Genomic DNA, 479,150 nt, shown 5'->3' on the forward strand with positions numbered 1-479,150 from the left:
ACAGGAATAATCGACGTCAAAGCCGGCGACAAAGTGTCCGTCTCCCCCTCCCTCCCTTTCCTATCATCTCCCTAACCCCCCAACAGCACACTCATCTGGGACCAATGGGGCTCCTCCCACTCCGGACCCGTGATGAACTACCTCGCGAAATGCAGCCCCGACTGCAGCACCTTCAAAGGCGACACGGGGAACGTCTGGGTCAAGATCGACCAGGTGTCGTACGACAAGAGCAAAGCGACGCCCTGGGGCTCCGACTGCCTCGCCAAGAACGGCGCAAAGTGGACGGTCACGATCCCCCCGACCATCGCGAACGGGGAGTACTTGCTACGGCATGAGATTCTGGGTCTGCATGTTGCGGGAACGAGGATGGGGGCGCAATTCTGTGAGTACTAAACGTAATGCGTATATGATGTGTCGTTTGGTTACTGATGATGCGGTTTTATAGATCCGAGTTGCACGCAGATCAGAGTCACGGGCGGAGGCAGCGAGAATCCGACTGGCATTGCGCTTCCGGGGTCGTATAATCCAGATGATAAGGAGGGTATCTTGACGGAGCTGTGGCGGATCCAACAGGGTCAGATTAATTATACGGCGCCTGGTGGGCCTGTTTGGAAGGGTTCGGTACCGAATACTATGCAATGCTAAGGAAGCATCTGACTATATGAGATTGATATGGGCGCAGAAGAGTGTAAATAAGTTCCAATCTGCTTTAGGGTTAACGAACAAGTATGGGAGATATGAATGAAGATGTAGTTAGTGGACAACTTATAGGGGCTCGTAACGTTCTGAGTAGCGATATACTTATTCGAGACAGCAACCAACAAATTTCCATGACCAACCCATTCTCCAAGTTCTTCACTTGACACAAAAGAGTTATATCCAAATCTCACACACTCAGCGTCGTCCGTCAAAATCACCCCCTTGCATACCTCCATGCAGCCACCCGCACCACCCACCACCCGTACCACAATCCGGCTCTCCACATCATCCCCGTAACATCAACACCACGCCCCATCCACCCACCACCCACAACCCTCCCATAAACCCCCTCAAACCCTCAAACCATGAAATCCCCCCTCCTCCCCATCCTCCTTCTCACACTCCCCCTAACAACCACAACCACAATGTCCACCCCCTCCCCTCCCGCCAGCGCAAACTCAACCCAACCAACACGCATCGCCCTCTTCAAATTCCTCCCCTCCACCACCTCCTCACAAAAGCACGACCGAGCCACCGCGTTCCTAGCCCTCTACTCCCAGCACGAAGACCTCATCGTGTCCCCGCCGCGTGGCGGCAAGCCTCTGAACACGCCGTTGGAGCTCACGAACGTGAGCAGGGTGGATGGCTGGGATTTCGGGTTTGTTGTTAGGTTTAGGGTAGGTCTTACGTCTTCTCTGGTCTTTGATGGAGTATGGAGGGGGGTAGGGGTAAGGGAAAAGGCTGACTATGTGTGAAACAGAGTGAGGCGGCGAGGAAGGAGTTTGATAGTGATCCTGGGCATGATGAGTTGAAGGTATGTTTGGACTTTTTGATATATCTCTTTTTAACGTTATCCCTTTTCCCTTTCTGAGGAAGAACTATGAGGAAATGGTCGTTTTGATTATGGGGGTGTTTGCTGATGAGTGTTGAAAAAAACCAGAAAGAAACAGACGTCCTGCTGGAGAAAGTAATGGTCTACGACTTCCTCGACGAGGAGAACCTCGGATGGTGACCAGCATGACTTTAAAACCCCGCCTTAACCAACCACCCCTCAACCTGCCTCGCCCTCCCCGCCGCCTCCTCAATCCCCACCCACCCGTCCCCCTCCTTCTCTCCCCTCGCAAACGCCCTCAAACTCCTCCCCACAGACCTCGCCCTAACCCCGACCTCCTTCTCCTCCGCGCTCCACTCCCACGGAACCTTCCCGACCTCCCCGGTCTCAAAGTCATGCGTCTGAATCGTCGGCTGCGTCGCGCCCTCCACGTACGGCGTCCCGGTGCCGAGGGCAAGGCTGTCCTGCGACACGAGCCGCACCTCTCCGCGCTCGAAGGAAATCACCCATTCGAGCTTTGGGGTTCCGGGGAAAGGGGAGGGCTGGAGGAGCTGGAATGTGGAGATGGCGTTGGGGGCGGCGTGCGGGGCGTTGGAGACGTGGCCTTGCACGACGAAGATGTCCGGGACGTCTTTTTGGATGGTTGAGGTGCTGCCGTCGTTGTTTCGGACGGTGACGGTTGGGTAGAGGTTGGAGAGGTGGGCGTCTGCGTCCGGGGCGAAGTCTCCTATTACGGATTGTACCATATCCACCGCTAGATACACACACGTTAGTTCAGTTCGATCAAGTCAATTCAATTCAAATCAAGTTTTCTTCAAACTCAAAAACGGCTTGAAAGGATGGGAAAGGGAAAGACAAAGAGAAAAAGAAAAAGGAGAGGAGACAAACTCACAGTGCCCCCCCAAAATCGTGACAAAGTTCCCACCGACCTTCCTCTCCGTAAAGTACTTCAACCCCTCCGACACCTCCGTGCCATTACTATACGCCACGAACCGGCTGCTCGTCCACTTGCCGAACCTCTCGGACTCCACGACGTCCCGCAGCGCGCGCACGGGAGGCGCCCACCGCGCTTGCAGCCCTATTGCGACGCGGGCACCGGACTCGCGGGCCGCGCGGACGAGGTCGTCGATGTGGTCGGGCGTGGACGCGATGGGCCATTCGATGTAGGCGTCCTTGCCTGCGCGGATGCTGGCGAGGGTCGTGGCGTGGTGGTTGTCGACGCGGGTGTTGGTTATGACGAGGGAGATTGTGGGGTCGGCGGCGAGGTGGGCGGGCGAGGAGATGGGGTGCGTTGTGTCTTGGGGGAGGGAGAATTTCTGGATGGCGGCTTTGCTGGCGGTGGGGGAGGAGTTGAGGAGCGCGGTTAGGGTGAAGAGGGTTTGGCCGGTCGGACTGAGGATGTTGGGGAGGTGCGCGACGGCGGCCCAGGAGGAGGAGGCGCTGGCCGAGAGGCCGATTATTGCGGTGCGGAGGGGCTTCTGGGGGGCCATTGTGGAGGGGGTTGTTCTGTTTTCTTTGGGTTCTGTTGTTTTGGTTGACTATGGATTTGGGTGCTTAAAGGGGTTGAGATTCTGGGTGATACGTTAGTCTGATATTGATATATGAGGTTGAGGTTGATGGTGGTTTATATTGACCATAGTTAATCGATCACCACCTCGATCGTATTTGTAATCAATCCAAGCATTCGCAATTCCATGTGAGAATGATTCGATGAGCCTGGGAAACAACAGTATTAGGGTTGGTTCATCAGCATTTACTCCTCCTAGGTGAGGAGGTGCATTGGTAATCCACGTTCCGAAAGGAATCGGAACCAGATATCGGATTAGTGTGGTGGTAGGTAGGGGTGGTTGCTGATCTGATATGCGGAGTTCCACCTCCCCTTTGTTTTGACATAAGCAGACGTAAGTGCGTGGAAGGGAGAGAAAACTACTTGACCTCAATCATAATCAACGAACAAACGAATAAGAATCCTGAAATCACATTATGTGAAAAACGACAAAGGCAGAACGAGCAGTAATCAACAAGATTGGCTAGATGCAGCTTATTGTATTTCGGTGTATAAGGGGTATCGTGCTGGACATTCTTATAACTAACTGTAAATCGCATCCACCCATTCTTTTGCTGAACGTCTATCGACTTCCAACTTGAGAAGAAGGCTTCTGCAACGAAAGTTGATTCGAACACTTTTGGCCCGGGAGCAATTGAAAAGCACTAAGAAACGCCTAGAATGCGCAATAAGATGCTCGTGCCATGCAAGGGGAGAGGAATCGCGAATCATTCCTTAAAATTATGATGCTATTGTTGCAATTAGTCCGTCGTTAATCTCGTCCAGACATAGTCCATCGCCTTTTCGGGCCTTTGGCGTGCTCGCTGATTTCTTCGAGTCGTGGTGGTCCCCAGAGCCCGTTCGTCGTCTTCGACGCCTTGGGAATCCAAAGGCCTTGCTGGCTCTGGCTCTGGCTCCTAGATAAGACCTTGGGCAAAGGTGGAACATGGTCGTTTTCCGCATGATGCTCTTGCTCAGTTTTCACTGTGGTAGCATCTTTGGTGTTTGTGTCTGCTCCGGTGTGTCCATTCTGCTGCCTTATGCTGGCAGCTGGTTTATGCTCCTGGAAGTTAGCAACCATCTCGGAACCAGGGCTTACTCTGCCATCTGCCGGTTCCGAGGGGGTCGGCGGTTTGAGGCTTGACCAAAGACCCAGGGACGGCGAGGCGGACCCCTGCGAAGCTCCAGAGTAGAATTGGGAAGACCCTGATGTGGAACTACGTCTGATGCTTCCCAGTGAGCTGTTAACTGCCCTCCATGGCTGCCCCAGAGATACTGGAGAATCAATTGGACTGTTGGTGGTGCTCGTGCCAGTAAAACGGCGTCGATACTCCAGTGACGGGCTCGCCACAGTGACTGCTGGTGATTGTGGTTGAGGGAGCTTCGCAGGATCAACACCAGGACGCAAGTGGTCTACCGAAGCGATCATCTTCATCTCGTACTCGTGTGCCATCCCTACGTCCACAACTGAACGCCTACGTGGCAGAGGTGGAGCAGACAGAGATGGCCTTCGTGGTTCAGTCCTCTTCACAGCCATCGACAAAGACGCTGTGGCCACGTCAATGAGGACAGGCTGATTGGTTATCGCACCCACCAATGCATTACATCCAGCACCATGGGTAACGAGGATCAACACAAGCTCTTCATCTTCATCCTCCTCTTCCGGTGGAGGTGGTGGTGCTGGTTCGCGTTTCGCGGAGGGACGCTGGAGCAAGGGCAGCGGAGAGCAGCGAGCGAAGGGATGCGCACGGTATGTGAACCCCTGGAAGTGATCCTGCACTCGTTCACTTCCATACTCCTTGTACCAAGTCATCATCCCGGCTAGTCCCCGACGAAACCGTTTGTGCATGGTACTCCATTCATCCCCAAATTCGCCGCCGTCTCCCCATTCCTGAGGGGGCCGCATACTGTTCCACTGGAAATCGATGTCCAGGCAGGCGTCCCGAGCATGGGCGACGTATCCCCTAGGTATAGGATCCGCGGGTGACACTGCGTATGATGGTACCGGCGGGTCATAGATATGGTCGGGAGCTTTGTGCGTTGTGACAAGAGACGAAAGGCCCCTTTCCCTCGACCCAGAGTTGCGTCTGATGAGACAATTTTGGCTATTAGACCGCTCGCGATTTCGTGGTAGCGCTTGAGCTAAGCTCCCCATCGATGGAAACCCTCCATCCTGCGTAGCTCTCCGGCTACCAGGCGAAGCTGGTCCGGGGCTCCTCACCCACCCTCCAGGGAAATGACCATGGTGGTGGACGACCTTTCGCTGGACCTCGATGTAATCTGCCCTCCGAAGCAAGTCTGCTTTCGCTGTAGCCACCATCAAAGTCGAACCCGGTGGGGGAGTGATGTCGGTGTAATAATCCGGGGAGAGCCACTCCCCAAGGAATGCGTCCACGCGAAGTAATATTTTGTCAGGTCCAATGTGTGTCTTGGGAAAGACTTCGAGGTTCGCGTCTGCGGTATTCTTGGGAGATGGCGGCTGCACGGCAGGTGCCGATGTGGTATTGAGGGTCAATGGAGATTGGCTCTCCACACTGCCGCGAGGCTTTGGTTCTGGCGTCTTCACAGTTGTGACGGGTGGGGCCTGGAACTGCGATATGCCCGCTGCAATGGCCGTACTCGTCTGAACGCACCTCAGAAACGGACTGGAATGTATGATAATCTTTTGCCGTCGCTTGGGGCGTTGCGATCCATCTGCAATGCTGGCTCTGTGTTCTCCTACGGCATCCAATGGACTGAAGTTGAGATGTGCGAGATCGGCATTGGCATTGCTGGCCTTTTCGTCGGCCTCTGCCTTTTGTACTCGGTCATGCAGGAGCGAGGCTATGCGCAATCCCAATGCTTTTGACTGTGTCCAGCCGCCGTATGTCAAGGGAGGGTCGTATGGGGCGGGCGAGGTGAGGTGCCATGCTTGGTCCGCGGCATCTAGTCTGGCTCCGTGCCTGGATTGTGATTGATTAGCCAAAAGGTCGGGATGATTGCTTGCGTGGAACACATAGAAAAGTAATGACCTTGGGAAATCCTACCTTGCGACAATGACGACAGCAGGTTCCTTCCCCATTGCGGAGGTCTGGTCTGTCGCTCTTCAAATTTCCCGGCGCACCTATCGAGGTGAAGGGTACAGGTGGGATCCTCGCATACAGCGGCGGCGTAGTCGGATATCTGCAGCGTCCAGGAAGAGGGTGGTGGAAGTGCCAGTAAATGTGAGGGTCCGGATAATTGTCTTTGACAGGTATATAGTAGGGTAGACAGTGTTGTGTGAGGTAGGTGAATTGATTGTAGGTGTGAGGGAAGGCGTAGGGTAGCGTCGGTGGTGGTAGTTAATGGAATCGATAAAGTGAGGGATGGAACATGGAAGGGAAGGAGGGACTGAGCTATGACCTACAGTATGGCCGTACCTCGTAGTGACATGGACCCGTATAAACCCCCCGCTAAACTTAAAAACTTTAACTCGACTTAATTCGACGACTCGTCAGTTGGTACCTGTAGTAGTACCTGTAGTACCTGTAATACCTGTCACCTGTCCTGTCTCATTGTACTTCTGTGCCTCCGCTTACCTGTCTCGGAATCTTTGTATCTCTCTTGTTAACAGACTCCGACTCGGAAGTCCCCTCCTCTCGTATCTAACAAGTCACAACTCCACAGGTTCATCCTTTTCTTCTATTTCTATAACAGCTGATATCTGATGACTTGACAAACGGAACAATTCCCTGCAATCCCTACCCTCTCCTTTTCCTTCCTTCCATTCTTCCTCCGTTTTTCTCATCCCTCCGCCTCCGTAATTACCTCCGCCGTTTCCAACAACATTACCAATCCACCCTCCCCCCTGCTCCACAAAAAGGGCAAAAAAAGCAAAGAAATATTACTATTCACCCATTCTCCTCCGACGAATCCGGACCTCACGCGTACAATAATAATATACAGTAACCATCACTGTGCTTGCAGTGTGCAGTGTGCACCTACATAAGTCGTACCTATATCCAACTACATGCATCTCTCCCCCCCATTATGTACTCTTTAAGACATAAGAAACGTCTAGGCCCCAACCACCACAGTATTGCATCTACCGTTTCGCGTCTGTCTCCCCACGGAAACAAAGGTCATAGCTCCTGATCTTACGTTTCGAAACGGAACGAACGAACGACGCACTGATCACGCTCACACTCCCCTTCCCCGCATCTTCCCAGCCTCGCCTCGCCTCGCCAACCCATTGAATGGTAGGTGATGGGGTTGAAGTGGTGGCGTTATCTGCGTCGCGAGACCCTCTCTGTGCTTCCCCGCTCGCTTTATGAGAACAGTTGCTTTGTGTATTGACGTTGTCTGTCATGCCACGGGGAAATTTGAGAAATGCGGAGCGTAAGTTCGGCTTTTGTGTTTCTGGAGGAATGGTTGCCTGATGCGGACTAGCGTGTGGAGTGTATGTTTCTCGGGACATTGGAGACCGGGACTGTCAGTGTACAAACGCTGGAGAGCGGGGTCTTGATTGTATGCGATTTCATTTCAGGTCATGATGTATAGGTGTAGAGATGGATTTTGTGTAGGTTGTTAACCCGTGCTGCTCAACTGAGTAAAGTATAGGTAGGTAAACGATGCAAATGAATGACCCCAAACGCCTACAATGACCACACAACCATATTGATATGATTACTCCAAGTAATCACCCCCCGTCTCCTTATGAATGACATCAAACAGCGGCTTCGCAGAAAAGTACCCAGCAACCTTCGACCCAACAGCCTTATACGTATACGCCGCATCCTCCTCATGAATCTTGACCGTCTCTCCGCCCCTGCCCGCCGCCGCCGCATCCGCCATCAGCTGCGCATGACAGCACTTCTCAAGACTCACGAACCAAAACACCGTCTCCTCGATCGTCTCCCCCACCGTCAACAACCCATGGTTCTGCAGCAGCGCGGCCTTGTTGTTTCCGAGCGCGCGGGCAATGTTCTTTCCCTCCTCCTCCGCGAACACGATGCCGTTGAAGGATTCGTACAGCACGTGGTCGTTGTGGAAGGCGCAGGAGTCCTGGGTGATGATGTCGAGTTTGCGGCCGAGGGCGCAGAAGCTGCGGCCGTGGATGCTGTGCGAGTGCGCGGCGGCGTTGACGTCTGGGCGCGCTTGGTGGATGGCGGAGTGGATCATGTAGGCGGCGGTGTTGAGGAGGCGGCAGGGCCCGCCGTCGATTACCTCGCCGGCTTCGTTCACCAGGATCAGGTCCGAGGCTTTGATGAGGGAGAAGGCGACGCCGAAGGGGTTGACCCAGAAGGTGTCGGGGTTGACGGGGTCCTGGGGGGATGGTGTGAGTATGGTTGATGTTCATGATGCTTGTGTGTGATAGGAAGACTTACTCGGAGAGTGATGTGTCCAGCAACACCTTCGTCGAATCCATACTTGCCGAAGATGCGGAACGCGGCTGCTAACCGTCCCTTGAGGTACGCACGCTCTTTGTACGGGTCGTCGAACTTGGGCGGCTTGGGGAGCTGCATCTTCTTCATCTTGACTTCTACCGTCTCTTCAGCGATGGCCGGCTCGTGGGGTGCAATGTTGGCGTCGGTTGGGGCATCCGAGGACCCTCCATTGAGGGACTCGACGGCGGACGGTGGTGCCATATTGATGGTGTTTGACGAATTGGTTGGAGCCCGAGGTGTTGCAGTGTAATGGTATGGTATATATAAAGGTGCCAGCGAGAAGCAAAAGCAACAACTAGTTATAAAGCAACTTTCCCCTCAAGCCGATAAGCCCAAAGTCCGAATTCGCACTCAAAGCCCTCAGTTAACGAACAGATAGCAAAGTAAGACACCGAATCTTATCAATGCCAGCGGGGCCCTTGCGTCGTCTCGGGCGTCTCTTTGTTCTTATACCTTCGTATCCCCCTGGTACATACCCACTCACCCAATTGTCGATAAGATGCCGCACACTATGCCTCGGAACATACATAGTGTTTAACGGGTATTGTCCGTAGGGCGTGTGCTTTAATGCACGCCTTTCCCCACACTTCGTGTCCTGCACGCTGACGTTTTGCCGGTTTGGGGCAAGATCGGTGGTGGGAGGTTGTCGTGCGTGAATGACTAGAATGGTAATTCGAGGGTTGTGGTTGGGTCGGGAGGGGAGGAGACGAAAGCGGGGGTGCGCTGGATGGAGGGCTAAGAGGGTAGTGGAGGTAAACAGGACGGCGGAATCTTTTCCGAGGGGTGCTATCGGATACGAGTGACTTACGATGAGTGTTGTCTGTTAGTAAACATTCGTCGACGAATATAGTGTCAGCTTAGGTGATGTGAAATTGGTTGATGTGAGCATATTAAGAGATCATTGAGTGAACAGGGGGTCTATGTATGTTCACAGCCAATGACGTCGTATTGGAAAGAGACCGAGTCAACATCTTGAAATCCCAAGGTATCATCTTATCGCCAAATTGACGAGAAGTCCATTCTCTTTGTTTATGCCAATATGTATCATTCGATCATAATTCCTTTTCCTATCTTCTAGATATGTTCCCAAGCCGTATATGATTTTTTGTTCTCTTAGTCGCTCGTAAAATCGTAAGCCAAACACCAAACCAGGACCCATATCAAAGTGTCCTGACCAATCCCACTGACTACTCTGACGAAGAATCGACATTATTCACGTCTTTGATTCTTCCCTCCAACCTGGGCGCAATCGCCTTGGTCCAATTGACCTCAAACTCCCCAACCTCAAGCTCGTCACACGCCTTGGGCGCATACTTCAAACCCGCCAACCTCCACCACTTCCTCATAACCCCTCTCGCAACCTTCAACTCCCTCTCCGTAAACATGATCGGCTTTGTATCATCATACACCGGCCCATCATCATGGTCGCTATCATTCTCCGCCTCGCTGTCACTCGGCGTCGGCGCATCGTCCCTCCTCAACGACATCATTCTCGGATGCTTTGGCGCAGCAATAGGGCTCCGAGGCGACGGATCGTGAAAGCTATGATTCCTCTGCAATGACATTTGCACGCGATCGAACTTGCGATCCATGCTCTTCCCCCAGCGCTTCCACTTCCCGAGCACCTTGAGCGACATGAAGTACTGGCGAAGGATGGTCGAGATCAGCACGCCTGTCTCCTCAGTGATGATCTCCTTCGCCGTCCCGCCCTCCTCTTCGATTAACAAAGATGTGTAGCCGTCTTTCCCTCGCCCCATGTACCCGCGCGTCGCGAGCACGTATTCCCGCTCGAAGTCGATGGGGGCGTCGGCGATCTGCGCGCTCACGACGCGGGAGTTCGGCGGCTTGGTGTAGTCGACCTCAAAATTGATATTGGAGACCTGGGGGAAGCGGCCTTCGAGGGCAGGGTAGTTGGATACGCCGTTCTCGAGGGCGTCCCAGATTTGTTTGCCGGTGACTTTGAGGACGACGACGGGGTCTTCGAACGGGAAGCAGTTGACGATATCTTTGAGGCGGAGGACGCCTGGCGGGTAGATCTGGTCGCCGCGGATGGTGCCGGAGGCCATGATGCAGCAGTCGGCGTCGTAGTAGTATCGCATGAGGTCGCAGACGAAGTTGCCGATGTTGGACTCTTTCGTTCGGACGGTCGTGAAGCGGGCGTCCAGAGGGGCGGCAGTGTATCCTGCAATTCAACGTCAGTCAAATCAATGCTATCAGAAACGCAAAGTGGAAACAAACCAATGGGCCTGTCGAGCTTCTCTCTCAACCTCCTCGTCAACTTCTCGACCAACGCTTTCGCCTCCTCATTCTTGGGTATACTCCGCACGACATCCCTCCTCACAATCTTGAAGTCCCAGCCCCCACCCTCCCTCCTCCACGCCTCAATATGGCTCAACTGCTTGAAATCCGTCCCGGACCTCAGCACATGCGTGCCATTGATGAAGCTATGCGAGTAATAATGATCATGACCACCCAGCACGATATCAATCAACCCGCCACCCGTCAACTCCGCCAACTTATTATCATTCGGCTCCCTTTGATGCGTGACCGCGACTATGATCTCCGCGCCCTGCGCCTTCAGCCTGGGGATGAGTTCCTTCGCCGTTGCGGACGCGGACTTGTAGATGATGTCCGGCGGCAGCGAATTGATCGTATCGAGCCACTCGCGCTCGGCAAGCCCGATCACGCCGACCTTGATGCCGTTGGATGACTCGAGCATGTGTGTCTTGCCTGCGTTGCCGAGCGGGACGCCGTCGCCGAGGGCCGGGTCGAGGACGTTGGCGAGGAGCCAGGGGAACTTGCATTGTGTGGATAGATGGCGGAATTGCTTGACGCCGAAGTCGAGGTCGTGGTTCTGTGGGGGTTTTACCCTCTTGTTAGTGTCGTGTGCGTGGTAGGTGGTGATTGAGACATAGTAAAATGGGGAAAGGTAGACTTACGCCGACACAAGCTACGTCAGTGCCTATGGCATTGAGTACGGGTATCATATGGCTACCTATATCCAAGTTAGCAAATCCCATAATCCATGTCTTCACCTTGTCCCTGAAGCAAGTACATCTAGGAATACATACCCTTCGTCACACTGCTCTCCAAACTAGGATTGAAAGCATCTCCCGAGAAGAACGTCAGCAGCTCCGACTGCCCCGCAAACCTCTCATCATTCCTGTAGTAATTCACGAGCGTCTGGAACCTCGCCACGCCGCCGACGGGCTCCGCCGACGAGGAATCGACGTGGTAAACATCGTTGTAGTGCAGCAGTCGCAGGTCGGGCGGGGTACCCGAGGGGTAGCTTTCGGGGGTAAAGATGGGCTGTTCTTCTGAGGTTATGGAGGCGTTTTCGGGCATTGTGGATGGTGCATGAATTTGGGTTTTTTCTTCCAAAAAGAGAGCGAGAGATGGAGAGGGAAATAAGGAACTATGTATTATCTATCACTTTTGACACTTTTGGGACAGCGAACTGGAAATCCAGCCGCATACTAGCGGTCTGACAATCCCCGTTGTCCCCCAGCCCAGCTCTCCAGCCAGTTGTAGGCGCTGAGTAGTAAGGGTTTCGCTTAGTTTGTAGGACGAAGATCCACTGCGCGGTCTATGACCCTTGTCAGCACCCGTCAGCTACCGTCATCCTTCCACTTCCATGCCTTGCGGGGTTAGTCCAGGTCCTAGTTGACTGTTAATGGGTGAGTAGTGGTGGTGGTGATCGATCGGCTTTACCAGCAGACAAAGCCAGTAACTCGTGACGAGACGAGAAATTGCAATGAACTATGGTTAGTGGATTGCAATCAATCTAGTAAATTCCTGAAATTTGAAGATATTGCAGGCTTGATCACATTGATGTACACAGATGGACAGGGTGGAAAACATTGGAAGTCACTTTCGTCTACATATGAATATTATTGGCAGCCCGTGATGGTCGCTGGTAAACCCAAACATCTTGGTAAACCGCTGACAACAGTTCAGATACAGCTATAACTGTATTATCAGATAACCTTAACTCCTGGTGTATGACCACATCTTGAGCCAAATCTAGGCACTGAAGATGGGTAACGCTGAAATAGCGGTGGTGGAAGGAAAGAAAGGAAAGTACATGATGATGATGAGGGAAAACAAAAACGTAGAGGTATCCCATTCCGCGCCGAAGGCAGAAGCACAAGTTGCAAGACCAAGGTTCCAGTGTTTCGTTCCAGACCTTCAACGTCGTGGCATCTATGAGCAGAGAGCCACCAAATCCCGTGTACGCCGATTGTCCAGATACCCGATAAATCAAACCCATTTAGAGAGCATCCCAGCCATCCCAAAGGCCAAGCTTTCCTCTAGCTCTACCTTTACCTTTAGAACCTTGACCAGAACCCGAACTCCTTGAACTCCGACATAATTCCTATTGTCTACTGCTTCCCGGACGACCGCCCTTTCCCTTGCCAGTGGTCCGGTTGTAGGCCTCCTTGCACTGGTCGCTGCAGAACCACTTGGTGCGCGATGGCGGTGGCTTGTCCAAGTTGACGCAGGCCAGATGGAACCATTCTCGCGGGCATGACTCGTTGTCACAGCCCACCATGGCTCCGTAGGAGACTTCGTTACAGAAGCAGAATCGGGGTTCATCACCATCTTCATCGGCCCCGTCGCTGTACTCGGGATCGGGCGCCACGGACGACGCAGAAGATGGTGGATCGGGCTTCGTAACCTCTTTGGTAGCCTTGAGAGCGGGAGAGGCTGCACTGTTTGTCGTTTGTGCACTCTTCTTGGGACCACGCTTCGAGACTGTTCCAGTGGAAGTGCTGTTGTTCTCGGATGATGTCTGGGAAGTGCCGTTGCCATTGCCGTTGTTGGCGTTGCGTGTGCTTCGACTTCGCGCCATAGGTATTTCGGGGAATGTGCTGACGACAGGCGTAGCTGTTTTGGATGATTTGCTGGCCTTGGTTGTGTTGACTGGGGCTGGTGTAGGGACGTCGATTTCCATCTTTTCAGGTTCTTCAACCTCAGGTTCTTCGTGTTTGAGAGTGGAAGGTTTGGGAGGTTGAGGAGGCTCGGGGACTTCCTTAGGTGTAGGGACTTTTGTCGACGTGGTTTCCCGGGTAGTTGCTACCGGTTGCTCGGGCTCTTCCACAGCAGTGGTTGTCGGAGGAGGGCGTATGGAGTGTGAGGAGGATGGGCGACGACCGTTTGGTGCCTCTTGAGCGACTGAGGCCACCGAGTTTGCGGTCGAATTCTTTCTAGCACGAGCAGATGCTGGCCGATCAGCAGCTCCGCCTGTCGCCTTGGAAATGGCGAAGCTTGAAGCAAGTGGTGATGAAGCAAGAGGGGGAGAATGGGTAGGCAACTGATTCTTCCGCTGAGCTTGTTCCAGGCCAGTACGAGGCTTTCGCTTTGGACCACCCTCTGTTGCAGGTGTAGCTCTTGGGCTGCCGCCACCCCTCCCACTTCCTCCAGCAGCTTTGAGCGCACCGCTGAGCGATCTCTCCATTGCTGGAGCGGCTGCTGTGGCCGCAGCGGCCGCAGCCAATGCTTTCTCGGTCTTCTTCCGCTTGCCTCCTGGTTGTGCCACTCCGTTACTCATGATACCCAACCCAACTGCGGCACCCGCATCTGCTGCGACCGCCTTACGTTTATGGGTTTTCTTGACGGGGCGATCTTCGAATTCGGAGTCGACGTGGTTGTGTCGGTTTCGTTTGTTGGCCAACATGGCCTCGCGTCTAGCTTCGCTCTTAGCAGCAATTGAGTCAACATCGTGAACATGCTGCGCGGCAGCAGCGAGATTGTTCGCTGCGACCACCTCTCTTCGTTGTCGCTCGTGTGATGCTCCGCCTTTCTTCTTCTCTTCCTTGTCGGCATAGGCCCAGTGTGTGAGGCTTCCATAGCGAGCCTCCTCGCTGATCTCTTCATCGAGGTGGGCGTAGGAATTGAGCATGCGCGCAAGACCTCTGTCCTTAGTTCCTTTGGCTGAGTTCAGTACAACCATCTTCTCGTCCAGCGTCGCAAGCATTGATGCCAGAACGACACGCAGACGGAGGAACAGCTCGCGGCGCTCAAGCTGAGCCTGCTCGGACTGAGGGAGGCCGCTGCGGTCGGTAGGAAGCTGATCGACCGAGTTCGACAGTGGCTGAACAGAACCATCCTGCGTCATAGAGCCGTTGACGCTGTTATTTGCGCTGTTGTCACCCGCTGCGAGGGTCTGGGTGGCTGAGTGTCGCTCGCGGACGGTTGGGACGGGTTGGCGCGCGATCTCTCGGAAGAGCTGCTCGAGCATCTGCTCGGAATCGTGCATTTTCGCCTCCACTTCCTTGAACATAGAAAAGTGTTTAATGAGTTCTTTTGGAAACGCATCTACGGCCTGTGTGAAGTGTGTGAGGGCTGGGAGGAATCCCGGGTTCGAATTCACCGCAGGCGGTGTCTGTTCCAGCCCGCCCATGGCAGAGAGTCTGCCCGCGAAGGTGCGCGCATAGTAATTGGTAGGTCTCGTAACGCTCGTACGGCCTTGTCGCGTTGATTGACGGCGGTCTGAAGCTGTGGTGGCCACCGCAGTGCGCGAGCTGCCCGCGGGTGGCATCGTGGGCGAGCGCTTGGGGAAGGGGAGGGAAGAGCTGTGTTCGGTGTAGCTGTTGGGGAGGTTGTAGAGCTTTCAGTACGAAGGTAGGAATAAAGCGCGATGTAGTGACGTAGTATCACATCTCAAGCGATATCGAGGGCGTTGTGGGCAAAGTGTGCCCCAAAGTGGTGGTGGAGGAGGCGTACGGAGCAGAATGACAAGAGAGTTGAGGAGTTCCCTGTGCCCTGGCAGCATCGTGACGGAACAAATCGTGCGGAAATCGGCGGTGCTTGGTGCCGACGCCCACGTGACCGCGATCTCCCGACCTTGATCAGCCTGAGATTAGATGAGACCACTCCATCTCCATCACGTCCGAGGAACAACATGTAAAAGTAACAATTGGGTGAAGGTACCATTTGTCTGAAAGGTGTTGAACATGAAATACGGCTATATTTGGTTCCACGTCGCACCAAAAATGCGGAAAGATACATTGAGACAGTAGGTGGGTCGAGTCATGGGCACACAAGAGCTCAAAAACAGTAAACAAACGGAACAAATTAACTTGGACATTCGGTATTGACATCGGCAATGCATGTGGACATTGTTATTCGCATTTGAGACATCCAAAACATACGTTGAACAAATCATAAACTTACGTCATGGTTCCCATTTCTGGTAGAACTCACTGAAGAGCAGCTATCTAATGTTCATGCTCGTGCAACATACAGCATTAGACTGATGATACAATGCTCCCGGCAATCATGGATCAGTTGATAGCTATCCGGCCATTATTGTCATGCTTGCTTCAAAAGGAAATAACGCCTAGCGCACCGTATAGAGGGAACAATCCAACAGGCTCCTCGATGCAAAATGGTAAGAAATATAAAACTACACACAGCTTAAAGGGTATGATAAATAGGGTCTCGAAGGGACCAGGCTATGCATTCAACGGATTATAAGTAAGATGCGGAGGATATGCAATGCGAAGCCGAGTCTAAACAGCGAAAATATTTCTGTCGTGATTTCATGCAGGTGTCAGCGATTTGCTGAGACTGGATTTCTGAGGCGCCGACTCCTTTCGCAGAGTGCGAATCAATGCTTCTAATTTGCGTCGTTCTTCTTGTTCGTTCTACGATTACTTAGTCAACGTTGGCTTTATCGTGTTGTACGTGGTATGACTTACCCTGAGTGCTTTTAGACCTTCAGCGGTCCTATCCCGCATCATCTTGCGGAAATCTTCTCTCAGCATGCGGATGGAAGTAGCTTCTATTGTTGCAGCGCCATTCGCTACACTGGGACTCCTTACGCCGAGCCACTTGACGCGTTCATCCGAGATCTCCATCTCGAGAGCCTCCTTATCGTCACGGAGTTTGTCGATGCTTGCTTCAAGGCTTTCGCGATCCTTTTCATTCTGAATTGAATCGCGAGTCAACTGCTCATACTCTGATGCCATCCCGGACAACTCTTGCTTGAGATTCCTCTCTGAATCCCTTGCTTCGGCCTCACTCTGTGATGCTGCTTCTGCCATCTTACGAAGACTTTGGATTTCAGTAGCCATCGATGCATTCTTTGCAACAAGGTCCTCGAGTTCTTTCTTCAGCTCTGGGCTGGCAGCGCTTTCAGCAGCTCGTTCGGCTCGTGTACCATACGCGCCATCAAGTTCAGCTTTGGCGAAGGTAAGTTCAGTGGTAAGGCGAACGACTTCACTTTCGAGGCTTGAAAGTTCGTCCTCCTTGGCCTTGAGGTTTTTGGTGGCCTCTGTGCTACGAGCTTCGGCGGCTTCCCGTTCGGATGACGCAGTCCGAAGAGCCACCAAAACTTCATCCAGACGCCCGGCAGCTTGATCAAGCTCTGAACTGATTGCCTCCTTTTCTGCGACCGCAGCTCGGCGCGCATTGTCTGACTCGTTTGCCCTGGCAGACACTTGCGATAGTTCAGCTTGGATAGCCTCCTTATCCGCAATAGCGGCCTTAAGTGCTGCCTTGGCCTCGTTGACATTATTTGAGTCTTGCGAACGTTCCGTTTGTATGGCTGCTGCTTCGACCAGGGCTTCTTCCTGGGCTGCTTTGAGTTGCTTCTCAAGAATTCCTATACGCTTCTCTGCCTCGTCGAGCGCCCGCGATTCAGCTTCTATCTTCTCTCGATCGAATTCCTTGAGCTGCATTTCAAGCGACTCTATTTGCTGCTCTGCCTCGCGGAGGGCTTTAGAGTCCGATTCGACCTTCTGCTGGTCAAACTCTTTAAGATGGCCCATCGCACGTTCGAGCTCCTTCTCCATCGAAGCCTTCTCTGAGCGGGCACTGAGCACTTGTTCCTTGAGTTGATCAAATTGCTCTTCCTTTTGGGCATCGGAGCGGCTGTTCAACTCGCGTTGTTGCTTGATTTGACGGACCAGGATACTTTGCTTATCCTTGAGCGAAGACGCGCGACTGTAAAGCATCTGCACCTTTGCCGAGAATGCCATGAGCGAGAACTGCTCCGGGCCTGGATCCTCGTCTGGAGATAATTCCTCGTCGGCATCGGGATCAGCAGCAAGCATTTCACGTCGCTGTTGTTTCCTCTTGCGTGCCTCTTCTTCGCCAGCTCTAATGATGTCCCAAAGTCCGATGAGCGTGGTTTCGTATTGATCTACGTCTTTGTTGTTGTTGGCGTTCGTTCGAAGATCCTCGATTTGTTCAGTGAGAATGTATTGAGCTTGTTCAACGGTGTAAAACGAGTCTTCCATGTAGTTGAGTTGCTCCTGCGCACCTCCCCCGGAGATCGCAGGAGGAGGTTTCGCCTTTTCATCGTTCCTGCTGACCAGAGCGTAAAGCTGGTTGTTGATGCCTTCGAGGCGGCCCTCGACGGCGTTCAAGGCGTGCTTGGAGCCATTTTTGATGTTTGCATGCTCCGCTCGCATGTCCCGGAGACCTTGGTCGAGGAAATCAAGTTGCTGATCCATTGAAGATGCATCAGGTGCTCCGTTACTCTGAGGAGGCAATGCGTATTCCTGATTCTTCTCTGGATTCGCCTGGACAATAAGTTCTCGTAACCGCTCATTCAGGTCTTCTAGGCGCTTTGCGGTGGCATCCAAAGATTGACTTTGTTGTCCCACAGTCTCGGAGTGGAGGTGTGTTCCATTCTGGAGGGCATTCATAAGAACGTCGAGGTTCTCTGGTGATCGGTATAAGCTCCTGTCGTCGAAATGGTCCTCACCATCGGGACCAAGGCTACGGTTGCTTTCATAGTTGTAAATGCTTGCGGGACTATCAGGTCTCTGGACTCCACCATTCGCTTCCTGTGATCTTTGAACCTTTTTAGTCGGGCCGCTATGTGTCAGTTGTAGCACTCCGGCCGTGTGCATAAGCAGCTGAGCATCGATCAATCGCATGCGCGATTCGATCTCAAGATATTCGCGCGATAAGTCGTCGACTTTCTTATTGATCGTGTCCAATCCTTCGTCCGAAACTACAATGTCTTCCTTGCTTGGATTGCTTCCACGGCTGCTGAAGCCTCTGCGGTGTCCATTCTTCTTGGTGGTCAGCCGCGTTAACGACTTTGTAGCGTCACGAATCTTCGTCTCTGACTCCAACCTCTTCCTCACAGTATTCAGCTTCCCGTCCAATACCTTCTGCTCCTGCTTCAGAGCCTCCACCTCTTCCACGGATAGGATATCAAAGTTCTGGCTGTCCCCCATGGCTGTCTCCACCAACAAGTGCATAGCGACTGGATCGCTGTTCAGCATGGCTGAGCGCCTTGCGCGGAAGTCACGCACAGCGTCCACGCCTCCGAATTGGTCTGCATCTTTGCGCCCGTCCAAGAAGACATCTGGAGGAGGTATGAATACGCTGCTGCCGAACCTTGGGGAACCCTGGAAAGCTGAGGACGGTACAAAGCCCGGCGATGCGCCGAATCCGGAGGGATAATTCGAGGTGGGAGACGGGAAATCGTACAGCGGTCGAGGACTAAGAGCTTCCATGCCGTAAGGATACTGCGTGCGCAGTCCGTTGGTGTTGTTGTTCATGGTAGAAGTGAGATCTCGCAAACGGCGAGGGTATACGAGGCGGCGGCCAGATTCGAGACCCTGTCCGGACTTCCAGGGCGATATGTTTTGTTGGCTGACAATATAGACGCCGGCGGTCAAGGACAAGCGGACAGGTCGTTGCAATAATCAGGGCGAGTAAGACATGATTGTTGGATGGAGCTGCACGGAGCTGAAGGAAATTCAGGAACCCAAGTTAAGGGGAACAATTGTGAAGGGATATTTGATTCTTTGACGGCGCGCGCTCCCTCTCTTTGGGGGGGGAAATTTGGGGGAATGCAGAGAGGCTGACCCCTGACGATTGGACGCGGCGCGAATCCGTAAAGGGACACGGGCCAGAACAGCCGAAAGAGGTAAGTGCGAGTGGTTAGCGGCCAGGAACAACGACAAGGATAATCTTTAAAGAGACAGCACCCGCCATTATCAATCACATCTACCTACGAGTACTCTACGAGGCTACTTTCCCAACTAACTCACTAAGACATAGTACGAAGTAGATACTTGTTGTAACCAGTGATCAGTGACAAGTGACCGCACACAGTGCCAACCAGCCCCGCGTCCGCCTTACGAGTTACACTCCACTAAATTCGGCATCGCGACAGCCTCTTACCGAGCGTGGCCCAAAACGCCACTGATGCCAGGAGCGGAGCTACGCATACCTTACTAATGACGTTGTTCTCGATGCAAGATACTCATCTTTCCATTACTCAATGCTGTTCTCTCCAGTAGACGATACTTTGTAAATAAGAATATTTTAGCCCAGGTCCTCTCTGTCTTTTGTCTTCTTGACGATCTTGCCGATCATATCAAAAGGAAATTGTGACCGCCATACCCATCTTCCCGCATCCTCATTTCATCACAGAGACTACCCGATTGAGTCTGAACGAACCATAATTGCATAGTACAATATGGCCAATATTCAAACACAGCCAACTTACACAAATGAACAGGTAGAAGCTTACTTCAACCGACTTCAGGTGCCTAGGAATCGTCGTCAATACGATGCTGCATCTTTGACGCCTGAGGAGCAGTTGGAGTATCTCACAGTTCTACTGAAACACCATTTTGTTCGTATTCCATTCGAAAATCTATCTCTGCACTACTCTCAGCATCGACAAATATCGACGCACCCAGAGGAATTATTCAACAAGATCATCGGTGACAATAATGGGCGTGGTGGTTATTGTATGGAGAACAATTGCCTCTTTGCCACTTTACTCCGTTCTTTGGGCTTCAAATTATTTTCCGCCGGTGCAAGAGTCTTCGACGGCGGGAAATGGAGTGGATGGTAAGTTCGATTAAGCTTCGAGAAATAGCAAGTGCAATTTTGAGAAGATGCTTGTAATTACGTCTGCCATAGCATGCTGACCGCCCTGTTAGGAGCCACATGGTGAACATCGTCACGATTGGAAACAAAAGATACCATACCGATGTTGGCTTTGGAGCAAACGGTCCAATTGTGCCCATGGAACTCGATAAATCGGGACCTACACAACTACACATATACCCAGCAACTGCTCGCCTTCAATGGGATAATATCCCTGGAAATACCGATGAGCACCAACGGCTCTGGATCTATCAACACAGAATCAACAATGAATCGGATTTTCAGACTACCTACTGCTTCACCGAACTGGAGTTCCTACCTATTGACTATTCTATTATGAACTATTACACGAGTACCTGTCAAAGATCTTTCTTCACGAGGACGATCATCGGAGAGAAGAAGTTGGTCAGCGAGGACGGCGAGACGCTTATTGGAAATTTGATCTTGGGCAACGGTGACATCAAATGGAGAGTCAACGGGGTCAAGGAGAAAGAGATTGCATTTGCATCTGAAGAAGATAGATTGAAAGCGTTGGAGGAACATTTCGGGATCCACTTTAGCCAATCAGAAAGGGATGGTATCCGTGGCCTTGCATCAGAGCTAAAATGATTGGTCTCTTGATAATATTGTGGTTCTTCATGGAAACACGATGTATAACGAATATGAAACTATCGGATGTGGAATTTGCGGATCTGGTCGATGGATTGATTGCATATTCGCATAGTTCAGAATCTCATGAGATTGTCACTTTCACTTTTGAGGTTGCCAAACACACCGTCCATGAATTGTTTGATGTCTCGATTTGAGGACAACTAGGGAATAAGCCTGTGAAGATTGAACATGAATTTTGGAATTTTCCCAGTAAGCAAAAGTTCTAGTAGAACCGCGATTCGACCTGGAGAAGTCAGTCCTATGTCCGGTGCACATATAGTAATCTCCCATACCTTCCAAGGGTTGTTTAATTCGAATCCCTCTGGTGCCTCGGCCTTGTCTGTCTGTCCTCGCGCAAATCCAGTCAATCTTCGGTCGCGTTCGAGCACTGTGGGGCTGTAAGTATGATCGCATATCGAATGAGGTCATCGTGGGTTTATCGTACTTTGCTGTGATTTGGTTAGTGTTGCTCATAGTAGTAATTTTCTGGGGGTAAATACCCTGTCCCAAGCGTCAAGACCCCGTCTGAACTGCTTTCCTCCATTTTGCATCTGCCTGAGCGACGATACGGCGGCGGCACTGAAGCCGAACATCTGCACTTCAATGTTAGTCGAAGATCCGGAAGAGCGATTGAGGGGCGGGCAGGGGCATTCGTACGCCAATCATGATCCCATAGGGGAGGAGAGCTTCGAAAGGTACACCCATGACTGCGGCAGGGTCGAATAAGTTGCGCAACGGTCGGTGGGTGAGGGTGGTGATGAACTTGCGAGCTTGAGGTGAGGTCGGGTCGGAGCTAACTTTGAGAGGAGGCGTATGTCTTGGCAGGCCGACACCTGCGTTTCTGTAGGGGGTTCATTACAAGCCAAATCGCATCAACCACGCGCCTCCTTCACACGAAACGAATTTTCTCGGTGTCGCACGACCGCCTACCATCATACGAATCGCGAAATACGCAGATCTAGGGCCCTGGTCCGACGTAAAAGTCGCGACGTGGCGAAGAAACTGACCGTACTCGACCACGAACCCCAACAGGCACGAATCGACGCGATTTGGGCATCTCCACATCACCTATTGCCGTTTACAGGACGTTAGAAAGGTCTTTGAACATTGCTGCCTACGAAATCACTTTGTGGTGAGCGGCGAATCCATCATCAACAACACTACACGTCCCCCAGACGCGCCGGGAGCCTCACTTCATGCCCACATCAACAACTCACACATCGAGTGGATGCCTGGTGTAAAACGAACCAGCTGCGAGTCATCAAACACATAAACACTGGCGTATTTTGTCTCCAAACTGGCGTCTGTCGTCACACTCGCCATGGCAGAGCCGGCCAGGCTCATGGGCCACTCAGCGAGCAACAACGACTCGGAGGACAACGATATTGATGGAGAGTACGAAGTAGACGAGGATGTCGACTTCGATCAGATTTCTGGAATGAAAGGTGTGGAGGGAAACACTACAGATGCAGAAGGATCAGATGTGGACGCGGAAGGCGAAGAGGTGGACGACGATGATGACGAGCCTGTGGGCGCTGTCAAGTTAGCTGTACCTGAAGATTCAGCATCAGAGGATAATGAAGATAATCTCGAGGATGGTGATGCTGCGGTGGAATCCTTCTCCGATGCCAAGAGTTCCGTGAGCGATGATTCAGCCTCGAACAGCTCAGAATCCGAGAATGAGAACGAATGGCAAGGCGAAAATGAAGAAGACGAAGAACGCGAATCGGGGCGGGTGGACTCAAGCGAGTGCATGTACGTGTTGAATAACCGCAAGTGGCGTCACCCGAGAAAGCTAACACTCAGTGTAGATTTTGTGGTGAGGATGAGGACCATGATCCAAGTCCAGATTTTGAAGAGTATCTCACCTGCATATCGTGTCGAGATAACGGTAAGTAAACCCTGAGATGATACAATCAGATATGCTATTTGCGGGTAGCTGACATGTTCCTGCAGCACATCCGCAATGCGCCCGCGACGCTAATACGCTTAGCTCCGATGATGGTACGTTATGAATTAACGCCAACTTCTGAATTATCCCATCCATTGTTACTAACAAACTATTAGACCCGAAGAAATGGCGATGCACCGCTTGCCTCCAAGATGCTCAACACCAGGACGACGCTGCATCGGTGTCCGAATCCATCACCCGCCGTAGGTTATCGTCTGTCCCTAAAGTCGCAAGGGATCTGTTACCCTCTCATCGCGGTGCCGACCCTGGTGGACATTCCGTATTTAACGAGTTGATTCTTTCAGATGATCCCATGGACGGTTCGCGGTCTCTTAGGAAGAGGAGGAAGTCGTCGCTCGACCAAGAATCAGCGATAGTGAGACAGATGCGAAAGAAACGACGGTCATCCGAACTATCGAAATCCGAGGTTGAATCTACTCGCTTGACCACAAAAGATGCGGTTAGCGATGCTGGGACCGATGCAGATGATGCCCAAGATCCAACAGGGGAACACGAGAGCTCTCGACTACGTTCAGCCCGAGCGCGCCGCGGAAGTCGATCACGGAACAAGAGAAACGATAAACGACCTCTTGTTTGGATAGAAGACGATGCTAGATTCGGGCCTCTGAGTTTAGTGGTTGTTTTCCATCTCAACAATGAGAAAGTCCAAAAGATTGTCACGGCCAAACCGAAGAAGAAAGGTCTCGATCCTCGACTTGAAGTTCGCCGTGAGAAAGATCGGGAACGACGCGAGCGCAATCGTAGAGCAGCATTGCAAACTCGAGCAGAGTCACCAGAGGTCTCACATTACCCTGCCATTCAACCAAATTACGGCGCATTATTCTACGGATTTGCTGATAAAGAGGTGGATGAATCGAAGAGTAAACCATATGGTGGCATTCTGTCAGAAGCAGACGCAGATACTTCCAAGACATACCCTGCCCAGATTGACAGGAAGAAGTTCGAGGATGCGCGTCTCAAAGCAGAGGACGACTGGAAGAAGAAACAGGCCGCTCTATATGGCTCGCAGGAGGTTATCAAGTCGAACAAGCATCCTGCCCCTGCCAGCAAGATAAAATGCGTCAACTTTGGTGGCTGGGAGATCGACACCTGGCACGCCGCCCCGTACCCAGAGGAGTATAGCAAGAACAAGGTGCTGTACATTTGCGAGTTCTGTCTAAAGTACATGAATTCTGATTATGTCGCATGGCGGCATAAGGTAGGCTATTCTCGCACAGCTTCAATCCACAGCTACTGACAAAGTAACAGCTCAAATGTCCAGCGAAGCACCCTCCTGGAGACGAGATCTATCGTGATGGAAAGTATTCCTTCTTCGAAGTAGACGGTCGCAAAAACCCGGTCTATTGCCAAAATCTGTGTTTGCTTGCAAAGCTGTTCCTCGGATCGAAAACCCTCTACTACGATGTGGAGCCGTTTCTCTTCTATGTCATGACGGAAAACGACCAATTCGGATGTCACTTTGTCGGTTACTTTTCAAAAGAGAAACGACCGAGTTCTCTAAACAACGTCTCATGTATCCTGGTATTACCTATACACATGCGCAAAGGATATGGCCAGTACCTGATCGAGTTTTCTTATCTTCTCACGCGTGTGGAGAGGAAGACAGGCAGTCCAGAAAAGCCGCTTAGTGACATGGGATTGGTGAGCTACAGGAAGTACTGGCGTTTGGTCTTATGTGAAGAGCTCCTGGATCGAAAGGCGCCTCTCAGCATCTCGACCATCTCTGAGCGCACCGGTATGACACCTGACGACATCGTTTCGGCTCTCGAAGGACTGCGTGCTTTGGTTCGAGACCCCGTAACGAAGACGTATGCGCTACGAGTCGACCGCAATTACTTGAAACAGTACATTGAAAAGTGCAACGCAAGTAACAGCCCCAAGATAAATCCGGAATCGCTAGTATGGACTCCATATGTCATGGGTCGCTTGGGACAATACGAAGATGGTCCAGCACTGCACACGGTGCAACCACGCGAAGAGTTGGAGGACGAAGAAGACAAACCGGCACCAGAAGAAGGCGTTCAAATGGATTTGTCTACGAAAGAGAACGGAGTTTCTCAGGATGACGCTGGGTCAGTGCCTACGGACGCCGAACCAAACACTCCCGCACTCCCAGCGGATGATTCAAGGAATGGATCACCTGGACCGGGAACGCCTCTCGCCATGTCAACAGTAGCCTTGGCCGGATCTCAACCCTCAACTACACAGCCTCCCATACCTCCCAGCCGATTCGAGGTGTTCCCTCCCATTCCAGGCATGCCGGCCGCGAAACGCAGGCCAGGCCGTCCCTTCGGCTCACGACGTCGTACCACGAGCACTCCTCAGAGAATTCGAGGCACTCCACTCAGCATAGCCACTGCTCCTGTTTCGAAGATTCAACTCCCGTCTCCAAGTCGGAATGGAAATGGGAAGCAATCGCCATCAGCCAATGGCTCATTCACACCGAGTCTCAACATAAGGCGCACAAGGAGCAGGCTTGGTGAAAGTGTAGTCAATGGCATCGACACCGAGGATGCCGAGGATGGTGGAGCTGTCAGAGCTGTTAATGGTAGAAGCACGAGAAGCTCAACAGGAAGCCCCCATCATACAAAGATCCAAAAGGGTAAAGATAAGGCCCCAGAACTAGACGGGCCAGGAAGCGACGTCGATGCTGAAGGTGAAGATGAAGACATCGACGCCGAGGGAGAAATGGACATCGATGCTGAAGGAGAGTACGATGATGAAATGGATTTGGTCATGGCCAATGCTTAGGCATAGGTCGATTTTGTAAGCTGTGTTTGCATCACTTATATGGAGAGAAGTCTTTCTCCGTTGCATTTTAGGAGAACAGAAGGTGTTCAGGCGCTCTTCCTTTGAGGCGCCATTGGTAACCTGTCGAGCGAGCTACACACTGACATTGTAGCATTATGTTTTGACATCGTAGAATCAAGATACCTTGGGAAGGAGTTTAATGCATTTAATATCGAGATAACTACTCTTCTGCACACTTTCCACATTTGTCTTCTGAGCTTGAGATGTGCACGCCTCGGTGATTCGGTACCAACATGTACCGGATGCAACGTCGATCTCCGCATCCAAAGCTTTTTGTTTACAACGTACTAACCCTCCACCAGCAAGCTCTAGGCTGTTTACCCGGTGGATTGACATTACACGGCATAGTAATCATGACCAGATTGATGTACCCCACACTCGTTTGCAATATGTTTCTTCTCCACTTGCCCAGCTGCGCTCCACACTTCGAATGGTATCTCCACGCGCTTCGTTTCCGTCTTGGCGCTAGGGAACGAGGCTAATTACCCGGTTACTTCTGGAAATCATTGAAGAAAATCTGGAAAAGTTCGGCAATGCGGTCAGTGGTGACGGTATGCCACAAGAGCAATAGCTGATCTCTAGCAAGGGTGGGCCGTCCAATCTATAAGCTGTGTGGGGAGCAGCAACATCTCGCTATGGGACGTACGGGTTCCCTCTCCAATCTGTCACGACCACTAAACACCTGTCGATAATCAGAGCAATCGGTGGCTCTGTCCTTTCGGCAATCATGATTCTGATGTATTTTCTTCAATTGGGGTTCGCGTTTGTTGCCCTCCCAGGACCGGTCGCCAGCCAGTTCTTGACTGCCTTCTACAACCCAATCATTCCTGGCTTCCACCCCGACCCAAGTTGCATCCATGTCCCGGAAGAAGATACTTTCTATTGTGCATCTTCGACTTTCAATGTGTTCCCTGGCATTCCTATCTATGCTAGCCAGGATTTGACATCTTGGAGACTAGTGGGTAAGTCGAGCTTTTCCATCGAAACGACAAGGCCATTATTCTAGAGACATCGGCACTTCAACCACCCCTCAATTGTTCTCAAGGCATGATGAGAGCAACCCATCATTCAGTCTGCTAGTCGGCTTCAGAAACCGGGAAGTATACATTCGGGCGTTGCTCGGTGCTATAACGGAGTTTAACCTTGAAGCAAAATGAATTGCCAATATCACATGCACTGAAAGGACTATATCGATGTTGATATTGCCTCTTCTGTCCGGCATCCATCCTCCCTGCCAGGTCCGATCCACCACACTGGCACCCAGGCATTCCCCTTGTTCGGAACACTCGCTGGGGAGATCGGCAGGAGAATTTCGCACTCGTCTCCCAATCTGCATGGGAACCGTAGTCATTGCTGCTGCCTTCGTCAAACGATTATAATCTCGCCAATATTCGGCTAATTTGTATACTACCCCAGGTCATGTCTTGAATCGCGCCAGCCAACTTCCAGATCTGGCGATATCGAACGGGTCGACGAGCGGCATATGGGCTCCGACACTGCGACGACACAACGGCACTTTCTATCTCGTGACCACTTTGGTGCATGATAAGCGTCCAGAACAAGATCCTAGTCGATGGGATAACGTAGGTGTTCCCTCTCAATCGATTATTGGTTGGCCGCGTTGTATTGGTTTGGCTATGACTGATGGACGGCACTTGCACAGATTGTATTCGAAACGAAGGACTTGTGGAATGAGAGCTCCTGGTCAGATGCGGTGCATTTCAAGTTTCAAGGCTATGATCCGAGCCCTGTGTGGGATAAGGATGGCGAGTCTTACGTTGTTGGGGCACATGCTTATCGCGTTGAGTATGGTTGTCGCAGAGCTTGCTGATACAACAGTCGACTGACTATGCCAGACCTGGTATTCATCTCGCCAAGGTAGATCTTAAAACTGGTGAAGTCAAATCTGATTGGACAAATGTGTGGAATGGTACGGGAGGACTTGTAAGTATGTCGGCGGTCTTGATTGTGCACTACTGATCTAGTCGAAGGCGCCGGAAGGACCACATATTTATCAGAAGGATGGATACTACTATCTATTGGCCGCTGAAGGTATATGAAGAATGTGTTCAAGCTACCTTTTAGTGGTCATTTGCTAAGTAATGAAGGTGGAACAAGCGAAGACCATATGGTCACAATTGCTCGGTCGAAGAATCTGTATGGTCCATACGACAACGATCCATCAAACCCGGTCCTGACCAACGCAAACTCTACCAACTACTGTACGTACTATCTGCTCAGAATATTGATAGAAATGTTTAACATTCATTCTTCCAGTCCAAGCTGTCGGACATGCCGATCTTTTCCAAGATGGCAGGGGAAATTGGTAAGTCGTGACATAATGGTCCTAGGTGAGCACATATGCTGACTGAACCAGGTGGGGAGTCGCGTTATCCGTTCGCTCTGGGCCTGAATATAAGACGTTTCCAATGGGACGAGAGACGGTATTGACGAATGTGACATGGTCGAATGGATCCTGGCCGGTGTTCAATGGCCCTATCAAGGGCGCGATGCGTGGGTGGCAGCTTCCGCGCATCATCCAAGATCTCCCTGGTGACGGGTGAGTAGCCTGATCTTATCTGGCAAGAACAACATCATTGACGTACTAGAAGACCGTTCGCCCACGAAGGAGATGAGGATTTGGAATTCAGCCCGGGGTCGAAGATACCTCCACACTTCATCTACTGGAGACCTCCTATCAAGGAAAACTACGTCGTCTCACCCAAAGGACATCCCAACACGCTCCAGCTGAAACCGTCCAAGCTCAACCTGACTGGTCTGGATGGTAACACTGGAGGACCAGGCGGTCAGACATTCGTAGGGAGAAGACAATCCGACACGCTGTTCGACTACAACGTGGACATTGACTTCCAACCAACTGTTCCAGGAGAAGAGGTCGGTATCACATTATTCCTCAGCCAGGTAAGCCCTCACATAACAAACCCCTTCCACCGAACAAACGCACACTAACGCCACCAGAACCACCACGCACGCATGGGAATCGCCCTCCTCCCCTCAACTAACAACACCAAACCCTCACTCCAATTCAGCTTCCACGCCATATCCTACATCCCCGTGCCGTCCTCCCTCACCGTCCCCGTGCCCGACGGCTGGCACAACAGAACCCTAACCCTCTCCCTCGAAACGCTGAACACGACGCACTACTCCTTCAACGCCAACATCGCAGTGGCGCCAGGGGGCAACGGTGGAAAGCCGCCAAAGCCCATTCGCATCGCCACCGTGCCAGGCGAGATCATCAGTTGGGGTTTCACGGGGGCGATCGTGGGCGTGTACGCGACGGCGAACGGCGGGGACGGGACGACGCCGGCGTACGTTTCGAGATGGAATTACAGGGGTTGGGGACAGGTGAGGGATAACTGGGACGGACTGCTGGCCTAGATAGATAGGTAGACATCTGATCGTTGTTGGCTGGGGAAAGGGGGCGTATATACGGTGTAGGTTTTGGGTCACTTACCATGTGTCCGGTTGTATGTCGCGGCATTGAGAACATGCAGAATAAGAAAAGAAATATGATCACCGGCTACGGGGCGATCATAAAGCACGTCTGATATAGCAAAAGCGGTCGGATTCCCATGACTACGAAACATATGCCATCATGTTTGAATGTGGTCGACAGGCTCCGATCGATCGATCCGGCTTTCTTTCCATCATCTTGTACTCTGTACTCACTCTGCCGCTCTGCAATCAAACATCGATCTATCAACCCAGTCCTTTCAGCTGCTCTCTCCTGCGGTGCCTAGGGGCAAATCACGGTAACGGAACCCCACACATGCATCTCATCCATCGTAGCACAACAACTCCACACCCCAACCCCCTTTCGCTTTCCATCCAGCCACCGTTACCACGAACCGCAATGGATCCCACAATGACGAAACCACTCTTCCCCATCCCACCCCCATCCCTGCTACCCTATCTGATCTGACCTAGTACTTAGCACGTCTCGCCGCATACCAAAACCCACAAATATGAATAGCGCCATGCTCGCGTCCGCCCCGGTTTCCCCGTCCGTGTATCAATCGTACATAATGCACATTACCCACGTAAGTCCTCCTGCCAGTGCACAAAAGGTATCGGCACCGCACTCATGCTGCACCGTCACATCATCACCGTCCCACGAAAGAGAGAAAATGATGCCCCTAGTCCCCAAGCAGAAGGGGGAAACAACGCAAGATTGAACGAAATCCTGGCGGTCATGATGTAATGAATCATACCGTACAGCATCGGTGGTGCTACCTTTGTATGTATGCACATTAGACTTTCAAACCCCCGACGCGGGACGCTGGGTCCAGGGGGCAAACCAAATGGCACTAGAGACGCATTCGAACGGGAGTGCAGGTTCGCGGTGTGCGATGGTGACATTGGGACGGGAAGTTACTCCGTAGAGTGGATCTGTAAACAAGAAATGAGTGAGGGACGGGAGGACGGGATGATGCGGTGGGATGATGATGTAGTGTCGTGAAGCGTGAGATCGACTTGTTTTGCGACGTGCATTTGGCGCGTTTTAAGCGACGGGAAGGGGGGTTTTGCTTGTATTGTAGCAGACTGGCTTGAGTTGTAATGAAGGAAGTATCAAAATTCCGTACGGAGTGAATACAACATATGGATGAAGATGACTTCATTGCTACCAAGATTGAGAATTCGATGTCGGCACGCAATACCCCGTACGAAGTTCGAACTCATACAAGGGTGTGACAGAACACAGTTCCCAGCACAAGACTAGTCTCCTCAATTTCAAAAAAAGGGATAAGACAATGGGAAATTGTGAACGACGAGGATTGTCGGGTTGCGCGAACCGACTCGTAGCGTCAACGAGATAGATGGGAGAGGCCAAGAAAAGGAGGATTAGGCAATCCAAGCACAACTCTTGCGGGACGTTGTTTATGGATACTGTAGTGTTTCGTGTCTCTATGAGTAGATGAAACGAGGGCTGAAGATGTGACAGGTCGACTATCTGGATTTCTATGATAGTTGATAGTTTGGTGTTGTCGTACAGTCACGTACATGGTCCTGTTATGTGCTTATACTAAAACAGCCAACCAGGATGGAATAGGATTAGCCTCGCATTACCCACGAATAATGTCCGCCGCGTCTAGCGCGTTCATCTTCAGACGACGAGATACCTACCTAGGTACCCTGTACAGAGTACGAAGTACCGAATAGACACCTACAGGATTCTATGAACATCAAGATTTGTTCTGGGTGTCATGATGAATCGGATTTCTTGTCGATACATTAAAGGATACATGAGTACGTACGTATACGCATACCTCGGCCAGTCAAGCCATGTTCCCCACCGGCCCAACAATGTGAGCCAGTAATATATTTCCCGATTTGGTAGCGTTTAAGTCTGAGGTTATCGATAAGCCCTGTTATCAGACGATCCAGTCATAGCAAGCACGCGGGGTAGATAGTTATTCCTCAACTCCTCATACGGAGTACGGGGTATTCTGTTCCCCAATTCCTCTCATATCAACTGATCATTACCATTAATCCTTAATCGCTATAAAGAGAAATAGACGTAAAGTCGTTGAATATCATCTCCAGCATTGTCCGGATCCCCATCAATTGACCCAGTTCAACATTTCTTACCTTGAATCTCTAGCATACTTCCTTTTCTTTTCCCTCCGATATCTTCCTCCATTCTTCGTGTAGCCATCGAAACTCCTTCCCGCCTTGGGACACCAAAAGAGGATACGCCGAAAGAAGGAACCGATTCCAAGCCAATTACATCTCTCCAACCCGGGGGACGACCTGACACGCGCACCCAAGCAGATCCACGTCGCCAGGAAACAACAACATGACGTCCCCTTTACATCTCGTGCTCCTCTTCCCAGTTCTCCTATTAATTCACACACTGACTACCTACCTGCTAAACCCCCTCCGCCGTGTTCCGCCAGCGCACCCCCTCGCCCCCTTCACTCGCCTCTGGATTCTGTCTGTCCGCTGGCGAGGCATCGAGAATGCGACGCTGAAGGCCGCACATGCGCGGCTCGGGCCCGTGGTATGTCTTTCTCCGGCGGAGGTCAGCGTCAACTGCGTGGTCGGCGGTATCAGGGAGGTGTATGGGGGTGGGATGGAGAAGGGGAATGGTAGTGGGTATTGTTGGTATGGGTTCTTTGCAAACTATGGTGGGTAAGTGAGCAATGTCTTTTAGTTTTCCTTGTTCCTTTCCCTGTTGTCCTTTTGTTTGTTTGTTTGTTTGTTTTGGGGGGTTGGAAGGGTGGCAGTGGGGTGTGTGTTGGAAGGGGGAAGGAAGATGTTGTATGATTGAAGTATCCCATAGCAGTGCCCCAATGCGTTGCATCTTGCCCAATTTGTGATAAACGAGAGATGTTCCTTCGGCTGACGATATACTCCTTCCCTTTCTCGCGGATTTATAGCATCGATAACATGTTCACGATCGGAGGCAACAAGGCCCATTCTACCCGAAAGCGTATCATCAGCAACATCTACAGCAAATCCGTCGTCACCACCTCGCCTGTCCTGTTCGCACAGGTATCTGCGATTATCTACGAGCGCTTCCTGCCCCGACTTCAATCCGTCGTCTCGACCGGCGATGGGGTGTTCAACATCTACGACATCCTGCACGGCATGACCATGGACATCGTCACCGGATATATCTTCGGGCTGCAGTCGAGCTCGAATCTCGTGTCGAACCCCGAGGAGTTGACGTGGTTCCTGGGTCTGTACAACTCGCGACGGTCGTACAATTTCTGGCCACAGGAGCTCCCTCAGTGGACAGATGCGGTTCAGAAGTGGTTGGGCTACCACCTGTCGCCGCAATGGGTGGACGAGGCCAACGGCAACATCGAGAAGTGGACAATGGCTATGTGCAAGCGCGCGGCGGCCGCGATGCAGAAGTCCGACCTTAAACCTCAAGACACACCGGTGGTCTACCAGCAACTGAGGGCGGCAGTGGCCAAGGAGGCAGCGAAGATGGACAATGGTAACAACAAGATCGACGTGGACCTGACAGTCGCGTCCGAGGTGCTCGATCACCTAGCAGCAGGCTTCGACACCTCTGGCATCACTCTCACATACATCGTCCACGAGCTCTCTCGTCACCCGGAGATCCAGTCTCGGCTGCAGGAGGAGCTTCAAACCTTGTCACCACCCATCGCACTCTCCTCTGCGCCGAAGCTGCCTGACCCAAAGGTCCTGGACGCGCTTCCACTGCTCCATGCGGTGACATGGGAGACGCTGCGTCTGCACTCCGCAATTCCAGGGCCGCAACCAAGATTCACGCCGCCGCAGGGCGCCCGTCTCGGTCCGGCTGAACTGAACTACTATGTCCCCGGCAACGTGAGGGTGAGCGCGAGTGCAGGCCTCCTTCATCTGAACGAGGATGTATATGATCACGCGGAGGAATGGAGGCCGCAGAGGTGGCTGGAGGAAGTGAGCGAGGAGAAGAGGAAGGACATGGAGAGCCGTTGGTTCTGGGCCTTTGGAAGGTTAGTCGAATATCATTATTACTATAGCAGCCTGGACACCCCCTTCCCCACTCCCCTGGCTGTGAGAGACACAATGAACGGCGGAAGTTATAGAAGCTAACATATACAATTCGCAGCGGTGGTCGAATGTGCGTGGGTAGCCATTTGGCTGTTTACCGTAAGTTTCAAAAAGTCTCATATGTTGTTCCCGTCTTGAGCCGACATTTGATTCTCTTTCAGCCTGTTGTGCAGGATAAGAAAGCAGCATCAACATCACCAGCTCGATCACCTCATCCCTTTCATCTGTGATTGCTAATGCGATGCGATGCGGATGATATTGCCGTAAGCCAGTCACTAACGTGTTAGCGCGCGAACAGAAATGAAGTACATCATAGCCGCACTGTACAGCAACTATACCACCATCATTGTCGACGACACAGGCATCGAGCAGAGTGATTCGTACACTGCTCCACCCAAGAGTGACAAGTTCCTGGTAAAGTTAGTAGAACATGTGAAGACCGGGTAAACCATCCCCTCCTTCTCTAGAGCAACATCCCTCCCCCCCTCCCCGAGCAACTACTACAACCATGCCGCATCAAGGCTTGATAGCCCGTAAGCTCGCCTTGTCTAAAAGATCCGGGGGAAGGGGAGATGCCTAACCGGAGAGGGCCAAATTGAAATGTGGACCGGGAAAGCCGGTGTCGGCGGAGGCATGGTGTGCAAGGAAGTTCAGTCACGGTGCTGTTTTGTCTATTGCCAGACTGTGCCTCTTCCGTTGCCACCCCATCGAGACCTGTGATATTGAACCACGGTTGTGCTCGGTGCTTAGCGGCACGAACGGGAACAAACCGTGGGGGAGAGGCGTGGATCTAAAGCAGGTCGAGAACACAAGAACAAGAACACACGCGCACACACAGGGAGAGAAAGTGTAACGATGTGTGTGCTACCAGGCCCCGCTAGTTTTTTTGATTCGAAAATGCAAAAAGAAAAAAGATATTGTAGCGTAGCCCATTGGTTGGCTGGCAGTGTGTGAGAGCGAATAATCGCTGCTTTTGACGTAAAGAATTCCCCAATCGACAGTCTGTGATTGATTCGAAAATGTGAAAGGGAAGACCTATGCAACATCACCTGCAACGAGGGAAGTTTGTGGTCTAACTCTCTTTGCACACCATATCCTCCCTCCCTCCCTTGTGAAAAGTCTGTCAAGTCACATCTCTTTGATGCGGTCTCCGAGGAAGGAGACGGAGAGAGAGAGAGTCTGAGAGCAGCAAGTAAACTTGGCACTTTTACCCGCTTTTGATACCTACCTCACGTCGAAGGAGGGGTGGTATCATTCATTCATTCAAGGGCAAATCACGAAATGGTCCTCAAAGCAATTGCCAGCCAGCAAGGCAAACCTCGACTCGAGATGCCCTCCCTACCTAGATATTTGCATGCAGGTTTCTCAGCCCCGTGTGTCCGTAACTACGTGTAGCATTCAAAGCAGTAAAAGCAGGCAAGCAGGCAGGCGGACAGACAGGCGCTGTTGTGGTCCCACCACGCATGCGCATAACGAAATGGCCCACATAAACCCGTCGTTCCCTAACATGCACCACAGCACAGCACAGTCCAGTCCTTTCTTTGCACCACACCACTACCCACACCCACCCACCCATACACAAGCACAGCATGATCAAGAACGACCCTTCCGCATGCTGTGATCGCCGTTTCTGGGTTTCGTTGCAGGGCTACGCATGGAGAGCATTTGAGCACTGTCTTCTGTGCGGTGCGGCGCACCGAAAGGCAAGGGCTGGCTGGCTGGAATGTATGTACGTGTGTGTGTTTTGTTTCGTGGGACCACCCAGGAAGAACGACTCGAAAGATGCACGTCCGCTCTACACACACACCCGTTTAGGTGTGTCTTCTTCGAATTGAATCTGGGTTAATCCACGCTGTGGAGACATGCAATGGGACCGCGTCTAGCACTTGCATACGCTTAATGGTGCTTTAGATAGTCGAGCATCGCAACGCTCGTAGTAGAACGATTGTCGCGGCTCTACGACTCCTCCCCTTGACTTAGATAGTTACTCGTAGCGAGAGAGAGTAAGCTTAAAGCCAGGGCGGCAGATGCGTTGGCTGAGAAGATCAAAACGATGTCGGGGTCTTGGGGGCCGGCCACACACAGGAATGAGGGGCCCGGCAAGATAAAGGCAACTTTAGGGTGCGTGAAGACATTGGCTGAGGGCCGAGACGAGCCATATTGTTCGGAAGCTCCCATTCGTTCGTCGCTGATGCCGTCCTTGAGCTAGGCATATCGTCACTGAGGTGACTGATAGCGAAGATGTGTGTGAGATGCGGGCGCTGCTCCATGCTCCATGCCTAGTAGGGTTATGGATAGCTGGGAGAGGTGATATGTCGGTTCAAGACACGTCTTCTAGACAACCTTGATAGTGATCGCATGTTTGCCTGTTCGGCAAATTCTCCGACAGCATCGTTAATGAAATACATCCAGGTGTCGAAGAGTATGATCAGCTAACAAGCTTTACGCTCTATGGTTTCGTTTGTCTCTCACAGATACTTGCAAGAATGTGCACCCAAAAGCAGCACTAGCCTGCTCACCAACTAGACATACTCCTCTCAAGCATGCCCCAAACTGGACGTTGCGACAGAGCTACTCACAAGCCAGCCATTATCTGCGACCAGAGCTACACCAAGTGGAATGGCGGAGCCAGAGAACCATGTACAGACAAGGGAGCTAATGTGCGCTTGTTCAAGGCACTCAGTGACCCACCACTGGCTGGCTTCGACCTTGCAAAGCAGACCACGACCGCCAGCCATGTAAGAAAGCCTCTCAGACTGCACTCAGTAGTACAGAGTACTTAGGACAGCATATCAAAGCGACTTCTAAGAGAGAGACCGCTATATTGCAAGTCAAACGTGCAGAGCCGAAGAATCAGTAGATTGATTGACAGCGATATTAATTGAGAACCTTCGTCGTCAGCCAAGCACATTGCAAGTAGCGACTACATGTGCCGTGCTGCGAAGATGGACTATGGCGCCATGCAAGATTGGGCATGCGGGCAATCGAATGTGAGAGTACTCCGCCTTGCACTGACGTTCTGTCGAAGCGGATTAGGTGTCGTCTCGCCTCTTCTCCACAACCGCAACACAGCCAGGTTCCTCTCTAGCACCGCGCACCAGTTACCTCGGGAGCTTGGCAAATTCGAGAGCAATTGAGGGAATAGAAGCTACCATGGCGGCAGGGAGGGACGCATGTCGAAGCTCGGCCGGGTGGGGGGTTTGTCGATTTGGAGGGAGGGTGGAAAGTTGGGTCGCTTGGGCCTGCACCTGCTGGATTGGTTGACGGCAATCTACGTTGTCTCAGGTCCACATATGTAGTGGAGCAAGTAAATGCGTAAGAGGGTTCAAAGATGTTGGGTCTTTGATTAAGCCATATAACGGAATGTTGGAGGATGAATTGCGGCGTGCGGAGCAGCTTAGCAGGGAATATGCAGTAACTTCTGCAGGTACAGCAGCTGGGGCCTGGGAACAGTCGGTGGGGTGGAGAGTGCGCGAGGGATGGGGACTGTCTAAGGGTTCTTCACGGGCCCGTAAACCGAGGAAGCATTGGGCTGCAGAATGTTGTAACAGGAAGATTGCTGTGACGCGATAGAATGGGAGTGACGAAGAGGAAGGAGAAGGAGAAAGAAGCGTCGATGGCTGGAAAGTTGATTGCTGACCCGGTCTGAGAGTGCTATTAATGCCAGGGCCGGGTATATTGCCAATGGGTGGACGGGCAGGGTCAGTCACGATCGCTGACAGGCAGTCAAAACCTGGCTACGAGTACCTTCTCTGTGAGGTTCAGGCACCAGGGCAACAGCTCCAGAATACGAAGTCTCTATATACCGTGATGGTCGAGAGGGTTCCTCCAAATGGCGTCGAACATTTGACGAGGCAGACGGGTAGGGCCAGAAAATGGACCAACCCTGTCTGTTCGAACAACGAACGATGGAACGACCACGTCCAGTCTTTCAGACGCAGCCAAACCTCTTCTGTACGGAGTACGATTTATGTAAATACAGTGCGGAGTGGTAGTGTATGTGCATACATGTAGAATGCCTGCAGGATCAGAAAGCCACCAAGCTAGGGTCCAGCGTGTCGTCGAGACAGTGCCGTCTGAAAGCGCTCGCTCGAAAGAAGAAAGGTCTGTGTACTGTACGAGATAGAGATTGAAACTTGTCGGAAGCCAGGCAAATGGCTAAACGCGTAGCAAATCAGCGAGCAACGGGGATCCCGCATGGGCGTGTTTGGTTAAGTCGTCAGTCGTGACTTAGTAAGGCGGTGGGTGTCTTTTGCTGTGTAACATCGTAGAATTCTTCACGCTGTCAGCGCGCGGCCAGAAGTGGAACGTCTCAGCCTCTCTACACAGTACACAGTAACAGCATGACAGTAGACGGGCACCATCTCAAGCGGGGATCAGCATGCGTCCCAAGCGGGCTACCGGGCCATCGTGTACAAACAGCGCCTGCACAGTATTGTGAACAGCTCCTGACCAGTGGGAGCTGCTTGAAGTTGCCAGCCAACGCCACTGTGAGATTCAACGGGCGATCATGGACATGGACATGGACCTGGACAAGGACCTGGGTATGGACTTTGTTCGATGTCCCCACTATCGTTGTCACCATTTCACCATCAATCTCAATCATACGTCGTCGTCCTCCACCACATCAATACCACCACATCCACTACTACCTCTTATTAGTCTAGACTTGACTACTCCGTGCACAGTACGGAGTACGTTATATTATGCGCCTGTTTGCTTTCTCACCGCATTCAGCAACAATATATCCCACTAGACCTGATTATACTTACCTGTATTCTATTGCGCACCCTGTGGAGATCCCACAACATCATCTCTTGCTGTCTCCGTTTTCGGAACTTGCATTCTGCCGTGTGCTCCCTTGCGCTGCTCTTGGGAACTTGCCTTTGATTTTGACTCCGCCTGGCCCGCCCTGCCTTGCCTGCCTTCTTAGTCCGCCGGGTACGCAGGCGGGGATCGTTGCTGGCGACGGTTTTCGACATCACACAGTTTGTCCTTCTAATACGCCATTCATGTCCATAGAAGAAAGACCGCATGCGGAACGTCCGCACGATAGCTCAAGGTCAAGACAAAAGCACCCCATTTCTCGACTCCCCGATAGCGAACGTCTGAACAATAGACTGCTGTGTGACGTAGGAAAGCTAGCTTCTTCATGGGCGTTTTGTAAGTCGTACTTGATGCTGTCGGACGATAGCAGGTCTTCATGTACGGAGTAATAGTAGTAGAAAGTGCTCCAGCCCTTTAAAAAGCCCCGAGCACTTCGTAAGCAATGCTACATACAACTGGGTGTGAGTCTATGTGTCCACCGCCATGTGCGCAGATGTGCCATGCGTACCACCCCCGTGGCCAGCATCGTGCGGCCGGAATGGAGTGAAGTAGGTCATGACCCCATCGTTTTATAATTTTTATCGTGAATAAGAGTGTTACGGCCCAGAGGAACATGCCTCAAAGTGGGAGGCGGCGTGGATGTTGCTCAGATATTGGGCGCCAATCGCGAGTTATATACGATGGTCTTTCGAGTAAAGTGGTTGCAATGGCTAAATTCCGATTGCTGTTTGGATGTTTCGCCAGCCTGTGCCTCTACCCTTTTCATCCACCCTGTGTGTCTCCGCAACCTATTGCTTGGAAACCCATGTCCCTTGTAACCAGCGCAGCCCTGGGAAAGCCCTGGAGGCCCTGGACAGCGCCCATACCATCCCCCCGACCCTGGGATTGCCGTTCAATGGGACGCACGACCGAAAGGCTCTATAGCATCCATGCGCTGCCGCAAACCGATTCCGCTTGTGCATCAGAAGACGCTTCTCTCTGCATGGGGCCCCTCGCCGTAGTATAATGTGACAGGCGGTTGATTGACTCCGTTCTACTTCAAAACAGGCCTTGGCTGGAAGCTCTACCTCCGCCGGGCAAGTGCTTGACATATAGAAGCCTCAATCTGCACTTTGTTTCGGACCCTTCTGGCGTTTCCTATCTTCCCTGTCCCCGCCCCGCCGTGTAGCTCTCTCCGATTCCAGATGTACGTCAGCGGGCTGGATGAGCTTCCTTACTTGACCGCGTTCCCGGCATTGCGTTGACCACACACCATTCTGTCGTTCCCGTCCCATCTCGGCGTAATACCGCTATCACGGCCACTGCCCAGACAGTTGAAGGAAAGAAAGAAGTGGATTACACTTGAGCAGGAAGAGGAGCCGAGCGGAGACCGTCACGTCCAAAGGAGAACGAAGATCAAGAGGAACACTACGGACCGAAGGAGAGAGCTAGGCTCAGATTACTTGTTGTGTTGAGAAGAGGAAGGTTGAAGAGTAGGCGAATTCTCACTGGTTGGAATAAACTTGCACTACTGGCCGCAAACGACCACGACGATTACCGGTGCTCGTGCACTTAGCTCCTGAAAGTCGGTAACGACGACGTTCTGGGCGGAGATTACTAGAGCTCGCAGCCGTTGAGCACCTGCTTAGACGCGATCGTGGCGAACCTGGCGTCGGAGGCTTCCAGTAGCGGCGACAGGCCATAGGACGACTGCGGAGAGGCCGGCGAGCTGTAGCGCTCCTGAAGCAGATCATCCGGTACGCCCACTAAGCTTAATACCCTCTGCGCCTGGAGCAGAGCTACTGTCGCTTTCGTCTCTCTATTGTTCACTCTCGATTCTTGCGAAGCAAATTGCTCTGTTCACCCTCATATTTTCCTTCGACCCGGCAGTCACGCGCCCGGTGCTGCGATTTTTCCAAATTTATTTCTATCCACCTGTTTTCTGTTGGGCCTCACACCACTGCTGGACATCGTGGAGCGTGGAACCCGAGTTCTGCTTGTGCAATTCTACCATTTCCCGTCGATCAGTGACAAAACCTTGGTTCATCCTGTGGATTGCTTCGGCCAGCGGCGGGACACAGACATAATTGGAAGATTTGCTATGCAAAGTGGCTGAGAGTGAGTCTGAGGCATCCCGCGTGACAACTGGAACGTCTGGAAAGTCCGGGCAGCCTAGCTGGTCTTGATTGGAAGCACGATTAGATTCGAACCTGATCATTGTTCGGGAAGTAGAAAGAAAGTGCGTGTGTCGCTGACACTGCGCCCGGATAGGACGACATACTTTGTCGAGGACAGTGACTTGACTGTAAGAGGAATTAAGTGCACATTGATTCCTGGTACGGGTAACGGAGGGGACTAAGGCAATCCCCGCTGACGATCCAAGGTTGGGCAGGTTTCAATCAGAGGCAGGCGGGAATTGAGGTGGGAAGTTCCTGATTAGGGAGAAAAGAGAGAGGGAAATTGCAGAGGGAGTGTGTGAGTGTGAAAGTGAGAGAGAGAGAGAGAGAGAGAGAGAGAGAGAGAGAGAGGAAGGTGTGTGAGAGAGTGCGAGAGAGAGAGAGGTGGGTGAGTGTGTGTAGCTACAAAGCTTTGTTTCTTGAAGGGACGTTGTGGAGGGTGCAGGTATTGAAGGAGAGGAGCAAAGAGTGAACGTCCGACTTCGTGCTTAGTCAGTCAATCATTCACTCTCTCTCACTCACTCCATTCATTCACTCACTCTCACTCGCCCAATCATTCATTCACTCGCTCAATCACCGCCAAGGTAAGAAAGAGTCTCTCTGTGTGTGTGTACTTCTTTCCTTTTCATCTGGAAAATTACACCACCAAACACGACACGAAGACACGACGACACGACATCACGGCGACACGGCGACACGACGTCACGGGGCTCGATAGCAACTTCAACTTCGTTCCAAAAGTCCCAGAGTATCCACGTCCGAGGTATCCAATTGTCTAAGGCTCAGGTACCAGAACTTATTCTTCAGTTCACAGCACTCCAGTCCCGGATCGGCGGAATATTTTATCCCAACATACTTTCAGCACACAATTACCATTACGCTCGCCACACAATTCACCTTGCCACTTCACCGAAAGGTTTCTGCAATCTCGTAGCCGCTGGAGAGAATCATCGACAGCCTAAAACGTCCACAGCACCGGAACTCAATCCTATATATTGACGAACAGAAAAAGAATATCTTCATCAAGGGGAAAATGTTGAGCTTATAGGTCAAGGCGTCCACAACCGATACGGAAAGACAATCCCCATCTCCGAAAGATTGATCCAGAAGGGGAATAATCAATTGACACTTTTCACTGATTGATCGCTGTGCTGGGTAAGGCCAGGAACCGAACCATACTTTCAACGACGAAACTCAACGTACGCATGACACTTTTCAAGATCTCTCATCATTGGCTAATCAACGCTGGCAGTGACTCTTCGCGCCCGAGGTTTTTCGAACCGCTGGATTTCAGATATATTAGACCGACCACCCTGCCCCATATTCACAAAAATAACCCCTTCCCCCCTCCTAGCATCGCAACTTCTCAATCTCCAACATCAACCTGTGGTTTGAACCACTACCCTACGTTCCATCTGATCGGCCTTTTGCCTATAGAGCGTCCAGATCGAATCCAGATCGAACCATCGGTACCATATCATAGTACCTTTCCAACCAGTACCATCCCAACAACATCCAGCCCCATCTATCAACATCCAATCAATATCATCAACATCATATCAACATCATCAACATCATCGATATGTTCTCTCAGCAAGCAACCTACTACCAGCAGGCTGCAGCCGCAATGCCAATGGCAACATCTGCAGCCGGATCGGCAACCGTTGCTATGCCTCATCACTTCCGCAAGGAAGATGTCTTCCTGAACATTCGCCAAGAACCCAGGGAGGCATTGATGACCACTGCTGGAAAGGAGAAGGCACGAAAGCCAGTGGATCCACCGCCCATCATACAACTCACCATCAAAGAACAGACAGATCCACCCCGCCACTACCTTCAAAGCCCATATCTGTTCATGTGCGCAAGCTTATGGGAAGCAGAAAGGGATCAAGCATACGACACCGCGACCAGCTCGCTATCAGGCTCACTGGTCTCTTCATTGCATCGTCTCAAGGATACGGACAATAAGGACGGTGCATTCTTCGTGTTTGGTGACATCTCCGTCAAGGTCCAAGGCAATTTTCGCTTGCATTTCAGTCTCTTCGATTTGCATAAAGAGACCCACGAGGTGCAATACCTTGGCTCAATCACTTCCGAACCGTTCAAGGTACTGCTTCAGAAGGACTTCAAAGGCATGGACGAGTCAACCTATCTGTCTCGTGCGTTCTCTGATCAGGGTGTACGGTTAAGGCTTCGGAAAGAGCCCAGAGCTACCATGGGCAATAAGCGAAGCTTTGCATATGCTATGGGCACGCCACCCTCAAATCCTCCCATTCAACCTAATCACTATGGTGGTTACGACGACCATGTGAGCAAAAGGCATCGCATCGGGGATCAGAACGACTACGCCAATGCATTTCCAACAAGCAATGGATTCCCCACAAGCAATACATTTGCTACAACCAGTGGATTTCCCACGACCAATGCATATGCCACAACCAGTGGATTTCCCACGGCCAATGCATATGCTACAACCAGTGGATTTCCCACTACCAATGCATATGTAACAACCGGTGCATTTCCCACGACCAATGCATATGCTACAAGCTACCCGGCACAGACTCCAAGCCTGCCTGCGCCTTACAACATGCGTCAATCCTATCCAAACTATGTCGCTATGGCTGGATCACCATATCAGTTCCGCCAGAACATAAGCTCAAACGATGCGCTTCTTCAGGCTTCTGCCAGTATGAGTCTTTCTAGTGCGCTGACTAGTGCGCTCACTGAGTCCATCATCCCAGACCCATTGCAAACACCACCGCAGCAATCACAGCAACAACACCAGCAACACCCACAGCAAGGGTTTTCGAACATGTACACAGCATACAATTACTCATGACGTGGCGCAACGTCATCCACTGAGGCTGAGAATGAACAGTCTCAGGTCGCGTCTTTCGAGGAAACCAGACCTTTCGCAGCGTCTAGTCCTTGACCTCTGATCAGCTGCAGGGCTTTTGCGGTGGTCTCTGCAGTATGTTTGCATTATATCCACGAGCTACTTTGTTGTCCACTCCTCTGCGGCTCAAGCTCGATCTCTTCTTTCGAGACATTGGTTGCCCCTGGCGGCACCAAGCCTCTGTGTGAGGTCAAAGGCGTACCTGCAAGCTCTTTTGGCATTTTGTGTTGTTACTGTTGATTCTCAAGGAAGCTGCATCTGTGCGCTCTTTGAAGAGTTTTAGATCTTGCTTGAAGGCGCAACACACGCTCCTCTGCTTGCGCTTCCGCGCAGAGGTAACATCGTGCCTGTGTCCGTACCCGTGTGCTCCCATACCCCGGTTCTCCATTGTTGCCCGTAGTTATTCTTTTGTAATATTAGTCATCTAATAAATCGGAGTTTTTACATTTTCTCCCAAAAAAAACCTTTCTTATTCTGACATGTGATGTGTCCTGTGATGATCTTGGAAGTGTCGAGGTCGAACTGATCGCTCCGATTTTGTCGAACATGCAAGGTGCTTCCACTATCGTCTTCAAGATGTACGTCCAGCGGTAGGTATGAGATGCCCCCTTAGTGATACGCAAGATATACGTTTAACGATAGGAAGGCGATGTCGTACGCCCGACAGAATAGAATGAAGGAGAATGGGAAAAAAGTTGTATTCGACAAGACCTCTCCCCTGTCCACAAAGGAAGGGAAGAAGATAGGTTTCTTGGGTTCTCCCAAGAAAAGAGATCATAAGAATAGTCGACTCTACTCTCTGAAGGCATGATACAATTCACAAGCAGGCAGACTGCCACCCTTATATAACCTTCAAGAGAGAAAAATAACGGATCCCCGTCTACATTCCCAACTGGTTCGAACCTCTCAACCTTTCCTCCCATTACCACAAACTTCATAACCACATGATAAATCTATGAAGCCCTTCAACTTTGTCACTCAATATAACTTAGTACCAGAGGTGAATGCCCGAGTCGAACCAGAGGTGAAGAGGCCCCGACGGCCATTGAGGTAGATAAAGAGCATCTCCTGGGAACACGCATGGCAAAGAGAGGTAGATGGGATTCCCAAGTGACTCGATATGACGAGAAGTGTACCCGCCGATGTCGTTCAACGTAAAACCTGGCCGAGTGGGCTGACAAATGGATTACATTGCAGTGAAGTGAGTGTCTCTGAGGATGTTAGCAATTGGATCCCGCAGGTAAGTCAAGAAGAGAGAATATCCAGAGTTTCCTATCCCAGAGTGTAGATCAAGAGAACGAGAATGGGGAATCCAATCCATCAGTGCATCACTCCCCATATACCATGAGACGTCTCGTCCAGTATCTCACTAGCAGCTACCGTTCCATGTCCAGCTAGTCGATCAAATGATTCGTCCGGACGTCTTTCCGTACTAACCAAAAAGCTTCCAGACGACGACGATTCCTTGACCGCCGCGCAATCTTCACCTTTTAAAAGATTAGAGCCTCTCTAAAGCGTGTTACCAGCACCTTGTTGTCCTGTATCCAGCTCCCTGTCTACCTACACATATTCCCCAGATGTCCAGCGGAGGGCGGAAGCTAGGCGGAGAGGAGTGGCTCATTGTGCGACCATTCGAGCTCAACGAACCGGAAATTGACACAGGAAGCGGCGGAACGTCCGAACTAAGAAGAGGTGAGGCCAATCGCAAAGCTGAAACGCAGGCTGAAGTACGACTGCTCCGGAAGGGGGCGGATAGCAGGCTCAGGAGGATCCATATACGCTGGAGGAGCTTCGATCTAGTTGAAGCAGGTGGTGTGAGTGAGTCGAACTGAACTTTTGTTCATCCTGCTGAGCTGTGAGAACGGTGGCTGTGGTGCTCTGGGAGGGGGTGAGGTCAACCATAGGGCGGAATGGGTCGAACATACACTGTAGACGACCCGATCTGGTTGGACCATGTGGAGAAGGTGAGCCGATCTGGACTCTTGTTCATCCTGCCAAGCTGTGAGAAAGTTGGTAGTGGAACTTGTAGAGACAAGCTCAACTACAGGGCTGAAGAGATTGTATGAGCACGATTGCTTTCGCTTGAGACGACTTTGGGTATTGAGATGGTGCAGGAGGCACCTCACTCCTGTTGAGACAGGTCGGGAAGAGAGGAATACTTGCTCGTCTTACTGACCGTGGGAGCATCAAGACTCCATCTGCATGGGGCGAACTGGAGATCTGAGAATATAGGTACGTGGGAGGATCGGTCGAAAGCAGAATGTTCGTCCGTCGTGCTGAACTGGAGCAAAACGATCGCGGCGATAAGAGGGAGTAGGCTGAAACGTTAGAGCCTGCGGAGTTTCCTTGGTAGAGATAGTGCTATTGCCGCACTCTGACCGACAGATTAGGAGAAAATTGAATGCTTTGCGTTGGAACGGTAGGGTCTAGCATCTTCATAGGCAATTGGAAGTTTCGGAGGCTACATTGCTTGGAGAGACAAGAATAGGGTATGGGATCTTACAGAGGTTTCATGGTAGAGACAGTTCTGCTATGCCAACTTGAGGCAAGTTGATTCGGAGATTGGAGAGCAGGAGACCATGGAAGTATTCTAGAAATTGTGAAAACAATATCTGCATGGGGAACCAGAGATTTAAGAGCCACAACGCTTAAAGAATAAGAAGGGGCGGAAGAGCTTGCAGAGATCTCGTGGTAGAGACAGTAATGCTGTGCAAAGTTGGTTTGAAAGATCAGAATATCGTTGAATAGTCTTGGCATGGTAGTAGCCAGAACTTTGATTGGGCAGTAAAGGCTCTGGATTCTACATTGCTTGAAGAGAGAAAGGACGTGAGGGGAGTACTTCTCGGTCGATTGGAAGACTGGAAGATTAGGTGACGGTTACAGCCATCAACATCATCACATGAACAGCCTTTCCTGAACTTGAAAGACATCCAACGAATTATCCTGACCTTGAATGGCGAATGTTCAATATCAAAATATCTAATCTTCGTTGGAAAGCTTTCTAGGTCATGGAGTAAAGAAATAGCATAGCAAGAGAGAGCAACCCTATCCACCTCCCAGTTTCCCAATCGACCAATAGTACATAATTACAGAGTCCAAAGGTCAGATACATTGCTGTGGCGGTACATGGAATCAGTCGATTAGGGCATGGATTAAATGGGTGGCATCCATGACTCGGGCATTTTCACGTCGCCTTTCCAGATCCATCTAGATGGACAAGGAACCCATCCCAAGCCAGATGTCTCACGGACATTGGCAAAATCCATTCTCGAAGTACCCATATGCTGCAAACACCGTGCACAACACCGTGCTATCAGGTGCAAACCCTAGAAGATGAAGTACAATATTCGCCTGAATAAGTCACAGATCATTGAAACCAAAGCAAAACATACTCAATTGCGCCATACCTGCTGCCTTGGACTTGACGGATCCCCCACCCGTCGGACCCAAGGGGGCGGGTCTTGAAGAAATTCTCCTTCCAACTGCTGACCAGGGACCGGTCGACCTTCGGTGCAGAGGCAACGAATGCTCGGACAGATCGTCAGCAATTTATGCGATGAAACGCCAGTCAGAATACATTTGGATGCCTACATTGAGTCAATACATCCCTTTTTTCCCTTTTTTAAATTTTTTTTTTTTGAATAGGGCATAAATTAGTCTACCACAATTACTTCTGTCCAGCACTCGCGCTTCCGGACTGATTAGCTTGCAAGAGGATATTGCAACATTTACTTGGATATGTCACCTTGAAAAACTACGCAGGAATCTACAACTCATTTAGTAGAATACAAATCAAATACAAAATTAAGCCGAGCATACGATTTTTTAATTGCACGTCCCACCAGAAACTATAAATAATTACTCTGCAATTTCACACTGAAATGCCCTACAGGTAGAAGCATTCCCGATGAATCCACCACCGCCGAAAATGGCAGTCCATCAGCCGGCTTGTATCTGTTAGTTCCACCAAATGTGGCCGCTACATTTTAGATACTCGTTTGATACCGTGGCCATTTGAACAAGGTGGCTCCAATCGATATGCCTATCGAATCTGCTGTCAATGATCTGGCCAACGATACTGGAACCGCTGACATCAACATCGATCGTTCTTTGGACGCAGCTGCAGCTACAATTTAACTACTTCGGCTCAGCCATAACCCGAGAAAAAGATTTCATCCCCAATGTGTAAACTCGCATCCATTACCTACCAGAAGTAGTTCACGTACTCTAAATGCGGGCACCGTGCTGTAAGCCACAGGCCAAAACTGATCCAGATCTTGCGCGCGCCCTTAGCCCATCACATATTCAATGGCTCAGTAACGCCACTTTTCATTTCGTCCAATCGCAAAAACCGCGCCACAAGCAGATTATCTGGAATGGCCAAAGTACACAGGCGCAACGTACAGCTTCTGTCGAATCGCAGTGTCCTTGCATACGTACCTCGTATGGTGTCTTCAAGTCGAATACATCACCAATGCCTGCAAGCCACTCAGAACGTCGCTATTTGGCATCATGTCAGGCTAGCGAGCCTGGCTCCCTCGATGGACTGTGACGTACAAGAACCCGCAAAGCCACGCGTCGTGGCGCTACAAAATACATCTGTAAAATGGAGTAAAAATATAACTATATATTCAATTGACTGATTTCTTCTGGCTTGCTTGTCTCGAGAACCAGACCTTCTGCTGTAAAACGACATTATTGTACGTATGCGTATATGCGTGAGAGAGTAATCCCACCCTCCTTCGTCAATTCACCACAAGCCCGTCGATCATGCAGGGACTAAAGATGCTTAGCATCGGTAAGCAAAAGCTTGTTTCCCCGCACCCCAGTATTATTCGCAGCACCAACTTAACGATGCCTCGTAGTGTTCGCAGCTCTTGCGACGATATTATCAATTGCGCGGGCAGAGAGTTCTATCAACTCGTCATTCGTGTACAACACCGGCCGCACCGGGTCTCTAGCCTTCGCCGTAGTTCCTGTACAATATGATGGATCGTTATATTTCCACCTCGAGGTTCCGGCTGAGTATAGCTGGGTCGCTATCGGGACGGGAGATCAGATGGCTGGAAGTCTGATGTGGGTTGCGTATCGAAGTAGGAATGGGACCGGTACGACTTCGCCGTAGTAGCAGCAACCTCGGTGGTTTTTGGTCTTTTAGTTTTGGGCGTCCATCACGGCTATGCTAGATGCTGATCCATTGCTTCTAGGTGTAACACTATCCCCACGCACCGTAAACGGGCACGTCGAGCCCTCATACTCCTCCTCAATCAACTGCCACATCCTCACCAGCAACACCGCTCCCAACGGCATCGTCAAAGCCAACAATGGCCACGATATCCTCGCCGTAAACGCCATCTGCCACAACATCACCACCTCCCATTCCCCCACAGCCGACGAAGGCGAAGCCAGCGTGAACCTCACCAGCACAACCCAACCCTTCATCTTCGCCCTCGGACCCACAGACAGGAAAATACAATCAGACAGCAAAACGGCTGGGATACGCCGCCACGTGCTGTACGGCCAATTCGCCATGGACCTCTCGAAAACGGCACTTGCAGACTCCAATCCAATAGATGAAGTAACAACACAGTTAAGCAGTGTAGGTAATTGGCAGAATTCAAACGCACAGCTGGTAGGCGACGTCACACGCGACCACGACTGGGCGCCAGCCACACACGGGGCATTCATGTGCGTGACGTTCGTGCTCGTGTTTCCTCTCGGGGTTGTCTTACTGCGTCTGCTTGAGCGCGTGAAGTGGCATGCGTGGGTGCAGACTTTTGGTGTGGTGCTTGTTGTTGTGGGGTTGGGTGTGGGTGTGTACTTGGGGATGCAGTATAACCATGTAAGTATTTTCACTGTCTCGGTTTTAGTATGCTCGGTTTTTGATGAGATGATATAGTCCAAGAACTTCAATTCCGCGCACCAAGTCATCGGGATCATCGTTGTGGTGTTTACGTTCGTGCAGCTTAGCATCGGTGTCGTGCACCATAGGCTGTATGGACGCCATGGCCAATCTACAGCGCTTGGACGAATTCATCGTTACGTGGGACCGCTTGTACTGATACTAGGTGCTGTGAATGGGTTTCTTGGATTCGATTTTGCGGACGACGGCGGGCATAATGTTTGGTATGGCGTTATCGTGGGTGTTGTGTTTGTGGCGTTGGTTGCGGCGCTGCTTTGGGCCAGGCGACGGAGGAAGGTCAAGGATGCGGTGATGGAGAGGGGGGACAGTGAGGGGGAGGGAGCGTGTGTGCATGGTGAATCCGGGAGAGGAGTGGGAAGAGGTATTCCGTTGAAGATTTTTGGGAGGAATTAGGAATATCTTGAAAGGGGTGGGAATAAGTGACTGTACTTGTACTTCTATAAACTGTTGGAAAATTTGAAAGCAATCTTTACACTGTTTATAGAAATAACAGGTATTCATCAACTGTAAGACTTCATTCATGACATATACACATCCTACACACCCAAACCCTCATTTCATGCAATCCTAGCTACGTACACCATATACGAAATTTCAGGCTTCAATATCCTTTTTCTTCAAATAGCTACTGTTTTGGCATCCAAATCCATGGCGGTCGATAATGACGATGTACAGGAGACCCAATGAAAAATAATGATGTTCAGTGTAAATTTTAAGTTTTGATAAATTTAGTTTTGGCTTCGACTACGACTCGAAAAAAATGTAACTCTTTGGTATCATTTGTAGAAAGAAAGGAAGAAGAAGAAAACCAGAACAGAAGGATGAACAGACAACGAAACGGTAGGAGGTGAGGAGATACACCACACATCCACGCTTCCTATACTCGACTGACTGATATGACAACAGCACCCAAAGGCAAACAAAAAACTAAAAATAAAATCCAAACAGCGTAGATTTCCCTCAGGCACTCGCTTATCCTATCTATTTATTTTTCTTCGTCATGGTGAGACCCTCTGGGAAATCATGGTCCTCGCTACCCGTAGTCGGCGTCGTAGCACCACTGCTCGCACCGTCCCAGCCGTCGGCCCCGCCGCTGCTCCTTCTCCTTCCGCGCTCCCTCATCGCGCCGCGGATCTTCTTCGACACCTCGTCAAGGCTGTCCTTGCCGTCCAGCGTGCTGAACGCCTTGAGCTGGAAGCCACCGAGCGATCCGTTGCGGCTGCGGCTTTTCTTGGGCGTGGACGGGCGGGTGGAGAAGAGGTCTTGGTTGGCGATGTCGTGGAAGGATTCGTTGCGGGGGAGGTGGCTGGAGGGGGGACGCTCGCTCGAGGGGGACACGGCAGAGTCGTCGAGGCTCTTTCGGCGCGTGCCGCCGGGGGTTTGGGGAGGCGAGTGCGTGAAGGGGTCGTGGACGATGCGCTTGGAGTCGAAGTCGTCGAACATTTCGGGTCCGAGTGTGTTGATGATTTCGTTTACGGCTTTCGAGAGTTCTTCGCGGCGTTCTTGTAGTCTGACCATTTCGTTGCTTGAGGACGGGTCCATCATCTTGATAAGTGGCCCGAGTGACTTGACGATGTCCATGCCGACCTCGCCGAAGCGGAGTGCAGCGTATGTCACGGTCGGGTAGATGATCATTTGCGCCAGGATGAGCCATTTCAGGGGAATTCCGGGTCGGACCGCCCACTCGAACCAGCCGTAACGGTAAAAGATTGTGACCCAGACGATGTGGAATGTGTATGACAAAGGCGCTACCACGAGAGCAACGAGCAATTTCCATGTGGCCATGACATCACGAGCCTGAACCTTAACGTTGGACGCCGCGAGCGCTTCCTTGGCCTTCTTGATGGAGATCAACTTCGTGAAGATGAAAACTAGGGAGAAGAGTAGTGTTCCAGGAATCACAAAGATCGACAGAGTAACAATCTTGATCACTCTCCACCAGAAGAGGAAGAAGATATAGTGAAGAGGATATTTCCCATATTGGACTTGGTGGTCCCGGATACCAACGGCGTAGAGGCGCTTGTTGTAGGCTACGACAGCATCTTTGAGGGAGACAATGCGTGGGTCATCCTTATATCGTTCATAACCTTTCACAAGTCGGCGGTTCAATTCAACAATCCTGGGTAACGGCAATTTGGTGCCTTTGGGGTTGTAAAGTCTGCGGACGGTTTGGATCAACTGTTTGAGGATTCGTTAGCAAATAGAAAGGTGCAAAAAGATAGGACACAATCATTACCAAAAGGGTTTCATAGTCAGGCGCGGTCACGGTCACGGTCTCGAGAGATTCGCGGACCATTTCAAGCATGGTCCCGATAGCCTCCCTTCGGCCATCTCCAGTGTACTTGTCCACGAGGTCCAACGGAACATCCAGTGCTGTACCGAATTCAATAACCGCCCGTGAGCGGAATTTATGTGCATGGAAATAGTTCATGCCCACTGGAATGATCTTGAGATTGCAGTCACGCTTCTCCGCAACGGTACCAAGCGCCATGATGGCAACACCAGCTGTACCAAGTTAGCGAAAGCACTCACACACACCATGAAGATATGTCTATACCTTTCAGAGGCAACAAAGTTGTCCGATCGTGACTACCACCCTCGGGGAAGATTCCAATGCTGCCGCCGGCATGTAGCACAGCGTGTACCTTGTCATAAACCTCTTTCTGATTGAGTTTGGGCGCGACTTGGAAATCACTTCCTTCGAAATCAGGGGCCGTCCCGCTCTTCTCCCTAGCTCCAGCTACAAACGATCCAGCCTCAGTCATGTCGTTCCTCCCAGTCAACTGCTGCATCGCGACACCTCCCTTGAAGGGTCGCTTGAGCCGAATCTCTTCATTGTTGATAATCTCCTGAATCTCTGCATTCGCCGAAGCTTCGTTGACCTTAGGGAGATATAGAGTGCCGCCGACCTGGAATGGGGGCTCCTGGAAAGTAGTGCCTACACCGCGGAGCAGGCATGGATCGTTGACCGGGTCGGGGAGGTATATCTTGCCCTTCGCGGGTTTCGTCGAGTCCATGGCTCGTCCCACAGAGACGGCGCCCGTCAAGCCAGCCATTGCGCCTATGAAGCGTCTCTTCATCGATTTTTCGGCGATCAGGAAATGGATTCGGCGGTCGGTTTCTTTCTTTACGCACCGCATCAAAATCAGGGGGTCCACGAACTGCAGTCGACTAGTTAGCTGTGATCCTCGGGTCGTGGGAGCTCATATTGCTTACCTGGTTCGCGTGCGGAGCGCACACGAACAGAACCGGGCCTTCCTTAGGCACCTTCCATGAGCTGCGGGGGTGCACCTCGCGGAAGAAGAGCTCCACCAGGATAGAAAACGTCCATAAAAAGGCATCATAAACATATTTGTTCATGAGCCCAGTATCCTTTCTCCCCATGTTGTTGTGGTGGCCACGCAGGCTGGCCAGGAGTCGAGGGTGTTGTCGTGTACGATATTATTTATGAGGCAATTCGGGGGTGACGGCGGGGGTCTCGCGACGTGATGTGATGTTGCTGGGATTCGCGACGCTAGAAAGATCCAGAAGCGAGAGATCGATCTTGAGACGTGTCATTTGAATGCCGCGATAGATTTCGAGGGTGTGTTTCTACGAGAAAGGACTCACATTTTAAAAAGAAGTAGGATAGGAATAAAGTTTGAGTGAAGATGGAGCTGACCGACCAGCGTGGGAGAGCTAGACCATGATATGGGGAATATTAATGGCGCGCGCACGCGGAGACAAGGCCTGGGCGCAAGGATAGCCGGAACCCGGCGGCGGAGAAGGGTGATAAGAGCGTTAGATGGGCTTGCAGTTAGTAAGTCGAGAGTTCGATGTGAGACGCTATAGCTGTTGTTGAGGCAAACGTTGAGGAGGCGGGCCGGAGGAGATGCAGGAATACTCGGCGGAGAGGAGCTCGAACGGGATGGGTTAAACGACGACTACCCACTATTCCTCCTCCTACGAGTAGGTACTGTACTGTACAGTGCTGTGTGATGTGACTGCAACTTTCGACTGCGACTTCAAACTAATGCGAACGGTCACTTGTGAATACGCTATGACGTGACGTGAGTTGACAGATTGACAGGCCCAGAGAGATATTAGAACAAACTGATCGGTACAAGTACTGTAACTGCTAATGGGCCCCTGGGGTTTGCGTGGGTGGCGTATGTTCTAGCGGGACACTCTGCAGATGATCACGCTTCCTCCTGCCTCGATTGGTAAGTCCAGGTCTTGAGTATAAAATTGTATTGTAACTGTAAAAGTGCAAGCAGACGAGTATTTATGTAGTGATCTTCAAAGATTCGATAATTACTGACTTGTTTACCCAACACGGACATAAGTACTTGTGACACCTCTCTTCACATGCCAAACCACCCTTCGGAGTGCGAACACCCGTCCCGTGCACTCCCTGGCTTCCAAAACATCAGCGGACTTGGTCATCAATCATGTCGACTGTATATGTGTATAGGTATTTATGTATAGGTGACCACTCCAACTCCGCGACATCACGAAACGCCTCAGACAGTACAAAAGCCAGCAAGTGCAGAGTTCATGCTATTCTCTCATTCCTTTTCTATTCGCTCGGTCTCGGCATTACATCTAAAGGGAGTGTCGCCCTCGATTGCTGCCATCATGGTATTTTATAAATTTGCATGCACCGTACATCGAGTACGGCTGCTTGGTGTTCTAGCACCTTGAATGGGGTAAAAATAATATATATACAGGTAAAATGTTTGAAACGAACAACCGTGGATATGGCGGTTCTAGGAAGAAGTACAAGAAGTTTGTAGGAAACGACGGCTCGATTTACAGCAGTCCGCCAATGACGGCAAGAGTGACCGCGGCGATGACGGCATAGCTCGTGGTCTGCAGACTTGAAGCTGCGCCTGTAAACTCGATCGGACCGGTCGAATTTGCGGGTGGAGGGACAGGTACTGTTCCATTAGGAGGAAGAATAGGAATTGTGGTCTCGATGGATGGAGGAGCCGGCACAACAGGCGACGCTGTCGTGGGAACGGCAGGTGGTACCCATACAGTAACAGTAGAGGTAGGTGTACATGTGCATACACCAGGCGTTACTGGAGTATTCACCGGAAGCTTGCTAGTGATTGGCTCGCTGGGTGCGGGCTGACTTGATGCGGGTTCGCTGGGTATAGGTGCACTTGGAACGATCGCGCTGGGAGTGGGAATTGATGTAGTGCAAGGCTTCTTGTCGTCAGTGACAGCAGGACTGGGAAGAGGCTCGGGAGTAGGCTCGGGAGTAGGCTCGGGAGTAGGCTCTGGCGTTTGAGCTGCTGATGTGGCGAGGGTCGTAGCAGGTGGGGTTGCAGGTGCTGAGGGTACTTCCTTGCTAACAGAAGTGGACCTCGCCTCAGGTGCAGCGGACGATGAGGGAACAGGTACGGGCTGAGGTTGGGGCTCAGGCTTGTTCTCGCCCTGAACAGACGGAACAATCCCTTCTTCCAACATAAGGAGCGCTTGTGTCACCTCCAGAGCCGCGAGTTGCTGACCGGTGCCGGTTGTGCCATCCCAGTTGCCAGTATACCATTTGCTACCACATTCCTTGCCAGTTGCACCGCCAGTGCAAGATTTTGCAGCCGACACGGCGGACTTCTTCAACCACTTGGTGATTCTCTCCCTCGTAAATGGGGCCATTAAAGCGGTCTTTCCCATGGATCGAGAGAGGTACGCTTTGAAGCTTTGCTGGTCCAGGTTGCAGTGTCGACCAGTCTCGCCGGTTTCACAAGCCACCTCGTACATGATATCGGTTGCGTTCTCGTAGGGTCCAAAGAAAGCGGCGGATTGCTCTACGAAACCATTGGTATGCTTCTTCCATGCAGCATCTCCGTCGGTGAAGTTGTACATCACACTAGAGCCGTGCAGGTACATTCCAATGTTGTAGGTCCATTGTGTATGGTCCATCTCTTTGCAAGCCTTCAACTCATCCGCTCCATCATACACCTCGTACTTGTCACTGATCAAGCCCACCTCCTTTGTCCAGTCGAAGATTTTCGTGGCCCAGTCGGCGTAGGTCTGGTTTCCTGTGTAGCGAGCAAGGCGGGCACCGAGAGCAAATGTCGCTCCATTGGAGATGGAGTTCTTGTAAGTATAACCGTAGTCGTTTTCAGGGTAGATCTGCCATTTCAAACCTCCACCACAGGTATCGGCAGCCCATCGAGAGACGATGTTGTTGAAGCAGTTCTCCACAACTTGTAGATAAGTTGCTGGCGCCTTCTGTGCGGGATCGGGGAATTGATATTCGACGGCTGACATGACGGCCAAACCCCAGAATGCTTGATCATCGTTGCCCTCTTGATCCTTTCGCCAAGGAAGGATGATGTCGTTGTTTGGACCATAGTTGGAGACCAAAGCCTGGGTGAGTGTCGACACGTAAGAGGCATCACCAGTGAACTGGGAATATTCGATCATGCCACCCCATGCAGCGCCTGCTGCCCACCAGTAATGAGGTTTGGGGAAGATTCCGATCTCTTCAGCGGGCAAGCCAGAGGCATTGTTGACATAGTGGGACATCAAGCCAAATGCGTACTCCTTAGTTACATCCCGGATGGAAGCTTGGTGACAGACTTAGCATTTTGGTCGAATGAATTTTAGACTTTCGCTCACTTACATGCATCATCAGGGTTAAACTGAATGGCACTGACCAAGGAAGCAGTGCAGGGAAGGAGCACAGCTCCTAGGGAAGAAGTGAAACGCATGGTGGAAAGGAAGGGAAAGAGAGTAAGAGAAGGGAATTGAAGAAAGTAGGGAAAGAATGTGGTGCGTGTAAGAACGCAGGAAGAAAAGAAAAGAAAGACTGTCCCTAGTGATGGTGATGAAAAAAAGAAGAAGAGAAAGCATTGTGAATGTTGCAGGAGGCTGACAATAAAAGGGACTCATTCAACTGTGAGAAGGACTGGGGGTGGGACTGGCCTGGACCGTGTGTTTGCCATTGCGGCTACTATTGTGGTCACAGCTCTGTCGAAACAAACAGGCAAACGGGCAATGATTAGATTAACTATTGAAGATCTACCTAGGTGAATGAATTGCGAGTCCATGCTATTGTACGGAGATGGCGTTGAATGGTGATTGCGGGGGTTTAGGAGGGAGGCAAGTCGGAAGAGTCGCGCGCGGCTACCCTAGTCATGGACTTCCCCTTTTGGATAGGCGCCGTTTCAGAGACTAAGAAACACTGGAACAGGACGGCTCGACGACATGTTTGAAACGAAATAATGAGCTGGTTGGCTGATGGACGATACTTCACCTTGGTCTGTGTTTTTCTTGTCCTGTCTCATCTGGTCTGTTTAGGTTAAATCCAAATCAATGCTCCATTGTCTCCTGTCCTGTCACCTACAAACTCCAAGCATCGCAATTCCAAACGAATCCACTTTCCATAAGCCATGCCAAGACACCAATCACTAGCATTCACAGCATAACAACAGTACATATCTAGGTACATTACTTGCCGCTGAGCCTCTTTCAAGCCATCGTTACCTTGACAATCAACGCCTTACACCCTCACTATGCTTCCGTCTGCTTGTATGCACAAATGTAGCTGAAAGGGGCCTCGCACGGATTGCATGCCTAACCGATCGGTTGAATGGCTGTCCAGATTCGTCACCTACCATTAGGCTCTCTCCCCTTCGTGCATAAATGCACAGCTCAGATTCAATATTCGGAGCTCAGCAAACATTATTACAAGGAGGACGGTGTCGTCCGCTTTGGGTCGTGAATGGTGCCCGCCGGACCTAATCTCCGTCGCACATCATCACCGCCCCACGCCCTCTCATCTTCGCCGGCTTCATGTCATGAGCCATGCATGGACGAATAGCACATTCACTTTGAAGCGCCTCCCTTGATATTGACTATCGTGCGTGTAGGGTTTCGCAAACTATTACAAACACCAGATCTCATATATTCAGACACAATCATCTCAAGTAAAGGTTATATGCAGCTGTCAAAAACATCGTCCGATACTTGGCTAGATTTCGGAGGAGGACGACTCGAACGTCAGCCTCGGCGCCTGACGGACTTTTGCCTTCCTTATGACCCCCCAACTTATGTCTCGATCGGCTCTACTTCTACAGCTTCATGGACCATACACTTTGAAAACAGATAATGCCCATCTCAAAGTCTTGGTATCCAATCAGGTTTCTCTAGGATGAAGCGGGCTGATAACTCGCTTGCGAATTACCTAGGGAACAAATCTATGTTTTATGATCCCCCGGAGTGCCCAAATTTTGTGCTAGGGGTCACCGTCCCAATCGAATATCCAGAACACCAAATTATGCTTCTTCAGAACTAACAGGAACGGAACGCTTCCAACAATCGATAGCTCTTTCAAGACGATGGACCACCCAACCGCTTCTCCTTCTTCTGTCGCTCTGATTCCTTAGTGTTCGCAACATCGTCCTTGGTGGCATTGTATGAGACAGACACCTGGTTGAAAGGGTTGTCTGGATGCTTCTCGAACTCCTTTCGGATAATATCGATCTTCTGCTGTCGGCGAAGGCCTTTCTCGTCCTTCATCTCCTCCAATCTGCGCTCCTCATATTGTGTGTATGCTGCCTTGAACCGACGTTCGGGATGGCGCTCGACTTTGTCGGCGTTGTTGTTTCCTGTCAGATCGAGAGCGTCGAGGGCGTTGTCGATACCTGTGGCGTTGAGCGCAGATGGTTGGTCAAAGGAAGCGAAGGCAGAGTCGATGCCGCGGCTGTTGTTCGTCTTCTTCTGGGCGGACTTGCTTCCGGCGCCCTTTGGCTTGGAAGGCTGGTTGGCCTCCTCTTCAGCTAGAAGCGCTGCCTTCTCGGCCTTCTTGCGTGCGGCATCGGCAGCCTTTGCAGCAGCGGCATCACTATACGGAAAACTTGTAAGATGAAATGCTTCAAACTACATCAAGATCTATACGTACGCTTTGGAAGTGGATTTGGCTCCCTTTCCCCACTTCTCTGCCTCTGCCTCCTCGGCTTGCCTATCCTTCACGGCCTGTTTCGAGGCAGCCTGCTCGGCCTTGCGGGCCTGGCCCTGTGCCTTCTTTGAGCCCTCAGCACCTCCTCTCTTAGGACCCATGTTGTCGTATAAAAATACTCTCTTCTTTAATTAGAAGTAAGAGGTGGGGACTTGTTGCTCAGGTTGAGGTAGGTTGTGTGATGATTTTGAGTCACTGGCAAGAATGGATGCGGAGTTTGACTCGGAAGTGGTGGGTGTGCATCATAGTGGGGCATATGTGTGGCTTGAGCACCTACACGTGCCTAACGCTAACTCAATGACGCCACAACCTTAACTATGGTCTATCCATATTCAGACGACAAGACTACATCGTTGATGCTTCATCGATCAGAACTCTTCAGACATAAGTTCCTCGACCATAATTGGAGTGATTTGTCTTACAAATTGAATCGATGTACGATGATGACTCTATGGAGTAATAACCGCCAATTGCTCCTATCCAACAGTGGTAGATCATTGCTAACATCCCACTGTTCGACATGTCACGATCTTTCACCGGATACGCCATTTTCAAGAGCTCAAGCAAGGTGCTTTTTAGAGAATGATTGCAGATAGGTTAAAGTGAGATTAAATGAGCTTCATCGAATTTACAACCCGTCTACGGTGGCATTGCTGTGTCGCACATTTTCCCATCTCCATGCTGCCAAGTTCATTGACTGAAACCTTGGGTAACTTCACCTCCGAAGGTGCAAATATACTTATCATATTGTATGTCCAGACATGGTATGAGAACTAATACGTCAATGGAGACGACGCGGAAGACACACGTATGCACATGGCTACCCAATATATTAAACCTGGGCCATGACCCTGCATGCATATGCACGATACTGGTCGTCTCCATATTGTATGGTTACAGTCGACTGCATTTCACGATGCTCCATTGCAACCTTTCAGAGATCGTATTCGGGAACCCTAGTTACGCAGAACGATGATGTAGCCTAGATCTTCCCGGTTAATTTGATCGTCTGTGATATTACCTTTTCAGCACAATCGATGCAATGTTGCATACATACCATAGCGGGGTTGGCTATTTAGATCGCAATATTTTTCCACTTGCTACAGCTCCTTATCATTTGACGAGCGATACATTTTTTTTCCTGCTTTGTCGTCCTGGCTCTCCTGAGAAAACAGTTTCTCAACAATAGTTATCCAATTGCCAGGCTACCTTCGCTCTCCTGGAGCAGAAGTTCCATCAATTGAGCCCGAACCTCTTCAGAAATTTCAGAATGTCGTTCCTAAATCCTGTAACACTTTTCTTCCTCGCTGCAGGGGCATTGGCCACGGTGCAGGACCCAAAAGTGGCACCCAGGCCACCCATGGGCTTCAACAATTGGGCGCGCTTCATGTGCAACTTGAATGAGACACTCTTCACCACCACCGCCGACGCAATGGTTGAAAAGGGCCTCTTAGCCGCTGGCTACAATAACATCAACCTCGATGACTGTTGGCCCCTCAAAGAACGTACCGCAAAGAAAGAGCTCCAATGGGATCCCAAGATCTTCCCACACGGCATGCCATGGCTCGCAGACTACCTCCATAAGCGCGGTTTCAATTTCGGCATCTACACAAACGCAGGAAACATGACCTGCGGATTATACCCCGGATCGCAAGACCACGAAGAAATCGACGCCAAAACGTTCGAGAAATGGGGTGTGGACTATCTTAAAGTAGACGGGTGCCACATGGATCTACAAAAGAACCGGACATACTACGAAGAATTTGAGTACCGCTACAAGCTCTGGCACCAAGTGATGGGCAAGCTGAAGAAACCCTTCATCTTCTCACAATCCGCACCCGCCTACTTCAGCCCCAACTTCCACCTCGACCTAAACAACACAGACTGGTACCGCACGATGGAGTACGTCCGGGAGAACGGAGAACTAGCACGACATTCCGACGACATAAAAGTGTACGGCAACAACCCAGAGAACATCTTCGAGCCGGGCGGCCACTGGGAGAGCATGATGAACAATTACGACAAGGAAGTCCGCCTCGCGCGATACCAGTCCTGCGGCTACTACAACGACCCCGACTTCCTCATCGTCGACTGGCCCGATCTCTCCCTCGACGAGAAGAAAACCCACTTCGCGCTCTGGAGCTCCTTCTCTGCGCCTCTCATCCTCAGCGCGTGGATCCCCGACCTCATGGACGACGATGTCGCGTACCTCACGAATAAAGACATCATTGCCGTGGACCAGGACGCCCTCTGCGAGCAGGCGACCCTCGTCTCGCAGACCGAAGCCATCGACGTCTTGAGCAAGAACCTCGCGAACGGCGACCGCTTGCTCACCGTCCTGAACAAAGGCAATGCCACGAAGACCGCCACCGTCCCCCTCGAGCGCCTCGGAATCGACCCGGATGTCCGCTACAAGGCGAAGGATTTGTGGACGGGGAAGACGCAGAGCGTGGGGAGTTCTATCACGATTAAGCTGCATAAGCGGCAGACGGCGATATACCGCGTCTCCGCGGCGTCGGGGGCGAAGAAGTTGGATGTCACGCCGACGGGGCAGATCTTCAATACATTCACTATGAACTGTCTCACTGCTTCGTCGCGATCTAGGGTCAGATTCACGGTGTGCGATGGCTCGGACGAGCAGGTGTGGAGGGTATCGTCGGCGGGGAGAATCAGTCCGTTGTCTACGGATGACCGGTATCTGACTGCTGATGGGCGGGATGTTGGACTGGAGAAATTGGATAAGGATGATAAGGGTCAGCTGTGGAGCTACGGTGTGAGTGGTAATGTGGCTACTAAAGGTGGATTTGTACTAGAAGAGAGAACCAAAGGCGAGGTTGTCGTTGGAAAGCGTGGTTATGCGCTGGATAGCCAGGTCTTTGCGCTACCTGGCGGAGTCAAGTTGGACAAGTAATGGAATCAAAAGTACGGTTGTCAGATGTATTGGAGGAAGATTTTGATTTCGATATGAATCAGAGAAGAATACTAACTACTTGCTTGCTATGAGAATGCCTAGTTTGCAATATGTTGTCATGTCATCAACCCGCTTTGGGTAACACAGTCCCCTACGTACTTTACATAAGAAAAACCCCTGAAAATGAACGGATTGTTAAGGACGCCCCAGCAATGCTTTAAACCAGAAATGAGATCAAAGAGCCCTTCCCTTTAGCCCTTGCCATGCCATGCCTTGCTCGCTCGCACGCAGTAACGATACTTAAATATGCCAACTCGTTTAGTTCTCCATTACCCCACAACAGCCTTCATACTCAATCGTTCCAAAAACCCGCTGAGATCCTCCTTCCTGATCTCAATAACACACGCCTCGAAGCTGTCCATCCGCACACGCGCACCAGTCTCGCGAACAACCTCGTGAAACGCATTGCCGAATCTGTTACGTCCGAAGCCGCGCTCCTGCTCGTCTTCGTTGTCGCTGTCGCTGTCGTCATCCTCTTCCTCCGTTTCGTCTTCATCGTCGTCTTCTACTTCATCTTCTTCCAGGCCGGCCGCGAGGTTGCGCTGGATGCGTTGCTGTTTCTTTTTCTCTCGCTCCTCGGCTTTGGCAGCCTTTTTCTTTTCCTTCTCGCGGAGACGCGCCTCGCGCTTTGCTATGCGTTCCTTTGCGGAGGTGGTCGCGCCGCCGCCGCCGAGACCGACGACGACGTAGAGGCCTCGGGAGTCGTCGAGGCCGGCCATGACGAGTTCGGAGCCCTTGTGTTTGCCTTTCGTGCCGTTGAGTTCGACGATTGCTTCGGCGATCCAGAGCGCGAGTTTTGTCAGAGCGCCCGGGTGTGTGAACAATTGGACGTCGGGGCCTTCTTTGACGACCGCCATGCGGAATGCGCGGAGATGACGGATCTGCTTCTTCTCGATTAGTTGGGTTCCGGTTCGGAGGATGGCTTTGTGGAGGTGTTGGGCGGTGTGAATGTGTTCGACGAGGAGATCGATAGAATTCAGTGCATCATAGGCGGTCCAGAAACGAGCGGTGATGTGTTCCTGTGCTTCGTGAGATAATTCGCCACTCTGGGCGCCGTTGGCCATGTCAGAGTGTTCTTGTGTGCCGACAAAATTGGCGCTGTCGAAACTGGAGGTATTCAGTGACTTTGCGTCGCCAACTTCGAGAATAGCTCCAAGAATGACGGCGGCATCGATGGCGCTGAGACAGGCTTTCCATCCCCAACAGCGGACGAAGCCCCATCCGTCCTTCATATCTCCATTCCTTGGGGGTGGTGGAACCAATCCATCCAAGCCATAGACCGGAGCGAACTTGAGAAGACGCTCTCGTAGCCCTCTCTTCAGCTCCATGTCCATATGTGTGTAGTTTTGCTTGCATTGCGTTAAACTCACGCCCATTTTCGCCAGTAGTTTATCCAGTCTTCTTCGTCCTTGGTCGTTCCAGATGTGTAATCGTGCGGAGAGATATGGTGAATGTAACATGCTCTCATACAAACTCCAATGTCTGAGTAATAGGAAACGTGGCTCCGGTGATAGTCGGATTGATTTGTCGGTCGCTGATCGAGCGCTCGTTGGTATCACGCCGCTGGCGTCCCCGACACTAGTTTCACGAGCAATGTTGTTCAGATCAACGGGGTTCAGTCGACGGACTTCATCCCTCAATAATGAGCGAATACGCTCTCCTCGGTCACCATTCCATCCGGCAGAGCCTCCAGCGGCGGACAGTGGGTTAAGTCCCACCCCACTTCCTGTTCGGCCGTAAAGCTCCAAACTGCTCACTCCCACAATAGCATTCCAAAGGAGATCGTTGTCTTCTCGACCGAGTTCTGAAGCCAGAGAATAGACCATAGAGGATACTGGCTCGGCGTATGATGCCCCGAGTTGGTAGTACTTGTCTAAGACACCCGTGTACTTGTTTCGCATTGCCATGAGTTGTCTTCGTAGGCCTTTTACTGACTTTTCTTTTGGTTGGGCTACTGATGGCGAAGCAGATCTACTTCGTGGTGAATCGGAGCGTGAGAAGTCGGAGGAACCTCCAAGGGCATTTGAAGTACTTATTAATCCATGTCGCGCAGGCCGTCGTTCGGGAGAAACTGGTACTGAGCTCCCCTTTTTTTCCATTAGTGACCCTGTGGCAGAGGAGTTCATGGTGCACTCACAGAATTGCTTCGTAACCGTCGGCTAGGCCTTTCATCATCTGACATCTCCTCATCAGACTCGTCGTCCTCTCCCCACGATTTCCGTTTCTTGGGAGCTTGTCCCGAAGGCGGGGCATCATCGTCATCAGAATCATCATCTAGGTCTTCTTCTTCCCCAACCTCAGGCATTTCTTCTAACGCACAGTATGCTTCTCTTTCTGCACCAAGCTCTTCCTCAATATCACCATCATCAAAAACAATAATTCCACCTCTTCCCGGTTTGTAAGACTTGGATAATTGTCCCTTGTCGACCCCTGTCTGCTTGCGCACCACCTCCCCCGTCGAGGGGTCGGTCCCAAGCGGCGATCCAAAGACATTGGACAAATTCCACGGTCTTCTTGCATCCATAATCCAAACTTCGACGTCACCTGGTCCACCTTGCCCGTCAGCATCTCCGTCCAGCCCCAACGTCTCTTCCATGTCCACCATGCCGCCAACACCTAGACAAATGACAACACCACCACTTCCACCTTCCGAAGTCCGCATGGGCCGGACAAGATCTTCCGCTGCTCGCGTGAGGTCACCATAACCGGCAATTGGCTGGATCTTGTGGGGTATATAGTCGCGCTTCAACAGCGCGGTGAGGATGCGGCATGCACACAGCGCGTCGGGTTCAAGCGCAACGAGGAGTAAAACTGGTGGAGCAGCGGCATGGTTGCACTTCAGAAGATTCTGGTAGAGTTGCGCAACGAGTCCTCGCGGTAGGTACATGGTGTGCGATTGCGTATGAAATATGCGTGGGGATGTACTCGAAGACACGCGGTGGAACGCGTTCGGCACAATCTAATGTATGGGAGGGTGTCGAGAATGATTCAGTTCATGGTTCGGTGGTAGGTGGATTAAAAGAATAATTAAACGTTTCTCTCGATAGAATAGAGTGCAAGGAGAATCAATTGTTCGGCGTGTCTTGCGGGAACTGTTCGGGTTCGTGACGAATTGGCGGGAGAACGCGTAGAGAGGAACATGGACGTGCACGTAGAAAATTAGCGCGTCTTCCTCAGCCATTCCGATTCCGATCTCCATGGCTGACCTCGACATCATCAACACCGTCATCAAAACCATCATCGTGACACTTGAAAAAAGCACTTCGCAAACATAAACCTCAATTATGAAGTGCTTAGTATTTCATTGGCACCATTATATTGAAAAATTATATCGATCGACTACTAGCACGTGCTCTCCCTTTCCCAACTAGACAGCTCACACAATGTCATTCTCCTTATTCCTCCTACGATGCTCCAGTATGACCTCTTTGGTGTATTGAGGACGGACAATCTGCTTGAACCCTAACCACGGTGTATTGATCGGACTCGGACCAGTGTAGATGAAGACATCATACAAAAACCCTCCAAAGGCACATCCCAGAAATGGTGCCACCATTGGAATCTAAATGAATTGTATCAGCAACAACACACTGACAGCAGAATAATATAACTCACCCAAAAGTAGTAGTCGCCTGCTGACCATACTTCTGGACCATATCCTACTGTGTAGGACATCAGTCTTGGGCCAAAATCCCTGGCAAGATTGATCGCGTATCCTGTTTCCCAGCCAAAGCAAGCTCCCAGGCCGAAGATCAAAAAGAATAGACATAATGGAAACCACTTGTCGCTCTAGGTACAGTTAGCGGCCAGCATTCATAGCAGTACGATAATACATACCCTTGGAACCCCATTGTTACCTCGATCTTTGAGTGCAAAGATGACGAACATGAGCAGGGCGCTAGCAATGAACTCTGAAAAGAATTGGCTTGCTTTGGTGACGAAAGCCTGCGGGTAAGTACAGAATATGCCTGCCGTTGCCTTTGGGGCAGGCGGAACAGTTCTAATGCCATGGCCTTCGTACCAATCAATGGCACTGATGTAATTGGCATACACAATTCCAGATCCGACATACCCACCTAAGACTTGAGCAATGAAATACACTGGGAAGCGCCGCCACGGTAGTTGACGATACAGACAATTGCAGAAGGTAACGGCAGGATTGAGGTATGCACCAGAGTCGCCAGCAACGTAGATACCGAGCATGACTCCGAGGCCCCATCTGTTTATTGTCAGCGTCTATCTCATGATCAGGCGAGCTGTGTCTTACCCCCAGGATATACTTTGGTACGCTCCGAAACCGTTTCCGCCAGGTGCAGTGGTCTGACCTGTGGACAACAGCACTTGTGCTACGCTACCATCTCCAAACATGATCATTATAACCACTCCCCAAAATTCGGCGAAAGGCTCCCTTAGTGTGGATCTGATCCGTGACCACAAAAACTTCGAACGCTCATTAAGATCGTCTTCCTCGAGAATAGGAACATCTGGACGAAGGCCGAGCAAAGATCGTTTCCTACGAAGACTTGTGGAAGTTCTCTCTTCGGTCAGCCCAGTCGAGGAGGTGGTTGATTGTGTAGGAATAGTGGAGAGATCATTGCTCGGACTGCTCAGTCGGGGTGCATATTCATGATGTTGTCTTTCGGGGCTGCCCTTCTCGGCCCAGTCATGTATCTTTGGTGGTTCCAAAGGTGGAGAGTGATCTGGCGGGGGCGTACGCGGCTGGGTGCTTGGTTGCGACGAAGACATAATAGGACACTTGGAACAAAAAGCAAGTAACAATACTATAGCAGCAACCTTCTACAAAACAGCCACAAAGTTGATTAACTTCTCGCTTGTTTGAATAGATAGTAATCTCGAAAGAATTAGAACGACCATAACCTTCACATCACTTGGGCATCTTAATGTAATGCAGTGATGAGGCCCAGAACTACGTCACCAAAGCCTCTCCCGAGGCAAGGGGCAGGTGTATTAGATGAGTCTCGATTGGTAGGGTGCTGCTTCATCGTATGCTTTCCCCGCGTCAGCTGGGGTCAAATGGGATGGAGGACAAGAAAATGACGTCTGGTAATTATCTGAATGTAGTATCCACGCCGCGAATGTGGCCATTCAGATTCCCTGTCCTCAGTTAAGCTTTCGATTGAAGTCTAACATCGCGGAAATAGATATTGAATCGGGAGCACTTCATATGCGTATGTCCAAGTGCAGTATGATGATGTGCCGTCCTTCACACGACCGTTATATGTTCTCCATTGTTTTGTAGTGGAGCAAGCTCCCAGAGTGTGGGGAAATGCACGATTGACATGGGTGCATAATAAGGTGGAGCAGGCAGGGAGGACGGGCCTACGCTTGCCCCTTTTCCGTTTGACCAACCCCACAGATGGGCGATCGCTAGGCGCAGAAATCATTTTCCGTCAGACGTCAGGTCATCCTCTTCAACACCCTCTTAAGACAATATCATACCCAAGTTCATACGAAACTGTTGTTACATATCCTTATCGCAGCTCGTAAGGCCCTGTCCCTGACTTATGTCCACGATGTTGGCAGAGTTTGGCATCGACGTCATCCCCAGGATGTGATGCCCCCGACAACGCCCATGATGTCTTCGTTTCTGGTGCATGGTTGGCTCTGCTTTTATCGTCAGCATCTACCATGGAGAATTCGGGGCTCATATCATGTGTGTCGAGAGTATATCGCGTAGAACACATGGCTAAGGGGCTGCACATAGCACTCTTATTTAACCAACGCACTGTTTGGCCCTTGCAATTCGCCTCGTATTCCTGTCTATTGTCATACTTCATGCTCAAAGAACTCGATAATGTGTTACTTACACATTCTCAACAGATAAAGTATCTCTCGGACCTGGTACCGAAGTACCTTTCACTTCCATTTGTGCAACGCGGCCCTTCGCGTTGGCTAGGCTCCTCCGCCTATTATTGTCATCGCGGTCCATAGGACAACATTCGCACTTATGTAGACGATTATCATGGTGCAATCCTGAACCGATGCATACAACTCCGTCAGATCCGCCTCTTTTATGCTTAACACAGGTGCTGGCTTTAGCTACGCTTGGTCTGAAGTATCCCTTTGCACCTGTCGAGGTCATATTTGCCCATGGACATCTGTTGATATATGCATCATATGTGTATCATGGACATGAATACTGCATGGCTCTCGTACACTGCTTTCCGGTTCTAAGGATCAATGCCTGCTAGGTTGCAAGCAAAGTGATTCATTCAAGAGATAGTATTGGGCGACGATCATCGCAAGGCCACTGGAAGTATGCGGTGGTGCTACAACTCGATCAGTTTGCGATTCCATCTTGATGTCAATGGATGGCTGCAGTGCTATATCCTGGCATCAAGGTTAATTGCCTGAACGATGTAGTGATTAAAAGAGATACATACCTACCCACAGGATTTGTTGTTCTCATGGGAGTATTGACGAGCTGGCCGCGTTCTCAAGGAAGATTGGTGTTCTAACATTGGTGTTCTGGCTTGCTCCACCGCCCGCTATGAGCGCTGCTTGTTTTCCTCCACGCCCACCTTCACCTTCACTTGGAATCACCCTCCCACGGCCACCACGTCCCCCACGCCTGCCTGGAGGCCCCACTCTTTTATTCTCTGTACCACCTTATCTTTTTATTGCCCTATATAAACAGTTAAACTTTGCAAACCTTTCAAGTTACGCACCCATAGTCGTTGAGCAAGCGTTTATGATTCAACATCGAAAACCTTCAAAAGGTCACCGACTTCTCCTACTATGGACGTAGCCCGGGTTACCTGCGTCGAGAGGCTGCCATACAAGGTTTTTCCCTAAAGGAAGAAGGGCCTATTGGTCTGGCTATCTTCCTTTTTGCACTTTTTTTTTTTGCTGGGGTACGACTCCCGGTGTGAGCAAATCTTTTTTTGGCTTGTTTGATTTTTGCTTTTTTGGCTGCTTTGGGACTTGAGATGAGGGCTGGGGGAAGATGGGATGAGAATCACTTGTGTTTATCACTCTGATCTGGGGCATGTTGCGCACGGGGCTTCTGGTACGGCTGCGGAGCACTATTACTTTTCAGGTCATGCACGAAGGAAGAGCAGGCGTACATAGCAGAGCTATATAAATATACACATGATTCAATCAGTATATGAAGCATTGGACAAACCCATGGTGTTGTATCAGTATTTTCTACATCGTGATATTGCCAAGACTTCTGGATATGCACAGAGTGCGAGAGTGAGTGACGCACAACTTCAACAATTACCGACTAAGGATGAATTATAAAGCGTATTCGCGTTGTATTCTACTCGTGCTGTGAGCACAACTATTTACACATATGCACTTCTATATACTTGAATATCATGTTATGTCTTTCTACAGGTGTGGAACCTTCAAGCTCGCCAACAATAAGTTGACGATGCTGAAAAGCCCTTCTCCCAAAATCAATCCACTCGCCAACACAATGATTGGCGTCTCACTCCTTCCTTTCCACGTTCGCCACCAAAGGCTGATTAGACCACCAACTGTCCTAGCCAAAGTGAAAGATGGCGTGTTGTACATACCTGTGACACGGGTGTTAGTCGACAACACATACACGAACGAGAGTGAGGAAGACACTTACCAACAGCAACAGCTATACCTCCAGGAATGAAATCCACCCACCACCCCGACAGCCCATTACGCTTCCTCGTATTCCCCCAAACACGGAACATTGTACCTACGGCGAAGATGACCGCTGCACCGGAAGCCCATTCCTTTACCATTGGCGGCAGTCCCTTGCCCGTCACCAAACGTGCCGTGAAGATCCAAACATATGCTGTGGGTACTTCGAACAGGCCACCAGGAATAGTGTACACGCTTGTGTACAGTTTATATACGACCGCAGACACTACTGCTCCGACGGCAGATCCAATCATCTGGCCCCAGAACTGAGCGTTTGGTGCAGCGCCGAGTAGATGTCCACATTTGAGGTCTTGGAGGAGATCTCCTGCCTGCAAAGCAGCAGACTCAGAGATAGCACCTGCGACGAGATTGATGATGACCGCATTCTTTGCTCCTGGGCCAGATGTTGGAGTTACGATTGCGAAGATCAGCTGGGTGAGCTTGGAGATGCCGGAGACGGGGTTCAGATCGGTTTCGCCGAGGGCGCGAACACCCATGATGGAGAGGAAAAGGGCGAGAACAAGGGCGAGGAGGGTTAGTCGGAAAGGAATCATGTTTGGGAAAGCGACGTGAACTCCGACCACGCAAAGAACGAGGGAAATGATCAGGCCAATAACGGTCGTGCGGTTAGAAATGAGATGCTCGGGCGGGGCATCTGGTTCTCCTTCCTCTGCGAAATGTTGTCTCAAAGCTGCCATGGGATTGGCAGGCGTGCCATCGCCAATTTGGCTATAGCCTTGTTTCCAAGCGATGTTGAGAGTCAAAAGTTCTTTCCATGAGTGTTGTTGGAAGACGTCTTTGACGGTTGGGTAATAAAGGTCGGCGACTGAGATCAAAGGACGAAGTACCAACCAGCCGAGACTGACAAGAGAATCTGCAAGCATGATAGCCAGAGAAATCCATACGATCCAGCCTTTAGATCCCTCTGTCCAATCTGAGACGGGTCCAGGAGCCCAACCTTTATTCTTGGCAAGTGGTGATAAGATTCCCCATCCAACTACAGCTCCGATAAGCATGTGCAAAGTGGTAGCGGGCCCCATAATAATGCCCTGACCGACATACGCAGGCGACGGATTCAAAGTCCATAGCCACTTGCTAGCAATGCCCATTCCAAATATCGGTATATCATGGATTTGTGGAATGAAATAAGATACAACGGTCTACTTTGAATAAGCATCATTACGAGTTCAACACCTAGACAACTTACATAGAGAGCAGATCCCGCGAAGGATATTACCAAAAGTCGGATTTTAGCTTTCCAATCGCCATCATCGCTGGCTATGTCTTGTGCAGCTTCGCTTCGCCCAGATACAGAAGGATGTAGGGGATGCTCCTCAGGTTCAGGGGTCGAGGGCCGAAGGAGACGTTCTTGTTCACCATCTTCTCTAGCAGCGTCGTGACTCCTCGATTGATCTTTGACGACTTTCGACTTTTCATCGCCGTGTAGCACCCGAATCATGAGTGCGGTTGCAGTTCCACTTGGAAACTTGAGCTTCTCGCGAATGATGACTTCGCGCCTGAGTGGTACAGCGAATACGACCCCAAAGAAGCAGATCCCAACCGACCATACTACTAGCTTCCACAGACTTATGTCCAATGGTCCATTCTCTTCAGTGGAGAGGAGGTAATTCAGTGCTGGTATAACGCCTACAAAGCCACACCCAAGAGGCATGGTGCCGACTGAACCAGCAACTGATTGCACGAGAACATTCTCAACGGGGGTGAACGGGAAACTAAGCAGCCGTGACACAGTTTTGAAATAGGCGAAACCGATTAAAGCAGATGGCATAACCATTCCGCTGACCCAACCAGTCTGCAGTCCAAAATACATGTTGGAAAAACAAACAACCACCCCAATGGCCAGGCCTACGAGGACACTACGGACGGTGAAATTTTGAGGCTGTGATGCTTGGTCCGCAAGGAACCGTCTTGCTACAGATGATCCAGACCTGCTTCTATCGCGGCTCTCCCGATCCGTGGCATTGGAATCATAGTTCCGGTAATGCGTCGTTATTGGTGCATCTTGTTCGCCTCCCCTATCTGGAGCCATGTCGGCGGAGTCGCGGCGTTGCAGGGTCTGTAAAGGGACTATTTCTGGGGAAGAACCACCACGGGAGAGCATCAAATCATTCTGAACAATTCCTCGGTAAGTGTTGTGTCAAAGATTGCGTGCTTGATAATGATGCAATGCCCGTATCTCTCCCGCATTATCATTTCTCCGGAAAAGGACGGGATGGAATGGGTCATCACGGTGCACGTGAGCAGGCGATGTGGCTGATTTCCGATTTGTCAGTGAGTACTCAGTGCTCACCAACCCCAACATCAATGAGCATAGCCTGCGCAACCAACGTCGTCTGAAGAGGCGCGCTCTTCGTTCTTTTCTCTTTCCTACATTTCACTCACGACCTACTTGCACTTTGAGCGTTATTCCTATGATCTTTTAGTTTCCCACCATGCTACCTTCATTCAAGCTCCTCCTTTCTCTCCTGCTTGCGACATGTGTCTGGGGAGAGCATACCTCGAATTGGGCCGTGCTGGTCTCGACGTCGCGGTTTTGGTTCAATTACAGGCATCTGGCAAATGTTCTCTCGCTTTACAGGACTGTTAAGCGCCTAGGAATACCAGACTCCCAGATTATCCTCATGTTGCCCGATGACATGGCCTGCAACCCCCGAAACGCTTTCCCTGGAACTGTTTACAACAACGCGGACCGGGCTTTGGATCTTTATGGAGACAACATCGAGGTGGACTACAGAGGATATGAAGTCACGGTCGAGAACTTCATTCGCCTCATGACGGATCGCGTCAGCGAAGACATGCCTCGCAGCAAGCGCCTGCTCACCGACGACCGAAGCAACATTTTGGTTTATATGACTGGACATGGAGGCAACGAGTTTCTCAAGTTTCAGGATGCGGAAGAAATATCCGCATTCGATCTGGCAGACGCATTTGAACAGATGTGGGAGAAGAAAAGGCATGTTCTTTGCGCTGGGGTTACTCGTGAATTCAATACTAACTACATACAATTTAGATACCATGAGATTCTCTTCATGATTGATACATGCCAAGCGAACACCATGTACTCCAAATTCTATTCCCCGAATATCCTTGCGACAGGTTCTTCCGAGATAGACCAGTCCTCCTACTCTCATCATGCCGACAATGACGTTGGAGTCGCCGTCATCGACCGTTACACATACTACAACTTGGAGTTCCTCGAAACCAAGGTTAAAGAGCCAACGAGCAAGCTCACCATGGGTGAGCTCTTCGACAGCTACGATGATGACCTCATCCACTCGCACCCAGGAATCCGCTACGACCTTTTCCCTGGTGGAGAGTCGGTCGCCCGGGAACGGAAAATTATGGACTTCTTCGGCAATGTGCAAAATGTTGAGGTAGACAGCGAAGCTGCCCGAAACGAGACTCAATGGCGAGAGGATCTGGCCGCTATTGAGCGAATGATTATTGAAGCAAACCGAAGACACAATGAGAGCCTGAACCTAAGCCCTCACAAACACCATGTTGTCGAGGAAGCAAAGAGCGCTGATACCCAACGCTCTCTCAGAAAGGAGGGTGCAGTCAAAGTGGACGAGGAAGCCGGTTGGTCCAAACAGCTTGTTGGGGCAGCTGCATTACTTGGTTGCGCAAGTATATGGGTGGCAGGATCATGGATCGAAGCACTGTGAGGTATGAGGTATAATGAAAGTCAACATTGCATATTGCCATATTCTCGAGAAACAAGTGACGTCTTGCCCCAGAATATCTAGAAGCCCACCCTCCTAGTCTCGAACAACAACGAGAATTGGAAATGGAGAAGGCATCTGTAAGGGTAGTCTTGCAAATGACCAAGTAGTCGTGCAAGTTCGAGAGATGATCTTAGCGCGACTTCGCGATGATGAAGCTCGACGAAGACGCAAAATCTCGAAAAGAAGATTGCAAAAGAGGATACCCAGGAATGTATTCACGATTGCATACAAATGTACTCCAATTGCATACGATAATCGATTCAGAACGCCTTGGAGTTGTATTCTCTGGGAACTTTGTATATAAATTACGCTACCTCGGCATCGCGGGGTCACGGAACCCCACACGTGCTTGGTGAGGTAGCGTTGAGATAGCATCAGATGGAATGTTACTACATTGATCATCTCCACGAACCAATGCTTAAATTATTCAAAAGAACATCATCTACAATGGCTGACCCGAAGTGGAAAGAGCTCTATCGCTATTCAGCGTGTGACGTAGGTATACCAATAATTCCCATGAATGGTCTACAGCTTGTACTGAGCTTTTCCCAGCTTGCAGATGCACTCCTGAAACTTAACGTACCAGGAGCAGGATTTCTAGCAGATATTGGTACGTTCTCCAATCTGTCTAGAGCAGATACTCTCGCACCCGTCTACCGTTGCATTGACAGTGTTTGTCCATAGTTGCAATACCCCAAGCCGGTCCAGAACTTAAAGACATGCGCCGAAAGGTCGTAGCACCAGCATCCACTTTCCTCATGGTCCCCAAAGCGTCTGGATCATTCCCCAATCCTGCCGCGATTCCAGAGGACACCCCGCCATCGAACCTAAAGGACGCTACTCCGTACTCTGATCTTACCTCATGGGGTACTATCGTTGTGATATCACAGCCTCCGGGCCAATCATGCGCAGTCGTGGGAGGAATAATGGCTGCCCGTATGAAATATCTACAAGCTCGTGGCATCGTGGTCGATGGGCGCGTTCGCGATCTGGGTACGTTGAGGGAATTAGGTCTGCCGGTCTGGTCGCGCGGGACCTCGATCATTGGAGCAGGGGCGGAGACGAAGTTTCATGCTAAAGAAGTGCCTGTTAAGATTGGTAATGTCACGGTAGAACCTGGAGATATAATCATGGTTGATTATGAGGAAAACGGTGCGGTTGTAGTTCCTAGCGGAAAGGTCGATGATGTGCTGCAATTGCTGCCAAAGCTAGTGGGGGCAGATGAGAAGGTGATCAAGGATGTAGAGAGGGGTGTCAGTGTCAAAGAGGCATTCTCCAAACACAGAGGATAGACAATAATTGCAAACGCATCGCAGTAACGGAGGTTCTCGTAGATGTAGGACTTAATGAATGCATAGAAATGGAGATGCGCACTAGTTCATTGAGCGAGCGAGCAGCCGTCCACTAATCTTGCAGCAATTCGAATCCGCTGACAGAAAACACTCGCCTGACTAATGTGCTTGGCATTCGAAAGGCCCATCTTGCCTGGGAGCGGATCTTGCAACATCAAGCTTTCGCCCTTAGATACATCATCAACCAACCTCTCTCATCGCACGATTGCAGCTCGAGGCAGCCCAATTGCACATCATGGGTATCACCGACTTCATCTCCGCCGCCTGGGACACGTTCTCCACCCCCTCGCCCGATGCCGAGGAGCCTGCTCAGGCCAACAAGGAAGAGGAATCCAGCGATGAGAAGGAAGAGTCAAGCGACGATGCTGAGGAGGAAGAGGAGGAAGAAGAGGAGGAGGAGACCGTCGACCCCAAAGAGACTCTCGAGGAGGGTGAGTATTCTCAAATGGGGCTTTGATGGCTCAATTCCGGATACCGCAGTCGAAAGTACTGTCAAATTGCGACCCCGATGGTTGCAAGTCGGCATCATGACGAATTGGCGCATCGAATGTCCTCCAAACAATGGAAACTCGGACTAACGGCGAGATTACAGAGTGCAGAAACTCCAAGGAGTGCCACCCGGCCAAGCACCACTACGACGCTTGCGTCGAGCGAGTGACCAGCCAGATCGATAACGATGGCAAGGCATCAGAGGATTGCGTTGAAGAGTGTACGTGAATCTGTTTGGAAAATGTTATTTCGAAAACATCAATTAACCCCCCACCGCAGTCTTCCATCTCGCTCACTGCGCAACCGCCTGCGCAGCGCCTAAGCTTTTCTCGCAGCTCAAGTAAAGCCTCTAAATCCCAAAAACCCTCAACAATCGCGATCCAGGTCCGAAGATCCGAAATCACCCGACTTTCTCTTAGGAAGGTACACTCTGAGAGAACATCTATAGAAGGATGGTGTGAATCTGGTGCCGTTGATATGAAGCATAACAGCATCTTCAAATGCAACGAATTAGGTCAGATGTAAATACCGAAAGTCATGTTTAGAATATAGTGTACTATTACACCATTCCCTACCCAATCCATGTGGTCATCCATCGTTTTCCTCACGAATCTTGACCGCGCATAACAGTAAGATTTATGAACCTCAGTAGTCATGTCTCATCGTATGTACGACTAGATTTACATCCAGACTATATGATCATATACAACCCCGATACCAATGTTCAAGGAAACCCCGATCCAACTCACAGATCGACCGCAACCTCCCAACCCACACAACAATCAAAAACGGTCCAAACCTAGCCTAGGAAATCGTCAGAACGCCGCATTAGTCAACATCGATAGATATCGTCCAGGAGTCATGCACCGGCACCCTCCTGCGCCTCGTCATCCCCCTCCAAGTGCTCGTCAACCCTTAACCTCCCCTTCTCATGCTTCAGACCGAACTTCTTGATCCCGAGAGCTAAGGGAAGTGGCAATACGGCCAGAGCGATGGCAGCTTGGAACACGAGCGCGTTGTACATGTTGCCTGGGGGCCTCGACCCACCGCCTTGTCCCCGACCACCTTTGCTAACCTCCTTTAGGTCTGCTTCGCCGCTTTTCAGGGCGTTCATCACGACGATGAAGATGCCACCAAGTAGTTGACCTCCGCACCAGAGGATCGTGGAACCGACCTCGGGAGATGCTGGGAAAGTCACCTCGACCATGTATTCGAGTGCTATCGGGAGGAGTGAGAACGAAGATGCGCCCAATACCGCTGCTAGCACGTAGGGTGCTACCAACGTCCTTGTCTGTGGCGCCCAGATGAAAGCGAGGTAGGGAATGGCGATGAGAGGGCAGAGGAGTTTGATGCCTAGCAAGTAGGCGTGCGTTCTGTCCATGATCGGAGAACTAATCGCAGCGACGACGAGACCGACGAGAATGAGTACTGCGCCGCATATACCTGCTTCGTCCTCGGTGAAGCCGTAGGGGTAGAGGATTTGGTTAAGGAGGGATGAGAAAGCGTTGAAGAAGCCTACATAGACGGCGAATGTGATGAAGAGGACATAGAAACTTGGGGAGCGGGAGATGTGCGATAGGGACTCTCGAATACTGGTCTTCGAGATGGCGGATGATGCCGAAGGAGGTGTTGGTGGAGCAGCGGGAATAAAGAATGATGGGATGGTAGCTACAGAGGCAATGATAGAGACGTAGAGGACCATGTGAGGAACGGATCCCAAAAATGGATTGATAAGTTGAGCGAGCTGTACATTGTCAATGGGACTGTTAACTTCTGAAGATATCGAGTACGTATAAACTTACAGCTCCACCCAATGGATTGGCAAGAGAAGCCAAAGCCGTTGCTGATATCCTGCCACTCTCAGTGAACCAAAGGTCACTGTAGCGTGTAGGTGCTACAAGCACAAATGGCTGAGCAAGTCCAGTCAAGATTTGGCCGAACATGACCACTCCATAGATGCCTCCAGATGCTCGCGTGCCTGCATACCGGATCCAGTTACCCAACAGTAGCAATACAGATGACCACATTATGGATTGCTTTGGGCCATGGTTCAACGTCCACATTACAACTCTGATAACAATGTCAGACTGTTTTTGAGAGCGAGATCATAAAGCTATGACTTACGGTGATATGACAATGAAAGCAAACAGGAAGCCTGTGCTGAGCCAATTGATCGCTGTCTCAGACACATCAAAGTATTCTGCGGCCGAAGCAGAAACGGGAGCAAAGGTCAACCACTGTCATAGTGTCAATATACATTCTCTTTCGGCACTTCGTCTTCAATGATTCAAACAAAATCAAAGACTGAGATTGTTTTACTTACATCCCAGCTCACCACAATGTTCAACAAGACTAGTTGGGCCAGCCCAAACCATCTCCTCTTGTAGACACGAAAATGCGTGTGACTATACGTATTCCTGTTGTTCCACCTACTTGCGACGCCATGTGGACGCTCTTCATTATCAGAGTGTTGCCCCGCAACACTTCGAACATTGTTAGAGGAGGAACTTGGAGCACCCATTGCATCATCAGTTGAACTCGGTCCAACCACTTCTCTATACTGTACACCGTCTTTCGATGTACTATCGTTGGTTTGCGAGTTAGTGATGGTGTTTTCGTCCATCTTGACCCATCAGCCAACTGTGTCCTTTATCGCGCTGGTTCTGGGGTGAAGGTCGCATGCCTCGACCCGTATCTCCGCATTAATCCTGTGTTGTTCGGCTCGCGTGTATGCTGTTCATGTGAGAGTTGATCGCCGGGTCACACGTTATAAGGGGAATAAGGCCGGCCAGACGGTTTGCTTTAGGAAAAGGAGACGGTACCGTGGCATAGCGCTAGTCTCGGTATGGAGTATAGTGCGGTTGGTGCCGTCAGACGATCGTGCTGGTTGGCGGGAAGCCTAATTAAGCTTACAGTGCTGCACACGCGAGGATGCTTGAGCGCTCGGTATGGGCTGTGAATGGTGCAGTTGATGTGCCTCTCAGCCTTGTAGTAAACAGTTGATATCGGCCGACTCTACCCCCTTATCTTTCCACATTTTCACTATCATGGTACAGGATCATGTTATCTGGCATACGATCACGGAGACGCTTTTCTAGGTTCTATCTAGAGAGTCGAACGTAAGTGTGATGATATTAAAAAGATATTAGTGCTGAGCGCTCGAGAGTATATAAACTCAAAGATCCAAAGGCTACCTGATCCAAATGCAACCTATGTGTTTTATCCCTTTCCATCCAAAATAATGCCTTGTAGAACCAATATATCGCTATGCTAGATGAATGCAAGACATCAATGACCGAACTCCAACAGCATGCCCACATTAAATCATGCAACCGACTCATGCCAGACCTCCCAACAAGTACAATGCGTAATGTCTAGCTGACTCCACTCCGCCAACGGTCAATTGTCTCTCTCTGTCGCGGATCCATCATAGGTTCCATAGCCATTTGTTGTTGCAATTGCATGCCTCCACCCATCGGCATGCCGTACATGGAGGGCTGGCGCATGCCATTCATGCCGCCCATCTGTGCACCGTACCCAAGTGGCATACCTGGCATGCTGTTCATCTGCATCCCCATCATACTCATGTTCATGGCCATCATTTGTTGCTGCTGCTGATGCTGCATCATCATGTTGCCACCAGGATAGCCCATCGCACCCATGCCGTTCATCCCAGGTATGCCATTCATGCCCATCTGAGGCATCATTCCCGGGAAGAAACTTTCTCGTTGTCCAGGAAGGTTCATGTTCGACATTGCCGGATTTAAACCTCCATTCGAACCATACATTGTCGATTGCATTGCTGGCATAGGTGCAGTCTGCGGAGTACCTGGACCAGCGTAACGCTCCTTGTAAGCTTTAATATTTGCGGCAACAGCTTGCTCAGGGGCTTCTTTCCCAACGCCTTGAAGTAGCGGCCCGTCAAGAGCACCGTAGCTTGACGTACGCCTGTTACGATCAATTCTCTCGGCTTCAAGACGAGATTGCCTCACTGCATTCTTGTGAAGAAGGCTTCCTTGAGGAAGTGAGGACAGCAGCTGTTCGTCAGACACTCCTCGAGCAGCGTGAGTGTTGTCGATCGGATGAGCAGAGAGGATATCGGCCATACTCATAGACGAACGTAGAGGTGGACGACTGCCCAAAGGATTGGCATCACCACGCGCCTGTGCTTCACGTTGTAGGCGAGCCCGTCGCTGGCCAAGTGTTTCCTCTACTTCGGCACCAGGAGATGGAGATGGCTTCGGAGCGTCTTCAGTGGCGGGAACGCCGAATTCGCTCATTAATTCTGCAGCAAAGTCGCCACTCACAGTACTCTTACGAACATCGGGACCGAGCGCGTTATCCAAGGCCTTTTGGTCCTTGAGTCGGCGTACCCGTTGAGCAAGTGTCTCGCCCTCATCCTCTTCAGATTCCGGCTGAGGAGTAGTGCTAGTGGGTACAGTAAGATGCTGTCCGCCTTGGTTCATGTCGGGCAGTTGAGTTCGTCGCCTCGCAGGCTCGAAACCCACCAGTCTTGTGCGGCGACGACTAAGAGGCTCGTTGTCTTCCAATTCTCGCTGGGCTATCAGTCCTAGAGGGCGGTCCCAGTCGTGGTTCTGCTGTGGTGCATTGCCTGCCCTCTTCGCAAGGCCCTCACGGCCGGGGTACAGCATTCCCAGTGGTACTTCATCGTCAGAATCATCTTCCTCGGGGTTCACTGGTGGCGCTGCCTCCCATGCTAGATTGACCTTCTGACCTTTACGTTTCTTCTTCTCGATTTCTGCAACTGCATCAAGTTGGAGCAGGGTGGAATGCATTCCATTGGGAAACGCAGTGGCTGCTGTTAGATTGCGACTCTTCTGTTGCTGCTTACGCATTTGGAGTTCGGCCAGTAATGTTGTCGGTGGTCCAAAGTAATGTTGCTCATCCTCTTCCTCGTCTGAGTACTCCCCGTCTTCGCCTTCCTTCTCATCGTCTGAATGACGCTCGTCATATTCATCTAATGACCGTCTGGTTGGTGTCGTTTCATCAGCGATCGCAGGACCCCGAGCATCGTGGTCTGGTTCGTCAAGCTCATCGCCCAAACTCATCCGGCTCTCGCCTGCTCGGACTATCAACACATTCAGATCCGCGGAGCTGTTGCGCTTTTTCAATTTATTCAGAGGATCCCCACTCGAATTTCGACGTGTATCCAATAGATTTAGTGAGCTCCGACTCTTTCGGTTCTCGGTTTTGTCCGCATCAGCGGCGATTTTAAGATCTACGGCTTTAGACGCTCTTCGATTGTGTTTTTCTTTGCCGTATACTTCATTGCCAACATGTCCTGCAAAAGGATGATCTGTGAATGCAGAAACAGGAGCGTGCGCAGATGCTGCCAAAATACTTTCCAGAGTATCTTCGGCAGATTCACCTTTCACTTCATATTCTTGTGCAGGAGGAGCTTGATCAAAATAGGCGCTCGCTCGTAGCTGGGGTGGCAGGCCAGCCAGGCTTTGGCGGCTTTTACGTGGATCCATACTTTTTCGATTTTGTTTAGGATCGCTTTCGCCCTCCCCAGCCCAATTCATGGATTTCCTATTCTCGGATTGCATTGACTCCAATAGTTGTGTACGGCGACGTGCCTGTACATTGGCTGCTGGCAGTTGTGACAGCCTCTTGGGAAGATTGAGCATTTTGGGAACGGGAGCGGGGTAGAAAATCATGCCATCGGAGGGAGGAGGTACTTCTTGCACAGGCCGCTGAGGCTCTGCTTTAATCAAAGATGACTTTCGGCTACCACTACCTTGGGATGGGGTATATTCTTCCTCGGGAACTGTATCAGGACAATGAACACCATCAAAGTCTTGCCATAAAACTCGCGCTTGATGTGTCGTATCGGTAGAAGCTGCGGTGGGCGGCCTATCTGGCATATCGGAGGGATAAGAGTGCCCATCAAATGGCCCTTGTTCCAGATGTTGACTATTCCTGATGTTCTCTTGCATCTCATTCTGTATCTCCTGTGCAATCTGATCATACTTCTGGGTGAACGACGACACTGAACGATGGCTTGGGGCAGGTGGAGAGCTGTGTCGTCGAACGGACCGTGGTACAGACTTGTGCGACTGTGGTGATCCAGGATGGTCGGTAGGGATATGTGTCTCTTCGTTTTCGCCTTCTGTGTGCACCACTTGGCCGAGTCGGGAAGCCCTTGATCCTGAGCGCTGCCGTTGGAGTGAGGAAGGATGGGCAAATGATGCAGAGTGCAATGACCCAACCGGAGATGTTACGTAGCCTCCTGGGGAGTAACCACCCCAACGTGCGGCACCGTTCACGTCAACAATCGAATTCGTGTATGAGCTTGTTGATGCGTTGCGGCTCCTGGAACTGAACGGTCGCGTGGGTTCGTCGGCAACGACTGCAGAACGCATGGAAGAACGACGGCTGTCAGATAGTTTTTGTTCCTCATGAAGTTTCCGTATCTCTTCCCCAAGATCTGAGCCCTTCTCGCTCATCCGTTCGGCATGGTCCTCCAGGCGTTCGATATTCCCAACATAAGCCCCTTGCAGCGACTGTAGATCTGGTGTCGGATGGTGGAGATCCACGGGAGGTGGACTGTCTGCGATCTGGAGACGCTCCAGTTGCGGTTTAATCGTGGGAGACGAGGCCATAGTGTCTGAGTCTGACGGTGAACCCGCCGTAGCCTCAAAAAACAAAATGTTGTGTTGTAAGGGGAGAGGGAGACACGACGGGTCCTGAATGTTGCTGCTGGTTGCACAGAGGAGCGCTGATCGATGCTTGTATCTAACCCATTTTGGGATGGCACCGGCCAATTATAGATGTCGGTTGCCAAGCTTTGTCACCAAAGTTTGGAGCCCTGCCTCGACTTTGGTGTCTAGGTAACAAACTATTTCGCCATACCGAGACGCGACTCCATCTTTCTACCCCGGACTCCGCGCATCAGCGAAATCGCGCGACAGATGTGATCTCGCGTATTACAATCAGGAATTTCATCGCATTCGAACAATATATATCGCGGAAAAGCGCAAGCACGTCACCATGGAGAGACCTTTCTCTCTCAAGAGGAAGGCAGATGGCGAACCCAACGCCCCTCGAAAGACCGTGAAAGGAGGGTTCGCAGCTAAGATGATGGCAAAGATGGGCTACGTTGAAGGCAAAGGTCTTGGAAGAGAAGGCAACGAGGGTATTGTCGAGCCGATTATGGTAAACACGTCTAGGCCTCAGGGCGCCGGTGTTGGTTCCGTTCGGGAGAAGACCGAGCAACAGCGTCGTGAAGAGAGAAGGAAGAAGCAACAGGCAAAGGCGGATGGGTCGGCGCCCGCGTCCGGATCAGACTCAGACTCAGATTCGGAGAAAGAGAAAAAGCGGAAAAAGCGACCTAATCGAAGCGACCGCGGCGCAGCCCCTCAGCAAGCTCAAGCTCGAACAGCAAAACGGAAATACACCATCGATGCCCTCCATGACGCGGGGATTGATGTACCGGCCCTCAGATATCTAGATGCTTCCACGGGCACAGAGCAGACTAGTCTATCATTGCGTGGTACTTTCCAGACGGCCGATCAACAGCAGGCGGAGAGAGCCAGGCGAGATCTAGAACTCACCGCAGACGACTGGGCACGAGAGCGCGAGAATGGCGCGAGGGTGGACGATGAGGAAGAGGCGCTTCAAACTGTGTTGGACAAATTGGAACTGGAGATTAAGAAGGAGCAGGATACTCTGAACGCTCTGCGCGCTCTGCACCTGTCACAGTCCGAAGCGACCTGGGAAAACCGACTGAAAGTACTGGAAACTATAGAGTGGCAAACCGAAGAAGTTGTTATCGCGACTATACGGCCCCTTTTCGAGAAGCAGATGAGAGAGTGGGATGTCCTAGAGGATCCGTTGACAGAGACAGTCGGCTACCTGAAAACGCTGGCTCCTATGTTGAACGTCAATTCTTCTCAAGGCTCCTCTGGCGAATTGGTTGTAGCTGGTTCAAATGGATTATCAAGAGCAAGGAGTTCGAAACGTACGACTTTGTGGGAAACACTCATCTTGCAGTTCTGGCTACCGAAAGTTCGATCTGCAATTATAGGAGGGTCTTTTGATGTGCGAGAACCTTCTCCACTGCTTCTCGTCGTTGACACTTGGAAGCCTTTGTTGCCGCGCTTCGTGTTGAAATCCATCATCTCCCTCGTGGAAGAGAAGCTCCGAGCGGACATTCATTCCTTCAATGTGCGCAAGGCAGTGAAGCGCCATTCGTTTCCTCTTACATACATTATACCGTACCTACCGTACCTCTCAGCGGCCGAGCTGGACCCCAACGGTTCATCCAGTCTTCTCTCCGAGTTCAGGCGCAAGGTACAAACATTGTTTGGATCGTGGCCTATATCAATGTCGCAAGGACCGATTCCCCAGATTAAGTTGCTTAACGGAATTTTGGGGCGATCCAAGATGGACGACTTAGTCCTCAAATATCTTGTACCACGCTTGGCGTCACACCTAAGGGATTACCTGGAGATCAACCCAGCCGATCAACAATTGGAGCCGTTGCAAGAGGTTTTACAACACAGTGACCTCCTTAAGTCATCATATACCGCAGAGCTACTCGTGCAAGGGTTCTTTCCCCAGTTTCATGACATTCTATTCACCTGGTTGTCCTCTGACTCACCTTCGTTTGAGGAGGTCGGGCAATGGTACCAGTGGTGGAGGGAGCAGTTTCCAGCAACTCTCAATGAACAGCCAAGCGTCGAGAAAGAATGGACTAAGGCTCTTGAGACCATCAACACAGCCCTTGATATGGGAGATCGAGCCAAAACCGATCTTCAGCCACCGACCGTGGACCGCCCTGATTCAGCACCTTCCACCCCAAAACCTACGAAGGCACCAGAACCAGAGCGGCCGAGTCGAACGCAGGCTGTGGAAGAACCAACTTTCCGAGATGTTGTGGAATCATTCTGCAGCGAAGAGTCGTTACTACTCATACCCTTGAAAGAGGCACATGAGAGCACGGGTCTACCACTGTGGAGAATCACCGCTTCCGCGTCAGGTCGTGGGGGCGCCGTTGTTTACTTCAAAGGAGATCTGCTCTTTGCAAGACAGAAGGGCGACAGGAATGCCTGGGAGCCGATCGGTCTCGGCGACAGTCTAATCCAACGAGCGGAGGGGAAGTAAATAGTGCAGCAACATCCGATATTCATCCTTCCTTTTACTGGCATTAAGAATGATCCTCGGGCGTACAGGCGTGCATAGCGATGTCAACATCGCCGGGCCACAATGGTAAGCTCCTACAGCCTTTTTCCAAAGAGCAGATAGTTTTACTGGCTCGTGCTAATGATATTGTTTTGGAATTGGCACATCTAGGAAGCTTTTCCACCGGCCGAGTCGCGCAGAGGCGGTGTCTGCGAATCAGATAGGTATATAATGAAAGCAATTTTCGACCGTTCGAACGCTCTTGCACTCCTTGCAGATATTCTTGCACGATAGATCGAGGCAGATGGGCGACAACTTCATCTCCTTCTCATTCGTATTTCACGCGTAGAAAAGACGGACGGCATGCGACCAAATCTTTTAGCACTGCTCCATGACAATAAAACCACCCGCCAGTAACAAAGCTCGCAGGTTGTCGATCGAGGACGACGGATTCAGGCACATGTGATGCAGTATTAGCGAGTATCGATGGAATTTCCAAAAACAGAGAAGACCCCTTGAATATCGTCGTGGTCGTGATAAACGTGACGGGGACTGCATGCGTAGTCTAATGGACAAAAGTCTACGCGAGATGTGAAGATGCCAAAACTAGCCAGCGTGATAATGCTCTGCTAGCCCGCGTGGTCCTCGTATGAACTGGGTCTACGATGGGCCTGCGACTGTACTAGTAGCGTGGGATCAAAAGCTCACCAAGGTCGATTGGAAGCGTTATTGGGCGGTGGCTTGTGATGAGAAAATGTTAGCGGTGTGATTGGCAGCCACTCGGGGGGCCTTTCGGTCTTGTCGGCGCCTAAGAAACTCATGCGAATCCTAACGAATCACACCACAACTTTGTGGGCCAACTATCGGTATTTTCGAAGACATTTACAGGGAAGTCTTCCAACAAAATGCTACGGGCCGTCGAATTCCCGCACGTTGCTCGAGGTTATGACTGGGCGAGATTGTGCAGATCCGCACAGGGCCCTTTTCAATGCGAGACGGACGGGAAGGGAAGACGAGGGTGTATTTTTGGGGTCCTGGGTCCCTCGGACGTACCCCATCCTCCCAATAATGCAATGCAAAGCACCAACAAACAACCGGTGGCTCGTCCGAACGATGTTTCGTAGGGCAGCGATCTTCTGGATGATCCGAGTGGGCGAATGTTTCTATTCAAAAACATAGTCCAAGCACGACCTTGGGTCTGTACGAAGGACGACCAGATGTCTGGCGGTGGTGTCTACCTCTTGCCTACCAGTATTAGTATCTACCCAGGTATCCTATGAGAGTTGGATACACGGTAGATACCGCATGAAGATGGACCCCGCCCCGCCCTGGCTTCTTTTCGAAATAAGGGAGCGATGGCTTGGATAGCATTGAATGGCTTGAGAAAGGGTCGATGGGGGGTCCTGCAAGTTCTGCAAATGGCGGGCTCTGGATGTCTGTATTTGGATGGGGGTCAATGGTGGGCGGTTAATCGCTGCATGTGCCTGGCTGAAGAAACATACACCATCGAAACATCGCAGGGTCTTACCAGCCAATCACAGCCCACATCCTGCATCTCCCCAGCATTCGCACCCTGCCTCTCCACTGCCCTTCAATGGCAACCCCGTAGAAATACTTACAGCCGCCCTCCATTCTCATTGCAGCATGTCGCCAGCTGTTACACCTCCCATTTCATCCGGCTCGCCTGGGTGTCGCACGTCGCTGCTGATCTACTTCATCAGCGACTTAGGTCCGCCCCTCCTTCAACCACCATGCTGAGCGCCCTCTCCACCGGTTTTTCTCTATCCCTCTTCCTCTCCTGTATACACGCAGCTCCTGGTGCTTCTGGATACGGACGTAACCTTCCTCGAGCATTTCACGCTGGATCTTCTGCACCTAATCCAAAGCCCGAGAGATTTCAACTCACCATAGAGCTCTGCGGCATCGCTGGCGGCTACATTGCGACCGTATTGATCTGGGGAATCCTGCTCCTCACAATTGGAAGAAAGATGAGACGAAAGACCGAATCCACGCCAAAGGCTCTTGAGCTCGAGATTGTGACTTCAAGGCCGGCTACAAGGAGTCTCGCATCGCCACTATCAGCTCGCTCAGCGACCTCGTGGTTCAAGAGAGGCTTCAAAACGAAGGAAACACAAGTCGAGGTAGGCCCTACTATAAGTAGTCCTACCAGTCCTGTAGTCCATTCTCCAGGGTCGTTCGACCAAAAGGTTATCGATGCCGACCGCAGCCGCGCTCAAGCTGAGATGGAACGCTTGTATGCTGCCGTCGCAGAGCATGATCGAAAGAAGTCACTCTCCCAGATCAGCATGGCTTCAGAAGAGGTGGAATCAGGCGAGAGGAAACTTCCTAAGCTCAACACCAACACTTCCCGTGTCCAAGATCGCGAGTTCTCTGCATACTCAAACCCTGGATCTCCAGTGAAAGCAATCTATCCACCTGGCTACAACAATGGCCCACCAACTGCTCCCCTCCCTCGAGAACGCCAACGGAACGAACAACCACCCGCAAGCCCTCGTAGCATCCTCTCAAAGAAGTCCCACATGTCCAGTGCCTCCAACAGCAGCCGCTCTCGCATCAATCTCAAGAACCTACGCATCTCTGGCCCAATCCAGAAGTACCCAGGTGGATCTGACGACGAGGAAGCCCGAACACCACTCTCTCCCCGCTACTACAACCCACCCGCACCCCCATCACCACCCACAAACCACAATTCTCCCACCACCCCCGGCACAATCGAAGAAGTCTACGAGCAACTCGACGAGCCAAAACCCCTCCCACGACCCGCCCCGCAACGCTCCGGAACCTACTCCTCCTACAACACCCCAACATCAGCAACCGCACCACCCATGGGCACCGCATCCGCAAACTCAAGCACACGCGAGCTCCCTCTCCGCGGCTACGCCGAGCCGATGAGATCCCCAGACCTCCGTACCACCGTCCTCGACCGCCGCAACGACAAGATCTCCATGACCACGCCCAAGACGAGCGTGCCATACACCCCCTACTCGCCATACATGCCCTTCACGCCCATCACACCCGTGACACCGCACCTCGTGACGAAGTCCGACAGGAAGAACATGAAGAAGGCGTCAAAGAGACGACTCGCACCGCACCCGGAGATGATCCAATCGCCCAAGGAGATCTTCGGGGACGCCTACTAAGTCCCCCCCTTCAAAGCATAATGTTATGTTTTCAGTTCGTGTGTATGTTTTTTAGCCAATATTGCGCCCATTGTTTCTTTACATATGAACGGCCGTTTTTTTTTACTTTATTTTGTTTTTCTTAATTTTGAAGCCGTTTGTTAACGCTCATGATGACACATCTATCTACTTATCATATCAGTCGCCCCCTGTGGAGGTGGGGACTGCTTCATTCTTCATTTGCATTCATGTTCTCGCGTATGGGACGAGACGAGACGGGATGGGAGGGAAGGAAAGGGGGGCATTCGGCGTTTTGTCATTGCATGCTCCACGTCGTCGTCTTATATCAAAACATCAAAAACCACATAGTTACTAGATTGTAGTCTTTCAGAAGAGACAATACATTTTGTCGCAATTCACTTCAAACACTTCCACGTGCTCGCCGGTATGGAAGTGACGTCCTTGTTTGACTTGACTTGAATAGAAATTCGTAAAATCATGACTGGTTACAGATGTGTACACTACGGCTACGGCGCCTGGTGAACAGCCCTCCCATCCGCTTCAACGACCATGGGATAATTCCCAACACCAGCACCCGTACCCGTGAACATCGCACCCGCGTCATCGTCAGCCATACCTCGTGTCCCGGTCGTGGAAGTGTGTCCACCATGCCACGCCTTCAACCCACCCGTCGTGTCGTCGTACCCTCTACCCGCAGCCTGCTCCTGGTGATATTGCGGGACGTACTCGACCATTCCCGGCGCGGGACTATTCTGATACTGCGCCTCCGATGCCCCCGTACCTGTCGTCGCAGAAGCGCCATCGTGCATCTTTTTCTTCCGATCCTTCCGCATGATAAACACAATGACGAACGCAACGACACCTACGACGACCAACCCGCCAACAACGCCGCCGACAATCGCGCCAACGGGCGCTTTCTTCTTGCCGCCTGCAGGCCGTGTGGACGGCGATGACGAGGCGGGCGCAGCTACCGTCTCGAAGGAGACGTGCGGCTCTGTGGAACTGGATGATGCTGCGGGGGTGGAGGACGCGGCGGCGCTGTTGGGGAGGTACCGGACGGCGGTGATGGTGTACGGCATCTCGGCGCAGCCGTGCTCGGTCATTATGGTCGTGGTGTCGTAGGAGACGTGGAGTTCGTAGCAGTTTGGTTTGTCGGAGTTTGTGCTTTGAGTAGATATAGATGTCAATAATTATGTCCATGATTTCGTTGCTGGAACGGGGGAAAAGCGTACCATTTTGTGACGAGTTCGTTTTCTATGCAATCAGTTGCTGAGCTGATGCAGCTGTTCAGTGCGGTGCTGGGGACGCATGACGTTGGTAGTATGCATTCTGCGAGGCTTGATGGGTCGCAACAGCCTTGTGCGCCGAGGAAGGTGTTAGTTGCGCAGATTTCGTTTGAGGTGCATGTCAGGTAGTTCTCTGTCGCCGGAGGTCAGGTTCATGAGGATTGTGGACGGTGTCTCTATGTGAGAGCTTACGGGGATTGCCAGATATGAAGCCTCGTATGTTTGCGGGGTCTGCGCGGTTGAAGAGGGCGTGGTTTGGCAGAAGCGGTGCTGGCGTCGGTGGAAGCCGAGCAGGATGTTTGTTTACTGGGATCGTCGCAGAGGCTGGATAATTGGATCCATGTACGGCTACTACCAGAGCCGGTGCCAGAAAGGCACAAATGGTATTCTTAAACATTATGTATGCCTAAACAACATGGAGAAGGTCGTAAGGCGGTCTTGCGAGAGAAATGTGATGGTCGTCTGGAATGTCCACAATTTAACGGCAGTATAAGCCCAGGATAAATCGATCGCACATGTTCGGTATGGCGATCTAGCTCTGATATAATCCTTACGCTCGCTGTGGAGGCTGAGGCGAGGGCCGGGAAGTTAGGTGGACGGGCGCAAACCCACGTCAGAAGTTACGAGAAAGAAGAGAAAGAAAGTAAAGAACAAATCGAATCAGGACCTAGCCGACAGTTATTCTGCGCACGAGAAACGTGAGCGTGGAGAGGTCGCATTGCATCGGGGGCCAATTCTCGACGATTTACACGATAGCCGTGTAAGCCCATGCTCTTACAATAGCGATGTGGGTGTGTCGCCGACGAATCAGATGATATCATCTTACCTTTGCTATTCCTATTCGGAATGTATTCATGTGCGACAAGCACTTAGATGTAAGTCCTCGCCTAACAGAGAGCTGTGAGAGGAACACCAAGGTGCGGCTGTACCCTTTTGGGAGTGCTGATGGAAACATCAACAAGGTATATGGTTGGGCCACCAGGACGGAAGTGCGGAATCAAAGAGAGGTACACATAAGACGCGAGACATCCGAACAAGGAATTCCTTTTTCGTTGCAGTGAATAGTAGTTTGATTCGATCCATATGTTGTGTGATTGGAATTGCTTCTTATTTTTTGTTCATCAGATCTTGGATTTGCATAATAATCTTGGTGGTCCGGTAGAGGAATTACCAATTCCGTGCGCACGTGTATGTCATGGTCAACGTCGAAATCGAGTTGATAGTAGGGACATTGATACCCTGATCCGCAAACTTGTAGGTTCAACCCATCCTAATTCTTCGTATGTGTACATGTAGTCTCACATTGGTATCAATAACCCCAACGCCAGCCTTGTATAATCAAGACAAAAACTCCACCCATGCTGAAATGCGCACAAAATCCAAAGTCATGATTGACCGTCATAAAAGTGATGTACAATGAAGAAATTTTTCGGAGCTCCGATAGCTCGATTTAATTCCTCTTGTGTGGTCCGATCATGTTGGGGTACATGCGGGAAAGGTGATAGTTGATGTTGTTCTTCTTTTGGTTCGTATTTCTCTGTTCATGCTTGTCAGTCTTACTGCGTCCATAGGTAGGATACGAAAGCAAGTAGCAAGTGATTATAGAATCAGACGCGGGTGATTATTCTTCTCATAGCACGAAGGCTCTGAAGTAGCAAATACATTTAAAAATTACCAGATCATCACAGGATGTTGATTGATGTGAAAGGGGAGAAAACAGAGCTGACTTACCGGTGCATCCATGCAAGCCCGGAGCTTTTGCTCCAGTTGTGCGCAGCCTTGAACACTGTATCCTGACGATGCCCAGCAACCTATTTCATCTATCAGAATGACTCCACCAGGAAAGGCCTTTTCCAGCAACAGGCGAATCTGAATGCACTGGATCTGGAGGACCCGAGGATTGGGACTTACCCAACATTGAAGACATGGCACCCAAGCATGGGTTCATCTCAGGTTTGTTCGGCCGCCTAACACGAAGCTTCGGTAGAGGAGGAAGAGGGCGGTTGGTGACGGATTTGACCGTAGAGGAGGAGCCTTGCGGTTTTGGGACCATGGTGGACAATCGCTGTGCTCAAAGCTGCAATGAAGCCTCTATCAACACCTGACGCAAAGCTTGTCCAATTTGTGGATGAGTTTTGGTGATCAATGGATGGAAGAAAGAATTGGAGGGTTGGTCAGTTGAAGTAGAAAAGTTCTGGAGGTACGTGCCAAGAACGAACCACCCCCCGTTGCTCCGTGCACCGGCTCGTGCATAGTAAACAACAAACTAACAGTTGCCTGCCAACACAGCGACCGCTGCAGCACTCGCGGTCAGTGATTTCGTTATCCTTTTGAATAGGCGTCCGGTGCCCTCGAAATCATTGCTATCTGGTATCGGCGACTTAATTCCTTACCCATATATTATGGCAGCATCACCGCGCAAGAGAGCGGGATCCGCCTTCGACCAAACATGGCACGAGACCGACACCGCGTTTCTCGATCCTGCATCACTACCTATTTCCAAAGTCCCCCGAGCATGGGAGCGCAAGTCTGAGATTATCACCTCGCGTACTGGCAAACAGAAGAAAGTTTGGCGCCGACAAACAACGCGACCCAACCCAGTAAACACCACCCCCGAGGAAGACGAGGACGAAGAGGAGCAAGATTCACGGTCCAGGCCTGTGAAGAAGCTCCAGCGCGTCAAACCAAATGAAATTGAGTTTGAAAACATGCGACCAAATTCTAAGAATCGCGCATTCAAGACGACGCGCTGGGACAGAAGGAAGAGTGTGCTCCCAAGTATGTCAACAACCTCATTTCAAACCAATGATTGTATTAACTTCGTGATAGGAAAGAAAATCTCGACGAACGATGCTGCGCGACAGTCCGAGGACGATTCGAGCTATGTCAACGAGGAGATGGGGGACTCGGGTGCCGAGGATGAGAAGCATTCGCAGACAGCCTGGACAGGTCACCACGAGAGCACAACATTATCCACAAAACCCATCGTAGAGGAAAAGGAAAGGAGATCAACATTCACATTCACTCCTGATTCACAGCAAGATGAAGCACAATCTCCTGAGATTAGCGGTACACCAATTGAGGACACGGATGATATGATTCAAACTGGCGAGGATCATATCCCATCTGCCTCCGACCTTGTTTGTGTGGACTCAGATCATAACACGGATGTACGAATTCCTGTTGAACATGAATCGACCCCAATGATTGAGAGAAGAGCACCCTCACCCGCCCCCCCTACCACCGTCCATTTGGCAAGTCCCGCTTCTTCAGGCGCAACAAATCTGGATCTACCTATGGAGGAGACAGTCGAACAGTCAATATCCATTGCACCCAAGGAAGCATTCAATGCAGCACATTCCGAGCAAGTCGGGGACATCGAAGAGGATATCGCTAGCAAGGCAGAGTACGAGACGGAAGACTCTCAAGCCTCTGTTGTGACTGAGCTAGCACAAGTCACCCAAGAGGCCTCTGAGCTGGAACAAGAATGTGAGGAGCATGATATGCTGCCTACGTATGAGATCGACCAATCGACAGAGGTTACAGGGGCTCCATCAGAGGCAAATCCTTTCATTACCGAGGAGGATGACTTGTCGGTCGAGGACGAGCAGGCAATTGAGGAAGACACCCTGACAGAAGCTTCACTGCAGTTCGACATGCAGCGCGCATGGGAATCGGACGCGATGGTATCGATTCCCGACACAAATGCTACAGAGACTTCGACTGTCGCCGATCGTGGTATGATTCAGTCCGAAGAGGAAGAGCTTACGGCAGCTCTAGAGGAAGAGACGACCATGGACAACAGCGAAGTGCTTGAGCAGTCGTCTGCGAGTGACTCTGCAGCTGGAATGATTCCAAGTGACAAGGTAGACGGACCTCGGGATGGTGATACGCCTATGGATGGAATAGAGGACATCGCAGATGGACTCACTCTCAAACATTCCATGCCCGAGTTGCGGGCTACGGGTAGTCGTAGGCTGCGATCTCCTTCGCCTCCTCCCCGGATGGAGTCAGGGCCAGACGATGCGACTGCTACCATATACTTCGATGAAGACACAGCGCTACTAAAGGATTTTCTCAACAGAGCTGCCGCAAGCAAGGCAGAGAAGGCGGCTACCATCGTACGCCGAACCTCTCTCCAGAACCGGCGCGACTCGGACGCAGTTCGTCAAGCTCTTGCGTCACCCAGAAAAGTACTTGAGGATAAGGACCCCAACTCGCCTGCCAAGAACGACAGCGAGGTCACTGTAGACCTTTCCGAGACTCTTACGCTCAGCGTTAGCGACCTGCCTTCGCTTTCCCCGCCACCTGAACAGCCCGCTTCAGAGGAGGCCAAATCCACCAGCAGCTCGAGACGGTCAACACGCACTCGCAAATCTCGTCTTCCTGCACCTGCCACAATGGCGCCACCAGCGACAGGTCCCAAAAGCATTTCACTACGGCGAACGGATGGCGGAGAGCCTGTTGTTCTTAAGCGGACAGAGGCTCAGGAGCTAGGACTGCTTACACGAAACAACACACGCAAGAACAAGCAGGGTGCAGTGTCTGTCAACCACCGGCTTCTCAAACTTCACGTTGAGTCAATGAAGGACGTGAGCCAAGACTCCACATCGAACGCTTCGGCAATTGCTCTACCAGGCAAGAAAAGCGTCAAGTGGGATGAGACTCTTGCATACTACCAAGAACATAAGGATACTGCTGCAAATGCGCTTGCGGAAGCCCAATCTCTCGCCACCCCTGACGAACTGAGTGTGTCGGTCGCTCCTCCGACAAAGAGGAAGGTCAAGGAGCCCAAGCATAAGGGCTCCAGCTCGACCCCACGGATCCGACGTTTGAAAGGACTCGGTCCTGGATCTGCTACAGCTTCCGTTATGTCTGCCGAGCCTCAAGGGGACCAGGAGCCTGCAGATGCAGACGAACAGAAACAGCCATCACGGGCGAGCAAGCTCAAGAAGCTACCCATTGCACCTGGAACTTCAGAAACTCCATCCTTGAACTCGCCTGCTAAAAAGGTACCTTTGGCCATGTTGACTTCACCAGTCAAGAAGCTTTCGATGCCTTTCCTCAACTCTCCCGCAAAGAAAGCCCTTCCCCTGGAGATTGCACCCGTAGGCGTTGATGTCGACTCAGAGGCCAAGCGTTCGAAGGAGCGTAAGAGTCGATTGGCTACACCAAGGAAGGTGAAGCTACCTCCACCTACCGTCAATGGAGCTGTGCCCGTCGACGGCAAGGAGAACCAATTGACAAAGGGCATAGGAGCAGCAACACCGAAGAAAGGACTCAGGTTGCCCGAGGTTCACATACCGCCAACTGTCGAGAGTGGACTGCCTAGGAGGCGCGCTGCAAGGAAGTAGCCGAGATTGGAGTTTGATGTCGCTTACGTGTTCATGATTGTCCATGATTTACAATTAATCATTTTGAATTTGCATCTCGAGGATTAGCGGTGGCGTTCAGGGGTTCAGAAGCAACTGAGAGTTGCATTGTCATTCTGGTAGGGGTTATTCGGAGTATATAATGGATCGGAGGCGGTCATTCATGCTGAGTCCTGCTCGACAGACCAGGCTTTCTACATCAGCACTCTTATATCCAATGTGTGACTAGCACATCAGCTAGTCTTCAATTTTTATACCTTTTTGTTCATCTAATTACGTCGTGACCGAGTGACGGCCTTCAGTTACAGTGCCATCGCCCCTCCATCGACAATCAAATCCGTCCCGTTAATATACCTTCCACCATTACTGCAAAGCAAAATCAAGGGACCAGTAAGTTCCCAAGGATGGCCCATCCGGCCCGTAGGATTTCTCTCATTCCAAATCGTCCTCGCCCTCTCCAGACCATCCCCCTCATTCAAGATCGTATCCATGTACCCGGGGCTAATACTATTCACCCTAATCCCATGCACCGTCCACTCACACGCCAGACTCTTCGTCAAGCTCAGCAGCGCCGTCTTCGACGAATTATACGCAACCTGCGGCTGCGGGAAATTGGTATGATGCGCAGAGATACTCGCCGTAAACACGATGCTGCCCCCCGACTTCTGCTCAATCATCTGTCTCGCGACAGCCTGCGCGCAGAGGAAGCTGCCCGTCAGGTTGATGTCGTGCGTGCGGCGCCACTGCTCGGGCGTCATGTCGATGGCGTGTGTGCAGCCGACCACGCCGGCGAAACAGCATAATGTGCTGATGGGTCCGAGGACCTTCACGGTCGACTCGACGGCGGATTTTATTTGCTCGGCGTCGCGCACGTCGACGGCTTCGGCGATGATGCGTCGGTCCGGGAACTTGCTATGGAGGGCCTTGATCGCGTCGAAGGATTGGTCTGGGTTTAGGTCCCAGAGGGCGATGCCTTTGCAGCCGTGTTCGAGGAGGGCGCGCGCGGCTTCGAGGGCGAGTGTTCCTGCGCCGCCGGTTACTGTATATATGTTAGTACTTGAGGTTCAGTAGCTATCGGTCTGGTTGCTAGGAGAGGTGGAGGGGGTTAGGGAAGAGGATTGTACCCTTAGCTACATACTAATCGCGTTTCCTGGAACGGTGAATCGGAAGTCCGCTCTTTGAGCATTTGATAGATTGTCTGCCGGCGGAGCAGGAGCAGTAAGAGGGTTCCCTGCTGTAGAAAGTGCCATCTCAGGAATGAGACGGTCCACGAGGGATGAGCGGTCTTCTGGAGCATCGGGCATTTTGGGCGTTGTAGATGAGCTTGAAAGAATATAAATTGGGTATAAAAGTATTGATGAAGACGGACAATGGCGGGTTTGAATAATGAGAGTATCTGAGAGCAATCTCAAACCCTTAAATGTCGACAATTAATAGGCTTCAAGTACGTGTTGTTGTAGTGGAGCTATAACAAAAATCCGAAAGCTCAAGGTATGACGTCCAACCCCACCAGCCCACCACTTCCTCCACTATAAGAAATCTCCATACCCAACGACACAGCTGCACCAATGGAAAGTTTCCCGGATCGTAGTAGGTAGTCCGCAAACCCCACAGTTTACACGCGAGTAAATGTATGAAAATGACCTAGTCTCTGCAATGAAGAGTGTAAATCTTAGTAACCCCCTCAGACGGAGCGCTGTTGCCCGAACGACATGAATTCCTCAGCGTGACACGCAGCTATCCCACCGAATAGGAATATGCCCATGATTTAAAGCGTCGTCCCGGAATTCCTAAGCGCTTTTAATCTCTGAGGTATACTACACCAGGTAATGGTGCCTGACCATGATGCCTACTTTATCCCCATCGTACGCCAATCAGGAACCCATTCGCTATGTTTCACTCGGTGTCGGCCGTCTGTGGTCCGGATGTGCATCGCTCAGGGATGCCCGATGCGAACGTGCAGCGGCTGTTATGCCCCGCAACTGTGCCTCTGTGTTGTGCATCAGCAACGTTAATATAAGGTTATATATCGAGCTTATAGGCAATGTACGATGTCCCGGTTTGAAAGGTCACCAGGTATTATCATTGAGGCTGTTTAATGACATGGATTTTGTATTCAGAGAATGAAGTAACAGGTATTCATACGTACGTATACATATATAAAGATAAACATATAAATATTATAATAGGGCATAACCCTAAGAACTGTAGACAAATAACTGTTTTTTTTTTGTCTAGATCAAGATGAAACAATCCACAATTGCTGCTATTGCTTGCTTGGCTTCGAGTGTTTTTGCTCATGGAGGTGTATACACATACACAATCGACGGTGTCGACTACCCAGGGTAAACATTCCCACATTTGAAAAACAATTCATTGTCGAACCACCCCTATACTTAAACTGCAACCAGGTACAAATTCACCGAACCCCCAGAATCCCAATCAAACCTAATCCAGCGCCGATGGTACTACTGGCCCGTCGAAGACCCTCTATCCCCCAACGTAACCTGCAGCTACGACGGTTCCGCCGTCAAAGACACGTACCACGCTCCCGTCAAAGCCGGAGACACCATCACAGCAAGCTGGTCGAACAACCTCACGTGGGACGACCCCAACGGGCCGTTCTACTGCGAGCCGGGCAGCACCCGCGACTGTTTCTACCGACGCTGGTACCATTTCTATGGGCCGTTGATGGCTTACATGGCCGATTGTGGTGGGGACTGCAGTACGGTTGATCCTGCGGCGCTAAAGTGGTTCAAGATTGCGGAGGAGGGACTGAAGCCTGGGTTCACGCTTGGGGATACTGCGGGCTGGGAGCAGAGTGCGCTTTCGAGGCCGGGGACTAAGGGGTGGTCGGTGACGGTGCCCAAGTCCCTCAAGCCGGGGAATTATATGATTAGGCATGAGATTCTCATGATCGAGTTGATGCCGCCTCAGTTCTATCCGACTTGCGGGCAACTTAAGGTCGAGGGTAGTGGAACTGCGACTCCGAGTGAGGACTACCTGGTCAAGTTCCCGGGTGCATATTCCATGGAAGGTAAGTGTTGAAATGGTACTTGCAAATCATCTCACTGACCAATATCGAACAGATCCAGGTATTGCGATCTCTGGTGTCGTATATGGCGAGCTTGGCAGAAACACGACAGTAAGTCTCGAACATCGTCAGATCAAGATGTTTACTGAGTTGGTCAGGAATATATCATCCCAGGACCTAAGGTTTGGACAGGCTGAAGCACGTCGTATTACAGCTTGAGATGAACCACAGTGACAAGCTAGTGATGGGTGTGCATCATCGAGAAGAAGTATTTGCAATCTATTAGTGATTATTTGCCGATGTTGGAGGCCACTTTCAAGGGTTCAATCCATTGGGGCATCTGCTTCTAGTTAGACGACGCATTTGAAAGATAGATTATGCTCGAAATGATCTCCTTTTGCTGCGGAGTGCTATGCTGATCTTGAATTCATACATGGTGTGGCCTGTCTGAAAAACATGTAGGGAAGAAGATAGTTGCCGTTCTTCCAGAGCATTCTTTGGGAGAGTCTAAATGCCATCGAATGAGTGTACAATCACACCGCTTGCCCGGAAATTTTCATATCTCTTGCCCTTAAATTACTCATTCAAACATATCATCATCCTCTAGAGGAGGCAGCGGAGGTATGCTGAAGTCCTCCACACTATCCATTCCTTCAATTTGAGTGAACAGTTCCCCATTAGTCAAATTCGTACTCTCCTTTCGCTCTCCAGAGGGGCTTTCCCAGTCCCCATATCCCATCTTACTCGGGCTCGGGAAACTCGAAGGGATGAGCAATACAGGAGGTCTATCCGGTGGTGAAACCGCGATTTGTGAACTCGGAACCCTATGAGGCGAGACATCTGCACCCACAAGGCCTGATTGCCGCTTTTTAGGTGTTGCCTTTGGGCTAGGTTGGGAGTTATCGGCCGTAGTAGCCTGGCTAGGGTCCCAAGATTGTGGTGGAGGCGGGCGTGGTTGTATCGAATTGCGGAACGGGGTGGCTTGATAGCTGAACGGGTCAGAGTCGTGGACTGCGCGTGCGCTGGATGAAAGCGGCGGTCGTGCTTTCTGGTATTGCGAGTAGGATTTCCATTCTGTTCGCAGTTGCTCTTCGGCTCGACTGGAGTGGGAGTGTGCGGTACCTTGAGACTCTCGATGGCTCCTCGGGAGCGGAGAACAAGGCACTTGAATCGAATTGTTATCTAAATCAGAAGTTTCCTGGATTTGAGGTGGTGTTAGTGTGGGCTCTTCGTGTGCACCGTCATCATTGGGTTCGCTTTTGACTAAAGTAGGTGATGGTTCACGCTCCTCTTTGAAACTCCTTCTCTGTGGGGAAATCTTGGAAGGCCTCAATTGTATTGGAGAAACTCCAAGCGACTGTGTCAGCGGCTCTTCTTTGATACGGCGGTTTATAGAAGAGGAAAGTGGCGCCGTTGATTGGGGGGGTGCCATCTCCCGAGCCAACTTGCGGGGACTTTCCAGCACAAGACGATCTTTACGGTCGTTCCATTTTGCATCATCTTCAGCATGATCGCATGCAAGATCAATCTCGTCCAGCATGGCTTGTGTTTCTGACCCAATGTTCCGCCCTGGAATGGGTCGTTCTAAGCGTTGGATAAGTGCCTGTGTATCAGGGCCCACCTCATTGTTGAGAACTTCTGGTTCGAGCTCGACCAGACCTTCGTCAGAGTCTTCGTCAGAATCTAATATTGTATTTTTCCTGACCAAAGGAAGAGGTGGAGTGTCCTCTACGGGCGCTTCAAAGGCCACTCGTTTTCTCCTCGACGGAGTTACATCGGGATTTGGGGCGTTGGCAGGTCGTTCATGCAGCGGGTGACGTCCAGAAGTTGGAGTCTTGTGCATAGACAAAGGGGTGATTGCGGGTGATTGCGAGGAGGGTATTTCGACAACCCTACGTCGCTCGGGAGTGGCTAGGAGGCTGAACCTTGTCCGGGCGGGTCTTCGAGGCGTCTGTACTTGAGGGGGAGACGATGAGATTATTGCACGGCGACTTTGTCGTGGTGAATGTGTTCTTCGCTTGGCTGGTGCTTCAATGTATTGTGTAGGCTGGTAATCATCGGACGAATTATCTTCCTCTTCGCCATTTGTCTCATCCCGGGTGGGGTTTTCATCGTCCGACTGATGGGTTTGCTCGCCCAGCTCAAAAGACCTGTCAGATAACGAGGGCTTCGATACATGATCAAGGTTCATTTCAGGACCTTCGTCTTCCTCCGTTTCATCATCCTCACTATCAGATATTACACCGATGGGAGTCAGCCCGGGGATCATCTGCGTAAGTGTTCGCTGCTGTTGAGCATTCGAACCAGCTTCACCTCGTCTCACTCTAGATCTAGTCTCTCTCTTCACCGGCCGAAATTGGGGCTCTTCATCTTGTGAACAAGGTAGACGTCCATCAACAAGTTGTGTCATCGTCGATTGCCTTTTCCGTCTTTCCCTCCTCACGCTCTCAGGCTCCGGATTCGAAGAGGCCGTGCTGGAGAGAGGCTCGGACAGCTCATTGAGAGATCCGTCCGCTTTGGCTCGCGCTTTGGTCTTGCGTTTTGGCGCTGGTGCTCTCTTGACCCGTTTCGATTTTGGTTGCGGACTTCTTCTCTCTCCTTGCGAGCTTGCCTCGCTCTCCTCCATCACGTCACTTGGGCGCTTCTTCTTCTTTTGCGCTGTTGCTTTCGACATATTATTCCCTGGTTTCAACGAGTCTGGCGCCGACTCTTGTATTGAGCGACCCATGCCCTCTTCTTCGTCGAATCCAATCTCCTGATCATCCTCCTCATCCTCAGAGTCCTGGACGATGCCGCAGGCGCTTCTCATTTTCTCGGGTAGAAATGTGAGTTGTCTCAGTTCAGGACCATCCTGCGTGGTACTACGCTTGCGTCGAACCACCTTTCTTTGATCGGGGAAATAAACTTGCTTGGGGACTTTCTTCGATCGATACACTTTCAAGGGTTTGTCCGAGTCGTTCTTGTGATTCCTCATTGCTCATAGTTTAGAGTCAGACTCGTTGGCTGCGGGACGAGTGGGTCCTGGGTTGACGCGTCGCGACGCGTCGAGGGTGGCTTATCGATAAGCATTTCCATTAAAGCATCACCGGATTGATTGATTACCAGCACGTCTTTCTCGACGGGAAAGCAATTGATCATGTGTATCTCTTTCAACTCTATTTGATATAATAACAATGGCCATATCATTGTGCACCGAAGTGATGAAGAAATTTTCAATAGCAAGATATCTACGCTACCTTTCACAGAGAACGTTGAGGTGCGCGCTATACTGATACTTCGAAGGGCTGGTACTGGTGTAGGAGTCTGAGCATGTTGGAATGTTCAATTCTCATCTCCCTGTCGCCACTCCATACCCCTATATTCTTGTGCGAAATCAATCCATCGCAGCTGAAATGCAATGATAATCACTGGAACAACACTGACAAGCTCACCCAGACCTGCCCAGCGCGGATCAATTCTGAACTTTACGAAAGCCCCAGCTGCCATGAGAACAGCTAGAATGTTGTATATGAAGGACCAACCGAAATTGAGCATGATTCGCGTGTATGCAGCCTGAGATAGGTCGAGCAGAATGAGGATGTCGTACAAGCGAGCGGTCATAAGGATCACATCTGCGGCACTTTTCGCAACATCGGAGCCCTGGTTGATATGTACTCCAACGTCTGCCTGTTTAAGGGCCACCGAGTCATTGGTTCCGTCACCACAAAACAGAACCACCCCACCTTTGCACTGGATATCGTGGATGTAATCTTTTTTGTCTCCAGGTTTGGTCCTCCATCGAGTATGAGACTTAGGAATGCCAATGGTGTGGGCTATGTCATTGACAGCACCTTCTCCATCACCACTGATCATGTGTACCACGAGCCCGCGATCAAGGAGTCGTTGTATGACGCTATTTGCGTTTGGACGTACAGTATCTCGAAGACGAAAGGTTGCGCTGTGCTCTCCGTCAATGGTAATGCAAAGCTGGGTATCGTGATTGTCGAGCACGGAGAGCCCAAGCCATTCTGGATTGCCAGCGCGAATCTCCAGGTTATTCAGCTCACACACACCCATAACACCGCATCCAGGTGCGCTTTTGATGTCTCTCATTGTGACTGGGTAAAGTCGATTATGGCCGTCCTTCCAGGTTTCATCTCGCAACCAGCTTACAACCCCGCGAGCAACAGGATGCTTGTCGTTCTCCAAAAGTCCTGATATCATAGCCTTAAGGTCACTACGATCATTGTGAAAAGTTGCCTCTATGACCTGCAGAGTACCGCTTGTGAGCGTGCCAGTCTTGTCGAATACCACATCAGTGATGCCACGGGCAACTTCGAGTTTCTGTGGATCTCTGAAAATTATTCCATATCGTGCTGAGACACCGCCAGCAATAAGTACAACCATAGGTACTGCAAGTCCAATGGCGCATGGGCAGGATACTATAAGAGTGGCGATGGTATAGGTAATTGCAATCATTGTGCTGCGTTGCCAATCATCGTGATAGTGAAAGTGACTTATAAACATCCATAATAGGAAAACGACAATGCCGATGATGGAGATGACTGGGACAAACCATTCAGCCACTTGGTCAGCAAGTACTTGAATTTTAGGTTTTGTGAATTCTGCATCCTCAACCATCTTGGCTATGGTGCTGATAGAGTTCTCATGTGGAAGCTTCGTTATGGCCACGATGAGTTGACCAGTGCCGTTGATCGTGCCCGCACGCACATACTGACCAAGCCCCTTCGCAACAGGGACAGTCTCTCCTGTAGTCATTGACTCATCTACTTCGGAGCCACCATATAGTACCTTCCCGTCAGTAACAATGCGTGTGTGTGGTGGGACATTGATTATATCACAATATTGAAGCAGGCGAGCATCGATCTGGCGAACCTCTCGCGTGGGTCCGATAGGTCCACCCGGTTCCAGTATCAATGCATAGTTCGATTGCAAAGACCTTACTGAAACCAATCTTGCTGCTTTGAGACGTGAGAATTCGCTGATTGTACGACCAAGAAGTATAAGAACAGTTAACAAGGTGGAAGTCTCAAAGAATGAGCCGATTTCGAGGGGCCGTCCAGCGATGAGGAATGCGTACGAGACGACGCTAAATACATAGGCCATCGATGTACTAAGTGCTATGAGGAGGTCCATGTTGAAAAGGTGCGAGTGCACCAATGTACGTAAGCCACTAGGCACAAACTCTTCGAGGGCAACAGCTTGAACGATAGTTGCCAGAGCAAGAGATAGATGATCATAGATGATCCCGCGAGTGTGCGACCAGGCAAACACAAGCACTGGAATTGTCATCAGAAGAGTAACAATGAAAAGGGAGAATGCCCGTTTGGTTTCCTCGAGTCCGACCGCAGAGCTACCACTGGGTTCTGCTTGAGCAAGTCGTATGTCCTGATTTGGAGCAAGATGTTGATAGTATTCGAAAACATCGCGTGCTCCAATACGGCTGGCGTCATAATGTATTCGAACCGTCTTTAGAGAAGGGAATCCTATGGTGCGTTGATCAATAATGCGAGCTGGATAGTGTGAGTTTGACGTGGCAGGTGTTCCAAAAGTTGGTGTTTTCATCGCTCCTTGTGTGCTGAGAATCTTAGTAGGGCTCCATGACATTTTCTCCTCTGCAGACTCGATGAGGGTGACACCGTAAGGCCTTCCAGCATGATGAATATCCGTGGGGTCGGCAACGAGCAGATCTAATATTTGGCCGGTAGGTTGTTCATGTACTGCATAAGTGTATCCCGTTGATTTGCTCAGATAAGATATAACTGCAGGCACAGAACTACGGCTGACGTCCAGATCAAATTCCACCCTTGCGAGAACTATGTTCACTTGGCTATTCGCGACAGCTGGATATTGACGCAGCGCTTTCGATATGCCGGTCTCACAACAGCCACATTTGAGACCACTGACAGTCAGAACAACGCGTTCCAGGATCTCGGGGCCGCACTCTAGATCAATTTCGCTATTGTTTAGTGCTGAACCGCCGTCTTTCTCCCGCTCGAGCCCCATTTTTGACTTTGGTGAACAACAATGACTGGGCTGTATGTCGTCACGATTCAGACCTGCAAACCTGTAAATATCGCAAAAGTAGAGGGAAGATGGTAATTGATAAGCTGCTGTAGATGTTACAGCAAATTTTGTCATCGGGTCAACCCACAGCTAGTTTCACACTCGAGTCCTTGTCCAGTAGAACAAATGCTGCTCGCATGCTCGTGGATATGTTTAATATCTGATATGAATGATGAAGATACAGGGCGTGTGTAAATTGCGCTGCCCGACGTCCTTGTTTTCTCGCTGTCTTCGGTGATTTCGATGGTCTTGTTGGCGATGCCGGGGGTCAGGTTCGTAGTGTTGTAGTGGTCTGTATCGCTCTTGTGGGAGTTCGCCATGTTTCGGGTTTGCTGGTGCGATTTCGGGTGACGATTTCAGAAGGACCATTCCATCAATCAAGAAACTATGACTATTTGATTTGAAATAAGGCAGTCACGCATATTTGTGTGTTTCTTTCTATAAATCTTATATGGTTCGAGACTTGAGAAACGTTGGATCAATATTCCAAATAAGAGGAAGTAAATGTTCTACTGCAGCTACCCGCATAGTTCCATGCCACAACCTTCGTGTCTGCATGACACAATTGCTTCCGTCCGTCTCGTTTTTCTTTTCGTCCAACGTTTCATCCCGGGTAGTAGGCTATAATTTAAAGTAAGTGACCAGCCGTAGAAACATGTCATCTTCATGTTGACATCAGTTGACCTGCAAATCGACCGCCCGTGAAAGAATTCGGTTTGCTACCTGATGAAATGAAGAATAGCGGCCTCTTTTAGATCAAATACCTAAGATACATTTGCAGTGATATGAATCCTGTTGGATGCCTTGATGATGCTGAACGCGACTATCACGTGATCACGCGGCAATGTGTTCTCGAAAGATGACGCAAGATCGACCTAGTCGAGTCACACACCACTCATCATTCAATCTTCACCACTCGGTGCTTGCCAGCGCATTCTAGTCACGAACAGCTGTTCACAGGCATTTTGGATATATTCGGCTCGGACGGGTAACCGCATGATGGTCGCAGCTTGTACACGCAACACTCACGCTCCATCTTGTCGCTTCCGATAGGCATCCGCTCCACGTAGTGATACGTCCGTACAGTTAGCATGGGAGCTCCGCGGGGACGTCTTCACAAAGCGCCTTCTACTGCCACTAGTGTTGCAACACGGCGTTCCTCACGTCGGCAAAGGCCCCCGCAAGAAGAGGAGGAGGAGGCGGAGGCGGGGTATGTGTCTGTATACCAAGAACTTTTATCAGAATCAACGTCTTCCAAAGCGGCAGGGCCCGAGGAAGATAGTAAGCCTCTGAAGAAGCGGAAGACCATACATCCTCCACCTCAAAAGGAATTGAGCCCAGATCCCGAAAAACAAACCGAAGTCGTGCCTGTAGTTGAAGCTGATGTAGAGTCACAATCTGCTCAGCACAATTGGTCGACGAGATCGAATATCAGCGTGCAAGATGCGGGTAAACGTATTCTGCAAACAGTCGAAGATTCAGATGAATCCGACGACAGTGACCAAGAATGGGAGGATGCACTTGATCAAGGCGATGCCAACGATGACGACGAAGATCCTGAGGATGTCGTGCCCGAAGTTGGTGATTTATCAATCACTATCGGAGGCGATAAAGGAAAAGACATCGCCCCTAAGCGTAAGGTACGGCGAAGAGGCATCACATCAATCGATAAAAAGCTTAGGCTTGATATTCACATGATGCATGTTCTCTGTCTTTTATATCATGTTCATCGCCGGAACGCATGGTGCAATGACAGTCGAGTTCAAGCGAAGTTGCGGAAGATCCTACCTTCAGGAGCGCTGGCCAAGTTTGTTCCGATGCCTGAATATTCGCAGTACCAAGCATCGAAGCAATTTTTGGAGGGATTGCGAGACCTAAGATCTTGGTGGACAAACCGCTTCTCAGTGACTGCTTTGGGCATGCAAAAGCCGCGCTGGGCTGACGTTGACAGCGAAGTCCAATCATTTACAGACTTTAGTGATCTTGACGAGCCAATGGAGTTGGAAGAGTTTAGAAAAGCTGCCGTAGCATTGCAAGGATCTCAAGACATTGGTGCGCAATTGTTCTGTGCGTTGCTGCGTGGCATTGGCGTTGAGGCGCGTCTGGTTTGTTCTTTGCAGTGCCTACCCTTCGCATCAGCAGCGCAAGTATCTTCACCTCAAAAGACTAGTCCGAACAATGTCTTGCGCCTAGATCCATACAACAGAGAGCAGTCTAGCCCTACAAAGCCAAAGCCAAAGCCGGTTTCTTCTCGTTCAAAGCGACCTTCTCGCCTCGAACGGGCACTAGGAGAACGACATCGGTCTATCGGCTTAGGTGTTGCTCCAAAGCAGAAGAAGAAGTACCACACTGCATTTCCTGTGTACTGGATAGAGGTGTTCAATTCTGCCCAGCAGAGATGGGTTGCGGTCGACCCATTATCAACGTTCACTGTTGACAAACCCGACAAGCTTGAGCCACCGCTCAATTTTTCGCAGAACAGCCTCGTCTACACAATTGCATTTGAGGAAGACTCTTCAGCAAGAGACGTTACGCGCCGATATGCTAAAGCGTATAATGCTAAGACACGGAAATTCAGAATCGATTGTTCTGAGGTTGGCGCAAAGTGGTGGAGACGAGCGCTCAAGCCATTTCGAAGGAGAACCGTCCTGGACAGAGATCAGGTTGAGGAGGCAGCTCTGGCCCGAAGAGAGGCTGGAGAAGGCATACCTAAAAATGTGCAAGACTTTAAAAATCACCCTATATATGTCCTTGAGCGACATCTACGACACAACGAGGTCATCCATCCCATGCACTCAGTTGGCAAAGTAAACGTTGGTACATCTATGAACCCGAAGATGGAATCAATATATCGAAGAAAAGAAGTTCATCTCGTCAGAAGTGCGGATAAATGGTATAGGCTTGGGCGTGATGTCATCGGCGGAGAGCAGCCTTTAAAGCATGCAAAGCCCCGGAAAGGTGCTCGACGCTCCGTTCCGCCAGACGAGGGGTTCGAGGACCAGATACAGGATGAACTCGGTGCCGCTCTGTATGCAGAGTTCCAGACCGAACTCTACATTCCTCCTCCTGTTGTTGGGGGCAGAGTTCCTCGCAATGTCTACGGTAATCTTGATCTCTATGTTCCTTCGATGGTTCCTGAAGGAGGAACACATATCAGGCACAAGTTGGCCGCCAAAGCTGCTCGGATCGTCGGTGTGGACTATGCTGAAGCAGTGACGGGATTTAATTTTAAGGGCAGACACGGCACCGCTGTCGTCCAGGGCGTTGTTGTGGCACAAGAGTACCAGGATGCCGTGGAAGCTGTGATTCGTGGCATGGAATATGCACAAGAGGAGGCCGAAGAAGCGCTACGAACCTCCGAGTCTCTGAGATTATGGAGGAGGTTCTACCTGGGCTTAAAAATCGCACAACGGGTCAATGCTATCGAAATAGATGGGGAGACAGGCCCAACAATCAACGTGCAAGCAGAGATAGAGAAGCAGGACAAAGCAATCACAGAGCAACAACTGGCTGGTGGTTTCTTCATGGATGACGCCGAGGGACCTGCAGCTTCTCCACCTCCCGTACGACGGCATTATCGCAGAGTTGTCGACGAAGATGAGGATGAGGATGAAGAGATGATGCCTGCGGATATGATGTCTCGTAACCAAAGCAGTGCATACACACCAAATCATGACATGAACAGTGGAGGCTTCATCTCAGAACATCAATCTAGCTCTCTTCACACACGATCGCCCAAAACGGCCAGGGCAGTACCCGGAGGAGAGAGCGTTGACAATAGCGCAGGGAACGATATGTCTGGTGGTTTTATCCCAGAAGACGATGCTATACCCGGTGGGTTCATCCCAGAAGATGAAGCTATGTCCGGTGGTTTCATCCCAGAAGACAACCATATGTCTGGTGGCTTTATTCCAGAAGATGATGGTGTCTCTGGTGGATTTGTGCGTGAGCCGTCCTCGCACCAAAACATAACATCACCTTTACCTCAGTCCATAGACGAAGACTCAAACGATCACGACACTGTCAATGTTCTCGAAAGTAGCCCCAAAGCAGGCGAAAATTCTATCAAGGCATCAAAGGGGATTTCGGGTGAAGGCCTCAACACCAACTCTGATACTGAGCATCGTTTGGCCGAAAGAATCAAGGTGATTGAAGATGAACAGTCCTCAGATGGGTCCGAACTTCAAAAAGTCACCGTGCCAGAAGTTCACGTTAGGGAGGAAGACACAAAGGCAGACATCACAATACAAGATCCGAATCACCAGGCCGTCGAGGACGGGCGTTCTAAAGATTCAGCTCCAACGCACATTTCGAGCCCAGCCTCAACACCATCCGAGGCCGGATCGCTAATGTCAGAAGATCCCGATGATGAAGACGCAGAACCGGATTGGTTATTAGACGCTACATAATTCAATGAGATGCATTGGTATATATCGAGGTACATATCAAAAATTTAGCAGTAGCTATTAACGTATATCTATATCGAAGACATAGGACAATTTAGAGGATTGTATATTGGTTCAGATGTAAATTTTCTATCTAGAAGTGATATTTCTTCTAAGACTTTGTTTCGAGTAGTTCGTCCAAGCCTCCAACTCCTCCCTCGTGGTGATCAACATCATACTCCTTAGGGTATCTAGTCAGAATGTCCTTGAGTTCGGTGGCATGATCTTTTTGTTCCTCCGTAGGGTTCTCATAGACACCTTTGAACATATTCGAGATGGCCGGTTTCTTCATCTTTTCCGCCTTATCGAATGCGACCAAGATCTCTTTCCTCAGGCTACTCCTCAACTCTCTCTCCTTGTCCTCGCTCCAGATACTCTTTCCTTCTAACCACTTACGCATACGCGTGATTGGGTTGTCTCGACGCTTCCAGTCCTCAACCTCAACACGCTGTCGATATGCGAAACTGTCGTCAGAAGTGCTATGGTGCCCAACACGGTAGGCCATCATCTCAATCAACACCGGCCTTCCGCCGTCCTCCAGTGCACGCCGACGGGCCTCTTGTGTCGCACGCCTCACAGCAAAGATGTCGTTTCCGTCAACTCGGAGGGTGTCGATTCCGTAGCCAGCACCACGGCTAGCAATACCATCGCCGCGGTACTGATCGCTCGTCGGCGTAGAGATAGCATATCCATTGTTTCGGCAAATGAATACCGCTGGGACCTGGCGCGTAGCCGCTATGTTCAATGCTGCGTGGAAGTCACCCTCACTTGCGGCGCCTTCTCCAAAGTAGCACACAGCTATCCGAGGAGGAGTGTCGGGCAGCTGTTGGTTCTGAAGTTTCAAGGCATATGCTGCGCCAGCTGCGTGTGGGATTTGGGTGGCGAGGGTCGACGAGATGGTGTGGATGTTGAGTTCCTTGCTGCCGTAGTGCACCGGCATGTTGCGGCCTAGGCCGTGATCCTTTGCGTTGGCGTAGAGTTGGTTCATGAAATCGTCCAGTGTGAATCCGCGCTGTAGGTAAACGCCCGTCTCGCGGTATTGGCAGAAAACAACATCTCCGGGTGATAGTGCACTGGCTGATCCGATTGCAATTCCTTCTTCGCCTGCTGAGACCTATTTTGGGGTGAGTGTTTGTCGTGGGTGATCAGAGTTTACACGAATACGAACCATATAAAAACTTAATCGACCTTGCCTCTGCGCTTCAAACATGAGCAGGTCCATTATGCTTACTGTAACAATTAGCTGAATGATAAAGAATAGTAGTAGTGTCAAACGTACAGCAAACCATGTTTCGATACAGTTTCAACGCCTCTTCATCTTCAAGATCACATTTGTACGCTGGGTCCAAAACCTCTCCATACTGGTCCATAACACGGTACGTTGGTATGGCCTTTTTGGTAGATGGTCGAAGGAAGTCCATGGAATTTGTGAACTCGCTATTCAAAGCACCTGGGAAAAGAACCCTTCAAATAAAATCAGCATTTGAACGGTATTTTCCAGTTCAATATTCCCCCTTACCTCTCCGCGTTTGCTGTAGTAGCCACGCCCTGGCATCTCTGCCAGCGGGTCGCCGCTCTGAGATTTGATGAGCCATTGGCCAAAGACTGAGGTCTCAACAGCTTGCTGCCGCATACTCTACGTGATCCTGAGCGTAAAGACATTGTGTTGTTTGTTCGCTACATCCTGCGGCGCTCTCGGTACTTAAAACCTGGGGAAAGTTGTTATGAGCTCGGGAACAACGGCCAGCGTCGGCTGTGAACGCTAGTTTAACCCGCAGAGAGACGTCAGTTTTAGGTCTTTGGGGCAGGTCAACCTTCCGCTTAGTCATTCCATTCTAGCCCTCCTTGCACGTGCACCCGCGCGGCTCGAAAGTTCGCGCCAAGCATCTCGACTTTCTTTAAAACCTTCAATCATGAGTGCTCAAATTCCGAAAGCTGTTTTCAGACGCCAATTGGCCGGGGGAGTGAAGAGGAGGGTATCGAGAGACCCCTACCGATGTTTTTCATGCTCGGTTCGCCAGTCACAGCAGCAGACGCCGCCGCCTAAGGATCGTCAAAATGCTCCAGGCACGACACACTTCGGCTTCGAGACGGTCGCTGAGGCGCTGAAAGAGCAGCGTGGTATGTTTTGATCCAAGTATATAGCTTTCTGTGGCTTATTCGGTTCAGTCGGTGCTGTTTTCTCCTCCGTTGCCTCATCGTACGATACCATGAACGATCTTATGTCCCTTGGAATCCATCGCCTCTGGAAAGACCACTTCGTCCGAAACCTCAATCCCGGCCGAAACCCCTTGACCTCCTCGTCCTCGTCCGAGAAAGGCTGGAACATTCTTGACATCGCTGGTGGCACCGGCGACATCGCATTCCGAATGCTCGACCACGCCTCAACGATCAACAACGATGCCCACACCAAAGTCACCGTGGCAGACATTAATCCAGACATGCTTGCGGAAGGCAGGAAGCGCGCTCTCGAGACACCATATGCCAGGTCACCCCGACTGGACTTCATTGAAGCGAATGCGGAGAAATTGGATATGATTCCGGACGCCAGTATCGACCTGTACACCGTGGCTTTCGGTATCAGGAATTTTACGCACAAGGAGGCGGCTATCCGCGAGGCTTATCGCGTGTTGAAGCCCGGCGGTGTGTTTGCTTGCATGGAGTTTTCCAAGGTCAACAACAGCCTCTTCGATGCCGTATACAAGCGCTGGAGCTTTTCAGCTATCCCCCTAATCGGACAAGTCGTTGCTGGAGATAGGGATAGTTACCAGTACTTGGTAGAGAGTATCGAGCGGTTCCCCAGTCAGACAGAGTTCCGAGACATGATCAAGGACGCCGGGTTCTTGGTACCGGGCCAGGGCTGGGAAGATTTGACCGGCGGTATTGCCGCTATTCACAAGGGCGTCAAGCCAGCGTAGTCACAGCATTGTTCATGAATATGTAGTATAGAAAGTGTAATTTTATTGCATTGTAACATGAAGCATGGTAGCTTAGGGTATCAACCAATCCAGAGAAATCCCCGTTAACGCCACTGAAAACTCCAAATTATACACATCCCTTCACTCCTCGCAACTGCAAACTGAGGTCCAACCGTCATCGCTATTGGATAATTTCTCACTGTGTAGTAATACGTCAATCGAGCTCTAGCTTGCATGATGAGAGCTTGAAGAATGCTTACTTTGATTGCTCGGCTTCTTGAACAAGGTCATTGATGACCTTTTTCACATCCAGAATGAGCATTTCACCAGTGTTGCGTGCTCGGTATTGCGCTTTGCGAGTCTGCACAGCTTCGAAGAGCAACTGACGCATCCCGTCCCCCAAGCCCTCCGTGAACTCACTGACAACAGCAAGATGAGACAGTATGTCGAAACCGAAATCGAGCGGGTTCTTAGGAGCATCGTTCATCCTCTCCAGGAATTCCGTCACCGATTCGCCCTCCCTTGCGAGCCGTCTCTTCGTGAAAGCGGATAGATCGTGCTCTTTCGTCGGCGGGATGCGAGGATGGATATCGATACCCCTAGCATCATTGCGGAAGAAGGTGGTCAGGTCGGCGTCCCAGTTCTCTTCGATGATGGCGCAGAGCTTCCTCCGCCCGTAGAAGTTGTATCCCATGGCTTCGTGGTCAGTGTCGCCATCCTTGTTGGTGAGCTTGCACTTGAGAAGGTCGAGTTCTTCGAGAAGTCCGCTGATTTCTCCTTGCAGTTGCACCTTTTCGGGTACTTTGGCCTTCTTTGCTTTTCGGTCTTCGGCTTTGCTTGGGGTTGAACGCTTGAGTGGTGCATCCGTGGGAAATCGGTTCGACGGTAGCACTGGCAGCTTGACAGTTTCGGAGCTAGCAGGTTGTGGTGATAGGTTATCTCCCACCTTTTTAGGGCGATGCACTATGTTGGAGACCATGTTATAATATATCCTGCCCTGTAACACCTCCAGGTCCTCTTCATATGCCAAGGGTGTCATCGCAAGGGTCGCGGGGGGACGGGAAAGAATTCTGGGGATGAAATAGCAAGAGAAGTATAGGATCGAACAATGTTGAATTCATATTACCACTGGAGGTTCACATTGACCTGCTCGTGAAGTGAACGTGGAAGTAGTCCACTTCACTCCCTCGAGCTCTGGTCAGGTGAAGGAGCATCAGGATAATGGCACGGGATAGCGGTAGCCGGGAGCCCTTTCCCGGGATCAAAATTTGCTAACATCACACGAGATCGATGAGGTAGGAAGTATAGAAATCGGTACCCAGATCATATAGTTGTGAAGTTCATATATTGGCAGTAAAGGTAGAGTAAAGCAATGTGGTCGGCTGAAATCGTCTCTGATTGGTCGACTAATTCCAGGTTCACCAAAGGCAGATCATTGGAACTCCCAACTTTCAGCAAAGTAGGAATACCGGTACTTTGTTATCAGCATATACATGATTAAGCGATAACATAAGGACTTCCGAAAGAGAGCAGACAAGAACCTTGGACACGTATGTGTCTTTGCACGGACTGTGTCAACAACTTTCCGGGTGTTACATAAGTCCTGCGAATCAGGAGATCGGGATGCTACAAAAAGGGCGAAGGATTGGATTGAATTCATTGAAAGGGAGTTGTACAATCAAGTTAGAAGAGACAGTGTAAGCACGTGTAGCGACATAGACTCCGTTGGCTAGTACAACGGAAGACATTGACGTAGATTATTCATGACATGCGGGAGGAAAGGGATGAAGTTCACAATGTGACGATGGTGTACTGTACCAGCAGGTACTTGGTGGTCACTGTACCAATGGACAGCGCCAAAGGAGAGGTACCACTGGTTCATAGGTACTTAAGGTACATACATACAAAAAGCCGCGCCGCTCACCGCCCAACACGGGCCACACGATTCCCAGGGTCTACCAGCTGTCCACTTCGCAAACCGCCACAACTTAGTAGTCAATTGCTGGCACCCCCTCTTCTCCTTTCTTTTCCGATTCCTTCTCCAGACTCGAACAATCACTCCTACCATATTTTCAGAAAACTATAGCAATCATGAGCCTTCAACCACCATCTCTCGCTTCCAGGCCTAAGGGGGGGATTGCCCCCTCCACCAAAGCCGTTATTTTGGTAAACACCACTCGGACAATGCGACAAAAGATCAGAATACTCACATAAACAGGTCGGTGGACCTTCGCGCGGAACACGATTCAGGCCATTGTCTATGGAATTGCCCAAGGTTCGTACTGTCAACTTTCGCAATCCTGGCTTCCCTCATTACAGACCCCGCTAACATTCCATTTCATTAACAGCCGCTGTTCCCTGTCGCCGGACATCCAATCATCGAGCATTGCTTCCGTGCCATTTCTAAGGTCCCAGAGATCAAGGAAGTCTTCATCGTCGGTTACTACGAGGAGAGCGTCTTCCAGCCCTTCATCAACACCGTATCGAACTCATTCCCTCAGTTGAGCGTTAAGTACCTCCGAGAATACCAGGCCCTGGGCACCGCCGGCGGGCTCTACCACTTCCGCGATGTGATCTTGAAGGGAAAGCCAGACAGGTTCTTCGTCTTGAACGCTGACGTCTGCTGCTCGTTCCCTCTCAACGACATGCTCAAGCTTTACGAGGACAAGGATGCGGAGGCTGTTATGTTGGGAACGAGGGTCTCCAACGAGTCGTCTACAAACTTCGGTTGCATCGTGTCCGATGCCCACACCAAGCGTGTTCTCCATTACGTAGAGAAGCCCGAGTCGCAAATCTCTAACCTCATCAACTGTGGTGTCTACCTCTTCTCGACAGAGACCATTTTCCCTGCCATTCGCAGCGCCATCAAGCGCCGTACCGAGCGTCCCAGATTACTTTCATACCCCTCCTCTGAGAACCTCGAGTCGTCTTTCTACCAAGGACAGGATGATGACGATGAGGATAAGGAGAACGCTGTCATCCGTTTGGAGCAGGATGTTTTGTCAGACATTGCCGACAGCAGGCAATTCTTCGTCCTCGAGACCAAGGACTTCTGGCGCCAGATCAAGACTGCTGGTTCCGCGGTGCCAGCAAATGCCTTGTACCTTCTCAAGGCCTTCCAGTCCCATCCCGAGGAGCTTGCTACCCCGTCTGCCAACATCATTCCTCCCGTCTACATCCACCCCTCAGCCCAGATCGACCCCACCGCTAAGCTCGGACCCAATGTTTCCATTGGCGCCCGCGTGCACATTGGCGCTGGTGTACGTGTCAAGGAGTCCATCGTTCTCGAGGACTCGGAGATCAAGCACGATGCTTGCGTCATGTACACAATTGTTGGCTGGCACAGCAAGATTGGCGCATGGGCTCGTGTCGAGGGAACCCCAACTCCCGTCACCACCCACAGCACTAGCATCATCAAGAACGGTGTGAAGGTGCAGAGCATCACCATTCTCGGCAAGGACTGCGGAGTCGGTGATGAGGTCCGCGTGCAGAACTGCGTCTGCCTTCCCTACAAGGAGTTGAAGAGGGTACGTTTTTATCATGTCATGGTCTCAAACATTGCTAACAGGTCTTACAGGATGTGGCCAACGAGGTCATTATGTAAAAGGAGTATTGGGATCACTTAACACGGCGACGGTTCGCCTGATTTAAATGATTTGATGTCAGTAATGATATGGTGGATTCCCCCTCCAAGTATTGCATAGCGAAAATAGATTAGAATTTCGCCCAGTGCGCGCTTTGCAAACTCGATACAGTGTCTGATGTGCATGACAATCTTCCGAGTCAACCTCCAGTGTATGTCTTTCATAACTACGTCCATTCCCCTGACATGGAGAACAAAACGTACAAGAACGTCGGCAGAGGAGGGGATAGTGCGTCGCCTAGTCCAGATAAGGTAAAAAAGCGCCAGTGATAGATCGCTCTCCAACCTCGGCCTACTGTGCTTCTTCAACGTACCACCTCTTATATTATTTGAAAGCCGATGCACGACATTTTTGTTGGAGAAGAGGTTAATATAAGCATCAAAAACTTTGAGTTTTGAATCTCGTAACTGCAGGTACGCTGAACATTGATTATTCTTTGTACAACATGGGCTCCATCGCCACGTCACATTAGTCCTGTCTCCTCCTCTATTGGGATATACTTGGACACACTACGTCTATAATGCCAGATTCTTTAGATGGATGCGCTGAGCTTTCAGGTGTCATTCAATTTATAGCAATTGAGTGTAATGATATCTTTATAGTGCTGACTATGGTAATAGATTACTTCCTTCTGCTAATTGGTATAACTGTTTCATTGCCTTAATAGACGAACCAGGTCAAATACATCCGTCTATTTGGTTGAGCTTAAATACGAAGGTCTGGTTTGAACGCCTACTGTTGAGGTATCAGCCTTTCTCTGCTCGCAGTAGGGTGTACGAAGTACTAGGACAAATACTACCACGCACTTCGACAACACCCCGAATCCAGTCGCTATCAACTAAGCAAGTTCCCTAGAAAAATGGCTCCCGAGGGTGCTTCACTTCCAATCATCGACATATCATCCTACGTCAATCCAAAAGCATCTCCCGAATCTCGCCAGGAGACAGCCGCTGCCTTAAACCGAGCCTGCATCGACTACGGCTTCTTCTACCTCACAGGACATGGAATCCCTGAGTCGAGACTAGAGCAAGTGATATCCCTCGCGCGTCAATTCTTCGCACTGCCCCTGCCAGAGAAGAACAAGATCAAACGGTATGACGCCGGTGGCCCTGAGGGTGGGGACGGTGCACGCGGCTACCAGGGCATGGGCGAAAATGTAACACAAGGGCGGCAAGACCACCACGAAGCCATCGACTTGTACCGAGAATGGGACATGCAGAAAGACGACACAAAAACCCCTGGAACCAACAAGACGCTGCAGGGCCCGAATCTCTGGCCGGAGCAGCCTGCCGAACTCAAGCCCGTGTATCTCGAGTACATTGACCAGCTCCAACAAGTTGGCAAAGCGCTCGTCCACGCCATGGGAGCTGCCCTCGACCTAGGCCCCGAGGCTGCGGAAGGAACAGCAACTCGAGAAGTCGAAGACGAAAAGGTCTTCGTGCGAAACACAGACAACAGTTTCTGGGTGATGCGTCTTATCGGGTACCCGAAGCTCTCCCACCCCGCCGCCCTCGACGCAGCCGCAGACGAACTATCCTGCGGCGAGCACACAGACTACGGCTGTGTAACGCTCCTCCTTGCAGATCCCACACCCGGCGCCTTGCAGGTGCTGCTTAAAGACGGTACGACGTGGCTGAACGCCGATCCCATCCCCGGCGCGTTCGTCGTCAATATCGGAGACATGATTGAGCGGTGGACGAACGGGTTGTGGAGGTCTACGAGACATCGGGTTATTCATAGGGGGAATGGGTATAGGGTTAGCGTGCCGTTCTTTTTCGAGCCGAATTTCGATGCAGTGGTGAAGCCGTTGGGGAAGTGTGTGGAGAAGACGGGGGGAGAGCCTGTGCATGAGGGCAATACGTATGGGGAGCATTTGCTCGGGAAGGTTTTTAGTAATTTCTACGGTAAGTTGATGGGTTGAGTGAGGTTTTCATGTACAGAGTACTGACACATATCTAGGCTGAACAATCATGTGGTTTTAGTTAGCTAGATCATATCAAATGTGAACTTATTATTGATCGAGGCGGAATTTCTCATTTACATTTCCATTTGGACGTGCTTATTCCGTAGTGTGGATGTATTTCGTGACAAGTCGTCTATCATTAATATCCCGACACCCTGGTATTCGATTCCCCAGCCGCTGGGCTGTGGAGAAACAGCTCGAGTCAAATAGATCAAGCATCCTTTTTATCTTCTAATTGTCTAGGATCTCCACCTCAACACCCTCTGGGAATTCCGAGTCCAATAGCGCCTCACCACCTTCCTTCGTCGGCCTTGCAACATATCCGCCAATTCCAACGTTCCAGCCCTCCTCATCCGCAAAGACCCAATTCACCTCCCGCAATGGAATCCGCTCCACTTCCTTGCCACTCTCATCCTTAATGATCTGATAGACCCAGAGACTCTTGCCTAACGGATCCTTCTCTCTCCTCGCCTCGATAGTTGCACTCGGCCGACTCTCATTCCCCGCAAATGGCGTCAACGGCAGCACGCTCCAATCAGACCACTGATCCGTTCCCACGGTTGAGACGTATGGTTTCCCATAGTAGAACTCGATTCCAGTCTTGAGCCACTTGTCCTTCAGCGAACCATACTCGGCGCCCGGCTTGGTGAAGTGGAGAACCAGACCCGCTTGGTCGTATTGACGGAGCTGGTTCGCGGGTGGTAGTGAGAATGTTAGGCGCGCTCTCTGGAAAGATTTGAGTGGGTGTTGTTGGAGGGGAGAAGGGTGGGATGGGGCATCGAACACGTCATGTGACGGTGGTTTGCGCCAGATGTCCGTCCCGGCTGGGGAGGAGAGATTGAATGGGGGGACGGTTGTGGTTTTGGTTGCGAAGGACATAGTTGCTGCGAAAGACGATAATAGTAGTAAAAGGAATAGACGGGATGGGCGAGTTGTAGATGGAGTTGTGAGAATCATGAGGTCGGTGTACTATACTTTATATTTATATTCAAAGGTAGTCGAGGGAAGATGCGCTAACTGCGAACTGATTGGGTGGTGGTTGATGGTGGCTTCCGGTGGATTGTCGGATGAACCAACTTTGAAGGGATTAGCTGAAGGATTCAACACTGGGGCATGAAGACCACCACTCCATATTTATAGCTTGGAAATATCACTGCCCACCGGAAGATGGGACCCCTGATTGCAGTGCGAATTATGTAGCATTCATATGCAAGAATGGTAGAAAGCGGGGTTGGGGTCTTGGCGATGAATATTCAAGCTGTTACAGAGCGAAATGCGGGCGAGATGCAGGTATTGCGTGACGTAGCATCGCAATTCTGTACGAGACGTAAGGTACCATTGAGAGTGGAATTAGGCGATGAGCTCGCTATGTCGGGCCGAGTAAACAGCAGCAAGATGGTTTCCTAGTCAAGTGCAGGCCTGGTTTTCGGGCCACATTGTTTGTCGGAACGTTTTACATGATTCATGTTTTGATTGACTTTGGTGAAGATGCAGAGAAATCGATTCATTGGATATACAGAATATACATGGGTGAAGCACTCTATTTCTTTTGCTCGCCCTCCTTCGGGGGCTCTGGCTTTGGCGTCGGCAGTTTGAACTAGACGGGTTTTGTTAGTCCCTACATACTCTCCGATGAGAAGGTCTCGACGCATTCGAACTTACCTGAGCTGGTGTCTTGTTGTCACCAGGGCCAACTGGCTCCCAGGCGGATGAGCCACCACGGAAATTCCTGTATGCTTGCGTCATCTCCAAAGGCTCGACGACGATCCTCTTCTTCTCTTCGTCATATCGAATCTCGGTGTAACCAGTCATTGGGAAATCCTTGCGGAGAGGGTGGCCATCGAAGCCGTAGTCGGTCATGATACGCCTCAAATCTGGATGGCCGACGAAGAAAACACCGAAAAGATCGTAGACCTCTCGCTCGTACCAATTGGCACCATCGTACAGATCACAGATACTGGGAACAGGTGTTGCCTCGTCCGCGTATGTCTTGACCCTTATGCGGGAGTTGTGTCGAATGCTAAGCATGTTGTATACGACCTCGAAACGCTGGTCCTTGGTAGGGTAGTCGACAGCAGTAATATCAGAGATCTGAGTGTACTCTGCGGCGGTGTGGTATTTCAGGAAGGTGAAGACAGGAATGACGCCCGAGGGAGGAATGTAAATGCACAATTCGTCTTTCCAAACCGAAAATCTGAACGGAATCAGCAAAATAGAGCTTTACAGAATAGCGTTAAGCATACTGTTGGATGTATTTCGGCAGACATGACATCAAGTACTGTCCGTACTTGTGCAATGCCTCTCCCTTCTCCTGGTACTTGTCGGTGGGATTGACGATAGGAGCTTTGAGCTTGCCCATTGCATCACGAGGAGCGAACTATTGCAATCAATTAGGGCCCTGAGAAGCAAAAATAGGACATTGGCATCTTACCCTCATGTTGGGGGTCTCAGAGCTATCTGCAGCGACATCCTTTGCTCGTAAAGCTGTCGATGCAAAAGCACGTACAGCAACAGATCCGGAAGAGCTGGCTGAGCGGACAGCGGCGCTCAATGGCCTGCTAACGGCCGCCCTTAGAGCCATTGGGATATCGGAAGGTCTTGTGGTGTGGTGAAGCTGCTTGGTGCAGCGATTGCAGGCGGCGTTCTTCGATAGAGGATGGTTGTCGCAAAGGTTCGCGATGCCAACTGCCTCTCGTAATCGACGCTCAGTGGCACTTGATTTGCCGCCTGGCCAGTGCACGTGATCTTTTGAGCTAGTGCAGTCTTGGCACCTTCGGTCCTGCAGAGTTGATCTGGGCCAGCAACGATGCCTTCCGACTCTACTTTCACCAACTCATCTCCTTTTCCCTCTCTACATTTACACGGCCGGCGTTTGTCGATTTCCAGCTGCTGCATTCGAGTAATATCCTGCTTTGCATATCACCAGAAACCCCCCACGCGACACCATTCTCGCTCGAGCGCCACCCCGTCACGCCTCGACAACCCATCCCACAACTACAGCCATGTCCCGCATACAGCAAGATCAGTTTGTGGACGATGACGAAGACGAGTGCTGCCCACTCTGCGTGGAGGAGTTCGATCTGTCAGACAAGAACTTCCGTCCATGCCCCTGTGGCTACCAGGTTCGTGAATATGAAAAGTCATCTCAGCCGAAGTGATGCTAATTCGATGAGCATAGATCTGTCAGTTCTGTTTCAACAATATCAAGACGACCATGAATGGACTGTGTCCAGCATGCCGTCGACCATACGATGAATCGACGATCGAATTCAAGAATATCACTCCAGAAGAGTGAGTCTGCATCCTCTGTTCTCTACATTCTATTGCTAATCTCGAGAGTAGGATGGCCAAGCACAAGCAACAAATCGCGCAAAAGGCGAAGAAAAACGCAGCCATGCGTCAAAAGGAAGCACAGAAGGCAGAGGCAGACCACCTCAGTCGAAAACACCTCGCTGGCCTACGTGTGGTTCAAAAGAATCTCGTCTACGTAACCGGTCTTACGCCCACGATACGAGAAGATCGCTTACTGGATACGCTACGCGGTCCCGACTACTTTGGACAGTATGGCAAGATAATCAAGATTGTTGTCAGCAAGGCCAAGGAAAATGCACAGCATCAGCAATCGGTCGGCGTATATGTTACCTTTGCACGCAAAGAAGATGCTGCAGCATGTATCGCTGCTGTTGATGGCTCACAAAATGGCGACCGTACACTGAGGTAAGTCGCTCCCGAGTCGAAGGAGTTTTGGAATACTGAACAGCGTGTAGAGCACAATACGGTACAACAAAGTACTGTTCAGCGTACTTGCGAGGTGAACAATGCAATAATCGCAACTGCATGTTTCTCCATGAACCGGGCGAGGATAATGACAGCTTCACGCGGCAGGATCTCTCCATGATGAACTCAATCCAGACACAGCAACCGACCCAGTCTCATAACAACGCTGCACCCCCGCCCCATCGAGGACCTCCTGTCGCCGCAGCGGCAATGAACCGACAAGACAGTAGCGATACACCAAGTCCTACCAGCGACGCCCCAGGTTTGCCAGCTACTGCCAACTGGGGAAGTAAAGCTGCTCAAGAACGTCGTCTCAGTCGATCTACAAACGCCTCTCACCCTAGCCCAATGGTCATCAATGCGGTACCTGCACCAACATCGAAGACAACAAAAGCTGAGGAGCCCCCAAAGAAGAAAGGCAGAGAAAAAGAGAAGGAAAAGGAAAAGGAGAAAGAGAAAGACGTAGAGAAGGACAAGACCAAGGAAAAATCTACACCCGCATCCAAATCTGCAACCCCTCAGTCTTCACAACCCGCCGAGTCTGCCCCTGCTCAACCGCAAAAGGCTCGCATTCCCGGACTGGACACTCTGCTTAAGCAAATCACTGATCCCAACTTCAAATTCGTCTTCTCGAGCGCGATTCTATCAGAAGAGGATTTCAAAGCCATAATGGAGTTCCCCCAGATACTTGATCCAAATGGTGGCGCAAAGCGACGTGCCGCGCTCGAAGAAAAAGAGAAGGAAAAGGAGCGAGCGCTGCAACGAGAAGCCGAGGCGCAGGCCGCTGCCCAAGCCGCTGCCCAAGCTGCTGCGACTACTGATCAAGAGGAAAACACAGAAGCAACAGCAGGTGGTAGCTTGCAACTTGGCGGAGAACCCGAAGAACGACACGATGTGGGACCCAGCCAACTAAACCGTCATGCAATCGCACCTCCAGGTCAGAGCGCACTTGGTGCTGGAATATTTGGTCAAAGCAGTGACGAATTCGGGAACAACAATCTGAACAATCGTGGTCTTACGCCCCAGCAACAACAACAGATACTCCTTTCAAGCTTCAAATCCAGCGCGCCGCAGTCTGCCGGACTCTTATCAAATTTCCCTACCAATCAAAACCAGCAACCAAGTCACAACCAAACCAGCAACGCTCCCGGTCACATTAGGCATACTTCCCGATTCAGCTTTGCAAACGATAGTGCTTCTGCCTCGGCCTCCGTGCAGCCTGTTGCAAACCAGAAGTTGATGAGCCAGCAGTCTTCGATGATGCCAAAGGGTGGCCACTTCAACCAACTATCCCAACACCAACCTCTGGCCGGTCAATTTTACACCGGTAGTGTCCAAGGACCACCTCCTGGCTTGAAAGCAACCGGAACCCCTCCAGTAAGTGGAGGTGGCATGTTTGGCCAGGGCCATGGTTTCGCCACGGGTGGTATCAACTACGGCGCAAATGCTGGTGGTCGAAACAACAACGATGCCATGTATCAGGACTTGTTGCGTAACAGGAATTTGGACGGCGGTGCTAGGATTGCTGATACTGGTAAGCGTGAGTCAATGTTTCCTTCTTTTCTTAACCAACACCCTACAACCTCTACACCAGCCCCAGCCCCTGGCCTGATCAGCTTTCCTTATGGACCTTCGCCTGGTGCTTACCAGGAAACTGGTTCGCAGAAATCGAAGAAAAAGGGCAAAAAGCATCGACATGCCAACACCTCCTCTTCCGGAGGTGGAGGTGTAGTTGATGTTCAGGACCCGAGTATCTTGCAGGCAAGGTTGCATCAAGGAGGCAACATGGTCGGCCAAGGGCTATATGCTGGTCAAGGTCAAGCTGGGTTTTCATCCTTGTATACCAACAACAACTACGGCGGCGGCGCAGGACGATGGTAGCCCAGAGAGTTTTCTTCTTTCACATATTTTCAACCAAAGTCGCATACTGTGTTTTATTACTTGTCATTCCCAACGATGGCGGCATTGGTGTTTTCGGTTTTTATTGGGAAGCAACTGCATCGGCACAGTCTAAGTCTTAACGGCTTTTGAGATCGCCTGGCGTTCTTGAAATGGGTCAAACCTTGTCACACATTTATTGGCTTCGGCTTTGGCATGGCTTCATGGAACTTCATTTCTATATTTGTTTTTTCTGAGATGTTTCTGGGCGAAATATGCTGCTTTTGCCAGGTCTACACGCCACCTCTTTCTGTCTCTCTCTCGTCGTCTTCGTCATGCCATCGTATGTATGTAACAATCCCCTTCCTGCCGTAACATCTCGGCATGCTTACGATTAATTAGAAGGATGGCTTCCCCAATTGCCTTTTGCATGGTTCGCGTGACGAAGAAACTTGAGAGAGACCTATCCGAAGCCCATTGATGTACCAAATGTCTATGTTTCTCGCTTCCTGCCAACAGCTTTTGCTGAAAATCGTCGCCGCCGTAGTCTTCGTCCAGGATCCCTGGGCATTGCACAATTTGAGCCCCTATCAGATTGATGATTGCTAATCTCAGCACGAACAGATGATCACGAATTTATACCCGAGGATGAAGCGACGGTAAACGTTGATGCATTGGTGAACGAGGTCGACTTCGAACACGCAATCCCAACTGCTATACCTGCCCACCATTTCGAACAACCCCGTCGTGCAACACCTTCGGTGCCTCCTGGATTTTCCATACCCACCTCGTCGAGAGCCAATGTTAGCCAACAGGCTCAGCCAATGTCTCGCACTGCATCATCTAGTATAGCACCGGCTGTTCCAGTAGTGCCCGCGATGCCCATTCGCCCTGTGACGCCTACCAAGTCCAAGAAGGAGAAACAAGCCAAGGATGCCATACTTAGTTCGAACCAGAACACCCCCCGAACACCTGAAATGAACTCTAAACCGGCTACTCCGATTAAGTCTGAACGAAAGCCACCGGCTGCAAAAGCACAAGCTACTAAGACCATGGCGAAGAACAAATCGGAATCGACGTCTTCGGCGATAATAGAAGGAAATCAGGTGTCCACGCCCGAGCCTGCATCTAAATCAAAGACCGATAAAAGCAACAAAAAAGCGAATGTAACACCTAAACCAGAGATGACAACGCCGCAGGAAGTCAAAGCCATCGCCACGGCCGTGAAGACACCCAGCTCATCCAAGCGGCAGCATCCTGGTAAATTAGATATAAGCGCTGCTACACAGGCCTCTGATGCGGACTCGACCCCATTCTCCAGCGCAGTCAAATTGGACTCGAACTCGAAGAGTCTACGTGCCTCCTCCCTGTCGAATTCTGGGTCTGTTTCAGAGAGCCCCGCGGCAACATCGACTGGTTCTCCCATCAAGCGTGCTACAGCACCGAGAACTCTTCGTGTTCTTCCCACGCCAAAAACAGAGAATGTCGTACCTCTATCAGCCATTTCGACAGCTTCAGTTCCCCATGTTCCGAATGTCGATAAACTTAGGTCTCGCCAAGCCAGCGTTGCTTCAATCAATCCACCTGGCACCCCTGTCAGCGACATGATCTCCGATATTGCGTCCGTAACATCAACCTCGGTTTCCCGGGCCAATTCTCCGCCTCCCATTGGTGGCAAAGTCGGCACTGCTCCAGTTAGGAAGAAGACGAAATCACAGGCTAAGAAAGATCGACAGGAGAAAGCTAGACACATGCTGGAAGAGGAGGTCTTAGCTGTAGAGGAACAGGCGAAATTGGAAGCTGAACCTGTTCAAGCACCTATCGTTGGGCGCAAGAAGAAGACCAAGAAACCGACTGTGACCAGCGCAAAACCTGTACAGAATGCTGGGAAGAGTCGACCGACCTCGCCCAAACCGAAAAATGTAGAAGAGAGAGAAGAGGAAAAGCCAGAAGTCAAACCAGTAGCTGCATCACCGGTGAAAGCGACACCTGCCCCAACCGCTGCTGCACCTGTCCCACAACCACCTCCTATGCAGGAGCCTGCAAGCCCAGGCGAACATATCAAGGATAAGCGTGAACTGAATCCGCATTCAATCTTTGCGGACCTTGAAAAGAATGGGGAATTATTGACTTCCTCCCTTGAGTTCTTCAAGCCACTGTCCGCTTCCCTCTCGCACAGCGCTCGTACTACGCAGCCGAGCTACACTACGACTCCCCCTAATTTGAAGCTTCACTTCTCCGATGCGGACATGGATGCTTTAGCTAACAAGAGGCCGGTTCGTCTCACTGGCCAGGATGGAAAGTCGGAATCAAGAACATTGATCACGCCACAAGGGAAATTCTTCTGGGGATTGACCCAGGAATTGGAGGAGAAGGCCTTGGAATTGGAAAAGAATATCGAGGAACTGAAGGGGGCCGCACGTTTCTACCCACGAAAGCATTCAGCGCACTCACCAAATCATTCTGGTGTCGCCCAAGCACAGTCACAGGACGTTCTCCCTGCCATCGCTACCGCACTCAAAGAGGCAGGTGCCAAACTCAGCAAATCGAACAGCGAAGCAAATTCCGATCATCAGATTCCAAAGCTCGACGCTACATCTACTCTCCTCGGTTCAACATCTCTACCACTGCCGCCCGTCCATGCGTCGAGCGATGGTTGGTCGGACCTAGATAATCCCATGAACAAGTCACTAGACCTTTCAGGCTTGGCTTCAGTCCCAGCTCCCCAGCCCCAACAACAGACGCCTGCCGATGCCATCGCATACCTGAACCAATTTGTTCTACCAAAGACAGACAATCCATCGCCAAACGTAGTCAGAACTGAGATGGCTGCTGTTGGTGGGCCTCCAGGCTCAGGCGTCGGTAGCATGCCCGCAAATGTCAACAAGATTGCCAAAGCAGCCAAGGTAGTCGCAGATAGCAACATTGCTAGTAACGACTTGTCAGGTATGGGTGCCATAGCTGCAGACCTACTCGGTGGCGTTGTCGTCCAGGGTTTGGAAGCACTCGTCGGCGCCGGTCTTGGTTTCCACAGCAGCCAGGATCTCAGCGTCGACGCCCAGGGCAATGTCACGCTGGGAGGAAGCGGACTCGATGTCCAGGGTCTCGTGGACGCCATCGGATCCGGTAGTGGAATCGGAGGCTTCGGCACTGCGAACAATGGCCGCAGGGGAAGACGAAGTGTGTTGTCGATCGACGAAGCGGAACAGGCAATGCTAGCCGCGAAAAAGGACCACGAGGCGTTGGAGAAGAAGCTGATTATGCTCATGAGACGCAACAAGAAAATGGTCTCCAGCATGGGCAAAGCATAAGCGGTGGCATGGCTGATAGACCCAACACTCGCTGTAGGCTTCCGAAAAGAAATCCTTTAGTATGAGGGATATGTATTGTTTGTATTATTACTAGCCTGGCGCTATTCAGTATGAATAACGAAAACGAAGTCCATACATGATGTAAAAATAAAGCATTAAGATATCATTAAATATTTGTGCATTTGAGTGAAAGTGAAGACAAAAACTCTAGGTACGAGAGTGGTTTCGACGTTCTAATAACAATAGTATGCTTAAAACAGAGTTACAGTTCACGGAATGTGCGTTCATTGCACCATAATCATTTAAAACTCGTTTTTATTTCTTTAATTGAGAGCACAGCATCGACATGGTGTGCATGCCCGGCAGCAGCGTAGCTCATGAAATTTTGCCCCCCTTCTCCACTGGGAACCTAGTGGCATAATACAAACCTGACCCGTAAAGGAAACCCGAATCCCTACGGCGGCTACGATGCGATTCCCCAATCCTAATGGTCTATGCTTTGACGAAATGTTGTTGACAAAAGAGTACAAATGAAAATACAATGCCTGATGAGGCCGGATGCCTACTCTTCTAGGATGCAAAAAAACAAGAAAGTGTTGCGGAATGTTACGATGGTCTTTTTAGGCTTCTTTGGCCTTTTCTCGCTTCTCGCGGAGGTATCTGAAGCCTCGGGAGGGGCCGGCAGTGAAGAAGCTCTTGACGCTTTGTACGGTCGAGGGCCATTTGACTGTTTGGAGAACGGTTTTGTTGACCATTTCCGGGAGGTCCTTCTCAGCGGCGATGCGTCGGTCGAATGGGCCACCAATCTGTTTCTTGACGCCACCTGCGGGATCATCGTCTCTGGTTGCCTCCAGCATCTCTTGAAATTCGCGTCCGGGGATGGCGAATTTTCGTTGATATTGGAAATAAAGCTTCTCCCTGAAGGATTTGGGGAGTCGTCGGACCATGTTACCTCGGCGCTCGGGATCCATATCCTGCTCTAGCCTAAGATCGAGCTCGGTGTCATCTTCCCAGCCAGGTTTCGATACTGCCTTTGCATCGCTGTATGTTAAATTGGGAAGGGAATTGATGAGGTCGTGATATAAGAGACGGAAATTCCTGATTTGGTGGTTTACAATGTTCTCAATCTTTTTGGGGTTCTCGCTCCCATAGTCCATGCGCGGATCACCGCGGTAACTCAATCCGGTAATAGTAGAATATAGCTCTTTTTCAGTAAATGTAGGTGGGAGTAGTAACAACGAGCACCGCACTGCGGAAAGTAGGTTGCGCTGGTTTGCGACGCGGATATTCGGATCTTCAAAGAGAATCTTGACGGGCTTTTGCAGGCGCCCAGCGAGGTAAAGGGTGTCCCAGTTCAAAAGATCGCTTTGCAGTGTTGGAAGATTGACCACAGCATATTTGATGAGAGTGCCATTTACGTTGACGTAAGGGTTGAAGTATGCGCCGGCGCCGTATGCGTCCTGGACGTGGCTTACGACGCCAGAGCCAAGGGATCCGAGGAAGGAGTAATGATCCTTATGGGCGCGCAGGTTCAGCGAATGGAAGTGCTGAGAGAACTTTGTAGCCAATATGAAGTCAATCATCTTTCCACCACCTTTCTGCCACTTCAGTATTGCTTCCGGCGGATTCGAATGGGGCGATTTCGTAATGCGCGACGCCGTCGCATCAGATTGAGGGAAAACACCCGAGCCGTACGCAAACGCATAGCTGAGCGCAGGAAACTCCCGAAGGATGCCCCTCAAACTACGCTTGAAATCCTCATTTGTCTGAAGCAATTGGTTCTTTCCGAAATCTTTATAAGGTAGCTGGGAGAAGTTCTCGAGCGCAGGCGTATGGTCCTCCCAATCCGCTGGATGATTTTGAAGCGATTGGCTGGACGTGGATTCGGTGGACGCGGAAGCGGAAGCTTGGGATGTTGCGAATCGTTTACCGTGGAGGAGCAATGGTCGCCCGCGCCATGCTGTCCGTATTAACACAGGATGTTGAGCCATTGTGATGTGTGATTGTTGTCTCGGAAATCTGGTAAATGCTCACAGCAAGGGCCCTGAATGACTAAGGCCAATGTCTTGGCATGACCCCTGTCACCGCGGGGCCTTCCGTGTTTTGATTGTTTTGATCTACCGCTTAGTCTCCGGCGCAACTTCAACATCAACCACAAACATCAAAACAACAGCAGCAGCGACCTTGATACGCCTTCTCACATCACAACGCACCCCGAAAGTGCCACCAAGTACTCAATTCTTGAGATATAGAGCACATTTTACCATCATGACTACTTTCACAGCCTCATTGCAGGCACGCGTGGACTCGTTCCTCGCAGCGAAGCCAAAACCATCGCGTCGCACATCCGCACGCTCCAAGAAAGCACAGCAACAACAGACATCCGCATGGCCACTCTCATCTCCCGACCCGTACAATCTTGCATTCGCTGGCTTTATCTGGAAACCAACTTCGACCAGCCCCGATAACGTGCAGTGCTTCTCCTGCGGATGCCAGCTTGATGGATGGGAGGCTTCCGATGTGCCTGCGTACGAACATCTCACACATTCACCCGATTGCGGTTTCGCCATGAATATCTGCATACGAATGCGAAATGGGGATCCAGAGCGTGCAGAGAAGGATCCAATTTGCGACGAGATGTTGGTAGCGCGCAAGAAAACATTTGGCGAGATGTGGCCGCTGGATGCGAATGCAGGATTTCCAAGTGTTGATCAGGTTAGTAATTCAGCTACCTAGAGCTCAGCATCATCTGCAGAGCATATGCCATTTTACGGAATGAACTGCTAACGTTGAATGCAGATGGTCTATGCAGGATGGTACTACGATCCCAGTCCCGACCTTCTTGATGGTGTTACCTGCGCATATTGCTCCCTTTCTCTTGACTCTTGGGACGCGGGTGACAATCCGTTCGAAGAGCACCAGAGGCGATCTCCAGAATGTCTCTTCTTTCAATTGAAAGAACTCTACCATCCCACAGAGAGCCCCGTGTCGCCGCAAGTGGTCATTAAGAAGACCAAAGGCAAGCGAGTATCGAATCGATCCACGCGATCATCATCTGCCTCGACGACGAGAGTGAAGAAGGCACCTGCTAAACCTAGAGCGGCCAAAGGCGCAGGGCGCGCAAAGAGGACCACCAAAGATTCTGAACCCGCGGAGCTTGTATCAGCGCTTGAGCCTGAGCTTGAACCTGAGTTTGTTGAGCCGACGCTCGAGCCCGAACAGCACATTGAGCCTGAGCCTGAACCAGAACCAGAAGTGGAACCGGAGCCGGAGCCGGAGCCGGAGCCGGAGCCGGAACCTGAGGTGATTGCCGTCCCAGAGCCTAAGAAGGTGACCAAGAAAGGACGTCCAGCAAAAGCGAAACGTGCAAGCGCTGTGTCTGTTCAAAGCAGTACCTCCACAAGACCGAAACGCGGAAAGAAACGGACGAGCGAGGACATGGAACCGGAGCCCTCTATAGCACCGGAAAGTCCTAAGCGCATGCGATTCAGCGACATCTCCTCCATCCGTCCAGAATCTGTCTTCGAATCCACTCCTATGAAGGTAGCACACACGCCAGAACAGCGCACACCAGAGAGGAGAACGCCAGAGACTAGCCGCAACAACAAGCACTGGGAACCCATCGACGTCGACGACTTCTTTAAGAACGACGCCTTCGACTTCATCTCAGGCGTGCTCGTTGACGCAGGTCTCGACAAGGAGAACGTCGGAGCGAACGCAGTCGACGCGGTCAATGCCGGCCTGACTAGCCCCGAGAAGAAGATGACGGTCCAGCAATGGGTCATGTACAACGCGCAACGCGGGGAAGAGAAGCTGCGGGCCGAATGCGAACGGCAGATCGCCGCGTTCGAGGCTGAGGGCCAACGCGCCCTCGCCGCCATCCGAGCGCTTTAGTCTTCGCGGAAACGCAGTTTCCCACTTGTCATGATACCAAGGGTTGTAAAGATACAGGCGTTGTTTATATTGCTTTCTTGGGAGCCTCTATCTGGTCCCTTCTGCTTCTTTTTTTCCATTCACAGGCGTTTAAGCCGAGAGGCTACTGCTGGGCAAACCATTCACCCTTCAACCGCCCACGAAAGCTCAGCCGAAAATGGATTCTGGCTTGCTTCAGGGCTTTTGCTTTTGGATGGTTGGTGCCTAAGGATACATCCTTTTTGTTCTTCTTCTTCTTCTTCTTCTGGCGTTTTGGGGATTCTGGGGGACCATGCATGTCCCAATGAACATGCATTATGCATTTGGCGTTTGTTTGTTTTCATGAAGGAGTTTGTTTTTGGGGGGTTTCCATTAATGAAAGGAAGGAATGGGAATCAAATGCATTGAACTGAACTGAATTGAAGTGGTAGGACTACCGAATGGAAACACTTGATATAATTCTGTACGGGGTGTCTTGTTCTTCTGATGTGTGCATGCAGTATCGTACGGGGGTGGTGTTCACGAAGTGTGCGCGCGGTCACGTGGTATGCATACGTATAGTTTCACACTGCGTGGATGTATGTACAGGACTGTGTATATTATTTTGGGGGATTAATGCGGCGGAAAGGGTATATGTATATGTCTGTCTAAGCATGTATGTGGAGGTATCTAGTCGCCATAGATGTTCTCTCTTATCCGCTGTAAATTATCCAAGAATCCACCTCCACCTCCACCACCGTTATTGCTACTACTGCCGCCAGTGTTACCGCTGCTCTTCTGAACCGGCACCTCCTGGGACTTCCTTATGCTCCCGCTACGCCCGCTCCTCTGCTTCTGCGCACTAGCAGCAGCAGCAGCCGCCGCCGCCTCCAAACTCTTCTGCCTCTCCTCCACCAACCTCACCAAACCCTCCACAAACCTCACCCTCGCCTTCTCCTCCGCAGTCCCCTTCCACACGACCGCCAGATCCCTCAGCGCACGGATCCTAACCTCCGCCGCCGCGACGCCCGCGGCGGAGTCGTCCGCACCAGTCAGGAGGTCCGATATCTCGCTGCGCAGTGCGCTCGCAAACTCCTTGCCGCGCTTCTCGCGGTCCGCGGCGTCGGTGCCGGGCTCGGGCGCGGAGACGGAGATGAGGGAGGAGGTGAGGGAGACGTCGAAGGGCGGGAGCGTCCAGTGCATTGCTTCGCCGAAGATCTTGATGACGGATTCGAGGCGGGTGCGGACGAGCGTGAGGGTGCGGAGTTGGGTTATGTAGGTTGGTGGTTGCTGTTGGTCTGGGGGTTGTTGGGGGGTTGGGGTTTGGGTTTGTGGTGGTGGGTTGGCTGAGGTATTGGGAGCTTCGTTGGCGTCGTTGGGTGTGTTGGATTCTTCGCCGTCGTTTTCGCCGTCGTTGGGTGAGGTTGGGGTTGGTTGGATGCCATTGGGGACGAATTTCTTGACGTCGTCTTTCACGGTGTCGGTTAGGGTTTCTGTGAGGCTGATTGTCTCGCCGCGTAGGACTTCGACCTCGTAGGCCAGTCGACCGCCGGAGCGCAGCAGGTCATCGGTCAATTGGGTGAGGATGGTGGAGAGTCGGGTGGTGTGGGCGTTGAGCTGGGAGAGGAGGTCCTGGGTATGCGAGGAGAGGTCGGAGAGGGGGGCTGATTGCTGCTGTTGCTTGAGGGGTCTGGCGCTGACGGAGGAGAGGGAGAGCGATGGGAGGGTGGTGTTGAGGTAGTCGGCTGGGTCGAATGTGGGTTGCAGGAAGGGGAGGAGGGATTGGTCGGAGACGTGTGTGGATTTTGGGGTTGACGATGTTCCTGGTGGGGAGGTTGTGGTGGTGGAGGTTGAGACGGCCATTGTTGGGGTATTGTGAGGTTAGAGAGAAAGAGAGATGGAGATGATAGAAGGCGGGACCCTTGGTGTTGGCTCCCGGGGCTACAATTAGCAGCGTACCAGCGTATGCCCGTAATTGGGATGGCGCGGGGTGCGGCAGCGGCGGCGGCGGCGGTCGTGGGAGTAGAGGGAGGGGTAGCTTTGTATACTATAGATAGATACCTAGGTACCTACATACTTCTATACTTCCAGGTAATTGTTAGTTACTCACTCACTCTAATTCCTAATGATTGTGCTATCATTTCCTTCATCATAACTATCAGAGGTGGTAAACTGCCTGGTCTTCTTAATGATTTCTTGTTCAAGGTGGTGCAGACAAATTACGGAAAATGCGGCAGAACGTACGTACCTAGGTAGTGGTATCTGCGGGTTTACATCAACGTACTGGTAACTGGGCATTGTCTAACCTTTGTTTGATCTAATTAATTCGATACCGCGGAGTACATTGTTTATTTGTGTATAGGTCATGATTTCGATGAAGGTACTCAAAAGATCGAACTACTCCGTATCTCTGTCTGTGACCGGCAGCCTCACTTCCATAAAGTGCAAGTATCGAAGTTTGACATAGTATCCGATCATTAGGTATCGATAGATTCATAGATACATTCTACCTGGATCGGTACCTAATCCTTCCCTACATCATCATTATTACTACTGTATGGTACATACATTGTACATACAGTGTACCCGTGGTTACTACTGGAACTGGTTGCTGGTAACCAGCCTAACCATGTACAAAGCTCGTACCTCAGCCACATGGGTTTGCTGCCTGGATGGAGCTTTGACGCTCATCTCAACGGCCAACCCTCTGTTTAGTTGTAGCTACTCTTTCACACTCTACTCTCTCTACTCTCTCTACTCTCTCTACTCTCTCTACTCTCTCTACACTCTCTCCACTCTCTCTCCCTCGCTCATGCTCGTAATCGTACTGTCACTAATGACCGAATGACTGACTAGCTATTAGGCAACCAACAACTCTTGCCCATCTTTTGTTCCTGATCATTGAAAAGAATCCCACCTTTACTTGCACCCTCATCCTCATCCTCACCGTCATCGCATACGCTCGCTCACCTGCTCAAAACAAGTAGCAAGCTTGCCGCTACTCGCGCTTTGCTACCTCTATCTCTGCCTAACGAGGACCTACTATTTGCTTTTGTCTGGTATCTGCTTCTGCTTTTACCTTTACTTTACTAGGTGCCTACCTACCTACTCACCTACTTCCTTCGTTCTTTCCTTCACTTCCTCCATCTCTCCTTCCTTCCTCTTCGCTCACCTCACACCTGCCCTTCCCCGCTCACATAACCTCTATTTGTTGTTGTTGGCAGCTACCCAAACGCTAACAACTCCATTGCTCTGCCCATTGCCTTCTTCCTTTCCGCTCTCGCCCCTCGACTTCGTTCCCTCGCTGTTTGCGATCCTCATTTTCAACGGTATTCTAACAAAACTAGTCATTAGATCTTTCTGCCTCCTCGTTGCTTGAGCCAGCCTAGTGCCTTGCATTCTCGTGCGCTTTCACTACAGCTGCCCCCTCATTGAAAAGATACGGTCGCTTCGGATTCATCAGCAATTCACTATATTGCTCTTCTCTACTACCCTCGCTTCCGCACCAATTTCCCATGTCTCACGCACCTAATTAAGCTGCAACATCAAGCCGCTCGACCAGCAAAATCCGCTGGCTAAATCACCAAATCACGAAGCTGTTGACCATCCAATCGGGCCAGCTCTTGGATCATGCCGAGGAAACAGTTCGTAGCTGACCTCTGTAAGGCAGTGGAAGGCGTTTCGGTCGCTGGCATTTCCAATGTGCGCCATGGCGACGACGACGGTGAATTCAAGTTCATGTGCCTAGCCAATGGCGGAAACTTCGAGGTGTCCGTTTTGATACCAGGTCAGCATATACCTTACTGTCTTCCTTATTATCTGCGATAAGACTAATGACCATAACAGAGCTCGCCGACTACCCTTCAAGCCACACTTGCATGATATTCGCTCCAGACGATGCCCCAGCTGCCGTTGCAGGAACGCTGGCCGAGATATCGGACTACGCATCGGGAAAGACCGTGGTGCAATTACTTGAGCTTGTTTCGCGGAAATTGGAGTCTACCGATCGCGACGGTGATACACAAATGCTGAATTCTCAAGCAAATGACTCGGATGATTTCATAGACGACAGTGATAATGCTGATTTTGAAGAAGAAGAGGACGAAGAGGAAGAGGATGAGTACTTCCCCGATGACGACACGGTACCGAGGCCATTGATCCACGTACCAGACTCAGGCCAGGAGTACACGCAACCTACATCGAACTTCCGCAACCGAATCCGTGATGATCTAATCGTCGCCAAAGCGAACGGGTTCAAGGTCGGTCATCTGGGTGGCTTGATGGACGGCCTTGGTTGTTACGTCAGTCTCTCCTGTCGCATCGCAAAGCTAGGAATCTCCCAAGAGGCGATGCAGGCCTGGCAGGTGGAACCTTCGGAGTATCTGGTTGCTATCCTCCACTACCCCTCTGGGTACAAGAGCATGGATGACATACGCTCCATGGGTGCATTCACCTCTAAGCGATACTTTGGCGTTCGTGTCGGAATTAGTACGAGCTACAAGCCCACCATGCAGGAAGCTGTGCGTGCATTCACCCGACTTAGTAAGGAGGAGGAAAGACGCAACGAAGAGTCCCAGGCAGAGTCACAATCGCAAAGCCCCACCAAAGGGTTTCGCAACTCCTTCATTTCTCGCCCTCTCAATGAGCTACTCGAGGAACGCTTCGCAGTCCTATTGACCTACCGATACAATGGCATGTCATGGGGTGGTGCAGAGGAATTCTACAATGACAATATCGGTATGCAGATTGACCATGCAGAGCTCGGTCTACAGGATAAGTATCTGGCCAACGACTCTCATGGAAAGTTTCCTTCTTTGGTAAACGCAGATCACATTACGGATTCCGGCGGTGCCACGCATTCGCTTCCGCTCGTAGCGATGCAATTCGTGCTTCGACATTTTGTACGCTGTACGGAGTTCTGTCTCATTTGCTTCACGAAATTGAGCGATGATCTACAAGCAATCAAGCCCTACGTCTGCGATAAGCCTCTATGTCTTTATCAGTACATGTCGCTAGGATTTGGTCCAAGCATCGAACATGAAATTCTATCCCAGCCGAAGGTAGTAGATCTTCTAATAAGCTTCTGCTACTGCAGTGCACGTTATGGGAAGTTAAAGGATTTCCCCACTGGCTTGAGCTTGATGGTACCTTCGCAGCAAGTTCAAAAGAAAGATAATAACACCAACCCGGCCCAGCCTTACACAGCATGGAACAATCTGCGGGCCAACCCCCCTCCACCTCCAGCGCCACCTTCTCCTCCGGAACTTGTCGAGGCAATCAAAGCGCGATTCAACTCCAAGTCCCAGGAGATTATGTTTCCGTTCAAGAGCGAAAAATGTCCTGTTCGGACAGGTGACTGGCTAGCCCTCAGGCTTGATAGTGACCCTTCGGATCAAATGCATGTCCGCGTAACGGAGACTTCTTACTGGCCTACTATATGGGTTTCGGAGCCCATATATCCTACGACACTATCTGACCAGACGAACAACAGTTCTCAAACGCCTTTTAAACAGAATGGTCCCAGTAGGATACTCAATGAGTTCCGTCCCGCCTCTTTTCATATCTACAATCAAAATTTCGATGAGCTGGATGAGTTTGCAAAGCGTGAAGCAATCTATACTCTCCTCGACATTCTTCCAAGCGTTGAAGAGATGAGGAAGTATCTCACCCGCAAAGCGCAATCTCCGCTAAGCTCCTGGGTGGAGCGAATGCCACCAGCAGCTCTTGGTATTCTACGTTGGATCATCGCATCGAACCGTGCTTGCATCGTGCAAGTGATGGACCAGGGTGATAGAACTTCGGGTAGGAGAGAGGAGCGCTTGTACGGGATGTCAGGGTGGACCCAATTCAGGTTTGCGATGGGCGCCCCAGACAAGGAACGGCGCTTCCTTCAGGCAATGCGCGATACTGCAGCTCGGCTGAATTTGACGTTCCCCAGCCTGTTCGCCTGGCACGGGAGCCCTTTGCACAACTGGTATGTTACAGCGCTTGTTTTCGTGATGAACTGTGCGCTAACGTTTGTAGGCATTCCATCATCCGTGAGGGCTTACACTTCAATGATACGGCCCATGGTCGTGCATACGGTCATGGTGTGTACCATTCCCTAGACGTTAGGACCAGCCTTGGCTACAGTGGCTACCATACCCATGTCGGAAGTGGATCAAGTGGTTTCTGGCCTCAAAGCGGGTTGCAAGTATCTCAAGCAATAGCGCTCAATGAAGTTGTGAATGCGCCCAAAGAGTTCGTCAGCAACAGTCCTCATTTGGTTGTGGCACAATTGGATTGGATACAGACCCGCTATCTATTCGTCAAGTCGGCCTCAGATGATCAAAAAAAACCTCCAGAACCTATGAAGGAGGTCAAGCCAGTCGATTTCATAGCTCAGGTATGATAGGCATTCTTCTGCTGTTGAACTGTTGACTAACACGCACAGGACCCCAAAATGTCTCCCTATGGGACCTCCGATTCGCTGATAATACCTCTCCATGCGGTCTCCGGCAGCCGAAGGCCGAAGGCTGGCGCAGGGAAGTCGATGAACAAGCGTTTGAAAACGGCATCTGGTGCATCTCCCGGTACCTTCTTCAACCCAATTGATCTCGATGCGGATGATGACGACCGCGGCAGCGTTGCTACCCTTGAGGAGGATTTGATCATTCTCCGGGACGATGGTGCAGAGGCGGTGCAAGAGAAGGGGGAAGCGTTGCCGATCCCCAGCTCTCTAAAGGGGAAATCCAAGGCTGGCAGCTTCCTCTCGAAATTGGTGGGCTCCAAGTCCTCCAAGCCTTTGACTGATTATGTTCCTGGTACACTTGACTATTCGTCGCTAGTTATGCTGGCCGAGCCAGCTTGGGCGACCCGCGGAGCGACCAATCGTCTCATGAAAGATTTCCAACAGCTGTTGAAGGTCCAAGCCAAGGAACTGCCGCATGAGTTAGGTTGGCACATTGATGCGGATAAGATTGAGAATATGTATCAGTGGATTGTGGAACTGCATTCTTTCGATCCGACTCTCCCTCTAGCCAAGGACATGAAGGCCAAGGGTCACAAGAGTGTAGTCCTCGAACTCCGTTTCGGCAAAGACTATCCAATGAGCCCACCTTTTGTTCGTGTCATCCGCCCTCGATTTTTAGGTTTCCAACAAGGTGGTGGCGGACATGTTACTGCTGGCGGCGCGATGTGTATGGAGGTATGTCAACCCAAGATAATAATCTCTCCATATTGGGGCTTCGCTAACACTTATCTAGCTACTCACGAACGATGGCTGGTCTGCCGTATCCTCTATTGAATCAGTACTTCTCCAAGTCCGAATGGCCATGTCGAGCCTTGAGCCGAAACCCGCGCGCCTGGAGAACCACATTCGCTCAGACTATGGGGTCGCCGAAGCTGTCGACGCTTATATCCGTGCTTGTCAAGTTCATGGCTGGACTGTCCCTGAGGGGTTCCGAGAGATGGCTTTGGGCGGTTTACCTCGCAACCAGGCTCAACAGTATTAAAGGTCCCCACGAACGTGCTACTTTCTTGGTGGCCTCCAGCATGTATTCTTTTCGTGTATTTGAACATTATGATGCACCAACTTTTGTTTCTCTTTACTCTAGGAAGGGTCACCCAGGTCGATTAGGCGTTTTGGCAGCACAATGGTTAAGCATTGGGTCGAGGCGTTTACTAGGGGCATGAGCTGGGATTCCACAAAAATCAACGATGTACCCGAGGATTGGAATCATCTTCGCCATTGTTTTCACAGTCAGTTGGGAAAGGTTACGCTCGTAGCATCCAACGCACTGCTGGGAGAACACCGTCTTTGGGGATGATCATGATGATGACAATAACGACGACGATGACGAAACAGATAGCATGGTCTACTTTCGAGTTGTCGTTCCCCCAATCTGTGAGCAATGGCAGCATGTAGTTATATACCCTTGCGAGGTTTGCAAGACCCTTGTACAGAGGACGTGAATCCGTCCCAAAAGAAAATTACACATAATGGCAAAATGCATGCATGACCAAGTGAAATTCTCCTCAGATTGATGTCATTGTGTATGATTCATATATACCGTGCATGTTATCGTACGATGCCATGCTGTAAATCTACTACTCAATATATGCTTTGCTTCCAAAAAGTGAAAGCAAAATCCTACCATCTCTCGCGCTTACGTGCGAGAAGAAGGAAAAGAAAAGTAATCAGTACTTTTCTCTCTCCAAGCGCAACGATCGATAAAAATACACACGCACAAAACGCCTATCGCTAATGCCCAATGGTCATCCCCCCAGCCCTTGCTGTTCTCCAAAGAAAAATGCATATTCAATCGTGACAACAAACAAGCAAACGACGTATGAATGACAAAAACGCGCCAACCAACCCCATGCCTAACATCATCTCCCCCCAAAGGAAAGAAGAAAAAAAAGGGGAGGGTTGGTCAAGTCAGATCCAACGACTCAATCTGGCTCTCGCGCCAGCGCCTCCTCTGCCGCTCCGCGGCCTTCGCACCCGCTGCATTCCATTTCGCGTTGGGTGTGTCATCCTCGTTGTCTGAGGTTTGGTCTGCGAAGGTCCATGCGCCGGCGAGGCTTTTGCGAAGCTGGATGATGCGTTTTTTCTGGTTGGCGGATTTCCATGCTGCTGTTGGTACGGTGGTGGTGGAAGTGGAAGTGGAAGTGGTTGGATGGGGTGGCGATGGCAGGGAGAGTAAAGGGGAGCTGAGGCGGGGAGAGCGGCGGAGGGATTGTTTGGGAGGGGGAGGGGTGTCGAGGAGGGTGGTGGGTGCTGGTGCTGGTGGTGGAGGAACGGATTCGTTTGGTACAGGGAGGGGCGAAGAGCAGAGTCCGGTGAGGTCTAGTGTGTCTATTGTTTGTGCGGGCGGTCTGTTGCGGAGACGGGGGGATGCGCGGGAGGGTTTTGGGTTTGCTTTCTTTGGTTGGGGGTCGGACGATGAGGTTGAGGTGAATGATGTGTTTGAGTTGATGGACTGTAGTGGGGGGCGTGCTGTTGATAGATGGGATCTTGTTCGTTCGGGCTGCTTGCTTTGAGCGATGGGGATGGGCTTCAAGGGCGAGGAGAGTGTGAGGTCAAGAGTGTCGATGTTCGCTTCTGGCAAATGCATGTGCCGCGCCTTTGGTGTTGGGGATGCTTCTCGTGGAGGAGTGAGTTTCCGAGACTTTGTTGGAGATCGTGACCAGAGATCCAACGTCGTTTGTCTTGTTTTGGTAGGTGTTGATGCAATGGAATTTGCCCGTTTCGGTTGGGAGGGCGGAGGGTTGCGTGTCGTTCGTGTTCTGGGTCTTTTGACAGGAAGCTCTGATGGAGAAGGCAGTGCTGGAGAGTCGATGAGGTCGAGCGTCTCGATAGTGTCCAACTTGCTCGGGGTGGCAGGTCGATCACCATTTGCATTCATGTCAGCCGGTAAGGTTTGTGATCGTTGCATCGGCCCACGTCTCCTTCTCTTCGTCACACTTGGTGGGAGTTCCGGCAATGGAGATAGTGACTTTAGTCTTGTTTCAGAAGGCACAGCTGAAGGTAGAGGTTTTACTGGAGAGGAGCTAAGCAGGTTTATTACGGTTTGTGCTGCCTGCTCTGCTGCTCGGGGAAGGGGACGCGGTTGCTGTGGCGGATCTTGAACCTTTGCCAACTTCTGTGCTGTTCTCACACCCGGTTTGGTTACTCTGGCAAACTGGTCAATGGTGCGTTGAGGCTTCTCGGCTGTAGGTTTGGTCCTCTTGCTCGTTTTCGATTTCGCTGCTGCTGTCGCCGTACCTAGTCTCGGTTTCGTAGAGGCTGCCTTTGGTCGAGTCGTCCCTGCTCTCCAATCTTCAAAAGCGAGGGGAACACCAATCTGGACGAGTGTCTCCGCGACCCATGCCCGCGCTGGCTTGGAAGCATCGAATTTGGTGGGACCACGCTTCCGGGGTCCAGCCTCACCATCGTCCGCGTCCAACTCCATCTCTTCGTCCATCTCAGGACTCTCTGCCCTTCCTCCTGCAGCAAGTCCATCTCGTCCGAAATCCAACTCTTCATCGGGTTCCTCATTGCTAAGGTCAATCTTGACGAGATCCAAGGGAATAAAGCTGATGCGGACTTCTGGTGTGTTGTCTGTGATAGCATGTTGACGCTTGCCATGAATTCCTTTCACCAAAGTTGCTTCATGTTTTTGTCTTGCCACCAAATCATCCGAGCTGAATTGCTCAGAGTCTGCTCTCATGCGGAGACTTCGAACAAGTAGTGACGGTGCTAAACTGCGTATGAAATGTTTTGCACCCTCAAGCTTTACCCAATCGAAAGCGTCATTTGCAAATTCGCGAAGGCCTGGAAAGTCCAGATCCTGATCCCACTTGATTGATCGTCTCAGTTTGTCCAAGCCAGCTTTGGTGGAGACCACAGGATGCGTATAGTATCCGAGAATGTCGGCGCGGGGGAAATCATCTGGAATGACCAAAGTGGTATGCTTTCGCTTGAATAGCTTGTTCTCGTTACTTTTGAGCTCATGCTGTAGCCTCTCCCGCCATCTTTGTACAGCAGCACTGTCGCCCTTTCTTATATTGCATAGGTCGTGACCAAATCCAGCTCTGGCGGCTTCACAAGCCGTCTTTGGGCCACACCCTGGAATACCCTCTGGCACATAATCTCCTCCGCTCATCAATGCGACCAGAATCATGCCTTCTCGATCTAATTGCGAAGGTCCGCTCTTCGTTTCTGCCGCATCGTACACATTAACGTGGGTCGGTGTTTTGCCCGTCTTGAGCTCAGGGGACCAATTTCGGACTGTGACTCCACTTCCAAACATGAGCGTATCGACATCCTCACTCAATACAACATCCACAATTCCCTCTCTTTGCAGGAGTGCACATTCGGCTTCGGCTTCGCCCGGCGCAAGGTGTATGGGAAATCCAAATTGTTTCAACAACTGTTTTGCGAGGAACTCCGGAACAGATGCAACATTCGGGCCTGTCCTCTTGCCACGTTTGAATGGGGGTTTATCGGGGCCATCGAATACGAAAATCGGATGTATAGACAATGCGATGAGTCGAAGTAAACGGTAGTAGAAGGTTCGGAGAGCCGGATTCGTGCCGCCTGCAAGTATCGCTCATCAGCATTGCTTTCAAAAGTGTGGCCTAGATGCTTGTGAATACCTTTACTGGCTTGGATCTGGAACAGCCATATGGATACGTCGATAGCAATGCGCAATGGACGGCCAGTCTCTTCGAATTTCTCAAGCGAAAGCTTTGAAAATGCTATGCGGCGACCAGGTCCAATCTCTTTGTAGATACTATGGCAATGATTAGCCTCTTGGATATCCTAAGGTCTCGCGGTGACATACCCATGAATACCCATGACGCTGGCACTTCTGTCAGGCGTCAAAAAAGGAGAGAGGGCTCACAGTCATGCTAACTATTTAGTTAGTGCTGTCGCATAGAGCAAAGTGAGGTGGTGATGTTATGCGGGCCGGGATTAGTGCATGGGCCGGATAAGATTGTTGCCTGGGCGACGACTGCCAAACATGGAAACGCGTACAGAGTGGGCTGGGCATCAATGTTTCAACGGCAGCCAACACAACAGGGTCCAACGTTCCTAACCTGACGACACAACATCACATAATATACACATTACAGCCGAATCGCACTCAATTCACAGGTGCTGTTCTGCGCTCTTTGGAGAGACATCATGGTCTCGCGCACAAGAACCACAATGTCTAGCGACAACATGAGCGACAGCAACCCTGGATCGTCACCGGATCCTCTCAATGCCTCAATTACGGAGTCTGCAATACGGCGCAGAATAACACGCCCTTCTAGAGACCCTCTAACCTCTAGCTCACCGAGCAAGGTCAATCGCAGTCTTAATTTTATCGACCAAATGCAGTTATCACCCTCCAAGTCAATGGTCATGAACACAGGCCGTGAGGGTGGCGCAAGCCCATGGCGCATCAAAGTAACAGTGCAAGCGGAACCCGGAAGCGGATCAGAAAACAGTAACCTTGATTCACCATCTGTAAAGAGGTTCACACGAACGACAACGACTACTGTACCTCTCAAAGATGACGACACTTCTTCACCTATCAAACGCCGTGGTCGTCCTAGGAAGTCGGGATCTGGCCCAAGTGCTAAACCAAAGCGAAGCGGAACACCCATTAAAAGACGTTCACCTTCCAAGCGAGGTAGCTCCATTTCTGCGCCCGACGAAGACCCATTCACGGCGGCTATGGATATTCAGCCTAAGCGGCGCAGGGGCCGCCCACGTAAGAGCGTGCAACTGGAGCCTGAGAACATGACGCCAGACGTCGAGCAAACAAGCATTGAAGATGCGTCTCCCATGGAGAATCCCATAGACGACCATCAGGAAGAGAACGAGGAAATTATTTCCGATGATTCGAGAGAGGTCCGGGGCAGTATTGATCGAGTCTCTCCTCTGCTCCCTCACGGCACGCCAACCCCATCAATCCAGTCCTTGACGGGATCTTCACGAGCATCAAGCGAGGACTCAATCGACAAGCCCAACGAACCCCCAAGCAGGCGTCGATTAGTTGGCCGCAGTGTCACCATTGCAAGTGGGAGTATCACAACCCCAACGGCAAATGCTACATCTCGTAATTTACGGGAGCGCAGAGGAACCCCACATGCAAAAGTTGCAGCAATCTCCCTGGACTCCTCAGAGGATGACGAGGATAGCCTCGACACACCCCCTGACAGCGATGAAGAAAACGCTGTCGGTGATATCCAGCCTATACCAAGTCCGTCAATGGAACCATCTTCTCAATCTGCCCCAGGCGAAGAGGACGATATCGATGATCGCCAGAACGCCACCGTCTATGCATTCGAGGAGGGTACGACAAGATTGCCAGACGACACGACTATTCTAGAAAGCGAGCACTTCAGTATGATCTCCGTTGATTCATTGAGGAGTAATGGAAGCCCAGTTAGCCCGGTCAACAGGTCCATCGTACAGACATTGGATAGGCAAGCTCTTCAGTCTGCGGTTGTTGAACAGCCTCAGCATGATACAAGCCAGCAGTCCGTCAGGGCTCAAAGAAGCAGTATGGCTTCCCAACTACAAGCAGATCTGTCATCGACTAGAAGTTCATCGGCATCGCTGGCACCTGAAAGCGTTCCCGTCATTAAGGCGAGGCGTGAAATAACACCAGTGATGCAAACACGATCACCCTCAAATCCGCCTGCAATCGTATCTGCACCTTATTCACCATCCGAAGTTCAGACCCCAAAAATCGGGCGTGTTGTCAAGGCCGGTGTAGCTTTGCAGGGTGTTGTAGATCCTGAAAGACTCACGCCTTCTAACCAGGTGTCCAACCAACGCACACCTAACCATACGAACCCTCTTGATGATTTGTTCAGGGGGTTCAGCGAAGGTACAAGAAGGCAACTCCAGGCTGGGCTTCGACTTGGCGAGCAACTAGCTCTGGAGAGTGAGGATAGTCAGGCTAGCCAGAGACTTCCACCGGCTATGTCAAGCCCAGTCAAGGCACAGGAGAGGAATTCTGACGCAGAGCATGTACGTTCTGAGAAGCAGAAGCAGCACGAGTCCCGATTGCTGACCCCCGAGGACCAGGAGGATTACAATTACTCAGCATCGCCTCACGTCGAAGATACTCAAGTCCAGTACCCATCATTGCCGGATGAGAGCGTGAGCAGTCAACTCATGAGTCCAACAAGCGCAAGCAGTGAAGACGAAATGAGCTGGCGTGTCGATACGCCTCCTACGCGAACAGGAGGTGTCGATGCATATACTACGAATGCATTTCATGGGCCTGAGAACGTCGGAAGTGCTCATAGCGTTGACGATATGGAAGCGCATGGACTCGACACGGAAGATATATCGGACGTATGGCAAGAGGAAGCCAGCCGATCACAGCACGTGCCAGTAGAAACACAGAGCTTGGAAGCTGAAAAGGAGCCCTCATTTGTTGACTTGCTCGTCGGTGAGGGTCAGGCCAGACCAGCCAGGGCGAAACTTCCGAAAACATGGAGACGCAAGAGCTCTAGTAATTTCAATTACAGCGACGAGCTTGAGGAACCACAACCAGAGCCCTCTGCCACATCGCCAAACGCGCCAGAAGAACACTCAAACAGCAGTCTAGCGAACCTATCGGCAGCGCAAGATCCAGCTCAATCCCAATCAACTAGGGCAGTTTCAAGGAAGAGGCAGTTTCTTGAGCCCCCGACATCCGAGGGTGACAGCGATAATGATAATGGTAGTGAGGCCAGTGACGACACAGATGCTGGAATGTTCTTCCAGTCAAATCTACCATCTGTCTTCAATAAGAAGCGTTCCGTGGAGCTCAGACGACGTAAGGCGGAGAAGCTCGATTTATCTCTGCTCCTCGCGGAAGGAGAGAGCTTGATTGCAGACTCTTCCCCAGCAGCAGTCACCAAGACGCCTGGAGAAAAGAAAAAGAACCCTTTCAAAGACACTCCTCCCAGGTTTCCACAAACCTTAGGCTCCCCCGCGAAAGGCAGTCCTCTACGACACGAAATTCGTGCTTCAGATTCTGAGCATAGCACCATGCACACAACAAGTATGCTGGAGTCTACGCTTCCACAAAGCTCACCCTTTCACACCATTGTGGATGATTCCAAGGTTTCGGTCGCTTCGGACGTGCGACAACTCCAGAATGAGCTTCAAAACGCGCATACGGACTCAAGCGTAAGACATGTCCGAGAGGAGGCTGATGCACATGCATTGGCGTATGAGTCCCAGTATAGGACACTTGAAGAGATTGAAGAGGTCACTGAACTTTCAAGGACGAAAAACTCCACCCTGCTACCCTCTTCACCGCCAGCAATGGCCGCCCATTCAAGTCCTCTACGAAAAACCCGCGAATATTCGTCATTGTTTGGGGACTCGCAGTTCACGCCTGGTGAGAAGAGGCAAAGGTCACTACTAGGGAAACGCCCAGTCCGTGGCCCTCTTCCCCAGCCCGAAATTGCCGTAACGCCGCCTGTGGAAGATGCGGAGCAAGCTTTACCTAACAGTGGCGGCTTCTTTGGCCTGGTCTCTTCACTCTGGGGAGGTCGCAGTGCCGAGGCCGCATCGGTGTTACATCCTATCGCCTCACAATTTGACGCTCTTCCAAAGGTAGCACCGTGGACAAAGACCCACTTCAAGACTCTGGACAACATCTACAATCTCCACAAGAAGCAAGCCACACTTTTCAAGCCATCACCTCCGTCTCTCCACGCAGATACAAATAAAAGACTCCTGGAGGAGTTCCTGTCTAACAGCAACTTACCCTTCGTCGGAGCTCGATACACCTGCTGGGGCTACGAAGTCACCATGACCGAGTCCCTCGTCACCGTATGCGCAGTCTTCATGCAGCTCCTATCCCTCCAAGACATCGCAGAGTACGAGAAAACGTACGGCAAGAACATTGAGGTTGTCCAGCGCAACAGCCCCCAAGAACCGGGCCCCGCGTTCAAAGAGGAAGACATCGTGCAGCGCCTAGCGACAATCATCATAGGAGACGACCTCAGGCGAGACGAAAGGAGGGGTAAGAGGGTCTTTAAGAGGGGAACTCTCCAAGTGCAGTGGCCTTCTTCGACGTAGAAAATTTTGGTCAGGGGGCGCGGGATCGCTCGATGTTTGCTAGGGCTCTTTGCTTCAGGGGCGCGTATACCAGGTGTTGGTTTGACAAATTGGGAACAGGGTGGGCGTTATAACATGATGAAAATGATTGGCGTTACGGTTTATCTTGTTTGCTTTTATTTCCTTCTTCCAACGGGGGAGTTTTTCTGGGAACGGTTTTTGCGATATCACGGTGCGGGAACAGGCAGGAAAAGGAACGGATGATGCGTACGCGATGTAATGATTACGATGAAAATTTCTGGATTTTTGTATGTGATACCTTTTTGATTAAATTCTGGGTTATTTCCATCTCCCCTTTTTGCAGATTAAAAGCAGTGGAAGAAAAATGAATGTTTGAATGCACCTTCTTTGAATGGACCAGGTGCTCATTTTTATGAATTGTCTTGATGGCCGAAGGACAGAAGGGGTTGCACATCACTCAACGTAGACGACGGAACTTATCACTGTACTCAAGGTTCAAAACGTCATAATTCAACTGATATGCTCTGGGTATTTCATCTATCTACTAATCTACATACATAAATGATAAACAGACGCACGTATACATACAGACAGTATAATACGTCCTAAACCTTAAGTCCAGCACACGCCACGCCACGCTACAGCACTTATTGTTCAGCGTCTAAGTACGGTAGACATTGCTTCGCTCGTAAGAGGAATGTGTTCCTGGGTACTAACGAATGTGTTTTCGGCAGTGGCAAGCCCCATTTCCTTCCTTCCTTTAGTCGACTCTGCCCCGTGCCCCTGCGGCATGAACATGCGTGCGAAGGTCGAAGAGCAGGTCGTCCATCTCGCGTTCTTCCTCTCTGCCTAGGACGAGGTCTTTGCAGTCCACGATCATCTTCCTGACGCGGGCCATGATGCTTCGGGGCGTGCTGATGACGCGCGAAGTGAAGGACTGGCTGGGGGTGGCTGACTCTGCCTGGGATGGTTGCGATGCGGCCACGTCGAGATGTTCGGTCTTCGCTGGCGGTGTTTGGTCCCGTTGCTGTGATGGAATGGAGCTGTTGTCCTTGGAAATTTCGGTCTCGGGTACAGATGAAGGTGAGGATTGAGATATCCTGGGTGTGACTTGGACGTGACTTAGGCGCGACGTCGACCTAGCGCCACTGGCATCCTGGTCTTTGCTTGTGCGTGTCCGTTTAGCTACGGGCGTATCGTCGAGAATCTCGTCGTCGTTGACGGATTCCACCTGGCTGAGCGTTGATGCGGAACGACGGAGCGATCGTTTGCGGCTGGTTTCTGGTATCGTGATTTGGCTCTTGATAGCAGGGCTCTTGACAGCAGGGCTCTTGACAGCAGGGCTCTTGACAGCAGGGCTCTTGACAGCAGGGCTCTTGGTAGCAGGGCTCTTGGTAGCAGGGCTCTTTGACGTGCGCTGGGAAGTTCTCCGGGGAGCCAGTTCTGCGGGGTCGGGAGATGCAACAGTAATACAATCATCTTCGAATTCCTCAATATCGTCCATCACTTCCGTTTCAACCTTGGCCTTCATAGCAGATTCTTGCTTTCTGGTCCGTCGGCTCTTATTTCTTGCCGGTGTGGTTTCCATGGGAGATTGCTTGCGCTTCTTGCTATTGGGAGTCTTGGAAGGACTAGGAGTGTTGGAATGTCGCGAAGAGCGGCGGATCGTTTGAACCTGAGAGTTGTGCTTTGGTGTAGACCTCTTGTCGCGTGTTTCTGTAGATAAATTTTCTATGACGCTCATGCTTGATTGGTCTTGGGAGGAAGCGTTTGTTCCTTTGTTCTTGCGCGTCCGTTTGCCTTTCCCTGGGATTTGTTTTTGAGAACGTGCGTCTGCATAGAGGCTTGGGTCTTCTTGGGTGTCTTCAGGGGCAGATCCTCTAGTGCTGAAACTTGTGTGAGCTTTGATCTCTTCATTCAACTGGGCATTTAGTTGCAATTCCATAGTTGAGCTTGTCGAGCTTGCTATCTCAATGTTGTCATCCTCAAATGTCGATTCAGGCGGTGCGTCATCAACGAGCTCTGCCTGTGCTTCCATAGCATTAGCCGGCAGATCAACATCGTCTTCGATGGTAGTCCCTTCTTCAAAAGACGATGACGGCTTTTTCTTCTGAGCTTGTTCAAAACTGTCCGTTGCGAGTTCGGTTGCCACATCGTCATTGTTCGATGCATAGCTATTGACGCCATTATCTCGTTCAAATTGAGGTGGAGATGAACCAAGCTCAGCTAAGCTGTCTGCAACGTGCATAGTCCTTGATGCTGTTGGAGTGGCCACACTGGTTGTGTCACTGCGAACCTGAGAATGTCGATTGCGGGCATGGGGAGTCGGTGAAGAGCCTAGGTACGCATCCATAGGGCCCATGGCAGCCAGAGCAGCTACAGGTGTGCGGAATCCGTCTTCTGGCAGATCTTCAGAGGTTAAAGCATCCGAGAACAAACCTTCAGAAGGCTGGCTTGACGTTTGCACTTCCGATTGGGAGCTTGGTACAACACCAATGTCCGAGAAGAGATTGCCAGTGGCTCGTTGTCGAGCAATCATCTCTTTCTGTCGGTCGGTCAACAATTGAGACTCCTGCTGGAAAGGATTGGAAGGTGACGACACAATCGGCTCAAACGTGATTTGGGAATTCTCATGGCGCAGGCGAACCTTTGGCGTCCGTCGGGATTTATGTTCATCGCTAGGAGGGACCGCAGGGGAGCGCGATTTCGATTTAGATCGAGACTTTCTACCGGACTTGCGCACGCGGTGGGCCGAGTCTTTGATGTGAGCTTTCGATGGTAAATGTGGAGTCGTAGCTTCCTCGTCCTCCGACTCGTAGAATGAGGCTTGGCTGCCCTGAATATGTGTTAGTGTTATGTAAATTTATCGCCTCGTACCTTCAACTTACTTCATCTGTCTTGTCGACATCTAGAGAAGGCAAAACCAAGTCCACTGTACGATGCAACCGTCTCAATGCCCCCTCAAGCCGAGATGGATAACGAAGGTTTTCCTCCTTTCCAAACGTATCGTTCCAGGTCTCAATGGAGATGTTGACAATGCTGCGCCGTCGACTCAGGAATCCAGCGCTGATCAAGGGTTCAAGTGTTACTAGGATACTACTGTCCTTGCGAGGAAGCTTCTTGATGGTGTCGCAGACAGTCTGCCAGAGCTTGAGGATCTAGAGATGATTAACAGATGTCTAGAATATGTGTGAATAACTTACCTCGTTATGTAGCACCTTCGCCGATTGCTTTTTGCTCTGTAGTTTACGTTCGGGATCTTCAATCCAAAGCTTGAGGGTTTGCTGAATCTTGCGCAGGTAGACCGCGATCAAGAAACTGGGACTTTGCTGAATCGATGTCATCAGAGCCGTGATGAACTCCTTTGTGGTCTCCGTGTCTTTGAGATCCAGATTCTGGTAGGCGGCTGAAATGATTGAATTGATGGCGGTGTAGAAATGGTTGTAGGGGTCGAATTCCTGGGATCGTGTGGGAGCAGGCGAAGACGGATACAAATTCTGTCGTCCTTGGTCAAGTACACGGCGAATGGTATTCTTCGGTAGGTTGTTCAAGAGTATTGAGGCATAGGGTAGACAAGAGCGACGATCTTCCGGACTGATCTTCAATAGCACGTTTTCGGAGACCTTTTCCACGACTGCTAGAACGACGGCACCGTCGCCAGCCTCTCGGCGGACAGTCTCCACAAACGTGCTGAGAAGCTCTCGGCCCAATTGAGCATCAAAAAGGTGTGCATGACCTAGCGCCAGAATTTCCACTACCATCTCATACTCTTTCCCTAGTTGTCTCGACTGGCGCTCATTGGAATCAGATGGGTGTTCTTGAATACAGGCTCTTGTCATAGACGCGATCTGCCCCCAGAAAGTAGATGTGACGGCATTTTTCGAGGTGGTACCAGCTGATGCGGAGCAGTCTCGCAGAAGCTCCAGCTTGCCGAATCGAGTATTCTGTGCATGATAGCAAGGATCGAGTGCGATTTGGATAATGCGAAGGCGTACGGCATCAGACAGTCGGCCCTCAGATCTGCTCACTAAGAGGTCGACGAAATATAGAAGTGGCGAGATACGCTGTCCGTTCTGTCGAGACCGATGGGATGGCGTAGATGCTACCTCGAACTCGTCATGACCATTTCTTGTTAGACATTTATCCGAGAACTGCATAGCTCCAAGCTTTTCAACAACAGTTTCGAGCAGAAAACAGAACTTGCCTGCCCAGCTGTTCTCCTTTTGTTGCGGAAGGGCAAGTTCAGCGGTATGCTTATCCCACATCCGACGCAGCATGTTAACAATGTGAGCCACAGCATCCCTTGTCTCGGCCGTTGCCATGATCTCTTTGCTACCTGCCTCGACCAGGGAATTCAGGAGACTGATCCACATCGTCTTCACAGGCTCATCCCCTCCAACGTCCGCTTGCCAGGGGGTTGCGTCTAGCAGGATTTGAATGAACTCGAGGATCGTAGACAAAGACTTTCGCACCCACTTTGGATCTAACAACGGGAGCTCTTCACGTTGAATCAATAGTTGTGGCTTCAGCTCCAATGCTCGCTGTTCATTCCAAGGTTTCCGGGACCCGTTGAACAGTGCAGAAACGAGTCGACAGGCAGCGATGGCATGCTTCGGTGATGATTGTATAAGCGGCCTCCAGAAGTCCGCGACGTATTCTGTCCAGTATCGATCCAGTTGGGCATGGGACGCAGTAGGGCGAAGGGCATAATAGAGCAAAGTAAGATAGCCAGACGTAGCAGTATCGGTTTCCGATTTTCGGCTTTGTCCGGGTTGTTTCAGTCGATGCTGTGAAATGTTGAAGAACATCTTTGACCAGATAACAGTCGTGGTATGTGTGATGTTAACCGCATAAACCAGAAAGTTGGCTGCTACGTTGGAATGCGCTTTCACGGACTCATTTTCGGAGCAAAAGAATTTCTCGAGCACCTTCAACCACTTGCCGATTGCCGCGAAACTGTTTTCTTGAAGCGAATCCCGCAGAAATGCTGTCAAAACACCCCATATTTGAGGGACTAGCGCCGCGGACTCGGTGTTCAGCATGGTCTCCAATTGCTGGGCAAGGAGTGCTCCAAAAGTGTTTCCATCACTTTTGATGCGATTCATGATGGCGAGAACAGACTTGGTCACTGTGCGCTCATGTCCAATGGTCCGTACAGCGGTGATGGCCATGTCCAAGGCGCTTTGATGGATGTCCTTCTGGTTGGCGAGCATGGCTTTTATCACATGCTTCAACCACCTTTCCGTGTGTTTGATCATTACTTCCGGCCTTTGCTGGATGATTTTACGGTATATCCGTATACGGTAGGCCTGTACCGAGTACCCAGTCACTCGATCGTGTATTGAGTCCAGAATATCGAGGATCCTCTCTGTCCGGGTGATGGTCATCGTCTTAGGCCGGAAATTCTGCTGCATGAGAAGGGCGAGGTGCACGTTTATTATGGCCTTTGGCATGTTGGCATCCTCGGCCACCTTTATGATACGGTCAACGACCCGTGAGCCGAAATCATCGGTCATTGCCGTCCTCAATTCCGGTATCCTGACCAGTGCCATAAGCAGTTTGATTGCTTGTCCGATGAGCTGTGAATCCGAGCCCGAACCACTTATACCAACGGCTTGCATATCTCTTTCTATGTAGTCGCAAAGAAGGGGCATCTTGTCGATCATTGCCTGTATGTCTGGGATCTTATCATATGCCGCCATGGTCTTCAACAATGTGATGTACGCATCGAGCTTGGAAGCTCTCGATCCTTGCGCGAGCGATTTCACTATCGATTCCAACATCTCGGCGAGAGATTGGTGCTTGTGAGCGGCGGTGCTGTCGTGGATAGGAGGGGGTGTGGAGATCTGGTCGCTCGGCTTGAGGATGGATTTCAGCGGCCTCGTTACGCGCGTCTGAGGGAGGGGTCGTAAAGGTGAGCTACGAAGTGGAGTCCACGGGTGAGCTTTCAAGCTGGAGGAAGGCGCGTTACATGACGGGATCTCGAAGTTGACTTTCTTCGTCCGGCTACCGGTGGAGGATGGGTCGTCGATGTCTGAGGAGGGGGATTGCTCTGGAGTGCTCAGGATTGGTTTCGAGAGTAAGTCCTTGGTGGAAGGCTTTGAGGATGCGAAAGGGTCGTTCAAGAATTCCAGAGTCTCTTGAATGTCTTGGTCGAGGTTGATAGCTTCGTTGATATCTTTCGGGGGAGTTGGTGGGCGAACAGAAAGGGACTCAAACTTGGAAAACACCATGGCTATGCTTGAAAGAAACTACAAAAGAACAGAACAAAAACGTGAGGTGGTTAAGTGAGAGAACGAACTCGCATTGCAGGTGAGTGATAGCAAGGGAGCAGCAAGTGGTAGGGGTATGAAGATCGCCACGAGCATTTGATATGGAGTTGACTCTCTCAATCGCTCCTTCTACAGCAAAAGATGTCGCGGTTGTTGGGGAAGGTGCACGGACGCAGACACGGGCACGTTCACACGCTCGCGACGCGGAAGGAGCACCACTTTAACTCTTGTCTACTAACCTAATGTAGTCATAGCCCTACGAGTACGAGTATCAACGATCCATCTTGACATATACGGGAGTATCATTATTTATTCATATCCATGTACTCCGTAATTGTATACTTCCTATAAGCATCACTACTACGGAGTACTTCCTAGCCCATTTCCTACGAGTCCAAATCTACTAGTTCGTCAAAGGACTCCTACTACATACCTGTTAATCAAGACATTGGTAGTACAACACAATCGCATCGCTTCGGACAAAATCCATATATATTATTGACGACAATGTTAAAGATACTAGCGTAACACCTCACACTATGACGGTAGGAATCATTATCAATAAGAAACATCATCGGCGAGTGCAGTTCTCCATCATGTTTGTGACCTGAAAGGGCATAGATGCATCCCATACATGACAGGGTTGGACCGTCCCCTCTACCATGCATCACGCACTCTGGTGAACCACTACACAATACTAACTACCGTACAACTGGAAATCGCCAGATCCCTCAACAATATTGCAATAACTTCCATCTCCATCATGCCATGCCATTTTTCATAATACGGGCCGATGCGCCGGGCTGAAGGCATGCCCACTTGCGCGTGCGCATTTGCGCAAGACCCTCGCCTTGTATGTACTCGTACTACTATCTGATTATTGCGGGGTTCAGCGATCGCCATCCACCTCCGTCGACAGGCGACACGCTTTGATAGTCAATCACATCTTTCGGTCGTCCTCCAGCCTCCAGGCGCGAGAACCCTCCCACGACAAGACCCCGACCCCTTTGCGCTCATTACGCCCTCCTGAACCATGCTCTCCAAGTTCAAGACGGGCTCCTCGGCGACTGCCTCAGGCAAAGGTGCGCGCCCCGCCCATACACTCTCTCCGCAGAACGTCTCGCCGCATTGCATTGCACTGCGCAACGATAGATTTACTGACTTTTCCCCCGCGTAGCTAAGCTTGAGCAGGTGAACGACTTACTCGCCAAGCTGAAAAGGGATATAGAAACCCCTAAGCTATCTACCCTGCGTAAGTGCATATAGCCCATTCAAGAGGAAGTACACGTTCTCACAATCCTCTACAGACCAAAAACAACTACTGTTGGAGCTCAAAGTCCATGGCCGAGCCGCGGAGAACGCCGACCCCATATTCACAGAAGATGTACGTCGCATGCACCCAGTTCTCCGTATACGTCGAGGCGCTCGATAGATGTTGATTTTGTGGTACAGGGCCTACGGACATTATCGACCTACGCCGAGCGCGACGACGATGAAGTCTCACAAGAAGCTCTACGATGCATGGCAAATGCCCTCCTCCTGCAACCACACACCCGCCAGATACTGGTCAACCTAGGATATGGACCAAAGGCGGCAGAGAAGATGAAGGTATGGAAAGACAGGAATCATACATCTACTCTTAGATTGTACAAAACATCCACTAACACCTACCACAGAGCGAATCCATGGACGACGAGTTCTTGATCTCCCGTATCCTCTTCCTCATGACCTACGACACCGACCTCGACTACTCCCTCCTCGTCGACCAGCACCAACTCGCCGACAGCATCAACACGGCGCTCCACCGACACGCAAAGCGATACTCCAAGTCCGTCCGACGCCTCTCCCAGCACCACACACAACCCATGGAACTCATGGCGCTCTCCGAGACCCTCAAACTCCTCTTCAACATAACCCACTTCTACCCAGACCTCAGCGAGCACTTCTCCAAATCCATCCCCAACATCTTCAAGATCCTCGTGCGGCGCGCGATCCCCAGCCCGCCCCTCAAACCCCCAGTAAACTACCTCGTCAACGCACTCATCAACCTCGACCTGGAAGACAAAAAAGGCCAACAACTCAAATTCCTCGGCATGAACGCCGTGTTTCCCAAATTCGACTCCAAATGCAACGCCGAGCAACTCATCGACATCCTCGACAACGCCATCGTCGCGTACACCGAGTCCGAACTCGACACCACCATCGCCCCGGTCCTCACCCTCATCCGCCGCATCTACGAGATCGCCCCCGACAACGTCAAGAAGTACATGGAGTGGCTCCTCCTCCCCACCGACCAGGAACGCAGCCGGCCCCTCGGCAAGTCGGACACCCTCTCCGCGCGCCTGCTCCGCCTCTCCACCTCCGCACTCACCCCCAGCCTCCGCAGCTCCATCTCAGCAATGATGTTCGAGCTCTCCGGCAAGGACGCTACCAAGTTCGTCCAGAACGTCGGGTACGGCTTCGCGTCCGGGTTCCTGCTGTCGAATAACATCCAGATGCCGGAGAACGCAATGGAGGCCAGTGCCATGGGCGGCGGTAATGGCGACGCGGATGGCGATGCCGACGCCGTGCCGATTAACCCCATCACGGGACAGCGGCTCGACGCGGAGGAGCCCGATGACAGCGAGCCTATGACGGAGGAGGAGAAGGAGCGCGAGGCGGAGAGGCTGTTTGTGCTGTTTGAGCGGCTCAAGGCGACGGGCGTCATGAATGTGCAGAATCCGGTCGAGCAGGCGTATCGGTCGGGTAGGATTGAGGAGTTGCCGGATGATCATGTGGATTAGAGTCGCTACAGAGGAATTGGGGTACCTTTTTGTTCAATAGATTCATGGGGTTTGTCGCGGTATGTTCGATTTTGCAGCAATCCAGCGTATCTGGAGTATATCAACATCCAAAGAGTCGTTTTGGAACATGAAGACCCACCCGTAGGAATGAAGATGAAAAACATGCTTTTCTATCTAGGTATCTAGACATACCGCCATTCTTCTCCCGTTGCTGTCTCGACTCGCGAACGTATGCTCCCCATGTTGCTTCCACTTCCTCATACCAGTTCCCATGTCCCTCCCCCGAACTCAATATCAGCATCCCATGTGCCTGCCTACCGCGTGCTATACGTGACGCCAATCCTGTCCTTCAACTCCCATGCAGAAAAGAAGAGACGGTAGAAAGTAGGGATAGTAAAATCACGCTCATACAAAGTCTCAAGTCTCAAAAATCACGCACACGCTCACGCCAAACACATTTTCAAACACGACAACGGCAACGATGCAAGAAGTAAAAGGACGGGTCGTTCGTGTGGACCCTGATGATAACTATATAGACGATGAATGCCTCGGGTGTTGGGTTGTTCTTAGATCGCTCAAAACGTACATGAATGTGTAGGGGAACTCGAAAACGTCCTTTCCTTCCTCTCGCCTGCCTAGGGAAAAAAGCTTCGATGATTTCTACTACATGGGGGGATGGCTAAAATGAGGCATGAAAACTAAGATCGAACGCAAGACCTATCGATACCTGATGATGGTGCGGCGACCATAATGATGCACTCGTAGGATGATGATGATTTGAAAAGGGTGATTGGAAATGCCCAAAAGAAAACTCAATTCTGCGCCGTTCTGCGGAAGGTTTCCGCTAACTAGAAGTTTGGTGACAGGCGATTGCAAATGTGCCAGTCTGGATATCAATACCACCAAATTTAATTTCCCGTCCTTTCATGAAGTGTGACCCGTGGTGGTGGTTGGGGTCAGCGCTCCGTCGTCGATGATCTCGTCTTCGATGAACTCGTCGATGACGGAGCTCTCTGCGTCATCGTCGTTGTCCTCCTCGGAACTGGCATCGTCGCCCTCGGCGTCTCCTGCATTGCCGGCCCCAGTTGCTTCTTCGAAGGCGGTCACGACGTCCGATAATATGAGAAGAGCGGCGCCGAGATCGCTGGGTGCAGTGCCCCATTGCGCGGAGGGGCCATCTTCGAGTTCTGCATCAGTGGTCTCTTCCATGCTCTCTTGTTCGGTAGAAGTTGCTGAGGGTGATGGCAGTCCAGCTGAGATGACAGTGAAGTTGTTCGGCTCTTCGTGGACACCAAACTCCGTAGTCACCGTGATGCTGTCTGGGCTTGGAGCTGGTAGATCCACCGCATCTGTTCGTTCCCCTTGCTCCACTAGCCCCTCGTTTGGTAGGCCCATCAGTTCCCAAAACTCGAACGCTGCGCCAGCGACATAATCGGCTTTTCCTCGATCTTGTTTCTCTTTCTCCATACGCTCTTTCACTCGGAGTTGCTCGGCTTCTTTTTCTCTCTGCTCTTCCTCGAACCGACACTGTGCCCTAACTTCTTTCTTACGAGCGCAGTATGGACAGTGATAGTTGATTGTACAGAAAGTGCACGTGCACGATGGATTGTTCATTGTGCAGGCCTAAACATCATATCAGTAAAGTACAAGACAGTCGAGAGTGTCAACTTACATCGCAAACAAGAACAGCACATTCCGTGCACTCCTTCAAATGAGCTGGGCACTGTGTTCTGTGGTCTCCGACGGGACGAGCACTTTGGCAGAAGTAAGCTCCACAGCCCTCCCATTGCACGGGATGGCGTGGATTACAGGGTAGCGGCAACGGATTGGAAATAGTACTGACTTGACCGCGAAGGCCATGCGTCCAGGATCCCGAATTGCGACTCCGGACTCCTGAAGCACTGAACGAGCGAGGTCTTGATGAGCTGATGGGTAAATATGGAAGTGCCGATTGCGCGAATGGGTCGGAGTTCGACAGGTGCGAGCTCTGTGACGTCGAAGCAGACATATCGACGGCAGTTGATTGCATCAGATTAGCTAGAACCTGCGACTGAGACATAGGGCCACCGTCGGGCGTGGCTGGGCCAGTGGTTGACGGTTCCAACGTAGATTGTGAGGTCGTAAGGGTGGTAGGCGTTTGCTCTGGATCCCCTTGGAGAGCCTTCCTTGTGTTGAATTCAGGAATGACCAGCTGAGGCGTCTCGTTGTGGGTTCGAGCATACTCACGCTCAGTGTGCATGTCTCTATAACCGCACTTACGAAACTTCAATCCTCTGAAGTCGTGCTCCTTGCACAAAGATGTCTTGCAATGCCGGCAAGACACTTTCCATCGGAAACTTCGGTAACAATCTTGACAAAGTCCTCGTGGGCATGTCTCAGCTTGTAAGTCCAAGCTATCTTGTTTCAGGTAGGATAAGATATCCACGTCCTCGCCAAGTACATATTCATACAAGCCATTGTTCTTCAATTCTCGTACATAGTCGACTGGTCGAAGATGATTAGAGAAATCTGGGTCCTCAAAGTCTTTCGTGCGAGGGAGAGGGGCGGCTCGGATTTTATCTGCGCCGCGTCCGCCTAATCCAGTTCCCAGAACAGCTATCCCTCCGCCGCCAGAGAAGATGGGTTCCAGGCAGCACCAGTGCATGTTCAATTTGGGAGGATCGCGATTCAGTAGGGGGTTGATGGGACCGTGAAGGTTTCCTCCGTCTTCTGACTCGGATGAATCGTCATCTTGGACATTCTCGTTCATCAGATTGGGCGAGCGCGTTGCTCCTGGGGCCCACCAGAACTGATCGGTGGATTGTTGAGATTGTGTGGTCTGGCTTTGGCTGTCGAGGGACGATGTCGATGCTGTCGCTTGACCTAGGTGACCTCCAAGACTGGCGCCGGGTCCAAAAGCGAGATTCGCGAAATGTCTTGTCTTGACTCGTTTCCTGGGGATTGGCCGATTGAATGCACAACTTGCGCAAAGAGTCTTGCGGCATCCCATGCAGTGCATTCTGACGCTGCAGGACTCGCAGCGCTCGGTGATGACATCGTTACACTGTGCACATTTGACGTCTTCAATGAATATCCTGTGGCTCTTTCGGAGATGCGTGGGCACATGCTTTCCTTCTCCTCTAGAGTGGCCATCTCCAGGTCCCAACGGCTCGCCATCCTGACCAGTTTCGGATATCTCCCACAGTCTCCCGTCCGTTGCTCCTATCTTCTTCCCGCCACCATCCATAGGCCCGATTCGGTTGCTTGATCGCCACAGTCGATCGAAGGGGACCCAGACAGCCATATTTTGCGGTCCCGCTCGGCCAGCATGGTAATCCTTCCTCCTGAAACATCTTCCACCGGGAGTTGGGCACCATGCTGTGTCGGTCCAGATGCCAAGATCGTGGCATATACAGATCAGTTGATGCGTAGGGTCGGAGTCGGAATCTCGTCGCAAGAGAGAGGAGGGTAGGTATGGTCGACGGCGATGGTGTCGACACCGATATGTGTAGAGGCTCTTTAATGCCAGATCCTTCGGGTTCCAAGCCGGGTTCTTCCATATGTAAGGCTCGAGGAAGGGTACTATGTGATATTTGATGGATACGTTCTTGCAGCCGCGCACGGAAAGGTGTTGAAGCGTTCCGATTCGCGCCTGGAGCACCTGGGAAAGCGCAAGGCCGGTCACCGCAGTGTTGCAGACGTCTAAACTGGTTAAACGCGACCCATATGGTTGTATGACCTGTTTCAGTAGTGCATCGAAGGAGTACGCTTTCGATTGTCTCTCTCTGTTATCCGGTGTCTCATTGCCTGGTGTTCCGACGCCGACCACCACCGCAGGCTGCGGAAGCCGAAATGATAACGTCCTCCATGCGAGGGGATATTCTTTTAAGAAGTCGCGAAGATATTTAGAAGTGTGATAAAGATCGAGAAGCGAGGCGGTGGGTATCTGGGAAAGGAGTGATTCAAAGATGGGCGGATATGTCGTGATGATGGATTCGAATAGGCTCAGGGTCGCATCAGGCTTTACGTGGTCGTCGTGTGGCAACGTCTCGGTGAGAGAGGTGGTGGAGGAGGCATCTTCACGAGCATCAGTGTCCCAGAGGAGGTCCTGAGAGTCAGAGAGGCCGTTCATGCTGTCTTCTTCCTTCAACTGAAGCCGTTTAGCAAACTCGGCACCGATAAGACACGGTTCGCGGCGAAGGTGGCAGGGAAACATACGTGAGGGTCATGCGGCAGAGTTACGAGGCGGCAGGAGCGCCTATATAAAGAATAGAAGGTATGAGCGTGCGGCAAGGGGAATGAATGTTAGTGTGTCGTGTGCCTGGTGGGCGGTGGGTGGTTAATGTCCCAAAGTGAGGTGTCGGAGTTGTTAGACTCAGCTCTGGCGCCGATCCGGGCGATAGAAGCCTTGGGGGTCGAGTGGGTGAGTGGGCGGGTGGGATGGTTGGTTTGTTGGTAAGTGACCAGTAGGTAGGTAGTAAGGTACGAGTAGGAGGAGGCAACTTCAAACCTACAAGGTAACCAGGCCAGGGAGAAGGTATCCCAGCAATCCGTCCACTTCGCTTCGTCTCAGCCTGTTCGCTACCTATCCTTATACGTCTGCTTAGCGTTGGAAGTGATTGTAGAAAAGTTTCATCATCTTCACTATTAATTGTCTCCAGCCTGGTCACTAGTTAGTTGGTGAGTTGTACTTGTAACTACTCGTATCAATGGTGAGTGAGTGAGTGAGTGAGTGAGTGAGTTGTCGGATGATTAGCACGAGGTGAACCAATCATTGGACGAATGCGGCCATGTTATGGCTGCTTGTTACTCAATACGTCTATTTGCGGACAACGCAGAACAATACCAACGTCAAGATAGTCAGTGAGAAGGCAGATATTCGCATTCATTTCTCTCTTCAAATGATTTTCATTCTTATGATTTGTTCCATTTCAGGCCCGCATCTCCCGAACACCAATTACGGGTGCCTGTCTGTGCCTGTCTGTGCCTGTAGTTACAAGTAATAGGAGTCGCAGGCTCCCTCCCTAGTGCGGTAGTGTTGCCGAACCCCTGTTTTCACTCCCCCAACCATTTTCGCCGCAAACTGGGATATCTCAAAGAATAGGAGAAGATAGCAAGGTAAAAAAGTATCCAAACGCCAAATAATCGCCCAAGAAAAAAAAACAAGAAAGCTGGTTACAAAACAAAACGCTATGCAGCCAGTCCCAAGGAAATGTTAGAGACCCATGTACGCCAGACGCTATATTCACAAAAGAAAAAGAAGTTAGAGAAGGAAGAGGTAAATCTCGGACAGTGAGGTGGAAATATCAGAATATCCAATCGCCCTCTGTATCCTGGTCCTCAAGACCGTTGAACAGAACCACATCAAAGTTCAGGCTTTTCTCCCAATCCCCTTCGGCGGATGGCCAGAGTTCGTTACTGACAAAAGAAAATATCGGAACGTTGCTTCCCGTTTTCGCAGTTTCAAGCTTTCTTGCTGTATCCGAGTCGAGGTCAAAGGTTGGCCGCACAGGCGGCTTGTGATATTCGAGTTCGATGGTTCCGAAGTAGGGGAGGCTGACCCGTGCCTTTTGCGCGTTCTTTCGGCTTGGATCCAGCGAGGATAAAATCTTCTTGATGACGGTCGCGCTACGAGCAGCAATCTTCTCGCGGGGGCTGGCTTTAGCCAACTTTTCCATCTCTCCCACCACTCTACAGATCATCGCGAAATCGCTTCCTCTTGTTCGTTGGACCTCCTTTTGTTCTTTCGTTCCCATCTCGATCAAGATATCTAGTCCGATCGTTACGGTGGCGATGAACGCAGCCAACTCGGAAAACCGGCAACACGCTTGAGTAATGTTGGAATTTCGTAGGGCAAACCATCGCATTATGACGTTTCGGCTCGCTTGAAGTGCTGTGATCTTGGAGTACTCAAACCTAGTCTCCTGTGGTGCGCGAAGCAGATACGGCAAATGTATGAAGACTTTGAGCTCGAAATGCCAAATCTGTACCACCAGCCGCTCCAGTACCATGGAAGATTCTGGCGATCGAGCAGTTGGGGGGACGTTTGGCACCTCCCAAAAATCCTTGGACATGAGTTTCATCTGGGCCTCCAGTTCCTCATCCAGGGCGAGGGCTTGAACGTAGGTTTGCGGCGTAACGTTGCGGTCGGTCTCGGCGATCTTTCGAGAGAGCGCTCCGAGTTGCGCTCGGTGAATCACGTGACTATCGGCATCATGTGGTACGGGGTATTCATCAGAAGCAAACGGCATACGCAAGTGGAGGCAGAGGTACCGGTCCGAATCGATGATCGAGCGCCACAGCCTTCTTGCCATCTGAACTGTCTCAATCGGTGGGGTAGTAGAAGGATGGTTGATGATGCGGTGGAATCCCATTAGGTGAGCAAGGTTCATCGCCCGGCGAACGATAAGCCAAGCTTGCCTGAGGTTAGCTGAATTCATATGGAAGATGCTCAATAGTAGAAGTGTTTCCAGGCCGGGGAGAGTTGACATCTGTTCATCAGACGATATCACCAGCGAAGTGACGGTGCTAACATAGTTTTGCATGGCGGCATCGAGTGACCAAACATGTGCAAGACGGGACGTGTTGAACTCTGGAGGAAGTGCGTTGATGCATATTGCTAGATGTAACAAAGTGCGCGCTACAATGATCGAGTGGGATTTCGCAATCGCTGACATGTCTAGGGCATAAGTTTCTGGATCTTGGTTGACGAAGAGATCTTTAGTTGGCGTATAGCCTGTTCGAAGGACCATCCATCCATTCGTGGACTCGAAGATGACATCTGCGTCGTGCTGCGATGGAAGAAGGGCGACCAGGGAACGACGTATCGTTTCTGCCGAAGAAAGCGGGGCGTGGCCTTCGCCGTCTACAAGGGTTCTGATGGATGGCGCAGACGACCATGTTGACTCTTGTGAGGACAGCTAGAACATTTAGTCGGTTGTCAAAGAAACTCTTGAAAGTCACTTACGATCCCTTCACCAATGGATGAGAGACTTTGCGTATCCTTAGATATCTCGGGAAGACCGAACGTGAACTTTGGCAGCTTCTCCGATGCAGGCTCCGGCTCCGTCAACGGTGGGCTCTGCGGGGTGACTGGAGCTGTTTCGGCATTCGAAAACTTTCTACATACGAATTTCTCGAACAGCTGCTCTAGTTTGCTTAATCTTTCTCCGACATGAAGCGGGCACATGGATTCATCGTGTGTGGCTGCCGACGATCCCCCAGCGCTGTTCGCGCCGCCAAGACCACTCATGTCGCTGTCGGATGGAGAACAACCAAATGTTTTACGTTTTTTACCTTATAACAAGCGTTAGAAACAGATTCAGAAGATTTCCGATGTCAAAAGAAAAGCGTATGTATCTTACATTCCCAGCAGGCGCGGAAAACGTGGGACGGCCTCTTCCTGCTTAGGGGTTCCTTCGATGTGGTGATGGACTCCATGAGCATGATTCTAATGACGGTGAGATGAATCGGTATTGTCTAACGATACGAGTAGACAACAGTGAATAGATGCATTGCGGGCACCAAACACTTTCATAGTGGAATCGTGGGGCCGAGAAGGCGAACAAGCTGAAAGGATTGAGAGGTGTAGGACGAGTACGGGCCCGCGCACTCGCACCCTCGGTCTCATGTTTCGCCCGACAATACTCGTCCGCCCTAGAGCCGAAACGAGGTATGGCGAGGTGATGTCGCGCGTGTGACTATGGCTCGAAATACTGCCTTGTCCGCACCTTTTCCGCACCTTTTCTAATTATTGCTCCGACCGTGGCAATTTATACCTTCGCCGTACAACGCCGTATGCGCATTGATAGAGACATTCCTCGTAACTTTGGACCATGTCTTCTTTGGTACTGAGGATATGACTATGTACAACCACGATGCGATCCGTAGCGTACCGAAACTACTGTGGAACGAACAACTAGACATTGTACCTCGTAGGTACACCGTACAAGTGCAATTTAGTTAACTACATGCAATCGGGGGTAGACGTAAGTCACCATAGATCGCAGGCATCTATTGGCTGAGAGAGACTCCGTCCGGCTTATGCCCGTTTGATGGAGCAACTGTTGGCCGGTTACTTGCTATAATGTGCAATAAGTTGCGAGCAGAACCTCTCATGCTGTTCTTCCAATTTCGCCATCCACCAGGCTTTCCTAGTTTCGTGACTCGTACATCTCCACCGACCTAGACATGGAATTCAAAATCGTACTTACGGGTGTCACTGGCCGTATTGGCAGTGAGGTTCTTCGACAATGTCTCAAAGACCCATCCATAACCTCCGTCATCGCGCTGTCGCGGCGTCCGCTTCCGGACGTAGTCCAAGATCCGAAGTTAGATCTGATCGTAATGAACGATTTCGATGATTATTCTGAGGACGTGCTTGCTAAGCTGGCGGGTGCTGTCGGATGTGTCTGGTTGTTCCGATCCATCGCGTACGGAACTACTTAAGTTGCTGACAGGAGAAGGTGTATGACAACGCCCAGTATACAGCCAAAGCTGGAGCTTGACTACCCCAAGGCATTTGCAAATGCTATGCTACGGACGTTTGCGCAGACGAGAAACCACTTCCGATATGTCCATGTTAGTGGTGCAATGGTAGAACGCGACCAAAATAAGTCCTTGTGGTTGGGCGCTACCCTGAGGAAGCTCAAGGTAAGTACCTATTTGGAGCCATACACTTTCCAAGTCACTTCTGGATCAAGAAAATACATGAACAGAATAGGTTGGTGGTCCATGGTGCATTGTAAAATTTTACGCCAATAGGCGAAGCATTATGCAATCTTTGATACTGCATCGTGATGCAACGCATCAAGCTAACAACCTTGATCCACCCCATTCGCACTATGTCCTCTATATGTCATGAATATTAGGTTGTATAGACAACGGAAACAGGGGAGAGGCTAGGGTTTGCGCTAATTTGCTCCTGTACAGGGCCAAGGAGAGATTCAAGCGCTTGGATTTGCCAACAATGCATCAGCGGGTGGCCGATGGGAGACTTTCATTGCTCGTCCGGGCGGGGTCGTGAAAGGAGGGACAGCGTTGGGGGAGGCTGCAGCCATGTTGGGGGGTGGATTTGGATGGGCGATTAAGTCGGACGAGTTAGCTCTCGCGTTGATTGAAACCGTGAAGAATGGTGACGAAGAGCTAACTCTCCGACCACTACCACTCGTCACGAAAGGGCGAAAAGTAAAGGCTAAGTTAGTCGCTCAATAGGGAATGAATGAAGGACAAGAGAGACGAATGTTCCGTTATGTTTTGATTGCAAAGAACGCACGTTTGGGCTGCGACCAAATCGTACAACTGACTTCGGACTAAATCATGCCACAGTCACGGGGGAACCTAACGATCCTATGTGGCATGACCTGGATAAACACCCGATGTACTAGAGTATGCGTCTCGTTTGGGCCCGCCTTTTGGGGGGTACAGGCGTCAAGAGTGCTGTTTCGCCGATACCTTCGACGTTGGATTTGGTGATGTGTATGGTATTGACTCAAGTGAACCCATCGCATTCAATGCCGGCAGTGTTGTCAAATGAGCCAAGCCAATTCAGGCGTACATATCGTCGTATTCTTCCTCGCTGTCCTCGACTGGAGGAGGAGGTTGCTTTTTCCTATACACAGTCTCGCGGTCAAGTGGGCATGTTGGCTGCATCTTGAGCCATGGAGTTATGCACTCGATATCGAACCAATGGCGGCCCTTGCACGGTAAGGCAACGACTAGTGGATGTTCGTCTGCCAACGTCAGTAAGACACCTATCAAAATGCGGGCATTCAACAGTCATACCCGATGTGTGTGGATTATGGCAAATTGCGCAAACATGATCCTCTGTCAGTTTTTTCCTTGGTACACGATCTAGCTCATCGATGAAGCTGTCCGGAACACCTTGTAGTTCTGCTGGAGGATTGTCCGCATTCTGCCTCAGTGTCTCGATCATTTGCTCTAGGAGATCGCTGTGGCCAGCCTCTGTGCCCTCTTGTTCTCCTGCTGCTCTTCCACCCATCATCTCGAATGCGTTGGCAAGCAATCTAAAGGCTGCGGCCATGTTCTCTGGCTGGGGAGTCGCGTGAACATTGTGATGTGTTTGAGGGTCAGAGGTATCGACAAGCTCTAGAGTGGAGAAGAAAGTCGAGAGGTCTGGTCGGCGGGGAGGGTGTTCAGGCTTCTCCTCTTTGGTGGAGATGTTGTGTTCCACTATAGCTTGTCAGGATTGTTCTTCAAGTAGGGGCAAAACTCACCTTCATAGCCTGACATATTGGATGATATTCGTTGCGCAAGGATCTGCGAACAGTGTATTCTGTGTGGTGTTGAGCAGTATTAAATGTATCTCGAAAGCTCTCTCGAATGACGCGTTGTTCATTGGTGCCTGCCTTGCCCCCACTTCCCTGTGGCTGGAAGTGTGGCGCACAATCGCATTCCCTTGATCTATGGTTGAACGTACAGGATTCTGAGTTGCTACTGGATATCACCTACTGTCATCATGTCAACCATGCCAGTAAATATTTTTGATTGAATCTAAAGTTTCAATATTTTACATGTCTACAAGAAGAACTGCACATCTCAGTTATGTCATACAAGAACTGTTTCTCAAGCTCATTGAGTTACTCGTGTATTTGCGATCCTTTATTCAGTAGTAACTGTATACGTTCAACGATTCTTCATTAATAAACAGTAATAATATATATTTCATGGTAGATTGTTGAATTTCCAGCGTGTATTATGATCACAAATATACAGACTCTTGCTCTTCCAATCTTTTTTTACATTCTACAAAGACAGCCATCGTCAGAAAAGAACAGTCACTCCAGATCGCCCTTACAAGAAGACCAATATACAGGTACTTACCATGTTCATATCATATGCAGCGTTTAGACACGAATGCCAATTTACAGCTGCCTTAGGTCTTGACCTTAACCTGGATTGAATTTGCCTTCCATGTTATCATACAATTAATATAGAGGGTTTGCCATTCGTGATGTATTTGCGAAGCCCGTAGAAAGTTCGATAAACAGTGAATGAAGAAATACTGCAATTTAAATAGACTGTAAAGAAGAAAGAGAAGAGCTATTTGTATAGATCATGTATAATGTATTATCCGTCGTATTTCACTACCTCATGTCAAAAATCCAATAGACATGGTTAGAGAGAATGAAAAGCAGAGGCACGTGAACCATGATTGATAGTAAACATGCATGGTAGGTAACAAATAAGTATAATTAGGTACGTTGTAGAAGTGCCTTGATGGTTTCCTAAGAAAAAAAGATGCGGCACTACAGCTTTCCGGCTTTGAATAGTGTTGTTTGCTCTATGAAGGGAACTGTTTTTGTTTTGAGTGGCAGTAGGGAAGAAGTTGTCAAGCAGGATGGGTGACCCACATCTCATAGCATCGTAGGCTTGGGATCCAAACATAATAGTCTTTGGAGACATTGTTTTGGGTCAACAGACCAGACTAACTAATTATTGTCGAATATTTCTGGCCATAACAACAATGAATACGGTAAGGTCCACGGAACAGGCGTTCATGTTGATGCAAGCAGGATGTGAAATGCACATCACACACACATCAAGGATGCGCGGTCGTCGTTACTGAGGAAACATCGCGCAACTAGCGTCGCACGGGCCTGGTTCTTTCCCTCATCGCGTGCCAGCCACACAACAAACCTCACTTGTCTCCCCAGCTCAAACCCACCGAAACCTCAACCCGACAGTTGTCTTTCGCTACTTCAATTGTCTCCGACAAGCGTTGACTCTCTTCCAAGGATCCCCATCGCGTCGTCATGTCACTCGCTCGCTGCTGAGAGACAAATTTGACGTGCATCCCCGTCGCGTACGAAGCTATTACACCTACCCTGCCCCTCCTCACAGCTCGCCCCAGGCATTTTCACCGGGACTACTTGCATCTATACGCATGGCAGCAGTCGCTGTCCCTCCTTCGCCCCAGGCCATGTCTACTATGAGCAACCGTCGGGTGCCACTCGGAAACATTCAGAACGCCACGAATTCGCCGCTACGCGTCGCTGCTGTCGGTGGTAAGAGACAACGTTCTCATGCCAGCGAACAGCGTGACCTACCATATGGACAGCCTCCCCCAAAGAAGCAGATAGTAGAGGTGGATGATGCAGAGGCACGTCGTTATGGAGGTCTTACTAGGCGGAGTGGGGCGCCTCCAACGGCGTTTCAAAAGAAGCTCGAAGCTGTTCGCGAAGTGAAAGCAGTGCCAAAGCAGTCAGAGAGATCCACTAAGGGTGCACAAGAGAACCTTGAGACCATCAGGCAATGGCAAAGACATTACCGAAAGATGTTTCCACAGTTTGTTTTCTACTTTGAAAGTATCCCGGACGATGTGCGCAGCAAGGTGTTGAAACAGGCACAAATGCTTGGAGCTGTAGGTTGATCTAATTCCGTCTAGAAGATTTTGTTACTGATTATTCAATAGCGAGAAGTGAAATTCTTCTCTCGTGAGGCTACTCACGTCATCACCACGCGACCCATTCCTGCCGAGCATGACACAAATACAAATGTTACGGCGAAGGGTACTATAAATCCGGCCCAGTTGGAGACGAAGAAATCCGTCTTCGACACTGCGCTACAGAAGTCTAATGGAGACATATTGTTCAAGGCAAGGGAGATGGGGTTGAAGATATGGTCGGCGGAAAAGCTCCAGCGCATGTTGAACACAATGTTCAACACGGACACCGGCGAACAACCACCGGACTACACTTCCCGTCACGGAACAACCACTTCACAGGCAAAGGCCGGACGTCAGGCAGATTTGCAAAAACTTCTCCAGAACGAAAAGCTGAATGGCCCTCTGGATCGCGACTACTCAGCCAGTGCACATGATATGATCCAGCTCCGTGGATACTACATCTATATTCACGATATGGATGAGCTAACGAGACCGGTTATGATCCGAGAGTACTCGAAGGTTGCGAAAAAAGAGGAGGGCAAATGGCCACAGTTTAGGCTGTCCGGACATGGCAAATGTCCATTCGTGGAGGATCCCCATCACGCTCGCAGGCAGCACCAGGAACAGGACGATTATAAGACGAAAGCTGCAAAGGCCGCTGCTCCACGTACGCGTGCCGCTGCTGCTTTGGCTGAGAAACGCGCGTTGGTGGAGAACAATAACATTGCCAGACGCCCAAGCGCCGGCGAGCAAGACTCGAAGCAAGACGATGCCAAACCCCTAGATCCACCAAAGATGGTACCCAGCAAGAACACAGACAGCATGCCCCCGATGTTTGGAAGTGCACAGGCGAACATTCGCGCCATGCCTAGGATCGCTGGCGGTGAACCTGTTGCATCAGGCATTCAACCATCTAATATCACTTCTGCCATCCGATCTCAGATGATTTCCTCCACCGCCGCTGCCCCCGGTGCGAGAGCAGGAAACAGCAAGGAGGTCAACCAATTGAAGCGCAAGGTTTTGGAAAAGAACAGTGTTCCCTCCGCAAATAGCTGCCAGTCCTCCGCAATGAACGACGTGCGCGCTGCTCTGAATCAAGAGAACGCCCAGCCCGTAAGAGCCGCCAAGCGAAAGGCACAGGACGCTCTTGGGTTCATACACGAAGATGCAACTCCCTCAGATGAAGAGAGACAGACGCGGAAAGCTGCAGCTGTTCGTCGTCGCAAGGTTTCCGAAAAGGAACTCAAGCCGGGTTATTGCGAGAATTGCAGAGAGAAGTTTAATGACTTCGACGAGGTAAGATATTTTGATTCAATCATTCAATCAGCCGTACTGACTTTACATAGCATGTTGTATCTCGCAAACACCGCAAATTCGCTCTTACCCAGGATAACTGGAAAGAGCTCGATAAACTCCTGGCATGCCTTGTACGCCAATAGAAACTTGTCCATTGACCCGATAACGATATCACGTCATGAAACATTCGACCCCGTATATCTACCTTAGCAGTAATTTCTCCTTTGTCACCTTGTTCACTTCAACCAACCCTCAGGGTGCACGAAACCCAATTTCTCTATTGCGAATACCCAACAAACAGCATTTTGGCGGCCCGCAGCATTTTCCCAGGCGCGTTCTTTATCCGTGTATGGCTTGGCTGGTTTTTTCTTTCTTTCTTTAATCCTGACTACGGCGGTATCATGTAAGTCGCTGTGAACAGTATCCACTCGGATGTCTGGTCGATCGTTTCAACGGCCTGGTAAATGCATCTTGGAACGAGGTGTGCGAGTATGTTGGATCTGTGGGCATGTCTTTATTGCTGCGAATACAGTGACTTGGTGACTTGTACATGCAGCCTATCTTAAACTAGCAGCAAGCCCATATTGCTATCTCTTCCATAGATATGCTACCAATGTTACTCAATGAATCATCACATCCTGTGTGCTCTTGACAACCCTAATATCTCGACGTGATTCATAAAGAACTCTTGTGGTACTAAAATGATTCTTGTATAAACGCGTGTAATAGTCAAAATTGGATATCATTATACTCCCGCCTCTGGTGTCCCGAAATCACGAATACCTCCCAGTTGCAATTCCTCAAGTAGCAAGCCTTATCAAGCTACTCTGTATGATTACCATATATATAGAATTATTCATAACGCATCATCAGATAATGTATATCGAACAGCTCTTCCTCTCGAGCCCCATCACATACCATGCACCCGCACTATACTCCTCCCTCCTCCCCGTTCAACCAGCTGCCCTACGCTCCCCATACAGCTCAAAATGCTGCCTCGAACCACCATCACCACCACCACTCCCCCCGTCCCAATTCCCGCCCGCCACCTGCGTCTGCACCCCCGCACACCTCCCTACGGCCCTCCTCCCCGCCCTCCGCCGTCTCCGCCTCAACATCACAATAAACAGCGCCAGCAGCACCAGCACGAGAAACCCCACCCCCGCCGCGATGCCTATCACCGCGCCCTTCGGGATCCCGTTCGGCGAGTGCGACGTGTACGAGAACTCCTTCCGCACTGGCGGCACAGGCGGCGGGGGGAGGATGGAAACGATGTCTGGCTCCTGGAGAGGGTCTGGGAAGACGGATTGGTGGAGGGAGAAGGTGGAGCGGTCGTAGTCGGTTATTAGGTAGGCTTCTTGGAGGAAGGTGCGGCCGAGGATGGAGTGTGTGTCGTTGGGGGCGCGGCGGAGGGGGAAGTAGTAAGAGGGTGAGTGAGTTGATGCGTTGTTGGGTTGTTGTTGTTGATGTTGGAGTGAGAAGGCGCTGTAGGGGAGGGCAATGGTGACGGATGTTGTGGGATTGAAAGGGCTACCGAGATGGAAGGTTATCGTTGGGTTTAGGGATTGGAGACGCTGGTGGATGGTGGAGTTTACGAGGTAGAGGTCTGTTGGGGCGTCGTATGTGAGGCCGAATGCTTGCTCGAAGGAGTCGCAGGTTGCTCGGGGTAGCCAGATGTGTGGGTACGTTGAGTCTATTAGGGAGAGTATGTGGGGGTGGAGAAGAGAGTGGGATCCGGATAGTGTGTTGTTCAAGGATATTTGTTCTATACTGATCTCGAGTCTACGGTCTTCGTCATTGCTGAAGGGGAATGTTTGGTCGTTTGCTTTGAATCGAGAGGCGTCGTAACCGCCTAGTGTCAAGCTGCCAGCGACCTTTGGTATTCGATATGCCGCACCAGCGGTGTATGCAAAGGATAGACTTGGTATCTTGTTGTCTTCCCGGAGCGTTGTAAGGAGTGACCGGTGAGGATAGTTAGAATCCGGCGATTTTGATAGCCTGGCGTCGAGTCCTAAGAATCCCAATTGGTGGTCTTTGATAGATGTTCCAGATATCACTTGGTCTGTAACCACCAATCCGGTCGAATTGTGTGAAAACATTTCAATCTTGTCAAGTCCATAGATTTTGTTGTCGCTATTGGCAAGTTGCTGATTTCCCAAGGAGTTGTTTGGCCCAGACGGTTTCCATGTAATTGATGCATTAGGTCGAAAGCCGGTAGTAGGAAGTTGGGTGGAGTTCGCGTCCCTCAAGGCTGTATATTTAGGTAGAACAATTCCAGATGTGCATCTCTCCGATATAGGTAATATCAAATGTGCACCGGACGTAGAGGGTAGGATATTGAAATCCTGCCCCGGAGTTCCGACGTGTATTGTAAACGCAGACCACGGCCCATCGTAACCCTCCCACGCATCGCCAGTCCCGAAGACGAAAGGACTAGGTACAACTCGGTCTTCATCTCCCATGGCTCTAATGCGTCCAGGCGGGCCTTGCGGACGACATCGACGACATAAACAAAGCAAGATCTCTCTCTCGGAAAGGCGAAAGCGGTCTAAGTAGATGGATATCACGGCGGCTCAACAACGCTGTGAGAGCGAGAAAACAGTCGCGTCAAATAAATCGCCCTTTTTCGCCAATAAACACCCGCAGAGGGGCGCAGATGCTATGCTAAACAAAAGGCAGAAGTGCCAGGGTTTTCCTAAGACCGTCTTTCCGCGTAGCTTCTTGGGTTGCTTGGCTGCCAGACCTCTGGGAAATTATGTGCCATGACCCCCAAGAACAAAATGTGTTTCAAAGCTGCCCAGCTTCTGCAGGACGGACTTCGACAGGGCGGCTGTATGGGCTCGGAGTGCCTGCAGGTGGTGGTTATTTTCCCACCAGAGAAATTACACGTGGTTGCGTGGGGTTTGTTTCGCATTTTCTCGTGAGGCTTTGTGCATTGGAATTGTTCGGTGGTGATAGGAGAGAGTGTGTCTTTTCATTTCTTCCGGATTGGGACACCGCTAAGACTGTTGGTCTATCAAAGCACTCGGCCAATACATATCGTTACAAGAGACTTCAAGACGTCGGTCGCGAGTGCCCGGATATGCTAATGTCGATCTCACATGATCAACGTCTTATCCGCATTATGAGCGCCTAAGTCCGCATATATCTTGAACTCATGGGACGATTTGAGGGAACAGCTGGCTTCCAAGAACTTGGGCTGTCTCGGTCATAACCTAGTCCGCTTTGTTGGAGCAAAGGGGTCGGAACACCAATAACTACTACTCAGAGTGATTGGCAGTCAGGAGAACATACTTTCGTTAATATGATATTACTGCAAGTACTAGTAGTAATGACATGCGGACATTGCAGCTGTTCCCTCATGCCAACAACCTAAGTATGCACATTGGTACAATCGTACCTATGTTGATCAACGATTTGAGCATATTGGCAGTCCAATCAGAAAGTCCCAGAATCCGGTTACTAGTTGATTACAGCTCAACCTTTCCCCAACGATATAGCAAAAATCCCTTTGTCCTCTCCAGTGTTGTCGGTGTAGTCATTCCAAAATAGTATTGAGGTGATTCAAAGGAGGACTACAACGTCTGTGATTGGCTGCGCGCCCACCACACTTGTAGACCTCGTGGCGGTGTTGTCTAACATTTCAACACAACTGTAACTACACAACCAACTATATCAATCTCGCAAATACATTTCCCCAAACCCTGTCGTTCCTCAGATCCCAAAGAAGCAATCATTCAGCAATCGTGAACTCAACCACATCATCCTCCATCATCTCTCTCACCCATTTCAACCAATATTGGCGCCACCAGGCCGCAACTCTCCAGCCTGCACATAACCTTCCACAATGAGCGACTCACCCAAAGACCGGATACCCGACGAAGATGGCGAAGCCGCCGAAGCACCTCTAACAATGGCCGCCTCCGTCATACTAACCAACCTCCCCCGAGACGCGAGTAAAGCCCTCGAAAGTGCGGGGGATCTAGGCGTGACGAAGGGTGAGGCTGGTCCCCCTACATTTCATCTCGAACATATACCCCCATTCAAACACCCCCATTAATACCCCCAATCACCCCTCAAGACACCCCCCAAAAAATAAACAATCAATTCCCTAACAGAAATCATACAGTGAAGATCCGCCTGCACCCCATAGGCTCAGCACCGCACCTCAAGCAGCGCGTCTTCAACCTCTCCGCCAACCAGCGCTTCGAAACCATAGTCAAGTTCCTCCGCCGGCGGCTCGAGGCGAAGGACCACGAGAGCGTGTACTGCTATATCGGCAGCGTTTTCAGCCCCGCCCTCGACGAGGGGGTCGGAAATCTTTGGAATGTGAGTTTTCCTTCCTTCTTTCTTTGTTTCGTGTGTTTTGTTTTTGAGGGGAAGGGGGGAGGGGTAATGTGTGCTGATGAGGGTGATCTTTTAGTGTTTTAAGACGAATGATGAGTTGGTTGTGGGGTATGCTCTGTCTCCTGCTTTTGGGTAGGGGAGGGATGGAGGGATGGGGGGTTGTAAGAGTAATGGATAGATGAGCATCACGACCCTGTGCGGTACTTTTGCGGTAGGATGGATGTTATACTGGGTTGAGTATACAGTATGCGTCTGATTTGGTATAAGGAGCTATAGACAGATGCTACGAAGCGGATAGAATCAACGCTAGCACGTGAAGGAAGAGAGAACGACTCGACAGCGCATAATAGGCAGCGCAGGGGTATGAAAGGAGTCAAACAAAGATATCAATGCGAAATATCATCAACGCCACCACCAATGCAAAGAATGACCTAGGATTCCGATGATTTTTGTGTTTCGATGAGCCTCGCAAACTCCTCGTACTCCTCCTTCGGCATCGGGTACGTGTGCTCAGGGGCAGGGTACTCTCGACTCTTGACTTCGGCCTTGTATGCCTGGATGGCTTTCATGCTTTCTCCCCAGACATTGCCGTACTTCTTGACGAACTTGGGCAGGAAGCGGCCAGGAGGGAAGTTCCCGAGCATGTCGATCTGCACGAGGACCTGACCCGAGCAGCCATTGCCGGCACCAATCCCAATGGTAGGCACCTTGAGCTGCTGCGTCACGAGAGCTGCGACTTCAGCTGGAACAGCCTCTACCACCATGGCGAATGCACCGGCCTCTTGAACGGCCTTCGCATCCTCGAGGAGCTTGAGCGCAGACGCAACGTTCTTGCCCTGCACTCGGAAACCCCCGAGGGCGTTCTGCCGTTGAGGCGTGAGGCCGACATGGGCCAATACGGGAATACCCGCAGAGGTAATTTTGGCAATGGTGGGAGCTACCTCCTTTCCACCTTCGAGCTTGACGGCCTTGACGCGGCCCTCCTTGATGATCCGGATGGCGGACTCCAGTGCCTGCTCTGGTGATATCTCGTAGCTGCCCATGGGCATGTCACCGACCTATGTGAAGCTTAGTATACTTGACGGCGAGATGTGAGAAAGTGATGACGGCGAAGCTTACTGTGAAGGCACCTGTTGTTGCGCGAGCGACGGAGCGACAATGCAAGATCATTTCGTCAAGTCGGACCTCACTGGTGTCGTCCATGCCAAGGGCCACCATGGCGAGGCTGTCACCGACAAGAACAATGTCCATTCCAGCATGGTCGGCGACATGGGCGCTGGGGAAGTCATGTGCAGTGATCATTGTGATGGGTTCCTTCTTCCGATATAGGCTCTGTATGGTGTTGATAGTCACGGGCTTCCGCGCATTGGCTGGAGAAGAACCCAAGGGAGAATGTGAACTCCATCGGATCTGACCGGCGGTGACACGAAGCATTGGCCGAGAGATGTACGATGCTGGCGAGCATCGTGAATTTAATTGTGGTCGAGCAGTCCGCAGACATGCCCGAACGTTGTTCATGATGGCACGTGACATGGTTCCAACAAAGGGGAATTATGGGTTGTTGAAGAGACTTTTCGAAGCAGAAAGTTTTTGAGAAGAGACCGAGGGTATTGTGGGAAAAGAGGAAGAGTCCATGCTTAGCGGGCGATTCAGCTTTTTAAGGGGAAATTGAGTTGGTGTTGGTATACTTGCTACGGCGCATCTTGGAGAACGATGGTGGAGGAGGTTTTTGGTGTCTGCGCGCGGCCGCCTTTGAGAGGTTGAATGGAGTGCCGTCGTCCAATCAGAGCACGCGACCCCCTTCCAGCAATCCCTCGGTCCGAGAGGGTACAGTCAGCCCCGACTCTTCCCCATCCCTACACTCTAAGATGCTCAGACCCGAATGGTAATGTCGATTGGGGTGTTAAAGATCTGGCATTTTGAATATATTTATATACAGGGAAACATGAGGAATGATTAGAGCTAGGGAAAATAAGAGGATGTAATTCTATATCTGTTAGCAAGATTGACTTCTGCTACTTCTAAGGCTCACCACAGACAGAAGCGGCGACTCGCTGTAGGTATAGTATAGTTATCATCGGTAATAAGGGTATTGGTGATCTGTCCATTTTCGAACCCCAAGACTGAAATTAAAGTTGTCAGTCGTTTGCTCTGAATAAACTGATAGTCATTCACAAGATATATGAACATCTAAAATTAAGCTTCCCGGTTGCGTGGTACTGGATTGATCCCTATTGTTGGTGAACACGTGGGAACTCCCAGTATGGCTTACGTAACCGCCATTGAATAGAAGGTTGTCGGACCTCCGAGTCATAAGTAAAGTATCTACGTACCTGTAGCTGTAGCTGTACCTAGGTAGGTACTCAATGAAGCTTTAAGACAGAACCAACATGATGTCGCTAATTCTGAGATCGTATAAATCTCGAGGTAAGGTTTTATTTCATTGTGTTATTGTATCATCATCCTAGGTGGAATACACGGTCATCCTGGATATGCTCTGCCACATTTCCCAGTCAGCTAAGGGATTAATCATATGACGACGATATACCAATACGCAGCACTCTCTAGACCATCGCCTCCGCATTACGAGGCACCTCCGCTGGATAAATGACCGACAGTCGAAACAGATGCGCACGCGAGCGATGGCAGCGTTCTTTGGTTGGTACAGTATTGTGGATGAGGGGTAGATGGCAGCGGGTATCTGGTAGCTGGTAGCTGGTAGCCGGTAGCTGGTAGTTGGTAGTTGGTGGCAGGTATAGGTACCTCTCGTGGTTGTGAGGCGTGATTGCCCGCCAACTCTAGCTATGAGTCGTGATCGATATGCAGGCGGCGCGATAGCGTCTACCTCCACTCTCCCTTGCCCTGCTCACCACCTTACCTCAACTCTCTCACTTGCAAACAATCCAACAACGCTCTCCCTCGTTTTCTCACTGTTCAACTATATTTCTCTCTTCTAACTCGCTTCCAGCCTGATACCGCCTGCTGATTGTCCTGCACCAAGCTCGCGTTTACCCCGCCAACAAAGCGACTACACCAACTATTCATTGCCTCCCGCCCGCTATCTCCGACTCACCTCATCTTTACACTCTTCTCCGGCCCTCCCATACTCGCTCCTGCGCCTGAACGTCGTTCACGAGCTCCCCCGAGCTTCCTACCCCTCCGTCATTACTACAAAGCACCGGCACATATCCTGAACGCATCAGGTCCGCCAGCGGAGCGGACGGAGAAGAACAGCCAACATGAGTAGCCCAAAGAGACGCATCGAGACAGATGTAGGTTCCCATGGATACACAAGTCAAAGAGAGATCATGTACTGACGGCATATCTTACCGTCATTTGCAGGTCATGAAGTATGTCTAGAACCCTAAGACTTGTTAGATATTAAAGCAACTAACATACGAGTAGGATGTAAGCTCGCCACAGCTGCGTGCCTCTCCCGTTGACTCACGTTTCTCAGGTTAATGAGCGATTACGAAGTCACACTCGTGAACGATAATAGTATGCTTGTTTCGTCCCAGCTATCCTTTTGGGCCTCTTAACTAACCTGCATCCCAGTGTTCGTCCCTCGTCCCTCGTCCTTCGTCCTCGTTCCACCCGTCCCTCCCCGAAGCTTACATACCACAGGCAAGAGTTTTACGTCAGGTTCAAGGGCCCCGAAGAGAGTGCGTCTTTATCTACGACTAGAGAGAGAAACATATTGACAAGTCTCAGCACCCTTCCAGGGCGGTCTGTGGAAAATCCACGTCGAACTACCCGATCAGTATCCGTATAAAAGCCCTAGCATAGGCTTTGTAAACAGGATCTTCCATCCCAACATCGATGAGCTGTATGTGCCCACCAATCCTTTTCTTACAAGTTGGGAAATCTTAGCGACTGATACCTTGTAGGTCGGGATCCGTGTGTCTCGACGTGATCAACCAGACATGGTCTCCAATGTATGATATGATCAACATTTTCGAGGTCTTTTTACCCCAGCTCCTCCGATATCCCAACCCTACCGATCCTTTGAACGGCGAAGCGGCGGCACTTTTAATGCGCGAACCCAAGAGCTATGACGCAAAAGTCAAAGGTACGACTTCTCACGAAACATTTCACGTAAGGAACTGTTATTAATTCTAATACCAGAATATGTGCAAAAGTACGCGTCCAAGGATGCCGCCGATGAGGACGACAAGGACAGTGACGATGATGATGAAATGAGCTCGGTAGGGAGCTACGAGTCCGGCGAGGAAGACGAGGCTGCCGGAAATATGGACGATATCTAGGAGAGGATCGAATCCGCACTCCTCGCTCTGGCCTTGTAGCGATTTACCTAACGATTTTGGTTTACGGACACTGGAAGGCGAACCAGGCGTATATGTACTCCCCCATACCCGGTGTGAATCCCGGGAGTCTATAGTGGGGTGTGCAGTTGGACTTTTGTGTTATGGCCGTTCATTCGGAGACTATCAGAAGGATGATGTCAACCTCCATCAAGCACCATTGTATGCACTGCAAGGGCGAATATGGTAGTTCTGGCGTAACAATGTGCTTCTCGTAGATAGGGTTGCTTCATGTTCATATAAATTATGGTTCATATCAATCACACTGTCCAGGTTGAAATGCTCTCGTCCAAGTGTGCGAAGTCTTCAATATGACACACGCGCGGAGCAGAGTATGAAGTTCATTGGCATGTTTTTCCTACGATACAGTTGATGTCATTGTATATCTAAGAGTAGAACTGCTGGTCAACTGTTGTTTCCATAAACCATCAACCACCAACCACGGATAAACGTCCCTCCATCTCAACTATCACCATGCTTCACTCCAACGCAGCAGTCACCTTAGCCAGATTGCCGCGCACCATTTGTTGATGTTCAGATGGCGCAACCTGCTAACAGGCAACCATCCCTTCACTCAAAAGATTGCACCCAGTAAGAAAGCAGTGAATGTCGTTTTTCGCCTCCCACTCTTCACTCGTTGCTTAACTGAGTGCCTACAGCTCCAACGCCTACTGGTCTAGTGTGTGTTCGCTGCTCCCATGCTCAAGCTCATGCTCATTGCCCTAGTTCGTGTCTACTCTTACGGCTCGCCTTCACTCTTTACGCGTTGTTCCAAAGATTGTTTACGCGCCTTGTCTACAAAACCTCCACCTTCAAAACATCCAAATCACCTCGCCACTTCGTCATTCTATTCACTAGGTATGTAACCACATTTAAAGACACTTGACAGTGCCTCTGCCATCTCCCACTGCCCATAATCACAACTCCCTCTCCCTTTTGCGTTCTCATTTACCCAAGTCGGTTCAACTACAGGTACTCAAGAACTCAACCATCCAGTTCAACTCACCACCAACTGGCAGCATGGTGCGAGCAACTTCCTCTACTTGCCGTGGTAGGACAGCAGCGAATAGCGATCGCCCAGGTCGGCAGCGTCATGATCGTGAGCGCCAGCGCCGCTACCTCAACGACCTCATCTCAGGGCGACGCAACCTCGTTGACAGAGTCGTTGCCGGCACTGAGGCACATGGGCAAGTCGACCGCCGCAACGACAACAACAACAACACCAGTGGTGAAATCGTCCACGCTGTAACCCACCCTGGTGCTGGTCCTCGTCATCGAATCGCCAACGAGGTCCCTGCCCACCATCAAAACCATCAAAACCATCAAAGGCAAGTCAACATCGTCCCAGACGTGGTCCGCCAGCGTGCCCGCGAGCTGCGCCGTGACGAGTACATCGACGTCCCCAACCGTGTCCCCCAGCCAAGGGCCAACTCCCCATTTAACGTCCCAGATAGGCTCCTGCGCCTTCTCGCGGCCCCCGTCCGCGAAGTTGCTCAAGACAACACTCGTGAAGCGAATGTCGCCAGTGACAACAATGATCTCCTTGCCATGCTTCGAGGACGAGTTCGACCCGGTTCTCCTGCCGGCGGCCGCGACGTTCAAACCACGGGAAACCGCAATCTCAACATCAACCCCAACCCCAACCCCAACCGCGACAACGTCAACAGTGACACCCCCAACCCAAACCGGGCCGGCCCAATCGCCCTGTTAAACACCGTTGTCCCCAGAAACGTCGGCGCCAGACGCGTCGGCGCCAGAGACGCCCCCAGACCCGCCGCTCCCCGCGCCCGCGCTGTCACCGAGGAAGACCGCATCAACCGGCTCGTCAGGAACCCCCGGCTCCGCCGCCTGCTCGCGGGCCGCCCCGTCCAGCGGAAGCCCAGTCGCGTGGTTGACATGCAGTTGACTATGAACAGGAGGGGCGGTCCGGGTTATTAACCTTTCCTTCTTTCTTCCGCTCCTGCTTTGCACTGCACGGCTTCCGTTCTTTTCTTGCTTCCAGTGTCTTTGGTGACGCGAGGGTTGTTTGATATGAAAGGGGGTTTGTGTGTACCATCGGTGCTACTGTATCGATCGTGAGTGCAACGGACAGCGGAAAGTCTTCTCAAGTCGGAAGGAAACGAACTGTTGGTTTCTTCTGTACCAACCCTGCATGATATGGCGCTCGAAAGGACGGATCAAAACGGAGTTCTCTGGATGTTATCATATACCCGGTGGCATGTTTTCTCTTTCCTCTTCTCTCATCTCCTTTTTCCCTTCCTGTTACGAATCTGTGTACTTGATACCCACGAGAGTTTCAAAGGAGTCATCGTCAGGCCCCCTTCTGTATTGAGAGAATGACGGGGGAATTATCCACGGAAGTCTGAAGTTTTGCTGGAGCAATCGTCATCATCGCTTCTCAGCGGAGTTAATGGGGCGAGATAGCAAAATATGTATCAAGTAGGACTCAAACAATTGATGAAATTATATGGAGCAACGCTTCCTAAGACGTGACTGTGCGGGTGTGTCGAAGAAGTAGATCTGAAAAGCAGTGGCTTGGAGTAACGTGAGTTGCTGTTTTTCATGCGTTTGTTTGTTCTGGCGGTCTTATTGTGTGCCGTTTATACACCTTGCACTACACTACACCGCTATTTACTCTATTCACAATGAATGGGTCGTTCCTATTGTTCGTCAACGACTTCGACATCCATCGTTTTCGTTTCCTCGCTGTCCACCGTGAACTTTTGGGGTATATCATCATATCCATCGTTATTCGTCATAGTCATCATACATATTACCGTCGTCGTCGTCGTCATCATCATCGTCATCGTCGTTATCTTTACATTTCCCCAGTAACACCAATTCCCGTTCCCTCCCCAACCACTTTTGTCTCTCCAAACACCAAACAAGCACTTTTATCTCCCTTGTTCGAACAATAACACCCCCCTCCCAAACCTCCTCCATCATCTTTGTCCAAACAATACCGCCACATCCCCAAGTTCCGAGAATACACATCCACCCTTGATTGTCCAACAATCCACACACCTAGATCAGACTAACACCACCACCATCCTCATCTCGTCCCGCTCCCACATTCCCCACGCCCTTGAGAGCATACAAGTACGGCGCCTTGTGGTACAACTCGTTCTCCTTATCATCCCCCCCTCTTCCTCCTCTTCCTCTTCCTCCGTCGCCGCTCCTGCCCCCGACGACTCCTGGGAGTTTATACACCACGCCACTATCGTTCGAGCGCTGGCGTTTCAGCGGCGGGTGGACCTGCTTCTGCTTCTGCATCACCTGTTGCTGTGACTGTTTCTGCGCGAGGATGGGTCGGATGGGTACGACTGGGCCAGCGCAGGGTGATGCTGTTGTTATGGTTATTAGGGGGTTTGTGGGGTGGAGTATCGTTGGTCCTGTGTCTTGTTAGATCAGTGCATTTCATGGTAATGGGTGGTTGGAACGTTACCTGTGTCGTTGGTGGTGGGCTTGATGGACGGGGAAGATGTGAAGGGGAAGTCTATTTCCGTGAGGGCGTCTTCGTCGTCTGAGGGGAAGGATATGAGGTTGTGAGAGTTGAGGTCGAGGTTGAGGTCGAGGTCGATGCTGCTGAGGTCGGCGTAGTGGGATTGGGATATGTTGGTTGTGGTTTGGGGTTGCTGGGGCCAGGCGAGGAGGTCGGTGCCGTGGAAGAGGGTTGATGGGTCGATGAGGTTGCTGTCTGAGGCGGGAATTGGAGAGCTGGATGGCATGTTGGTTTGGGTTTGTCCAGTTGAGGCGTTGAGGCCATAGGCGGCGTGCCAGGGGAATTGGGATGGGGTGTTGTTTTCCAGAACCGCGGCGTCTTTGGATATGGTGAGTGTCTCGCCCGGATTGAAGATCGTGCCGTCATCTAACACGTTCTTCTGACCCAAAGGATGATTCAATGGACCTTCAGTGGTGTAGTCTCCAAATCCGAATTCACCAAATCCCAAGCGAAGTAACCACTCAGTTCCTCTTTGCTCAGGCTCAATCACAGTGGGAGGAGGGACGGGATATTGGTCATCTGCTCCAAAATGGAAATTACCATGGATATCCTCGATACCCAGTCCGAACTGCATCTTCTTGCTCGCGGTGAATGCTTTCTGGCATCCGCATGCCCAGCTCCCGTCGGCCCATGGTCCGGGTGGAGTGAGTTCACCCGGTCGTAGTCGACGTGCCATGTGGACTTCTTGGGCCTTCTGTGGAGGGCGAGGTGTCTTCAGCGGAATTAGTGGAGGAGAGTTGAGTGATAGGTTGAAAGCTAGATCTGCGAGGGAATCCGCTGAAGATGAAGCCTCTGAAGGGGGAGGAGAAGGTGAAGAAGATAAATCCCAAGGGTACCACGAGATAGTGATAGCGGATCTTGGCGGATTGAGAGGTCGAGAGAAGTGAATTGGAGTGTTGAGCGTCGGAATCAGCTCGACGCCGCGATTGTAGTGGTGGTGGTACGGCTGTGCTGGGACTGCTCTGGAGACAAAGGGTAATTGGCGTTGCCACTGTGGTTGTGAATCCGCAATTGGCATGCTGTTGTGCTCAACTGTGCTTGCCAGGCAGAGTGAATTGATTAGCCTGGTATTGCAATATCTGGTTCCGCTGGCGGCATGGCGCGCTTCGTCGCCTGTGCGTCGTGCTGCGTGTTGCGCGTTTGGGTCGATTTTGGTGCCTGGGTACGTGTACGTGTTCATCTTTCACCTGGAAGAGATTTTCGGGCTATTTTTGGTTGGCAGGAATATCTGAAGGGCTTGGTGATTGAATGATCTTGGGGCGTCTAAGAAGAAAAGAGAAGGGACGAGGGAAGATGAGATGTGTATGACAACTTGGGATTAAAAGGATGGCTGGGCAAGGCACCGACAAATGAAAGCACAATAGGAACAATAGGAGTCATAATGAACACAACACAGGCCAATTAGGAGGCGACAGACCGCTCTTTGATTCGGTCTTTTATTAACTATTCATACGTGTAGACTCTGGTATCTATTCGAGAGCTGCTACTGCGCCGTCTATACTCTCATCACGGCCACTTACTTGTTCACTGAGAACTCGTAGCGAGCCTCCAACACGTATGGCTCGTCTCCAGGTCCGAAGATGTGCTTCTTCTCACGTTGCCATTCGGGCTGGTTGATGGCGTCAATCCAGTCCTCGACCTCCATAACAAGGCAGCCGTACTGTTCTACGACGCGAGGGCGGCCTTCAAGACCTTGAGTCTTCTTGATGGGGAGCGAGCCTTCAAGGTGTTAGTTCGTATCATACAGAGAGTAAATGCTTGACGTACCATTCTGACCACCACAGCTGTAGACCTGGAATGCGTCCTGGTCGCTAAAGATATCCACCTTGATGCCAGACCAGTCGCTCCACAAGCTGGCAACAGGTCCCGACGTCCTCCAATCATATGGTCCGTTCTGTGCGCGGTTCACAAGGTAGGCGTTGTCGTATCCAGTGCAGTTGGTGCCACAGTTCCCAAGCAATTCCGGAGCGGTGTGGTTTGCGCCAATCTGCTTGGGCGATGACCAGAAATCATTGACCGAGTATTTCTCGTTGGGTAGGATAGTGCCATCCGGAATGAGAATGCCGTCAACTCCGATGCGCTGGCCAGAGTAGGGAAGGGACAGCGTATGGTTCAGAGCCGTAGGGGTTTCGTCATTGGCAAATCCGTCGAGGTTCCAGTAGGTGTGCGAGCTGAGCATGATTGGGGTCTTCTTGGTGGTAGCCAGGGCAATCATCTTGATGTGCCATGTGTTTGGTGTGACCGTGTAGGTGATGTAGCTGACGACCTCACCTGGGAAGCCTTCCTTACCATCTGGGTCGACGATAGAGAAGGTGATTGAATCATCGGTGTAGGCTACGATGGTGAAGTTGCGCTATTGAACGTCAGTTAGTATATATGTCTTCTAGTTATACCGATCCCGAATTTTCGACATTCTTGATGTGGTCCTTGCGAGAACAAAAGAATTGAAAGACGTACGTAGTCCCAGCCATCAGGCCCACCATGGAGGGTATCATTGTTGTTGTTCTCGTTTGGCGTTACGTGATACTCGATATCATCGATCACGAAACTGCTGTTCTTGATGCGATTCGCGTAGCGTCCTGTTTCCGACATCAACGACCCACACATGAGAGAATCAAAGATTGCTATGTATGAACTTACCTGGAACACCTCCGAGATGTGGATGAAAGGGATCGACAGAGTAGAAGCTAGCATTGTCGTGGCCGAGAACGATGTCGCGCTCCTCGCCATTCTTGTCATGAATGAAGAGATTGGTGATTGACGCTCCATAGGGAATGAATTGAGCGCGAATTCCCTCGGCAGAGATCTCGTACTTGCCGTCCTCATCTGGGCCCTTCGTGCTGTTGTACTGCGCAAAGGCAGAGGTGGCGGCCAGCAGCGAGACCGCGACAGACTTGTAGCTGAGCATTGTGGATCAGCTGGGTTCCCAATGCGTACTTGAAGTGACGATTTGCCAATCAATGCAGACGAATGCTGTAAAGATTCCAAGCCTCGTATCACGTCGGGGGACAATGATAGAAAATTGAGAGAGCTCGGGGGAGGAGGCAAAGTGTGGAAGGGACGAGCAGGGGAAAAGTAGTACATAAATAGGTAAATAAATACCTAGTAGAAGTGAAGTAGGCAGGACAGGGCAGGGACTCGAGCACAGATGATCAACCCATGACCCAGGGTTGACAAACGGCAAAATCACAAGTGAGAGAGGGGTTTTCGAATCCAGCGACCAGGCTGGGTGTGTACAACGATGAGCAGCATATGGTGTAGGTTCAAGGTTACATTCCTACAAGCAGCTACAAGCAGGTGAAGCTCCCTCACCCTAGTCTCGATAGCTACCCAGTTACCTAGCTAGTGCTACTCGTATGTAGGTACTAGTAGGAAGCTTATGGCTTGTTGGCCATTGTATTTGTGGACTGTGGGGAGAACGGTTCGTAGCTTGCAAAGTCCTTCGATTTCCCCCGCAGAGTTGTCGGAACGATTTCCAGAAATGAACATTGAAGCTAAGAAACGACGACGATCACGTCTACGGAAAATATTTCATCTTACCTTCTACATTTATCGAGGCCTGAAATGAGTACCTGTTGAGCTAGAGCAAGCCACGGCTGGTTAAATATTGACAATGTCACTCGTACTCGTGTGTCCAGCCGGTTAGGAAGCGGAGAAAGAGAACAAGCTCGAGCAGGTATTGCTATTGGTATGGATATTGGTATGGGTCTGGGGTATGGGGTGACAAGCTAGAAGGAAGCTCTAGGGGCTTGATGAAGCTATCGGCATTGATGTAACGTAATTGGAGGAAGAAAGAACAAGATGCACTATGATGACATGGGCAAGGATGAGGGAGAGCGGGCTATGGGATATTGTACGGAACATGTACGGGTACAATACTTGTCATGTGGATAAGAGAGGAGGTGATGAGTTGCAGCGGTTGGGGCGCAGAGCGATCTTTGCTTGGCCCTGGGGGAACCGGACGGGGGTGGGGAACGGGGGGAATACAAGATGTTACCCCGACCTCTGTACAAAAAGGCGGAGAAGGATGAAGGATGGAGGATGGAGGACGAGCTTGTTTCTCTCCCGTCTTTGCTTTTTCCCGTCAACAAAGTTGTTCCCTCCAGGCCCTCCTCGTCCATTCATCTCTCCATGTACACAGTAGGTAGCGGTACAGACGTGTCCTGCCTTCGTCCCCTCGTTGATGGATCCTGCTCTTAGCAAGGTGTGCCAAAGCATGCTGATTACAGTCCTGTCATCGGAGCCGTTTCTTGCTATCCAATTCTAGAGTGCATTTGGTCTTCCGCCATCCGGAACAATGTACGGTGTACATGTATGTACCTTTCGATCTCCTGATCCATCCAGCAAGCTTCCCGAAAGCCACCGGAGACTTGCACGCGCCATATGCACGTTTAAGGCCCCTCCGGAGTCGTTTTGCTGAAGCTTGTTTCCCTCCACCGCCGCCACATTGCCTACTTGGGAAAGTTATTTGAAAAGGTGTCGATTGTATTCCGTTTGCTCCGGTGTCTGCTCCAATCAACTTGATATCGTCCACGCGGGGTATCGCTGTTCGACGCACAAATGAGATGCCTCCGCTCCTCAACATTCGCGATCGCTATGGTCACTTACGCTCTTTGGGCCATTCTCCGTTCCACCGTTCGCCATGTATGGTAAAGGTTTAGTAGTCTTCTGCATACACTTTCAGATCCCTCTAGAAAATCACTAGAAGCGGGTATATTGTGGTTTGGTCGGAGCACTGCTGACCGTTGTGCCACCATGATCATTGCTCTCCACGAAATTTCCCCAATCGCTCGGAGACGGTAATAGGCTCCTGGTCCGCTTGCCGTGGGAAACAAGAACCATAGATTAGGAGAGACATACAGTCTCGGATATCCCAGCCCCGTCTCCCCAGAAGCTGGCCCAGCACCCTGAAAGCCCACGAGGCCACCTCCCGGCATCCTGGACCTCGCCCCCAAGCTAGAGGAATGACAGAGTAGAGCCATGGAAAAGTAACTTAGAGCGCAATGTTTGTGTTGAAGTTGGAAACTCGGAGCTGCGTCACTCTAGGATCGAGCCATTCGTTGGTATAAATGCGGGCATACACGTCTTCGGTATGGTGCTGTGTTGCAGTACTGGTTCTCTGGCCACCCCTTCGGCACGTCTTTGAAGTCACCGGTAGACTTCCCTAGCTGGATTTCGATGATGGAGGAGATGGATTCGTAGATGGCCATACCTCTCGTGCCGTATGTGCCGAGGAGGATGAAGTCAGAGCAAAACCGTAACTGCGCCGAGTGGTGCGCGATCAAGCTGACGCGGATTCTTCTTCTAGGAGAGTTCGTCGTTTGAGGCGTGTTACCAGGCCATAGCATCGACAGAGGACTTGTTGTCCGGAGCTGCGTGCCATAGGCTCGACGTTCTGCTGGAATATCCGAGGGAATCGACAGTGGGCATTGCCAAGGCCGTGATAAAATATCAGTATCAACGTCTGGGTAAGTCTAAAGAGACCCCCGAAGAGACCCAATAGTGAGCCAAATACTCCGCGTAGACTGCGGCGTTCCCTAGCCCGGTATCCATCAATTCGGGCTTCCACTGCTCTGGCTTTCGTTTCGGATCTTGGGTTTATCTGCCCATGGTAGGCCGAAGACATGGCGGAGAGGGCCAGCATAAGAGCTGCCTAAAGTTGCATACCATAGATTGACAAGGTAGTAGTAGATATAAGAACAATAAATGCCTCGAAAAACGCCGATGCTGGAATCTCGTATCACTTTCACGGAACAATATCAATCAGAACCAGTGCCAGATAGACGGATGAGTGAAGGCTTATATCCACAGATAAGGTACCGTGGGTCAATCTGTTGGGACAACAAACCGAATCAACGGTAAATTCTTCGATCATTTGCCGCACATCTTCTGTCAAAAAGGAAAAAGTTTGTATGAGTGATACTGGGCTTAACGTCAACGCGCCTCTCTTTCACACCTGAAATCTTCCATCACCAACCACAACCGAACTCCAACAACAATGCCTCTCGTAGGGTCCCTCCTCTTCTGCAAGGACTGCGGAAATCTGCTCGCTAGGAAACCATCTACGACCAGTACGATCCATTGCCACATATGCGATGCCTCAAACAACAGTACGCCCTCCTCACCACTCCACCTATCACCACCCACTGACTTCCTCAAGACATCTGGCCCACCTACGTCGTAACGCAATCCAAACCCGGCGCCTTCCCCTCCTCTCTCGAGAATAAACGTTCCGCAGGCGGCATACAAGAGATCGACTGGGCGGCCGCTGCCGACACATGGCCCACGACGTCCCAGCCTTGCCCCGAGTGCAATCACCCTGAGATGTTCTTCCGCGAGATGCAGTTGCGGTCGGCGGATGAGGGGAGTACGGTCTTTTATCGGTGCGCGAAGTGCAGTCATATGTAAGAAGCTTCGTATTGGATATTCGTCGAGTAGGTGCTTACGAGTTGTAGGTATAAGGCTGATAACTAGACTAAGACAGGCGGACACCATGTCTACGATAAGACACTCGTCCCATTACGAATTCTACATCGCGGAACATGAATAGTATCTGACAGGAGTTAGGGGGACTGCTTTGCTCAACGTGCTATATACCCAAGATAAAGTGACAATCAAACCGATACCGAAAAGTTCTGGAAACCCTTTATGCAGAAGAACAGTGGCCTGTAACCCGATACATTGACTTTCCGCCTAGGTATCTTTGGATCATGTTATCAACTCTAGACTTCTTTCGCGGAGTTGTCACCACGTGATGAATGTGTTCACACCCGTCATCTTTGAATACGCAACTGTCTCCCAACAAACACCAAAGGGCAAATCCTTCCCTTGGTTGGCCATGCCAATTTACGCCATTAATCAGTCTTCATGACATCTGCCGTGATCTAAATAAATCAGCTCGCCCGAATCAAGACCCATGCAGCCTAAGTTCGATTGCGGCCAAATTTGCCGCACATACCGCACCGGTCTGACGATGGGTGAGGCGCCCCGCCCGCAAAACGAATTTGTAATACCATGGAGATAAGTTATAATTTTGGGAGTTTGTGGCAGGAGATTTCAAGTATAAATGGCAGCAGGAGTCTCTGCTGGTGGTTGATATCACAGCATCATTGATAGTCTCTACTCGTTTATATATTTACAAACGAAACTTCAAATTCCACACCCAACCTAAAACCATGACGAACACCAAGAAAACAATCGCTCTCATCTCTGGTGCCAACCAAGGCATCGGCCTTGCCGTAGCAGCTCAACTCGCAAAAGACCACGGCTACCACGTCATCATCGGATCCCGCAACGCCTCAGCAGGCGAGCAAGCCGTCGCGACCATCGCATCCGAGGGCGTCTCTATTTCCACCGTCCAACTCGACCTCGCATCCGACGACTCCATTTCCGCGGCCGTCAAGTCCATCGAGCAGCAGTTCGGCGTCCTGGACGTTCTCGTCAACAACGCGGGCGTGCTCCTCGACCTGGACAAGACTCTCTCAACCCGAGACCTATTCTCGCAGACACTCGAAACGAATGTAATAGGCACCGCCTGCCTCACTGAAGCATGTCTCCCGCTGCTAAAGAAGTCGGAACTCCCTCGCGTCGTCTTCGTCTCTTCGCGCATGGGATCCGTGACATGCTCGCTCGATAAGTCGACGTTGTATTATGAGACCGACTACAAGGCGTACGATTCCAGCAAGGCGGCTGTGAATATGTTGGCGTCGAACTACGCGAGGATCTTGGAGGGATCTGGGGGCTTGGTGAATGTTGCTTGTCCTGGGCTGATCAAGACGAAGCTGACAGGGTATCATGCTTATGGAGGTACGACTGAGGAGGGGGCGAAACGGATTGTGGAGCTGGCGACTTTGGAGAAGGGAGGGCAGACTGGGACGTTTTCTGATCGTGGCGGCGAGGTTCCGTGGTAGTTCTGCGGAACGTGTCTGTGGGTGCTCGATGATGATGAGGAATTGGACATGGTTATGGAATGACTCGTCGTTATGCCACAGCCCCCACTAGATTCAATAAATAACCTAGAGTATCAACTCCCGTATTCCATTGGTCCAGTTTTCTGGCGTTTGATGGTGTGTAGCCTGCCTTTTGCGTATCAATTAGATCACCAAGAGTGGCCATGTCGTTCATCTGAAAAGTACGAGTCATTTCGTTCTCTGCTTCCCAGGCAGACCGTGTGGTTGCTTCCCACAGTACTTTGGGGCTCGGCAGCTCGAGAGCCCTGTAGCTATGTGATGCATCGTATGTTGTGCCGGCCTTGATGCAGACGACAAAGCCGATGAGGAACCATAGGTGTGCAAGTCTAGAGAAGATGATCAATATGGTAGAACTGTAGTATATGCGGTGGCGGAATGTATACCTTCGTCGTGACTCCTCAAAGATCCAGTGCTCCCATTTACCATTGGCTTGCGTGTTCTCGAATCCTATTCCATGCTTCACGACGTTCCTTTTGAAGGCATAATATAATTCCTTGAAGATCACTGTCAGATATGCGTTACAGCCAAAGAAAAATCTGAACTTACATGGAGCGTATGCATAAGCTCATAGCTGTTGAACTCTTGAGATTGATCAACAATACACATTACGAGGTATATGATGCATGCCTGTACCGCAACGAGCAGGTCATGTAAGGTCATATGCGGAATCTACTGGCTCTCAGTACCATTGTTATGCGTTCGGAAATGTGGACGGACCTCTTTGCTCAAGCGTTGATGCTCAGTACTTATACTCTTCCAAACCAGCGGTCTAGTCTCAGGCGTGCGCAAAGTAAACATGTGCGCTATGCCCATGCAGGTAGCTAAAGCCTCAGGTAAAGTTGTTTTGGATGCTGAGAATAGCTGCGATTGTCGGTGGATGAACCAAGGAAATGTCTCTCTTCTCATCATCATTGTGGGAAAGCATCGCAACGCTTGGATGATCAAGTCGACATTATGTTGTGCAAGAGGTCTTTCCAGAAGAAGTGCCTCATAGTTTGATCTCTTCTGCATAACGATATTCGTTTCCACGGCAATGACTGCCGTGCCTCGACGCATCCACCCGCACCAAGACTGTCGGTAGTCGTCGAGCTTTTCGTAGGGAGCCATGGGAATCTCTATGAATCCATGCTGCTGGATGCCATCAAGTCCATCTAGGGCAAGAACCCCATCGAGCGCTATGTAGTCATCTAGAGACTCATTTGGGGGATCTGGATCTGGATCCATTGGCATGTAGTCGGCAGGTTGAGTATCAGCAAAATTAAAATCTCCGAAAAGAGAATGATCTGTTGTCGCCATTGATAAACAACTCGGAAGTGAGTCCGCATCGGTGGAAACCTCTGGCATGTCTTCATTCCTAGCTCTTGTTCTACGGGCTTTGTCTGAGGAATCCGGTCTTCGATGCTTCTTGCCTCCAACGGTAGCGTAGACACATTCCAAACCTTGCTTGCTACACCGAGAGCAGGGTATTTCGAAGCTGCACTTCCTCTTCGCAGCGTTACAAGTGCGGCATGACTGTGGCCTGCTGCGCGTTCGTCTACCACAGTATTGTTCGTGCCTATCACGTGAAGAGCCTTCTTGGAAAGGTTTCGAACAATGTGAACAAAAGCAGACGTTTGATTGCTCGCAGTCCAACATAGATGGAGCAGAGGTGGCAGATTTCGTCGGAGTGGGGCTCGGAGTGGTCAAATTGGTTTCGAATAATGTTATGTTGCGAGTCATTACAGGAATAGGAAAACATATGCCTAGAAAGACGTGTATCCTCTTTGATGGACTGATGGTTAACGGTGGAGACCCTCTCGACGATCGCGTAAGCAGTAACGCTAGCTGTGAGATATAAATATTGCCATGCATCCTTTCGGGGATAAAGATCTAAACGCCGAATATCAAAATCTGAAAGCTTTTGGGTAACCACAAGTAGACTTCAATAATATTACTGACTCTATAGCATCTATACGTGTTCAAAGTACATGACATAGTCAGTGTTGCGAAGATGTTATCCTGCCTTGTCGGATGGTCTGCCGTGATGCTCCGACATCGTAGACGAGTTCTGAAATACTCTTACGGCGTCTCCAACTTGTGTCTTGTCTTCCAAATAAGCAGAAGTCGGCAGGTTCGCCAATTGAGAGATCCAGAGATGTGGACTCGCAGCCTATAGCTGCCTTTGCCCTGGAAGACACAGTTTCCTACATTACTGTTAGCTGGAGATAAAATGCGCATGCTGGTTCTGGGGGTTGTGGGTGCATCGTACATAGAGAAGCTCTGTATCCTTTCTCGTTCCAGCCTGATAGATGCCTACACCTAGGCTTGCGATGCTCAGTGGATCGCAGTTTCCTTGAGGCGTAAAAGCATTGCCAACATTATTGATTGCTATGGCTGCCTCCAGGCCATGCTTGCCGATCATTTTCACTACTGGCAGAGTGCCTCGTAACCCTTCCGCGGTCCTCATCATGAATAGATCAGATGTGGGCAATCCTACAAAGGCCACGGGAAGTGTGCCGATCTTCTGTCTGAGAGATTCCCAATCTTCGTCCTTGAACCGTGTCAATCGGGTCTGATCGCATTGAGAAGTCAGTACTGCAACGAATGCGAGGCCAAAGGTTCTTCTGGAGACTTATATGCAAGTCCACGGATATGGATGTTGTATTTACACGTACGCAATGGCCAAGGGTGATTTGCTTCCCTTCTCGTAGCCAATCTTGCTCTTTAACAATTTCTAAAACATCGAAGACAAGAGGCTGTTTTTCTTCCTCGAGGAAATAATCTAGGTGAAAATCTAAGTATTTCCTGTGCTTTAAAGCAAGCTGAGAGATCCACTTGACATTCTGCTTCGACTTTGTCTGATCGGATTCGACATACGGCGTACTGCCTAGAACATCTACGCCGTCCCTCCGTGCAGCCGCTGTCATCAGCCGCCTGACTTCCTCTCCGCCGTCATCGCCGGAGAACAGAGGAAGTTGGGCAAATGCGCAGATTTGGAGTTCACATCGGTCCTGGAGTTCGTCCTTCAATTTTAGCCCTGCATCAAGACACTTGAAATCCACACCGCCATCCACTTCAACAAAAGCTCTCATCACGGTCACGCCGCTGTCGATACTCTCTTCAATTAATTGTCGGCCTCTTCTCAGGAGATCGTCCTCTTCAAATCTGGATTTCGCCTTCCCCGTCAGTTCCATGGCTTCATTGAAATCTCCTGACTCGATCTGGAGGTCGTCGAATTTCGGATCATGAAGTAGAAAACATTTGTCTAGATGGATATGGGCGTGGCATAGGGATGGAGCCAGGAGACAGTCTGCACCATCGAGTGCTGATGGGTCTGCATCGTCGGTGGGGTTAATGGGTTCATGAGCATCTACGGAAGAGATCCGACCGTTGACTATCGAGACATCCCAACGAGATGATGGAGGTTTCTTGGGCAGTCGGACACGAGTTATCTTGCTCAGGGATCCGGAAGACATCTCTTGCTTATGTCTTTTCGATATTCTGATGGCTGTGGAGAGACTTAGTTTGGTGGTGAGAACATTCGATCAGATGTAAGATGTCATTGATAACAGGTCGAAGTGGAGGAGTGGGCCCCATCGCTATCTCTTACACGAACGCGAGTAAAGCTAGTCTATTCCTAGAGAGGATCCTTGAAGTGTGAATGGCGCGTCATCACGGGAGGGTTGATACAATGGGTACGACGGCTGCACAAGATCTTATGCACTCGGCGCTATGTCAACGGCCGAAGCGCAGCCCGCACACGTTAGGGATACAACAAGTCGATGGAATTAGAATCAGATTTATTGTGATTCTCCAGCGAGAGTCACAAGCGTGTGAATTAGGTGTTTTGCAGCAAGTTCTGGCGAGGGTGAGGTGTGCGGGGTTGCTGAAAAGGGGCGAATCAGTGCGTGAACGGCTGCTTGCCTTCGCCTTAGGTCATCAGCCCTGGACTCTCCTCTGTAACCTTAAACCCAGACGCGTCCTAAAAAAAGCAATCTTCATCAATCTCCATCGTCTTTCAACCTCTCCCACCGCGCACTCCATCCTAGGCTCGCTAGTTCTGCATCGTGAACGCTGGTTACTTCCATCACCCCTTCCGCCCAAAAGAACTTTGCCTGCCGAAAATGCAGCCGCAGTATCGGAATTACCCGATTCCCGCCCAACCCGCCCATCACGCAACGCCGACAAGGCGAGGCGGTCCTGGTACGTACCTTCAACCCTCACGTCCTGCCCTGCACGCGCACATCGTATCTCAATAGAGCTATTCCATACGCCAATTCGTCTAGGACGATTCATAGAACGCGCGCGATGATCAGAAAGACTGACTTGGAGCGAATGTTCCGCAATCCAGGTCCCGTGCCTCCCCAGCCTCAACAAGCTGTCCCCCATAACTATGCCCACGGCCATGTACAACAGCAGCAGCGCGTGGAGCAGGAGAGGCGCGAGCGCATGCGCCGCATTGCCATGAACCCCACTGACAAGAACCTGCCTGAGGGTATCGACGACTTGTGCATCGGCGACGGCGCGACCCGGTATCGCGAATTGCGCGACGTCGAGCGCATATTGGATTCCACAATGATGCGCAAAAAGCTCGAAATCGCCGACTCGGTCCATCACTCGCGCGCGCGACGCCACGGTACGATGCGCATATGGATCTCGAACACAGCGGAGAACCAGCCATGGCAAAACAGCGAAATGAATAATGAGACGTTTGACTTTGAGAGTGAGACCAATGCGACATACAAGGTCAAGATCCAGGGTCGCTTACTAGACGACGGAAACGATTCTGATCTCGAGGATGAAGAGGAAGAGGAGGAAGAGGAGACGAAAGACCCAGACGCAATGGACGAGGACGGCGCAGAGCCCAAGAAGTCGAAGAACTCCAAACCCAAATTTTTGTCGCAATACTTCACCTCCATCATCATCGACTTCGACCGTGCCAAAGGCCTCCAGCCAGACAATTTCACGCAAATAGAATGGAAAAAACCGGAAGGCCAGAACAACGCAAAGGAAACCAACTTCAGCGAGCTTGTTTTCCAACGCAAGGGAGACGAGAACATCAATGTTACAATCAACCTTCAGCGATCTAATCACCCAGAGCGATACCGGCTCAGCGAACCTTTGGCGGAATTGTTGGATACAGACGAGGAGGACCGCGCAGGTGTAATGATGGGCATCTGGGAATATGCGCGGTCGCACAACCTACAACAGGACGAGGACGAGCGCAAGTTCGCATGCGATGCTAAGCTCAAAGCGCTCTTCAACCAGCAGGATACCTTCTACTTCCCTAACGTACCACAGCTCGTGAAGCCGCATCTGAAGCCACTCCCGCCGGTTCAGTTGAAGTACACCATCCGCGTGGACAAGGACTACATCTCCCCGTCCTCGGAATCCGGCGATGCTGCATCGAAGCCAACAGTGTACGATGTCCAAGTTGCATTGGAGGACCCACTCCAGCCTCTAGTCATGGATCTTTTGCGACCCAAGAACGCTGTCGAGACCCTCGAGAACATCCGCAGCATAGACGATCAGATCGTACTCCTCATGGCTGCAATCGGTCAATCAAAAGCAAAGCATGCCTTCTTCACAAGCATGGCCAAGGATCCTGCTGCATTCGTCAAGCGCTGGCTTTCCTCCCAGAAGAGAGACCTGGAGGTGCTACTTGGCGAGGCCTCACGAGGTGGCGGAGAAGACGCTTCGGGCGAGGAATGGCATCGTGGCGGCTTGGAAGGTGTCTGGGGCAGCGATGTCGCAAAAGAAAGCGTTGCTCTCTGGCTGGCGCGACCAAGCACCTCGAAGGCCCATTAAGTGTAAACTTTGGACGGTTGTGGGCTCAGCTCTCTTCTTGCCCCTCGAAGAGATCTCTTTTTGATTTTCCACTTTCAGATGTTGTTACGGTGTTTGTCCAGGAGGCGCTTCGACTGATTTCCCGAAATTCAGCATGAGATAGGTATGGTTAAAGGCGTTATTCTCTTTTACTCAGTCACCAGTCTTGGTATGGACATGGGCAGATATCCCCCCGGTACGCTGCTTGATAAACTTAGTTTTGAAATCAGAAATTCAAGAAATCACTTTCCATTTATCAACCCCCTTTCTCCTTGTCCATGTCCGCCTTGATTCCCTCCAAACACTTGACCAACCTCTTAATCCCCTCCCTGACAACCCTCTCCTCACGACTAAACACAAACCTAAACCACCCAGGCTCGCTGCTCCCCTGAGCCCTCCCTGCCGTCAAAAACACCTTCTCCGCCTTCATCCTCTCCACCAACCTCCTCTCGCCTTCCCACCCATCATCACCATCTTCACCATCCCTAACAACCCACCTCCTCAAATCCACCCAAAGAAAGAATCCCGCATTCACACCACCATCACCCTCCTCCCACTCAATCCCCACCTCCCTCAACAGCCCCTTCGCAAACCCACTCGCCACCCCCAACCTCCTCCGACTCCTCTCCAAAAACCCATCCACCCACTCCTCGTCCTCTAGCACCGTCGCCGCAACAACCTGATCGATCCCACCCGGCCAGTGAAACTCGCTCACCGCCGACACCGCGCGCCTCAGCGCCCCGTTCGTCGTGTAAAGGCACCCTAAACGCATCCCACCCGCGCAGAAGTCCTTGCTCAGCCCGTACAGCACGTGCACGTAGTCTGGGTCGATGTAGGATGCGAGGTCGGGGACTGCGAGGATGGATGTGAAGGGTGTGGCGTCCGGGGATGTGGATGTGGGGTAGACGGACATGGCGTATATTTCGTCGGAGATGAGGTGGAGGCCGTGGAATGAGCAGAACTTGAGGATCGCGATGAGTGTGGTGATGGGGTAGCAGCGTCCGAGGGGGTTGTGGGGGTTGCAGAGGATCAGGGCGCGGGTGCGGATGCCGTGGGTTGATGATGCTGTTTGGAGGGTGTTGGAGTAGGCGGAGGTTGAGGTTGGGGAGAATTGGAATGAGAGCGGGTGGAAGGGGACGTATATTGGTTTCATGCTGTTGATTTGATGAGTATCGGGGGGATGAGAGGAAGGGATAGGGATCTTACTTTGCAACAAGACCAAGGCCGCTGGCGAAGGCGATGTAACTGGGTCTCGTGAGCAGGATGCCGTCTCCAGGATCCCCCAACACGAGTCCAAGCATGTTGAAGATGGGGTTACAGCCATTTGCGAAGGTGAGGTATTCTGGGTCGATAGGGACATGGGGATGAAAATGCCTTCATCAAGTAGTCAATTGTATGCTCGCTCTAGGTAAAGGTGCCTCAGGGGATGTGACCTGATATCCAGGCTTTCGACATTTCTCTACCCGGATATTAGATAGAGAAATATGAATGTAAACAAAGAGGGTAGAAACAAGACAGCTAGAAGCATACCGATTCATGAATCTCGCCATAGCATTTCTCAATCTCTGTGTACCCCATGGCCCTTCCCCATAATCCAAAACCTCACTGTTTACTTGTATCTGCCGGAGTCAATCATCTGCCTCGACAGATCTGCTTTCCATTGCGACATGCATTCTTCGACCGAATGGACTCGGCAACCTCCTCAATCATAAGATGCTATGAAATAGTCATGTTAGCGTTCCTCGTCAGTTTCAACGCGTTGCATACATTTTCGGCCGTACCGATATTCACGGCTCCGTCTGGATTGGTCACAGGATCCCATTGTCTTGCGAGTATGTCTGTGGCTTTGTCGCGAAGATTCGGTCCAGATGCTAGGGCAACCCCTCTTTGTCCGAGTGAGGAAGTTTGCGATGAAGACATTGAAGTTCTATAACAAGTACGGAGTATTACAGTCGTAGATTTCAAAGATAGGTTTGGCCTGTACACGCAATTCTGAAATCTATGGACAGTATTTACGTGTAAAAGCAGCTCTGTTAACTAGTGCTTTGCTATTCTAAATACACTGGAAGTGCTGATAAGTCACCACTGGAATTGATCATTCCAGTAAGGGAAGCTGCCTAGTGGCACTTGGAGAACTTGCTTATTATCGATGAATTATTCTTTTGAAGCCGAACATGTATACGTCCTCCAAGGTAACATGTTCTGATCACTCTCAGGAATGATCCTAGCGTAACCCTCCCCAAGCCAGACCTGCATCAGGTGCTTAATGCAGACTCCGAAGTATTGATTGCCAAATCAGCTCATCCAAAGCCCACTGATACGTACCAGATATCCAAATCTTCGGTCCTGGACTAGTTTCCAAGCATGCGCTGTTCGAATCGACCTATACGTGGTGGCGTGTCGTCCATAGTATCTGACTGGCCTCCGAGGTTACTATATCGCATGCCTGCTGTGGCCATTTCGTTTCTCATCAATATTGCTTCAGCTTCGCCCGAGTTTTCCTGATTGGATTGCTGGGCGGAGACCTGATGCCGTGATGCTACGCGCATCGGTATGTCTGGCCTCCTACCACCCTCTGCGGATGCCGAATAGCTACCACGGTGCGTTCGAAAATGATCAAAAGCCCTGCTGTGCGATAAAGGCCTTTGCTGGCGCCTTTGCTGTGCTTCTGGAAGGATCAGAGCACCTGATGCGCGGCGCTGATATCCGTTTCGAGTGTTGTACGCATATTGGTTAGGGGGTTGAAAATCTTCCACAAACGGTTCTGGGCCCCCAAATACTGGATCAGGATACGGAAAATCCCTGGTCGACCTACGCATGGAGCGTGGACTTCCACTGTAGTGTCGATCACCATAGTGTCTATCACTGTGTTCAAAGTTATACGATGTTCGTGCCCGTCGGCCGCGAGTATCCGGCCAGATGAGCGATCTACTGGAGTTGTCTCTAGGGTTTCGGAGTAATGTGGCTTGTTGCAGAGATATCTGCGAAGGCATTGCACTTTGCCGCATTGTATTCCTGGCACCGGATAGAGGATCGTTGATGCCAAACGTTTGAGAGGGGTCGCGAGCTATATGGTGATCCTCTCGTGAGGAAAATCCAAGTGGTGCATTCTCGCTGGACCGCTGATCTACCCTTATACTAGGAACTGCTCTACGGCGGGGCTGGATGATGGAACCCGAAGGTACCTGGCGCGCCGTTCGTCGTGGTGGCTCGTTGCCCCCGCGTGTCACAAACGGCTGGTACTGTGTGTTGTTTCCAGCTTCGGGTAATGTGCGCTGACCATTAGAATTGACGCCATTATGGAGTCCTAGATCTTCTGATTCTTCATTTAGTTGATCTAACAGAGTTGCATGGCTGTTCGATGTATCCCGGGTATCATTCATTTGTATGACTTGGGAAAATTGAAGAAACTGAGAAGTGGCTGCATGCTCAAGCAAATCCAGTGGAGAGGGAAGGTCTTGAATCGCAGCACTTGCGGCATCGGAATCTGTTGCAGTAGATGACTCTCTGCTCGCCGTTATCACGGATATCTGGGGATTTGTAAGGGCCTCCTTGACTCGCGCGTAAGGTGTTTCCGGTAACGGTGAGGGAGCAGACTTGCTCGAAGCAATTGGTGAGTCGGGTGATGCCCTTGGAGACAACACGGAATACATTGATTCTGCTGCACCGTCGTATTGAGGAATGATCGATGGTTCTCCATCTTGGGAGAAACTGCCGCTTGAATGCTGTGAACTAGGAAGCTCATAATAGGAGTATGGCCGGCTTGAGATCGACGCTCCGCTGACTCTTTGAATAGCCTCAAGGCCGCGTTGTTTGGCACTATGGTCATGATTGTCATGCTTTACATTTCTTCTTCGCCTGTGAAAGAACAATTGATAACGTCCCTCAATAGACTCGATTCGTCGGTGGGCTCTTTGAAGTCGTTCATCAAAAGTTGCACGAGAGCCGGATTGGAATGTTGAACTATTCCTCTCATCATGTTGGAAATTTCTAGAGTGGACGTCTGGGTTATAAGATGCATAATCCACCGAAATCGAGGAAGATTGGCCCAATGATGTCGTCGCTAGAAACGTAGAAGGTTCGCTACCAGAAGAGATAGGTCGTTTTGGCAAATTCCAACGCCCTGGTCGGCGTCGAGGTTCCGTATGTGGCAGAGGGGGGATGCTTCTGAATGTGCGATGGTGTGGAGAGACACATATGCCCTAGGGTGAGATTATCAGTATCAATGCGGTGGTCCAGAATCACCACAATAGCCCCAACTCAACTTAGGTATGCTAGGAGAAAACACTTACAGACTGGTTATGGTGTGATGATACAATATCCACTGGATGACAGTCACTGGCCGAGATTGTGCCATCTTGTCTATTTATCTCTTGACTGATCGACGCAGAGTGCGCTGTGGTGAAGGAGTCTTCTACTGATCCGTCGATGGAATCATGTATTTGAGACGAAGGAGTGACTCCATTGAACTCCTCGAGACCGTTACTGTGGCTGGAGGCCTCTTCTGGCTGTGGAGAAGGTGTGTCGCTCTCCCTTGGGACATCCAGAGAGAAAGGTTGTAATTGCAAATTCCGGATGGGTGACAGCAAGTCAGTTCCTAACTGTGACTCCTCTTGCGTAGATGTTGTAACAGTGGAAGGGCCAGATATTCTGGTCGATGGGTCGTCAACATTGGGCTGGTGTTCTTCAACAATGTCGGCACTAATCGATGTTCTTGCTAATGCACTGGACGTAGGAGAGGCGTCCACCTGGCGAGGACAGAGCAAAGGAATCTCTCCAAGGCGTACTACTGCATGATTACCTAGATGGACTGGTCTCTGACGATTCATCAATGGGTCTGATGCTACGGAACCCCTATGCGGCACCATGGCTCGTCTTCGTGCCATACGACGGCGGGTTTCGTCAACATCAGCCTGTGTTAGGGTGATCTCTGATGGTCTAAGGCGTAACATTATGATAAGGGGCCATGAAACCGGCGATGTCGAGCGTTTGTGACGGACGAATGCCGATGTATTGTATCGGCAGGCAGTGTGCTGAACGAAGATGGATCGGAATGGGCAAAGAAGCAATGCATTGATGCCTTTGGTTATGGAAGGCAGAAAGGATGGGCCGAATGTCTCTTACCGTTTCCTACATCTTGACCGCTGAACAGCTCTTGCCTAGATGAATCTATCGAGCATACTTACAAAAATAAAGATTCTATATGATCGCATCTCCTGTGCGTCGCACCAACCCGCGAGGATCAAAACTTGCTACAGGTTTAGATCAACACTTCGCTCCACAAAGGATGGATACCGTGCATTTTAAATACAGTTTCTTATGATCGATGGTTCTTCCGGTTCTCTGTACATCCTGTGGAAACATGGTCTTGCTCTGGAGAGTAACCGAGGTGGTGCAGCCGAAGAGACAATAGGGACGTTCTTTGTTGTGCCTGAGATAAAGAGTGCCGGCATATTGGGATCTGGACAAGAGCTTTGCACTAGCTGTATGGTTTGATGGAACTGGAACGATTTGATGGAGGATTAGTTAGTCTATGAGGGGGATCTCGATTGAGTTGGGTAGACATTAGGTATTTCTTCCACAAAGGTAGATTTAGTATGCGGACGTGCCCCCTTTCGTAGTAGATGTACAAAAAGGCAATATTGATTAATGAGATTCGTCAAGACTAGGGACTTGTAATTGCTTTTCACGACGGTGGGTATGTAGTGCGATCTACCATCTCGTATTCGTGAGTGGAGAGCAAGGAGGAGGAGTCGTTATAATAATAGGTAAGTGTCCTGCCCTGTGGATCGATCGGGTGGAGGTTCAGGTTCAGGTTCAGGTCCAGGTCAAGGTCAGCGCCGAGCCTCTACTCTCCCTCCCTCCCTCTCCCTCTCAAACAGTCTAGGTAAACTACTCGTACTCTCCCCCCAAACAGCCTCACGGGCCCTGCCGTCCTTGTCTGCGACGCATCCCACCACCCTCCCTCTCTCTCTCCTTGGATGCCGGGTCATTTCTTGTCCCACTATCCTTCGTTGATATCGCACTATCCTAATATCGACCGTTGGTCTCCCGAGTCGCCCGCCGTGGCCTCCCTTCGCTGGCCACCTCTACCCTCTCTTCACCAAGTTACCGCCTGGCAAACCTCGTGTGGGCTTGCTCTCAGCGAGCCTCCACCACCATGAATGGCGACTTGAGCCTATCGCAGTCCCTCGGAGGACTGCGAATAGCAAATCCTGATGAAGACCCAACCTCGCCATCACTGCCTCCCCAGCAAGCCAGCGAAGACGCGCAATCACGTCCCGCCGACCGCCCTCCGTCCTCGCAAGCGTCATCGTCCAGCACCGTGACAGAGAAGCCACGCCAGTCGATTCCGACCCATCTTCTTCCCGAACCACAACCACAAGCAGGCTCTCTGGGTTTCAATCCCGAGACTTTCTCCGTTAACTCATCCACGAGCGCTTCCACCACGCCGCCCGCCCATGTCTCTCCGATGGCCGTAGACCAACCTTCGTACGGTACTTCCCCGCGCCTCTCCCACCGCCAGTCCATGCCTCTGTCCTACCAAGCACAACAACAAACCTCTCTTCCAACCTACGCTGCTGGGCCCATCGCACAGCAGAGGGGCTTCCCTCCGTCCCAGAACCTGCGCGAACGGCCAATGTCGACGAGCCTGTACAATCACCCTAATTTATCGTCGAGCTCTGCCACGGCAGCTGCCAACCCAGGCACATACAGGTACAACGACGAGGCAATGGTCAGTGATATCAGACGCACAAGCAGTTCGCGGGTGCCTCCGCCTGCTGCCATGCATGGTGGCATTCCGTCACGAGAAGCCAGTAGGAGCTATCGCCAACCCGGTCAGATACTTGGTGGGAACGGTCCGGCTCCTCCGCGAAGGAGCTCTCGTAGGATACCAGTCGAAGGTGCACCCGGGATGGGTCATCTGTCCAGCTCTCCTTATGGCCTCGAAGGCGGGCCCCTTTCTAGCAACGAGGAATGGAAAGAGAGGGGTGCTGCTGTTGGAACCAGACAAGAAGTTGACCAGAATGGCAGACCGGTGACTAGAGTGGTTAAAAAGGGTGTCAAAGATTTCAACTTTGGCAGAACCTTAGGGGAAGGCTCCTACAGTACGGTTCTGGCAGCGACGGACAGACAAACATTGAGAGAATACGCAATCAAAGTCCTTGACAAGCGACACATCATTAAGGAGAAGAAGGTCAAATATGTCAACATCGAGAAAGATACTTTGAATCGTCTGACCGAACACCCTGGCGTTGTCCGACTCTACTACACATTCCAGGATGAACGTTCACTTTATTTCGTCCTTGATCTAGCATCGGGCGGCGAGTTGTTAGGATTCTTGAAGAAGATGACTACCTTTGATGTAGAGTGCACGCGTTTCTATGGCGCTCAGATTCTGGACGCCATTGACTACATGCACTGCAAAGGCGTTATCCATCGAGACTTGAAGCCTGAAAACGTCCTACTGGACGACCAAATGCACGTCAAAATTACCGATTTCGGCACCGCTAAAATCCTGGATCAGAAGAAGTCAAACGGAGTTGGCTCGGTATCCGGAGATCCATTGGAAGGCATGGAATCGGATCGGGCGCAGTCTTTCGTCGGTACCGCCGAGTATGTATCTCCCGAGCTGTTGACCGATAAAAACGCATGCAAGGCCAGTGATTTGTGGGCCTTTGGCTGCATTATCTACCAACTCCTTGCGGGTCGGCCCCCCTTCAAGGCTGCGAACGAGTATCAGACCTTCCAAAAGATCGTTGGCCTTGAATATACCTTTCCTGATGGATTCCCTCCTGTTGCCAAAGATCTAGTTGAACGCCTACTAGTCCTCGACCCTATCAAGCGGTTGCCTATGGAACATATCAAGAGTCACCAGTTCTTCGACGGTATAACGTGGGGCAAAGGCCTTTGGAAACAAAAGGCTCCAAGATTACGGTCCTATGTCCCTCCTCCACATGAGCCAATCAGGCTCAATGGTAAGTTTGGTCCTATCTTTACCAAAAGCAGTTTGATTAAGAATATTCAAGGGCCTACCACACCTGGAACCGCTGCTGGTAATCAGCTCAGGCCAACCCCACGACTAATTACAGAGCTCCCTCCCCCTAGCCAATTGGATATAGACTGGTCTCCTGTTTTGACCAAGAGGGATGAGCGCATTTTGAAACTCGGGAATATGTTTGTTACGCAACATCCTCCGGGCCATACTCCTGGAAAGGCGGACGAAGCCGCAGCCGAAACGCCGAAGAAGTTCTCCCGATTTTTCAGTAGCAACACGATAAAGAAGAGGCAACGTCTTGTGATGATCACTTCCAACGCACGTGTTCTAATGTGCGCGTCGGGAACCAACGATAAAAAGCTTAAGGAGGAGGTATCCTTGCTTTCGCCGGGCTGCGCATGGAGAGACTTCCGCGATTCGAAAGGCTTGACAGGCTGGCTCGTGGAAACGGTACGTTCCTCGATATCACATTTCTGTAAGGCGACGGTCGCTAATATCACTACAGCGAGAGAAGCAATACGTCTTCGAGGACACTAAAAGCACTACCAGCGATCCAGATGGGAGCAAATATTCCACTCAGGAGTGGCTCGACAGCATTGAGCAAGCTAGAGATTTCGCATTGTCGCAGAGCATGACGAATTCATACGCTGGTGATTCCGCTTTTAACGACATCAACTCGAGTTTATCAAGTCCTACTAGTACGTTAGGAGGTGACTCTGCGTTGGACGGAGTTAACATCCCAACTGCACGACACCTTCGAAAAGAAACACACGGAGATGCTGATTCGTTGAAGGGCAGGAAGCGATTCAGCAAGCGACATTCGAAGAACGGACTCGCAAATTTCTAAGACGAATCTCGCATGGTCCTAACAAAGGCATCAGAACGCTCATGTAGACGCATTGTCCAGATATTGCTTGCTGTGCTTATAGTCCCGTTTTCGTTTCAAGATTCAACTTGCAACACTTTGGCATCTCATAGTATGGGTCATCCATTCATCCAGCGATTGGCGTTCTGGCGCATCTATTCTACGCTACTCTTACACTTTACTATGTCTCCGGAATATAGTTGGAGGTTATCATTGTTTCAAAGCTTGCATTCACCGGCTTCGGCTTCCACACAGGATATTTCTTTTGTGAAGGAGATTTTAATTTTCACGACGAGAGGTTACTGAACTTGGTTGAGGAACTGCTTACTCGTTCACATCTCGCGCAGGGATCCTTGGCTTCGCTTCTTAAAGAACCTTCATTTTCTTCTTGATTCTCCTAGTACTTCATATTCAAAGGAGCCCTTTTTGCCCCTCTTTCCCCCTTTCCGTGTACAAATTCAACCATTAAGGATGACATTCATCCTCCGGTCACCATTGGTTCTTATTTCCCTAATCAGACCAAATCAAAGTATCTATCGGGCTAGCTGGAGAGATAACTGTTTAACTAAGACGAGGTCAACTGCCTCTTGCAATGGCTATCTGAAATTTCATTTGTCATCATTCAGCCTTTGTTGCTATTATCGTCAGGCAAAATCTTCAATCATCCGTTCTAAACTTTCTACACAAGGGTGCTGCAAATGTGTACAATCTACGTCGACATCCGCTCGACTAATACCTAAGGTACTGAAGTGCCACAACCCTTGCGCTAACGATGATGTGCTCCAATTACGGACGAACAACGTACAAAATAGTACACAGCCACTACAGTGGCGAGAGGAATTGTACTATCAGTAAAGCAATGTCAGTCCGTCGTTAACAATTGCTCTTGCTTTTTTCTTTCAATTGAAACTTGATATAAACCTTCCAATTATTTCAAGATTCGTTCGGAAGGAAATCGTAACTACCCCAGATCATTAGTCAGCGTACATGACGCGGAACTGCAGGTGCTCACGTGCGCCAAGGCAACCGCTCCGAGCCTCCGAGTGGCCGGAACGCGGCGACATTCAGAGGAGAGTCTCATTGCCTCTTACAACATCATTCTGGTGACTGGCCATTGCCATTCTCTATTTCGTCAACTGATGTGCCTTTTCCTCACCTTTACTTTCTTCAACTGGTTACTTTAATACTTCCAGCGGCTTTCGCCGCCGTAATATATCATCATGGCTTTCCAAACACCCGTCGCCGTACAAGTCAGTTTTCGCCACGACGTCAACCATGGGATTATTTTACTAATTCAGCAACAGAACCTCGTTTCCACTACCTCTGAACTCTGGCCAACAATGTCTACCGTTCTAAAGTCGCCATGGCAGGGCCTTAGTCGACGGACAGGCTCATCAAGCAACGCTGACCAGCGCCGAGCTGTGGCTTCCACCGTGGCTTCTCGCGATGCGCAAGTACAGGTACTGTGCCTATGACGCCGAATGTTACAAATTTATTGACTGGTATCAGAATCATACGTCTTCATCGCTTCCGGACTTCCTCGAATCAATGCCAGTATCGGCACTTCGCCCAGGCCCCGCCGCTCGTCTGTCGCATCCAGCGCCTACTGTCAATGGAATACTGTCAACAGGTTAGTCGGGAGTCTCGTCCAGCGTTTGATATTGTCTAACAATCAGTTGTAGTACCCCGTGTTGGCCTCCCATTTTGCAACCCGCTTGCGCGTGGTTCGCCATTCCATCGTTCACCGGCTAGGCAGTACTCCACTGTGACCCGAACCGTTTTCTCCAACCTCCGACCGATCGTACGAGTAGGAAATGTTGGATTGGCACTGGAGCAACATCGATCGTTCTTCGGTGGACCTTCTCACAATACACTCGCTCGGTTGGAACAAGCTGCAAACAATAATCCTAGCAGCGCATCCGCTCAATACGCCTTTTACTCCGCGCTTCTGAGGGCTAACATGCCTCAAATTGTTGTGGATAGACACCGCACTGGTCAATTCGCTAGCAACGCAGTTGTCGAAACTGCCGTTCAGAAAGCCATGGGCAAGCTTGGACAATCTGATGGTGCCGGCGGACAGAACATTCAGAACGGCAACGGGAACATGACACCGCAACAAATGCAGGCTATCGGCCAAGCTGTTGGCGCGCATGTTGGTGGTGGCCAACTCGGAAAGACTCGCGGTGGTTCTGGTGTCAAAAGCGATCCTCTTTACGTCGTCATTGAAGAGTCCATGTGGAGTACCATCTTTAAATGGGCCAGATGGCTTCTCAGTTTCGGTTTGTCTGCATATGTCGCCCTCATTGTAATCACCTTGTTTGTCGAAACCAGCGGCGTTCTGAAAAAGGTCGGTGGCGGTACCACTGCGGAGGTTCGCCCTGAACAGCAGAGCACTCGCTTCAGCGATGTCCATGGATGCGACGAGGCTAAAGAGGAACTCCAAGATGTTGTCGATTTCTTGAAGAACCCCGACAGGTACAACAAGCTTGGTGGCAGACTTCCTAAAGGTGTGCTTCTAATCGGTCCTCCTGGAACTGGAAAGACTCTTCTCGCCCGTGCAGTTGCAGGGGAGGCCGGCGTCCCATTCTTCTACATGTCTGGATCCGAATTCGACGAGGTATATGTTGGTGTAGGTGCTAAGCGTGTTCGTGAGCTCTTCACTGCAGCTCGATCCAAGGCACCAGCCATTGTATTCATCGACGAACTTGATGCCATCGGTGGCAAGCGCAAGTCACGCGATGCGAACTATCACCGTCAAACTCTCAATCAGCTTCTCAACGATCTCGACGGTTTCGATCAAAGCACCGGTGTGATTTTCATCGCGGCAACGAATCACCCTGAAATATTGGACAAGGCTCTACTCCGTCCCGGTCGTTTCGATCGTCATATCAACGTTGAACTGCCTGACGTAAGGGGTCGTATGGCCATCCTTAAGCACCACACCCAGAAGATCCGCTTGGGTCCCGAGGTCGATATTACCAAGATTGCCCGCGGTACCCCTGGATTTTCTGGCGCCGAATTGGAGAACCTTGCTAACACTGCTGCCATCCGTGCCTCGAAACAACAAAGTAAATTCGTCACAGTGGAAGACTTGGAGTGGGCCAAGGACAAGATCATGATGGGAGCTGAGAGGAAGAGTCGTGCGGTGCCTCTTAAGGACAAGCTTCAGACTGCCTACCACGAGGGAGGCCATACCCTCATTGGTATCTATACTAAGGGCTATAAGGAGGTTCACAAAGCCACCATTCTTCCGCGAGGACATGCTGCCGGTATTACCTTCTTCTTGCCTCACGAGGAACATCATAGGTCGAAAGCCCAGTATCTGGTCGACCTCCAGGTTGGAATGGGTGGCCGAATGGCTGAGGAGATCGTTTACGGTGCCGACAATGTCAGTGACGGTGCCTCTGGCGATATCCAGCAATCGACCAGCCTGGCTTACGCGATGATCACTTCTTATGGATTCTCCGACCTCCTTGGCAACGTCGATTTCCGCTCGAATTACGAGCAAGTCTCTCCCGAGACCAAGCGACTGATCGATAACGAGGTCCGTCGTCTCATTGATGAAGCCAAGACCTCGGCGAGACAAATCTTGATCTCGAAGAGGAAAGAGCTGGACCTCCTCGCCCAAGCTCTTGTCCAGTATGAAACCCTCGACAAAGACGAGATCTTGAAAGTCATCAAGGGAGAGAAGCTACCAGATCGTCTGATGGCCATGCCAGATGCACCCATCAAGATCCCAGAGATCCCCCCACCACACGTCATCGCGCCACCAGCGCCGGGTTCCAACAACGATCCACCAGGCCCAACTGGCGTACTGGCGTAAGACGAACCGAGGCGCCACCCCCCTCGCTCAGATGTAGATAGATTGCATCACTTCTCATTCAACGAGACGAACATTTTCATTTGACACACGCATGCCAGGCGGCGAAATCGGCGTTTTTTCTAACATGATTTTGCGCTTTTTACTCATCCGGGGCATCATTTGTTCCCAATACCCCCCCTCCACTACTCCAAATCAGCTGTCCAAACGATGTCAACTGGGGGGAACTCAGACAATCCATACGACTCCAAAAGCTGTCATCAAATAAACCACAAAAACCTTCCTAAATATCAAACTTGTAACAATACTGAAAGAAAGAAAAATTCCATTGCTTCGAACCATACGGGAAATGAATACGTGTCCGGCCAGGAAGGCGAAACGGCATTCTGGTCACAACCGTAGCCACGTAGCCACGGAGAGGAGCAGAGGATATTGGCGGTTCATATCATCACCTCTTTGGAAATCATTGGGGGTGCGATGAGGAAGGCAGGGTTCCAATTGAAGCGAAGAAAGATCCATATCGACTGTGAAAAATGGAAAATGGAAAATGAAAATGAAACCCCAAATGCCCAAAAGCCGTGAACTCATTTGTGACTGTATAGTAACCGACTTCACACATCACAATATCAGCGAAGACACATGGTGGTTCTTTGCCATGCATGTGTAATTGATGTCTTCATCTTGAGTCGCCCCCTAACTCGAGCCCAGAGATATGTAGGTAGTCATAGATGACATATATTGTTATAGTACCTGGTATCGTACATTACATTATGTTTTTTTTTCTTTGTTTTTCATTTACAGAAAATGATTCCTTGGACCGCCTGCCTATGCCCGCCCATATGAGTGCTCGTACGAAGAGAGATCTAGTCTACCAGAAAAGATCCATGTAATGTTTTCCAACACCAATGAATGAAAGGAAGAAAGCCCAATTGAACCGCCCGCCTGATCCGATCCGATCCGTCATATATGTTATGGTATGGTATGTCTTATGTGAGAACAAGGGAAAGAAAAGAAGAATGGGAGTATGTGTTGGTATATGGTAGTAGTGGTGATGGTGGGGAATAATATAAGCAAGCACGAGATCTTCAATCAAAGTTCAGAGCCAAGAAGAAAAAAGATACACAAGAGTAATGGTAGGTATAGAATGTGGAGATTTGGATATAATAATTCTTCATGAAGCTTGGAAAGAATTTGAGGATCGATGTTGAGGTTGAGGTTGATTTGATCTGGACCTAACCGAAGACTTTCAGGAAACCCCATAGTCCCACGCCGCACAGGGCCGGGATGGTCAGATTGTCGTCCCAGCCGAAGAGATCGACGGCCTCGCTGGCGCTGGCGACGATGCCGGCCCAGACGGACATCGCGGCCAAGGCTACATGGCCGCTGATGGACGATTGCTCGACGGAGAGTCCGAGGAGCTCGCGGGCCTGAGGAGGAAGCGCGAGAACGCCCTGGAAGGCAAAGGCATTCGCGCCCTCGTTGTAGTGGGAGAGCAGAGGACCGAGCCAGCCCCAGAACACGACGCCGGTGATGATACCGGTGACGCAGGCTGCGATCGTGCCTGCTAGGGACTTTCCTGGGCGGACTCGCCAGGTTCGGTGACCCCATAGACGGCCGAACGTCGAGGCAGCCGTGTCGCACCAACTGAGGAGCAGGACGCTCATGACGCCAACATCTTTGGGGCAGAAGCGAAGCACGATCCATGCTCCTAGGAGGTAGGAAATGACGCCGTTCCATCCGTCCACTTCGGACTCACGCATCAACGCGCCTAGACAGCGGATGTAGAATCGATTGACCTGCCAGTAGCGATGCCGGATGACGTCGGTCGCGGCGATGGGGATGAGGAGGGTGAGGAGGACAGGGTGGATCTGGTCGGCTTGTCTGCCGGTGCAGTAGAGGAATATTGTAAGGAAACCGATGGAAACGTGTAGGATTTTGCGGGGTATCTCATGACGATGAATCTGTGCGCTTCGGTTAGTGGATGATTCTCGCGAGAAGCATATTTCGTTTCTCTTAGTAGCACTCACAAATGACCTCCATTTCTGGTGAATAGGTATCAGTCCTAGAGGACTCGGACTCCGGCTCATCTCTCTCCAGTAGTTCTTGTTTGCAGCCGCAGGCGAAAGATGCCCGTTAGAAGTCCCATTTGGAAGCACAAGCTCTCCTTTCTTTCCCGCGCCCACCCGCTTCGCTGTGAGTCCACTCATCCGCCTTCTGCTGCCCTCGAGGATCGGACTCCTGCTCCTGGCGCGGGCCCTCTTCTCAGGATCGGAGCCAGAAGAATCCTCGTCGATCGCCGGTGGAGAGTTCACGCGTCTTGTCTTGCGCGCGGCGGAGCGTGTAGTGGGTCCAAAGTATCCATCTTGACCGCTGGCCTCGGAGGGCGTGGGCGACGGTGATATTACGCGCGGCGGTTTGGGGATCTGGTACTGTTTTGAGGAGGCCATTGCTTCCTGCCAGCAGAGTGGAAAGGAGGGAAGAAGAGGCGACCGGATGAGGCCGGTTAACGAATGACCGGAACGGGCGCAGAAATGGGCAACGTCTTGGAGGAACGAGCGATGCAGCGAGGGAGGAATTAAGGAGTGATGATATGGGCGTGAGGCTGTGGGAGCGACGTATTCGGTGGTAGGCTGATGATGTATGGTTGTGGTTGTGGTGGCAGAAACATCGGTGTCAGATGTCAGGCGGATTACTGGGGTCGCGGAGGTCGCGAATTCGTCCGTTCGCGCATCGTCTAAGAAGCAGAGAGGAGGAGGAAGAGGAGGGGAGGCCACCGTAATCGTAGTGGTCGGCGCAGGGCAGCAGCCGGAAGTCAAGGAAGGATTGATTCAAGGAAGTAAGTAATTTAAGAGAAAGGGGCGGGATCTGGGAAATGCTTGTGCTTGTCCTTATTCTTGTGATTCTATAGCAATAACGCGGATTTGATTGCTGGGGGGTGAGAGACTCGGAGGACGAGGGAACGGAATCTGGTTCGGCCGATGTGATGGATTGGTTTTTTTTTCTCTTGTTCGTTTGTCCCTGCGAAATCCAAAGATTCCTCCCCTCTTTCTCTCTCACAAGTCCACTTGAAATGGCCTCGGATCATTACTAGAGAAGTCCATCCGTCTTGGCAGGCTGATTACATCACAGTCCGAGGCAATTACTTAGTCTATTCAGTTAAGAATTTGTTTAGGTATTTCTCTATCACTTTTAAAGATATCTTCATGGACATTGAATCAATTCATCGAGGCGTCTTCTATGCTCTGGATATTGGTATGCATCTGTAGATTACTCTACTCGTGATATCAACTTGTGCCATATACGGAGTACGAGTACGAGTACTCGTAAGATATTTCGTAGATATGTCGCAATGAAGACAGAAATTCATGACGAGGGATGATGATAATGCCACGTGCTATTTTGTTCATTCCAAGTAACGAACGTGGACGAATGCATCTCCATAGGTCGGCACCTCGGCGTTACCTTTTCCGGTCATGTTTGACCCTTGACTTTACTAGCCACAGTCAAGCCACCCTCCCTTATCGATATCGATAACATTTTTTTGGCCAGAAGTTTTGCGCCTCGGGCTGTCTCAACCGTCCACGATTCTTACACCTGCAAACCCGCAAAAAGATAGCATTGGTCAACGATTAGGTTTCAGGGTATAGAAGGGTTTCACAAATCATTCATTCATAGCGGAGAGTTGATCCATACACAATGGCGCCCCAAGCACGAATCCGACAATGGGATGCCCTGACGCCCCCGTTATCAGAATGGGTCCTGGACGCCATCTCCACCATGGGCTTCACCAAAACGACGCCCGTCCAGGAGGCAGTAATCCCTCTCTTCATGGGCAACAAAGATGTCGTGGCCGAAGCCGTCACCGGATCCGGCAAGACGCTGGCCTTCCTCATCCCCGTGATCGAGCGCCTCCTGCGACTCGACGCGCCCATCAAAAAACATCACGTATTCGGAGTCATCATAAGTCCTACCCGGGAGCTGGCCACGCAAATCCATTCCGTCCTGACGGCGCTTCTGAAATTCCATGGACCTTCAGCGGCTTCATTAAAGGCCCAAGAAGATGAGGATACCGAAATGGAAGACGCGGACTCCAGTCCAGCTCCTGTCTTTCCTCCCAACACGTTACGAGTTATCCCACAGCTCCTCCTCGGCGGCAGCGTTACCCCCGCGCAGGATCTAAGCAAATTCCTTAAGCAATCACCAAACATCCTCATTGGCACACCCGGACGACTGCTCGAGCTGCTCTCCTCACCACACGTCCACTGTCCCCAATCATCCTTCGATGTCCTCGTCCTCGACGAGGCTGATCGACTACTCGACCTCGGATTCAAAGAGGACCTCCAACGGATTATTGGAAGACTCCCCAAACAACGCCGCACAGGTCTCTTCAGCGCAAGCGTATCGGAAGCCGTCGACCAGCTGGTGCGAGTAGGCCTTCGCAACCCCGTCAGGGTCGCCGTAAAAGTCAAGACGAGGGCGATCGCCAGCGGGAAACCAGGCGAGGAAGGCAAGATCGAAGACAAGCGAACGCCAGCCAGCCTCCAGATGTCATATCTCGTGACGCCGCCCTCCCAAAAGCTCCCAGCCATCCAGAAGCTCCTCGCAGCACTCGACCCGCAACCCCAAAAGATCATCTTCTACCTCTCAACCTGCTACTCGGTCGACTACTTCCAACACATCCTCCCCACGCTCTTCACGACCCACGCCATCGTGCCCCTCCACGGCAAACACCCGGACAAAGTCCGCCGCCGCAACTTCTCCAAATTCGTCGACAGCGTCGCCCCCTCCATCCTCCTAACCACCGACGTCGCCGCCCGAGGCCTCGACATCCCCTCCGTCGACCTCGTCCTCCAACTCGATCCCCCAAGCGACCCCAAAACCTTCATCCACCGCTGCGGACGCGCGGGCCGCGCCGGCCGCAAGGGCCTCGCCGTCACGTTCCTGACCCCCGGCCGCGAGGAAGACTACGTCGAGTTTCTGCGCGTGCGCCAGACGCCCATATCGCCCTTAACAACACCCGCCATCAGCGTCGGTCCCGCGGACGCAGAGCGCACGGCGAAGCAGATCCGCGCTGTTGTGCTGCCTGACCGCGCGGTGTTCGATAAGGCGCAAAGAGGGTTTGTGTCTTGGGTCCGCGCGTACAGCAAGCACACGGCCAGCTCCATCTTCCGCGTCACGGATCTGCAGTGGGATGAGCTGGGCCATGCGTGGGGGCTCCTGAAGCTGCCCAGCATGCCCGAGTTGAAGAAGTGGGAGGGTGATAGGAAGTTAGGGCTCGATATCGATTTCGAGAACTATGCGTATCAGGATAAGGTGAGGGAGAAGCAGAGGTTAGCGGAGGCGAGTGGGGAGGTGCCGAAGGTGGATGGGAAGAGGCATAGGGATGAGGGGAAGGTCAGGGAGGAGTCGGCGTGGACGCAGAAGAAGGAGCAGAAGGCTACGAAGGAGCTTAGGAGGGAGAAGAAGAAGGCGAAGAGGGAGCATGTGAGGCATGAGAATATGAATGAGGAGGAGAAGGAGGAGGAGCAGAAGTTGCAAGGGATGATCGCGAAGATTAGGAAGAAGGTCGCTGAGAAGGGCGAGGATGAGTTCGAGGGGTTCAGTGATTAGGATGGGGATATGGGGACGTTGTTGAATTTTCCTCTTTACAAGTTGGATCTGGAGAGAGATGTTGTTTTGTAAAATATATACCCGGCACGGATCAAGATTGCAGCAATTGGTACGAGAGATTCTTCTTGAGACGTATATGCGATTTCACTTCTTCATTGAAAGTATGGCACACTATGCTGCAAGCTGCGCTATCTGGCACTATTATATGTATCAATCTACTGATGGGCCCCGCCCCTATCGTTACGCAAGCTTTTGTTGGGGATCAGGGTATTTCTGTTGTCTCATAAACATTCGTGCATTAATCTACTGGAAGCGCTTCTCGGCGGCCTTCCAGTTGACGACCTCCCAAATGGCCTTGAAGTACTCGGCCTTGCGGTTCTGGTATTGGAGGCTTGGTGATGTTAGTACGCCGGAATTGGACATTGAGATGGTGATACCACTTACTAGTAAGCATGCTCCCAAGCATCGATACCCAAGATGGGACGGAACTGGCCGACGACGGGGTCTTGGTTCTATGGATAGTTGTCAGTTGGTGTATACTTAGAAAGATCAATGGCAATGGGGATTGCTCACAGCGTAAGTCTTGATCTGGATGTTTCCGGTCTGGGTGTCCTGGACCAACCAAGCCCAGCCGGAGCCCTGGATACCAGCCAAAGCGGTGTTGAACTTCTCCTTGAAAGCATCCAAGCTGCCGTAGCTGTCGTTGATAGCCTTGGACAGCTGGCCGGACGGGGGCTCACCACCGCCCTGGGAGGTAGGAGCCAAGTTCTCCCAGAACAGGGTGTGGTTGATATGACCTCCGCCGTGGAAGTTGATAAGGGGCTGGAGGGCAATCTGAGACTGAATGTCCTCCTTGTGCTGGGCCTCGGCGAGCTGCTCGGAGAAGTTGTTCAGGGAGGTCACATAGGTCTGGTGGTGCTTGGAGTGGTGAAGCTCCATGATCTGGCCGGAGACGGCGGGCTCGAGTGCGCCATAGTCATCTGTACACGCATCAATGAGACGGAGCAGCTAAACAAAATGCAATTGAGTCACGTACATGGTAGGTCAGGAAGGGTAGCCTTTCCACGGACGAAGGTAGTACCGGCAATGCCAGCGCGGGCAGCGGACTTGGGGGCTGCGGTGCGGAGAGCAGAGCGCAGAGCGGTGGAGCGGAGGAGAGTGGAGTTCATGGTTGCTAGATGGATGGTTCAAGGTACTCAATTAAGAGATGGAATGGGCGGAGTACTGTGTACTTTATTGTCCTCTGTAGGGAGATGATGGAGGTCTAGAGGTTGGATGTTTAGCTAATACAAGACCAAAATATGAGCGAAACGAGGGCGAAAGCGAATTCTTTCGTCATTGGGGAGCGGCCGAAGCTCCGAGCTCCTCCATCCATCCATCTCGACCATTCCTATTTCGTCTTATCAATCTATCACGTGATTTACAGCTACCCCACCATCTTATGTAATGCAACCTCCTCCCCCTCTCTCCTCTCCGCTCCGCTCCGCTTCTTCTCCCTCTTCTCCTCCTCCTCACGCCATCTTTAATCATGTATTTAACTACATCATCATCGTGTACTCTTTTGTACCCGTGATCTTCTAATTTGCTTTTCACATTTACTTCCAAAGTCTATCTTTCTCCTAGTGTCCAATCCGGTCTCGTCCCGCTACCCAATCAGATTCCACCACTAATATAGAGCTTCGACGTCACCCATCGTAACATCTAATATCCTTCGGACAATTGGTTGAAATACTACTCCACTCGCATATGGTCTTGAACACTGGCAGTTGCCCAACCTAGCTATTCAAAAACTATAAATTTTACATGCGGACATGCTTCAAAACTTTTCATCATCCTGTTCGCAATATTCTTATTCCTCTATCCTCCCCGCAATTTAGATATCGGCCTTCTCCGCTCTCCTGCAGAACCCTGCAATAGCTTTCCTGTCCATCACCTGTCTGTCGTCTGGGCAGTCACCCGTCATCTTGTCAGTCACCTGTCAGCACAGCAAGCTCTGACTACCCCGTGCTAGAAATAAGATCGGTTCCTGGACTAGTACACCTGGTAACCACGCTATGAATTGTTGCTCATAATCATCTCATCCTGCTAGCATTCACCTTATCACCAAACAATATCTTGATCCACCAGGACACTACCAACGCTTCAATGGCCCCCTCTATAGTTCACCTCCCCAATGGACAGAATATTACTGTGACTCCGGTCTTCGGGGGTCTCTTTTTCAAGCCAAATGATCTGCTAAATCATCCTCGATCGCCGTTCCCACCTGGCTGGACCATTATCATCCACTCCGAAGACGATGTCAACCCGGAGCAATCCGGCATGAGCAGTGATCCAGACGCCTCATCAGCTACAGAAGAGGGTCACATCCAAAAGATAAGACACCATGTCCACCGCTTCAGAAAACCCACCCTGCAAAACGACCATCTCTACATCTCCTCGATATCCAACCCCAGCGCGAGCGAGTTCAAACCCGCTGCATCGCCCACGCGACAGCTCGCCATGATGCTCTGGGCGACATTGTACTGGTACTTCCACCAAACGGAGCCTGACCTACACATGACAACCAATGCCTCAAAGGACACAGCCGAACATGGAAAACCAAAGGGAGAATGGAAAATCACCATCAACCGGGAAGGCATATTCAAAGGAAGAGTCGTGCTCCCTAAGCTCGAACGCATGGGCCTGATAGCCAGCGAGGACTCGAGCGTGGGAATTGCAAACGAAGAGAATTCCCCCGAGGGTTGGACCAATATGTTCGTCAGTAGGAGGTCGTTCTGGCAAATGGATCCACGAATCTATCTCTTCACGCTCTCCCCAATGCCGCAGTCTCCATATCCATTAGACTCTCCATATCCCTCGCGACCATGCTCGCCCGTCCGAGGTGAATCGCAGCAAGCGAAAGACAGCTCTGGAGATCAACTATCTCCAGGCCTTTGGGCCCCTACAGCCCCTGGTCCCTTCCACTCGACTAGTCACCTCCCGACCTACTTCCCACCGGCGCCCCCGCAATACACTTTTTCCAACCACGTCCGACACCCTATCCGTCCCAAGCCTCCTCGGCAGGGCGAAGTGTTCTACACACGCTTCATCCCGAGTGTGGGCCAATACCTATCGTTCCGCGTGGCGTCACTGTCCACGAAGCCGCCTCGACACCAAGGACCTACATCCCTCAACATGTCATCCCCAAGGAACTCCATGAACACCATCGCCTCCACCGACTCGATACTCCCAACGATCGCCTCTCTGAACCTCGCTGCTGCCGGCGGTAACGCCCCTACCAGCAGCATCGCCAACGGGCCCAGCGATCTCGAATACATCCACAAGTGGATGAACGAGCCGCGAGTTTCGCACTTCTGGGGCCAATCTGGCCCCCAATCGCACCAAGAGGAATGCCTCAAATCCGTGCTGCGCTCCAAGAACTGCTTCCCCGTGATCGGATGTTGGGACGGTAAGCCCTTCGGCTACTTCGAGATCTACTGGGTGAAGGAGGACGACGTAGGCAGGCACGTCCCCGGTGCGGGCGACTACGACCGTGGGTTCCACTGCCTCGTCGGAGAGCAGGAGTTTAGGGGCCCCCACAGGGTGAAGGTCTGGATCAGCGCGCTGGTGCATTACTGTTGGACAGCGGACCTCAGGACAGAGTCCGTCATGTTGGAGCCTAGGGTCGACAATGCAAAGTATGTCATCATCATCTTCCCTTCTAATCTCCCCCATCCTATCACGTCACCATTATGTTTCCCCTCCCCATATTTCCTCGCTCTCTCCGTCCGAAACATTCCCACCCCCTTCCCCAACCAAACAAAACATAACCACGAATATCATTCTAACGCCCGAGAAAACAGACTCAGAGACTACCTCGTCGCATCAGGCTTCTACAAGGAGCGAGAGATCAGCCTACCCCACAAGCAATCGAACCTGATGAAGATACGTCGGGATGCATGGCAAGGCCCCGCCCTTTGAAACGTGACGCGTTTACAATTTGAGTCCGTCGCTAAGAGAATGTATGCATGATATTCATCTTGGGTTGTTCATGTTTATGTAGATATTATGGTTGGCCTTGGTCGCCTTAACTACCTGGAGGCAGACATGTATTGTGTGTGACGTTGGTTTACTCTTCTTATTCCCTCCTCCTTCTCTTCTATGAGAGATACGAATTCGATGATTTTGGCTCCTCCTCCTCTGTGAGAGACACGAATATACAATGATTTTGAAATGCAGCAACCAATCTTCAACATCATGTCAATGGAAAGCAAAGTGAAACCTATCAGTCTCGCGAACCAAGCAGTAGAACAAATCATAACGCGAAGGCATAAGAGAGACCTAGAATAATTGTTCTATATTGCTTGCTATATTGTTCTTATCTATCTATGCACAAAATCGGACTCTCACTTGTAAATCCAAAACAAGAAGCTTTTGCTGCCGACAATATTATATAAAACGTCGTAGTCGTACATTTCGGTCAACGAAACATTGATATTAAACGGCGGGGGAGAAAGAGACTTTGGTATGTGTTGGAGGTGGGTATAAAACGCAAGAAATGTACGGTCGGTGCCAGTCACGGTTGCCGATGCTCGTGGTTGTAATACAGAAAGACGAAAGGAAAAAGAAACGGACAGAAAATCGACAAATGCCTGGAATGCTCCTGCGCCGCTCGTATGCAATATTGAAGCCGTATTGTCTTTTGTGATATACAGTAGTTAATCCGGAGGCGGAAAAGCGAAAGGGCGGGTTCAAGCTTTGCTGTAGCTGAGGCATGTAACCCTAACCCTGGTGGCGCGTGTTGCTGTAGGTCTATCCTAGTCGGTGGTGCGTCATCACCCACTCGACCAAGGGAAGGAGGGAAGATTTCACGTCTATCATATCCAGGTTGTCTCTTGTTCCTCGTAGGTTCCGTCTCTACTTCGAGGATTAGATGGCGGAATCACCTGTTCTTTCTCCACTGGATACCGAAGCGGACGTCCTTCTTGCTGCGGGTGTGAAGTGGAAGACGACTCCTGATGGTAACGATCAGAGTATTCTGGAGGTGGGCTGGTAGGGTCCGGTAATGGTGAGGCAGGCCCGTGAAAGTAGAATGGTGACATTAGAGAGTCGTTTCCAGGAAGTCGCAGGAGAGGAATACCTGCAACGCCTCCAGCGGCCAATGCGTCGCTCGATAGCTCAACCGCTTTTGTGGCCGTCATCCAGTCTGCTTCATATATTGATTTAGGGCCGACTGCTGATTTGCGATCCATGTGTTCCGGACCTGGAAGCTCAACCGGAACGTTGCCGATGATACCCTGGAGTTCATACCTTTCTTTCTCGGGGTCGGACTCGATGGACGGTGGAGGAGAGGGAGAAGAAGGGGGGATGCTACGTTCACTATTCTCGAGTTCTTGCGGTCCCGTTTTTGCTGCGGCGTCACGTCTGCGCTGCCAGATAAGGAGCATCGCTGCAAGGAGCACGAGCGCAAAACCCCCACCTGCGCCACCAGCAATTGCAACAATATTGATTCCAGGCGTCTCATCACCGTCTGATTTTGACCCCCCTGAGCCTTTGGAAGCTCCACGAGGCGTATCGAATACACTCTTAAGAGCTGTGTCCGTCCAGCCCATGACGGGTTCACGAACTGTGGCGCCGCCCTGTGACTTCCCGCCGGTGGCCTGCAGAGCTTGTTGGGGAACCCCGTAAGCAGTAGTGTCGGGAGTGAAGACAGAGCCCCATCTGGTGGTGGTCAAATCGTAGAATGCGACGCCTTTCTCCTCCCAGTCGCATTGCCCCGAGTTTGTTATCAGTCCCCCCACTGTTATCATCTGTCGCTTGCCTACTATGTGACATTTGTGGCCAAAACGTGGTGAGCCGCCATCGTTGTAGATTGTCGTCCACTGAAAGGATGGAATCGTCAAGACATGGACATCATCATAACCTATGCCACTTGTCGGATCCAAGCCGCCGTAAACGTAAATGTGGTGACTCGAATTGTCTGGCGCCGACATGATGACAGAGCAGAAATCCGCACGGGCTGGTGGTATATCGCCTATGGTTTCTTGCTGGTACCATTTACCATTGGTCCCTGGCGCCTTGAGGTACGAATCAATGTCGAAAATGTCAACTTTGCCAAAATCTATCTGATATTGAGTTAGCCGGGTGCTGCCCAAAGATTGAAAGCAAAGAGCATACCAATGCGCCTTCGGACGAATTTGCGAAGGGCTTATCTGGATTCACCTGCCCACCGAGAGCGATGAGAATTCCGGCAGCGCCAATTGGCGCAATGTATTCCATGGTGCCCCCAACTCTGGGAGCATCTCCCTGCAGTCCACGGGTACTTATATTGACAGAAGTGCTTTTTACCAGATCAATGATGAGCATACCTTCCAATGGCATGTATAAAGCCTCCTCTTCTGGACCTCCTAGTGTTTTCACTGATGTGCCCCAGTCGATCTGACCGTTAAGATAAAACCCTAGACCTTGATCGATGGCTTCAGCAGCTGCCCCATGATTCGCCTTCCATGGTTGAGAGATGTCATGTTGTTCCCAAGGATATCCCGCGGCTTTGTCGTCATATGTCCATAATGAATATGTTGAAGATAATGGATTGGTAAAAGACGGGAACGACCGATTACCCATGTATGTTGTGCCACCGTATATGTATATCTGTGAATTGTTTGGCGGGCCATGAAATATATGGCCATGCATCAGGCTTGGAGGTAAAGTTCCAGTCGTAGGGCTGGTTTCATTTTTCGGCTCGGCGATAATGACCATGTCTGTCTTCCAATCCCAGCTGGTTTTCATTGGGACCTTGAGAATGTAGTTATCTGAAGATGTTAGCACGGTCTAATGCACTTGAAATCGTTGCTGAACATACTGATACCAAATACGGGATTTTCGGCATCAGTCTTGATATCAGGCCCATTCCATTTCTGTATCCCGCTATCAATGTATAGCATATCATCTTTGACCACGGCTAACGACATGGTAAGCTAAGAATTCCAGAGATCTGGCTTGACATACACTGTGAGAAATATCGGGAGCAAAAGTTTTTGACCGGATCCAGAGCGAATTTGTCTTTCTGCGCCTGGACCAGTATTGTGGTCCACGGAAGAAGACCTGTGAAAAGTAGAGTCGTGAGGAGCGATTGTAGACCCAAGACTCGTAGCGTTAAGGGCATCATGTTATCGAGACATCTGAGGCTGTCAACAATCTTTGGGTGAGAGTTGTGAGAAATGAGGAGAGGAGAGTGGTCGTTGAGGCAACATGAGCGCAGTCGCGGGACCTTGGGTAATGCATAGGCCGCAGGAACGGGTGCAAGTTGCTATTAATCATCGACAAGTTCATGCCACTCCGAAGATCCCATGTCAAAGGGACCTAGCGGATGTTCTCGATCGAAAGCCTTCGGACCTTAAGAGGTGTTCATGCATGATTGGCATGATCGAATACTCTAACGCCTTCAGCTTTTGGCACTGAAGGGGTACATTTTTACCAAATCCGGACAGATGTACATTGCTGCTCAAGCCTACTTTGAATCCCCGAGCATTCCAAAAAAGGTCAATATATGTGCAGGTCGCTTTCGATATTTTATGCGAGGTACGCCGAGTATGTGGAATCGTCTTCTAGAATTGCGAAGACATAGATTCCTATTGAAAATAAGTATTTGCAGTATCTTCAGAAGGACTATTCATCTTTCGATAGAAAGGCATAGAGGTCGTCTCACCCAGTATGTCTCTATTACAAAGTTGATGGTAGAACTCGCCGGGGTTCAACGGTTAGTGCGGCTTACTCACAACGAGCAGATCACATCTCAAACATTGAAATCCGAAATCTGGAGAGCGGATTTGTAACATCGACACCACGTGCATGTTTCCCTCGGAATAAGTCCGCAATGTTCTCTTTTTTGCCTCAAGAATATTGGAATTGGCTGCAGTTGGGGTTGTGGTTTCATTACTCGCTCTGAGTTGGCGTGGAGGCTGCTATTCTCGATGATGATATTTTTGAGCTGCGATTCTCGTTGGTAGCTACAATAGCCTACGGGTCAGACTACCTAGGGCTCGGCATATTAAATGCGCTGCATTTGGCAGTTGGAAAATGCCGTTCTTAATCCATATAGTCCGACACTAGAACTTAGAATGGGAGTCGTTGCAGAGGTCGGATTGTTCGTAATGCTAGAGCGACTTCTAGTATGACGCGAGAGCGGGAAGGGCCGAGGAAGCGTACCGCAAAGGCATCCGCTGCTCCAAATAGACGATAGTCTAGAAAGTATGGAACTCGAATGAGACTGCAACCAAAACCAATGGCCGTATTTGCCCGCTTCTTCTTGTGTGAGGGTGATGGCGTCTTGGCCATTGTACAGATTTTCCAAGTCCGTCGGTTGTAACTTGACTCCGTAACACTTGAGACGCAACCATGTGGCTCCGTGGCTTCGATTGGGCTGGCTTCATCCGTATTTCTCCCCTGTCAACGCTACTGTTTATGGTCATAAGCAGACTTTCAGGACAGCTGATAGATGCACCTCAGTATACTCTCGGCTACCTTGAATTCATTGACCCAATGTGCATGGTGTGGCGCACATCAGATTCGGACGATCAAGAGGATTGAACCATGGTAACCCTTGTTATGTGGACACCACTAAGAGTCATTTGATATGGGATATCTAGGTGCTTGCGCAGCTGGAGGCTCGAAAGGTTTTCATATTGCCCAATTGGACTGGTGGCTGAGCAGATGTGCTATATCTTCTCCGGTCTTCCTTTTTAGTTTTTGGTTCAAGTGGCAGCATCGCGTTCAGCATAGACAGTGGTGGGGCGACGACGCGACTGTAGGATAATCTGCATACTGACGTATTGGGACCTCGGCCCAATCTTCAAGGTGGAGCGCTCTCGAGTGCAATGCTCATAGCCAATGAGGGATATTTTGACAAGGAGAAAGCGTTGACTAGGACGGGGTAGTGTGCAAGCTGTCAAGATTCGTGGAACGGTTCACGACACACTCTCGACCTCCGCATTGACGTTACATGAGACTCGAAGCAAAAGTGGTTAACAGTGGGGGAATGTCTTTGTCCTGGGAGGGAAATGGAAAAAGCAACAGCTGTTCCCAACATTGGGACGAATGAGGTATGGGAGGAAGGATGGACGTTGGGTAAACAAGCAAGCTTATCCATGGGGAAGTCGATGACCTTCACAGATCTAGCTAGTTCTTGGCGAGATCTCCCGCTCAACTTGCAGCCAGGTGACCCCCGGCCGTGAGACTTGCTCATTTGATTTGTTGGATGATAATATTCTAGTTCTCTTGACTTGTCTTGATGCCTATCTGATCTGTGAGAATCCCTTCCTTAATGCATTTACCATGGCCATTGTCAATAAACCATGGTTCCATCCCAGCACATTAGGATGTCCATTTTGGCTCATATGGGTGCGCCACAACAATACCACCATGGATGCTAATTTTAAAGCGATCATATACGGTGAGATGGGTAGATACAAGAAAGAGATTGGGGAGAGTGCATCCGGCAATTAATCATCATGCCTTTACAACTTACGTACTATATAACCATATACCTTTTTAACTAACTGTACTTTCTTCTATGTAGTATAGATGTACTCCGTACCTAATTGATTAATGCCCTTATCCTGAAGTGGGTTAGGTCGATGCCCCCGCCGGTAGACTACCTAAGTAATTATTGTCCCCCGCTGCTCCGCTACTTCATTCATTCACTTCACCGACCTCTTCTCTACCTCTTACCCAGTCACCCACTCAGCTAAATTCCTTTCACACTGCTACCCTTCGTACACACACTACTTTATCCTACCTACCTATTCAGTGGCCGTCCGACAACCCTCAATTTCCCCATCCATCTGTTCCTCCACATACCTCTTCCTCACCTTATCTATTCTCCGTGACGATCGCACCTAATACATATCAACCTCGGACATTCATTTTTCGGCCGGCAGTGTCGCGTGCTGCTACTCCGTCTCCCAGTTACCACTGCGCCGAGAGCGATCACTCCCCCCATCGAGTATACGCAGACTTCCAACCACATATACGCACAAACAGAGCCATGGCATCCTCCTCAGCAGCGGCGGGTCTGCTCGCCCGCCAGCTCAAGCAAATGCAGAACGACAAGGATATACCGGGGATTAGCTGCGGACTAGTGGACAGCAATGTTTTCGAGTGGGAGGTCATGCTCATGATTAACGACGACACGAAATTCTACGGAGGTGCGTTACTTCCATATTTAACAGACCCACTCTTACACTACCACATGACTATCTTACTAACTGCTATATTCACCAGGCGGTTTCTTCCGAGCGCGTTTGAGCTTTCCGACCGAGTACCCGTTGCTTCCCCCCAAGATGAGATTCGAGACACCCATCTTCCATCCAAACAGTAACTTCCCCCGTTTCCTTTCTCTCTCTACAATATCTACATCCACCTATCACTTTTAGTCGCTTGCCTGCCAGAAATTGGATACAAAATACAGAAAGCATCTCAAAAGCTAACATTCATGCTTTTTCTTTCCCCGCTATAGTCTACCAAAACGGCGAAGTCTGCATCTCCATTCTCCATCCACCGGAAGAGGACAAATACGGCTACGAATCCGCCGCCGAACGTTGGTCGCCCGTGCAGACCCCCGAGACGATCCTCCTCTCCGTAATCTCCATGCTCTCGAGCCCGAACGACGAGTCGCCCGCGAACGTAGAGGCCGCCGCGCTATGGCGAGAGAACCCCGCCGAGTTCAAGAAACGGGTGCGCAAGTGCGTCCGCGATAGTCTAGAATTCGAATGATACACATGATGATTCCACCCCTTATTCTTCGCGCGCCCGCGCGCTCCTTCGACAATTGGGTACAATGAGATTCCGTGGCCCCTTGGGATATTTGATATGAATTTGAAGTTCATTCCGTGATACTTCCGCTTTCCCATCCAAAGCAATACCTATCTACCTAACCATCTACTTAACTACAGGCTTCACCTCCTTGGACGTCCTTCTTCCCGATGCTCTCCGCGTTGGGCTTATTTTTCGGCATAGCAGCAGGAAATATTCACCTGCCTAGTGGAAAGACATATAACGAACTATCTACTTTCCATATCCCATATTTCCCTCTCCCCTGTGGCCCCTTTTACAGCCGGCTTGAATATATATATACTCTACCTTCATATTTCGGAAATTTCTCTTTTTTCCTTCCTTCCTTTCTCTCCTCTCTCCCCCCATGTACGTACCTACGTGTAAGATTGTACCTAGCTGTGAGCCAATCACGTCCTCGGACGTGGCATTCATCCGGTGGACTGGCAGGCGGGTTGAGGTGGGGGGAAATGGGGAGAACGAGGAAGGTGAGCAGAACAATGAACAGGTATTTTTCCAAGAAAAAAGGGGAAAAAGAAAAAAATGGAAAAAGGCCCTTCGCCTATAGAAGCTTCTCTTTCTCGAAGCGAGAAGAATGGCAGGCTTTGCGTCATCGAGAAACTTATTTGCTTTTCGTCAATGATGTTCCCTTTGGTGATGTTCTGAATCGATGACGAGTTGACTACTTCTGACCACGGGAATTTGTCTATGCCCTGCCTTGCGACCTCGCCGGTTTTTTCGTCGAGGAAATGGGCTGAATAAGAACGCAAATCTACTATCGAATGGAAAATTGTTTACGTGATATTCATTGTGTATAAGAGTGTATCTGCTCTACGTCTTGAAGGCAAACAAAAGGTATAATCCAGACCATCATCAAATCCGACTCCGCTAAACATACCCAAACCAATATGCCGAGAAAATAACAAAACAAGACAAAAGGCATCACCGCGTGGTCACATCTAAGCCAGGGCGCCCATTGGGTCCCAAAGTTCTAGCATCTTTGGCTTCTGCAGGAGAACCTTCTTGACAGATGCGCTCACGACTGATGGATCAACGACGGCCTGGTAGACGAACTCATCCATCCAGGCGTCGCTCATGACGAAGTATCCACGATCTCCTGCGCTCTCGCTCCAGCTGTTCTCGACCCGCCAGCGCACAGGCTTGCCGTCAACGACATGCACGGCCGTCAGGACCATGGCATGTGTCATCTGTGACTCTCCGGTCAACAGCCTCTCGGCCTTCTTCATGCCGAGTTTGATGTTGAATCCGAGCTCGTACTCGAACAGGTCGGTATCCATGATGCCCCTGGAGCTGTCGGAGTACTTTCCGACATCTGACCCAAAGAAGACGGGGTTGCCGCGCTTGAGCATTTCAATGCATGCCTTCTTGATTGTAGACATATCGACGTTGACATAAGTTACGGGGCGACCTTCGTACACATTGCCAAGCCTCTTCACACTGAGCAGGCGGTTGTAGGGGTTGCGAGGGTCGTTCACGAGAGAGAACAAGGAGTGGACGTCGGTGCCACCCAAGGATCGCACCGTCTTGCTATCGGCTAGTTCCTTAGCGAACGCAATTGGACGTGTTTTAACGCTCGTGAATTTGCCGTCCTTGTCGTAGAACTCCCAAGTGAACGCGTCAGTCGGGGAGGGTGGCGGCCCAAGCATCAACGTAAGGATCAAGTGGATCTCTCGAAGCATCTTCTCCTTCTCTGTAGCCACAGCTGATTTGAGAGAACTTGCCGGGACGCTCTTAGCGATAGCACGAAGACGGATGGCATCTTCGCGGAGCTTGGTGGTGATGAGACGATCCATGACCGAGGAGTTCTTGGCGTTATATGAATCTGGGTAGAGGGTTTGTGGTACTAGGCCATACTTGTTGACTAAGTGTCATGTTAGTTTGAAGTCATTTGGAGGGAACATTGCACCACTGCAGGCGACAAGCATGTCGTGCGCGCAGTAATGTCGATAGGGCCTTACCTAGATTGGCCACCATGTCCCACTGTCCGCCGTCGCTAACGGGGCTGGCCAGAAGGGCCTGCACAAGCCTGCCATCGATGTCTTCGGAAGCCGTATCGAGGATGTTCTCGAGAAAGTAATTGGCCTTCTCGATCTTGTCCCAGTAGAACAGATAAGATTGCGACAATTGAAATGAGGACAGTTTATATTTCTTCATAATGGCGATTCGAAATACGTTGGTTGAGGCGAAAAGCCAGCATCGCCCCGAAGAAGCTTGATTCGTGATTGGCGAACCTTCCATAGGGATCTTGATGTTGAAGTTCTGGGTATCTGAGATGGCTGCCGAGCGAGAGGAGAGGACGGCGTTGGCAGGGTTTGATGAGAGGGCAGCTAGGGCGAGACGGTTCTAAAGCAGGGGGGGGTTAGATATTGCAATGTGTATATCATAATACTGCCAAATTACCTTTGCATCTTCGAGGAGCTCCTTCTCCCACTCCCCGACCTGGTTCGCGGAAACGTCTTGTCGATAGACTCCGTCATAAGTTGTGGGGTTGGCAGCTAGAGATGACGGTCAGCGAGGGGAACGAGCAGGCAGATGAAGGGAGAAAGCTGCTGACCTTTACTGGAGCCATTTTCTACATATATGTAACCTTCCTTCTCGTTTACAGGGAGATCATCTTTGACATGGAGAGCTTGTAGACGCTCGACGAGCTTCTCTTGGATTGCAGCATCGGAAGGCCTCGACTGGTTCGCGCCCATGGTCAAGTCGAAGGTCGGGAGGTATGCGTGTGCTTGATTAGGGTATTTCTTGGATGGAGTCCGGGTGTTGGATTTGTATGAGAGGAGAGATGTGAAAGTTGGAAGGGTGTATCGTAGATGAGATGGGAATGAGATGGCTGGAGTCGGGTGGTGATGGAGGTCATGCGGAGCCAACACGGTGCCTGCCCCACCCAGCTATCAGTTGTCGTTATCAGTCCCAATGGGGAATAGCGGCTGGGGACTCGATACTTGCTTCCGATCAGGGTCCAGCCAGAGATTCCACTAAGCCTATACTGGCATGCCTCGGAATGCACCGATTACATAATACAATTCCAGCATCACGTGGTTTGAAGCTACCCCTGCGCAAGGGCAAGAAATCATGATCGATGTTTAATCTAATTCAACAACTAAAATAGCAGGAGAGAGGAGGATGAGGGGGGAGGATCTTCACAAGATGGCGGCCTCAGCATTCGACTGGCGTCTGCGCAAATCTGTGGGCCTCGTATTGTAACTATTATCCCCAGGACTGCGCCTTGTCCATCTCCACACAATTTCATACTCGCTCGTACCCTGAACGCAACTATCTCCAAAGCTGAATCTGCTCGTCTCATAGCCTTGCAGGAACTCATGAGTGCCATTCGTCCTGTAAGGATGAGAACTTCAGCAACCACACAAGCGGGCGGCCGTTGTAACCGGCAATGGGCCTCGCCAAGCTGCAACATGTTGGGAAATGAGATCTTTCCAAGAACTATGACATATCGCTGGGGGGGTTTCATCTTGCTCCCTAGGGAACGCCATTTTTCCCCTTAGGCGCCTTATTCCCATCATACCAACCCTAAATCGCCCTTGACTGCTTAAATTTGGATCATCTCCTGATGCGAACCACTCACGACTATTATTACTTACCAGGCCAGGCCTCCAGGGCAAGGCATAACATCCCAGCGCAACGGCTCGACTGCAGTATATATCCTGCGTTGGACCTCCTCCCTGATTCCCCAACGCCTACTGTATAATTCATAATACTCACCACCCGTTCAACTAACTCAGGTAAATACCCTGACTGTCAACACCACGTACATACATCCTCTCTTCCCATCTTTCTCTTACGGAGACGACGAAAACTCGATAATCCTCTCACCATGGCTAAGCAATCCGACAAGCATGGCATCGTTTGGAAGAAGCGGATTCTGGTTCCCCTCTGGATCGTGCGCATCATCATAATGCTCTTCCTGATCGTTGTATACTCCCTCGCCGTCAAGATGATCCACGACAACCACGAAGAAGGCCTCCGCGCACCAGGCACCGGGTAAGCCCACCAACTCCTCAATTATTCTGCTATCCCAATAACGAACTAACAACAATGCTTTCGCCAGTACCGTCATCGTCTTCATGCTCTTCATCGTCGCCGTCCTCCTAGCAGACGTCCTCGCAATCGTCATGTTCATGCGCGATGCGCTCGGCCCCAACACCTTCCTGATCCTCAACTCCTTCCAGACCGGCTTCTGGACCGGCGTCCTGATTTTGGATTTCGTCGCGATTGGAAGGGGCGCCAACGCCGTGGGCATCGGTTTCACCATCTTCGTCTAGTAAGCCTCTTCCCCCCTCCAGACAAACGGTCCTACGAGTCCCCTAGCAGCAGTAGCAGTAGTAGTGCCCAGAGCTAACCAACATGCAGCCTAACCTTCCTCGCCCTCTTCGTCTACGCCATCATCAACTACCGCCGCTCCAAAAAGCACGCCCAGCGCGGCAACTACGGTCCCGCGCACAACCCCCTCGCCCCTACCCCCGGCCATCAAAATGCATACGCACCCCCCTACGCCGGCGCCACGCCCTACGGCCAGCAGAACACCGCGTATGCGAGCGGCGGCGGATCCCACGAACTGAACCAAAACCCTCAGCAGTATTACGGTAACGCGCCGCCGTACGGTGGACAGTTTGCGGGTGCGACGCAATATGGGGGAGGAGCAGGAGGCGCGGCGGGCGATTATTACCATCAGGAGCCTGCGAAGCCGGCGCATATGGTTTGAGGGATGAGGAAAGAAGAAAATTAAAAACAAAAGTAAATGCTTAAACGAGCTCTTAACGACAATTCGGTATCAAAAGAAAGGGGGTTTTTCCAGGGGCGTTGGTGTAATTCGGCAGCATCTTAAGATATCGAAATTCAGCGATATGGAATGGAGTACAGCGTAGTATGGTTTCCTGCTTTGGGAGCATATGAGCCGCATTGTTTTGTCGTTGTACGAAATAGACGTTGAGGGTACTTTCTGAACATGAGAGAGAACCCCAACATCTCGGGATCTTGGAGATTGAAAGTAAGGGCAACATCGCGATGGTGGCTCTGGACATTCATCCCCCCAATCAGCTGGAGCTGATCCGCCATTTGGTATCTCTCTGAACTTAAAACTCTCGTGGTCACTGGAAGGAAATCTCCAGGTCATGGCAGGCAGGCAGGAAAAGGTTATACCAGGGAAATCCTAGGTAACAATCAAGTAGTAAGAGACTCTCACATGACCTGAAAAACGTCAATATATATCATCAACATAACCACAATAATCCAAACTCTACACCCACCTACCCACCCACCCAACAAGCAACAGCATTCAATCGATAGTTCCATCTTTGCTTCGGTATCGTTATCATCAGCGTGATCAGACGAGAGAGTTGTATCCCGTTCGTCGTCTTCAACTTTGTCAAAGTAGACTGGCAACCCACCCAGTATATCGGCGGATCAAAAGGCGTTTCTGTCTGTTCCCAAGCGTCTTTTGGGTAGGTCGGTCGTGGCAGTTAGTTTCGGTGTCGTATAGAGCATGCCCAGTGCCACATCCCACCCTGCATTGCTCGGATGACATGTCAGTGAGTGAGAAGTTATTCGTCAACTATATCTGCGTGTGTAATTCACGACTTTGTGAGGCAGTCATGCGTAGTTTCACAAGGGCAAAATGTCACGTCATTTGGTCAAATAAGTGATTTCCTTCTATAGCAAAATAAAGAATTCCGATAAGGTGGTCCCAGCAAGACGTTGCAAGATTCTGGTATCGAGGGATTTGATACTAGTTGCAAGTCAGAACGTCGATTCGGCACCGCGTTGCCGCGGATTTCGAATAACTTTCGACGTCCCAAATAATGAGCCCATGCTGATCGAATAATATTCCTTCATCTTCTCGAAGGTAATAAAGGCCGCAGATTAGTGATGGTGATGATCACGCTGCCAGACGCTGCCAATTTTCGGAATCATGTTCCTCCATAAAAAAAAGGCCAGTCCTAGGAATTCCATTTTCCTTGTCAATATTGAAAGCACAAAATATTCCTACAAAGGAGCCCTGATCCAGAGCTTCTCAAAATCGAATGATAATTCGCGCCAGCCAACAGAGTAGCCAACGTTACCTCGGACGCCTCATTCAAAGTCCATCGGAAAGTCTTCCGGGTTCTGATATCTCTTCCAAATAGCAACCACACGATGGTGTGGACCAGAAATGCTCAAAGGGCCGAAGCAGTGGGGGAGGTTTTGTCGGCTAGCAACCTCGTGGTCTCTGATGGCTGTATGAGCCCGCAGTTCGCGGCTCATACGCTCAGCCAAGTTGTCGATGGGTTCGCGGATATCTGGCTGTACAGCTGCAGCCAATTCTCGAAGCTTATCCAACGCTGGGCCCCTACGCAGATGGGTCACTTCATAGAAGATTCGGCGCTGGTGAAATTCGAAAGCGCGGTCGACAGGGGAGCTCATACGGCCCAGGTCTTTGAAGATAATGAAAGGTGTTTTAGAGAACATCCACTGGTGCGAGGAATATAGACTGCTCCTATACATCATTTCGATTGAAAGGATATGAGTCTTTATGGCCCCCGTGATCTTCGCATTCAGACAGTCCTGTTTGAGATTGTCTTTGAGTAAGGCCGCATTCATGATGTTATCAAGATTGTCGACATCCAACTCCGCAACCTGCTGAGGAGAGACTTCGATCTGAACGAAGAAGGTGTGTACCTGACCAGAACGCAAGTGCGGAATGTACGTAGGACCACGACACTCCAGAATTTTGCAACCTGCCATAGGTGTGATCTTGACCATAATCTTACTGATCGCATCGACGGTCCTCTCGCAACGTGCGTGGAACAGTATTTTCTTCAGTCTCTCGCCAGTCGCTTGATAGTCGTGCTCCAAGTGACTCAAAGTGAAGTTATCGCAACAGCCACGGTTGCAGAGCTTAGTATCTAGCCCATCGTCCTTGTGGAATGGCAAGACGGAGGGATTGATTTGGTGGACGTGAAGCTTTGGGAACATGGCCGACACCTTATGGGCCTCTCTAGGTGTAGGGCTGAGAATCATGACATGCGTGCGTTCAGCCCTGGGAAGGTAACCCTTTATGTCATTGAGGATGGCAATAAGCATATCATCGAGGCTAGGGTTTGGTCGAGGCCACTCCCAAGTTTGCACTCCCTGGCTGCGCATGTCTCTTGCTAAATCGCGGACGGTACTTCCAATTGCCGGACCGAAACATGATAAGGGAAGGAGTTTGTCGGGCACGTTCCCTGAGACGTTCTCATGTGTACAATTGGACGAGTAGAGTGCAACTCGATCGCCAACCCTAAGATGATGCATCAGAGAACAAGCATGCTCGGTCGCCTGCTCAAGACAGTCAGAAGTGACATAGTACCTAGAACATTGATCAATAAGCAGTTTCCAATGATGCGGTGAATGGGAGTAGCTTACGCATTATCTATGAGAATAATGAGATCGAGTCTGTTATCCGGGTACATCTTTCGATTGTGGATCATGCCCTCGACCTCGACAGCGAGCCAGAAGGTCTGCTCTGCATCGCCTTTGAGCACCTTACACTCGGGAATTATCCGTACTGATGGATTTAGTGTGGAAAGCGTAGGTCCATCTGGACCAGCTCTCTCTGCTGCAGTCATGTAGTCTTCGCGGTACTCCGCTGGTGGCGCAAATCCCGACGGAAACTGCGAATGGTATGGGTCATTCCCTCTTGTGCTGTGCAGGGTGAGTAAGTCGCAACAAGACCTCAGCATTTGAAGATACCTTCTACCAATATTCAACTTCCAAGCATTCGCAAAGTCATCTGGCTCGATCTGGGGGCATTCACGAGGACTCTGCACGGGAAGGTGATTGTCGACTTCATTGGCAGGTCTGTGAAAACCGTTTGGTGGAGACATGCTGAAAGGTGGGCTCGGAGCTGCTGGCTCATCCGTATTGGATCGAAGACGAAACTTCTCCATCTTCTTACCAAGGGAGAACAATTTTTTTCGAGTTCCACCTTGAGGTGCAGCAACGGAGGCATCCAAAAGAGCATTTAGTTGCTCGGATGCAGTCTGCTCGGACTGTTGACCGGTTCTATCTGCTTCCACGCCGGGCGCCATCTGTGGCTCAGTAAATTCGAATAGAGTCGGCCGTGAAGCCCACTCTAAATCTGAAGAATAGGAGGAAGAGGGCAGGGAGGAGTGGCAGAAACAACTTGTGTCCAAATCAGGACGAAGATACGCACCATTCGCCTCACTGCTGGTATAGCTGCCCAGTCTTCCAACGTCGCTGTTGTTTGTTTCCGAGGTCGTTGACCTGCTTGCGCGAGTTTTGCGGACTGCCAGAGGCTGGTTGCTAGGTGCTCGACTCACAGGGTGAGAAGCAGCAACCCAGTTGAGTGAGGTGAGGTTTTCACCCGGTTGTGCTGTCGAAGAGGGTTTGGAGAGCAGAAGGTCTCCCTTGATCTCGTTGATAATGTCGTCAAGGGGCTCGTACCCGATGACTTCGACAGTGGTGCCGTGCAAAAGCTTACGGCTGGAAAGCCGACGAAAAGTTGCTCTCCGATTTTTGGTTTTGAGTTTGTTGATGTGGAGGGGAGAGGGGAAGAGGCTGAGGTGTTGTGAGAGAAGAAGACTAGTTACGTGCGCGGCCATCCTGCTCCTTCACTTGAACGCAAAGGCAAAGACGCGTCGAGACGCGTCGACGTTTCACTCTCACTTGAAAATATTGCCTTTACTATCTCTTTCAACCCCTCCCAAGTCCTTTGAATGCCGACCTGTGCCCTCTTGATGCAGACCTCTTGATGCGAGTGAAGTTGAGTGAATCCTGGTCGATGGAGGCCGGCGAACCTCTGACAATCGTGACGTCGGAAATATGTGAGCAGTAATATGAATGTGAATACAAGATGAGATTTGACAGTTGAAAATGGGGAACTATTGAGGTGGAAGATGAGGTTAACTAGGTATTCACATCGCAGCTTGAAGTCACTTTCTGCGCACGTCTTCCTGACAGAAAAGGAAGTCACATAACTCTCTGTCAACACTCTGTCAGCTAGGGCACCTTCCCGACGATATCAACAATCAATGAACGCAGCAATCACGCCTACTGATGTTGCCATTGGTATCTTCAATCTGAGTCTTCATCAATTGTGGAACGTTGATAATATTTGAAGGATTAAATTTGGAAAGATTGGGTATCATGCCATAAGAACTTCGAGAAACAACACTATCGAGCACCAGCAAATGAGCAGAAATGTATCCTATGTATCCAAAGCCTTCAGGGCAACAGATTCCAACTGTGTCTTCATATGTGCTAAACTATCCTCATCACCATTGCGGAAGCGGATCTAGGAGCATGTTAGTTTGTAGTATCTTAAAAGGCATATTCCAGACTCGCTTACGATGTCCTCACCTGCCGTCCCCCCGCCGAATAACACAGGCTCGGAAATGCTCGCCTTGACCGCTTTTCTGACACGCTCTTCCCAGACACCCTCCCAGTTCCACTCTCCTGGCCGCCTATTCCTGCCCAAAGTGGAACCCTCCGGGGCCTTTGCAGACACACCGCGTTGTGAATCTGATGCCGTTGAATTTGGAGAAGGCGGTGGTAGCTGGGACTGCAAGATATCTGCACGGTATGTTCGCCAAGCATGGTACGCGCCTGAATTTGCTGCAGCGTCCAATGGAATTGAGTCTAAAATGGCGTCGTCACTGAACGTTGACCGGATGTATTCCAACACCTTGACGATCGTCACATCTTTTACTGGGGTAGCAGCAGCAGCAGCCTCTGACTCCATTGAAGCTCCCGCGGCCTTCAAAGAATCCACTGGCAATGGGGTGTGACTTGGAGTTGGGCTGCCGGCACCTGAGCCACTCACATTTCGGGAGCTCGCTGCAGATTTTCGAGCGCGCCCGAACCATTGCGGAAAGCCATGCCTGAGACTGAATCCACCTGGCGGAAGTCTTTCCTCGTCTGTGGCACTGACGGTATCATTGTCTGATGACCCGGTTGTGTAGGTGTACGTCGTGAGTGGCGTAAGTAGTGGGTGGAAGACATCGGTGGAGAAAGTGACGAGTGGGGGGAGCATAGGATACGTGGCCGGGAACGAGATCTGAAAGCGCAATACGGCTGGAGAATAAGGACCTGTGAGGGTGTGAATCAGTCATTCTCGTAGCAAACAGGATCGGCAGCCTGGACAAAGTGGATGTGGAGAGAGATTGCACGATCCAATTGGAGGTGAACGTTGCTCGTTTGAAAGGTCATCCGGAAGACCAATGTGGTGGGTATGAATCTGGGGGTAGATACACCGTACCTTTACGGACAAAGATGACTCCAACCCATAAAGAAGGCTCCCCGGGAGTTATGCTCACGAAGACGCCATCGAGGGGCGCGTAACGAAGACTGGAGCTGCGGAATGTTAGTCCGGAGTAGCCAATCTACCGGGCGACGACGTACAATTCGACCAACAGCTGCTGCTTCCGATATGACAGTAGGGCCGGCCCAGAGTCGGGAAATGGCATGTTGCAATTGCTAGAAGGTTGATGGCGGGGATGCACGATGGTGGAGGAAGAACTACCGGTATGATGATGAAAGGGTCACATAGTACGGAGTAGATAGTAACCTAACCTTAGCTGCCCTGCCCTGTCCTGTCCTGTCCTGTCCTGTCTAGGTGCACTACGAGGGGGGAGGGTATGATGGAGTGTGGAGGGGGGAGAGAGCATTTCGGCCCTTGTTTCAGAGCCGCGCTAAAGCCGAAGGGCCGGTTAGCCTTTATTACGGTACTACCATGGTGGGTGGCAGGGTGGGTGGATGCATTCTGCTCTAGCCCGCTCGGTAAGCTTTTGGCCATCGCTTCCTCCTACTTGTACCAACGACGACAGGGGAGCCAGATGTTACCGCCCACAACAGGCATATGGATACTACACCTTACACCGCCGCACATCGCGCAAAACATATTCAATGGGGACTCACCGGAAGACAAGAGCAAGAGGGCGCGGCAGGTGGTGGACCTGAAAGGGCGCCTGATATATCAAAGACGTGGCGGTTTGGTAGTGGTGCATCTATGAAGAGACCTTGGCGAGGGGGCATAACTATATTGCTGAGATGCGGATACGATGAGTTGCAGAATGATCAAATGATCACGGTGAGAGCGGGTAAGACTTTGAGAGCCGATCCGGCCCGTGTCGTGCCGTTGTGTTCGGTAGAAGATAATGACGGGGGGATGACATTGATAATGTTGCACAGAACAAGGCAAGGCTACCTGCAGGAGCTGCAGGAGCAGTGAGAAAGGATGTATGCCTGTGATCTCCGCGCATCACAAGTGGGTAAGCAGGGTATGATGGTGATGGCCTGCAGACTGTAGCAGTGGCTGAGCAATCAATCGTTCAATCATTTCCAATCCAGCAATCGAGTGAGACGACGCCTCGGTCGTGCAGCCGGGCGTTGAAAAAAAAGAAAAGTCAAAGTTTTGCGAGGAGGGCAAGGGCAAGATTGCGGTCTAGTAACGTTGGCGAGCTGCAGGAAGTCGTTTCCAATGTTGTGCAATTGGTGTGAACCTGGTCCTGCGGCGATACGCGCAAATGTTGTATGCAGCAAAGGCGGCAATTCAAGATCGTCCTTGTGCGTCGACGCAGTCGCAAGGCACAGTCCGAACGCTGTACTCCGTACTCCACATGTATGGTATGGTAAGGTTGCGTTTTTGGTGGATGGATATGTATGTCTGTATGTAGGTGTATGAGCATGCAGATGCTGTGCGACGTAAGAAAAAGGGTTGAAAGAGTACTCCGGAAGTGCGCTGGCTCCAGTTACGGCGCATGGAGCTAGGCGACGGAGCCAATGTCCTATACTCCGCAGAAATTTCATATACGAATGCTTTCATGAGGATGTGACATGAGGCGAACTATTCGTCGGCGCTTGTCCGGAGTACTCAGAGCGACGATGGACAGATGAGGTGGATGGGCATGGACATGAAGCTGACGATGACGATGATGACGATGGATGATGGATACGGTAGCTTGGAAATGCTAGTGGCAAGTGATTACTCGTTGGCCATAGTCCATGGTTAAGGGGCAAGGTAAAGTTTTCACGTGGCGGTGGAGTGTCGATTGTTGGGTATTGGGGGTATGGTGGTGTAGGTCCCAATCAATAATGGGCCGCAACGCGCTCGGTTTCCAGGTCGATTTCGGCGGTGACGTCTTGACAACAGTTCAGAGCCCACTTGACTTACTGAGTATGGAGAAGAGAATACACAGTTGGTAATTCGTCCATGTAACTACGGGTAAGTCAGGTGGAATCGCATAGCAATCAGAGGTGGTGGTGCTTGCTTTGCCTTGCTTGGTTCTGACGAAGGAGATCAGATCGGAGAAATTTCACATGAGCCAGAGTCTCGGGTCGGCATCAACAATAGCAGTTAAGGCCCAAGGGTAACTACATGCTCTGTACTACAATAGGTAGTCTAGGTAGTAATGGTCTGAGTGCTCAGTAGGGTAACAAATTGGGTCGAGGCTCTGACGCGTAATATAACCTGGCGAGGTCACCTGGTCGCCTTTGTGCCATGTGGGACGCGGGCCAGGTCGTTTCTTCTCGAAGGCTTCGTCGGGTCGACAAGGGGTCAAGACTCAAGGCTCAAGGCTCAACTGCCCTCGCTTCATTACTTGTAATTGTACGGAGTACGGAAGAGATGGTTGGAATTGGAATTGGAATTGGGGATTGTGCTCTGTCACCTACACGACACGACACGACCTGCGCCAGCAGTCCAGTCAAGGCCAGTCCAGCCCGGTCGAGTCAATCTCAAACCATACGAGTAGTACGGAGTACTGGTACGCTGCCCATTGGCAGTCTGTACTTCATGATTTCTCATCTTCCTTCTCTCCTCCATCCAGCAATCCGATGTCTAGGCATACTCGGCATGGCATAGCATACTGCACTATGTGCTCCCTTGTACCCTAATAATATGCCCTCTAAAGTATGTGCATCGTAGTCTCCACACTTCCCTTCTCTGGTGACCACCACCCCCGGGCCCAGTTGCTAGACAACTGCACGCACAGCGTACGGTTAGAGTCGACGGGCACCTGTATGCTTCATTGCCATTGCCGTATATGCACCCTCGACGACGCTACATGCGAATCCTCATAGGCTGGCCATTCGTTCCAGATGCACGCGCGGGCGGCGCGGGTGCATTGCAGATGCGAACCCACAGAAACGATATGTAACGGGAGGAAGATGGATGGATGCGTACCCAGGTATGTACCTCGTACTCCGTACTCTGTTGTAGATGGCAAGATAGATAGACGAGGACATGGCGACAGGTGTCGTCGTTGCACTGAGTACGCATTCCGAGTAAGTACGTACGTAACTACCGTACGGCGTACATAGGTAGGTACCTACATTCGGCAGACGGCATGCGAGGTCTCGACACAATGATCAGACGTACTTAGTTGTGGACACCCGGTAGCCTCTTGTTCCGTATGTATTGTGGATGTACAACCACCCGATATTGGTAGTATGACTGTACGAGTAATTATCTTGTGGTGGACCCCTGACCTACGACGTACATAGCCAGGTGTAGGTGCATGTATGTATGTATGTACTGTAAATAAACCTGCACCCGGGTTTTCTCTCCTCCTTGATCGGAGGATTCAGCATGGGGGAACATCACGCGGGCATTATGGTCAGGCCGGTGCGTGTCGCGAGATTTGACACCAGAAGCCACTAAGAAGAATGGCGGTCTCAAAGGCTTCTTCTCTGAGTCTGGATACTTACTACTTGTTACTTAGTCATTACTGAGTGAGGAGTAGTAGCAGTAGCGGTGGACAGTGCGGAGAGGGTGCAGATGCCAGAGGGAGACTGTGCGTAGAGTGCACCAGCGTGCAGGGTGCATATCATATCAGTCAGTCAGTGCAGTGCAGTGTAAAGAAAAAGTGGTAGGGCAAGGAATAGGAGGACATGGGAAGATGGTGATGAGTACCTATGATGATGGTTTAATAATAAGGTACTCCGTACTCCGTACATGACAAGGTACGTACCTATCTAGTTTAGTTTAGTATACACCCACACCCATACCCACCATCTTGTCAATCTCGCGTGGGAAATATGCAAGCCACCCCATCCAATCGATGCAACTGCAACAATCCCAGCAAGGACAAGGTCTTGCAGCAAAAGAGACCCACCACCTCTTACTGTCCATGTACAGACCTCCAGCCTTACGTCCTCACCGCCGCCATCGCCGCACTCAATCCATCCCTCATCCACTACACACTACACACTACACACTACTCCGTATGTACAGTAACACTACACTACACAGCACTCTACCGAGTACTCTCTCCCCCTCCCTCGTAACCAGTAATCATCCAAAGACCGGTTTTCTCTGTCTCTCCCTTTCTAATTTGTCTCTTCTGACATCTCCCCCTCCTCTGTCCATCCGATCAATCCGCATTGACACGACCGTTGTGCTTACCGCTTTTTGCCCATCACCGCCGCGTCAAACCCCAAACATCCCATCCGAGCGAGCTACTTCTGCGACAGCTCTCAGATTGCAACACGCGACGGAATCAAAATTCCCCTTCCCCGCCTATGCATTCTACTCAATCTTACTCTGTACTATACACTAATGACTGTACGGAGTACATAGGTACAGTTACAGGGCGTGTCGTACTCTATGCTTGGAGGGTCCAAGTACTCCCCGTACGTACTGTATGATGATGGATCGTCGCTGCAACGACTCGCGCTCAAAAACGTGGCAAAACGGCCGATTTACTAAAAAAACCTTGGTGGCCCACAGTGCTGAGATGGTTCGTTCACATCCACCTACTCGTGGAGTCGTACCAAGTATTTTCAAGTATCATCGCTATTATTGCTATTATTCCTCCGTATTGTGAACGAGTAGGAGTGGAAGGAGATGTACCGTGGGGTTCAGAGCTGAGCAGCACTAGAGCACAGCACAGCACAACACCGCTCAGAACAGCACCGTACATACAACACACCACCAAATTCGTGTCTAAATCCGCCCAATTCCCCAAAGAAATCAGGGCGCCGAGGCAATTGAACGTCAGCTGATGGGCCTCTGGGCCATGTCCGCATCAAGGCCATGCCATGACACTGACGTCTGGAGGGGTGATGACGGCGACGATATGCGCAGCGTTTGCAATTGGAGGCCAAACGTGGGTTCTCGCTAGCCGACCATGTCCAGTTCGTTTCGGATGTAGGCTACGACGCGACCCGGTTGGCCTATGCAAGTTGCAACACCACGCTGACATTATCGTAATCAACAGCACGCAGAATCATACAATTGATGGTTTGCGAACCCTGCTTTGGGTAAGGTTTCTGGATCGACTACCCTGATAGCAAATGACACTTGATGTCCTTCAACGGGAACCGGCAGGGCGGCTTACAAGGAGCACAATACAATAGCATTGTGTGAGCACTGGACATCATTCAGCGACAGCGGAAGTAGCAGCAAGTCAATCATGAGTCGCGCTGCCCTACCTTACTACTTAGCAATATCACCTAGTTACCACCTCGCTGCCCTGTTGCTCTATTCAACCGCTGACGGCGTTAGGGCTGCATCGTCATAGCATGCTGCAGCACCGCAGCCCACGGCGATGCATGGCCACCTACTTTGCTATGCTCGGCCCATGCAGATGTATGTACATCGCCTTATGCCGAACCAGGTCGATATGATGGACGTGTTAATATCTCAATGTAGGTACAGGCACTCTCCGCACACCACATGTGCGCGCTGCCGGTGAGGCGGACGTAGATACACCGCCATTTTGGGGAGCCCGGAGCAATCGCGGCTGTTCGAAAGCTGCCACGGTGCCAATCTTGCCATCACCTCCCATGCCACATGGAGGAGGATCTGATTGGACCGCGGGGCGTTTCCCATCACCTAGATGCCGACTGCTTGGGCTGCTCGCTGGTCGGGGGTGTCTGATGGGAACAGGACTGACTCGCTGAGGATGGCCTGTGTCGAGCGAGCGTCAGATGGGACAAGCGTGGAAGCATGGAAGCGTGGAAGCGTGGAAAAATAGAAGCGAACCGAACGATCGCCTGGCTGGCTGCTTAGCGTAGGCTCTCTGGCTTGTTTCCCTCCCAGCTACGGCGCTGCCCCTGAGCGACGGGAACGACGGGCTCACGACTGAGGAGGTACCCAGCAAATGAGGGCCACCGGACCGAGCTCTAGAGGCAGTTTGCCCCCGGGGAAGCTGGGAAGGGCTTCCGCCTTTGAGAGTAACGTCTAGTTCGCGGCTTCTCAGGAAGTGCGGCCGTCACCGTGTATGGTCTCGGAAGGACGACGTTCGCGGTACTGCAGGCCCATGTCGTTGCACATCCATGTTCATTACAACCTCTGGTCCCCATGTTCATCGAATGTCGGCAAGGAAGCCCCGGGGTTTGATGTTCGTACGATACGAGTGCATGTGTACTTGCGTATTGTATGCACAGTACGGAGTAGGTGAGTAAGTATACCTCCGCACGGGATGTATTAACATCAGGTCCCTGTCGATATTGAAGATTGGAGGGGACGAATTGTGCAGTGGTTTGCTTAGTTTTTGTCTTGTAAGGTTGATTTCCCTTGGCCAATCCTCCAGGTCCAGGCAGTGATAGTAAGTACAGAACTGGGAACTGGAACGACAATTCTACCTAACGATACAAGACAAGTATACATTAACCATCCCTATGACTTAAACTAGGTAGAGGCAGACACCACCCACCCACGCTCGCGGAACCGGAGACAGTACGCCAGGACACGCGCTAATCCACGCCTATTGTATCCACCCACCCAAAGGTTTTTGTCGGGTCCAAGCGTTTGATGATCTTCCTCTTCCTCGCGACAGAAAAAAATAAAGAAGAACAAGCCCATGGAATCTTGACACCTTGACCTCCCAAGTCCAAGTCCAAGTCCAAGTCATGACCCTAATGATCTCTAACCTTCTAACCTCTAACCTCTACCCTCGTCTTCCCACTTCCCCTCCCCCCTTTACCCCTCCCCCCTTCTCACGCCTCTTCCTGTCTTGCCCCCTCTATTGTCATTCCTTGTTCATCCTTGTCATCATCATCGACCACCACCACCACCACCCAATGTACCTTGCTCTTTTCTCGTCTCCTGTTCCCAAACACCAGAAAAACAAAATAAAATAAGGCCAATTAGAAAATGACAGAGGACGCCTCACCGGCTGCACAGGGAATAATCCACTAGCTAGTGGTGGTGGCTACACACACACACACACACACACATGTATAATACTGCACTTATACGTGCTACAGTACAACATTGAAGATATAGTACATACAATAATACTCCGTACTCCGGTAACTACTGTTCTCCAGAGTTGCCTTTCCTGCAGGCGGTTTTACCAAACCATGCCATGCGCGTATGGCAGGGATGTTCAGCCTCTGGGAGCCCAAGCCTAAGCGTCTGTCGCTCCAACGTCGCTCGTCTCTTTTTCTCGTACTCTCCTCATCTCTTAGACTCTACTTGTAGTTACCTCTCTTCTCTCTCGTGGTACGCTGGGTTGTACCTAACCTGGTAGTGCTTGCTACCAGTAGCAATTAGTGCCTCGTCTCCTTGTCTCCTGGTCTCCTCTTTTCTCATCCATCATCTTGTTCCCCTCTTCCCCCCGGTTCCGCCTTACTCGGATCCTGTTTAGCACGCCCAATGCCACGGTTTTCCGCACAAGCCCACTCTACCTACCTAGTTTTAAATGTGGTGCAAAAGCTTCTACTCTGTACTGCCCTTACCCTGGCCCTCGCACTTAGGTACTTAGTTACTGGTACGAGTGGGCTGCTGCTCAGGGGTTACAACAGCTCCCCATCTTTCTTCTTAGGTATCCAGTCCTCTTTGCTCTCGTTTCCCTTGTGGTGGATGCATGGTCGGATGGAAGGACGGATGGACAGGATAGATGCACAGCTACCCACCACAACACACAAAGAGTCACAGTCACAGGTGACATGGCATCCGTCCTAACGGTGTCTTCTGCTGTCCTGCCCGTGGATACCTAACAAGGTATTGTGTAGTGTGGATGTGCCAGCGCAGCATCCAGCAGTACCAGCACCAGCAGCACCTGGTCGCTTATCGTGAGAGTAAGACTGAGACTGAGAATCATGCTTCCGTTTCGTCCACGCCGCCATGGCCTTCCGCGCCCATCTGTGCCCTCCTCTGTCATTACACTTGCTGGCCCTACCGCTGTCTGTATCCGCCCACTACCACAGATCCACTTCCACAGCAATCACCGCTGCTTCTCCGTTTCCTCCCCGCCGCTTCATCCTTGTCCCTACCTAGCACTGGCCCATCCCCATTCAGGACGCCACTTAAATCTTGCTCTTCCCTATATATCTTGTGACGCTCGCGTCAATATCAAACTGATCCTCCCCTTAAAACCTTGATCGTACTGGTGGTCTGTCCTGACACACATGTTACATATGTACTGCTGGCTTCTACACTTCGTTTCTTTCTTCTAGCTTTGCTTTACTACTACCACTACAACGACTACTGCTACCATTCACCACGCCACACCTTAGCCACTCCTATTACCTCTACACCAACTACCTTCTGAAATCTCTCTCCAACATCGTACCGTCACCCACCTACAAATATTAGTACCAATGGCTCGGCATCGCGGAGCAAATACCCTCTTGAGGGACAATACACCCTTCCCAACCAGGCAAATGGCTATTCTTGGTTAGTGCTCGTCAATTGCCTATGCCGTCACAACTTCTAAATACTTACAACTTTTTTTAAAGCGCTCTGCCGGATATGTGAACCAATTGCTTTCATGTCAATTTTCCCATATGTGTACTACATGGTTGGCGACTTTGGCATTGCACACGACGAGGCGCAAATATCTGTGTACGCCGGAATGGTCACATCTGCATTCGCCTTCGCAGAGTGTGCGAGCGGCGTGTTTTGGGGACGACTAAGTGATCGCGTGGGCCGAAAGAAGGTCCTTCTTGGGGGTCTTTTCGGAACTGGATTGAGCATGCTTTTGTTCGGCTTCGCGCAAAACCTACCAATGGCTCTGGTAGCTCGCGCTCTCGGTGGATTGCTGAATGGGTGAGTCTTTCACAACCAGCACAAGCTGAATATTTGCACTAATTGAACTTCCCTAGAAATATTGGTGTCCTTCAAACCACTGTCGCTGAATTGGTGACGGTCGAGAAGCACCAACGTAAGCTATCCATGCTCAGTACTGAGGACTACGAAACTAACCTACCCAGCACGCGCTTATTCGATTATGCCATTCATCTGGTGCCTTGGGTGGGTTTCTCTGTTCGAATTTTCTCGCTCGACGCATCTAACATTTTCAATGTAGTACAATCATTGGCGCCAGTCTTGGAGGAATCCTGGCGCGGCCAGCAATCAGCTTCCCCGACACATTCGCCGGAACCCTCTTCGAAACTTACCCTTACCTTCTCCCGAACCTAGTTTGCGCAGCTGTCGTCATTTTTGGCCTTACCGTTGGAATCCTTTTCCTGGAAGAGACGCACGAAGACAAGAAATTCGAGAAAGACCGGGGCCTTGAGATTGGGCAATGGCTACTCAGGAAAGTGTGGAGCAAGGGAACATACACAGCTTTGACAGACAAGGATGCATCAATCGACGAAATGCAAGCCATGCTCGAAGGCCCTGGCTCGCCCACATACCAAAGCACCAGCAGCTCCCCAACATTGTGCAGCTCCCGCAGCTCCATCGCGGAACCACCGCCATTCACCCTGGAGAAGGGCTCAGAATCGTCCACCGTTCGCAGTGCCTTCACGAAGCAGGTCTGCCTGAACATTGTCGGCGTTGGACTGTTGGCCTTGTAAGCGCGCCTTCCTCCGTTTGACTACTAATCTAGCTAACATTATCAACAGCCACACCATCTCCCTAGAGCAGCTCATCCCAATTCTCATGTCACATCCCGAATCAACCAAAAAGCCGGAGCTTCCCTTCAAATTCGAGGGCGGATTCGGATTCTCCACCCAGAAGATTGGCAGCATCCTGGCCGTGCAAGGAGTCCTACAGATGATTGCCCAAGTTGTCGTCTTCCCCTGGGTCAACAAGAGGATTGGCAGTCTCCGAACTTTCTGGATCACGATCGCGACCTACCCCTTCCTCTACGTGATGGCACCCTACCTTGCGCTTCTGCCGAAGCCGCTCCGAATTCCGGGCATCTTCGTCCTTCTCGTGTGGAAGGTTACCGCTCAATCGATGTCCTACCCATCGCTCAACATGATGCTCGCGAACGCTGCTCCCTCGAAAAAGGTGCTGGGCACTTTGAACGGCGCAGCGGCCTCCTCCGCGAGTGTCTGCCGCGGATTCGGACCAACCATCGCGGGAGCGGTCGACTCGATTGGTGCCGGCATGGGAGTATCTGGGCTCGCGTGGTGGGTGTGCGCAGGCGTAGCAGCCACGGCCTGGATCCCCGGTGCGTTCATGAAAGAGGAGAGACGGCGACCGGGATTCTGCAACGTGGACGACGTTGATGACGAAGAGCTGGGGCTCCGCGAGGCACTGGACGACACTGACTCGGACGTCGACTCCATCATGACCCTAACGCCAGAGGAGGACACGGTCAACTCCGTCCTTTCGAAATGATAAGCACGACTAGCTGGTTTACGAAGACATCGCAGATTCAAACCCCCTAGGATCGACATTCTCCGGGCGGGAGGACAGCTTGTCACCGCTTTTCACACGCGGCAAAGGGAGTTCACTCTTCCAAAAAGGAGTTATTTATTGGGATTTTTCTAATACTCGGATTCATTATTTTTGAGCAACAAAGACTATAGACATCGTCGATCGATACCAACGAAACCACAGTGGGTACCCACCAGCATATGGCCGGCGCTCACAAACACAACAACGGAAGGGGTTTTTCATAATCTTTTATACCATTTTAGCGGAAATCTTTTGTAATATGGGGGCGGCCATCTTCCTTTTTCCTTTTTTCCTCATCGCGAAGCAAAACAGCAACCACATTTTTTCTTAGACGGGAGCTTGGGCAAAAAAAATACAAGGCACCTCGAGTTCGAGGGCACACCGGCGTTGGTTACAATACCCCAGTAGCACTAGTTTTTTTTATATCTATTTAGTATCTCGTCTTTTTTCTCTTCACTTTTCATCCATTTTGGGATAAGGAAGGAGGATCATCGTCTTTTTTAGAAACACCGTCTTTGCTCATGCAAAAATATCACGCATCTATTATTTGAACTCCACAACGCTTTGACATTCACACATACACATGACTCGCCGCGAAACCCAGAACCTCTTTTCTGACAATTGACCTCGTATGCCTTACTTTTTCTTTTCTTTTTCTCCTACAGAACGGGTAGGTGTTTCGTACGCAAGTAATAGTCTATGACTCTATGTACACATTCGGACACCACGTAGATACATACACCCTTACAAATGGGGCGAACGCTGGCAGAGCGGCCTGGCCTGGAGGCTGGGAGTCCATGGACGGATGATACCGCATGAACATGCGTCACAGAACATCTGTTCTACTCGCCTCCCTCTCCGCCTCCGTGCCACCAACCCCAGAATTCCCCATCTCGAAACCAACTCCTACCCGGGAATTGGGGGCGCCAGAGGAAGTGACGAACGAACGAACGCAACCAAAGGATCCCATCCGTCCCATCACGCCCGGAGCGAGCGAACGAGCGGTGGGAGGAGTCGTGTGGTGCATGTAGTGTGGCGTGGCCACGCAACTGCAAAACGCAAACGCACCTACCTACCTACACACGAACCACAGGAACTACCTACGGAGGGATGTACATATCACGCATGAGTGATATCCCCGGTTCCGCCCCATCCACAGTTCACGACGAACGCCTCACTCTCATCGGTGTGCGATGCGCAGGGGATTGCGTTTTCAGTTCTACCCGGTACGGTTTGTTCCAAGCATGCATGCGTGTGAACGGCAATGTCGGACACGAGTCAGAGGGATGGGATGTGGCGGGCGGGCGGTGGATGGTCATCACCATGGGGGGAAGGGGTATTTCGTGCGAGGCGGTGATGGGAAATGGACTTTCGTAGGTTGGTTCATGTCATTGTCATGGTACATGTTTGTGCTGGGTTCGGTCTTTGCCGTCTTTCTTTGGTAAGCTGGTATACGTATGTAGTTAGTTGTGGGTGTGAGATGTGAGGTGTGCAATGTGATATGTGTATGTACATGTACATGGATGTACGTATGTAGTTATGTACATACGTGAGGGATTCAGATGTGTTTGGCGGACCCGAGTCGGTAATAAGGAATTAGGATGTACCTATGTATGGAGTACATACGTATGCATGCATGCATGGAGGTAGAACTATATACAGGACTATGTAAGTCAGTAAGTAAGTAATTATGTATATATGTATATAACTGCTTGCACATATAGGTGTATGGTTGGCCTTATATACGCACCTAGGTATATATATACATATGTATGCCTACCTGTACGCCTTGGAGCCTGGATGATGACTGCCTCTCTACATACCCCAAGTCACTTGTCAATGATGGTGATGATGGTGATTACTCGGTACCTATGGTTCCAGCTTGCCGCTCTGCTGTGCCCCGGGACGGCTAAGCCCGCAGATGTCATCTATACGGGCGGCCCGCTGCTACTAGTAGGCATGTTCTTACAATATTCTCCTTGACCGGTCAGTCACTCAGTCAGACTTAGATTTATCATCGTCGTCACCTTGTCTTCTATGTTCTACTCATTCCTTTTTGCCTTTGTCTTTGATTGTCAGAAAAGGCGGCGTAGTAGTCTAGAATCAGGAGAAGCCTCGGTTGGCTGAAACTATGGTACTTCGCACTCGCACTTCTTTTCTCAATGTTCCTAGCTCTACGGACTTAATTTACTATCTAGGTACGGTACCTAGGTATCGTGACTATCCATGCGGTCACGCGGATTATGTTTTGGTAGCCATCCATAGCTTCGTCTATGAAGGTTAGGCCTCCCACTTCGCACATACAAACAAACATCAGCCAAACGACAGCGTACATACAAGTATTTCTCTCTACGGAGTATGTCAACTCCCACTAGAAAGTGCAGAGATTGTAACCACTCTTAGCCTTCAGGTATGTACATGTGTGTGTGTATGTATGTTTGCTGACTCGGCTTGTCGGTAATTACTTGATTCGCTACTCATGTCCAGAGCGCAACAAATAACAGTCCAGACTCGATACATTATTGATCTTTTCCCTGAGCCATGAGCCACTTATTCCTTAGTATCCATCTCGGCTTTGATAAGAGAGATAGGTAGATAATGTACAAGTAGCTACTCATAATATCTACCTGTCCATCTATGATCTATCTACACAGTATCTAACAATTTGTGTTATAGTTGCCATGTATGTAGTTAGAATGACCGGCCATACATTACTACACAGTCCGTACTAACTAATTAACTTCCCCTCTCCTCAAGTCCCCCCTCCCCTCCCTCTCCAATTCATCCCACCCTCCCACACAAGCTAGACTGCTAGACTGCTAGACTGCTAGACTGCTAGGCTGCCTGATAGATACACACTCGGCCGCTATTGCTTTTGGGACATGGGCACTACAAACTACCAACCACTACCACTACAACCACCACTCCCTCCTCTACTGTGCCGCCTTCTCCTCTCCTTCTTTCTTCTTTCTTTCTTTCTTCTTTCTTTCTTTCTTCTTCTTCTTCTTCTTCTTCTTCCCTTCCTCTTCCCCTCTCCCTTCTTCACTACATATTCCTCCCTCCTCCTCCGCAGCGTCATCTCCGCGATTCCCCCGGTCGCCGTCGCTTACTCCGCACGCGCTCCGTCTGCGTCCAAGGTGCGGGGGCCCAGCTTATCGCTTGCTTGCTTAACCTAAACATTTCGCGACAACTACACATCCACCCTATCCGACCCTCGACCTGCCATGCGCCCCAATGACCGGCCTCAAGCGCTCCTTGGAGGAGTCTACTCATGACGGCGACGCTACCTCCCCACAAGATGCTCCCAACGTGAAGCCCGTCTCGCCCGCCGCCTCCTCCGCCTCGAATTCCTCCGCTTCCTCCTTCCGCAACGTGAGCGCCTGCAACCGCTGTCGCCTGCGCAAGAACCGCTGCGACCAGCGCCTCCCGTCCTGCGCATCATGCGACAAAGCAAGTGTCAAGTGCGTTGGGTACGATCCCATCACTAAGAGGGAAATTCCGCGAAGGTGGGTGCTGCATATCCGTGATCAGTCAATTGAAACTATGGAGGAGGAAAGACTCTGGACCCCGAAGCTTATCGCGAAGCTTATCGCGAAGTTTTACCATATGCTTCCCTTTCGTCCTATGTTGCTTGAAATATTATTCCGGGCCTTTCTTGAGCCCGCTATGTCCGGGCTGCATTACGTGGTCGTGGAATACTATTGTAGGGGTATACCTCGGTGCACATCAAGAGGCGCGATAATCATTGACACTTTCTCATGCCATTCTGAAGCGCTGCGGGAATTTCTATACACATTGCGCAACCTATCTCAGTGACTGACTCTGCACCAGTTATGTATATTATCTTGAAACCCGTGTCACATATCTCGAATCTCTGTTGAAGGAAAAGGATATCGCGTTCTCCGCTGCCGAGGAGTTCAACCCGAGCTTCGAGGGTACCAATGGATCTACGTCAAATACAAACTACAATGGATCCGCGCCGGCTCGCAATGGCACTGCAAGGGCAGCGTCGAGCTCCACGAAGGAAGAAAATGAAAGATATGATCGCGAAAAGCTCACGAAGTTGGTTTCAAATATAGGCATGGTATCCGTGCAGGGTGCGAGCGATCCCAGATTCTTGGGGTCAACTTCTGGCATTTCGTTTGCGCGAGTTGTCTTTGCTGCCGTCAAAAGCTCAGTGTCGGGCGGTTCCTCGGAGCGAGGGAGCGTGCGAGGAAACAAATCATTGACGGGCAATGTGGCAGATGGGGGAACCTCCATGAGGTCAGTCAATTCCATCTGCAAGGGTTATAATTGTTTCGTTGGTACGGAGTACTGATGTCCGAGTAGGGAAACTTTCTTTGGGCTCCACACCAAGCCTACCATACAGCCGGCGCCCTTCCCAGACCGTGAACTCGGAACCCGTCTTGTTGAATTGTATTTCGAACACGCAAACCCGCAGATTCCAATATTGCACCGCGGCGAATTTATGGAGATGTTTGAGCGTGTGTACACCTCAGGTGAACGAAGTAGGACATCACGCGAGTCCTACATGCTCAACATCGTATTTGCGATCGGTGCGGGTATTATTCTGGGCAGTTCCGACACAGAGGAATCCCCGAGCTCGGATGCGGGTAACTCTCCCAAGAGATCGAGAGGCTCATCTCCGAGTAACAAGAAGCGGCGAGTTGCAGGACAGCAACACCAACCCGAAGAATATCACGCGTCGGCCATCGTCCACCTTGAGAATTTCCTTGGATCTTCACCAGCGGCAGACCGGCCTGATGGATTTGGTGGTGGGCTTGAAGAGTTACAAGCCGTTCTCCTACTTGCAGGGTTTGCACTATTAAGGCCCGTTGCGCCCGGTCTGTGGTACATCGTTGGTGTTGCAGTGCGCCTAGGTGTCGATCTTGGTCTTCACTACGAAGACGGTGTAGGAATCGATGGCTCAGGATCGGAGGATCAACCTAGTTCGCAACATGAAGCAAAAGACCATGCTGGTTCTGCAGCAACCAGTAGCAGGAAGATCGATGCTAAAGAGAGGGGCCGTAGACAATGGGTGCGAGATCTTCGGAGAAGGTTATGGTGGTGCGTCTATTCTCTCGACAGGCTCGTCTCCACCTGTGTAGGAAGGCCCTTTGGTATCACAGATCAGGTCGTAACGACCGAGTTCCCGTCGTTACTTGACGATCGTTTCATCACGAAAGAAGGATTTATTGAATCCCGCAACCACCCGAAATTTCCAAGCTACAAGATAGTTGCACATCATTACTTCAGGCTCAGGCTGTTACAGTCAGAAATTTTGCAAGGTAAGATTGTGTCCGACCAGCATGTCCCTCGCTACGACTAATATCACATAGTACTACAGCATCGGCAAGCACAGCAAGCAAGGGCGAGTGGGGCCAACCAGGGCAACGACTACATGCACACAAAGCTACCCTCCCCCTTTCTGACGAATTTCGATTCTTTTCGTGCATGGCGTGTGGACATCGACAAGCGTCTGCTAGAATGGAGGGATTCAGCACCAACGCAGCAGGATGCAGGCGTTCAATTCTCGCCACTCTTCCTCGAACTCAACTACTGGCAGGCCATCATAATGTTGTACAGACAGAGTCTAGCAGTACCCTCGGGATTGGCTAACGAGCTTGGTGAAACCGATGGAAATATTGGAAGTCCTTCATTAACGAACGTTGAGGAAAGAGAGGACGAGGAGCTCGTCTTTCTGAAAGTTGCTGAGGCGGGACAAAAGGTCCTCAAACTCTACCGCCAGCTGCACCGTGTCCGTCTCGTGAATTATACCTTCCTGGCAACACATCATCTTTTCATGGCTGGCAAGTGAAGCACTCAAGATGCAGGCAGAGACTAGTGCTAACAAGACCCAGGAATATCCTTCCTCTACGCGGTTTGGCATTCTCCTATAGTCCGCAGTCATTTGGTAGGTTCATAACTCCGACGCTACGTGACGCTGTGTTACACCCGCAACATTCGATCCATGTATCTAACATCGCCTAGTCTCTGGACGACGTCGACTTTACCGTACTAGCCGCGACATCCGTTTTAGGCGACCTCATCGAGAAATGTCCTCCAGCCGAAGCATGTCGTGATGCCTTTGACCGTATGAGCAAAGCCACCATATCCATGTGTATGTCTTCGGGAGGTTTTGGGCCCTCGGCACTCCGCGCATTACCACAAAACCATGCCCACACCCAAAAGGCCCATCCAAGCAATGCTACATTCATGCCTGCATCAGATGCAGGCGCAAGGCAGGATACCGAGATGACGGGATTCCCGGCCAACACATACTTTACTCATCACAACAAACGAGCAATACCCAAATTCGACATGAATCTCAGGGATCTTTTCTCCGAGGATGAGACCGATAAACGGTCGTTTAGTCGAATATCTAATCAGATCAACAGCATGCGGCCTCCGCCTCCACCGCATCAGGCCATCAAGCAGGAGCCGATGCAGATGCAACCATTGAAAGGCGATGCAACGATGTCGCCACCACTACCTAACCACTCCCACCAACAGCAACATCAACATCAACGCCAGCAGCAGCAGCAGCAGCAACAGCAGCAACAAGCGTACTTCGACCCCAACATGCAATCCATGCCCACATCCACCACTCCGCCCATCTCTCAAGCTCAAATGACATCCCCATATCAAGTCACAAACACTCTCCCATACAACACCTTTTCCCAACAAGTCGCATCCGCATACCCGGACCTTGGATTCTCCGAGCTCGACTTCCTGGATTCGTTCCCAGTCTCCAATCAGGCCGGGGCGACTCTCGGACAGGGGCAAGGAGGCAACTACAACGCCGCCGTGAGCGACGCAGTGGGCGGTCTCCAAGATCTAGGATTCGGCATGGGATTCGCAGATGGGACGCACGACTGGGCCGACGGGAACGGCTTCGATCTCTTCGATGGATTCTTTTTCGGTCCGGGGGGTGGCAATGGTGCTTAGAGAGAGGGAGAAAAAACAACTTGAAAGCATTACGATCACGATCCTTGCGTGGTTACCTTGCCACCACTCCACCACCACTGTCCGGAGGAGTACAAACACCCTCTACGTACATATATCAAACACATACATGCAGGAAAGGCTTGCATACGAGTGGGGGTGGAGTCAAGTAAGGAACGATCACCAGAACGCGTGGGGTAGTCGCCACACACCCTCTTGAGTCTCACACCCTCACACAACACACAAACCTCGATGCGAGGCAAGAAGAAGGAGGGAAAAAAGCAAGTAAAAAGAAGGAGGACACGCAAAGCGATCGCGATTGGATGATTCCGGCACCCCGTCCAATCGGCTGTTTATACCACAGATATGCATGCCTTTTTCCCAGTGCCTCTCCAACCCGACCCTGTAGATAAGGACTTGATACGATATGATACCTACCGCATTCCCGTTTCTTCTTCCCTGCGTTTTCTTTGTGCGAGTGTACGTGCGTGTATAATGATGTATGTGTGTATGTACGCGTGCGGGGTTCAATCTCACTCCGCGCGATATTTCCCCCATCGAACTTGCCTACTCTTTTTACGATCTTTGATGAATTAGAGGTTTCGAGGGAGTGCGTTTTGTTCTCCATTGTGAGTGGTTGGATACCAATACGGGCGTTTTACCTCACGGGCGTCGGCGACCTCCGATAGGGGCGAATTGGGTGCGTGCGATGATGCGTGGAAGGTATGATGTAAATACATGGACGCCTCATACGTATGTCAATTTCAAAGATATGAAGGAAATAAATTAATACGAATGGAGATGTGCTTTTTATTCGTGCAAACTACTACTAGAAGTGTAGATTGACATAGTGTGGATTTTGTTTTTTTAAACTATTCCTTTTAATATGAAAAAAGATATGATAAATACAAAGATGTTTTGTATGTATGCACTTACGTATATAGTATTTGTTGTGAACAGGTAGATGCGTCATATACAAATTGATTTTCTCTATCACCCAAAAAAAAAAAAAGAATTCAGAAGGTAGAGATATGAATGTGTGAACTTCGCACATGTATGTCTACATATATCACTTACGTCTATCCGTCAGACCGATCAATTCATAGATACACATACATACATACATACATAGATACATACATACATACATACATACATACATACATACATACATACATACATACATACATACACATATCTTTTCCCCGTCACCTATGTCCATCAAGCATGCATTCCCCCCTTCCTTTCCCATCATTTGTCTATGTTTCTCAGGTAGCTAGTTACTTACCCGGACTCCACGCTTCATCAAATAAGCCTCCCATTCCCCTCATTCTCATACTTCCCTAATCCCCCTTCTTTTTCTCTCTTATGGGGATGGGGACTGGTAGTTCTCACGACTACAAATTATGTCTATAGCATTCGGCCACTCGTCGATTCTTTGCTGGAGAGGGAAAGGGAGGGAAGCATGTGCATTTCGTGAAGTGAAACAGATATCACTGATTAATTTCTGATGCATTTTATCTGGGTTCATTGATATGGGTCAATACGTACATGATATATACGTGATATTTTCCGCTTGTTGGGGCAGAAAAGTAGAGGAGAGATTGGTTTAGAATTGAAATGGTAGTAGTGGTGTTGGCTATTGTAAAAGAAATCGTGGGTGCTAAGAGGCTCAAATGTATGTAACCATTCGAAAGACATAAAGTGATCATGTATGTCTAATATCCCAAGGTACCAAATCGTTTCTTTGATCGACTTCTCTTGATATCAAAGCACGAGAAATCCTAAACCCTTTACTCTCGTCTCTATCACTTCCAACATTCAATTCCCAGTTTATATAGACCTTCCTTCCTCCTCTTTAGAATATCGACACCCCACGATCCCAAAAAAAGAACATAGATATGCAAAGCAACAAACTCCCCTCAGTTAAACCAAAAGCTCACGCTAAAACTCGGTGTCAAACTCCTCACGTAATGCCACCACCCGACAGGTATGTACAAACAGTCGCCCGGCCCCAGCACCGTCTCCACGTACGCCGCGTCCCTGAACTTCGGGAACCTTGCTTCGAACTCTCTCTTACCTTCCCCATCTTCGTCCAGATCGGCATCACCACCAGCTGTGAATGGCGAGATGTCGGGAAACACACGCATCGCTTCGTCGAGGTCAACGCGAGACGTATTACTCATGTCCACGCCGTTTCCCTCGACGCCGCGGGGGTGCAGGGAGGCGGTCTGCGAGGGGGCGTAGAGCCGGAGGTACTTTGAGCCTACGACCTGTGCGAGGATGTTGTGATAGGGGTCTGTGTGGAGGGGGGAGATGGTGCCTGCGGGGCCGAACCAGGCGTTTAGGAGGGGGGTTTCGAGTTTTGGCTGTGGAGGAGGAGGCTTCGGCGATGAGGGTGATGTTGGGGTGGTGGTGTTGAGGGGAGGAGGCGGGTCGGCGTAGCAGTAGTCGGGGATGCTGATGTCGGCGCGGAGGGATGGGATTTGAGCGAAGAGGTCGTGCTGGGCGAGGTAGCCTGTCTTTCTGTCGTGTGCAGGTGTTTTGGTGGTCGTCGACAACGTCGGATCGTGGAACATGTATTCTGTCATGAAGTCGCCGAAACTTAGGATCTTTTGTCCCCAGCCCTGGTCGGTGTAGCTCCTGCCGATTTCGACGGGGACGAGCCGTCGGCCATTGAGGGTGTGCGAGAGGAGGTACGATGGCTTCTTCCAAGGTCTATCACTCAGGGCTGGCCAGTACGATATCGCGTTCTCTATGACGAATGGCTGGTGTGCCGTTGAAGGATCTGAAATGCGGGATTGGAACGCTGAGAGTGAGAAGTTGGACAGGCGAGGGATAGGGAAGCGGAGAATTGGCTCGTCATTGATCGTAGTTGGAAAAGTCTCGGGTATTGCTTCTTGTTCTATCTTTGAGGAATCGTTCTGAACGTGCATCTTCTCGTCAAGTTTCCGTCTCTTGGGTGGTCGGCCTCCTCCTTGAAGCTCTTCACGCTCTTTTGATATAACGCCATTCAATGCAGAGAAAATCAACTCGAACACTTCCTCCCTCGAAGGAGCCCCGGTCAGAATAAGCGCCATATCGAGTACCTTCACAACCTCTGTGACCCAATCTTCTTTACCCGGACAATCCCTCCGTTCGTTAATCTGCACCTGTGACTCTAGGATCCCCAGAACCTTCCACAATGCAGCATCAGTGTACAGTCTTCTCCAACAGGTCTTGACATCCTTATACGGCACATCGTGAAGTTTCTGGTACGCCAATCTCATCGCCGCATCTGGATTCCTCGACAGGATCGAGAGCGCGGGACGGCCACATTCCTGTATATCATCGCTGCCATTGCCATGATCCTGTGAAGATGAGGAGGTCAATTCGCTGCGAGTCAGTGCGATAATCTCGTCGAGGGAAGGCGGAGCTTGTGCGGACGGCAGGAATGGCTCGCTATCGCCTTCCCATTCTATATCGTCCCCAACTTCCGACATCGTCGTTTACCAAACGCCAGTTCGTGCATACAGATGTGAAGCAGACGAGTGTGTTAAAGGAGGATTGTTGGGGAACCTTCAACAAACTAGCTCCGGGTCGTCGAGTTGCCAAGATGCAACAACGTTTGTAGCCGAGTTCATGTGGCTTTCTGGGTATCCACAATGCGTTCGCGTAGATTTTACTTTGGATGCATCGTGGAGAGGGCGCTTTGACGCTCACAGATTAGAGTTGCGGGTGTGGCGACAGGGAAGCGGAATCGTCGATGCAAAAATCACAGTATTGACCATGAGGCTGCGACGATTTAATGATGTAGATTTTACCGTTCTGCCAAGACCCAAATGCCGGGTTTACGCATGTTAATACCGGGGATCTGATCTTTTGATTTATGGTTATGACGTTAGCGATCAACGACTGGGATAATGTGGATAAAGGTGACCAATATATTGGGACAGCGCTTGACGTTGAACAAGGAATGTTGTTGGTAATGGATCCGATCGTTCGTTTCGCTAGACGGTTGGTTCATTTAAACAAAGATGGCCCCCAACCAGGGGGTTCTCTTCCTTCTCATCTGTAAATACCGGGGATCCACAACCTGCAGGAGTAAGACAATATGGGGTAGATGTTGATTATTGCATTATATGGTGCATCTGCAAATGCAGCACAGGCCGGCTTGACCTACGCCATCGCGACCTGCACTCCCACGCAAATGCTCGATATTTTTTAATCTATCGTACAGAAATTTCCGCTACCTATATGTTTGACTCCTCCTACAATAGGAGTAAATATGTTGAAGTAGTCGTATGTGACCTCACACCGGATCTAAAAATCCGACGGCCCATAACATATGCATGTGACTTAAAGGAAATTCGTATCATGATGCATGTCTCGTGTACACACAGTGAACGCCGTCACCATGGGGATATCTCGAATAAAATGAAGAAAATTGACATGCAAAAAACAAAAGGAAACGTCCAGCAATGAGCCGGGGGTATCATCGAGTATCAAGTTTGGAAAGTAGTCCGCCAGCGTCTTTTAAAGATGGAAGGCTGCCAAAACTAGTTTGAGTTGGGCTACGAACCCTCATAGGAGTAGCAGGCGGGCGAGAAGGGCGCGGTGAGCGTTGGCGCTCTGGAGTGGGGGAGACGGTTTCTTCTTCGATTGCGGACCTCTGAGTCTCGGATGGAACAGGCCCCGCAGCTTGCTGGCTATTTCGGACTGCCAGTTCATGGTCCTGTGATTCCTCCAAAACACGTGAGGATCGACGGGCTGAAGGTAGGGTGGTTCGACTGCTCGAGAAGGTCGGAATGGACGCCCTGGAGCCCCTCCTGGGCTGCTGGGTCGCGAAGTCGTGAGCGATTACCGAATCGGTTGGCGAGGGAGCTTGCCCATTCTCCAACAGACCTCCGACATCGTAAAAAGATACTCTTCTCGCTCCTCTTGGGCTGACCAAAGGCTCGTCTACCGCTCTAGCGGTCGGATCCAGTCCTCCACTCTCGCGCGATGCGGTCGTTTCCGCCGGTGGGAAATTCCAATTCGAATCATTGAAAGGTACAACTTGGCCGGAGCGACGTGACAGGAGACCGACGTCAGCCTTCGGTGCCGGACGCGCTGCTTTGTCCTGTTCGTGGACCAGTTCAGGATTTGCGCGGAAACCTAGCGATCGGGCAAGGTCTTCATCGCTGCCCCACTGCTGTAGGGTTTGTCGGCGGGAAGACCGGCGGTCCATACTATCGGTCGCAGAGCTAGGCTTGTATTTTGGTTTCTTCGGCCCTCGGTCGCGGAGGAAAGATCCTAGAATGATGGCATTGGAAACAAGCGCGGCAGCCAGAATCTCGGAAGATGCAAAGACGGTTCGGAATTGCTGTATCCCGCGGCGATGAATGACGAGTGGAATGCGCGCTCCTGTTATGGCGATGAGCGCGAAGGACAGGGAGAAGAGGGCGATCAAGGACGCTTTTCTCCTCTTGCCCATACCGGAGCGCATGATGATCGGAATAGGAAAGAATATCAGAAGTAGATCGGTGATGATGTCGGTTATGCCCATTGTGAGGAGATGCGCATAGCCCTGGCGGCATTGCGGGCCAGGGTCCGGGATGACCTGCCAGTAGTGATTGAATGGACGGCATTCTGATAAAGTGGCTATGACGACAGCGACAAAGGTGACTGCGAGGAAGACGCGGATGCCTCTCAGGCCGAATTCGTACCCTCGCTTCCAGAAACGCTCCGTCATGCGCTTCAAGAACTCGGAGACGGTGAACTTGGCTGTCCAAATGCTATTCACGGCGTTAGAATGTACATGTGCAAAGTAATGACGGTACACCTTACAATAGTGCGTAGAAGATTCTTGCTGCAAGAACCAACTTTGCACCAATTTCGCGACGATGAATCTTTACGGGATCAGTAAGGCCATCGGCGTCAACGTTGTTGGTGCCGTAGATAAGGACAACATGGATACAGCCCATTCTTGCCAGAAGCGGAAGGAGGGCGAAAGCCATGATTTTGTCCTCGCGGAAGAGTCGTTCGTTGCGAATATAGCGACCAGAGATGCGAAAGCCTATGATGACGAGGGAGAAGATGGTGCACCACCAGCTATACAGGAGGGTAGGGTTGTTGGATACGCGAGTGCGGCGCTCTGGTGGTACATCGCTGTAGAGGGTCCGTGGGAGTATCATGGCGCCGTCGAGGATATGGATATGGATATGTTAGCGAACAGACTCGTGCCTCCGCAGAGGGCGAGCTGTTTGGGTGGCAGTATTATCAACGTGGGTGTTGAGTGACGGTGACGGTAACAGTGACGGTGACAGCAGCGGCGGGGGCGGCGTTGATGTATGAATGAAGGCGAAGTCGTAGTAGCGGAGGTAGCGCATGGACCATATCTGTAATACTATACAAATACAAATAGGTATACGAAGGTGTACACGAATGGGTACACGAACGAGTATACAAATAGGTATGGTATGATGGTTCGTATAATATTTGAAAGAGATCGGAGGAGGGATTGCGTGTTAATTGGTAATTGTGTGAATGGACAGTCGGTGCGGTGCACGGTTGGTTGGGCGGTGCAGTGTGCAGTGTGCAGTGTGCAGGGTACCGAGAGCGCGGAATCAATACGAGGAGGAGAGTTTGTTTGCGATAGGTGGTGATGGCGATATGGTTGAAGGTTGGGTTGGGGCGATTCTGGTAGAGGAAGATGCGGGAGTGTAGATGTCGATGTAGGATATAGGTCATAGGTGTGTGAGTCGGTGAGGTATGTGGAGAAGTGGAGGATAGAAGAGGAAGAGAGAGAGAGAGAGAAAGAAAGAAAGAGAAAGAGAGGGTTGAAGAAGAGGGAAGAGGAGTGAGTGGAGGTTGGGAGAGGGAAAGGGAAAGGGAAGATGAGTGGGTGGGCGGCTATCGCAAGGTATATGGGGGTTTAGTAGGAGACTTGGTATGAGACTATGAGACTATGGGTAGACTCAAAGGGTTCAATGATGAGACAGACCACACACTAGATAGATAACATAACCACCACGAGGATCGACTACCAGTGACCACTCTTAACTGTTACTAGTATTTGCTATTACTCCTACTCCTACTCCTCCCAATCCAGGGAAAGATACTGTACACACTACACAGTACAGGTAGACGGTAGAAGATACACGTTATTGCCATGCCATGCCATGCCAACCCACCCATTCCATTCCCCCATCCGTCCATCCCTCCACCCACTCACACCCACTCTTTATCAACACAACAGACGCCATTCACAAGCCAGCCTACCTGCCCAGATCAATGCAATACATACGCATACACTCCTAAACGACCTACCTGTACGCATGTCCGGACATACTATTTGTTCGCATACGGACACGGGACCACCTCGCCACTAGCTCAACATGATATGATAGCCAGATAACTAGGTAGACGGAGATAGATAGATACCTGATTCAGACTCCGTACAATAACGATACCATAATCCAGGCACAATAACGAATACTAGACACATTGGCTCCGTACACATTAGTTACCTGCTATACGGTACGGTGTAAACAGAAATTACTTATCGCGCCCACGTCCACGAGGCAAGGGGAGCGGGTACAAGCAAATCCATGGGAGTGTCATGTCTCTGCCAAACGCGCCGGGTGGCCTTGGTACTCGCAGATTGGCTTGGGGGAATTTGAGATTCAAGGACAAGGGACAACGAAGTATACGTTGGTTGGCGTGTTCGATTTTTGGTGCGGAGACAAGTCGATCCTCAGCTACGAGTTACCAAGTGCGACCATCGATTCAATCCAGCTCAATCCAGTCCAGTCCAGTCCGGACTCGAGTGACAATACCCAACACAGAAGCTATTATCTACCCTACCTCAGCAAAGTCCTTGGACCTGGAAATCCTAACACATCTTCTGTTGGTTACTTTGCCTTGAAACTATTGGCTGCGCTGCCTTGCGTTGCCCTGTCTTGCGCTGGCCTGCCTTTGAGATGTCATCTATCATACTCCTTCGCCTCTTCCTCATCATCCTCCTCAGTCTTCTGCCTCGTGGATGTTTGTGTATATTATGTGTGTGATCAACCCCATCGATCCCATCCGATTATCTGTCACCAACCAACCTACCAACCAGCCAACTAAGACACATCACACGCCTCATGTGCTTATAGGTCCCTTTTGCATGTCAGGCATGACTATTGAATCTGACCGCTTTGGAGGTAACTGTAAGTCCATAACCACAGACAGACAACCTCCATGGTGGGGCCTGCGACGATCCTTGTCCCGCTGTAGGCGCTGCGGCTGCGGTGGTCTCGATCTTCCCTCCATTTCAGGTCGACCCTCTTGAAAAGGTCACGCTGGCGCCCGCGGGCATTGTAGCTGCATCTACGAGACTACGGAGACCCTGTTGCGAGGTATTAATTGTTGTAGTTATTCGTACCGTGTAGACCGCCATCTGCCCCCTCGCAGCAAGTCACCAGCCATAGTGCGCCGTACAAACGAGCAGATCTTCAATGCGTCGAGTGCGTATGTGTGCATGTGGACATACGGAGTACGGAGTCCTGTGTGGGCAATTACCTCGCTGTTGAATTGGTGTCGGCGTTCTCCCATGACACGACATGGCCAGCTATCGGCCTTGCATCGATAACATACCTACATGCACACTGTGACAATGGTTGAACTAATGACCTTCTGCGTTTGTCAAGATTTGCGAGATAAAATTGAATTGCGAATTCACAGGACTGTGTATTGTATGGCAAAGGGAAAAGGTCCGATCTGGGCTGGGTGGGCTGGGTGGTCGACCCCCACCCAGGACAGACGACAGCCAGGATGGTGGATGGATCCAAGCACACCCTGCATCTCTCTCTCCTCTAACTCTACCTAGTAACTACACAGTACAGCAACTCTTATTCCCAAGACTTTAAGGCTTCCCAAGTGAAATAGACAATAACCCCGCGTCGCCTGTTGAAGGTCTGTTTCCGGCCCAGCTATCTATCTACTCCTCACATGTCCAGTTTCCCCAACCGCTCCCTGCTCCGCTCCGGCTCGTCCTCGTGCCCATCAGACGGTTATCTAGGCGACACCCGAGGCTGACCGGAGCACATGTTACCACATGGCAGAACGGGACTATCTCATGAGCAAGCATCCATCATCCTTCAAACCGACGACGATTTCCATTCACCATGCCAATTCTCCTCTGCACCTCACCTCGTACCGCTCACACCGCCGCTCGGCCCCATCCACAACCGTGAAAAAAAAGTCTCCGTACCTCTTCCGAACCAAGCTTTACTAATCCAGTTGGACCGCATCCAACAAGTAAACTTCAATTCATCATTTTATTTAACCTCACAAAAGCCCTCCTCCTCCCCTCGCTACCGTTTCGGATCCGCGCACTAACTTAACAATGTCTGTCCCTGTCGTAGTCCGTTGCCCTATGCAAGATGCGCGCCCAGGCATCTCATAATCATCACCACCGCTTCATCTTCGGCGCCAGGGCATCGTTTCAAAGCTTCATCATCGGCAATGGGGAAAAATATTGGTTCATAAGCAGCGGGTCCTCCTTGGTATCCACGATCGGGCTTTCTCGGCTTCGTATACGGCAAATAACTTGGTTCTTTTAAATACTTCCGTATTTGAAAAGGAAATGAAAAAAAGAAATGGCGATGCCTTTACTCCCTACAAACGGAACTGCTGCTTGAGAGCAAATTTGTCATTCTGCGCCAAGACAATTTGCTAATATTCATCATCGCTGTCTATCTCCATTGAGTAGGAAAAGGAAAGATGAAAATGCTTACAACAGGCTCCCCTTTCCCACACTCAACTCGGCATCTCCCCACCGTGCTGGATTTGGCAATCCAACACCTCGCGTGGCCCACATCGCCTACGTACTCGTCAGAAGGCTTTGACAATCGACCGCCGCGTACTCATTATATACAGATGCCAATTGACTGGAGATGATCAAGTGGTCGTGCAGTCTGGAACAATGGAACTCGTACTTGTCCTGTCCCGTGACTCTTGTCCCGTTCACCAGGCACATGGAGAGGAGAGATCCAGAGCCAGAGACACAGGCAGGTACAGAGTCTGGCCAGACCTAGGTGGGTAGATGGTAGACCCGCACCGAACTTTGGTGGACCCGAAAATGGTGAATGCGTAGCGGATTGGTTGCCACATAGCCAGAGAGAGGTAGAGAGGTCGGGGAAGGACTGGATTGCTCCGCGGTGATCGGAGTCTATAGTCGTATCATAAAGATCTCTAGTAGTAGTATCAGGATCTTGATATTGATGTTTGCTGTTAGGTAGTGATATGGTATCGTCTGTGTTGGTGATGCTTGGTAGAGAGATGCTGGTGCACCACCAGTCCGCAATGCGGAGGCCTTCCCACCCTAGTATACGTTTGGAGTTGTAAGGATTTCTTGCATCATAGTTTTGAATCCGGAAATATCTGATTGTTGTTGGACGCTTTTCTGCATCAGCAAAACAATGTCTTATCAGAATTGAGGTTTGTTACGCTGGATATATATCTTGATGGTGAACTGTGAATAGGGAACAACCACTTGGACCTTAACAATGACAAAGCACATAGCCTAGTTACTACTCTGCACATGGACAATTGCAACACTACCAATCCCGCAAAAGTGGAAAGCAGAGCGAAAGCTGGCCCGGCACCTGGGTAACTACCTACCCAGGTGATTAGTAGATGCTGTGTGGATGCAGGTCCGCACCCCGCCAGCGGATGTTCCCAGGGATCCAGAAGAAGGGATCCACGCTCAGGTAGGCAATGATGTACATACGATGCCTTAGCCGCACCCGTACTGTACGTGGTATGGTCGGTGATGGTGGTGGAATGGATTGACGATGAGGGGTCAATGATGTTGGATATTCCCAAAGGGATTGTTGCTATGAATAGAAAAGATCCATTGCGCATGGGATTCTCTGAAAGTATGGAGAGGAAAGGTGAGGAATGGATGCTCGCGTGCTCATCAGCCTTGCATCATCGCTTTTGTGGGTAGTTTGTGGTAGTCAATGGTAGTCTACTTGATTGGGGTGGGCTAATCGTCATCATCAGAGCTTGTTTGGTAGACGGCGGACTGGGACTGGGACAGCTGGGTGGTGGGATGCTCATTTTCACATGCCAGCCACGACTACCGCACTTGCAATAATACTTCCACTTATTTAATATGTTCTCCATTCATGAGAACCAAATAATTAATTGATTCGTGTACCATTTCTCCTTCACGAACTGTCTTTGCTTGTACTGGGACTGCACCTTCCTGCCCACAGCATTATTCTTCCAGGCTGCTGCGACACGCAATTTCCTCCGCAGGCTCTACCTACTGTGGCAGTTGCTACCATGTATTATCGGAGTGCAGCCCAGCCCAACCCATAAGGTTCTCCAATGTTCCACCTACGAGAAGTGTGGTGGCCATGATCGGTGCCTGGGTCGTAATTATGTAGCGATGACATCGTTCTGATGATACAAACTCTTCTCCTTTCCCCCTTTTTGTTTTAAAAGTGGAGAAGATGATTGCGAGACAGGAATTAATAACATGTTTGTTGACTATATTTTGCTGAGCCCTACCCTGAGACTAATTAGCGTGAAACGTCATAACCACAACCTGAAGAGTAGCAAGCACGCGAGCCCACCTGCTGCCCCCCAAACAGTCTGTGACGCTGTTGTCAACGCACACAACAAAACTTCCCTTAAGCACAAACACAATCCCATACATCTTCTTCTTTTACTTCATCATCTTCTTCTTCTCTCTCCATACTCCCGAAAGCAGAAAAAAAACCAGCACACCTCTAACTTCGAAGGCGTAGATCAATCCTCAAAACTGAACTCTACGCGGCCTCCCTGCAAAAGCAATAGCTTGCTCAGCTCCCAACCATTACACTGCATATCGCCCGTACCGGCTCGCAAAACAAGAAATGTCTGACGCGCCGCCGCAAATCAATCTCGACAAGAACGACTTGCCAGCACTTGACGATCTGGATCCCTCCGCACCCGTCAACGCCGACATCCTTACCAACGGTGCCTCAGACCACAGCCAGCAGCAACCCGCTACCAGCACCAGCACGACTTCCACAAAGGATAGCATCATAAACTGTAAGGTACGTAGGCGGCGGACCAGAGCTACTACAAGTAGAACCAAATCCAGCCATGAACCCCTCCGGGCATTGCCGAGACCGCGCCTAACTTTGTACAGTCTCCTTAGGTTCTCCTCGTTACCTTGTACTTTGTGCACCTAGACACCGCACCAACAGTCTTATCTGCACCTCGCACACCATCCACTCTCCTCTTTCTCCTTCTCCTGCTTTCTCTCCACTCTTCTCTCTAACAAGCTTCAACAGCTGCACAGAACGCAATGGCCGCCGTTTCGAACCACCCGACTACTCAAAACCTCAAAAATGGTGAGGTACGTACATCACACACACACCACTTCCTGCTTTCTTGCAGGTCTCCACTTTCACATGTTCAAAAAAAAGCTAACGAGTGGTCTCGCGACACAGTGTCCCTTATCACAGAAAATGCCTCCACACCAGGCCCCGAGCTCTAGATATTAACTATCCTAGGTCCTGTCGCCCAAAATGTCAAGGCAGAGACTGCAAAGACAAAGAACGAATTTGCCGACCTCGCCAACGCCCGTCAAACGCCTGATGAGCCTGCTGCGACCGGACAGCCCTTGACCCGTATGTCCGCGCACGCGAGCTGTTATTTTGTGTGGAGTAGGGGCTGACTGAACATAGACTACCACAGCTTGTTCTATCGCCTTCTCAGCGTACGTCTCCTAGCTTCCCTATCCTACAATCAGTGTCGTTGGCCGCATGCCTGAAGTTAGCTGTTCCTCTTTTGCCCTCGTGCCGCGTTGGGCAGCAGTATGTAGGCGGGCATGAGCTTCTCAGGCAACGACACTGGCAAAATACACACCTCCTCATGAGACTTGTTCTGACTCTGTATAGTGGAGGAACCCTCGCGCTACCGCCATCTCGTTCGCCGCCTCCGTTCTCTTCATCTTCGCCGCTCGATACCTGAACGTGATCCGTTACATCTTCAAGGCTTTGTACCTCACATTGGGTGGTACGTGTTCCCGGATACAAACTCTGTAAACTTATCACTTATGATGTCCAGCAACTGCCACCGCCGAGGTCGCCGGAAAGCTTGTTTTGGGCCGCGGATTGACCTCTCAGTTCCGCCCCAGGACATACTTCACTATTCCCAAGGCTTCTCTTGAGCGCCTTCTCGACGATGTGGAGCAGTTCATCAACTTCTTCGTCATCGAGTCGCAAAGGATCGTCTTCGCCGAGAATGTCTACGCTACGGGCGCAGTAAGCATTTGTTTATTCCCTGGCCCTCCAAACCCAGCTAATCGATGACTTAGGCTTTCTTCGCTTCTTTCATCTCCTACTTCCTCATCAAGTTCGTGCCACTCTGGGGATTGAGCTTGATTGCCACTACTGTTGCGTACTTGGCTCCCCTGATCTACATCAAGAACAAGGAGGTCATTGATGCACACCTCGAGAAGGCCAGCAGCTTGGCCAGCCAGCAAGCCGCACAGGTTCGTGATCTGGCTGCACAACATACCGGACAGGCTGCGAAGACCTTCCAGACCTATGCCGGCGAGTACACCCACAAGGCACAGGAGACCTTCAACCAGTACCGTGGCCGCTCTGCCTCACCCGAGGTCAAGAAGGAGGATTTCCCCGTTGCCCCCAAGCATGAGCCAGCTCCCGAGACCGCCGCTGTTCCCGAGCCTGCTATCTAAACAGCGACCGACCGTTGGACGACCGATCCTAGCATAGCTTTCTCAATCCGATCTGATGGGGAAGGCTACCGAGCCTGGAAAACGTAATCACACCACAAATCACCCTACATCAACACCGTATATTTGACGATAGCCACGGAATAATGTATGCCTATGCACATCACTAGTTTCTCGACTACGACTTCTTTCCCCCCTCCCGATCGCCTGGCGATCTCACACGTCTTTTGGTTGAAATTGAACGACAGACACATGTTATGCGCCCTCCCCTGGTGGGGGAGTTTTCCTTTCGCACACGGACTTAGTGTCTTGACATTCCTGATAGTATCTTCCTAACAACGGTTCTCTGCTGGCATGCATAGGGTTTTGAGGGACGGAAAAGACGGACACGAGGTGGGAAAGAAAGGAGGTCTCTTTGTTTTCCCTTTTCTTCTCTTTGTACCTAAGGTGTTCTCTCAGGAAGTATCATATCATTTCTTAATGTTCAGCAAAAGATACCATAGTGCTTGTGTGATATGATTGTTTCAGCTACGTTAATAGAGCAGTATCTCTGGAGGAATGGGAACCGCCAAGATAACGTCATACGCGGTTTGTATGGACATGGATGATGGACACGCGTATGGAGATGGCACGAGTAGGATTTGTAGTCGGCACGGGGGATGAATAACACTCCGATCCGCGCGTTACGGACGAATGTGAGGACGGGATGGGGCGAGACTCTTGAGGGACGTAGCCGTTGCGTGCGACGACCCTTGGTACGTGCGAATGAGATTGATCAGATAGCAGTAAGCTTTGTGGCAATCTGCCGTCGCATCCATGATTTTCTACCTGTATCTTCTGTGCAAACGGATACGTTGTGATAATGCTTAGGTACCTCAGAGGCAGACCAAGAAGAGTATACCTATCCTACAGACGAACGTCATGCTCCTAAGTCGGAGCGGTACATCAAACGACCGCGACGCCGAAGTCCGGGAAGATGTAGCAAGGGCTAAGTACTTTTCAATTAGTATGTGTCTTGAAGGAATGGTAGTTTCTTCAAGTGTGTACATGGTGAATACTGTTGTTGTCACCGGTGAAGCTAAGTTGGACAAGGCTGTCCAGTTGCCACGAGCAAACCGTATGTCTTAGCGCCGCCGTGAGGAATATTGGATCTGGGCTGGTATACGAGATATAGGAGGGGGCGAAGTTTCTATTTGTTTCGCTTGTCACTGATTTGAAGGGGGAGGAAGAGGAGTGTTATATTTTGCTTTATGCTCATGATGATCTCAGGAATATGATATATGTAATAATGATTGTGGATTGATAATATGAGTTCTCCTTCTCATACTTTGTAGGAAGAGGAAGTCCGATGGGGAACTTCAAGCAGGCAATCGATAACCAATTATAGTTATAGGCTAACCCGTCTTGGGGACATGAGGATTCATGGGAGTCCATGCGCTAGGCGGCAACGGGGGGCCTGCGCCTCCTCCCACTTCCGTCTCATCTTCCCTTCCCTCTCGTCCCTCTTGTCTCTCAATCATCCATCCTCCATCATCTTAAAACATCCCTTCCACCCACTTTCCTTTTAAATCTCCGTTTTCCTTTTCGTACATAATAATACCATACTCCTTCTCCTCAATAACCCATTGTTTCTCTTTGTCCCGTTTAGTATCTCGAATCCTCTGTTTACTTTCCTTCAGCCACATCTCACAACCCTCCCAAAATGGGCTACGTCCATTACATCGCTCGACGATCTGTCGAGCACCCCTCGGTCTCGAACCTCTTCAAGAGGGCTGTCGAGGACGCTCCTAAGCTTGAGGTTCCCGTCTGGGGTCAGGTCGTGTTCGGCGTAACCTTCTTTGCCATCATTATCGGTCTCAGTCTTGTGAGTAACTCCTTTGCTTAGAACGACCCTCGGTCTTTTGATATATGTCCGTCTAACATCCAAATCAGCTTGAGTACACTCTCAAAGATGTCATCGCGACCCTTTGCATGGTAGAGACTCCCTCTGCTGCCATCACCGTTTCCCAGCCCAACGAGGACGATGTCCACGACTCCAAGGAGGGTCTCCTCGAGACTGGCCCTGCCATCACCCTCGTCCACCAGAAGCCCATCACCTCGAGCATTCGCGGCACCATCCGCCACCTCGTCGCCCATGCCGGCCGCTGGTCAAGGTTCCGGGGATACAAGCTTCATGTTCTCTACTCCATCTCCTTCTCCATGGTCTCTGTCATCGCTCAAGGCATGACCTCATTCCTTCCCGGCAACGCCATGTTCGGTTCCGTTATCGCTGGTGTCGCTGTTGCCAACCTCCACGCAACCTGGACACACAAGGTCATCTCCATGCCCACTGACAAGAGTCTCAAGGAGCGATTCGTTCCCCGCTCCAACTGGAAGGCACTCGTCCTCCCCGCTGCGGTCCAGGCCTCGGCTGTCCACGTCTCCGCCTACCTCGCACAGGGCCTCGCCATCGTCCTTGGACTCGACAATCTTGACCCCGAGAAGATGCGTGACTACAACAGCTCCCAGTGGACCTCGCTCATCCTCCGATTCGTCGCCGTGCTTTTCGTCCTCCTCTTCAGCGCTCTCTTCATCGTCCTTCCTGCTCTCGTGACCCTCATCCGCGTCGAGGCATCCATCTTGCCCGAAGACCAGGACACTATCGTCCCCTTTGACCGTAGCTTCGCCGGAAAGGTTGTCCCCAAGATCCTCGGCGGTTCCGGTGCCATTGGTTTCGTCGATGCATGGAGGTCTTTCACCTGGGAGGCTCGCGGCCGCTTGATCAAGCTCTACTTCAAGATTTCCACCATCATGGCTGTCCTTGGATTCCTGTTTGCCCAGGTCATTCTCTTCGAGATCTACTTCATCATGGGCTCTGCCCTCAAGGAGTACTTTTACGAGATGCAGCGCCGCAACCACGGCGGCTCCCACTACTAAATCTGACATGTTAACGAATCTGGAAATGGGCCACAATGCCGGACGCTTGAAGTCATTGTTCTAAGCTTTCATACTCGGTAACCGTATTTCGTCGCTTCATTTTCCTCGTGTGAGATCTGGTCAAATATTTACATCTGGATATGTGGATCGGAGAGTTTCGTCGCGCGTCAAGATTAGGGAGTTTTTCAAGGCGGGAGCATAATGCAAAGCCGAATTCTTGTTTTTTTTTTTTAGATATAAAGCGAACAAAAAAAAGAACAAAACAAATTCACGTCCCACCTTTTCTTCCTCATGCTCCACTCTCGAAATATGTCTTTCCACGTGTTGACGTTGCATACAATCTGATGAGATTGGCTTCTGTATTCAATTTGAAACTATGACATGATATTCTCCCTACGACTGACCCACCCGTTGAAATCAGCAAGCACGCCATACTGTCAACGACAGCACAATGTGAAGCGAGCGAGAGCAAAAAAAAAGAATGATTGGTACCCCAGATATGATTGGTACCCAAGATTCATGATAGATTGATTCAAAGATCGAAAAGTTTATGGTCGGCCCACTTTACATGTTCATTTTTCTTCCTTAATATCTCTCTCCTTCGTTAATGTTGTTCATTGTCGTTGTTGTACGTTTGGTCGTTAAATCAAATTCTGATGCTCCTTCCTTTCATTTTCTCTCTCTCGGGGAGCGCTCCTTTTGATTTTGATAATCGAGAATCGGTCATCGGTCGTCATCCATCAAATATGTAAATAGGTTGAAGAAAAAAAGAGAACATGGGAAAAGAGGGCAAAAAGGGATGACCCCGTTCCATGAGGAGTAACGAAGTGTTCAACTACCACCAGCTGCAGCGCAGCGTCAAGCAAAGGTAAAGAGCCAAAATGCAAATGAGAACTCCTTCTTCCCACTCTCCTGCCCACGCCAAAGACCGCGCCCCAAGACCGCGCCCCAAGACTGCGCCCAATGTAGGGGAAGATATATCACTCCCCTCCCACCACCACCTTCTCACTGCTTCTAGAAAGGGGTGAGGGAAATGGGAGACAAAAAAGACAGTGAAGAAAGACAAAACGCCTACGCTATGCACTGTACCCAACCTCGGTGTCGAAAAAAAAGCAAAAACACCGAAAGGTTCCTCAAACGCACCGAGTGCATGCTCCGGACGGTCTAATAAACGCCACTCCAAACCGCAAAGAGAAAGAAAAAGATGATAAAGGGAGCTTGGAAAGGGAAAATGATGGGATTGGAAAAAGCCTTGAAGCCGGCTGCGAGGCTTATTCATCTCTGGAGAATGGAACGGTGTCGTACTTGAAATTACTCGATCGTGCTGAGCACCCTTCTGTGCGATTGCCCTTGAGGCGATACTCGAGGATCGTCCTTCTTTTCTTCCGAGGTAACCACGCCCTTCAGCACGACCTCGAGCTCGGAGAGCCTCACTGGCTTGATGAGGAACAAGTTCACGCCGCTAATGTAGGCCTCCTGCTGGGCCTCCGTACTTGCTACTCCCGTCAATGCGATGATAGTCACTGGCGGCAACCCTGCGTCCCGCTCATGAGCGCGGATCTGCCTCGTGGCTTCTAGACCGTCCATCTCTGGCATGTTGATATCCATAAGCACAACGTCGATTCGTGTTCCTGTGCTGGCGGCCTTGAATGCATCTACGGCCTCGACACCGTTGGTGGCGAGCAGGGAACTGTGGTGTAACTTGTCCACAAAAGTACGGAGAAGTCGGAGGTTGATTGGATTATCGTCCACAGCAAGGCAATTAAGTGGTCGGTGTGTGGACTTCGAGCCCCGTACTGGACTGGAATTCACAGAACGGACCTCTGGCGCACTAAGCGCAGTAGTCATTGGCGGTCGCTGGATGTCGAGGAAGCTATTTCTAATATCGGGTGTGGTTGGTCGTGCTGGTTTCAGGGAATTATCCTGAACTGGGACGTGGTTCTCCTTCAAACATAGGCTCTCCACTGGTGGCAACGTAGACTCAGAATCGGCCTTTGTTGCGCAGGAGACGATGCGCGCAGCGTGGCGATCCAGACAAGAAGTCAAGGCTTGGGCGAACTTATGTGGGCCGCAGGGTTGCGCTATGCATTCGAATATCTGTCCTGGCACTGTAATTGCGGTTGTCGATTGCGCTGATGCAGCGCCCTGGCATACCACTATCACTGGCGCAGCAGGAACGCGGTCCAGCTTGTTACTGTTATCTGCACGCAGGCGTCTAGCACCGGATTCTGTGGCCACGAACAGGTCCGGAGCTGGCTGGTTAGGATCGCCCTGCTTGTAAACATTCATTTCAAACCAATCGGTGCAAAGATTGTCCAAAGCCTTCATGCTCAGTAGAGTAGCATTTTTGTTCTTCAGACTCTTCACTGGCGTGAAGTATTCGTCTTCCTCGTCGAATCCTACAAATTGGACGTTCATGCCTTGAGTCCTCTTTGTGATGGAAAGCAGTTGTTTCTCAGGAGTAACGCAGCGAACAGCGGGTGAGAGCATCGAACTCTTGAGCGGGCAGTAGACAGTAAATTTTGTACCGTAGCCCTTCTCACTGCGAACCTCGACGTCACCACCAAGCGATTCGACGATCTGTTTGACGATACTGAGACCTAGACCAGTGCCTTGGCTTAAGGGGTTCTCTTGGGCAAATGAATGAAAGAGCCTGTTGTTAACATAGTTCTCGGACATGCCAATACCAGAATCTGTGCAAATCAATCGAAGCTCGGAGTGCTCATCCTCTGGATCTCTGCTGGGTGTCACCTGTAGCTTGATCTTGATATAGCCGGCCGGAGTGTATTTCAAGGCATTTCCAAAGAGATTCATCAGCACCCGTCTCCAAGCGCCAGGCTGTGTACGGAACACATAGTTGCTACTCTTGTTGATATCAACAATGATAGATATGGGCTGCGAGTCAGAGCCAGGGGCGCCTTGTCCCTGCCCTTGCCCGTAGAATGTTTGTGTCGTTGATTTCTGGAAGTTGTGTCCAGCAAAGACAGTCTCGAGTACTTCTTCTGTCAGAACACTTAGATCAACGTCGGTGATCAGGGTTAGAATATCATTTGTGTGGCTCTGTGCCGGACTGATCGTATGCTTGGTGCTTTGTGAGCGCTTCTTTAGGCGCTTCGACGTCCCTCGTGTTAGATTGTTTATCTTTGCAAAGTCCAGTACCTGTCCAAATTAGCGATGAAATGGAGGCAAAGACATACAATTATACATACATGATTTATTGTGTCAAGCAGCGTCTTTCCACAGGTTTCGATGGTTTGTGTCATGCCTGACTGGAAATTGTCGATCTCAGAATCTCTGAGAAGCTCGCAGGAACCGAGTATACCATGCAGAGGGGATCTCAACTCATGACTAATCGATGAGATGAAGTCTCCCTTCGCAGCATCTGCTAATTTAACATCAAGACGCGCTACTTCGGCCATAATGCTGTTACTGAATGCCGCAAGATAGCTAAGCTCTTGTTCGGACGTGAAAACGCGGATGGGGTCACAACTCCACATGATAGCGCCAGCGCACCACCGGTCACGGTGAGAATCCCATAACGGATACAAGACGAGAGTTCTGGCATTCGGGAACACTTCCTTGAGGAGATTCTCATCATCCTGACTTTTTGCTGATTCCGGTCTTTTGGTCGTTGAGCTTATGAACGCCAATGTCTCCGTCAACGGCTTGGGGGCGTCATTTCCGAATGGGTCGGTGAATTGAAAAGTCGGCTCTTCATCATCGTCAAAGTTAAAGATTTGGCCGTGGGGATAGGTCCGCAGTAGATGTCGAAGGAAACTTTCGTACATTACGTTGGTACCATCGGGTGAGGCAGATGCAGCTCCTGCAGTTGTTGCGGCACCTAAGATTGCGCATGCTTTGTCTTGCCCAGGTTCCGCATCAGGAAGGAACTCATCGTCCACAAGTCCACCGAACGTGCTGACCTTCGCATCAAAGAATATCGTGCCGTCCGATTCAGTTGCGCCACGGATCATGTTAGCGGCCCTGGTAAATGTCGTTCTGACCTCGGGGGAAATGCTGTTCTGCTGGGGTTCATTCTTCGTAGCCGATGCGGTCTTCGAGGGACGAGAATCGAACATCAATTCGGACGCCGGGGTGATGCTACCAGGTCCACTTTCGGGCGAAGTCGCGATTGGGCTCTTTACACTCGGGCTAAGGGACTCCCCGCTGTCCTTCCTTGGAATGGCTATCGTCTCTTGGAAATCCAAATGAGGTGGTACTGCTGAATTGACTGTGTTTGATCGGCGCTTCCGTGATAGGGGCAGTTGTTCTGGCACAGGCGACGTGGATTCGGCAGCCTCCCAAGGGTCTTGCCACCAATCTTCCAAACTTGATTTCCCCTCAGCAAACGACCCCAACGAACGAACCATGACCCCACCGCGTCGGTGGTCATCGGTTGCCCTCATCATCTCCAGGTGTCGCATTACGGTATTGGCCATGTCCTTAAGGAACGAGATCTCGGTCTCTGATAGCCCATTGCGAGGGACTTCGTCTAACACGCAATATGTGCCAATACTGTGGCCACTAGGGCTTCGAATGGGCACACCTGCATAGAAGCGAGAGTATGGAGGGCCTGAAACAAAAGAAAAGTTCCTGAAGCGGTCGTCCAGAGAAAGATCGTTAACAATCAAAGTAGGGACATTGCTATAGTCGTTTGGCCGGCCCGCACAGCCTAGCATAGGAAGATTGACGGTAGAATAGCAGACACTCTCATGCTTTGGGAAAGCGGTAGTTCCCCAACACAATCGATCTCCCGCAATTTGAGCCTGGCCAGTCTCGAGACTCAACGTGCGGGTCGCTTCAGCCAGGATATAACAGTTCCGTCTGTCGAAGAATGAGATCAGGCATCGTCGGGCATTGAGGCGAAGGGCGCCGAGTTGCGCGAAGGCTGTGAGCGCCTTATCGTCAGAGGGGAAAGTAGTTTGAACGGGCCCTGCTGGGAGTACTGGCAATTGTAGGTGTGTGGGCGAGTGCACGGGAGCGTCGGTAAAGGTTCCTTGGGCGTGAGAACTCGAGACAGCAATAGAGCCAAGTCTGGGGCGCTGCGAAAAGTGCCAGTATCTGTTGTGGAGGGGTTTAGCATTGAACGAGAAGGGTGAATGAGGAGAGGAAATCAGTTACCTATAGAATTCACGCTCTTTTGTTCTCTCCACCTCCATGTCCTTCTTGGCCGCTCGTCTGGCAGCATTAGCGGTGTCTGCTCCAAACGGATCCATTGCGATGCGTGGGGTGGTCGTCGCACGTCGCAGAGCAGGAGGTGGAGGAGTAGGAGGGAGGGAGAGGGGGGAGGGCAACGAGCATGCCCTTGGACTTTGCGCAGGCACTGACTACGACAGGCGAGGAAGGCCGAGAGAGAGGGAAGAGAGAAGAGGAAGTAGTAGACGAAGAAGCGAGGCAAGAACAAGGCAGGCACAAAATGAGGAGGAAGTGGAGGGACCGATAGGGCCGACCTACCAAAAATGTGAAGCCGAGAACTAAACGACGTCGGACCGCGCGTTATCGATACTGGACTTGGATTGGATAACGACGTAGGTATAAGTTAGGTACTTGAATTTTGGTAGTGAATTATTATTGGGTGACTTGGTTCTAGTCTAAGCAACCTGAATCTACGAGTATTACCTGTCCCTATATCTCCTCCTCTTGTTCGTCTTCACCTTATTAATTAACGACCTCGTCTACTTTGCAGGTATAGGTAGTCAGTCATAACGCAATCCGATTACAACGAAGGCGGTGGGCTGGGCTGGATCTGGATTGGTACATCAGTCAGTATCCAGTAGTAGCATAGCCAGCGCGGCCTCTCCGGATAGAAAACCAATTTCCTCCGTGTCGTATATCATCCATGATTAGGTTAGGAAAACATGACTTGGCTTGATCTTTCTCTTTCTGTGTTTTCGTATATATGGGTACTAAACTCCTGAACTCGTATTTATGGGTGTGAATGGTAGAGCGGAGTGGAAATTAATATATGGAGAGTACCGACCTACCTACCTAGGTAGGACGAGTAAGACTGACTGTCGAATTCAGGGTCCAAGAGTGAAATGGCCTCCAGTACTACCCCAGCCGTGGCTTGTTGCTTTTCTCTCTAGTCTCTACGAGTAGCACGGCACCATGGCTACAATACAGGTCCGTCGTATGCCGTGCATATTCTTCTCAAAAATAGCTTCTTGAATCCCTGTCAAATTTTGGTTTTGGACTACAGTTGATTGAGGAGTGCTCCTCCACGACGTCCAACAACAATGCAAATTCTGCCCACACAGAACAAACCTATCATGAACACATCATGTTATTACACAAGCGCATGAGTCAGGGCCCAAAATCACTTCAAATCAAGTAGCGCTCTGCGGAAGTATTGCTAAGGCAAAAAATGGTGTTGGTGCGGTTAACAATTTGATGGCATAAGCAGTACTAATAGCATGTCTTTTTTCTTCCCTTCTACGCAGCGCCCGCGTTCTCCACCTCGCTGCCGTTCTCCTCTGCCTCGATCACCTCGACCGCCTCTCTAGCCTCCTCTTGCTCTGCTGCAGCCTTCGCCTTGTCTAGCACGTGATTGATAATATGTGGGTTTTGCTCGTTGAACAGCCGAAGAAGGATGGCTTTGCGTTCGTCCTTGTCCACCATCAAATTCGCGCTTCCAGGGTGTCGCCATACGGGCAGCACCATGTCGAATGGGAATCCCTCCTCGCCCTCGCTCTTTTCGATCCGCATGAAACAGCACCCAATATCTAAGTCCATCAATTGCTCACCAACTTCTCCCAGGTCGTGATCGCCGTCCCTGGGTAGCTTAGGGAACATTTCGATGAGCATCCTGTGGAGCGTGTCTCTCGATTTGCAGGTGATGATTCGCTTCGTTGCCCAGGGTTCGAGAATTTGGATACCCTCGTTCTGTAGACGCCAGGGGGCTTTAAGCACATCCTTGTCCTTGATTCGATGGGAAACAAACATGACAACACCGCAGTGAATGAACTTCATGCCTCTCTCTTTGTTCTGTGAGATGATTGTCTTCGCAAGTTCCGAAGTGTAGTAGATCTTGTTCAGAAGCAGTCCCTCCTTGTTCTTGACCATGAAGCGGTCCCGTGGGAAGCGTGGGGAGATGCCAAAGAAGTCCAGAATGTCATTCATGGTAGGGTCGTCGCCGCGAAGGTACTCGAAGTACTCCTTCTGATTACTCTGATTCTCCGGCTTGAGCTTGGTCACCTGCTTTGGCTCTGGCTTTGGCTCAGACTTTTGCTCCGGATTGGGTGTACCGTTGGCTACAGCCTCAGGTACTTCACTGTCTGGAGCTTCGGACCCTGCAGATTGGTCCATGACATCAGGTTCCACCCTCAACCTCTTGGCCGATGCCTCGAGTTCAGCGTCATCGAACTTGCGCTTTGTGGGCGAAACGGGCGCAACTGCTGCCTCATCCTCCACGGCCGATAATTCAGGCTGCTCTGATGCGGGACCAGTGGCTGGTGTTGCACTCCCAGACTCCGGCTTGTTCTTCGCCGCCTCGGATTGTTTGCCGTTTTGTGGTTGGGCAACCTTGATATCATCCAGCTTCTCAAGAACGGCGATGAAAAAGCCACCAGTGTCCTGAAGGTGAGGATAGACTCGCACGCAGTTCTCAAGGGGTATGCGCTCTTCTTCCGAGGTGGAGGTCGGCGGGAAAACACCTGGAACAAGTTTGTCTGAGAATCGGCGGCCGGGTTGCTCTGCGTCATACTTCTCCTTCGTCTTCAGGAAGGCCTCGTAGCTTGTAAACATATGATTCGTCTTTCCTTCACCATTCAACGAGGACGTGTCAAGCACTTTCCACTTGTTCAACCCTGGCTTGCGCACTAGATTGGGTAGATGATCCGAGCAGTCGACTAATCGAACCTTTGAGACGCCTCCGCATGCCACGATTGCACTCGCTACAACAGCTTCGTTCTCCACGGGGTTCATGCTGCAAGTCGAGTACACAAGACGCCCACCCTTCTTGAGCAATTGGAGTCCACGGAACAAGATGCGCAGTTGAAGGCCATGTAGACCGAGGCCATCTCTTGGGGTCCATTTCTGCCAGACATTCGGGTTCTTACGGGCGGTTCCATCTCCAGAACAGGGAACATCAGCAAGGACTCGGTCAAATTTGAGATACTGCTTCTTTTGACCTGGTGCAGTTGGGAGCTCGATGGAGGGGAAGATCGATGCATCATGTTGTGTGACAATCAAGTTAGGGAAGTTGAGGCGCTTGACTTGGTGAACCAACATGCCAGCACGCTTGTAATCCGTATCGTTGGCAATGAGCAGGCCGGTGGATCGTCCATCATCGGTGTAGTCGCCGTCCGCATCGGCGGTACCGTGAGAGTCGCTGTTGGCTGCCTTCTTGACCCGCTCTTCTTCGTCGCCATGGATCATCTCTGCTAATTGTGCAGACTTGCTTCCAGGTGCTGCGCACATGTCCAGAACCACCATGCCTGGTTTGACATCAAGAAAATGTGGTGGTATCATGCTCACGACCTCTTGCCTGCTAATGTTTCCTGACGTCGTCTCTGCCACTAGGAACTTCTGAAATTCGGCGAACGGAGGATGGCGACGAATGATTTTTTTGTGCGTCTTCATGTGCCAGACCAACTCATCTGGAAAAGCTGGAACGGACTCGGGCGGAAGAACAGGCTCTCCCTCGAATTGAACGGACTGGATCTTGGGAATATAGCGTTGCTTGAAGATTTCGCGGACGGCAAGCGCATCACTGAAAAGTTAGAACATATCGCGCCTACAAAAGATAGAAGCTGTGGTGACTTACGACTTCGTACCAGTGAAGCGGAAGCTATTCGGTAGGTCTGAGGCCAGGGCTTTCCACATTTTCTCGAACTCTTCCTCTTCCAAGAAGCCGCCCTGGCGATAGTAGGTCTCATAAAGGTCATTCTGCCTTACAATATCTGACCATGACTCTGAACGATTATCTCCGCCTCTGCTGCCACCACCACGATTCTTGCCTTTGCCTCTAAAGTTGCCGCGGCCACGACCGCCACCCTACGCATGGTTAACTTCAAAATTTTCGCATCAATTGGAATAATCCAAGCGAGGTACGACTTACACGTCCGCGTCCCATTGCTGCTGTCTAGTAGAAATGCGATTGCTTGAGAGCAGAAGAGACTGCATGCGATGCGATGCGATGCGATGCAGCAGCAAAAGCAAAAGTTATTTGGGTTAGCTCCGGCCCCACGTGTTTTGGAAAGCAAATCTTGGCACGACTAGCGCCCACAACCAAATTCATTCCCCAGCAAATTTGCCCGTCCTTCCTCTCTTCATCTTCGACACTTCATCTTCGAACAATCGCAAAAATGGCCCCAAAATCGTGAGTCAACCCGCTCATCATCATGTCGATGCATTGCTAACAATATTCTCTATAGGAGCGTCCCCTCCAAGAACGACATCGCCGTCCCCGAGACGCTTCTCAAGAAGCAGAAGTCCCAGCAGAAGGCAAACGATGCCCGCGCTGCCGAGTTGAAGAAGAAGCGAGAGGTTAGATAATATGACTCCCTAGATCTGCATCTGCAGTTAGGAGTATCACAATTGGCTAAGACTATCTTAGGCCAATAAGCAAAAGCGCTCCGTCATCTTCGAGCGTGCCAAAGGCTACACCGAGGAATACCGCAAGGCAGAGCGCGACCTCATCGAGGCCAAGCGCACAGCTAAGCGGGATGGCTCTTTCCACGTCCCCGCTGAGCCCAAGTTGATCTTCGCCATCCGTATCAAGGGGTAAGGAATTCAGTCCCTTCTGCATGCAAAACTTCGACTGACAATATTCTAGTATCAACAAGATCGACCCTAAGAAGCGCAAGACTCTCCAGCTCCTCCGTCTTCTCCAGATCAACAACGGTGTATTCATCAAGGCAACCAAGGCTACTCTTGAGATGCTGAAGATCGTTGAGCCATACATTGCTTACGGTTATCCTTCCCACAAGAACGTTCGTGAGCTTCTCTACAAGCGCGGATACGGAAAGGTCAACAAGCAGCGTATTCCCATCACCGACAACGAGGTCATTGAGGGTGTTCTTGGACAGTTCGGAATCATCTCCATTGAGGATCTCATCCATGAGATCTTCACCGTTGGCCCCAACTTCAAGCAGGCCTCCAACTTCCTCTGGCCCTTCAAGCTCTCCAACCCCACTGGCGGTTTCCACACCAGGAAGTTCAAGCACTTCATCGAGGGTGGAGATCTCGGCAACCGTGAGCAGCACATCAGTGCTCTCATCAAGCAGATGAACTAGGCTAGGAATTGAATTTTTTGGTGGCGTCAAGGCTTCATACCCATTATATTATGACAAAATGAAACAAGTTTCAGCAGACTTGATCTGCGATCTCACTCACCAAAATCATTTTGTTGATTGTTTACGTGATTTGACTTTTTGACTGCTTGATTTTCTTTGCAAGTCAATAAATACACTTCGACCTGACCTGGTGAGTTGAATATATAGCATGCCGTGTTATGCCTCTGAGCTTTATCAAGACGTTAATGTGCCCAGATTGAGCCGAGACAATCTGGACCGTTCTGTGTAACCGTGGCGTATATTGGGTTGATAGCATATTACTCACTCGATGAGACAGAGAATTATTCCTAGCAGAGCTGTTCGATTCTCCTTTACTCAACGGGTGCCGCAACGGAATTGTTAAGATGCGGTCAGAAAACAGAAGGGTTCGCGCCTTTGTTGCGGTTGCGGCGCTGTTCAGTCTCACGATCTACCTCTATGGAGCTCCGCTCTCCTTACCCCTCCAGCAGGGCGCACTGATTTCTCCAGTCTCAAAGTCGACCGAGAAATTCGCATATGCAACATTCCTACGTTCTTCAGATTTGTCGGGCTCCGGTAACTTGACTGATGAAGGATCATTGCAGAGTGTTCTTGAAGATATCAACTTTAAGTCGACGCGACTGTTAAACTACCAGATCCGGCATGCGGATCGGACGAGGACAAGGCTAGAGGATGTGCCGTTCTTAGTACTTGTCCAGTCCGATGCCCCCCAGGCTCAAGTAGTCAAACTTGAGGCTGAGGGTGCAACTATCGTAGTCGTGGAACCTATCGAACTTCCGGCTGGACCTCACGATGAGCTTCTGAGCGACTCGCCCTATAGAGAGTTGCTGACCAAACTTCGAATCTGGCAGCAAGTAGATTATGATAAAATCTTATACTTGGATTCGGATGCCTTCCTACTACAGGACCTGGATTCTATCTTCTTAGATTCAAGCCTAAGCACGATGTCGAAGACCAGGACCACCAGCCAAACAGACTCTGCGGAGGTCATGCCGCCCGAGACGTACTTAATGGCCGCCTCTTCTGATACCCGAGGCCGCCAAAGCGGGTGGAAAGAGCAGGAACAACATGATCATCTCTGCGCATGTTTTATGCTCTTATCGCCGTCGCTCGCGCTGTTCGACTACTACCTGTCCATGCTTGCAACGCTAGATGCTCCACTGGACTCTGCGCACCCCGAACAGGATCTATTGCGCCATGTTCATGAGCGACATGGCTCTATGCCATGGAAAGAAATATCCGTGCAATGGAGCACCGGTGACAGCGAGGACGACGGAAGTCGGTTCAAAGGTGCACAGAGCGTGCATATTGAAAGTACGACTGGAGAAAATGCTGTCGATGGTTCGTGGAAGACATTGGTTGAAGAGATGGAGATTTTCTATGTCATCTAGAGGAAAGTGATACAATTAATTAATGACTTATCAGTATCTTTGTATGCACTCGTAGCACTACTGATAAGAACAGTACCGTGTTGAGACCGATGCGCAGATAGTCAAGACTCAAGCTAGCGCAACCGTGCCGCAAACTATTTTGGGGGTCTCGTTGTAACCAGCATTCCTCATACCCTCCGCACCCGGTCCCCGGTATTTCGTTGCAGAACATCTGGGAGCAGAACATAATGCGGAGACTATGGAGTCTCAACCTCCCGGTATCTTCTCGTATCTACCTAGGTAGTGCGGGAGCTCGATGTGATCTGTTGGGTGCATAGCAAACTTATCCATGCACATGGCGAATCGAGTGGACCCTGCTGTCGGCTCAACAAATCCACGCTTTCACATGCTTCCAAGCTGCACCAACGTTTGCAACAAATTTAGACTTTCCGTCATGCGAACCGGGCATACGAGACTGTGACTTTTTATCCTGACCTGCTGCACCCGTCCTCTTTCATTATCATGATCATTGAACCCTCCATTCCTAGCATTCTGCTTTCGCTGGCCCTGAGTCTGTGGCATTACAAACGTTGACTGGTATAACCTCTCCACCTGCCATGGCCCAGCATGACCCGTCGCCACCGGAGTTCGAAGGATTCCAAGTACAGGAAGACCGGAAAGACCCTCAGCCCAGCATGATTTTCTCCATTCTCCCGGCTGTTGTGCAGAATCGCATACCTGCTCTACCATCACTCCGCCGATCCATCACAGACCTACACACGCGAACGTTGCACGCAAAAAGTCCAAGCATAGATACCGAGATATCTGTGCCGCCAACTCCTCCTCCGAGATACTGTTCAAGACCAGGGAGCGGAACTGCTACGCCCACTCTGTTGTCACTCACACCGGCCGATGGGGAAGAGACAGACGGGGAAGATGCATCGTTTCAAGGCAGCCTCAGCGAGCGGCCTCAATCATCAAGTTCCACTTTCCTCCCACCATTTTCCTTGTCGGAGTCGGAGACCGGTATCAATTGGAAATATGCAAATCAAGGTAAGAGATATTGAACGGGGATTTCGAACATATCTGATGATCTCTTGTAGGTATCAATTTGACAACACAGGCGTATCAAGAATCTAGCATTCGAGCACGACGACCGAGCGAAGGGTCTGTGACACTGACTCGGCAATTATATCTTCATGGAATTACTTATCTGTTACGAGGACTGCCAGAAAACCTGACTCCTGATGAAAGCCTGGGTATCATAGCCGCAATCCCACCTAGTCTCATGGATCTCAACAGCGATCTCAACGATCATGCGATGATCTCGATTCCGGAAAAGAAAGAAGATCCTAGTGTGGAGGATAGTGGGCCTCCATCATTGCTCCATCGATTAACGGCCATTGCAGTGTTTCAAACATTCGTTCTTCTACAGCTGTTGCTCCCCTATGTAAAGCTGTTCTTAGGTCATGCGTATCGCTTCGAGAGAAAACATCAGATCACACAACGTGTAATGAGCAAGAGTATCACCACAGTTGATGAGCTGAGTCGAAGAGGATTACAGCTGTCGCATACCGTCTGCCAGATGAACGATGGAAAGGTTGGGCAGGCGATCAACGATCTAACTCTCTGGTGGGTCCGCGGCTTGACGGGTGGCCTTCAACAAGGGATTACGGACGGGGTCGTCATGATCCAAATGGAAAAGGACTCGAATCGCAATCGCAGAAAGAAAGACACGATCTGATGGTTTCTGCATATTTTAGAGCATTTACCCCACTGTATGGCAGCGTTTATAGACATGATACCTTTGAATGAATTCCCATTATGTTTGAAAATACCGAAAAAAGTAAATTTGATCTTACATTGTCCCTCTACACATATGTCATTTACATCTAGTTACAGCATGATGTAGTTTCAGATCAGTACCTACCTACCTAGGTACATTGGTGTTATACATGTGCCAAATTGGACGCTTTATCTACACGTGATGATAACGACATTTCTCCTTAGCGCGTTGCGGCGGGGAGCACGTCCCCTCGAAAAGTTCGACGCAATTTCCTAAAGATATCGAGCGCCTGGTCTTCCGATCTATACACACTCTCGAACTGTTCTGAAGGGATCAGTGGATTTGAAATACACCATATCGTACGATTAAATTCTCCGATCATATTTCAATTGAAACCAGGAATACCATCTCCCATTGCTTCAAGCACCATGTTTGGCGCTTTTCGAAGATGTCCGGCGTCTCTCTCCCGAGTCGTGCCCACGCCCTGCCTCTCCTCACGAATATTACGAACACCTTTGGCTCGACCGTCGAACATCATTAGCACAAGTAGATCTAATGTTCCCCGTATATCCGTCTCTGCGTTCCACCAAACCGCGAGGTGGCAAGAGGCTTCAGCACAAACACAGTCTGAAGAGACGACAGAACCTGCGCGCGTCGAGCCCGCACCGGCAACTGAGTTCAGTGAACTCGCTATGCGTGGACTTGTTCATGATAATGTGATTAACACAATCACTAAGCAAATGAAACTGAGGACCATGACCGACGTCCAGTCTCGAACTATCAACGAAGCACTGAGCGGATCTGATATGTATGTTTCGATGTCATGATGCATTGTCTCAGCTAACACGATGATAGTATTGCTCAAGCCAAAACTGGTACCGGTAAAACTCTCGGATTCCTCGTCCCTGTCATCCAGCGCATCATTCAACAAAACCCAGCACTGGGCGAACGAGTCCGCGGTTACAAACGTGCTAGACCAGATGATATCAAGGCCATTATCATTTCCCCCACTCGAGAACTTGCGGAACAGATCGCTGTCGAAGCACAGAAGGTTGTTGCTGGGACTGGCATTGTGGTCCAAACAGCCGTAGGTGGCACACAAAAGAATATGATGCTCAGGAAGACTCAAAGAGAAGGATGCCACATACTCGTTGGAACTCCAGGCCGTCTAGTTGACATATTTTCCGATCCTTATTCAGGTATCAAGGCCCCTCAGCTAAATGCATTGGTTATGGACGAGGCAGATAGGCTTCTGGACCAAGGATTCACTCGAGAAATCGACGAACTGAAAACGCACCTCCCCGACCCCGAGGAAGTCGACCGTCAGACCCTCATGTTCTCCGCAACGGTCCCACGAGAAGTCGTGGCGCTTGTCAGGGCCACCCTGAAGCCCGGATTTCATTTTGCCAGGTGCATTAACGAGGAGGAAGAGCCAACCCACCACCGAGTTCCTCAAAAGGTTGTGAATCTGGCTGGCTTTGAGAACACAATGCCAGCATTGTACGAGTTAGTCCTTCGAGAAACCCAAGCTGCAAAGGAGACCGGACGTCCCTTCAAGGCCATAGTTTATTACAACTCTACGGCCGAAGTAAAACTCGCCTCCTCCGCATTCTATAAGCTATCTGGTGGATTCAAGCGAGATAAGAAGCTTCACGGTTTGAATGCATTCGAAATCCACTCCAAACTCACTCAAGGGCAACGCACGAAGTCCTCGGACAGTTTCCGCCTCGCCAAATCCGCGATTCTCTTTTCTTCTGATGTTACAGCTCGTGGTATGGATTTCCCGAATGTTACCCACGTGATCCAGATCGGTCTCCCAAGAGATCGTGATACGTATATCCATAGGATTGGTCGCACCGGTCGCGCTGGAAAAGAAGGTGAAGGCTGGCTCTTCGCCGTCCCAGTAGAGCACAGGGAGGTGTCCAGGCGTCTCAACAGGCTTCCTCTGACGACAGATAGCTCTCTTGAGACTGCTTCATTGGATATGACGACTGAATCCGAAGTCCCCGAACATGTATCGGGAATACTCCAGGAGGTATCGGGCGCGTTCAAGAAAGTCTATCCTGATGAGCTCGAGGCCGCTTTCCAAGGGTTATTTGGTGGATACCAGTGGTACTCTAATAAGCACGAGCTGATTGAGGCAGCGAACAAGCTGGCCGAATTTGGCTGGGGCATGGAGCAACCGCCACCAGTGCCTTCAAGCGTATGGAATTCGGGTGGTGGCCGTAGGGGTTTTGGTGGACGCGGAGGCTTTGGCAGGCAAGGTGGCTCCGATCGCGGGCAAGGCTTTGGCGGACGAAGAGACTTTGGTGCAAGAGGAGGTTCTGGTGGACGGGGAGGCTTCGGTGACAGGGGTGGTTTCGGAGGACGACGAGACTCTGGTGAAAGAGGAGGTTCACGTGGACGAGGAGATTTCGGCGATAGGGGTGATTTCGGTGGACGGCCCCGCGAGAGGCGGTCCAACAGTTTCGCATACTAGGTGAGTGAGAGAGGAACTTCTTTTGTCCTCACTTGCTGATCAGTTACCGGTTTGTAATGATGTTTCTGTACATTATTGTTTTCACTTCGACCATACTCACGCACACTTCACATGTACTATAATATTTGTCACGTTGGCGACACGACGGTAGGGGAACGAAGCTCGGCATCAAATCACGGGACATGGCTACCAATGGGCGTTTGAATGGACAAGAGTTGCGAGTGTAGGATCTTTTGCGGCGGTAACGCATCTCCAATCAATGTAGAACAGGCGTTGTGGGTTTAGAGGGGTCTCAGAAAAAGTACGCATGATGAAGGCCAATTCGAATACCAAAATCTTATTACTCCATTCACCTACTGGTGTTTTGACTCTGGCTGCTGACATTCCGAAATTACGACTATGCTCCCATATCCGCAATTCCTTGACTTTGGCATTTGACTAGAAGGTATGTTGCTCCACATGATGATCGCAAGTAGCGCGGGAAACATTCGTACACACAGGCGCTGGCAATCTTGCCGCAATGAGGATCGAACTTCCGATACAGAACGAGAAACCCTACTGGCTGTATCGATATGTCCGTGATATCGACGGGAACACCACATCTTATTACAACCCAGGTGGCGAATTTGGCGCATGAGCTAGATGGGAACCCAGACGATTCTACTCAGCACACGAGTAATACACACCGATAACAGCCAAAGAACCCCCGATTCGTTCGTTCCAAGAATGCATGCACGTCGTCGTCCTTTTGTGGTTGTATTGTCATCTACTCGTAGTATCGACGCGTAATTGTGCATTTTATTCTGCGCTGGTGAGGCAGCGACTGTTGATCTGGGTGGTGGCAATTGTACAAACGTTCTACAAGCTAGAGGTTTCAAGCAGCAATAATGGCAAACGTTGTAGGCTTGGTCCACATGATCACATGGAAGGCTGAGTAGAGACGTAACTTCTACAAATCTGTTTGGTGCCCGCTCTTTGACAGATGGATACAATCAGTCGATGCACCGCAAATCATTCTTCATCCTAATTTCAATTCGGATCATACGGCAGTTTCTATCAGTTGGTGCTACAGTTACATTCGAGTTGGCGTATGTATAATGTGAGGTCGGAAAAAGATAGGGCGTAAACGAGACTTGCATTGAGAAGGCGGGTGGTTTATCTTCCAAGACACAGACTGTATGGCGCCGAGTTATTGTACAATATTAGTATCCATGGTCTACAGAGGATGTCAGATGACTACTAGCTCTTGCTGCTTGAAAGAAGTCAACACAAAGATAATTCTACGATTGTGTCTCTTTGTTGTGATGATGGTGGACGACAAAAAAAAGTCTCGATTGGTGTACTGGGACCCTTTCCGCACGCACAATTTCGGCAAACGTTTATCTCGGTTAGCGGTTTGCAATACGACTTAGAGCCACTACTATCGGGTGCGATGGAGCCCAGACAATATGGGGAACAGAAACCATTTACTCAAGAAGGGGGAAATTTTGATTGCACACGTGGACTGTTAAGCCGGGGAGGGGACTGCACCTACGTATCAGCTCGAGAATCGAGTGTTGTCTCTGTCCGTTGTCTGGGGAGTCGCACCGAACTGGGTACTGCAGAATTGTGGATGAATGTTATCGCAGCAGGGATGTTTTAGCTTCCTAGAAACTTGCCCTAAGAGAATGGAAATGGTAGTGATTGGTGGAGGCAATAAAGCAATATCTTCTTCAGGCGTGAAGGAACTCAATGCAGATACAGGTCAGTGGACGGTACCATTCTGAGGAAACACGCCGATTTGCTTACGTTCTGGACTCTGAATGGCTATAATGTTGCTAGCTTGCCTGCCGCTGCAGCGAATGAGTCAGGGAAGACGGTCAATGATCGATAAGCTGCAGAGGAATCCGCCACTTTACTACGAACATGTTGACCGTGCTGCACTGTGCATTGTCTTTGCACAGTAAGCGTCGTACCAATGATGGATGGCTCAATATCCAGCAACTCGTGTTTTTTCTTTTCACTTCTTCTCTTCCCTCTTCAGTAATATGTTCTGACCAATAGGAGCATATTCTATCACTCTTAGCGTGGCGCTAATTTATCTTGGGGACAACCTCATCTTGTGGCTAGACTAAGGAACGTGGCCATCCCGCGCTGCCACCTCCCTTTCCCCAGAACATTTTTGAATTCACAAAATTGTACACATCTGATGCTTTTCGACCATTAGTAGAAGGCCTTAAAGTTAGAAGTCATGGCCTCGAAGATGCTCCTATAGCCTGCATTCGATATCGCAAGTTGCTTACCTACCCTATGACCTCGCTATGTTACTTCGGCCTCGACTTATTGGAAAATAAGATTTCAATGATACGCCCCGACTCCTGGGAAGAACGTTTGGGCTATTGCCATTAGTGTCAGGCCGTAAAATAGGACGCGTGAATGCCCAAATCTTGGAGGTCCTCTCTTTGTCTAAGTAAGCTTTTGATTTCGTCGGCCACCCTTCCAACCCTAGGGCAGCCTATGAAAGTGATGGAGCCGCAAATTTTTGACTCAATGTGCATCGACATAGGAAACTAATTCAGTTCGTTGATCGGATTGTGAGGCTGAAGGGTCGAGGAACACTGCGTAGAAATGGTTTGTGATATGTTCTGGCGGTGATGATCGCGGCCACCTCTTTATCTTCCGCCGCCGCCCGGATGCAGCATTTTGCAGCATCTTCGCTTAGGATCGTCATGCGGCAGAACACGTCGTGGGCTCGTACAGGATACAATAATACGAATGTCATATGCCCTATGTTATTTCCAACCCCACTTGAGATACTATTCACTTTCTTCCAGGCTGTCTGTGTTCAAATCCGAGGCGTGTTGCACTGGCTCTCTGGGTCTTGGCAATTGCGTGCTGGTGCGGAATCACGCAATCCCGCCCAAATAGGTAACTCTGCGTCTGCGCACTTTCGTGGATAAGAAAGGCTCGCCCCCTCCTTCACTCATCTTTGTGTGAAATCAATTTCACCGTCCTCAAACATCGTACATAACTCTTATAAGGGCTTTCACTACCCCAGATTTATCTTTCACTTCCTATCTCGAACACAAGCTTTTAGTCTCCGCTGCCCAGTACCCTTTTTGGTTAAAGGTTGTCTGGTTGTCGTGTGTAACGATCACTCAAACCCAGCCTTCGAGCACGTCAACACGTATTCCACAGATTAGCGAACAACCTCGCTATCTGATACGTCCCTGGGGCCTGAAAACAGTTAGACATTAACTTTGATCGTCTACCAAGCAACATGGCCCCCAGCATCTTGCTACAGCATGAACACACGAGCTACTCGGGCCATTCTCCTAAGCGAGTCGATGCAAAGGGTGCAGTGAAGCTGGAGGCCGGTGGCTCGACTAACAATCATCAATCCTTCTCAGCTTCCAACGGCAATGGCAGTCATAACTCATCTGGTACTTCCAACAGTACTACAAACCCAAGCTCTGCCGGAGGCCACTTGAATGGAGCTCAATTCATTACCTCTGAGACCCTTCGCCAGCAGTCCCTCAACTATGCCACAGGCAGTGCTGATAATGGCCGACCGAAGCAGCCAAACATTCTCTACATCATGGCTGACCAAATGGCCGCTCCCCTTCTAAAGATGAATGACCCAAACTCTCCAATCAAGACACCAAATATCGATAAACTCGCCGAGACGGGCGTAGTGTTTGGGAGCGCTTATTGCAATTCGCCCCTCTGCGCTCCATCACGATTCACCATGTGTACCGGACAGCTCCCCTCCAAGATCCGTGGATACGATAACGCATCTGTCTTGAACTCCGACGTTCCAACTTATGCTCATTATCTCCGAAGTGAAGGCTATGAGACAGCACTTGCAGGCAAAATGCACTTTATTGGACCCGACCAACTTCATGGTTTCGAACATCGATTGACTTCGGACATCTATCCTGGCGACCTTGGATGGACCGTTAACTGGGACAAACCAGAAGAACGTCAGGAGTGGTACCATAACATGTCTTCAGTCATGCAGGCCGGTCCTTGCGTCAGATCCAACCAGCTTGACTACGATGAAGATGTCATGTTCAAATCTTCCCAGTACCTCCTGGACTATGTTCGCTCAGACCCATCCACACGTCGTCCGTTTGCCTTGACGGTCTCTCTCACTCACCCGCATGACCCCTACACTATGACTCAGGACTACTGGGACCGTTACGAAGATGTCGATATTCCTTTACCCCGCGTAAAGCTTTCCCAAGAGGAGCAGGATACTCACTCTCAACGACTACTGAAGACTGTTGATCTCTGGGACAACCCGGTACCAGATGAGGCTGCCATACGTGCTCGTCGAGCTTATTTTGGGGCTTGCTCTTTCGTCGACGACCAGGTCGGCAAGCTTGTGACCATCCTCAAGAACTGCCACCTGGACAAAGACACTATCATTGTATTCTCCGGCGATCATGGGGACATGCTTGGTGAGCGAGGCTTGTGGTACAAGATGTCATGGTTCGAGAACAGTGCTCGTGTACCAATGATCATCAATTATCCCGCCAAATTTACACCCAAGCGAGTCACTGAATCAGTTTCTACCATGGACTTGCTGCCAACGTTCATCGACCTTGCCGGGGGTGATATGTCGGTAATGAGACCAGTAGATGGAGTCAGCCTTTACAATTACCTGGTCTCCGATAAGCCGGGCAAGGATGAGGTATTTGGCGAATATATGGGAGAAGGAACGGTCACTCCTGTCGTCATGATCCGACGGGGAAAATGGAAGTACACAAGGTCCCTGGTCGATGACCCTCAATTGTTCGACCTTGTCAATGATCCACAAGAACTGGTCAATCTGAAAGATTCGCAGGAGCCTGAGCATCGTGACGCTTTTGAGGCTTTTGAGAGGGAGGCCGATGCAAAATGGGACCTCCAGCAACTCCACATGGACGTCTTGTCCAGCCAGCGTGAGCGTCGCGTCGTTTGGGGCGCTCTTCAAATTGGTCGCAGGGAGCCATGGGACTATCAGCCGCCCCATAACGATCGTGACCGATTCATTCGTTCTCACATTCCTCTCGACGAACTCGAGCGTCGTGCTCGTTTCCCAGTCGTGGACTATCTTGGCCGGCCCAAAACAGCCGCGGCTTCCCACCATGGGGCGGCTGGAGCATGTGGAGAATAGATCTCCATGACCACATGTACATCGACTAACACATACAGAAGGTGCATATATCTCATACAGAATGCACTGATGACGGGTTTGCTATGATGAGAGGATTTTCTATTTATGCGAAATTAAGCGTTACAGCGGGGACCATAAAGGAGCATTCAGGGGATCTTGAGTCTGTCTGCCACTTTCAGGATAAAGTGGGCAACTGCACCTATATGTTCCACATGGATAGTCATAAACACTCCCAGACTGAGTCTGTGTAAATATCTGAATCAAACAATATCATTAAACCGCTTTGTTGCATGATCATCATCGTCTTTGTGAGAGGCGAAGTAATAACATTGGTATAATAAAATGTGATATCGGCAGGATCCAGTGCTGATATTGGCATTCGTGTCAGGAAGTAGTAACGTTTAACAGGTTTATCTGTGGACGTGTCGGAAACATTGGGATCCGCTTGCGGATTCGAATCGTTTCACGGTGATACCTTCGTGCACGTGACTCGGGCTGGAACCTTCCAATGAAGGCGGAGAGGTGACCTACTTAAGATCTGTCGCCCACGTATTTCCTTATTCTTACACTGACCGCACCCACCTCTTTGCACTTCGAAAGTCCTACGTCCGCCGATATACCCTGCAAATCAAACCTTTTCCCACATCATCGAACGCCATGTCTACCGCTGCTCGTCGCCGACTGATGCGAGACTTCAAGGTACGCCACCCCGGTACTCGAAATCATCGACGCTCGCTCCCACGTTCCGAGATGTGAAGTCGCGTGCTTGGTTTTGATACCACTTGGCTAACACTACCCATCAGCGCATGCAAACGGATCCTCCTGCTGGCGTCTCAGCTTCACCTATAGCCGATAATGTGATGACCTGGTATGGCCACCCCGCACGCGACTCAAGCTCTGACACTTTTGGAGGATCACTGACACGACTGCAGGAACGCAGTCATTATCGGGCCTGCGGAGACTCCATTTGAAGATGGAACCTTCCGCCTGGTAATGCACTTTGAGGAGGCATATCCAAATAAACCGCCAGGCGTTAAGTTCATCAGCCAAATGTTCCATCCGAACGTGTATGGCACCGGCGAGCTTTGCCTTGACATCCTACAAAACCGCTGGAGCCCAACATACGACGTTGCTGCCATCTTGACAAGTATTCAAAGGTGAGAATCGGTGGTCCTGCAAGTACGGGTGTTATTGTGGTATTAACCTGCCTCGATAGCCTACTCAACGACCCAAACACCTCCTCGCCCGCAAACGTTGAAGCGTCAAACCTATACAAAGACAACCGCAGGGAATACACGAAGCGCGTTCGCGAGACAGTGGAGAAGAGCTGGGAGGATTGAAGCAACGCTTAGATGAGCCAGAGTAGACTCTCTGGATAAGCGGATGGCTCGCATCCCTGCTGACTGTGATGGGTTTCTTCTCTGGAGTACATGCGGCATATGGAGTAGCGGTTTATACCAGTTCACGATGTATCTTATTACATGATTACTTTGTGGTTCGGCACAGCGAGGCGTTTGGGATTCATTCAGTACTTTGGCCACGCTTAGCCCTATGCTGGCCACCTTTGTGATTTATTACATTCACTTGTGCATAGCTAGCTGTTGGATAGTAGATTGAGTATATATACCAATACAGCCACAAGTCATGAAACAAAAAATAATGGGAGGAAATGCCACCTGCCTTTCTGCTGTATCGCTCTATCGCTCTGCCGCTCCACTGTCGCTATCGATACACCCCCGCCAAACGAGCTTGGCGCGAGAGGGAGTCGCGCTAGGTGGCCCTGTAACAACATCAAATGTACCCAGGCCAGGCACCTCGACCCGGCAACATCTACCCTTCACTCACCGTTAATGTTCCTCTTTCCCCCTCCCAGTGACACATTCGTTCGCTCACAGAGCTTTGTTTGTTTGTGAGGCTTCGCTGCGTCCCCGAACTGCAAGCTAACGCTGTCCTCGAAAAGGCGGGACCCTTCCTCTTCCCCTTAAACCGTTGCGGGGCCCTTAATTACATCGAACGCGCCGAGCCTCTTCATTACAAACAACCTGCAGGTCCCACGACAGGAGTTCGCAGCGACGCACCTCTAAATACGTCAGATACTGTGAAAGCACACACTTGAGTGAGGGCCGTTGGGCCGAGTCGCGAATACACACCGCAATCATGGCGTAAGTGGTACCATAAATAACGGCGGTATCGGTATGGGAACAAAAGCTAATATTGTTGTGTCTACAGGTCCAATTCCATAAAAGGTACGAGGCATAACTTAGGAGTCGCCGTTCTCTTGCAGGAAATTGTACTAACTACGGCTACCTGCAGTGGTGGCACGATTCCGCCCGCAAAACAAGATGGAAATCGCGAGCGGGGGAGAACCGATTGTGGAGTTCAGCTCGGAGGACACATGTAAAATTCAAGTAAGTGTAGTTCAGGCCACTGCATTGCTATCAGGCTTCAGGAAAGCTACCGAGAGCCATAGTCGCTAATGTTTACTACTTTTATAGTCTAATGAAAACTCCGGAGCTTTTACGTTCGATCAAGTCTTCGATATGGCCTCCCGCCAGATTGATGTCTTTAATTTCTCTATTCGATCGACTGTAGACGATATTCTTAACGGCTACAATGGTACTGTCTTCGCCTACGGCCAGACAGGAGCGGGAAAATCGTACACTATGATGGGAAGCGATATAGACGATGACGAGGGCAAGGGTATCATTCCACGAATCATCGAACAAATCTTCGCCAGTATGTTGGCATCGCCGAGCAACATAGAGTATACTGTACGCGTCAGTTACATGGAAATTTATATGGAGCGTATTCGAGATCTGCTCAACCCGGTCAACGACAATCTCCCGGTACACGAAGAGAAGAGCAGGGGAGTGTATGTCAAAGGCTTACTAGAGGTTTACGTCTCAAGCGTAGCTGAGGTGTATGAGGTGATGCGAAGAGGTGGAGCAGCGAGAGCGGTTTCGGCCACGAACATGAATCAGGAATCCTCACGGTCTCATTCGATCTTCGTTGTAACCATCACACAAAAGAATCTCGAAACCGGGTCAATGAAGAGTGGTCAGCTGTTCCTTGTCGATTTGGCTGGTTCCGAGAAGGTCGGCAAGACTGGTGCCAGTGGACAGACTCTTGAAGAGGCGAAGAAGATCAACAAGAGTCTTAGCGCCCTGGGTATGGTTATCAACTCTTTGACCGACGGAAAATCAACGCACGTTCCTTACCGAGACTCGAAACTTACCCGTATTCTACAAGAGTCCTTGGGAGGTAATTCTAGGACCACGCTCATTATCAACTGTTCCCCGAGTAGTTACAATGACACCGAAACCATCAGTACATTACGATTCGGTATGCGAGCGAAGAACATCAAGAACAAGGCCAAGGTCAATGCAGAGCTTAGCCCGGCAGAGCTTAAGCAACTTCTCAAGAAGGCACAGGGACAGGTCACTTCGTTCGAGACCTACATATCTGTCCTGGAGAGCGAAGTCAACATCTGGCGTGGTGGCCAGTCTGTTCCCAGGGATCAATGGACCCCAGCAATCGAAAAGGGACCCAGTACAGGCAAAAGGCAACCTCCTACCACACCCTCGAGAGCAGATACTCCGTCCAGATTAAGCACAGCTCGAGGAGTCGAGACTCCATCCCGGCCGGATTCGAGATTAGATCTTGAGCGATCAGGAACGCCTAGCATACCTTTAGAGAAGGATGAAAAGGATGAGTTCCTGAAACGGGAGAACGAACTTCAAGATCAAATAGCTGAGAAGGAGTCACAGCTTGCCAAAGCTGAAGATCAACTCAAGACGGCAAAGGACGAGCTTCAATACTACAAGGATCGAGATGCAAAATCACTTAAGGACAATGAGCGCATCACTGGCGAACTAAACGAGATGCGCATGCAGGTCGAGAAATTGAATTTCGAGGGCAAGGAGGCGCTCATCACCATGGACAGTCTCAAAGAGGCCAATTCCGAGCTTACGACTGAGTTGGACGATATCAAACAGCAGCTTCTCGATGCTAAGATGAATGCAAGAGAGACTAGTGCTCTTTTGGATGAAAAGGAGAAGAAGAAGGCCGAAAAGATGGCTCAGATGATGGCCGGCTTCGATCTCGGCGGAGATGTGTTCAGCGAGAACGAGCGCAACATCCGCAAGATGATTGAGCAAATCGACAATCTACATGAAGTGAGCTCATCAGGTGAGATCGTAGCACCTGACGAACTTCAAGACCTTCGACAGAAGCTTGTGGAGACGCAGGGAATCGTCCGACAAGCCGAGCTCTCGTTGACCGCTCGTGGCGAGGAGGATCAAGTGCATAACCGCCGCCGCGAGGCCTTGGAGTCTCGTGTAGCAAATCTCCAACAACAATATGAGGAATTGCTCGAGCGAAATCTATCAGATGCGGATACGGAAGACATCAAGTCCAAACTCGCAGATGCATATGCCGCTCGCCAGGAAGGCAATATCGAGCTTGCGGAGGAGCTCAAGCTGGATGTTGCACGCAAGGCAGAAGAGAACCAGAAACTCAAGGCAGAAGTCGACAGTCTTCAGCAACGAATCAAGAGCGGAGCCATTGCTAATGGAGCCGCTAATGGTATCAATGGTAAAACTGTGCAGCAGCAGATCGCCGAATTCGACAACATGAAGAAGAGCCTGATGCGAGATCTGCAGAACAGGTGTGAACGGGTAAGTGCATGGACTTTTTCCCAGTCGTCTATACGAAAAATGAATACTAATCCTTGGATGAACAGGTTGTCGAGCTTGAAATTTCACTTGATGAAACACGGGAACAGTATAACAATGTCCTGCGGACATCTAACAACCGCGCACAGCAAAAGAAGATGATGTTCTTGGAACGTAACCTTGAGCAGCTCACTGTTGTTCAGCGTCAACTGGTTGAGCAGAACTCCTCGTTGAAGAAGGAGGTCGCGATCGCAGAGCGCAAATTGATTGCCCGTAATGAGCGTATTCAATCTCTTGAGTCACTCCTTCAGGATTCTCAAGAAAAGCTCACTGCCGCGAACCACCGGTATGTGCTGCCGAAACTTTCTTCAAAACTCTTTTCATTCTCCTTCAAATCCCACAAAAACAACCAATCCAAACAGCAAAAGATTCTTCAAGATAGGAGGCAACCGTTTCCTCATCGCCCACCACCACTTTACTTTTGTCCACTTTCAGAGCCAGAGTACGTTTTTATTAACAGATTTCCTAGGTTCGAAGCACAACTCACCGCGGTCAAAGAACGCCTCGAGGCAGCCAAGTCCGGTTCAACTCGCGGCCTAGGATCCCCCACGTCAGGCGCGTCATTCGCCGGAGCCTTTGGCGGTGCCGTAGGTTCTCGCATTGCGAAGCCCCTCCGAGGCGGCGGCGGCCCAGTACAGGACGGCCCAGTCCTCCCGGTCCTGAGCAATCTCCAAGCCCAAGAAAGCGGAAACCAAAACAGTGGAAAGCGAACAAGCTGGTTCTTCAACAAGCAATGACCTATTGGCCCCTAGGCTACTCAACGTCTTCCAATCTCTTGGGACATTTCTCCACTTCCTCGTCATTTTCATCTAACCTCCACCCCTCTGCTTTGGTAGCTCTGAGATTGGCGTTTTTCCGGGATTCAGGAGATTGATCAGTTGGGTAAGATTCGATAAAGCGCCCCTCGTACGAGGAGAGCATACATATACTGATTTCGATATTCCGTCGGGTCATATGCAAGCGGGAATTTGGGACGAAACGGGACGGACGGTCGGTCATGTGTCAGTTTAACGAAGGGAAGGCAAGAAAGAAAGAAAGAAAGAACGTGATGACATTTTCCTTTGTGGTATTGGAAGGGGCCCCATGCATCGCTGCGGGAGTTGAATGTGCCTTTTGTTTATACATCCCATTTCTTCCTTTTTTGTCGGAATCGGCATTGCTTTGCAATATTCCCCCTCTCCTTCCCCCCTTTCGTTTCTCCAAGTACCACAATCTCCCCCAATAGATAGATGCATTGAATTAAACGAGCCGCTGCTACTTCCCTCATGAACTTCTCTGGCGCTTTAGAACATACATGCACGCAGTAGTAGCATACTTTGTGATTTCATGCATAGATTTGCCAGAACGGGAATGACCATGGGGGGAAAAGACCCATCGAGATCAATATAATCTGACCATAAGGCAAGCCTCGCACATGCCAACAGATCCTGTCATCTTTCCGCACTCCGCTTAGAGTTTAATTGAGCCGAATATTGGAACGTTGGTGCAGTGGCGAATAGACCGGGTACCGAGATATCGCGTCTTACTTAGCGATTTAAGCCGAAATCAACATCCTGAATCCTCCCGCCAGAGAATAGAGACGAGAAGTACATCAAGCTGCTTTATGTCAAAAGCTTGCTAGAGATACACAAATCATTGGAAATTTTAGATAATTTGATAATTTGATAATTTGATTTAAATTGTTTTTGTGTCTTTATTTCTTAGTCTGATTGGTTATGTTAGGAGTCGCGCCAATTATACAATAGTGAACTAATACATCATTGCAGACTTCTGCGTGAAGGGTGGGGGTATATGTGGTGTTCCAATGCTGTGCTTGAAAGGAAAAGGAAAGTTTGACGTAAAAGAAAATGATAGGAAAGGATAGTGTTCAGTTCGCTTTTGAATAAATAGGGATGTGATGATCCGGGATATTCAAGTACAGTGTCAGTTCGTGGAAGAAAAAACACCTGGTGTGTATATGTATAATACAGATTCTGTGCCACACTCGACCTATCTTGGTTTGCGAGTGTTGACTAAAAAAATTAGAAGGCTGGTCGGCCGATCAGCGAGGGATCAGCCCATTCTTCGCTTTGTTGCTTGTGCAATGTTGGATTCGCGTTAGGGCCGTTGACGGCAGGGGCAGGCGGGTTTTGGGCCTTGCTGAAGTAAGACCCATCGATACCCATGGCTCGGCCAAATTTTGAAAGTAAAGTCTGACCGTTGCCTGCAAGAGGAGGTTGCCGTCTTTGGGAGAGGGGCCTTTGGCCAGATGTAAGGTTTAAAGGTTTGGGTATTAGGGACTGGTCGAGCTTGATATCATCCCATCCTTTGTGCGTAGGCGATGGTGATACAGCGGCGTGCGGTGTTCTGAGAATGCTAGAGTTGAATGACGTGTTCGTGGAATGGTTAGGGGAGGATGACAAGTGTTCAGGGGTGTAACGCCCCGCGGCGTAGGAGGCGTAGGAGAAACTGTCTGGCGATTGTGCGTTGGAACGAGAATAGGAGAGGCTAGAAGCGCCCCGATGGTGAGGTGCGGCAGGCGAAGTCGGCGGTGCAACAGCAAGGTAGTTTCCATAAACATTCTTCTCGGGCGGATGACGATCCGAATAACGTGGTGAGCGAGGTGAGCGTGGTGATGATGTCGGGGCTGCGGCGAGCATGACTATCGAGTCGGGTGTTTCACTGCGAACATTAAGGAGAAGATCGTGCTCGAAAGGATCTGAGAAAGGATCACTGTAGCGATCGGAAGCGCGTACAGGCTCTCTAGGAAATCTATGAGCCGGTGGCCCATACGGTGATAACGGTGGATAATCTGCAGCTGCATTGAATGGATTTACGGCGAGGTCGGAGTATTGGCCTTGAATATTGCCAGCAGGTCCCCCAGACCCGTTGAAACCTGGACTAGGCTCTGGTGAAGGGATGATAGGCTCCCGGAATGGATTTTGAGGTAAACGGCCTGTACTGTAGCGCGGAGAGTGCGTTGGTAGCGTTCCATAACCCGCCGCCCCTCCAGACATCATCGGTGCACTGTTGGCACCAGTTTGGTCATCACCTCTGGCTGGGGGATCGTAAATGTAGGCAACCTCTGGGTAAACGCTACCCCCGCTCTTCCGGTTCGCAGCTGCATTTCTATGGTAACGGCGGGCTAGAAACAAAGCAGCAATGATTGCTATGATCAAGCAGGTTGTGCCCCCAATAGCAATACCTGCAGTCTGAGACTTCGACAGAGGTGGGGCACTGGGCTCATTCGCTCCTGCTGCTACGCCAGATGAAGAACTTGCAGGCGGCGGAGCAGCTTCGCTATTAATCAACTGGGTTGGTGTTGTCGTTGAGGCAATGGTGCTAAAGCTCCCGTTTTCCGAGCTAGAAGTCGAAATATCCGTAGTGCTGGTTGGGGTTCGAGATGTTCTAGTGGAGTTTGATGAACTTGACTGGGTCTCTGTCGTTTCGCTTATCGTGCTAGTCGAATTTCTGGATGCCGAGTCAGGCACCCTGGAAGAGGTTTCCAGCGAGTCTACTTCTAGGGAGCTCGATGAGGTTGATGTAGGTCTGGTGGTGAACGAGCTAGTGGGAGATACAAAGAACCTCGAAGTCGTGATCGTTGACGCATTCGTCGAACCCGAAAGGCTACTTGTAGATCCAGGTGCTGGTCTTGTTGTCGCAGATCTGGTTGAAGAGGTGTTTGCGAATCCGGTCGTGGATTCAAATGGGACACTAGGAGTTGGGACGGAAATTGCTGTAGTGCGACTTGTTTTTGTCGAGCTAGTGAACTCGGAACGGTCTTCTGTTTGGCTGCTTCTAGACGATAGATCTATCACCTCACTAGGAAAAGAGAAGTCAAAGTCGCTAGAGACATCGGGAATGCTTGACTTGGTTGAAGTTCCGAGACTGGGTTCGCCTGTCGGTACCGATCTGGTAGTCGCTGAGGGTTCGCTGAAACTGCCACTGAACAAGCTTGAAGGTCTGGTGAATATTGGTGTTTGGACCGGAGCGCCTGTGCTTGATACTTCATCCACCGATGACGAGATGCCGGGCTGGAAGGGCCCTTGGGTAGGGAATGGTATTGACTGGAGCTGACTTTGCACTTGGGATAGAATCGAAGATAAGATACTGCTTAAATCTGGTATGATGTCTGTTGCAAAGGGGACCTCAGGTGTGGGCTCTGGATTACCAAATGTCCTTGTTGTTCTCAAAGACGAAGAAACCGGAGGAAAAACATTGATATCAGATGTAGATGGTCTAGGAAGGAAGATAGAGGAGACGATGGGTGGCAAGGGTATCTCCATCACCGAAGTAGCAGTGATGACCGATTGACTTGTCAATTGGTCAAATGTAGGCTCTGATACGATCAACGGAGACGACGTGGTTTCTGGAATGGGAAGCTGTAAATTTACAGTAGATGTACTGAAGATACTAGTAACGGGCAGGGGCTGAGGAATGAGTACAGTTGTAGTGGTTTCAAATGTAATGGCACTCGTTGAAGTCGATGTCTTGAAGATGCGGGTTAGCAATACTTTGGTACCATGATCGGGATTGTGCTGCAATACCTGACTAGAGAGGGAGATCGGTGGATCAATAAATGATGGTACCGGGGCGGCAATTGTAGAGGAAGGATCTGCGATTGGATTTGTCTGGGGAGGTGCGGGCGGTAAACCAACTGACGTGGGGAATCTGAAATCGCTCGAGGTTGGAACCTGAACTGGAGGAGAAGGAGGCACTGGTGGTCTAACTGGCGTTCCTTCAGCTAACTTCGTCGACGTCTGGCTTGTTGGTTGTTCAACTATGGCGGACGTGAATGTAGATTCCACATTGCTACTTTGTCTTGACTCCGCCGATGGAGCTGACGTTGGCTCAGCGTTCGAGGAAGGTATGACCGGGAGTAGAGCGCTGTTTGTATCCACGGGAGGAGGAGAAGAAGGCTTTCCAGGCAAGCTTGTCGTAGGCCTAACGTTGAGAGACGTAGTTGGTGAGGGGACTGTAGATACGCTCGATCCAGGAATAATTGATGTTTGGATTGGTAGAGGCGGTGGAGGCCGAGAAATCGACGTGGTAGTTGAAAAGAATGCAAGAGAGCTTGTTACTTCTGAATTTACAGGTGTCTGTTGCGCGGGAGGTGACGTAGACAGAGAGGTCAGTGATGTGGTAGTCGAAAAGATCGCGGAACTGGTCTCGTCTGGGATGATCGTCGTCTCTTCGACGTCCGTCTGCATAAAACTAGAGAGTGGAGCAAGGTCCGAGGTTGTCGGACTACTATCTCTGAAGGTCGTCGACACAATCGCGGTCTCCGGCTCTCCAGCATTTTCTGATGTAGTTCGTGTCGTATTCGACCATTGCGCTTGCCTCCTGCTAATGGTAAGGATTCGAGGCTCTCGAAATTGCCCAAAAGGCGCCACATCTTCTGCAGACTTGTCAATGTTGATTTGCGCGAGCGACAACATGAAAATACCACGATTGACTTACGGATGCTATCGAATGTTGCATCCACTGTGACTATGAAAAGTGATGTATAGTGCACAAACAGGAAGCTCTTGAACCACATTGCATTGTCGGGGAAAATTTTGACAAAGTATTTGGCAGCACAACAATAGGAAAAGAAGGACAGGATGAAACAAAATGAATGGCTATAGGTCCTTTACATGGCCGTCGCATTCAAGCGAAGGCCGACGGTATATTACATCTAAGTGGCTGCAGCGCAGCATCCATCGCTTCGGATCCATTACAGAATGATCGGACGTGGGGCTCATTGAACGCATCGGACCAGGGGTAAATAATGATGGTGTAGGAGCCGTAGGGAGTTGCAGTAGGGGTTGCGAGGTCTGCAAGAATAATGTGAGGTTGTGGTCGGAGTTGGGGAGGCTTAGCCCATGCATTGCACGCACCAGCGGGGGGCTACAGTCCGAAGAGTATTGTGGTCAACGTACCACGTCAGCTAACAATAGAAGCTAGATTGCTCGATTATGGTGCGCAGCCACGCAGGGTAGAGACATTAGACATGCCGAGAAAACGTGGGCATACGGGCGATGATGGGGAAGGTCAGGTTAGGTTAGGATAGGAGAGGAAATTGTCAGAACCTTGGTCTGTAGAATGGATTGGGTCTCGATCCCCCAAGCTTTTAGGGTAAGGTATTCCTCCTCCTGTGAGCATTCTGGCGCAGGTACCGTCAGGTACCAATCTTCTTCGTCTCAACAGCACAGTTTGGCTGACCATATTAAACATGAAAGATGTTATTCGAAACGTCATAGAGCTGGCTGAAGACTCTCGATAGGGACGAGCAAAAATGAGCGTCGTATTATAATCTCTATCTACCTAGGTAGTCTTTTGAACCCCAGCAACAATGTAATGGAAGCGCTTAGTGCGCCGTTTTCTAGGTCGCGCACATTGCCTCGCAACCTTTTCTCTTGGTTAACAGCGCATTCTCTACATATAGGCACCAATCGGGAAGAGCGGGCGCAGGAAAGATAAACATTGGTGATCCACAGAAAAGAGGGGCACTCGAGTGGTCGAGAATCCGATCCCATTCTGGACACCTTGAAGGATGACGGTAGATCTTACGGACCCATGTTTCAAGAGTCTGGCATCTACGCGCTCTCTTGATAGGTAGGACAAGCCGGATGTAAGGTACGCTCGCCTTGCAAAAAGGCGTGAGATGTATCCATTAGAATATTGCAGGTAGACATTTCAGCTAAATATAATAGAATCGCAAAGAACTAAGCAAGTCGTAAGGTCGTATGGAATTCCATGATTGTCTGGTGTTGCCCTATGTTTCGTTCAGGATACGACCAAGAGAGGTCTAACACCCGGTTTTCTTATCTGCCTCGAGACGTCTGGTCACACGCCGCACGCTATTCGCCCTGCTTTGTGGCAGAAGTGGCATTCGCCGTGACCACCTGCGCCATACTATCTCGTATGAGCTCTTGCAGCCAAGTAGGAAATCCGCGGACCGAGGCAGCAATGCTAGGCCCAAGGATAAGCTGACCACTTCGGGCATGTATGATTTGCTGGACCATAGCTTCAGCTACAACTGCTGGTTCCACTATCGGATGCTTGACCTTCCTGATACCTTCCTCAATTGCAGTTACCAGTCGCGTCTTTGTCCAGTTAGGGTAGACGATAGTGGTCTTGATCTCAGGGCATTTGTAACGGTGCTTCAACTCTTGAATGAGCCCTTCGTGGAAAGCGGTGAGTGAAGCTTTGGTGCAACTGTAATCGACCATTCCCGCTAACCCCAAAAATGCAGCCATACTTGCCGTAGACATGATATGACCCTTCCGTTGCGTTAGCATGTCTGGAAGGAATTCCTGTACGGTGTACCAATGACTGAGGAGATTGATGTCAAATATTGATCTGAGACGCTCTGGGGTGATCTCCATGATACTGTTGGCGTTGCCTATTCCGGCGTTATTGATCAAGATTGAAGCACTGCCGTGTTGCAAACGAATTGCCTGTCCTGCTTTGCGGACAGCATCCTTCGAAGTAATATCGCAACGGTAGAAGAACGCCAACTTCGCCCCCTCTATATTACTCGTTAGCCTGCGCCAACATGGGGGTTGCACATAAATTTTGCACGAGCATACCATCTTCCGGGCTGATCAATGGGGCTTCCACATCCAAGATCGCGACTCTAATACCATGAGATGTGAGCTTCTTCACAACCTCAGCGCCAATGCCCCTAGAACCGCCAGTGATGACACAAAGCTCCTCTTTCCAATTCCAAGACTCCACATCATTTCCCCACCTCCACCGTTTGTCAGCCCAACGGTTGAGTGCTGAGTTGGCCTCAAACAATAACAATACCACTGACAATATCGAGGCTGTTATTGAAAGTCCCTGATACTCGCCTGAGAAACGAGACAGGAGCGTGGATGAAACAAGGCTCGAACTTGTGGTGAGCAATACTACGGATGCCAATACGATCCCAGGCACGCGAAACATACTGAGGTAGTCTGGAAAAGCTGTAACGGCCTGGAAAGGGTGGAGCACAGAAAGTCGTTTCAGGAACGTTCGAATGGGAGTATGACTGCACGGGGTTGCTACAGGGACGTTAGCCAACCCTGACGAGCAGCTTTCGGATTCAAGGCCAATCTATCAACGTCCGGCCGTACCGCAACGGGACAGTGCGGACGGTCGACAGTATGTATGTACGAGAAGGGATGATACACGAGCTGACAATTACGAACAAGGCAACCAGAAAACCCAGATTAGGACGTTCAAATCCCTTTTCGCCTCGGTAGCAAGTGACAACTAGAAGTATGTACGAATACTTCCGCACAGGTTATATGTAATTGGGGCGAAGGGTGGAGGGCTACGGACTTCGCGTGCAACAAGTGTGGTGGAGCATGCAGGTGGAAGACAGACTCTAGAGTCCGACGTTGACATGAGGTGGTCATAGCTTCATTCAATATATGTACGAGAAGGTAACTAACTCCACCGTATGTAGTTTAGCGTCAAGCTCTGATTAGGTAAACACATAGTACCCCGGACGATCATGCTAAGATCGTAGAAAGTTTTGGCTTGGCATTGCCATGCATCATTGAAGAACAGCCATCTTTAACAACCATACTACCAAAAACCGCGACGTATGTCGTCAATACGGATCAGCAGTTGCTTCGGCCGAACATTAACACCGTTTCTCTATCCGCCTCTCGAATCAGCACTTTCGTGCACTACGCGACTACGGTCCCTCCGTAGGATACATCCAATCTCGAAAAGATGCATGCACGATAACGCGCAATCCGAGAATCAGAACAATGCGGAACCAGATGCAAAATATTCTCAATTAGACCCCACGCCGGACGATTATGCATTGACCCCATTCGCCGACCGATGTATCCTCACCATTGAAGCTGGCTCTGGAGGCCATGGTTGTGTATCTTTTGTTCGAGAAAAGTACATCGAAGAGGGCCCACCTAATGGAGGCGACGGTGGCAGCGGAGGCAATGTGTATATCCAAGCGGTTCGAGGGGAGACATCTCTTCACAAGCTTGCTCGTAGAAGACTCATGAAGGCTGGAAGAGGCCGAAATGGTCAGGGCAAGATGAGAGGCGGCGAGAGGGGCGCTGATGTGCTCATCACGGTGCCTGTTGGGACCATCGTTCGAGAAATCCAACGCCACGATCCTTTCGAAACGGCGGAGAGAGAACACGAAGAGGCAGAAAGAACTGGTCAGATGGACCTTCCCGGTGAGGAAGGAGGGAAGGGGAGCTACAGGAAAGACAAATGGCTTGTCTTTCCGGGTACAGTTCCTACTGAGCTGAATAGGATGGTCTTCCCTCGCCTACCACCACCTCGTCGATCGCACCTTGCAGCGCTTCAACCTGAAGCTCCAATGTGGCTAGACCTGGACAAACATATGGAAACACCTATGCTAATCGCTGCTGGTTCCATGGGCGGTCTTGGAAACCCACACTTCGTAACATCGAATCATTCGAGACCAAAGATGGCCACGAGAGGCGATGAAGGAATGAAAATCTCATTGCAGCTAGAGCTCAAGCTTCTGGCTGATCTCGGATTGGTTGGCCTCCCAAACGTTGGAAAGAGCACACTACTTCGAGCCCTCAGCAACAGCCGAGCTCGCATCGGAAATTGGGCTTTCACAACACTTCAACCAAACGTGGGTACGGTAGTTCTAGATAACCACAAAGGCCGTCCTGCAGTCTTGAGACGAGGAACAGACGGCGAACTGCGAGAGAACTTTACCATAGCAGATGTCCCAGGACTGATTGAAGACGCACATCTCGACAGGGGACTTGGTTTAGGCTTCCTACGGCACGTAGAACGAGCTGCAGTATTGGCTTTTGTCATCGACCTCTCCGCAGGGGATGCAGTGGCTGCGCTGAAGCTACTCTGGAAGGAGGTTTCGGAGTACGAAGCTCTGAGAGAGCGAGAGCTCAATGCAGATACGGAACGCCGCATGGTTACGTATCGTCCTGCTAACAGTGAGACGCGACGGAAGGGCACATCGGAGAGGCTCGAATCCCCTGTGATGAACCCTTCAATTGAAGAGCTTCCCTATCTGACATCGACCGACATCTCATCGAAGCCTTGGTTCGTTGTCGCAACAAAAGCAGATCTCCCAGGTACACAGGCAGTGTACCAAGATTTGCAGATGTACATTCGCCAGATTAATAATGGCGAACAACCGCATCCTAGTGGTCGAAAGAATGCGTGGAAGCGCAATGTTCAGTCGATTCCAGTCAGTGCAATCAAAGCAGAGGGTGTTGAAATACTTCCTCAGCTTGTGATGGACTTGCTCGACGAATGATTTATTCAAGCGATTAGATATCATATACAGGAGCTACCATCCGGCACACCAATCGCACAGTAATCTCCAATCAATGCGTACATTTCAGCACATGAGCCATATCTTCATTATGATGCCCAATATATGCCGACGAGATTCAGTCAGGGTGCGACGATTGCCGCTTAGCATTGTTTATAACCACAGCCACCCACCCTTGCAAGATCCCGCTCATCGACTGCATATCAGCGTTTCATGCAGCAGTGCTTATTTATAAGTGTAAGAAGTACTTTAGAGATTTCTGAAAGGCCAAAGATCGCATTTGAAAGGCTCAACACTCTCCCAAACAGAGTACCAGTGACAGCTTAGGTTCTGCGCCCATTCAAGAACGATCTATATGCAGCTGTTAATAATAGCGAAGGTAGCGGAGCCAAGTCAAAGCTGCAGATAGTAAATGCGCTTTACGAAGGGCTCATCCAATTCAACGCATTCGTCGCATTTCATCGCGGGAACCTATATCGAGAAAAGATGATTCTATTTCTGGTCATCTTCAAACCGCACCGCAACGGTGAGGTATGCACCCACGTATTGAACGCTTAAAGCATGGGTTCTCTTATGAGGATAAGACAAAATGACCATGACTGAGAAATAGCATGAAATTATATCTATGTTTGAATCACACAGCACTAAACTATATCAATTTACATATTTTCTAGTTGAGGTCCACGATCGTCAAGGTCCACTCTCCAGCAATCGAGATTAAAATTTTATCTCGTGTGGACTTCGATTGACTAGCTCCCGGCTTTGGTATCATCGTCGGGCGGGTCCCTCACCCACGTCGTCCATGGCCTTTTCCGCCAAATTTCTCCAGTTGTTCAATAGCACTATAGTTGATGTTATGACCGTCGTCGAATGCTCAATATCTCAGTACATATTGTCTTTTACCACAAAAAAGGCTTCATGAATCAAATGACAACACATCCGATATGGTCTAGTGGCTAGGATTTGCCGCTCTCATCATGAGAGTTAGTTACACTTTCAAGTGCCGGCAAGGCCCGGGTTCGATTCCCGGTGTCGGAAGCTTTCATTTTTGCCCATCTGCGTGTTGTGGCGATGTTTTTTTGGTGTTGTGGTGGTCTTTTTAGTGTTCTAGTACGTTGGAATGCTCAGGGGCTGGTCGCTTAGGGACGGTGGCGGCTCCTGAACGCTAGAACAGAAACTATTTCTTTTTAGACAGAGAGCAGAGAGAACCATTGACGTCGGAAGCATAATTTTGGTTCTTATTCTGTTCTTTTTTTGTGTGGACTGGTTGTGTTGAGTTGCGTTGATGGTATCATAGGATCAAATTCGACGTGGAGGAAACCCGCATTTCTTTTTACTGTCACGGCCGTACGTCATATATATACGTATATACATACATTACTTAAGGCCTGGGTTAGATATCAACCTGCTAGTTCTCTTTTATTCGAAAAAGGACGCCTCATATACTCAAGAGAGTAGCGCAGCTCATTACCTCCCGCATGCATTCTGGACAGTGATACGAAGAAGACAGAGAGAGAGAGAGCAAAAGTAAGAAATGTATAGCCAAACTCAGGAAAGTCCAATCCTTCTTTCCATTGGCTTGAGGGACTAATAAACAGTGAAAATTCACCAAAACTTATCTACAACAAGCCGCAGATTCTCCTCGCTGAACTCTGTTATTCCGCGATCCTCCACCCGTATCTTCGTCCGCAACGCGACCACCGGTTCACCAGTCTTGAGATTGGTACCTTCGTGCTGGACTTGCTCACGTTTGACCAAGCTACCCTCCACCGCCCATTTCGGTACGGCATCTTCATAAACAACCCCTTTTTCATTCTTCAGTATCTCTATCACCTCAAGCCTTGTTCGTCCGTGTATCTGTTTATCAGACAACAGAGTGCGCGCGAACCCGCTGACAGAGTTCCTCATGGCATCCCCTCGACACCGCCACAACACGCAATTCAATGCCTCTTCAACAGATGGAACTGCGAATATCCGAGCATCGAAGTGCGCAGACGCTATAGCGTCGTGTGCCGACTCCTTGACTTGGGGCTCCGGGTTGGCGGCTAGCAATTTACGTAGGTGGTCGCCGAACCGGACGGAGCAGTAACTCGCTGCGAGACTGCCTAGTTTCTGCACTCTTTCATTGAAGGACTGGACACCGGCTGGGAAGACCAATGTTATTTCGTCGGATTGGGTATATGCAAGGGTTGCTTGTTGGAAGTATTTTAGCAGGTCGGTGCATGTTGATACCATGGCATCGTGTATGCGCTGGTCGAACGGCCGACAGAAATGTGCCGTGAAACGAGAGAATCCATGCCCATCGAGACGAATTATTATTGGGGCATTTGACGGAAGTGTGAAGTCGAATTCTGCTTCGTAACTCTTCATTCGGTCTGCTAATGTTGGTGCCTTATGCTCTGATTGGTCTGCCATCTTTGCTCGATGTTTGTGTGATTTGTATGATGAAGAAAAGTGAGGTGGAAGTTTACATGTTTAAATACAACCAACTCTCACCTCATGCATAGAACGTCAACCTGGGAAGCTTGACTCATGTGACTCACCCTACACCCACGCAACAACAGATTGCAACTACTAGTCCACAGTGAATAGGGCGGTGCAACGCACAGCCACCATGTTTTGAAAAAGGACGGTAGGTTTTTTAGCATGGGTTTGGACGCCTATTACTTGTGACAAACTCTGAATTTTCCCAAATCGTGGGAAATATTTACATTATATGAGCGATTCTCGTACCTATGACTATAACCAAAATCATCCTCTATATGATTAAACGCATATCTGTCGAGGTTCAGATATTGCCTTGGCCTTCTTGCTTGTATGTTCTATAGTCTACGACACTCACTCCTTGAAGGTTGTTTCCTTCAAGATTGGAGGCCAAAAGTCCTCAAGCAATGACAGCGTTCGCTTGGGTTTCTTTTCTTTCCTCTTCCTTCGCACCAACTTTTGAAGTACTTTGATGAATATTCTTGAGAACCGTGCTTAGCTCCACGAGGAACCTGTCGACCTCCTTCTCCGTTCCAACAGTAACTCTCAGGCATCCCAAACACCCGTGCTCTTTTCCTCTGAATCTGACAACGACTCCCTTTTCTTCCGCTAAAGCTTCGTACACGGCAAGTGCCGTCTCATTTGACGGCTTTCCGCCTTGTTCCTTGGGCGCATCAAGCATCTCGACGAGCAAGAAGTTTGATTCAGATCCTCCTAGGAATTTGCCGACACCAGGAACCTTGGGTAGCTCCTTCAACAGCCTTTCACGCTGCTTCACTATCAAATCCTTGTTTCTTCGCATGATTTCCAGGTGTTTTGAACTAAGTGCTGCGCGAGCCAATTGACTTGTTGGGTTCGGGATGTTGTATGGAGCCTTGAGGGAGTTCAGTATCCTCGCAATCGCCGGGTCTGTGAATGCCGCTCCCAATCTTATTCCTGCCAGACCGAATGCCTTTGACAAGGTCTGCATCACTACCAGGTTGGGCCATTCCGCGACCCATTCTGCCAAACTTGTACCCTCAGGTGCGAAATCGATGTATGCTTCGTCCAAGACGACTATCCCATTCCAAGTTGGGTGCTCTAATATCTTTTGTACATCCTCCTTCTTCAAAAGCGCTGCGGTCGGGTTTCCGGGCGAACAAAGGTAGGCCAATTTGATGTTAGGGTCGGATGAAAGTGCGGAGGTGATGCTGGGGACGTCGAGTTGGAATCCTTCTGAAAGCAACGGCACCTTGACGAGAGAGACGTCGTTCACCTGTGCCGAAACACTGTACATTCCGTAGGTCGGTGGACATGTCAGGATTTTGTCTTTGCCAGGGACACAGAATGCGCGGAGGAGTGCGTCAATTGCTTCGTCTGAGCCCACGCCAACGAAAAGGTGTTCGGGGGTGATTGTCTTCGAGGTGTGGGTGTGGGTGTTTCGGAGGTCGCAAAGGGCTTGCTTAAGTTCATTCTGGTGACTATAAAGAGTAGGACTGGTTAGAATGGTAGCTCTAAGCTGCAATTGAACAATACTGCACGTACGGATCTGGATATCTATTCAGTCCAAGCAGATCGACGTCAATGGCTGACAGAGATCCGGATGCGCCGTTCGCGGTGGAGCCAGATAATGCTCCTGTCGACTCAAGAGCCAACCCAGGACCGTATGCATTCTCGTTCGCATCGAGTAGGATGTTCTTCCCGTCGTCCTTGTAGTCACTGCACATGCCATCAGTGGTCAAGCTCTCGATATGTCTGGCGCATGCAATTGAGCTTCACGTACTCGCGCGCGCATCGATACGGCTCCAATGCCAGTATATTTGGCCTTGCGCATGTGGAGAGATCGAAGGGGGATTTGCTGGGCGCCATTGTGGAGGATGTGGCTGTTGGTTGTTGGATGTGAACAAGGTCAAGATTGATGGTCGGCGGGCACTTTTTGTAGCGCGGGGCAGCGATGTCGGGCGAAGAGTCACCGCGGAAGACGCTTGCGATAAGTACCAACGATACTCAAACTTTTGCGTATAATAAGAGTCACAATAAGCACAGACGGCCTATACAGCTGCACACTGAGCCAATTGCTATAACGAAGAATAATCTACGTCATGGCCAGAATATTGTTAAGTGAGTTCCATTTATGCAACTTTCACACAGCTGCACTGACCATAAATGTACTGCAGCTAGGTACGTATCCTGGAATAGTGATGGACTTAGAAACAACGCGTATGGATGTAAAATACAAAACACGGCAATGAATTCACCAGTTCCTGCGCTATTACCAATGCAAACGGCGGTGGTGTCCCTCAATGAACAGGGAAAATTCAATGTCCAGGAATGATACATGAGTCACACCACTATGGTTGGGTGCATCCTCAGTATTTGATATGTGCTCTTGGTAAGATTTCATACGCATTTGACTTAGACATAGTCACATATGAGTAGCTACAGAGTTAAAGATGTCTTTCTGTATTCGATTTTCTAGCCCAAAACTCGTACACCTTGATGGTGCCTATGTAGGAAAGCGGCCATGCCCACAGCCAGTCCTTCTCTTCACATCATGAAATGATGTATGTACATGGCCGGACCACAACCCTAGACCTCGCAATTGGACAAATTTTGTCTCCAATGGTGGTATTAATATAACCAGCCTTATTGCTTCCAGATCCGTTGATGATTCAGTCGTGTTTTCTGCCGTCTTTCTTTCCACTTCCTTGTGTCTTTTGGGTCCGAGTAGATGTGATCCATCGTACTCCCTCCCAACGACAAGTACTGATAAAACATGAATAGGGCGTTGCTGTTAAGGCTCTGCGTATTTAAGCCAAGCGAAATTCTTGTCCGCTATTACCAAATTATGTCCTTTCCCCCACACCGTGCAGTCTGATGCAAAACGGAGTGTTCCAATCTGGATCAAGGGTGTCAAGGTGTTGCATTTAGAAGCATCGAACGCGCCGAATCCTTGGACGTTCGTTCTTAAAGTGGTACGCATCGTCTCGTCCAAGCCGTGGGCTTCCTCGCGATCGACGAGCACACGTCGAGAACGGACATCGGTGCCATGTATTGAAGAAACCATTTGTGTTGGCCTAGTCAGATTGAGAGTCACTGCTTCGACATATAATACGGCAGAGTCGGGGTCTCTGTAAAACATCAAGTCGGCAAGTGTTTTCAAGAGAACGGCAAGATAATCGAAAACGTGCGATGCAAAACCGAGATCGTTATCCTCGAGTAGGGAAAGCAGGTCCGAATCAGCTGGCATGGATGGAGTCGTGCCAGCTTCGCTAAAAGGCTCACGCAAGCGAAGATCAACGTTGATGACAAGATTATTGATCACCGAAGAGAGTGCGGGGAATCGAAGCCATGTGAGAGAGAAGAAGGGGCGGCCATGTGAAAATGCAATGGAGAGCTCGTAGTTTAGTTGCTTGGATGCATGCATATGCTGGATAGCTTGCTTGACCTCGCGATAGGTCTGATGGCACGCTCGAAGTAGTCCTCGATAACAGCGAAGCGGTAGATGTTCTCTGACGTACTTCGCCGTGACGAGCATTACCGCACGAGGCCGTGGCTCGAGCTCATCTCGAAGCAGGATGTCATATATAATTTCGCGGAGCTCTATGGGTAAGTCAAGCAAGCCAGGCATTCTTTAATGGTTGGACAGCGCCTTTGAGGGGTCCAGCGATAAGGCTGCGGTGGAGTCAAGACTGGATCCAGCGGAGTAATGCGGAAGACTGCCACCAATATCGTCATCAAAATCCCATGGCGCACATGCTTTTCAAACACGTTAGAAGTGTACGTCAGGCGGAAGCATCATGGTCGGGCTGAAAAATCGAGAGGCCAGAAAACTGGTGACAGCTGGTCGTGAACTTCGAATATTGATGGTCTCGGCGCTGCCGCTAGCCGCATTGGGCGATTTGCAGTGCACATAGCACGTGACATTGCACAACATATCGATTTCGCTTCGTGATTGTGACTTTCTAAGATGGACAGATAGGTTCCTACATAGGTAGTTATCGTGCGTCGAATCTTATCGTATGACCGACGGTACGTTGACTCACCAACAATCAGCTACACTATCTTCACTCCACAGCCTCATTGAGGTGGATAGAGTAAGAGGTATGGGTTCGTGTTGGGCCCGAAATGTGGAGAATTATTTTCTTTGGCGCTCTGATAGCAACACTCTGGGCCAGATGAATTGTATCCAGTGGGTTGGAGAGTATATTTAATCTGCAACTTCAGCCCGATTCTTGCCCAAATGCAATGAGGGTCTCGGCCGTTCCTCGTATGGACGGCGGGGTTGCGTCGGGTCGGATCAAGCTCGGATTGGCCTTCATCACTTCGAAATTCCTGAAACTCCTTTCTCGAATGGTTGGTGTAGGAACATTTTGATAATTCAATTCGTATCCGTACCAGCAACATCTTATCAGCCCGGTTGATTCTCATCTTTTTCTCCGCAATCTTTTCCTTTGGTTCGTCTTATCTGATGAGTTAGATATGTCCGTCTCAATGGCTGTAGATGGGTCGGGCTTGGCCAGATAGAACCATATCCAGTTGCTCGATCCACCATGGGGTCCCGATCGGACATAGCACAGCAACGGCGTGCGGGACCAACTACGGAATGGTTACCTAGTCATAATGTTGGAAACATCATTGCGTAGCTTCTTAAAAGGTCCGGTTCCTACTGTTTCTTGTGTCTTGGGTCGAGAAAAAGAATTTCATCAACCTCAGAGTCACAATGGACGGCCATGCATTGGACAGAGTTGGCACAAACAATCCAGCTTTGACTGCGCCTAGCCAACTCCTGTCTGGCACTCATGCTCAAGACAATCAAGATGAACCCCTATCACAATTCGGCTTCGAACAGAAACAATTACGCCCTACATGGAGGAACTGGCGAAACGTCGTACGCAATTTCTCACCTTCTTGGTTCTCGGTTACAATGGGTACTGGAATCACTTCCTTAATCTTCATTATTCTCCCTTTCAAATCAGATTGTCTCTATTGGCTCTCGGTCGCCTTCTTTGCACTAAACACTATCCTGTTCTTTGCTGCGCTGTTTATATCAATCCTTCGCTATGTTCTCTATCCGGAGGTATGGGGAGCCATGATTGCGGACAGCACCAATTCCCTTTTCCTAGGCACCATCCCCATCGGATTTTCGACCTTGGTGGAATCTTGGATATTTCTTTGTGCCCCCTACATGGGATACTGGGCGGTAACGTTTGCCTGGGTGTGCTGGATCATCAATTGCGTTGTTGCACTGGCTGTGACAATATCTCTCACGATCCTCCTCATCTCCGCAACCCACCAGCAGGCCCTTCATCGCATAACAGCCGCCCAGCTTCTCCCGATATCTGCCACCATGGTCGCCGCCGCTACTGGAGCCGAGATCGCAAAGTTCATACAAGACCCTCAAGTTGCGCTTGGGACGTTGCTCGCGTCGTATGTAATGTGGGGCATGGCAATGCCATTGTCCATGACAGTCCTCGTCATGTACTATACTCGACTTGCCCTACACAAGCTGCCGCCTAGGGAAGTTGTAGTATCGTCCTTCCTACCCCTCAGCCCACTGGGAATGGGTGGTTACACCATCTTATACCTGGGCACTGTATCCCGCGACGTCTTCCCCAGAACGCAATTCTTTCAAGGCCTCCCCGTGGCTGGCGAGATCTTCTTCATCCTCGGTGCGTTCATCGCACTGACTATGTGGGGGTTCGGCCTCATTTGGCTCTGTTTTGCTCTGGCTTCGATCTACAAGTCTCGTCCTTTCCCGTTTAATATGGGATGGTGGGGTTTTACATTTCCGCTTGGAGCTTTTGCGATCAGCACTATTGAATTGGGGACGCAGATGCCGAGTCTATTCTTCAGGATACTGGGAACAATATTTGGGATGGCGGTCGTATTATTGTGGTTTGTCGTCACGGTTGGCACTGTGAGGGGTGCGGTTGATGGGTCGTTGTTCATGGCCTCGTGCGTAATGCATGCATCTAAGAAAACAAAAGACGAAGAAGAAGCAGGAGAAGAGGAAGAAGAAGTAATAGAAGAAGGGGAAGTAGGGAAGTGTTGATATGATACCCATAGATTATGACAAAGTTCAAAAGTTTAGATCACATACTATAATATTATAAATGTTTTCAATACTGCAACGTTTTTTACAGTGAGATATTAAATAGCTATTTTGTAACACGTTAAGACAAATATTTGTAGCACCTACTTCATCTTGGGATTCAAGTAACAACAGTGGAAGTTATTTGGAGGGTCATCAAATTTCATACATTCTGGATCGTTTGATCTCTGGCATAACATACGTAAATCTAGAAAGGTACAGCAATGCGTGTCATAAGTCGTTTGCAGACCCTGCCGCGTCAGTTATGCATAGCGCATTTGTACTCTGCCATCAATCCAAGCATGAAATCATCGGAACCCCCCATCTGGTCCGTCGCTTATCTATGAGCGGCGGAGCCTGGCCGCACCTGCCGCCGAGCATTGATCTGTTCCCATACTGTCAGCATTGATCCGACCACCATTCAAGCAAGGAGATTCTTACCCTTCTGAGCCTGGCACTCGGAGGTGTCAAAGTCGCCCTGGCCAGAGTTGGCCAAGTTTGCGCAGCCGTTGAACTGTTGGTCGCAAGATCGCTGGAGGGCAGCCCCGAGGTTGACGAACGTGGCGCCATTGACTTCGAAGGGACGGTCCTCGTTGCCGGAATCGAGAATGGGAGTGGCTTCGACTCCTCCCAAGGCACCAGTGAAGGTCTGAGAGTTGGCCTGAGGGGCACGTCGGAGCACACGGGCGTTGGTGAGGGCGACCGCGGCCAAGATGGTGAATGCAGTGGTGAACTTCATTTTGAATGAATGGTTGGGTATACGTAAATCAAGTGGTATAAAAAATCTAAAATGAATGAATGAATGGAAGTAGTCAAGTTGCTGCGACCAAGCGCGAGTAAATGACTGTACGAATTGAAAGACTTGAAAGGACTGGAAGGGTAGATAGAAGTTGATCAGAATTGCATGGGACTTCCATGGCTCATTTATAATGCCCTCTATATCGTGTGAGTCTGTGATGATTTCAGAGGCTCTTTACAAGATTAATTGAGGGCTGGTAGGCAATGCTCACGATCGTCACTGCGCACGCATCTGGCATGGGACCTGAGACGGTGTGTGTCGCGAAGGCGGAACCGGCAACGCCTCAACGCATTCTGCCGAACCATGCGGAAGATTCCAAGCACCAGTAGGATAACGAATCATCCCAAACATTGTTCTAGTATCATTGTCAAGCATGAGCTTACCGCTTATTGACAGATCGGTGACAGCTACCAAAGTCCTTGATCCTGGATCTTGGGAGAGTTTGAGGCACATTCAGCGTTGAACCACGGCAATAAAACAGTCTGATAAGGTTTCTAGATTATCTTGAAGACAGCTTGGAGATTGCATGTAGCGGCACCTGAGGCACTCATGACTTCATCAAGACTTGATGAGAGAGGATCGCCATAAGGCTTGTCATCGTAGATCATTATGCGCTTTTCGCAGTCATGGAATTGCTCTTTGCCTCAGCAAAGCCATTGTACTCCCCAGCTTCAAAACCGAGTTCCGCCGATACAGATCTGAGATAGCATTAATAGTTGAAAACCCAAGCGGTTGCTGCAGATGTCCTCCTGGATGCCTGTAACGTGTTGATTTCAGTCGTCATGAACCAGGTCTATGCTGAATACAAGAGAGAATATTCTGAAGCTTAGGCAGGACCTGCGCTTGTCGAGCAGCATCAATCGTTGTCTTGTCAGTTGCATCTCCGATGCTGATGGTAACGTAGCAATCATTGTTATCGCGTATATCAGACTCAAGTGGAAGGCGTCTGGTTCCGCACCATTCCACGTCATAGTCGCTGAGGAAACCCCAATGAATTCTCGTAAGAACATACGTAAACTTGTCTGCACTGTTACATTTTGCCTCTGATACTTTTCCAAAATTGACGTTGAGCCAGGTTTCTGGGGGCAGGTAGGGCGGACCGGACTCGAGGATAGTGCTGGTAACTTTGAGGGCCAACTCGGCGTAGATTTTGGAGTGAAGAGGCGTGGGCTTGTTCCAAGCTGTAGGATAACCGGTAACACCTGAGAAGGCTATGGCTGGGATGCCGTTCTGAGCAGCATAGACGGCGGCACCAACAGTACCTGAGAATGGGACTTTGATTCCAGCGTTGTCCCCTACATTGGGCCCGGTCACAGCAAGTTCGGCCCGAGCGTTCCACAGTTTGGGTCCGATCTCATCGATGCCCGTTTTGATGCTGGTTACTGGGAAACTGTTGACATAATTAAGCCGGGTTTCACTCTGATTGGTGCCGATGGGAGGACTGTTTGGCGGGCAGCTCTGTGTCGCATTAGACGTTGTTCTGACGTGGTTGTGTGGGTTAGCATAGCTCACCTGGTGAATGCACCCATTACCATCTACTTGCTTGGGTGGAGCATCGAGAGAGCCTATGTGACAGGCATCAGTTTCCATATCGAAGCGGAATGTAACAGAGAAACAAGATCTACGAACCGCGTCCTGAATTTTGCTTTGCAGGAGCTGACAGAACTACATCATGCCCAGCGAAAGTCAGAGTGTTGAAGAAAGTTCGAACATTTGCTTCCGCCCAACCATCATCGTTGGATTGGATTATCCGGGCAGCGTGGACGAGAGGAATTACGCATAATAATGAGAAGTGCATTTTTGCTATGATTAGGGATGGTCGAAACGAATGTGGGCGTGACTATGATCACGAAATCGCGATGACTGCGATGTGTGGCGACGGATAGGTAGAACCTGAAAAAAAAAAAGAGTGAAGGGTGCGCGAGAGCCGTTCCAAAAGAAGAACTTCCCTTGGTTACCTTATGTATTGATCACATAGTTATCGTCGGTACATCTACAATCAACGAATAATTGGCGATCCCTTAGACAGATAGCCTTAGACGGCCCGTTGGCTGAGAGTCTGAGACTACTCCGTGGTGGCGACACCTGCAAACAAACAAATATCAACGAATATTGTCTGACGAGGCTGTGATTAGTTGTAATCGACTGGCATACACAGATTGAGCGGTTCTATAAAGGGCTATGGGAAGGCATATTTGGTGTCTGATTCGTTGGACGGACCTTAAGGGGAGATGACGATTGGAACAGACACACCCGTGACACCGTAGTCGTTGTCCGCGACGACCCTGTCCGGCTTGGCAGGCACCTTGCCTATCATCCAATGCATCTACCATCCTACTACCCACGTGCTACCCCCTCCTACCGAGGGTATTAGGCAAGTATCTCATTCGTCGGGGTACCCGTTAGACACCGAGCAAAGGACGGACGTCGTCGGACAAAATGTATGGTTTCGATATTTTGTCCATGATATCCATGACAAGGAACGGACGGCGGAATTGTATATTATGCATCGCTAGTATGTACATGCTCATAGTACTCGTAGGAATCAGAGCAGAGAAACAATAACAATGTCAATCACTCTGCACCCGTAGCATTATGTATCTATGTACGGAATACATAGACACATACATACTTGTCTACATAGCTTTGGTATACATAGTCGCAATTAATGGTTGGGTTGCCCCACAAGTTCGGCGTCCTCTATAAGCGCTAACTGAGTGATGTTGTGCTTGGGTCACAACAAGGCGAGTAGACTAATGCCTGATTGTGTCGGATCGTCCCCTCTCGAAATCAATACAATATTGCCCCCCATGATTCATCGATGCTCTTACTCCCCACGCGTACTTCCTGGTAATTCAAATGTTTCGAGAGTGACGAATGGTTGGCTTACCTAGAAAATTAACTTCATAAGAGTTTCTGCATTGTATGTACGCCAACAAACTTGTTTCAATTCGAAGCAACATCAAGAGCGTGGTCGGCCTACTTCATGCTATCCTATATAGCCTTTGTTCCATGCGATGCTTTCTTAAACTTACCTAGGTGATTGTCGGAATTCTGTAGATCTGAACTCGAAATTCCGGCGAAACCGGGCCATTTCTTCAAATATAAGTCATGTGCCTGTGGGCCTGTTAAGCAAATTGTGGAGTAGAGTACCAGGTAGCACTCACCTCCCCCTTCCCCCATTGTTTGGCAAGTACATGTTACCATGGCCTCAGGTTTATTGATGGCATAAACGGCAATTGCGTAACATTACGGTAGCCCAAATCGAACAGATCAGACGCGATTTGCGCTGTCGATCAGGGGTACCAGCAGGGTGGTAGGATGATCACCTATGGACATTTTAGACTTCGACGAACCTCCGAGGTATTGTTATGTTCTTATCTTAGCGTGGCATAGCTCAGCCTTGCTGCTGCCAATGCGAGAGGTCGCAGGCCGTCCGACTGGTGGACATTGAATGACGGTTGGGTATGCGTGCAGCCACAGGAATGTTTACATGGATTATCGTCCTTCGAATAGGGGCGGGAATTTGGACTCAGGTGATGTTGATAATACTCAAGGCGAGATATTCATCCCCTTTAACATTCCCTAATAGTACCTTTTTTGATCAGATCAAGACGCAAATGATGCTTGCGATCAAGTTCGTAGATGGAGGGACATTGTCGAGTGATTTTCGCCGCACTTCACCGACATGGACCACTGAGTGTGTAGTCGCCGCGAAAGAGCCCTTCCGTGCATTCTCACCAACCGACGTCTCCGGCTTGAACGGACAGTCACGGATACAAGGAGCAGGCGACTAGGGAACGAAGACCAGCTACAGACCTCTCATCATCTTCAGCTCCCATGGATACCCTGGAATAATCTCCTGACTGCAAGAGTAGTTGCGGGATGAGGGAGGGATATGAATGAAGTTGAAGACACCACTCCATACAATAATACGATAATACGATCTATGCATGCAAGCTTGTGAATCCTGCCGTACACTTTGCAGAAGGTTTGATTAGATATGCTCCCAGACTTTGATCAAACTTCTGTTGGTACCTTCGTATCCATCATGCGCTAGTCGTTACAGCTGTCAGGTTGTCGCCGCCACAAGCTCCCGCTGTCGTTGTCAACAATTACATCCTCGGCCCTTCGTGAGTAACCCTTTTGGTTCGATGCTCAACCTGGAGTGGTAATGATAATCAAGAGACGAGTAGTAGAATATCGCTTCGCATGTCAATTGCTGTATCAATCGTCGGGATCTACACGGCTCTCTCCAAGTGTATTATACGAGCTACCATGCTAATAAATGCTTCCAACAGTCTCCCATCATCTCGATTTCTAGCTTCATCCAATCCATTTCAAGTTAAGAACTAGCGAGCACGCACCGAGCGGTGCCTCGTGGAGAGAAGATTTGCGCGTTCCCTGCACACAGTGGGGAAGTAGTCAGTTCGGTAGGGTACCGCTAGCACAAGCTAGAGTTGGTCAATATGGCGCTATAGTAGCCCGTGTTATTCAATAATGGCGTGAATTGCTTTCACGGGAATTTTTTGAAAGTTTAAGAGGGAGGGTAGTGCATCTTCCCCTTTCCACCCCGGTATCTGCTCTCTCTAGAGTGACGTACCCCGAACCTGTAGGTTGCATGATCTGTGTGGATAAGATCTGACACAGGAGCATCACTCAGACACCTACTTTGATTGTACTTAAAAGTATATGCCAAAACGACGTTTGTTGTTTGCGCTCGTCTTTGACCGCTCTCAACATGCCTGAAGGAGTACGTGGGCAAGAAGCAGTCAGGGTTTCGGCTGCCTTCACGGCTTTGGCTGGATGTTGTGTTCTCCTCCGTCTGTACACAAGGTTTTGTATCGTGAAGTGTGCTGGAATTGAGGATTATATCATATCTGTTGCGCTGGTTCGACTCCCACGAGCTATCAATCCTCACCAGACTGCTGACTGCTTTTAGATCTGTTCCGTCGGCTTGACAGCATGCATCGGAGTTCGTAAGTTCAATGACTGATCGAATTGTCAACCCAGCTAACAACGAAGTAGAGGTTCAATATGGCATGGGTCTCTCTGGTAAATACCTGTCCGAGAGTGACCTTCGAAACTCATTGAAGGTATGTGGTTCGATGAATATGACTCCATCAGTACTGATCACCATGCAGGCTTTTTGGGCTTCACTCATTGTGTACTATCTCTCCCTTGGGCTCACCAAGATCTCTATCCTGCTTCAATATCGCCGCGTTTTCCCTACGAGGGGATTTCAGATTTTGTGCTGGTGCATCTTCTCGGTCGTCATATGCTACACAGTTTGGACGGTCTTCGGTTCGATTTTTGCATGTGTGCCGGTAAGAGCATTCTGGACACATGAAAAACCCTCGAAATGCATCAATCAGTTTGCCATGTGGTTTACCAATGCCGGGATCAACATCGTAACCGATTTCGCCATCATCATCCTACCGATGCCACTCATACGGAAATTGAATATCGCACGGCGACAAAAGCAAGCCTTGATAGGTGTTTTCGCCGTTGGTGGATTGTAAGTCTCATATCCACGTTCCCCTCGAATGTTGTGTTCACATCCGTTTGTACATTTCATGCCGCCTTCAACATTCAACAATGAATCTTTCTACTAACAAGACTCTACCAGTGTATGCGTGGTATCGATTCTGCGCCTCCAGTCTCTCATCGCCATCTCCAACTCTACCGATCCAACTAAAGATAACCCACCAGCAGCAACATGGTCTGCAGTTGAAACGAATGTTGGAATTATATGCTCCTGTCTTCCATGCCTTCGACCATTGGTTTCACGATGTTTCCCGCGATTCTTTTCCTCGAGGCACAACAACGGAGGTACAACTGGACGAACGCCCTACAGTCGCAATGCATATGGCCGACAAGCTTCAAGCCAAGGTAATGGACCAGATGACATTGAACTCGATTGGCCGCACGGACAGCACGGCGTCCCTAAATTTGATGATATCAAGGTGGTAACAGAGGTGCGTGTGAGCGTCGAGGACAAGGACGACGACAAAGCCGACATGTTTTCAACTACGGGAAAGCGAAAAGTGTCCAGCGAAGGAAGCACCGACACATTGGTTCGAGATCTGGAGCGGACGATTTCGCGTAAAATTTAGATGTTATTCAGCGGAAACCTACAGAAGACGAATCGAAACCTCTCTTTAATGTCTATTCAATTTACCTTTTTGCACGTATGATGGTGCTCATCCTTTCAAAGAAGCCAAATCTTCCGTAATTACAGTCCCGTCAAGCTGTATATGAACGTGGAAACAGTCCAACGAGATCAAAGCCGGCAAACTTGAAGTTCTTTCACCAATCAGATCTGTGCTATCATATGGTCATAGACAGTACATGATTTTAGCTGTGATCATTGGGAGCAAGTCGACCTTGAAGGCAGTTTCAAAGACAAATAAGCGGCTTGTTACACACTACTATTGCTCTTACAGCGCGAAAGTACGGGTAGAAAAACTCTGGAACGGCGACCATGAAAAACAGCAAACTATTATAAGAACGTAACAGTCGTTTCAAGATTGACTCTGCTTGCCGATGCGTAGGCACGAAAACTGAACGTTCAACGATGTACCTCGCAATACATAACGGTTGAACAATAGAGAGTTCCGAAGGCGATAGGTGATCGGGGCTGTATGTAATGATATGTTCAATGGCTCATCTATCTCAGATATAGCGCTTTACTGAATCACCGTGATGGTAGAAGTGTCAACCTTCAGGTCAACTACAAAGACCACTGCCAGCCCAGCTATAAGAGTTGTTGTATAATTAGACAAGGGTGGTTGAAGGGCCATGAAGTAGCAGAGATCCACTACTTAAGACACTATCAGATCAGGACTTTCGTGGTCAGATCGATATGATGATATAAGAACTTCCTTGGTGCTCCTTATCTATTTCTCATTGGCAGTGGGCTAAACAAAGGCCCATCTTGAAGAGAATTGAGGTGGATGTTATTCACTGCTACGTACCTGGTACGTGCACTGCATGCCATCACTTTTAACCATCACTACTCACATTATCCAATCAAAGTACATTCACTTTTCACAATGCTAATCTTGGCTGCCTGTGCAAACGCTCGTACCAACCCATCCGTTACCTCTTTCCTCTCCCTCGAGCATCATACAGCTTTCACAACCCTCAACCCATTTGAAACACGACCTTTGGTAAGGGTTGTTGTGCCCCAGCTCCTATTCTACAAATTCACTTCACCGAATCATTAGTTGACTTCGCCTGGTGCGAGGTACGACGCCCTAGTAGTCTTAACCGCAGACAAACAAACACTAACATAGCCAACAACCGCAACAGAAACCCCACCCATATGAACAACAACAAGGTATTCAGGATGCCGTCGATTTCCAAAACCGACGTCGCTATTATACTGCATGTTGTTGCACTAGTAGTGCTATGCAACAGCACTCTCTGGCAGGCATCTTTGCCAGTGCGAAAAGCAGTTGTTGCTACCGCAGAGCTGGTACGCAATTGGACCCGGCTTGGTCCAGAAGATTTACGTGGAATCCTTCTTTGGATGTCTGCTCCAATCGCGTCTGAGCATCAAGTGAATACTAGCCAGTGCGACCAACAGATCCTTAGTGTCGTAGGTCCGTTTGTCTTACTCGACGTCAATCACGGCGATGAGGGCGAAGACAACAAGACCGAAAGTGAAGAAGGAGGATGTATGGAGCAAGAGTTTCGAAGGCAGCAATTCCAAAACTTCCTGGACGGAGAAGATGATAGATACCGAGAGGTACAGGAAGAGCGCCAGAAGTTCGACCTTCCACGACTAGATCGACGTTGGCGCGAAGGCAACCAGCAACTAATCGACGCCTTCCTCGATGCTCTTAACCGCGGGAAAACGAAAAAGTATATAAGCGCATTGCTCAAGCGGCATCCAAAAGACTGGAGGTATAGACTTGCAAAACTATACCCCGAAGATGAGCAACCAGATGTCTACAATGTCGGCCTTGAACTACTGATCCGGAAATTTTGGACGGCCACGATAGTGGGTGAGGCAAAGGATGTGGAAAAAGAGCTCAAATTTATATATCGTATTTTCGAGGAAATTCGATGTGAGCAGCCACCAACAGCGAAAGGCTTCTTGAGCAGTGAGCAAGAACTGAAGCTCAATGGAGCCTCGTTTGAATACCGAACCCGGTCTCCAAAGCGCACGATTTTCACCGATATTGGAACACCAGTCGAAAATGCTCTCGTGTGGCGCAGAGACCAAAATGACGTCTTGTACTTTGAGGAGTTCACGGTTCGATCCGACATGCCCTCTGATCCTTATGCATACCGTCCGAATGATAGATATGCGGAATCAGCTCGGCGGGCCATGGATAGCTATAGCAAGGAGCCTGTAGCAAATCTCGAGCGCCACGATTCCACACACAACATGCTAGGACCCTATACTGCATTCAGTCGACCTGATGCCACTGCGAAATCAATGAAACATGACGCAGAAGAGCCGTTGCCTATAGCTCAAGCGCCCCAGCCCCAAGCCCGAGACGAGGACAGCCCCATACTTAAGGTGCCTGAGCCATTAACCCAACGGCTGCATAGACCCGAGAATAAAGGCCATCCGGACTATCTCTCAGACAATAGTCTAATCTCGCAATCGGTAGCCTACCCTGACGACGAAATCATCGACATTCGTGCTGCTGCTTCAATATTGGGTAGAATTGCATCAAAGTCAAAAACTCCAGAACGATATGCTCCTCTGCTGCGGATAACGGAGGAAGCTCCGCTGTATCACACGTTCGACCAGCTTGGCAAGCGTCAAGCTGGCACATTGTTCAACAGGGCAATATTCGACGCAAAGGGTGTTGACTGGACAGCAGTGCCCACCCGATTAAGACATCTCCCAGCCGACGAAGAAGGTCCAGAATTGTTACGTTTCGTTTTGCCACATATCTGTGAAATCAAATGCTCCAATCGACTCATGAAAGAAGATAGCTACGAAGATCGTATGATGCGTGAATTTCGCAGATCACGACGAACCCTCAACACATCGATGGACATTCACGATCCTCCGGTGCCTTTGAAGCGCGAAATTTTCTTAACACGGGATAAATATGGCAAACTGTACTCCAAACATTGTATCGTGCCCAATGATCTACCTAGTGCGATGAACTGTTTCCCAAACAGCGAGGAAGGAAGGCACGCACTTGAGGCCCTTCGAGAATATCAGGACGAGATTGAAGTGGGCGACAAACCACGTCAGATCCCATCATTCGCACGCCCACGACTCCAAGGCAATTAAGATTGACGCCATAATATTAGGTTCACAAACCCTTGATTGTCCACCGGCGCGAAGCTAGCTCTGGTCTTTTCGGACCTGGGTCGTTATACGCGGATGCGAATGATGTTACAGCACACTCAACACCACGACTCTAGCCACGATGCTAACCTTGGATGATATCAAAATAATTGATACGTAGGACCATTGTGTAAGCATAACATGATCTTTTCCAGCCCAGAAAGATTTTGAATGTTCCTCAACTAACTCGAGAAAGATCCTAAAAGCTATAAGCTCGACGCTATATTTCCATCAAGAACAAGCCGATTTGGTTATAACCAGGGACGTTTCTCTGAAGATTTGATTTTTTGTTAGCACTCGTTTTTTTTTTTTTGCAGATCAGGCTTGTGGTGATGGAAACGGAAGCAGAAGAGGAACAGGAGAACTGGAATGCTATATCGTGGAGCAGGTGACCCTGGGGCGGGGGGTTTACATACTTAAATTCGATAAACGCATAAGCTTATATATTGCGGTACTACTCTTTGGAAAAGTGATATGCGTGAACGTGGCTTAATATAATGGGACCCTGTACTTCATAAGCATTGCTTCATGATGCGATGCATGAGACGAGCGGGGCGTACTTGGTGACACTTTTGTAAAGACGGATAGTTGCCATGATTCTGCGAAGTCCTTGTTAGACTACGACACGCAGTCAATCTTCCTACACAGATTCAAGAATCTCTCCATTACCCGTCATGAGATTGGACCTAAGATATTGTAATGAGGCTCCGTCCCTTGCGACGCTACCAACTGACCAAATGAGGGTGGCGCTAAAAAATCTCGGAAGTCGATCTCCTCCGACGATACGCCTTTCCTCTCAGGTCATTACTACTACGACAAAGCATTGTCCTTCGTTCGGATTGCGACCGAGACACGTGTAATCCGAGACATCAGTAGACAGACTAGTGCTGGTAAGTGTAGAGTCGGACATGTAGCTATGTCTGGCTCTAGGAGCCAAAACCGCCATCCTAAAAAGAGCGCGTTCTCCTGCGAGGCGTGCCGGAAGCGCAAGGTAAGGTGTTGAATGTTCAAAATCCACGACAACACCAATCTTGACAAGAAATTAATGCAGCCTCTAGGTGAAATGTGACGCTACTCATCCAATCTGCGATCGGTGCAAGCTACGCGGCGATGATTGCATCTATAAGCTGTATGTTTGCTAGGAAATATACTTCGGACAATATGGGCAATGTTCATCAAACATACGATGCCTCATCACGTACTGCATAATGTACTAATTTGAAGTAGCTCTCCAACTCTTCTGTATACACAACGTCTAGAGCAGAAGATCCAGCAACTCGAGGCCGCACTTTCAGCGGCAGGGAGCACCTCATCTGATACTGCACTCAATCCAACTTCAATTGATGGGGTTGCTTCATCACCATCGGATGTTGGCGCTACCTCAGCTCGAGCTGTCGATGCATTGAGGGTAGAAGACGATGGCAGGCTCTCTTTCCATGGATCTACGAGCCTGTTCCAACTGCCGTCCAGTGCAAAAGCAGTAGCTAACGAAGCCAACCAAGAAGTGCAGGAGTTGGCTGCTAGGAAAGAGAGTTTGGTCAACAGTGCCTGGCGGGAAAGGGCATACGAAAAGCTTGCTGATATACCGGTATGTCGTTTCCTTCAATGAGGGCCAAGGGAAAGCTAAATCTACAATGTAGGAACCGTTTAGGTCGTTGCTAGACTCTCATTTCTGCTGGATCCAGCCACTTTTCAACTTTATCTATCGGCCCGCATTCACGCGTGAGCAGATGTCTTTGCTATTATGTTGTGTTTAGCTAAAGTTTGCTAGGGGATATGAAGAACGGAGGACCATACTTTTCCCAAGCACTCCTAAATGCGGTTCTCTCCCATTCCGTTCGATGGTGTCGCGGTGAGCCAGGCATGGAAGATCTTCTAGCTCCATTTGACAACGGAAAAGCTTTTTCAAAGCGAGCCGTTACTTTCCTATTCGAAGATGTTCAAAAGGGCAATAGCAAGGTTCCTACCGTGCAAGCTTTGTTAATGCTAAGTGCTCAGGAGTGTGGTTGCGGCAACCGCACGCAAGCTTGGCTGTATAGCGGAATGGCATTTCGACTGATCGACGACATGGGCATTTGTATTGATGGAAAACGATACGCGGACGCGGGACATTTTTCTGTCGAGGATATCGAAATACGGAACCGTCTCTTCTGGAGCTGTTACTTCTGGGACAAGCTGATTTCACTCTATTTCGGACGAGCTCCATTGATACAACACTCCGAGATCAGTCCGCCTCGCGTCCTGAGTATGCCTGCCTTTGATTCGTTACATCCAAGTTCTAATTCCGGTGACAGTGGACGATACAGCCGAGCTCGAAGCCTGGACTCCACACGGGGTATATTCACCAGGGTACCCACCGAAACAAGCATATTCCATCTCTTGTTTTACACACATGTGCGGACTGGCAGAGATACTTAACCAATTACTCATCAACATCTACAATCCTTCACAGGACCCTACTGGGCCTCGTGCCCATCAGTGTACGATAGCGATGAGCTTCAAGCTCAAAGTCTGGTGGAGAGACCTTCCCAACCATCTTAAGATCAATCTGGCTGATTCGCCATTGGATTGTCCCCCAAGTCATATTGTGACACTGAAGTGAGGCTACAAGCAAGTTCCAAATAGTACGGAGAACTGACCATCACATCCAGTTGCTTATACCATACCATAAACATACTGCTCAATCGCGCTAAGTTAAAGCTGAACCGAGAGCCAAAGTCGGCCAACCCAAGTGCTGAAAATAATCCCCTCATACAATGCATATCGTCCGCCACAGCTATCGTCACTCTATTCAAACTATACAACCACACCTTTGGCGAGGGACATGTTGTCTTGAGTTTAGCATATACTGTGTATACGGCTGCATCGATCTTCCTTCTTGAGGTTCAAGCGACTGGTCATGCTGCGCCAAGCACTTTGGAAAGACTATCCTTCTGCGTAGAAGCTCTCAACAGACTTCGGAGAACCAGTCCCGGTAGGTATCCACACTGTGAAAATATAGATTCATGCTGACGACGGCTATTAGCAATCGCAACCGCATCGAGGTCAATATCCAAAGAGCTTGAAGTACTTGGAATTCAAATATCAGGCGGAGCGCCCCAAGCGACAGAAGATGAAATAAACGAGCTGCATCTACCAAGGCCTTCGGCAACACTACCGCTAGAGACAGATCTAGTGACAGCACCTGCTGGCATTCACCAGCCAATTGCACACGAAGAGCAATCTCTATATGATTTGTCCTATCTGAATGGGCAGATTGATGAATCGCTGAATTACAGCATGCTAGATATCCCTCCCGAGATGTACGAGGCGTTCTCGCAGATTGAACCCATCAGCATAACAATGAATCCGGGATTTGATGTATTCTAGCAGTTGATAGTTCTAGATGTTCAGACTTGTCACAGGAAAGAAAGACATATAATTGAACATAAAACGATTTATTATTCAGCCCTCAACAATAGAAGACGACCGTAGATCTGTATTATAGATAGATAAAGGATACAGTGCATCTTTAGGATGCAACTTCACGCTGTCGTTGCTCCGCCACGTCCTTCTCACCCAGTTTCTCTACGTATGCACTGTCCGAATCATCTCGATAATCGAGCTTCGCATTCCAGCACTTGTACCACGGGCGGTCGAACAGCTCGTGCATGCGCTCCAGAGGGACTCCCTTGGTCTCTGGAGCCCAAAGACCGAGGATGACGATGCCGCTTGCGCAGATCGTGGTCCAGAACACGTACGCTCCCCACTTATCCAATGCAGCAAGCATGACAGGCGTGACTCGCACGACTGCAAATTGGAAGAACCAATGTAGACACATGGTCGTCGCATACGCGAAGCTGCGAGCCTTGGTGGGGAAGATCTCGGTACCGTAGATGTAGGGAATTGTGCAGAGTCCAATGGACCAGCCGGTGGCGTAAATGAAGACGGAGGCAATGGCAGCGTCGGACGCACTCTTGTTGCCCTGGCCAATCGCGCCGAAGTAGATGGCCATGTAGATGTGGGTGATTCCTTGGAGAGTCAAACCTGCCAGCATACAGCGCCTGCGGCCAAGTTTGTCAATGAGACCCCAGGCGAAGATCATAGTGATGAAGAGTTTGACTAAACCGTAAGCACCGGAAGTGATGAGCGATGTCTCGGAGCCGTGGATGCCAGCGTATTGGAAAATGTCTGAAATGTAGTACGTGATGCCATTACCTAGTTGAATAAGGGGTTAGTTAAATTCATCTCAACTTTCAATATTGTTAACCTACCTCCGGTCCATTGAGCCACGGTATGGAGCATGACGGCAAGGAAGAAGCGGCTTCGCAGGTTCGATTCGGTGAAGCATTCCTTTGCTGTCTCCAGCATGGAAATGCTTCCCATCTGCACAAGAGCATCTGCTTCCAACTTGGTCCTCTCGAATTCAGCCACCAGAGCGGTGTCATCGGGTGACAGACCCCTCAAGCGGGAGAGAGCAGAGAGGCAGTCCGAATCGCGATTCTTGGAGGCGAGCCAGCGAGGGCTCTCTGGGATCAACCAGGAAGCGAAGAACGCGACACCAACCGGGATCAATGGGATGGCCTGCACCAGCTGCCATTGGGTCCTGCTTTGTGCCATGTGCTTGCTGACACCGTAGTTGACGAAAAATCCCAAGGACAAAACAGATAGCAGCACTACCATGTACATGCTGACTATCATTCCTCGGGTCTTCGTTGGGGCAATCTCGGACAGGAAAAGCGGTGAGATGACAGTGAGACCACCAGCACCCAGGCCACCCCATATTCTTGCGAAAAGGAGGAATCCAAAGATGCCAGATGAAAAGACTTGCATGAGAATGCCGCTACCCCATACAAGAATCGCGAGTCTGTATGACCACAGCCTCCCAATCTTGTCGTTAAGGAAGTAGGCGATCAAAGCGCCGAAGGCAGCTCCAAGCACACCGAACGAACTGATGTTCGCGGTACGATTGGCAAGGCCTGTCGCGTTGCCGACCCAGAGATTTTTGTTAAGTCCATAGTCAGCTTTGAAGGCTGGCAGAGTCACACTGGCACTGAAACCACCCTCATCATAACCTGATCATGTATTATTAGTATTTAGAGCATCCTTTCAGCTCGACAGATACGTGATGACTAGATCGTACCTTTGGGAATACCGCCAAATGCCAACACAACTACGGCGAGGATGTAGTAGGGGGGTGCGAATCTTCCCATGTTGACTATGCGCGTACGAGAGGTTGATGTTCAGAGCTGTGGGGGAAATGACTGGAAGAGAGTGACCTTTATAGAAAGCGAAGGGTCCTCCATGCTGAAGGCACAGCTTTTCCGGGGTATGGAGTCAGTCTGTGGGGATGGCAGAGATTGAATGCCTCGTACTGTGAGATGGAATTAGATCGACTTCATCCGCCATCCGGTTTAGACTCGGTCAACTTCCGTTCGGTCAACTTCCGAAATTTCGCTGATTCCAGGCTCATGATTGGCCAGTCTGACCGAACTAACGTGACCAAACAAGCACTAGGGTGAATGCTTTATACAATGCTTGTACTTGAGGTCGCAAAGACCACGAACGTCGTTTGATACGCCTTTACGGTAGTTTTAACCATCGTAATTTCAGCACTTCCCCAGCCTAACGTAAGGGCTCCACCTTCAATGCGTCTATCAATCTGCCGAGCTGCGACTAGAAGCAGTTTATATACCCCGTTCTCGTCCCGCGAATGCTACTGGTACGTTTCTTGAGGCTCTTTGCCGTTTGTCCTACACGATGTTGCTCCAAAATCTCAGAGTCATTCCCATAATAGGATCTTTCGTGGACTCGATACTCATCCCTTTCATTAGGCACGCCCAATCCTACCTTCAGTCTTTGCAGCGACCGAGTGTACTTCGCGCCGATGTTGCACAGTCGCAGAAACGCACAATAGCCACCAGGCTTACAACAATACCCCAACGCATGCCCAACAACGCTTGGGATTGCCATATGCACGTCACGTCACCAGAATACCCACTTGCTTCCAATGCCGCCTACACGCCCTCACTTCATAATCTACAGCATGCGATGAGCTTCGAGAAGACTATTGGAATATCGAACATTGTCCTGGTTCAGCCTTCCATCTATGGCAACGATAATTCATGTCTTCTTGATGCCCTCAAAGCTCTCGGGCCAGCTCAGGGTCGAGGTGTTGTAGAGGTCGACCCAGATACCATTGAACTGTCCACACTCGAAGAATGGCACCAACTTGGAGTCCGGGGCGTTCGTCTCAACTTGAAGTCAAGAGATGCTCAATTCACCGAAGCAGCGCTCGAAGATACTTTGAAGCGCTATGCAGCAGTCGTGAAGCCACTCGACTGGGTTTTAGAGCTCTTCATTGGCATGGAAGCACTTCCGATACTCGAGCGCGTCGCAGGCGACCTAGGCGTACGGCTATGTCTTGCGCATTTTGGCGCCCCGAAATTGCCAAACCCTGGGAAAGCAACGTATCCGCTCGATCCATACGAACTGACGGGTTTTGATTCTCTAGTCAGGCTACTACAAGGCGGGAACACATGGCTGAAGCTATCGGCAGCATATCGCTTCGATACAGATTCCGAGATGCGTGGAGTGGAGGCTGTAGCATACGAACTGCTGAAGAAAGCTGGCAGTCAGATCGTATTTGCGTCTGACTGGCCGCACACGCGATTTGATGGGCTCGATGTGCGGCCCTTTGTTGATCGGTGTTTACAGTGGACTGAGGCCGCTGGGTTGACAGAAGAGGTCTTTTGTCGGAACGCACAGGTCCTTTGGGATGTAAAGCAATAATTTATAGCTAAATTCATGAATGAAATAATGACAAGCACGGAAACAATGCATTGAACATGAAGCAAGCCAAGCTATGTGAATCTGATATCGAGGAAGGCTGGAGTGTCTTGTTTGCTTCATTATGGCGCGAGATTAAGCCGAATGGCGACTTGATATATCCATGACATCTCAACAATAGTAAATTGAATACGGAGTACACGATGAAGTGTTGAGGTGCGTCTGATTTCCGTTTCTAGCATCACTCATCGCGCCCATTGTCCTCGGACCGATGAAATCTTACTACAACTCGGGCATTCTCATACGCAGTAAAATTTCTCCACAAACGCCACCTACACAGTAGATTAAAAATCAACCAAAACCCGGCCATAGTAAGTCGAAGGAGTACATTCCCCAAAGACACCTTCTTGGCGCTCGGTCACAATCCGAGGAAGCTACTCAATGAGAGAGGATCTAGCTATGGGAGCGCCGCTCGTAAAATACAATTAGCTTCGCCTGGTAAGCCACCGAGTCAAGCATGGACCTCACCAAGTCCGAAACGTGTATCGGCCGTGGAGGACAATGTGCATACTTTCTCCGGTATCGACGTTCAAGTTCTATGTTCTCAGTGATAATTCTTTGTTGTTTTGTTTCCATGCAAAACAGTGTGTGACCTGCTACCTTCGCTCGAGTTTTCTATTCTCTGCTAAGATGGACAAATCGTCACCCCCAGCTGCGATCAGTATACTGGCTGGAGGATTGGCCGGTGCATCTGAGACCTTAGTAACAGTAAGTTGTATTTTCCAACCCAGTGATTTTCAAATTCCTTGACACCTTCCAAGTACCCAGCCGAATTCGTGAAAACACGACGACAACTCGAAAACGTGACCCTTGGAAAGAAATCCACAAGTTCATTGACCATCCTTCGGTCAACCTTGCAGAGCGTCGGTCTCAGTGGCATATACGCAGGCTGTCAGACCCTCGCTGTCAGCAATGCACTGAAGAGCGGAGTGCGGTTCTTCTCGTTCGAAACTGCGAAACGGCAATTGACACCCTACTTTGAAAAAGGTGCATCGCAGCACACTGGAACCACAGCGAAGAACCCGTGGCTAAATCTTGTCGCTGGACTCTGCGCAGGCGCAACAGAGAGTCTGCTGATCGTCACTCCCGGAGAGAGCCTCAAGACGAGAGTTATCCATGATGCAGCGTCGGGAGGACAGTTGGGTAAATTACCTCTTGCACGTATTGTAACACAGACTGTTCGACAACATGGGATACTCAGCCTTTGGAGGGGATTCACTCCAGTGCTATGCAAGCAAGGCACGAACAGTGCCGTTCGCTTCACGACTTTCGGTGCTCTGAAGGACAAGCTACAGGAGATTTGGCCGAGTTCGGTGAATGGAACGACCGCGACCATGATTGCTGGTGCAGGTAGCGGAGTTGTCACGGTGTAAGTGTACAATAACAGTTACCCATAACGCTTTGACTAAAGTGTTGGATTAGGTATGCGTCAATGCCATTCGACAACGTCAAGACGCGTATGCAAGGCATAGGTAGTTCGAATGGACGAATGCTTTCTGTCGCGGGGCAGATGCTTGCGAATGAAGGCGTCTCTGTGTTCTGGAAAGCTACCACGCCGAGACTCGTGAGACTTACTGTAAGTTTATTTTGAATCGTAATTTCATAGATCAGTACTAAATCTTTCCAGCTTTCGAGTAGTGTGACTTTCATGGTCTACGACAAGGTGATCAAAATTTACAATGCAGCAATGACGGAACGGCATGCAGCAACCGCTAAGATGGGCTAGAGAGATCATGTTTCGGCGTTTCGTTTGTTTGGGGGATTAATTTTATCTTTAGATGTGTTTTCATATTCTCGAAATACCATAGGGCGGGATCAATATATTTTCTCATGACGGCCTGCGGCACAAGGTTTTGTAACTTGGAGTTTGTTAGCTGCATTATTGTTAGTGAACAAAAGTATCTACGTCAAGTACACTTTATAGAACATGTTGCAACACCTACAAGTGGCTAGGACTCGAGAAACTCCGAATGGTAATGAAGTATATAGAAGTCTAAAAACAAATCTAATCGTCGTAAATAAAGTGGCGTGCGTGCCTCCTCTAGTTTGGTATCCTGTTGTTCCTCTTCCTCCAACTCCTCACACCAGCATCTATTTCATCTCTTGTAACACCATCCCGTATTAGCTGCATAACGACACCCAGCCCCTCGACGTTCTTGTTCCGACTCTCGTCGTCGAAGAATAGCATTTCTTCATACTCTATTCCGCTGTCCCGTTGTATGCGCTTGAAATGTGTGGTCTTGCTTCCGGGATAGATCTGCAGGTTATCGAAGTAGTCAACTGCGCGCTGCGATGATGCGGTCGAGCTTGGTATCTTGAGAGCGCGAAGCATCTCATTTGCGAGATCTGGGGCAGATGTTCGCGATGCTGCACCGACTTTGATGCCCTTCTGTCGCAACTACACAAACAATTAGCATTATATTACACAGGCGCCATTGAGATCTATGAGATAGAATAGAGTAGACTTACAGCATCAAGAACACCGCCGACTTCGGGGTAAAACCCGTAACCCTCACCATATCGATCCTTGACCTTCTGCCCGCCTTCAACAGCCTTGATGGGCGGCGTAACATGTGTGTCCACCCAGAAAGGCCATAACGTATAGTCGAGGTCAAAAACCATTATCTGAGGGAGGGGGAGACCATCGGTAAATGTCGAAGGCCACGCGACTTTCTCGGGAAGCTTTGTGGTGATTGTAGGGGCGGATTCGTCTGCCAGCGATTGCGCTCCTCGGCGGGGCATGGTGGGAGCTTTCAGGTCGAGCTTATGCGTGAAGAACAAGATGACGGCGATAGCAAGGAGGGTGGAATATGAGAAAGAGTGATGAGCCAGTGCCGCACTAGGGGAAAGATGAAGCAATCAATGGTAAACTGAAGGAAGACGTCTGAATATTTTGGGATAGATAAGTGGCACCGACGGTGGCTTTTGGGTGATGGTGGTGGCGTTAGGACCCTTTGAAGCTTGACGTCAGTCTAGTGGGCGGCCGAAAGCTTATATTGGCGTGTGCTTGGTGTCGCATATCAGAATATTCGTAACATGTCATTTTGCGATGCATTTGGCAACTAGATATTGTTTTTTTTGGATAAAAAGTCGTCGCCGCATATTCTTTACTACAAGATGGTAAGAATAAAGGCTATCAAAAATGAGTACTCCGTATTGACGATATCTTTCTTGTGAGCGATGATCCTCGATTGCTGAAAGCCAATCAAATCCAGCGACGACCATCTCATGATAGATGATTTACCAAGAGTGTGCTTGGTTTCCCTTTAGGATTGAAGGGGTATGATAGCCGCTATTGACGGACATTGTAATCTCCTTTACCTCTGGCCTCGTGATGATTGACAGCAAGCTAAAGTTTGAGGCAGTCTCCGTACCAGGCAGTTCCTGTACGCTTCAGGAGTTGTCGAGTACAAATTGTGGTTTTCCGAGGTACATGAGAAGGAAATGAGAGTTAATGATGCAGCCAATAAATGTAGATATCAGAGGTACCAGTAGTACACATATTGCCGAGACGCCCATGGAGGGTCGCATCCTGGGCATGAGTACGGAGAAGAGGTGGGAGGGCGACTAGGGTTCATCTCAGGGGTAGAAAGTTCCACATTCACAATGACCATGTGCTGTGTTTCTGTCGTGCTGTTGTGTGGTGGTGCTACGGTACTCGTAAGTATCCATTAACGGGTGTCGTTGTAATTAGATGTAGTTGTAGCCGTATGTACAGTACCTCTTAGAGGTGTAGCTAGTTAGGTGGATCTTGGGGTAGGAGGGGAGGTACGGGAATGGCGTTCGCCTACAGTAGTAGCCACCCACCCGCCATAGTCACCCCCATAGTCACCCCGCCATCATCGCTGACAACGCCTCCTGATCAGATCAGATCACTTCCTACTGTCTCCAACGTCACTTCTTCACTCTCCTCTCCTCTTCTCTCCTACTCTTCTTAGTTACCTGCCAATATGCTTGGAAGGTTCCGATGGCAAACCCTAAACCAAGCCATCGCTCCTTGAGCAAGATCCGATTTCTATACACACACGCGCGCACACGCTCAGCCAATGTGTCTTACCTTGCATGCATGTTATCATATGCTTCGTTCATAAATGAGACCCACATCGTCATTATGAACTTCATGAATGCAATTAGGCCCAGTCGCAAGATTACCGCCCTGCTGTATCAGAGACGCGTCCTGCCAAAATAGCAGTTGATTGCCCGGTGCCTTGTGCTCCAGATCCTAGCACGTTGAGGTATGATCACAGATGGTTGTTTCAATCTATTCCCTGCAGTGCGGCCAAAACTGTCCGGACTCCCTGGGCTGTTAAGGGCCAATTCCGGGTATCAAAGGCCCAAGGGAAATTTCCTCATACGTTCGTAACAAACCTCCAGCGCCAACGACCGGAAATGCTTTGTTACTTCAATACAACTACGCGCCGTTGATAGGCGCGGGACGGGTTGCGTTGATGCTACGACATCCTGTACTTGTATCGTGTCCGACGCAGGTACGTGGACGATGGACACGCTGTGTGGTCCATTTGTGCCAGCATGGCCCCTGCAAGCCAGGTAATTGTACCAGATACAACCACGCTTGATTCTCTACATCGGGCAAGTCAACATCTGCCAAATCTGGGGTAAGCCACATTCCAGGGGAGTGATGGTTCCCTCAAAAACAAAACAATCATGCGTCCATCAATGACCTTGGCTAGCGCTCAGTATGGATCAATGAACTGGCAAGGGATACGATACTCTCCTTTCGGACAATGTCCTTATAAGGTTCTTCAATGCCTCCAACGATGTTCGTCCTCTCACAACGCTCGAGCTATTCGCCTTGACTATTACTGGGACTGCCAGTATGCTCGAACGCCTCTTTCTCGCCTTCGTGGTGTCTAGTATCGCCGTTGCCTTTCCTGCTCCGCGCGATACTCCACCTCCAGATCCTCCCAATGTCCCTATCGTCTTTCCAGAGAGGAGCCAACTTGCCGATTGTCCAGGCTATGCTGCTTCAAATGTCAAACAGACAGACTCTTCACTCACTGCGGACCTTACACTCGCTGGTCCGGCATGCAACAGTTACAGTCAGGATCTTCAGAATTTGAAATTGGTAGTTGAATATCAGACAAGTACGTTTCGCTTATCAGCAGAAATGACGCACTCCATTCCAAGCGAGACATCCTATGTATCGTGATATAGACTAATATATGTCCAGATGAGCGGCTCCACGTCCAGATATTCGATGCAGAAGAGAACGTTTTCCAGGTGCAGCAAGAGGTTCTTCCGAGGCCACAACATGAACAGGCCTCCTCCTCCAATGCTGCACTACAGTTCAATCTGACCGAAAATCCATTCTCCTTTGCCGTTGTGCGACGTTCCAATGGAGAAGTTCTTTTCGATAGTGCGGCATCGTCGTTAGTCTTCCAGACGCAATATGTTCGTCTGCGAACTAATCTGCCCAACGATCCCAATCTATACGGCCTTGGCGAGCACACTGATTCCTTCCGATTGACTACCTCCAATTATGAGCGAGTGCTGTACAATTCAGAATCGCCAAATGTACACACTAACAACAACTTGTATGGTAGCCATCCAGTGTACTTTGATCACCGAGGTGACAAAGGTACCCATGGTGTATTTCTGCTCAACTCAGACCCAATGAACATTTACATCAACAAAACCGAATCAGGCGAGCAGTACTTGGAATACAATACCATCGGAGGTATTATCGACCTGTACTTCCTAGCTGGTGCACAGCCGGCCGAAGTATCCCAACAGTATGCCGATGTTGTTGGACACTCAGCAATGTTTCCATACTGGTCGTTCGGTTTCCAACAATGCAAATACGGTTACTGGGATGTCAATATGGTTGCCGAAGTTGTTGGCAATTACTCCACTGCTGAGATTCCATTGGAAGTCATGTACACTGATATTGACTACATGCATCTGCGTGAGGACTTTACTACCGACCCTGAGCGCTTCCCAATCTCGAAGATGCGAGAGCTGGTACAGACCCTACACGAGCGAGATCAGAGATATGTTCTGATCCTCGATCCTGGTATCCATACCAGGGCTGATTACGCACCTTTCCAACGCGGCCATGACAAGAATGTCTTCCTCAAGAACGCAGATGGCTCTGACTACTTGGGGGTGCAGTGGGCGGGAGTATCTGCATGGCCAGATTGGTTCGCGCCAAACACGCAACAGTGGTGGACAGACGAACTCACAGCTGCCTTCAGCCCTGAATCTGGTATTGATATCGATGGTGTATGGGTTGATATGAACGAAGCCTCCAACTTCTGCCACGACAGGTACTGCGATCCTGCTGCACTGGCTGAGAAGGAGGGCAACCCACCTATCCCAACCTCCGTGCCGCGACCAAATACCGGCCGTCCGATTCCTGGATTTCCTGCTTCATTCCAGCCAAATAATTCACTTGCGGCAAAACGGCAAGTTGAAACTGGTACGAAGAAAGGTCTGCCCAATCGCGAGTTGTTCGAACCCAACTACCACATCAACAATCATCGTGGCAACCTTTCTGATTTCACCATTTACACCAACAACACGAACTATGATGGCACGCGACAGTACGATACACATAATTTCTACGGGCATATGATGGCACATACCACTCATACTTCCATGCTGGCTCGTCGCCCCTCCGTTCGCCCGTTCGTACTAACGAGGTCCACGTGGGCTGGTAGCGGTCGCAAAGTCACCCATTGGTTTGGAGACAACGCATCTACATGGGAACACTATCGCATGGCTATTCGACAGATGCTGAGCTTTGTTTCGATGCATCAGATGCCCATGGTTGGATCTGATGTGTGCGGTTTCAACAGCAACGCAGATGAGTACATGTGTGCACGCTGGGCCCTGCTTGGGGCCTTCCAACCATTCTACCGCAACCACGCCGAGATCAGTACCCGCCAACAGGAGTTCTATCAATGGCCTATCGTGGCTGAGGCAGCTAAAGTAGCCATTTACACCCGCTACAAGCTTATGGATTACGCCTACACTGCTCTCTATTACCAGCATCTCCACGGTACACCAATGGTCAACCCACTCTTCTTCTTGTACCCTGAAGATCCGAATACGTTCGGCATTCAAGAGCAATGGTTCTATGGCGATGCTCTCCTCATCTCACCTGTGACGAATGATTATTCGGACACCGTATCCTTCTACCTGCCTAAGGACACATTTTATGACTACTGGTCTCACGCACGAGTTGACAGCGAAGGCCGCAACCATACGCTCTCTGGTCTTGACTGGAAAGACATTCCCGTCCATATCCGCGGTGGCACCATTATTCCGGAGCGTGCAGATTGGGCCTGGACGACCAAGGAACTGCGCACCCGCGATTTCGTTGTGATCGTTGCGCCAGGGCAGGACGGTACTGCCACAGGCCGTCTGTACCTCGATGACGGTGAAAGTATCGAACAGGCGTCCATCAGTGAAATCGAATTTTCTTGGGATGGTTCCACATTCGCTTGCACAGGCACCTTTGGATACAACGGCAATAGTGGTGAAAGTGTCACAGTGAAGCAAGTCACTGTTCTTGGCCAGGAGAAGGCGGGCAGCACGGGACATTTCAATCCAGAGAAGAAGGAGATTGTCATTGACGGACCGTGGAAGCTTAATGGTGCCTGGGGTTTCGCATTATAATCGCTTGCTTACTGTTCGACTAGAGGTTTCTTACGGCACACGGACCTCGGGCGTCTATATTGGCATAGACATGGAGTTTGTAAATATCTCGTTTTATTGCATTGTTGCTGAACTTGCATTCTGGCATAGTTGCATACCCGCTTTAGGAGCGCTGGTGGTTTTTCTTACGCAGGCCGTTACCTCAATTGGACTGGAACCCTGTTTTCCTATGTATTCCTATCATATTTCTATGCATTCTTCCGTTCTCAATAATCAAGAAATACATCCATACATCCATCTGTGTGTCTTCTCAGCTCGTACAAATGCCATATTGCGCCGCGGGTATCCGTATTTCATCGACATCATCATCAACAAAAACCGAGTGCAACGATAAACACTCCGTGGCAGGCATAGCCAAGAGGAGCTCCATCATACCATTGAGATTTCACATGTAGGACGGACGAACACGATGTGTCTTCACACGATGTACCTCTGTACAGAGTACATTGTACAAGCCTTGTACCCATTGTACCTCTTCACCACCCCTGCGCCGACCAACCACGGGCACGATCCCCACCCCCCGAACAGCGCATCGGATCCACGTCGTGCAAATAAGAAGTGGCCTCTGCGTCAGATGGGGATAATAGCATTTCCCCGTTACCGGGAGGAGAAGGGTGAGGAAAATGATGCACCCATGTGCGACTTCCACGAGTAGCTCGTGATTGAATCGAACGGGCGCGCGGGTGAGGGCTGTCTGCCAAAACCCCTCCCCTTGTAAGTCCGCCATGCACGTGTGATATCGCACCGTTCAGACAAGACGTCCTCACACATGACCGAAGAAGAGATCTGTGGTTGGATTGTTTGCACCACGAGCACTTCCCCTTGTGTAAGGCCTCGCGCGAGGGAACGATGCGCTTGCTTTTTGATACTACGAGAAGTAGGTGGTGCGAGGGGAGGTGCGAGTCTGGCGCTTGCGGCGGGAAGTGAGAAAAAAATTTGACGTCGGGAAGCAACACTGGGGCGTGCGACATTGGCATTCCAGAAATACTCGTGCGTGCGGATGGCAGACCTTTTTGGTGTTTTCGTGCGCGTTGCTCTTTTTTTTCTTCGTGTTTGTGGAAATGTCACTTCTTTCGCGTGTGACGCGTGACAAAGGGTGCTGGGTAGCAGGAAACGTCGTCGTTCCGCGAACAAGAAAAAAAAAAGCCTTGTGCGAACTGGTGTATGTAGGATCGCTGTTGTAGTAGCTATCATCTGTCCTCTTTCACTCCGCTGCGATGTGGGTCTTCTGGAGGCCGTTCGTGACACCGTTGACTTCGGTTTCCTGGGATTCATCGTAGCCCACCTCGATCGAGTTCTTCGGGCGGTTCTTGTTGAGTCCTTCCAGGAGGACGCATGCTTTGCAGATTTCCTGGCTGGAAAGGTATCCGCAGCGCTTGCATTGTCCCATGACTTGTTTTGTGACTTTTCGGGGCGCCGGAGGCTCGCCCTTTCCTTTTTTACTCTTCTTGCTGCTGCCGTTCTGGAGCGATTCTTTAGCTGTGTTGCCTCGTTGCTGAGTTTGGGTTGCGCGAGATTTTCCTGTAGATGTGATCTCGACTTCTAGTCCATTCTCCGCTGCGGCCTCATTTTGTGACAAGTGCTGCTCCATGTTTGCCATCTCGCCACCGGCAGTCCTTCCATTCGAACTGCCACAGCCGCCCTCCTCTTCCTCTGCAGCGGGGACAGAACTCGAGCAAACTCCTCCGCAGCCTTCGTCGCTACCTGGTACGAGTTTAGCCATGTCCTCGCCGCTTCGAACCACGTCGAGGATTGCACTCGGTCGCACTCGTTCGAGGTTTTTGATGAGGGCACGCGCGCTGCCTCGGAAGGCCTCTGGGGAGTAGATGCACTCGGTGCTGAAGTAGTCTAGGTTTCTGTGGTGGGCGTACAGGACGATTTCTTTCTCGTAGGCGTACTTGAGAGGTTTGCTGCGCTTGACGTTGGTGTGTGAATTCGGATCTGTGGATACTGCGGAGGGTGTAGACGTGATGATGGATGTCGTCCGCGAAAGTCGAGGAAGATCGCCACGGAGCACTACACAAACGTGAGTTTTACATTATTTGCATGTTCAAAGCCGGATTCTCGTACAATTCATGAGCACAGTCTCTGCGACGTCGTCGGCGTTGTGTCCTGTAACCACATGCTTAACACCCAGTCTGGCTGCACCGCGATCCAGCGCTTGCCGCCTGAACACGCCGCAGTAGGTGCAATTCCCCTTCTTTCCCACTTGCTCCACGACTTGATCCATAGTCCAGCCATACAACTCGGAATATCCCAAGATTGTCAGCGGCATTTCATACTGTTGTGCATTGCGCTTGACGGTTTCGAGGGAGTCATCACGGTAGCCCTTGATTCCCTCGTCAATCGACAACAATATCAGCTCGACGCCGTAATCGTATCGCTCATTCAGAGTCTTGAGGACTGCAGCAAGTACGGTGCTGTCCTTGCCGCCCGATGCGCCGATTGCAATCTTCTCCCCGCGGTGGAAGAGGTTGTTCGTCGTGATTGTATGGTGGATCTCTGTTTCGAAGACGGATATGAAGCACGCCTTGCATAGTTTCGAATGGTCTTTGGGACGAAGAATAAGTGCTCGGTTCGTCTTGCACAGAGCGCAAGGAGTGGGTGGCATGTTGGCTGGCGGGAAACCTACAAAACGGAGGTTTGGAGGAGATGCGGAATGGAATGTTGGCGGGGAAATTTTTGGATGATGGCAATGCGCAACGATTCTGCGGGGCGGGGCGGTCGCTGATTGGAGATATCCCTTCGTTCTGATTGGGGCACCATTCACTCTCACAGTTTTTATGGCCCAAGACACATCTTCTCAAATTGATATTAAAAACAATTCTATAGGCTTGGAAGAAATCCTTACTACTATTGGCATGCCTATGTCTTATTTCAACCTGGATGTATAGACGCATACGCCTCCTTCCTTCGTCAAGTGGTTCTCACACCGCAGGTAGCAACTTAGTCCCCATGCATCGGATGTTAGATAGTGAATTCAGCTTGTATAGCTGCCTTGTGATGTCAAAGCTCTCCTTAGTCCGAGTGATTTGTATGATTCGTGGACTTCAAGATGCGGAAAATCTTGAAGTGTAATTCACTATGAGTGTCAAAGCACTGTCGTAAATTTCAATTAATGCGATAAACATCATAATCACCGGACTTTAATAGCTTTCATTGGATCAAAACATAAACAGACGTGCTCAGGTGAGTCACTGCCATACATTCTCGCCGTTGTTGTGCTTTGCCCGTGCTCTGTACATATACACACCCAACCCAAACCTACATCCCCTCTTCCCCAGCAGCAGGATTTCCTTCCCCTTACAACCCTCAAACAACTCGAATCCTTTCCTCGAATCCCGAGATTCTTCAATCGATTGCTATCATGCACATCCCATTTGCCTACTGGCTCTATGTCCTCGGTGCCGTGTCACTGTCGACCGCTCTGTCCTGCGGCCAAGCTCACGGCGAGGCCGTAAGCTGGCTCCCGTTGAAAAACGACGGTCGCTTCCACACTGGTTTCCTCCCGATCGAGTGGGGTCATGTTGGATATCATTGCGTCTGCGAGTTCTGGGAGTACGTTCTTCAGCGGCCCTTCACGAAGGCACATTTAGAAATATCATCAACAACCTGCTAACCATCGGTCTAGGAATGCCAATTGTCACGACGGCATTACACGCGTCATCGATACGGTCAATCATCCAATATTCCATGGCCACTTCGGGACCAACTTTAGATGCTACAGGTGCCAGCAGTATCTTTGAGGTGAGTCTTTGTTTGTCGAGTCGCGACGTTTTGTGTTTGTGTACTGACCTCATGACCTAGGTCGGGCTTCACTCTACGCAAACAACACAATGAGACCACAGTCTTGTTGGTAATAATATGGGGCGGATTCGATTGTTACCATATTGGAAGTTCGCCAGGCTACCTAATTACATGGCATACGTAGAGACGGATTCGAAGGAAGCCAAGCATGAAGATACTTTGTTTGCTTGACTGAAGATTTCGATTCCGTAAATAATACAAACAACTCTACATCTCTAGTACAATTCCCCCCTGACAAAATCTTGTGGTGCTTTCTACGATCGCAATGATGCTCTAAAGTTTACTCTTTGATGGACCCTTTCCCTCTTTCCGGGGCCTCATGATGCTCTGTTGCGTGGCCGTTGCCACCACTTTACCATGCTCATCCCATAACCTTCCTTCACTAAAGGTCCTCCCTTCTGCCCCGACGATAGTCTTGATCTCTCTCAGATGCCACTTCTCGAGGTCGATGTTGTTGCTGAAGATCCTCAGCGCGAAGTCCAACGATGAGCACGCGGCCGCATCATCCAGAAACATGTGGCTAAACGACAACGGACTAAACGAGAGAGCACCGTCCATGAACCAACTCAACGCAGCGACCTGCTCGGCCTGGTCCGAAAGAGGGTTAAGGGAGCGCGTCCAATCCGCGGAAGCCTTCTCGGTAAGCGGTAGGTGATCCTGTGTAGTTTTCGCATGCTTCGCAACGCCGTTCAAGTTCTGGGAAAGCATGCCTTCCGGGCACGGCCGCATCTCGAACGCCGTCCTCATCAAGCCGAAGGATTTCGTGAAGATGTCTCGTTGCTTCTGCGTGACTTTCCCGTCGTCGACTAGTTTCTGACTCTGCTCGGGCCCTCTTTGCAGGCCTTCGTAATGGCTATACTTTCGTGACGGAGGGGCCGAATATTCAAGCAGGCTTGCTGGCTCTGCTACCTGGAAGTCTGCCAGGGCTATCATGCAGGACCGACTTGAGCCGTCGTCTTGTTTTTGGCTGACTTCCACCTGCCTCGTAGCGAAGGTCCGGGTTTGTCGAACGATGCGGACCTTTGCCTGCAGAGGTCGATCGTTGAGTGCGGGTCCCAAGAAGTTTCCCATTAGAGAATATAGATGGTAATTATCGGGGACAGTCTTGCTAGCAGCCTTCGCGGCCATGGCTGAGGTGTAGCCTCCATAGGCTATGTTGGCAGCATTTCCCATGCGCTGCGGTGGGTGAATCGTCTCGAATTCATGTTCGCCGACCTCCTTGATCGCAAGGCTCTCCACAAAAGATGGCGGTTGTATGTCGGCCATATTGAAGCAACAAAGTTCACGCAACCTTGTAGTATAAAAGAATCGGACCAGGGTACAACCACAATTTATATGAATCCTACGATGTCGCAACAACGCGCACGATCACGAAAACCTGACAAGATGATTGGGCTTCGGCTGATAATACTAATCATCAAGTGAACGACATGAGCTGGAAGGATCAAGGGGCTTATCAAATGCCTCGGCTTCTGGTTCTGGTGAGTCTTGGCCTAGCCCGGCTTCGGTTATACTAGTAAACGTCATTTCATCTACCAATGCACGTCTTTTTCGGATTTTGATACGTTCATGTGAGATTCGGAGTTTGGTTGACCATTTTATTATATAGGGCTTACTGTATGCTCCAACGAGACCCAATTACCTATGTAGTTGTACAAGCAAGGATGGCCATTCATCATCCTCTCATCGAATACGAGTAGCTAATAAAGACAATGTCTAGCTTAAAAGAATATACGGAATGAAACTACTTCTAATGCAAACCTACTACCAATCCCCATCATCATGGATTTTGTACTTCCGCTGTGTAGTACTAGCATCATCTACTACTATAGTTGACGCAGTATCGGTGTCCATCCCATTGCTATATTTCGACAGAGCACTACGAGGTCGTACTTTTGGCGTATCCGCACCGCTTCCAACGCTCATAAGATCCCAATCCATATCATCCGCAATGGAACTATCATCAGAATCACACCCTTGAGCCTGAAGTTCCTTCTCGAATTGGTCTATGCCAGAGACTCGTCTGAGGTCCTTCTCAATCTGCTCACCACTCACACTCTCCACGACCACCCAATTGTCACCCACAAGAGAGGCCTCAATCCGTTCACCATGCGTGTCCGAAACTTTCTGCTGGCCACTTTCCCGCCAACGCCTCTCCTTCTCCCGTCTCTCCTCTGCGTCCGCCTTCGTTCGTTCCGCGCGGACCTGAGCCAGCGCTTTCAGCTCCTCGCCAGCCTGCCGAAGCAACTCCCCGAACGCGCCGTCGTAATCGAACGAGTCGTCTTCCGGGTGGTCGATAGGCACGAACGCGATCTCCGCCTTAATCTTGCGCAGCGGATGCAGGATCGCGCGCCGGAAAGACGGGAGGGCGAAGTCTGACCATTTACCCTCGACGCTGAGATGCCGGAGCGTGCCGTTAAGCTTCGCGACCTGCGCGCATGTCACCGCCCAGTGGAAGCTCGGTTTCGATCGGTCGTGCATCATGACGTTTTGAGAAGGAGATTGCGGTAATGCCAGGTGGATGTTGCGAATGCAGCGCCGGGCTTCGGGAGAGAGGGAGTCGATGAAGATAGGGAGAAGGCTTTCGAGATCTGAGGGCGCGAAGGTGACGGATTGGTAGAGGATTGGTAAGGCCTCTGCGCGTATGGAGCGGCATGTGAGGAGGATGTTGACATGTCTGCGTGGTTTCGCCCCTTCGTGGACAAATTTCAGTTCCGGAACGGGGGCTCGAATCAGTTTGTAGGAAGGGTCGAACGGCCGGCGTTCGATTCGAATAAAATGAGTTGAGTCGGGAGAATCTGACGGGACGAATTTCAGTTCCGGTACAGGGGCTCGAACCAGTTTGTAGGAAGGGTTGAATGGCCTGCGTTCGATTCGAATGAATAGGTCTGAGTGTGGATAATCTGACAGGACGTATTTCCATATCATCATCCGTAATGTTTCCGGTAGAGACAGCAGGCGGCTCCTGTTCTGTCGGTAGGTATCTGGATCCTTTTTAGAGGAGCAGTGCAGTCCATCCGGCCTGGATTTAGGTATTGCTGGAGGAACATTGTCATATTTCTCTGTTTTATTGCTTTTTATACACCAGGTGAGTGGGTTGAAGCTGTCCTTCAGACGGTCCTTTCCGCCTTCCTTCTCAGGTTGCCCGCATTTATATGTAGCTCTGGAGAGTGCTAGCTGTTTTTGTATCTCCATATCTTGTTTATGCATTGTTTCTGAAATCGTTGAGGCGATTCCGGTATCCATCAACGTTCTCTAAATCATTCAGGTAAACCAGTATATCGATGTCGACAATACATTGACGTGTCAGCCGAGCTTTCCCAGGGCATAGAGTAACCAATAACAAGTCTCTTTTAAGCAGCAAGACTCATGTCAAAATGTAAGGCGAGTCTCTGTACATCACCAAATTGAATTATGACGGAAGTCAACGAAGTCATATACATTCCAAAGACGTCTTCAAAATTGAAAAGAACGACGAGTCATAACGGTCAGCTTGGAAAGGCTGAGGGCCTGAGGCATACTGCTGCCTGAGCAAGTGACCATCTCACATCAAACTAACCGCATTAGGACATACAGTGCATATGCACTCCCTGTATATCTCGCCTTGATCGTCAATTTACAAGTTTAAGAAAAATAGTTGAAAGTTGAACGACAAGTCGCACATAGTAACCAAACGATTAAATCGTTAACATAAATGATAAGCTCCGCCCATACTGTCAAATGACTTTTCAATCATACAATCCTACACACAATCTCATTTCGAGGCCCAGCCCCAAACAAGACTCCCAATTCTCCCCAAAAATATATATATATAACTCCGCAATTCCCAATTCACGCCATGACTATTTCAAAACGCCCTCTCCTTCCCCTTCCCAGACCCCGCCGACGACGACACCGACGACGACGACGCCTCACTAGCCGACGAGCTCCTGGCGCGAAAGATGCCCCAAAGCGACAACGACGACCTCCGCCCGCCGTCATCCACCGTTGTGTTCGAGCTCGACGACGAGCTGTGTCTGCGCCAGTGGTGTCTTCTGTGTTGTTCCTCTTCCCCTTCCTCTCCTTCTGTTCCGTCCTTATGTCAGTGACCCTGTGCTGTGATTGATGGGGAAGGGGTGGGTAGGGACGGACCTGGTGATTTTGATGTTTGGAGGGCTTGGTAGGCTTTTCGGCGGGCGGACGGTTGGCCTGGTTGAGGAGAGGAAGTGTTAGTTTAGTTGGTGGATAGAGGGATGGGATGGGAGGGAGGGAGATTGCGTACTGAGGTTTCCAGCACCCCCGCGACCGTAGGATATACATCGTTCCGTCATAACGTCACCGGTCATGATAATTGAATGATATAGTACACAAGAGCGAAGCAAGAACGAAGAAAGGCTAATATTTGATTTTCAACGTGGAAAAGTTAAACTTGGATGTATAGATGGAGGTATGGAGAAGAACAGGGAGAAAAGTAGATAACAATCCACAATTGCCCATGGGGAAGCCCACTTGTATAAAAGCTCCGAAGCTCGATCATCATTATCGCCATCATAATTCGGTGCACGACCCAAATTGAAAAGCCCACCGATGAAAGCTCTCCCATGAAGATCCGATCGACTCGACGGTCAGCACGCTACCGGACACATAGCAAATGGGGCATTAGAAGCAATTATCAGGTTCCCTATGGCCGAAGTTCGAATGTGCTTGTGCCTGTGTGATGGACAAAGATCAACCACGGGGGGTGGTTGTAGATTGGCGAACTTGGCCATTGGGGATCTCGAGGCTTATCTTCTGTTAGTCACGGCTACAGAGATGGAAACTCTCAGGCATGCCGCTAAATGACGATTTTGTCGAGACGGAGTGCATCCCGCGGGCTTCGTGTGGGTGAAATGGCATTGGGGGGCAAAGTGACGTATTGAATTGGGGGGCTGATCTAGTGGCGGATAGAAGCGACCTAGAACAGCCCTCGAAGCACGGCATATGCAGGGCGGGGAGCACACTATTGGCGAATAACATCGACCATGATTAGAATCATAATCAAGCATGATTCGAATGTATTCAACTCAGCTATCTGCGCAGCACCCATAAAATTATAGTCGGTCAGCCTTAGATTCCGCCTGAAGTAGCCCTTCACTTGCTATACCAACAGGAGGGTAAGGTGGTCGATTTTGTATGTACATTTATTTCTGGGGTAAAAAACAGACAATCAGACTATGAATCATATGGATACATAATACCGTGGGCAACGTATTTACAGGACGCCAAATCCCTTAGAGTTTTGGATGGCCAAATCAAGCTTTCGCTTCAACTTGTCACGATCCGCGTACTCCGGGAGCATCAGCTTGCCGAAACATGTTGAGCTTGTAGGCAACATGTCGGTATCTGATCCGTTTCGAACAATGTGGAAATTCATGGTCTCGAATCCAGTGACCGGCACTCGTTCGCTTGCGGTCACGAATTCTAGCAATTTCCGACGATCATCCATATCGTAAGACTCAACAATGGTCCAGAAGTCTTGGATCGTAGGATGGTTGATGGAATAGCCCTCTTCATAGCGTGTGGCCGATTGGAGCGCATCTACATCGATGTCTAGCCTGCCCTCCAAGAGATTCTGTAGAGCTGGTGGGTCGAACAGGTGTAATGATCGACTATGAAGGCACCTGTTGAAGCCCTTGCGGAAAGCAAGGAGCTGTGGGGCGACAGATTTATACGTCAACCAAGAAATATAATCTTTCACAAAGTGTTCCCTGTTAGCATTTGTTACCAGCGTCTCATCTGTTGCACTTTCGCTTTGGGTGAAAGGCCTCTCCCATGCCGGGCTGCTGATAGGTGGTCGTGTTACATGGGAAGGCCAGATTGGGCCGTGGCTGGTTGATATCGGTTTGTCGACAGTGTTAAGCAGATCTGCAGGCCAAAGATGACTTGGTCCTCCAAGGTCGCCATCGAACGCGTTCATATCTACGTTGACCTTCTGGCCACATGCTTCAAAACTGAAGGTGTAGCTTCGTAAGAAAATGTCTGCGACATCGCCGTCCTTCCACGAAAGTAGTTCTCGCAATGACTTGGCAAGGATTGGCCAGCCATCTTGGATGAAGTCAATAGACTCCGAAGCGTCCAAGCCTAGAGATGGATAATTCGGGGTAAGAATGCTGTGGTATAAGGCGATGGGAAATGTCACGGGCAGTGTGACCCCATTGTACAGGGCGAGAGAGAATAGAAGGCCTAGCATCTCGAACTTCCAATCCGGCTCTAGGGAAGCAGGTTGAAACCACGTCATTCTGGTTTGGGGATCGATCTCGAACATTCCTTGACACCCTGTTAGCGATTTCGTTGTTCAGTGTGTTCGTCATTTATACGTACCGTTATCGGGCTTGAAGGCTTCACCCAGGACCACGCGGAAGAATTCGTAAGTGATGCCTCCCTGATCATGACCAATCTCACCCTCCTCCTTGCCCATCTTTACCTTGAGTGGTTTTAGCAACAGTCTGCGCTCCTGACCCCAGAGCTGATTCAGAGTGTCTTCCAGTGGGTGCTCTCTTCCAACCTCAAGAACAAGGTAGTTGCTCAATACAACTGCTAAGCGCTTGTTAATCGCGTTCGCATATGAAAACCTCAGGTGACGGTTGACATGTCGCTGCAAACGAGCGGTCCTTTCAGATCCCTCAAACTGCCTGTACATGCTGGTGAAATTTATCGTACGGAAATACCCAATAAGTACCTCAGGCTGGAACAAACAAGGGAATTGGAGGAGATGGACAGAGTTTGGGGTCTGTTTATATTGAAGGTATTCAACGGGTTCGTGGGTCTTGTCGATGCGCTCATCGAACCATGGCATGTAAAACATGCGCGTTCGTAAATTTAAGATATCGCGGGACCGATCTATGGATTGTGAGTGGGGAGTATCAATGTCAGGGCTCCAGCTCTACTCACGAAGTCTTTCCAGAAATGCAAGGGACACGCCCACGCTTGACCATCTATGAATGACCACTTTTCCGTCCCATTGTTTGATGATCAAGGTTCGCAACCACTCCATGAATGTTGCAGTGACAGTCCAACCCGGGTCATCCTGATAGTTTAGGGCTGATTTGAATTTTCTCTTACTCGCCAAGGCTTGATGTTCAACCACTGCTAAATGCTCCACCAATATGTCCAGCAGGTGCGACTTAACGGGGCCATAGCTGGTGTCGTTGGGACAATGTCCCTTACGGTTCATGGTAGCCAATATCTGCTCAAAGCATAAACGAGCGCCAATACCTCGCAAGAGTCGATCAGCAAGCCGAACCGCGGGCTCGTACTCTAGCTCGTCAATGATAGCCAGCCAGGGGTCTGAGAAACTGATAGGCACATCTTTGCCTCTATTGTCAGGCGTATGGGGGAGCACAATGCCCCAAGATCGGAAATTACGCAATTGAACCCAGGTTCGAGGCCATCCGACGGATACTAGTGAAGTCAACGCATGAATACATATCATGATGATATGAGCAGCTTCCTCATCATTCAAATATCGCCCAGATGGTTTTTCGGACGCTTCACTGGCCGAAGCCTCTTCAGAGCTCCTTTCAGTCGAGCTCCCCTGGGAAGATTTCTTTTGAGAGCCTTTCTGAACGTCCAGCTCTGGTGGAGCTACAAATAAACTCTCAACGGCAACCCACAAGCTGTCGTAAATCAAGGCACCATTAAGATATTTCCAGTCCCGGAATGCGTGCGTCATTCGCGACGAGTTCATGTGTGACAATTTCGAGTTTCCCGATCCTACATGGCCTGAATCTCGAAAAGATTTGAGCAGGAGTTCCGGATTGCTCAAGGTATGAAATAGTGACCTACTGACAAAAGACGAAGTCGGCCTGAACCGTTTATTCGGCTCATAATCTACACTGTAGACGAAACCGAATGGTCGCATGCGCTTGCGCTGGTGCTCACCGCCCTTCAACTGTTCCAGAATGTCACAAGTGAGGTGAGAAGTCACTTGGACGGATGACCGACCGCTTTTCTTTGCATCCAAATCAGTATTCGGTGAGGAGGTCCTAGGTATCGGGATTGCTTCTGGAGGGCCGCGCATATCGATAGAATGTGACTTCTTTGCGTAGGCGGTCTTGCTGTACGGGTCTGAGCCTCGATTCCCATTAATGTTCCGTGATCCGGCAGACGGTACTTCGGAAGAATAGTCGCTGGTAGGTCCACTTATACGATGGAGGATCGTATGTACTTCATCTCCATTACTCGATATTTCTGTGTTATGTGCAGGTAAACAATGCTCATTGCTTTTCATGGAAATGTGTCGTGGAGTGCGAAGTTCGCGTGGGGGGGGAGAGTGGACGTTTGTAGGCCCCCTGAGCACGTCCTTCGGGGTTGCTGCAGCCGATTGACTGTCAAGGCAGTCACTGCCCTGCAACTGCGTTTGCTGTGGCACAGTGCGAGAACTAAACATTGAAAGAACAGAGGACGCAGTGGGTAGTTGCTTCGAATATGCATATATGACTGTAACCGTATCATATAGACTTTGACCAAGTGACTTTACGTCTTTCTTTACTTGATGTCGCTCCCCTATTGTTCGTAACATATGCTTGATCTGCTCTTGGTCATGGGTTCCATCTCTACCAACAATTGCGACCGTCCGTCTACTGCGAGAAGCTGAACCAGGTGGCGATACGGCGGCACCAGTGAGCTCCGCCGTAGACCATAGTGGTAGGCCAGCAAGTGGAAGCAGATTCAAGACTGGTCCCTGTCCAAGCGCTGCCACCCCAACTTCTGTTCCTATTGATCCATCTATCTCAAACGTATCCGGCGATACTTTCAGCTGATGTGTACAAAGTCCGCGATATGGATCATCTTGGCTAGCGAGGAAGTGCGCGAGGGCTCGGGCAGTAAGTTGAGTGGGTGCTCTATGCGGTCTCGTGGCGAGTCTCCTATTACAGGAAAGGCATGTAGGCGTGGTGCAGTATGCACTCTTGCAACCATACAAGATTTGGGATAGATAGCTTGGCCAAAGATCAGCATCGAGTAGTATGAATATCTAGGGATATGAACGAACCGACGCACTACGTGCTGGAACTGTGCTTGACGCTGAACTTGGACGCACTCGAAGATGCGGCCAACATCGTCGACGTCCATCACATGGCCATGCCAACGACCACGTAGGGAGTTTGGCCGATGAACAGTCCGAATCGTATGGGTGGGGGTTGATGAGGGCCGAGGGTGGGAAGACGACGGGACCTTGTTGCTGTCACCACGACGGGTACGGGCATGAACATGGGTATGGCTATGACCTCGAGAAGGGCACATGGTGGCGGGGCTGTGGGATATGTCACGGATTACGAGATGCTAGTGTAGTGTGGTTATGTGGTTGGAAATGGGATGAAAGGTCTGGAGCATGGTTAAGTAGATGCGATGCGATGCGATGCTATGCTATGGTATCGGGATCATAGTGCTGGAAGTACTACGCGATGCGTGTTACACGTCGGAGTAGGGCATTCACACTGATCTGAGGAGTTGGGAGGCGGCCATTGGGAGAAAGAAAGTAGCGCATATACAAAGTGAAATGGAGGGGAGGGGATAGGAGAGATGAGGTTGAGGTTGAGGACGTATGTATGTCAGTTCCCGTTGGATCGTAGGGCTGGCAAGAACAAGGGTCCAATTCCATCCAGGCCAGGCCACCGGGGGTTTAGGCAGGCTTGGCGTGTCATTTCCCTATTCGATTCAATTCTTTTCCTGGTGGCGGATCCAGTGAGGAAGACGTCATTCCCTTGTGCCCGCCTGCCTGTCCTGCCCGTCCTGCCCGCCTGCCCGCCTGCCCGCCTGCCCTACGAGTAACTAATAGTTATGTTATCGCACACCAAATTCCATGCTCATCCGGACAGAGTAATTTTTTTCCTTCGTCCCATTGTAATTTTACTATAAAGTTACCTAAAATGCTGCCATTATTTATCAACTATTACATAGTACCCCTCGTATTCATATGTTTAGGTAACAGTCATAAGGAAAATATTAGAATAGAAAAAAATACACCACCCGTCCCAAGGGAAATTTCTCCCATCAACTGGTAGATACATTCATTTTCAGTGTCACTATCTGGCTCCCCTCTCGGACCATCATTACTTCGTGATCCCAAAACTTCAACCAGAACAATTCTCATCCAAAAGCAACAAGTCAATTTATTGCTATCCGCCTGTCGGTGCCTCTACCTACCTCGTACCACAGTCAGAAAGTACTCCGAAGTGGGTGGTGGTGGATGTTTTATTAATCGGGCAATCGGGCTTTCACACAACCCCCCACTTAGTAATTATTATCGCCATTACAGGCGGACTGTGGGTGTCGAACAACTTCCTTCAACCGCATATTCACCCTCTCTCTGCCCTTCTTACTTCTCCCCTCCCTCATACCAATTTCCTTCCCTTTCCCTTCACTTAAATTCCCCGTCTCCCGATATCTTCTACTCGACACTCTCGAGACCACACCTTCGCCATGGCCTCCCAAGCGGCCTCCCAGTCGAACCTTCAGGCGACACATCCCTTCACCTGCAACACATGTCAGGTCGCCTTCCGCTCCGGCGAGTTGCAGCGTGCGCATATGCAGACTGACTGGCAGTGAGTACTATCAATCGAATCACCATGGGAAACCACTGTTCGCTAACCCGTCCCACAGTCGCTACAATCTCAAGCGCCGCGTCGCATCTTTACCACCCCTCTCCTCCGAAATCTTCACAGAAAAGGTTCTTGCTAATAAGGCTTCGGCTGCCGCAACTGCAGCCAAGGCTTCCTTCGAGAAGGCCTGCCAGCCATGCGGAAAGACCTACTTCAGCGAGAATGCGTACAATAATCACGTCAACAGCTCAAAGCACAAGGCAAATGTGGCCAAGGCAAGCAGAAGTCACTTCGACGACTCAGCCTCCGTCACTGGCTCCGTGATGAGCTCAGCATTGTCACTCGGCGATTCTCTGGCAGAGTCCGAGACCACTCAAACGGACGACAAGGACGTCGCGGACGTCGCGGACGGTCTCAAGCAGACCAAACTAGACGAAGATAAGGCTTCCGTCACTTCCTCCAGCAAGCCTGCGCCCGAGCCCCTCCTGGATTGCCTCTTCTGCAATTACCGCTCGCCCAGCTTTGCCCTCAGCCTCAACCATATGGACAAATTCCATGGAATGTTCGTGCCAGAGAAGGAGTTCCTCGTCGAGCCCGAAGGATTGATCAAGTACCTGCACCGTAAGATCCACAAGAAGCACCAATGCATCAAGTGTCACAAAGCTGTACACACAGCAACCGGCATACAGACCCACATGAGGGACCGCGGCCATTGCATGATCGCCTTCGAGGATGATGCAGAGCTTGTTGAGATTGGCCAATTCTACGACTTCAGGAGCTCGTACCCTGATGCCGAGGAGTTTGAAGCCATGGAAGAGGAGGAGTCTGACGAGTCGCAATCTACCACCGGTGGCGGAGTCAAGCTGGGTGCACCACGCAAGGCCGTCATTGATAGTTCCGGTCAAGAGGAGGACGAGGGCTGGGAAACCGACAGCACTGTGTCGAGCGTACCAACAGACGAGATCACTTCCGTGCCGATTGACGACCGATCACACCGGTACAAGTTGCTTTCGCAGTCACGACACCATTCCCATGGCGATCCGCGACCCCACCGCAGTGTCGATGGATACCACTCCCACGCCCATGCCACTCCTGTTGCAGTGTATCACGACGACTATGAACTCCAACTTCCTTCCGGACGCACTGCTGGTCACCGTTCTCTGAACAAGTACTACCGCCAGAATCTCCGCAACTATCCTGGAGTCGCCGAGCGCATGGAGAACGCACAGCGCCGACTTGAAGCCGGCTCCGAATCTGATGAGGAACGTGGAGACCCACACCGTCGTGGCCGTGACCGCCAGGTTGCCACTCGGGCCGAGGGCGGATTGGGAATGATTGGCGTCAGTGACGCGAAGAAGCAAGAGGTTCGCACAATAGCGCAGAGGGAACAAAAGCGGGCAGATCGTGCACGGAACAGGATTCAGGCCGTGAATGAGAGGAAGGGCAACCAACAGAAACACTACAGGGTAAGTCGTGACGTACGAACTGGTTCAGCATCAATCCATACTAACAGCACCACAGGATCCTCTCCTTCAGTGATCAATCTTCTGGATGTTTTTTCTTTTTCACTGTTTGGACAGCGTGGGCCGGTCTGCTTGCTCTGGCCTCGATCACGAATTTAATGTCACTTTTGCATGGTAGGCGTTCAATAAGAACCATGGGGGATGCCGGAGGTACCATGGATGCTATCAAAAAAAAAAAGGAAGCCGTACCCCTTAGAGTGTAGTGCGGTGATACACTGGGTGGCGATTATGGTAGAGTCAATCGCCGATAAAATACACACAAACTAACTATCTATGCTTTTATTTATCATTATCATCTATCCATGCATCGCGAATCCCCAAAAAATAATCGTCTATGCTCACAATTCCCGGTCTACAAAATCCAACATGATGAGCCTCACCATCTGACCATCTGCATCCACCCCTCTATATTCACAACCAAACGGTTCTACAAATGAGCACTCACCTCCTCCTCTCTAGTCGGGAACCTGATAAATCCATCCTTGACCCACGACTCCTGAGCGATCTCCCTCAACTGCGTCTGCTCCTCGACTGTAAGGGGAATGAGGTCCTGGCTTCTCCGTTTCAACGACTCGTCCGTCTCGCGCAGACTCGCGTTCTCGCTGGCAGCCTCACCGCTCTCGTCGAACGTGTACGTCCGCAATTCGCAATTCTTCCACCCCGTGCCTATGAATCGAACGTCAGCATATCATCCTCCCCAGAAAAACAGAACCAGCCAAACAGCCAGACAGAAAAAGAGTCAAAACCTACCCGTCCCCGCCATACTCCCGGCCCAATCCTCGGTCAAAAAATGCATCAACCCCCCGTGCGCCACCACCGCAACCTCCAGGCCCTCGCACTCCCTGAAAAACCGCCTCGCCCGCGCCGTCCGCCTCGCAATCAGGTCCGTCCGCGGCCTATACGCCCCCTCGTGCTTCTCGTTCCAGCCCTCCTGCACCAGCGACAAGTCGACTGCAGGGTAGTCTTTGAACTCTTCCCGCAGCGCCTCGGGGGACGAGCCCGTGTCGCAGGGCAGCGCGGTGGTCTCCTGGATGTCGGGGAGTGCGACGATGCGGAGGGAGGGGTTGGCTGCGAGGTGGGATTTGAAGGTTAGGAGGGCGGTGTAGAGGGTTCGGCGGAGGGGGGACGCGATGATGAGGTCGACGTTTTTGAGGGTGGAGGCGTGCGTGGTCCAGAGTTCCGAGCATTGTTGCTCGCCGAGGGTGGTGAGGGATGGGTCGCGGAGGGAGTGGTTCGCGATGCAGAGGTTGTGGTGGCCTTGGGCGTGGCGGATTAGGTGGATGTGTTGAGGTGCCATGGTCGTTGTTTTGGGGGGTTCCTTTTCCTTCTCTTTTGGTTCCTGGGGTTTCTGGGGTTGGTATGGGGTTTTAATGGTATCCTAGTATGTTGTGAATCCGGGGTTACGGGGGGGGGTTGATTGTAATGATGGCTGTGGTGTTTGGTAGCAAACGATACGAGATGTTTGTCACTTAGAATCCAACTTATTATATCTTCTTCGGAAAGAGTCATGTTTTCTCGGGATGCTACTTCGGAAGAAAAAAGACTAGAGTTAGGAAAAGTGGGTCGTGACGAATGTTGTTGATGACAATTATGGACGAAGAGGCGAATTAGACGAGTGAGTTTTCCAAAAGGAGAAAAGAAGAGAAAAGATATATGGATTCGAGTTATTTGCATATAAGATGCAATACATACATGATCCTAATGTTGACATGAACATTGGCACGTCTATGTCACATTGCCAACATTCGCAGTACCTCGTAGTGATAGAAAGACATTGAATCGACAAGCCGTGAACAGCCAATGAGGATTCCAAATTTGGCACTCAGGGCAGTCGATCAGGAACATGAGGTCGGAATTTTCGATGCTAGGAACGTCAATCGAAGGCACGTGGGGGGAGTTTTGGGAAACTTAGGCGCCGGTGGACCGGGTTACTGCAAATGGAAAATCGGGGGGCGAGAGGGGACTGGAGCGTGAATTGTAAGCGCCCATCAATCTTTAACTTCATCACCTTTCCATGAGGTTCAAGAAACAATGTTTTGTGTGGTATGAAGTCGTGCGAGTAGAGGAGCCTGATTGCTGTTTTAGTTAGTCCTTGATTAGAAGAAAAGTGTTGGTAAACAATGGTTTTGACAGAGGAAGAATCTCTGAGAGATATCAGCATTCACACAACGCTGACGTCAAACCTTCCGCTCAATACAATGATACGATTTTATCGTGCGAATAAGCATTAAAAGCGTTCACAGCTCGTGAGATCTCAAGCCATAAGCTTCTGATAGCTCAAGCTGAAATGAATGTTCCGAATAGGTAGTTCAAAGTCCTAGGTTCTGTTATCGAGCTTCCCTTTGTATCTTCAGTGGTCAGCTATTCGTGCGAGCGGGATTACTATGGCGCGTTCTCCAATAGCTAGGTACTCTCTGTAATCTGATTAAGAAATCAAGCGTTGCTCCCTCGGATGCCAGCATCATCGCCACATTTCGGCACGGATGCGACGACGCCCCGGTCGAGGTCTTACATGTGGGAAAAGCCACATCCGTTGCACACCAAAACGGTCTTGCAGATGTGATCATACCCGCGTACCTCGTACCTCGTACGAATGGGTGGGGGCTTGCTTCAGCCACGAAGAATAACAAAGAGTTCTGCTTGAAGCGAGATTTGATGGCCTCTTTGGGATTTATCGCCAATAACATCATAAGGCAAATTGTGCTGCTTTTGTTTTCGCGTATCAATTGTGATCAGGCATATTCAGAGTGGCAATTGACTGTCACGTAGTAATGATGAGATCATCTTCGCGGCAAGGTACTGTTTCAGGAGCATGTTGAGACAGCTTCATCTGACAACAGATGGGTTAACCAGGATGATAGACAATAGCCCCATGACGCAAGGGTTTCTGCAAACTAGAGATAACCAAAGATTGTACGAGCAGGCCCCCAAGAGTTTATAAGCTACCAGTAGATAGAGTACGAGTAAGTAGATAAAATACCTTGAGGAAGTTCGCGATACTCCGAACATTCGCGTCCGGAACCCGCGGACACTTAATTAGCATGCCCACCAAATGGAACGTAAGCTCGAACTATGAGGTATGATACAACGTGTTGCTCGCCCCAGAAGTGCTGACGAGGCACATGTGAAGGAATAAAGAGTTAGAACACATGCAGTGCAACATTGAAAGAGGAGAGAACAGTTTGACTAGGATCACGGCCAGATTTGAAGGGATTCAAATAAAGATGCGCATGCCGGACTTTTTGAACGCCGCAACCCCATCCGGCCACACGTCCTCTGTCCTGAGCGAAATGTATCTCGAATTTATCCTCGAGACAATTGATATTACCATCCAACAGGTTAATCCTACCATGGCCAGCGTAACAAAGAAATGTTGCTTTGGTGGGGCGATACATCAGCTACGAGCTAAGGTATGTAGGAAAGCAGAACTATCACAGCACCTCTAGCCATGCGAGGTAAGATCAAGCGCTGAAGTGTCAACTCCTAAATACTCGTGCCTACGAGTAGTATTCAGCATCTCGAATCGGCACCTCACGATTCCGCGACCTTCGACATTGCATGGCTGCTCCGGCTGTCATCCGGTTGATCCTGTTGGTTCCCGCCAGAGGAGAAAACCCCATCGAGACCAGCACTACACAGAATACTATATCTGAGGCTGTAGATTCCCATGTGGATGATCAATAACGCAGCAGTGGCTGTGCGTAACAAAATAACAAAACTTTAATATTCTGACTTCCGGGTCCGAAGCGTATTCGCACGCTTTTCGTATGCGTACGGAGAGCCGTACACTTGACTCCATACGGAAACCTTCTGTGTACGAGAACGAGTGGCTTTGTCGCTTTACTGCCTATTCGGTCCAAGCAGATGTACTTGTAACCAAATTGGCAATTGATTAGACCAATAATGCTGACGTGAAGGAGCAAACACCAACTACCCCTGTCCTGGATCTGTAGTGTTCATGCTTGGCTTACATGGATGGGAAATGAGTGTTTACTGCCAGCGAATACTCCACCGTACGAGTGTTTCAGTTCACAGTGCCCGTCGCCTGTCCGTGAAAGGAATTATCCCACGAGCGTGAAGCTTGAGTGCCGAAGTAACCGGTCCCGAACAACGCTTGATTGCAATACTGATCAATTTTATGTATGTCTTGCTGGAATGGTCCCTTTGGGTCGCGCAGTAAGAGGTGCGGTTGTTGCATGCCACAGGACCACAGAAAGCGGTGTATATGAAGAAATGCCAAAAGCAGTATATTATTTTATAAATAGGGAGGATCGTCAGTAATTGACAGGGACAAGCCACATTTACGGTCGGCTTAGCATGAGGTCACTGAAGGGGTCCTCTGGGATCCACATCCTCCTCCCTCTTGAGTGTTCCCCCAAAAAAAGGCTGATGGTGCACCAAACACAGCCATGACCACCCTCCGCCAACTCCGCCGCTGAGGACTCCACCGCATCATCATTTAACTCTGGGTCTCTTCCCACCACATTCGTTTGTTGAGATCTCGTCTATATCCATTTTCTAACTTCACTTCTGGCGGCCAGTGACATATTCTACCTTTAATTTTCTTTTGTTTACTTACATTCACCTATTTGCTAGCATGAAGACTGTGCAGCACCTGCTAGCAGCTTCCGCACTCACAAGCCTAGCGAGCTGTATGTGACTCTCCTACCCATCCCAAAGCTTCCGCGACGATCTCCTTGCTAACTACATGTCTCAGCATCCGCCGTCGCCCGCCGTGAATATGACGATATAACAAGGCGCGCAACGAACCAGGCCCCCAATGGCTATGCGCCCGCGAAAGTTGACTGTCCCTCGACCCGTCCCAGTATCCGTGTCGCCAATGGACTCTCGAATGAGGAAACAGAATGGCTGAAGAAGAGGAGGCCGAATACCATCCAGCCCATGAAGGATTTATTGGGCCGCCTTGACTTTGAAGGCTTCGACGCTGCAGGCTACATCAACAAGCTTGGAGAAAACACCACCGCATTGCCCAATGTTGCTATCGCATTCTCCGGTGGAGGCTACCGAGCTATGACCAATGGTGCTGGTAACCTAGCTGCGTTCGACAGCCGTACCTCAGGGTCGACCGAGAAGGGGCATATTGGTGGCTTGCTGCAGTCGGCTACCTACATTGCTGGGCTTTCGGGCGGTGGCTGGCTGGTGGGAAGCATTTATGCGAACAATTTCACCTCTGTCCAGAATACCATTTCCCACAACGAGGATGGAGCTGTCTGGCAGCTTGGAAATTCTATTCTCAAGGGTAGGTGACAAATGCTCGCATGCGAGAAATTTTAGGATTGACTGTGAATGCAGGTCCCAAGACTGGTGGTATTCAGCTACTCTCGACTGTCGACTACTACAAAAACATCTACGATGCCGCAGCGGCCAAAGAGAACGCCGGATTCAACTTCAACCTTTCCCTTACCGATTACTGGGGTCGTGCTCTGTCTTTCCAGTTGGTTAATGCTACAGACGGCGGTCCCGGGTTCACGTTTTCGTCGATCCAAGACGATGAGGACTTCAAGAATGGAAACGCCCCTATGCCCATCCTCTTGGCGGACGAGCGTGCTCCTGGAGAAACGATCATCTCGCTGAACACCACCAACGTCGAATTCAATCCATTCGAGATGGGAAGTTTCGACCCTACGCTCTACGGATTCGCACCACTCAAGTACCTTGGTTCCAACTTCAGCGAAGGCAGGCTGCCCGATAACGAGCCCTGCATTGCCGGCTTCGACAACATCGGTTTCATTATGGGAACTAGCTCTTCCTTGTTCAACCAGTTCATTCTTCAGCTGGATGGGCAAGACTCTGTTCCCAAATTCTTGAAGGATGCCTTGACCGGCATCTTGAGCACAATTGGCGACGGCAGCAATGACATCGCCGACTACACCCCCAACCCTTTCCTTGACTACAACAACCGCTCGAACCCAAGTGCTGAGGGCGAGCGATTGACGCTTGTCGACGGCGGAGAAGATGGCCAGAACATTCCCTTCAATCCCCTCATCCAGCCGATCCGTGCCGTCGATGTCATCTTCGCTGTAGACTCCAGCGCAGACACAGTCCCTGACTCTGCAGCGAACTGGCCCAATGGTACCTCGCTCGTTGCCACCTACCAGCGATCCACCAACGCGACCATACAGAACGGAACCGCTTTCCCTGCCATCCCCGACCAGAACACTTTCGTCAACCTCGGCCTCAACAACCGACCTACCTTCTTCGGCTGCGATGCTCAGAATGCTACCACCGATGCCGGAACCGCACCACTCATCGTGTACATTCCAAATTCTCCTTACGTATACAACTCCAATGTCTCCACCTTCCAGATGGAGTACAACAACACGGAGCGAAATGCCATCATCGAGAACGGCTACAATGTCGCCACACAAGGTAACTCAACCCGGGATGATAAGTGGTCTACCTGTGTTGGCTGTGCTGTGCTCTCTAGGAGTTTCATCCGCAACAACCAGGACGTACCTTCGGTCTGCCAGCAGTGCTTCGACCGCTACTGCTGGAACGGCACCGTCTCCTCTGAGAAACCGGCCCCATACTTCCCACAGTTGGTTGGAAAGGCCATCAACGTCCAGAGCTCGTCAGGAAAATCGACTCCCAGCCTCATCTGCTGGGGCGTTGCCGCGTTCATTACAAGCTACTTTACAATGTGTTAGTAAAAGTTAAGGACCATTTTGGAAGCAATACCCTCTTTTTGTAAGATAGCAAAGGACATTGCATGGCTGGCGTTCAATTTGTTGTCAACAGATATCTTTTTATTTTGCGTGTATATACTAGTTAACTGTCTAATCTTTGACGAAAACCAAATCTGTTCTACTGTCCATGATCAATTGAGTGCTTGATTGTATGTATGCCTTCCTGTGACCAATGAAACGTAAGCTTTTCCGGATTAGCGACGGAGCAGAGTCCTGAGGCTCTACCACCTGCGTCACATCGGTCGGTCGGTGGTTTTTTTTGGAGACTCCCCGCCCACCAAAAACTTTCACCCCACTACAAAAGTAACTATATCAAACCACCAAAGTCAGTTCACGCGATCATTCTCGAGCAAGCGTGTGCCCCGACTGAAGCCACTCTCTAGCTTTCTGATACAAAGCTACATACGCCAAATTTTCACGATAAAGCAATGTACACGTAAAAATAACCAAAAAACACACTCTACACGCAAAACAACATGGCCGCAACTGCCCTCGAGACAGCACCCGTGCTGTCCACGCCCGAAACCCACATCTTTGAAGACCCGACGCCCATCGTAGACACGTCCAGTCTCCCGAAGCTCTCGGACGAGCAGATCGCACTGACCTACGAAGTCGAGAGGACGGTCAGGGAGATCCGAGCCGGGCGATGGCGGAGGATAGCGCTGCAGTTTCCGGACCACATGCTGGTGGACGCACCGAGGGTGTATGAGGCGTTGAGTCGGGGGTTGGAGAATAGTCGGAAGGTGCAGGCGCAGAATGGGACGGAGGATGTTGCTGCACAGTCTCAGGTCGCGGCGTCGAAGGTGGAAGAGTTAGCTACGGATATGGGCAATTCGTCGTTGGAAGAGCAAGATGCGGAGGAGAGGTTGTTCATCTTGGGCGATACGTCGTATGGATCGTGCTGCGTGGACGAGGTGGCCGCAGAACATGTCGATGCGGATGCACTTGTGCATTATGGAAGATCATGTCTCTCTCCTCCCTCGAGGTTACCCGTGATATACGTCTTCACGGCCCGGAGTCTTGACCTTGACTCTGTGATATCTACCTTCCAGCAAACCTACCCAGACCACGACCAGAAGGTCATTCTCATGGCAGACATACCCTATTCGCACCACATCTCGACCTTACAAACCCGCCTCCAAGGATCCGGCTACACAAACCTCTACGCCACCGAAATCGTCCATAACCCATCTTCCTCGCTCCCCAACCGGACCGTCCCCCCAGAAACAAAAGACATCCCCGAAGCCCTCCTCTCCTACAAACTCTTCCACATCTCCGACCCGCCCCCCTCCCTCCTCCTAACCCTCTCCTCCCGCGTCTCCTCCATCCACATCTACCCCACCGACACCACCGACACCACCGCCATCGAAGCCCGCTCCGCCATGACTCTCCGCCGGCGCTACGCCCTCCTAACCTCCCTCTCCACCGCCCCCGTCTTCGGCATCCTCATCAACACTCTCTCGGTCAAGAACTACATGCACATGCTCTCCCACGTACAGCGCCTCATCGCCGCCGCGGGAAAGAAATCCTACACCTTCGTCGTCGGCAAGATCAACGCCGCGAAGGTGGCCAACTTCTCCGAGGTCGGCGGCTGGGTCGTCATCGGGTGCTGGGAGAGCAGTCTGATTGAGAGCAAGGAGTTCTGGAGGCCCATCATCACGCCGTTTGAGCTCGCGTTGACGCTGAAGGGGGATGAGGAGAGGGTTTGGAAGGGCGAGTGGACAGGAGACTTCCAGTCTGTTCTAGAGAAGAAGGAGGAGGATGTTGTTGCGGCGGAGAAGGAGAAAGAGGCAAAGGAAGCAGATGCGGATGGCGAGAATGGCGAGGGCGAATACGACTCGGAAGAGGAGTCTGCACCGCCGGAATTCGACCTCAGGACCGGACGTTATGTCTCGCATTCGCGGCCTATGCGGGTATCCGCGCCACTGAAGGAGGCCCAGCAAGAGCAGATTGAAGGCGGGGAAGTGAAGCCTGCCAGCACGGCGTTGACGAAACGGGCGAATGGCGAGCTGGCTCATGTTGGGGGCGTGATGTCGCCTGGCGCTGAGTACTTGAAGTCGCAGCGGACGTGGCAGGGTCTGGGTAGTGATTATAGGGAGCAAGAGGAAGAAGGCGCTGTAAATGGACACGCCGCACGCATCGAAGAAGGCAGGAGCGGTATAGCAAGGGGATATGTAGTCGGCGACGATGCCACGAAACATTAAAAAGCATAAAGCAATAGAAGGTCAGCCTTAGAAGGGGCGAATTCCCATGAGGGATATACTCTTTGAAAAAAGGATAATACAATGTTTCGAATTTGGTCTCTAATAAATATTCCTGTTGGGACAAGAAGCATCGAGGACGCGCGCACACTTTCTCCCCTTCCCTAACGCACACATGATCCGTACAATACCGCACTGACTCTTCCTAATTCCAGATACGCCCAGAAGGTATCTTGGAAGGATCCCGTTGAAACATGTAAAACTCCCAGAATTTTGATGCCGCTCGGTACAATTGGGAAAGGAAATAATTGGAGTTAGAGAGAGAGAAACAAAAAACGCCCGAAACATTAAGCCCGCTTACTCCTTGTAATACTGCTTCAACCACCGCCTGCGCTGATGGCTTTGAAGAGCCCGACCATGTAATTCCTCAGGGTCAAGTTGTGCGCCATGACGAAGAACAATTGATCTTTGACGGGCGCAAAGATCCTGGGGACCCAGCCTTGTGCAGTCTCGGCTTCTCGGTCTTCCTTCTCAAATTCCTCGTGTTCTCGATGTTGTGCGTCGCGCGCTGCGTCACTGAGGCGAGGCTTCTTTGCTCCAGTCGATCGTCGCTGTTCAGGGCTTGCGTCACGCGTACGCTTGAGCGAGGTTGGAGAGGACGGGACTTCGTGCACTGAGGAAGGAGGATTCAGCTTGCCTAGCTGTCTGGCGAGGTTGCGCAGTACAAGAACGGAGGCGAGTGGGAGCCCGGCAGCGTCTTGCTGTTCATCGGTCTGTGTATTGTAGTAACGCAAGACTGGTGACGGCTCAGTAGGGGGTACCGCATCGCGAGATCCATAGCCGCCGTTTTGGTTACTGTACCGGCCGCCCATCCCGAGGCTTCCTAGGCCGACAGGTTGGCTAAATTGAGGTTGGAAGTTGGTATGATGGATCTGGGCTGAGCTGGTAATGATGGTCGCATTCGATGAAGTACGGTTATGCTTAGCATGGGTCGATTGTAGAATACCAGTATCTGGTAAATGTGTTTTGACGTGTTGTCCTGCCTCATATGCGGACTCGGTTCCCTTGGGATTGAAGTGTGTGCACCCACCCCAATGACAGAAGTATTTGATGGGCTTTGATGCGGCGGCCACGTCTCCATTCTCCATGTTAACGTCTTCCTTTCGTTCGAGAAGCCACTTATTATTCTCATCCCGAGGAATATTGAGATGCGCCGAAACTATGTGTTCCCACATGGCCTTTGCGCTCGGTGTGAATTCGCCACACTCAATGGAAGGGTTGGAGTGCTTCGTATCAGAGTATCCGTTCAATAGATTTGGAGGGTGCCAAGCGCATCGCATATAGCCCTTCTTTGTGAGAGGATCCACGGGTACGGAGCGAGGCCTGATGCCTCTGATTGTATATTTGGGTTGGCCATTCACTTGGAGAACCTGGGCAGATGCGCTCGAGAAAGTCGTGGAGACATTTGTGATGAAATCTTTAGCTGGCATAAGAGCTTTGTGAGGCTGCGGCTGCTGATGTTGCTGGTTTTTAGACATTACGTCCTGGAAGGCAGCATTGTACGCGGACCATAGCTGGATTTGGGTGATCTCTCCGGCGCTGTCTTCTTCAAAGCATGTCCGTAACCACTGGGAGCTTCTCTCGGGCTCATCCATTGTAACTAGGTGCTCAATGATGGCAGCAGATAGCTTTGGCGCGCCATCGGCGGGTTGTGATGATTTCGGGGATTTGCTGTTCGGGCGGCGTTCTTCGAACGTGACTTCGTTGTATTGAAGCAAACGCACGAGCTGATGGACCAAGGCCTCGACATTTATGTCATTGATCAGCGTCTCCACATTGTCCGTGAATCCTGTATATAGATACAAGAGGTCCAGACAGGCGTTTCGCAGCTCCTCGTCCTCCACCAACAACCAATCACATATGGCCTGAAGGGTTTTCCTTGGAACATTAGTCAACTTGTTTGTTGCTTCGTGATTCATTCCAATGCGGCCAAGTGCTCTTAAGGAAGTGATGATCTTCCCGCGATCCTGTGAATCAACCTGCGCTAATAGTGAGGTGTAAACGGGGTCCTTTGGCCCTAGGATCCAGAATTTTGTTAGTTGTTCAGCGATCTCGAGAGCGTAATGCTGTAGCTCGATGGCCATTGCATGTTGTGGCAGATTCAAGATGATGACGATGAGATCTCGAATAGACGGAATCATAGATACAAACGCGGCATTTTCGTTTAGCATGACCATATTTCGAATGATGAGCGCTGCCTCGTTGGTCATCCCCAAAGCTCTTGCCACGTCTTCTGGCAAAAGATCATCCTGAAGGTCCAGTGGTTGTAGGGTCTCAATCCTGGTGATGAGATCTCTGGTCCCGAACAGACCATTGAGAACGTTCGGCCGGGTCAATTCCTCCTCAATATACGAGATCTCCCATTTTACATCGTAGAATAGAGAGGACACTTCAACGACTTTCGCAATTAAGGCTTCAGCCAGGCCCGGGAACTGATCGAATCGGTATTTGTCGCCACGTTCGTGTGAGATTTTCACGAGGTGATGAAGTGCATAAGCTTCCTCTTCGGGAACCTTTGAGCGTAGCGCATGAAGAGCACGAAGGTAGATATTTGGACCAGGAAACCCAGCTAGCATTGTCAGATTTTTGGATTAAATTCAGGGTACTTCATTACTTACTGCCAGGCAACATCATGCCCCGAGTAGGTTGCGGCTTGTTTTTCCTATTCACGGTGTATTTCAAGCGAAGATTCCTGAAGTGTTCTGGGTTGTTGGAGGGAGTTACTACGGGTTTCATGGTAGAGGGCGCAGTCGTTCGAGGTTCATAGCTGGCAATGACAGCGCCAGCACCACCTCCCAATATGCCGTTGGGAGGTCCGCTGGGTTGACTCGGAGTCGAATTGCTAGCTGGCTGTCGCGTCTGCCGTGTTGTTATCTCGGGCTGGAATAGTACCCGCTGCGGAGGCGCATGGCGAAGAGCTTTTGATAACAGGTTAGCTGTGTGTAGGGTGAAAAGAGCAGTTGCGATCATGCGCATGCTTTGGTGTGCGACACCAGGAACACCTGAGGGATACACGTACTCCTTGTTACTCTACCAGTACTCCCTGGCTCATCCACATCCATCTTGTCTTCCTTCTTGTCTTCCTTTGGGGTTTTGCTCCTTGCACCAGAGTCGTCGGAGTCGTCGGAATCATCTTCTCCGGTTCGCAGGCGCTCCGTCTCTCTGTTTGCAGGGCGGAAGTAATTCTCTACCGTACGAGTGAGCAAGTCTCCTCCTTTCGCAGATACATCTTCCAGGATCTCTTTTGGCGGTGGCTCCCTTTTATGGAAGTGTTGGATCTCATAGGCGCTAGACAAACGTTAGTCCTGAGACAATGGGTGGTGAATGTTGATAACATACGCAAGGTTCCTATAATAGGCGGTTTTCACAATGAAAGCTTGGGTCGTTAGATGGGGACTTCCAGGGAGGAATTCGCCTGCAAGCCTCCTCCACGCGAGCTTGTTGCCTTTGGTATCCGAGACTTTATCGTAGCCGCCTTCTTCGCAAACACGCTTGTAGAGACGCAGAAGGTCAAGATGCCGGGGTCCGACCTTTGGTTCGCGGTCAAGATGGGTTCTGAATAACAAGTTAATGTCATGACAGTATGCAGGACGACGCGCCGTCGCATAAGCTCACCCTCGCTTCTCGTGATATTCTGCGAGTTTGCCCATAAATTCATCATATTCCGGCGTGCGATCGATGGACGGTTCTCGAGGTTTGTTCGGCGCCATTGTGCTACGTGCGCACTCACAAAATGATTACGCGACTCGGATCAGACAGGCATAGACGATATTATTTGTTTGCGAATGTGTTCGACGTGGTGGAAATGCCCTTTGTGCAATGCGTGAAATGCGCGGCGCGCTTCCTGGTTCGGGTGGTGATGAACATTCTCTCGAGCTTCAGAGTCGCGCGCCTCAACTACGAAGCACGAGCCATCTATCGTACGTGTCACGTGATCAGGCCATCCCAACCATGACTCGTCCCTTCCTCTTTCCTGAACATTGAATCTATTTGCATCACACACCACATGTATGATACAATTGATATGCTGAAAGCTCTGTGGTGTTTTCCACATAACTAATGTACTCTGTGACAAATTTGATTGCGTGTCTCACGAAACACTCTAGAACTCATCTTTGAATCATGCAGCGTACCTCGTCCACCACGTTCATCAGCTTTCCACTGGCAAAGTACTCTCGGGCTACAGATGTTCCTCCAGGCGTCACTGAATTCACCTGGAGTCATGCTACCTCCGATCTATACATTGTTATCGACACTTTCAGAGCTGCAAATAACAACATGGGTCAGCCCTCTCAGCAATTGAAAGTTGTCCAAGGCACACAGATCATGGTATCATGAAATCTTAGCGTATGCTTCAACGCTCTAATCATGACGCAGGAGAATATCCCCATTGAGGAACTAGTCAGACAAAGCCATCAATTTATCACTACCATGAGACATTTGAACACAGAAGTGAAAACTGAGCAACTTCCCGTATCAGCCCTCGTGCGGCGCCCACTGTTAGCTCTGAGGTGGAACCTCCCCGAGCCATCCAATATGGTAGTCTCTCATATGAATTTTCACAGTATTGCTACGTCAAGTTTGCTCACACTGGATAGATCCGTCGAATGCAGTTGAGATTTTCTGTGAATGCCGACTTTGATACCGTATTCAATCATCTCCGGGCTCTTGGTCTTAACATGAATGATACACGTCCTTCCACCGCGTCTACTTTGAGACCTTCTTCAAGCACTGGCTTTACAACTTCGGCCTCGAAAACCCTCGACAACACTGTACGTCCTGCGACATCATCTTCTTCAAGTACTGCACCGAGGATATCTTCTCCTCTAGCTCGGAGCCAACTTTCTAGCACCAATATTGCTCAGCTTTCGACCGAGGAGTCTGTCACAATTCCCCAGACCCTAAAGCAGATTGAACCTTTCGTTCCCAGTTTCAATCCTATCGTGCCCCCCGAATACTTCCATCGACCGGATTCATCAGCAGGAGCTTCGGCACGCCCATCCAGTGAGGGGTTTCAAACGCAATCAGCATTCTCATTTGGCAGTGAGATACAGGTGAAATCGCCCTTCTCATCGACATTTGGATCAGACACTCAACGCCCTAGAAGCCAAGACTCATTGCCTCCCCGGCGTGAGCTTCCGTTCACTCGTTCTATACCGAAGTCTTCAGGGAACGATGTAGTGAATCCTGGCACCAATAGAGCTCGTCCAGGAAGCAACAGTTCGAACATATCTATGGGTCCTCCACGCTTACCATCTCCACCTCAGCCAATTCAGCGCAGTCCTGCTTCCCTCAAAAGTTCGCATGAGGTAACGGGACTTCTTGTTCCCACTTTCACGCCAGAAGCGTCGGAGCCGTCCCACCCAGCATCAACTTCTAGTCGACCTTCAGCCAGACTACCAAATCTACCTCCCCTACCAACACCAACATTTGTCGATGAAGCCGCTATAGGAGGCCCCAGGAAGCGACCCTGCCCATCGAGCCCACCGTCTAGTGCTTCGCGAGTTGATCGTACCCAAACCTCCAGCAGTCGCATACCAGAGGCTGAAAGTGCAAATAACCTGAGCAGCACAGTCCCAGCATCTACACCCTCGACAGGCACCATACCACAAGACCGAGTTCTACAGGACATCAGGAACGGAGGGAACGGAAACACCGATACTGATCTTGCAGCTTATGTCGCACAGTCACACGACGATAGGAGGGCAGCGCTTGATGAGTTTTTCTTGAGCTGCATCGATGATGACAGCTTTATCACACTGGTTGAGGATGTATCAGTCTGTTGGAGTCGCCTCGCTCTCGGTCTACGGTAAGGACTACAGAGACCGAGCGAAACAGTGACATCTTGTATGCTGTTATGGAACGCTTATGGGAGAGGCCTGGTGTCACAAGGCCGATCTTCTCCAAGATGAACTTTCATCTAAAGAACCATGTCAAAGCCTTTGATGCATATATTACTTCAACCTACTGGAGATAAGACAGCATATCTAATCCACATCCAGCCCCCGGACATGTCTCTGCAACCGAATAAGGTTGCCAAGATTCAGGATCTACCAACATCATTAACTGAACATTTCAATGAATGCATTTATTACAGGTCACTATGTCATAGATGATCCCATCAGCATAATTCCACTACTCTGTCCTTTGTTTCATCTGCTTTAAGGCCTTGACATACACACCAAATCATAAATAACAAACACTTCCTACATCCTCCGAAATCATTCACCCACATCATCCTGTCTTCCACGCCTCCCACGTGGTTAGTCAATTGTAGTCATGCCACCACTTCACTCCCGGCTTTTCCTCACCTCTTCACAACCAAACCATGCTCAAATGGCAATCGGGCGTTTAAAGCGTGTAAAGAAAAAGGGCCCCACCACTACAGAGTTCCAATCTGACAAAGCTGAGATGCGCATGCAGGCGTCCTTCCACCCCTGGTCAAACCGGATGTACGGGGAGAACAATGTCCTAGAGATTCCGGAGGAAGGGATGCTGGGAAGGTACGTGTAGGATGTGGGTGATTTATGGTGTTTTCTCTTCTTCAAAGATTCAGGGTGTGATTGTTGTTGAAATCAAATATGCCTTAATTATTAAGTAGGGATTCGGTATAAAGATGTAGGATTGTTTGCGTCTACCTCATTGTCGTGCAAGTAATAGGCAAAGGCAATTACACTTCTCACTTTTCCTATCTGTTTTGACCATAGTCTACGAAAACATATGCCTCTACTTGCATCACGGATCTACACACCCGTTCTGATCTTTCTCAGGCTCCAATATGAAATAGGAAGCGAAAATAGACATCAAGGTGTATTACATGCCTCGAAGCAAATGCGTGTCGTGGATGCTTTACAAGTCCATACATCCGAACCATAAACCAACCAACCTATCTCACCATTCGCTACGTACTGCACCTTCCATATGTGTAGTCACGTAGATCAGGTCATATTAAAACCAACCCTCCTGCAGCACGAATCCGCAGGAATCCTCGGGTCCCGGGGGAGTTAGGGATCGCCACGTACCCGCCCACCCAGCAGGAAGCAAAAGCGTCAAGAAAGAATGGAAAGCGACAAGCAACGCGGCGACCTCCGCCAGAAGTCCCAGCACGGATGCTGGAGTTAAATGCAGGAAGTAAATATATCATGACACCGACGTGTACATACGTCCCTTAAATGTCTACAGGCATCTTCCCCGCAAACACCACCCTCGGTTCTGTTTACCACGAAAAGAGACAGCACCAGTGCGGGTGGGTACTGGGAATGATGATTGTTATCATGAATAGCCAATGACCTGGCTGTGCAGCTTGACCCCACTCATCAAGTAGGAAAGGGGAAAGAGAATTGCCAGCGAAATGGAGCGAATCCTTTCTTGGGATAATTAAACGCGTGCGTTGAAGATGTAAAGGAGTTAGACTATGTTTGGATAGTTTTGAAACGATGCTCTTGGTTTTTGTGGTCTCTGTTTTTACCTTGCTTGGACCTGAGCCATCGTCGATTTGTGGAGGATTATTGGAGAGCGGCACAGCGGGTATGTATGGACAGGAGGGAGGCAGGTAGGTATACCTAGGTAGGCATGGTTGGCTGCTTAGCTTCTTTTCCAGTAGAGATTTCAAGGTGCTTGTGGTTGAGACGGAGGCGGTCAAGGATGAAATCGTTTTTCTTGATACTTTAGGTACGCAGCAGAAGATTGACGGGTAGGTTAGCTCGAGGCGTTTCATTTACGAACGGCTCCCGTACTAAACGTCAAAAGTGCATCGCTGTCTATGTCCTAATAATGGATCGCTTGTGCGTATAAAAAAAGGTAATTACCAGTACTTCTGTCTGTACGTATGCTCTAGCACACGAGGCGTTATCATCTCGTTTACTAGCTACAGGTACCTGCGAATTTAGGTATTGCGATGCTTGCCGCAGCTGACCGACCGATCTGACCGCTTTAATCATCATAAATGCAGTTCAATAGGTTAGAGAAAGGCTTTTCGTGACTAGCCCGATTGAACAAATCCATTTCATGGTATTTCCCATTATCAGTACACGTGGAAAATATCGCTTGCTTGTCCTCGTTTTCGATATGATGCCGCTGCATTCGTTGTTCGAGTCTGAGGATAGAAACGATTAGTGTGCAGAACCGTTCACCATGGGAGTGCGAAGTTCCTGATCCGCTTCCAAGGCTACCTAGGTAGGTAATTTCCTGGACTTTCGAACCATGTAAATACATCGCCGTTACCCTCTCCCTGGTTGGTTGAAATTTTTTGCCCTTTGATCCTACTCTGACATGACTTGCCCTGCGTTTGGCTGCCCGCGATGTGAGCAGACGAACAGGTTACACCAGTGCGACGAAGATCGAAAGAATAGGGGTTCTTAGTCTAGAAGCAGGCCAAAAAATCTCCGAGAATCAGAAATCGGATGCTGGCGATGGCGGGATGCCGCGAATACACTTCTGAAATGAGATATGACAATCATATGATGTGCAAAGGAGCGGTATGTGATGGGAATTGATTGGCTGGCCGATCTACCGAAGCGATATCCTGTGCGACATCCCATCCCATCCCACCAGCAGGAAAAAGCAATAACGAAGACGAGTACGAAGTGCAAGTAGGGCACAGTGGAAATTACGAGATCACACTGTATAATCGGAGAGACGATGGGCGAATGCAGACTACATCATATCGTGTACGCATTGAAGTCGAGAACCTCGAGTTGTACTACGTAAAAACCCTGATCTGCATGGTTTCGAGAATGGTTACTACCGCGGTCAACCGTCCATCATGGAGTTGTTGACAGGGGCACATCAAGATGCAACATGTGCCAAGGATCGAGATGATCGGCGGCTTGGATGGTTGGGAACGCAACTCTCTCCTTTGGCGGTGGTGGTAGCTCCAGGGCTGTGCCACTTGACTCCACTTCCCTCTGATGAAAGGACTTTCGTCACGCGGGCGCGACAGATCTAGACGTGATGGGATGTTTAGAGTACGGAGTACAGTAAGATTGATGGCTGCTGAGGAACCATCTTGCGGGTTGGAAGACATAATGCGACGGCCTGGGGGAGGGAAGCTATAGTTCATTCGTGTTGGGAAAACCCCCATGTGTCGTATGGATGGAAGAACTGGATGAGGCACTTGAAAGCGGCAGACCCTCGAAGACAGACAATACCCGCCCGGACCGCAGTTGGCGAAAGCCCAGGCGCCCCGTGCCATACCCGTATCAGCATATCAATAATGATGGAAAAGGCACAGCAGCCAGGTTGTACGTAGGGACCTCCAGTATTAGTGGAGTGTTAGGCCTGTGGAAGCAGGACAGAATACAGTTAGTTTCGAGCTGCAACCACTTCGGCCAACACGATCCATCGCGTCTGGGTACTCTGTTTGCATGGCTTCGAAAGGGAATGTGGAAGCGGATATCGACTGCATCGACTGGACGGCTGGATGGAGGCGAATGTCATCAGCGTGGGCATGCCAGTCCTGGGCGGCGGTGGGGGAATTGCATGTATGTATGGATGGAGTATTGTATTGTATTCGTTCAAACCTCCAAATGCTCGTCCAACTCGTGATCACAAGTGAGGACGGGCGGATTCCATCACCGTATTGCTGCAGGGTGCCAATGCGGCAGTCGCTAAACGGCTGTGCATGAGACCTTTTTGCTATTGGAACATTCCTCGCTGCAGTGCCCGCATCATCTTTGTGTTGCTTCTTTCACAGGTGAATGGTGGGTGGACGTTTATGAGCACCCGCACCACATGGATCAAGTCCGAACGCAAGGTAGGAAGTTCCCAGGAGCATTGGATTAGGGAAGCGAAGGCGAATTAGGAGTGTCTGGCACATTCAGGGCAAACCAAGAAGGCTGTGTATTTCTTGACGGCTGCTGGGCAGAGAGGCAAGGGCGTGCCTCTCTCCATGCTGACTGCCTTTCCGGGCTGCCATCACTGGGTGAACGCAGTTCTGTCGCTGATGGAAGACCCCGACTTTGCCTCCCGCAGGTCGTTGGCCGGCGCTCCATCATTCCTCATGGGAATAAAATTGTGTGTTGCCCAGGCGTCATTCATGGTCAGCACAGTTGGTCTGGAGAAGCTCTGGTGGCTGGGTCCCAGACGCCTTTCGCCGCAAAAAGCATGGTGAATGTGGTGTGGCAGGCAAAGGAGGGGTTCTATCGTTACCCGTTCTTATGACACTGCAGGGTTCGGATATGTGTGGTCGACGCTATCGGGGGTCCTCCAGGTCTGTGAGATTCTCCCATTATTGCAGCACGAGCAGAAGTGAGCTGCCTGTGTTGCGGGTTTGCATGTGGGTGGATGGCTTGATAGATGGATGGGTGTCCGTCGCCTTCCCTCCCCTCCCCTACCTGCTCAGCTGAACAGGCGCAAATAGACGTGCAGCAGGTTGTAGCGAACGTCAGTCTCGTTCAACAACACCCAGCGCCCTCGTATCCCCAATACAGAGAGATCCTGCCACCTCACAACGTCGACTTCAATATCATGCTTCAAGATGTTTGTATATAGAATTTCTTTTTTTCATTCAAGTGCGGTCGTTATGTAGTAGTCAAACGCCAATGCCTGGTCTATGAAAATTTTAGTCAAAAGATGCCCCCCGTCATGCAACTAACCCATCCCATCGCAATGGGAAGTGCTATGCCCAACACCCTACATGTATGTACGTATGCTGGTGTGCAGCTGGTAACACACAAAAAATATCGTGTATGAAACATGGCCTCGAACGCGGCATCAAATGAATTGATTCGGGCCGGATCGTAATATTCACAAGTGACCGAAGTCTAGAGAAACGAAGAGGAAAACGCAAAAGTACGGAGATATGAACAGGCTCTATCCCGGAACACAGTGGTATCCTGCAGTAATCATGAATCATGTAGTCGTAAGATGCGATCAAGATTCGATTTACAATGCAGTTCCTGGCCACTACTGCCATGCGAACTGGTAATTGGGCTTGCTGAGGTCGAGCTCGAAATCTGATATCCAGGGCTCGCTCGACCCCAGTTCATCGAGGGTATTGGGGATCGCAATTGCACGTGGTTCGTTGTACAAGTTGTCTGGGAACGAAACGGCGATGTCCTTTGCACCGGTGGCGGCAAGAAGGTCGGAACTGAATCCCCTCATAAAGTCGAGGTCGATACCTGTACCCTCAGGTGAGGCCGTTGACAGAGGGAGGGGTGCAGAAATCCCCATAGATCCACTCATAGTAGAAACGCTGGGTCCAGAGGTCGCAATGCGGAATGCAGGGCTGTCCTCCCAGAAAAGAGTTTCACTGGCAGCAGATGGTGGAGGCTTCGCAAGGTCCATGTCTCCCATGGCAGACTGAGCATTCTTATGGAATTCCAGATCCCCAAACAAGGTTGGCTCGCCAATCTCCGAGTGGGCAGAGGAAGCATTGGTCAGGCCTGGGTTGCTGGGAGGCTGGGTCAAGGTATCATTCAGCTTGCTAGGGTTGAGCGGGAGATCGCCAGCAGACCAGATAGGGTTGTTGAGACCAGCAGAATGGATAGCCCAGTCGTTGTCCATGTTGGTAAGACAATCCTGCGAAGGAGATGTAGAAAGACTGCCAAAGCCGAAGCTGCGAGTAATGTTGGCCATGTTGTTGGACCAGGGCCACTGTTGCGCGGACAGAGCGTCGCCCAAGGGGCTGTCACCCGGAGAGTTGCCATCTTGGCCAAACGCGGTACTCTGTGTATTGAACAGAGATTCTTGGAACGTGTTGTTGTCGAGGCCAGCGGTCAAAGGTGCAACAGGAACATTGTCGGTCGAACGCTGAGAAGAGCCAAGGAAGGCGTAGAAGTCGTTGTTGGACAAGGAATGAGTGTCCAACGCACGCTGCGCCTTAGCATCGGGCTGTCCGCAGGTGTTGCCTTGCGTGTACGAAGCGAATGCAGCGTGTCCGTGGAGAGTGTGAGGACGACCATGCTTGTAGTTATACGGAGCCCCAGAAATGTGAGCCGTGTTGTTGTTCCTGTGACAAGGCTTGTGGTGGCCATTGGCGAAGACAGTCAACGTGCTCTCAGATTGAGTAGCCGTAAGCTTGGGCTTCGTACGTGCTGCATGGAGTGTCTGCTTTCCAGTGTCGACCTTGAGATCGAGGGGATCTTTCTTCCCGCCACAGATGCATTTTGAGCCAGAATGGCAACCACAGCTATCATCAGTTCCTGAAGCATGATTAGAATCGTCGACACTGACACTAGCATTCTCCATACCCTTCGCGTCGCCCTTGTCTTTGTGCTTGTCCTTGTCTTTCTTATCGCCACAGTCACACTTGGCGTGATGAGACTTGGACTTGCGAGCGCCGCGACAGTGCTCGCATTGCTTGACAGGACGACCCTTCGGGTTGATGTGGTGCAGTTCGCGATCTGTGGCAATTGTGTTAGTCCATGCATTGAACGACAAAGTATCGACGTCAGTAAGGGTGTGCGTATGGCATACCAGTGTGCATGCAGCCGCTCACGCGGTGGCCCTTGATGCACGAAGAGCAGGCATATTTCTCGCCGTCGATGAGCATTCCGGTATAGCTACGGCCGATTGCGGTCGTCGCACCTGGCGGTCACTGCCGGGCGAAGGTTGGCTCGTAGCGTAGAGGAAGAGAGAGTTGTACGTTGAAGCGCGAAAGTAGGCGACCAAGGCCCACGGGGCGGCAGAGGCGATGACCAGAGTCAACAAGCGACTGCCGAACGAAGTAGAATAAAGAATTGGACAATTGAAGTTGAAAATGGGAAACGTAACACCAGGGTATCTATGTCAATGGGTGGAAATCAACGCAGGGTAGGTTCGTAGCAGGTAACCGTCAACGCCGGGAAACGACACCGAGCCGAATACAGAGTGGAGAGTGGAGAGCGAGATTGATAGAGTAGATAGACCGAGGAAGACGAGGCGAAGATCTATGATAGAGACGGAGAAGATGATGGAGATGATGATGATGGGGGGGACCGAGCCGCTGCACCAAAAGGCGCTGGGCGAAAAGCGTTCAACGGGTATTCTGTTGTAGAAAACAAACCAGCGGAGAGGGCAATCCTGAAGCCGTGTAGAGTTATGAGAAAGAGAAGAAGAAAGAGGAAGTCGAGGGAGCAGACGGGAGTGGGAGAGGGTAGTGGTCGATTCACACAGTGCACAGGGAAGGGTGTGGGAGGATCCACATGTGCTATGGGATGTGATTGGCTGCAAGGAGAATGTCCCGATGGGGAATGGTACACTTTCGGACACGCATCCACCACATGCTCTACCATACTTTGTTCGATCTTAGACTTATTAGAACTTTTCGCTCTTGTTATTGGACTCAAACTTGGACTTTGAAGCTTTGGAATTGTTACAATATTGTATTTTGGACTTGGTCTTATTCAAGGATGAGTAGTGCATACCATTCTATACATACAGTATCAATTCTGATAGGTACTCCACACTGTATCCCGTCACTACATTGCACGGTGCTGTATTCACTGAACTGTACCGATCTACTGGGGTACTCCGTACTGTACTATATATACAATTCAGATACGATACGATTCTTTACCACTATAGATATACTCTAGGTATAGTCTGTTTGTTGACCTAACCACATAGAAACAAGAAATGCATCACCCATCCCCCAATATACCATCGAACGTCCCTCTCTCTCTTTCGCTTTCCGTTCTGGTGCCTCTGCTGTTGCTGCTCACCGCATGCCACATCGCTATCCCTCCCTCCCTCCATCTCTCCACGCAATCTCTGCATCCAGCAAGCCATTCCATCCCATCCTCCCCCAGCCGGCATTCTGTGATGACCTGCAGAACTGTAAGCCCGCGCTCGGTCCTCAACCCGTCCTGTCTCGTGATGTACCTACTTTCTGCTCCACATCACAATTCTTGCCAATAGCGTACCACTTTGAAGAGAGGCAACACATCGTCATCGTCACCACCTACTGGTACCTGTTCTCTCTCTTTCTTGATTCCTTGCCATCCAACTTTCCTCCATTCCGAGGGCTGTTTTCTCTCCCTAGTACCTAGTATCAATCAGGTTCGTGGTGGGTGGAACGAGCGCACAGCACCGCATCGCATTGCATCGTCTCTTCTCCTACCGCCTTGTGCACGTACTTCTTCGTACCGGATCCACACTATTGCGTATCAAAAGCAAGTCTCCACCCACCAGCACGGCCATGTCCACAACCCCACGCTCCATATCATGATTGACGGACGTCCCGTCGTCCCCTGAGCACAGTCCAGTCCGTACAGTCCGTTGCCAAGGTGATCATCCAGATATAAAGTGTCACTTGGAGCTTTTATTGCTATGCGCTGCGATGGCTTCCGCCGCAATTAAATAGAACAATCGAACAATAGTGCCCAGATCTACCTAGGTGCTACATATGCAACGGGGTTATGTCCGACTGACCAACTGAATGGACATGTACTCCCTTCGTCGTGCATTACCTTCAGGTACCGGTCCACGATTACATCCTCGTCAGCCGTACTGTAATTACCAGCCATATTTCGTGCAGCCATCGGAGCGCCTCCGTGCCGTTAGCCCGCTAATTGATCGCGCGTGCGAGCCTCGCAAATGGTTCTTTACGCTGTGTTACGAGTACCAATGCTGAGCCTGCTGGTACCCTCGAGAAGACAAGACTCGCACCACAGCACAAGCAGGGTCCCGTCTTCTCGATCTCAGGATCGACTGCATGGCTATTGCCATCTACTTTGACTCTCTTCCCAATCTAAGTGCTCTGTGCAACTTTTGTGTCCAACTCTGGTACAGCCGGCTAGGCCTACCGCTTTTTGACAGTATGCCACCCTCCATGCATGCCATTTAGACCGATCGCACGGCAAAATTCCGTTCTGACCAGGCGTGCATCATCGCTCGCACGAAGGAGAAAAAATCTGCCGTGGCTGGCCATTCGTCTCGCAGCGCTGTTAGCGCCAGCCGCTCGCCCTAACCACTACCACTGTAACGATACATGTGGTGCTGCTTAGCACCTCGTAGCTGTACGAGTAGTAAAGGCAGCATACTTCCGCTAACAACCAACATATCCCACATCTCGATAATTAAAATATCCAAGGAGAAAAGGTTTCACTCTGTGCATCTAGGCAAAGCATTTATCGAGATGATATGCTTCCGTCTTGGATGCCGTTGCTTCGATCTCTTAAATACTGCTGCAGATGTGTTGTTCACCACCCGCAGCAGGTTAAAAAGGTTCGGAGGTCATCTTGCGTCCGCTCATCCATTCGGGCGCTGAACTGCGCTGACCGAATTCGGCGCGTCTACCAGTAAATAACTTATGTGATACATCCTACTGTCTTAATCACTTGTGCGATAATGTAAGTATGTTTTCCCGGTGATTAGCTTTGGTCATCTCTCTATTGGCTGTGCTTCCTACAAGCAGATTGAGGACTTTTGATCCAACATCCACATCCATCACGTGCCGATCGAAATTTCGATAATCCCACGGTCGATCCAACAATCTACAACCCTAGCAGGCGGAAGAAGATATTAGATCCTCTGGAAAATTCCAAGATCTCATCTTGTCGATCGCATCGTAGTGGAATGGGATGACAATGATTAACAGTGGAAGCATGTGACCTCTCCCGGTACATCCAATCAATCCTTGAACATCACAAATGCAAGACTTGATGATCAAATATCTGGGTCTTGGATACGTTCTCACCCGCACAGAGTGTCTAGTATATTATCTTCTCATGGCTAAATCTATATGAGTGAACGCCTGATGCAATGTATTGGTCCAATTCCTTGATTCATTGTTGGCTACCTACTTGGTCTTGTCAAGGTGATAGAATGGCATTGTCTGTTTCTCAGGTTGTCTGTGCCCTGGAACAATTTTGAAACGACTTCAAAAGGCTAGAAGTAATATTATAGTCCAGATGAATATTAATAGTTATATCTAGAATGACGATATCCTAATCGCAGGTTTTAAAAAATTGCGAGACTACGAGGGAATATTTGCATTGATTTCTTGATTCTGTTGCAACGAGGTTCTGCCAACTGTGCTGATGCTGTTATAGATGGCTGGACGAACCAAGGTCAGAATGCTTTGGGCCTGCCAGCTTCTCGGTCAACATGATAAACCAAAACAAAGATATCCTTTGAATTGCAGTTCTTCCTTCTCTTATGTTCCCAGATTGAGAATAAATAGACTATAAACAAGTGTCTTCAAATGCAAAGGCTCTCTGACATAGAGTACACCTCCAAACCTGAAGGCTGGGCAAAATGAGTGAAGCACATCACAGTAAAACTAGTAGATCCAAAACGAAGGGTTTCCTTACAACCAACTGGTTTTTAAAGCCTGCACTGTAACTCTACGAGTAGCAACATGCTCATGGAAGTTGAGAGCATTAACATAGTGCGCGATGCGGTGTCACTCATCGCCCATACGTTTGCCCGGCGTATCCGGTGCCGATCGAGTGTGAATGAGACGAACGGCCATACAATAATCCGCATCCCAACGTCGGAACTTCAGAAACAAGAACTAAACACCTCAAACTTAACTTATCTGCTGCCCAGAATCATGGGATGACTTCTTTTCAAGACTCCAGTGTCGCTTTTTGCACTGGGGTAACGTCGCCCTCTCTTCGACCGCGCTAGTACAAAAGGGCGAGGCTGCTGCCATAATGTTGGTCGCTCTCTCCCGCCGAGTCCACCCATCACCAATACAATCCACCACGACTCGCCACAACATCGCCTAAATCCACTCGAACACACTCCAACGCGGTCGCAAACCGATTCGTAGCCTATCGCCGTCATCGCGCCTTCTCGCAATGGCTTCCGGCGCCTCATACACCGAAGCCGACGCGCAGATGGGTGGTGGACCTGGTCTTTATGGCAACCAGAATGGAGGAGGATCGCCCTCGCAGCAGCAACAGCATCTATCGCACGATCATGACCTCTCATCACTATCAGAAGGGATTGCTCATATCCAGCGCAATAACGAGATGATGGACGCTGGAGGACCGCAAGCGCATCACATGGGTGCATCAATGAATCCCGCGCATCACCAATTCCAAACACCACCGCGCCCCGCACCCTCTCCCCAACAGATGGCACAAACGGTCATGGGTCTGGATGAACATAACATGTTCAGCGACCACGATAGCAGTCGAAAACGCTCAAAGGTCTCTCGCGCCTGCGACGAATGTCGGCGGAAGAAGGTAGGAAGCACTTGCATGTTTACGCACGACTCTTGCTAATCGCATGCAGATTCGATGTGACGCCACAAATGAGAATGGACCAGAAGCTTGTTCAAGCTGTAAACGAACAGGAGCGCGTTGTCAGTTTAGTCGTCAGCCCATGAAACGCGGACCAAGCAAAGGGTACGGTTATACTCACGATAACATGCATTCATCTCTTTTGACGCGTCTTTCTAGGTATATCAAGGAATTGGCCGACCGACTCAATTCACTGGAGAATCAGATACAATACCCACACGCGCAGCCTACTCAAACTTTCGACTACGCGCCAATGCGCGACCAGCCAGTCCCGGACACGCAAGCGCAGACGCAATTCCAGCGCAAACGGACTCATTCCATATCCGAAGGTCTTCAAGAAGGGTACAATCGTTCGAGCTGGCCCGCTCAAGACCGCGGTATAGAGGCCTGGGATCCTCGTGCGCTCTCTTTGCTGACCTCTCAAGACCTTCCGTCAAATGGGCAGACAAACAGACGCGGTTCCTATGGCGATTTAACACTGGCAGGTAATCTCATCAATGGGACGAATGAAGGAACTATCAAGTCGTGAGTCACGCGATCTTTCTGGCTGAAGATACATGTCATACTGACTCAAGGGACAGATATTACAGCACTATACACTTGGTCTATCCTGTCCTTGCGCAAGATTCAACAGCTCTGAACCGTCTGACTAACTGCCCGGCCAAATTGAGAGAATCTTTCTTCCTTGCCTTGGAATGCAGTGTTCACTCATATGCGCCAACGGCATTACCTCCGATGGACGTTTCTCTCACTCAACTTATTCAAAAGTGTCTGGAAGCTCTCGAGCTAGCCCAGCATACACTCAGCGATCCAGATAGTTCGAGACAGTTCTACAACCACCTCGTATATTGTCAGACTCTGGTGTTCCTCATCATCGCATCAGACAGGCCTTCCACAGATATAATTGCAAGCACGTCTGAGCTTCTAGGCCGACTTGCTGGGCGCATTTCGGAGCTAGGCATTAACGATGCAAAGATTGTCGCGGCGCTACGAGACCAAGATCGTGAGCTGTACGAAGACTCGCGCCGACTATTTTGGACCGCTTTCATCCTGGATCGCTTCAATGCATCGAACAAAGGCAGGGACATGGTTCTGCCATTGTACGCTGGCTCAGTATCCCGGGATGATTATGATGCGCTGGGGGAGGTTGGCTATCACTTAGCCCGTAAGTGTGTTTTCTTTATAATTTGAAGTTGTTTCTGACCATTTTTTCAGGTGCTGCCGATATCATTGGCCAGGTGACTTATATCGCTCGAGCTGGAAACGTGCCTAGCATCGATCCCACTTCTGCAATGACCTTTGCGGACCTAACCTCTTCGTCCCCAGCCTCCTTGTATCTCAACGGGCAGTTGCTACGCTTCCGAGAATCCCTTGAAATTAGCTCCCTGCCACCTACATCGCCACCATATCTTGCCTACCAGTATCTTCGCATCGTGGTCGCACGTGCATCTACTTACACGGCGCCGAAAGAGACGCTTGCTTTCACCAAGGAGCTACTGGGGAGTATACAGGCCGTCAATGGGTCGATAACCCCGCTGCACCACATTTTTGCCCATATAGTGGCAACCTCTCTCACCGACCTTGCCGACAAGGTTGAAACCCAGATCGATGCACATGGTAGCATCAGAGAGATGGATGAGGCAATTGCAAATGGCAACATTCTAGTTCGCATACCCGACGGCCTAGGGTGGGACACAGCGATCCGAAATATACTCCACCAGAAGAGATCATCCGAAGCACCACCTAATAATGTAGAGCAGACCGGCCCAGCTACAGAGCCGAATATGGCCGGGCTCCAACACCTTGCTGCGGCTGCAGTAGGCGAACGTGAAGGGACGGATGCACGACCATCGAGCAGTGGAGGAAGCGCGCAAATCTCGCAATCAAATGCAGACGTCAAACATGACCTCACTGCTGCTATGGCTGCTGCAAGCGAGGCCGCTGCCGCCCAGGCAACCGCTGCCGCTGCCCAGCAACAATTACAAAGTGCTTCTCCAACTGCGAATCCCGCACATGATGGAAACGCCAACAGCAACTCGGGACCAGGCGGGGACAACGACCAATATGACCCGAGTTTGATAGGCAAAGACGGCTTCATGTCAGCAGTCAGTTGAGCAAACCGCACTTTGCCTCGGTCCTCATTTCCGTAATCTCAAATATTTCGCCGCCATTGTATCCCTTATATCAAGATGTCTAATGTTTTATGGCATGTTTCTCGTTGGCGTACCATATACCCGGATCTTGATACGCCGAAGAAATGCTACGATCCCCCACCTGCTTCCTCAAGATTGCTATCGGAGATGCTAGGAAGACGGATGGTCAAACTCAACAGCACATCCGGAGCCGACATGGCAGGCGACAATTCCCTTGTAGTCGACGGATGACAGGTCAATGAATTGACTACATCTGTCATCCTTCTTGCCTGGCGGATCATGTTGCAAACGGTTCTGCGCCCATCTGGCCAGGACCAGTCAACGCCTGCAAATCCACCTTGCACACCAAACAAAGGTGCTGCTGCATCTTCCTCCACCTTGATTCCCAACCTTTCTGTCTCAATACGGTAAGATTTAAATCCTAAATTCTCTTTCCTACTTTTCTCTGCTCTATTTGCCTGTATTGCCTGTCTACGGAAAAGAAAATTTTTATACCCCCAACTTTGTTAATCCTTCCCCTTCTCTCTTTCTCTCCAATCCATCAATTCATCCTCCAAGTAAGTTTCTTTCCCCCTTCTGTCATTCCCTCTCCCTGTACCCCCCTCCCAATAATTCTGGATTCGAATTCTGGATTCACTGGTTTCTTTCTTTCTGCGGTCGTGCCCTGCCGCTGGTCACGAATGGAAGGAAAGGAAATAGATTGGTGTTGCCAACCCACACCAATCACCACAACAACGAAGGGAAACTCCCAAGATTGATTGGATCGTCAAGCAAAGCCACACGAAGGGGCAGGGCAGGGCAGGGAGGGCATCATATCGATAAAGACATGTATACAATACAAATGACATATTTTTTAAGTCGGTGAAGAAGAAATGTAATGAAATGAAATGAAATGGTAGGAACGAATGAAAAACTTAAAATCGTCCCATATTTTTTGGGTTTGTTTCATGGATTTATGTGTGACTGGTCGGTTTTGGTGAATGTGTAGTGGTGATGATGGTGAAATCGCGTGGACTCACACGACTTGACTTGACTTCCCTTCCCTTCGCTTCGCTTCCGTGAGTAATGAAAGAGTGTTTGCATGTACATCGACCGCTTTGATTTGGATATAGTCGTGTGGAATGCCATTGTATTGTGACATATCGTAACGCAACGTAACGTATCAGAGAATGGCAATCAATCCAAGGTACATCAAAGCCGCCAAACACAGAGAGAAAAAAGAAGAAGAAGAAAAAAAAAAAAACCAACGAATGTACAAACGCAACGAGATCGAGTCTGGGCAGTGGGTCTAGAAATGGAGACGGAAGAAGAGCGGCGGGAAACAGCTGAACTTTTACAAAGTCTCATGATGTAAGTATCTAGTATCATATTTGTTTGATCTAGATGTGCTCGATGCAAATCTTTTTTCGTCCTGGGCATGCATGGCTTGGGAAAGTAACTTCAATTAATGATCCCTCCATTTGTCTCATTTGTTTTTTGTAATGGTGATTTTATTTGAGTATAGATACTCCGTGATGATATCATATAAAGTCGTCCTACCCCGTCCCTAGCTGTTAAATACATTGATTGAATCGAACGAGTCGAGTGGGGAATGAGAAGCGCCCCCCAAAAGGATGTATGTGGAGTCCCCCTTCCCATTCTGTTCGATGTCCCAAGTGCCTTTTTCCAACCCCAAAGTCCCCATGAGAAAGGATATATGACAGACCAAAAGTTTGATGGGCGGAGGGGTTGATGGTAAGTGGTTTCCCCGCCAGCCTCGATGAGAAATTTGACAAACTCCTAAAGGAGAGAACCCAGTATGAACGGATTTAGCGGAATCTTTGACGCCGATGTGATATGCCTAGTAAGGGAGAGAGAGAGAAAGGGAGAAGAAAAAAATCAATGTCTAGGAACGAGACACGCAAATAAACGGCCCAAAACGGAAAACGATGAAATTGACAAGGACAGGAAACCATCCTTCTCAAAAGCAAACAGAAAGAAAGAACTGAACGATCATCTGTCACTCTGCGCAGATTCCACGTCCAATGGCCAACCTAGCCGGTTCGCAATTTCTTTTCTTCCTCCTTATCGTTGGGGATCATATAGATTCGATGGCTTGGTCCCGATTCGCATCTTTTGGTCTAACGGAATAGCACATTTTGGGGAATATGACGGAGGTGGCAGGAACAGTAAAGCAAAAAGATATATAAGGTATACGCTCGCTTGCTTTGAATGAATTCCCTGACTTGAGAAATATGTGTGTAGGATGCAGAGTCGAGTTCAAAGAACCATGGTGATGACGATCGAGACACAAGCAAAATAGGGAAGGGCCTAGCGGAACCAAGGCGAACCTCGTCGCGCGTTGCTCCCCGAGCTGGATCCACCCCTTCCCTCTTCAATGCTGCGTCTCGATCCTGGGCCTATTTCGCTCATTTGGAATAGTAAGGGTTCGTCATCGTCGGCCGCGGCAACCTGGCGACTGGGAAACATATACCGACTTTGGCGTTCGGTAGAGCTGGTACCACCCGTCGTTAGACTTGTAGAGGATCCATGATGCGATACCAAACCCCCACGCCCTCGATTGCTGCTGACTGTGCGGTTACCTCGATTCGATGGAATGTCCGATGTCGACGAGGGGCGCGGCAGATCATCTCGAGAATCAGGTTGGTCTAGGTTGTCAGTAGCTTCGTCGCCACGCTCCGCGCTGGCAAGGAGCTCAGTCTGCGCAAACAGTCCACTGGACGTGAGGTCTGCGGTAGCGGCTCGCTGCGGGTCTGTTGCTCGCTCCACATCTTCTGGTGGCAGACTGGCCGATCGAAGGCCGTACAGGTCGGGCTCATCTTCCAATGCGCGGTTCTGTTGTGCAGCAGAGCTCGACCTTCGGATATAGTTCCAGGGTCGGGGCGATGTAGGGATGTCAATAGCATTTGTCCCCTGATCATCTCCATCACCTCGTTCTCGATCTCGATCTTCGCTTATGCCCTGCCCTTGGGTTGCATGGCTTGGCCTACTTCGACTGCGTCGAGGCTCGTATTCAATGATGCTATTAGCACTCAGACGTGACGGGATCGCTGGGGTATGTGGTGTATGAGGCGAAATTGGCTTTCCGGGGGATGACGACGTGGACACCGAAGTACCAGCAATCATCTGAGGCACGCTGGAGAGCTGGCGGCTAGAAGAAGAAGAAGATCGATGTAGAAGCATTGATGAAGAAACGGAGTCTGACAGAGCGGCATGCGAATCTCTCAAACGCTGGTACTTGTTAAGCTGAGCGGTTGTCCTTCGCATAGTGGCGTCCTTTGCTGCATTGTCATTCCTGTTGAAACTCTTCAAATCCTTCTTTTGTTCGAGGAGCTTCAGGAAGTCTGAAATATTCTCATCGTCTGTTTTGATCGAGCCAGAACTGGCGCCCTCGCCCTCATTGAGAACATCCGAGCCGGGTTGTTGCGACGAGGCTATGCTGCCTTTGCCGCTACTGAGGTTATCATCTTCGGTCTTGCTGCCGCCTCCTGACGAAAATCGACTTCGTCTGTGTCCAAAGCTGCTGCTGTACCGGGTGATGGGTGCTGGCTTCGGTGAACTTGAAGCCGACGAAGCGATGGCAGTCTCATTTGGCAGCGAAGGAGCTCGGAGGGCAGTCTGTGGCAGAGCGGTCAAGGAAGTTCGATTGCGAGGCTGGTTCAGGGCACTGGGGGTGGATCCCCGCCCCAAGGAACTGCTAGGACGTCCAAGTGAACTACCTGGAGATGGAGGTACGACAGGCCCAGGTGCAGGTGAAGATGATAACGAGCCAGCTTTGAAGGGTTGGAATGACACCGACGTTCTCCTCTGGTAAGACGGTGCATCTGTTGACCGAAGCGATGACTTCGAACCCTGTGCTAACCGATGGTTAGGGGGTAGCTTCTGCGGAGGGGTTTCTATGGGAGAGCTGGACGGCATGTCGCGAGCCGCACGAAGTGCGGACAGGGGGCTTGTTCCTGCAGTAGGACCGACTTGATGGAAAGTTGACATGCTGCCATAGGCTTGGCCGAGTTCTGGTACATCCTGTGGTTGGACTTTGTTGACGGGTAGTGACCCAGGCACCTGACCTCGCTCACGGGTGGCCTGCTCCAGATAGCTGTCGTCAAGCCCCATGAAATGGGAGCTCAGCATCGACTCCGAGTCAGAAATGCTGAAATCGCAGTTTGTTCGGTACTCTACGGATACACAGAGGGGACCAACTGGGGAGTTTGAGGGTGTAAATTCTTGGGTTTCGGTGACGTTCTCTGATGATGGATGCAATGGGACGCGGAGTGTGTCTGGTCGCGGGCTTTTGAAATCGCCATTGGAGATGCGATAGTTTAACTTCAAAGAGGGATGGTTAGCTGGTTGCTTCGCTATACTTTTGTGATACTTGAAGGCCGGTAGGAATCGCAAGTATGCATAGAGAGATCGGAACAGAACGACCGCCTTCTTGTAGACGTTGGGTAGCGGATCCCTCAACTCCGAGGGGTGGACTGAGTTTTTGTCACCAACGTGTACCTTCCAGCGTTCTAGTACCAGTTGTGTTGACCTCGTCGTGCGACTCGATGCTCGTGAGGTGGAGTCTACTGGGACATTCAGAGCCTCACCAACATCCCAGCGCTTTCCATCGCCATCATGCACGACTAGCGACTGTTTATGTCCGAGTCCCTTGATATCTAGATATATCTCGATGCAAAGGGAAGGTTGTCCTTGCATAGCGTCCATTGTCTTCCAGGGGAGTAGGTCTTCGGCAAGCAAATCGGTTTCGTCGAGAACGACATTGAACTAGTAGATCGCCATGTCAGTTATGTGTTATCCCAATGTGTGAGCGGAAAACCTACCCATTTATTCTGCCTGAGTTCACCTTTGTTGTTGAAGCTTTGGGGCAAGATCATGCGAGATGAGACGATAGTGAGGGCTGCTTTGGTGAAGAAGTTCTGTTGACCTCAGGTATTAGTAGCTATTCGAGATCAAGAAGCTGGGGTGCCATGTAGTACATACCTGTATCACCTGGTTCACCTTCTGATGGTTCTTCTGCTCCGACTCGGATACCTGCTCTGACCGTGGTACCATTTCGCCGTCACCTTCTTCGACAGCTCTGTCACCATAGGAAGGGGAATCCGAGTAAGGAGAGGAGCGTTCTGGAGTAGGATCCCGCTGGTTGTTTGTGCGGGAGGGGTTGGTCTGAAGATTGTTGGCGGCCGAAGCGGTCCGCGGGGGTTGTCGTGAATGCGACTGCGGCTGCATGGTGTGAATGGGAGCCTCCGGGGAGACAAGGGCGTGCAGGAAGCACTTGGGTAGGTATGACAAGAGCTAGGCTGCGGGGAATCAAGGGCGGTTATGGCTGCTGGGGTTCGGAGAGGCGAATACTTGTGGGAGCCATCACGGGAGGGCGACGGGTGGCTAATCTGGTGCAGCAGTACGGACGGTGACAGTCAGAGATGTCTCTCAGCAGACAGGTCCACGCGGGGGTGATGTCTTATTCGGCCAGGGGTGGAAAGAAGCTCAGGCAGCAGCCATGGTGTAATGATGTTCTAGAGTTGTATAGGGTCGCGTCGAGAGAAGGCCTGAGGCGTTGAGGGTTGAGTTGAGTACCTCAGTGGGAGTGGGCGAGAGAGGTACTGAAGATGGTGAGTAACAGGGCGGATGGGATGTGTGTGGCGGAGGTTGAGATGGGAAGGGAGATATAGAATGTAGATAGGAGTAGAGGTAAGGCAAGGCTATGAAAGGGAATGAGTAGGTAGGCGGATGATGAGGTTGCGGTTGTTGGATGAATGGATGGATAGCTGGACTGGCTTGGATGTTTAGTTAGTAGGAGGGAGGTAGGAGGTAGGATGGGAGGCTCGTGACTGTCCCGTATGACGCTTATCCTTCCTGATAGCGAGGGCAAGTCCCTGGAAGGGCATAAACCAACACACAAGCAACGGCCACCACGCAAAGCAACTGCCAAACGTCTAATCTTGTTATAGTCTAGTATTTAATGTGGCAAACTACATGACCCCGATAAGGAGAGTGTGAAAGAGGGGAGTGGAGGAGATACGAGGATTGATTCACTCTGTAGCTTGAAGGCTGTGGTTACTATGGAGGTAGCTCTTAGCTCCGACTGTTGATAACAAACCGATAAGATCATCTATCAAACTTGGAGAGTGAGACACAAAGGAACCATCTACATGTGAGTACCTGTGCACGAGTTGTGATTCATATTGCCGTCCAGGTATTGTGTCCATGTCTTGTTGATCTTATCACTCTGGAATATGGGGTAATATAACACTCGTACCCCATGCTGTACCTACACTACGGCTGGTGGAGCTTGACGCGTGATTCGAGCCGGCACCCTTCCCCGACCGGAGAACCACCCATGACTTCCTGGTGGAGTACCTACAGGTACTTTGAAGTACCTCTAACTAATGTTACGTGTAATCAACAATGGCCTTGCGATACTTATGAGTACCTTTGAGTACCTAGAGTAGTTATCGGCCATTTTTCTTGTATCTGCTGCTCACGGCCTGATGTCATACGTCCGCACGCAGAGTCTATTCGCAAATGCTTCGTACACATCCCCGTACATGTCCCCTCTCAAGCAAGTGAGTTCATTATTGAATATCACATCTGATTACGACTTACTGTGTATGTATGTAAGGAGTACGGGAGCAGATTTGCACTCCGTCCTCAACCTTGAGCAATATCACGCAATTGGTAACCCGGCTTCACGGCATCGCCTCACCTGCCTTTCCCCTTCCCACCCAACACCAACACCCTCTAACTAACCATCTGTCTATCTATCTACTCTGTACCTCCAGCTATCTACCTACCTAGTTACCCTCTTGACTTGCGGTTTTGAGTGCTGACCGGCGTTACACAACCCACACTTCTGCTCCCTTTGTGCGTGCCACGACGCTGATTGTCATTGTTGAGCCTCCCCCTCGCCTCCAATCAGCTTCCAATCTCCTGCCCATCTGTGCGTTTTCCTTGCCAACTCGCCGCGACATGAGACATCATCGTTGCCATCAAGTACATGTCTACTCCGTACAATCGATCTTGGACTACCTGTACCTACGTGGCCTAGACACTGGCTAGCCTCTGACAAGGTCAAGGTCTCATCCGACTGAACCTTTGCACCATCGGTGAATTGTTCCGTGCTTTGCGTTTGTCCTTTGAGGCAGGACGTCAGTCAATCACGTCCTAACAACCAGCATGAAGGGAAGAAAACACCAAACCTATCCACCATGCTGCACGCCTCCTCGTCTAAACTCTCCCATCTGTGTTGCCTAGCATTTGATACGGCCAATCCACAGCACCTACAATATCTGCGAGAGTGCTGCCTGTCCTCAACATAATCCACAATCCCCTCTCTTTTCCACACTCTCTTGCACCCGACCACACCACAATATACCGTCTTCTTGCGACCCCATTGGATATGTTTCCGACCCTGCGTAACCTTTGCCTCTGCCTACGCTACGAGTGCATGCATAGCCGCCTCGACATTTCTTCATGCATCCCACATCACGGATCGAATAGTACTGGTGTGCGGGGGGGCCGTTCTCCCCTCTCCATAATTGCATCTAGCAGTGCATATAATGCTCTAGGCAATGATGTCGACCGGTGAAGTTGATCCTACCGGTCAATTGGGTTCACCAGAGTTCACCAGAATTGCTCAATTGGGATTCGTCGACCTGATGCTTCCGTACAAGGGGGCAACGTGTTCTCCAAACAGAAATCCTGGCCGATTATTTGACAATAATTTATCCAGTAGGAAGCTTGCGCGGATCCGATGGCGCGCGTTGCCTATCTACTGTGTAACATACCTCGTAGCGCAGCACTCGCCTGAACAAGACAGCCCGTTGTTGGTTGGAAACATGTTTAGACGACCTTTCGCATTCATGTGGACATGATTAGTTGGCGAGCACATATTATGTCTTTCTTTGAAACATTTTTTGTACGTACACCTATCCCATTTAATGTATACCACAGGAGGGAAGGGCGCGTCCCGTGTGTGGACTTCAAAGTGGTTGCTGCTGTCTGCTTCCATACGATTGACCCACGAACAGAACACTGCATAGTTGTTTTGACCATCAACAATTTCAATGAACAATCTGCCAAGCACACTTTACTGGTGTCTAGTAATTAAATTGATTTAGGTATTGTGTTCACCGCCAGATCGACCAGTGGAGCATGAACGTGCGCAGAAGGGGACTACATATAGGGCCGGCGCCCCAAGTCCCAGATACTAAAAAGACTCCCTCGAGTTCATTGCTACAAATATCTACCCCTCTAGAACGCAAAGCCTCTCAACAACCCCTCTTGAGGATCATCCGAGGCAGGTTGTTTGTAGTCTGGGTTAGTTGAACTACATCCTGTTCCATAGTAGTAGAAGATGGAAGTTGCAGCATCGAGCTCCTTTGAATGGTGCGCGTGGTACCTCGGCGGATCTGATTGGCCGTGGAGGGAATTAACGCGTCCATTCACTCCCGCGGCACTCGTCTACTTGTACCAATGTACCTGGATATATAACATATATCAATATTCAATGACTTGACTGACCCCGCCAACTGACTGCATATACAGCTGTCACAGTGCTAATATACAGAAAACCACTTTGACAATTGCATCGCAGAGATTACAAGTCATTATCTTTCTCACTGACTCATTCTGAGCCTTTGCGACTCACACACCGAGAGATTAGGACCCCGGCTCCCCGTCCATTTGCGCGTTTCGTCATCATCATAGACTAACTATCGACCGCCATCCATCCGCGCACTCTGTCTCCTATTCACCACCACCACCACTCAGTAACTACTATCCCGCAACGCAGCCACGGTATCTTTTGGTTCTGTCTTACTTCCCAAGAAAGCAACAAGTACATCTCCCTGAATCGCTCCTCGAATAATCGTCTTCGCATAAGTTTCAACGCTTCGGCCGATTCTACCCCTCTCCTCCGCGTCGCCGACCTACGAGTAGTACAAGTGTCTGTCTGCCTGCGCACATTCCGATTGCCACCCAACGGAAATCTATCGCAAGCCACGAACGACGCACTTTCGCGAGTTCAACCACCCCCGCCATTATCCTTCGTCGAATCCCACTATTCTCCAACGACTCAAGCCCGTCAAATCCCATAGAATCCTTTCGGCCGTTTGGCACCACCGGCCACGCCCGTGTCCGGTATCCTCCTCTGGAGTCTTCCCAAGCTTCGCAACCAGCACCTTTAAATAAGCTTTGACCTTCGAGGTCATAGCGAGGTGCTATCTGTCGAAGCAGTCGGAATACTCTTATACCCTTATTAGCACATGAGTGGCCATCTCTGGAAATCATACTTTGAAGATGATGTCGATAGCTTTCGACATGTCTTGCAAAATGCCTCCCATACCCCGCGTCCAGGAACACAGAAAAGCTTCGCTAGCTGGCAGGGCGGAAGCCATGGCGCGGCGATGAACAGCAGTCCGGGTAGTTATGGCATGTCACCCATGCTCAACTCCAAAGGGCGGAGGGCTCTGAACCAGGCACCCGTCACCCTGACCCGGTCGGACATTAACAGTCGCGATGGAGCGGGAATGACAATCCTACATCATGTCGCGTCTTCGACGGCAGAGAATGCCGCCGCGTTTGCCCAGGCGCTGTTGGAACATTCGTTGATTGATTTGTATATTCAAGATACCGAGAACGGTTGGACATCCCTGCACCGCGCTTTTTATTTTGGAAACATTACCATCGCGCGCCTGATCCTTAATAAGGATACGCAGAATATACTTGGCCACAACTCAAGTGGTTTCAATCCTCACGCTCGTGGTTTAGTCAAGATCAAAGATAAAGAAGGATACGGTCCCCTCGACTTGTTCGCATTGACCATCAAAGATAGAACACTGCAACCGGAGGAAGCCCCCAGAAATGATTCGGATTCCGACGACGAATTGGCATATGGTGACAGTGGTGATTGGGACGACGAAGCGAGGGGAAGGACCATTGTCCCACCTATACTATTGAGCGGCGACGAAGTCTTCACGTTCGGCAGTAACAAAAATGTGACCCTTGGGTTCGGTGACGAGGATGATCGCCAATTTCCGGAACGTATCACTCTTAGAAGACCGGACCACCTGCTTCAAAGGTTTTACCGCGAGCATAGAGAGGCGCGACTGCAAGCATCATCTTATATGAATCAATCGCTGCAAGAGTCCGAAGTTCTTCACCCAAGATCCTTGGATGAGCTGCCAGTTCGGATACGAAATACTCCGATTGTCACCCAGGATGTACAAATGTCTAAGTTGCACACTGCTGTACTTACTACCGATCCTGTTTCCAACCTGTATATGTGTGGACATGGCGCTGGCGGTCGACTCGGAACTGGTGACGAATCGACCAGGCATCAGTTCACCTGCATCGAAGGGGGCGGGTTGAGTCAGAAGAAGGTCGCTGCAGTGGCACTAGGGCAGAATCATACGTTGGCTATCTCTGACGAAGGAGAAGTCTTCTCTTGGGGCAACAATGCTTTTGGACAGTTGGGATACGTACTTCCAAAACCCGCCCTCAAGGAAGATGATCCAATATCGAGTCTCCCAAGACAGATTTATGGTCCATTGAAACGAGAGATCGTGATCGGCATTGCAGCATCACGGATACATTCAGTTGTTCACACAGCAACTTCTCTCTATACATTTGGAAAGAACGAGGGTCAACTTGGTATTGTTGCTTCCGATGCTCGTTCTCTTGATAGCCAGGTGATACCCCGGAAAGTCGCCGCATCGTTGTTCTCGTCTCCAATTTCATCTGCTTCGGCCATTGATGGAGCCACTATATGTCTACTTGAGAATCGAGAAGTTTGGGTCTTTGCCAACTTTGGTTATGCAAGATTGAACTTCCCGTTGGATGGATTCACACATCCGTTCTTCAAGGAGAGCTGGCTCACAACGAAGTACGATACCACACCTAATCAGATCAAGAAGATCACAGCAGGTGGCGATACAGTCTGCGCTTTATCATCGGCAGGAGAGGTTTTCACGGTCGCCCTCAGTCGTCGCTCTGAAACGGGCACTGACGCTGATACTTCAACCACGAATCCTAAGCAGATACGAGGTGCTCTGTCCACACCGTATCGTATATGGTCGGCTAAGAGCAGCCATATGGCTGCGAGAGATGTTGATGTAGACCACGATGGCTCGATCATTTTGACCACCCAGGCCGGCACAGTCTGGCGGCGGACAAAGCGAGCCACACTCAAGAACGCAAATGTCTCCCGCACTACGGATAACAAACCGAAGGATTACAAATTCTTGCGAGTTCCCGGCCTCACTCGTGTTATTGGGGTTCGTGCTTCCGCTTTTGGCGCTTACGCGGCGATTCGGAGGGACTGCAATGTTACAAAGACCCAGATTGGAGTGGACGAGCCCAACATCTGGAAAGATCTTGCTTCTTTGGTCCCAATCGGCGAGCTTTTCGAGTTCCACGAAGATAGCGAAGATGAGAATCCCACCCCGAGGTTCTGGCAGCGTCCATCGAATGCGCAGTCGCTGCGAAAGCGCACGCTGCAGTCCAAAGACCTTGAAACTGAAGTGACCGACGTTGTGCGCCGAAAACTGTTCTCCTCTGAAAACTCGTACGACATGGTACTTGCGACAACGCTCAGTGATGTTCGCATTCCAGTACACGAATTCGTTTTGGCTGGACGCAGTCGCGTCATCAGGGATGTCATGCTCGACTACCGCGTAAGCGGCAAGTCCGTAGATATACCTGAAGTTTTGTCCGTCACTGAGGTTGATGGCAAACTAACGGTCTTGTTCCAAGGAGTGGACTTTCTTACTGTCTTTAACATCGTCGTCTACATCTACACCGACTCGATTGTCGATTTCTGGAACTATACGCGCCAGTACCCAAAAATGGCTTTCAGGTACAGGGCAGTGCGTGTGGAGCTGATGAAGGTAGCGTCAAAGCTAGAGATGAAACAGCTCGAACCAGCAGTACGGCAAATGGTGAGTCCTATACGTTCCTTGGATAAGGACATGGTATCTGCCATCAAGGACCAATCCTACTTCGAAAGTGGCGATGTCATTGTGGAACTAGCCGATGGGGAGAGACTCCTTCACTCAGACATACTATGTCAACGATGTCCATTCTTCGAAGGCCTCTTCCGAGGCCGCGCTGGTGGGCAGTGGCTCGCTGGTAGACGCACTGAAGAATCGAGACATACAAGAGTCGATCTCAGCCATGTAGAGAGCGATCTGTTTGAACTGGTTGTCCGCCATATCTACACCGATGCCGGAGAGGAAATGTTTGATGACTTCACAAGTGAAGATCTCAATGATTATCTTGCTCTTGATGAACTCCTCGACCACATCATGGACATCATGTCCATTGCGAACGAGTTGATGCTGGACCGGTTATCACAAATTTGCCAAAGACTGATCGGCCGATACGGTAAGTTTGATAATCGGTATGAAAGAGAGAAATTCTTACAGCGAAATTAGTCAACTCTCGGAATGTATGCTCGCTTCTCGACGCCATTGCGCCCAGTTCTGTAGCCGAATTCAAAGATGCAACCCTCGAATATGTTTGTCTGAGTCTGGAAGCTGTCTTGCAAAATGGGTAAGATTCCAATTACCGATTTGAGAAACTCGCTCTAACGTGATACAGTTCTCTGGATGAAATGGATGACGAAGTTCTCCTCGATCTCGATGCTGTCGTCCGAGATAATCAGTTGGCAACCCTACCATTTGCGAGAAGTGGACGAGCCGAATCGCTACTATTTGATAAGTATCCTGACCTCGCGGAGCGAATCGAAAGAGGCAAACGTGCAAGGATTGATGCCATTGTACTCTCTAATAAATTTTCTGACAACGATGGAACGACATCTGCCTCCTTCAGAGCACAGAGTCTTGAAGAGGTCGCGGCTTCACCATTACGCCAGCGTAACCGCCGAAAGTCAAGAGACGCAAAATTGACAGACAGCCCTTCTGCGACACCTGCTCTTCGAGGCAAGACTTCCGTGCCAGACCTCATGTTCGAGATGTCGGATGGAGAAGACGACGAACTCGATAGTCGTAAGCCTATATCTCCGCCTCGTTTTCATAAAGACCATTCTGCTGCATCGTTGGCCACATCCCCTGAGGAATCATGGCCTGGTGTCTCCCGCAAACAATCTCTTCAAGCAAGTCTCGTAACAAGAGAGACTATTTCGTCGTCGCCATTGCAAGCACCTATTGACCCACGAACGCCGGATCGGCCATGGGGTGTGGCTCCGTTGGGTGGAGATAAGCTTGACCTCAAGGACATTATGAGCCAGACCGCAACAGACAAGCCCTCCAATTTGACCATTGGACTCTCGCAGCAAAGCAAAGAGGACCGCCCTTCAGGGTCCTTTCAGGCGAAAGTCTCCCAGAAAGAACGCAAGCGACAGCAACAGTCCCAGCAACTCGGACACCCATCCAGTCTCAACAAACCTCAGCCAGTGCCGCCTACAGTCTCTCCATGGCAGGCCATGTCACATCGAAAGTCCACTCCAACAGGTAGCCCTGTCGTCGTTCCAACGCCACCACCTCGGACGACCAGCACACCCCAATTGACCATGCGCCAGACCATAGCGAACAACGGTGCAGGATCATCCAAACAGAAGACGCCATCAACACCATCGCAATCTGCACGAAAGCCGTCCACTGGTGGCCAACAGGCAGAAAACCGGCCTTCTCCTGCCTCTGGTCCTGGTATGGCCGTCTCCACCACGCCAATTGCGACTCCGCATTCAGTGCGCCACATCCCCCTACCGTCACACTCTCCAACATCGCCAAGTCAGCATCTTAGCATGATTGAGATTCTCTCTATGCAAGAGCTAGAGAAACATCACATCAAGGACGCTGCATCTAAGCGAAGCCTACAAGAGATCCAACAAGAACAAGAGTTTCAGCAATGGTGGGATCAAGAGAGCAAGAGGGTCATGCTGGAAGAAGAGCAACAGAAGAGGGCAGCAGAGAGGGCAGCTAAAGCCAGTCGTGGTCGAGGCAGAGGTCGTGGTGGTAGAGGAGGCAAAGCAACCAAAGGCAAAGACAAGAAAGAGGACAACGAAGAGGGGCGGGCGAAAGCTAACAAGGACGATGCTGGCCCTGTGAACCCGAAACCTGACTCGACAGCTGCAAAATCCACACCAAGACAGGATGGCAATGATCGTGGACGTGGCAAGGCCAAAGGTCCGAGAGGACGCGGAGGGCCTGGTGGCAGAGGTGGTGGTCGAGGTTCAGGCGCGACGGTCAAAGAGAACGCAGCTCCGCAAGCAGCACCTCAAAAACAGAGCGGTGGCATAAGTACAAATCGCTCGTAAGCAACGGCTTGACAGATAGACATTTTGTGGGGTCTTCATCTTCGTTCCTACATGATCTATCGCATTTAGAAGTACATATTCCGTACATATATGCATTATGTCCTAATGCTGTAACATAAAAGTATATATACCATAATCGCAACTTTTCCAACCATGGCTCCCAAAAACACTGTCAGATAATATTGCTTTACCAAAAATAAAGAATCCTAACTATAAAACATGAAAAGTATAAGTAGCCAGACATTCCCACATCCTACACTCCGTTTCAAACCCCCTCCCTGCATTCCGACCACCTTTCCGACCGCCGACACCATCAACAAGACGCCACAGTACAGAAGGACCCCCCGCCAAGACAGAACACCTCTCCACAATTAAAGTCCAAGCTCACCTCCGGGGGCACCTCCAATGCAGCATAACCTCCACGATTCGCACTCGTACCCGTCTCGCACATGCGCGCCATGCCGCTCCTCTCCCTCTCCTCACACTCCCTGGTACGCAATGGACAGGGTCGACGAAGCGAGGCCGCGCAAAGCTGCAGCTGCAGCAGCGCAGCAGCAGTCCCGAGCGACTGAACAGCAGCAACAGCTACCCACGCCGTCGGTGTCTCCCGAGCCCGAGGACGTGGCTTCCCAACGGAACAACGACGACAATCACAATGGCGTCGAGCACAACACGAAGCATTCGAACCCCTCAACAGCCGGAGGCGACGAACTTTCAAAAGATGGTGGAGGAAGTAGCACATCGAACGGAGGTCTAAAAGTGTCGTCCACCACGGCCGGCAGCGGAGTAACGACACCGACACCCGCAACATCCAACGACGAAGCGGTGCTATCGGACGCAAGCGAGAAGGGAACGAGCACGAGGATGGCGTCTATGCGGCCACATCCCACGATCAAGCGGCCCGGCGACGGGCGGAGGAGGAGCAGCGTCACAGAGCATGAGAAGATGCTTAAGCTTAGCCCGAAGCAGATCCACGAGCTGACGAGCGAGCCGGCGAGTATTCCTGTGCGTGCGGCTACGCCTATACTTGAAGATGCGTCGGAGGGTGGTGGGGAGGAGTCAGGGAAGGGGTTGGGGGTTGGTCTTGAGCCGGCATTGGAGCTGCCGGAGGGGGGGATGGGTGGTGGTGGTGATGGGAGTGGGGATGTGAACGTTGATCATGTGGAGAGGAGGGGTCATGCATCGTCAGTGTCGAGATTGCATGGCTTGAAGCAAGAGAAGGAGGCTGTCGTTGCTGTTAAAGCGAACGGCATGGAAACGCGGTCTGGACGCCCGACCATGAGCTCGAGATCCATGACTACGCCTTCGCTCGTCCGGAGGAAGACGTCTACACATAGGCAGGCGCACGAAGGAGATGCGGAGAAGAGGGCATCTAGACCTGTGCTTCCGCCGCTCAATCTCGAGCATAACAATAAGGATAATGTCCCAGGTATTACCAACAGCAACCTACGACCATCCGTGAATCCGGAAAAGGAGAGAGATCCTTCACCAATACCCACTGGAATGCCCCTACCCCCATTCTCAATACCGACGTTTCTCTCGCTCGAACTTTCTGGCAACAGACCGTCACCTTTGTACATATATCGTCCTTCGAGTTCCGACTTCCCCTATGAATCGTCCAAGATCAAGTACGAAAGACTGGTCAATTTTCTGTTCTTGCCTCCTAAACTCGAGGGCATCCTTGGTTTTGGAGCACTGGCTTGTCTCGATGCATGGATGCATGTTCTCACCATCTTGCCGCTGCGTTTCCTGCTCGCAGTCTGGATCCTGTCGAAGTGGTGGGGCTCGGTGATCATCAAAGAGATTCGCGATCTGTGGAACTTCGTTTACAGTGGGCTGGGCCGCGTATGGAGGAGGCGGAATATGAGTTCAGAAAGCCAGACTCCGACCCCAAACCTCGCGACACCGGCCGATGAGGTGCCTCCTACACGCTCACGTAGACCGTCAGTGTCGGCCACACTGAGTCCGACCCAGGCGACTAATGCTGGTTCCAAAGAGAACGGGATGACACCGCAGAGCATTGCATTCCCAGAGCTCAGAGAGAAGCGGAAGCGCCTCTCACGGTACCGACATCGACGGACGAAATCGACGCCTTCTGCCTTGCTCCCGAGCCACAAGGCGGATATTCTAAAAGGCCTCCTTGTCATCACTAGCTGCGCTGTTCTTATGCGGTTCGATGCCAGTAAAATGTATCACAGCATCCGTGGACAGGCGGCTATCAAACTCTATGTCATCTACAACACCCTTGAAGTGTGCGACCGCCTGCTCGCTGCGGTCGGTCAAGATGTTCTGGAATGTCTCTTATCACGCGAGACTCTCGATCGCAATGCTGATGGGCGAAGTAAGGTCATCCGCCCATTCTGGATGTTCGTGCTGGCTCTTCTCTACACGGTTGCCCATGCCACTGCTCTTTTCTACCAAGTCATCACGCTCAACGTGGCTGTCAATTCGTACTCGAACGCTTTGCTTACTCTCCTCATGTCGAATCAATTCGTCGAGATTAAGGGTACAGTGTTCAAGAAGTTTGAGAAAGAGAATCTGTTCCAGGTCACCTGTGCGGATATCGTTGAACGGTTTCAGCTCTGGATGATGCTTCTCATCATCGCCATGCGCAACATTGTCGAGGTCGGCGGCCTCAGCATTCAGACCAGCAGCGAGCCTTCATTCTGGCGGACAGCCTTCGGGGGTAGTAGCAGGAACGCGACGGCACCCTTCACTGCCTCGAGTATGATTCCGCGCAGTTTCACGATATTCCCCACATGGATCGGACAGGTGCTGAACCCCTTCCTGCTGGTGCTCGGCAGCGAGATGCTCGTCGATTGGCTGAAGCACGCCTACATCACCAAATTCAATCAGACCAAGCCAGAAGTGTACAGCAAGTTCCTCGACGTCCTAGCAAAGGACTACTACTCCAATGCATTCACCGACCCAAACCTCACCCGCCGCCTCGGGCTCCCCGTCCTACCCCTCGCCTGCCTCTTCATCCGCGCCGCCATCCAGACCTACCACATGTTCATCGCAACGCACATGCCGCTCCCGTTCCCATCCACCGCAACATCCCTAACCTCCTCCTCTGAACCCACGACCTCCTCCCCAGCCACGACTGCCGCCCTCGCCCACATCGACCAAATCTTCCGCCGCGCGCTCGGCCGCTCAAGCTTCGGCGCCGGTGTATCCACCTCCCAATCCGCCTGGACATCCTGGCTTACCAGCTGGACGCTCGACGACTTCATCGCCTTCGCAACCATGGCCATGGTCTTCCTCGTCCTGTACCTTGTGCTCCTCGCCTTCAAAATCCTCCTCGGCATGTTCCTCCTGCGCGTCGCGCGCGACCGCTACCACACGATGCACACCCGCGAGAAGCTCAACGTCGAGACGGGCGGGAAGCGCATAGGCGGGTGGGGTGTCGTCGACGTCTCTGAGGACCAGCGCAGGTGGATATACAACGACGACCCTGAGGGGTTGAGGGCTATGCGGGAACGGGACGAGAGGCAGAGGAAGAAGGACGAGAAGGAGAGGGAGGGGGGAGCTGGGTTTGGGCATGTTAGTCGGTATGCTATGGTTGCTAAGAGGATTTGGTGAGGGAGTGGGGTTCTGTATGTTGTTGCTCCCTACTGTATGTGTCATCTTATGGTGTGGAATGAATGAAAGAAGTGTTGTTCCAGATCATGTGGTATCGACAAAAAAATCTTAGAGTTAGATTTATCACAGGACAATGGAGAGAGGTTTTCACTGTTCAAGACACAAACATATTGATACAAGCTTCCAATTCGTACATACAGTGAGATGGCTGGACTTGAACTTGATGAGTCTCGTCCACCCCCCTTTTCTAGAACTACGAAGAAATAGGAAGGATTTCTAAATCATGATGTGTTCATGAGCATTATGACAGATAGATTTAACATTCATTTTGAAGAAACCATATATGAAATCTTTGGCCAAGTCACAAAAATGTTGTGTAGGTTTGCTTAGATAAATCTGGGGAAAGTGTGTTTGTAGTGGTGTAGCACCCCTGAGTTGTATTCAAGTACAGCAGAACTACAACCACAGGGAAGTTTTTCCACCACATTGAAGATAGCACTTTCTCTGAATAAGTTCTATAGGAGTTTTCACATATTCCTGATATTCCTAGAAGTAAATCAAGAGCAATAAGCATGAATTCGACATAGTTAAACAGGAAGGAGGTTAGAGCGTAAATCAATCTGCATCGGCAATTTAATAGGTGATCGTACTAAACCTCGCGCTAACTGTATTCACTATCAACTTGTTCCTATTCAGTAAATTGTCCGTGTCAATATATACAACGTACAATGTCCTATGACCAGCATTGGCGTTACCGTTCCGCGCATGGCATAGCAACTCTATGTTATTTGTTACCTCACATGTGAGCGGCCTTGGTATCTCAGTCCCGAGTCAGTCAATTGCTTTCCTCCTTATATAAGAGAAACATCGCGACATATTGATCCATCCTCTCTGAAGGACCAACTTGCCCAACATGTTTGTTCGTTCTGGTGCTATTCTATTGATCCTGGGCCAATCGCTTGCTCAGAACACTGCAGGCTCTTTCACGAGCCTGTCGTTCAATGTTGCGGGCCTTCCGCCGATCTTGAACGGAAACGAAGTCCCGGGTGACAAGACAACGAACACGGCGCGCATCGGTCAGCTATTTTCACAATACAACTATTCACTAATACACGTTCAAGAGGACTTTGTATGTATCGTCATTACCCTAAGTCCGAAGATATGGATATTGACTAGGGAATGCTACTAGAACTTTCATGCCGCGCTTTATGAGCACGACGACCATCCGTACAGGACGCCAACCAGCGGAGGAGTGCCATTTGGCAGTGGGCTCAATACCCTAAGCAACTTTCCATATACCTCTTTCCAACGCGTCAAGTGGAACGAATGCAGCAATGTAGAGTATGCAGCACAAATTCCTACCATTGGGGATCGAGATTAGAGCTAACACCTTGCGTAGTAGTGCAGATTGTCTCACACCAAAGGGCTTTACATTTATGCGTGTCAATGTCGCACCTGGCATATCTGTAGATGCCTATAACCTTCACGCTGATGCTGGAACCACCGCTGCTGATCTCAAAGCTCGTGCTTCGAATCTCCGCCAAGTTTCAGATTTCATCAAGACCAACTCTGTTGGCAATTCCGTGTTGGTATTTGGCGACTCGAACACTCGCTATACACGTTCTGGCGACATACCCACCGTCTTTGCGACAGAAAACGGCATGAAGGACCCGTGGGTTGAGTTGGTCCGCGGAAACACGGCACCGCAACCAGGCACAGATGCATTGCTTTGCAGTAATCCAAGCACGACGACAGCCTGCGAGACAGTCGACAAAGTCTGGTACCGGGGCTCGCCAGCCGTGACACTCCAGGCCACTTCGTTTGAGTATGCGAGCAACAAGTTCTTGCAAGAAGATGGGAACATATTGAGCGATCACAATCCCGTATTGGTAAACTTCAATTGGAAATCTAGCCCGCAATGGCGCGTCAGTAGTACTTTTGGCAGCGAGTCAGGAGGTTGGTACAATGATCTTCCGTTGCTGGCGAATGTCCAGAAACCAACTGTGTCTTCTGTAACGCTGCAAGGGGCAAACCGACTCGATAGAGTGTCTCTGTCGCTCGCTTCAGGGGAAACATTTTCTCATGGCGGAACAGGTGGCACCGCGTCAACGTTAACGCTTGGTACGAATGAGAAGCTTGTAAGTGCCACACTTTGCAAGGGGCAAAGGAATGGCAATACACGGATTTTCTACGCGGAACTGAGGACCAGTGGATCTAAGAGCGTTGCAAGTGGTGTCAAAACGAGTGACTGTGTAGATTACAATGCGCCAGCGGGCTTTTCTATTGTTGGTTCATTGGGCAATAGTGGGGATGAAGTTGATAGTCTCGGCTTTATATACGCCGCCATCTAAATCAACGCTTATTTAACTTCGATGCATCGCTATATTGAGACGTATTCCGACCAAAATCGCTACATTAATTATCTTACAAATCAGACAGTCCTCGGATCATACGTTGAAGTCCTTCGTCAAGTAATTCTTTCGAATGAGCAAAGACGATCCTAAACCACCCCGTTTGTTCACTTCGATAACCTACTCCGGAGGTGATGTAAAGTTTTTCCCGCCTTAGTCTTTTGAGAATGGCATCATCTGTGATCCTGCTATTCTTAACCATCGCGCCGAGATTTGCCCAGATGAAGAGAGTGGCGTTCGATTCTTCGTAGGGAATTCTGTTCTGGTGTAAGATCGAAGTAACATGATCGTAACGATCCTTGAGTCTTTCTCGATATAGACAAAGATAATCGTCCGTGAATTGACGATCGGCTAGCAGATTCGCAATTGCCTTGTCAGCCAGGCTGGATGGAAAGCTGAACAAGCTAGATGAAGTCAGGCCCAGTTGGTCTACCTGCTGACATGTGAACTTACGAGATGCTGATGCACGCATCCAGAAAGCCCTTGTTAGCTTGACTGATAACGCATCCAATACGTAGGCCTGTTGCCCCAAAATCCTGATTTCGAGGTTATCACAAAAGTCATTGGATAATAATCATAGAACTCACCTTGCTCATTCCCCACAGAACATGTAACAAGTTAGAATCAATCAATCCCGTTGTATCAATGGCCAATGCGGAAATGAACCCAACTTCAGATGCCATTTGCGGGTTTCCCCAAACTGACAGTGCATATATTTCGTCGAAAATAAGATGTATCTGTTTCTCTTGGCAAAACGACATGAAGCCCTGTATCACTTCTTTGGAGTAACATCGTCCTATTGCATTCAAGAGCGTCAGACCTAATGATCTGTTCAATCGCATAAGAAGCCCAAAGAAAACATACCAAGTGGATTGTGAGGGTTGCATAACAAGATTGCTCTGATAGTTTTGCCCTCTTTCTCCGCTTGCGTATATGCGTCCTTGTAGTGGACTAATGCATCCTCGGAGAAGGGATCCGTGGAACCAAAACCAACCTCTTCAACATTGACCCTATTAATGTCAGCTTCATTAGTTCGTGGATCCGAGAACTTACCCTGCGCGAACGCCTAGCATTGACTTAAAGGTAGTCCAGTAAGGACGTCCAATAAGCACGAAGTCTCTAGGATCACAAAGAGCCCAGGCACAGCATTCGATAGCATTGCTAACACCAGCCGTTGCCACGATGTGAGAAGGTTCAATAAGTTGACAAGGAGAGAAATGATGGTTCAAAAAATGACAAAGGGAGGCCTTGAGTTTGTCGGATCCTGAAAAGCCATCGCCGTAGGTCAAGGCATGAGAATCCGCCCAAGACTGCAATGTTATTTAGTGGAAAATTCTGCTTAATGATGAATGGGTTCGGAAACCGACTTTGTGGTTCAAGAATTTGATCATCTCATCATGCATTAAAGACTGTCAATGTGAGTTACTCGACTGAGAGAAGTGTAGGCAGAGCACTCACATTTTCTGCTAATCCCATATTGACGAAGCCATTAGGATTGGTCACGGGATCCCAAAGATCCTGAAGGATATCAAAGAACTGTGGACTCTGGGCAGCAATTCTAGTGCCCCGAGATGATATTGCTGTAATCATGATCTATGGCTTGGAGTGGTCCCTGAAAAGTGTGCGAAGGTCCGCGCTGCAATTTGGGGCACTGTACTTTGAAGTAGCAAAATACATGAGTTAAAGTCAACTATGCAAAATGTGAAGGATAATTTGAGCCATTCTCAATTGACACCAAACATTCAGAGAGCCCCGATCTACGGACGCAAATTTACATGGAGTTGCGTTTTTACGATAGACTAAGTCGGATCGGAGATCATTGGTGGCCATCGGATTTAAGTGACCACGACCTCCGCCGTTAGTAAATCGTTCTACTCATTCAAGTTCAACTCCGACAGGCCAACAACCACGAATAGCACAGCATGCACTCAACCGGACACCTTGAATCATGACATCTGGTAACAGGGACTCTCCTGTTGCTATACGATCCTCCGCGGCTTCCCGGCGAATTCGGAAGCCTATAAACTGCGAAGCTTGTAGACGCTCAAAACTACGTTGCGATCGTCGGAAGCCATGCAATACCTGTATACGCCGCGCTCTCGGAGATGCTTGCACCTATGTAAGGGTTACAGGAGAGATAACTCCCCAAGGCCACAATCAAATACGACATCCGGATACCACCCAGGCCCATCCACGAGGCACTCCAAGGACCGTCTCATCTGTTTTGTTACCTTCTCCACAGGTGGTGCCAACCACCAATCTAGACTCACAGAGAGAAGATGGCCAGAATTCTCGTTTTCATTGGGACGACGTTCTATTGCGTCCGACGAACGAAGCAATCGATACCATTACTACACAACCAGAGACAAGCTTCCCATTCCCGCCAACCACCAGAAGTCCCATCGAAGGACTGCTGAGCATACTGCCATCCGCATCGTGCTGTGACTATCTCGTAACCAGATTTTTCACACATGTATCTCCCTTGTTCAATGTCGTCCATGGGCCGACGTTCCAGCAGCAATACACGGCTTTCTTGAGGTCGCCGGAGCAAACCAACCTTGCTTGGCTAGGGCTTCTATTCGTGGTGTGCAGTTTGACATTGCTGACCCTAGATGAGGGCGATCCCATTCTACATGAAATTTCTCGACATCAACAGCAGGCTGCGAGCGTGCTTGATCTATCAAACCAGTTCCGTCGTGCCGCGACAACATGTCTAGCTCATGATTCATTCCTCACCCACCACAATTTGAATACCCTCGAAGCACTTTTGCTGTTGATATACGCTATCTGCCACCTCGAGGGTGTCGAGAGAGGCTGGACACTCCTTGGTATTGCTCTGAACATAGGAATCGCACTCAAATGCCATATAACATCTCCAGGGTTAGGCCAGACAGAGAGGGAACGGCGTCATCGCTTGTGGTCGGGAATTCTGATGCTCCATACGTATCAAGCAATCCTATACCGTGATATAGACTTGTCTGGACTCCTCAAAATTCCAGCTACAGTGCCTGCAGAAATCGACACAGGTAACCTTACTGATGATGCCTCTCGGACGACCGGTCATGGCTCTCAAATGACTCTTATGAAGTTCAAGATACGTTTGTTCGAGCTTTCTACCAAGGTGTGCTCTCATCTCTCCGGTACGTCGCTGAACGACGAACCAGCTTTGAACAGTTTGGATGCTGCCATTCAACAGGAGCAGACAGATTGGGACTCAGCCTTTCTTATCGATGGAATGCCCAGTATTCTTGACACAACAAGCTATGCGCATTGGTGCATCCTACAAACCTATGCACACCAACTCTATCTACTTCTCCATAAACCTTTCCATCATCAGCGATCTGGTACGTTCAGGACACAATCGAGACAGAAATGTATAGAATCCAGCGTGGCTCTACTGGATCTCTACCGCCAATTTTACGAGCTTCCTCGACTAAAAAGCTATCGCTGGCTGCTGAACGGCATGACGAGTTTCAATGCCCTGCAAGCTTCAGTTGCGTTATCATCGTGTCTCCTTGGTGTTCCAACCCTCCCCGAGTACGAGGATTATATCAAGTCCATTGATGCTACGATGGACCGCATGAAGGAACTGCAGGTCAGCAGTCCCGTCTGTGTGAAAGCATATCCTATCTTGCGAAAACTTCAGTAAGTTCACCCCATCAGAATCGCATTGATCGATCGGCTAACAATCCTAAGCCAACAATTGACTTCTGAACACACCATGCGACCAGAACCAAGGGGAATTGTAGACGACGAATTTTGGGAATGGATAGATGGCGTAGATTGGTCAAACTTCGACTCAATCGACTTGGTAAGCTGCTTCATAGACGTTTGCTTTGGTTCCTTTGCTGACCATAACAGGGATTTCCAAATGATTTTCCAGAGAACGTATAACCTGAACGCCGATCATCGCATGACAACATCTCAAAATTTTTGCCTCCAAGGTTTGCGTTGAAAGAAAAGATATTGCGACGGGGACCTGCTATCGGACATACGCACGGACCGCCTTACTTATTATCGGAGATGCCTCATAGTATCGGAGAAGATTTTAATCATGGGCGAAACGGCATCTGCATCTATAAGATTTGCCTTCTCAAAGTCGCATTAGAAACATCGATATTTCTCAATATTATCAAAGAATTTCTTCATTCTGGACGACATCATAGACTTCTTGCACACCATTTCAGCACATTTAATTCTAGGTACCTACTCAGCCAAACCTACTAGGACTATAGTAACACGTTCTATTCTAGTTATAGATATCTTATCAGTATTATTACTACCATCTCAACTTGGCTTTTTGATAGTCTACATTTGTATCATATCTCAGAAAATCAATTCCTATATCATGCAAACATCCAAGTTGTAGCAGAATATGGTAACTACCTAGGTAACTAGTCGTTGACTCGCTTAGTCATCCTTCCCGCGTAGGGCTGAACCTCTACCGAAAACTTTCTGTGAACATCACCAGAGAGCTTCGCATTGCTCTCTCCCCATCAACAAAACACTCCACAACACAATGCTCACCCCAATTCGAAGGAGAGGCGCTTTGTGCGCCTCTACGATAATCCAAACCTCGGAATCGATTCCCTCATTCCTCCTCCCCGCCTTCCAGCCCGCCAGGACCTTCGCAACCACCTCACCACGCCTCTCGAAGATCGGCTCCTTACCACTCTCGATTCCGCCGGAGGTCAGCTTCAAAGTTGTTGCGCCTTCCCTGGGCGGCGGCCGTGGCAATGGCAATGGAAACAAGGGCGGCGTTCGCACGCAGGCAATGTCGACTGTGCACATCAAGGGCCCGCTCGGCGAGCTGTCGATGGACATCCCGAGCTATGTGAAGATCGACCAGGACCCGAGCCTCCTGGGACCAACGCTGTCCATCGAGGATGCTAAGGATGCTAAGCAGAGGGCTATGTGGGGTATGTGAACCTCTTTATCCCTCCGTCTCTTTTCAATTGACTCAATTGACTCTTTTGGGACGTTGAAATGGGATATTTTACAATAGTTTGGTTTGAATTCAATCCTGACATCGTGACAGGCACCACCCGCGCATACCTTCAAAACCACATCCTGGGCGTCAGTGAAGGCCACAGTGCGATCCTCCGCCTCGTCGGCGTCGGCTACAGAGCCTCTGTCGAGACGACCGCAACGACCGTCGAATCCGAGTACGCAGGCCAGCAGTTCGTGAACCTGAAGGTCGGGTACTCGCACCCAGTCGAGCTCGGGATCCCCAAGGGCGTGAAGGCCAGCACGCCGCAGCCGACCCGGCTGCTGCTCGAGGGCGCCGAGAAGGAGGTCGTGATGCAGTTCGCGGCCAAGATCAGGAAGTGGAGGGTCCCCGAGCCGTACAAGGGCAAGGGCATCTTCGTCAACGACGAGACGATCAAGCTCAAGAACAAGAAGATCAAATAGATGGCAACCGAGTTCCCCCTTACCTCTCTCACGGGAACCCCATTCTTGTTGTCGTGTATTATACGGGATCTTGTCGCGACTTACATATCCTTGGATGTACGAACGAAATGTATCATTATTTTTTTCATTATCATACGTGCAGAGTGACCTTGCACGAGACAGACTCAGGGAAATCATCATGCCTGTACATAGTGTATGTAGCATACCACCATGACCAAGAACCACCACCATCTCATCCCCAAATTTCCTCTCCTTTCCCCCATCCATTCCTCTCTCACCTCAAGTCCACACGATCCCCTTCAAACCTGACTAGCAGGCTCATCCGGCTGCCACGTCGCGACCCACGCCGCCCCGAAGATAAGCAACCACATGATCATCCACGTTCCCGTCGCACCCGCGTTCCCTAGGCCAAAGAACCACCCGATCAGGATGCCGATGTGCGCCAAAGCCGCGAAGATCAGGAAGATGTCGAAGTGCCAGCGGCCCTATTCAATCGTATCGTCAGTCATTCACACCCCCTCCAAAACAACATCCAAACAAACAAACAAACACACGAAAGGGAAATGAAATATGAAGAACTTACGACCCTCAACCCAAGCACCTTCCTCCATCCCCTCGCCTCCCCAATAACCGCAAGACACCACGCGATGAAGAAAAACCCCAGGATCGCCAACACGACGTTGATCGCGAAGCTCACCCACCGGCGGTACCCCGCGTAGGACACGCACGAGAGGATGGAGATGGCGGTGCGGATGACGAGCGTGACGAGCATGCAGAGCCGCCGCGCGAACAGCGCCTGGTCGCCGCCCGTGCGCAGGCTGAAGGACGAGAGGCTGAAGGACCAGCAGCTGCGCATGTTGGGGCACGCGCGCGACTTGAAGCTGCTGTTGTGGGTTTGGGGAGAGGTGTTGTGGGTGGTTGCGCCTGGGCGGGCGGGGAGCTCGGTGGGGAAGGCGTGTTGTTGTTGGGGGGCTGCCATTTTGGGGGGTTCTTGTGTTTTTTCCTCTGCTGTTTCTGATGGTGGAGTTATGCGATTTTTCCTGGTGGTTGGAGAGAAGGAGGTTGTTGTGTTGCGTTGTATTTGTGTCGTGCGCTTCTGCGGGGACAGTAAAGGTGAAGGTCGTGGATATACTCAATACGTGGCTTGCTCGAGAGAGAGTATCAGGTGGCCGAGACGTAGAGCCGAAGTGACAAGACCTTTCTTTTATTTATCCTTTTGCAACCTGCAAGCCACCCAGCTCTTGAAAGAACAAATCCTTCGACTAAATGCCTTAACTCCAAACGGCGAAGGAAGGCAAGGGCAAGGGCGAAGGCGAGGGCGCGGTCAAAGAAGAGGATAAGGCTGCCTAATATACCAGTCACCCTTCACAAATCTTCAGCCTTAGCAGCACTGACAGCAGTTCGTGTCTATAGCAAACAAACAAATAAATAAATAAACAGAACCTAGGCTGTGGTGGATACCTACCCAACTATGTATGCGATCAGGCAAACAACGCACCGCACGTCGTGATGCACAGAGAGAGTCTTAAGAAAATCTAAGCCACCGCGTAACCGCGCCCTGTGCCACTTCTGGGAGGGGGTACCGCCAGCCCTTTTAAAACAGGCAGATTGCCGTGATTCATTCGGGCTCCCGTAAGTGACACCAGACGGCAAGGCGGCCAGGCAGGAAGGGACCAAGAGGGCTTAACACGAACATACCTGGCCGTTGAAGAATGTGGCTAGGGATTGGCTAGGCGAGATTGCGCTGCGGTTTTGTTTAGGCATTGGATGCTTTGGGGGCGGTAGTTAGGTACGTACGAACGGATAATGCGGGCTGTGCTTGGGTGCCACAGAGGTACATATGGGGCCTGACTCGGAAGGATTCAAGACGCACTTATCAGGCTGCTTGTGTGCGCTGGTTTGTGAATACCGTGCATATCTGGGGCTGAACTGAAATAGATAGCCACATCTGCGGCCACAGCACGTAAAGAAAGAAATTCAAAATCTACTTGAGAGTTTCTCGATTCGAAGACATATTCACCATTTGCGATCATTCAATCACGCAGGATGCAAGGGGTATTGAAGAATTACATCTTTTACATTTCAGTTTGAACTCTGCAATTCCATCCTTTCAGGGAATCTCTATCTAAGTTGTCTCCATACACCAGCTCGGTGACGACGTTGATAGCCTCCAAGTCTTTCCCTATACTTGAACATACGCACACGTTTCGTTCAGACTTCGAAGCAGTCGGACTCAACCAACCTTGCAGCTCCAAGGCCAACTCGAACCTCTCGAGGAGGTGAGTCAAAGCCTCGTTACTGACAAAAGCGGGATTCCAACTCCTTTGCACCCAAACAACCGCGCACCCATGCTCTTGAATAGGAATCGAGATAACAACCAACCAACGAGGCTCCATGCTGAAGCAGGAGATGACCATGATAGAGGCCGGCTGGATGGAAAGAAGAAACAAAAACACGCTGTCGTGAGATGATTGCGTCACTTCGCTGTGACTGCCGAAGAAGTGGCTGCATTATACCCAAATGCAATGCCGTAAAAATGCTGATACAGTACGCCGCCCAATTTCCCTCCTTGAACTCCAAATACAGTAAACCGTTAGAATGAAACTCCGCATGATCGTCAGTCTCTTTACAATATAACATGCCGTTGACGCCAGTGTTGGTGCTTAGTACACAGCGCTCGTCCGTCTTCCGGAGTTGAGCTTGCTGAAGTTGATGCTCTGGGTCGCAGTGTCTTCGAAGCCTTCCCAAGGCAACTCCTCATCTTCCTCGTCGATCGAGTTGTGATCATTCTCCTCGTCGCTCTCGATGTAGCTCTGAATGGTAACCTTCTTATCCTTCTTGGTAGAAGCACCTTGCTGAGTTTGGAGATCAATCTCTCGGGTGAGCTCTTCAACATCTTGCTCGGTGATGTCGTTGCCCTGTTGGCCTTCAACCACATCGTAGAGGTGGTAGATCTGCGTGTCCTTGATATCGATACGTCGAAGAAGGTCCTTGATTTCCTCATTGATGGCTGTCCGCTTCTTCAATCCCATGCTGGCATCGTGAGCCTCGAGGAGCACTCGGTAGGCTGCAAGCTCCATGTGGAGGTGAGAACGCTCGTCGACCAATTCCTTCACAACCAGTGCCAGGGCCTCTTTGGGGTCTCTTGATGGACGCAGTGTTGCATCGGACTCATCAGGCATGCGGGCAGATACCGGGATCAGTTTAGGTACATGCAATGGGTCGGCAGATGGATTTTCAGCCTGTCGACGGCAGACGGAGCAATTCTCGTTATCATGGGATCGATTCCCCACTGTGCGGGTCAGGTCGATCTTGATGGTTCGCTCGCGTGCTGCAATCTTGATATCGGGAACGATGAAAGCTGAAGTCATGTTGTCCATGGGAGCACTGCGGCGGCGGCGGCTCGTGTTGCTAAGCATGGACATATCAATGTTGGTCTCGTGGGTTTGAGATGGGTCGACAGCAGCATCGTGATCTGCAACCCCGCCGGTGAGATCCTCAAAGATGGTTCCGTTAGTACGCTCGGTCAAATCCTTCATTGAGGATTTCTTCGGAACCGAGGACCGGCGGTCGCTTTTGACGGAGGCCATGGATCGAACAGTGTCATTCTGGGCTTGCCTCTGCACCGGAACCGAAGACCTCATGTGATTCGCAAGCCTCTCCTCTTCAATCTCTTGTCTGAGTCTAGCAATATCCCCAGTATTGAATGCGCTCAACTCAGTCAGGTCCATCTGAGATGGCTGTTCCAAATTTGTACCATGACCAAGTGACACGTAGGGATTTCCACGAGGTGTAAGAGAGAGGTCGGTTGTAGACTCCACATCACCATCTAGATCCTGGGTGAGATTGACAGGGGCAGATACGCTTCGGTGAACGTCTGGTGCGTAAGGGCCGCGCTGTGAAGTAGAGTAGAACCTGTTGGCTGATTTCTGGAAGCTCCTAGCAGGGTTGGAGATGTGCGAAGCATTGGCGCTCTTGCTAATGCGGACTTCTTCTCGTACTCTGTCTGCAATACGGGTTCGAGTATCGTCGCGCTTGGAGCTGGACTGTCGTTGGGTTCCAGTGGTGGTGTTGTTCTGTCGTAGATTGTGGAGCTCACGAGTCAATGTCTCGCCTGTCTGTTGCTGTCTCGATGTAATGATCTTCTTCCTCAGCTTATTCTCCCGTTCGGACCAACGACGAGCTTCTTCTTCGTGCTGCACCGCCATCCGGGCAAGTTCATTTCGAAGGTGTTCGTTGTCTTCGCGGATAACTTCGTTCGTCTGCTCCTGGGTCATATCGTAGAAGTGACGGATGGTCTCATCCCGGTGGGCAACCCTGTCTTTAAGATCGGTTTCGAGGCTTGCCCAGCGGAGGCGTTCTTGATCTTGTTTAGCTTTTAGTTCAGCCATCTGCTCTTTAAGTGCATCGTTATCGGCCTTGAGCTTCACATAATCGGCTTGCTCACTGCGGGCCTTACGAAGCTCAGCCTCCCTGCGGAACAAAGTCTGCGTGTTTTCCTCGTTTTGAGAACGCATGCGTTTCAATTCAGCACGAAGGGTCTCGTTCTCTTTTTGGGTATCATTTCCTGCTCGGTTGAAGCGTTGCTGAAGCTGGGCAGTCTCCTCTCGATAGTGGTCTTGCTCCTGGGCGAGTTGTTGGAGAAGAGCCTCATTCTCCTCGCGTAATCGATCAATCTCCTGTCGGAGGGTTCCATTCTCGGCACTCAGAGCTTCCTTCTCCATCTTCAACTCTTCAAAGTTTTGAGATGCTACACCTAATCGGGTTGCCATGGTGTCTCGCTCTCCATTTCTTCGGTTCTTCTCGATCTCTGACAGTTCCACCTTGCGCTCCGCTCTGGCCAATTTCGTACGGAGAGTTTGCACAGAAGCTTCAAGTCCTAAATTACGTGTTAGCATCTGTTTATCACAATCAAAGAACTACACCTACGCGTCTTATCCACTTTCCAATTGCTCTTCCCGGAGCCCTCGCCATCAGTAGATCCCAAAGCGCTGTCTCGACCGCCACGTGCCTGGGCGGATGCCCGAAGCTCGATTATCTCGATTTCCTGATCCTCGATCTTCTTCTCGGCTTCTGCGCGTTCGTGCTCGAGCTGGGCGACGCGTTCCTGCAACAGCTGGAGGGAAGTGAAGATCGCCTTCTCCTCGTCGGGCACGGGGAGGCTATCAATGGGATAGTAGTTAGCTTGGCCTCTAGCACGTCCATTCTTACGGGGTGCAGCAAACCGTGTTCGAGCGGGAGTGCTCTTAGAGAACATGGGTGCACCGTCGTCGAAGACGCCAGAGACAAGCTCCGTAAGATTGGGGATATCCGGCAGCATGAAGGACTGTGCCGTGGCGTTTTGCGCGGTTGTGGGCCGTGACTGAGCATTCGTATTGTTGTTCGCGTACGCATCGACCATGCCGTCCATCTGAAGAGAGGTCTGTCGGCTGCGCGAACCCCATCGCGTACTCTTGGACTGAAGTGTCACCGTGGGAGGACGCTCGTCCATGAATGATGATTCATCTTCCGACACCTTAGCGTGCAGTTGAGCGAGCGATGCGCGCTTTCGCTCGACGTTGCCAGCTGCGGGAGAGTTACGCGTGCTGGCGGGTCGAGCAGCAGTGGCCTTCAAATCATTACGCGATGCACGTCTGAGTTGAGCGTCGCGTCGAAGGCTGCCGGTTTCAGCTGCGTGCGACTTGCGGGATCGTGCTGAGGGCGGCGTCATGTCGTAGAAGCTGTTGTATGCTCCGAAGGATTGCCCCTTTGCCGGGGTGCTCCGGTTGCTTCGGGGAAGACCGCGACCTTGCTCGATTGAGATGTCATCTTCGTCTGAGATGCTCTGGTCGAAGTCCCCAAATTGTTTGTTTACCATCGAGGTGTCTGGGATGGGCTGCTCGGAGCGCAGGCCCTGCCAGGAATTGATCTTCTTGGCTGTTGACCTGATTCGCGGGAATGTAGGCAATTCGTTGGTTTCGTCGTCAATCCGGTGTTGTGTCGAAGCAAGGAAGTCTGGGTCGTCTTCGAAATCGAGAGAGTCGCCCCCGAATTGCTGGGTAGGATTCGAGTCGCTGGCTGCTGGTGAGAGCGATGGGTCTGGCCGAGGGCTGTGGCTTAAGCTACGTGATAACTCTCGAATGGCACGCGCCTTCTCTTCGCTCATGGGAGGAGAAGACTGCAACATTGAAGATAGTGAGGCTTCTCGAGCCTAGGGGTGTTTATGGACGTGTCGCGTGTATCATACAGGAGTAGGGGATAAGAAAAGAAATGCTTCCAAGTGATAGAGGGAGCAGGTAGACAGGCCGAGACCAAAAAAGAGCTCTCGAAGCTGTGGTCAGTTAGTTGCAGGTCGTGGAAAACGCGGGTTGTTGCAATGAATGTAGAGGGAAAGTTCGAAGGTTGGGTTGGACGTGTTATGGTAAATATCTTGGCGTAAACAATCACATCGGCCAATCACCAGCTTGCATGTGGGACCTTAGCGCTTCGTCTTCCATCTGCCACCCCCGCATCGCCGCACGCACGGGATCTACTTTAGTATGACAGGCAAAGTACTCCTCCATCAACAAGATTAAAAGACAATTATCTCTTGTGATTATAGATTACAATTCTTCTCTGTATATTATTCTTACTGTACTATATCATTCAAAAACAAGGCAACCCAACTTCAAGTCTAATAAAATTGCTCATATCATTTCATATCAAATATCTCATCTATTAACCATGCAAGTCGTCCCTCCTCACTCGAGTTAAAGCACCCATCTGAGCATCACCATACAACTCCACCCCCTACATCCCCTCCCACGCAACCTCCCTACCAACACAAAGCCTGTTGGATCTTACTAACAACGCGACCGCAACTCCGTGAATGATCAATAGCAACAGCGAGCCCCCTAGACCGCCGAGACCGAGGTATCTTCCGCGCCACGAAAAGCCGATAAAGAGGAAATCTAAGGAAGCAAACAATAACAATGGATACGCCACCCAGGGGTCAGCTGCGAACGGCTGACAAGGGCTGAATAGGGAAAAGACTTTTGCGCTGAATATCGCGATTTTGGTAACGCCGGTGAATGTGGGATTGTGCGTTAGTTGGACGAGTTTGGGACGTGTAGGGGGCGGAGGTGGTGGTAGCATGAGACGAGGCGAGAGCGTGGGAATTGGGGCATTTGGGTCATGAGGATCGGTTGGTCGAGGTAAGTCCACCTTCTTTGGTCGAAGAACCACAGATCCCTCTTGCGGAGAGGGTGTGCGCTTCGCTGGTGTTAGGTCAGGTGGTTGTGTAGTTGGGGGACTTGGTGAGCGATCAATCGCCGAGGCACTGAGCTTCGAGCGACCGTGCCGCATGTATGAGGCGTTGCTTTGTTTCCGAAAGACCTGAGTCGGTGCTGGACTCGGGGTATCTGCACGAGAAATGCGCGGACTAAAGTCGTCGAGGCCAGATCCGCCGCCAAAGGAGTATTCATTAAACACTCCTGTCGATTTCAGAACCTGCAAGATCTCCTCTGTTCCGGGACGATCGTCTGGGTTGAGAGCCAGAAGATGTTTGAGAGACTTGTACAATTTATCTGGAAGATCTGAACGTACTCGTTGCTCGTCGTCGAAGCCTGCCCAGGCCGAGATCTCTTCTCGAAGTTGGTCGAGGTCCTCGTTGTCTTCGTCGATGCCATCAGCATTGATGTATGGTAATTTGGCGAAGCACATGAAATAAATGATCATGCCTAGGGAGAAGATATCAGACTTGGTGGTGAAATTTCCCAGAGGACCTCCCGCCCGCTCTGGTTGCAGAACTTCCGGTGCACAGTACGAAATAGTTCCTGTTGCACCTGTCGACTTCCGAGCCACATTGGCACTTTGCACTTCTCCAAAGTCACTCACAAGAACCCTAATCTTGCGTCCAGTATTATGAAGCAAACAGTTGGAAGGTTTCAGGTCCCGATGAATGTAGCCGTTCGCATGCAAATGGTTGAGACCAGACGTGATGTCTTTGAAAAACGCAATGATGTCATCGAAATGCATCTTGCGAGGTCCGTTCAGATTCTCCGGAGGCTCCATCTCGCCTTTCGAGCGTCTCCTCATCCTCTCCTTCAATTGCTCAGTCGTGAGAGATGATCTCGCTCCTTCTGTGATGTAGCTGTGCAGATCACCAGCATTACAGTACTGCTGCAGGATAAAAGCGCATGGAACGCTGGGACCGAAATTCGATATCTGGTAGTTCTCCAACCAAACATGTCGATAGGAGACCAGATTCTGATGCGATAGATTTTGGAGTAATTGCACCTCGATCAAGACCTTCTCGAGCCATTCGTGGTCGTCCCCAACAGGGACACGCTTGCACGCGAATTTACCCAGCGGAACGCCATCCAAAACGTGCTTGACCAGAAGAACGACTCCTTTGCCTCCTCTACCCAATTCCCGCTCCTCCACGAAGAAAGTCTTGAAGTAATCCGGGCTGAACGCCTGCGAAGATATCCCGTGATGTCGCGGCGGAACCGGCGTGCTCCCCACGAACTCCGCACCTTCTGGGGCTCGAAAGTCGCCGCTGGAACTACCAATCGGCGGCGGCGCAAGTTGTTTGTGCGGCGACGACGGTCTTGATCCCTCCGCAGATCCTGGCTGGCTCCGTCGCAACATCTGAAAGTATCCTGGGTTGACGAACCCGGAGTCTGCGTCCTGTATGCCGCCATGCTCGTGCTCGTCCTGGTCTTCTGGTTCGTGGGGGGTGTTGCCTCGAAACGGCCTGTGGCAGTAGGGACAGGAGGTAGACTCGACGGTGGAGGTGTGTGACGCATCGCGAAGGGAGAGTTGCTTTGATCTCTGGTCGAATACGACGACCGCGGAACCGTGACGCCTATGAGCGGTCAGTAGAAATACAACAATTAACGATGCGCATGTAACATTCAGACGTACAAGACAATCTCGCGCGACTCCGCGGGGACGTATGGTACCAGCGACATACTCCGCTGGTACTCGTAGTCGTGGTCATCCATGGGTCTGGGTGGTGGTGATGGATGTTTACTCCTGCGGGGAAAGGGCGGGGACGGAATGATGGTTTGAGGTCAGAGACAGCAGGGCGCACAGTCATGGGAAAGTGCTCAGCACAGCTTGACAACCGCTACTGCGCATGGCAGTGTTTGTTGTTATCATCTGGCAAAAGTCTAGTGGCGTAAGATATGGGGCCCTGTTACTTTATATGACAAGGGAACCCGATCGGGTGAACGAGGCATGGATGGTACTCATAGGTCATTAAAGTAAGGTATGGATGAATCAGTGCACAGACCACTCGTTTGTATGGATGCAGCAGACAGCTGAGCCCTACCACCAACACGAATCACTGCCAATCCATCCTGATAGTATTGATGAACTGATTGCGAGGCAATCAATTTGTTGTCCTGTCAGCAGACCAAATGAATGTACCAACGACCACAATGTTTGCCGCCAACTGACTTCATGGTACTCCTGTAGCACGTCATTTACAGGACATATGGAAAATGGTCGTAACTATTCATTATTTATTCGTTCACTGCTGCTGGGGTAGATCTCCTAATGGTCTTGAAAGTTCAGCTCGCCGCATTCCGTTAAACCTTTTTACCACTATGACTCGGAAGATTTAGTTATCCATCAGCTTTGAAGAGATATCATGGCAAGAGCCTATAGCAAACTCTTGATCACCTGTCCGCCCTCGAAGACCTCGCCCTTCTCGAGCTTCTGCCATCCGTTGACGGCGCCGACCTCGATGCAGACCATGTTCTTGTAGCCATCCTTGGGCTGGAAGTCTCCTATGCTGTTGGCCTTCTCGATCCACGGGTTCCAGACGACGGTGTCCTGCAAGTTGTCGCGCACGACATCGTAGCGGGGCTTGCCGTCTTCGAGAACCGAGGTCGTGTCCTGTGGGATCGAGGAGTAGACGCGGTCGACCTCGCCGGAGATGGTGACGGACGAATTCGATTCGGTGTGGGTGGAGGCATTGAGGACCTTGTCGACGTACTGGACGCCGAGGAGGCCGTTGACGGCCACCTTGGAGATGTCCTACATCACATATATCATCAGTCTTTGGCTACTCGCTAGGAATAATAAGCGCGCTGATAAGTACTCACCTGAACCTTGAGGTATGTGTGGAGGAGGAATTGGAACTCAAAGCTGTTCTCGCCCTCGTTGCGGACATTGATGACCGTCTGGAGGCTGTCCTTTGCGAGAGTTATGCTGTAGACCAAACCAAAGTCAAATGGCCATGCCTTGCGCGCATCCTCGCTCAATCCAGAGGTGTAGAGGCCGAAGTCGAGCTTGACCGAGTTGCCGTCGAGGGCGTCCTCCGAGCTGGACTTTCCGAGATACTCCCAGCGCGATGTTCGTGCGAAGCCATGCTGTGGGAGGGCGGAGGTTGCGTGGCCGGACTTGGGTGGAGGACCGAATACCTGTTGGTGGAAGATGTGTCAGACAGATTCGACGATGGGTAGCGACAGCAGGGTAGGTAGACTCACGGGGAAGACGACAGGAATACCTCCGCGGACAGCCTTGCTTCCATCCACGGCAGCAGCCTCGCTCAAGAAAAGGTTCTCAGTCTTTCCTCCATTGCTCTTCCAGCTCGTGACGGTAGCTCCGTAGAGTAGGACCTCGACGCTCTCGCCGGAGGGTAATGTGGCAGTGACCTTTGCGCTGGCACCCTCTCCGACGATGTCAACCTGGGCACCTGGGGCAGCTGCAGCAGGAGCATTCAATGCTGAGGGACGATTGGCGCGGTCAACCATGATGTAGTGGGGTGTTATTTAGTTGGTAACGGTAGTGGTGGTGGTGATCTTATGTTGTTGTTTGTGATTGAGGAGAAGGAGGGGCAGACTGATGATGGAGGGAAAGCTTCAGAAAGTATGAGGGTGAGAGAGGTGGCGGGCGAAGATGTCGTCACGATGAATATGGGGAGGAGATGGTCAGGAAATCGAATATTTCTTCACAAGAGGTGGACTGTAATGATTTATAAGAGGGGAGAGTTACAGTCGTCAATGGTTGAGGGGAAGTATTACTTAGTTAGCAAGTAACAACAAGCAGCTGGGGGGGAGTTGAGGATGAGAGGGGTGAGATCCTCCAATGATCCATTGCGAGCAGCGAGCCCCACCACCCACCTCCGTCTACACCCCCCCCCCCCACCGTGCCCCCATTCGCATACGGGCCATTCCTACCGACAGAGTCCATGCCAATCCAATCCAATCCAATCGAGTCCCCCAAACTCTCACCTGAAACACTCCCGTTTCACCTGCACATCCATCTATTGCCATCTACGTACATACATATGCACGGCAATTACTTGTACAATATATAGTTACCTAGTTACAGCAATTACAAAACACCAATTCCACATCCTCCCTCCCTCGCTTAAGCTAGACGCATGGCCAGCAGGTATGGTGTATATGTAAGGCAATAATGCTCACCTGCATATTGGGCCATAAGTTCCAAATAATAACATAATCTCTTCTTCAAATGGTGAATCGGAGAGACAAGGCAAAAATGGTGGCATTTTAGTAATGCTTTGTCCCTCCCATTATCCATACGACTAGGTTAGCCTCCCGAACGAGACCGAACATGTCCGTCCAAAGCGCCCCTACTAAGCTTCAGTGCTACGAGGTACAGTTGATGCCCACCACCATTGCCATCGAGATTCGAACTCGTGCATACTTGACCCTAGAGAAGGTAATGCAATTTATACAACTTATGTCTTGTGCATTTCGCTGGTATTACAAGCCACTTTAGAAGACGCCGTTACAGCAATTGGAAACTACAAGAGAGGAAAGCTGTCGTGAAACGACTGTATAGAGCTCTTATGTTATGCTACTATATATTCCACTTCATGAAACACATGGCATTAGCAAAATTAATATAGCTTGCTTTAATTGAGGATATATAGATACATGACTGCATTGTTCTGTACGTATGTGTAAAAAGTGCGATTTAAATATAATTAAATTCTACTCAATAACCAAAATACCAATACCAATACCAAATCTCAAAAGAATTAGATAAAAGAAGTAGATACAAAACACTTCTTGACAAAAGTGAAGATGCACACACACCCCATGGCTACACCATACATCCCATAACCTTACCCATTGTCGCACAAATTGGGCGTCATCGGTCCTTCATCTAGGCAGTCGAGTCCATGTGCGGATATTGAGGGGGAAATGAAGATAATTTATATCTCTTCAGGTGAGAATGATCTACTGAAGTGGTTTCAGGTGAAAAGAATAGAGTGGAATGATGGCTGATGGATATGGAATCGCAATACAACACAGCAATGAAGAAACCCTCCCTGACGAAAAGACCGATTCATTCTACCACATCACCGCTCCGTCGACGCATCTCGACCACGCCGTCTCGTCTTCCAACCCGGCGGGAACTTCCCACTCCTGCCAGTCAGGGGCTGGAACGGACTTGCTTCTCCTTCGTCTTCTGATGATGGTGAGTCATCGTCGTCCTCCATATCGATATCGTGTCGTTGAGTTTCTGTCGGGTCTGGCCTGTCGCTGTGTTCCTCTTCGTTGGAGTCGACATCATCATCACCCTCTATCCGGTGAACATCGTCGTCGACTTGAATTTCATCCTCGTTGTTGCTGACTATTTGGGTAGGAGGATGAAGCTTTTCGTCTTTGCCATTGGTATCCGAGGCACCACCAGTGGACACATGCTCTCCTAGTGAAGACATACTCGTCAACCTCGCCGCCGCGGCCGCTTCGCTGGACGAAGGATCGGACGTGGAAGAAGTCTCGGGTGGTGGTATCCTTCTCGGGTGTCCTAGGATATCGCTCCGATCGTTCCAGTACTGCCTTCCCCAAGCATTGTAGTTCCTCGATGCTTCGGAGGAGGTAGTAGATGAAGTCGTCGTAGTGACGGACCCCGGCGAAATGACATCGTTGGGAACATTGATGTCGGAAGTTGATGGTGGTGGCGCCAGTCCTTCCCTGGGATCTAGTCGAAGGTTGGGTTTCAGGGAGTATCGCGTGCTTCTTCTTGGTTCGACGGGTTCTATACGCGCTTCTTCTGGGACTTTGAATCTAGGTTGGTCTCGCGTGGTCGTATTGGGTGGCTTTTGCACGCTTTTTCGAACAGAGAGGGGACGTACTTCTAGAGGAGGGGTGGGATAATTAGGGGGGATGAAAGCTGGCGGAGGTTGGCTCTTCTTCTCGGCGCGTCGAGGTTGTGGCTGGGAAGGGACTGTGGTTGGAACAACCTTGGGCTTGTCATCCCTACGATTTGAATATGATCGGCTCGACATACTACCAGATGAACTTGTTTCGAATGCTTCTTCGTGGGGCAAAGGTGGTATTTCGGAGACAATCTTCCTGTCATATCGCTGAACAGCCCTGGAGAAACTCTCTAATCCTTTCACCGGAGGAACAATGTCATTCAGGTCTTCGGTTTTCCTAATGTCGCGTAATTCGTTGATTAGGATCTTTTGCTCTTCCAAGTCATCCTGCTCAGTCGTTTTGAGACTCATTCTGGTGTGGTTAGCATCCGATCGAAGTCATATCTACACCTGCACCTACATGCTTGCTTCTATGTCTTGCACGAAGTCTTCTTCTTCCTTGCTCAGCATCTCCGTCTGGGCCTTCTCTCTAAAAATTCGAAGCAGCTCTGAACATTGTTCTACTCGACGCACGTTCAGGAAGCAGACCATTGACTGCCTGGCCGCTGCCATGCTCGACCGCATGTACTTCACGAAATTAATTTTAGAGAACAATCTAACATGTGCTTTTGTCGTGGCCACGGCCTGATCCCACATTGACAGATTCCTCGAGTCGGAATCTGTTTGTAGATCTTTCACCTTGTCCAGCAAACCCGACAACCCGCGCAAAGTTGCTTTTGCCCATTGCTTCAGCTTGCGGAAGGACTTGCCTCGGAACGATTTGCTCTTATCGCTGCACACTACTCTGATGAAATCATCGTACACGGTGGCAAAGATTCTCGTTTCGCGTGCGAGCTCTTCAATATCTCTCGCTGCGTATTTGATGCGCTGGGCGCATTTCTTCAGCCATCTGCTTATCTTGATAAACTCCCTGACTAACTGGGGAATGGCTGCGACCGCGCCGATAGCGGCGAAAGCTTCCATAGCAAGCGCTTTTCTCAGAAGTGATAATGAGTGAATTTAAGATAGAAGCTTATAAAATCTTCCAAAAATGGGGCAAGACAAACTCGAACTACGTCGCATATGAATGTTTTGTCCTCAGGTCAAAGAATCCCATCGATAGATAGAGAACCAAGTAAACCCCGCGCGAATGGCGTTCACGGCGACTTGACCGGTTTCCCAACACGGTGGTAAGGTTTATACACAGTACAGTTCGATTGTACGACATCGTCTACCTGCAATGTCTATTGGGAGACGGGTACGCGAACTGCGCGGGGTGTGCATCGGGATGGCCCTCATTGGAGAGATGCAGAATGTGCAAGATACAGCCTTGCGAGGCGGCACTCGAGGCTATTTGCTGGAGTTGCAGCAAGGGGGTCGGGAAGCATGACATGGCGAGATTATTTGCATATGAGGGACGATTTAGTGTGTATTTGAGAAGTGTGACTGATTGCGATTGTGAGTTCGTTCGCTTCCAAAGGCGTGAAACTTGATGCTCCTCTGCTGCTCTTCAGAACAAGAGCCACGTCAATGACGATGATACTCAATGACGACGACGAAAATGAGAGACACTGGGGTTTCCAGCGGATCGACCCGAGACAAGCATGTGCGCGGAACCGAGCGAGGAGAACTCCCAATTGATGCAGTCGATGGATCAGGCGAATCAATAGAACAAGGCAGGTCGCGGCCCAAGAGTCGCTGTTGCCGTCAGTCACCAAATGCAATGATACACGGGCAGATACAAGCTTGCCAAGTCAAAGATCGATAGAAGATGTGGGTATTTTTTATATGCTTCCTTTTCCTCATGGCCGCCTGAATGCCGCCTCTTGGAAATTCGTATATGTTCATGCTTGGCGGCCGCCTACTGTCCCAGCCTCACAAGCCCTTCAAATGCCCCGGAAATGTACTGGGACGTTTAGTCCTTTCAGATGGAAACCATCTACAGGTTGCATATACATCCGCCTCCTCCATTCATTCATTCAACAGATCAATCCAAATAGGGGGCGCGTTCCAACTCTAGGACATACAGCCAGCAGTCGTATGTCTATGTCGTATATGCTGAAAAGATGACACGCCAAACGTGATAACGCCGAACCTGCATACCACCGGTGGCGTATGTAGGTGGTTGCAATGCAGGAACAATGAGATGCAAATATAAGAATCGAAAATCGACAAGTAAACGTAAAAGCGAAGCGGAATGGTATGTGCCGTGTGCGCCGATGATGAAACAAACTCCGCGCAGGTATAGTGCGTTTTGAAAACGGGACACAAAGGAAGTCGTCAAAAGGGAGAGGCAGTGCGAGGATCATGTCTTTAGGTGTTGCTGATGATGACGCGCGCACCCTCTTTGCCGAGAACACCCCTCTCTTTTGCCTTTGGGCTCCTGTCTCGTCCCTTCTTCCGTGAGAGGAAACCGAGCATGCCGCTTGGTTTCTCTGCATTTTGGGCCTGTACAAGCGAAGAGCTCTGATTAGCCATATCGGACCACGAGCCGGTCTCGTTGAGTACTACCTGTACGCCTCCGCCCATGCTAGTACTGCGCTGGGGGCCTCGCCGGCTATTCATCGGCCGCGAAAACGATGGAGTCGACGTCTCAGTACCATCGGCAGGGAAATAATCGGCACGCTCTCCGCGTTGAGACGAAGGCGAGCTGGTGGTTGGCTGACCCTGTACGAGGGATGTGGTCGGAAGGGGAGGACTGCCGTTGGGCGAATGTGTCGTAGAACGGGGGTTGGTCACGGACCGAGTCGGGCGAAGTTGTTCGTCTTGCGAGGTCTTTGGGTTGGAGAGCGGCCGGTTCCACTCCTGTGGTGAGCTGGAAGAGGTTGGAGTGTGAGCGCTGTTGCTATTGTTGCTGATGCGGGAAGTGGTCGTCTCGTCCGCAATGGTGGAGGTGGTGACGGCAGCTGGACGCTGATCGGTAACGATTTGGTAATTGAATGGCTCGAACAGCGTCTCGATCATCTTGTGCAGCTCTTCCGCCCTAATTTCTTGCTCAGTGGCATCGTCTTTCAGTGCTTCACGTGGCTTCTGTCTCCTGGCGCGTGCCTCCAAGGGTGCCTCCTCTAGCAGGAGCTCTTCCAAATCGTACGTAGCATCAAAGTTGGTCTTGTCGCTCGACGGGAGGAAGACAGGGTCGACCTCTTTGCGTTCTAAAGCGGCAAAGTTGATCTCACGGAAGAAAGGGTTATCCATGAAGGTATCGAAGCCAATGGCGCCGATACGCTTCTTCCTGTTCTTCTCGAGGAGCGAGCTGATGGCATGTAAGCAGGGCATGGAAACCGGCGGGTTGGTGACCGGGAATGTAGGTTCTCCCTTCATGATCTTCTGTGATAGCGAGTCATGGCTGCTAGCCTCGAAGGGTCGCTGGTGGACAAGTTAGTCGAAGAGGTGTGAGGTGGCGTCGAATCTTTGCTCCACGTACCTTGTTATATATACACTCGTAGAAAAGCACGCCGAGTGACCACCAATCAACCTCACACGAATAGCCCTTGCCTTCGTAGACTTCCGGAGCCAAATAAGCCAAGGTACCAGACTTGCTGGTGAGGGGTTTGTGAGGGGTGAAATCGGAAGCCACATTCTATACGCTGCGTTAGCCAAAGGACATGTGAGGATTGTGCGAAGGGAGCCTTACAAAATCTGCCAAATGGACGTGACCTTCGGAATCAAGCAGCACATTGTCTGGCTTGATATCCCGATGCACGATTCCTTGCTGATGGATATACCTGACCGCACATCCAAGCTCTGATATCCAAAACCGGACGGCGTCCTCGGTGAATGTTTTTCGGGAGATGTGGAATCGGAGATCACCGCCGTTCATAAGATCGACGACAATGTAGAGGTATTCAATGTCCTGAAAGCTGTATCGGAGATTGCACAGGAACGGGTGGTTGAGGTGTTCGAGCATGCGTCGCTCGCGAATGATATTTCGGACGCTCTCGGACCGTACGACTGTGACACGGCATCAGCATCAGCATCGATCCCTGGTTGCTCAGGGCCATGGGAGACGGGTGGTTGTGTGGGCTACTAGCCAGCGGCCGCACGAGCTAGGCTGACGATGGGTGAGGGACGACGTACCTTCATCTTTCCTAATGTACTTGAGTGCAAAGGTGAGACCTGTATCTTTTCGTTCGACGATGCGCACTTTGCCGAAGGCTCCCTTTCCTACGACTCGCAGGAGTCTAAAATGATTGAGGTTGACTGAAGAGTGAGAATAATAATGTCAGCCATTGAGGGTCTGAAGATCTGAGGGTTTAAGGTATGGAAGGAAGGAGGGGAAAGTAGGCAGGCATGTGTTGCAGGTGGAAGGAGCGGAGGGGCGCATTGAGGAAGGCAGGAGCGAGGCAGATAGTAGGACAGACATACCTTGGTCGGTGAAGACAACCGGCTTCCCGTTACTTTGACCCATTGCTTAAAAGTGGTGATACTTTGGCGAATGGAGATCCTAGAGCACAAAAAATATGTACCGTTTTACGAATGCATGAGCGAGGGGTGGGATTGGCGATAGAGTAAGGGTGGACGACCTGATATGGCGTGCTGGTGATGGGACGGTAGTGGTGAAGATGTGCTGTTGAAGATGATCACAGCAACCCGGCAATGGTGGTGAACAGAGGTCGACGATGCGCGGAGGGTAGCCGTCGAGGAGAAGGGTCCCAGAGGAAGTTGTTGGAGGAGTTGCGGTGTTGGAGAAGAGGTACAGGAACAGTATGTATGTACAGTACGGTTCAGACCAGTTACTAGATAAGGTGGGCGGCCGCGGGCGGTGAGGGGGTAGGTGGCAGTGGTAGGGCGAGCAACCACAGGATGAGGCGGAAGTAGAGAAAAAGAAGGGGAGGAGAGTGGATGTAATAAATGTGGTTCGCAACAATCAGGATGGGGTGAGAATATGTGGGTAGGGCTGGTGTAGCACGGAGAGAGAACGAGAGAGAGTAGGTAGAAGAGAGAGAAAAAAGAGACTGAAGGCGTGGTGGAGGTGAGAAAGGGTTAAGATGTGTCTGTGTGTATGAGGGAGTGTGTGTCTGTGTGCAGTGGACTGTGGACTTGTGGACTGGGGACAGTGTGTGGTAGGTTAGGTTAGGTTAGGTAGGCACGGTACGGAGTACTGAGTAGCAAAAGAGAAGGGAAAAGAAAAGAGGGAGGGTCAGGAGTTTTTGGGGGAGGGGAGGGGTGGGAAGGAGGGAAAGAAGGCGGCCGTAAAGTGGCCGGGTTTAGTTTAGGGTGGATGTGGATGCCCTGGACTGGGAGGTTTTAAGACGACGGACGGATAACAAGACAAGTGCAAGTGTAGTGTAGTGCTAGTGACGGAGCGAACGAGTGATGGTACAAAGGTACGAGTACGGAGTGGCCGTGGTGATGGTGGTTCTGTCTATCTATATATCTCTCCCTATCGCCCTCTTTTCGAAGAGCAGCAATGGTCAAGTATTTATTTGATTGAATAGTGGGTGATGATTATGGCAGTGGCAGTATTGGACAGACAGGGCAAAATTCAGGGCAAAGAGGGCAAATGCAGGAATTGGAGGACGAAGAATAGTTACTGTGTAAGAATAACGAGAAGTATCATAAGAAAGAGGAATAATAATGATGATTATAATAATGCAAAGCACGGCTAGTCTAGGCTACTTGCTTGCCTACACCTACCTAGGTAACCTAGGTTTTAGATGCACGGGGTTCTGTGAGGGTTCGGAAAGGGCACGACTCGCGAATTGAACAGAACAGAATATGCAGGACAAGACTGGACTGGACTGGACTGGACTGAATAATGCAAAGGCTCAAGAGAGCAAAAGAGAGTCAAGGACAACAACGATAGGATAGGCGTGGCGCACGAATCACTACACAGACATCGGTAGACACAGACACAGACACAGACATAACACACGCACGCACGAGGAGGAGGGGTAGGGGGAGGGAGAGACTAAGCTAGCGTTGTAACAGGGGAAGGGTGCGGAAAAGAGTGGGAATGGGAGGAGAACAGGGCAGGGAATAATGATGATAGAGCTTAGACAGTAGAAGGACGATACCTAGACCATAGGTAGGCTCCTAGAAGACGATTGAGAGAGTTGAGGATTGAGGAGACGAAGATTGAAGGACTGAGAGGGATTGGCCGGGGAACCAGGATGGCCACGTTTTCAAGGAGGGACAGCCTCTTTTCCCACATGCCACATGCATACACAGTACATACTCCGTACATACAAATGCATGCAGGCAAGTAGAGTATGCAGGTATCCAGTACCTAGGTACGAGTAGTAACGGAGTAGTAACAATACAGTATGAGTAACTGTACCGTAGACCCTACTCAACACACCAATCTATAATCAGTCGTTGTCTACGGCGTGGTCGCGGGATAATAGATTGATATCAATATATGGAATACACTTGTTCCTCTCACCATGTCCAACCAAGACTCTTGGATCTATGTGTGCCATGTGGGATCATGACCATGATGTGGGTGTGCCATGTGGGTGTGCATAGTACCCTCTACGATTCTATTCTAATTCCTGATTGCGACACATGACATCCATGTCACATATCTACCAGACCCTTACCTTGCCATCTCGTCTATCTATCAGAGTCAGACTATCTATCTATCTCCTATCTATCCATTTATCTATCCATGTATCTATCCATCCTCCAGCCATCCCCTCCTGTGTATCATCCATCTATGAGACCATCCAACCTATCCAGCGACGATACGCTCATCTTTCCCATCTTGCCCATCACTTCCCTTTACGATAACCTTCTTTCATTCTGCACAGATCGCAATAGATGCTGTGACCACGGAACTCCCGCCCTAGCTCACTCTAAACTCAGACTGTCTCCGCCCTAGGTACAGGTACAGTCCATGCGTTCTCTCCGCCAGGTTACCCATAGATTCCCATTCAATCTCATCAGCACTGAGCAGCCTCCTTTCGCCGTAATCCATGGCTACATACGCAGCATCGCAAACTGCTGTACGACGCCAGCACCAACCATCAATATAGCCTAACAATAACGTTTTGCGACAACAATCAGCCTGGAACCTCCAATCTCGGCGGGGGCGCTGTTGCCCAGCCCACGCGATGCCGCCACAGAACAAGGGAGAGGGAAAAGAGGCCGACACCGACAGGGAAGCAGTCCGTCCTGCTCCTGACTCCTCCTAGCCTCTGGGTAGAGACATGTGCGCGCGCATCTCTCAGGATCTGCTAGCCCCGGGCTGACTGTACTCGTATCGTACTTGTATGGGCAAAAACTTCCAACCATCAGCCATGAGATGAGGTCCAGCCCGTAGGTATCTAGTCCGTTCCCTCGTGGTTCAGGGTCAAGTTCAGACCGCCGCCTCGGTGCAGTAATACTGGTACCAGCAACAGCAACATTGGGGAATTTCTACGAGCGCTGTACGCTTGGGCGGGAGATGCACGTGTAATGATGCGGTCTTGACTTTGTCGTACACCGAAAATACACGCACAGTCAGCCATCCGCCAAGCATCCTTCCTCACTCCCTCGCGACTAAGTAACTACATACCATCTGTTCGATTCCTTACCGCTGCGCTTCCAATCAATCATGAATGCATACATACATGGTTTACATGCATGCACGCATGCCTGATTCTCTCAAGAGTTGTGCTTAGGTAGATTGGTTGCTGCTACTAACGGAAGATCGGCATATCTTGTCATCATCTCAGAACATGGCATTGTTAGAAATAACCCACTGCAAAAGTACCTATATTCCTTACTTGTATACATCATTCTTACAGTAAGGAACAATTAGTTATATGGATTCCCATTACGGTTATTGCTCTAGTATGGGTGCTGGCTGCTGTACCACCTAGTTACCACGTTCAATCTTGCCGCACTTGGCCGCCCGGTGCCAAAGTTGCGGCACCCATCCCTACAGTCACGAGACGATGGCGGTCGGCTCGATCGACCATCAAACATCAACCATCGCCCACAATCTCTAGGTTTGCTCCATTGGCCCCGGTTTGCCTGAATTGAGTCCTAGTGCTTCAGGGAACTTTGTCGCGCTTCCGTCTGATCTGCAACTCGGACTGTGGAATGCCTCCACAACTCGAAACGCAGGCAGGCAAGCAAGCCCGCAGATGCACTGCACAGTAAAGGGAGAGACAAGGCTCAAGCCATATGTACCAATGATACCATGCCATGCCATACCATACCCTCTAGGTTCATCCAGCGACCGGTAGTCCAGCTCGACCATTCAGAATCAAGACTCTAGAAGTTATCCCCAGAGACGCGCATTGTTCCTCCAACTGTCCCTGTCTCTCCATGTATCTGCCTTTACCTACCTGATCCATGAAAATGCTACATTGAGGAATCACAATATTGAGTTTTCACGACCAAATACTGTTACATGACTCGTCTCTCCTCCACCACTGTTCAGCCGGTCTCGGAGTCGTCACACCGCCCAGCAACATCTTTTGACATTTTGCATTTCATGTTTCTTTCCTCTCCGATTTCCCTTTCCGTACGGAGTACTCTTTCCATTCTTCTCTTCGATTTCCCCTTCCAGTCGTCCGTACGACCACTGACCAAGAATCACTGACGTCGCCAGGACAGTTCGGAGCGGCCGTCTGCCACAATGGCACACTACAGTTTTGGTGGTCCATTAATTAATCCATCCAGCGTTTGGACGTGGATGTGGATTGTTACTTGTGCACGGTGGGCTTGAAAAGAAACTGAGAAAACCGCCCGCCACGCGCCCCCGACCGATGCGCCTCCACGTGGAAACCCTTAAGCAAGTCACAGTTGGCCGCGCGATCCGCCGGTGTCTCTCATTGGTCTATTGTCTTCCCTTCACCCAAGTTGTAGTCTTGTATCTTCTCTCGCTTCCGATCACTTGCATTTTCTAGAACAACGCCAGAAGGTTTCTAACTTCAGCTCCGTCTCCACGCCATCCCATTCCATCCCATGTTCATCTTCCATGCTGTGACTGAGAACCACGCTCCCTTTGCTCTTCGCCTCTCTTGCCCTGCCAATACTTCCTCCCGCTTGCTCCACTCTTTTTACTTTCCTGCCTCTCTAAACCCTTTCCGTCCAATCTCATGCTCTTTTTTCACTTCCAAAACTTTCCTTTCCTCCCTACCTACCTCGGTACTTTGCAACAGCTCTCTCCGCGTCTTGAGATCGACTAAACAAGCGAAAAGATCCACTGCATTGATTAGTGGAGCAGATCTTTTGCAGCCTCATCTTTACACTACGTATCCTAGCTCCATCTCTTCTAATGTTCGGAGTACAACGATTAACTCCGTGCACCACCACTTGATCTCTTCATATCGCAGCTCAACAATATCGGATTTCGATTACCTTTATCCACTGTGGCGCTCATATCGAACATCATCCTTGTCCTTATACCTTGATATCAGAGGAACGAAGGTTTTGTGAACTTGGCCTGGCAGCGCATATCCCATCGCTTGGCAACGAAAAGAAGGCATTTTATACACGTCACAACTGTCTACTTCCAATTGAGAAACAAGCAATTGAGGCTCTTCGGACACTTGGACCAATGATGCAAAAGTGACAACTTGAACGGAGGACATTATTCCGTTAGGTGCTGATCTCTGTGATTCGAACACGCAGGCACACAGGGTCTCAACAAATGAAGACCCTTCTTGTTAGGCTGAGAACATCATTGGTGCAAGACACAATGACTGCTCAATGCACCAGCAGCCTATGATACTGTACACACAGCATCTCGGCCTATATACGGTCCATTGTGCTGGAACACACAATTGCATGCTGTCCCAAAGCGGACATGGCCCTCGTAAAAGCTCTTCCGAGGGTGTAACTTTCCCTTTCCCCTTGCACAACAGCACCTCCATAACGTAACAAAGCAAATTAGATTCTCGCTACCATTATGTGTGCTGGCAAAGGATAAACAAACAAATTCCGCCACGAGGACCCAGCTTTTCCACCTTGACGGAATAAAACTGCGGGCTGGATCTGTGAATATGTCACGGCGAGCTCCGCTGCTTCCGTCGTCGCGATATTGTGAGCTAACGTTCCGAGCGCAACATCCGAACATATCGCATGGCGCTCCGAGATTCTCCCATTCCAAACCCTCTTGTGATTCATCATCACCTTGCGATACACATCTCAACAGTCGTGGCTTAAAGATCCGGGATCAAGCATCCGATATTCCCCCGGTCCACCACGAAACAGCCACATCGTGTCGTTACGAGGAGGACGACAACGACATCGCTCCGCGGACCACGACAGCCACACATCAAACATTCCGACGAAAAAGCAAAAAAGAACGCCCCGTCTAGCGAATGTTTGCGGCACGCTACTGCGCACGGGAACTCCATCCTCGCGAATCGGCAGCAATGCCATGAAGATACAGACGAACAAGCAATGATCTCTCTGTTGCGGAGCACCATATTCCCGGCAAGGCTAGCCCATTGCCCCATGATACCACTGTCAAGTCGCAACTTGGGCCTCCTGACAAAAGCAAACAACGTCGTCGTCCCTTAGGCTACGCGGAGCGCAATGTCATTGGTAGATTTCAGGTCCTTGTGTGTATTTTCTTTTGTCCTTTTGAAGGGGAAGGGGCAAGGGGCCCGCCGCTACAAGATACATGCACGCTACTCGTATCAATTCCCGTCAATCGAGCATTATTCCCCGCACGTGCTGGGATCCGTCTCTTGGGACAACAAAACAAAGCAACAAGATATGTACTAATAGCTAATTCGGTTCGTGGCACATATCGTACAGCGAACATGCAAGCCACGAAGGATGGAGCTGGACCTGGGCTCATGATGTTGGACTGTCCCCGCCTAACCGACAAACATAACGCAGCCGCAACGCATCAGTGTCTTTGTTCTTCCAACCACCACCGTAAGCCTCGCTCGCTTGCGTGCGTGTTGGAACTTGGGGAGGACCACTCGTCGTCCCGTTAAAGGCTTTCCCTAACGTATCCCGGACCACAAACTTATTAAACTCCGAGACGTCATCTCTTGGGTTCTGGTCCTCCTCTCTTCTGCAGGCCTTAGGGCCAGCCATGCAGGCAGGAAGAGATGAGGTCTGGAACTCTGACCATCTCCCTCCGACATGGCATGGGGTAATCAGTTAGTTGTTTGTTCACAGTCCTGTCAAATGTCGGTAAGCTACCCATATATGGTAAAGGGGTTCAAGGAAAGGAGATGCTTGAATCCCTCCAGTCTGGTAAGGATACGAGTGACAAGAGTGATGGCCCATGACACAAGCAACAACCACTCCACTCCAACAAGTCATTGCTCAAAACACATGAGAGACAACGTACGCGCAGCCAACCTCGGGTTCGGAATGGCATTCCCCACCCCCTGCCGGGACGGGACCATTGTCTCATTTCTGCACAGTGCACACGGTACGGTACCTGTTCCTGTACCCTACATAGGCTACAAACCAACCAGCCCAACAACAAAACTGCCGGAAGGGAAAGTTCTAAAAATTACTTTATTTTTCTTTCCTTTCCGTAACCGCATTTTTTTCTGTGCAAGGGATACTAACATGTCGATCGTTGCCCGAACGCCCCTGGTTAGCAGCAACAGATTGCGGAGATATACCTCAAAAGAGAACAGAATTCGTCACGTTCGCAAAAATCACAATCCTAAACGCCACTCCATGAAGGTAAAGCGACGATAGGGAACGAACGTTCATTTGGACGCTGAAACAAGATTTCTGGGGGGTTTATGAGTCGCGGAACATGTGCTGTGGATTGGAGATTGGTGTTATTCCCGGATCAGCGACCATTGGTAGGGCCAGTGTTGATGTGATGTTTGTGAGGTCTTGACTCTGAGCGATGATCATGGACTGAGCACCTGGAGATTTGGGTTTCAGCCCATCAGCGTCAATTCACATTTGACTATCATGTTACCGCATTTGCCAATTCAAGAAGCTAGAATACGTAGCTCTATCTGCATACCCACATTCGTTCACTGCTGCTGTGTGACCTAAGAAGTAGCCAGCCCTAAGTTTCATCTCCGTCGGCATAACGCGCGCAATAGTCAAACAAAATAGTCAGATATCAAAACCAGCAACATCACCACCACCACCACCACCACCACCGACGTTAACCCGATGAGATCTCAATAGAACCATGCATCCGACTTTCTCGGACCTCGTCGACGGAGTACATCAAAACGTTGTACAGCACAGTCGCCAACTCTCCCCTTTCATCCCCAGCACCTCCGAAGTGCAGCCTTGAAATTACCGACGACGACGACCATGCCATGCCAGTCAACGCAGCGCCGCATCATCACCATCATCACCACCATCATCATAATCCTCACGGTTCACCACCCTCACCACCATCTCCGTCATCATCTCCGCCTTCTGCAACAACACCAAAAACGCCATGAATCCAGAAAGACCACTGCACCGCACCGCAAAACGGCCCGGCCAGACGAAGAACCGGCCCGCTGTTGGTCTTCGTATCGCACCGTTTCGCAACACAGTCATTGCTCTCCCGCATCATGCTAATGCTATGCTACTATGCTACACAACATCTCAACCACGTTGTTTTCCTTTTTCCTTTCCTGCATCCATCTCATCATCTACCGTGTAACTGACCTAGTTATCCCTTCTTCCCTCGTACGTAACTACCACCAACCCAACAAGACAACCACCACCACCACCACCACCAACGCGGCCGCCTGGGCCACACGCACGCACGCACGCGCCCACATACATGCATACATACACGACTACACAGACACCCAGACGACCGGCGCCGAAACAGCAGCATCGCTACAATACCTCCGCATGTTGAGAAACAAGTCAAAGCATCATCATCTCAGAAATCATTCATTTTCTATATTTAGACACCCGCCGGCCCGCCACGAAGTGAGGATGTGCGCTTCGCTTCTCTACGGCAATAGGAATTGCCCCCTTTCTCCCCTTTACGTTCGGAGAGGTGATGTGTAGCAACTGCCGGTATGCATTGCTCTGGAAACAGTAGTAAGTATGCTCGTGTCTAATTGTGTGGAATTGTGATTGTGTGATGTACAAACGCATCAGGTAATCCCCTCGCTTAGACGTATGTATGTACATACGCTGCAATTATGGCGAGCGTGTAGGGAGGGAGGGAGACGGGCTTACATCAGATCAGATCAGATCAGATCGTGCCGTGCAGTGTCAGTGATAGTGTCTGTGGGGGATTACTACAAGCTTTCACGTAAGAGCATTTCATGAAAACGTAGTTGGCTACTCTGGCGACGGGAGAGGCAAACGAGGGTATGTCCCGTTCGGGAAGTTTGATGGAATTAGGTAGGTACCCAGTCTTGAGGTTAGGTAAGGTGAGGTGAGGTGAGGTAATGAGATGACGGGTTTGGTGGGTTAGTCAAGTAAAGTCCAACTGCCAAATCCCAGCAACGTCTCCAACAATGATGATGATGTTGAAGATGATGTGTGTCTCTGTGTCTGCCTGTGTGCTATGGAAACTTCTCAAAGCGGCAGTCAGTACCCAGCGGCCGCTCTCCGCCTTGCCGGAGAATTCGGAATCAGTCAGCCATCGATGAGGCTATCCAGACTTCCACAGTAGCTATGAGATCATTATACTCCGTGCAAATTGACGACGGAGTACAGTGCGATTAGTTAATTGGGGAGATGGGGCAGACGGGCAGGGCGATCGGGGATCTAAACGAGGCGAAGCGAGCGATGGAGCGTGCGGACTCGAGGGACGATGTCCGACCGTGGCCGTTGCCGTGGACCGTAGCTTGGTATCGTCGTACAGTGACAAGGTGCTTTACATACTTGCATACTTTGCGTACATAATGGCCAAGAGGATTAGGCATCTGTTTGTGGCAAATTGGTGTTAATAGTTCCGGGTTGGGCGCCTTTTCTTACTCGAATGGGTTCATGCTCGTCGTGTGAGGCTTGGGGAGGTAACTAATACATCCCCACAGGGTGAGGTTGTGGAGACGAAGATTGGGGATGGCAGGATTGCCTGAAGTAGATTCCCGAGTGGCACAGAAATTGCTTCTAGTCGTTCTGTCGGTCATCGATGTGGAGATGAATCATCATCATCATATCGGCTTGGGAAGGTAGATGGAAACACATATTGGTACCTGTAGAGTGATGTAACAAGTGACAGGGTAGATCCAAGTGGTACTCAATTAACCAAGATCTTGACAATCTTGATCACCGTTGATTGACGTCGTTTAGATCAGATTGATACCAATTTTAATGAATCCATAGTAACTCTAGTCCCGATCTGGTAGTCTTCTGGAATAAGATATTGGAAAACATCAGAGTTCAATTGAATGATGAATGGATCGTCCTGCTTACTCCAGATTTCAAGTGCTCACCAGGAAATGGATACTCACCGCTCGCAGCGCCCATTCCATTTGTACGACAGATCAATTGACCCCATCTGCGACCAAGAAACTTCTTCTATGTCGTCCCACCTCGCAACCACGCCTCTCTATCCATAGTAACCACCACCACCATTCCTTGAACCCGACATCCCAACTCAAACCCATCATCCATGCAATCAATTCGTATGACACGAACCCAACCCATGCATCCCCAATCGAGCTACATACATGCAGTAGTCTACCTCCGCCGTGCATGTACATCGAATGTACTCGTACATACATCCTCTGACCACATCACTCACTCCTACACATCCCATTGGATTCCAAGTCCGCCCAACACCACACTCACTCATTCCAATATCAAAAAGTCCACGCCCCCACTTCCCACGCCCGCCCCGCCTTTCTCCATCGATGATGAATATGACACCAATAACAATAAGAAACCCTGTTATAGCTCGGTCCACATACTGAACTTGTACGGTGTTGCCATGAAGAATCCAATATTCACCGTGGCGGAATACCTTCCGCCCAACAGAAGCCCTTGACTTGAACTTACTCAACAAGAATGCCATGTCCAGTTCTACAACTACTGTGCTAATCTTGCGTAAACATAGAGTAGAACACAGATATCCACATTAGTCAATGATACCAATAAGGAACCTTACCATCCCATCCCATCCCATCCTCTGTACATACAGTACGTAACTACCGCACGTGCAGTACCATACGATAACGACCATGCATGCATACATACTCCCCCCCTCGTACCCAGCACCCAGCACACGCAGATCGGAAACCAAAACAAACCCGTTTGCATATTTACCCCAAGCAGCTAGTCGATCCCTCTCTTCCCTCCTTCCCATGTGGCATCCCGTTCCAATTATCGAAATTGCCGTCACCCACCACACACTCCGCTTCCCGCTTCCCACTTCCCACCCCACTCAGACTCGCTTCGCTTCAATGGACTTGCACATACGCCACTACAACCTACGATTCGGTGGCTAAAGTAGACTCCCACGACGGTCGAGAGAATGTGTGATGAAGGACCCGAGGGGCGGCGTTGAGGGACCCGGATCTGCGTGACGAAGGACGAGGTGGGATGGATCTGAGGTTTTTTCTCTTTCGGCCGTTGCATGCTGGTGTGTTGGATGTGGTACGAAGGAGGCAGGGAGGGGTGGATGTATGTCGTGCGTTAGTTTGGACGTTGTGTTGGGTTCCGCTCCACGTGGTTTGTTGTGCTCGTATATGTGGGTTTGGGTGATGTGTGCGAAGTAGGTTGGGTTGGGAACTTGGGAAGGTATTGGTACGCAAGAGGACGCTTTTTGGTTGTTTGGTTGTGTGTGCTTGTTGTGGGAGGGTTGGGATGTGTGGTAGCAAAGAGGTTGTATGTCTGTATGTTGTAGGTCTCTCTCTACGCTTGTACACATGTACATATGTACATATACACACAAGTAATGATTTAGATCTACCCGCACTGAACGTGGCACTGCATCTAGGAAAACTACTTCGCTATTTCCGTCAAGAATGGAGAGGAAAAGCTTTCGGAGTAACACGTATTTACCTCGTGGATTTAGACGCACCGCACATAGAGCACTATCAACGAAGTATAATATAGGAAGAAGAGGAGGGTGGCGACTCGTTTGATTTCTATCACTTCTTTTCGATTTGCTGGGTTTTGTGAGTCAGATGGATGAGGATGTGTCATTCATATAATGTTGTGATCTGTAAATTGCCTCTTGCGATGGCTGCCGTATTTTTAAATGACAAAGGTAGTGTGGCCATTATCAAAGCAAAGGCATATCGGCTGTCAGGTTGACTGCGATATCCTGCTTGTCCTTCCCTTTCATTCTGCTCTCCATCTACTAAACTTCATTCCTGTGCTGAACATCCTCCTCCGTCTCTTCATGCTCATCCTCAGCCGTGACATCTATGTCTTCCCAGAAAGTCACAGAGATCCATGTCACTGCTAGAAGCGCGGTTGCAACTATGAAGATAAGATGTTGAGTATCAAGATATGCGTGGTTGATAGCATCTCTGGCAACGGATCCTGGGCGGTATGAAGCCTGTACGTCAAGGCTGCCGTAGATCTTGTCCACCATATCCTGTTCATCTATCGGAAGATAAACGCTTAGCTTCTGCCTGAACATCGCAGTCCAGATGGCGGTTGCAATTGCAGAACCTGCACTCTTCCCTATATCAACGACAACCGACTCTACCGCAAGAAGTGCTGCTGTATGCTTTTGCGATACGGCCATGAGCGTCATTTGCTCAATGGGGTACATCGTGCCGCCCCCAAAGGCAATCAGGATCTTGCAGACGATCATCAAGCTGAGTGGTGTGAACGATGGCTTGAACGCAATCATCATGCCCTGTCCTAATATGAAGAACGGGATACCAAGAACTAATGTCCAGATCTTGATTCGTCCATGGTACCTCAAGGCAAGACCTAATACCAGTGTCCAGAACGAGGAGCCTATATAGTAAATGTTTTTAATGTATGCGGCTTGAGTCGTAGTCTGATCGAAGACTACAATAAGCATCGAGTAAATGTACGCCGAGCTAATGAACTCTGACGTGTAGAGCGAGGCAGCCATGATGTTGGTCCAAAGTACAGTAGGGTGCTTCATCAAAGTCCATGGTAGAAAACTTGAGGGAGCTAGATAGGCCTCATACAGAGCGAATGCGATGACGAGCAGACCTCCAAATAGGAAGAAGCAAATGACTAATGCCGATCGCCATCCATCCGGCTGATAGGAATAGATACTGAGGGGCAGTATGAGTAGACTGAGCCCAGTGCTGAGAATCAGCAGACCAATAACGTCGAATTCCCTGAGGTAATAGGTAATGGTGCTTCTAAGACGTCGTTCTGTCTCTGGTTGTTGTGCGGCGTTGGATTTCGATTCTGTGCCATGGAATTTGAACAGCAGAGCAATGACTGGGGCACAAACGACCAGTATAACAATGCAACATATTCCAAAGCCCCATTCAAATGTTAGGGATTTCAAAATGCTAGTTGCCAAGGGACCGGAGGCCCAAATCGATATGAGTGATGGTGACCAAATGATGCCGAACATGAGAGCTCTGTTCTTCCCTGGAGATGAATCTGCAATGAATAGAACTAGGCTGAATTGGATACCATAGTAACCGACGTAGAAGAAGACCTGAGCGGCGCAGTACATCGCAACGTTCTGGCAAGTAGCCATCAGAATGGTGCCAAGGGTGGTGAAGAGAACTATCAGGGTAAAACCTTGTGGCCTACCCCAGCAATCAAGCAGCTTTGCATATGGAAGCTTGATGATTCCACTAACAATGTTGGCGATTATATTGGTCGTCGCACTGAGTGCATGTTTGTTGAAGTTACTCATCACATATGGAGTAAGTACATCGAAGGTACTCCTCAATAGACCGAGGATGAAGACCATGCACCAAATACTACATTCCAGTCAGCACGAAGATCTGCATTGATGAGTATGTTGATAGAACCCTACAATATATGGATGAAAATTTGCTGGTTTCGAGTCAATGATAACTTCGCCTTGTTACCATCGTTTAGGGCTATCTCCTGGGAGGTCCCGGACACGTGCTTCAGATCGTCCGAGGATGATGTCGGGTGTTTTTGACCGGGTTGGGGGCCTTTGCCAGTGTTACTTTCTACATGAATTACATTTGGTGTAGTGTTTCCTTCACGGTACAGCCGAATGTTTCGCGTGAGTCGTTTCACCGAGAACATCATCATCTCAAGCGATAGAAGCCAATTGAATAGGCGTGCCAGTCACTGAACAGTGACACGTCGAGACCAAAAAGAGAAAGCAAGTGCGTGAGAGCAGCCAAGGTAAAAGGACTATGAGACAAGTTATGCGACTGAAAACGACGGTCTTCTGGCTGGACTTTATCAGATCTTTCTCATCGCCTTTAAGGTGGAGAGTATCATGTCGGGGATGAATTAGGTACATAAATTTCTTTCACTAGAAACCCACACAGACCCATACCAATACCCACCGCAGCTCAATCTGATAACCAGCCCACATGATGGTGCCTAAAAAAGGGGATAGCTTTCTTTCCAGTAAACAATAGCTCTGCTGGGGGCCCAAGCTATATTTCATACACATTCATACTGGTGGCTCTTTGAGCATCGTCTGCCCGAGGACCCCACTGGAAAGGATCAAGTTTAACAAATATCAGTAATAGAAACTTTGAACACTCACCATCACTAGCAAATCAAGTCTCGAACTGGCTCCAGATCCAATTTTATGGTTCGGGCTAGGATTTGATGAGTTGGTAGTTGAGCCTCCGATGACAACTCCGATGTCTCCGGGGCATATCCGATCCCTGCATAACGTTGCAACGACGCTCAAGGAGGGTCCTATACGCAAATTTTGATCCACAAGAGATGTCAATCTAGATCTGTTAAGATAAGGATTGGTCATCGCTGACTTCGCTGGAACCATGGAGGAAAGGGGTCGCTCCAGTGACTCATGGACGCGCAAACCTAGGAGTGCCTGCTGCGCATGAAAAGCACCTAATTTTGAGGCATTATATATATATCGACAAGGTCATCCAAATTATCGAAGCCTCATCTCTAGGCGACACAGTTTGAGCTCTTCAATATGGCGTCTTCGAATGCCACTGAGAAAGTCGGGTCCTATGTTTGGCACGGGGTAAGGCTTTGGCATCACCTATCACTCGACTACCAAGTATCTAATGACATAATATTTATAGGATGGTAGAGAGGAAGCTGTGCTGAATCACGTCCTTCAGCACCCGAATATTGAGAAAATGAGAGCGAACCCTGCAGCTGTTCTTTCGGAGATCGACAAATGGGTGGAAGACAACAAGATACTGATGACGATTGGACCGGTCAAAGGAAACCTGGTCACAGAAGTTATAGTCCGTTCCAAGCCAGAAGTGATGGTTGAACTGGGCTGCTATATTGGATATTCCGCCATTAAGTTTGGGGCCGCGGTTAGAGCTGCCGGAGGGAAACAATACTTCAGTTTGGAAAGCAATGCTCGATACGCCGCAATCGCTTCGACTCTAGTTGAGCTTGCTGGACTGAAAGACTTTGTCAAGATCGTAGTAGGCTCAAGTTCTGAGTCTTTACAGAACTTGGATATCACTGAGTTTGCTCCCAAGATTGGCGTTCTGTTTATCGATCACGCCGAAAGCCTATATCTGACGGATCTCAAGATCGCAGAGTCCAGGAGCCTTTTGGATAAGAAATCACATGTAATTGCGGATAATGTCAGAGGCCCTGATTCTAGGAGCTATCTTGACTGGGTCAATGGTGAATCCCCTCCGTCTAGATATAAGTCAGAGTTGATGGACTTTGTTTTGGCTACAGGCGACCCTGTGAGTGAATAATCGGCATAGTTACTTTGACAGCTCTAACATCTCTCAGGACGGAATTATTTTCTCTCAACAGCTTTAGTTCATGTTGTAGTTGAAGAGTTATTATGTAGTGGATATTCCGAATCAAACAATTTGGGTTGTGTGCATCGCGCCTTCCACGTGTGGAACCCATGGTCATTGCTTGTACATCGTGATACCTCACTTTACTATGTCTCCAACATCATCCTCCATTCTCGAAACGGCGGCACGATACTGCGCTAACCACAAGCTTCACTTTCAAATGGACACCGCTATATCTGAATCTAGTCTATCCTATATCCTGTTGAAGCCGGCTAGAGCCTCAATTTCACCTTCGTGATCCGTCGATAACCTCGTCACCGCTCAACTCTTCACGACAAGATTCTGCCTACTTCCTCATTAATTGATCTCTTCTCTTATATGATCTTCCTCGCTTCTTATTAGGCCTGTCCCCTCCTTCCTCCCCAATCTGCCACATATTCGTCTCTAAGCCATATACGAAGGAGCGTTTCTGCAAGTCTGTTTGCCAGCGGAAACGTCAAACATGCAGTCCAGACGGAATGGTATGGTCAGCGCGTTGTTTGGGGTGTCTCTTCTTCTCTGTACAGCGGGGGCAGAGAGGCAGTCCTTCATGGCCCATGACGGTTCGTACATCATCTATCATGAACATTGTGTGAAGTAGCTAACATATTTCAAGCCCCAACCATCAATACCGATCTTGCTTCAGTGCTGCGAACTCCACGCCAGGAACAAGAAGTGATTTCGGAAGCGCTTCGCATCATTCAGCATATGGAGTCCGCCCCGGACTGCAACCGTCTAGCTGCCTTGAGCTTGATCAATGACTGCAAATCCCTCGAGGATGGACCGAACGAAACGAAGAGAGCCTTTCCGAACATTCTCGACGAAGTGAAATCCGAATACGCTGCTAGACTTGCGGTTTGTGAGCTAGTAGGCGCAAGAGCGAAGGTATCTCGAGATTGTCTTATCTTGGTTCCATCGGCGGCCGCCTGTGACGAAGGTGGCCTGTTCTCGTTCGGACGTCGCAAGCGAAGTCAAGCCTCAGCTGGTGAACTATGCTATCCGAAAGCAACTCAAGCAAAATTCGAGTCGTGCCTTAAGGCCCTAGCTGATAATGCGCAATCTTGGACATCGTATAGCAATTCGCGGCAAAATGCGGTCGTCATGTGCCGTGCGAGTCGAGACAGCATTGAGCGAGGTACGTGGCCCAAATTCTGCAAATCTTTTCGATGTCTAACAGCTCGTAGAGAAGACGCTCGCGATATACAAGTCATTGGCAGAGGTTGTCGCGGATCTGACAGGAGCGTACGAGGAAACGAGTCGAAATCTACAACATGCGATGGAGACCTGGCTTGATGAACAACACAAGTTTGCGGATAAGATACGCATGTCTCAAGAGAATGTGAGGAACGAGATGCAGGCCAATCGAGATATGACTCGACAGTCTTTCGCAGATTTGTCTCACCAGGCTAAAGAACTACGCCAAGTGAGTACTCAGGGAGAATTGGGGTGGTTCTAAACTGACAGCAAATAGTATCTTGCAGGTTACGAAGTTAGTATCAAACATTTTCAGCAATTCATGAAAGAGGTGTTCCACAACATCTCAGAAAGTAGCTCCCAGCAGACTACCAATCAGCAACATGAGCTACAAGTCTACCATCAGAATGCGATTGCTGGGCTTCAAGAATCCATTGATACTTTCATGCGTGGCCTTACCACTCTATCAAGCTCCATTGGTATGGTTCGAGATGAAGCGGTAAGCAGATGAAGCATCGATATCTGCGTTTGACATGCGTTGACATCAATAGGAATTGACTCACAAAACTCTCGTCACGGTCAATGAGGTGAGCAGATCACTTTCAAAACCCAGATTCAACACCCCACTCACCTGCACTAGGGTCTTATGCTAGTAGACACGGAGCTGAAAGTCATCAAAGCTGATACGGAGAAAATCCATACTGCCATAGAAGAGTCCAAAGAAACGTTTAAGATACTCTCTCTAATCGGAAGTTTCGTTGTTAACCCAAAATGGCTCATGATGGCAGCTATGGTTCTCGGCAGCTTCCTCTACGGTACATGGAGGCTCAGTAAACGAATCGCTGGATTGACACTTATGCTTGGAGGTACGTGTGAAGCTTCCGTATTCCTAACTTTATACTGACAAGGCTCAGGGACATGTCATTTCCTATACAGAGTTGGCATCTTACATTCGGCGCAAGATGTGATCTTGCAGGCGAAGGTCTTCATCACACACCAAGGCCTCACGATACTGCTCGCAGTTGGAGCAGTGGGTTTGCTTTCTATCTCGACCGTACTGTGGTCGTGGTCTCAAAATGCATATCTGTATATGCTGGAAGATGAGCAAGGAACGACAGCCATTCTGCCTCGCGTTGAAGATCCAGGACTTCCAAGTATCGCCGAACACCATCGCTTTAAGAAACTTCTCGACAAACTACACTCAGCCTACTAACGTCTCATTACGTTCATTTCCAACGCATATCTATTCGAATCATAGGATCTCGCCATGCCAAGCGTCATCGAACGCTATAGCAACCACCGGATCTTTCTTTATCATTTATCTCAAACATTTCTAAGGAGCTCCATATATATTTTTCGGCCACCTGCACTATATCTCACTAGAGTCGTCATTCATCATTTCATGGCGTCATCTGTACACGGCGTCGAGGGATACACACGGGTTAATATGAATCACCTTGAGCACTGAAGGTTTATGCACTACGATATCTGAATTCGCACTTGCATCCAAAGCTGGGAAGTCACAAGCACAAGATGCTCAAAGGTCCCTTTGATTGTGTCTCGGGGGGTTTATATCTTATTTATCTAGACACAGGCTCTTACTGGCCATTTTTCAATCATATATCTATACAAGTCTTTCAGGTATTGCATGTCAACAAGAGTACTATAGCTATTTGTGAAGCTATGGATTTATGCCTTCGCATTCAACACCTCTTTGACTACCTCAATGACCTTGGGGAATACATCCTTGGGTGCTGCCACAACACCTTTGTTCTCCTTGAGCGTTCGTCCGATACCGAAATTCAAGGGTTTGCCCCAGGCATCTGTAACCTCACCTCCAGCTTCCTGGACAAGGACGACACCAGCAGCGTGATCCCAGATCTTCTCCTCATATGACTTGCTGACGGGGAGCCTGAGGTACAAATCACCAGCTCCTCTGGCGATTGAGCAGTACTTTGCCTGCGAGTCCATACGTACACTGGGCTTGGTGATGCCGAGCTTGGAAGCGATAGCAGCATTGTCGCCATGACTTGAGTGGCCTGCCTCAACACTCTCGCAGAAGGTTGCTTGAGTGGTATCTTCCAAGGGCTTCATGGTGATGGTAGACCCTTGTTGAATGGCTCCCCTGGACAGTGGTCGGCTCGTTGCGCCCTCGCCCTTGACAGCACTGAAGAGAACGCCCTTGCCCTCCTTGTCGTCGGCGTCAGCACCAATGGAGACATCCAGAGGCGCCTTGTCGTCAACGGGAAGGTTGGGGCATCCGATGACACCGACGGTAGGGACGCCATCGACCATGAGAGCCAAGCAGACAGCATACTGTCCTCCACGCAGGAAACCCTTTGTGCCATCGATTGGGTCCAATGCCCAAATCCTGCCCTTGTCACCGCCATTGCTGCGTCCCGAGTCGAGTGCCTCAAGCATCGCATCCACGCTCTTGATCGGACCACCAATCTTGTCCTCAGCGGTCGAGTCGTCTAGCTTGGCGGCCTGCACCAAGTCCCAGACCAATTGCCTTTCCTGCTCGTTCTTGCGCAAGTCATCTGCATCCTCCTCGCCGACTACCTCGTCTCCGGGAAAAGCATGCTTGATCGAAGCAATGATCAGAGCCTGTGCGCCGAAATCTCCGATCGTGACTGGCGAGCTATCGGACTTGGAAAGCGTGCCTTTGGAATGGGAAGAGTAGACGGATTTTGTGAGAAGAGTAGCGCGCTGGACGGCCAGCAAGGCGATCTCGAGTTCCTTCTCGTAGGCCATGTTTGAAAATGCTCGGGTGGAGTTGGTTCGCAGGGTCTGTATAGCGGGGACGGATGCGGAGGAGGTGGATGAGGGGTAGAAATGGAGCTTCAATTGAGCGAGACGGGTGATACTTCGGGAAAGGAAAGACGGGGAGAATAGACTGGCAGCCAGGATGAGGATGGAGAATAGGAAGAATTTATTGTAGTTTCGTTGTAGGAGAGAAGGTGCCATGCATCGGGGCTTATAAGGGTTTTCCTTTTTCAACTATGAAGTAGGTATGTCTCGGAGACGGTTGAACAGCCTTACATGGAGCTACGACACGGTAGTTACTGCTACTACGAGTAATTGACTACTAACAGAACGATTCCCTCCACCCATCTACGTAATAATTCCTCCTGCTGGGGTACCCTGGACTGTCTTGGCGAGGGATCTGCGATTCTCTACCCGCGCGTCGGCCCCAGCAACCAACTACAATTAATTTGTCTGACTGCGTCTGCTCTCAGTGACATTCACAAGCATCCAGAACGGTCCTTGAGGAAAACATTGCTTCTGAACTGACCATTTCAAAAAAAATCTTCATCCGCTTCCTGAGTCTAGCTTTGTCAAGCCCACCTGCCATCCCTTGGCCTTCGTCAATACTGTCGCTACGGAGCTTTTGACCCTTGTCGTTGTTCGTAAAGGGCTGTAAACAAAGTATCCTCACAAAGACAGCGCCAACAATCTTCATCCACGCATAACCTCTAACCACAACAACTCCTTCTCCCATATCACCTTACCCACCGCCAGCATGGCCAACGATCAACAGCCGGCGCTCGCAACAACGAAGCGCAAGTTCCACAAGCTCCTCGACAACCTCGCAGCAAGCACGTCAACCACCTCACTCGCCAGCACCCTCCACGAATCCAATGCTTCCGTCTCATCCTTCGCCACCATCCCCAGCCCCGAGCCCCCCTCCAAGCGATCACGAACCTCAGATGTCGGTGTCGAACAACCACGTAGCGTCTCAGGCGGTGAGCGCGTCCGCGCGCTGCAGGAGAAGCTCTTCACGCCGCGAAAAGGGCTCGACAGGATGGGCGGCACGGTGCGGAAAGTAGGCGGCAGATCGGGCGTGCAAGCGAGCGAGAAACCTCTCCCGCCGACGCCGACGACCCCGAGGAAGGCTCCTAATTTCCAGCCGTATAGCCAGGAGCAGTTCCTCGGGCGCTTGAAGACCTTCGCGGACGTGAAGAAGTGGACGAGCAAGCCTGATGCTATCGGTGAGGTGGAGTGGGCGAAGAGGGGCTGGGTGTGCGCTGGGTGGAACACGGTGGCTTGTAAAGGTGGTTGCGAGGCGAGGGTGCCGGTTAGGCTTCGACCGAAGAGGAAGGACTCAGATGACAAGGAGATCGATATGAGTGAGGATATGTCGGTGGAAATTGATGATGGGCTGGTGGAGAAGTATCGAGAGAGGATTGTGGATGGACATCACGATGAGTGTCTGTGGAGGAAAGCGGGCTGCAAAGGTACATTTGACACGAATCTTGCCTTTTATGAAAGGGGGTTTGCTTTATTAACTTCATGCCCAGATGAAATATACCACATCCCTATACCGAATAGGAGTAAGAGCACGGCAGAGCTACTCGAAAGATACCGTTCATTCAAGGCCATTGCTGCAGAGCTCCCTCTGTTGGAGAACATCACGTATCCAGACCCACAAGTAAAGCAGATTGTAGAGCGCATTCCGTCTACATTGTTCACTTCGTCGGGAGTCGAGACTATAAATGAGGTACCTAGCTCCGAGAACGATTTCACAGCCTTCGCCTTCGCGCTGTTCGGATGGGCAGGAATATCGGAATCGAAGATTGCGCTTGCAACATGCGGGCATTGCTTCCAGCGAATTGGTCTATGGCTTTCACAAGACAAACGTCTCAAGGAGATGAGTGCAAAGCTCGATGTTCCCATTGAATCACTACGCCTGAACCTCGTTGAATCTCATCGAGAGCACTGCCCCTGGAAGAATCCTATCACGCAAGGGAACCCCACGGATGGCCCAATAGCAAACATGGCTGCCTGGCAGACACTTGAGTTTCTACTACTAGGAACTAGAAAGCGACGAGAGGAGGCACATAAGAGCGTTGCAAGCATTGATGTGGGCAGTTTCAGGGAAAGCATCGACGACGAGCGGCCGACCACGGAGGATAGGAACAAGGAAGGAGACAGCTTGAACGAGAAGTGGCAGAAGTTCAAGGCGAAACTGAGGAGGACCGCGAGCAGGAAGAGCATGAAAAGCTCCAAAAGTATCAAAAGTGTCAAGAGCGCGAAAAGCGTGAAGAGTGTTGGTGAAAGGGACGATTAAGATTATCCTGGGGAGTTGACATGTCACGTGGATGCTTGAGCTTGCAAATGAATGGTTTGCTCCCACTTCTTGATGGGCAATTTGCGACCAACATTATTACACCATTTTCATATACCCAATATTCAGCATTTGACTTCTCAAAAAAAATAACTGTGGATGGAATTGGGACCAATCTCATGTAGCGCAAGATCGCCAGACGGTGTCCATTACAACATGTGTGTTACCCCGCCAGTCCTCCGCCATTCGAGGGCTTGAACCACGCCAGGCCGGCCCTACAATTGGTGTACCTGGAAGGAAGACGCGGAGCTGAGCTGCAGCTCGCAGCAGCTCATCGACAGCTGAAAGAAAAGACCCATCAGATCAGGGTCTGTTGGGCTTCGGGCTAACACCCAAAGCAGTCGAGTATGATGCAGACTACTCGGAGCTACAGGCATGGCCTTCGCCTTCGCATGTCTTTTGTGGTATAACTTGTCGCTGTTGCACCCCACCGTCGTCGCGTCGGACGTTGCCGTATCTTCCGTCCTTACCAGCCCTTACACTTTTGGCAGAAAGAGCTTGAGATTCAGGGTGGACGTGCTAATCTAAGTGTTCTGGCTGTATTCTTGATCAATTGCTACTACTTCATACCTTCAATTGACTACATCTACGTCCCCGCTTTGCCCCTCGCCAATTGACACAATACAATCAATCAATTCATTCGCAAGCGCGACACAATTGCAACAATGCCTTCCAAGGGCATCAAATGCTATGCCTACATCGCCGTCCAGGGCGTTGAAATCGAGTTCGAAGTCCCCAAGAACTCCATCACCAAGCGCGATCCGGACAAATTCACAATCGACCACCTGGAAGTCGAGTCGTCGAATCTCCCCCGCTTGAAAATTAAGGGAAACTTCAGCTTCAAAGTGCGCCGCGACGGCCGGGAGCTAACCAACCAATGGATCGAGGTGAACTCCATGACAGGCGGACTCGGCGGAGGCACCATGAAGAACATGGACCAGACGCCTGCCATCTTCGTCGACGGCTTAATCATCGTGTATGCCTTCTACGACGCGGGGCCAGGGCTCGCCGGGCTCCCTAAGCAGCATCAATGTTTCGTTACCGTGACCCACAACTACGAGAACTGGATGCGAGACATTGCGCCGCCGGACACGGAGAAGGCGGATCGAAAATTCAACAAGATGGTTCTCCCGTCCGCCCACGACATCGGCATGAACTCAATGCAGACCGCGACCGCGATGCTCCAGAAAGCCGGCACAGGAGTTGTCAAAGAAGTCCTCGGACAATCCATCGGCAACATCCTCATCCTGTTCAACAAGCTCGCCGACTCGACCATCAACCGCATCGCCCCGGACATCGTGCGAGCCCTCGCCGTGACCCAGAAGGACTCCGTCGACACGATCCTCAAGATCGGCGCCAGGTACTTCGAGTTCCGGCCTGCGAAGTGCCACCGCCAGATGCAGAAGGTCAGCCCGCTGGAAGACACCATCTACTTCCAGCACGGCGCGATCCCAGGCCTCATGTACAAGCAATTCCTGCACGAAGTGGTCCAGTTCCTCGACGGGCACAAGGACGAGATCGTGGTGGTGCAGAACCGCTGGGACGGCGTGCCCGGCGACTGTCCGCGCGCCACGGACGACGAGCTGCGCGACATCCAGAACGACGTGCTGAACGGGAAGGACATCCAGATCGGCAACCTGGACGACATGCTGAACAAGAGCATCAAGGACCTCCGCAACGAGCGGAAACGCCTCATCATCCTCAAGGACGTGAACCAGGTTTCAAACTACGACGACGCGGCCTCGGCGACGCTCGACGGCCTCCCCATCGTCGCGAAGCTGGAGGACATGGGCAGGAATCCGCCGAGGGGCCACCCGATTACGTTGCTGCAGTGCCAGGCGACGTCGACGAATATCAGGGACGTCATCATTGCGAGTGTTGTAGACTCCGACGTCTCGACTTCGCCGCTGCTGGCTACGAAGGCGATCTGCGATGCGAGGATCCTACCGGTGCTGAAGGGGGAGTGCGGGAAGCAGTTGACGAGGGAGGAGAGCGTCGTGGTCATTCTGAATGACTTCTTCGACGGTGCGACGGCGGACACGGCAATTTCGTTGTGTAGGGATAGGTTGGGTGTCTAGATGAGACAATGTGTTGGATTCCAGCCACTCATAGGTGGGTTTTTGGCTGATATCAGCAATCTTTCAAGTTGTATAGCTTCGGCAGTCTTAATGTGCTTGAAAATAGTAACAGGATGGTAAATACTAGTTGAAAAGTCACATACTCAGTGAACTTATAGTAGACCAGAGCTCGCTTTACGTTCATTATCTCAATTATGCATCAATACATCCCCTCCCCTCCCTCCCATCCCCATTCACCCCCCAACCCTCAACGGCAGCAGCCCCCTCTCCCTCCTCTTCCTATTCGTACTCGCCAACACCCTCCCATCAAAACACCACCACCAATTCCTGAAAAACATCTCGCCCAGCTCCCACGCCTCCTCCTCCATCTCATTCGGGCCGTCCCACCCCAACAACGTCGCATGCACCCTACACCCCTCATTCATATCGTCCGCGTCCTGAATCAATTGAAACACCGCCTTGCTCTGTCCATCGCCGCCGTCGTCCTCGCGCGCGACTTGCGGGCGGAGCGCGGAGGGCAGCGCCAGGATGCAGATGAGTTTTTCGCGGACGGAGGGCCAGGGGAGAATGTCGAGGACTGGGTGGTGAGGGATCGTCATTTGGCTGGTTGTTGGGTGGAGGTTTGACGGGGTGGAGGGGTCGGGGATGGTGGTGAGGGTATGCATGTAGGTTGGGTCCCAGATGTGGTTTGAGACGCCGAGGACGGTGGCGATGGTGCTGGAGGCGCGGATGGCGGAGAGGATGGGGACGTTGAGGTGGAATGCGTCTGGGGTGAGGGGGAAGTTTAGGGGGGGTGTTGGGGAGGTGGAGGAGGAGGAGGAGGGGGAGGTGGATGAGGGGAGGAGGTCCGGGAGGTATGTTGGGGGGTTTTGGGTGGTGGTGAGGGTTGTCATGTCTGTGGGGAGTTAGTTGATTGACTTGATATGAAAGAGTGACTTGGTGTAGTATGGTTTTACCGTGATATACGGGCAGTGAAGAGGTTGTCTGAGCTTACCAAAACTTTGTGTGAAGGCAATGTCTCCTGGATCAAGTGGCCCCAATGAGACATCGATATCAATACTGCGTACTATCTCTTCTATATCGAACGCATCCTGTCCGGCGTTTGGTAATAAGGTACATTGATCCGGTAGATCATCTGCATGTGATATCTCATTACTTCGAATTGTGTCACTGTTTGTCGAGTTGAGCTTGGCTTCCAATTCAGCTATTCTTTCCCGTCTTCTTTGACCTAATTATAGTTAGAACTAGTACACATACAATTCATATTGGGTATAATGATCATAGATTATTTCATGACAGCTCTAAGATGCTTTGTCTATATTTAGTAGATCATCTTTCTGGACTTACGATATCTCCGCTGTGCCAGGACGTTCAACACCCGCTTCCGATCCGGATCTCCCGCGCCAGGCACCTTTTGAGGCGTTGTCTTCTTCTGACGTTCTGCAGGCATGTCGTTAAGGCTCAGTTGTAGATGAACTGCGTAGTGGGGCTTGTACGTGAAGTGGCTACAGCGTTATTATATCGATGGGATGTAAGCGGTAGCATAACGTTATGCTCGGCTGGGATGTTCATGTCTAGTCCGAATCAGGCAAGCCTCACGAAATACGGTCAGTGGTCCTTAGCATCAATGGCTTGCCGGTTCTCAGCAACCGATCGATATGATTGGGCTTTGACACAGGCGGCGGGGCAATAAAGAACAATATGCTCCGCCTGGGCTGTCCATGGCCGCAAGAATCTGGAGTTACGCTATTCTGATGTGCTATATGTTGTTGCCTGTTTGCTCGGGGTCGGAGGGATTTGCTCAGCAACACGTTACGGTAGACTTGTAACTATGGAATTTTGAGTCTTTGATCGCATTATGTTCCATCTCTACGCCAGAGAACAGGATACATAAAGAGGCAGCGTGATGGCGTTCAGCAAGTGTACCACTTCAGCTGCCCAGACAATCTATCCAAGACCTCATTGAACAAGCTATTCATACCACCAAAAAATTACATTATATTGCTTCAAGATCGCCCAGTTATCACGATCAACAATGGCTTCATCAACGAACGCTCGCGGTTCAACTGAGCCTTTGCTCCCTCCCAAGCTCCAAAACAATCCTACACCAGAATCCTTGACACCTCTCGCATCCGGTACACTGAAAACGCTCTCAGTAATGCGCATAGTGCTGGGCGCTTCCACTCTCGTTGCTCCACGCTGGACCTGCGCTCTGTTCTTCTATCCACTCCCGGCCACTGCGGGCGTCCTGGCGCGTCTATTCGGCATTCGCGAGGTGGTTCTAGGAGAACTTCTCTACACCGCAGAAGATAAGACCGCTGCGGATGGTGGAAAGAGAGAGATCAAGAGGGCGTTGTGGGCCAACATGGCTTCTGATGCAGTCGACTTGGGCAGTGTCACATTTGCTTTGGCGACGGGAACGTTGGGACGAATCCCAAGTGCAGCTTTTGCGGGCGGAGCGATCTTCGCTCTCGTTCTTGGGGGTATCAGTATGAAGGGTTTGAAGGGGAAGGATGAGGCTTGAACGAGGAGATCGATATGGCTGTCAGATCTACATTATCTGACCAACAATGTCTTGACAATTGGGGGAGGATGGTGTTAATGGGACGAATCCTGTCTAGGTATTTAGCCTAGCGGGGGGCGGTTTTGACTGTTTCTTGTATCTACATTCTTTCAGTGAGCAAGATAGATCAATATTGGAGTCTTCGGAACATGATATCTACCGCAATGAAGATGCGTGCCTGGATTCTCTCATTGGCAGTATGGAGATTGATTGATCCCGTGATTTCGTGACGGTGAAAGCAACCATGACGCGTTCTGGTTGCTGAGCAACCAGGGTCTTGGCGCTGATTGGAGCCTGGTGGCGGATCAACACAGTGAATATTCAAATAATATGATTGAGATACTTTTCGAAATTTCTAAGACTCAATATCCTCTGACCCTAATAGCGACCACCAACTGAGAAGCCGCAGGCGTTATTCCATGAGTGAAAGCCCTCGAAAACACCGCGGTCCCTTCCGCCCGCTCAATACACTGTCCTCCCCGCAAAAGCCTTCTTTCCAGGGCCCCTCAAACCCCCGCCCGACAACAACACAACCGAAGACGTCCAAGACACCTACCGTAATCAACCTTATAGACTCAGAAGAAGATTCGAGCTTTCTAGCTAGCGAAGACTCATACGCCTCCTCTTCGCTCGCTGGCGACCGAACGGAAACAGACGTGCTAGGAAATTCGAGTTCCTTGTTCGACGACCGCGAGAGCATTGCATCTTCGCCCCTTAGATCCTCGCCTCCTCGCCGATACGAAACAGTACCTACCGGTTCGAGAAGAATGGTTCGAGAACGAGAGCAGGCCCCTCCGGCTCCACCAGCCGCTGCGGCACCGGGTCTGAAGGCACTCAAGGACAACACCCCAGAATTTGGCAAAGCAAGTCCGCTCAGGAATCCACTGAGCAAGGACCCAAAGAGAGACCCATATGCGCATCTTTTCAATGTGCCGAAGCCTGGAAAGTCAAGGCCAGAGCACCATCGCGAGCAACAGCGTACTGCCCCGCCAGCTTTCAACTTGGGTAACAATGCAACGGGGACGGGAAGAACTTCGGTGCCCTCACGCCCAGGGACAAGCTCTTCAACCGCTTCTGATATAGTCGAGATTCCGGCTCGTCAATTCCAGCAACGCCAGCCTTATCAGGGAGTCCCTGTCCACAAGCCCACAGCCTATCAGGCGCCGACTATACAGCCCGCTGCACGTCCCATGTTCTCTTCTATGGGCCATGATACTAGCTTCCAACCCGTAAATCCCATAAACCCCCTACATTCCCATGGATCTCGCCAGACGGTGATACTGGATGACGATAATTTCGATCCTGACGCAGCAATACGTTCGGAAGGGTACCGCTTTGGCGCTCCCGACCTGGATGCGTATGTTGATCAAGCCAAAGCCAGCGACAACATAAAGGCTCTCCTCGAAGGGGCTTTCGATGATGACGAAGAAGCAAAACTTCCACGCACCCGAGGGCGCAAGAAGAAACAGCAACAGAAGGAACAAGATGATATCGCGACTTCACTTGCCGCAAGATTACAGGCTCTCGATGTGAAAGAGAAGAATCCAGAGCCAGAAGTGGAGCCGGAAGAGGATGAAGATGAGGAGGATGATGGTAGCGTAGAGGGCATGAAGGTGAAGCTTCTACCACATCAGGTCGATGGTGTGTCCTGGATGATCGAAAAAGAGACTGGCATGCATAACAAAAGGGCAAAACTCCCCAAAGGAGGTATCCTTGCCGATGATATGGGTCTTGGAAAGACGATCCAGTCTATTGCTCTGATTCTATCAAACCCTAGACCACCTAAGGATGTTGAACCTGAGAACAAGAAAAACAAGATCCTTCCTACTGTCGGCAAAGGAACACTAATTGTGGCTCCTCTTGCTCTTATCAAGCAATGGGAGGCAGAGATTGGAGACAAGGTGCTCAAATCCCATAGTCTCAAGGTTCTAGTCCATCATGGCCCCAATCGTACGAAATCGGCGGAAAAGCTGAAGGGTTACGATGTCGTGGTGACTACTTACCAAGTGTTGGCATCTGAGCATGCAGCTGGTGGAGAGGGGGCCGACTCCCTCCAGAAGGGCTGTTTCGCAGTTCACTGGTACCGAATAATTCTTGATGAGGCACACACTATCAAGAATCGGAACGCCAAAATGACAAAGGCATGTTACGGTGTGCGATCACACTATCGCTGGTGCCTAACAGGTACACCGATGCAAAACAACCTCGATGAACTCCAGAGCTTGATCAAGTTCTTACGCATTCAACCGTACTGCGAAATGGCGAATTGGAAAGACTCGATCACAGGTCCTATGAAGAACAATCGTGGAAATCTTGCCATGAGGCGTCTACAGATCTTCCTCAAGGCGTTCATGAAGAGGCGGACGAAGGAAGTTCTCAAGAAGGAAGGTGCTCTCAACTTCGGTGGAAAGAGCAAAGATGGCGAAAACAAAGGCGGTTTCCAGATTGTTGCGCGTAACGTGGAGACTGTCATTGGCTCGTTCACTGCCAAAGAAAGAGAATTCTACGAACGTTTGTCCAATCGCGCCGAATCCCGGCTTGCAGAGATGATGGGAGGAGAAAAGCAGGATTACATTGGAGCTCTCGTTCTGCTGCTTAGATTGCGACAAGCTTGCAATCATCCCAATCTGACGAGAAGCAACGTGAAGGACGACAAGGATGCTTTGACAACAGGCTCAAAGCCTCAGTCGGGCCCTCAGACCCCTCGGAAATCGCGAGAAACAGATGACGACGATCTCGCTGCCTTGATGGGAGGATTGAGCGTACAGACCAAGCGCTGTGATGTTTGTCAGACCACACTCAACAAGAACAACGCGACGTCCGGGGGAATCCGGTGCGATGAGTGTGAGAATGATCTGAATGAGTCCAGCAAGAAGTCGAAGAAACATAAGAAACGCAACAAGCACAAGCATCGCAAACATAAAAAGCAGAATTCAGAAGCCAACGGAGCGTCGGATTCAGATGATGAAGAGCCGGTCAAGACTAAGCCCGCAAAATCATCAAGGCAGCGCCCAGTAATCCAAGATAGCGATGACGAAGAAGAGGGCGAATGGCTAGTGCCGGAAGACCAACGAGATGCCAACCTAGGAAAGGCTGGTGGAACGGATGATGAAGATGCAGATGGTGGAGGGGATACTCTCGGATCTGTTGATTCTGACTCGTTTGCGTCTGCAGACGATGGCACACCTTCGAAAAAGAAGGATGATTCGTTCATTGTCCACGATACTGACAGCGAAGACGAAGCTCCGCCAGCCCAGAGAAGATTGTTCAGCAAGAAGAAGAAAGTCTACAATATCGCTTCTGATGACGACTCTGAATCAGAAAGCGATTCCGAGACCGAAGGTTCCGACTCCGAGTCAGAATCAGAAGACACAGAGACTGGGCAATCGGATATTGAGTACAACGCGTCTGATATCACTCCGTCAACTAAGATTCGACAACTTCTGTCCATCCTAGAGAAAGACACTCCCGAACATAAAGTCATCGTGTTTTCCCAGTTCACGTCGATGCTCGACCTCATCGAACCCTTCCTTCGTCGAAATGGCTACAACTTCACTCGTTACGATGGCAGTATGCGCAACGACCTCCGAGAAGCCAGCTTGCACAAGCTACGAAACGACAAGCGCACTCGCGTCCTCCTCTGCAGTCTGAAATGTGGTAGTCTGGGTTTGAACTTGACAGCTGCCAGTCGAGTTGTCATCATGGAACCTTTCTGGAATCCGGTATGTTATGTGTTCTTTCCGCAAGTCTAACGAGTATGCTAATTTGATCTAGTTCGTCGAAGAGCAAGCCATCGACCGAGTCCATCGTCTAAACCAAACCGTGGACGTGACGGTCTATCGTCTCTCAATCCACAACTCAGTTGAAGAGCGCATCCTCGAGCTGCAAGAAGCCAAGCGAAAGCTCGCCGAAGCCGCCATAGAAGGCGGTAAGGCGATCGGCAAGCTCAGCATGAAGGACATCCTCGCCCTCTTCAAGCGCGACGCCGAGTACGACCATCAGAACGTCGATGACGGCAGCGAAGCTAACATCTTCGCCCGGACAAGGGTTCTCGATAACATGGTCAACTCATCCGGCTATGGGGAAGACAGTCAAACTTACGAGTCTACGGCTCCCAGGAGAAAGGCGGGGAGTCTGGGATTGAAGCCGAAGAGGCAAGAGGATAGCGTCTGGGGTAGGCGTTAAGAGGGATGTCAGCCTCCTGTTCACGCTTCATTTTGGTAACGCTTCATTTTGGTAGTGCTAGATTTCTAAGACTCATGTCTGTACTTGGGTGTTTTTATGATGAATGAGCTGGATGTCCATGTGCGATGCGATCACGATCACTATGTGTAGAACTTGGGAGTTATGGCGTCGTTAAGAGGACAAGAAGGAGGCCAACATCATTTTAATCGATTCATATATACTACACCGTCACTCTTACTCGTCACCTTTCTTGATGTTGACTTTTCTGTAATGCAAAGCTTGACCACACCAACCCTTTCCAACGTTCAGAAAGCCAACTCTTCTTGACCATCAGCATAACACATCATATTCATTCCACTCTACAAATGATCTGACCTTTGAGAAAATTATGATATTCGGATGTCGAAATTTTCCCAAAAGCCCAATAACAATTCCGATTCAGTCCACCATCCTGTCTGGTTATTGGTTGGAACCTGGCGAGTAAGTCAGCAATGCGGCGCAGATGAAGCTCAACCTACCTAATGCGGCAACTCAAGGGAAATGTGTCGAAAATAGCGGCCATCCGACGACCAAGCGACCTTCCACCGACGACCGCCGCAGCTCCCCCGGATAGTCCGATTCATGTCCATTGCTGGGACAGTCGCACCAGGATGGAAAACCTTGCTCGTTCGAAGGTGCCACAACCGTTTACACTCGCACGACTTTACTGCGCATCAATCAGATTGGGGTTTATTAGTTTATTCGGTGATTTGATTTATTGCATTGGGGTGTTGCGCGGCGAGAGGAAAGGTAAAGTGGTCTTGGTCGATGTGTATGTGAGCGAGATCATACCACATGAATGTCAAGTTCGATCAGCACATCACACGATTGCAATTGGAATCGATAGTTGAAATTCGAAAAGTGATCATTGATCGGTGTTATCATTCGCAATATACCCATTGCTAGCGCTCATGAAGAGGTGTGTTGATGCAAACCATGCAGCAGTAGAAAATCCCCTGGAACGCCTCTGAAGAAAAAAAAGCCTGTTCAAAACATCGGAACGCCAATCGATCCGTTTCGTGACCATCCCGGTCAGAGTATTCCCATAAAAACGCCTATTATAAACAGTGATGTTGTTGACACAGCCAACGTATGGGCTATGAACATGCAAAATACAAAATCCCAATGGAGGGCATAACCCACCCAACAATCCATTTCGTTACACAAACTTTACGCCTTCTTCGCCAAACTTATTTCCGTTGATCGTTTGTACGTCGTGACTTGGGGTTTACGCTATCAGCGCAACTTTGTTGGCCGAGGAGTAGGTCGTGGGGACGGGTTGTACGTCCAGGCGCCATCTCGAACAATGCGCTCGCGACCTTCACGCTCCTTTCGCTTCTCTTCTTCGGTGACCTGGTCGTTGCCCCAGAATGCACTGCTTGTACGATCGCGGAATTTCTTGTGCCTTTCCTTGTTGGGGAAGACCTGCTCCATGTTCAATGGGGCAATGGGTCCGAAGACGGCCTCCGGATCCACGAGCTGTTGCTGCTCCAACATCTCACGAAGGTTAGGTGTATTCACCCAGGATGGTTGCTCAAATTCGTTATCGGAGTCCTCATCTTCAGAATCAGTCATAACGTCAGGCAACTTGATGTCCTCGCCGTTGGGGTACTGGATGGTAGGTGGTGCAGGCTGGGCGGGCTGGGAAGGCTCCGCAAATGGAATCTTTCCATGCGCAAACTGTGCATGTGCCGGGGTCATAGGGACGGTCTTCGGCTTCGCCTGCTGCGATGGCCTCTTCGCTGGCCTGTGAAGAGGTTCATCCTTCTCCGCTGCGAACGGACGCTTGGCTGGCTTCGCTGGGTTGACGGGGGGAATATTGATACGGCTTGGGTCTTGCACAGTCTGCATCTTGGTTACAGGGCGCGAGGTGCCGAGATCAGCACGTGGTTGAGTAGGAGCAGGTTTTGGCTTCTCTACAGCCTTAGGAGCCTGGGGACGGCCAATTCGAGGAGCTGGTTTCGAAGCAGATGGTGCAAACTTGGGTTGTGCCAATGGCTTGGACATAGTCGGTGCAGGTTTGGCTGCAGCAGGAACAGGTCTGGCGGATGGGGCAGCTTTGGTAGTTGCCGGTGCCTGTGCCTGTGTTGCAGCTCGCGAAGCTGGACGGGAGGATTGAGGGAAATGACCTTGATGGAGATTGACTTGAATCTTTTGAGGAGCCTGAGGCTTAGCCCTCGACAACGTGTCCTTGCTAGAGGCCTTTACTAGGCGCCTCGGTTCTCGGACCTTGGTGCCAGTCGGCAGGAAGCTCTTTGGCGGTGGGGGTGGAGGCATCTCATCACCTGAGTCCTGGTCCTGGCGCTGGGCAGTGTTCATTCGTGTGGTACCCGGTCGAGAGGGCCCTTGCTGGGCTACGGGGGTCTTTGTAGACGCGGTTGCGGATGGCTGAACGTTCTGAGGAGGTGCAGCGACTGGCGTTTTGGCAGTCGCTTTCGCTTTCTGATAATGAGCGGCCGCCTTGGACTGCTCACGCTCACGCATTTCCTTCAAACGCTCCTCAGCACGATTCTTCTCCTTCACATCCCTCTCCTTGATCTCTCTCTCCCTCAACCTCTCGCGCTCCGAAGAACTGCGAGTGCGGCGGGTCTCTTCCTTGACAGGACTTCCCGGCACTGTTGCGACCTTGGACTTGTTGGACCTGAGTGACTCCTTTGATGGGGAGCGCAAATGGGAAAACAATCCAGGCTTCTCCGTGCGCTTAGGGCTGCTGAAGATGTCTTCGGACGAGCTCTGTGCTTGAAGTTTGGGGCGAGCTGGGCTCTCACCGAGAGCGTCCAACTTCGCCTGAGCACTTGCTGCACTTGAACCGATGAGAATGCCCTTGGCTGCGCGGAGGGCAGAATATAGCTTAGCCTTGGACGCACTGATAGGGCCGTTATCCACATTTTTCTTACCAGTAGGTGAACCGAATGGCGTGGTGGTTGTTGGTGCTGCTGGGAGATTCGGGTTGGATACAGCTACCGGCTTCGCAAGAACTGGTGTCTTCGTAGCAGTAGCCTGGGTGTCGGCAGAATAGCTCTTTGCGAAAGGTGGCCTGGCATTGTTGGCAGCGGGAGTGGGTCGAATGGGAGAGATCCAATCATCCTCTTCGTCGTCCTTGTCCATGTCCACGTCCATATCCTCTGCTGGGAGTTGGGGGTAAGCGGGTTGCTTATACTGTGGAGGTTGGATAGGAGCTGGATTCTGCGCCTGGACGGGCTGTGAAGACTGGGAAAGGTTGACATTCTGGCTGACTCGCTTTGGGGGCTCATTATCCTGGCCGAGCAAGTTGATCCTGTCTTTAATGCTCTTGGTGTACGCGTGGCTGTGCATTTTGGTGGCCTCCGATTCTTCATTCTTGAGTTCGGGGCGTTCATTGTTATCCATCTCGTCGTCATGAGTAGCGGATTGAGTGTATTGGGCGCCACCTAGGCTCTTTCCTCCTGTGAATCTACCGAGATTGCTGTTACGAACCTTGGTCTGATCGATGTGGCTTGTGCGAGAGTTACGGTTGCCCATGCTCTTCTTCGCTAGAAGCGGCTCCCGGGCAGGGAGTGACGCAAAAGTGAGGCTGCTCTTGCGAACAAGCTTCACGGGGCTGGAGTGATCGGAAGGTGATCGAATGTCGTCATCGTCATCCACGTCCATCTGATCTTCAATGTCGTGGTGAACGACAGTATCGTCCATAGCATTGTCCTCTGCTGGAATCTCCAAGTCCTGGTCGGATCCGAGAGCGCTCTTCATAGCTGGGCTGGAAACTCGTTCAAATTCGGTTTTCGTAAAAGCGTGAGTCTCGGTTGAAATGGTGTACGTCTCGGACTCCACTCGGGGTGTTGGTGCAGAGTCATGTACTTCGTGATGAACAGCAGTATCATCACCTTGGGCAGAGCTGATTTCGTGACGAATCATGGTGTCTTGAGCATCATCCTGATCAATATCCATCTTGTCACCGACCAAGTCGATCGCGTCCTCGGCTTCGTCGTCATCAAAAACTGCGCGCAAATTCTCTTTGGACGCGTTCTTGCTTCCATATTCCTTGGCAGAAACAAATGAGTCACCCGTGTCGCGTCGCTCGGTCTCCTCGACAAGCAGAGAGTGACGGAAAGACTCGGTGGCGATTGTCTGTTGAGTAGACTGTGTGCCGGTCTGGGTGAATACGGTCTCGGCCTGAGAGCTGACTGCAGTGTCTTGTGTTGCTCGGAGAGGGCTGGACTGGGGAGGAGCGGGAAATGAGTTGAGGTCGAGCTGAGCCGCGGTCTCTTCTACGCGGGCGATTGCGCGGTATGGGGAATCTCTGTTTTCTTTGCCTTTGCCCAAAGCCTTAGAAAAGAGCTGTCGGACAGGCGACTGGGCAACTGGGGCAACTGGTGATCGGATGGGAGCGAGGTTCTCGTAATCTTCGGCGATCTGGAATCTTGCTTTCGGGGCCTTTTGCATGTGGTTCTTAAGGCTTTGCTGAGCGGGACTGGGTCGAACTTGCGAGTTGGGCGAGAAGATGTCGCCAAGTGGCTACAAATGTCAGTTGTGAAAATGGTAAAAGCATCGCGCACAACATACCTGACGCTGCTCTATGGCCTTCTTGCGCGCTGTACGAGGCGTCTTTCCGCGCAACTTGCCGGGTGTCTTGAATACATCCAGGTTGTTCCTGCAGAAGTGATCAGTAAACAAAGGCGCTCACAGACGGGATTGTTTTCGTCCTTACTGGCCGTTGTGCGCGAAGATCTCCGCCATGTGTTCGTTGAGCCACTCAAGCTCATTGCGCACCGTGAAGCCAAAATCTTCCGCCTCCTGCGCTACTAAATCATTTGATTGATGTCTCTCATCGAGAATCCATTGGGCGGACCCAATGGCCGGGGCCTTGCTACGAGCGGCAGCCATCGCGAAGGTGAAGATGCGTGGGGACGTGGAGGATGGGACCAAAACAACGCGTTGCACGCGGAGTGCAAAGTGAGTAAGGTCAAAATGTGAGTGTTGAAAGGGGAGGTACTAGCTTTTCATCGCGCGGAGGAGTCGTGGCAAGAATGTGAGGATTGCCAAAAAGCTGGTATGTGTTGTGTGTTGTGGAGGTGGGAGTGTGTGTTCGAGGATGTTGTAGGTCAGTGTTTTGGCTCCACACCTTCCAATGTTTTGGGTCCGTGCGTAGTTGCCAAGCTTTTATCCCAATCGGGTCTCGCCATGACGAATGACTTTCGACCAGATATCACTCACCTCATGCTTGTATTTGCCTGCTCGTCGAAGCAGTCAATATTTGCGAATTTTATTGAGTGTTTCTGACCCACGACCAACACGATTTTCAACCTTCCATCCCTGTATCTGATCATGGAGAATCACAGTATTTTTTCCTTTAAGTGTGAAGTATCTCATTATGAACTCAGAGCCTTTATTTACTCAACAGCTGGCAAGTAATGCAACAATTAATGCACACTGAACATGTAGAAATTGCAATACTATCATTTCCCTATTAAACCTAGCACTCGACTATATGACATACCTCCACCAAAAGCTATCCACCGACAACATGTGACCGTGTAGGCTATGTCCCGGCTATCTAAATGCTCGGATTAGCTCAACCCTCATATTACCGAGCGAACCAACATCAATCGTCATTATTGAGCCCAAGTTAACGACAACACAGTCACCTTCAATCTCAAGTTGCCAGACACACTTTCTGTAAGTCAGAGTTTCTAGCCAGGAATTGAGAACCATGGCGTCCTGCATAATGTCAAGAGCTATTAGAACGTCGACATTACGACATGCGTCCCGCCGCATATCGGGAGATGTAGCAGCAGCATGTATAAGAAAGAGATGTTTCTCAGTGTCGACTCCCAATCGCATAATGGAGATGTCAGGATTCACGCCCGAGCAATTAGACGTTCGGGAAGCTGTCTCGAAGATATGCGCCAATTACCCCGATGTCTGTAGCCCCCATGGTCCTTTCTGAGAAACATATGTTGACAACGATCTTCCAGGAATACTGGGCCGAACGTGACGAGACTGGAGAGTATCCCCACGAACTTCACAGAGACCTCGCAAAAGACGGCTGGATAGGCATCGCCTTGCCTGAGGAACTCGGCGGCGCCGGCCTGGGCATATCAGAAGCCACGATGATGCTCCATACAATTGCAGAGTACGCTCGACCGCTTGAATCCTTCCACCAAATCCAATTGCTAAGAACCAGAAAGGAGCGGTGCTGGCATAGCCGGCGCTCAATCGATTCACGCAAACGTCTACGCAACACAACCCGTAGCCAAATTCGCGACCCCAGAGCAAAGAAAGCGTATGCTCCCGAAACTGATAGCCGGAGAAGATCGAACGTGCTTTGGAGTGTAACGAAACCCAATCCATCCAAACCTTGCCTTGGTACTAACGCCCATCAGAACTGAACCAAACACCGGCCTCGAAACCCTCAAGCTCCGAACAACAGCAAAGAAAGACGGCGACAGCTACCTCATCAGCGGGCAAAAAATGTCCTCCCCCCCTTCCCTCCCTCTCCAAACCCCCTCAACTAACACACTCCTCCCAACAGATGGATCTCCTCCGCACAAGTCGCCACGAAAATGGTCCTCCTCGCCCGCACCACCCCCCTCTCATCCGTCACAAAACCCTCAGAATCCCTCTCCCTCTTCTTCATCGACCTCGACAAATCCGCTCCCGGGCTCGAACTCAAAAAGATCAAAAAGATGGGCGGCCGCGCCATCGACGCCAACGAAGTCTTCTTCGACAACTACCGCATCCCCGCAGACACCCTCATCGGAAACGAGGGCCAGGGCTTCAAAATCGTACTTCCCCCCCTACCCACCACCCATCAAACCCACGGCTAACCATGGGGGGATGATTCAAGGTCCTCCACGGCATGAACGCCGAACGCTGCCTCCTCGCCGGCGAAGCCCTGGGAATCGGCTACGCCGCCCTCTCCCGCGCCGCCACCTACGCCTCCTCCCGCGTCGTCTTCGGCCGCCCGATCGGCCAGAACCAAGGTATCCAGCACCCGCTGGCGTCCGCGTACATGCACCTCGAGGCGGCGAAGCTGGCGACGTACCACGCGGCGAGGCTGTACGACGAGAGCGGGAAGAAGGGGGGTGGGGGGGTGTCGCAGCATGCGGTGGGCGTGGCGTGTAATTCGGCGAAGTATCTGGCGGCTGAGGCGGCGTTTACGGCTTGTGAGAGAGCGGTAAGTTGAACTGCGAAGATTTGAGGGAAGAGGAAGCTGACGGTGGTGATGATAGGTACTAACGCACGGCGGGATGGGGTACGCGCAGGAGTACCACGTCGAGAGGTATCTGAGGGAGGTGTTTGTGCCGCGGATTGCGCCTGTGAGCAGGGTGAGTTAACGCTCTCTTCCCCTTTTCCCCCCTCCCTTATCCCTTCACTTCGTCAATGAAGTCAAGTCAAGGTACTAATCGATGGCTAGGAAATGATAATGAACTACATAGCCGAGAAGGCTCTCGGGCTACCGAGGAGTTATTAGACGTCACGCCTTGCCTTGTTCGCAGAACCCATAGGAATGGAAGAAAAAGATGAATGTAGATGCATGGACGAATAGATAGATTTCGATAGGACATCATATCTAGGCATACCTTGAACCGTTCTGAAGTACACCATCAACGCCAACCGACTGGGCGGTCCAACCGAAGCAAAACCCAAAAGAACGCCTATGTGAAAGGGGCATCGTGTACCCCATGTCTACATTCCCATCCCAAACCCCCAAAGCGCCGAACGGAAAGGTAGAGAAGTTGGATGGTGCGCGGGCTTTTATGTACACGAGAAGTGACGTGACGTTCAACAAAGAGAAACTTCATCAGAGCGAAGAAAAGAATCAACCAAATGCAAACCTCACACCAACCACCGCCTCACCCTACTATTCCCACCCTTCTTCTTCTCCTCTTCCTCCTTCTTCTTCCTCTCCTCCTCCTCCGCCTTCTTCTTCCTCTTGTCGTCCTTGTCCTTCGCCTCCTTGACCTTCTTCTCGAACTCCGCCAGCGCCTCGACGCGATGTTTGTCGCCGTCCGGATCCGTCTCGTGCAGCCAGACGCCCTTCTTGTCGTCGAAGACCTGGCGCAGCTGGTCGAGCTTGCCGCACACGCCGTCGACCTCGCCCCACGGGTACCATAGGGTGTCGGCGATGGTCCAGACGCCGCCGCGCCCGCCGCGCGAGTCCCACATGTTGTCGCCGCCCACGGCTGCGTTGTGGAAGCCGATGGGGGACTGGGGCGTGCGGAAGGCTTTGCGGAGGAGCGCGCGCGCGTAGGGAGCGTACCAGAGGTCCGACCAGGCGAGTTTGGCGGTCGGGATGGAGTCGGGAGTATCTTGGGCTTGGCGCTGCTGGTTATTGTCGGTGTCGGCGCGGTTGAGGCGGAGGATGGAGGGGATGGAGCCGGTGTAGGTGTTTTGGACGAGGCGGATGTTGGTCCAGGGGGTGTCGCGGGGCTCTAGTTTGTCGAGTTCCTTGTGGTGTTGGAGAGGCTCGATTTCTGTCGCTTTCACGTTCTGGGGCCGTGGGTTGTGGGAGGAGAGGTCGTTGACCCAGAATGGCGGGATAGCTCTCTCGAGGGCGGTGGGAAGATGGAGGGGTGGTGTGGGCGTGCCTTGACGGTGGTAGAGCGAAAGGTCGGTGGAGTTGTCGTGGGGGAGAGGAACCAACTCTTCCTCGGCGTTGTAGCTGAACGGCTGGAACAGGATGTGTCCGTAGTCGAGGCCGATGGAGAATTCATATTGCTCGGCGCCTGCATTGTCGGCCCTCTTCGTCCTCTCATCGGAAGTCGTGATAGGTCCACCGAACCAGTTAAGCCATGTGGAAGCCTTGGGTTCGGTACCGGTTGAAGCAGATTGCGACTGTGACGACCCAGACATCGAATTATCTCGGGCAAGCTGCTGCTCGCCGAACATGGCTGCGAAGACGGACTGCGCAGTACCAAGAGAACTATGCCTGCCGTCGAAGTTCTTCAAAGCAGCTTCAAACAGAGCTCTCACATCCTTGGCCGGGCCGATGAACATGTGCGAATCCAGGTATTTGGCCGGTGTAAGCGCCTTCTCTTGACCAGTCCTCTCGCCATAGATGTTCGACGGAAGCAACGAGTCCGGCGCGTACGAGCACGCCATGTCCTCCCCTTCGCAGACCTTTGTTGCACCGAAAATGATCGTCTCGTTGTATTTCTGCAGCCCGTCCCGGTCGACACCATATTTATTCAGCATGCGCTTGTTCGCATCAGCCAAGACGTTCTGGTATTGGCGAATGAGCACATCGCTTGGTAGCTGGAACCATGTGTCTTGCCCATCCACGTGGAGAATCAGATCCTCGTCTTTTACCCAGAGCTTGTTCTTAAGGTAGTCCAACACCTGCTTGAGCTGTGCCTTCTCTCTATCCAGGGCCGACTCGTAGTTCGCAAACAGATTCATTGTAGTTGCCGGGGGGTAGTTCAGGATCATTGCAGACAGGGTGGTCTTGCAAAAGTTGGGGTCGTCTTTGGATGCGGGCATGAGGAGGTGGAAGTTTGGTGTGGTCTTCTTAAGCTGCGACGGGACCTCGATGTCCCCATTCTCGAGTTCGATTGTTAGGTTGGAGGGTTTTAGCGGAGAGGATATGATTGAAGGGAGGTTCGGAAGGTGCGGTCGCCATGAGGGGAGGTGGTAGGAAGACGAAAGGGCATGATAGCTCGAGGATATTGTCTGGATGTCTTTTTAGTATATTGTCATATGGTACACACCCGTATTCCACCACTACTGGCGTAGATTCGATTGCGGAAAGGAGGCACGCTACCTCTGAATTTCTGGCGCCTGCCAGACCTAGTATTAAACATATAAAGGCTGCGCTCAATAGCAGCATCCTGCCCCTCCGGCTTCTCGACCATGCAATGGCAGCATGGCCATATTCGGCGGGCGACTGTCGCGGCGACATGGGCATCGCCTCCATTGCGTCGCCGCGTGCCATGATGTTGGCGACGTTAGGCCTCCAGCTTGGTGAAGAAGGAGGGTGAGAAAGGAGAGTTGAAAGGGTTGCGATCGCTGACCGAGTTCTGGTGGAGGTTTAGGCGCGAACAAGTGATAGGGGAACAGTTGCGGGAGTCTTTGGGGAGAAAGATTTAGGGAATCATGGGGGACGGAAGGTGTTTGAGTACTGTGGGAAGCACGGTGGTGAGATGGCACGACGGTGGCTTCTGCGGAAGTGAATGGTGTCGTTGCGGCTGTGGCTGTCTTTGTGGACTGTCATACTGCTAATAACTGGGTTGTAGACTTGGTACGTGGGCTGATTGCGTATACACAGGGTTGATCTCCTCAGGGATTCCATCCTATCTTAGTTACCTACTAGTTAACTATTGGTGGGTGGGGGATCAAAGGCACGAGCAACATGAGTATGTGGATAATTATGGTCTGAATGATACAGATATATTGTGTGTGCATGCGGGTTGGAGAGAAAGGGAATATCGACCATTGCACGAGTAAGTATCAATTGTTTTGTTTGTTGTTGTGTTTACGGAGGGTTCTACGAGTTACCATAGTTAAAAGCGCGGAAGATCTGCCAAAGCGCAGAATGAAGATGTGCATGGGCGATGAAAGATGGGGATTAGATGAGATGAGGCGTGTGTCAATGGTGTCAAAGTGTCACTTGTCATACCATACAAGTATCGCACAAGCCGAAGCCAGGGTTTCAATAATAAAGGCACGGCAGCACAGAACAAATGTTTCGTTTCGTTTCTCGTTTCTCGCTTCCCAGCTCTTCGTTAGACAGATGGATGGACATGCATTCAGCCAGCCAGCGCAAATACTAATTACCTCCTAAGTGCTACTAGACTACGACTTAGTATATTAACAGATTTCTGCGAGCAAGGAGAGCCTAAGGGGAGTCCAGACCAGACCAGACCTAGAATTCTCTCCCTCTGTTTCTCGTTGCTTGTAATGTACATATTGTTACACCTACTCCTGAGTCCTTCGTTGGTACAAAGGCAATACATACGCTACACTGTCCTCCATAAACACCACCACATATCCACCGTGTTATCTTTCGTACTTTGTACCATCCATGTGTAGAGTACAGTAGTGATTACGGTGGAAATTACTGTACATACATACTTGTGTTCTCGTACTCTAAATTTATATTGATTTATTATGAATTAGTTGCACTCAATAAATAGCACAACTCATCATAGATTCGATTCAACCTCTTCTTATGTTGTCCTCTATCTACGAAGTACAAATTGATTTATCAATCGTATCTGTTCCAAGACTACGGAGTTAAATCCCATCGTCATCCCTTCCTCAAACTACGAACCACATTCCCGTCTTCCAATCCCCATTCCCATTCCCATCTATTACCCGTCTGTTTCAGATCTCTCACCCAACATTCCTCGATACGCCCTGGAGAATCCAACACCACAAATACCATACATACCGTGTGCACTAGTTACCCAACGCCCTGATAACCCAAAACGAAAAAAGAAGAACAAAAAAATGCAGAAATATGCCCTTCCTCCCACTTGCCATGTGTCCTCCCCTTACCTCGACCGAAATGACACACACCTCCAACATGGATCCAATCCACCGCCGGTCCTCCCCGTTCGCTTCGGACGAGGACGAGGCTACATCTCATGTCATCTCACCTCACATACATTGGCTTACTTCACATTTCAAGAAACACTGTATCATCAAATTCGTTGAAGTATCGTCGTTGGCGGTTGATTTATCATTACAACACGGAGAAATGGTAGACTTAATAGGTACCTAGAGATGTATCTATCAAGTGCACGATCAAGACCGCGCACACAATGAATTGGCCAGACACGCACTTCTGCACATACATAGTTAGACTCCACAGGCACCTATCTCCCGTGCAAGGCACTCAAATAGACTCGCCGACCGGCCCCTTTGTTGATTGATTGATTGATCGATTGAATCGGTATCCATTATAATTTACGCAAAAAGAAGACACAACCTCAAGCATCAATTAGAAGAAACCTTCCATACACACGAAACTTGGAATTCCTTGGGTATCTTTCGCGAGAAAACGCGCGTGGGGTTTGCTAAGTATATGTATTTAAAATCCGAGTACGAAAACATGCTTCTTTTCGGGAAAGAAAAGGCCCCTTTCGAAAGAGGAAAGAAAGACCCCAGTCTCAAGTAATGAGCGAGTGGGGAACAGAAGGGTTGGGATGGAGATGAGTGTGGCATAATCCGCGGTGGCCAGGAAGCACTGGAGAAATGCGTGAAGTCATGTTGCCAGTGTCGAGGGGGCCCTCGATATCTGATTCATGTACGCGGTCTCTTCTTGGGTGGTCTCCCGAGCTTCGAGGTGCTGGAGGGTTGGAACTCATCGGCTGGCCATGTCTCGGATCGTTCCTGTCTGATGACGACGGCATTAGCATATGAAGTCCCGCGAATAACCACGCAAGCAAAACTGCATCTTGAATCCCAATTGCGCAGTGCAAACCAATAACGACGGCAATAGCAGCAGCAGCAAAGGCAGCATTGCATGCAAGGTATTATTCTCACTGAGCGTACGATTTCATAGTCTTGTTCCGCACCTCCTCGCACCTCTGCAGGGCTTGGAGATGCAGTTCCTGCGCGACCTTCCACGTCTCTAGCACCCCCTCGTCTTCCTGCATCTTGTTCATGTAGCTCTTGAAGCCCGTCTTCTTGGTCGTCTCGCCGCGCTGGCTGACGAAATTGTAGTCCAGGGACTCTAGTTCGGCCTCGCGGGCTAACATGTGGGCGTTCATGCTCTTCCTGTAGGCGTGGTACGATTTGAGGTACGCTTGCATCTGGCTGAGGTATGCCTTTGTGGATGCTTCGTCGAGCACGGCTGGTGGTTGCGGAGCACTTGGCACGGCGGGGAACTTGAGTTTCTGTGCAGCCTTTGGCTTCGTGGGATGTGAACTAGATGGCTTCGATGGGAAAGGTAATGTGTCTCCTAGACTTCCTAGCCCAGATAGACCACCGCTTGTGGTCGGCATAAACGGCTCGACATTTCGTAATCCTTCCAGTCCGTCGAGACCAGCCCCTGTGCTCTGGTGTTTGCTAGCCTTCGTAGCTGGAGGTGTGCCGGTAGGTAGACTGCCGGATCGTGTACGGGTCGTGCGCTGCTTAGGCGTCGAGCCCGACGCTGCTCCAGCTGGTGAACTGAACTTGATAGGAGTTCCAGCCTTGAAAGTCTGATCAGTTCCTGGTGCTGTAGGCGGATTAGCCTCCACTGGCGGGGTGTTCGAATCAATGTCCATCGCATCTCCGTCGCCGTTCGATGCATCTTCAGCAAATGCTTGGAATTTCGGCCTCGAAGAATCTGATAAAGACGGATTGCTGTTACCATTGGCCGCAGCGGAAGGCTTGCGACTCGCTGCTTTGGGCCTCTTCGTCGGGGCTGATCCGCGCCGCGGCGAAGTTTCTTTGCTTGCTTGCGGGAAAGCCCAGCTGGGTTCCTTGAACGTTTCCGCCCAGTCGTGCTGTGTGAACACCGCGGATTGCGGCGCTGATGAGCTGCCGGGAGCAAATTTGTCCTGTGCATCTAGCGGCGGTGGAGGTGGAGGTGGAGGTGGCATTGGGTTAGATTGCGACTGTGAAAAGGGTGATACTGGAGGCGGCTGAGACTGGCCTCCGAAGGCATTCCTATCTGTTGCATTGCGTTGCGAAGTCCTGCCACGAGTAGGCGATGTTCGACCCTTACTCGACTGTCCCTTGGATGCAGTTGGGGCAGCGAAATAATCTGGTGATCCCACAAACTTCCCGTGCCAGTCCGAAGGCGAGAACTTGACATTGATGCTCTCCTCGCTTCTGCTCTTGAAGTTGCTAGGCGTCTGATTATGTCGTGGACTATTCCCGAACAAATTTGGAGTTGCTCCAAACGTAGGGTAACTGGGTTGGCTCTGCTGTGGTGGTGGCGGAGGCGGAGGTGGAGGAGGTGCCTTTGACTTTGCACCTGGCTTTCGCGATGAAGTTGGTGATCTGAAAACCTCTGCTTCGGATTCGTCCTCGTCGCTCGAGGAAATATACATATGCGGAAACGGCTCAGACTTCTTGCCACTGTACGAGTTGCGTTGCGCCCGAAACTCAGAATCCGAGAAGGAAGCTTCCCCAGTGGGCCTGGTGCCATGCGTGGGTGAATTCCGAACGCTAGCTGAGCGTCCCACGCCTTCGAACATCGAGGTACGTTCCCCCGTCTTCCCTGAAAAGTACGGCGTCCTGACTCTGTTGGCTTCCGAGTATGGCACGTTTGGTATGTCCTCTTCCATCTGGGCCTTGAAATTCTTCAGTGGGTCCGCAGCCGGTGGCGGAGACGGCGCGCGCCGCGTGTAAGTTGATCGATACGATGAACGTGCCTGGCCTTCATCGGCACCAGCAGTGGCAGGATTGAACCCCTTCTTAGAGGGAGGTGTCCTTGTGCTGGCACTGCGACCGAATGGAGCACCGTTCGGGTTGTAGGCATTGGCATTCTTGGGCGGAGCAGCGTTCGGCGGCCGTGGTTCCTCTGCACGAGGCTGTTTCATCTTCTGCCATGCCGTAAAGATGTTGTTTGCATCCTGACCTTTCTTCGGTTGCTGAGCGGTTGGCGGCGCCCGAAAGTTCTTGCTTGTAAAGCGATCCGCTCCATTTGTGTACGTCGTATGATGTTGTGGGGGAGGTGGCCTTTGCGGTGCAGGTCTCGGAGGAGGAGCTCGGTAATAGGATCCGTTGGGCGTGCTGGTCGTAGCATGATAAGGATTTCTCTGCGGGGGAGGAGGGCGAGCCCTCGGTGTATTTGGGTTGTATGGAGGGATGTGTAGTCCTCGATATCTCTTCCTTTCCTGGTCGTATTTCGCTCTCTGCGTAGCGTCGCTCAAGATTTCGTGGGCTGCTTGGATCTGCTGGAACTTCTTCACGAACTCTGACTCGCGCCCAGGGTTTCGATCGGGGTGATATTGGAGTGCAAGCTTTCTGAAAGCTTTGCGGATTTCGCTTTCGTCTGCGTTGGCTGCAACACCCAAGTCTTGGTAGTAATTCCGACTGGCGTCAGCCTGGACCATGGTGATGGCGATTGAAGTATCGGAAGGGAGGATCGCAGGTTATGGACGAGGCACCTGTTACTTATATTATTAGACTCGAACACAGGCAGACATATTCCTAGAGAGACTCGACTTGCCTTTACTGGTGTCGCTAGTGTGAGGCGAAGCGCTTCAGATGATTGATGGCCGTGCGTGTGGATGTCTCACGAGCATGGTGTACATAAACCGACGCAGGATTTCGAGATAGGCTGAAGGACGTCAGAGTGAAGGGAGCATGGCGTATCTGAGTGGTGCGCACTGAAGTAGAGGTGAAAAGTGTGCTGGGGATGGGCTGCGATTGGTAGCGGTAAACTGGGTTGCTTTTGCTCTTCGCTGGCATGCAGGCGTGGGTGTAGACGTTGTGTGTTTGGTTTGATCGGTCGGGTGTGTGTTGTTATAGTTCAGGTATACAGTAACTAGCAGCAACAGCAGATTACCTTTACTACCTTTACTAGGCGGGCGGAGGGTTGGAGGGGCCGAGAGAAGGCCGCGCTGTTGTCCTCCCAGGCGTATCACTGGGCTACCCGACAAGCAACGAAAGCGGCAACTAGGACAAGTCCACTGCACTGCACCGTACCCTAAAGAGGTCCCTGGTTTTGCCTTGTAGCCTGAGAGGTTTTCTAAAGGAGATACTATCTTCTGTCTGGCTTGTTTCTTCTACTGCGTATTTCCCCCACAAACAGGGTGGAGGACCCTGGCTTACACCATGACCCAGTTTCTGCCTTACATTCTGGCCGGCCGGTCAAGGCTCTAAGGCTTTGCGGACCACGTAGTCTGACGTCTCAAGTCACGGCATTTACTGGCACAGCCGTGCGATATTACAAGGTCTGCCACCTTATATAAGATCTTTATAGCATGAGACTGCCGATTGCCGAGAGGGAATGTGTTCCTTGCGGAATCCGGGCATTTTGGTGCCAGGAGCATCATCACTGACAAGACAGTTGAACAAGAAGAACTAACACCACACGCACAACGTCACAGCACGCATGTGCAACGACGGAAGAAGACAAGTAACTTTGCAGGCAATTCGAAATACCACTCGATTTTGATTTTCTGGATGCCTTGACCAGCCGTAAACTAACGTGTTTCATAAGAAGCTAAATAGCCCAGGACACCATTTTACACCATCCCCACTCCATTTTGAGAGCTGCTTCGACCAGATGGTCCACCATATACACCAACCACTTAGTGCATTTATCGGTAACGCCAGAGGGAGAGGGTGTTGTGCCTCTTCCAGGTCTTCCTCCTTCCAGCGGTGGTCTTGTGGTAGCTGTGTCCCTTGCCCAATCCACGGCTCTTCTTGCCGGTGGCGGTGAGACCACGGCTCTCGCGGTGCTTGTGGACGGGGTTGACGATCCAGTTGATGCGGGCATCGCGGCGGATGGCCTTGTGCTGGGGGTCGACAAGGATGACCTCGTAGTACTTGTAGGTGGAGTCCTGGTTGATCCAGTAGGAGTTGAGGACGCGGAGGTTAGCAGCGCGACGGCCGACACGCTCCTCAGCGGTGGACTTGAGGGAACGCTGGTACTTGAGCTGGTTCACACCCTGGTTGGTGGGCTTGCCTGTTCAATTATTAGTCAGATTCTTCGTTTCGTTTCGTTCGATTTTTCATACCATAGGTGGCACCCCTAAACGCAAATTGTTAGCAATCATGAATCCTTCGATATAGACATCGAGTAACGTACTTGGGAACGGGCCTCTTGCGGCCACCGCGGCGGACACGAATGCGGTAGATAACGTAGCCCTGCTTGGCCTTGTATCCAAGACGGCGAGCCTTGTCGGGGCGAGAAGGACGGCTAGCACGGTGGATAACCTTGAGTTGGCGGAGCTATTGATGTACTCTCAGCTTATGTTCAACGAGTATCATCACATAGGGACGAAGCCCATAGTTTGTGGATTTTTTTTTTCATACCTCCCAGCACTGCGAAGAAACGTTAGCATGGCTACTGAAAAATTCTACTCGATCCGTATACATACGCGCACGCGCATCAAAAAGCGCTGGAGATCCGACTGCTTCTTCTTCTGAAGTTCCTCAACATCTGTGATCGATCAGTTTCTGCTCGAGACGTCGCGGTTCGGGGAGATGGCAATTGCGTACATTTAAGGGCACCCATCTGTGGCAACGTTAGTAAAAGAAATAAAATCGAGTGGTATTGTGTCGTGAACAAGGAATGAATTACCTTGGCTGGTCGTTGGGCGGCGTGTCGTTGTCGTTGTCGAAGAGAAGAATCACGAAGCGAAAATTGAGCTTTGTGGGTGGCTGACTAACGCACAAATCTTGGCGGACTTTTTAGCGCACTGATATGGTCAGTGCGTGGTTAGAGACAACGTGGATATCCACTAGTCGAAAGAGGCATCGCGGAAGAACATCCAGTCGAAGTCAAATCAGATAACTGTTTCCTAACTACTCGTAATACTGTTGTGCTATGCTACTGGTGAATCGTGATACTCGTACATTGAAGTCGGTGTTACCATTCAGATTCCCATCGCCGCAACTCACATGCGCAGCGCAGCGCGACTTTCTTCTCTTCCCATCATGCTCTCATAGATCCATTTCCTCCTGCGATAGCCCTTTCGCCATCCTCTTAACTCCCCTCTCAGCATATTGCAGAGCATTAGCCAGTGTGTAGTCCAAGGGAACCTCCTTCCCCAACATAAGTCCACCTGTCTGGTTGGCACACTCTCCCTTTGTGTCTGCATCGTCTTGATCGGTATCTTGATGCGGTGTGCCTGCCAGTACCTTCTTCACATTGCGCAATGCGACCCTCCGTCCCATTTCTAAAGTGCCCCTGATGTTCTCCATCTCTTGCTCTCGGTCTTTCATGGAACTGGTATTATCATCGCTTTCGCTGAAACGAGTGACCATTTTCTCCAATCTTTCGTATTCCTTCACCAAGCGAGCTGAGTCGTTCAGTACTTTGTGAGCAGTTATGCCGTGTTTGTTCATCGTGATTGAGGTGCCAGGATAGTTGACTGTATTGGAGCCTTTGCCTGTGAGTGGTGGTGGTTCGGCGAGTGCCTGCATGATAAGGTTCTTGAAGTTCTCGTTGCGTTCTTTCAAGTCATCGTCCCTGCGACCAGATGAAAGAGTAAGTAATTGAATCACGTTGCCTGACCTTCTGAGGGTCGAAGGCAGAAGTAGACGTACCTTTCCTGATAGCGCTGCTGCAGGAGTGCTCCAAGCTCCTTTCGGTCCGTACTTATCTGTTGACGGAGTTGTTCGACCTCGCTGTCATCGTTCTCAGGACTTCGGAGGGCATGGCCCAGGTCTAGTACTTGTCTGAGATTGAGATCGGTAAGCAAATCGCCCGGTGGTGTAAGAGGGAGCGGGATTCCGTACTGGCTTTCACTCTTCGCTGTGGTGGTATTTCCACCCTGATTCCTTGCGCGCTGCGGAATCGACGCATCCACTTCACTACGCGCCATGGCTGGCCCGTGACTAGCCAAATTATCTAGTTGTGGGATCTTGTGAAGTGAGCAGTAGTAGATTTGGAAAACGATGGTGTTGTGCAATGTGGGCAGAGTGGGCCGCGCGATTGTCAAACAGATTGAGAGCTTCACGCAGGGAAGGCGCGTGCAATGACCCCATATATCACAATAGCGGTGCAATTTGTGTGATGCATAATGAATGATCTGAAAGGTAAGCGAACAAATAAGTGAAAGCCATGAAATTTTTCTTAGTCTCAATTGCAATTTTTCTATACTGATGGCCAAAGAGGCCGCAAAATGTATCCACCACCGAGTTCAAAAATCCTGAAGCTTTTGGAAAAGCAGGAATGATTGAGAAAACCGGGAAAGATGCATGTCATAATCCGTGATTGAGGCTGCATTAGCAGCGCAAATTCTCTCTGAAAAAAGCTCTTCTGTGTCTTTTGTCTGAACCGATATACCTGTCTTTCAAGAAAAGGTAACGCTGTTCAGAAAAGAAAAGTGTGTCTTTTGGTCTGAACTGTATACCTGTCTTTTAAGAAAAGGTGTCGATGTTCAGACTGACTTGATGAGCAAAATGCCTCTATAGCCAGGAATGATGGGCAAAGAGGCCGTGGCAAAATCCATTAATATACAGTGCAAACATGTGATACCGTAGCCAGTTCTTTGAAGAAAATAAGGCCAAGAAAGTATCATGAAATCGAAAACCAGTGTGACTCATTCTAATGAGATCAGGATCGGCAAAAGACTGTTGCCAAAGTCGAAGCACTGGTGCCAATCCCTCAATTGTTGAAGTTGCCGAAGCTCATGCTCTGCAAGGCAGCTGCTACCATTGCAGGATCGTAGGCGCCACCTGCGGTGCTGGTAGAGGCATACGGATTGTTGTAAACAAAGTCATTGCCGTAGTTGAATGCCTGAGCACCGTTGGCACCGCCGTCATTTGTAGAACCAGAATTTCCGGCTTTGTTGTATGAGTCGGACGCGGCAGGGTTAGGCGGATAGGCTGGCTGAGCGCCACCAGCACCGGGACCGTTCGCGGGGGGACCGTTGCGATAGGCAGCATTGCCGGCTGAGGCGTTGAAAGCTGGAGATGACGAAAAGGTTCCCGGCGGGTACCATCCTCCAAAATTGTTCAATGGAGTTCCACCGTTTCCAGGGTAGCCAGGGTAACGACCAAACATGTCGGGACCTTGAGGTGTAGCAGCCCACTGATTGATGCCATATTGAGATTGGGAAGGGTAGCCCTGCAACTGATTGGCGAACGGGTAGTATCCTCCTTCGTCGTATGCACCGCGGTTAGCATTCTGGTTGTTGCGCCCTAAGATATGGTTAGCAACTTCGATATGTGTATACGGAAGGGATGGATAAATACCTTGTTGGCGATTGTTCTGGCGGAAGGCATTGGCCGAGGACCCAAATCCTGGGCCGACAGCGGCAGCAGAATTGGGGGAACGATTGTGGAGAATCGCACCAGGGCCAATGGCGGAAGGAGGCTGAATCTGGCTTGTGCCAGCCGGGTTGACCACAGAAGCAGGGTTGACTGCCGACATCCAGATGCGGACCTTGTATTGTTTGAACAGGTCAACGACGAGATCGTTGAAGTTGACGTAGGTCTCGGCATAATAGAAGTAAGTGAGTTTGTTGTGGTCGGCTTGATATTCGGCATCCAGGATCTCCATGGGGAACTTGTGCTCCGCCGCCTTGAGGGCGCCAACCCGCTTGGCTTTTGCTTCTTGACCTTCCTTGTCACGGAGGGCGGCAATCTCATGCTGTTGAGCAAGCCTCTTGATCATTTTCGGCTTCAGCTCTTGAGTCTGGTCCTGAGCAGTTCCAGGGTTAGTGAGAGCGCCGCGATTGATGTTGTTTGGAAAGCCGTTGGCGCGAGCAAGAGCTCCAAGCATTCCGGAATCATTCGAGGTTCCTGCCAAAGAGTACTGGGAGAACATGACGAGCCATCGGTAGTGCTCATCACTAGCTTCAGCTTTGTATTTCTTAGCATCCTCCATGCTAACATCTGCATGGCTAACCTGACCAAGGTCGCAGCCACGATCGCCCTCGACGATGACAAGGTCACCACGACGAATCTCCAAACCAGTGTTGTCGTAGGTGTAGTAGATCTCAGCACGGGAGCACTTGAATACGACGACGTACAGGCGGCGGCCTGGGCGACCCATCACAGCTGGGACGGCATAAGGGTTGGTGTTTGCTGGTCCCGTGTGCGGGTTAGGAGCAATTGGCGCCGGGTGAGCAGCGGAGATGGCTGACGCGTTGATGGCGCGAGAAGCTGGCCCATAACCTGCGAAGTAAGAAGCAGGGTCGAATGGCTCCTGATTGACGGGCGACCCCGGCTGCTGCTGCTGCTGAGCATGGGGAGACACGAGGTCTTCGTCGACCTCGTCATGGCCTGGCAGAGTAGACAGCTGAAGGGCTGGGGGATTGCTGGGGTAGGTAGCAAATGAATGACGGCGACCTAGCGGGTCACCTGACACCATGCCAGTGGCATGCTCACTGAAGCGACGAGTGAGGGACCTTGGAGCATCGCTGTGGTGATCATCATGATCCAGCTCGTCGATGGCGAAGTCAGTGTTTGAGCGAGGCATGGTTTGCTTCCTGCGCTGGCCTGATGGTGAAGCACTTGGTCGGTAAGGTGCTCTTGCGTTCTGAACAGCAGCCTGCTTGAGGAGAGCCGACTTTTGCTCGCGCTCCCAATAGCCTAGAGGCAGGCGTATCCCCTGCTCGGAACCGTTCGAGCTCTCAATCTCGTCAAATTCGTCTTCTCGTAGCTGTGCGAGCTGCGCGATGCCGTCACCAAGGAGGCTGGGCTTGGAAGGACGATGACGAAGGGAGGACCTGAGGCGGGTAGAGAAAGCAGCACTGTTATCAAGATCCGCCTGCCCAACACTATAGGATTGCGATCTTACAGACTTTCGGATGGGATTCTGTTGGTTGAGTAAGAAGTTAATGCCTTCGTCACTCTCGATGTTGGTTGGTGAAGGTAGTGGCCGATCTGGGTTAGCCGAAGTGGGTGATGGAACAACCTCTTTTAGGCGAGTTGCCGAGCCTGGTACCGCAGTGAAGGAGGCAGTGTTCCAAGAAAAACCAGACGTACCCGGCCTGGTTTGTTGAGGAGACTCCAAGGATGGTGTAGTTGGGTTAGAACCCGCGAAGGAGACTGAGGGAAGCGAGAATTTGCGGTTTGGCTGGATATCCTGAAGCCAGCCGCTTGATGGACGACGTCCTGCAGGGTACGGGTTTGCAGGGGCAGGGCGAGTGACAACGGGCGTATGTTCGTCGTCCGACGAGGCAAGAACATCGCTATCGGGAGTCGGGCGCCGCATGGCAAGTTTGGCTTTGTCAGTAAAGGCAGGCCCGCCTGCAGACAGACCTCCTTTAAAGGTAGCACTGCTCATATTGTACCGATTCTAGAACAGGATAAGAGTCAGCAAGTCTCAAATATGTAGCTGGAACAAGTACGCACCTCCTAGTATTGTTCTTCGTGAAGAATAATGGTGCCGTCTTTATTCACGACGGCCTTGCAATGACCTGCAGAGCGCCACACAGCAGCACTGTGAAACGATATGACTGAAGAATGCAGCAAGAAGTCTCTTGCGAAAGAGTATATGTACTTGTGTCACTGGCAAGCGGTTAGTATTGCCCGTCCATGATAACGGCGAAGATAGGGAAAGGGTTGATCTTCTTAAGGGTGTCTGGGATGAACGTACCTGCTTGAGAATAGTAGTATATATTACTCCCCAGAGTTTCTAGGAGTGAAGCTCTCGGCTGAGCGGTATGAGCAACTCTCCAGGGGCGAAGTGGAGCGTTCTCTTGGATATAGAAAGCCTATAGATGATCATGTAAGTGCTCCATTCTTTTCATAAGTAAAGGGATGTAGAGTCCCTGGATGGGAAGCAGGAGGAAACTCACCTGTCTGATTGTGTTCTCGTCTGTCCGACCTGCTTCGGAGAACAAGAATGATTGCCAAACAGCTTTGCCTGGTAAGATTGCTCCGGTCGAGTATGGGATGGAAGAATAGCTTTGGGATGGAGAAGCTATAAAGATACCGTTTATGGATGAGAGAGAATGATATAAGAGTGAAAGGAAAGGGGAATAAGAATATCGATAGAACTGAGATGTGCAAAGGAGGAAGAATATGATAGGAGGATCAAGGAGGGTCGCGATTAGCTCCTAGAAGCACTGTTTTTATTGTCTCGCGCTGAGCGGTTCGGTGGTGGTGCTCCAGCAGGTCCGCGTTACTTGTGTATTCTGAAGTTGTCGAGAGGGTATGGGATCGAGGTCGCCCGGTGGTGAGAGAGATGGAGACGGGCCAAAAAAGGCAGCTGCTTTCACTCTCCTGTTGCCTAAACTTGCAAGTTTGGGACTCTAGGGTAAGGAAGGTGCTGAAAAGCAGCGTGTAAGTCTTTCGACCTTCTTTAGAAGGATATAGGAAGGGAAGCAGGCGACAGAGGGTCGTGTATGCGGTAAATGGGGAAGAATAGGATGGGAAGAAGGGAGAGAAGGAGAAAAACAGTCTGCCTATAGGCGAGAGCCTTGCAGTGTCACGGCTGAGTTGCTGTTGGCTCAAGATTCCCTTCGGTATCACTACAAAGGTGCGACTTGTTGTAGTGAGGGAATCGAAGGGGTCATGCGACTAAACTCCTGATCAATAAGGAAGAGCGCAGGGGCGGTGGGAAAAACCGGAAGGATAGGCTATCGTAGGCCGAAGACTGAACAACCCGCAAGAAGAGCAGACGGCAAACGAGCAGTCGACAGGTCTGACCGAGGGTAGATGGATCTGACAATAGGAGTCTTGCTTGCCAGTGCAAATGCGAGCCCTTCCGTGGAAAATGTCGGAAAGGGTGGCGTCGTTGCTTCAAGGTTGCTCTGCGCTGCTGTCGAAGCTGCAGAGGCGGAGGGTATTCGAGGAATATAGAATTACTGCCATGCACATGTTTCAGTCAGAGATATGAAATAATAGAAAAGCCATCAAAACGAAACCAGTTCTCCCATCAAGAAACGCAAGCAGATCTTTATGCCTTGGCAGCTTGAATACGTGAAGGCGGACGCGGCAGCTTCTCATCACCCGCAATGGATACGACGGGGCCCAGCAGGACTTCTTGACTTCAAACACCACCATGTCCACTACTACCATCACCCTCAGTGCTTCTATCATTTCTCTCGATTATCGTTACTGTTGTCACAATCAATGCGATGATGCGGCCATATCGACAATACCGCGCCGGTGTTCTGGAATGAGCCAAATGGTGCGCCAAAGTGTCATTGACGCACCGCTTGACCACCATCACACATGGGGTCTTGCGACAGGGTCATCTCGGCGCGCATGGACGACAGGCAGCAAACGCATCTCGTATCCCACTCATCCATGTGAGGTGGCGGACTACATAGAGTCCAAGCTCTTAGTAGCCTTTCAACAGTTACATACTACCTGCAACGGCTCTGAGACCACTTCATTCGTCGAAGTCGGAAAGGCTCCCAAGAATCGATACACAAGGCTTTCGAGCCCCGGAGATGTTGTCCATCATGGCCTGGTCCAAGGCGCTTCTAGACATGACGACAAGCCGGTGGACGTAGCGCAGTAGGGTCCATATCGAAATTCCGGACACATACCATGATGGAAGCAGAATACGGATCGAGCTCCCGTCCCAGAGCCGACAACAGCAAAAGCCGTACACGACCGAAATCGACAACAGTAGAAATAGAAAAGAGCTTACCTAGATACAGAATGTCTACCGATTATGCGGACCCGCGAAATTCTCGAGAACCGACCGTCTATAGATCACGGGGAGTGAAATCTGGGGAAGATAAGTTAGTTCTGGCATTCGACAAGCTCCGTCTACAAATAACGGCATCAAAGCGCAACCACTAGGAAAACGTCGACGGAGCCAGACGAGGTACATACCAAAATCTAATCAAGGATCTTCCAATTTTCAAGATCGAAACAGCTTTTGGAGCAAGAAATCTCTAGAGCACTATCGTAAGCCTCTCTGCGAACACGTATGGGCGTTTCCCAACGAGCGCACTCTTCCACGACAAACATACCTGAAAACGCAGACCAAACAAAGCGCCAAACTCTTGAACCGATCTATCCCTAGTCTTTCAAATTGCGCGAAATGGTGGAAGAAAAAGATGGGTTATACTATGGCATCAGGTGACGCATAGAGCCTTGGACAACAACAAGCGATTGAGGACGCTCAGACAAGTGGGGGAGCGCCACAGTTCCAGCTCTTAAGGAAAGCCTCTCTGAGTGCAGACTGGATGGCAGCCGGGTTGGAGACAACACACGACTATTACAACGAATGGCACATACTTGTGCTGTGGCCACGGTTGGTAGAGATAATAACAACAAGCGGATGGAGATGGAGATGATGACGGATGGGCTGACAGCTGGAAGTCAGATGCTTGGCGGGTGGTTCGACACTTCGAGTCTTGTTTGGCGACGACGGGAACACCAAAGGTCGCGGAGAGCTCTCGTGACCCCTGGATGGTCTTCAGTCGCAAGATGGAGTCGATATAAGGCGAGGGAGCAAAACAGCTTGGAGCAATCCGTGGATGGACAGGCGAGGCGTAGTTCCCAGCGGATAGAGAGTTGAAAAGCCGTGGAAGATAGGACGTTCATCACAGAGGAAGGACAAGAGGATGGACGTGCAGACATGGCAATGGACGCTCTTTGAGGCTTCTTGCAGGCTCGCACGGCCAGGCCAAGGATCAGGGGCTTTGGATGGCAGATGCGCAAAATGCGGAGACGGCTAGACCCAAGAGCAAGCTAGTCTGCACAATTTAGGGTGCGAACTGCTGCAAATTGAGTTGCTTGCTGTTGAGGGGGGTAGCGAGACCGTGGTCTAGGGGTTACTGTCAGCAAATCACCAGCCTCCTTCATGCGCAGTTGTACCATCCTCCGACGACTTCGCCGCCTTCTCCTCACGCAAATCCCGTCGTTCATGAACATCTGTCCTGAGCGGCTATCTCTGGCATACCTACACAGTACGCTGTGCTCAGACTCCAGGGCCCTCGAGTATTATGGGAGAAGGGTCCTTCAATCTTCCCTTTCGCCCCCATTTCGCATGCTTGCCAGATGGCATCCCAGCTGATGTCTTTCAGGATGCTTCATGCTTCCTGCACGCCATTCTTGCTCGCTTCAAAGACGCCATTGCTTCATCCCGGGCATTGTTTAGTCTGAGGTCACAATTGACAGGCAAGCCATTGATGCCCGCTCTCCCCCTCTCCCGCGTTGGAGCGGACAAAGCAGATCACGCGCCCCTCTGTCTAGCCCTAGGGAATCACACAAGATTCTAACTTGCTAGTCGGGGCAGCAAGGCAAACCTCGCCCCCGCCTTTCGAAGGCCACATTTGGTAGCCCTTGGGCCTCTTCTCATTCGCCAGACGACGTAGCCCACAAAGCTGTTCTTGTTCGATCGCCTTTGCGTGTTGAACCTGCGATGAACAGATGTTTTGTCCTCGTACCGCGCTATCGAACCGTAGCTTGTGAACCTAGCGACGAGGGTCAATTATCCAGCGTGCACCACGCCTGCTCAAGCCGTAGTCCATGCGGAGTACAGCATTGTACACAGCTGCCACCTCGGGTCTCGCAGGTTGTCAAGACGGGGGGAAGAATGTTCATTAACCCCGCATTTCTCGTCCTGCAGAGCATTTGCCTTCAATCTTGTCTAACCAAGCTTTTCGGGCCACTCAAGTGGAGTTCCCCTTTTTAGTTGACAGACGTTTTGAGTTCATGATCCCAGCATTATTGATAAATCATGCAAAACCTTAGGAGATCACATCCCCGAGATAAAGAGTGGTCTCCAATAATCCTTCATTCGTAATGAGCGAAGACTCTCTTCCCAATCTGGACTTGCGTGCAAAGCTCGTCCATAGGATCGGCTTGGGCCCCTGGGCTGGAATAGCGCGATTTATTTCTGGGTTATCAGCTAGATACATGACTTGCTTTGAATGTTTCTCTTGTG

The 479,150-nt window shown here is 50.5% G+C and overlaps 174 protein-coding genes and 1 non-coding gene across 175 annotated transcripts in view; 85 read left to right on the top strand and 90 right to left on the bottom strand.

Moving 5' to 3' along the window:
- BU24DRAFT_469497 (lytic polysaccharide monooxygenase) overlaps positions 1-645 on the top strand; it is a gene marked incomplete at both ends in the record, with an annotated part of 950 nt that extends 305 nt beyond the window's left edge. Inside the window, 3 exons of the mRNA XM_033532613.1 lie at positions 1-35; positions 87-382; positions 446-645. The exon at positions 1-35 is cut by the window's left edge and continues 28 nt beyond it. Coding sequence (XP_033389070.1) covers positions 1-35; positions 87-382; positions 446-645 — 531 coding nt within the window. The remainder of the gene's footprint in view (positions 36-86; positions 383-445) is intronic.
- Positions 646-1,124: 479 nt separating this feature from the next.
- BU24DRAFT_487290 (uncharacterized protein) lies at positions 1,125-1,670 on the top strand (the record flags this gene model as incomplete). The annotated part of the gene is made up of 3 exons (XM_033533443.1): positions 1,125-1,376; positions 1,460-1,513; positions 1,650-1,670. 3 exons carry the CDS (start codon positions 1,125-1,127, stop codon positions 1,668-1,670), a joined length of 327 nt encoding a protein of 108 aa, XP_033389071.1.
- Positions 1,671-1,722: 52 nt separating this feature from the next.
- On the bottom strand, positions 1,723-3,021 carry BU24DRAFT_487291 (putative oxidoreductase; the record flags this gene model as incomplete). The annotated part of the gene is made up of 2 exons (XM_033533444.1): positions 1,723-2,285; positions 2,424-3,021. 2 exons carry the CDS (start codon positions 3,019-3,021, stop codon positions 1,723-1,725), a joined length of 1,161 nt encoding a protein of 386 aa, XP_033389072.1.
- A 539-nt stretch (positions 3,022-3,560) lies between these two features.
- BU24DRAFT_361252 (uncharacterized protein) lies at positions 3,561-6,428 on the bottom strand. The gene is made up of 2 exons (XM_033524139.1): positions 6,104-6,428; positions 3,561-6,019 (listed from the first exon to the last, which is right to left on the bottom strand). The coding sequence occupies exons 1-2, from the start codon at positions 6,136-6,138 to the stop codon at positions 3,850-3,852; spliced, it is 2,205 nt and encodes a 734-aa protein (XP_033389073.1). The 5' UTR covers positions 6,139-6,428; the 3' UTR covers positions 3,561-3,849.
- Positions 6,429-6,951: 523 nt separating this feature from the next.
- Positions 6,952-7,616, bottom strand: BU24DRAFT_7702 (uncharacterized protein). The gene has a single exon (XM_033534618.1). The coding sequence runs from the start codon at positions 7,510-7,512 to the stop codon at positions 7,141-7,143; it is 372 nt and encodes a 123-aa protein (XP_033389074.1). The 5' UTR covers positions 7,513-7,616; the 3' UTR covers positions 6,952-7,140.
- Positions 7,617-8,837, bottom strand: BU24DRAFT_7716 (arad-like aldolase/epimerase). The gene is made up of 2 exons (XM_033534620.1): positions 8,423-8,837; positions 7,617-8,360 (listed from the first exon to the last, which is right to left on the bottom strand). The coding sequence occupies exons 1-2, from the start codon at positions 8,681-8,683 to the stop codon at positions 7,722-7,724; spliced, it is 900 nt and encodes a 299-aa protein (XP_033389075.1). The 5' UTR covers positions 8,684-8,837; the 3' UTR covers positions 7,617-7,721.
- A 666-nt stretch (positions 8,838-9,503) lies between these two features.
- Positions 9,504-12,007, bottom strand: BU24DRAFT_382693 (ser/Thr protein phosphatase family protein). The gene is made up of 4 exons (XM_033524776.1): positions 11,554-12,007; positions 11,422-11,477; positions 10,721-11,336; positions 9,504-10,664 (listed from the first exon to the last, which is right to left on the bottom strand). Exons 1-4 carry the CDS (start codon positions 11,825-11,827, stop codon positions 9,670-9,672), a joined length of 1,941 nt encoding a protein of 646 aa, XP_033389076.1. The 5' UTR covers positions 11,828-12,007; the 3' UTR covers positions 9,504-9,669.
- An 850-nt stretch (positions 12,008-12,857) lies between these two features.
- Positions 12,858-15,023, bottom strand: BU24DRAFT_337493 (uncharacterized protein; the record flags this gene model as incomplete). The annotated part of the gene is made up of 2 exons (XM_033523088.1): positions 12,858-14,552; positions 14,613-15,023. 2 exons carry the CDS (start codon positions 15,021-15,023, stop codon positions 12,858-12,860), a joined length of 2,106 nt encoding a protein of 701 aa, XP_033389077.1.
- A 526-nt stretch (positions 15,024-15,549) lies between these two features.
- On the bottom strand, positions 15,550-19,275 carry BU24DRAFT_416426 (uncharacterized protein). The gene is made up of 2 exons (XM_033526446.1): positions 16,186-19,275; positions 15,550-16,131 (listed from the first exon to the last, which is right to left on the bottom strand). Exons 1-2 carry the CDS (start codon positions 19,003-19,005, stop codon positions 16,027-16,029), a joined length of 2,925 nt encoding a protein of 974 aa, XP_033389078.1. The 5' UTR covers positions 19,006-19,275; the 3' UTR covers positions 15,550-16,026.
- A 584-nt stretch (positions 19,276-19,859) lies between these two features.
- On the top strand, positions 19,860-20,959 carry BU24DRAFT_487297 (cysteine proteinase; the record flags this gene model as incomplete). The annotated part of the gene is made up of 2 exons (XM_033533445.1): positions 19,860-20,311; positions 20,404-20,959. The coding sequence occupies exons 1-2, from the start codon at positions 19,932-19,934 to the stop codon at positions 20,957-20,959; spliced, it is 936 nt and encodes a 311-aa protein (XP_033389079.1). The 5' UTR covers positions 19,860-19,931.
- Positions 20,960-21,074: 115 nt separating this feature from the next.
- Positions 21,075-21,701, bottom strand: BU24DRAFT_7767 (uncharacterized protein). The gene is made up of 5 exons (XM_033534626.1): positions 21,659-21,701; positions 21,502-21,599; positions 21,447-21,450; positions 21,295-21,389; positions 21,075-21,245 (listed from the first exon to the last, which is right to left on the bottom strand). Exons 2-5 carry the CDS (start codon positions 21,592-21,594, stop codon positions 21,225-21,227), a joined length of 213 nt encoding a protein of 70 aa, XP_033389080.1. The 5' UTR covers positions 21,595-21,599; positions 21,659-21,701; the 3' UTR covers positions 21,075-21,224.
- A 155-nt stretch (positions 21,702-21,856) lies between these two features.
- On the top strand, positions 21,857-25,940 carry BU24DRAFT_382704 (uncharacterized protein). Its single transcript, XM_033524777.1, has 5 exons — positions 21,857-22,756; positions 22,813-22,892; positions 22,958-23,005; positions 23,069-24,171; positions 24,222-25,940. The coding sequence occupies exons 1-5, from the start codon at positions 22,323-22,325 to the stop codon at positions 25,722-25,724; spliced, it is 3,168 nt and encodes a 1,055-aa protein (XP_033389081.1). The 5' UTR covers positions 21,857-22,322; the 3' UTR covers positions 25,725-25,940.
- A 580-nt stretch (positions 25,941-26,520) lies between these two features.
- Positions 26,521-29,183, top strand: BU24DRAFT_382705 (glycoside hydrolase family 43 protein; the record flags this gene model as incomplete). Its single annotated transcript, XM_033524778.1, has 10 exons — positions 26,521-26,746; positions 27,201-27,367; positions 27,448-27,590; positions 27,641-27,728; positions 27,776-27,836; positions 27,893-28,006; positions 28,062-28,110; positions 28,162-28,344; positions 28,397-28,706; positions 28,764-29,183. 10 exons carry the CDS (start codon positions 26,521-26,523, stop codon positions 29,181-29,183), a joined length of 1,761 nt encoding a protein of 586 aa, XP_033389082.1.
- Positions 29,184-29,814: 631 nt separating this feature from the next.
- On the bottom strand, positions 29,815-30,295 carry BU24DRAFT_7834 (uncharacterized protein). Its single transcript, XM_033534630.1, has one exon. It carries the CDS (start codon positions 30,162-30,164, stop codon positions 29,901-29,903), a length of 264 nt encoding a protein of 87 aa, XP_033389083.1. The 5' UTR covers positions 30,165-30,295; the 3' UTR covers positions 29,815-29,900.
- A 932-nt stretch (positions 30,296-31,227) lies between these two features.
- Positions 31,228-34,192, top strand: BU24DRAFT_416430 (cytochrome P450). Its single transcript, XM_033526447.1, has 4 exons — positions 31,228-31,937; positions 32,186-33,256; positions 33,373-33,413; positions 33,613-34,192. The coding sequence occupies exons 1-4, from the start codon at positions 31,603-31,605 to the stop codon at positions 33,759-33,761; spliced, it is 1,596 nt and encodes a 531-aa protein (XP_033389084.1). The 5' UTR covers positions 31,228-31,602; the 3' UTR covers positions 33,762-34,192.
- Positions 34,193-38,613: 4,421 nt separating this feature from the next.
- Positions 38,614-39,194, top strand: BU24DRAFT_7904 (uncharacterized protein). Its single transcript, XM_033534639.1, has one exon. It carries the CDS (start codon positions 38,755-38,757, stop codon positions 39,145-39,147), a length of 393 nt encoding a protein of 130 aa, XP_033389085.1. The 5' UTR covers positions 38,614-38,754; the 3' UTR covers positions 39,148-39,194.
- A 2,215-nt stretch (positions 39,195-41,409) lies between these two features.
- BU24DRAFT_7915 (uncharacterized protein) lies at positions 41,410-43,260 on the top strand. The gene is made up of 2 exons (XM_033534641.1): positions 41,410-41,496; positions 41,550-43,260. The coding sequence occupies exon 2, from the start codon at positions 41,880-41,882 to the stop codon at positions 43,134-43,136; it is 1,257 nt and encodes a 418-aa protein (XP_033389086.1). The 5' UTR covers positions 41,410-41,496; positions 41,550-41,879; the 3' UTR covers positions 43,137-43,260.
- Positions 43,261-47,963: 4,703 nt separating this feature from the next.
- BU24DRAFT_445911 (iron reductase domain protein) lies at positions 47,964-49,509 on the top strand (the record flags this gene model as incomplete). The annotated part of the gene is made up of 4 exons (XM_033530732.1): positions 47,964-47,991; positions 48,059-48,301; positions 48,401-49,035; positions 49,093-49,509. 4 exons carry the CDS (start codon positions 47,964-47,966, stop codon positions 49,507-49,509), a joined length of 1,323 nt encoding a protein of 440 aa, XP_033389087.1.
- A 588-nt stretch (positions 49,510-50,097) lies between these two features.
- Positions 50,098-52,500, bottom strand: BU24DRAFT_456787 (uncharacterized protein; the record flags this gene model as incomplete). Its single annotated transcript, XM_033531474.1, has 4 exons — positions 50,098-51,294; positions 51,353-51,621; positions 51,674-52,277; positions 52,333-52,500. 4 exons carry the CDS (start codon positions 52,498-52,500, stop codon positions 50,098-50,100), a joined length of 2,238 nt encoding a protein of 745 aa, XP_033389088.1.
- A 914-nt stretch (positions 52,501-53,414) lies between these two features.
- On the bottom strand, positions 53,415-56,182 carry BU24DRAFT_445913 (glycoside hydrolase family 76 protein). Its single transcript, XM_033530733.1, has 2 exons — positions 55,730-56,182; positions 53,415-55,673 (listed from the first exon to the last, which is right to left on the bottom strand). Exons 1-2 carry the CDS (start codon positions 55,815-55,817, stop codon positions 53,908-53,910), a joined length of 1,854 nt encoding a protein of 617 aa, XP_033389089.1. The 5' UTR covers positions 55,818-56,182; the 3' UTR covers positions 53,415-53,907.
- Positions 56,183-57,438: 1,256 nt separating this feature from the next.
- Positions 57,439-58,167, bottom strand: BU24DRAFT_403829 (DUF1014-domain-containing protein; the record flags this gene model as incomplete). The annotated part of the gene is made up of 2 exons (XM_033525602.1): positions 57,439-57,952; positions 58,010-58,167. 2 exons carry the CDS (start codon positions 58,165-58,167, stop codon positions 57,439-57,441), a joined length of 672 nt encoding a protein of 223 aa, XP_033389090.1.
- A 1,169-nt stretch (positions 58,168-59,336) lies between these two features.
- BU24DRAFT_469526 (carbohydrate-binding module family 13 protein) lies at positions 59,337-61,141 on the top strand (the record flags this gene model as incomplete). Its single annotated transcript, XM_033532614.1, has 1 exon — positions 59,337-61,141. One exon carries the CDS (start codon positions 59,337-59,339, stop codon positions 60,975-60,977), a length of 1,641 nt encoding a protein of 546 aa, XP_033389091.1. The 3' UTR covers positions 60,978-61,141.
- Positions 61,014-64,135, bottom strand: BU24DRAFT_361280 (CDC45-like protein). The gene is made up of 2 exons (XM_033524140.1): positions 63,175-64,135; positions 61,014-63,124 (listed from the first exon to the last, which is right to left on the bottom strand). Exons 1-2 carry the CDS (start codon positions 63,922-63,924, stop codon positions 61,307-61,309), a joined length of 2,568 nt encoding a protein of 855 aa, XP_033389092.1. The 5' UTR covers positions 63,925-64,135; the 3' UTR covers positions 61,014-61,306.
- Positions 64,136-64,413: 278 nt separating this feature from the next.
- BU24DRAFT_429738 (aquaporin) lies at positions 64,414-66,654 on the bottom strand (the record flags this gene model as incomplete). The annotated part of the gene is made up of 5 exons (XM_033529763.1): positions 64,414-64,599; positions 64,653-64,826; positions 64,875-65,256; positions 65,326-65,550; positions 66,524-66,654. 5 exons carry the CDS (start codon positions 66,652-66,654, stop codon positions 64,414-64,416), a joined length of 1,098 nt encoding a protein of 365 aa, XP_033389093.1.
- Positions 66,655-67,344: 690 nt separating this feature from the next.
- Positions 67,345-67,842, top strand: BU24DRAFT_8002 (uncharacterized protein). The gene has a single exon (XM_033534647.1). It carries the CDS (start codon positions 67,549-67,551, stop codon positions 67,804-67,806), a length of 258 nt encoding a protein of 85 aa, XP_033389094.1. The 5' UTR covers positions 67,345-67,548; the 3' UTR covers positions 67,807-67,842.
- Positions 67,843-68,393: 551 nt separating this feature from the next.
- Positions 68,394-70,731, bottom strand: BU24DRAFT_403834 (OPT superfamily oligopeptide transporter; the record flags this gene model as incomplete). Its single annotated transcript, XM_033525603.1, has 3 exons — positions 68,394-68,581; positions 68,641-69,841; positions 69,889-70,731. 3 exons carry the CDS (start codon positions 70,729-70,731, stop codon positions 68,394-68,396), a joined length of 2,232 nt encoding a protein of 743 aa, XP_033389095.1.
- A 258-nt stretch (positions 70,732-70,989) lies between these two features.
- Positions 70,990-72,856, top strand: BU24DRAFT_487309 (uncharacterized protein). Its single transcript, XM_033533446.1, has 2 exons — positions 70,990-71,655; positions 71,713-72,856. Exons 1-2 carry the CDS (start codon positions 71,135-71,137, stop codon positions 72,365-72,367), a joined length of 1,176 nt encoding a protein of 391 aa, XP_033389096.1. The 5' UTR covers positions 70,990-71,134; the 3' UTR covers positions 72,368-72,856.
- On the bottom strand, positions 72,414-73,042 carry BU24DRAFT_8048 (uncharacterized protein). Its single transcript, XM_033534650.1, has 2 exons — positions 73,011-73,042; positions 72,414-72,900 (listed from the first exon to the last, which is right to left on the bottom strand). The coding sequence occupies exon 2, from the start codon at positions 72,827-72,829 to the stop codon at positions 72,461-72,463; it is 369 nt and encodes a 122-aa protein (XP_033389097.1). The 5' UTR covers positions 72,830-72,900; positions 73,011-73,042; the 3' UTR covers positions 72,414-72,460.
- BU24DRAFT_403836 (DlpA domain-containing protein) lies at positions 72,875-73,719 on the top strand (the record flags this gene model as incomplete). Its single annotated transcript, XM_033525604.1, has 3 exons — positions 72,875-72,922; positions 72,980-73,037; positions 73,112-73,719. 3 exons carry the CDS (start codon positions 72,875-72,877, stop codon positions 73,717-73,719), a joined length of 714 nt encoding a protein of 237 aa, XP_033389098.1.
- A 295-nt stretch (positions 73,720-74,014) lies between these two features.
- Positions 74,015-74,950, top strand: BU24DRAFT_487311 (Non-heme 11 kDa protein of cytochrome bc1 complex; the record flags this gene model as incomplete). The annotated part of the gene is made up of 3 exons (XM_033533447.1): positions 74,015-74,210; positions 74,372-74,488; positions 74,548-74,950. 3 exons carry the CDS (start codon positions 74,015-74,017, stop codon positions 74,610-74,612), a joined length of 378 nt encoding a protein of 125 aa, XP_033389099.1. The 3' UTR covers positions 74,613-74,950.
- Positions 74,951-75,127: 177 nt separating this feature from the next.
- BU24DRAFT_337293 (MFS general substrate transporter) lies at positions 75,128-76,789 on the bottom strand (the record flags this gene model as incomplete). Its single annotated transcript, XM_033523084.1, has 4 exons — positions 75,128-76,012; positions 76,071-76,338; positions 76,393-76,505; positions 76,592-76,789. 4 exons carry the CDS (start codon positions 76,787-76,789, stop codon positions 75,128-75,130), a joined length of 1,464 nt encoding a protein of 487 aa, XP_033389100.1.
- Positions 76,790-77,361: 572 nt separating this feature from the next.
- BU24DRAFT_416447 (uncharacterized protein) lies at positions 77,362-80,962 on the bottom strand. Its single transcript, XM_033526448.1, has one exon. The coding sequence runs from the start codon at positions 80,892-80,894 to the stop codon at positions 77,643-77,645; it is 3,252 nt and encodes a 1,083-aa protein (XP_033389101.1). The 5' UTR covers positions 80,895-80,962; the 3' UTR covers positions 77,362-77,642.
- Positions 80,963-80,982: 20 nt separating this feature from the next.
- BU24DRAFT_8092 (uncharacterized protein) lies at positions 80,983-83,595 on the top strand. The gene has a single exon (XM_033534658.1). It carries the CDS (start codon positions 81,283-81,285, stop codon positions 83,395-83,397), a length of 2,115 nt encoding a protein of 704 aa, XP_033389102.1. The 5' UTR covers positions 80,983-81,282; the 3' UTR covers positions 83,398-83,595.
- Positions 83,596-85,166: 1,571 nt separating this feature from the next.
- On the top strand, positions 85,167-86,576 carry BU24DRAFT_456800 (uncharacterized protein; the record flags this gene model as incomplete). Its single annotated transcript, XM_033531475.1, has 1 exon — positions 85,167-86,576. One exon carries the CDS (start codon positions 85,167-85,169, stop codon positions 86,574-86,576), a length of 1,410 nt encoding a protein of 469 aa, XP_033389103.1.
- A 386-nt stretch (positions 86,577-86,962) lies between these two features.
- Positions 86,963-88,718, bottom strand: BU24DRAFT_416449 (uncharacterized protein). Its single transcript, XM_033526449.1, is given in 4 exon segments — positions 86,963-87,740; positions 87,809-87,995; positions 88,012-88,026; positions 88,046-88,718. 4 exon segments carry the CDS (start codon positions 88,257-88,259, stop codon positions 87,083-87,085), a joined length of 1,074 nt encoding a protein of 357 aa, XP_033389104.1. The 5' UTR covers positions 88,260-88,718; the 3' UTR covers positions 86,963-87,082.
- Positions 88,719-88,934: 216 nt separating this feature from the next.
- On the bottom strand, positions 88,935-90,031 carry BU24DRAFT_416450 (mitochondrial ribosomal protein 10). Its single transcript, XM_033526450.1, has 3 exons — positions 89,774-90,031; positions 89,594-89,673; positions 88,935-89,399 (listed from the first exon to the last, which is right to left on the bottom strand). Exons 1-3 carry the CDS (start codon positions 89,913-89,915, stop codon positions 89,313-89,315), a joined length of 309 nt encoding a protein of 102 aa, XP_033389105.1. The 5' UTR covers positions 89,916-90,031; the 3' UTR covers positions 88,935-89,312.
- Positions 90,032-90,154: 123 nt separating this feature from the next.
- On the top strand, positions 90,155-93,447 carry BU24DRAFT_416451 (uncharacterized protein). Its single transcript, XM_033526451.1, has 2 exons — positions 90,155-90,640; positions 90,692-93,447. The coding sequence occupies exons 1-2, from the start codon at positions 90,265-90,267 to the stop codon at positions 93,214-93,216; spliced, it is 2,901 nt and encodes a 966-aa protein (XP_033389106.1). The 5' UTR covers positions 90,155-90,264; the 3' UTR covers positions 93,217-93,447.
- Positions 93,368-94,776, bottom strand: BU24DRAFT_416452 (NAD(P)-binding protein). The gene is made up of 2 exons (XM_033526452.1): positions 94,373-94,776; positions 93,368-94,273 (listed from the first exon to the last, which is right to left on the bottom strand). The coding sequence occupies exons 1-2, from the start codon at positions 94,536-94,538 to the stop codon at positions 93,537-93,539; spliced, it is 903 nt and encodes a 300-aa protein (XP_033389107.1). The 5' UTR covers positions 94,539-94,776; the 3' UTR covers positions 93,368-93,536.
- Positions 94,777-95,478: 702 nt separating this feature from the next.
- BU24DRAFT_429744 (lytic polysaccharide monooxygenase) lies at positions 95,479-96,465 on the top strand (the record flags this gene model as incomplete). Its single annotated transcript, XM_033529764.1, has 4 exons — positions 95,479-95,579; positions 95,646-96,271; positions 96,324-96,379; positions 96,427-96,465. 4 exons carry the CDS (start codon positions 95,479-95,481, stop codon positions 96,463-96,465), a joined length of 822 nt encoding a protein of 273 aa, XP_033389108.1.
- A 162-nt stretch (positions 96,466-96,627) lies between these two features.
- BU24DRAFT_8228 (uncharacterized protein) lies at positions 96,628-99,264 on the bottom strand. Its single transcript, XM_033534680.1, has one exon. It carries the CDS (start codon positions 99,240-99,242, stop codon positions 96,849-96,851), a length of 2,394 nt encoding a protein of 797 aa, XP_033389109.1. The 5' UTR covers positions 99,243-99,264; the 3' UTR covers positions 96,628-96,848.
- Positions 99,265-99,587: 323 nt separating this feature from the next.
- On the bottom strand, positions 99,588-102,274 carry BU24DRAFT_469554 (heavy metal translocatin; the record flags this gene model as incomplete). Its single annotated transcript, XM_033532615.1, has 2 exons — positions 99,588-101,754; positions 101,908-102,274. The coding sequence occupies 2 exons, from the start codon at positions 102,272-102,274 to the stop codon at positions 99,590-99,592; spliced, it is 2,532 nt and encodes an 843-aa protein (XP_033389110.1).
- Positions 102,275-103,425: 1,151 nt separating this feature from the next.
- Positions 103,426-106,743, top strand: BU24DRAFT_339550 (Rad4-domain-containing protein; the record flags this gene model as incomplete). The annotated part of the gene is made up of 2 exons (XM_033523186.1): positions 103,426-106,322; positions 106,650-106,743. The coding sequence occupies 2 exons, from the start codon at positions 103,426-103,428 to the stop codon at positions 106,741-106,743; spliced, it is 2,991 nt and encodes a 996-aa protein (XP_033389111.1).
- Positions 106,744-106,840: 97 nt separating this feature from the next.
- On the bottom strand, positions 106,841-108,563 carry BU24DRAFT_382737 (thiamine diphosphate-binding protein). Its single transcript, XM_033524779.1, has 4 exons — positions 108,299-108,563; positions 108,059-108,243; positions 107,948-108,009; positions 106,841-107,893 (listed from the first exon to the last, which is right to left on the bottom strand). The coding sequence occupies exons 1-4, from the start codon at positions 108,439-108,441 to the stop codon at positions 106,892-106,894; spliced, it is 1,392 nt and encodes a 463-aa protein (XP_033389112.1). The 5' UTR covers positions 108,442-108,563; the 3' UTR covers positions 106,841-106,891.
- Positions 108,564-108,644: 81 nt separating this feature from the next.
- BU24DRAFT_416455 (UbiE/COQ5 methyltransferase) lies at positions 108,645-109,810 on the top strand. The gene has a single exon (XM_033526453.1). The coding sequence runs from the start codon at positions 108,990-108,992 to the stop codon at positions 109,695-109,697; it is 708 nt and encodes a 235-aa protein (XP_033389113.1). The 5' UTR covers positions 108,645-108,989; the 3' UTR covers positions 109,698-109,810.
- BU24DRAFT_8248 (uncharacterized protein) lies at positions 109,768-111,025 on the bottom strand. Its single transcript, XM_033534683.1, has 2 exons — positions 109,958-111,025; positions 109,768-109,896 (listed from the first exon to the last, which is right to left on the bottom strand). The coding sequence occupies exons 1-2, from the start codon at positions 110,734-110,736 to the stop codon at positions 109,839-109,841; spliced, it is 837 nt and encodes a 278-aa protein (XP_033389114.1). The 5' UTR covers positions 110,737-111,025; the 3' UTR covers positions 109,768-109,838.
- A 671-nt stretch (positions 111,026-111,696) lies between these two features.
- Positions 111,697-113,604, top strand: BU24DRAFT_416456 (nucleotide-diphospho-sugar transferase). Its single transcript, XM_033526454.1, has 4 exons — positions 111,697-111,863; positions 111,916-111,972; positions 112,046-113,224; positions 113,275-113,604. Exons 1-4 carry the CDS (start codon positions 111,789-111,791, stop codon positions 113,299-113,301), a joined length of 1,338 nt encoding a protein of 445 aa, XP_033389115.1. The 5' UTR covers positions 111,697-111,788; the 3' UTR covers positions 113,302-113,604.
- A 596-nt stretch (positions 113,605-114,200) lies between these two features.
- On the top strand, positions 114,201-115,305 carry BU24DRAFT_403853 (Clavaminate synthase-like protein; the record flags this gene model as incomplete). The annotated part of the gene is made up of 2 exons (XM_033525605.1): positions 114,201-115,245; positions 115,301-115,305. The coding sequence occupies 2 exons, from the start codon at positions 114,201-114,203 to the stop codon at positions 115,303-115,305; spliced, it is 1,050 nt and encodes a 349-aa protein (XP_033389116.1).
- A 230-nt stretch (positions 115,306-115,535) lies between these two features.
- On the bottom strand, positions 115,536-116,183 carry BU24DRAFT_456814 (uncharacterized protein; the record flags this gene model as incomplete). The annotated part of the gene is made up of 1 exon (XM_033531476.1): positions 115,536-116,183. The coding sequence occupies one exon, from the start codon at positions 116,181-116,183 to the stop codon at positions 115,536-115,538; it is 648 nt and encodes a 215-aa protein (XP_033389117.1).
- A 661-nt stretch (positions 116,184-116,844) lies between these two features.
- On the bottom strand, positions 116,845-117,885 carry BU24DRAFT_337819 (uncharacterized protein; the record flags this gene model as incomplete). Its single annotated transcript, XM_033523106.1, has 4 exons — positions 116,845-116,880; positions 116,967-117,498; positions 117,548-117,681; positions 117,736-117,885. 4 exons carry the CDS (start codon positions 117,883-117,885, stop codon positions 116,845-116,847), a joined length of 852 nt encoding a protein of 283 aa, XP_033389118.1.
- Positions 117,886-118,123: 238 nt separating this feature from the next.
- BU24DRAFT_416459 (uncharacterized protein) lies at positions 118,124-121,403 on the top strand. Its single transcript, XM_033526455.1, has 4 exons — positions 118,124-118,426; positions 118,483-118,595; positions 118,647-119,021; positions 119,072-121,403. Exons 1-4 carry the CDS (start codon positions 118,307-118,309, stop codon positions 120,960-120,962), a joined length of 2,499 nt encoding a protein of 832 aa, XP_033389119.1. The 5' UTR covers positions 118,124-118,306; the 3' UTR covers positions 120,963-121,403.
- A 156-nt stretch (positions 121,404-121,559) lies between these two features.
- Positions 121,560-124,431, top strand: BU24DRAFT_8335 (uncharacterized protein). Its single transcript, XM_033534689.1, has one exon. It carries the CDS (start codon positions 121,784-121,786, stop codon positions 124,268-124,270), a length of 2,487 nt encoding a protein of 828 aa, XP_033389120.1. The 5' UTR covers positions 121,560-121,783; the 3' UTR covers positions 124,271-124,431.
- A 147-nt stretch (positions 124,432-124,578) lies between these two features.
- BU24DRAFT_416460 (mitochondrial matrix Mmp37) lies at positions 124,579-126,279 on the bottom strand. The gene has a single exon (XM_033526456.1). It carries the CDS (start codon positions 126,259-126,261, stop codon positions 124,891-124,893), a length of 1,371 nt encoding a protein of 456 aa, XP_033389121.1. The 5' UTR covers positions 126,262-126,279; the 3' UTR covers positions 124,579-124,890.
- Positions 126,280-126,538: 259 nt separating this feature from the next.
- Positions 126,539-128,164, top strand: BU24DRAFT_456818 (inhibitor of apoptosis repeat-containing protein; the record flags this gene model as incomplete). Its single annotated transcript, XM_033531477.1, has 2 exons — positions 126,539-126,985; positions 127,070-128,164. The coding sequence occupies 2 exons, from the start codon at positions 126,539-126,541 to the stop codon at positions 128,162-128,164; spliced, it is 1,542 nt and encodes a 513-aa protein (XP_033389122.1).
- Positions 128,165-128,764: 600 nt separating this feature from the next.
- Positions 128,765-130,054, bottom strand: BU24DRAFT_416462 (uncharacterized protein). The gene has a single exon (XM_033526457.1). The coding sequence runs from the start codon at positions 130,022-130,024 to the stop codon at positions 128,852-128,854; it is 1,173 nt and encodes a 390-aa protein (XP_033389123.1). The 5' UTR covers positions 130,025-130,054; the 3' UTR covers positions 128,765-128,851.
- A 1,473-nt stretch (positions 130,055-131,527) lies between these two features.
- Positions 131,528-135,920, top strand: BU24DRAFT_8388 (uncharacterized protein). Its single transcript, XM_033534694.1, has 5 exons — positions 131,528-131,948; positions 132,008-134,135; positions 134,186-134,546; positions 134,595-135,347; positions 135,406-135,920. Exons 1-5 carry the CDS (start codon positions 131,792-131,794, stop codon positions 135,652-135,654), a joined length of 3,648 nt encoding a protein of 1,215 aa, XP_033389124.1. The 5' UTR covers positions 131,528-131,791; the 3' UTR covers positions 135,655-135,920.
- A 430-nt stretch (positions 135,921-136,350) lies between these two features.
- BU24DRAFT_382758 (uncharacterized protein) lies at positions 136,351-139,542 on the bottom strand. The gene is made up of 3 exons (XM_033524780.1): positions 139,471-139,542; positions 139,283-139,419; positions 136,351-139,223 (listed from the first exon to the last, which is right to left on the bottom strand). Exons 1-3 carry the CDS (start codon positions 139,482-139,484, stop codon positions 136,576-136,578), a joined length of 2,799 nt encoding a protein of 932 aa, XP_033389125.1. The 5' UTR covers positions 139,485-139,542; the 3' UTR covers positions 136,351-136,575.
- Positions 139,543-139,716: 174 nt separating this feature from the next.
- On the top strand, positions 139,717-144,003 carry BU24DRAFT_416468 (uncharacterized protein). The gene has a single exon (XM_033526458.1). The coding sequence runs from the start codon at positions 139,839-139,841 to the stop codon at positions 143,706-143,708; it is 3,870 nt and encodes a 1,289-aa protein (XP_033389126.1). The 5' UTR covers positions 139,717-139,838; the 3' UTR covers positions 143,709-144,003.
- A 231-nt stretch (positions 144,004-144,234) lies between these two features.
- On the bottom strand, positions 144,235-150,078 carry BU24DRAFT_445943 (uncharacterized protein). The gene is made up of 3 exons (XM_033530734.1): positions 146,912-150,078; positions 146,597-146,866; positions 144,235-146,544 (listed from the first exon to the last, which is right to left on the bottom strand). Exons 1-3 carry the CDS (start codon positions 149,939-149,941, stop codon positions 144,469-144,471), a joined length of 5,376 nt encoding a protein of 1,791 aa, XP_033389127.1. The 5' UTR covers positions 149,942-150,078; the 3' UTR covers positions 144,235-144,468.
- A 608-nt stretch (positions 150,079-150,686) lies between these two features.
- On the top strand, positions 150,687-152,942 carry BU24DRAFT_416470 (uncharacterized protein). The gene is made up of 5 exons (XM_033526459.1): positions 150,687-151,062; positions 151,158-151,232; positions 151,288-151,364; positions 151,433-151,588; positions 151,657-152,942. Exons 1-5 carry the CDS (start codon positions 151,014-151,016, stop codon positions 152,761-152,763), a joined length of 1,464 nt encoding a protein of 487 aa, XP_033389128.1. The 5' UTR covers positions 150,687-151,013; the 3' UTR covers positions 152,764-152,942.
- A 745-nt stretch (positions 152,943-153,687) lies between these two features.
- On the bottom strand, positions 153,688-156,874 carry BU24DRAFT_339361 (uncharacterized protein; the record flags this gene model as incomplete). The annotated part of the gene is made up of 2 exons (XM_033523175.1): positions 153,688-154,386; positions 154,436-156,874. The coding sequence occupies 2 exons, from the start codon at positions 156,872-156,874 to the stop codon at positions 153,688-153,690; spliced, it is 3,138 nt and encodes a 1,045-aa protein (XP_033389129.1).
- Positions 156,875-158,048: 1,174 nt separating this feature from the next.
- BU24DRAFT_338974 (uncharacterized protein) lies at positions 158,049-160,182 on the bottom strand (the record flags this gene model as incomplete). Its single annotated transcript, XM_033523156.1, has 3 exons — positions 158,049-159,649; positions 159,706-160,038; positions 160,107-160,182. The coding sequence occupies 3 exons, from the start codon at positions 160,180-160,182 to the stop codon at positions 158,049-158,051; spliced, it is 2,010 nt and encodes a 669-aa protein (XP_033389130.1).
- A 750-nt stretch (positions 160,183-160,932) lies between these two features.
- On the top strand, positions 160,933-162,293 carry BU24DRAFT_469573 (uncharacterized protein; the record flags this gene model as incomplete). Its single annotated transcript, XM_033532616.1, has 3 exons — positions 160,933-161,174; positions 161,226-161,394; positions 161,674-162,293. The coding sequence occupies 3 exons, from the start codon at positions 160,933-160,935 to the stop codon at positions 161,953-161,955; spliced, it is 693 nt and encodes a 230-aa protein (XP_033389131.1). The 3' UTR covers positions 161,956-162,293.
- On the bottom strand, positions 162,289-162,993 carry BU24DRAFT_456828 (uncharacterized protein; the record flags this gene model as incomplete). Its single annotated transcript, XM_033531478.1, has 3 exons — positions 162,289-162,473; positions 162,526-162,933; positions 162,978-162,993. The coding sequence occupies 3 exons, from the start codon at positions 162,991-162,993 to the stop codon at positions 162,289-162,291; spliced, it is 609 nt and encodes a 202-aa protein (XP_033389132.1).
- A 1,699-nt stretch (positions 162,994-164,692) lies between these two features.
- On the top strand, positions 164,693-166,587 carry BU24DRAFT_429760 (sporulation-specific protein 6; the record flags this gene model as incomplete). Its single annotated transcript, XM_033529765.1, has 3 exons — positions 164,693-165,124; positions 165,176-166,444; positions 166,495-166,587. 3 exons carry the CDS (start codon positions 164,693-164,695, stop codon positions 166,585-166,587), a joined length of 1,794 nt encoding a protein of 597 aa, XP_033389133.1.
- Positions 166,588-167,064: 477 nt separating this feature from the next.
- On the bottom strand, positions 167,065-169,370 carry BU24DRAFT_438205 (acid protease; the record flags this gene model as incomplete). The annotated part of the gene is made up of 2 exons (XM_033530244.1): positions 167,516-169,370; positions 167,065-167,140 (listed from the first exon to the last, which is right to left on the bottom strand). Exons 1-2 carry the CDS (start codon positions 168,904-168,906, stop codon positions 167,065-167,067), a joined length of 1,467 nt encoding a protein of 488 aa, XP_033389134.1. The 5' UTR covers positions 168,907-169,370.
- A 733-nt stretch (positions 169,371-170,103) lies between these two features.
- BU24DRAFT_416475 (APG12-domain-containing protein) lies at positions 170,104-171,202 on the top strand. The gene is made up of 3 exons (XM_033526460.1): positions 170,104-170,442; positions 170,574-170,773; positions 170,868-171,202. Exons 1-3 carry the CDS (start codon positions 170,292-170,294, stop codon positions 170,925-170,927), a joined length of 411 nt encoding a protein of 136 aa, XP_033389135.1. The 5' UTR covers positions 170,104-170,291; the 3' UTR covers positions 170,928-171,202.
- On the bottom strand, positions 170,864-172,439 carry BU24DRAFT_8727 (3-methyl-2-oxobutanoate hydroxymethyltransferas-like protein). Its single transcript, XM_033534734.1, has 2 exons — positions 171,911-172,439; positions 170,864-171,849 (listed from the first exon to the last, which is right to left on the bottom strand). Exons 1-2 carry the CDS (start codon positions 172,322-172,324, stop codon positions 171,223-171,225), a joined length of 1,041 nt encoding a protein of 346 aa, XP_033389136.1. The 5' UTR covers positions 172,325-172,439; the 3' UTR covers positions 170,864-171,222.
- A 1,697-nt stretch (positions 172,440-174,136) lies between these two features.
- On the top strand, positions 174,137-175,386 carry BU24DRAFT_416480 (uncharacterized protein; the record flags this gene model as incomplete). The annotated part of the gene is made up of 6 exons (XM_033526461.1): positions 174,137-174,141; positions 174,249-174,289; positions 174,421-174,453; positions 174,503-174,617; positions 174,679-174,860; positions 174,917-175,386. 6 exons carry the CDS (start codon positions 174,137-174,139, stop codon positions 175,054-175,056), a joined length of 516 nt encoding a protein of 171 aa, XP_033389137.1. The 3' UTR covers positions 175,057-175,386.
- A 747-nt stretch (positions 175,387-176,133) lies between these two features.
- Positions 176,134-177,051, top strand: BU24DRAFT_456834 (uncharacterized protein; the record flags this gene model as incomplete). Its single annotated transcript, XM_033531479.1, has 1 exon — positions 176,134-177,051. One exon carries the CDS (start codon positions 176,134-176,136, stop codon positions 177,049-177,051), a length of 918 nt encoding a protein of 305 aa, XP_033389138.1.
- Positions 177,052-178,137: 1,086 nt separating this feature from the next.
- Positions 178,138-179,896, bottom strand: BU24DRAFT_469588 (uncharacterized protein; the record flags this gene model as incomplete). The annotated part of the gene is made up of 2 exons (XM_033532617.1): positions 178,559-179,896; positions 178,138-178,505 (listed from the first exon to the last, which is right to left on the bottom strand). The coding sequence occupies exons 1-2, from the start codon at positions 179,793-179,795 to the stop codon at positions 178,138-178,140; spliced, it is 1,605 nt and encodes a 534-aa protein (XP_033389139.1). The 5' UTR covers positions 179,796-179,896.
- Positions 179,897-180,131: 235 nt separating this feature from the next.
- Positions 180,132-181,523, bottom strand: BU24DRAFT_338304 (galactose mutarotase-like protein; the record flags this gene model as incomplete). The annotated part of the gene is made up of 4 exons (XM_033523125.1): positions 180,132-180,334; positions 180,383-180,968; positions 181,073-181,194; positions 181,256-181,523. The coding sequence occupies 4 exons, from the start codon at positions 181,521-181,523 to the stop codon at positions 180,132-180,134; spliced, it is 1,179 nt and encodes a 392-aa protein (XP_033389140.1).
- A 1,319-nt stretch (positions 181,524-182,842) lies between these two features.
- BU24DRAFT_8813 (uncharacterized protein) lies at positions 182,843-183,153 on the top strand. Its single transcript, XM_033534739.1, has one exon. The coding sequence runs from the start codon at positions 182,926-182,928 to the stop codon at positions 183,085-183,087; it is 162 nt and encodes a 53-aa protein (XP_033389141.1). The 5' UTR covers positions 182,843-182,925; the 3' UTR covers positions 183,088-183,153.
- A 40-nt stretch (positions 183,154-183,193) lies between these two features.
- On the bottom strand, positions 183,194-183,963 carry BU24DRAFT_403876 (uncharacterized protein; the record flags this gene model as incomplete). The annotated part of the gene is made up of 3 exons (XM_033525606.1): positions 183,194-183,283; positions 183,476-183,571; positions 183,697-183,963. The coding sequence occupies 3 exons, from the start codon at positions 183,961-183,963 to the stop codon at positions 183,194-183,196; spliced, it is 453 nt and encodes a 150-aa protein (XP_033389142.1).
- Positions 183,964-184,469: 506 nt separating this feature from the next.
- On the top strand, positions 184,470-185,089 carry BU24DRAFT_469594 (DNA-directed RNA polymerase I polypeptide; the record flags this gene model as incomplete). Its single annotated transcript, XM_033532618.1, has 3 exons — positions 184,470-184,725; positions 184,776-185,019; positions 185,071-185,089. Exons 1-3 carry the CDS (start codon positions 184,614-184,616, stop codon positions 185,087-185,089), a joined length of 375 nt encoding a protein of 124 aa, XP_033389143.1. The 5' UTR covers positions 184,470-184,613.
- Positions 185,090-185,726: 637 nt separating this feature from the next.
- Positions 185,727-186,640, top strand: BU24DRAFT_416484 (short chain dehydrogenase). The gene has a single exon (XM_033526462.1). It carries the CDS (start codon positions 185,791-185,793, stop codon positions 186,523-186,525), a length of 735 nt encoding a protein of 244 aa, XP_033389144.1. The 5' UTR covers positions 185,727-185,790; the 3' UTR covers positions 186,526-186,640.
- On the bottom strand, positions 186,596-187,929 carry BU24DRAFT_456839 (uncharacterized protein; the record flags this gene model as incomplete). Its single annotated transcript, XM_033531480.1, has 4 exons — positions 186,596-186,911; positions 186,969-187,078; positions 187,132-187,254; positions 187,303-187,929. 4 exons carry the CDS (start codon positions 187,927-187,929, stop codon positions 186,596-186,598), a joined length of 1,176 nt encoding a protein of 391 aa, XP_033389145.1.
- Positions 187,930-188,492: 563 nt separating this feature from the next.
- BU24DRAFT_487348 (cytosine deaminase protein-like protein) lies at positions 188,493-190,040 on the bottom strand (the record flags this gene model as incomplete). The annotated part of the gene is made up of 3 exons (XM_033533448.1): positions 188,493-188,768; positions 188,834-189,136; positions 189,240-190,040. The coding sequence occupies 3 exons, from the start codon at positions 190,038-190,040 to the stop codon at positions 188,562-188,564; spliced, it is 1,311 nt and encodes a 436-aa protein (XP_033389146.1). The 3' UTR covers positions 188,493-188,561.
- A 324-nt stretch (positions 190,041-190,364) lies between these two features.
- Positions 190,365-192,509, top strand: BU24DRAFT_8854 (uncharacterized protein). Its single transcript, XM_033534743.1, has 2 exons — positions 190,365-190,767; positions 190,916-192,509. The coding sequence occupies exons 1-2, from the start codon at positions 190,689-190,691 to the stop codon at positions 192,370-192,372; spliced, it is 1,536 nt and encodes a 511-aa protein (XP_033389147.1). The 5' UTR covers positions 190,365-190,688; the 3' UTR covers positions 192,373-192,509.
- A 137-nt stretch (positions 192,510-192,646) lies between these two features.
- Positions 192,647-194,310, bottom strand: BU24DRAFT_429766 (PLP-dependent transferase; the record flags this gene model as incomplete). The annotated part of the gene is made up of 5 exons (XM_033529766.1): positions 192,647-193,544; positions 193,597-193,764; positions 193,921-194,002; positions 194,058-194,106; positions 194,158-194,310. The coding sequence occupies 5 exons, from the start codon at positions 194,308-194,310 to the stop codon at positions 192,647-192,649; spliced, it is 1,350 nt and encodes a 449-aa protein (XP_033389148.1).
- A 431-nt stretch (positions 194,311-194,741) lies between these two features.
- BU24DRAFT_403882 (uncharacterized protein) lies at positions 194,742-197,342 on the bottom strand (the record flags this gene model as incomplete). The annotated part of the gene is made up of 2 exons (XM_033525607.1): positions 194,742-196,592; positions 196,683-197,342. 2 exons carry the CDS (start codon positions 197,340-197,342, stop codon positions 194,742-194,744), a joined length of 2,511 nt encoding a protein of 836 aa, XP_033389149.1.
- A 1,208-nt stretch (positions 197,343-198,550) lies between these two features.
- BU24DRAFT_456844 (kinase-like protein) lies at positions 198,551-201,236 on the top strand (the record flags this gene model as incomplete). The annotated part of the gene is made up of 3 exons (XM_033531481.1): positions 198,551-200,369; positions 200,421-200,839; positions 200,895-201,236. 3 exons carry the CDS (start codon positions 198,551-198,553, stop codon positions 201,234-201,236), a joined length of 2,580 nt encoding a protein of 859 aa, XP_033389150.1.
- On the top strand, positions 201,041-201,643 carry BU24DRAFT_8895 (uncharacterized protein). Its single transcript, XM_033534753.1, has 2 exons — positions 201,041-201,087; positions 201,183-201,643. The coding sequence occupies exon 2, from the start codon at positions 201,249-201,251 to the stop codon at positions 201,558-201,560; it is 312 nt and encodes a 103-aa protein (XP_033389151.1). The 5' UTR covers positions 201,041-201,087; positions 201,183-201,248; the 3' UTR covers positions 201,561-201,643.
- An 831-nt stretch (positions 201,644-202,474) lies between these two features.
- BU24DRAFT_456845 (cell division protease ftsH) lies at positions 202,475-205,077 on the top strand (the record flags this gene model as incomplete). Its single annotated transcript, XM_033531482.1, has 4 exons — positions 202,475-202,504; positions 202,559-202,714; positions 202,764-202,884; positions 202,937-205,077. 4 exons carry the CDS (start codon positions 202,475-202,477, stop codon positions 205,075-205,077), a joined length of 2,448 nt encoding a protein of 815 aa, XP_033389152.1.
- A 1,229-nt stretch (positions 205,078-206,306) lies between these two features.
- BU24DRAFT_340067 (uncharacterized protein) lies at positions 206,307-207,521 on the bottom strand (the record flags this gene model as incomplete). The annotated part of the gene is made up of 2 exons (XM_033523217.1): positions 206,307-207,035; positions 207,102-207,521. The coding sequence occupies 2 exons, from the start codon at positions 207,519-207,521 to the stop codon at positions 206,307-206,309; spliced, it is 1,149 nt and encodes a 382-aa protein (XP_033389153.1).
- Positions 207,522-208,660: 1,139 nt separating this feature from the next.
- Positions 208,661-210,900, top strand: BU24DRAFT_416491 (ATP-dependent rRNA helicase SPB4). The gene has a single exon (XM_033526463.1). The coding sequence runs from the start codon at positions 208,771-208,773 to the stop codon at positions 210,682-210,684; it is 1,914 nt and encodes a 637-aa protein (XP_033389154.1). The 5' UTR covers positions 208,661-208,770; the 3' UTR covers positions 210,685-210,900.
- On the bottom strand, positions 210,801-212,003 carry BU24DRAFT_416492 (manganese and iron superoxide dismutase). The gene is made up of 4 exons (XM_033526464.1): positions 211,721-212,003; positions 211,258-211,664; positions 211,129-211,196; positions 210,801-211,075 (listed from the first exon to the last, which is right to left on the bottom strand). The coding sequence occupies exons 1-4, from the start codon at positions 211,851-211,853 to the stop codon at positions 210,988-210,990; spliced, it is 696 nt and encodes a 231-aa protein (XP_033389155.1). The 5' UTR covers positions 211,854-212,003; the 3' UTR covers positions 210,801-210,987.
- Positions 212,004-212,547: 544 nt separating this feature from the next.
- On the top strand, positions 212,548-214,699 carry BU24DRAFT_8979 (siderophore biosynthesis protein-like protein). Its single transcript, XM_033534771.1, has 2 exons — positions 212,548-214,361; positions 214,527-214,699. The coding sequence occupies exons 1-2, from the start codon at positions 212,830-212,832 to the stop codon at positions 214,642-214,644; spliced, it is 1,650 nt and encodes a 549-aa protein (XP_033389156.1). The 5' UTR covers positions 212,548-212,829; the 3' UTR covers positions 214,645-214,699.
- Positions 214,700-215,349: 650 nt separating this feature from the next.
- Positions 215,350-217,992, bottom strand: BU24DRAFT_8990 (uncharacterized protein). The gene is made up of 4 exons (XM_033534774.1): positions 217,672-217,992; positions 217,526-217,624; positions 216,841-217,475; positions 215,350-216,788 (listed from the first exon to the last, which is right to left on the bottom strand). Exons 1-4 carry the CDS (start codon positions 217,829-217,831, stop codon positions 215,541-215,543), a joined length of 2,142 nt encoding a protein of 713 aa, XP_033389157.1. The 5' UTR covers positions 217,832-217,992; the 3' UTR covers positions 215,350-215,540.
- Positions 217,993-220,560: 2,568 nt separating this feature from the next.
- BU24DRAFT_9010 (ubiquitin-conjugating enzyme E2 15) lies at positions 220,561-221,541 on the top strand. Its single transcript, XM_033534775.1, has 3 exons — positions 220,561-220,868; positions 220,945-221,037; positions 221,180-221,541. The coding sequence occupies exons 1-3, from the start codon at positions 220,709-220,711 to the stop codon at positions 221,434-221,436; spliced, it is 510 nt and encodes a 169-aa protein (XP_033389158.1). The 5' UTR covers positions 220,561-220,708; the 3' UTR covers positions 221,437-221,541.
- A 748-nt stretch (positions 221,542-222,289) lies between these two features.
- Positions 222,290-224,360, bottom strand: BU24DRAFT_382802 (bleomycin hydrolase). The gene is made up of 4 exons (XM_033524781.1): positions 224,069-224,360; positions 223,915-224,009; positions 223,473-223,857; positions 222,290-223,375 (listed from the first exon to the last, which is right to left on the bottom strand). Exons 1-4 carry the CDS (start codon positions 224,208-224,210, stop codon positions 222,453-222,455), a joined length of 1,545 nt encoding a protein of 514 aa, XP_033389159.1. The 5' UTR covers positions 224,211-224,360; the 3' UTR covers positions 222,290-222,452.
- A 989-nt stretch (positions 224,361-225,349) lies between these two features.
- On the top strand, positions 225,350-226,237 carry BU24DRAFT_403892 (uncharacterized protein; the record flags this gene model as incomplete). Its single annotated transcript, XM_033525608.1, has 3 exons — positions 225,350-225,516; positions 225,584-225,796; positions 225,886-226,237. The coding sequence occupies 3 exons, from the start codon at positions 225,350-225,352 to the stop codon at positions 226,235-226,237; spliced, it is 732 nt and encodes a 243-aa protein (XP_033389160.1).
- A 1,270-nt stretch (positions 226,238-227,507) lies between these two features.
- Positions 227,508-230,114, bottom strand: BU24DRAFT_469605 (uncharacterized protein; the record flags this gene model as incomplete). The annotated part of the gene is made up of 4 exons (XM_033532619.1): positions 227,508-228,859; positions 228,916-229,194; positions 229,243-229,630; positions 229,706-230,114. 4 exons carry the CDS (start codon positions 230,112-230,114, stop codon positions 227,605-227,607), a joined length of 2,331 nt encoding a protein of 776 aa, XP_033389161.1. The 3' UTR covers positions 227,508-227,604.
- A 495-nt stretch (positions 230,115-230,609) lies between these two features.
- Positions 230,610-232,226, bottom strand: BU24DRAFT_416497 (uncharacterized protein). Its single transcript, XM_033526465.1, has 4 exons — positions 231,913-232,226; positions 231,770-231,864; positions 230,861-231,600; positions 230,610-230,806 (listed from the first exon to the last, which is right to left on the bottom strand). Exons 1-4 carry the CDS (start codon positions 231,975-231,977, stop codon positions 230,720-230,722), a joined length of 987 nt encoding a protein of 328 aa, XP_033389162.1. The 5' UTR covers positions 231,978-232,226; the 3' UTR covers positions 230,610-230,719.
- A 469-nt stretch (positions 232,227-232,695) lies between these two features.
- Positions 232,696-233,480, bottom strand: BU24DRAFT_9082 (uncharacterized protein). The gene has a single exon (XM_033534785.1). The coding sequence runs from the start codon at positions 233,317-233,319 to the stop codon at positions 232,846-232,848; it is 474 nt and encodes a 157-aa protein (XP_033389163.1). The 5' UTR covers positions 233,320-233,480; the 3' UTR covers positions 232,696-232,845.
- A 3,436-nt stretch (positions 233,481-236,916) lies between these two features.
- On the top strand, positions 236,917-237,574 carry BU24DRAFT_9102 (uncharacterized protein). The gene is made up of 2 exons (XM_033534789.1): positions 236,917-237,100; positions 237,164-237,574. The coding sequence occupies exons 1-2, from the start codon at positions 237,034-237,036 to the stop codon at positions 237,412-237,414; spliced, it is 318 nt and encodes a 105-aa protein (XP_033389164.1). The 5' UTR covers positions 236,917-237,033; the 3' UTR covers positions 237,415-237,574.
- A 2,281-nt stretch (positions 237,575-239,855) lies between these two features.
- Positions 239,856-242,182, top strand: BU24DRAFT_361367 (MFS general substrate transporter). The gene is made up of 6 exons (XM_033524142.1): positions 239,856-240,136; positions 240,199-240,508; positions 240,565-240,623; positions 240,673-240,712; positions 240,768-241,256; positions 241,309-242,182. Exons 1-6 carry the CDS (start codon positions 240,061-240,063, stop codon positions 242,030-242,032), a joined length of 1,698 nt encoding a protein of 565 aa, XP_033389165.1. The 5' UTR covers positions 239,856-240,060; the 3' UTR covers positions 242,033-242,182.
- Positions 242,183-244,889: 2,707 nt separating this feature from the next.
- Positions 244,890-249,451, top strand: BU24DRAFT_416501 (uncharacterized protein). Its single transcript, XM_033526466.1, has 6 exons — positions 244,890-245,598; positions 245,924-246,355; positions 246,422-247,380; positions 247,432-247,902; positions 247,954-248,006; positions 248,084-249,451. Exons 1-6 carry the CDS (start codon positions 245,327-245,329, stop codon positions 249,038-249,040), a joined length of 3,144 nt encoding a protein of 1,047 aa, XP_033389166.1. The 5' UTR covers positions 244,890-245,326; the 3' UTR covers positions 249,041-249,451.
- BU24DRAFT_9135 (uncharacterized protein) lies at positions 249,151-249,814 on the bottom strand. Its single transcript, XM_033534794.1, has one exon. The coding sequence runs from the start codon at positions 249,663-249,665 to the stop codon at positions 249,261-249,263; it is 405 nt and encodes a 134-aa protein (XP_033389167.1). The 5' UTR covers positions 249,666-249,814; the 3' UTR covers positions 249,151-249,260.
- An 821-nt stretch (positions 249,815-250,635) lies between these two features.
- Positions 250,636-252,909, bottom strand: BU24DRAFT_416502 (uncharacterized protein; the record flags this gene model as incomplete). Its single annotated transcript, XM_033526467.1, has 1 exon — positions 250,636-252,909. A coding segment is annotated over exon 1 (1,556 nt), but the record flags the coding sequence as incomplete, so codon positions are not given.
- A 597-nt stretch (positions 252,910-253,506) lies between these two features.
- On the bottom strand, positions 253,507-255,298 carry BU24DRAFT_9145 (uncharacterized protein). Its single transcript, XM_033534795.1, has 2 exons — positions 254,846-255,298; positions 253,507-254,793 (listed from the first exon to the last, which is right to left on the bottom strand). Exons 1-2 carry the CDS (start codon positions 255,190-255,192, stop codon positions 253,512-253,514), a joined length of 1,629 nt encoding a protein of 542 aa, XP_033389169.1. The 5' UTR covers positions 255,193-255,298; the 3' UTR covers positions 253,507-253,511.
- Positions 255,299-260,910: 5,612 nt separating this feature from the next.
- Positions 260,911-262,745, top strand: BU24DRAFT_456860 (uncharacterized protein; the record flags this gene model as incomplete). Its single annotated transcript, XM_033531483.1, has 7 exons — positions 260,911-261,088; positions 261,334-261,393; positions 261,556-261,672; positions 261,730-261,761; positions 261,943-262,060; positions 262,112-262,308; positions 262,362-262,745. 7 exons carry the CDS (start codon positions 260,911-260,913, stop codon positions 262,743-262,745), a joined length of 1,086 nt encoding a protein of 361 aa, XP_033389170.1.
- Positions 262,746-264,444: 1,699 nt separating this feature from the next.
- Positions 264,445-265,658, top strand: BU24DRAFT_456861 (uncharacterized protein; the record flags this gene model as incomplete). The annotated part of the gene is made up of 2 exons (XM_033531484.1): positions 264,445-264,606; positions 264,675-265,658. 2 exons carry the CDS (start codon positions 264,445-264,447, stop codon positions 265,656-265,658), a joined length of 1,146 nt encoding a protein of 381 aa, XP_033389171.1.
- A 1,222-nt stretch (positions 265,659-266,880) lies between these two features.
- BU24DRAFT_438222 (uncharacterized protein) lies at positions 266,881-270,874 on the bottom strand (the record flags this gene model as incomplete). Its single annotated transcript, XM_033530245.1, has 3 exons — positions 266,881-268,817; positions 268,868-270,594; positions 270,793-270,874. The coding sequence occupies 3 exons, from the start codon at positions 270,872-270,874 to the stop codon at positions 266,970-266,972; spliced, it is 3,657 nt and encodes a 1,218-aa protein (XP_033389172.1). The 3' UTR covers positions 266,881-266,969.
- A 1,153-nt stretch (positions 270,875-272,027) lies between these two features.
- Positions 272,028-274,790, bottom strand: BU24DRAFT_361378 (cytosine-5--methyltransferase NCL1). The gene is made up of 3 exons (XM_033524143.1): positions 274,717-274,790; positions 274,423-274,652; positions 272,028-274,368 (listed from the first exon to the last, which is right to left on the bottom strand). Exons 1-3 carry the CDS (start codon positions 274,729-274,731, stop codon positions 272,091-272,093), a joined length of 2,523 nt encoding a protein of 840 aa, XP_033389173.1. The 5' UTR covers positions 274,732-274,790; the 3' UTR covers positions 272,028-272,090.
- Positions 274,791-274,955: 165 nt separating this feature from the next.
- BU24DRAFT_445978 (60S ribosomal protein L7) lies at positions 274,956-275,919 on the top strand. The gene is made up of 4 exons (XM_033530735.1): positions 274,956-274,977; positions 275,033-275,144; positions 275,215-275,381; positions 275,434-275,919. The coding sequence occupies exons 1-4, from the start codon at positions 274,964-274,966 to the stop codon at positions 275,891-275,893; spliced, it is 753 nt and encodes a 250-aa protein (XP_033389174.1). The 5' UTR covers positions 274,956-274,963; the 3' UTR covers positions 275,894-275,919.
- A 316-nt stretch (positions 275,920-276,235) lies between these two features.
- BU24DRAFT_416509 (glycosyltransferase family 8 protein) lies at positions 276,236-277,350 on the top strand. Its single transcript, XM_033526468.1, has one exon. It carries the CDS (start codon positions 276,298-276,300, stop codon positions 277,321-277,323), a length of 1,026 nt encoding a protein of 341 aa, XP_033389175.1. The 5' UTR covers positions 276,236-276,297; the 3' UTR covers positions 277,324-277,350.
- Positions 277,351-277,510: 160 nt separating this feature from the next.
- BU24DRAFT_416510 (uncharacterized protein) lies at positions 277,511-279,140 on the top strand. The gene is made up of 2 exons (XM_033526469.1): positions 277,511-278,355; positions 278,406-279,140. The coding sequence occupies exons 1-2, from the start codon at positions 277,920-277,922 to the stop codon at positions 279,044-279,046; spliced, it is 1,077 nt and encodes a 358-aa protein (XP_033389176.1). The 5' UTR covers positions 277,511-277,919; the 3' UTR covers positions 279,047-279,140.
- A 221-nt stretch (positions 279,141-279,361) lies between these two features.
- On the top strand, positions 279,362-281,914 carry BU24DRAFT_382821 (DEAD-domain-containing protein). The gene is made up of 2 exons (XM_033524782.1): positions 279,362-279,896; positions 279,944-281,914. The coding sequence occupies exons 1-2, from the start codon at positions 279,517-279,519 to the stop codon at positions 281,565-281,567; spliced, it is 2,004 nt and encodes a 667-aa protein (XP_033389177.1). The 5' UTR covers positions 279,362-279,516; the 3' UTR covers positions 281,568-281,914.
- A 2,604-nt stretch (positions 281,915-284,518) lies between these two features.
- On the top strand, positions 284,519-286,970 carry BU24DRAFT_416512 (choline-sulfatase). The gene has a single exon (XM_033526470.1). The coding sequence runs from the start codon at positions 284,827-284,829 to the stop codon at positions 286,705-286,707; it is 1,881 nt and encodes a 626-aa protein (XP_033389178.1). The 5' UTR covers positions 284,519-284,826; the 3' UTR covers positions 286,708-286,970.
- Positions 286,971-287,276: 306 nt separating this feature from the next.
- On the top strand, positions 287,277-288,316 carry BU24DRAFT_361392 (ubiquitin-conjugating enzyme E2 2). Its single transcript, XM_033524144.1, has 4 exons — positions 287,277-287,406; positions 287,511-287,575; positions 287,640-287,864; positions 287,924-288,316. Exons 1-4 carry the CDS (start codon positions 287,365-287,367, stop codon positions 288,045-288,047), a joined length of 456 nt encoding a protein of 151 aa, XP_033389179.1. The 5' UTR covers positions 287,277-287,364; the 3' UTR covers positions 288,048-288,316.
- Positions 288,317-288,666: 350 nt separating this feature from the next.
- Positions 288,667-292,634, top strand: BU24DRAFT_416514 (kinesin-domain-containing protein). Its single transcript, XM_033526471.1, has 6 exons — positions 288,667-288,869; positions 288,937-288,953; positions 289,021-289,115; positions 289,203-291,383; positions 291,449-291,726; positions 291,910-292,634. Exons 1-6 carry the CDS (start codon positions 288,865-288,867, stop codon positions 292,175-292,177), a joined length of 2,844 nt encoding a protein of 947 aa, XP_033389180.1. The 5' UTR covers positions 288,667-288,864; the 3' UTR covers positions 292,178-292,634.
- A 627-nt stretch (positions 292,635-293,261) lies between these two features.
- BU24DRAFT_9650 (uncharacterized protein) lies at positions 293,262-295,946 on the bottom strand. The gene has a single exon (XM_033534840.1). It carries the CDS (start codon positions 295,703-295,705, stop codon positions 293,462-293,464), a length of 2,244 nt encoding a protein of 747 aa, XP_033389181.1. The 5' UTR covers positions 295,706-295,946; the 3' UTR covers positions 293,262-293,461.
- A 2,315-nt stretch (positions 295,947-298,261) lies between these two features.
- BU24DRAFT_429787 (NAD(P)-binding protein) lies at positions 298,262-299,351 on the bottom strand (the record flags this gene model as incomplete). Its single annotated transcript, XM_033529767.1, has 3 exons — positions 298,262-298,932; positions 298,994-299,215; positions 299,300-299,351. 3 exons carry the CDS (start codon positions 299,349-299,351, stop codon positions 298,262-298,264), a joined length of 945 nt encoding a protein of 314 aa, XP_033389182.1.
- Positions 299,352-299,950: 599 nt separating this feature from the next.
- Positions 299,951-301,966, top strand: BU24DRAFT_416516 (GTP-binding protein Obg/CgtA). The gene has a single exon (XM_033526472.1). The coding sequence runs from the start codon at positions 300,133-300,135 to the stop codon at positions 301,678-301,680; it is 1,548 nt and encodes a 515-aa protein (XP_033389183.1). The 5' UTR covers positions 299,951-300,132; the 3' UTR covers positions 301,681-301,966.
- Positions 301,967-302,636: 670 nt separating this feature from the next.
- BU24DRAFT_t1 lies at positions 302,637-302,736 on the top strand. The gene has a single exon. It is a non-coding gene; the product is annotated as a tRNA-Glu (tRNA).
- A 274-nt stretch (positions 302,737-303,010) lies between these two features.
- On the bottom strand, positions 303,011-304,155 carry BU24DRAFT_416517 (Thg1-domain-containing protein). Its single transcript, XM_033526473.1, has one exon. The coding sequence runs from the start codon at positions 304,111-304,113 to the stop codon at positions 303,304-303,306; it is 810 nt and encodes a 269-aa protein (XP_033389184.1). The 5' UTR covers positions 304,114-304,155; the 3' UTR covers positions 303,011-303,303.
- A 216-nt stretch (positions 304,156-304,371) lies between these two features.
- Positions 304,372-306,239, bottom strand: BU24DRAFT_487381 (histidinol-phosphate aminotransferase). The gene is made up of 3 exons (XM_033533449.1): positions 305,945-306,239; positions 305,707-305,880; positions 304,372-305,642 (listed from the first exon to the last, which is right to left on the bottom strand). Exons 1-3 carry the CDS (start codon positions 306,028-306,030, stop codon positions 304,583-304,585), a joined length of 1,320 nt encoding a protein of 439 aa, XP_033389185.1. The 5' UTR covers positions 306,031-306,239; the 3' UTR covers positions 304,372-304,582.
- Positions 306,240-306,955: 716 nt separating this feature from the next.
- Positions 306,956-307,699, bottom strand: BU24DRAFT_403916 (uncharacterized protein; the record flags this gene model as incomplete). Its single annotated transcript, XM_033525609.1, has 1 exon — positions 306,956-307,699. One exon carries the CDS (start codon positions 307,697-307,699, stop codon positions 306,956-306,958), a length of 744 nt encoding a protein of 247 aa, XP_033389186.1.
- A 718-nt stretch (positions 307,700-308,417) lies between these two features.
- BU24DRAFT_416520 (C4-dicarboxylate transporter/malic acid transport protein-like protein) lies at positions 308,418-310,287 on the top strand. Its single transcript, XM_033526474.1, has one exon. It carries the CDS (start codon positions 308,885-308,887, stop codon positions 310,214-310,216), a length of 1,332 nt encoding a protein of 443 aa, XP_033389187.1. The 5' UTR covers positions 308,418-308,884; the 3' UTR covers positions 310,217-310,287.
- A 72-nt stretch (positions 310,288-310,359) lies between these two features.
- On the bottom strand, positions 310,360-310,994 carry BU24DRAFT_445992 (uncharacterized protein; the record flags this gene model as incomplete). Its single annotated transcript, XM_033530736.1, has 2 exons — positions 310,360-310,463; positions 310,697-310,994. 2 exons carry the CDS (start codon positions 310,992-310,994, stop codon positions 310,360-310,362), a joined length of 402 nt encoding a protein of 133 aa, XP_033389188.1.
- Positions 310,995-311,834: 840 nt separating this feature from the next.
- BU24DRAFT_456878 (acid phosphatase precursor) lies at positions 311,835-312,852 on the bottom strand (the record flags this gene model as incomplete). Its single annotated transcript, XM_033531485.1, has 3 exons — positions 311,835-312,512; positions 312,567-312,619; positions 312,684-312,852. The coding sequence occupies 3 exons, from the start codon at positions 312,850-312,852 to the stop codon at positions 311,835-311,837; spliced, it is 900 nt and encodes a 299-aa protein (XP_033389189.1).
- Positions 312,853-315,407: 2,555 nt separating this feature from the next.
- Positions 315,408-316,741, top strand: BU24DRAFT_9760 (uncharacterized protein). Its single transcript, XM_033534857.1, has 4 exons — positions 315,408-315,945; positions 315,997-316,033; positions 316,083-316,150; positions 316,199-316,741. Exons 1-4 carry the CDS (start codon positions 315,796-315,798, stop codon positions 316,574-316,576), a joined length of 633 nt encoding a protein of 210 aa, XP_033389190.1. The 5' UTR covers positions 315,408-315,795; the 3' UTR covers positions 316,577-316,741.
- A 1,664-nt stretch (positions 316,742-318,405) lies between these two features.
- BU24DRAFT_456880 (uncharacterized protein) lies at positions 318,406-320,319 on the top strand (the record flags this gene model as incomplete). Its single annotated transcript, XM_033531486.1, has 1 exon — positions 318,406-320,319. One exon carries the CDS (start codon positions 318,406-318,408, stop codon positions 320,317-320,319), a length of 1,914 nt encoding a protein of 637 aa, XP_033389191.1.
- Positions 320,320-321,087: 768 nt separating this feature from the next.
- Positions 321,088-323,878, top strand: BU24DRAFT_445995 (uncharacterized protein). Its single transcript, XM_033530737.1, has 8 exons — positions 321,088-321,367; positions 321,435-321,505; positions 321,604-321,964; positions 322,017-322,098; positions 322,148-322,621; positions 322,671-322,974; positions 323,028-323,350; positions 323,402-323,878. Exons 1-8 carry the CDS (start codon positions 321,293-321,295, stop codon positions 323,743-323,745), a joined length of 2,034 nt encoding a protein of 677 aa, XP_033389192.1. The 5' UTR covers positions 321,088-321,292; the 3' UTR covers positions 323,746-323,878.
- On the bottom strand, positions 323,816-325,719 carry BU24DRAFT_438236 (putative MFS quinate transporter). Its single transcript, XM_033530246.1, has 3 exons — positions 325,499-325,719; positions 324,630-325,430; positions 323,816-324,573 (listed from the first exon to the last, which is right to left on the bottom strand). The coding sequence occupies exons 1-3, from the start codon at positions 325,566-325,568 to the stop codon at positions 323,888-323,890; spliced, it is 1,557 nt and encodes a 518-aa protein (XP_033389193.1). The 5' UTR covers positions 325,569-325,719; the 3' UTR covers positions 323,816-323,887.
- Positions 325,720-326,115: 396 nt separating this feature from the next.
- On the top strand, positions 326,116-327,181 carry BU24DRAFT_469646 (uncharacterized protein; the record flags this gene model as incomplete). The annotated part of the gene is made up of 1 exon (XM_033532620.1): positions 326,116-327,181. One exon carries the CDS (start codon positions 326,116-326,118, stop codon positions 327,145-327,147), a length of 1,032 nt encoding a protein of 343 aa, XP_033389194.1. The 3' UTR covers positions 327,148-327,181.
- Positions 327,182-327,834: 653 nt separating this feature from the next.
- On the top strand, positions 327,835-328,930 carry BU24DRAFT_403925 (mitochondrial carrier; the record flags this gene model as incomplete). Its single annotated transcript, XM_033525610.1, has 4 exons — positions 327,835-327,912; positions 327,966-328,573; positions 328,627-328,780; positions 328,832-328,930. The coding sequence occupies 4 exons, from the start codon at positions 327,835-327,837 to the stop codon at positions 328,928-328,930; spliced, it is 939 nt and encodes a 312-aa protein (XP_033389195.1).
- Positions 328,931-329,000: 70 nt separating this feature from the next.
- On the bottom strand, positions 329,001-330,150 carry BU24DRAFT_416525 (magnesium-dependent phosphatase-1). Its single transcript, XM_033526475.1, has 3 exons — positions 329,674-330,150; positions 329,148-329,602; positions 329,001-329,078 (listed from the first exon to the last, which is right to left on the bottom strand). The coding sequence occupies exons 1-2, from the start codon at positions 329,944-329,946 to the stop codon at positions 329,246-329,248; spliced, it is 630 nt and encodes a 209-aa protein (XP_033389196.1). The 5' UTR covers positions 329,947-330,150; the 3' UTR covers positions 329,001-329,078; positions 329,148-329,245.
- Positions 330,151-331,717: 1,567 nt separating this feature from the next.
- On the top strand, positions 331,718-335,163 carry BU24DRAFT_9918 (glycoside hydrolase family 31 protein). The gene is made up of 2 exons (XM_033534872.1): positions 331,718-332,309; positions 332,396-335,163. The coding sequence occupies exons 1-2, from the start codon at positions 332,042-332,044 to the stop codon at positions 334,843-334,845; spliced, it is 2,718 nt and encodes a 905-aa protein (XP_033389197.1). The 5' UTR covers positions 331,718-332,041; the 3' UTR covers positions 334,846-335,163.
- Positions 335,164-336,088: 925 nt separating this feature from the next.
- Positions 336,089-337,495, bottom strand: BU24DRAFT_338466 (adenine nucleotide alpha hydrolases-like protein; the record flags this gene model as incomplete). The annotated part of the gene is made up of 2 exons (XM_033523134.1): positions 336,089-336,900; positions 336,955-337,495. The coding sequence occupies 2 exons, from the start codon at positions 337,493-337,495 to the stop codon at positions 336,089-336,091; spliced, it is 1,353 nt and encodes a 450-aa protein (XP_033389198.1).
- Positions 337,496-338,251: 756 nt separating this feature from the next.
- BU24DRAFT_469648 (uncharacterized protein) lies at positions 338,252-338,630 on the top strand (the record flags this gene model as incomplete). Its single annotated transcript, XM_033532621.1, has 2 exons — positions 338,252-338,442; positions 338,516-338,630. 2 exons carry the CDS (start codon positions 338,252-338,254, stop codon positions 338,628-338,630), a joined length of 306 nt encoding a protein of 101 aa, XP_033389199.1.
- Positions 338,631-338,736: 106 nt separating this feature from the next.
- Positions 338,737-340,119, bottom strand: BU24DRAFT_416528 (uncharacterized protein). The gene has a single exon (XM_033526476.1). The coding sequence runs from the start codon at positions 339,955-339,957 to the stop codon at positions 338,965-338,967; it is 993 nt and encodes a 330-aa protein (XP_033389200.1). The 5' UTR covers positions 339,958-340,119; the 3' UTR covers positions 338,737-338,964.
- A 118-nt stretch (positions 340,120-340,237) lies between these two features.
- Positions 340,238-342,197, bottom strand: BU24DRAFT_9945 (uncharacterized protein). The gene has a single exon (XM_033534874.1). The coding sequence runs from the start codon at positions 341,935-341,937 to the stop codon at positions 340,456-340,458; it is 1,482 nt and encodes a 493-aa protein (XP_033389201.1). The 5' UTR covers positions 341,938-342,197; the 3' UTR covers positions 340,238-340,455.
- A 1,535-nt stretch (positions 342,198-343,732) lies between these two features.
- Positions 343,733-348,246, bottom strand: BU24DRAFT_416531 (HECT-domain-containing protein). The gene is made up of 4 exons (XM_033526477.1): positions 347,702-348,246; positions 345,601-347,648; positions 345,031-345,549; positions 343,733-344,976 (listed from the first exon to the last, which is right to left on the bottom strand). Exons 1-4 carry the CDS (start codon positions 347,950-347,952, stop codon positions 343,922-343,924), a joined length of 3,873 nt encoding a protein of 1,290 aa, XP_033389202.1. The 5' UTR covers positions 347,953-348,246; the 3' UTR covers positions 343,733-343,921.
- Positions 348,247-348,922: 676 nt separating this feature from the next.
- Positions 348,923-350,998, top strand: BU24DRAFT_9977 (uncharacterized protein). The gene is made up of 3 exons (XM_033534881.1): positions 348,923-349,253; positions 349,312-350,716; positions 350,772-350,998. The coding sequence occupies exons 1-3, from the start codon at positions 349,132-349,134 to the stop codon at positions 350,787-350,789; spliced, it is 1,545 nt and encodes a 514-aa protein (XP_033389203.1). The 5' UTR covers positions 348,923-349,131; the 3' UTR covers positions 350,790-350,998.
- BU24DRAFT_416533 (phosphoglycerate mutase family protein-like protein) lies at positions 350,963-352,276 on the bottom strand. The gene is made up of 2 exons (XM_033526478.1): positions 351,524-352,276; positions 350,963-351,439 (listed from the first exon to the last, which is right to left on the bottom strand). The coding sequence occupies exons 1-2, from the start codon at positions 352,068-352,070 to the stop codon at positions 351,201-351,203; spliced, it is 786 nt and encodes a 261-aa protein (XP_033389204.1). The 5' UTR covers positions 352,071-352,276; the 3' UTR covers positions 350,963-351,200.
- A 2,908-nt stretch (positions 352,277-355,184) lies between these two features.
- On the top strand, positions 355,185-357,610 carry BU24DRAFT_438242 (uncharacterized protein). The gene is made up of 3 exons (XM_033530247.1): positions 355,185-355,425; positions 355,491-356,033; positions 356,087-357,610. Exons 1-3 carry the CDS (start codon positions 355,371-355,373, stop codon positions 357,439-357,441), a joined length of 1,953 nt encoding a protein of 650 aa, XP_033389205.1. The 5' UTR covers positions 355,185-355,370; the 3' UTR covers positions 357,442-357,610.
- A 172-nt stretch (positions 357,611-357,782) lies between these two features.
- Positions 357,783-359,822, top strand: BU24DRAFT_416535 (diphthamide biosynthesis protein). The gene has a single exon (XM_033526479.1). It carries the CDS (start codon positions 357,957-357,959, stop codon positions 359,682-359,684), a length of 1,728 nt encoding a protein of 575 aa, XP_033389206.1. The 5' UTR covers positions 357,783-357,956; the 3' UTR covers positions 359,685-359,822.
- Positions 359,733-363,592, bottom strand: BU24DRAFT_416536 (uncharacterized protein). The gene is made up of 5 exons (XM_033526480.1): positions 363,357-363,592; positions 363,081-363,296; positions 362,761-363,029; positions 362,360-362,659; positions 359,733-362,310 (listed from the first exon to the last, which is right to left on the bottom strand). Exons 1-5 carry the CDS (start codon positions 363,449-363,451, stop codon positions 360,059-360,061), a joined length of 3,132 nt encoding a protein of 1,043 aa, XP_033389207.1. The 5' UTR covers positions 363,452-363,592; the 3' UTR covers positions 359,733-360,058.
- Positions 363,593-363,863: 271 nt separating this feature from the next.
- Positions 363,864-365,554, top strand: BU24DRAFT_403938 (uncharacterized protein; the record flags this gene model as incomplete). Its single annotated transcript, XM_033525611.1, has 3 exons — positions 363,864-364,070; positions 364,119-364,280; positions 364,340-365,554. The coding sequence occupies 3 exons, from the start codon at positions 363,864-363,866 to the stop codon at positions 365,552-365,554; spliced, it is 1,584 nt and encodes a 527-aa protein (XP_033389208.1).
- A 1,233-nt stretch (positions 365,555-366,787) lies between these two features.
- BU24DRAFT_10023 (uncharacterized protein) lies at positions 366,788-367,566 on the bottom strand. The gene has a single exon (XM_033520683.1). It carries the CDS (start codon positions 367,456-367,458, stop codon positions 366,958-366,960), a length of 501 nt encoding a protein of 166 aa, XP_033389209.1. The 5' UTR covers positions 367,459-367,566; the 3' UTR covers positions 366,788-366,957.
- Positions 367,567-370,216: 2,650 nt separating this feature from the next.
- BU24DRAFT_446010 (uncharacterized protein) lies at positions 370,217-373,968 on the bottom strand. The gene is made up of 7 exons (XM_033530738.1): positions 373,799-373,968; positions 373,586-373,707; positions 373,102-373,203; positions 372,727-372,743; positions 372,270-372,396; positions 372,159-372,189; positions 370,217-372,085 (listed from the first exon to the last, which is right to left on the bottom strand). The coding sequence occupies exons 1-7, from the start codon at positions 373,881-373,883 to the stop codon at positions 370,647-370,649; spliced, it is 1,923 nt and encodes a 640-aa protein (XP_033389210.1). The 5' UTR covers positions 373,884-373,968; the 3' UTR covers positions 370,217-370,646.
- A 2,380-nt stretch (positions 373,969-376,348) lies between these two features.
- Positions 376,349-379,102, top strand: BU24DRAFT_10138 (uncharacterized protein). Its single transcript, XM_033520697.1, has 5 exons — positions 376,349-376,858; positions 376,908-377,020; positions 377,075-377,440; positions 377,497-378,080; positions 378,131-379,102. Exons 1-5 carry the CDS (start codon positions 376,469-376,471, stop codon positions 379,027-379,029), a joined length of 2,352 nt encoding a protein of 783 aa, XP_033389211.1. The 5' UTR covers positions 376,349-376,468; the 3' UTR covers positions 379,030-379,102.
- Positions 379,103-381,330: 2,228 nt separating this feature from the next.
- Positions 381,331-384,698, bottom strand: BU24DRAFT_10165 (uncharacterized protein). Its single transcript, XM_033520703.1, has 3 exons — positions 384,052-384,698; positions 383,892-383,987; positions 381,331-383,835 (listed from the first exon to the last, which is right to left on the bottom strand). Exons 1-3 carry the CDS (start codon positions 384,295-384,297, stop codon positions 381,379-381,381), a joined length of 2,799 nt encoding a protein of 932 aa, XP_033389212.1. The 5' UTR covers positions 384,298-384,698; the 3' UTR covers positions 381,331-381,378.
- A 3,636-nt stretch (positions 384,699-388,334) lies between these two features.
- Positions 388,335-393,346, top strand: BU24DRAFT_429806 (uncharacterized protein; the record flags this gene model as incomplete). Its single annotated transcript, XM_033529768.1, has 3 exons — positions 388,335-391,452; positions 391,503-391,620; positions 391,669-393,346. 3 exons carry the CDS (start codon positions 388,335-388,337, stop codon positions 393,344-393,346), a joined length of 4,914 nt encoding a protein of 1,637 aa, XP_033389213.1.
- Positions 393,347-394,457: 1,111 nt separating this feature from the next.
- Positions 394,458-397,124, top strand: BU24DRAFT_416544 (DUF747-domain-containing protein). Its single transcript, XM_033526481.1, has one exon. The coding sequence runs from the start codon at positions 394,463-394,465 to the stop codon at positions 396,926-396,928; it is 2,466 nt and encodes an 821-aa protein (XP_033389214.1). The 5' UTR covers positions 394,458-394,462; the 3' UTR covers positions 396,929-397,124.
- A 707-nt stretch (positions 397,125-397,831) lies between these two features.
- On the top strand, positions 397,832-399,279 carry BU24DRAFT_361442 (uncharacterized protein; the record flags this gene model as incomplete). The annotated part of the gene is made up of 3 exons (XM_033524145.1): positions 397,832-398,057; positions 398,118-398,269; positions 398,328-399,279. The coding sequence occupies exons 1-3, from the start codon at positions 397,842-397,844 to the stop codon at positions 399,277-399,279; spliced, it is 1,320 nt and encodes a 439-aa protein (XP_033389215.1). The 5' UTR covers positions 397,832-397,841.
- Positions 399,280-399,352: 73 nt separating this feature from the next.
- BU24DRAFT_469662 (putative aspartate aminotransferase) lies at positions 399,353-400,945 on the bottom strand (the record flags this gene model as incomplete). Its single annotated transcript, XM_033532622.1, has 7 exons — positions 400,798-400,945; positions 400,707-400,748; positions 400,393-400,649; positions 400,204-400,349; positions 399,927-400,135; positions 399,793-399,875; positions 399,353-399,743 (listed from the first exon to the last, which is right to left on the bottom strand). Exons 1-7 carry the CDS (start codon positions 400,927-400,929, stop codon positions 399,353-399,355), a joined length of 1,260 nt encoding a protein of 419 aa, XP_033389216.1. The 5' UTR covers positions 400,930-400,945.
- A 342-nt stretch (positions 400,946-401,287) lies between these two features.
- BU24DRAFT_487407 (uncharacterized protein) lies at positions 401,288-403,559 on the top strand (the record flags this gene model as incomplete). Its single annotated transcript, XM_033533450.1, has 3 exons — positions 401,288-402,984; positions 403,036-403,150; positions 403,201-403,559. The coding sequence occupies 3 exons, from the start codon at positions 401,288-401,290 to the stop codon at positions 403,231-403,233; spliced, it is 1,845 nt and encodes a 614-aa protein (XP_033389217.1). The 3' UTR covers positions 403,234-403,559.
- A 258-nt stretch (positions 403,560-403,817) lies between these two features.
- BU24DRAFT_416545 (mitochondrial 54S ribosomal protein YmL16) lies at positions 403,818-405,006 on the top strand. The gene is made up of 2 exons (XM_033526482.1): positions 403,818-404,258; positions 404,378-405,006. The coding sequence occupies exons 1-2, from the start codon at positions 403,859-403,861 to the stop codon at positions 404,749-404,751; spliced, it is 774 nt and encodes a 257-aa protein (XP_033389218.1). The 5' UTR covers positions 403,818-403,858; the 3' UTR covers positions 404,752-405,006.
- Positions 405,007-405,050: 44 nt separating this feature from the next.
- On the bottom strand, positions 405,051-405,730 carry BU24DRAFT_456907 (uncharacterized protein; the record flags this gene model as incomplete). Its single annotated transcript, XM_033531487.1, has 2 exons — positions 405,051-405,236; positions 405,335-405,730. The coding sequence occupies 2 exons, from the start codon at positions 405,728-405,730 to the stop codon at positions 405,051-405,053; spliced, it is 582 nt and encodes a 193-aa protein (XP_033389219.1).
- A 1,684-nt stretch (positions 405,731-407,414) lies between these two features.
- On the bottom strand, positions 407,415-410,935 carry BU24DRAFT_340010 (uncharacterized protein; the record flags this gene model as incomplete). The annotated part of the gene is made up of 2 exons (XM_033523213.1): positions 407,415-409,630; positions 409,681-410,935. Coding segments are annotated over 2 exons (3,471 nt in total), but the record flags the coding sequence as incomplete, so codon positions are not given.
- A 485-nt stretch (positions 410,936-411,420) lies between these two features.
- On the bottom strand, positions 411,421-413,942 carry BU24DRAFT_416547 (kinase-like protein). The gene is made up of 2 exons (XM_033526483.1): positions 413,638-413,942; positions 411,421-413,578 (listed from the first exon to the last, which is right to left on the bottom strand). Exons 1-2 carry the CDS (start codon positions 413,715-413,717, stop codon positions 411,520-411,522), a joined length of 2,139 nt encoding a protein of 712 aa, XP_033389221.1. The 5' UTR covers positions 413,718-413,942; the 3' UTR covers positions 411,421-411,519.
- A 44-nt stretch (positions 413,943-413,986) lies between these two features.
- Positions 413,987-415,781, bottom strand: BU24DRAFT_416548 (galactose mutarotase-like protein). Its single transcript, XM_033526484.1, has 3 exons — positions 415,209-415,781; positions 414,825-415,142; positions 413,987-414,756 (listed from the first exon to the last, which is right to left on the bottom strand). The coding sequence occupies exons 1-3, from the start codon at positions 415,473-415,475 to the stop codon at positions 414,379-414,381; spliced, it is 963 nt and encodes a 320-aa protein (XP_033389222.1). The 5' UTR covers positions 415,476-415,781; the 3' UTR covers positions 413,987-414,378.
- Positions 415,782-417,055: 1,274 nt separating this feature from the next.
- Positions 417,056-418,822, bottom strand: BU24DRAFT_456911 (uncharacterized protein; the record flags this gene model as incomplete). Its single annotated transcript, XM_033531488.1, has 2 exons — positions 417,056-418,211; positions 418,260-418,822. 2 exons carry the CDS (start codon positions 418,820-418,822, stop codon positions 417,056-417,058), a joined length of 1,719 nt encoding a protein of 572 aa, XP_033389223.1.
- Positions 418,823-420,151: 1,329 nt separating this feature from the next.
- Positions 420,152-422,246, bottom strand: BU24DRAFT_429813 (kinase-like protein; the record flags this gene model as incomplete). Its single annotated transcript, XM_033529769.1, has 5 exons — positions 420,152-421,204; positions 421,263-421,418; positions 421,473-421,789; positions 421,916-422,038; positions 422,204-422,246. 5 exons carry the CDS (start codon positions 422,244-422,246, stop codon positions 420,152-420,154), a joined length of 1,692 nt encoding a protein of 563 aa, XP_033389224.1.
- A 6,483-nt stretch (positions 422,247-428,729) lies between these two features.
- Positions 428,730-429,698, top strand: BU24DRAFT_10390 (uncharacterized protein). Its single transcript, XM_033520727.1, has one exon. The coding sequence runs from the start codon at positions 428,876-428,878 to the stop codon at positions 429,446-429,448; it is 573 nt and encodes a 190-aa protein (XP_033389225.1). The 5' UTR covers positions 428,730-428,875; the 3' UTR covers positions 429,449-429,698.
- Positions 429,699-429,972: 274 nt separating this feature from the next.
- BU24DRAFT_416553 (uncharacterized protein) lies at positions 429,973-430,492 on the bottom strand. Its single transcript, XM_033526485.1, has one exon. The coding sequence runs from the start codon at positions 430,262-430,264 to the stop codon at positions 430,043-430,045; it is 222 nt and encodes a 73-aa protein (XP_033389226.1). The 5' UTR covers positions 430,265-430,492; the 3' UTR covers positions 429,973-430,042.
- Positions 430,493-433,982: 3,490 nt separating this feature from the next.
- Positions 433,983-435,542, bottom strand: BU24DRAFT_403953 (MFS general substrate transporter; the record flags this gene model as incomplete). The annotated part of the gene is made up of 1 exon (XM_033525612.1): positions 433,983-435,542. One exon carries the CDS (start codon positions 435,540-435,542, stop codon positions 433,983-433,985), a length of 1,560 nt encoding a protein of 519 aa, XP_033389227.1.
- A 1,185-nt stretch (positions 435,543-436,727) lies between these two features.
- On the top strand, positions 436,728-437,548 carry BU24DRAFT_469667 (uncharacterized protein; the record flags this gene model as incomplete). Its single annotated transcript, XM_033532623.1, has 3 exons — positions 436,728-436,778; positions 436,840-437,469; positions 437,519-437,548. 3 exons carry the CDS (start codon positions 436,728-436,730, stop codon positions 437,546-437,548), a joined length of 711 nt encoding a protein of 236 aa, XP_033389228.1.
- Positions 437,549-438,118: 570 nt separating this feature from the next.
- BU24DRAFT_456916 (uncharacterized protein) lies at positions 438,119-439,975 on the top strand (the record flags this gene model as incomplete). The annotated part of the gene is made up of 7 exons (XM_033531489.1): positions 438,119-438,131; positions 438,185-438,703; positions 438,753-438,991; positions 439,040-439,261; positions 439,314-439,349; positions 439,403-439,628; positions 439,677-439,975. 7 exons carry the CDS (start codon positions 438,119-438,121, stop codon positions 439,973-439,975), a joined length of 1,554 nt encoding a protein of 517 aa, XP_033389229.1.
- A 326-nt stretch (positions 439,976-440,301) lies between these two features.
- Positions 440,302-441,831, bottom strand: BU24DRAFT_416555 (3(2),5-bisphosphate nucleotidase HAL2). Its single transcript, XM_033526486.1, has one exon. It carries the CDS (start codon positions 441,727-441,729, stop codon positions 440,452-440,454), a length of 1,278 nt encoding a protein of 425 aa, XP_033389230.1. The 5' UTR covers positions 441,730-441,831; the 3' UTR covers positions 440,302-440,451.
- A 340-nt stretch (positions 441,832-442,171) lies between these two features.
- Positions 442,172-444,194, top strand: BU24DRAFT_10411 (zf-C3HC-domain-containing protein). The gene is made up of 2 exons (XM_033520731.1): positions 442,172-443,000; positions 443,064-444,194. The coding sequence occupies exons 1-2, from the start codon at positions 442,286-442,288 to the stop codon at positions 443,831-443,833; spliced, it is 1,485 nt and encodes a 494-aa protein (XP_033389231.1). The 5' UTR covers positions 442,172-442,285; the 3' UTR covers positions 443,834-444,194.
- BU24DRAFT_10412 (PLC-like phosphodiesterase) lies at positions 444,195-445,994 on the top strand. The gene has a single exon (XM_033520732.1). It carries the CDS (start codon positions 444,556-444,558, stop codon positions 445,966-445,968), a length of 1,413 nt encoding a protein of 470 aa, XP_033389232.1. The 5' UTR covers positions 444,195-444,555; the 3' UTR covers positions 445,969-445,994.
- A 207-nt stretch (positions 445,995-446,201) lies between these two features.
- On the bottom strand, positions 446,202-447,630 carry BU24DRAFT_487418 (uncharacterized protein; the record flags this gene model as incomplete). Its single annotated transcript, XM_033533451.1, has 3 exons — positions 447,316-447,630; positions 446,963-447,196; positions 446,202-446,863 (listed from the first exon to the last, which is right to left on the bottom strand). Exons 1-3 carry the CDS (start codon positions 447,416-447,418, stop codon positions 446,202-446,204), a joined length of 999 nt encoding a protein of 332 aa, XP_033389233.1. The 5' UTR covers positions 447,419-447,630.
- A 42-nt stretch (positions 447,631-447,672) lies between these two features.
- On the top strand, positions 447,673-448,686 carry BU24DRAFT_416557 (uncharacterized protein). Its single transcript, XM_033526487.1, has one exon. It carries the CDS (start codon positions 448,004-448,006, stop codon positions 448,490-448,492), a length of 489 nt encoding a protein of 162 aa, XP_033389234.1. The 5' UTR covers positions 447,673-448,003; the 3' UTR covers positions 448,493-448,686.
- Positions 448,687-448,873: 187 nt separating this feature from the next.
- On the top strand, positions 448,874-452,923 carry BU24DRAFT_416559 (uncharacterized protein). Its single transcript, XM_033526488.1, has 2 exons — positions 448,874-452,253; positions 452,306-452,923. The coding sequence occupies exons 1-2, from the start codon at positions 448,951-448,953 to the stop codon at positions 452,714-452,716; spliced, it is 3,714 nt and encodes a 1,237-aa protein (XP_033389235.1). The 5' UTR covers positions 448,874-448,950; the 3' UTR covers positions 452,717-452,923.
- Positions 452,924-453,632: 709 nt separating this feature from the next.
- BU24DRAFT_382905 (uncharacterized protein) lies at positions 453,633-457,801 on the bottom strand. Its single transcript, XM_033524784.1, has 3 exons — positions 457,440-457,801; positions 457,295-457,382; positions 453,633-457,246 (listed from the first exon to the last, which is right to left on the bottom strand). The coding sequence occupies exons 1-3, from the start codon at positions 457,613-457,615 to the stop codon at positions 453,992-453,994; spliced, it is 3,519 nt and encodes a 1,172-aa protein (XP_033389236.1). The 5' UTR covers positions 457,616-457,801; the 3' UTR covers positions 453,633-453,991.
- Positions 457,802-458,573: 772 nt separating this feature from the next.
- Positions 458,574-460,205, top strand: BU24DRAFT_337684 (acyl-CoA dehydrogenase NM domain-like protein; the record flags this gene model as incomplete). Its single annotated transcript, XM_033523097.1, has 8 exons — positions 458,574-458,651; positions 458,707-458,864; positions 458,920-459,063; positions 459,115-459,204; positions 459,264-459,516; positions 459,579-459,908; positions 459,964-460,059; positions 460,149-460,205. 8 exons carry the CDS (start codon positions 458,574-458,576, stop codon positions 460,203-460,205), a joined length of 1,206 nt encoding a protein of 401 aa, XP_033389237.1.
- A 7-nt stretch (positions 460,206-460,212) lies between these two features.
- Positions 460,213-462,949, bottom strand: BU24DRAFT_382910 (uncharacterized protein). The gene is made up of 2 exons (XM_033524785.1): positions 462,495-462,949; positions 460,213-462,403 (listed from the first exon to the last, which is right to left on the bottom strand). The coding sequence occupies exons 1-2, from the start codon at positions 462,663-462,665 to the stop codon at positions 460,571-460,573; spliced, it is 2,004 nt and encodes a 667-aa protein (XP_033389238.1). The 5' UTR covers positions 462,666-462,949; the 3' UTR covers positions 460,213-460,570.
- A 2,109-nt stretch (positions 462,950-465,058) lies between these two features.
- Positions 465,059-467,810, bottom strand: BU24DRAFT_10621 (uncharacterized protein). The gene has a single exon (XM_033520751.1). It carries the CDS (start codon positions 467,722-467,724, stop codon positions 465,217-465,219), a length of 2,508 nt encoding a protein of 835 aa, XP_033389239.1. The 5' UTR covers positions 467,725-467,810; the 3' UTR covers positions 465,059-465,216.
- A 646-nt stretch (positions 467,811-468,456) lies between these two features.
- Positions 468,457-469,858, bottom strand: BU24DRAFT_416564 (60S ribosomal protein L15; the record flags this gene model as incomplete). Its single annotated transcript, XM_033526489.1, has 6 exons — positions 468,457-469,304; positions 469,357-469,370; positions 469,428-469,570; positions 469,655-469,663; positions 469,720-469,781; positions 469,841-469,858. Coding segments are annotated over 6 exons (614 nt in total), but the record flags the coding sequence as incomplete, so codon positions are not given.
- Positions 469,859-470,226: 368 nt separating this feature from the next.
- BU24DRAFT_487426 (uncharacterized protein) lies at positions 470,227-471,168 on the bottom strand (the record flags this gene model as incomplete). Its single annotated transcript, XM_033533452.1, has 2 exons — positions 470,227-470,813; positions 470,891-471,168. The coding sequence occupies 2 exons, from the start codon at positions 471,166-471,168 to the stop codon at positions 470,285-470,287; spliced, it is 807 nt and encodes a 268-aa protein (XP_033389241.1). The 3' UTR covers positions 470,227-470,284.
- Positions 471,169-471,953: 785 nt separating this feature from the next.
- BU24DRAFT_456929 (uncharacterized protein) lies at positions 471,954-474,581 on the bottom strand (the record flags this gene model as incomplete). Its single annotated transcript, XM_033531490.1, has 2 exons — positions 471,954-472,489; positions 472,544-474,581. 2 exons carry the CDS (start codon positions 474,579-474,581, stop codon positions 471,954-471,956), a joined length of 2,574 nt encoding a protein of 857 aa, XP_033389242.1.
- A 1,482-nt stretch (positions 474,582-476,063) lies between these two features.
- BU24DRAFT_416566 (uncharacterized protein) lies at positions 476,064-477,125 on the top strand. The gene is made up of 2 exons (XM_033526490.1): positions 476,064-476,981; positions 477,089-477,125. The coding sequence occupies exon 1, from the start codon at positions 476,304-476,306 to the stop codon at positions 476,766-476,768; it is 465 nt and encodes a 154-aa protein (XP_033389243.1). The 5' UTR covers positions 476,064-476,303; the 3' UTR covers positions 476,769-476,981; positions 477,089-477,125.
- The last annotated feature ends 2,025 nt before the right edge of the window (positions 477,126-479,150 follow it).

This window comes from Aaosphaeria arxii, assembly GCF_010015735.1.
Source record: "Aaosphaeria arxii CBS 175.79 unplaced genomic scaffold BU24scaffold_1, whole genome shotgun sequence".
NCBI lineage: Eukaryota > Fungi > Ascomycota > Dothideomycetes > Pleosporales > Aaosphaeria > Aaosphaeria arxii.

Coding starts and splice junctions, on each gene's coding strand:
- BU24DRAFT_416468 (XM_033526458.1), top strand. CDS start 139,839: ATGTCTAGCGACAACATGAGCGACAGCAACCCTGGATCGTCACCGGAT.
- BU24DRAFT_416497 (XM_033526465.1), bottom strand. CDS start 231,977: ATGCCATTTCCCGACTCTGGGCCGGCCCTACTGTCATATCGGAAGCAG. Junction 231,865..231,912: donor CAGCAGCTGTTGGTCGAATT/GTACGTCGTCGC, acceptor AACATTCCGCAG/CTCCAGTCTTCGTTACGCGC. Junction 231,601..231,769: donor AGTCATCTTTGTCCGTAAAG/GTACGGTGTATC, acceptor ACACCCTCACAG/GTCCTTATTCTCCAGCCGTA.
- BU24DRAFT_8335 (XM_033534689.1), top strand. CDS start 121,784: ATGTCTCGCACTGCATCATCTAGTATAGCACCGGCTGTTCCAGTAGTG.
- BU24DRAFT_445978 (XM_033530735.1), top strand. Junction 275,145..275,214: donor AGTTGAAGAAGAAGCGAGAG/GTTAGATAATAT, acceptor AGACTATCTTAG/GCCAATAAGCAAAAGCGCTC. Junction 275,382..275,433: donor TTCGCCATCCGTATCAAGGG/GTAAGGAATTCA, acceptor ACAATATTCTAG/TATCAACAAGATCGACCCTA.
- BU24DRAFT_416531 (XM_033526477.1), bottom strand. CDS start 347,952: ATGTGCCCTTCTCGAGGTCATAGCCATACCCATGTTCATGCCCGTACC. Junction 345,550..345,600: donor TGCATTTCTGGAAAGACTTC/GTGAGTAGAGCT, acceptor CACAATCCATAG/ATCGGTCCCGCGATATCTTA. Junction 344,977..345,030: donor AGCCTTCAAGCCCGATAACG/GTACGTATAAAT, acceptor CAGGGTGTCAAG/GAATGTTCGAGATCGATCCC.
- BU24DRAFT_416452 (XM_033526452.1), bottom strand. CDS start 94,538: ATGCCCGATGCTCCAGAAGACCGCTCATCCCTCGTGGACCGTCTCATT. Junction 94,274..94,372: donor CGTTCCAGGAAACGCGATTA/GTATGTAGCTAA, acceptor ACATATATACAG/TAACCGGCGGCGCAGGAACA.
- BU24DRAFT_8979 (XM_033534771.1), top strand. CDS start 212,830: ATGGCCCCCTCTATAGTTCACCTCCCCAATGGACAGAATATTACTGTG. Junction 214,362..214,526: donor CCTAGGGTCGACAATGCAAA/GTATGTCATCAT, acceptor CCGAGAAAACAG/ACTCAGAGACTACCTCGTCG.
- BU24DRAFT_382693 (XM_033524776.1), bottom strand. CDS start 11,827: ATGCCCGAAAACGCCTCCATAACCTCAGAAGAACAGCCCATCTTTACC. Junction 11,337..11,421: donor CTGACGTAGCTTGTGTCGGC/GTAAGTCTACCT, acceptor AAACCCCCACAG/AACCACGACCTCGACTTCGG. Junction 10,665..10,720: donor GAAGCTCGACAGGCCCATTG/GTTTGTTTCCAC, acceptor GTTGAATTGCAG/GATACACTGCCGCCCCTCTG.
- BU24DRAFT_382905 (XM_033524784.1), bottom strand. CDS start 457,615: ATGGCTGCCGCTCGTAGCAAGGCCCCGGCCATTGGGTCCGCCCAATGG. Junction 457,383..457,439: donor ATCTTCGCGCACAACGGCCA/GTAAGGACGAAA, acceptor TCACTTCTGCAG/GAACAACCTGGATGTATTCA. Junction 457,247..457,294: donor AGGCCATAGAGCAGCGTCAG/GTATGTTGTGCG, acceptor TGACATTTGTAG/CCACTTGGCGACATCTTCTC.
- BU24DRAFT_8048 (XM_033534650.1), bottom strand. CDS start 72,829: ATGATCAATGTAGTAACATTCCATCTGATGCTATCTCAACGCTACCTC.
- BU24DRAFT_8092 (XM_033534658.1), top strand. CDS start 81,283: ATGGAGAGACCTTTCTCTCTCAAGAGGAAGGCAGATGGCGAACCCAAC.
- BU24DRAFT_416566 (XM_033526490.1), top strand. CDS start 476,304: ATGTCCACTACTACCATCACCCTCAGTGCTTCTATCATTTCTCTCGAT.
- BU24DRAFT_7702 (XM_033534618.1), bottom strand. CDS start 7,512: ATGTCCCGAGAAACATACACTCCACACGCTAGTCCGCATCAGGCAACC.
- BU24DRAFT_487381 (XM_033533449.1), bottom strand. CDS start 306,030: ATGGCGCCCAGCAAATCCCCCTTCGATCTCTCCACATGCGCAAGGCCA. Junction 305,881..305,944: donor CCGTATCGATGCGCGCGCGA/GTACGTGAAGCT, acceptor TGGCATGTGCAG/TGACTACAAGGACGACGGGA. Junction 305,643..305,706: donor CTGAATAGATATCCAGATCC/GTACGTGCAGTA, acceptor TACTCTTTATAG/TCACCAGAATGAACTTAAGC.
- BU24DRAFT_382704 (XM_033524777.1), top strand. CDS start 22,323: ATGGCAGAGCCGGCCAGGCTCATGGGCCACTCAGCGAGCAACAACGAC. Junction 23,006..23,068: donor TACGCTTAGCTCCGATGATG/GTACGTTATGAA, acceptor ACAAACTATTAG/ACCCGAAGAAATGGCGATGC. Junction 24,172..24,221: donor ATGTCGCATGGCGGCATAAG/GTAGGCTATTCT, acceptor ACAAAGTAACAG/CTCAAATGTCCAGCGAAGCA.
- BU24DRAFT_438242 (XM_033530247.1), top strand. CDS start 355,371: ATGAAGACTGTGCAGCACCTGCTAGCAGCTTCCGCACTCACAAGCCTA. Junction 355,426..355,490: donor ACTCACAAGCCTAGCGAGCT/GTATGTGACTCT, acceptor TACATGTCTCAG/CATCCGCCGTCGCCCGCCGT. Junction 356,034..356,086: donor TGGAAATTCTATTCTCAAGG/GTAGGTGACAAA, acceptor CTGTGAATGCAG/GTCCCAAGACTGGTGGTATT.
- BU24DRAFT_416547 (XM_033526483.1), bottom strand. CDS start 413,717: ATGGATGACCACGACTACGAGTACCAGCGGAGTATGTCGCTGGTACCA. Junction 413,579..413,637: donor GAGTCGCGCGAGATTGTCTT/GTACGTCTGAAT, acceptor GACCGCTCATAG/GCGTCACGGTTCCGCGGTCG.
- BU24DRAFT_8990 (XM_033534774.1), bottom strand. CDS start 217,831: ATGATGCCCTTAACGCTACGAGTCTTGGGTCTACAATCGCTCCTCACG. Junction 217,476..217,525: donor AAATCCCGTATTTGGTATCA/GTATGTTCAGCA, acceptor TAACATCTTCAG/ATAACTACATTCTCAAGGTC. Junction 216,789..216,840: donor ATTCGTCCGAAGGCGCATTG/GTATGCTCTTTG, acceptor ACTCAATATCAG/ATAGATTTTGGCAAAGTTGA.
- BU24DRAFT_10412 (XM_033520732.1), top strand. CDS start 444,556: ATGCCTTCCAAGGGCATCAAATGCTATGCCTACATCGCCGTCCAGGGC.
- BU24DRAFT_416536 (XM_033526480.1), bottom strand. CDS start 363,451: ATGGCGCCGAACAAACCTCGAGAACCGTCCATCGATCGCACGCCGGAA. Junction 363,297..363,356: donor GAATATCACGAGAAGCGAGG/GTGAGCTTATGC, acceptor CTTGTTATTCAG/AACCCATCTTGACCGCGAAC. Junction 362,660..362,760: donor TACTGGTAGAGTAACAAGGA/GTACGTGTATCC, acceptor TGTTATCAAAAG/CTCTTCGCCATGCGCCTCCG.
- BU24DRAFT_10165 (XM_033520703.1), bottom strand. CDS start 384,297: ATGCAGCCGCAGTCGCATTCACGACAACCCCCGCGGACCGCTTCGGCC. Junction 383,988..384,051: donor AGGTGAACCAGGTGATACAG/GTATGTACTACA, acceptor TGAGGTCAACAG/AACTTCTTCACCAAAGCAGC. Junction 383,836..383,891: donor AACTCAGGCAGAATAAATGG/GTAGGTTTTCCG, acceptor GCGATCTACTAG/TTCAATGTCGTTCTCGACGA.
- BU24DRAFT_382910 (XM_033524785.1), bottom strand. CDS start 462,665: ATGGCACGCGGCGACGCAATGGAGGCGATGCCCATGTCGCCGCGACAG. Junction 462,404..462,494: donor CAGGCGCCAGAAATTCAGAG/GTAGCGTGCCTC, acceptor AAAGACATCCAG/ACAATATCCTCGAGCTATCA.
- BU24DRAFT_416528 (XM_033526476.1), bottom strand. CDS start 339,957: ATGGCCGACATACAACCGCCATCTTTTGTGGAGAGCCTTGCGATCAAG.
- BU24DRAFT_416449 (XM_033526449.1), bottom strand. CDS start 88,259: ATGTTTAAGAATACCATTTGTGCCTTTCTGGCACCGGCTCTGGTAGTA. Junction 87,741..87,808: donor AACGAACTCGTCACAAAATG/GTACGCTTTTCC, acceptor ATCTACTCAAAG/CACAAACTCCGACAAACCAA.
- BU24DRAFT_7915 (XM_033534641.1), top strand. CDS start 41,880: ATGTTCTCTCAGCAAGCAACCTACTACCAGCAGGCTGCAGCCGCAATG.
- BU24DRAFT_10023 (XM_033520683.1), bottom strand. CDS start 367,458: ATGAAACGCCTCGAGCTAACCTACCCGTCAATCTTCTGCTGCGTACCT.
- BU24DRAFT_9135 (XM_033534794.1), bottom strand. CDS start 249,665: ATGGAGAACAAAACGCACTCCCTCGAAACCTCTAATTCATCAAAGATC.
- BU24DRAFT_361392 (XM_033524144.1), top strand. CDS start 287,365: ATGTCTACCGCTGCTCGTCGCCGACTGATGCGAGACTTCAAG. Junction 287,407..287,510: donor GACTGATGCGAGACTTCAAG/GTACGCCACCCC, acceptor ACTACCCATCAG/CGCATGCAAACGGATCCTCC. Junction 287,865..287,923: donor ATCTTGACAAGTATTCAAAG/GTGAGAATCGGT, acceptor CTGCCTCGATAG/CCTACTCAACGACCCAAACA.
- BU24DRAFT_416517 (XM_033526473.1), bottom strand. CDS start 304,113: ATGGCAGACCAATCAGAGCATAAGGCACCAACATTAGCAGACCGAATG.
- BU24DRAFT_8248 (XM_033534683.1), bottom strand. CDS start 110,736: ATGACACCCTTGGCATATGAAGAGGACCTGGAGGTGTTACAGGGCAGG. Junction 109,897..109,957: donor CAAGAAGCCGAGCAATCAAA/GTAAGCATTCTT, acceptor ATTACTACACAG/TGAGAAATTATCCAATAGCG.
- BU24DRAFT_416450 (XM_033526450.1), bottom strand. CDS start 89,915: ATGGTCCCAAAACCGCAAGGCTCCTCCTCTACGGTCAAATCCGTCACC. Junction 89,674..89,773: donor TGCCATGTCTTCAATGTTGG/GTAAGTCCCAAT, acceptor TAGATGAAATAG/GTTGCTGGGCATCGTCAGGA. Junction 89,400..89,593: donor GGGCTTGCATGGATGCACCG/GTAAGTCAGCTC, acceptor AAGCATGAACAG/AGAAATACGAACCAAAAGAA.
- BU24DRAFT_9082 (XM_033534785.1), bottom strand. CDS start 233,319: ATGAAATTTCTGCGGAGTATAGGACATTGGCTCCGTCGCCTAGCTCCA.
- BU24DRAFT_416555 (XM_033526486.1), bottom strand. CDS start 441,729: ATGGCACCTTCTCTCCTACAACGAAACTACAATAAATTCTTCCTATTC.
- BU24DRAFT_416470 (XM_033526459.1), top strand. CDS start 151,014: ATGCTCTCCAAGTTCAAGACGGGCTCCTCGGCGACTGCCTCAGGCAAA. Junction 151,063..151,157: donor GGCGACTGCCTCAGGCAAAG/GTGCGCGCCCCG, acceptor TCCCCCGCGTAG/CTAAGCTTGAGCAGGTGAAC. Junction 151,233..151,287: donor CCCTAAGCTATCTACCCTGC/GTAAGTGCATAT, acceptor AATCCTCTACAG/ACCAAAAACAACTACTGTTG.
- BU24DRAFT_416460 (XM_033526456.1), bottom strand. CDS start 126,261: ATGGCTCAACATCCTGTGTTAATACGGACAGCATGGCGCGGGCGACCA.
- BU24DRAFT_10411 (XM_033520731.1), top strand. CDS start 442,286: ATGGCCAACGATCAACAGCCGGCGCTCGCAACAACGAAGCGCAAGTTC. Junction 443,001..443,063: donor GAGGAAAGCGGGCTGCAAAG/GTACATTTGACA, acceptor CTTCATGCCCAG/ATGAAATATACCACATCCCT.
- BU24DRAFT_8388 (XM_033534694.1), top strand. CDS start 131,792: ATGCCGAGGAAACAGTTCGTAGCTGACCTCTGTAAGGCAGTGGAAGGC. Junction 131,949..132,007: donor GGTGTCCGTTTTGATACCAG/GTCAGCATATAC, acceptor TGACCATAACAG/AGCTCGCCGACTACCCTTCA. Junction 135,348..135,405: donor GCGGCGCGATGTGTATGGAG/GTATGTCAACCC, acceptor ACACTTATCTAG/CTACTCACGAACGATGGCTG.
- BU24DRAFT_416475 (XM_033526460.1), top strand. CDS start 170,292: ATGAGCGACTCACCCAAAGACCGGATACCCGACGAAGATGGCGAAGCC. Junction 170,443..170,573: donor GGATCTAGGCGTGACGAAGG/GTGAGGCTGGTC, acceptor GAAATCATACAG/TGAAGATCCGCCTGCACCCC. Junction 170,774..170,867: donor GGGTCGGAAATCTTTGGAAT/GTGAGTTTTCCT, acceptor GTGATCTTTTAG/TGTTTTAAGACGAATGATGA.
- BU24DRAFT_416512 (XM_033526470.1), top strand. CDS start 284,827: ATGGCCCCCAGCATCTTGCTACAGCATGAACACACGAGCTACTCGGGC.
- BU24DRAFT_416447 (XM_033526448.1), bottom strand. CDS start 80,894: ATGGCCTCGTCTCCCACGATTAAACCGCAACTGGAGCGTCTCCAGATC.
- BU24DRAFT_8854 (XM_033534743.1), top strand. CDS start 190,689: ATGCAGCCGCAGTATCGGAATTACCCGATTCCCGCCCAACCCGCCCAT. Junction 190,768..190,915: donor GACAAGGCGAGGCGGTCCTG/GTACGTACCTTC, acceptor TCCGCAATCCAG/GTCCCGTGCCTCCCCAGCCT.
- BU24DRAFT_8228 (XM_033534680.1), bottom strand. CDS start 99,242: ATGAGGAATCACAAGAACGACTCGGACAAACCCTTGAAAGTGTATCGA.
- BU24DRAFT_7767 (XM_033534626.1), bottom strand. CDS start 21,594: ATGTTCGGCTTCAGTGCCGCCGCCGTATCGTCGCTCAGGCAGATGCAA. Junction 21,246..21,294: donor AATTAAACAACCCTTGGAAG/GTATGGGAGATT, acceptor TGACTTCTCCAG/GTCGAATCGCGGTTCTACTA.
- BU24DRAFT_416430 (XM_033526447.1), top strand. CDS start 31,603: ATGACGTCCCCTTTACATCTCGTGCTCCTCTTCCCAGTTCTCCTATTA. Junction 31,938..32,185: donor TTCTTTGCAAACTATGGTGG/GTAAGTGAGCAA, acceptor GCGGATTTATAG/CATCGATAACATGTTCACGA. Junction 33,257..33,372: donor TGGTTCTGGGCCTTTGGAAG/GTTAGTCGAATA, acceptor TACAATTCGCAG/CGGTGGTCGAATGTGCGTGG.
- BU24DRAFT_9977 (XM_033534881.1), top strand. CDS start 349,132: ATGGCCTCCCAAGCGGCCTCCCAGTCGAACCTTCAGGCGACACATCCC. Junction 349,254..349,311: donor CATATGCAGACTGACTGGCA/GTGAGTACTATC, acceptor CCCGTCCCACAG/TCGCTACAATCTCAAGCGCC.
- BU24DRAFT_416426 (XM_033526446.1), bottom strand. CDS start 19,005: ATGAACAACAACACCAACGGACTGCGCACGCAGTATCCTTACGGCATG. Junction 16,132..16,185: donor AAGGTCTAAAAGCACTCAGG/GTAAGTCATACC, acceptor AAGTAATCGTAG/AACGAACAAGAAGAACGACG.
- BU24DRAFT_416548 (XM_033526484.1), bottom strand. CDS start 415,475: ATGGTTGACCGCGCCAATCGTCCCTCAGCATTGAATGCTCCTGCTGCA. Junction 415,143..415,208: donor GTATTCCTGTCGTCTTCCCC/GTGAGTCTACCT, acceptor TTCCACCAACAG/GTATTCGGTCCTCCACCCAA. Junction 414,757..414,824: donor ACACATACCTCAAGGTTCAG/GTGAGTACTTAT, acceptor TATGTGATGTAG/GACATCTCCAAGGTGGCCGT.
- BU24DRAFT_416455 (XM_033526453.1), top strand. CDS start 108,990: ATGAACGATCTTATGTCCCTTGGAATCCATCGCCTCTGGAAAGACCAC.
- BU24DRAFT_445943 (XM_033530734.1), bottom strand. CDS start 149,941: ATGGTGTTTTCCAAGTTTGAGTCCCTTTCTGTTCGCCCACCAACTCCC. Junction 146,867..146,911: donor CGAAGGTGCTACATAACGAG/GTAAGTTATTCA, acceptor AATCATCTCTAG/ATCCTCAAGCTCTGGCAGAC. Junction 146,545..146,596: donor ATGTCGACAAGACAGATGAA/GTAAGTTGAAGG, acceptor ACACATATTCAG/GGCAGCCAAGCCTCATTCTA.
- BU24DRAFT_416509 (XM_033526468.1), top strand. CDS start 276,298: ATGCGGTCAGAAAACAGAAGGGTTCGCGCCTTTGTTGCGGTTGCGGCG.
- BU24DRAFT_9102 (XM_033534789.1), top strand. CDS start 237,034: ATGCTGCAGCACCGCAGCCCACGGCGATGCATGGCCACCTACTTTGCT. Junction 237,101..237,163: donor TATGCTCGGCCCATGCAGAT/GTATGTACATCG, acceptor ATCTCAATGTAG/GTACAGGCACTCTCCGCACA.
- BU24DRAFT_382802 (XM_033524781.1), bottom strand. CDS start 224,210: ATGGGCGCGAACCAGTCGAGGCCTTCCGATGCTGCAATCCAAGAGAAG. Junction 223,858..223,914: donor AGCTCCTCGAAGATGCAAAG/GTAATTTGGCAG, acceptor CCCCTGCTTTAG/AACCGTCTCGCCCTAGCTGC. Junction 223,376..223,472: donor GGACATGGTGGCCAATCTAG/GTAAGGCCCTAT, acceptor CATGACACTTAG/TCAACAAGTATGGCCTAGTA.
- BU24DRAFT_416514 (XM_033526471.1), top strand. Junction 291,384..291,448: donor TGCAGAACAGGTGTGAACGG/GTAAGTGCATGG, acceptor TTGGATGAACAG/GTTGTCGAGCTTGAAATTTC. Junction 291,727..291,909: donor CTCACTGCCGCGAACCACCG/GTATGTGCTGCC, acceptor CAGATTTCCTAG/GTTCGAAGCACAACTCACCG.
- BU24DRAFT_9918 (XM_033534872.1), top strand. CDS start 332,042: ATGCTCGAACGCCTCTTTCTCGCCTTCGTGGTGTCTAGTATCGCCGTT. Junction 332,310..332,395: donor GGTAGTTGAATATCAGACAA/GTACGTTTCGCT, acceptor ATATATGTCCAG/ATGAGCGGCTCCACGTCCAG.
- BU24DRAFT_416484 (XM_033526462.1), top strand. CDS start 185,791: ATGACGAACACCAAGAAAACAATCGCTCTCATCTCTGGTGCCAACCAA.
- BU24DRAFT_416557 (XM_033526487.1), top strand. CDS start 448,004: ATGGCTTCATCAACGAACGCTCGCGGTTCAACTGAGCCTTTGCTCCCT.
- BU24DRAFT_361378 (XM_033524143.1), bottom strand. Junction 274,369..274,422: donor CGCTTCACTGGTACGAAGTC/GTAAGTCACCAC, acceptor CTAACTTTTCAG/TGATGCGCTTGCCGTCCGCG.
- BU24DRAFT_416510 (XM_033526469.1), top strand. CDS start 277,920: ATGGCCCAGCATGACCCGTCGCCACCGGAGTTCGAAGGATTCCAAGTA. Junction 278,356..278,405: donor TTGGAAATATGCAAATCAAG/GTAAGAGATATT, acceptor GATCTCTTGTAG/GTATCAATTTGACAACACAG.
- BU24DRAFT_446010 (XM_033530738.1), bottom strand. CDS start 373,883: ATGGAGCGTGGGGTTGTGGACATGGCCGTGCTGGTGGGTGGAGACTTG. Junction 372,190..372,269: donor CGCCCGGCAGTGACCGCCAG/GTGCGACGACCG, acceptor TCGTGCATCAAG/GGCCACCGCGTGAGCGGCTG. Junction 372,086..372,158: donor GAGCGGCTGCATGCACACTG/GTATGCCATACG, acceptor CAATTGCCACAG/ATCGCGAACTGCACCACATC.
- BU24DRAFT_361252 (XM_033524139.1), bottom strand. CDS start 6,138: ATGGGGAAGGAACCTGCTGTCGTCATTGTCGCAAG. Junction 6,020..6,103: donor GCTGTCGTCATTGTCGCAAG/GTAGGATTTCCC, acceptor ATCACAATCCAG/GCACGGAGCCAGACTAGATG.
- BU24DRAFT_487309 (XM_033533446.1), top strand. CDS start 71,135: ATGCTACCTTCATTCAAGCTCCTCCTTTCTCTCCTGCTTGCGACATGT. Junction 71,656..71,712: donor CAGATGTGGGAGAAGAAAAG/GCATGTTCTTTG, acceptor CATACAATTTAG/ATACCATGAGATTCTCTTCA.
- BU24DRAFT_8002 (XM_033534647.1), top strand. CDS start 67,549: ATGAGCGCTGCTTGTTTTCCTCCACGCCCACCTTCACCTTCACTTGGA.
- BU24DRAFT_416544 (XM_033526481.1), top strand. CDS start 394,463: ATGGGTGGTGGTGGTGATGGGAGTGGGGATGTGAACGTTGATCATGTG.
- BU24DRAFT_416459 (XM_033526455.1), top strand. CDS start 118,307: ATGTCCCGCATACAGCAAGATCAGTTTGTGGACGATGACGAAGACGAG. Junction 118,427..118,482: donor CATGCCCCTGTGGCTACCAG/GTTCGTGAATAT, acceptor CGATGAGCATAG/ATCTGTCAGTTCTGTTTCAA. Junction 118,596..118,646: donor AAGAATATCACTCCAGAAGA/GTGAGTCTGCAT, acceptor TCTCGAGAGTAG/GATGGCCAAGCACAAGCAAC.
- BU24DRAFT_416491 (XM_033526463.1), top strand. CDS start 208,771: ATGGCGCCCCAAGCACGAATCCGACAATGGGATGCCCTGACGCCCCCG.
- BU24DRAFT_416553 (XM_033526485.1), bottom strand. CDS start 430,264: ATGACTGTGTTGCGAAACGGTGCGATACGAAGACCAACAGCGGGCCGG.
- BU24DRAFT_416533 (XM_033526478.1), bottom strand. CDS start 352,070: ATGGCACCTCAACACATCCACCTAATCCGCCACGCCCAAGGCCACCAC. Junction 351,440..351,523: donor CGGGAGTATGGCGGGGACGG/GTAGGTTTTGAC, acceptor TTCGATTCATAG/GCACGGGGTGGAAGAATTGC.
- BU24DRAFT_7716 (XM_033534620.1), bottom strand. CDS start 8,683: ATGGCACCACCGTCCGCCGTCGAGTCCCTCAATGGAGGGTCCTCGGAT. Junction 8,361..8,422: donor CTGGACACATCACTCTCCGA/GTAAGTCTTCCT, acceptor CCATCCCCCCAG/GACCCCGTCAACCCCGACAC.
- BU24DRAFT_416501 (XM_033526466.1), top strand. CDS start 245,327: ATGACCGGCCTCAAGCGCTCCTTGGAGGAGTCTACTCATGACGGCGAC. Junction 246,356..246,421: donor GATGGGGGAACCTCCATGAG/GTCAGTCAATTC, acceptor ATGTCCGAGTAG/GGAAACTTTCTTTGGGCTCC. Junction 247,903..247,953: donor ACATCATCTTTTCATGGCTG/GCAAGTGAAGCA, acceptor AACAAGACCCAG/GAATATCCTTCCTCTACGCG.
- BU24DRAFT_9010 (XM_033534775.1), top strand. CDS start 220,709: ATGGCATCCTCCTCAGCAGCGGCGGGTCTGCTCGCCCGCCAGCTCAAG. Junction 220,869..220,944: donor CGACACGAAATTCTACGGAG/GTGCGTTACTTC, acceptor TATATTCACCAG/GCGGTTTCTTCCGAGCGCGT. Junction 221,038..221,179: donor ACCCATCTTCCATCCAAACA/GTAACTTCCCCC, acceptor TCCCCGCTATAG/TCTACCAAAACGGCGAAGTC.
- BU24DRAFT_361367 (XM_033524142.1), top strand. CDS start 240,061: ATGGCTCGGCATCGCGGAGCAAATACCCTCTTGAGGGACAATACACCC. Junction 240,509..240,564: donor CTCGGTGGATTGCTGAATGG/GTGAGTCTTTCA, acceptor GAACTTCCCTAG/AAATATTGGTGTCCTTCAAA. Junction 240,713..240,767: donor CCATTCATCTGGTGCCTTGG/GTGGGTTTCTCT, acceptor TTTTCAATGTAG/TACAATCATTGGCGCCAGTC.
- BU24DRAFT_416520 (XM_033526474.1), top strand. CDS start 308,885: ATGGACGGCCATGCATTGGACAGAGTTGGCACAAACAATCCAGCTTTG.
- BU24DRAFT_416456 (XM_033526454.1), top strand. CDS start 111,789: ATGAGCCTTCAACCACCATCTCTCGCTTCCAGGCCTAAGGGGGGGATT. Junction 111,973..112,045: donor TGTCTATGGAATTGCCCAAG/GTTCGTACTGTC, acceptor TTTCATTAACAG/CCGCTGTTCCCTGTCGCCGG. Junction 113,225..113,274: donor CCTACAAGGAGTTGAAGAGG/GTACGTTTTTAT, acceptor CAGGTCTTACAG/GATGTGGCCAACGAGGTCAT.
- BU24DRAFT_416535 (XM_033526479.1), top strand. CDS start 357,957: ATGGCCGCAACTGCCCTCGAGACAGCACCCGTGCTGTCCACGCCCGAA.
- BU24DRAFT_9945 (XM_033534874.1), bottom strand. CDS start 341,937: ATGGATACCGGAATCGCCTCAACGATTTCAGAAACAATGCATAAACAA.
- BU24DRAFT_10138 (XM_033520697.1), top strand. CDS start 376,469: ATGGCTTCCGGCGCCTCATACACCGAAGCCGACGCGCAGATGGGTGGT. Junction 377,021..377,074: donor AAACGCGGACCAAGCAAAGG/GTACGGTTATAC, acceptor GCGTCTTTCTAG/GTATATCAAGGAATTGGCCG. Junction 378,081..378,130: donor GGTTGGCTATCACTTAGCCC/GTAAGTGTGTTT, acceptor CCATTTTTTCAG/GTGCTGCCGATATCATTGGC.
- BU24DRAFT_416492 (XM_033526464.1), bottom strand. CDS start 211,853: ATGAACTCCACTCTCCTCCGCTCCACCGCTCTGCGCTCTGCTCTCCGC. Junction 211,665..211,720: donor TACCCTTCCTGACCTACCAT/GTACGTGACTCA, acceptor ATGCGTGTACAG/ATGACTATGGCGCACTCGAG. Junction 211,197..211,257: donor TCCAGATCAAGACTTACGCT/GTGAGCAATCCC, acceptor AACTATCCATAG/AACCAAGACCCCGTCGTCGG.
- BU24DRAFT_445913 (XM_033530733.1), bottom strand. CDS start 55,817: ATGCGTTTCACTTCTTCCCTAGGAGCTGTGCTCCTTCCCTGCACTGCT. Junction 55,674..55,729: donor GTTTAACCCTGATGATGCAT/GTAAGTGAGCGA, acceptor TCTGTCACCAAG/CTTCCATCCGGGATGTAACT.
- BU24DRAFT_7904 (XM_033534639.1), top strand. CDS start 38,755: ATGCCTCAAAGTGGGAGGCGGCGTGGATGTTGCTCAGATATTGGGCGC.
- BU24DRAFT_10621 (XM_033520751.1), bottom strand. CDS start 467,724: ATGGTCCAGGCTGACGCCAGTCGGAATTACTACCAAGACTTGGGTGTT.
- BU24DRAFT_382737 (XM_033524779.1), bottom strand. CDS start 108,441: ATGTCTTTACGCTCAGGATCACGTAGAGTATGCGGCAGCAAGCTGTTG. Junction 108,244..108,298: donor ACTACAGCAAACGCGGAGAG/GTAAGGGGGAAT, acceptor TTTTATTTGAAG/GGTTCTTTTCCCAGGTGCTT. Junction 107,894..107,947: donor GTCGATTAAGTTTTTATATG/GTTCGTATTCGT, acceptor ACCCCAAAATAG/GTCTCAGCAGGCGAAGAAGG.
- BU24DRAFT_8727 (XM_033534734.1), bottom strand. CDS start 172,324: ATGTCACGTGCCATCATGAACAACGTTCGGGCATGTCTGCGGACTGCT. Junction 171,850..171,910: donor CAACAACAGGTGCCTTCACA/GTAAGCTTCGCC, acceptor AGCTTCACATAG/GTCGGTGACATGCCCATGGG.
- BU24DRAFT_416451 (XM_033526451.1), top strand. CDS start 90,265: ATGGCAGCATCACCGCGCAAGAGAGCGGGATCCGCCTTCGACCAAACA. Junction 90,641..90,691: donor AAGGAAGAGTGTGCTCCCAA/GTATGTCAACAA, acceptor ACTTCGTGATAG/GAAAGAAAATCTCGACGAAC.
- BU24DRAFT_9650 (XM_033534840.1), bottom strand. CDS start 295,705: ATGGAGATACCCTTGCCACCCATCGTCTCCTCTATCTTCCTTCCTAGA.
- BU24DRAFT_361280 (XM_033524140.1), bottom strand. CDS start 63,924: ATGTACCTACCGCGAGGACTCGTTGCGCAACTCTACCAGAATCTTCTG. Junction 63,125..63,174: donor GACGGTTACGAAGCAATTCT/GTGAGTGCACCA, acceptor ATGGAAAAAAAG/GGGAGCTCAGTACCAGTTTC.
- BU24DRAFT_10390 (XM_033520727.1), top strand. CDS start 428,876: ATGGCATGGGGTAATCAGTTAGTTGTTTGTTCACAGTCCTGTCAAATG.
- BU24DRAFT_8895 (XM_033534753.1), top strand. CDS start 201,249: ATGGTCCTAACAAAGGCATCAGAACGCTCATGTAGACGCATTGTCCAG.
- BU24DRAFT_445995 (XM_033530737.1), top strand. CDS start 321,293: ATGTCTGGCTCTAGGAGCCAAAACCGCCATCCTAAAAAGAGCGCGTTC. Junction 321,506..321,603: donor GATGATTGCATCTATAAGCT/GTATGTTTGCTA, acceptor AATTTGAAGTAG/CTCTCCAACTCTTCTGTATA. Junction 323,351..323,401: donor ACTTCGGAGAACCAGTCCCG/GTAGGTATCCAC, acceptor GACGGCTATTAG/CAATCGCAACCGCATCGAGG.
- BU24DRAFT_416525 (XM_033526475.1), bottom strand. CDS start 329,946: ATGCCCCGCCGAGGAGCGCAATCGCTGGCAGACGAATCCGCCCCTACA. Junction 329,603..329,673: donor TCGGCGGTGTTCTTGATGCT/GTAAGTCTACTC, acceptor TTGTTTGTGTAG/TTGCGACAGAAGGGCATCAA.
- BU24DRAFT_416462 (XM_033526457.1), bottom strand. CDS start 130,024: ATGGCCGTCTCAACCTCCACCACCACAACCTCCCCACCAGGAACATCG.
- BU24DRAFT_9760 (XM_033534857.1), top strand. CDS start 315,796: ATGCCTGAAGGAGTACGTGGGCAAGAAGCAGTCAGGGTTTCGGCTGCC. Junction 316,034..316,082: donor GACAGCATGCATCGGAGTTC/GTAAGTTCAATG, acceptor ACAACGAAGTAG/AGGTTCAATATGGCATGGGT. Junction 316,151..316,198: donor ACCTTCGAAACTCATTGAAG/GTATGTGGTTCG, acceptor ATCACCATGCAG/GCTTTTTGGGCTTCACTCAT.
- BU24DRAFT_9145 (XM_033534795.1), bottom strand. CDS start 255,192: ATGATACTCCCACGGACCCTCTACAGCGATGTACCACCAGAGCGCCGC. Junction 254,794..254,845: donor AGAATCTTCTACGCACTATT/GTAAGGTGTACC, acceptor CGCCGTGAATAG/CATTTGGACAGCCAAGTTCA.
- BU24DRAFT_416545 (XM_033526482.1), top strand. CDS start 403,859: ATGCTCACCCCAATTCGAAGGAGAGGCGCTTTGTGCGCCTCTACGATA. Junction 404,259..404,377: donor TAAGCAGAGGGCTATGTGGG/GTATGTGAACCT, acceptor ACATCGTGACAG/GCACCACCCGCGCATACCTT.
- BU24DRAFT_8813 (XM_033534739.1), top strand. CDS start 182,926: ATGTATGTACCTTTCGATCTCCTGATCCATCCAGCAAGCTTCCCGAAA.
- BU24DRAFT_382758 (XM_033524780.1), bottom strand. Junction 139,224..139,282: donor CCAGATCCAAGCCAGTAAAG/GTATTCACAAGC, acceptor CGATACTTGCAG/GCGGCACGAATCCGGCTCTC.
- BU24DRAFT_382821 (XM_033524782.1), top strand. CDS start 279,517: ATGTTTGGCGCTTTTCGAAGATGTCCGGCGTCTCTCTCCCGAGTCGTG. Junction 279,897..279,943: donor GCACTGAGCGGATCTGATAT/GTATGTTTCGAT, acceptor ACACGATGATAG/TATTGCTCAAGCCAAAACTG.
- BU24DRAFT_416559 (XM_033526488.1), top strand. CDS start 448,951: ATGAGTGAAAGCCCTCGAAAACACCGCGGTCCCTTCCGCCCGCTCAAT. Junction 452,254..452,305: donor TGGAACCTTTCTGGAATCCG/GTATGTTATGTG, acceptor AATTTGATCTAG/TTCGTCGAAGAGCAAGCCAT.
- BU24DRAFT_416516 (XM_033526472.1), top strand. CDS start 300,133: ATGCACGATAACGCGCAATCCGAGAATCAGAACAATGCGGAACCAGAT.
- BU24DRAFT_438236 (XM_033530246.1), bottom strand. CDS start 325,568: ATGGGAAGATTCGCACCCCCCTACTACATCCTCGCCGTAGTTGTGTTG. Junction 325,431..325,498: donor ATTTGGCGGTATTCCCAAAG/GTACGATCTAGT, acceptor ATACATGATCAG/GTTATGATGAGGGTGGTTTC. Junction 324,574..324,629: donor CGTGGCTCAATGGACCGGAG/GTAGGTTAACAA, acceptor TTATTCAACTAG/GTAATGGCATCACGTACTAC.
- BU24DRAFT_7834 (XM_033534630.1), bottom strand. CDS start 30,164: ATGTCACCATCGCACACCGCGAACCTGCACTCCCGTTCGAATGCGTCT.